This window comes from Typopeltis vanoorti, chromosome 3, assembly GCF_054136105.1.
Source record: "Typopeltis vanoorti isolate ZY-2024b chromosome 3, IOZ_Tvanoo_1.0, whole genome shotgun sequence".
NCBI lineage: Eukaryota > Metazoa > Arthropoda > Arachnida > Uropygi > Thelyphonidae > Typopeltis > Typopeltis vanoorti.
The window spans coordinates 15,952,085-16,528,800 of NC_143551.1; the positions used below are offsets into that span (position 1 = coordinate 15,952,085).

A 576,716-nucleotide genomic window follows, 5' to 3' on the forward strand; every position below is an offset into this window, starting at 1 on the left:
ACGAGACGCAAATCTCATCTTTGAACTAAAGTTAAAAAAAAAATTGAAGCTGAATAATTTACGTAATCATTCCTTGGCTTTATTAATTCAAGAATTGTAGCAGGCATCAATAAGACTGCAAATTGCATACGATATTTGAACATAATCTCGCTGCACAAACTCATCTACTATTCACACTATTAACAAAAGTAATAAAGACAAATAAGAGAATATCTTTACATTTTTAATATAACACTAACACTGTCAGGAGCATTAGTTTACCCAAAACGAATACGCTTCGATTGTCATCTTCAAAAATGTCATTCAAATTGTCATCTTCAAAAATGTCATTCAAATTTAAAAACACTTCGAAAACTTTCTTCACACTTCAACTTAACTGCACAGCAGAAATATGCGAAGAGATAACTAAATGGAATTCCGCTTGTAATTACTATCCCTTTATGTTATCCAAATGGAATAGAAATAATCTTACTCATCTCGATATTAAAATAAACCCTCCCTAAAATTAACAGCGATAGTGATTGCGAACTGGAGTGCTCCCCTCAGGTCAGGGCCGGCCTTCTCCATAAAGGAACCTTGGTGCAAGAAACCTTTTGGGGCCCTAAAATATTTTTCAAAGGTAAAAATTAAAGGATTCGAAATAAACGTATTGTAAAACCTCTTACCTGCAAATGATTTTGGCACAAGAAAACAAACAAACAAAAAACCACATTCGAAATATAACAGGTTAACAACGTTTACTGAACACAAAACACTAATATAATAGAGAAACACAGAGATGTTATTATTACCGGGGCTCCTAAAATCCTGTCGATGCAAAATTAGAAGAGAAAAAAAAAAAAAACGTTTCTGCAAATGTGTACCGACTGTGCCCACTCGATCGTGGGGCCCAGGTGCATTGCATCCCCGAGATGGCTGACCCTTCCCCAGGTGGGGGATACGAGACCCTTTTTCTAGGGGGGAGGCAAAGGACAGTATTACTGCTTATTTTCGAGCACAATTCCTGCATATGCTCGATATTCGAAGCACTTAATTCAATATGACAACATTAAAACACTTGTGAGCGCCATGTTTAATTCGTTATCATAATTACATTATAAGTTACCGTTGGGGTTACTGTAGTTAATGTAGCAACTAACTTATATAAAGTTTGCATCACATGCAGATTCCAGTGCGTAATTATTTGCACATCGGAGTTGCATAATCGTATTTCTGTTGTTGCTGAGCCAGTACTCGACGGATACATTCTCTGATTACATTTGAAATGCTGTGAACTGTTTTGTTGGGAAACTGTTACTAGAAACTTAGACTGTTAAGAAATTTTCTTAAATAACTCTCATTATAGTTTATTTCAAAGTATGAAATAAGTTATGTCTCTCATCAATGCATTATGGAATGGATGTGTTGAAGGACAAGGATGTGTGAAATGTCACGAAACAGTATTGAAGTGCTTGACACTGAAGAATGATTAATGCTTCTTTGATTGAGAGGAGAGAATTATACATCAAAAATTCACCCCATCACCGAATAATGTCAATCAGATTACAGGATCATTCTCCGATGCGTTTGAAGAATAATTTCTAGCACGTCACAAATGGTTGTTTGTCACTTGGTTTCTGCTTCAGGACTATAATGCTACATAGCTCAATGTTAAGGGATTTTTTAGCCTAAATGCAGTATGCCTTATTATCATATTTGACCACCTGCAACTTTCTCCTCTTCACACACACACACACACACACGCCTTCTAAAAGCGAAGCGATTCCGAAATAATAGAATTTCCTAATAGAAAGAATCGCTGCATACAGTCAGGAAGTTTAAACTTGGAAGGAGATAACTCAGAAATAACATGCTTATGTCAGTTGATTTATAACTTGAGAGTAACTGTGCAAGTTCATGAGTTTAATAACTACAGTGAATAGATGATAACTTTCCAGATACAGGAGTTCGGGTGTCCATCATTTCATCCAAAAAATAAATTTTTGAAAATGTTATTCATAATATTTCTGAATCTATTCCCTTCAAAGAAACGATTTCAATAAAATTTAGAACGAAAATAGTTGACGTCTAGTCGCCGACTGGAGGAACTTTTTCTAAGTCTTTCTTCAACTGGTTCCGAGTCGATCTCTGGCACGGGCAAGCTGGTTTTTCTTCTCCCGGAAACTCGGGTGTTTCGTTCCATAAACTCTATACTTTCTTAACTATACACAAACCTAAATTCCTCTGATGTCCCTAGTCTCCTTGTCATCGTCCATGTAACAAAATATGCCATTATTCTATAAACTATAACACTTTTTACAGAAATTTAAAGACCTCTATCATATCACTCCTCTATGTTATTTATCAGTGGCCACAGTTCGCATGCTCTCAATCTGTCCTCATAACATCCCTTAATCCCAATATCATCTTTGTTACACTTCTTTGCATCCTTACCTCTTGCTAACTCACTACACCAACTCTGTGCACGTTAGCACAGGTTGTATCAAAGCCTTGCAAAGAGTCCAAATAAATTCTTTATCCTTAATGTCAGTGTTCGTTTCAGCATCGCAATTATCCTGTGAGTTAATTTGCAACGTGGCCTTTGAAGTTCAGTTTCCTATCGAACATAACTCTATCAGATTCCTGTAACATTATCCTCCGATATAGTATATTGTTAAAAATCCCATTTCAAAGTGCTTAACTTTACTTACCTTTACTTACACTGAAATGACAGCCATTATCATTTACCCACTGTTTCAGTTTATTCAAATCAATATGTAAGTTTCGTTCTGTATATCAGTAGCGTCCTTGATTGTTCTGCCTATCTTTGCATCATCAGCAGACATTCGAACATTCTCTGATAGATTAATCCAGAAATCATTAATGTATAGATTGAACAACAATGGTCAACGATACCTGGGTAGATTCACACCAACCATACACCACTTGCTGATACCTATCTGTCAACCACCGCTCATCAAATCGATAGTTCACATTCCAGTCTCATACTTTTAACTTTATGAAACAGCCTTTTATTTGGTATACTATCAAGTGCATTAGCAAAGTATAACAGTATCAGAGTGCAACGGGTGTGTCATTGCGCCATACGATATCCTCAGTATGACGCCAATGCACTTTAGAACAATGGTAGCGATCGAATCAAATGCCTTTTCAAAATTAATAAATGTTAGACCTAAACTTTGACTTTTGGAATTCATTTGTCTTTTCAATTATTTGTCTTATTACATAGATAAAGCGGCCCTTCAGAACACACGCAATTTACAGACAAAAAATTCTAGTTGTGGTGGTGGAGGTGGGCGGTAGATGGTGTTGATGGAGATGATTCGTAGTAGAGGTTCGGTGTAGTGGTTGAGACAGTTATAGGTGTCCTCCCGCGATGAGTCTTTGGACTCCTTGGAGCTATCAGGAATAATAATATATATTCGATCAATGCTGCAATTTTTTATGAATCCTGCGTGTTCTGGAGGTTTGTAAAAATGTAATGTTTTTCGAATCACGAATCCTTTCTACACCCATATACTGTTTCCACATCTACGGTACGGTAGTACTCCTAAGAGTCTTTTAAAATACTTCCTTCAGTACAGAAAAGAACAGTTCGATTAATTAGTGACTCACCTCTTATCCCTCTCTCTCACTCACTCACACACATACACACAATGTTCAGTTTCGCAGTTTGCAACTTCCTCAAATATTTACCAGTCTCCTTTCAAAGGAACCACCATGAATAATTTTCCTCTCCCTTCTAAATGCATCGAAACACTTACAGCAACTACTGAATACTCTTTCACATTTCAACTCCAAATTCTCAAAACAAATTTTTCTCCAGTTTATTTATCTCTTGTGATTCTGCCTCTTGGCCTCCGTAGCTCAGTCAGTATAGACAAAGCCCTTTGGTCGGAAAGACCTGGGTTCGATTCTTTCCATGTTTTTCTCCAGTTTATTTATCTCTTGTGATTCTGCCTCTTGGCCTCCGTAGCTCAGTCAGTATAGACAAAGCCCTTTGGTCGGAAAGACCTGGGTTCGATTCTTTCCATGACGTCAGGAACCTTTATTCTGGTCTATTTCGACTAAAGGTGAGTTAGCCGGTCTCGTGCGGATGTAGAGGGTTTTTTCACCAGGAAACTCAGGTTTATCGTCCCTCAGAACAGGCAAACTGCCCCGTAAACACACATGGATTACAGTCATGAATACGTCCGACCCGTATGCCGGTCCAGAGCCCGGATAAAATTGGGGGGTTGGTGAAAGCAATGGTGAACTATCCTGTAAAAATCTCACCAGGAATACTTTGTGGGCAATGCCTACAAAGTCACCTACGGTCGGAAACTACTGAAAGGGAAAACAGTTGATCTGCCTCTAGAACAGTCTCTCAATTCTTCTGTTTACATGCGGACAGTTTCCTTCTTTCCTATCCATGCTGATATCGTATTATTAACTTACAATCTTGACTTCATAAAAGAAGCACTATTGCGCTAACTACTAAATTATTTTCATATCCACAGCTGGTAATGCGCTAAATAAACGAGATTGCATAGGCAGGTGAGTCTGAGCTTGGATCACGAAGCAGGTGAGCTGCGTCAATTGCTAATTTACAGCAAAAAGCTTCTACTTCGTGTCACCCTCAGATCATGGAGAAACGGTAAATACAGATACAAGTAGCCACAAGAGATCCTACATGATTTTCGACAATTATATCATCATCATCATCATACGTATCAAGGATTTAGGCCTAGTATGGCCTGTTCCGGCCTTAGAAGTCATCGTTGAATCGTTTAAGAGGACGTCCTGGTTTTCTTTTTCCTAATGGCTTGTACTTTAAGGCTTGTTTTGGTAATCTTTCTGTTTTCATTCTTTGAACGTGTTCCACCCATTTATGTTTATATTTTTTAATTTTTTCTATTACTGGTTCTTGGTTTAATTTTTTCATAATATCTTCGTTTCTTTTGTGATCAAATAGGGTATACTTTGCAGTTTTTCTCATAAACTTCATTTCTGCTGTTGTTAATCTTTGTTTGTCTTTTTGTTTTATTGTCCAGATTTCGCTTCCATACATTAAGACCGGTAAGGCTAATGTATTGTATACCTTCAGCCTGGTTTTTTTTTTTGAACTAGGTTTGGTTTAAATATAGAATTAATTACACCTGTTATTTTTAAATATTTCGCAATTTTTACGTTTATATATTTTTCATTTTCATATGTGATCATATATTCTAGGTAGTTAAATGAATTCACCTGTTCTAAGATCTTGTTATCTATTACTATTTTAGTTCTTGCTAGATCTTGTCCTTTAAAAGCCATAGTTTTTTATTTTTCCGTTGATATTATCATCCCATAATCTTTGGATATCTCATTTAGATTTAAAATAGCTTTCTGTAAGTTATCTTCAGAATTTGTAATTATTATTTGGTCGTCTGCAAAAAGGAGAGTGTTTAAGTTAACTGTAGGTGAAAGTTTAATTCCTTGATGTAAAGTTTTACTCCATTTTATTATTATTTCATTTAAGTAGATATTAAAAAGAGTTGCTGAGAGGGGACATCTCTGTCGGACCCCTTGGTTTATCTCTCTTGTATATGATAGCTCGTGATTTAATCTTATTTGTATTTGATTATTTTCATATATACTTGTGATAGCTTTTAGGATATTATTTGGTATTTGTCTTTCTTTTAATATGTTAAATAATATGTTTCTTTTAACTTTGTCAAATGCTTTTTCAAAGTCAATAAATGCAATATGTGTTTCTAAATTATATTCTCTTCTTTTCTCTATTATTAATTTTAGGCAGAAGGCTGGGTCTATACATGATCGTCCTTTTCTAAATCCATTTTGTACCTCTAGAATAAAGTTTTCGGAATATTTCATTAGTTTGTTATTTAAGATTCTGCTGTATATTTTGTAACATGAATTTAGTATACTGATACCTCTATAGTTTTTAGGGTCATCTCTATTACCTTTCTTAAAGATAGGAATCACAATTGCTTTTTTTCATTCTATTGGGGGGATACCAGTTGAGTAAATTTTATTTAAAAATAATAAGAGTCTTTCTTTGAATCTTGTTCCTGCGTATTTATATAGTTCTGAACCTAGCTTATCTTCTCCAGGTGATTTTCCGTTTCTTGTTTCTTTCAGGCTGATTTCTAATTCTTCTTCAGTTATTTCCTTTTCATTTTCGTTAATTGTTTGCCAGTTGTCTTTTTTTAAAACATTTGTCTGTCCACAGTTCTGTGTAGTAATTTAGAAATTCTTCTAATTTCAATTCAGTGTTTAATTTTATGTTTTCTTTGGTATCTGCATTTAGGTGTTTCAAAATCTTATATACATTGGGTCTTATTTTATATAAATCATGTTCTAAATTATACATTGGGTCTTATTTTATATAAATCATGTTCTAAATTAGAAACAAAAATCGACAATTATATATAAACATATATTCATGGGACTTTAATAAAAAAAAAAGTTATAGTCCACAAACATTTATTTACAAATTGTGTACTGCCATGATGCAAATTTTACAGAATTGGTAGCATGCAAAAACAGAATTCAGTCCTGCGCACTGAGGCGCTTTGCTGCAAGTTGTTCCCGTCTGTTGGCTGTGTGAGGTACAGAGGAAACCGGCAGAACATATTCATCCTGAGTCTGTTATTCCCAAGGCGAATTTTCATGGTGCCATTGAAATAATGTGGGGAAGCTTCTCATGATAGGTTTAGGATACTCAGGTCGAAGATCATGGAGTAAGAAAGCCGGATCCTGCTTTGATGATCTCTACAAGTGTGCCTGTGTGTTCTATATTTTGGTAATATTAAGTGATTTCCTAACGTAATCTTGGTAATATTGCGTAACGCTTTCCAACATGATAACTTTGATCTCATGAAGAAATGATTGCACAAACGGTGTTTGAAGAGTAACACTGGAAAACATTTTGTTGTACATCAGAGGACCATGGCCAAAAAATCATGACAGAATTGTGAACCCATCAAATCACGTTCCACAGTAGTCGAATTAATGAAAACGGCTGCGCTTATTAATTCTATTGGATAAAAGAAACCACTTTTTCGTTGCAAATTATTAGAATTTTCAGTAAAATTTTTCAATGATAATAATAATACTGCCAAAGGAGGACAGACGTGATTAACCTCTATGAATTATGACAGCGCCGCCTTTGTACCCACGAGAGTGACGTCACATTATCCGAATTTTTCTAAGACGAGGCGAACAATTACAAGAGTGCGTTTTAACTGAATTACCGTGTCTCGCCACGGAGATATCAAGGGTACCTCACCTCAGAAAACCCGTTTTCTCCTTACAAACATCCACTGTTACCACAGAACACACGCCTATAACCGAAATTGAATAATCAGCTTAATAAAATAAAACGCATGGAAGAATATCAATAAAAATGAGAGGGGTTCTTTATCCCTGAGAGGAATAAAGAGATTGTTCTCACTTACAGGAATGAAAGTGAGGTGTTTTTAGCAGAGGGTGTCATCATTCTTGACAGTGTTCAGGGCTCCCAATCTTACAAATAAAAAGAAATAAATATTCAAATTATTAAAAATTGACAATATAAAGGTATTTATGTTTGCTCTCTGTTAATTAAAATATAATAAAATTTGTTTTAAATATTGATTTTCTTATATATTCCTACTTCTTAGGAATTTCAACAATTTCAAGTGAGGCTGAATCTTATTTGAGATTGTTGCCTTTGTAGAACTATCTCCGGCGAAAAATAAATATATCACTCCAAGGATTTGTAAGAGAATACAAATTCAATTTGCAGGTTGTTTAATGTATTTCGTGTAGCAAAAACCAGAATGGAAGGGTTGTTATTTGGATATTTCGCTGTTCCCAAGCGACTTTAGTCGATGGCACTAAGTTATTTATGTGGGAATGAATATTTAGAGAAATCCTTTTTACCAGGCTATTCTGAATACGTTAATAGAGTATAGCATAGCATGCTATTTCTGTCAATATCAGCGAAGAAACAGAAATATATAAACTTCCTGAAATACAGAGCCAAAAGGCTTCACTACAGTGATGCAAAATCATTCAAATTAAGTGGAAATTGAATCCAACATTATTTCAAAGCTGAAACTTTGTTAATCATTTACCCTAGCCTGACCTCTGGTGGAAAACAAAACAGAACTACATTAAACCATTTCTAAAGTCCTCTCGTATTAAGATTTTCTTCTGTTTAGGGTTGTTTTGGATGCAATACGGGTTGAAGAAGGGTCCTCCGAATTCTTGGAATAATTAGTCCATCATTCTTGTTGAGATTTGGATGATGTTTCATCATTTCACAGGCTTCTTTCAACTTTCTTTCAAACCAGGTTTTGGAGCGGTGTAGGGACTTGGTGCCTTTCCATTCAATTCTGCGACATGTTTGGAGTGCGTGGTCTGACAGGCCTGTTTTATCATAGTGGTGGTATTTAATGTGATGTTTGTGTTGATCTTTTTTCTTTCGAAGAACTAAGTAACTTTCTTAATTTTGCAGGGGATTTGAAGGTTGTCTTAATGTTGTATTTAAGTAGTGTTCTATCTATTTTTTTCGAAATATGCCCCTAATGTATGTATGGCTATGGTATTCTTGTAACATTTTTTGCTTTAAATGGCATTTTTTGGAGGATTTTGTGAACTGTTTTTTATTGTAGGAAAAAAAAAATCCTTACCGTAACGATGAGGACTAACTAAGAACATGCTAAGTTTAGGGATCGATGTTTGTGAAAATTCTTTTTAAACTTGTGTAACTCCTTCAGTGTTTTAGGCTGGTCATTGCGAAAAAACGAGAGAGCAAGAGATATATATATATATATATATATATTTTTTTTTTTACTGTAAAACAGATATTTTTTTATTGTGAACATAACAATCTTATATACATGATTAACCGGTTTTTGGTTCTCTGCAGTCAGGCAGAGAGATTATATGCTCTTACTCTTGTTGAGGTAGGTTACATCGAAGTCACTTATAAGGCGAATTACATTTTTTTTTTTTTTTTTTAGATTAAAGCCATTAAGAGTTATTCTAACATGATACTGTATAGGAACATAAATGTGGAAGAACATAGGAGTTACTATTGCACAATATTATCTATTTACATGAGAGTGCCAGCTGATTAATTTTCGCACTGTTAAGCACAACAAACCTTCTTTCTTCCCCCTTTTCTTTGGGGGGTGTCACTCCCCCCTCCCCCCAAAAGAGAGCAAGATAGATAGATAGATAGATAGAGAGAGAGAGAGGTCTAACTTCTGAGGTTCAAAGCTTTTGTAAAAGAGAATACTAGGTTGAATCCCAGCGGCTTCTGCAAAGTTAGTTTTATTAAATTGAATCTTTTTTTTTTATATTCTGTTGTCAGTTATCGATTTGGTACTTGGGCCAGTTTGGCCAGCTTCGTTTATTCCAAAGGATCACTCTCAAACACTGTTCTTACCTGCTATTAATCTACTCTTCGGAATTTGTCTCCACCTCTTATTGTCTAAAATAGTTTCCTCTAATTCCAATTTTAATTTTCTTCGTTTTTCTATACTTATTTATTTATTTATTTATTCGTATGGCAGGAATATCAAAACATGCAGTACAATACACTGTCACTTTAAAAACATATAAAATTAAAAGCCAAAAGTCATTTTAAAAACCAATAAAATTAAAAGGTTACATCCATATTGGTCAAATAGTTCATAGCTTCGTGTGTAGCACTTAAAATGTCCAATTTGTCTCCTGAATATTCTCTGGGATAACACTGAGTCACAATATGGTCCACAGTTTGTCTCTGAGTTCCACAATCACAATGCGGGGATGGTCGTTTACCACATTTAAAAAGCATGTCTGCACATACACCATGACCAGTTCGTATTCTATTAAGTTGAGTCCAGGATTTTCGTGGGAGGTGTGAGCAAGCATCAAAACTTTCTTGTAATTCATTGAGAGAAAATTTTGTGATGTCATCTGTATGGCTCTCCCACAAAACTAGACCAAAAGTGGCAAAGCTCTCCCGCTTTGCCACTTTTGCTTCAAGTCAAAGTTAGAATGTAGTAGTAGTTGGGCCAATTGTAGTGGTGGATGTCTTGATCTCAATCGTCGTACACTTAAGTCTGGGAGACCTAAATATATTGGTAGGCTTTGTTCTCCAAGATTTTCTTATACTCCTGTAAGAGAGCCTTAGTCCTACGCAGATTCGGTGGAACAATGTTACTAAGAGCTGGAAGCCAGTGCGTGGCCGTTGATTTAATTGTGCCAGAAATCAGTCTCATTGTATTATTTAGTTGTCTATCAACAAGTTTAACATGTGTGCTATTTAGCCACACTGGTGAGCAATATTCGGCAACAGAGAAAACTAGACCAAGAGCAGTAATCCCCAGATTATCGGCTGTTGCCCCCCCCCCCCCCATGTCGTGCCTATTAGTTTTTGTATTGTGTTGTTACGGGTTCTTAACTTAGCAGAAACATTTGTTAGGTGTTGCTTGTAAGAGAGCGTGCGGTCCAGGGTCACGCCCAAGTACTTTGAAAACTTATTGTGTCGTAGTAAACATCCTTCAAAGAAGATATGTAAAGTGACTTCTGCCATGTGATTATTAAGGTGAAAGCTTGATACTTCTGTTTTGTCTGTAGCCTCCATTTTTTGTAATATTCACCTATAGTTTTCAGATCTTTTGTAAGTACGTCTTCAGCCTGACTCATGTTTTGTGTCGAATGGCAATTACAGTGTTATCAGCATAACAGAACTTGCGTGAGATGGTAGCAGGCAAGTCATATGTGTATAGATTATAAAGTAAGGGTGCCAATATTGACTCTTGTGGAAGATTTTTAGAGGATTTATTCGTGTGTTCAGAGAGTAATTAATTTCTTTCGATAATTTTTTTGTGCTCATTGATGGACATTAGTTTCGGGTGGGGAAAATTTGTGTGTGTGTGTGTGTGTGTGTGTGTGTGTGTGTGGGAAATTCATTGTTGTCGACTGTTCCTAATCATTGGATTTTGAGCATCAATTCTTCTTTCAGCAGAAAGTCCCTGAACCGAAAGGTCTTTCAGGTTATCAGCCATTCTTCAGATGACTTTCTGGGAAAAAAAAAAAGGAAGAGGCTGCAGCGATATGTTTTTGGTATTTGATTGTGGTGATGTGCCCAGCTCAAGAGTTGGATGAGGAGAAAGCCATACGAACGCATTGTAATCATGGAGGAAAGAAAACCAAGAATTAATAAGTGCCGTTGTTAAAGAATTCGGAATATTTATAAAGAAAACATATACACAACAAATATATCATCACCACTGAAAATGATCTGAAAGCCGAAAATTATTTTCCTAGTTATGAGTATTTTTAATAGGATATGCTTATCAAAGATTGTTATTATGACTCAGAAGATCAAATATAGTATATTGTATTATACTTGACTCATTCGAAGATTTTGAAAAAAAATCCTGTAAAACATTTAAACAGGCCAGGAAATACACACCCAATTAATACACCTAATACCTAAAGCCCTAACTTGCTACAGTTAATTCCACTCCAGCCAAACAATTTGTACTGCACAACGTAACTTCATTGATGCATAGCGGAAAAATAAAAGTTGGGAGAATTTTAACTATTCAAAAAAAAAAAAAAAGAATAAAATGAGGTGAACTAGAAACGAATTTGAGCTCTGCGAAGCACATCTGCTTAGAGTTAAAATGTAAAATCTCTTATGGTGAAATTTTAAAAAAATATATTTTTCACTTCATAGGTCATAAAATATATAAAATTAAAAGTGTATATAACCTGCTTTAATGTATTAAACGCTGTATTATATTGTGAAAATAATTGAAAGTAGAACTACGAGTATATGTAACTAAAAGGATTAGACAGGACTAGGCTACTAAGGTAACCAATAATCTCTAAGGTCACTGAAATATAGGAGTTCGCCGCCAAATCCAAAAGTAAGCGTGGGTGACATCATTGACTTCCGAAATATGCGGGAAGTTTGGATGGTAAGACAAAGAACGTCGAATGTATATAAAAGGCCCTGATTGACGGGCGAAAGCTTTTTTTTTTTCTTCTAATTTTTCTGGAGTCCTCGGAGGAGAAGAGTAGGGAGTCTCTCGAGGAGTCCTCCGGGAGATCTTGGGAAGTTCGCTTGTGCTAACTAACGCACAGAAAGTGTTACGTATTTGTCTTAATTTTTATAAAATTGAATGCAAGGCTTTGCGGACTAAGGACCTTTCGCGTGATAAATAAGTTGAACGTGAGATGTCTTTGTTTAATGTCTTTAGTAATTAACTTTATTTCATAAATTGTGATTCAAGCACGTGATATGCCCATTGCTGTCTGTAAAATATTTGTCTTAGTTAAAATTTTATAAAATTTTATGAACAAAGGGTTCTTATATATGCTTAGCAGATAAATTCTCATGTTTGTAAGGAATATAAAATTTACATAGTCCTTGATGGTGCAGTCGTTAACAATATAAACGTTTCAAGGACAATTAAACACGAGCAATAGCATTCTAAATTGAGGATTTGCCCTTAACTTGAGGTTTTTCCTTATTTGACGACCCTAGCACGTATACGGGGGTGCCTAACGATATTTAGAGGTTGGTGGGAGTAAGTTAAGCGTTAAATTATATAAACGACGTATGAGATTAATATTACAGTTTGCTTTTATACTACACTTACGAAATCGTTGTCCCATTGCACTACATTACTACAATGGGTGGGCTAAGGAGCATTTAATATCAAATGAATAAACTAATAAATAAATCAAACACCTTTTATCTCTTGCGATAGGCCAAGCCAGTTAAGTGCTGTGGAACTGGTTTTGAGGCTAAATGGGCAGTTCAACCTACTCCGGTAGAAAATAAGAGATAGGTGCCGCAAGACTATCGCTTTTTATAAAAGACATTCGGAGAATAGGAGGCTGAAAGGTTCTCCCGAACACTAACACCATATACTCAGCCCTGGATAGAATTCAACGGACGCCCCCATGAGCAAGGTCCTTCTAAATATTGCTGGTAAAGGGGTATTTTTCATTGCAAAATGATTACTCCATGGGGGTAAGAGTTTCTTTGTTTGCGCATTCGCACGAGCATTAGCTTTCCCGATAATAGAAATACGTGTGAGGTTGTTTGCTACAACATTGCCGTAAAAGAGAGAAAGAGCTTTGCTGTTGGCAGAACTGCGTTTAGTGCGACGTTTGGAACTGCATGAGACGTTTTGACCCACTCCTGCTGAGCTAGGGCGGCGACTGTTGCTGGTGGTGTAAAATGAGTACTGATTTGAACTTTGCCAGTAATTGCTTTTGGCGAATTCATGGAAACGATGTGCTGTGGCTATTTCCGGGAACTCGAACACGAACTGCATAGATTAGTAGTATCACGATCCAATATCCATTATTCAGTTAGAAAGACATACGTTCGAATCTTATTACTGGACACTAATTAAGTGGTTAAGCAGTGCTTATCCAAACCAGTTCTTTCCCAGTTAATCACTCAAGAAGATAGCGAAGAAGTAACATCTTCTCCGTAGGCAACACAGAAGTCTTAAAATTGCTGAAAGTATTGCAGTCCCTCCCTCTTAACGTTTTCTTCTAATAAGTTAGATTCTAATTGTATTCGGACAGTTCTTCAGGGTGAAGTCACCAATGCAGTCTCTTGCTGGAGTGTTGGCCTCGGACATCCAATAGAGAAGTTCTTTTCAAGCTGATTAGTTTTCTCTCGAGCTAATTAGGAGGAGGAGATTCCGGACTTCGTTCTATCGAAACTAAATAAATATTAAATTAAAGATTCGATGTCATCTCAGTTGACCCCACCAGGAAAATAAAATAGAAAAATTTACAAATAAAAGAGCCTCGAAGAGAGAAACGTAGATTTACATTTCCTTGGCTGTCAATTATTTGCTGCCTACAATAACGTAGGAAGAAGGATTCCGTCTTTAGAAGGATTAACCGAAAACTTATATAGCATTCTGCACCTTTTATTAAGATTTTTTTGAAATTACGAACAGGAATAGGTTAAAACAGGAGAAGGTGTTTCTGCGAAAATAGGATGAGAATGTGCGCCTTCCATCCAATTCTCTTTTGCTTGGTTAGGGTTAGCTTACGATTTTTAAACGCAAAGAGAACGCTATGGTGCACGTTTTGCGAGGGTCATCATACACATTATAAAGGTGTCCCGATCCTTGTATCTCTGTAAGGAATGGCTAGGGGCGCCTCACTGTCGAAGTTCGAGTGCTTATATTTTATAGGCGTTGGTTTTATAAAAATTTTACAATACTTTTCGATCAATCCTGAAATTTCTGTTTCGGAATGGACAGAAGCACCCTCTAAAGTTATTTGCCAACATGAAGGACAATCCTCCTGAAATGGTCAATCTTACTAAGAGAGAGAGAGAGAGAGAGAGCGAGAGAGAGAGAAAGAGACGCTTCTACATGCTTTGTTTTCCTGTCTTGTTACTTAGTCATTTTGATATGCCAGTTCGTGCATTTATTAATTGAGTTAATCTACGCGTTCTCTGCTTAAAGTTCTTCGCCGATTACCAAGAAGTTCATTTGTCTTCCTGTTAAGCGATGCACTCTCCGAATCCCGAAGGTAAAACACAGAAACACTGCAGGCACATTCACATAAATATTCCTTAATCAACTACCCCAGCATTAAAAAATTTAAATTAAATTAAATTTTATTTTAATTTAATGTATATTATAATTAAAATTTATATTAAAATTAAACTAAATAAAATAGTGTTATTTAACTAGCCCCTTTCATATAATATTGACTTTAATAATATATACACCATGATTAGTGTTCATGTGTTTTGTATATATTTACATTAAAATAAAAACATATAGAACTTTTAATTATGTTAATAATTCTTTGATTAGAGAATTTTTTTATAAAATTTCTTTGAAATTTTATCCAATTAGAGGCACCATTTACTTTTATTAATAATAACATTATTCATAATTCGTCTGAGATTTCATTATTTTAAACCAGCTGAAATGTTTCGCAAAATCAAGAATATAATTAAAATTTATGCTACTTCACTTGCTGTTTCATTCTTCTTCTTGAGTATTCTGCAATTGAGCAGGTTCTTCTCTTAGTAGCAAAAACTTTCCTTCCACTCTCTTCTGTTCTGAGCCTTCTTTTTCAAGGTTGTGTCTCCATTCAGCATGTCATCTAGCATTGTTTTCCTTAATCTTCCTTTTTTCGTCTATTTTTCCTTCGATGGCATCTCTGATGACTCCATTCCCTCTCAGAATATGTCCGATCCAGTTTCTTTCTTCTTTTTATCCCCCTTAACAGACTTCTTGATTCTTCTACTCTTTTTAAGACCTCTTCATTAGTTATTTTATCTGTCCATTTGAGTTTTTCAATCCTTCTCTAAATCCGCATCTCAAAGCGTTCCAAAATCTTAATTTCTTCTTTCTTCAATGTCCAAGTTTCAGCTACATAGAGGACAACACTCCACACATAACATTTTATTAGTCTTTTCTTTAGGTTTCTATCCATTTTACTTCTGAATAAATTCCATTTTCTATTAATAATGGATCCCAGGTACTCAAACTTGCTGACTTCCTCAATTCTTTCTCCATTAAGGTACACTTGTTTCTCAAGAGCTTCTCTGTTTGTTTTTCCTTTGAGAATCATGATCTTTGTCTTGCTAGGATTGAGTTGAAGTCCTCTGTTATTACTGATCTTGTTAACTTTGTCAAGAATTAGTCCTAGTTCTTCCATCATGCTTCATGCATGATGTCCTCTGCATATATACTAAACAAGTGAGGAGAAAGTAAACATCCTTGCCTAACTCCTTTTCCAACTTGAAGCCAGTCAGTCAATCCAACACCTGTTCTTACCGTGGCTTCTTGCTCTTTATACAAGTTGGCTATCAACCTGATAGTGTGTTGAGGAAAGCCCATTCTTTTCATTAACTATTGCTACTGAAAATATCCAAATGTGGCATTAGAGGAATTACTGATGACTGGTTCAGATCCTATCTGAATAATAGAAAACAATATACCAGCAACGGCGCATTTAAAAGCGCAACAAAAATAATAAAATACGGAGTCCTTCAAGGGTCGGTACTAGGACCCAGCCTATTTTTAATATATGTTAATGATTTATGTAAATACAAACTTTTTTGGGCAAAATGATATCCTTCTCCGACGACACGACATTAATATACGCTGAAACGACCTTTGAAGATCTAAGAAGTCGGATTAATCGTAATATGTTAAAACTAAGTACTGTAAATGGTTTAGCAATAATGGACTTAAAATTAATACCGATAAAACGAGATATATGTCACGTTAACAGATGAGCTAGACCACAATATAACCAGAAAATGGCATGAAAGGAAATGTAGTGACATCCTGAATTGTAACTCTAGCTTAATCAAAAAAAAAAAAAAAAAAATCAGACAAGTGTTTGGGCCTCCATATCGACAGCAATCTGAAGTGGAATTCCCAACCACTTTCTGAACAAACAAGTTTAGGTTCATAATTAACAGAATATATTATGTTAAAAAATTTGTAAATGAGGCATTCTTAAGATGCTTATATTATTCCTGGGTAAATTCCTCACTGCAAAATATGGCATCACCTGTTGGGGTGAAGATTATTACAATCTGCTTCCATTAATACGAATACAAAACAGAATAATTAGAGCCATAACCACTACTGCCAAGAAGAGTCAATTCATGTTGAAAGGGGGGGAAAGAAATATGGCGATGAACGAATTGGGCAACAACACGCTAAATCACGTGCTTTATAGGTAAAAATTTCCAACTGTTATACAAGCAAAATAGTTACCGCTTTAAAAGCTGCAATGATCATAAAAGAAAAGTTAATTTTTCAACGTGTAATAATAAACAACTCATCCTACAACACGGATTGATTACCCTATTATCGGAATGGATTCTCCTTCTGTTGACATGCGCAGAAGTGTCGAAGGGTCTCGTATCTGTGGGCGTATTATACTAATGTCGAAAGTGCGGCCGTGAAAAAAAGAGAAGGAAATGGACATTAATAAAGAAATATCGCGCTGAAATGTTATCCTTCACAGGACAAAGTGCCAAATTGAAAAATTGCAGAAGCTACGAGAGAGATTAGCAGGGCCGAGAAGAGAAAGAAGCAGGCAGTCCGAAGAGTAAAAAGGCGAAACGAACAAAAAAGAAAAACTAGTTAAAGAGAAGATTATTTACGGAGACTCAGTGATATCAAGGGGGGGGGGGTACTTAATGAAAGTGTAACGAAATCGTGTTTCACAATTGCAAAAATTCACGATATTGGTCAGGCCATCGTATTGCAAGAAGGTAAGTCGAAAGAAATGATTGTCTTAGTGGATACACATGATTTGACAGGCGAGAAGTATTCAATGAGGGAGGATGAAAAGGAGTTGTTAGAAGAGCCAGAAGGTGATGATTGTAAATCTCGTACCACGCTATGACAGAGTCCAACTTGGAGGAAGGCGTTACTAGAATGAGTCCATCCGTAGGATGTGCAGAAAGAATGATGTATGACTTATGGTCTTGAGGGAAAGAAGTATTTGTGCAATGGTGATGGCCTGTATCTAACCAGCTTTGTGTTAGATGTCTAGAGAGAGAGAGAGAGAGAAAGAGACTTGTTCACCGAGCATGCTGAAGAGCAAATTCAGGAAAACTTAAGCAATTAGGGTGGAAGCAAGCGAGTTTGTGTGAAGACACCCATGAGGCGAGTGAGTGTGAGAACAACCAAGTGCAGAATCTAGTCTCTCAAGTAAAAATACTGAACAGGGTAATCGATTCAGAACGAAAAGGTGGGGGGCTAAAGGATGCTGCAGTTTCTATATACTAATGCTAGAAATATCGGAAACAAGAGGGAGGAGATTTTGGCAGTGGTTAGAGGAACCTCGCCAAACGTTATAGGCATTAGTGAAACTTGGCTAAGACCCGATGGTGTAGTTACAGGGATAGAATGTGAAGGGTTTAGTATTTTCAGAGAGGATATGGTAGAGATACTGCAGATGATAGCATATAAATTAAAGGCAATAAGCATAGGAGATAGGTAGGACGGTGGCTGTTCGTTTGAAGCAGTCTGCTGAAAGATTAAGGCTAGCAGTAAGACAAAATATACAGTTGCTTGTTGCTGTAGGCTAAGATGTTCCATGGATAATATGGAAGATATCCATCATCAAATTAGTACAACGAGTACAGGTAGATTTAATGTATGAGTAGGCTGACCATACATCCCGTTTTGAAGGAGACAGTGACATTTTTTTCATATTTCACGACCGTCCCGTCGTTTTAATAAAAAATGTCAATTTTGTATCGTATCAAAGAAAAAAAAATCAGCTAACGTGTTTTTGTTTCCGTAATAGGCGAGTAGGCGAGGCCTTTTGAGCCCTATCTAACTTTCGGAGACGGAGTGGGCAGTTCAATCTCCACTGGTAGCCAATCAGAGATAGCTGGCCCAAGGCTATCAGTAATTAATCGGTACTTAGGAGAAAGGCAGCGGCTAGCAAGTGCCGCCATCTCTTGGTCCCTAACCCTAACACAATTTTGTACAGTTCATAATATATATATATATATATATATATATATATATATACTAGTAATTTAAGTCAATCACAAATTATTATTCATAACCCATAATCGTATATCAATATCATGGATACCAGTAATTTGTATAACCATGGAGTCGCATTATTCGATACTAAATATCGATATTATTATTATTATTATTAAGAATATATCAGTAATTGTACTTTCGAATCGTTTGATGCATGGAAACAACACACAGTACAAGCGAGAGGTCTCTCAATCTTGCATATTAACATCAGAAGCATCCGAAAACATTGGTTATTGTTACAAGCTTATTTGAGGAATTACACTGATATTATTGATATATTGATTCTTACAGAAGTATCCATAACTAATGACGAAGCGACTGTTTTCCAAATTCCAGGCTTCCAACAACATAGATCATGCTGCTAAACAAAAAGAGGGGGTGGAATATTAATATTTATCAAACAAAAATTAATAGCAAAAGACACAGCCTATCAGTTTGAGCATGCTGAAACCCTTTGCCTCGAAATCACTAATACCACCAATACACAGCATCCCATAATACTAAATGCTATTTACAGGCCACCAAACCTAAACATGATAAAATTCTTGGATGAACTCAATTGCTGTCTTTCAAGCCAAGAAATATGCTCAACCGAACACCTAATGATAATTGGCGACGTAAACATAAATATTGCAAACGAAAACCACAACAACACTGTACAATACCTAGACACGCTATCCATGTATAATCTAATACCAACAATAACATCATGTACTAGAGAAGAAATCTCTCAGGGGACCCTGTAACCCCTAGAGAACACGTTCCCTGGGTGGCGGATATGGGAGCTCACCATGTGTGTGTATACATGCACGTGCGTGTGTGTGTGTATATATATATATATATATATATATATATGGTGGGGTGGTCCGAATATACTGAATAAGGACTCGTGGACCAATAGGGCCATAAGGGGCAATCATCTTGATTGTAAGGGAAGCTGCACTCCCATGGACCCCTAGCTGGATCTATCCTCTCCTTCTTCTACTTTGAGGAAGATCCACTTACTTTAATCTTTCCTATAAGGCCTTATCAGCCAACTCTTCTTACTTTATGACCCTTATGCTATTAGAGTACTCGAGGGCCATGGGGTCTTTTCATTTCTGGCCTTACAACTATGCCCCCTCTAAAAACCTTACTATATTTCTTCTATAATCTACTCTTTCCCCTTCAATATACCCTATTCCTCCTATGGGTTTCAATTCGGAAGAAGGCTAGTTCAGAAGCCTTAAGGTAGTAGCCCTACCACTGAACTATTCCATCGTCAGGCTAGTCCCCTGACATGGAGAACATAATCCTACTTGTAAGCTGACAGAAAAAGATAATCGGATTGAATCTATGGGAAACGACCATGGAATGGAAAAGGGAAAACGAAAATGGAAACGACAAAATATAATACACATAGCAAACTGGAATGTAAGAGGAATAGCATATAAAGAAATAGAATTAGACCAGTTATTAAATGAAAGAAATTTTAAAATAGCAGTAATCACTGAAACAAAAAAGAAATTAAAAGGAACTATCAGAACAGAAAATTTTAATGTGATATACAGTGGAGTCGACAGAGACCAAAGAGCACAAACAGGAGTCAAGATTTGGATTCATAACAGTTCAAAACAGTTTAAACATTATAAATTATGGAATGAAAGAATAATAGAAGCTTATTAGAATAATAAAAATAGACAGAGGCTATTTAACAATAATTGGTTTATATGCCCCAGAAGAAGTAAGAGAACAGGATAATATTGATTTTAATAATCAGCTACAAAACATATATAATACAATAAATAAAAATGATTACATAATTTTAGCAGGAGACTTAAATGCAAGAATTGGAAACACGAAAATTAATAATAATATAGGAATACATGGAGAACACACTCTAAACAGAAATGGTAAAAAATTGATTGACTTTGTAGTTTATAATAACCTAAAAATAATGAATTCCTTCTATAAACATAAAGACATAACATACATAAATATACTTGGGCAGCAAGAGGATGGAAATCAATATTAGATTACTTCATATTAAATGAAAAGACATCAAAATTTTCACTAGATGTTAGAGTTCACAGAAGATATGAAATAAGCAGTGACCATTTCCTTGTTAAAATAAAATTAAGATTACCACCTAAATGGCTACAAGTAACAAGAACAGAAAGAAAAATTGAAACATTTGTTTATAAAACTAGACTATTGAATGACACAAATGTACAATGGCTATATGAACAAAGAATTAACCAATATCTAGATAAAATAAAACAAAAGGAAGAAAAAGAAATAGAAATAGAATGGCTTAATATAAAAACGATACTAAATGCAGCAGCAAATGGAAATACCAAAAAATTCAATAAAAGAAAAAAACTGAAGTTCTGGGATGATACAATCAAAGAAATAATCAAAAAGAAAAAAGAAGCCTATCACAAATGGTTAAGCAGCAGTAAAAGATTAGAAGATGAAATAGAATATAGAAGAATAAGAGCCATAGCTAAAAGAGAAGTCAGAAAAAGACAGAGAATCATGGAATAAATTTGTTTCTAATTTAGAACATGATTTATATAAAATAAGATCTAATGTATATAAGATTTTGAAACACCTAAATGCAGATACCAAAGAAAACATAAAATTAAACACTGAATTGAAATTAGAAGAATTTCTAAATTACTACACAGAACTGTGTACAGACAAATATTTTAAAAAAGACAACTGGCAAACAATTAACGAAAATGAAAAGGAAATAACTGAAGAAGAATTAGAAAGCACCCGCCTGAAAGAAACAAGAAACGGAAAATCACCTGGAGAAGATAAGCTAGGTTCAGAACTATATAAATACCCAGGAACAAGATTCAGAGAAAGACTCTTATTATTTTTAAATAAAATTTACTCAACTGGTATCCCCTCAATAGAATGAAAAAAAAAGCAATTGTGATTCCTCTCTTTAAGAAAGGTAATAGAGATGACCCTAAAAATTATAGAGGTATCAGTATACTAAATTGCTGTTACAAAATACAGGGTGTTCGGGATAAATTTGACAGTTTCGTAAGGAAAAAGAAAATCTTCTTTGTATCTATTAAATTTAATGAATTGACAAAAAAAACATTACAGGCAGAGTTAATTACAATACTATCAACAAGATTTACTCAAAATAACCACCATTAGCATCGATCACAGCTTCAATTCTGCTTCGGAACCTCGAACAAGCTGATGCTACAGTCTCCCTGGGAAGGGCCGCAAAAACTGTTTTAATTTTATCCATTAACTGGGCTTTTGTATTACTGGAAGTGCGATTGGTGTCTTTTTCAACTGCGCCCCATACAAAATAATCCATGGGGTTAAGGTCTGGGGAGTTTGGAGGCCAAACATTTGGACTGGTGAAGTCGTAGAAATTTTCAGACAACCATTTTTGACTTTTCCCAGAGGTGTGGCAAGGGGCCGAATCCTGCTGCCATACATACGGCCTACCATTGGCTACCCTTGTTATCCAGGGCTTGACTACAGTTAGCAACTCCACGAACAAAGCCCGAATTCCAATGCCAGGGTTCTTCAACACCTGTTCCTGCAGATTTGCGAGGAATTCTGCTGTACGAACGCAATCAGATCGTCTGCTAGGGATCTTTCTTCTTGCTACATCCTCGTAGTCACCATTGCAAGTCTCTAGTTCATGCCTGATTGTTTTTACTGTATTCAGGGAGCATTGGGCAGCAGTCGTAATATCCTTATTTTGATGGCGGGCACGAATCATCATGATACAAGTTATTCTCTTCCATGATTCAGGTGGGTTCCAGCTATCCATCCTTTCTGACATCTTGTATATGAATGAAGAAGGGTCCAAACTTTTAAATGAAGAGAAGTGTGTGTTAATACATGTAACTTACGGAAAAATATAATTAATTATAAATATGTCAAATTTATCCCGAACACCCTGTATATAGCAGAATCTTAAATAACAAACTAATGAAATATTCCGAAAACTTTATTCTAGAGGTACAGAATGGATTTAGAAAAGGACGATCATGTATAGACCTTTTGCCTAAAATTAATAATAGAGAAAAGAAGAGAATATAATTTAGAAACACATATTGCATTAATTGACTTTGAAAAAGCATTTGACAAAGTTAAAAGAAATATATTATTTAACAGATTAAAAGAAAGACAAATACCAAATAATATCCTAAAAGCTATCACAAGGATATATGAAAATAATCAAATACAAATAAGATTAAATCATGAGCTATCATATACAAGAGAGATAAACCAAGGGGTCCGACAAGGATGTCCCCTCTCAGCAACTCTTTTTAATATCTACTTAAATGAAATAATAATAAAATGGAGTAAAAATTTACATCAAGGAATTAAACTTTCACCTACAGTTAACTTAAACACTCTCCTCTTTGCAGACGACCAAATAATAATTACAAATTCTGAAGATAACTTACAGAAAGCTATTTTAAATCTAAATGAGATATCCAAAGATTATGGTATGATAATATCGACGGAAAAATCAAAAACTATGGCCTTTAAAGGACAAGATCCAGCAAGAACTAAAATAGTAATAGATAACAAGATCTTAGAACAGGTGAATTCATTTAACTACCTAGGATGTATGATCACATATGAAAATGAAAAAGATATAAAGTAAAAATTGCAAAATATTTAAAAATAACAGGTGTAATTAACTCTATATTTAAACCAAACCTAGTTCAAAAACAAACCAGGCTGAAAGTATACAATACATTAGCCTTACCGGTCTTAATATATGGAAGCGAAATCTGGCAATAAAACAAAAAGACAAACAAAGATTAATAACAGCAGAAATGAAGTTTATGAGAAAAACTGCAAAGTATACCCTATTTCATCACAAAAGAAACGAAGATATTATGAAAGAATTAAACCAAGAACCAGTAATTGAAAAAATTAAAAAATATAAACATAAATGGATGGAACACGTTCAAAGAATGAAAACAGAAAGATTACCAAAACAAGCCTTAAAGTGCAAGCCATTAGGAAAAAGAAAACCAGGGCGTCCTCTTAAACGATTCAACGATGACTTCTAAGGCCGGAACAGGCCATGCTAGGCCTAAATCCTTGATACGTATGATGATGATGATGATGACTAGAGAAGAAATATTCTGAAATACTATCACTGCCTCCTGTATAGATCATATAAACGTCCGAGCACCACCAAATACTTACACTGCATCAGTCATAAAGTGCAAAGTAGGAGACCATTACTTCACTGCTCTAAACCTGCACACCAAGACAATATCCATGCAATGTCCCACAGAAGAAAAGCGACAGAAAACAATAACAGACGAAGAAATAGTCAACCACGAAATAAGAAAAACAGACTGGGAACACCTGGCATCAGATTCAGCACATATCTTATACAACAACATTAAACTCACACTGGAGGAAATATATAAGAAAGCTACAAAGAAAGTCCGAATTCGTTCAAAAACAACACAAAATCCTTGGATAATACGAAACTTAATACTAGATATACACAGAAGGGACGCTTTATCGAAAGAATTAAACAGATATCCAAATAACACAGCTTTAAAAACTGAATATAAGATAACGAGGAACAAACCTGGCATCTGATCAATGAGATGCTAGATTGTGTTTCCAACACCACCGCCTCCGAAACCATAAAATACAGCTTCATGAAAAACGCAAACCCTATCAACAACTAGCAAATGACTTTAACCAATACTTTGCAGACTTCATCCAAGGACTGCACAGAAATATTCCCCCAATCACAAAACGTGACCCTTCACTTGGACCACAATCAAAACAGACGTTATGGTTCCCAACCATAAAAGAAGCAGAACTTCTCACTGCAATACATCACTTCAAACCAAACAAAGGCCCAGGCATTGATGGTATAAGACCTAAGGATATCAAGCAACATGGAACTAGCTTGAGTCCTATCCTACTAAAATTAATAAATGAAATATTTAAAACAGGACAGATACCAAGTATGCCAAACACCACCATAATGACACCCATATACAAACATGGAAAAAAATTAATCAGCAATTACAGACCCATAGCAACATTACCAATTATCAATCCAGTTATGGAGCAGTCGTACTGAAGAAACTCACAACATACACAGAGACCTTTCATATTATCCCCAAAACACAATATGGTTTTCAGAAAAATAAGGGAACAACATCTCTCTTGGAAGACTTTACAGACGTAATTAATACCGCCTTAGACAAAAACAAAATAGCCATGGTAGTCTTTATAGATCTAACCAAAGCATTCGATACACTTACACATCAAACCGTGTCAGAAAAGCTGAGGCATCTTGGAATAGTCGGGCCTCTGCACAGGTGGTTTACAAACCAACTTCAAAATAGAAAGTATATCACACGTATCCAGTCAAACTGGAGCAGAGCTACCAGTAACGTGTGGAATACCACAGGGAGCTGTACTCTCCACAACTCTATTCAACATTTACACGCACGATATTAATCATCTACCTCTCAAAGGTAAGATATTCCAATACGCAGACGATACAGCTATAATATCCATCCATAATAACGCAAGCATAACCCAAACAAATATGCAACATTACATAATTCTGATCACAAACTGGCTCACGAAATTTTCCATACACTTAAACTCAGATAAGACAAAATTAATGATATTCAGAAATCCACTGACTCGACCAGTTGATATCAAATATATAACCATCCAACATCTACTTTGCAACCACTACAACCACTCATGTTGAAACAATACGATACCTTGGAATTTACTTCGATGCAGAGGTGAACCGGAATAGCGACATAAACCAACTACACAACAAACTCCGAACAATAAGTGGCAAACTCTACAGGTTAAAAGACAATAACGACTTTATACACACTGCAATGTCAGAACACAAAATACTGACAGCAAAACATTTATGTCACTTTGCAGCTTTGCTAAAACATTATATCGATGCCAACTACAGGACAGTCAGAAATACATACTGTATACCAAGACCTCAGACAACTAATTATATCACATATAAATACAATAATCACTACGGAGAGGCCACGCGAAACTTCTGTATTCCAGACATGATAAACAAATTACCTTTTGAATACAGAAACGTTACAAACTACAACAGCCTGAAAAGAGCTCTAAGGACATACTACGAACAAGAAACACGCACCCAAAATACCATACAAACGCAATGAAACACAATATATTCGTTCAGGCTTCCAGTTCAGTGACGCATCAATATTCCAAATGTGTGTGTGTGTGTGTGTGTGTGTGTGTGTGTGTGTGTGTGTGTGTGTGTGTGTGTGTGTGTGTGTGTGTGTGTGTGCGTGCGTGCGTGCGCGTGCGTGTGTGTGTGTGTGTGCGTGCGTGCGAATTTCTCAATCAACGGCTGCAGTGGAAGTGGAAATCAAGCCAATTAAACATAGATTTGATTTCATAGCTTCCCAACACAGCAAATAAACCAATAAATAATATACTGGTGTCATCCTCAGATAAGTTCACAAATAAGCTTCGAGGATTAAAGCTGATAAAAATACATGTCATCTCATCCAAAAAAAATTAAATAAAAAAATAAAAAAATAAATGTATCATACGTAATCAAATGCATGTAATGTACGTAGCACATGTAAAAAAATGTATGTAAAGTTGTATCATATGTAATGATAAGTATGTAATGTATGTGTCATATGTTATAAATTATTATAATTATTATTGCGAAAAAAAATTATTATTATTATTATTATTATTATTATTATTATTATTATTATTATTATTATTATTATTATTATTATTATCTGAGACCTCCTGGGAGTCAAAGACTCATCGAAGGTGGCTATAAATCATTCAAACCAGCGATCATACCTTCCCTTAAATTGATTCACACTACATGCACTCACTTCCCCTAACGGCAAATTATCCACTCCCTCACTGCTCTCTGGGGGAAAAACCTAGCTCTTACCCCTTTCTTGAATGTAAACAAACTTCACTTCCATGAATGCCCCCATGTTCATTCCCCGCCTTCCATATATAACGAACAATTTCATCAGTCGAAATAAATCCTGTAACACCCATTCAAAAGTTTATAGACCTCTATCATAACACCCCTCTTTCTCCTGTTAACCTGAGTCTGCAATCCACATACTCGCAAACTGTCCTCATAATCTAAATCGCATAATCCAGATATAACCTTCTTCTTTGCACCCTTTCACAGCTTTTTTTATACCCTTGGAACACGGGAGACCTTATAAAGAGGCAAATAACTTCCTTATCCTTACATGTCAAGGTTCGTATCAACATCGCAATTATCCTCTGAGTTGTATTTGCAACTTTTGGAATGTGACCTTTGAACTTTAAATTCTTATCCACCAATACACGAAGATTCCCTGCCTCTTGTAGCATGACCCCGTTAATATAATATGACTCTGGAACTCTAAACTGATAGCCATTTTCGTTTGCCCAAATTCCTAGTCTATTCAAATCATTTTGTAATTGCTGAATATCAGTAGCATCCCAGACTGCCCTGCCTATCTTCGCATCATCGGCAACAATTGCACATCTGATGTCAGACCCTGCCTGATGTCGTTAATGTATAGATTGAACAATAATGACCCAAGTACTGAACCCTGAGGTACACCACTGGTTACCTTAAATCTGGCAGATTCACATTTACTGTATACCACTTTTTGATATCTGTCTGTCAATCATCCCCTGATCCAAGTCAAGAGTTTATATTCCAATCCTATATTCTCCAGTTTGTGCAACAGCCTTTCGTGTGGTATCCTATCAAATGCCTTAAAAAAATCATACATAATCACAGTATATCCATTCCCTTTATCCAACTCGGCCGTAACATTGTTATAAAATATGAGCAAAATATCTTAAGTGATTTATTCAGAGAAAATAATAATAATAATAATAATAATATTTTTTAATTTTTTTTTTATTTTTATTGATCTCTCAAATATTTACATATTTAAAATAATCATCTTGAGTAACATTCAATATATTATTTAACAAGGTTCAGCACTAAGCGCTGCATATATACTTCATTTTCTACAATGATGAGATTTCAATAATACTGATGATGATAACATAATTTTTTCTTTTTTTATAAATTTTTTTTTAAACATTTTATTATGTTTCAGTATAAATTACATACAATAATAATATTTACAATATTTACAATATTTACAATAAGGTTTATACAGAATTTTTGAATTTAGAATATAATAATAATAATAATAATAATAATAATTTTTTATTTTTTATTTTTTTTTTTTTTATAAACGACTTATTTGTTTTTACAATGAAAATGATAAGGTTTACTATCATGTAGAGTATCTGCACACACACAATGAAAAACATATTATCTTTTCTGTACAGTACTAAAATTCGATATACAAAATGCAGAGTACATTTTATAAACATGAATATACATTTTTTTAAACTAGCTAAATATGGATTGGCACCAATGTGCACACAATTCACGATACAATGCAGTAATGCAGCATACACACACAATTAAATAATAATAATAATAATTTTTTTTTCTTTTACATTTTATTATGTCTCAGTATAAGTTACATACAATAATAATATTTACAGTATTTACAATAAGGACTATACAGAATTTTTTTTATTTTTTATTTTTATTTTTTATTTTTTTTTTATTTTTATGTCTCAGATGAATTGCATACATAGTTGCTGTAGTAATTATATGTATATAATATTTATAACGCATTACAAGTGTGTATAACAGATACTTGCAAGTTAGTAATTTTCTTCCTCGAAGCTTAGCAGAGCTTATCTGAGAAAGATAATAGATGACAGAGGGTGGTGGTTTCATGGTTGTGTTCCTATACTGGTCACAAGCCAGGTGTTGATTTTACTGTTTGTTGGTACGTGCTTGAAAGACTTCGTCTGCTATTACAGTTTCTTTTTTTTTTTTTTTTGTGCAAATAGGGTTGGATTTAGACATGGTGTGTTTGTTTCTTTGTGTTCTTGTAGTGGTAGTTTTTTGAGAGGGGGGGTTGTCGTAGGTTTGTGTGTGTGTATGTGTGGTGGGGGAGAGAGAAACAGGAATTGCTCTAATTTTCATTCTCGCTATAATATTTATATAGTGCCTGTTTCAGCTCTCTGTATGTTCCTAGGTTTCTGTTGTCGAACGGCAGTTTGTTTATCATGTCAGGTACGTAGATGTTTCGGGTGGCTTTGCCGTGTTGATTGTTGTACTTATATGTTATGTAGTTTGTTGACTGTGGTCTTGTTATTTGATATGTTGTTCTGGTTACTCTATATGTTGGGCTGTAGTAGTGTTTTAACATGACTGTGTAGTGGCGTAAGTGTTTCACCTTAAATATTTTATGTTTTGTCCATGCTTCCTGCATAAGAGTGGGTTGTTCCCAGAATACCAGTTTTATCATTTTATCTTGCAACCATTGTAGCCTGTTAAGTCTGTAGTCTGCGCAGAATGCGTATGATGTGATTGCATATCTTAAAATGTTTTCACATAATGCTTTATAGATTAGAATTTTTATGTGGGTTGGGGCAATGTCTTTTAATCTGTATAGTTTGCTTGCTATTATCCTAAGCTTGGTATGTAGGTAGTTTGTATGGCTATTCCAACTTTGATCAGCATCGAATTGAAGTCCAAGGTAGCGTGTTGTTTTCACCTGTGTGATGGTTGTGATTTTAGGTTCTGCACTTTGTGTATAGGAGGATGAATGTTTGATAGTGAGATATTTAGTTTCTATGGGCAGGGTTTGGGGGTTTTTGAATATCATTAGCTTTGTTTTTCCAGGGTTTATACAGGGTGTTCGGGATAAATTTGACATATTTATAATTAATTATATTTTTCCGTAAGTTACATGTATTAACACACACTTCTCTTCATTTAAAAGTTTGGACCCTTCTTCATTCATATACAAGATGTCAGAAAGGATGGATAGCTGGAACCCACCTGAATCATGGAAGAGAATAACTTGTATCATGATGATTCGTGCCCGCCATCAAAATAAGGATATTACGACTACTGCCCAATGCTCCCTGAATACAGTAAAAACAATCAGGCATGAACTAGAGACTTGCAATGGTGACTACGAGGATGTAGCAAGAAGAAAGATCCCTAGCAGACGATCTGATTGCGTTCGTACAGCAGAATTCCTCGCAAATCTGCAGGAACAGGTGTTGAAGAACCCTGGCATTGGAATTCGGGCTTTGTTCGTGGAGTTGCTAACTGTAGTCAAGCCCTGGATAACAAGGGTAGCCAATGGTAGGCCGTATGTATGGCAGCAGGATTCGGCCCCTTGCCACACCTCTGGGAAAAGTCAAAAATGGTTGTCTGAAAATTTCTACGACTTCACCAGTCCAAATGTTTGGCCTCCAAACTCCCCAGACCTTAACCCCATGGATTATTTTGTATGGGGCGCAGTTGAAAAAGACACCAATCGCACTTCCAGTAACACAAAAGCCCAGTTAATGGATAAAATTAAAACAGTTTTTGCGGCCCTTCCCAGGGAGACTGTAGCATCAGCTTGTTCGAGGTTCCGAAGCAGAATTGAAGCTGTGATCGATGCTAATGGTGGTTATTTTGAGTAAATCTTGTTGATAGTATTGTAATTAACTCTGCCTGTAATGTTTTTTTGTCAATTCATTAAATTTAATAGATATAAAGAAGATTTTCTTTTTCCTTACGAAACTGTCAAATTTATCCCGAACACCCTGTATATATGCCGTTTTCGGTTAACCAGTTAGTGATTTGATTGATGTCGTGTTGCATATTTTTAAAAGCGATATTTGCATTGTTGTGAATGGATACTATGGCCGTGTCGTCTGCATACTGGAAGATTTTACTTTTTAGGGGGAGTTGGCTTATGTCGTGTGTGTATATGTTAAATAGAATGGGAGATAGGACAGCTCCTTGCGGTACTCCACAGGTTACATGTACCTCTTTGCTGTGTGCTGATCCTATACGTGTGATGTGCTTTCTGTTTTTCGTGTATGCTTTAAACCACTGGAGTAGACGACCTCCAATTCCGATATGGGTAAGTTTCGTTAACAAGGTTTTATGTGTTAGTGTGTCAAATGCTTTTGTTAGGTCAATGAAGACCACTAATGTTATTCTGTTTTTATCCAATGCAGCGTTTATTAGATCTGTGAAATCTTCCAGGAGTGTTGCTGTTCCTTTATTTTTTTGAAAGCCATATTGTGTTTTGGGTATGATTTGAAATTTTTCAACGTATGTGGAGAGTTTCTGATGTACAATGCGCTCCATGATTTGGTTGATTACAGGCAGCGTGGCGATAGGTCTGTAATTACTTATTATGTTTCTTTTTCCCTGTTTGTGTATGAGTGTGATTAGTGCAGTCTTCAGTGTTTCAGGTATGTGTCCCGTTTCGAAGATTTTATTTAACAGTTTTTGTATAACTGGAAGTAGGTCGGTTGAGTGTTTCTTGAAGTCTTTTGGTCTGATTCCGTCTATCCCCGGTCCTTTGTTAGGATTAATTTGTTGAATTGCCAATGATAGTTCTTCTTTTGTTACTGTGGGGAACCACATCGACTGGATTGCTCGTGGACCTAGTGGAGAATGTTCGTTTGTGTGAGGAAAGGTTGTTTCTTGTAGCTTTTGGACAGAGTTCACGAAGTGCTGATTAAAGTTGTTTGCCAACTGTCTGAGGGATTTGGGGTCGCAGGCAAAGCTGTGTTTTATTGTTTCTGAGGCAGTTGGTCTGTGTATATTGTCCAGCATTTCATTAATCAGGTGCCAGGTTTCCTTTATGTCATTCTGCGCTGTTGTTAATTTGTTGCTGTAATAGTTTCTTTTTGCCGTTCTAATCTGGGTTGTTAGGAGATTCCGTTTTCTTTTGTATTCAGCTTTTAAAGCGATATTGTTTGGCAACTTCTTAAGTTGTTTCCATAGGGCATCTTTTCTTTGTATGTCTGTTAGTATGTTGTCTGTTATCCATGGATTTTGTTTCGTTTGGGGGCGTATTTTTATTTTTGTTAATGCTTTGCTGTTTATTTTGTTAAATGCAAGTTTAAGATTATTATATACAGCTTCAGCAGAGTCTAGAGATGCTATCTGCATCCAGTCTGTTTTTCTGATTTCATCGTTCACTATTGCTTCGTTTACAATGCTATGATACTGTTTTGTAGTCTCAGTGATTTTTATGGGTTCTGGTTCAGTGTGTAACTGTAATGCTGTGAAATAATGGTCTGCTAGTTTGCATGTTATGACGGCTGCTGTGTGGCTGTTTGGAGGGGCCCTTATATTTATATGATCAATGCAGGTTGAGGTTGTTGTGTTTCCGACTATCTCTTCTCGTGTATACGACTGTATGGATGGGGTTATGTTGTATGCCGATAATAGGTCTAGGTATTGTTCTGTGTTGTTATTTATGTTCCTAATGTTTATATTAATGTCTCCTATTATTATCAAGTATTTTGTGGTGCCTACTTTCGTGGCTGAAAGCCATCTGTTTAGTTCTTCTAGGAATTTTGTGGTGCTTAAGTTGGGTGGTCTGTATATTGCGTTTAATATCAGGGAATTTTCTTGTTTGATGTTTTTAATTTCGATACATATGTTTTCTGCGTATTCTAATTTATAGTTTATTTCTGTTACTTCTAGTTTATGTTTAGTAAATATTATTACACCACCGCCTCGTTTTGTTTGTGTGCAGTGTTTGTGTTGTTGGAAGTGTGGCATTTGGTAGGAGGTTGCCTCTTCGTTTGTCGTAGATACTTCAGTCAGTATTAAAATGTCTATTTCGTCTATATCTTCCTTCAGATAAGCTTGCAGGGTCAGCCAGTATTTTTGAATGCTTCTGATGTTGATGTGGAGAATAGATAGTCCTTTTTTTGGGGATGTCCGTTGTTTCCATTCTGATATTGATTTCAGAATGTGGCAATTATCATGTTCTGGGGTGATTACGTCTGCTTGATGGTGTGCATTCATGTTGGTTGGGGTGCTGGTCCTTCTTTACGAGTTGTCAATATTCCTTTCAATGTGACAGCCTGTTGAGGTCATCTACGGATTTTATTTCGATTGGTTTTGCGTCTTGTGTCTTTCTAAGGAATATTTTGCTGTCTCTTATCCATATAAACTGGTAATTGTTTTCTGTTTTTACTTTCCTTGCTTGGTAGAATATTTTCTGATAGTGTGGAGTAAGGTATTCAGACAAGTATATTTGGGTGTTGTCGTGGTCTCCTTTCAGATCCTTTACTACTGGATTTTTAATCCTGCTAGCTTTTATAAGTGTAGTTTTTGTTAGGCTGTTGGTGAGTCGCACTACGACGGGAGAAGGACGGGTATAATTTTCTCTTTTCCTTTTTTTGTGGTAACCGATGCACTGACTGGATGTCTCTTGATTCAATGGGAGAGCCGATTTTTTGGCTTAGTTGTATTACAGTGTCTCTTAGATGTTCCGTCGCTATTTCTGGGAGACCATTTATGAGGAGGTCATTTTTGTGCTGCTGTTGGTTTGAGAGCTCGTACTGTTGCCTTAGAGAGTTTAGTTCTTGCCGTTGGTCCGTTGTCTCTTTAATTCAATTATGCTGTCTTTCAGTTAGCTCTTTGACGCAGTTTTTAATTTCTCTAACGGTCTGTAACATACCTTCTATCGAGTTATTATTAAATTTAATAAATTCCTCGTATTGGTTGAATTTTTCTGAAATTTGTGCGGTATGTTTTTGAAATAGTTCTCCAACAAAATCGATTAAACAGTCTTTTAGGTTTTGTAATCTATTTTCGAGTAATGCATTTAAAGATTGCTCACCTGGGTTTCCGTTGTTGTTTTCTTTGTTTTTAATTCCCTCTGTTGTTGATAGCTGTTTACTGCCTGCGGTTGTTTTCTGCATTGGCTGTTTTCCGCCTGCGGTCGAAGGCGACGTTCCTTTGTTGTCTCTGCAATGGGGACACTTCCACTCGTCACGATTCTTGTTTGATTTTCGCTGCCAAGTAGTCTCGGACAATCCTGAACATAAAAAATGCATGTTTCTTTGCCAGTTCCTACATGTTACGTGGTTTTCTATTAATAATAATAATAATAATAATAATAATAATAATAATAATAATAATAATAATAATAATAATAATAATAATAATAATAATAATAATAATAATAATAATAATAATAATAATTATTATTATTATTATTATTATTATTATTATTATTATTATTATGGGAGAGCCTGTGTAGCTCAGTGGATGTGGCGTTTGCACACCATCGCGCTAGGCCGCACGAAGGAAGTCTTGGTTTCAAGTCTAGTCGGCGACTAGAGGAAATTTTTCTAAGCCTTTTTTCGACCGGTTCCCGAGTTAGTCGATCTCTGGCACGGGCAAGCAGGTTTTTCCTCCCGGAAACTCGGGTTTTTCATCCTGTAAACTCAAGAAAATCGATCGTAGAACCCACATTATTTCAGACATTAAATATATTGTGTTACGGTTAGGGACCACGAGATGGCGGCACATTTGAGCTGTCTCTCTTCACTGAGTACCGCTTAATTAGTGATAGCCTTGGGCCATCTATCTCTGATTGGTACCAGTGGAGATTGAACTGCCCACTCAGTCTCCAAAATTTAGATAGGGCTAAATGGCCTCGCCTACTCCCGTATACGGGAATAAAAAGGCGTTAGCTGATTTTTTTTTTTATTACGGGCAACTCCAGGTAGTCATTAGACTCATCGAGGGAGGCCAACAATCATATTCATCACAACTATTCGACATTCATACAGTATCTATCATACCTCGCCTTAAACTCATTCACTGTCACAGCATCCACCACAGACTCAGGGAGCGTATTCCACTCATTCACTACTCTAAAAGTAAAGATCCCAGATCTAACACCTTTACTAACCACACTTTTGCCCAGTTTCATTGGATGTCCCCTAGTCCTCCCACAACCAGCCCTGTTCTCTAAAATATCTTCTGAATTAATTTTATAGAAACCCTTCAGTAATTTGAATGTCTCAATCATATCTCCCCTCCTCCGCCTATCAACCAATTTTTGCAACCCACAAATCCTCAACCTGTTCTCATAAGGTTCATTCCACAGACCTGCTATCATCTTGGTCACTCGCCTCTGGGTCCTCTCCACCTCCTCCACATCAAGAAGAAACCTAGCTGACCAAATCTGGGCACAGTAGTCGAGATGGGGTCTGATCAAGGCTCGATACAGAGGAACAATAACCTGCTTGTCTCTGCATTTCAACGTATTCTTCAGCAACCAAGTGATTTGATGAGCTGATTTGGCCACTTTTGAATTGTGTCCCCTAAAGTTCAATTCCTTATCCACCAACACTCCTAAATCTCGTGCCTCATCAATTTCCTGGAGCACAGTTCCACCAATGCAGTAAACTGCCGCCAATCTTTTCACCCCAAAATGCATAACCTTACATTTTGCCACATTAAATTGACATCCATTCTCCTTAGCCCAGACCTCCAATCTATCCAAATCATCCTGCAAAATTTTGACGTCATCTGCATTCACTATTGCCCTACCCAACTTCGCATCATCCGCAAACAAATGAACTGTTCCTCTCAGATCCTTTCCTATATCATTAATGAACAAATTAAACAGCAGTGGTCCAAGAACAGATCCTTGTGGCACACCACTAGTCACAGGCTGTCTTGTGGACTCTACTCCTGAGTAAACCACTCTCTGATATCTCTCTGTCAACCACCCTCCTATCCATCTCACTAACCCTATGTCCATCCCCATATGCTGCAATTTACTGATTAGAATTCCATTTGGTATCCTGTCAAAGGCCTTAGCAAGGTCCAGCAGAATCACTGTAAACCCATTACCCTTATCCAGTTCGGCTGTCACTGTGTTATAATACGTGAGCAAGTTACTGAGGCATGACCTACCCATCACAAAACCATGCTGTCCCCGATACAGTATCCCATTTTCTTCTATCCAATCTTGTATTTTCCTGTTGACTATTTTCTCCAAGACCTTGATAATGATTCAATTATGCTGATTGGCCGGTAATTTTCAACAGCAGCCTTGGAACCACCTTTGTGCAGCGGAACTATTTTCCCCTCTTTCCACCCCGTTGGGGGTGACCCAGACCCGAGGCTCAAATTAAACAAAATGGTCAAGGGCACTGACAATTCTTTAGCCGCTTCACGTACGATACGAGCTGGTATACCATCCAATCCCACAGATGTATTGACATTGAGGTTCTATAATAGACTAGTTACCTCTACTTCATTCATCACAATTCCAGTAAAAGCTGTTGGTTCTTCCATTCCTGCAAAGTCACCACCTGGATGATATACTCTTGCAAAGTGCTAGCACAGTAATTCCACAATATCGACTGATTCGGTTACCTCCCTACTCTCAGCATTTTTTAAGATCATTCTACCATGAGCATTTTTCCTTTTACTTGCAACATATTGAAAAAACTGTTTGGGATTCTCTTTAGCCTGCATGGCCAATTTTCTTTCGTAATCAGCTTTTGCTTTTCTTACCACCCTTGTTACCTTCCTGGCCTGAGCTTTATACTGTTGTTGCGCCTGCTGGTCACCTTTCTCTTTAAATTCCCTCCACAATTGTTTCTTTTTGCAGCTCAAGCTTAATAGTGTTATTCATCCATTTAACCCCTACTTGATTTATTATTCGGACTCTTGGTATACAGTCAACCATTGCCTCCTGCAAACACTTCTTAACCACCTCCCATGCACTATCAACATCCAGCTCTTGCAGTTTTACATGCCATGTCACTGAGCCAAGCACACACCTAAGCTTGTCATACTTACCAGCCCGGTAATTCCACATGTACCCTGTCTTAATTGTAAATTCCACTCCTTTAGCCACCTCCCAAGTCATGACCTTATGGTCAATCTCACCAATTGGTGGCAACATGGTCATGTTCGTTACAGCCACATTCTCAGTTGCACTAGGTTAAGCACTCTCTGCCCCCTGGTTTTTTCCACTACATGCTGCCGCAGATAGTTATCCCTTAATAACCGCATAAAATTCAATTCCTTCCTCCCATGTGCCCTCTCCTCTTTCCAGTCAATGTTACCATAATTGAAATCACCCACAATAATTACCCTCCTTCCTCTCATTTCTTCTATTTGCCAATGCATACTATCCCCACCATCTATTCCATCACCTGGTCTATAGCAGCACCCAATTGTATATTTTGTTCTGCTAGATTCTATCTCACACCAAACAGCCTCAAATGTTTTCTTTTCTCTATCCTGCAGTTCAACTTCTATAATCCTTGGCTGCAGCTCATCAGCTATCATCAATAACACTCCTCCCCCTTTTTATTCACCCTGTCACTCCTGAACACGCTATACCCATCGCATTCAATCCCACTAGATTTATCATCTTCTGTCAGCCATGTTTCACTAATACCAACAACCTGTGGCCTGAAAGTGCCAACCAAGGCCAAAAACTCTGCCTTCTTGTTCCTAATACTCCTGGCATTAGTGTACATGAATTGCAGAAGCCCATTTGTCCCATCCCTACTTTGATGCCTTATACTAACTATCCCATTCTGATTTGTTGTCCTTCGTACTCGCTCGGGCATAATATACTCATTCATACACTCAACTGCCTCCCTAAAGTCTGCATATCTACACCCCCCTCCACTTAATAAATCTAGTTTCCCTGAGTCTGTACATCCACATCATTAATCAAAACTTTTTCAAGCCTTCGTACACCAACTCCATTCAAATGTAACCCATTCATCTTATATAAGTCCTTTCGCCCATCGAACTCATTCCACACATCCACAAATTCCACACCACTCTCCATGCATAACCCACGCATAAAGTCATTGGCAATTATGGCCCTCCTTCAAAACACTTCGCTGTCATACCGCAGTAAGATAATCACCATCCCAACTCTCTCACTCTTCTCTTTTGCTACCTCAAATAATTTCCTCACATCCTCTATCATTTCCATATTGTCCTCTTTCAAATCATTTGTTCCTGTCACGATTATCATCTCTTTCACCCTCTGTTTTTGCAGTCGAATAGATTCGCTGACGTCCTTTATGTTCGCTCCCGGCTGGTACGACTTCGTTAAACTCTCAACAATTACACCTCTTAATAGCGAATCTCCATACAGCACCCGCTCCTTCATTTTATTGACGTTTACGAACATTCTATTATTTGCCGTCACAGACTTTCGCCGGTTATTTTCGGTACGTTCAGCACACATTTTTCCATACGCTCCAATTGCCTTTTAGCTCTGTGTATCGCACCGTTCAAACGGGCAATTTCACTACTCGCATTTATCTCACCATTTTCATTATCAATCAAATCATCCATTCGTTCTGTATTTCTACCTTCATTTACACTTTCAACGACGCTCTCACACCTATCTGGCACTACCACGCAATTCTCTAGTACACCGCCATTTTCTACATTCTGACTATCGTTAACGATATCACTCACGCCACACGAGACACGCTTGAATTCCTCATTCTCTTTACACTTTTTGCACATATTAACTCCACTATCACTTTCTAACCAGACTCCAACCGCTTTTCGCAAGGCATACATCTCACAGACAGCACATTGCATAAATTTGTTTACATCAAACTCTTAAACAAACATTGCGACCTCGCCGCCATTTTTTTTTTATCGGTGCCTTATGTACGCTATCTTATCTTAAAATTAATAATTAAAATAACAGAAAATACGCAAAAATTGCACAGACACACCAAGAAACAAAAAGCAAACAATACTACTTAAAATTCTAGTAAAATTTCAATGTTAACACAAAATACTACTAATCTTTTCAGGAGCTCTCGACAAGCCGACGATCTAATCAGTGCGACACCTATATTTGCCAATACATGTGCCAATAATAAAATACATGTTGGCAAAACTTGCGTGTCTCATACGCGGCGTCTGTTCTGCTGTAGCGTTAGTTTTGGTTTTGCCTGTATGGCTTTGTTATTCAATGCTGGTGGTTTAAATTTCACATTTTTTAAAGTTTTAAGTCCTTTTTTTAAGCTTGAAGCAATGGTTAAATTCTAAACGAATAAACACTGGGGCCCTTAAAGTAAGGATAATGAAAGGGAGGCTACTGTTAGATTGTTGCAACATTTTTTTAAAAATTTTTATTTAATTATTCTGGTGGAGTTTGTTTCGATCCTTCCCCTTTAATAGATATTAATCCATTTATCCACTCTGATGCTAATTGAATACCCTGATATGAAGAACCTGTGCCTAAAGTCTATACCTCTGCATCTGTTATACACACCGTCCATACAAAATAACCAGTTGTATTTATCTTTGAATGTGATCCACTGATCGAGTGCCCAACAGGTCGGCAAATCTTTTCTTTCGTTCAACGTATTAATATTATCGCATTGCAACTGTTGGGAATTCTGTGTTTCTGTGGATTCGTTACAGACTTCTTTCTCTTCAGAAACTACGCACAAACTGTCATTACAAACTCGTTTTGTATTATCACTGTCATCCTAGCTATTTTTCAGTTTAAAGAAGTTACAAATGTACTTATCCATGCTATGGATAAGTATGGCAGTTTCGCATGTTATGGAATTCCATTAAAGAGTGTTAGCATTTCAACTCAACTGTCGGCTTACTTTTATCTTTCGGTCGTGCGATCTTTTGATAATACTGCACCAATCATATATGTCTGAATACCAATGTCTTAATAACCTACCATTGTTTTCTGTTTTGCTCCCTGCTTTCACTTCTCACTAGTCATTCGTGAAGGATTGTTCATTACGTATCTCAAGTCTTGTAAATTACTGGCAGTACCATCGACAGGGTGTAGCATAGAGGTAGTCTGCCTCACGGTGCCACTTAATTAAGGGCGCTCGTTCAGCCATATTGCGGTAGGCGCTATATTATGGCAACAAAATATTTTATATCTGATGTAGATGCAATAGATTTATTTGAAGAATTAAAATTCTCTCAAAAATAATACAAGAGAAAAGTGTCCCTCACTAAATTTTATCATATATATAAAACCAAAATCTTGTAGAAATTTATCCCAACGTAACCACCACTTTAAGGACATTGTTAACAATTCCTGTTAGTATAACAAGTGTGGAAAGAGGTTTTTCCAAGCTTGAACTGGTTAAAAATGTTTTGCTAACAGAAAGATTGGTTGGTCTAGCAACTATATCGATAGAGGCGGACATAGCTTATAATTTAAATTTAGAAGAGCTTAAAAACAGTTTTATTGTGCAATATCCCCGTTGAACGAACATTTAATTAATATTATTATCTAACCGTTTTACATCAATGTTTCTCTTGTTAAAACAAAATAGCAATTGGGAGTTTCTTATATTTTTGTCTTATAATCCATCAGGGGCGATATTTAATTGTTTACCAGAGGGCGCGTTCTAATCTGGTGATAGCCCTGATTACTGTTAACTTTTGCTTGAAATAATGGGAAAGATGATGCTATTTGGGTAGGATGCACACAGTAAACCGCTCTCTAGGTCGGAAATAGCAATAGCGAATAGGAGATGTTTGGTAAGTCATACCCATTTTCAGTTTCTTCCTGAAAACTTTATTTTCCGAAAATCCCTGCATATATCTCGCACCCATATTTTTTAGCCTTAATTTTTTTGGAAAAAAGTGTGAGTTATATTCGAGTAACTACAGTAGTAGACCTACATAAACACACCAAAATATTATATGATTTTTATTATTATTATTATTATTATTATTCGCGACACCTCCAAGGAGTCCAAAGACTCATCGCGGGAGGACACTCACTGTACAACTCTCTATCTCCACCACTACACCGAACCTCTACTACCCATCGACTACATCAGCGCCGTCTACTGCCCACCACCAGCACCACAAGTATTTTTTGTATGTAAATTGCGTGTGTTCTGAAGGGCCGATTTGTCTGTATGCGGGAATGAAAAACCCGAGTTTTCGGGAGAAAAAACCCTGCTGCCTCCATTTGAGATCGGCTAACTCACCTTTAATTGAAAACGTCCATGTAAAGATTCCTCCCGTCACGACGAGAATCGAACTTAGGCCTATTCTAATTGAAGGGCTCAACTTACCGTCGTTCTTCCACTTGCGCTACGGAGGCGTTTAATTTTCTTTGTGCTTATCACGAGCTCTGATAAACAACTGCTAATCTCTGATGTTCTATTGTTGGTTACTGACTGTTGCTGACAGTGTTGCCAACTAGTAAAGAGAAAATATCGGTACGAGTCTGTCAAATTCCGCTGCACTTCGCTGCAAGATAACGCATTAGAGGAAGCTCCAAACTTCCCCGTCCGTTTCATCACTCGTTCGTAATCAGGCGACCTGTTGATATTGACTTTTTTATACATATTCAAACTGTAAACAATTGTTTAATAATAACACAATAATGTACACATAATTACCGGTAAAAGGAGAAAAGTCACAAACAAAAAAATGTTCTGGGTCTGGGCCCAGTGCATAAAAAAGTTCCGGGGACGGCCCCCTGAGGGCCGAGCTGAATTTAACCACTGGCTTTAAGTCTATTCTTGCAATGACAAAGAGGCGAAACTGCAATTTTAATGACGATCTCTAGAAAGAATTCAAATTATTAATCTGGACAACCTGTGTACTGATGGAACAAAAGTGGTATGCCAATATTGTAATGGCTATTTTTCCGTTGCTCGTGGAGGCAAAAGTGACATCTACGTAGCCAAAAACATAAGGATGCTGAAAAGACTCTGTCTTCAGTTAAAAACATCAGCTCGTTTATGGTGGGACGTGAGTGATAGTGAAAACGATCAAATTGCAGCAAGTGAAGCTCTTGTTGCTTATCATACTGTGCGTCACGGCCAAAGTTTTTGCGCAAATGACTGCTTGTCGACACTGATAAATAAAATTTATGAACCAAAATGTTCTTCATCATTTTTCGACACCAAATCAGAAGCAATAATTACCAACGTTTTATCTCCATACATAATGGGCGAAGTAATAGAAGATTTGAATAAAACAAAAAGCATTAAAATCAGTTGAGATGCATCAAACAAAAAACATTACAGTCAGTTTAGATGCATCAAACAAAACAGACATCAAATTTTTTCCAATTGTTGTGAGGTACGTTTTGCAAAATTGTGTTCAAGACAAAATTATAGACTTTATTTCCTTACCTAGTGAAACATCCGATCTACAGTGTGCTATGTTGAAGGAAGTAAGTGATAAATTTGAGTAAAACAAAAATTGTTGCTTTGTGTGCAGATAACACGAATACCAATTTTGGTGGTTGACTTCGCAAAAATAATGTGTGGAAAACTTGAAACTGAACTGAAGAGGGAGATTATCGGTATTGGTTGTGGGGCACACATTATACACAATTGTCTCCAGTGTGCTGTCGACTGTTTATCAATTGATATTGAATATTTTGCAGTGAAAGTGTGCATATACTTCAATACATACACAAAGTTGAAGTACTGAAAACCTTTTGTGACTTTGCAGGAAACAATTACGATAAATTGTTAGAGCATTGAAATACAAGATTTTTGTCCTTGGGTCCATCAGTTGACAGAATTTTAAGCATGTTTGATGGGTTTCTTTCTTATTTTCTTCCTCAAGAAAAATGCCCTGTTATGTTGCGAAAATTGTTTGAAGATCCCTGTTTGAAATTATGGTTGTCATTTGAAAGAAATCAATTGTCTAGTTCCAAACATACTTTAGCTTAAAGATACCAAGCTATTTTATATATACAAACTTGGTTTTAATCCTATTTCCCAAGTAAGCAAACAGACAGGTAAGTCAAGTTTGCGCCTGCACGTAGCGCAAGTCTGAGGCAATTCGTGGTAAAGGTGGATTAAGCTCTATTAGGGGTAAATTAGAGTAAATAAGTATTTACCCCTAATGCAAATCATATCTCCTTGCGGAGATGTATGATGCTATGCATTAAAGGCAAGGGCCACTACCCAGACTGGTTTCGACCTTTATTGAGGTCTCATCAGTGGGAGCCAGGCTTAGAAATACCAAGGTTTAAGTAATACAAAGCTTATAAATTTTACCTGAACAAGTTGCCATAAGGTGCTTTGACCTTATTAAATAAAAATCTTAGGATGAGAGATAGATTTTTTTACCAAAGTTAAAAAAACTTTCTATACATTAGCTTAATTGAAAGAGGTAATATTTCAGCTACAGAAATAGCAATGAACATTGAAAATCTTGTAAATAATTTAAAGTTAGAAAAAGTGAAGTGTTTATGACTACTGATGTCAAAAAACAACTGAAAATGTTAGTAGATTCAGGAAAATTAATGAGGCTAAGTTTTTTGAGGTAGTTGAGAATTTGTATGAAGCCAGCTTACAATATGTCAACAAGTGGAAGTGCAGTTTAGGTAACAGTGAGAAATTCAAGTAGAAGACACCTGAATCGATAGAAATACATGAGAGCCTGAATGAGGAAATCATCACAAACACAGAAATAGAAGAAACTCGTGTATTCGATCAGTGGACCCTCATAAAATTTATAATTGTGAGGCAGTGGGATACATGGAATAAAGAAAACATTCCTGTATCTGATAGATGGGTACAGATTTTTTCTGAAATGAGTGAAAAACGCCTAGAATTTAAAGAATTTGTAATATTGTAGAATTTATTCTTTGTTTGCCAGGAAGTACAGCACCTGCTGAGAGAATATTTTCTGTTATGAACAATATGTGGGCAAAGGAGAAATCTAGATTAAGTGTTGAGACAATGAGGGCTATGTTAGTTGAAAGACAAAATTATGTCACGGAGGGTGAGAAGTTTCACAATAAGGTGTTGAAAGATCGAAATTTGCTGCGTAAGATCACATCATTGGAGAAATATTCATTGTACGAGCATAGTGAAATACAGTCCCCCTCTACGTCTACCTAAATATTTGTATGGGTTCTGTCACTGAAGAATAATGGCAAGCTCAATATGTTTATGTAATAAAATTTTTTAACGTCTTACGTTTTCATTAATACAGAATATTACATAATCCCCGTCCTTTTTTACCATCCCAATGTCTCACTTTTGTCGCAAGGAAATATGGTCAGCCTAGGTATGGGGGGGGGGGGACTTCAACTATGGAGATATAGACTGGAAAGAAGAAAGATCACATGGCAGGAAGGAAATGGAATTTATACACTTACTTAGATAATTAATTGACGCAGCATGTGATGAAGAAGGAATAAGAGAGTGAGAATATTGGACCTGGTCATAGGATAAGAAGAACAATCCATAACCAAGGTGATCACATTGCCTCCGATTGGTGAAATTGACCATGCAGTCTTGATTTCGGTGATTGCAAAACATGTGGAATATTCTGTCAAGAAGGGGTATTTGTGGAACTACAAGGCAGGTGAGTATGACAAGCTTAGGAAGTAGCTTGAGTCTGTGCAATAGCATAAAACAATGCAGGGTAAGGATGTTATATTGGATGGGAGATAGTTAATGGTTATCTAGAGGAAGCAATATTAAATTGTGTACATAATGCAGGGAGTTAATCAGATAGGAGCTACATGGATGAATAATATCATTAAGCACGAGTGGCAGAAGGAGAAAATGCCGTGGACGGTATATAAAGAGAAAGGTGACTCATGAACAGTACAGGGCTCAGGCAAGAAAGGTAACCAGTATGGCAACGAAAGCATAATTAGATTATGAAAAGAATCTAGCCGAGCAGGCTAAAGGTAATCCCAAAGAGTTCTTTCATTATGTGGTGAATGAGATGAAGAATGACTGTGGAAGATTAATCTTAATGAGTGATGATGGTCACGAGGTGACAGAAACAGATAAATAGTTGAGTTACTGGGAGAACACTATGCAAGGGTTTATCATACTGGTGAGTGTTCTGCTTTAATCTATGTTACAGACACTAATGTGGGAACAGAGGTGGATGAATTAGATGTTCTTAAGATTTTAAATACATCTGTGAGATTAGATGGGATACCAACTCGGGTTTTGCGAGAATGTGCAAGGGAACAGGCAATGCCTCTGACTAGGCTCTTTAATTTAAATCTGTCCTCTCATAGAGTTCCAAGGGAGTGGAAAGAGGGAAAAATAATTTCATTGCATAAGGGACGTTCTAAAACCACAGAAGCATATTACAGACCATTCAGTATCTCAGGCAATATGGTAAAAGTAGTGAAAAAATTGGTCACAAAGAAAATTCAAATATGGGTACATAAAATTATGATACTGTATGATGGTCAACATGGCTTTGTGAAGGATCAGTCATGTCTTAGTAATTTATTAACTTTTTTATAATAGAGTAACGGCCAAGTTGGATAAAGGAAATGGTTACACGATGATTCTTCTCTATTTAGCAAAGACTTTTGACAGAATACCACTTGAAACTCTGGCAAATTAGAACAAATTGGGATGGATATGCGACTCATAATCTGGATAAGAGAGTGGAAAGATATCAAAAAGTGGTTATGGTAGGAGCAGAATGGAAACGAAAACACGTGACTAGTGGTGTGCCACAAGGTTCAGTGCTGAGGCCATCGCTGTTTAATTTGTACATAAATGATGTAGGAAATAACCTGAAAGGAAATCTTTATTTGTTTGCTGATGATGCCAAATTTGGTTAGAGTAATAGTTAATCAAGGAGGAGAATTTGCAGGACTATTTAAATAGGCTTTAAATAAAAAATAAGTCTAATTGCCTATTGAAGAACATATTAACAAGTAGAGATAAGGAAGTTGTTATTTCTTTTTATAAGGCCATGATACGTCCGTATCTAGGTTACTGTGCTGATGTCTGGTCTCCCGAGTTTCTTGAGGATGAGGAAGTGCTTTAGAAGAATCAGAGTCAAGTGACAAAGATGGTGATTGATAGTCTGTGAATGTTCCCTGTGAAGATAGATTGAGGATATATGAATTGCAGATGTTGGCTGATAGGAGAAAAAGAGTGGATGATATGATCGAAACATTTAAGTCGTTCAAAGGGTTTTATAAGGTGAATGAAGGGGAAATGTTTCAGAACTAGTCTAGAGGGAACAGAACAAGGAGTCATCACTGGAAAATGAATAAGGTATGACTAGTAGAGGTGTGAAGACTAGATATTTTCCTTCGAGAGTTGTGAATGAGTGGAATGGGCTGTCAGAGTCAGTTGTGAGTGCTTTGTCTGTAACTGTGTTCAAGGAGAAGTGTGATAGATTGTGTGGACAGTTTGGGTCTCTTCCGATGAGTTTTGGGTCTTTTCCGAACGGGTGACTCCATGGAGGCACCCGTTCAACAACAACAACAACAACATCAATAATAATAAGCAGTTACTGGCTTGCTTTTTTTCCTATACTTATTTACAGTCTGCGCGGTCTGGTTGCGCAAGTTCGTCTTTTGCATCGTACTCAAAATGTTTGAATCCAACCCGTAAATTCATATCATTCTCACGATGGAATTCCACATCTGAACTTACACATTTTCACCGTTCCTCCCGTGATGATCTTAGTTTCCTTAGTTCTCTGTTAGGTCTCAACAGATATTTTTTATTCGCCCAAGCATTGGAAATGGGATTCTTACTGCATTAAAATTTTTGTATGGTTTATTATTATTATTACCCAAGATCCAATGGAGTCAAAGACTCATCTGGGAATCTTTTCCTTTTTTTTAAATTAATTTTTTTTTAACTTTATGATAGGGATCATTTCAAAAATAGATGTCACGCCCGGTGAAACTTTAACCAAAAACTAATATGAGGAGAACATACTGTCATCATCATCACGAACCATGGGCTCACTGCCCGTTGGTGCCTGATGCCTCTTTCACTATATTCCATTTTTATTGTCCAGTGCACAGTGTGAAAATAGTTTCTGTAAACTATTTCCACACCAGTCCTTTATGTCGTCTATCCATTTTCTGTATGGTCTATCTCTCTCGTTTGCACCATCCATAATACCAAACACGAATGGCTTTATTTTCCGGTCTTCACTCATTCTGCAGGTGTGTCCAAATAATTGCACTTCGGTTGTATAATCTTCTGCATTAGATTCTTCTTTGGTTGTACCTTCCGATAGAGCTCTTCATTTGTGATATTCTGGTCCCATCCTATTCATCCTATTACAAATTCTTTCAAATGCCAAAATTCTTTTTCTTGATTCCTTATTTATTACCCACGTTTCAGATCCATACACTACATTGCTAAAGATGCATGTTTCTAGTACTCTTAGTTTTGTTTGCAGGCTGATCACTTTACATTTCCAGATGTTATCCATGGCCTTCAGATTTGTTCTTCCTTTTGCAATCCTAATTTTTATTTATTTTTTGCAGTCGAAATCATATGCCATTTTAATTCCCAAATATGTCAAGTGTTCTACATTTTCTGTATCAATTCCTTCCACTTCTATCTTTTGTTTCATGTTCTTCTCACCAAATGCCATTCATTGTCTTTGTTTTTTCCAAGATCATACCAAGTCCAAATCTCTTCCCTTCCTCATTTAACAGTTTCAATGTTTTTTGTAGTTCTCTTTCGTCATCTTCAATAATAACAATGTCATCTGCAAATCTCAGATTGTTAATTCTCATCCCATGCACTGATATTCCTTTTTCATCTTACTTCATTTTACCCATTGCTCTTTCTAAATATAAATGCTTGGTGATATTGGGTCCCCCTGTCTAGTACCTCTGCTTGTTCTAAACCATTTCGCGAAATCATAACCTATTCTAACTGCTGCAACTGCAATCTTATAAACATCTTTTAATATAGCTATTAGTTTTCAATCAATTCCATAGGATTCTAGCACTGCTAATGTTACTTTCTGGTCGATACTGTCAAAGGCCTTCTGAAAAGCAACAAAGCAATTATATATGTTTTTTTTCTCCTTGCTTTCTCTGCTATTAATCACATTATCAAACTCTATTGAATTGTGCTTCTATCTTTCCTAAATCCTGCTTGCTCGTCTGCAAGGTATGCTTCCAATTGTGTTCTCTATCTTTCTGTAAATATCATCATCACCTTACCAAGGTGACCTGTCAAAGCAATTGTTCTAGACTTTTTACATCTAGCTTATTTTCTTTCTTATATAATGTCGCTAATATTGATTTCACCCATTCCTCTGGCATTTCCCCTTCCTTCCATACCATATTATACAGTTCGTGCATTTCTATAACCATACTTTCGTCATCATGTTTAATCGCTTCTCCAGCGATGTTATCATTTCCAAGACTCTTGTTGTGTTTTACCACTCCTATTGCTTTTTCTTCCTCTACTTATAAAATGCCCATTTCATACTCATTACATGGTGGTGATATCTGCTTCAATTCTTCAATCAGTTTCCTAACTCAATCTATATCTAATTTTTATCCATATTACTCACTACATTATCTTATTACCATTATTACGGGAGACTCCAGGGAATCCTTAGACTCATAGAGGGAGGCCCTAAACATCATGTCCACACAACTATACGATATTCTCACAATATCTATCATACCTTGCCTTGAACTCACTCACCGTCATAGCACCCACAACAGACTCTGGCAGCTTATTCCACTAATTTACCACTCTAAAAGTAAAGAACCCAGCTCTAAACACCCCTGCTAACCACACTCTTGCCCAGTTTCCATAGGTGTCTCCTAGTTCTCCCACCACCAGTCCTGATCTCAAAAATATCCTCTGAATTAATCCTATAGAAACCCTTTAGCAATTTGAATGTCTCAATCATATCTCCCCTCTTCCACCTATCAACCAATTTCTGCAACCCACAAATCTTCAACCTGTTCTCATATGGTTCATTCCATAGTCCCGCTATCATCTTAGTCACTTGCCTCTGGATCCTCTCCACCTCCTCCCCATCAAGAAGGAACCGAGGTAACCAAATCTGCGCATAGTAGTCGAGATGAGGTCTTATCAAGGTTCGGTAAAGAGGTGCAATAACTTGCTTGTCTCTGCTCGTCAAGGTATTTTTCAACAACCAACTGAGTTGATGAGCTGATTTAGATACTTTTGCAATGTGCCCCCTAAACTTCATCTCCCTATCCACCAACACTCCAAGTCCCTGGTCTCATCAATCTCCTGGAGTACAGTTCAACCAATGTGGTATACTGCTGATAATCTTTTCACCCCAAAATGCAAAACCTTACATTTTGTCACATTAAATTGACATCCATTCTCTTTTGTCCAGAACTCCAATCTATCCAAATCATCCTGCAAGATTTTGACATCTTCTGCATTCACTATCGTCCTACCCAACTTTGCATCATCAGCGAACAAATGAACTGTTGCTCTTAGATCCTTCCATATATCATTAATGAACAGATTAAACAGCAGTGATCCAAGAACAGAACCCTGCAGCACACCACAAGTCACAGACGGTCTTTTGCACTCTACTCCTGAATAAACTACTCTCTGATATCTCTCCATCAACCACCCACCTATCCATCTCACCAACCCAATATCCATTCCCATATGTTGTAGTGTACGCATTAGAATTCCATGTGGTATCCTGTCAAACGCCTATACCAGGTCCTGCAGTATGACTGTAAACCCATTACCCTTATCCAGTTCAGCCGTCACCTTATTATAAAACTTGAGTAAGTTACTAAGGTATGATCTACCCTTCCCAAAGCCATGCTGTCCCCCATACAGTATCTCATTTTCATCAATCCATTCTTGTATTTTTCCCTTGACTACTTTCTCCAAGACCTTGACAACGACTCCTGATATGCTGATCGGTCGGTAATTTGCAACCGCAGTCTTGGATCCTCCTTTATGCAGTGAAACTATTTTTCCCTCTTTCCACACCTTCGGGACTAAACCAGACCCGAGACTCAGATTAAATAACATGGTCAAGGGCACTGATAATTCCTTAGCTGCTTCACGCAAGACCCGTGCCAGCATACCATCCAATCCCACAGATGTATTCACATTAAGGTTCTATAATAGACTCTTCACCTCCACTTCATTCATGACAATTCCCGTATAAAGTAATGGTTCCTTCATCATGAAGGTTATTTTCTTGATCATAAATTAGTAAATAATAATATTTGGTTTACCGATCAAGTGTTGATCAATTTTATTAACTGAACCAAATAGTATCGCCACACTTATCTGTTGGCATCTTCAGGGCACTTACATATAGGTTTAAGCAATCTCACAATTATGCGTAACTGCAAAACTGACAAGAATAAAAAAAACTAACTGGAATAATTACAAATAAAATAGTATCGAACGTGAGTGAAACACGTATCGCGTGTACAAGATCAGCTAGCTGTTGCTGAGGAACTTTCTGTAGTTTGTATTAAAGTTCATTTCTTCCGTTTTTAAGGTTCTGATTAGGGTTTTCCATATCTCTGGGAGTATTAGGCCTTGATTTCTGTTAAGGTTTACAGTAGAACGTTCGACTGTGGCTGCTTCTCTGAAAATTCTTGAATGGTAATCTTCCTCTATGTAAGGGGAACAGCTTTTGTCCCACTCGATGACATTGTTAGTTGTAGAGAAATGAGACGATAGGCCAGAAATGTCCTGTCTGTTGTTTTTGACATAGCCAATGTGCTCCTTTTGCCTGATTTCGAGGCTTCTCGAAGTCTGTCTGATGTAACTAGAGCAACATGAGCATGGAATATTATAAACTCCAGCATATTTATAGAAAGGATGGTTGTCTTTTGGAGATCTTAGTGGTTTACGAATAGATTCTATTGGTTTAAATGTTACTCTTATTTTGTGTTGTTTGAGGAGATTGGCGAGCTTGTTGGAGATGCCACTTACAAACGGAATTGCAATCGTTTTTATATATTGAATATCTTCTTGTTCTCTTTGTGGTGGTTCAGAGAAAAGGACTTTATTGACTAGTCTTCTTGGATAGCCGTTCAAGTACAGATTGTTGGAAATAAATTTTAACTCATCTTGAAGGGTCTTGTTGTCCGTTGTGATGCGAATCGCTCTTTTCTTTAACATGTGTACAATGCTGAGTTTATGTGAGATGTGGTTGAGAGGAGTTGAAATGTAGGTAGCGGCCTATATTGGTCGGTTTTCTGTACACCGATAGATTTATACTGCCATCAATTTGTTTTTTGATTAAGATGTCTAAAAACGGAAGTTGTTTTTCTCTTTCAAGTTCCAGAGTGAATTTAATAGAATGATGGAAGGCGTTGATCTTTTTGAGAAAATCATGCATGTCATTTTTGTTATTGTTCCATACGATGAAGATATCGTCCACATATCTAAACCAAATTTTAGGTTTAGGAAAAATTTGCGATAAGATTTTGTTTTCTAAGTCTTCCATAAAGAGGTCAGCGCATGAAGGTGAGAGTGGGCTCCCCATTGCCAAGCCTGTTAATTGTTGATAGATCTTATTTTTCCAAGAAAAATAGTTGGAGTTTAGAATTGATGGCAGTATAAATCTCTCGGTGTACAGAAAACCGACCAATACAGGTCGCTACCTACATTTCAACTCCTCTCACAACATCTCACATAAACTCGGCATTGTACACATTTTAAAGAAAAGAGCGATTCGCATCACAACGGACAACAAAAACCTTCAAGATGAGTTAAAATGTATTTCCAACAATCTGTACTTGAACGGCTATCCAAGAAGACTAGTCAATAAAGTCCTTTTCTCTGAACCACCACAAAGAGAACAAGAAGATATTCAATATATAAAAACGATTGCAATTCCGTTTGTAAGTGGCATCTCCAACAAGCTCGCCAATCTCCTCAAACAACACAAAATAAGAGTAACATTTAAATCAATAGAATCTATTCGTAAACCACTAAGATCTCCAAAAGACAACCACAATTCTATAAATATGCTGGAGTTTATAATATTCCATGCTCATGTGGCTCTAGTTACATCGGACAGACTTCGAGAAGCCTCGAAATCAGGCAAAAGGAGCACATTGGCTATGTCAAAAACAACAGACAGGACATTTCTGGCCTATCGTCTCATTTCTCTACAACTAACCATGTCATCGAGTGGGACAAAAGCTGTTCCCCTTACATAGAGGAAGATTACCATTCAAGAATTTTTAAAGAAGCAGCCACAGTCGCACGTTCTACTGTAAACCTTAACAGAAATCAAGGCCTAATACTCCCAGAGATATGGAAAACCCTAATCAGAACCTTAAAAACGGAAGAAATGAATTTTAATACAAACTACAGAAAGTTCCTCAGCAACAGGTAGCTGATCTTGTACACGCGATACGTGTTTCACTCACGTTCGATACTATTTTATTTGTAATTATTCCAGTCAGTTTTTTTATTCTTGTCAGTTTTGCAGTTACGCATAATTGTGAGATTGTTTAAACCTATATGTAAGTGCCCTGAAGATGCCAACAGATAAGTGTGGCGAAACTAGTTGGTTCAGTTAATAAAATTGATCAACACTTGATCGTAAACCAAATATTATTATTTACTAATGGTTCCTTCATTTTTTCAATGTCACCACCTGGATGATATACTTTTGCAAAGTGCTCGCTCAGTAACTCCACTATATCGACTGATTCAATGACCTCCTTACCATCGTCATTCCTTGAAATCATTTTCCGGTGTACAGTTTATTTCTTGCTTGAAGCATATTGAAAGAACTGTTTGGGATTCTCTTTAGCTTGCATAGCTAGTTTCCTTTCATAATCCGCTTTTGCTTTTTTTACCACACTGGATACCCTTCTGGCCTGCGCTTTATACCGTTCGTGTGCCTGCAGGTCACCCCTTTCTTTAAATTCCCTCCACAATTGTTTCTTTTTTTGCAGCTCAAGCTTAATGGTGTTATTCATCCATTTAACTCCTACTTGTTTTACTATTCGGACCCTAGGTATACAATCAGCCATAACATCCTGCAAATGCTCCTTGACCAGTTCCCATGCTCTATCGACATCCAGCCCTTGCAGTTGTATATGCCATGGCTCTGATCCAAGCAATCTCCTAAGCTTGTCATACTTGCCAGCATGGTCGTTCCACATATACCCTGTCTTAATCGAAAATGCCACACCTTTAGCCACCTCCCAAGTCAAGACCTTATGATCACTCTCACCACTAGGTGGTAACATGGTCATATTCATTAGAGTGAAATTCTGAGATGCTATTACCAGGTCAAGCACTCTCACACCTCTAGCATTTTCAATTACATGCTGTCTCAGATAGTTATCCCTTAATAATTGAATAAAATCTATTTCCTTCCTCACATGTGTCCTCTCCTCCTTCCAATCAAAGTTGAAATCCACTATAATAATTACCTTCCTTCCACTCATTTCATTAATTTGATTATGCATACTATCTCCACCATCTATTCCATTACCTGGTCTATAGCAGCACCCAAATGTATATTTTATTCTGCCAGTCTCAATCTCACACCAAATAGCCTCAAATGACAATTTGAGGTACCCTTCCCCCATTTTTATTCTCTCTATCCCTCCTAAACGATGAGTCTTCGGACTCCTTGGAGGTATCAGGAATAATAATAATAATAATAATAATAAACACACTATAACATACAAATTCTATCCCACTAACTATATCATCTTCCGTCAGCCATGTTTCACTAATGCCAATAACCTGTGGCCAGGAAGAGCCAATCAAGGTCAAAAATTCTTCCTTTTTGTTCCTAATACTCCTGGCATTAGTATACATGAAATGCAGTGAAACTCATTCCACACATCCACGAATTCCACACCACACCGTCTACATAACCTGCGCATAATGTCATTTGCGATTATGGCCCTCCTAAACTCCTCTCTGTCATACTGTGGCAACAGACTCACCATTCTAACTCTGTCACTCTTTTCTTTCGCTACCTTTAACAATACTTTCAAGTCCTTTCTCATCTTGTCCATCGATGTACAATTTTATCTTTATTCATCAATACTTTGACTTTTTCATCTTTAATTGTGATCTATTTTGGTTGCCACCTTTCATTAATGGTTCTGATCATTTTGTATACCTCCCTAGTTTTATGCTCTCCATAGCTTCTATATTATTGCATTGGGCTTCTAACCATTTCATCTTATCCATTTTGACTGCTGTTTTCACCTCATTACACTTTCTTCTATATTGTTCCTCTATTTCTTCTGATATATCCCTTCTTATCTTCTTCATTCTCTTCTCCTGTTCTAACTTCAGTGTTTCATGTCTAATCCACTTCTTCTTGATCTTCGTTTCTTCAACTGTATCTTCTATCGCCTTCATTATTCCTTTCACTCTTAGATTCGAATTTTTTTTGTCCACACTTTTAAGTTTCTCTTCTGACACTGTTCTGTACCTTCTTCCTATTTCTGCTTCACTTATTCTTGCTATATCTCTTCTTTTCTGATGATGAGGTTTATATTTTCTTTTTAATTTCAACTTGATGTTTGCAATCACTAAACTATGATCAGAATCTATATCTGCTCCTTGAAAAGTTCGACACTGATGTATTGATGTTATCCATCTTCCACGGCGCTTGGCCGCACGAAGGAAGACTTGGTTTCGAGTCTAGTCGGCGACTAGAGGAAATTTTTCTAAGCCTTTTTTCGACCGGTTCCCGAGTTAGTCGATCTCTGGCACGGGCAAGCAGGTTTTTCCTCCCGGAAACTCGGGTTTTTCGTCCTGTAAACTCAAGAAAATCGACCGTAGAACCCACATTATTTCAGACATTAAATATATTGTGTTAGGGTTAGGGACCACGAGATGGCGGCACATTTGAGCCGTCTCTCTTCACTGAGTACCGCTTAATTAGTGATAGCCTTGGGCCATCTATCTCTGATTGGTACCAGTGGAGATTGAACTGCCCACTCAGTCTCCAAAAGTTAGATAGGGCTAAATGGCCTCGCCTACTCCCCGTATACGGGAATAAAAAGGCGTTAGCTGATTTTTTTTAAATTATTCTTCATTAAATTTAAATTTAATTTAATTTAATAAATTTAATTTAATCTCATTCTCATCTCATTTCCCTTTTTACCCTCTTTTACCTTGCGGTGTCGAGGGTTTATTAATCATCGAACCTCAAACCGTTCACCCTACGTCCCTTGAATTTAATTTAATACATTTCATTTAATTTAATACATTTCATTTAATTTAATAAATTTCATTTAATTTAATACATTTCATTTAATTTAATAAATTTCATTTAATTTAACTGATTTAAATTAATTTTAATTCTTTTTCTTCTTCTTCTTATTATTATTATTACGTAACACCACCAGAGAGTCCAAAGACTCATCGAAAGAGGGCATCTACTCTACAACTCTCCTTCTTCACCACTTCACTAACTGCAGCTACTTTCATCATCTACACCAACACCATCTACTGCCGACCACCATCCTATTTTCCCATCATTTTAACGCCACGTCCATTTTCTACACTGCTTTTGCTGGAATCTTGTGTTACAGATCATCATCTCGTGGTCCACAACAAATTCCAACATATTTTCACCTTGTTCATTTCTTTCTCCAAAACCATATTTTCCTATGACGCTTTCCCAACCATCATTTTCTATTCCTTTGGTATTTCAATCTCCTTCAATAATTAGTACATCTTGCTTTTGGTACTGTTTCTATTGTCTCTGTCAGATCTTTGTAAAATAAGTCAATGTCCTCATCTGTGCTGTCAGATGTGGGTGCATATATCTAGACTATTGATATATTAAATATGTTAAATACATACTGTATGCTCCTAATAAGCATTCTTGTCATTTTAGAAACATTTTAAGTTTCTAAATATTTGGTCCTAAAAGAATAAGGGATTATTAATATTATTCCCCTTGCTAATTGTATTGTTTACTGCACAAATTCAGACATGGAATAAATTACAGGAAAGAATGGTATAAAGTACGAGGAGTCGGTTAATGCATTTAAATTGCGTGGCGCTGTTCGTTTCCTAGCGTTTTTAAAGTCTTCAGTATGTGCTACACCTGTCGTTGTTCGTTGCTTGTATAGGTATGATTGTCAGGTGATATCCACTGACGAGTTACATATTGACACTTACGTTTCATCTGTAAGTGTTGTATTCATAAAATTCATGAAGTCGTTACGTTCATTATCCTACCATAGAACACCAGATTATTAATTTTATTCCGACAGTCATGATACAGGGATATTCGCCAATAGTTCAAACGTTTCTAGGGACGCTTTTTACTTGGGGTTTGACAGCTGCTGGGGCAGGACTAGTTTTTGTGTTTGCTTCAAATCAGGTAATTTATATATAGTAAAACAAATGAAGTCTTTATTCATAGTATTTAGAAGTAAGTGGTTATTTTTTTAGAATTGTAAAACATTTCGAATAGGAAATGTAACGTTTACGCAGTGTTGTAAACAAACCGATATTTTTATAACGTGGGAAAGTTTTTACCGCTGATTGTAAGTTATAATTTTTCTCTTTTTTTTTTTTTTTTTGGTATCTGTGTTTTTCATTCTTATTTTACACAGAAAACAACAGTTTGCAATTTAAACATCTTTAGGACTAGGCTACTTATATATACATATATAGAACGTACATAGCGACTTGATATGAAGTCATCTGCACTCTGTATGCAAGAAACCTAATCCTAAAGATGTTTCACATACAAAGTATTTTATTTTTTATTTAATTTATGTATCTCGAACACACGAAAGGTTGACAAACTTATAGTACGTTGGTACTATGGACGAGCTAAAGATTTTTGTTATCTTTAAAAATTTCTGTTTATTTTTTACATAGTCTGGAAGCTTTTCTGTAGAGACTTTTAAAAGATATTTTATTCCTCCAATGATTGGGAAGTGATTTCATGCTGAAAGATGAAATTCATCTCTCACTTAATGACAGTCAGAAACATCCATGTCCATTGAAAAATAAGGACAAAAGCAAGGATAATTTTTTGATAAGTGTAGTAAATATTCTTTTTAATCCAGTGAAGAACTTGTTTCAGCTCTTTCTGAGTATTGCAGTGAATATGTGATTACCATTTTGTTGTTACTTGTGTATGCATTTAAAAGTGACCCTTGTTACAGAATAGCTCTTAATTCTCCACAGGTATGTTCCCCATTGATGAGACTGTAATAAAGGTCATCAAGAAGGTGATTGTGTAGTGAATCAAGTTTCTACCTATCACTTAGGAGGACTAAGGTTTGACACCATATTGTTAGAACTAAAGAGACTTGGTATCCTAAAGTAATCCAGGTAGAGCAAAGAGATATTTTTCCAGATTGCTCATAAGATTCATAGAATATTGAGTGAGCTCTCTTGAACTAATATTGTGAAATCCCAGTGATGAGTTTTTGAACAAATTGTTTATTGCTGTTGCACCCCAAGATGACAAGAAACAAGTTGTCATGTTGCAGTGCTTGCTATGGAGGAGAGCTGGTTCTTGGCTAAGACTGTTGAAGGGAACTAATTTTGATGTAGTGCTGTCTGGCTGTAAACCTTTAGAGACCAAGCATTGTGGAGTAATCCATGTAGAGCAATGTGCGAATGTTTTAGGTCTCTAAGGTTCTTGGAACTGTGATAGTTTATGAACAAATTTCACCTAAAAAAAAAAAATAAATAAATAAAATAAAAATAAAGAAACTGGTTTGGATAGTAACCCCCACTATAACATGTACTGATATGAACACTGATAAAGAACTGTCATGGGATGAACTTCACGTGCATTCATCTGCTCTATATACAAGTAGTATAGTTATAAAGATATTTTATGTGCACTCTTTTATTGTCTTAGTTGAATAAATAAGAATGAAAACAAGAATATTATTTCTTTTTAAGTATAAATTATTCATTATTATATTATATGTCATAAATAAATACTAGTTATCAATTTTTTTTTAAAGAATTTTATTTATTCATTTTTTTTTTTTTTTTTTGAAAAAGGAACTAGGTATGATAAAAAAAAAAAAATATTTTCTAGCTTTCTCTTTTTCTGGTTTCTCCTTTGAATATTGCTCACTGTCTTTTTTTTTTATGTTCAATTTCATCTTCTTGCTTTTTTTGCTACTTAACCATCTTTTAAAGGTCAGCTTTTTATTTTCAATTATTGATTTTATTTCATTGTCCTGTATATGTAATTTTTTATTTTTATATGTTCCTGGACTTTCATATGCTGCTGATGTAATAATTTCTTTTATATTATTCCATTCTTTTTTGATGCCTCATTTTCTTGTATTTTTTTTTTTTTCAAAATAAAGAACTGTCTCCCCCCTTACTTGATTTGCCATTTCATTCATTGCATATAACTATTATGAGAAGAAGAAAACCTCACTTTTTAAATGATTAATAATCATAACGTATAGTTCTTCAGCATAAGGCTTTCATATTTGTGGGTTTATTCAGAAAGTGTGTGTGTGCATGCGTGTGTTGGAAGGGGGGGGTGAGATCAATTAAGCTCTAACTTGTTCTGTTATTTATGGTTTGATAATGCAGTCTAACAAAACAATTTGTCTTGTTATTAAAAAACATGTAGTTTTTTTAAGTTTCCAAAATTTTTCATTATAAATGCTCAAAAAAAAAAAAAAAAAAAACAGTAACCTTAAGGCTAGTGTTTTTTTTTTTTTTTGGTTGAATGTTATTTTCATATGTATATTACATGCAATGTTGTGTATTACTGATACCTTATGATACCAGCAATGTGTGGCTGTTTATACACTACACAGTTTCTAAAAAGCACTGTGTGAAGGATCCCTTAATTTTTTCCTTCTTTATCTGTTAAAAATTGTTTTCTATATATAAATTGATTACATAATTTCATTAAAGTTGTTCACTAAATTTTTTTTAATCCATTCTCTCTCTTTTTCTAATGCATTTCAGAGAAGAATTTTAGATGGAAGTCTAGGATTTGCTGCAGGGGTAAGTTGTTTAATGCAGTACATTATAATTTGTTCCTTTAAAATTATTCTTTTGTAATTTTAAGATGTCTGGCTATTGTTTCTTTCTTTCCCTTGTTATGCCTTAGGTTGTCTACTAATTAACGAGTAATTTTATATTATGAATAATGCCATATTACTGACATTGTGACTGAATATTTATGAATTGGATATTAAAACCTAATAAATGGCCATTAAGATCAGTTTGACCTAATTGTAATAATAAAATCAAAAGTCCAGAAAACACACCAAGCAGTGGTGCACCCAAAAGGGGGGGGGGTGCAAGGGCACCCCCCTTTTGGGTGCCCTTGCACCCCCTTGCGCCCTATTTATGTTGTGTTGTGTGTTCTATTTTTATACTACTTATGAATTAGCGATCATTGCAGATGCTCAGTCATAGGTCGTATGTGAAGCGTTGTGTGTATTCTCAAATCGTCTACTCAACTCGCCCCTCTCCCCCAGGATTAAATCCCGAATGTGTCACTGACACCAAGTAAAACACTGTAATGGAGGATTTAAAAATTTTATTAATATCATTATTATTATTATATGAGGTACCTCCATGGAGTCCAAAGACTCATTTTGGCAGACCCAATCTATTCACACAATCTATCATACCTCTCCTCAAACCCATTAACAGATAAAGCACTCACAACAAACAACCCATTCCACTCAATCACAACTCTCCAAGCAAAAAATCTAGTCCTCACACTATTACTAACCCCAGCTTTATTCAACTTTCAGGGATGACCCCCTTTTTCTGGTCTCTCTAGCGAAGTGCTGAAACGTTTCCTCTGCATCTGTCCTTTAAAACCCTTTAAGCAATTTAAATGTTTCTATAAAATCCCTTCTTTTTCTCCTATCAACCAAGTTCTGCAATCCATACACCTTCAATCTATCCTCATAGAGAACATTCCACAGGCCACTCACTATCTTGTCACTCACCTCTGAATGCTCTCCACCACTTCCTCATCCCCAAGAAACCCAGGGGACCAGACATGAGCCAGTAATCCAGATCTGGGCTTTATATGTCCACATCTGAATTACACAAGGCTTTATAAAGAGGAATAACTTCCTTATCTCTACTTGTTAATGTGTTCTTCATTAGCTAAGTAATCTTATGGGCTACCTTAGTAACTTTAGCAGTATGTCCTCTAAACTTTAACTCTGTCTACCACCACCCCTAAATCTCTAGCTTCCTCTATTTGTTGGAGTACAGTGCCATCGATATGATACTCAACCTTGTAATCTATTTTTCCCAAAATGCATAACTTTACATTTCTTGACATTAAACTGACACCCATTAACTTTTGCCCATACTGACAGCCTATTTAAATCATCTTGCAAGCTCTTCACATCACCTCGATTAACTATTACTCTACCTAATTTTCATCATCAGCAAATAACTGATTATTTCCTTACAGATTATTTCTTATATCATTTATGTAGAAATTAAACAGCAATGGTCCCATTACTGAACCTTGCAGCACACCAATATTTGTTTGTTTACACCTAGATTCTGTCCCTCCATATACCACTTTTTGATATCTGTCCATCAGCCACTCTCTAATCCACTTAACCAGTGTCATGTCCAACAACATTTGTTCTAATTTGCATATCAGAGTTCCATGCGATATTCTGTCAAATGCCTTTGCAAAATCATTGTGTAGTAATTTCCTTTATTTAACCCAGCTGTTATTCTATTATAAAACGTTAATAAATTACTAAGACATGAGTGATCCTTCACAAAGCCATGTTGACCCTCATACAGTATCATAATTTTATGTACTCATTCTTGAATTCTCTTTTTGACCAATTTTTCTAGTACTTTTACCACCACAACTGAGATACTGAATGGTCTGTAATTTGCTGCTGCAGTCTTAGAAGATACCTTATGCCAGGGAATTATTTTGCCCCCTTTCCACTCCCTTGGAACTCTACTAGAGCTGAGAGATTTAAATTAAAAAGCATATTAGAGGCATTGTCAGTTCCTTGCACATTCTCAGAAAACCCTAGCAAATATCCCATCTAATCCCACAGCTGTATTTATGTTAAGATTCTGCAATATTCTCAGAACCTTCAATACATTCACCTCTGTTCCTATATTAGTGTCTGTCACATATGTTAAAGCAGTAACCTCACTAGTATGATATATACTCTTGCAAAGTGGTCACTCAGTAACTCAACTATTTTATCTGCTTCTGTCTCTTCGTGACCATCATTAGTGAAAGTGACACTCATTAAGATTAATCTTCCATAGTCATCTTCCTTTTACTTGCCACATAATGAAAGAACTATGGGGTTTCCTTTGGACTGCTCAGCTAGATTCTTCTCATAATCTGATTTTGCCTTTGTTTGCATGCTGGTCACCTTTCTTGACTGAGCCTTTTTCTGTTCATGAGTTTGGGGGTCACCTTTCTCTTCCTCCATGACATTTACTTCTTCTGCAGCTCATGCTTAATGATATTACTCATCCCTCTTACTCCTATTTGATTAACCCTCCGTACATTAGGTATACAATTTAATATTCCTTTCTCAAGATGACCCTTAACTATCTCCCATGCACTACTAACATCCTTACCCTGCAGTATTTTATGCCATTGCACAGATCCTAAGCTTGTCACAATCACCTGCTTAAGTTCCAAATATACCCTTTCTTGACAGAACATTTCTTATGTTTTACAATCTCCCAATTCAAGACTGCATGGTCACTTTCACCAATTGGAGGCAATGTGGTCACCTTGGTTATGGATAGCTCTTCTTATTCTACAACTAGGTCCAATACTCTCACTCTGCATGTCCCCTCTATCACATGCTGCATCAAGTAATGATCTCTCAGTAGGTGTATAAATTCAATTTCCTTCCAGCCATATGATTTTTTTTCCTTCCAGTCTATATCTCCATAGTTGAAGTCCCTTATAACAATCATAACAATCATTCCACCTGTACTCATTATACTAATTTGGCAATGGATTTCTTCCATATCATCTGTGGAACACCTTGGCCTATAGCAACAACCAACTGTGTATTTTGTCTTACTGGCCTTAATATTACAGCAGACTACTTCAAATAAACTGCCACTCTCTCACCTATCTCCTATTCTTTTTGGCTGCAATTCATCTGCTATAATCAACAGTACTCCTCCCCCCCATCCTGTCATCCTTGAAAATTATTATTATTATTAACATCTGACCTCCATGTGGTCGGAGGCTCATTGTGGGAGGGACACACTATTGCACACAATGTTTATCCAACTGTGCTTTAAACTGATTCAATGCATCTACACCCACAACACACTCAGGCAATGCATTCCACTCGCCAACCACTCTCGATGCAATGAACCAATTCCTCACTACTCTGCTTACATTCTCCTTATACAGTTTCACAATTCACATTCTAACACTGTAATTACATCTGCTGTTAGCTTAGTCTCAGTAATGTCTATAATGTTTGGCGAGGTTGCACTAAACAATGCCAAAAACTCCTCCCTCTTGTTCCTGATACTTCTGGATTAGTATAAAACTGTAGCATCCCTTTAGGCCCCCACCCACCTTTACTTTCTGAATTGACTACCCTTTTCAATATTTTTACTTGAGAGACTAGATTCTTCACTTGGTCATACTCACTCACTCATTTCATGGGTGTGCTCACACAAATTCACTTGCTTCTGCCCTAATTACTTAAGTTTTCCTGAATTTGCACTTCAGCATACTCAGTGAACAAAGCTCTCTCTCTAGACACCTAACAGGTCTCTAGATGTAGGCTATCGACATTGTATAAATGCTTCTTTCCGTCAAACACAGACCACGGGTCCATACATCATTCCTTCTGCACAATCTACGTATGGACTCAATGACTGTCAACACTCTCCTCAGTACATATGTGTCATTGCGTGGTAGGAGACTTACAATCTTCACTATAAATTAAAGATGCCAAGAAATTATATTCTTGGTTTAATCCTTTCACCAAGTATAAGCAAACAAAGTTTACACCTGAAATATTTTCAGGACAGGGCAACTTCGTATATTGAAACTAATGACTTCACATCACTTGCCTTATTATCCTATAATGCAAAGCACATATCCTTACAGACATGTATGATACTATGCATTGTGGGAAGGGTCACTACCCAGACCAGTTTGGATCTTTATTGAGGTCCATTGGTGGAAGCCAGACGTAAAGGTGATACCAAGGTTGAAGTCATGCAGAAGTTATATTTTCATATACAACTAGCCGAAAGGTTTCACACCTTATTATTAAAATTCTCTGGATTAGAGATAGTGATTGGAAGTTTTTCCATTTGGTTATACTATAAATTAATGATGCCAAGAAATTATATTCTTGGTTTAATCCTTTATCCAAGTGTAAGCAAAGTTTGCACCTGAAGTATTTTTAGGACAGGGCAACTCGTATATGAGTTGCCCTGTCCTGAAAATACTTCAGGTGCAAACGTTGTTTGTTTACACTTGGATAAAGGATTAAACCAAGAATATAATTTCTTGGGCATTTTTAATTTATAGGTACAGCAATCCCTCAATTAATGCACCTAATGCATTCAAAACAGGCGCATTAATCGAAAACATGCCAATTAAATATAATAATCTATGGAAAAGTATAATTCGTTCTTCAAATTTCTTTTTAACCTTTAATTTTTTTTATAAAAGAATTAGGGTATATGTCAGGGCCTAGTTAAAGGAAAACCATGAAGCTGAAAGACAATAAAACATATTCAGAATATAAACTTATTATTCTACTTCTTAACAAAGAATTGAGCTAATGTAGTTTGGCAAACATTTTCTGTTTCTTTTTTTCATACAACTGATGGTATGGCCCTATTGCCGCTTCTACTACTTCTGCAAATTTTACTGCTTTTCTCTTCGTGAGGGTCAGCCTTCTAGCATTGCTTCTTAAAAACTTTGATTGTAAGAAAAATATTTTCAGATTGTTTCTGTGAAATCTCTTTGGGTTTATCAGTGACTAAATTTTCTTCATATTCTTCAGAATCTTCCATCTCATCTCATCTTCCTTTTCCCTCTTTTACCTTGCGGTGTCGAGGGTTTTATTATTAATCATCAGACCTCAAACCGTTCACAGAATAAGGTGGTCAGCCCTATGCCCTGGTGTATTCTATGTCTATAGTGTTGAGGTCTCAAGGCTGGTTTGCCTCCTTTGCAGGATGAAAAACCCCAGGATAAACTGGGAGAAAAAACCCTACTGTCCATGCCCAAGACCGGCTAACTTGGCTATGGCTGAGGAAGATCCTTCAGCTCCTCACGTCACCGACGTGAATCGAACCTAGAACACTCCTTCCCCAGCCATATGGTTGTGAAGCTCACAGCCACTAAGCTAACTGCACAGATGACATTATATATACCAAGTATAATGTATTTTTACAGAGCTCGTGAAACTGGCTGGTATAAATGAATTATGTAGAGATAACTACTTTACTATGTGTATGCAGTGTGATCTCACATTAAAATGGAAAACAACTCCCAGTAGTTTGTAAATGTTAATAGTTGTTTAAATATAAAGAGCCAATAGTCATTTTGGCGATATAAACATTATTTAAATTAAGGGGATGTTAAATCCCACATTGTTTTAAAACCAAATAAGAAACTCAACGATTGGAATCGGAGAGTTTCATGCCGAATATAGTAAACTATAAAAGTATCGGCGATTACTAGCATGAGCTAATGCAAGTGATCCTAGTACATAGTACAATACCGGGCAACTCGCAGCAAAGGTGGTAAAGTTCTGATTGCTATTCTTAGGTATTTTCCATAATGTAAAAACACATTTCCTAGGAAATGTATGCTGTTATTACATTATGGTGGGAGGTCATTACCCAGACTGGTTTCAGCCTTTTTTGATCTTTTCGTCTAGCTTTGGTCTAGCTACTCATTGATGAAGCCTCAAAAAAGGCTGAAACCGGTCTGGGTAGTGACCTCCCACCATAATGTAATAACAGCATACATTTCCTAGGAAATATGTTTTTACATTATGGAAAATACCTAAGAATAGCAATCAGAACTTTACCACCTTTGCTGCGAGTTGCCCGTTATTGTACTACGTACTAGGATCACTTGCATTAGCTCATGCTAGTAATCGCCGATACTTTTATAGTTTACTATATTCGGCATGAAACTCTCTGATTCCAATCTTTGAGTTTCATATTCTGTTTTAAAACAATGTGGGATTTAATATCCCCTTAATTTAAATAATGTTAATAGTTGTAATAATAATAGATATCTAATAATAATGGCATCTTCCATCTATGTGCACCTAAATTTAGCAGGTCGGAATCACTCAATTTCTCAGAATGAGATTTAATTAACTCAGATTCATTTGAAAAGCCTCTAAACTCATTTGCATAATGTGGAAGATGTGCTTCCAGATGGCTTGCATATTGCTAGCAGTAATTTCATTTGACTTTGCAACTTTATAACCAGGCCAAGATTTCTCTGATTTGGACAGAAAAGTTTTGGACGGCATTCGCTTCCAAAAAAGGCCGGTTTCATCGACATTAAATATTTGTTAGTCACAGTAGCCACCGCCTTCCACAATTTTCTTCAAAATCTCTGAATAATTTGTGACCACCTCCTTATCTGCACCTTGCAGCTTAGCCTGTAATTAGAACATGATGTAGGCTATTTCTCTTTTTGAAACTCAAGCCACCCAGCACTAGTGTGGAATTCTTCTTTTCCATGATTGATAGTCCTTTCTTTTAAAGTTGCAAAGAGACTTAATGCTTTTGATTTAATAAGGTAGTGCTTAGCGGGATTCGTTTTTGGTTACAATCTTCGATCCATGTAGAAGTCTCTCTAATTCAATTATTATAATACTTTGATTTTGAGTGCATGCATGATGAACTTCAAGCAGCCTTACCTTTCTCTTTATATCCAGCAGCTTTGCTTAAAATTGCTCTTATAGTTGATTCACCTATTTTTGTGCTCTTGTCCTATCTTTGCTCTGGACTTGCCTTGTTCATTTTTCTTTATTATTTCAAGTTTTCCTTTCATTGAGATTACTTTTCAAATCTTTTTCACATTTCCACTTTCTTGCTCACTAATTATTTTACTCATGATTAAAGTTGGGAAAATACTTTAAAATAAGAAAGTAAGGAAAACAATTGCAGAGGAAGCACGAGATATGATCATCAAAATGCTATGTAATTAGTAGCAACATAAATTTTGGCAGTAAATTTGGAACATAGTGTACATGGAAATAGTGTAGTATGCCATTAAAAAATAACTTTGTAAAATGTTTTAAATTGGTAACTAAATTATTTCATCCTGATGAGTGTTTTTTAAAATAGTTAGCCATAAAAATATAAGAGAAAAATTTTTAAAATCTGTAACATTTATTTTTAAGATGCATATAGGTGCACTAATCGAATTTGGGTATAGAAAAAAAATGACGCACCAATCGAAAACGCATTAATCGAGGGATTGCTATATAACCAAGTTCCAACAATTACAATCTTCACCTTCTCACTCTTTAGTTTTGACTATTCTAACAACTCCTTTACACCCACCCCCTCATAGAATACTTTTCGCGTCTCAGATCATTTGTACCAATCATGACAATTTTCTTCGATTTACCTTTTTTGCATCCAGATAGCCTGGCTATTATCCTGAATTTCTGCACCCAGAAAACCCGATTTTGTAACATTTTACTTAAGTACCCCTCTGATTGAGTCCCTGTACATAATTTTATCCTTAGCTTGTTTTTGTTGTTTGTTCGGTTGGTCTTTATTATTCCTTCAGACCGCCTGCTTATTTTTCTTCTCAGCCCCGATAATCTCTTGCTTAAGTTTCCCTGAATTTGCAGATCCACAGATCCTTGCTGCTTCTGCAGTTTTTCAATTTCATGCTTTTTTCCTTTGAAAGCTAACACTCAAGTGTGCAGTTTCTTTATTAATGTACATTTTGTCCTCATCTATTTTCATGGCTGCACGTTCAACATTATTAACATCTGGATAGGCTAATGTGTTTGTCAGACATGTTGTAATAGGTTTCACGGTATGATAAGAACACAGATGGGTAAGAAAATAACTATTTATTACTTAAAAGCTAATATTTCGCTGGTATTATATCCAGCATCTTCAGAGCACACAACACAAAGTTTGTTACAAATGCAATTTGTTACAATTTTTTTTTTTTTTTTTTTTTACCTAGATGGCGCCATATTAGGACTTTAGTCTTGTGTTGCACGCTGCAATTACTTATACTAGTCCCACTGTTACACCGGATTGTGGTTGTCTTGCATTCGTAACAAACTTTGTGTTGTGTGCTCTGAAGATGCTGGATATAATACCAGCGAAATATTAGCTTTTAAGTTAGTAAATAGTTATTTTCTTAACCATCTGTGTTTTTATCATACCGTGAAACCTATTACAATATTAATAACGTCATTTTCCATCCTAACATCGGTACTGTCTACTCTGCATTCTAGTCACCTAACAAACACTATCTTTTGAAACACTTAATACACACTTTCTCTATCTTCAGTTTCACTTTCCTTTCATATATCTTTTAATTTTCTCAACAAATATATTTCGTGTGCACTGCACTGAATAAAATTCCACAAATTCAAATCGCCCAACAACATGGTCTTTGCTGCTATTCTTCGTCCACGTATTCATGCCATGCCAACAATATCATATTTAAATGAAACAAATACAATATTTACTTACAAATAGTTCTTAAAAATTTTAGAAATCACAAAAATGCAAAACACCAAATGTAAAAATTAATTATTAATTTTGTGTTATCCATTTTCAGAGTACATCTGTTGGGTCATCAGAACTATTTGTATAATTTATTATAATATATTATTAATTACACTTGTTGAAAATATCTCTATTTAATAGGATTTTGCTTTCAGCTATCAGACATCATTAAGATAAAGTTGGAATTTTTTTCCCACTTGGTTAGACTATAATAAATTTAGTTTAATCCTTTATCGAAGTGTAAACAAACAAAGTTTGCACCTGAAATATCTTCAGGACTGAGACAACTTGTGGTAAAGGTGGACCAAGCTCTCATCACTCCTTGTCTCAGTATCTCCCATAATGCAAAGCACATCTCCTTGCAGATATGTATAATGCTATGCATTAAGGGAAGGGCCACTACCCAGACCGGTTTCGACCTTTATTGAGGTCTCGTCAGTGGGAGCCAGACCCAGAGGTGGTGATACTAAGGCAGAAGCAATGGAGAAGTGATATTTACCTATATATTTACCTATACATATAGATAAATGGAGAAGTAATATTTACCTATATGTATAAGTAAATATGACTTCTCCATTGCTTCTGCCTTAGTATCACCACTTCTGGGTCTAGCTCCCACTGATGAGACCTCAGTCAGTAAATATATGTATATATATATATATATATATATATATATATATATATATATATATATATATATATATATATAAATATACCTATATGTATATATATAAATATACCTATATGTATAGGTAAGTATAGGTAAATATGACTTCTCCATTGCTTCTGCCTTAGTATCACCACTTCTGGGTCTGGCTCCTACTGACGAGACCTCAATGAAGGTCGAAACCGGTCTGGGTAGTGGTCCTTCTCTTAATGCATAGCATTATACATGTCCACAAGGAGATGTGCTTTGCATTATGGGAGATACTGAGACAAGGAGTGATGAGAGCTTGGTCCACCTTTACCACGAGTTGCCTCAGTCCTGAAGATACTTAAGGTGCAAACTTTGTTTGCTTACACTTGGATAAAGGATTAAACTAAATTTATTAAAATAAAGTATTAGAAAGCAAGTGAAAAAATAATTAACACTGAAAATTATGGAAACAATTATTTATTTTTTTTAAATCTGAGATAAAAAGAAAATCATATATACAATATGTCTAGTATATTTTCTATATGTAGTCCACTGTTTCATATGGCTTATGGATGATTATACACATTAATTGTTTTCTACACCAGTGGTTGAGTGACTTCCGGTTGCAAAATTAGACATTGGAAGTCTTATTGAGCTTATAATTTTACTAGACACTTTGAAAAAATGAGACAGGAGATGATTTTCAAGATAAAGCATTGAAGCCAGTGACCAGTCCATTTCATGTTGTTTGAAGACATGGACACTAAGACCTGACTTCTGCTTGTAGTGTGTTCTGCTACAATGCTTGCCTTTCCAGATCTCATAATCCTTCTCAGTCTGATCTATTACAGAGAGGGTTAAAGCAATTTACTGTATTGACAAGGAGAGACATTGATATTCTAACAGCAGTCAATAATACACCATCAATTAATCATCACAGCTGTGTAGTATCTCTGGGTTATTGCTTGCTTTTTGACACCTGCATTAATACAATATATTTGTTATATATCAGAGCAAATGATATACAGTTGAAGATTATAAATTTTATATAGATTTTCAATATTCTTAACATAGTTATTTTTATCAATGTTTACATCACATATTACATCACACGTTACTAAAAAAAAAAAAAATGATGGTACGACATGACAAAATTTCATGCTGGCTGGGGCGTCGCAGGGTTAAACAAGGCCTCCGTTGTTTTCGCCAGGGAACCAGGGCGAACAGCGAAAAGTCAGCTACTGGAACAAATCTGAAAACAAACCCGAACTCAACATCACCAGAGTTAAAGATGGGTACTATCAACATAAGAAGCCTGAATGACAAAGAAATGGAGCTAACTGAGGAATTAGATAAGTACCAGATCGACATAATAGGGGTGACTAAAAAAAAAAAGACAAAAACTGGTGGGATCTTTCTGAGCAATAAATACAAAATGTTATATTCAGGCAATGACAATCAAGGAAAAGAAGGAATAGCCATAGTATTCAACACAAAATACGAGGCTAATCTTCTTGAATGGCAGTCAGTCTCAAGTAGAGTAATGTGGGCAAATATGAGAATGGGGAACTGGACAATGAGACTTATTTGTGCCTATAGTCCCACAGAAGGTTCTACTAAGGTATAAGTGGAGGAATTTTTGAGCCTTTAGAAAAAGCAACTGACACAATGAAAAAGGAAAAGTTGGTCATTGTTGGGGATCTAAATAGCAGAGTAGGAAATGATTGTGAGACATACAAAAATATTTTGGGAAAATTTGGAGAAAAGAGCAAAGTTAATAATAATGGCAAATACCTGTTGGATTTCTGCTCAGGACATGGACTGGTTATTACTAACACCATGTTCCAGAGTGTACAGAGGATTTGAAATTGGAAGTGATCACTATTTAGTCTTGAGCAGGATAAAATTGAATTTCATATTGAAAAGAATAACATGTAAGAAAGTTTTAAAGCGAATAAAAGTTGAGCAGCTCTCAGATGTGAACTGTAGACTAAAATACACAAAGATTATTGAAGAAAAAATGAAAGAGTTTGAGAATAGGAATCAAACCTTGGAGATTCAGTGGCAAACTCTGAAGAAAACTGATTGATTCTGTCAGAGAGGCATGTGGTGAGGTTGTCTGCAAGGATAAAAAAAATCAGAACTCCATGGTGGACACAGACGTTAAAGAGGCAATGAAGGAAAAGAAGAAAGCATATCAAAAGTTCCTGTCAAATAAGTCAGCTTGTGCTCTTAGAGAATATAGAGACAAATGCAAGAATGCTAAACACTGTGTAAAACTAGCTAAACAAAAGTCATGGGAGGACTTTGGCAAGAATATAGAAAATAAATATCAAGAAGGTGGCAAAATATTCTGGAGGTTGTTGAAGAAGCTTAGGAATAGAGGAAAGAGTACTGTAAAAGGAGTTAGAGATGATAAAGGTGACATGAAAACGGGAGAAAAAGATATCATTGAAGTATGGAGTAATTACTTTGAAAAACTGCTAAATGAAACAAGCAGTGATGACAGCACAGTGGTAAAAAACACTGACCAGGCATGCAGTCAGGAATAAATATCCATACTTGAAGTAGAAAAAGCCATCAAAGGCTTGAAATGTGGCAGCAGGGGTAGATGATATTTGACCAGAAATGCTGAAGTATGGTGGTATAAGAGTCTTACAGTGGCTGCACTGCATAGTTCAGAAAGCCTGGACAGAGGGACGAATTCCTGATGATTGGAGTAGAGCTCTCATAGTACCCATATATAAAAAGGGAAATAAAACTGAATGTGAGAATTACAGAGGTATTTCCCTACTGAGTGTTCCTGGCAAGATCTATGCAAGTATACTTGAGAAACGGTTGATAAGAATTGTGGAAGAAAAGCTTGGTGACGAACAAGCTGGATTCAGGCCAAATAGAGACTGTCAGGATCAGATCTTCACTTTACGACAAATAGTCGAGAAAGCATGGGAATATAACAGAGATCTGTATTTAAGTTTTGTTGATTTGGAAAAGGCATATGACAAGGTTCCAGGAGAGAAGCTATTCAATTTGCTACAGTTATATGGTGTCAATGGGGCATTATATCAAGCAATATTTAGTCTTTATTTTAGTTGTAAGTCAGCAGTTAGAATTGAAGGAAGTACAGGAAGATGGTTTAATATTAAATCTGGTGTGAGACAAGGATGTACATTATCCCCTCTGTTATTCATTATTTATATGGATCACATTATGAAGGAAAGTGGTATTAAACATGATATCAAAATTGGAGATGTTAATGTCAGCTCTTTGCTTTATGCGGATGATGTTATACTTCTAAATAAATCCGCTACAAGTCTGCAAGATTCTCTGACTAAATTGAATAGCTGTTGTAATAGATATGGTATGAAGGTCAGCAATAAAAAGACAAAGACAATGAAAATAGGCAGAATCATTGAAAATGTCAACTGTGTTGTGAATGGAGAACCTGTGGAACAAGTGAAACATTTCAGCTATTTAGGCATGATTTTTACTGAAGATGGTAAATTAAATATAGAAATAGACAACAGAATCAGTAAAGCTGGTATGGTAGGAAGTCAATTGAATAAATTCATATGGAATAAGAGACAAATTAGTCGGAACACTAAATTAGCTGTATAAAAGACAGTGTTCAAACCAGTTTTAACTTATGGATCTGAGAACTGGGTCAGAAGTAAAACACTTGACCAAAGACTAGATACCGCAGATATGAGAGCCCTGAGAAAGATTATAGGTGTGAACAGATGGCATCAATGGCAATATCATATTAAAAACGAGGTTATTAGGAAAGAACTTGACATTGTCAACATCCAGGAATGCGTTAGCAGAGCTAATCTCAGGTGGTATGGTCACTTAAACAGAATGGGCGAAGAAAGATTAGCAAAACAAGTGTTCTCTGCCAGGTTTGCAGCAAACTGACTCAGAGAAAGACCAAGATATAGGTGTATTTATACGGTACAAAGTGCCTTAGACAATAGAAATATAAGATCTGATAATGTTGGAGTCTTGACAAGTAACAAACTGATTTGGAGGAAAATTGTAGATAGGAAGTTAGTAATGATGTAATTTTTTCATGTAGTACTATCATATCCTGTACACCCCTTGAGGGTACATGGCAGGAATTTGATGATGGTTACTAATAGGACTAGAAGTATTTGCATAGTAAACATTTCCATACTAAGCTGGTAATTAATTATTTGTTTATTTTTTATTATTATATCAGTCTCATACATTTGGGGGTACAGAATCTATAACACAACATTGTTATGTGTAGGAAAGTGGTTAGGAGAAAGAAGGAATCTGTTAATGTGTTTCTTGAAATTTTTTTTTATATTGCTCCCATACATAACAGATCAAGAGACCTATGTACAAACAAGGGTATAAATAAGGAATGAGTTAGAAGGTTATTCATGTTTTTTTAAGATCTGCAAGTTGTAATTGTTTGGGAATATTTCATGAGGAAGACTGCTCCAGAGGACAGAGGTGGACAGAATTGAAGAGGAAGTGGAGAAGCATGCTCAATGTGTTTGTCATTTCACAGTAAAGGGATGCTGGGCAGCTGCAGCTCCTGTATCAATAGTGATTATTGGTGATTGTGAATAGGTTGTTTATGAACAAGAGAAAGAGAGTAGGTGATAGGATAGAGTCTTGAGGCACTCCTGCTTTGATGGTGAAGCTCAAAGAGAGGGAGCTGTCTACCGTGACTCGCAGCAACAGAAAGTGGAGGAATGATGGTTGCCAATTTACTGAAGCAGTGCCCATGGAAGTATCTGTAGAATAGACAAAGTGTATATCATAACCTCTATCTCACATATGAAGTGAAACACTTCATGTGTGATAGAGGTTTAAGTGAATCTATAAGAGAGGGAGCTATCTACCATGACTCGTAACAAACAACCAGAGAGAGAAAGCTGGCTACTCAGTTATAGAGGATGGCAATTTGTTGAGCAGGCTATAATGCCACACACTTTTGAAGACTGGAAATGTCAAGTGTCACAGTACAAGTTTCTACAAACTTTTCCATGGCACATATCCAGTGGTGGGTGATGTAAGCTAAAAGGTCAGCTATCTGTTATCAATGGATCTTGAATGGTGAAATCTATACTGGTTGCTGATTAATGGGTGAGCCTCTAAGTAGTGGAAGAGTTGGCTATTGATGACATTCTCCATTATTCTGGAGAGGACTGAGGTGATGGCAATTGTTTGGTAGTTTGATGGTTGACTTCTATTACACATTTTTGGAATAGGATGGATACAAGATGGCTTCCATGCATTGGGATAAGTACCAGATATGTACAGTAGATTGTAAGAGACAATGCAGCACAATGTTTGAGAACAATAGAAGAGATACCATCACGACCAGAAGACTTTTTAGTATCCAAGGTTTTGAGTAATTTCATGATTTCTTTGTGTCAAAAAACTAAAGGAGGTATATGGTGCTTGAATTCCTGTATGATAGAAGGTAATTTCTCTTGGTCATCTATGCAGGAGTTTGAGGAAAAGAGTGATGCCAGGAGTAGGGGGTAAACAAGGGTTCACACTTGGAAGCTGTCTAAGAGTGTGGTTAGTAAGGGTGTGTGAACTAAGTTCTTTTCTTGAAGAGTGGTGAATGAGTGGAATGGGTTGCCAGAGGTGAATGTGAACACCCCAACAGTGAATAGGTTTAAGGAGATGTATGACAGGTATTATGTTAATTAATAGAGTGGGTCTCCCACGATGAGTCTTTTGACTCCATGAAGTGTCTATGTAAATAATAATAAATAATATTATTGCAAAATTTCATAAAACTCAAAGGATTACTTAGATGTTGAAAAATGCACTACGATAGAAAGGTTATTCCTCTTTCTAAGGTGATTTGGCCGCATCTTGACTCTGCACAGATGTTCACCTTGGGAATTGGTGGTATTGGAGCATCTGCTTGCTCATGCCAGAGATTGACTAATTCAAGAACTGATTGAAGAAAGACTTACAAAAAAAGTTCTTCTAATCATAAACTAGAATCAAACTTAGAATGCTCTTTATTCAGGCAGCCTAGTGCTATAGATGCAAACACTATTTTCACAAAGCTATCCCATATTTGTAGGAAATAGTGTTTTAAGTTTCAGTCTTTCTCTTTTTTTTTTTTTTTTAATTATAATAATATTTTTAAATGTTTTTTTTTTTTTTTAATTATATATAGGTGATGATAGCTGCTTCTTATTGGTCTCTTTTGAAACCAGCCATTGAAATTGCACAAACCTCTGGAATTTATGGAAAAGAGGGAGAGCTAGCAGTTATACCTGTGGTGGTGGGGTTCTTTCTGGGAGCATTGTTTGTATATATCACAGATGTGTTTTTGCCTTATTTGGTAAGTTTTTTTTTTTGCATTTTGTAAAAACTTTAATATGTATTCAGTAAAAAAAAAAAAAAAAAAAAGTTTGAATATTTTTAGTCATCATTTTCTGATATATATACCTTTAAGCAGTGTTCCCAACCTGCAAAAATTTCATAAAAACATTTTTTTGATTGTAACTGACTATAAACAGATCCATTTTGGATTAAAATCTCAGAATAATTGTCTGAACTTGAATTTGTATTTCTGCTTCTTAATCTTGTTTGAATATCACTAAACTTCAATGATATATCAGCCAACTAAACCATATAAACTTCATTCAAATGTTGCAAACAATTTCCTTTTGACAGCCCCAGTACCTCCATGTGTAAAAGAAGCAGGTTGTAGATTTTAACATTTTGACACATAATTGAACAAACAGAAAATTATTCAAGGCTTGGCCATTATTTTGTTTGCTGATTGAATGTGCACTTGTAGAATGTCATGGAATTCTTATTTTCTTTCTTTCTTTTTTTTTTTTTTTTTTACAAAAAAATGCTGCCTATGCAAAATACAAAGTATACAGTTATAAGATTAGGAATTTTTTCTTTCAAAAATGTTAAAAACCCTCCATATTTGTTGGACATTTGCTATATTTATTATTATATTGTAATGTAACTTGTTTGTCGGCTCCCATTCAATCCTTAGCATGTATTGACATGTTTTACAAGTTCATTGATCCCAAGGGAATCCAATAACAGTGCCAAGGAATCCCTGTCTATAGTCCTGTTTATAGTTAACTATAAACAGGACTGTAGATAATCCAGAATCCTAAATCAAAAATAACAATTGTAATGATAAAAATAGGACATCATTGTTAATGAAAGAAGACTATCTATATAAAAAAAGAATGTTTTTCTCATGGTATGTTAAATAGAATTTAGCTTTGACGTAGTTTCTAAATTAAGTTGTAAAAAAAAAATTTTTTTTTTCACTAGAGGTCATGCCAGTAGAATAACCCTAACCCGTGATCAAATCATTGTTTCTTTAGCTTATTGTGTGTAATGTAACTCAGCTTGTACTTGTATATTTGTATATACTCCAGATGATGATCTTCATATGAAGATCGAAACATCGGGAAATTAAAATAGTTATTATTTATAGCACGGTTGTAAAGTCCATAATTTCTAAAATGAATGCTGATCACTGTGCAACAGCTCTAATACCTCGGCCTCATACATCTGAGTTTTTGTTGTACTCAATGTTGCGTACACCAGGTTGATAGCTTTTAACAAAATGGGCACTCATTAGTTGAACAACCTCTTCTGCATTTGTAACCCCTCATGCCATCTGCATTTAGAAGAGTTATTCTTTCATATTCATTCTTTCTTTTACTTGCAGCATATCAATAGAATTCTTGTGAGTTGTCTTTAGCATGCAGAGCCAGTTTCTTTTCATACTCAGACTTTGCTTTCCTTCCAACAGATGTGACTATTCTACACTTCTGCTTATAATTTACATAACAGGCACATCCTTATGCACACAGTATTTCTTCAACATCATCCTTTTCTTACGAATCTTTTGCTTAATAAGATTAAACATCCATTTGATTCCTACCCTATTTATTCTTTGAACTCTCGAATGCTAGTGTGAGAATTATGTCTGCACAGGATTGAGATACGAGGGGAAGATAGTGGCATTAGTTTTGAATCAGTATGGTGTGAAGCAGAAGTTGATAGGGTGAGATATTTAGTTTGGTATTTGCTATAGACTGCAGAATGTGGAGTGCAGAAATAAAGAAATGTATAGGCAACTTGTCTAGTGAGCATGAGAAGGGTTATCATTATGGGTCATTTTGTTGAAGGAATATGGCACTAGACAGTTGACTTTGAGGTTTCATAAAATTGTCTTAATGCAGAAGAGGCAGGACAACTCATGTTCCTTCAGTATGATATGTAACGTTCTTTTTCCAAGTGAAATATCTGTTGCAATATTAAATTTATGATCAGTACACTATTGATTGTAGCCTCAACCAGACAACAGTCCGATGTTACAAGTAACTCGGATGTCTATAATATTATGCATTATGGGAAGTACGAGAAGAGCCACTACCCAGACCGGTTTCGGCCTTTATTGAGATCTCATCAGTGTGAGCCAGACCCAGAAAGAATACCAAGGTTGAAGTAATGCAGAAGCCATGTATTTCCCATATACAAGTAGTCAAAATGTGTCACATCTTATGAGAAATATATGACTTCTGCATTACTTCAACCTTGGTATTCCTTCTGGATCTGTCTCACACTGATGAGATCTCAATAAAGGTCGAAACCAGTCTAGGTAGTGGCCCTTCCCGTACTTCCCATAATGCATAATATTATAGACGTCTGAGTTCATCTGAAAATCACGACATAAGTGGAAGAATTCACTATAAATGTAATGAACATTAATATTTTATAATGTATAGACATCTGAAAGGGTGTGTGTTGCTTTACGTTATGGGATTTTTTTTTTAATGTTGGGCCCATACACAGGAGGTTGATTGGTCAATCTATAATACATTAGTACTGTGTATGAGTGGTGAGTTGGAAAAGGAGGAATTTGTTTACATTTGATTTGAATGACTAAATTGTATTCATTGGGAAACACAGCAGGTGGGAGACTGTTCCACAGTGCAGCAGTTGCAGAGATGAAGGAAGAGGAAAAGAAATTTGTTCTGTTTGTTTCTAGGTGTACTGTGAAGGGATGTTGTGCAGCAGCTGCACGTGTTCCAATGAGCTTAGTACTGAGCGGGGGAAATATTGATGTTATTTCGGATGAGCATTTCCCATGGAAATATTTGTAGAATATACTTACTGCAGAGGACCAAATGTCTGTGTGAAAGTGGGGGGAGAGAGTTGGTAAGGGATGGATCATTGATAAGTCTAATTGCCCTCCTCTGTATTGAATCGAGCATTTTGAGAGAGCTTTTAGGGGCCCCACCCCATATGTGGGAGCAGTATTCAATAGTTGGGTGGATTTGTGACTTGTATAATGTTAGTAGCTGTTCAGGAGTGAAGTAACGTCTTGAGCGGAAGAGAAATCCTAGTTTTTTTGAGGCTGAGGATGCAATGTTTTAGATATGTTTGTGCCAGGTGAGGGTTGATGTGAGGGTGATTCCAAGGAGCGAGATCTCAGGCTGTCTAGAAATTTGGGTATCGTCGAAAAGGATACTGGGAAAAAGTTGTTCTTTTTTATGGGAAATAGTACAGAACTGGGTTTTGTTGGAATTGAAATTTATGAGACTATCCGAACCCCATTATAGGATGGCTTGGAGATCGGAGTTGAGGGTGGTGGTGCTGGTTGATGTTCTGTAGGATGAGGTGAGTTGTGTAGGGTAAGGCTTATCAAATGCAAGTGAGGAGTGTAGTGTGCTGTCATCTGCAAAACTGTGTATTGAGTTGGAGATCAATTGCAGTAGGTCGTTGATGTATAGCAGGAACAGGATTGGTGAGAGGAGAGAACCTTGTGGGACCCCAGCATTAATTGAGTGGTGCGAGTGGAATACTAAGGCAATTGATGTGGAGTCTTTAGCCTTTATATACAAGTACCCCAGTCATGAAGATACTTCACATGCAAAGGTTGTATGCCAAGAAAACATTGTTTTTTTAGCATTTAATTTATAGTATAACCAAGTAAAAAAACTTTCAACACCTTAAAAGTACATCAAAGCAAATAGCACAATTCTTCCCAAATTTAATCTATACTCTGCTCTTTCAGATAATTTTGTAAACTTCTTTCCTACCCTCCAGCAAGGACAAGTTATTGCTTCTATCCTTTTACCTGATATACATCAGGTAAAAGGATAGAAGAAATATCAAGTACTTCGTTCTTGTTGACTATCTTATTTCAGACAGACTGACTGTTCTACTGAGATTAGAGTTTACCGAGATTACATCAAATAATTGGAATCTGATAAATTTGACCTCACTTTCCTGGGCACTACTCGTAGTTTACTAAAGCCAAACTAGAAATTCTGCTCAAGTTGATTTAAATATATCTATTCCTGAAAACAAGTGAAGCTTTATATCACTGTCTGAATCTCAGTTGCTCAAACTGCATGCCTGTATCCAAGTTCTGAGAAATGATCACCATTATTTGTCAATAATTAAAAAAAAATTTTTTAACTGTTGGATATAGTTCTTGTATTATATTAGCATAACTGCTTTTATTTCCTTTGAACTATAATACTGTGTTCTCTTTCTGATATGCATATGACTGAGACTTTAGTAGTAAATGTGTAGTATGCGAAATATGCCAGTTTTGAATGTTGTGTTTGTTCATTTTCTCTTTCTCTCTCTACTTCAAATCTTATCCATAGTTTTACTGATGACAGTATTCTCTGGTCCTTTTCTTCATTGATGAAACCTTGTAGTACTCAAATGTTTCAAGTTTCAAGATCTTCCATAACTGTTGTCTTAAAGACTGATTTCGTAGCCTTTCTCACATTGGAGTGAAGATAATCTAGTGAATTCCAGTGCAGTCCTTCTTAACTGCAAGAAGTGTTACTTCACTCCCTCCTACTTTTGATAATGTTTTCATATTTACAAATTTAGGGACACAAAACACACGTGTTGAAATGATTATTTTACTTATTATTAATAAAATAACAATTGACATTTCAACCCCTGTATTGAAGTCATCATCAGAAAAATACATGTGTATATGAAAAGCTACATGTTGTTGCACTCTACAAAGGTAAATTGAATTTACACTGTTAATTGATCTTTTACTTAGCCTAACCTCTAGTGGTAAAAAAAAAAAAAAGGGAAAAAAACCCCTACAATAAACCCTGCTAAAGTCCTCCTGTACTAAGATTTTCTTCTGGACTTGTACAGTTCAGGTTGCTATACTAAGATTTTCTTCTGGACTTCTATAGTTCAAGTTGCTATTGATTGTTTAAAAAAAAAAAAAAATTCACCAAGTCTTCTTGTATTGAGATTTTTCTTTGGCTTGTTCTGGTTGCTATAATGGTTGCAAATGGGTCCTCCACATTCTTGGAATGGTTAGACCGTAATTTTTGTTCAGGTTAGGATTGTGTTTGAGCATTTCACATGCTTCTTTAAATTTTCTCTCGAACCAGGTTTTGGTGCAGTGTAGGGATTGGTACCTTTCCAATCAATTCTGTGGTATGTCTGGAGTGCATGGGCTGAAAGGCCGGTTTTTCCAAAATGGAGGTATTTAATGTGTCGTTTGTGTTCGTCCTTCCTATTTGGGATGGTTCGCCCTGTTTCCCCTATGTATGGTAGGTGTATTTTGTAAACCCCTGGGTGGGCTAGGTGTGGAAGAGGATCTTTGGAAGAACTGAGTAGGTGTCTCAATTTTTTGGGGATTTGAAGGTGGTTTTGATGTTGTATTTGTGTAATGTTCTGTCTATTTTTTCCGAAATGCCTCTAACATAAGGTATGGCAATGGCATTCTTGAAATCTTTTTTGTTTTTAGTGGTGTCTCTGTGGAGGATCTTGTGAATAGTTTTTTTACTGCCATTTTTTTTGTGCAATTAATATTGTTAAATTATTGTTTATTTTATTTTATTTTTTTATATAATCAGGAAGCCCTACTCTAAAGATCAAACATGAAACTTTTTCACTAGCAAAATGTCTAATAGACATTATAAAAGTAAAATAGACAATAAATGTATGGTTGATGATCTCGTATTCATGGTTTAGTTGCTCATTTGAACAAATAGTTTGAGCTGTGTGTTTAAGGGTGCTTATGACACCTAGTCAGTGGCGAATTCTCCATCTTGCTGCACAAGCTCATTAATTGAGAAAGAAGTAATATTTATTTGTTAATAAATGCATGCATTTATAAGCATTTCATTTAGGCTTTTATTTTTATAGACAGAAGACGTTTTAAGCTTGCACGGCAATAATTGAGCTTTGTGTTGTGTATCGAAGGCCGACGCTAGTCAAGCTACTTTGGCTTTGTCAGTTGTGGGAGCATCCAGGTCCTCGCTTCAGCATTGTGATTTCATGCACGTGCATAGCCATTTCCGCTCCCTCCACATCATTTCGCCCTGTTGCTTAAACACGGGCCATACGCAGTCAAAGTAGCTCTAGCCAGTAAGCTTCAGCCAGCCTTTACAAGTGTGCATGTTGTTTGGGAAAATTAAGTTACAACCAACTTTTTATGACGATGTTATTGGCCAGTTCATAAAGAAGAACTGTAGGGTAGAATTTGTATTCAAGTAGCTAAATCGAAAAAGATAGACTATCATTTGTAAATTAAATGTTGTATTCGTATGATTAAATGTACATAAATTTCTAAATACAGGTAACCCTCGTATAACGCGGTACTTATACAACACGGTTTCGATATAACGCGGTCTAAAATTGTAGTAACCCTTTATCTTTTCATATGTTTTTCACCACAGGACTTAAAAATCAAATTTTATCTTCGTTAAATTTGTGTCTGCCTGTAATTATAAGTAGTCCGCATGTAATTATAAGTAGTGAATTTATATTATGGGAAATACCCTTTAGCATGCATGTACCTCAATTGTTTAGCGTATAAAATGTTTATAAATTGAAAATTGTCCTTGTTTCTGCCAGGAAAGTGCATTAAAAATCATAAGTGTGTGTTCATCTCAAGCTGAGCACTTTATTTTCTGGTTAGTTACATACAATATGTAATGCTTGCTTTTTTGTAAAAAATTATTTTTATAGTAATGGCCACAAACTGCAACGAAAGAGAAAAACCAACATTGAAAACAAAATTAATTTCTCTCGAAGAAAAATATTCAAAATCTTGGATCGGTTGAAAAATGGGAAAAAACCAGGAGTTTTTGCAGGGACTTTGAATTTAAATCAATCAACAATTCAAACAATCAAACAAAATGAACATAAAATCTGAGAAAGTGTTTATTCTTTTGAGGTGCAATCTTCTATCAAAATCATTAGAGATTCTCCATTTTTCCATTAGAATATCGCGTCAACAATAAGTGCAAAGTGCATTGCTCGTGTACGCGATATTCTAATGGAAAAATGGAGAATCTCTAATGATTTTGATAGAAGATTGCACCTCAAAAGAAAATTCCTATGGATGGAAATCTTGTTAAACAAAAAACTCTCAAAGTTTATAAACATTTATAGTGCAGACCAGGTGTTCAATGCAGATAATCCGAGTTATGTTGGAAAAAAGCGCAAAAACGCACCTATATTTCGAAAAATGAAAGATCAGCTCCTGGATTCAAAGTTTCCAAAGATAGAATTACTCTGTTTTGTAGTAATGCATCAGGTGATTACATGACAAAACCAGTGTTTATTAACCAATCCTCAACTCCTCGTGCTATGAAAGATTAAAATATGCACTATTTTATTTTGCCTAAAACATTTATGCATTATGTGCAATGAAGTTTAAGTACAATTTGTAATTTTTATACTTTTAAACTATGTATTTGTTTCATAGTTTATATGTTTTCTTAACTTACATGAATTACAATTAAATAAAAATATTTTTTTGTTGGATATGTCATTGTTGTTTATATTAAAAAAAAAAACGATTCTGGAACATAACCCTACTTTTTCTATGTGATCTGAGACTCGCATAACGCGATTTATATAATGCTGCATTTCTGTGCAACCTGTACATAGTTTTAAATGGTCAGTAATTCATTATTCTGTTAATCAGATATCAATCATCCCTCTCATTCCCTGAATGATAACAAGAGCAATCGTGAATTTCAAGACCAGCATTCGCCCCTACACCTAGTTTTTGTGTTTTGTGGTGGTAAGAATTTTTGTGTATGTACTGGCCTGTGCGTGTAGGTTTGTGGTAGACTGAGAAGGAGAGACAGCCTGAGGGAAGACGTGTGACGAGTGTGTCTAGGAAAGGAAGAGAGTTGTTTTTTAAATTTCAATGGTGAATTGGATACATTTGTGTTCTTTGTCCAGGTGGCTAAGGAATGTACCGGGTGATCCAAAAGTAACAGAAAAAGTAAAAATTCAATAATTCGAAAAGTATAGACAGTAGAATGATGTGGTTTTCACAGAAAGGCATGGAATTTTTTTTTAATAACGAAAAATTTTATTATCAGAATAGTTACATTTGCCACCAACAGGTGACGCTTCAGTTGTGTCAGTAGTTTGTGCAGTGGCGCAGCACAGTTCGCAACGTAGCTAAGATTACAAATGTTCAATGTGACGGCCGTCATTCATGAGAATAGATGTCAGATGTGGTATGACACCCTGCACAGCATCGAAGAGGATTTCAGCTGTAATTCCTGTCACATGATGGTGAATAGCTTCTTTCAACATGGCCAATGATGTCGGCCGACCTCTGTACACCTGTGACTTCAAGTAGCGCCATAACCAAAATTCACAAGGTGTAAGGTCTGGAGATCTTGGTGGCCATTAATGCAGGAAAGAGTGACTGAGGACATGGTCATCGCCAAATATCGATCGCAGCAGGTGCTGGACAGAATCTATGATGTGCGGAGGTGCTCCATCCTGCATGAATGTTACACTATGGAGCGCTTGCCTCTCTTTCAAGGAGGGAATGATGCTGTCTCTTAAAAGTGCTGCATAACACTTGCTTGCAGGTTTAACTTCAGTAATGAACGTTAAATGCTGAAAGTTTAACTTCAGTATTCACTACATCTGAAATTTACGTACCTCGTGGTTTAAATAGTGACAGGTAGCAGCTCTGGGACCACTACAGCGCCACCTGTCGGTGACAAATGTAAATATTCTGGCAATAAAATTTTTCGTTATTAAAAAAAATCCCATGTCCTTCTGTGAAAACTGCATCGTGCTACTGTCTATACTTTTCGAATTATTGAATTTTTACTTTTTCTGTGACTTTTGGATCACCCGGTATTTAGTGCTTTGAAGCCATGGGGCCAAATGGTGAAAATATCATCAATGTATCTGAGCCAAATTTTGGGCTTTAGGCACGCTAACTCTAGAGCTTGTTGCTCAAAGTCTTCCATATAAAAATTAGCTATTGGATGGTGGGTGGAGGGGGGGAGATTGGTGAGCCCATGACTCTACCTTCTTTTTGAAGGTAAAAATTGTTTTGCCACACGAAATATCTGAAGCAGAGTACTTGGGCAAAGAGGACTGTGGTGTCGTGTGGAAATACATTCTGTGGGAGCATTTGATAATGTTTTGCTTTACAGTCGAGATCGGTTCTCTTCTTGGGATGATTTTCACTTGTTTATTCTGGCATAAAGTTCAATTTGATTTAAATATATCTATATATATTTATCCATTTATGTTTATATTTTTTAATATAAAATAATATTTAATATAAAACATAAATGGATGGAACACGTTCAAAGAATGAAAACAGAAAGATTACCAAAACAAGCCTTAAAGTACAAGCCATTAGGAAAAAGAAAACCAGGACGTCTTCTTAAATGATTCAACGATGACTTCTAAGGCCGGAACAGGCCATGCTAGGCCTAAATCCTTGATACGTATGATGACGACGATGATGATATATATATATATATATATAAATATTTAAATGCATCCATGAATTCTGTGGCACCTCCAAAAAACTTCATGTTATTTTTATTCAAAAAGGTACTTCTCTCCTGCTCAACTCCTAACACTTTATAAAGCCCAAATATGACTGACCTTAGAATATTGTCCAAGCATGCTCATTCTTTCATTTGTTGTCTATTTTACTTTTATAATGTCTATTAGACATTTGCTGGTGAAAAAGTTTCACATTGGATCTTTAGAGCAGGGCTTCCTGATTATATAATAAAATAAACAATAATTTAAAAATATTAATGGTATTAGAGAGGCATAGGGGTAACTGCCTTATCCTTGTATTACGGTTAGAAAATTCAACGATACTTGGAAGGCTGTGGATGCTTAAGTGCCTGTTAAAGCCACTGATGAATGAATGCATGAATGGTATTGGAATTGGAAAAGATATACAACTGTTTGTAGATGATGCAAAACTGGGGAATTTAATAAGGAATCAAGGAAGTTGTGGCCTTACAGGAGGACTTAAATAAATTGTATGAGAGTGGAAGAACTGTCAGTTCAGTATTATTATTATTATTATTTCAGGCAACTCCAAGGAGTCCTTAGACTCATCGAGAGAGGCCCTAAACATCATGTCAAGAACTATTATCATTATTATTATGTATTGCAAAGTGTAATATGCATGTTCAAAGAATGAAAATAAAAAGATTACCAAAACAAGCTTAAGGTACAAGCCATTAGGAAAAAGAAAACCAGGTCGTCCTCTTAAAAGATTCAACGATGACTTCTAAGGCCAGAATCAGCCACACTAGTCCTAAATCCTTGATATGCATGATGATGACGTGTTGCAAAGTGTAAAGTTCTGAAATTTGGTAGGTAGCAATGAGATGCAAAATATAGCTTGGTAGGGAAATTTTGGAGGAGATTGAAGAGACCTAGGAGTGGTGGTGGACAAGGACTTGAAGTCCAGAGGTCATATTGCACAAGTTGTGAAATCCTCCACATCAGATTATGGTAATGATGCAGAGGACTTTAGAGTCCAGAAATAGAGGTTCTGGTTTCATTTTGTAAGGTCTTGATCAGGCCTTGCATGGATTATAGTGCATATGGTTTTCATGGTGATGAGGATATATATATATATTGGAAAGGGTTCAGAGAAGACTGACTAAGGTGGTAACTGGTGTTTGGGATATGAAGACAAATTGAGGGAATGCAGTTTGCAAAGCCTTATGAGTAGGAGGAAGAGAGGGATATGATTGAGACATTTAAGATGGGTTAATGTGGAAGAAAGTTTTCATAGAATAGGAGAAGGGGATAGAACAAGGGGACAGCCCTGGAAGCTGTATAAGGATGTGAGCAGGAGCATAAGGACCAGGATGCATGGAGAATACACCTGTTCTTTGCATGGTGAAAGGTTGGCGGGTGAAATGCATTGCCTGACATTGTGGTGAATGAGTTTAAAGCACAGTTCAATGGGTTTTGTGGGTAGCAGTGTGGACCTGCTGCAGTGAGTCTTTTGACACCATGTAGTTCTGGGGTTAATAAATATATTAAAAAAATCCTTAGTCCATCTGTGATACTGATGTATCCTAGTTTTACAACTGGCCTGGTTGGCTGAGTGATCAGCTCATGGAGATATATTGGAAGAGGTGGAGGAAATAGGAGATCTAGGGGTGATTGTAGATAGGAACCTAAAATTCAGACGACACATTCTTAAAATTATAAGAACTGTACAATGAATTCTGGTAATGATTCAGAGAAGCAGACAATGGCTTGTAGAAATAAGGAGATTATAGTTCCATTGTATAAGCCCTTGATTAGGCCACACATATGGCTACTATGCACAGATTTGGTCACCTGGTTTTCAAAAGGATGAAGAGATATTGGAAAGGCTTCAGAGGCAGTTGAGGGTGGTGTCTAGTCTGTGGATTGTTGAATATGAAAGTTGAGAAAATGCAGTTTGTAGAGTCTCGTGGGTAGGAAGAGGAAGTTGGGGATGTGATAGACATATAACTTGATAAAGGGTTTTTCTCAGATGAACATTAAAGAGATATTTTATAAAATGGTGGGAGATGGGCAGGGGAGGAGAACAAGAAGTCATCCCTTGAAGCTGTATTAGGAGAGAGAGCAAGGGAGTGAGGAGAAGAAGAGTTTTTTTTTTTTTTGCATGGAGAGTGGCAAATGATTGGTATACATTGCCTGAGTGTTTGGAGTGCATAGAATATGTATGTATTTAAGGTACAGTGTGATGGGCCATGTGTGTGTGATGCAGGGACCTCCCATCTATGACTCCATGAAGGTCTGAAGAGAATAATACTTAATATAATCTATGCATTTTTATTAATTGTTAAACAAGCAGATATTGTCAACATTTGTAATAATCAGTGATATTGATTAGGCATTTTTGTTAAAAAAGAAAACAAAAACTAAAGACAATGTTTGTTGCTTGTAACAGATGAAATTAAAAATAATTTTATTAATACCAAAAATTATTGATTCAGGTTATTTAAAATATTCATTTTTGTGATTTCATTATTTTAAAATCTGAAACAATATTGGAGTAAACTAGGTATACGAGCTTCTAATGAAATTCTTATTCTTTCTCTTTTCATACCTGCTTACAAAACTTTTCATATTTAATTCTATGCAAAATTTATTTCAGGTAAGTAAAAAATGTAAAAATAATTCAGAAATTTTAGTAATTAATACGATCATCACCATTAGTATTTTTACAGACAATCGCAAACATCCATGCCTACGGTGGGACTCGAACTTGTAGCCTTTTGGCTAGAGAACAGATACGCTAACCACTTGGCCAACCAGGCCAGCAGAAATGTTGAACACAAGAAGAAGATCAGAAATAAACTGCAGGCAATTTCAATTTTGATAACAAACTACTGTTATGGAAATCAGGGTCAAATTGAGTAGTCTTCTTTCATCTTTGATTGAGGCTGAAATTTAGTAGCTAAATGAAACTTGCATTAAAGAAAAGATCAGCTATTTCGTTTTATCCCATTTTCTCTTGTAAGCAAGTAAACAATCTCTAATTTGATGCTCACCATTGGCACATTTGTAATTTATTAATTCTAAGAATAGACACTTATAAAAACAACCCAAAAGTATATTGCAATAGTTTTTTTTTAAAGTAAATGCAGAAGTAACCAAAATAGCCTGTATACTGGTTTATTATTATTATTAACATCCGACCTCCATGGAGTCAGAGACTCATCATGGGAGGTACACACTATTGCACACAATGCTTATCCAACTGTGCCTTAAAATGATTCAATGTGTCTACATTCAAAACACACTCAAGCAATGCATTCCACACTCACAAACCACTTTCCATGCATAGAACCTGCTCCTCACTCCTCTGCTCACACCCTCTTTATACAGTTTTCAGTGATGACCTCTTGTTCTACCCCACCCTCTCATTTTATGAAAAATCTGTTTCATAGAATGAGAGGGTGGGAAAAATTCTATGAAAAATGTCTCAATCATATCACCCCCCCCCTCTTCCTTCTATTCATGGGGCTTTGCAATTTACATTCTCTCAATCTGTCCTCATACTCTGCATTCCAAAGACCACTGACCACCTTTGTGAATCTTCTCTGGACCCTTTCCAATATATCCTTGTCACCATGAAAGCCCAGCAACCAGATCTGTGCACAATAATCTCTATGAGGCTGATCAAGGCCTTATATAATGGCATCATAATCTCTTTATTTCTGCATGTCAGGGTCCTCTGTATCATTGCCATTATCTGATGTGATGTCTTCACAACTTGTTCAATGTTTCCTGTGAATTTCAGGTCCTTGTCCAGGTCATCACCACTCCCATATCGCTCATTTCCTCTACCTCTTTTAAAGCCCCCCAAAGTGTATAGTTTGCATCCCATATTTGCATGTCAATTTTCAAAATCTTACACTTTGCAACATTGAACTGATAGTTCCACTTATCTGCCCATTCATGCAATCTATTCAAGTCCTGCAAGGCCATAACATCTGCTTGACTCTGCACTGCTCTCCCCAAATTTGCATAATATTCAAACATCTGCATATCACACTAGTTAAACTCATCCCAGTATCATTAATATACAAATTGACCAACAATGGTCCCAAAACTGACCCCTTTGGTACATCACTAGTGACCTTCCTCTTACATACTGCATCCCCATATACAACTATCTGATAGCCAGTCACCGATCCAACTCAGAAGGTCTGTTATCCAATCCCATCTGTTTCAGTTTATTTAATAGTTTATCACATGGGAGCCTATCAAAAGCTTTTGCAATATCCAAGTACACCACTGTATATGCATCTCCCCTGTCCAAGGTATTTGTCACCTTGTTGTACATAAGTAAGTTAGTAAAATATGATCTCCCCTTAACAAACTCATGCTGATAACGACAAAGAATACAACTGTTTTCAACCTAATTCTGTATCCTACTTCTCACCAATCTCTGTAGTAACTTCACCACAACTCCAGATATACAGATTGGCCTATAATTTGAAGCCACAACCTTATCACCATCTTTATGCAGTGTAAGAATTTTACCTTCTTTCCACTCTCTTGGAACCTGTGCTGCCATAAGACTCTTATTAAACAAGCATCCAATGCTACTGCCAATTCCCTGGAACATTCCCTTAGGACACATGATGATATGTCATCAGATCCTATCACCTTATTGACATCAAGATTATTTATTTCTTCAAATACCTCTTGCTCGCTCACAATTAAGCCATCCTCTCCTATGTCCTCTATACTTAAGTTCCTCATGATTCCACCCTGATCAGGATGAAACACCCTTATAAACTGAATACCTCAACAATGTCTTCTGCAGCAGTTACCATTCTACCATTTTCATCCATTAATATCATATTATCATGGTCATTCTTCTTCTACTTCTTTCTACTATCTAAAAAACTCTAGGGGTTTTATTTGCCTGATTTACCAATTTCTGCATACTGCACTTTAGTTTTCCTTACTAACTGAATCACTCTCCTGGCTTGTTCTTTATAATCTTCATAAAACTGATTATTACCATTATTCATCTTGCACTGCCTCCAAAGTACCTTCTTTTTCCAGATTTCATACTTTAGTTCCATATTCATCCATTTTACACCTACCTTATTCAGCCTTTTGACCTATGGAATACATTCACACATTGATGCTGTTATGTATTTCTATGTCAGTTCCCAAGCATCATTTATTTCCTTACCACTCAACTCCTCATTCCATTCTATAGCTCCAAGCTGTCTCCTAAGCTTGTCATAATCACTAGCCTTATAATTCCACATGTATCCTATCCTCACAGAAATTTGCATATGGCTAGCCACAACCCAGGTGATCACTTCATGATCACTCTCACCAGCTGAAGGAAAGTGTGAAACCCCACTCACAATTACATTCTCTGACAATATGATCAGATCTAACACTCTCGATCCTCGCATGCCCTCCTTTATAAGCTGCCTGTAGTTATCTCTCAAGAACTCAAATTCATTTTCCTTATTCCCAAATGCTATTTCTGCATTCCAATCTATACCGCCATAATTAAAATTGCACATAATAATTACCCTTCCTTTGTTCACTAATTCAAGTTATTTATACATTTCTTCATCCTATGCTGTTGTAAGACTCTTATTAAAGAAGCATGCCAATGCTACTGCTAATTCCCTGGAACATTTCCTTAAGATGTGGTGATATGTCATCAAATTCATCAAATAAATATTCATTATTTATAAATTATTTTTTTTTTTATATTGAAGAAGAGACCCTTAGAATGTGAAGCCCTAACTGTATTAACTTTTAACTATATATTATCTAGTTAATTTAATAATTTGAAAATTATTAAACAAGGTAAGCAGTGATAAAAATTATTATTATTATTATTTGACTCCTCCAGCGAGTTCAAGGACTCATCGAGGGAGGGCACCTGCTCTACAATTCCGTCTCCACCATTCAATCACCAACTGACCGCAACTACACCAATGCCATCTACCGCCGACCACTACTGGTATTTCCACAGACAATCACAAATATCCGTACCCACGGTGGGATTCAAACCCGCAGCCTTTTGCTGGAGAGCTGATATGCTATCCACTCGGCCAACCAGGCCAGCAAAAATAAACCATTAGAAATCTGAATTGTAGAAAGTAAGGTGGAATAAATGATATACAAACAGAAATGCTTAAATATGGTAGCAATTAAATTTTATGGAGACTGTAATACATGATTTAGAAGACATGACCAGAGAGATTGAGTTCTGAAATGAATGCAATAAAGATTTAATTTCCTACTAAGAATTCCACCAGCATTTATGCAGTATAAATCTCAATTAAATGGGAGTTTTGAAATGTTTCCACACAATACATATATCATTATATAGAAAGAATTATTACTTAAACAGAATTAACAAAAAAAAAGTTAATCATTCATAATGTCCATATGAGTGCCATTAACAATAATATTTACAATTTTCTTATTAGGGTATTAAATCACCAGAAATTCCTAAACCTAGATATGAAGAGATAAGAGCAGAGATGAATAATCATTTGGCTTATGAAATGAATGGTGATATTACAGAACTAAGTTATACATCATTATCTTCGCATACAGGTGAGGCAATATAGATTTATCAGTTTTATCTTAGAATATTAAGAGTGTCATATGAAGATTACTACCATGTTTTTCAAGTGTTTTTTTTTAATAATCAATTTATCTTTATATAACACTGACACAAACAATTTTTTATTAGTCATATCTTTTTTTTTTTAACAGAAAGCAACTAAATATGCATTAAGAATTTATAAAAAAGTTGCAAAATAAGACTGAAGATTTTACAATGAAATATGATTTTAAACTAAACACATGAAACATTTTTTTCAAATGAACTCACTAAAAGTGCATTGAAAAAAGAATATAGAGAATAGATTTCTTGGAAAGTTGATATGATAAAATATCATCATCATCAAATTCCTGCCATGTACCCTCAAGGAGTGTACAGGATATGATAGTACTACATGAAAAATTTACATCATTACTAACTTCCTATCTACAATTTTCCTCCCGATCAGTCTGTTACTTGTCAAGACTCCAATATTATCATATCTTATATTTCTGTCATCTAAGGCACTTTGTACCGTATCAATCCACCTATATCTTGGTCTTCCTCTGGGTCGTTTTCCTGCCAACCTGGTAGAGAACACTTGTTTTGCCAATCTTTCCTTGCCCATTCTGTTTAAATAACCATACCACCTGAGATTAGCTCTGCTAATGCATTCCTGGATGCTGACAATGTCAAGTTCTTTCCTAATATCTTCGTTTTTAATATGATATTGCCATTGATGCCATCTGTTCAAGTCTTTAATCTTTCTCAGGATTCTCATATCTGTGGTCTCTAGTCTTTGGTCAAGTGTTTTACTTCTGACCCAGCTCTCAGATCCATAAGTTAAAACTGGTTTGAACACTGTCTTGTATACAGCTAATTTAGTGTTCCGACTGAGTCTCTCTTATTCCATATGAATTCATTCAATTGACTTCCTATTATACCAGCTTTATTGATTCTGTTGTCTATTTCCATACTTAATTTACCATCTTCACTAAAAATCGTGCCTAAGTAGGTGAAATGTTTTACTTGTTCCACAGGTTCACCGTTCACAATGCAGTTGACATTTTCAATGATTCTGCCTATTTTCATTGTTTTTGTCTTTTTATTGCTGACCTTCATACCATAGCTATTACAACAGTTATTCAATTTAGTCAAGGAATCTTGCAGACTCGTAGTGGATTTATTGAAAAGTATAACATCGTCCGCATAAAGCAAAGAGCTGACATTAACATCTCCAATTTTGATATCATGTTTAATACCACTTTCCTTCATAATGTAATCCATATAGATAATGAATAACAGAGGGGATAATGTACATCCTTGTCTCACACCAGATTTAACATTAAACCATCTTCCTGTACTTCCTTCAATTCTAATTGCTGACTTACAACTCAAATAAAGACTAAGCATTGCTTGATATAATGCCCCAATGACACCATATAACTGTAGCGTATCAAATAGCTTCTCTCTTGGCACCTTATCATATGCCTTTTCCACTACAAAACTCAAATATAGATCTTTGTTATATTTCCATGCTTTCTTGACTATTTGTCGTAAAGTGAAGATCTGATCCTGACAGCCTCCATTTGGCCTGAGTCCAGCTGGTTCTTCGCCAAGCTTTTCTTCTACAATTCTTCTCAACCATTTCTCTTCTCAAGTATACTTGCATATATCTTACCAGGAACACTCAGTAGGGAAATACCTCTGTTATCTTCAATTTTATTTCCCTTTTTATATATGGATACTATGAGAGCTCTACTCCTATCATCGGGAATTTGTCCCTCTGTCCAGGCTTTCTGAGCTATGCAGTGCAGCCACTGTAAGACTCTTATACCACCATACTTCAGCATTTCTGGTCGAATATCATCTACTGCTGCCTTTCCACATTTCAAGCCTTTGATGGCTTTTTCTACTTCAAGTATGGATATGTATTCCTGACTGCATGCCTAGTCAGTGTTTTTTACCACTGGGCTGTCATCACTGCTTGTTTCATTTAGCAATTTCTCAAAATAATTACTCCATACTTCAAGGATATCTTTTTCTCCCATTTTCATGTCACCTTTATCATCTCTAACTCCTTTTACAGTACTCTTTGCTCCATTTCTAAGCTTCTTCAACAACCTCCAGAATATTTTGCCACCTTTTTGATATTTATTTTCTATGTTCTTGCCAAAGTCCTCCCATGACTTTTGTTTAGCTAGTTTTGCATAGTGTTTAGCTTTCTTACATTTGTCTCTGTATTCTTTAAGAGCACAAGCTGACTTATTTGCCAGGAACTTTTGATTTGCTTTCTTCTTTTCCTTCACTTTAACTTCCTGTGTCCACCATAGAGTCCTGATTTTTCTATCCTTGCAGACAACCTCACCACATGCCTCTCTGGCTGAATCAATCAAGGTTTTCTTCAAAGCTTGCCACTGAATCTCTAAAGTTTTTTCCTCTTCTCAAACTCTTTCATTTTTTCTTCATAAATCTTTGTGTATTTTAGTCTACAGTTCACATCTGAGAGCTGCTCAACTTTTATTCGCTTTAAAAGTTTCTTACATGTTATTCTTTTCAATATGAAATTCAATTTTATCCTGCTCAAGACTAAATAGTGATCACTTCCAATTTCAAATCCTCTGTACACTCTGGTGTCCTGCACAAGGGAGAAAACATCACTATTAACAATAACATAGTCAATGAGACTTTTCTTATTTCTTGCCTCTTCTCTCCATGTGAATTTGTGCACATTTTTATGTTGGAACATGGTGTTAGTAATAACCAGTCCATGTCCTGAGCAGAAATCGAACAGGTATTTGCCATTATTATTAGCTTTACTCTTTTCTCCAAATTTTCCCAAAATATTTTTGTATGTCTGACAATCATTTCCTACTCTGCCATTTAGACCCCCAACAAGGACCAAGTTTTCCTTTTTCATTGAGTCAGATGCCTTCTCTAAATCCTCAAAAAAATTCCTCGACTTTTACCTTAGTAGAACCTTCTATGGGAATATAGGTACAAATAAGTCTCATTGTCCAGTTCCCTATTCTGATATTTGCCCACATCACTCTACATGAGACTGCCTGCCATTCAAGAAGATTAGCCTCATATTTAGTTTTGAATACAATGGCTACTCCTTCTTTTCCTTGATTGTCATTGCATGAATATAACATTTTGTATTTATTGTATTTATACATATTTATGATAAAATATGTATAAATTAATTTTGAATAGGATGTCTGATCATTGGTTTACGTGATGTTTAAAATCGAATGATATGGTCTGATTTATAGTTCACATGGCTTACCATATAGTCAATAGTAGTAGAATTGTGTATGATACTTGATATGAAATTATATTCTTCATTTAATCTTATACCTAAGCATAAGCATGAAGGAACTTCATAACTAGTCTACTTGTATGTAGAGGTCGTTGACTTCACATCACTTCAGTTAGTATCCCATAATGCTTTAGCATTATGGAAAGGGGTTACTATAAAGACTGGTTTCAATTTGATTGAGATCTCTTTAGTGGAAGTCAGCCCCAAGAAGATTCCAAGGTTAAATTAATACAGAAGTCATTATCCATCTACAAGTAGGAAAAAAATGTATCACCTTATTACTGTATGAGAGATAGTTGTGGAAGGGTTTCTTGCTTTTTATGGAGAGCCCATCCACGAGAGGTCAGCCAGCCTATAGTACATTAGTACCATGGATGGGCGATAAGGAACTTATTCACATTCGATTTGAAAAGCTGTGGGTTGTGTATTCCCTGGGAAACGTGGTGGAAGACTGTTTCAGAGGGAAGCAGTGTAAGAGATAAATGAAGAAGAGGAGAAATTTGTTCTGTGGGTTTGGAGTTAAACTGCAAGAGTTGGTTAGCTGCTGCATGAGTTTGGATGGATTTGCAAGATGGTGGGGGAATTATTGATGCCAATTCTGATGAACAGCAGCCATAGAAGTAGTTATAGAAGATATACTGGCTGCGGAGACTTGAACACCTGTGTGAAAGTGAGTGGAGTGTATTAATGAGAGAGGTCAATTAGTGAGAGTCAATCAATCTAACTGCTCTTTTCTGTATAGGACTCAGTATTTTCATTGAGCTCTTAGGGGCACCACACTGGATATGAGAGGAGTATTCAATTGTCGGGCAGATTTGTGATTTGTATAGATTAAAAACTGTTCAGAGTTAAAATAATACCTTGAGCAAAAGAGAGCCTAATTTTTTGGATGTAGAGGGGACAATAGTTGTGATATGTTTGTGCCAAGAGAGATTTGAGGTTAGTTATTCTGAGAAGGTGAATCTCATCTTGATTAGAGATTTGGGTATTGTCAAGGGTAAGACTGGAAGAACAGAGTTCTTTCTTTGAAGGAAATAATGCAGAACTGTGTTTTGCTGGCATAAGTTAATAATGTTATCCAAACCCCATTGGTGAATGCTTAAGATTGGAATTTAAGGTAGTAGAAGTTAGATTTCTGGATATTGTGATGATTTATTCTTTGCAGGATTTGTCAAAAGAAAAGGGAGAGTGTAATGTGCTGTCATCAGCAAAACTGTGTACTGGATTGGCAGTCAGCTGGAGTAGATTGTTTATGTATAGAAGGAAGAGAGTGGTGAGAGAATAGGACCTTGTGGGACCTCAGCATTAGTTGTATAAAGAAGAAAAGGAGCCATCACTCGAAGTGAGCATCCAGCCAGAAAATTGGCTAGCCAATTGCAGAAGTTGGGGGGGGGGGGGGTCAGACTGAATGATGGGAGTTTCCGTAATAGGCCTTTCTGCCAAACTTGAGAAGGTGATATCTTGCCAAACTTGATATCTCCAAAAGCTTTGGAGATATCAAGAGCAACGACTCAAGATTCACCAAACCTTTCTAAGGTGTATGTCTAGAGATGAGTGACATAGGTTAGTAGATTCCATTTTGATCGATAATGATGAGACTTTTCAAGATAGTGTAGGAGTTGGCCATTGATGGTTCTTTCTATTACTTTAGAAAGAACAATATGTAATGTATAGTTATACTTGATAAAAAATTATATTCTTGTCAAATATAAATTCTTTTAATAGGAACCAATAACCAACAACAAAAAACAAACCTTGCCCAAATCCCCATTACTAACGTACTATAAATTGATTATACCTATAGTATGTTAATAAAGTGTATATGGACCCACCTCTTATGTATGGGACCAACATAAAAAAATAATAAGGATTAAAACCTTAGTAATTAAAAAATATGAAGGACCTGCTACAAGGTTGGCCATTGCCCTTTCATCTCTTGTACTTTATCATCATCATCAAATTCGTATCCTCAGAGGGTGTACAGGATCTTATGATAGCACTAGATGAAAAGTTACATTATTACAAACTTCCTATCAACAATTTTCCTCCAGATTAGCCTGTTATCTGTCAACAATCCAATGTTATCAGATCTTCTATTTCTGTCTTCTGACACTTTTTTACTGTATCATTCCACCTACATCTTGGTCTTCCTTTGAGTCTTTTGCCTGTCATCCTGGCAAAGAATACTTGTTTAGCTAATCTTGCATCTCTCATTCTGTTTAAGTGGCCATACCATCTGAGATTAGCTCTGCTAACACATTCCTGAATGTTCACAAGTTAAGTTCTTTCCTAATATCCTTGTTTTTAATATGATACTGCCATTGATGTCATCTGTTCAGTCCCCTAATCTTTCTCAGGACTCTCATATCTGTGGTCTCCAGTCTTTGATCAAGAGTTTTATTTCTAACCTAGCTCTCAGATCCATAAGTTAAAATTGGTTTGAACACTGTCTTGTATATAGCTAGTTTAGTGTTTTAACTAATCTCTCTGCTATTCCATATCAATTTATCCAGTTGACTATCTACCATACCAGCTTTGCTAATTCTACTGTCCATTTCCAAATTTAATTTGCTATCTTCACTAAAACGTGTGTCTAAATAACTGAAATTTTTACTTGTCCTAAAAAAAATGTACTTTATCATTTGATCTTAAATATCAAACTTCTTTTAGCATAACAGTAACTATGGGAGCTGTGATCAGGACTTTCAGTAGTTGGTTGTGAGTGTCATAATGGTGTTTACTATAGTGAGAGTCAACTGTAGTTCAAGAAATAACCTTCAAGCAACAAAAAATTATAAACTTATAATAGACTTGAATTCATTTGAAATGAATGAAATTAATCAAAATTAATTCTTTAGTATTTTTATTAAAGACTGTGCAAATTATCAAGCTCATTTTTATTGCATCATTTCTAAATGTGTTAGGATTTACTGATCTATTGTAGTATTAATTGGGCCTATCTGAAAGTCAATGTTTGTGGGATGAAAAACCCATGATTCTTATTTAAAAAAAAACTTTGTCCTCTCTGTATGAGGTCTTTCTTACATCATCATTACTGATTGAGATATGGTGGTTCTAAGCATATTTTTATGTGGTTACCATCCACGAAAGGTTATTACTAAACCTAAAGTACATTTGTACTGTGGATGGGCAAGGAACGTTTTTTTTTTTTTTCATTTTTGTCATTTTTATATATTTTTTTTGTAATTTATTTATTTATTTTTACATTGTCTGTAAACTGTGCTCTAAAGACTAATTTCCTGCAATCTAGTATTTCCTTCAGTCCAGTATATACCACATAATCTTTTCATAACCTTACATTTTGCAGTATTAAATTAATAACCATTATTCTTTATGTACTCTGCCAATTTGTTTAAATCCTCCTACATGATGTCTCCATCAAGTTTATCAACTATTGGCCTCCCCAGTTTTGCATCATCAGCAAACAGCTGAATATCTCCATTTAGTCCCAGTACAGAACCTTGAGACATCCTGATTCTCCTAGATTCCCTACACCCCTTGAGGGTACATGGCAGGAATTTGATGATGATGATGATAAGTTCATTTACATTTTTTTTATCTTTTGACTTATCAATAAGAGAGATCTTACAAATTCGAGTATTTTGTTGGAGATCAATGGACACAGTTCACTTCTTATAACTTCTTGCTGGATTGGTTGGCTGAGTGGTTAGCATATCCACTCTCCTGCCCAAAGGCTGGGTGTTCAAATCCTGCTGTAGGCACTTATGTTTGTGATTATCTGTGAAACTACTAGTGGTGGTGGCAGTTGCAGACACTATACTGCAGAAGCAAGAAAAACAAGTAGTTTTATAGTATCACTAAATGCAGTACAGAGACATTTACAGTATGTATTATATTTAGCAACAATTTGTGTAATTAGAGACAACTGGAAGGACCCTCTGATAATGAAAATCATGTCCTTCCCACCAATGCAATGCTACATGCATGTTGGAAACAGTTTTATTGTAGTGCCAAACACTATCTAGCTAAAGATATTTGTTCTAGCATCCTCTGCCAAATTTTCAGTTGAAGAAAATATATGTAACAACTTTACAATGCAGTCACTGAGTAAAGAAAGCACAAAATTTATGTAAAGCAAATTTTCTGAAGCAAACATAGATGCTTATGCATATTTTATATATATATATATATATATATAACTGGAAATCAGTTTGAATTGCATTTGAGATTTTTGATATAATTAAGACATTTCAGAAATTCTAATTTTACAAATACAATTTTACCAAAAAAGTTGCAACTAACATGCCATATGAACTTGAAAATAAGCATGAAAATGCAATCACCCAACACAGAAGTAGTATACATATGCTAATACTTGTTCTCCTGGTGGATTACACATGTGCGTACGTTGCCTAGCACAAATGTGTTAATGGATATTATGGATTCATTGATTTCATATTGTTAAATAAAATATGATTTGAGAACTCTTTGTTAAGATTACTTGCATTTAAAGCAACTTGCTGATGTCCATCTGATAGCCAACCTTCAATCCATTGTACTAGTCTAATATTATTATTATTATTATTAATATTATACAGGCACCTCCATGGAATCAAAGACTCATCGCGGGAGACCCAATGTATCCACACAATCTATTGTACCTCTCCTTGAACCCATTAACAGATAAAGCACTTGCATCCTCTGGCAACCCATTCCACTCATTTACAACTCTCCAAGCAAAAAATCTAGTCCTCACACTATTACTAACCAGAGCTTTATTCAACTTCTAGGGATGACCCCTTATTCTGGTCCCTTGCATCTATCCTATAAAACTCTTTAAGCAACTTAAATGTTTCTATCATATCTCCTCTTTTTCTCCTATCAACCAGCTTCTGCAATCCACACACCTTCAATCTGTCCTCATTGAAAACATTCCACAGGCCACTCACCATCTTGGTCACTCGCCTCCGAATCCTCTCCATTGTTTCCTCATCCCCAGGGTACCAGACTTGAGCACAGTAATCCAGATGTGGGCTTGATATGCCCGCATCTGGATTACACAGGGCCTTATAAAGAGGAATAACTTTCTTATCTCTACTTGTTAATGTGGTCTTCAATAGCTAAGTAATCTTATGGGCAACCTTAGTAATTTTAGCAATATGTCCTCTAAACTTTAACAATATGTCATCTAAATTTTAACTCTCTGTCTACCACTACCCCTAAATCTCTAGCTTCCTCTATTTGCTGGAGTACAGTGCTATCAACATGATACACAACTTGTAATCTATTTTTCCCAAAATGCATAACTTTACATTTCTCGAGATTAAACTGACACCCATTAACTTTTGCCCATACTGACAGCCTATTTAAATCATCTTGCAAGCTCTCCACATCACCTTGATTAACTGTACCTAATTTTCATCATCAGCAAACAACTGAATATTTCCTTTCAGGTTATATCCTATATCATTTATGTAGAAATTAAATAGCAATGGTCCTGTACTGAATCTTGCAGCACACCACTAGTCACCTGTTTTTGTCTCGATTCTGTCCCTTCATATACCACTTTTTCATATCTGTCCAGCAGCCACCCTCTTATCTACTTAACCAATGTCATATTCATCCCCTTTTGTTCTGATTTGCATAAGTCTCATATGTTATTCTGTCAAATGCCTTTGCAAAATCTTCGTGTAGCCATTTCCTTTATCCAACTTAGCCGTTACTCTATTATAAAAAGTTAATAAATTACTAAGGCATGACCGACTCTTCCCAAAGTCTTGTTAACCCTCAAACAGTATGATATTTCGTGTGTAGAGGCTTAAGTGCTGTGAGGACATCATGTTGGAGGCTTAATAGATTTTTTACAACACTCAAAAAGAATTAAAATAGAATTTAATACTTCCTATATTTCGTCCTAGTCACTAGGGCATCTACGGGGATTACAAAAACAATTAATGTAACATATGCACAAATAACAAACAATACTAAGCCCAACCACGTGGGTGACACTAAAGTCCTATCTAGGTAGAGCGCCCTCTAAGGGCAGTAGTAGGTGGCCTGGAATGTAAGGTGGGAACTCTGGTGATGAGTGTTTCCCAAATCTTCGGAAGCTCAATGCAACCATATTTATTGAGATTTGGTTGGTTTTTGAGAGCTGCTGCTGCTTCTAAGAAAAGTCTCTCTTTCTTGAATTTGCTGTGGTGGAGCATGGTGGTTTTCTTCCATGATACTCTGTGGGTGGTGTCCAAAACATGGTCAGCCAAGCCTGAATGGCCATAGCCACCATGCTCCACCACAGCAAATTCAAGAAAGAGAGACTTTTCTTAGAAGCAGCAGCAGCTCTCAAAAACCAACCAAATCTCAATAAATATGGTTGCATTGAGCTTCCGAAGATTTGGGAAACACTCATCACCAGAGTTCCCACCTTACATTCCAGGCCACCTACTACTGCCCTTAGAGGGCGCTCTACCTAGATAGGACTTTAGTGTCACCCACGTGGTTGGGCTTAGTATTGTTTGTTATTTGTGCATATGTTACATTAATTGTTTTTGTAATCCCCGTAGATGTCCTAGTGACTAGGACGAAATATAGGAAGTATTAAATTCTATTTTAATTCTTTTTGAGTATTGTAAAAAATCCATTAAGCCTCCAACATGAAGTATGATATTTTTATCTATCCATTCTTGAATTCTCTTTTTTACCAATTTTTCTAGTACTTTTTACCACCATGCCTGAGATACTGAATGGTCTGTAATTTGCTACTGCAGTTTTTTGAACCTCTCTTATGCAAGGGAATTGTTTTATCCTCTTTCCACTCTCTTAGAACTCTGCAAAAGCCGAGGTTTATATTACCTAGTTTAGAGGCATTATTAGTTCCATTGCTCATTCTCACAGAACCCTAGCTATTATCCCATCTAATCCCACAGCTGTATTTACATTGAGATTATGCAATATCCTAGGAACCTCTAATTCTTTCATCTCTGTTCCCATGCTAGTGTCTGTCACATATGTCAAAGCAGCAACCTCACTAGGATGACATACCCTTGCAAATAGTCACTCAGTAACTCAACTATTTTATCTGCTTCTGTCTCCTTGTGACCATCATCACTCATTAAGGTTAATCTTCCATAGTCATTCTTCCTGTATTCTTTTTTTGGCTGCAATTCATCTGCAGTATATCATCGACAGTAATTCTCTCCCATCCTATTTTTTCCTGAAAATACTAAACCCTTCACATTCAATCCCTGTAACTAGCATCTGCTGTTAGCCAACTCTCATGCAAGGTTGCCCTAACCAGTGCCAAAAACTTCTCCCTCTTGTTCCTAATACTTCTGGCATTAGTATAGCAAAACTACAGCATCTGTCCCCCACCCCATTTACTTTCTGAATTGATTAACCTATTCAATATTTTTGCTTGAGAGACTAAATTCTTCACTTGGTCATTCTCACACTCACTCGCCTCATGGGCACCTTCACACAAACTCACTTGCTTCCATCCTAATTGTTTAAGTTTCCCGGAATTTGTACTTCAGCATGCTCGGTGAACAAAGCTCTCTCCAGACACCTAACACCAAAACCATTTAGATGCAGTCCATCAGCATTGTACAAATCCTTCTTTCTGTCAAACAGAGACTACAGATCCACAAATTCTACATATAGACTCATTGGCTATTAATGCCCTCCTCCTCAGTTTGTCTCTATCGTGGTGTGGTGTGGTATTAGACGTACAATCTTCATCTTGTTGCTTTTCAGTTTTGCCTCTTCTAACAACTCCTTTACATTTTCTCTCATAAAATACTTCTCACTTCTCAAATCATTCGTACCAACCAAGACAATCATTTCCTTTGATTTATCTTCTCGCATCCAGATGGCATGGCTAATATAGTGAATTTCTGCACCCGGGAAACACGATTTTTTCACACTTTAAGTATTCCCCTGATCATCAAGTCCCTATACGTAATTTTCTCCTCAACTTGTTTTTCTTGCTTGTTCGGATGGTCTTTATTATTCCTTTGGATCACCTGCTGCTTTCCTTTTTTAATTGCAATTTTTTGAATTTTTATCACTTTGTCCTGTGAAGGACAACATTTAAGTACTTGATTTCTTTATTAATTTCCATTTCATTCTTCTTTATTTCCATGGCTGCATGTTTAACATTAATAACATTATTTTCCATCTTACTGTTGGTATTTGTTGTGTTTGCTTCACCTAACAGACACTTACTTTTGAAACACTAAATACATTCTCTCTCTCTCTCTCTCTCTCTCTCTGGTTTCAATTTCTTTCCACATACCCTTTAATTTTTTTCAACGAATACATTTCAAACACACACACACTTCACTGAATAAAATCCTGTAAATTCAAATTACCGGACAATATGGTCTTTGCCACCATTGTTTGTTGTGTTGGTGCCATGCCGACAATATCACAATGAACATCACAATAAAAATGTTATAAAGATACTAAATATTTTATAAACACAAAAAATCTACACTAATACACTGATTTTCCAAGGAAAACGCACAATAAAAAGGACAAAAAATCACTAATTCTACATGAGTGCTAAATTACATGACAACTCCCAATATAACCCATATCCTACCTCATCTGCTCTAGTTTGACTATCAACTTATGTTGTAACCTATGAAAAACCTTTGCAAGGTCAATCTGTGGTCAATCCGGTTCTGGTTCTCACTAGCCTTTCCAACACCTACACAGGTGGGCCTGTAATTTGATGCTCAAGTTCTGTCACCTCCCTTATGAAGTGATACAATCTTCTTTGACCTTAACCAAACTTGAACCAAATGTAAAACTCATATTAAACAAATATGCCAAGGCAGATGTTAACTTACTGGCACATTCCTTCAAGCTATGCAGTGATATATCAATTGCTATAGACTTTTTAACATCCAGTTTGCTCAGTTCCACATGTACCTCTTGCTCACTCATAGTCAGTCTCTCTTCCTCCTCATCCATTGCTCTCAAAACTGTGCATGATTTCACATTCACAAGGTGAAAGAGCTTTATGAACTGCTCATTAAATATCTCAACTATATCCTCTGCAGCAGTTGTCCTTATATCATTCTCTCCAGTCAGTGTCATCTTAGCATAATTATTCTTTTATTTGCTGGCTATATTGAAAGAACTCCTCAGGTTTTTTTTTTTTTTTTTTTTTTGGCTTCATTAGCTAACTGCTGCTTGTTCTGCTCTTTTGCTATTCTTACCAACCGAGTCACCCTCCTTGCCTGTCCTTATGAAATTGATTATTACCACTCATCTTACGTTGCATCCATAATGCCTTTCTCTGTATTTCATGCTTGATCTCTTCATTCATCCATTTCACACCTATCTTATTTAACTTTCTGACTCTTCAAATACATTTACACATTGCTTCTACCTAGATAGTTCTTAAATAGCACCCAGCATTAATCTCCTTTCCACCCAATTCCTCATTCCATGCTACCATTGCAAGCTGTCTCCTGAGCCTCTCCTAATCATGAATAAAACATGATTAAAACTATAAGATTTAATTAAATTTAACCCACACCACCACTCAAAACAAAAAAACACACACACACAACAAAAATTTTTCGATGATAAGTACATATGCTGTATTTCTTTTATATATTTTTTATATTGATCTCATACATGAGAGGTTGAAGGACCTATAGGCACATGAGGTAGCTGCAGCTCTTGTATTAACAGGAGCAATAGAAAGTGGAGTAATGATGGTCGCCCATTCACTGGAACAGAATAGACTTTAGAACAGTGCTGAAACATTGCATATGTGAAATAGAGGTTGAAGTGAATCTATAAGAGAGAGATCATCAATGAGCCTAATTGCTTTTATTGCTTGATGCTGGACAACATCAAGGATTTTAAGGGAAGTTTTAGGTGCACCACCCTAAACATGTGAGCAGCATTTTAATCATGGATGGATTTGGGATTTTTATGTAGTGAAGAGTTGCCTAAGTGTAAAATAGGCTCTTGAATGAAGTAGAATGTCAAGTTTCTTGGATGCTGAGGAGACTATTGATGTGCTTATGCCAAGAAAGATTGGAGATAAACGTTAGTCCAAGCAAAGAGCTGGTTTGAGATAAATGTTATTCCAAGCTGGGGGTAAGAGTAGGTGAGCTGGGATTTCTTTTGCATGAGAAAAGGCAAGACTGTGTTTTGGTGGCATTGAACATAACAAGGTTGTCCTTGCCTCATTTGGAAGATATTATGTAGATCAATATTTAAGGCACTAGTTGTTGATAATCTTGTAGCCTGGGATGTCAGAATACTGCATGGTTTGTAAAATGAGCAGGATGAGTGGAGAATACTATGTCTGCAAAGCTGTGGATGGGATAGTGGTTATTTTCAGTAGGTGATAGGACAGAGCCTTAAGGAAATCCAGCATTGGTGGTGAAGCTCGAAGAGAGGTAGCCATATACAGTGACTCAGGGTGAATGACCAGAGAGAAAGCAAGTTATCCATTTGAATGGCAGAATCTGTACTGGTTTGTTGCTTATTAATTGGTGGGCCTCTAAGTAGTGGAATAGTTAGTACAGGTTCCAGAAGATGGCAGGGAGACCAAAGAATGGCAATTTGTTCAGTAGGCCTTGATGTCACACATGGTCAAAAGTTTTAGAAATGTCAAAGATGACAGCACAAGTTTCTCCAAACATTTCCATGGTACGTGTCCAGTGGTGAGTAATGTAAGCTGCAAAGTCAGCTGTGGATCTTGAATGGCAGAATCTGTACTGGTGGTCTCTTATTAATTGGTGGGCCTCTAAGTAGGGGAGTAGTTGGCTATTGATGACTTTTCCATTATGTTGGAGAGGAGACAGAATTGATGGCAGTTGGTCGGTAGTTTGATGGTAGACATCTATCATCCTGTTTTGAATAGGAAGACATGAGATTGCTTCTGTGCATTGGGATGTATATATATATATATATATATATACACACACACATATATACAGTCATACCCTGACTTGTGTGAATCCGGAGTTATGCGGTTTCTTATATGTACGTATTCCCGTCCCGCTTCACGCCTCACCGCTAGTCGTATCTTTCAGGCGCCGGCCGCATTCGTCAGTGTCGCACATGCTGTGAACAAGCACTGATGTCTTTCACGCGGTCTCCATTCATACATGATTTTTATAGTCTACAAACTTTGCGATTGTTTAATATTATGTTCTTGATAAAAATTTTATCACATTAAAAATAATAATATCATCCAAAAGTGGCATTTGAGATCTGATTTGAATCTACCGATGACTGTTTTGCATATGTTATGTGCTTTGGTGTAGGCAGAGTATGAAGCTGGAGTTCTTGAAATAAGCCATTTGTGGTAAGATATATTTTTTTCTTTGACTGCTTTAGTACACTTTTGGTTGACTCAGGGCTTGGAAAATGGATGTGGATTATGGGTTGCATGGGAGATGAGGGACTTCATACCAGTGAGAATAAGTTCTGTGACTCATTCACAGCATGATTTTTAGGCAAGTGGAAGCAACAGTAAAACCAAGGAAAGGAGGAATAGAAATTCTGGAGGTCATCCCACTTGGTTCCTTTGTAGTGGCAGAGGATGTGAGGTCAGGAGTGGTTGGAGGAGAGGAGAGGATGTTCTGTGTGAGAGAACCGATGTAAGAGATTGTGGTCTGAGTTGCCAAGAGGAGAGGTGACCTCTGTGGTGTATCTGGAAGGAGAACTGGTCAAAAAGAAATCTCCAGAGTATTTGGAGAGTGAAGAGGGTTATCAGGGATTCAAGTGGGTAGATGTACAATTTGTGTTAGGTCATTACTTATAGCAGAGACTTCCGCTTCATTTTCTGCTTGGTCAATGGTGTTGAAGTAGGGAAGCCAATTGGAATTGCAGACATCAGGGTCACCCAGGAGGATGACCTCACTATTTGGATAGCATGATTGCAAGTGGTCAAGTTTCATGGAAAGGAATGTGAAGAAATCTGATTGGTTATTAGTGTTTGGAGACTTGTAAATGCAACAAATGAAATTTACTAATGGGGCAAGGAAACCTTGAGCTAGAGAAGGTCAAAAGCAGGGTACTCTAAAATTAGCCATTCTCTGGCAGGCTTTATAAAATCTATGTCAGATTTTATAAAGGCACATGTGCCACCCTTGTGGTGAAAAGAATCGTGAAGTGCATGTAGTTTGGTTACTGGAGGTGGACAGTAGTAGCAGAGATCTGGGTTTTTGTCAAAAAAGATGTCTGGTCTGGAAGAGACTGCAAGTGGTGGATATCATTTATGTTAATACCATGGATGTAAGTAAAGTGGACACGGAAGTGAATTTTTATTGAAGAGATTCTGGTATGGTCTGTATGTTGTGACTGGTTGGTGTGACTTTTTTAATGGGATTAGTTTACAAGAGAGATTCACTTTTATCACAGTGTAACTGTTATTGTTTGTGAGAGTCTTCATGGGTTTGATGAAAAGTTTGATTAGATGGAAGGATATAGTGGGGATGTGCAGTGAGAGAAGATACTCTTGGACATGACTTCCATACAGAGAGAAACCAGTGTCAGTGGTCTTGACAGTGCCTCTCCACATACCATTACTCGGACTCCCTCTTCAGGCACAACTTGGCAGAATATGTGACAATAGGATTATGCATCAGTTGACCATGAAGCCTCCTGACTCATTACTGACAGGTTCGGGCCTGTGCACTAACTGATAGCCATCCTGTAGTAAAATAAATATGTTTTTCATGACCTTGAAGGGTATCAATCACACATGGCATTTGCTATTTCTTATCTGCAATAAGCCGGGTGGGGATATTTTACCTGGCAATGAAGAACATCTGCTACCTAGTGTCTAGTTGGCATTTCCTCTAACTGAAAAGGTATCCCGTTTGTAGTAGGGATATTTGCTGGTTTCCCCAGAGTGCCTTTTATGAAAACATAACCACACTGGGAAGGCGAGGTTGATTGACAGGGAGAGGGTGTATATTGTGTGTCCTTGCCCATTAGTATGCTAAAAGAGTTGCCTGTGCTTATAATTAAAAGCTGAAAAATAGTTTGTTGTTAGTAAAAACTGATGATGTTATGTATTTTCTGTAGAAAAACTATGCAACAATAAATAACATGAATTCTTAGGAAATCACTTGAAATTCAGAATTGCCTGTGTGTGTGTGTAAATGTCATATTTATGTTAATAATGTTAATTCAAATAACATAACTTAGGTCACCTCTATACATTATATAATTAAATATAATAACTTTTTAAATATTACATTAGAAATGAGTTATAAAAAAAAAAGACTTTTAACACTATCTAAACTTCTTATTTGTTTCATTATGTCTTTGGTACTGATTGAAGTGATAATAGATCCTTACTTGGCACCACAGTTACCCAAAGAGTCCTGGAAAACTGGGAAAAATGGCATTTGGAAGCCCCTTCCCATTTCTGTTGTGTGGCCCTCATCATGCAGAAGAGGGTGCTCTCATAATTACCTTCTCCAGGCAACCCAGCCTGATACAGGTAAATCATCAAGTTTGTGTCAGAAACTAAAAAAAAAAAAATCTTATGGAGTTGCTCTTTTGCATATCCTGTTCTTACAGAAAATTCCCCATAGTTTTAATGTGTTAGTGAGCATGCTGCGAAAGTGCAGGACTATGGCTCTTAATTGCAGAAAAAAAAATGACTGAGAGACTCCTTGAAGAAATTACTGCATTCTTTTATGAATATATAGTTTTGAAGAAACAAAACTTGTCTTTCCATCTTTCAAACCATACATAAAGGTGAAAGTTGAATCCTTTTCATTTGTCGTATGTAAGCAAACAGTATTCACAGAAACAGTTTAAAATAATTTTTTTGCTCAGTTTTTTATAATTACAGAAATTCTTTATATATAAATTGTGAATGTATTAAAAATTTCAGAAACAAAACATTCATTTCATGTTATGATTCTTGTTTTTTAGGAATTCTAGTTTCAAACTCACTGATCAAATATATTTACTGTAAGTACATGGTATAACAGATTATAGTGTTAAATAGTACTAAATAAGAAGTATTTGATGTCTGAAGTAATTTAGGTACTTATAAGTTCATATGTGCACCAGTTTAAATGACAGAGAGAGAGAGAGAAGATCCATCCCTGAACTAGTGCTATTTTTGTTATAGCATATATATTGCATTACATCTGAATTAGTGCTGAAGAATGCATAATTTCTATAAATTATATTTGTTGGTATTTCTGTACTTGAATGGATTCTTAATCAACTTAAAAATAACGTTTGTAATGTTATTTTAACATTATATGCTGGAAGCTGATTTAGCTTATCATAGGTTTATTGAGTTTAGAGTGGTGATAGACAAAGATTTTAGAAAAAAAACCCTGACATATCTCAAACTAAGTGACATAATTAAGAAACTTATAAATAAAATAACATTACAATAATAATATATAGATAGCCTCTTGTACTGTTATTTTAAAAGAAATTTAACATTCCTTCATTATCTAAAAGTAATTAATCAGTTGAAGATTTTAATGCTAAAGAAAAATTAGGTATTTCTATACTAAACTCTCTTTCAAGAAGGCAGAGTATAGAAATAGCTGCACCAAAACTTGATTCTGATAAGCTGCTTAGTCATCTAGATATATGTCAAGAACACATAATCATCATATCAGAAATTATCCAGTCATCCAAAGTTCAGAAAATCATTTGTTTGATTTATCACTCTTTTCAGATAAGATATCAGTTTTCTCCATCTCTTTTTTATATTTGAAATAGGACATAAAAAACTTTCTCATGGTGGCTACATTATGATTCATGATGCTATGTTATTTCACTTTGCACATTTTATTTACACATCAATATGTGTGCTTTTTATATCTCAGGGAGGAAAAAAAAATACAATAACACGATATCTATGCACTTTTTTTTTTTTGTTTGTTTGTTAAATTTTTAGTCATGCAAGTGAAATTTGACAAACGCATGTTTAATATTATCATCAAATAATAATCTTTATTTACATATTTCCATTTGGTTTGCATTCACTTTTGGTGAAACACCATATATTTGCTAATGTTCAGGTAATAAGTATCTATTTCAATAAACTAAAATATAATTTAATAATTTTCATTCATAAATTTTAGGAAATGGATAAGATGTTGCATAGTGGAAAAGTTGTTCAGTTCAGTAGTTGTAAACATTTGGATGACAACTTTAAACAACAGAATGCACAGTGGTAAACCTTGAAACAAATTTGTTCAACCTAATGCAGTGAGATTTTTTTTCCTCTTAGTTCTTGTGCCAGTGGAAATAAGATTATAATAGCGATTTTGCAGTTCCAGAAAATTTCCCACTAATCAGCCAAAAATAAAAATAAAAATAAAACACACATACACACACACCATGACACTACACAAAAGCAAGATGAATCTAAATGCATTAACCTTAGCCTGACCACTGGAAAAAAAAAAAATTTTAAAAGGTCTGATTCTATCCTTGAACACATTTAGGAGTGTCATATATATAAAGTGTCTTGTGCCTGCAACTTGGTGTACTAAGAGCAGACAGAAAGAACTATTAACATTCACGTTGATGAATATAAAAAGATGTGTGCTACCATTGTAGATAGCCAAGGTTAGTTGCAGTAGATGCAGTCTAGGTTTCATCATCATCAAATTCCTGCCATGTACCCTCAAGGGGTGTACAGGATATGATAGTACTACATGAAAAATATTACATCATTATTAATTTCCTATCTACAATTTTCCTCCAAATCAGTCTGTTACTTGTCAAGACTCCAACATTATCAGATCTTATATTTCTATCGTCTAAAGCACTTTGTACCGTATCAATCCACCTATATCTTGGTGTTCCTCTGGGTCGTTTTGCTACCAACCTGGCAGAGAGCACTTGTTTTGCTAATCTTTCCTCGCTCATTCTGTTTAAGTGACCATACCACCTGAGATTAGCTCTGCTAACGCATTCCTGGATGTTGACAATGTCAAGTTCTTTCCTAATAACCTCGTTTTTAATATGATATTGCCATTGATGCCATCTGTTCACACCTATAATCTTTCTCAGGGCTCTCATATCTGCGGTATCTAGTCTTTGGTCAAGTGTTTTACTTCTGACCCAGCTCTCAGATCCATAAGTTAAAACTGGTTTCAACACTGTCTTGTATACAGCTAATTTAGTGTTCCGACTAATTTCTCTCTTATTCCATATGAATTTATTCAGTTGACTTCCCACCATACCAGCTTTGCTAATTCTGTTGTCTATTTCTATATTTAATTTACCATCTTCATTAAAAATCGTGCCTAAATAGCTGAAATGTTTTACTTGTTCCACAGGTTCTCCATTCACAACACAGTTGACATTTTCAATGATTCTGCCTATTTTCATTGTCTTTGTCTTTTTATTGCTGACCTTCATACCATATCTATTACAACAGTTGTTCAATTTAGTCAGAGAATCTTGCAGACTTGTAGTGGATTTATTTAGAAGTATAACATCATCCGCATAAAGCAAAGAGCTGACATTAACATCTCCAATTTTGATATCATGTTTAATACCACTTTCCTTCATAATGTGATTCATATAGATAATGAATAACAGAGGGGATAATGTACATCCTTGTCTCACACCAGATTTAACATTAAACCATCTTCCTATACTTCCTTCAATTCTAACTGCTGACTTACAACTCAAATAAAGACGAAGTATTGCTTGATATAATGCCCCATTGACACCATATAACTGTAGCGTATTGAATAGCTTCTCTCTTGGCACCTTGTCATATGCCTTTTCCAAATCGACAAAACTTAAATACAGATCTTTGTTATATTCCCATGCTTTCTCGACTATTTGTCGTAAAGTGAAGATCTGATCCTGACAGTCTCTATTTGGCCTGAATCCAGCTTGTTCTTCACCAAGCTTTTCTTCCACAATTCTTCTCAACCGTTTCTCAAGTATACTTGCATAGATCTTGCCAGGAACACTCAGTAGGGAAATACCTCTGTAATTCTCACATGCAGTTTTATTTCCCTTTTTATATATGGGTACTATGAGAGCTCTACTCCAATCATCGGGTCCAGGCTTTCTTAACTATGCAGTGCAGCCACTGTAAGACTCTTATACCACCATACTTCAGCATTTCTGGTCGAATATCATCTACTGCTGCCTTTCCACATTTCAAGCCTTTGATGGCTTTTTCTACTTCAAGTATGGATATGTATTCCTGACTGCATGCCTGGTCAGTGTTTTTTACCACTGTGCTGTCATCACTGCTTGTTTCATTTAGCAGTTTTTCAAAGTAATCACTCCATACTTCTAGGATATCTTTTTCTCCCGTTTTCATGTCACCTTTATCATCTCTAACTCCTTTTACAGCTCTCTTTCCTCCATTCCTAAGCTTCTTCAACAACCTCCAGAATATTTTGCCACCTTCTTGATATTTATTTTCTATATTCTTGCCATAGTCCTCCCATGAGTTTTGTTTAGCTAGTTTTACATAGTGTTTAGCTTTCTTACATTTGTCTATATTCTCTAAGAGCACAAGCTGACTTATTTGACAGGAACTGTTGATATGCTTTCTTCTTTTCCTTCACTGCCTCTTTAACTTCCTGTGTCCACCAGGGAGTTCTGGTTTTTTTATCCTTGTAGACAACGTCACCAAATGCCTCTCTGGCAGAATCAATCAATGTTTTCTTCAGAGTTTGCCACTGAATCTCCATGGTTTGATTCCTGTTCTCAAACTCTTTCATTTTTTCTTCAATAATCTTTGTGTATTTTAGTCTACAGTTCACATCTGAGAGCTGCTCAACTTTTATTCGCTTTAAAACTTTCTTACATGTTATTCTTGTCAAAATGAAATTCAATTTTATCCTGCTCAAGACTAAATAGTGATCACTTCCAATTTCAAATCCTCTGTACACTCTGGTGTCCTGCACCAGGGAGAAAACATCACTATCAACAATAACATAGTCAATGAGACTTTTCTTATTTCTTGCCTCTTCTCTCCATGTGAATTTGTGAACATTTTTATGTTGGAACATGGTGTTAGTAATAACCAGTCCATGTCCTGAGCAGAAATCCAACAGATATTTGCCATTATTATTAGCTTTGCTCTTTTCTCCAAATTTTCCCAAAATATTTTTGTGTCTCGCAATCATTTCCTACTCTGCTATTTAGATCCCCAACAAGGACCAACTTTTCATTGTGTCAGTTGCTTTTTCTAAAGACTCAAAAAAATTCCTCCACTTCTACCTTAGTAGAACCTTCTGTGGGACCATAGGCACAAATAAGTCTCATTGTCCAGTTCCCCATTCTTATATTTGCCCACATTACTCTACTTGAGACTGACTGCCATTCAAGAAGTTTAGCCTCGTATTTTGTGTTGAATACTATGGCTACTCCTTCTTTTCCTTGATTGTCATTGCCTGAATATAACATTTTGTATTTATTGCTCAGAAAGATCTCACCAGTTTAGGTCTTTTTTGTTTCCGTTACCCCTATTATGTTGATCTGGTACTTATCTAATTCCTCAGTTAGCTCCATTTCTTTGCCATTCAGGCTTCTTACGTTGATAGTACCGATCTTTAACTCTGGTGATGTTGAGTTGGGGTTTGTTTTCAGATTTGTTCCGGTAGCTGACCTTTCGCTGTTCGCCCTGGTTCCCTGGCGAAAACAATAGGGGCCTTGTTTAACTGGGCGATGCCCCAGCCAGCATGAAATTTTGTCATGTTGTACCATCATTTTTTATTTTGGTTTAACCAATAAGAATACAATTTGGTTGGCTAAATCCTAAATTGCCAGCCCATCCTCGTTCGTTCAGTATCCAAGTAGATACCCAACAGGGTGCACCACGAGAAGGTGAGGATTGGACATTAGGTCAGAAGCCCTGGTCGGTTCTCCGCATTCCTTTAAAGGCTATGTGGCGGTCTCCTCTCAGTTATACAGCTTTGACCCTTAAGCACCCCGCAGTCTAGGTTTAATCCTTGGAAGTCTAAAATGCTGATATTAATTTATATTCAGGCAAGATCAAGTGGCATCTGCTGAAATCTATAGTTTATCTGCAGCATTCAGATATGCTGCCTACATCTTCATGTTCATGGAACAATTGGTAACCTTGGGTATATCTTTCAGCCAAGAGACATACGACCATCAGACTGCAGAAACTATATAGGAGCAAACCAATAAAAGTATGAGTTAAGATGTGTCTTCCACATCCCTCATTGGAAAGGCCAAGCCTCTGTGCTATATCAGACACTAGGTGGTAGATGAGTTTATTTCTCAGGATGATATCAACACTTTGCTTGTTAGAAACTTCATCACCAGAAATCATGTTTGCACTCCCAGTGCATAGACCCAGTTCATTTTTTCCCTTTCTTTCAGTATGCGATATGAGTGTAGTTTTCAGAATTATGTCAGACATCACAGACATTCCATCTTTTTCAGGGGATGTTCAAAGCAGTAATTCTGCAAACTGGCAAGATAATATCCTGAATTGAACCTAACAATAACACGTTTTATGAGGCATCCACTTGATCTAGCAACTGATCTTACTACTAGTACTCTGCACCTGTGTCTGAAGGGAGTCTGAGTAGTAGGAAATGAAACACTGTCAGGATTGATTTGCTGGGAGCTGGGTGAATTCCATGTACATGGCTTCATAAGAAATCCATTACTGTATATTCCATGTTCTTTCCAATTTAACCTAATCCTCAGACCATTAACTACTGGATCCAAGAATTAAGTTATAAAAAGAAATAATAAATAAATAAAAATAAAAAATAAAAAAAAATGATCAGAGAAACAACAGATATGACAGTTGTGAGAAAAATTAGTGAGGTGAACTATAGAAGTATCATTCAAAATGAAGATATTAAAAAGGAACTGTGAGCATAGGTAATCTAAGGGGAATCAGGTTTTCAATCAGCATGGTAGGACAAAGAACCACAAGAACCTAGATCCAAGTATATTTCATGCACTTAATAATGATTTAGGGGAGATGCAAGATTTGACAAATAACAGATTAATTTAGAAGAAACTTGTTGATTGGAAGCTAATAACGATGTGGTAATAGCATACTGTTCCATATGCTATCTGGAATTGATGATTATGAATGATGTCATTTTGAAATCCAGAAAAATATTAGCCACTTAATAAATTATCATATTTAGTTTGTTCCTGTGGTGTTCGAAGTCAGTACTATTTAATTAATTAAATGTGAGTTAAATATTAATAATTAATTGGCATTTCTTATAAAATAATGTTAACATTTAGATGTCATTTAATAATTCAGTTATGTTGAGAATGAATATTACTTTATAGTTATTTTTAAATTAACCATTTTTTCCTTTTCATAAAAGATCATACTCTTTACATATTTAAACAAAACAGTTAATATTTTATTTTAACTGTGGAGTGAATTTCAAGGAAAGCTGGAATGGTTTAAGGTTGAGAGATTGCATTTGAATGGATTTGGTGTTGTGCATATAGAAAGGCTATTGTTTTATTAGAGGGCACAGTCAAGAAGTTCATGTATTAAATGATCACATGCTATACTTTCTTTTAGCGTTGCACAGTGATCATCATTCATTTTAGAAATTATGGACTTTACAACCGTGTTATAAATAACTCTTTCAATTTCCCGACGTTTCGATCTTCATTTTAAGATCATCATCTGGAGCATATACAAATATACAGGACAAGCTGAGTTACATTACATACAGTATGCTAGAGAAACAGTGATTTGATCACAGGTTATTCTACTGGCATGACCTCTAGTGAAAAAAAAATTACAAATTAATTATTTAAAAACTACATCAAGCTAAATTTTATTTATGATAACATGAGCAAACATCCTTTCTTATAGATAGTTTTCTTTCAGTAACAATGATGTCCTATTTTTAGCATTACAATTGTTATTTTTGATTTAGGATCCTGGATTATCTACAGTCCTGTTTATAGTTACTCTTAGAGAGGAAGGTTCCGTGGGTCGAATATGTGCCTTCGATATGTTTGGGATTTTTAGACCATCATTATTGTTCAGATTCGGGTGGTTGATAATAATCTCACAGGCCTCCTTAAATTAGCGTTCATACCATGTTTTGGTCTGATGTAAACAACTAGTGCTTTTCCAGTCAGTTCTGTGTAAAGTGTTCAGGGCATGATCAGAAAGGCCAGCTTCACCACAGTTATTATATTTAATGTGTCGTTTATGTTCTTTTTGCCTGATAGGAATTGTGCGTCCTGTTTCCCCTATATATGGTATGTTACAGATGCAATAAATGTGGTATACTCCAGAGTGGGCCAGCAGACGAAGTGGGTCTTTGGATGAGTTGAGTAAGCTTTTTAATTTTGCAGGAGGTTTAAAGGCAGCTTTGAGGTTGTATTTTTGTAGTATTCTGTTTATTTTATCTGATGTCCCTTTAATATAAGGAATGGTTATAGTTTTATTGTAGCCTGGTTTATCTTTGTTTTTTATTGAGGTCTTGTAGAGAATTTTGTTAATAGTGTTTTGGCTGTAACCATTTTTTAAATAAGTATTGCTGATAACTTTAAATTCGTCTTTCAATGCATGTTCACTGGAGCAGATCTTCAAAGCCCTGTTTTTTAGAGTATTAATGACACCTAGCTTTTGTGTTAGATGGTGGTTGGAGGAAGACATGCGACAAGTATATCTAGAAACGGAAGTGTGTTCTGTTTTTCAATCTCAATTGTGAACTGTATGCATTTGTTGTTTATTTAGGTGGCTAAGGAAGGTGTCTAGTGTCTGGCGCCATGGGACCAGATCATGAAAACATCGTAAGCCAGACTTTGGGTTTTAAAGGAGAGGAATCTAAAGCATGTTGCTCAAAATGTTCCAGAAAAAAAGTCAGCAATAGGGGTGGGATAATGGCGAGCCCATGGCTATGCCTTTTTTTTTTGTAGGTAGAAAGCATTTTGCAATACAAATTAAGCAGAGCGTAATACATGCGCAAAGAGCGTCATGATATCTGGAGGGAATTTTTTCTGTAAAAGGATTATGTCGTTGATTGGGATTCATAAAGAGGGTAGAGACATCAAAACTGACTAATAAATCATCTTTTTCTAATGTGTAGGGACAGCAATATCATTCTGAACTGCATCAAACTTGAGAAAATTCACCTCAACAAAGGCGCAATGAATATACCACCACATAGAGAAAGCGCTACTCAGAGAACAGATCCAGGCTACTATAAATAACTTAACCGTTATTACTCAAAACCAGGTTGAAAATGTAAAATCAGAACTTTCAAGTTACTTGAATGCAGATATTTGGATGATCCTCGAAAAGATTATGGACAACACGGAGAACCACATCCTTCAGACGAAGAAAGAAAATCTCATTTCCAAATTTCATAGACTAAAAGATCGACAAAACCGACAGACAGATTCATATTTCTCCACAGTGAAGGATAACAACCAACCAGAAGCAAGAAACAACAGGAGCCACCAATCGCCTTCAAGTAACAGTAACGTAGTTAACCTATCAACCACGCTTTAAACAAAGATGAACTCTCGGTACTTGACAAAGGTCTAAATTTTGCTGTAGCACCCAGATCGATAAAAACTGGATTTTATTTGTAATATTGAAAGAGGTCTCAAGATTCATCCCAAATAACATAGCAGACAAAATACGTTTAGAAACTGTCAACATTTTAAATATAAATCATAATATAAATCACACGAATTAACAGCGGTGAAATCATTAAAAGCAAATCCGAACATTGTAATAACTAGAGCTGATAAAGGAAGTGCCACCGTTATTCTAAATTGAACCGATCATTTAGAAAAAATGAATCTGCTAGTCTTAGACAATAATACATACCAACTCATTAACTACAACCCAACCAATAGAATAAAAAAGGAAACAGGTAAACTACTTAAATCAATTACCACATAGCCCGAAGATACGGCAAAAAAAAAAAAAACTATTTCCGCACTACGCTCGTTCCCCAAGAATTTACAGGCTACCAAAAATACACAAACAAAACACACCACTCCAGCAGATAGTCGAAGGGATAGATAGCCTGAATTATCACCTAGCCAAGAAATTAGCGGCAACACTCAAGGAGTTGATAGGTCATTCCCCCTCCTATATCAGAAACACACAACACTTCATAAAACTATCAAAGACATTACATTAGAAAAAAATGATTTATTAGTCAGTTTTGATGTCTCTGCCCTCTTCACGAATGTCCCAATCAATGACACAATCCTTCTTTTACAGGACAAATTCCCTCCAGATATCATGCCCCTCTTTGTGCATGTATTACATTCTGGTTATTTTGTATGGCAAAACGCTTTCTACCTACAAAAAGAAGGCACAGGCATGGGCTTGCCATTATCCCCCTATTGCTAACTTTTATATGGAACATTTTGAGCAACATGCTTTAGATTCATCTCCTTTAAAACCCAAAGTCTGGCTTAGATACGTTGACGATGTTTTCGCGATCTAGTCCCATGGCCACTAGACACCTTCCTTAGCCACCTAAACAAACAACACAAATGCATACAGTTCACAATTGAGATTGAAAAACAGAACACACTTCTGTTTCTAGATACACTTGTCACGCATCTTCCTTCTGACAATCTTTCCTTCACTGTTTACTGGAAACCGACACATACTGGCCAATATATACACATAGACTCCTACCACCACCCAGCACAAAAACTAGGTGTCGTTAATACTCTAAAAAACAGGGCTTTGAAGATCTGCTCCAGTGAACATGCACTGAAAGACGAATTTAAACTTATCGGCAATACTCATCTAAAAAATAGTTACAGCCAAAACACTATTAACAAAATTCTCTACAAGACCTCAATAAAAAACAAAGATAAACCAGACTACAATTAAAATATAACCATTCCTTATATTAAAAGGACATCAGATAAAATAAACAGAATACTACAAAAATACAACCTCAAAGCTGCCTTTAAACCTCCTGCAAAATTAAAAAGCTTACTCAACTCATTCAAAGCCCCACTTCCTCTGCTGGCCTACCCTGGAGTATACTGCATTTATTGCATATGTAACATACCATATATAGGGGAAACAGGACGTTCAATTCCTATCAGGCAAAAAGAACATAAACGACACATTAAATATAATAACTGTGGTGAAGCTGGCCTTTCTGATCATGCCCTGAACACTTTACACAGAACTGACTGGAAAAGCACTAGTTGTTTACATCAGACCAAAACATGGTATGATTGCTAATTTAAGGAAGCCTGTGAGATTATTATCAACCACCCGAATCTGAACAATAATGATGGTCTAAAAATCCCAAACATATGGAAGGCACATATTCGACCCACGGAACCTTCCTCTCTAAGAGTAACTATAAACAGGACTGTAGATAATCCAGGATCCTAAATCAAAAATAACAATTGTAATGCTAAAATAGGACATCATTGTTACTGAAAGAAAACTATCTATAAAAAAGGATGTTTGCTCATGTTATCATAAATAAAATTTAGCTTGATGTAGTTTTTAAATAATTAATTTGTAATTTTTTTTTTCACTAGAGGTCATGCCAGTAGAATAACCTGTGATCAAATCATTGTTTCTCTAGCTTACTGTATGTAATAGCTCAGCTTGTCCTGTATATTTGTATATGCTCCAGATGATGATCTTAATATGAAGATCGAAATGTCTGGAAATTGAAAGAGTTATTTATAACATGGTTGTAAAGTCCATAATTTCTAAAATGAAAGATCAGAGTCTACTTGTGCAGCGGGACATCACAATTAAACAGATTGTACGACAGGATGAAGATGGATATAAGGATGAAGGTGTGGTTGTAGCAGCAGCACAAGGCGATGGAATGCATAAAGATCAGGATGAGACGGGTAGGAATGGAAATCAGGATCATGGAAATGGGAGTGGTCAGACTGAAGAGAGGAGTCTGGTATAGCAACTAGAATAGAGGATGTTTGTGCTGGTAGAATGGCCTTAAGGACACAGAGGTTGCTATGTTTGTGGACAAATGTAAGGAGTATTTGAAACAAGAGTGCTGAGTTTGTTGCATTGATTAAGTCAGTATGCCCAAAGACAATTGGAATAAGTTAAACTTAGTTGTCTGAGGAGAATGTGATGTCGGGAATAGAAATAAAGGATATATAATTTTCCGGAAGGATAGAAATGTGAAAAGAGGAGGGAGGGGAAGTGCTGTTAGCGATTGCAGAGGATTGTGTCCACAAAGTGTGGAAGTTGATAGTGCATGCACAAATTTTGAATCTGTGTGGTGTGAAATTGAAATAAACAGGTTAGTATATATATATATATGTATGTGATAGGATGCTGTTATAGGCCAAGGAATGCAGAGAATACCGATTGTGAAATGTTTAGATAAATTAGTTGGGTATGTAAAAAGAAAGTGATCCTGATGGTAGACTTTAATTACAGGAATATAGAATAGAAAGAGGAGATAGTGTATGGGAACAAGGATAGTGAGTTTGTTGAATTTCTGAGAGATAAATATCTTATGCAGTATGTGATTGAAGCATCTAGTGGCTTTAATGTTTTAGATTTGGTGATAGCTTCACAAGATGTAGTTGTTAATGAAGTATTGACACTACTGTCAGTTGGTGAGAGTAATCAAGAGGTGCTTGTTTGGAAAGCGATGAAACAAGAAAAGATTACTGCCAAAATTGGATATACGTGGAAGTATATAGCGGATGATTATAGGAAGCTCTGTAGTCAGTTAGCATCGGTACGTTGGATAGATGAATTGAGCGGAAAAGATGTTGACAATGCATGGAAACTCATAAGGCAGTATCTGACAAAAGCAATGTATGACTGCATACCGAGGGTTAAGTGAGTAAATAGAGTAGGAGTGAAATCAAGCAATTTGTGCTGGAAAAGAAAATGCTATGGAGGAGGTACAAGACAAGTGATGATTGGATCCATGAAGAGTATAAAGTGCAGGTTAGAAGATGAGCATGGTAAAGAAAGAAAAGGTGCAGTATGAGGGGAGTTTGGCTTATCAGGCCAAGGTTAATTCTAGGGAATTTTTCTGTTATATGGCAAGCAAGAGAGAGAATAATTATGGCAGGTTGACACTGGTGGGATAGTCATGGCAACAGAATAACAGTTGCAAAGGATGTAGTGAAATTATTGAACGAGTACTTTATAAGCATATATATATATATACACATATATATATCTGATAGGATGCTGTTATAGGCCAGGGAATGCAGAGAATACTGAATTTGAAATGTTTAGATAAATTAGTTAGGTATGTAAAAAGAAGGTGATCCTGATGGGAGACTTTAATTACAGGAATATAGAATAGACGGAGGAGATAGTGTATGAGAACAAGGATAGTGAGTTTGTTGAATTTCTGAGAGATAAATATCTTAAGCAGCATGTGACTTAAGCAACTAGAGACTTTAATGTTTTGGATTAAACATGCAGTGCATTATATAGAAGGGAGGTAAGTATTAGGAGAATTGGAAGTGAAACAATCAGGTGTTAGTTGGATTAGATGTTAATAAGGCTCTGGGAATGGATGACATATTACCATGTATTCTTAAGGAATGTGTTCAACAGTTGGCTATGCCCTTAACCTATTTATTTAATGAAATTCTTGCAGTAGGAGTGGAAAAAAGACAAAATAGTACCACTCCACAAGCACGGTTCTAGAACAGGTGTTTTCAATTATAGACCAGTCTTTTTAACTGTGGTTGTGGTTAAGGTGTTGGAGAGATTGGTTAGGAATAGAATTCAAGATTAGGTTGATGGACATAGCATTCTTTATGATGGTCAGCATGGATTTGTAAAGGGTAGGTCCTGTTTTAGCAATTGACTTGCATTTTATGAGAGAGTAACGGGTGTCTTGTGGAGGGGATGCAGAGGCTGATGACAAGGATGGTTTCAGGACTATGTAATGTTAGTTATGAGGATCGGCTGAGGGAATGTGGACTGTAGCGTTTGGTAGATAGAAGGAGAGGTGATATGATTGAGACTTTTAAACTGTTGAGAGGTGGTTACAGGGTTGACACTGGGGAGTTCTTTCGCTTGGTAGAACAGCGGGAAGGAGTGATGATAAGGGCCATCCCTGGAAGTTATGAAAGGAAGGTGTGGGTGAGGGGTGGTTTCTTTGCATGGAGAGTGATTAGGCCGTCAGGTGCATTACCTGATAGAGTGGTGAGAGTGAGAGCAGTCAATGAGTTCAGGGAGTGGTATGATAGACTTTGTGTTTCCTAGGAGGTACCTCTGGCGATGAGTCTTGATAGACTTTGTGTTTCCTAGGAAGGACCTCCCGCGATGAGTCTTTTGACTCCATGGAGACCTGAATAATAATAATAATAAGGAAGAATCATATACAGTGATATTCTTGAACATGCAAAAATGTTTGATAGATTGTAATGATAAGTTGGTGTACAAGCTGCAGAGGTTGGAAATAGATAATATATTGGTTAGATGGATCAGAGATTGGCTCTCTGAATGGTACCAGCAGGTTGTGTATGATGGAGCATGGTTTCAAAAAAGGAGGATAATCGTGCCCCAGGGTTTTGTTCTTGTAAACAATATATCATGTGGATTGAGTGGGATCTTCAGTTGTTTGCTGATGATGCAAAGTTGGGAGGAATTATAAGTAGCACTGCTGATGTTAATTCCTTTCAGGAAGATTTGAACAGACTTTTGAGTTGGACAAAGCAGTGGGGTTGTAGTTTTAACAAATGCAAGGTGTTGCATTTTGGAGAGCAAAAATATAAAGCTGTGTACTATATCGATGGTGCCGTTATACTGCATGAAGTGGATGAGATTACAGATTTAGGAGTTATGGTTGACAGTGGACTGAAGTTTAGAGGTCATATTGCTAGTGTTGCAAAGGCTGTACATTGTAGTGCCACTATGATAAGATGTACACTGACATGTAGAGATAAGGAGGTAGTTGTGTCACTGTATAAAGCACTGGTTACACCACACTTGGACTACTGTACTCATATCTGGTCACCTGGATTTCATTGTGATGTAGAAACACTGGAGAAGATCCAGAGGTAGGGACTAAGACAATATCAGGACTTGGGACTGCTGACTATGGAGACAGGTTGAAAAAATGTGGATTGCAGAGTTTGGTTGTTAGAAGGAAAATAGGTGATATGATAGCGACGTTTAAGTTAGTGAGAGAATTTTATTGGATTAATCCAGATGAGATTATAAAAAGAGTAGAAGGTGAGAGGGGAAAAACCAGAGGTCATCTCAGAAGTTGTGTAAGAGCCTGGTAAAGAGGAGTGTGAGGAGTAGATTTTTTTTACATGGAGACAATTTTATAATTGTCTGTGAAGCAAGTGATGTTAGTTAATGCAAGGAGTGTTAAGGATTTTAAGATTCAGTATGATAAATATGTTGTCAGTTGAATGAACCTCCCACGATGAATCTGCTGACTCCATGGAGGGTGCAATAATAATAATATATTTATTTGTTTGTGATGGTAAAGCTGAGAACTATGTTATGTAAGAAATCTCATGTCTGCAGTGGAGGAACAGATTATGCAAGAACTGAAAATGACAGGTGATTGAAATAGCACTGGGGAATTTAAGTCTGAGTACTGTTTTTTGTTTGAGCATGTTCTCCATGTTTTATTATATTATTATCATTACTCTCTCCATGGAGTTGACAGACTCATGGAGGGTGGGAAGTTCATTCAAATGCAACATATTTATCATACTGAATCTTAAAATCCTTAACACTCCCTACATTAACAACATATTTCAGTAATGTGTTCCATTCACTCACAATTCTATATGTAAAAAATCTATTCCTCACACCCTCGTACATCACACTCTTACATAACTTCCAGGGATGGCCTCTGATCTTTCCTCTCTTGCCTTCTACTCTTTATATAATCTCATCTGGATTAATCCAATAAAATTCTCTCATTGATCCATCATATCACCTCTTTTCCTCCTAACCACCAAACTCTGCAATCCACATTTTTTCAACCTCTCTCCATAGCCAGCAGTCCAAAGTCCTGATATTGTCATTGTTTGTCACCTCTGTACCTTCTCCAGTGTTTCCACATCACAATGAAATCTAGGTGACCAAATTTGAGTACATTAGTCCAAGGTAGTGTGACCAGTACTTTACACAGTACTGGTCACACCACAGTGGCACAACTACCTCCTTATCTCTACATGTCAGTGTACATCTTATCATAGTGGCACTATGATGTGCAGCCTTTGTAACACTAGCAATATGATCTCTAAACTTCAGTCTACTGTCAATCATTACTCCCAAATCTGTAATCTCATCCTCTTCCTGCAGTACAGCACCATCAATATAGTACATAGCATTGTTTCTGCACTTCAAAATTCAACACCTTGCATTTATTAATGGTACAACTACAACCCCACTGCTTTGTCCAAGTCAAAAGTCTGTTCAAATCTTCCTGAAGGGAATTAACATCAGCAGTGCTACTTATATTCTTCCCAACTTTGCATCATCAGCAAACAACTGAAGATCCTCAATCTGTTCAAATGATATCATTTACATCATCATCAAATTCCTGCCATGTACCCTCAAGGGGTATATAGGATATGATAGTACTACATGAAAAATTTACATTGTTACTAACTTCCTATCTACAATTTTCCTCCAAATCAGTCTATTACTTGTCAAGACTCCAACATTATCAGATATTATATTTCTATCATCTAAGGCACTTTGTACCGTATCAGTCCACCTATATCTTGGTCTTCCTCTGGATCATTTTCCTGCCAACCTGGCAGAGAACACTTGTTTTGCTAATATTTCCTCGCCCATTCTGTTTAAGTGACCATATCCTGAGATTAGTTCTGCATTAGCAGAACTAATCTCAGGATTAGTTCTGCTAATGCATTCTTGGATGCTGTCAATGTCAAGTTTTTTCCTAATATCCTCGTTTTGAATATGATATGCCATTGATGCCATCTATTCACATCTTTCTCAGGACTCTCATATCTGCGGTCTCTAGTCTTTGGTCAAGTGTTTTACTTCTGACCCAGCTCTCAGATCCATAAGTTAAAACTGGTTTGAACACTTGTCTTATATACAGCTAATTTAGTGTTTTGACTAATTTCTCTCTTATTCCATATAGATTTATTCAATTGACTTCCTACCGTACCAGCTTTGTTGATTCTGTTGTCTATTTCCATATTTAATTTACCATCTTCACTAAAAATCGTGCCTAAGTAGCTGAAATGTTTTACTTGTTCCACAGGTTCTCTGTTCACAACAAAGTTGACATTTTCAATGATTCTGCCTATTTTCATAGTCTTTGTCTTTTTATTGCTGACCTTCATACCATATCTATTACAACAGTTATTCAATTTAGTCAGGGAATCTTGCAAACTTGTAGTGGATTTATTTAGAAGTATAACATCGTCCTCATAAAGCAAAGAGCTGACATTAACATCTCTAATTCTGATTACGTGTTTAATACCACTTTCCTTCATAATGTGATCCATATAGATAATGAATAACAGAGGGATAATGTACATCCTTGTCTCACACCAGATTTAACATTAAACCATCTTCCTGTACTTCCTTCAATTCTAACTGCTGACTTCCAACTCAAATAATGACTAAGTATTGCTTGATATAATGCCCCATTCACCCCATATAACTGTAGCGTATTGAATAATTTCTCTCTTGGTACCTTGTCATATGCCTTTTTCCAGATAGACAAAACTTAAATACAGATTATTATTATTATTTGACACCTCCAGGGAGTCCAGAGACTCATCGAGGGAGAGTGTGCCAACAGCATCGAATGATTGGTCCCCTTCCAACTACTCTTTGTTATATTCCCATGCTTTTTCAGCTATTTGCCATAAGGCCTGACAGCCTCTATTTGGCCTGAATCCAGCTTGTTCTTCACCAAGCTTTTCTTCCACAATTCTTCTCAACCGTTTCTCAAGTATACTTGCATAAATCTTGCCAGGAGCACTCAGTAAGGAAAAACCTCTGTAATTCTCACATTCAGTTTTATTTCCCTTTTTGTATATGGGTACTATTAGAGCTCTACTCCAATCATCAGGAATTCGTCCCTCTGTCCAGGCCTTCTGAACTATGCATTTCAGCCACTGTAAGACTTTTTATACCACCATACGCCAGCATTTCTGGTCATATATCATCTACTCCTGATGGCTTTCCACATTTCATGCCTTTCATGGCTTTTTCTACTTCAAGTATGTATATGTTTTCCTGACTGTATGCCTTGGAGTGTTTTTTACCACTCTGCTATCACTGCTTGTTTCATTTAGCAATATTTTGAAGTAATTACTCCATACTTCAAGGATATCTTTTTCTCCCATTTTCATGTTACTCTTATCATCTCTTACTCCTTTTACAGCACTCTTTCCTCCATTTCTAAGCTTCTTCAACAACCTCCAGAATAGCTTACCACCTTCTTGGTATTTATTTTCTATGTTCTTGCCAACGTACTCCCATGACTTTTGTTTAGCTAGTTTTACACATTCTTTAACTTTCTTACATTTGTCTGTGTATTCTCTAAGAGCACAAGCTGACTTATTGAATTGGAATGCCAGGATATCATTAGTGCGTGGGAAATTATGAAAGAATATTTGTTAGCAGCAATGGTAAGTTGTATACTACAAGTGATGAACAAGAGGAGACAATTTGGAGTAAAGTGGATGACAAACAATATTAAACAGGAATTGCATGCGAAAAAGAGGCTATGGAAGAGATATAAGGAGACAGGTTAAGGAAAGATGCATGAAGAGTATAAGACAAAAGCTAGAAGAGTGAGTAGTATGGTAAGGAAGACGAAACTGGAATATGAGAGGAGATTGGACCTAAGATCCAAAGAAAATCCTAGGGAATTTTTTAGATATGTGGCCAGTAGGAGGAGAAATGACTGTGGAAGAATGATATTGTGGGATAAAAATGGGAATAGACTGACTGATGCAGAGAACATAGTGGAATTGTTCAATGAACACTTTATTGGAGTATTTCATCCTTGAGGAGTCAGTTTTAATGCTAGAGGGATTGGGTAGGTTTGAGGTTTAGAGGTACAGCAGGGGAGTGTGTTTCAAATACTGAGTACTCTAGATGTCATTAAAGCTGTGGGACTGATGGTATTTCACCACGAGTTTTGAGAGAATGTCTAGGGAACTGACAGTGCCTTTGACCTGGTTTTTCAATGAAAGTCTAGCTGTGGGAAAGGTGCCCATGGAATGGAAGGAAGGTAAGATAGTGCTATTGAATAAGGCAGTGGCAGACTGGAAGTGTCATCAGTAGTTAGTAAGATCTTGGAGAAAGTAGTGAAGGACTGTATACAGAATTTTGCAGATGAGGGTAATGTTATCTGTGAGAGTCAGCATGGATTTGTGAAGAGGCATGCTCTTGTTTTAGCAATGTGCTAGCCTTTTATGATAAAGTTACAAGAGCATTAGATGAGGGAAAGGCATATACTACCATTTTCTTAGACTTAGCGAAGGCATTTGACAGGGTGCCACATGATAAGCTGATATTTAAGTTACAGCACATGGGTCTGGATGTCAGATTGGTCAACTGGATTCAGGATTGGCTGTCCGATAGGTATCGGAGAGTTGTGTATGGTGGAGCAGTTTCAAGAAAGCAGAGGGTTACAAGTGGGGTCCCACAGGGCTCAGTACTGGGACCTATATTGTTTAACCTTTATATCAATGACATTGTCAGTGGATTGCAAGGGGTTATTCAGTTGTTTGCAGATGATGTGAAGCTGGGAAGGATTATTAGTAATAGTGCAGATGCTGCAGCCCTGCAAGAGGATTTGAATAAGCAAGATAGATGAGCAAATGAATGGGAGTGTTCGGTTTAATACAGCAAAATGTAAAGTCTTGAGGTTTGGGAAACATCGATGGGTGGTGAAGGTAACACAGAGGATTGTTGCAATAATGAGAAGGACGCTGACCTGCAGAGATAAAACAGTTATCATTCCGTTGTATAAGACTGATCAGACCACACTTGGATTATTGTTCTGAGATTTGGTCCCCAGGATAAATTAACTGTGGAAAGGGTACAAAGGCAGATTACAAAGATGGTTTCAGGACTGTACAATGATAGTTATGAGGATCGGCTGAGGGAATGTTGACTGCAGAGTTTGGTGGATAGAAGGAGAGGTGGTTACAGGGTGGGGACTTGATTGAACAGCAGGAAGGAGTGATGATAATAAGGCATATCTGGAAGTTACAAAAGGAAACTGTGAGCAAGAGGGTGAGGAGTGGTTTCTTTGCATGGAGGGTGGTTGAACCATGGAATGCATTGCCTGATGGAGTGGTGAGAGCGAGAATGGTCAATGAGTTTAAGGAGTGGTATGATAGACATTGTGTTTCTTGGGGGAGGGGGTGCTGCCCTCTATTAGTCAATAGACTTTATTTCTTAGGAAGTACCTCCCACGATGAGTCTTTTGACTCCATGGAAGCCTGAATAATAATAATAATCAAACTTTCTTACATGTTATTCTTTTCAATATGTAATTCAATTTTATCCTGCTCAAGACTAAATAGTGATCACTTCCAATTTCAAATCCTCTGTACACTCTGGTGTCCTGCACCAGGGAGAAAACATCACTATCAACAATAACATAGTCAATGAGACTTTTCTTATTTCTTGCCTCTTCTCTCCATGTGAATTTGTGAACATTTTTATGTTGGAACATGGTGTTAGTAATAACCAGTCCATGTCCTGAGCAGAAATCCAACAGATATTTACCATTATTATTAGCTTTGCTTTTTTCTCCAAATTTTCTCAAAATATTTTTGTATGTCTCGCAATCATTTCCTACTCTGCTATTTAGATCCCCAACAAGGACCAACTTTTCCTTTTTTCATTGTGTCAGTTGCTTTCTGTAAAGCATCAAAAAATTCCTCCACTTCTACCTTAGTAGAACCTTCTGTGTGACCACAAATAAGTCTCATTGTCCAGTTCTCCATTTTGATATTTGCCCACATCACTCTACTTGAGACTGCCTGCCATTCTAGAAGATTAGGCTCGTATTTTGTGTTGAATACTATGGCTACTCCTTCTTTTCCTTGATTGTCATTGCCTGAATATAAAATTTTGTATTTATTGCTCAGAAAGATCTCACCAGTTTTTGTCTTTTTTGTTTCAGTCACCCTATTATGTTGATCTGGTACTTATCTAATTCCTCAGCTAGCTCCATTTCTTTGCCATTCAGGCTTCTTATGTTGATAGTACCGATCTTTAACTCTGGTGATGTTGAGTTGGGGTGTGCTTTCAGAATTGTTCCAGTAGCTGAGTTTTCACTGTTCGCTCTGGTTCCCTGGCGAAAATAACGGGTGGGGGAGGCCTTGTTTAAATGGGTGACGCCCGAGCCAGCAAGAAATTTTGTCATGTTGTACCATCATTTTGTATATTGATTTAAGCCAATAAGAATACAGTTTGGTCAGCTAAAGAACCCTGGGTCATGCCACTGATTATTCTCATTTTCGAGATTTTATTTGTTTAATTTTCAGTTATGTATTATATCATTATGACGTGAAATTAGTACACATTGTGTTATTAGCTGTGGTAAATTTGGAATAAAAAAACATAACTGAAGTGTGTGTGTGTGTGTGTGTGTGTGTGTGTGTGTGTGTGTATATATATATATAATAGTCTAATTTCAGTGACACAATGTTTCTTTATAGTGTTTTTATTTGCTTTCTTTGTTTCTTCACGCCTGCAGAAGTTGGCCTTTCAACGAAACATGTTGCGTTGTGAATAAATTTAATTGTTTGTTCTAACTCTCAGATCTAAGTCAGTATATAAAATATGAAAAAAAAATATATATATATATATATAAACTTATGCCTCATTTTGGATGAAACTTGGAAATCAAGAGAATCTGTTGGCAGCACATATAGTTTGCCATATATGTTGAACAAGTTGTGAAAATCGGCTCAAAGTAACGAAAAGTCTTTCAAAATATTTTTCACTATATTTTTCTGATAGTTTCTTGTTATAGTTGCTGAGATTACTTGCTTGCTTCTCTTTTTTTTTTTAACATGAAAAGTCTTTCATTTTGCTGTTCTGATAGTATGATATGAACAAAAAAAAAAAAAAAACTAGGACACTAGAATAGAAAGGATATTTCTTTTCTTGATTTCAATCTTGTGTGTCCTTGTAACAGTATTACAAAAATGCTGTATCACACTAGAACACAGCTCATATTATCTCTTTTAAAATTTGTTGTTATTGTTCTATCTCATTGAATTATTTTATTCACCGATGATAATCTGTTATATTCAGATCAAAATATTTACTTAATAAAGTGTTGTTAAGTCCACATCTTCAACACTTGCTCTGTTCGTACATCATTCAGTATAGAGACCTATACACAAAATCTCACACCTAATTTTTCCATTGTTTTCTTGCTGTCATTTATCTTTAGCTCGCTCATCTTTCACTTGCATCTTTTTTTCATCCATTTCACCATCTGATCTCTTTTCAATATCTTTCTCTCTCTCTCTCTCTACATCTGCTTTAATTCATCCCTCAATTTCATCAGTTCATTTGTATTCTCCTAACTCATTTTTGCATCTTTCACAATACCAGTTTCATTATGACTTCTCTCTTCCTCCCTCTGGTGTTCTACTCTCTTTTGTTTCCTCCTCTTTTCAGTTGTACTCTATCGTTCATTACTGTCATACCACATTTGTTCTGTTTCACTTTCTTCCTGCCTGTGTTACTTTTGATCATTTACACTATATTTTTCTGATAGTTTCTTGTTATAGTTGCTGAGATTACTTGCTTGCTTCTCTCCTTCCCTTAACTTTCTTGCCAGTCACAGACATAGCTCTTCAACTTTCTTGCAGAAAGTTTTACCACTAGATTAAAAATTATATTATACTTGACAAGAAATTATATTTGTTGTTTTAATCCTTTACACTAGCATAAGCAAGCTCGTTCTCCTCATTACAGTCTCATTCCACACAGTTGCAGTCTTGCTACTTACATATCAGTTATTAATATATTACCATTTCATCAGTTTTGCAGAATGCAAAGTTAAATATTATGTTAGCTAGGACACTTTTTTTTCCTATTTAAAAACAAGGCCCCACTGTTTTCATTAGGATACTAAGACAAACAGTGATAAGTCATCTGATGGAACCATCTCAGGAGCCAGGATTTTTCCTTGATGTTTCATCAAGGGAAAATAAGAACCATCAATAGAAGAGGGAACTAGCACAAGAATATCAACATAATTGATGTTAACTAGACAAAAATGGATGAAACAGATCTGAGATCCTTCTGAATAATATATTGGCATAAGATGATTTACTCAGGCAGTAGTTGGTAGAGAAAGGAGGAGTAGTTATGGTATTCAACACTAAAAACTTCTTGAATGAGAGATGATTAGATAGTGATATATATATATATAAATTTCAAATTGGAAAATTGAATAGGTTTACTATGTCTTGCTTCTTCCACTGAAGATGTTAGCCATGGTAAACAAGTAAAGAAATCTTTGTCATAGGCTAAGACAACTGGCTTTGTCTTATCTATTACAAAAATTGCTTCTTTTTGGAGATCTAAATAGAACCAAGAAAAATGTTTTGGAGATAGGGATGATAGTTAAATGGCAGTACTAATGATGATGATAAAGACCTACTGGGTTTCTGCATGTCTAGGAACAGGATAAGACTTTATCTTGTTCCTAGGATATGGAACAAGATAACTTTATATTACATAATAATTTTACATTATTATTGACTGTGATTTCTTCAGACTAGTTCAGAATTGATGTTTTCTGATCCTGTGGGTTAGAATAAAAATACTTGTTATGCAGCTGTTTTTTTATATATATATACACACACACTGAAAGGGACTATTTTATTGTTATTATTATTATTAAACAGGCACCTCTATGGAGTCCAAAGACTCATCGTAGGAGACCCAATCTATCCACACAATGTATCATACCTCTCCTTGAACCCATTAATAGACAAGCACTCACAACTGACTTTGGCGACCCATTCTACTCATTCAATTGTTATTATTATTATTAAACAGGCACCTCTATGGAGTCCAAAGACTCATCGTAGGAGACCCAATCTATCCACACAATGTATCATACCTCTCCTTGAACCCATTAATAGACAAGCACTCACAACTGACTTTGGCGACCCATTCTACTCATTCACAACTCTCTAAGCAAAAAATCTAGTCCTCACACCTGTACTAACCACACCTTTATTCAACTTCCAATGATGACCTCTTATTCTGGTCCCTATAACCAAGTGCTGAAACATTTCCTGTGCATCTATTCTATAAAATCCTTTAAGCAATTTAAATGTTTCTATCATATCCCCTCTTTTTCTCCTATCAACCAACTTTTGCAATCCACACCTTCAATCTATCCTCATATGGAACATTACGTAGGTCACTCACCTCTGCATCCTCTCCACCACTTCTTCATCCCCAAGAAACCCAGGGGACAAGACTTGAGTATAGTAATCCAGATGTAGGCGTATCAAGGCCTTATAAAGAGGAATAACAAGTTCCTTATCTCTACTTGTTAATATGTTCTTCAATAGCCTAGTAATTTTATGGGCTACCTTAGCAACCCTAGCAATATGTCCTCTAAACTTTAACCCTCTGTCTACTACCACCTTTAAATCTCTAGCTTCCTGGAGTACACTGTTATCAATGTGATACACTGCTTGTAATCTCTTTATTCCAAAATGCATAACTTTACATTTCTCTACATTAAACTGACACCCATTAACTTTTGCCCATACTGACAGCCGATTTAAATTGTCCTGCAAGCTCTTCACATTGTTTTGCTTAACTATTAATCTACCTAATTTTACATTATCAGCAAACAACTGAATATTTCCTGTCAGGTTATTTGAAAAAGTTACATTTGCAGCCACCCTTGTTGTCTAAGTGAATAGTGTACTTATTTTCAACCAACACATGTTGGGTTTAGTCTCTTATGTTCATGGAGGTTTGTAAATATTTTTATATTATAGATGAATTTTCTAGTGATTCCAGGTTTAATTTCTAGAATGGGTGCATGTGCACACACACAGACACTTTTGTATGATGTACAGAATATATAATTTATTATGCATGAATTGCAGAAAGTCTTTGTTTATTCACAATCCATTGCTGTCTTATAATGACAGGGACCACAGTAATTACAACTGAAAAAGAAGAATGTTAATTCATTTTTAACAGTATTGATGAGAACATGGACTGATAAGAAAATAATTGCTATTTATTTACTTATTTGCTGATATTTCGTTGGTATTACATCCAGCATCTTCAGAGCACAAAAACTGTTTGTCACAGTACGTGAAACAACAACAATCTGGTATAACAAGATTGTTGTTGTTTAGATTAAACAAGATTAAACAATTGCAATGGAAAACACAAATTACAATTGCAACACAAAGACTAAAGTCCCAATTAGGTGCCATCTATATTGAGAAAAAAAAAAAAAGAAAGAAAAAAAGAAAGCAGGTATTAGATCTTAAGATGATGACTGTTTCCCAAATTTTTGGTAAATTTATACAGCTATACTTGTTGAGATTACTTCTGCATAGCACTTTTGTTTTTTTTTCCAATTGATCCTGTTTGCAGGAGTATCTAAGGCATGGTCTGCTAGACCCGACTTGCATTAACGATGCCGGATGTATTTTTGATGTTCACTGAAGCAGATGTCCACAGTTCTTCCTGTCTGTCCATAGTAAGCTCGGTCACATGAACAGGGCACTTCATAGACTCCTGGATATGATAAAGAAGAGATTCTCCTAGGTTGAACAGATGAGAGTTGCCAGTTTGACATAAGGTTTAAATATGGTGCATAGCTCTGATGTTTAGTAAGCACTCTAAATATCTTTTCAGATGTCCCTTGAATGTATTGGATGGTGACAGTCTTCTGTGGTAGCCAGTGGGAGAGGGATTTCTGGGAGCATTTAGTATTTTTTCTATTCTAGAGAGAAATTTGTCAAAGTTTTAGGATAGAAATCTAATTGGGAGTGCTATGTGTCTACCACATTTGTAATTTTGTGCTCTGAGGATATTGGTTTGAAATCCAATGAAATATTAGTAATTCAATAAATTACTGATTTTTCTCTTCTGTTGTTATACTATCAAGCATTATTATGAAACTTATTCATGTACACAAACATCCATGTACATAGCAGGATTCGAACTGGCAGCCTATTGGTTGGAGAGGGGATACCCTAACCACATTACCATCCAGACTGTCAAATGTAACGGTAACATTCATGTTTTGATTAACATTTTAAGCATTAAAATGTTAATCAAATTATTTTATTAGTTTAAATTAGTTTAAATTATTACATTTTAAAATGTAATATTTAAAATAAAAATGAAGGCATAATACTTTACACTGATGTATAATTACATGTATTTTCTGTATAGTGTGCATTGTATGATTTTCAAAAAAAAGTGAATACAAAATTTATAACAAAATGGTGGTATAATTGAACTGTGATTATTGAAAGATCATTTCATTTCACACAGCCACACTTAAACCAATAGTTTGCTATGCTATGTTGATGATGTGTTTGATATTTAGCCTCATAGTTCAGACATTATGTGCACCTCCATGGAGTCTGAAGACTCATCGCAGGAGACCCAACCTATCCACACAATCTATCATACCTCTCCTTGAACCCATTAATAGAAAAAGCACTCACAACTGACTCTGGCAACCCATTCCGTTCATTCATCACTCTCCAAGCAAAAAATCTAGTCCTCGCACCCCTGCTGACCACACCTTTATTCAACTTCCAGGGATGACCCCTTGTTCTGGTCCCTCTAGCCAAATGCTGAAGCATTTCCTCTGCATCAATCCTATAAAATTCTTTAAGCAACTTAAATGTTTCTATTATATCCCCTCTTTTTCTCATATCGAGAAAATTCTGCGATCCACACATCTTCAGTGTGAATCCTCTCCACTGCTTCCACATCCCCAAGAAACCCAGGGAACCAGACTTGAGCCCAGTAATCCAGATGTGGGTGTATCAAGGCCTTATAAAAAGGAATTCCAACTTCCTTTTCTGTACTTGTTAATGTGTTCTTCACTAGCCAAGTAATCTTATGTGCTACCTTAGTAGCATGTTCTCTAAACTTTAACTCTCTGTCAACCACCACCCATAAATCTCTAGCGTCATCTGTTTCCTGGGAGTATAGTGCCATCAATATGATAAATGGCTTGTAATCTGTTTATCCCAAAGTGCATTACTTTACATTTCTCGACATTAAACTGATACCCATTAACTTTTGCCCATACTGTGACAGCCTATTTAAATTGTCCTGCAAGCTCTCCACATCATCTTGATCAACTACTATTACTCTACCTAATTTTGCATCATCAGCAAACAACTGAATATTTTTTTTTGAGGTTATTTCCTATATCATTTATGTATAAATTAGCAATGGTCCCAGCACGGAACCTTGTGCCACGCTAGTCACCTGCTTTTGCCTTGATTCTGCCCTTCCATATACCACTTTTTGATATCTGTCTAGCAGCCATCCTCTTATCCATATTGGATACATTTTAGTACATCTTAACAGCCAGAATCCTAAGGTAAATTTTACATAGAAGAAAGGAACAGTTGTCTCCCCTTTCTAGATATACTAGTGGCAATGACTTTCTAATCGCTTATCCTATTTCATTTACAGAAATAATACACTCATACAGGAAGGTATTTGCATCAGCAATCACATCACCACCCTTCCAAATGTATGACATCCTCAAAATACTTATTCACTGAGTCAGGGCTATTTGTTCAAATGACACAGCCTTGAAACTGAGCTCAGGGACCTTCAAAACACCTTTTTAACCAATAGCTACAGTCATTATTATTATCCTAAGACCCCATGGAGTCAAAGACTCACTTAGGAGGTCCTTTTGTCATACACAGCTCATCACACCGTGCCTTAAACACACTCAAATTCTTTGCAGACATCACCCTTTCAGGCAAGGCATTTACAACTCTGTATGCAAAAAAACCTGCTTCTCACTCCCCTGCTTACACCCTCCTTATTTCCTGGGATGACCTCTGATTTTCCCTTGATCTACCACCATTTTCTGTAAAACCTCTTCAACATTGATCCTGTAACAACCCTTTAGTAACTTGTATGTCTCTATCATATCACCACCTCTTCCTCCTGTCCATTAGACTCTGTAAATTGCATCTTCTCAACCTTTCCTCATATTTGACATTCCAGAGATCAGAAACTACCTTAGTCATTTGCCTCTGGACCCTTTCCAAAATCTCTTTTGTCCTTTTGAAAATCAAATCTGTGCACAGTAGTCCATGTGTGGCCTAATCAGAGCTTTATACAATAAAACAAGAATCTCCTTCCTTCTACAAGTCAGTGTCCTCTTCATCATTCCCTCTGCAACAATTTATTGTGTTGTCCTCACAATTTTGGCAATGCATCCTCTGTATTTTAGATCCTTATTCAGTATCACCCGAAGATTTTTTATTTCCTCCACCTCCAACAATATATCCTCACCAAACCTAAATTCTACATCCCATCTTTGTTTCCTAAATTTTATAAAACAGATAAAATACTGCATGTGTCCCCATTCCTCCTGCAACCAACACAGAATCACAGGAAAACCATTCCCATCTCATATATTAAGGTTACATCAGAAAAAATAGCTAAAGTTCTCTGCAAATATGATCTCCACACCACTTTTAAATTTTTCATTCAGCTAGATACCTTCATTCATTCTCCTGAAGATCACCTGCATCCTCTTACACATCTGATAGCAACTGATAAAAAAGTAAATATATGAAACATTAGTAGATGTAATTAAGACAGTTAAGCAGATATTAATCAGTGAGCTTCATTATTTGGTCATATTACGAATTTGTTATTATTTATTAGGTTTGTACTACTTTTACAGTGATATAATTGGTTTAATAATGTATGGAAGTTATAATATCTACACTAAATATTATAATGTTTTTAGCTTTCAAATTCTTAAGTATAGATCATTGGTTAAAAACTGGATTTATAAAATACACAAAAGAGAGCAATATAGCAGATACAAGTAGCTGTAAGCAACAAGAAAACGTTGATATTGTATCTTGGATCAAATGAAATTGATAAGGGTGTGTTGTCTGACATCTCTAAAGAACCAATTAGGAAGAAGATGAAAAAACTTCATAAGTATGATATGAATTACTTGAAATCTGGATTTTCATGGACAGGAAACGAAGAGGAACCTATTCCATTGTATCATTTGTAGTGAAACTTTAAAAAATGAAAGCTTGAAACCATCTAATTTAAATTGCCATTTTGAATCGAAACATAATGAATACAGGGACAAACCTGTAGAATTTTTTCAAAATAAATTAAAAATTTAAAAGTATCTCAAAAAATGATGTCGATCATGTTAGGAGGTGAAGATATGAATGCTTTAGAAGCTTCATATCATGTGTTGCTATTAATAGCAAAAAGTGGTACAGTGGTGAAACTTTGGTACCTAACAAACACTAGAAAATTTTGCAAATCTTCTAGTGTTTGTTAGGTACGAAAAAAATCCAAAACTTCATGACGACCTTTTATTTTGCCAACCCTTGCCAGAATATACAAGGAGAAGAAATATTCAACAATATAAATACATTTATGCATCAAAACAAGCTGGATTGGAAAAGTTGTGTTTGGAATAAGAACAGATTGAATGAAATCCATGGTCGGATCTAAATCACAAATTATATTAAAGGCCATCCTCTAAATGGCAGACTTTTCTCTCAACTTTGTGAAGAAATGGGAAGTAATCATACACAACTTATTTTCCATTCTGATGTTCATTAAGCTTTCTCATGGAAAAGTCCTTACTCATTTATTTGAACTTCGGAATGAACTGTAAGTTTTTCTTGATGAAAATTTTGAATTGAAAAAAAATTTACATAATTGGAAATGGCTTAGTCAATTAGCATACCTGGCATATATATTTACTCTATTAAATAATCTTAATTCGTCTTTACAAGGTAAGAAAATTTTTATATTTCATGTCCAAGACAGCGAACTCCACATTGGCAAAGATGAAGTTATGGCAAAAGTGGGTTGGTAATGGTGAATTGCTTGCAGGTTCAAATGAACAAATTGATGATGATGTGAAAATTACTATCATGCAGCATTTACAAAGCTTACAAATGAATCTAGAAAAGTATTTCCCTGAATTGGACATTAATATTAAGTGGATAACATACCTTTTCAATATCAACAAATCTATTGGCGACAGACCCCAAAGGTTCTGTCGCCAATAGAAGAACAACTTTTAGAACTAGCTTCTGATGGTTTCCTACAAAATAAATACAACAAGAATATGTTATCATCATTTTGGTTACAAATACAGAATGAATTTCCTGAATTAACAGATAAAGCTCTAAGGTTCATTTTTCCATTTCCAAGTTCATATCTGTGCGAAATTGGATTTTTGGCCCTTGTAGATATTAAGACAAAGAGGAACCGCATTATAGATGTCAAACCACACCTGAGATTGAAATGAACAACTATAGAGCCAAATTTTGCTGAAATTTTATCCCACCAAAAGCAATTTCATTCCTCTCATTGATGATAAATTTAAATTAAGTAAAAATTTATAGTATCTTTATAAATTTTGTTCTATTAAAAATAAATAATATTTTTTTGTTTACATGTATATCTAAATTTAAACAAAATAAACATTTACAATGAAATATGCTTTTTTATTTTATTTATATAGGACTAAAACGGCCTCGCCTACTCCCTATATGGGAATAAAAAGGCGTTAGGTGATTTTTTTTATTATTATTATTATTTTGATAAGGTGATTTCATTATTACCAAGTTGGATACTTGGTAATAATGAAAATTTAAGAAGGGGTACATGGATATATGAAGTCTGAGAAATACCGATCTAGATTAAGGAGAAAGAAAAGCCACGTGCTAAATGTAAAAATCCACGCTTATTTTTATTTATTTTTTTAATGTGGTTCCCACTCGTGAAAGGTTATTAGTAAATCTATAGTAGAGTACATTTGTACCATGGATGTGATAAGGATTTTTTAACCCCCTTTATTATCAATTATATATATATATATATATATATATATATATATATATATAATTTTGCTTTTTTTAATTATTTTTACATAGTCTGGAAACCCTGTTCTAGGGTTCAAACATGGAACTTTTTCAAGGCACTTCAGGCCTCCAATAAGTGAAGAAGTGGTCTCACACCGAGCAATGAAATTCATCTCCCATCTAAAGACAATCGCAAACATCCATTTCAACATCCAAATAAGCATGAAAACAATTTCTTGCCTGCATTGGGAAATACTACATAGTCCTGCCTAAGGGAAAGCTTAAATTTTCTCTTGTGATGGATGGGTATTTCAACCAGGAAGATGGGCAGAAAAATCCACCTGGTCATGAAAATAATTACCAATAATATGATCAGCCATATTTAAAAAATTTTATTATAAAAATAACTTTTTTCTATAATTTCAAAGATTTTTAATTGCTCTCTTTCTTGCAACAGTCTTGTATTTGAAGCTTTGAATGAATTATTTATTATTATCTTTTCAGGTAATACACTGCGTCGAAGACGGGTTTCTTCTGCAAGTAAAGATATTTTGTATAATCTAGAAAAAGTACCTGATATACAATTTCAGAAATGCTGGAAAAGAGTTTTACTACTTATATTTGCTATTACTGTACATAATATACCTGGTAAGCTTTTGTGACCTTGCATTTGTGTATTATCACTTCCTTGAATTTTACATAATTTTTTTGAATTTTTACTTTTGCTTGCATCTTTTTGGTCATTTAATTGTATAGCTGTAGAAAATTTTGTGTAAATACCAACTTAGAGAAATCAAGAAAATTGTATCCAAGATGCAGTATGAAAATATTTTTTTTTCCAACATATTTTCTTGAAAATGCAGATATTTTGTCACATTCAGCAGCACATTAATAAATATAATAATAAAATTATTATTATTATTAAGAGAGACCTCCAGGGAGTCAAAGACTCATCAAGAATATATTCGAGAATAAGTATATAATACTTATTTTCGAATATATTCATGCTACTTACACACATCATATCCAATGGAAATCCATTCCAATCATGCACCACCTTATGAGAGAAAAATCTAGTTTCCATCCCCTTCTTAGCAGAATCCATTCTCAGCATCCAAGGATGTCCTTTTTCCATCTTCCATAAATTGCAAAATTCCATCAACTGAAATCCTGTGTGACCCTTTCAGAAATTTGTATGTCTCAATCTTATCACCCCCCTCTTTCTCCTGTTTGCTAGTGTCTGCAATCTACAAATTCTCAATCTGTCTTCATAATGACTATTCCACAATCCTGATATCATTTTTAACACTCTATTTTGCACTCTCTTCACTTATCAGAATCATAATAGAAACCAGGAGAACCAGACCTATGCACAGTAGTCCAAGTGAGATCTTATCGATTCCTCACTTAATCTTGATGACATCCTTATCTTTACATGTTAAAGTTCATTTCAGCATTGCAATCTTTTGAGTTGTACTTGCAATCTTTGCTACATGGTCCCTGAATTTCAACTTGCTATCTACTAACACTCCAAGATACCTAGCCTGATCAGTTTCTTTTAGCATAATCCCACCAATATAATATGACATTGGATATCTAACTACACCAAAGTGCATGACTTTGCATTTGCTGACATTGAACTGACATCCATTTTTCCATGCTAACAATTCCAGCCTATTCAAATCATTCTGCAAGCACTGCAAATCAGCAATATTCTTGATTACCCTACCTATCTTTGCATCATCAGCAAATAGCTGTGTGTCACCTGTCTGTCAAATCCTTCCCAATATCATTAATGTACAAACTGAATAACAGCAGACCAAGGACTGATCCTTGTGGTACACCACTAGTTATCTTAAATCTTGCAGACTCACTTTTTGATATCTGTCAGTCAATCATCCTCTTAACCATGCTAATATTTTATAATCCAACCCCATATTCTCCAATTTATGCAGCAATCTTCCATGCTGTATTCTGTCAAAAGCCTTAGCAAAATCCAAAAGTATTATGGTATATCCATTCCCCTTGTCTAATTCAGTGGTAACATTATTATAGAATGTAAGCAAGTTTCTAAAACACGACCTTCCCTTAATAAACCCATGCTGTTCATTGCAAAGTAGTGATTCACTGTGAACTCATTTCTGAATGCGAGCCCTAACCAATTTTTCCGAAATCTTCATCACCACTGCTGAGATACTGATTGGTCGATAGTTAGGTACACCAGTCTTTGCACCACCCTTGTGCAATGGTATTACCATACATTCCTTCCATTCCTGCAGTCTTCCCTGTTCTGAGACACATATTAAACATAGCCAGTTCAGCTGAACACTCGTTTAGAATTTTTGCTGATATCCCATCAGTCCCTGTTGCTGAATTCTTATTCAGTTTGTGCAACAGCTCTAATACCTCTTCATACACCTGAGTTTCTTCAGAAGAGGTAGCAGTGAACTCAGTGTTGCATACACCAAGCTGATGGCTTTTAGCAAAATGGGCACTCATTAGTTAAACAACCTCTTCTTCATCTGTCACCTTCACACCATCTGTATTCAGAAGAGTTATTCTTTCAGATTCTTTCTTTCTTTTACTTGCAGCATATCGATAGAATTCTTGTGGGTTGTCTTTAGCTTTCTGAACAAGTATCCTTTCATACTCAGAGTTAGCTTTCCTTACAACAGTTGTGACTTCTGGTCCTCTCCTTATAAATTTATAACAGACATCATCCCTATGCAGACATTATTCTTTCCACATCATATGTTTCTTGCAAATCTCTTGCTTAATAAGATTACACATCCATTTGACTCCTACCCTATTTATTCTTCGAACTCTCATTGGTCATAACACTTTCTGATATTGCATCATTTAAGTATTTTTTTTAAATTATTATTATTACATGGAGTCCAAGGACTCATCATGCGAGGGCATTCTACTTCGCTAAATATAACTTGCCCTCTTCTTGCCTTTCCTTGGCAGTAGATGACTACCATCAATGTCATCTACTGCCCATCATCACCAAAAACAGTATTTTTTGTCTGTAAATTGCATGCATTCTGCAGGCCGATTTGTCTTGTATGTGGTATGAAAAACCAAGTTCCTGGGAGAGAAAACCTTGCTACCTTCATATGAGATCGGCTAACTCGCTTTCAATTGAAAAATCCCATATAAGTATTTCCCTCATCATGATAAGAATCAAACTGAGGTCTTATCCAGTTGAAGGGCACAATGTTCCGCTGTTCTTACAATTGTGCTACGGTGGCACAACTTCCTATGCACTCGATATTCTTCCCATCCAGCAATTGATACTATTCTTCTGAATTCAGTGTACACCTCAGTTGTTCATAATTTTCTGCTTTGTAGTTCACCATGTAACCTTTTCTGAATGGAGCATTCATAAACTTAGTCACTTCTCAAATGAATACTACATGATCACTGTTACCAACCAAAGGCAGAATAGTTACGTCTTTAACTGAAACACCCTCTGACACTATAATCAGATCAACAAACACTCTTTCACCCCAAGTTCCTTCTGTCACATGTTGCTTGAGGAAGTTGTCCTCAGCAGCTCAATAAATTCATTTCCATTCTTATGAGATTCTACTGCTATTCAATCAATATCTGAATAATTAAAGTCTCCCATTATGATTACTCTTTTCACACCCATTGTTGTATCCACCAGGTCTGTAACAACATCCCACTATGTAATTGATCTTGTTAGATTCCACCTCACACCAGATGGCTTCAAATTCACTGCCACATGAAATACTGTTACTAGTACTACAATCATAGTTCTCAACACTAACTGGATTCAAGTTGTCCAATATCATTAGCAGCATGCTCCCTCCTCTCCTATCTTGTCTGTTCTTCCTAAAAAAATACTGTACCCTTTACACTTGATACCAGTTAGTATGTCTGATAGCCAAGTCTCACTAATGCCTGCAATCTGAGGTCCCAACATATTGGCCAGGGCAACAAACTCTATCCCTTTGTTTCTGATATTCCTAGCATTCATATATATATAAACATAATAAGCTACTTGCATGTTCTTTTGTATACTCTTGTCTGCAGTCTTCATGACACAGTTGGATAACTTGCAGATCTCTATTCTTTTCAAGTATCTGATACATGTATATATCTTTGCACATGTTTGATTGGTCCTGACCGGACGAACACAAAGTCGAAATCATTTTCTCCTTGTGATTATTTCCATGATAATGCCCATTCCTGTCATTAGAACAATTATATAACATTGTCGCTCATTCACTCATATTCTCATCATTCCTCCCATTATAATGTAGTTTCTCTGACTCTCTGTGTTTGGTCTCATACCAGTTATTAGTTTTCAAGACACTTGATACCAAATGCATTCAGGTATAGGTTGTCCCTCTTATACAAATCTAATCTTCCCTCATGCTCTCTCCACACATCCAAAAACTCACATCCATTCCTTTTACATAGTCTATGCATTGAATCGTTTACCATCATAATTCGTCTTAATTCCTTTTTATCATATTGAGGTAATATACTTACTGTATTCACTTTCTCATTCTTCATAATTATAATTATTATAATATAATAATATTCTTCTTCTTCTTCTCTCTTCCATCATCTATGTAGATGAAGATGAGGCCGAATGAACTCTTTTCACTTCTGTCTGTCCTGGGAGAGTTCAAACAATTCTGTCCAGTTTGGTGTTGCTTGTTGTGATTTAGTTTTCAGGTCCTCTTTTATTTTGTCTATCCATCTAATTCTGGGCCATCCTTTGAATCTTTTACTTTCCATCGTTATATTCAGGGCTTTAGATTGTAGTCTTTCTGTTCCCATTCTGGTCATATGACCAACCATCGCAGTCTTCTTTCTTGGATTTTGTCTATTATTGTTATTTCTTGTTTTAGTCATTTCCTTATGTCTTCGTTTCTTAGTTGATCCAGCAGAGATACTCCAAGTAATCTTCTTAGCCAACCCATTTCAGTAACTACTAATTTTTTTTCTTCAGCCTTTTTGAGATTCCAGCATTCACTTCCATAGAGGAGTATTGGGAGGACCAGTGTTTCATAGATTCTTACTTTTGTTACTTGTTTGATGTCTCTTGACTTCCATATTTTATTAAGTCGTCCAAAAGTTTGGGATGCTTGACTGATTCATCTGTTTATATCTTTTGTAATTTCACCATTGTACTCAATTACTCCTCCAAGGTAGGTGAAGTTTTCTACCTGCTCTAGATTCTTACAATCAATTTCAATTTTCAGATTGGTGCTTTTTTCTATTTTCATAATTTTTGTTTTGTCTATATTTATGTTTAATTCAGATTTTATACATTGCTCCCTTATTTTATCAGAAATTCACTGTAGATTTTCTTCTGTGCTTGCAAGTAATGCAATGTTGTCTGCAAATTTTAAATTTGTTACATTTTTCCCATATATTTTGATTCCGGAGTCTTCATTGTTTAAGGCCTTATTGGTTGCTTCTTCTAGTGTAAGATTGAACAGGTCTGGTGACAGATTGCATCCCTGTCGTACTCCGCTTTCTGTGTGGAACCAGTTGGTTAAGGTGTCCTCTATTCATACTGCACTTTCAGATTTCTCATACATATTCTTTATTATTCTTATTGTTTTGTTGGGAATTCCGAATTCTTCCATAGTTCTCTTCTACGGATTGAATTGTAGAAGAGAACTATGGAATGCCTGACTAAAGTCTATGAAATTTATGTAACAACTTTGGTTGTACTCTGGTGTCTTTTCTATTAGCTGTCTTAAGGTGAATAGTTGATCAATTGTGCTTCGTCCTCTGAAACCTGCTTGTTCTTCTCCTAGTTCTATATATGGCTTAATTTGTTTTTGTAGTACTTTTGTAAAAACCTTACTTGGAATACTGAAGAAGCTATATAATAATATAATTATAATTAAATATAATAATAATAATTATTATTATTGTTGTTATTATTGTTTGCTGTTATTATAATCTTATATAATATTATAATATAAATATCATTATCATCATCAAATTCCTGATATGTACCTTCAAGGGGTGTATAGGGTATGATAGTACTATATGAAAAACTTACATCATTACTAAGTTCCTATCTACAGTTTTCATCAAAATCAATCTGTTACCTGTCAAGACTCCAACATTATCAGATCTTATATTTCTGTCTTCTAAGGCACTTTTTACTGTATCAATCCACCTATATAACAATATCCCGCCATGGGAATGGATGTTGTGATTATATGTGAAAATACTAGTAGTGATGATGGGAGATAGATGCTGTTGGTGTAGATGATGATGATAGTTGCGATTCATTGTAGTTGGTGGATTGAGTGGTGGAGACAGAGAGTTGTAAAGTAGGTACCCTCCCTCGATGAGTCTTCAGACTCCCTGGAGGCATCATGTAATAATAATAATAATAATTAATTACAGGAACATAGATTGGAAGGAGGAGATAGTGTATGGGAAAAAGATGTTGACAATACATGGAAACTCATAAGGCAGTATCTGACAAAAGCAATGTATGACTGCATACTGAGGGTTAAGCGAGTAAATAGAGTAGGAGTGAAATGGATGAACAGTGAAATCAAACAGTTTGTGCTGGAAAAGAAAATGCTATGAAGGAGGTACAAGACAGTTGGTGGTGATAGGATCCATGAAGAGTATAAAGTGCAGGTTAGAAGATGAGCATGGTAAAGAAAGAAAAGGTGCAGTATGAGGGGAGTTTGGCTTATCAGGCCAAGGTTAACTCTAGGGAATTTTTCTGTTATATGGCAAGCAAGAGAGAGAGAATAATTATGGCAGGTTGACACTGGTGGATAGTCATGGCAACAGAATAACAGTTGCAAAGGATATAGTGGAATTATTGAACGAGCACTTTCTCAATGTATATCATACTGGTATAAATTATCCAGTACAATATATAGAAGAGAGGCAAGTATTAGGAGAATTGGAAGTGAAAGAGACAGAGGTGTATCAGATGTTGGCTGGGTTAGATGTGAATAATGAATAAGGCTGTGGGAATGGATGACATATCACCATATATGCTTAAGGAATGTGCAACACAGTTGGTTATTCCCTTGATCTGGTTGTTTAATGAAAGCTTTGCAGTGGGTAGTAAGTGAAAGAGACAGAGGTGTGTTAGATGTAAATAAGGCTGTGGGAATGGATGACATATCACCACATATACTTAAGGAATGTGCACCACAGTTGGTTATTCCCTTGATCTGGTTGTTTAATGAAAGCTTTGCAGTGGGTAGGGTTCCTAATGAGTGAAAAGAGGGCAAAATAGTACCACTCCACAAGCATGGTTCTAAGACATTCTCTCCAACCCCTTGACAACAACTGTTTAACTGCAGTTGTTGTCAAGGGGTTGGAGAGAATGGAGGAATAGAATACAGAATTGGGTTGATGGGCATAGCATTCTTTATGAAGGTCAGCATGGATTTGTAAATGGTAGGTCCTGTTTCAGTAATTTACTTGCATTTTATGATAAGGTGACAAGTGATAAGGGATAATCATATACAGTAATATTCTTAAACTGTGCAAAAGCGTTTGATAGATTACCACATAATAAATTAGTGTACAAGCTGCTGAGGATGGGAATAGATCTCTGATCCATCTAACAGTATATTGGTTAGATGGATCAGAGATTGACTCTCTGAACGATACCAGCACATTGTGTATGATGGAGGAGTCTCAAAAAAGAAGGGTAACCAGTGGTGTGCCCCAGGGTTCTGTTCTCGGGCCCTGCTGTTTAACTTGTTTGTAAACGATATGACGTGAACTGACTGGGAATCTTCAGTTATTTGCTGATGATGCAAAGTTGGGAAGAATTATAAGTAGCACTGCTGATGCTAAATCTCTTCAGGAAGATTTGAATAGACTTTTTATTTGGACAAAAGAGTGGGGTTGTAGTTTTAATATCAATAGGTGCAAGGTGTTGCATTTTGGAGTGCAGAAATATAAGGCTGTTCATGAATTAAGTTTTTAACAGTATTAACAACACCAATCAATTTAATCAAAAGATGTTTTATTAACTGCTTATATTCAAATCAGCATCATCAGAGCACAACACACTTGTACACGTGACAGTGAGTAAGTAAAACAATAAAATTGCAGTGTACAAAAGATCTAAAGTCCTATTCATGGCACCATCTAATGTTGGAAAAAAAAATCATTACAGCTATGTGGGAGTTGCTCTTAGGATGACAGTCTCCAAATTTTTGGCAAATTAATGCAACTATACTTGTTTAGGTTAGGAGAATTCTTCAAAGCCATTGCTGACTCAAAAAATAATCTCTCAGATCTGTAACAACTCCTAAATAGCACATTCGTTTTCTTCTATCTAATACTGTGTGAAGGAGTGTGCAAAGCATGGTCTGCCAGTCCTGAACTGCCATAGTATTAGTAGCGAATGTATTTTTCATGTTTTTTCAGGCGGATGTTAACTGATCTTCCTGTTTGTCCATTGTAGGCCAAGTCACAGTCACATGAACTTCATACACTCCTGGGTGTGCTAAAGGGTGAAGTTTATCATTAGGCGAGTAAATCAGAGTTGCTAGTTTTACATGCAGTTTGAAAGTGGTGCAAAGGCCATGTTTCATCAGTACTTTGGCTATCTTTTCTGATGTACCTCTGACATAGGGAATAGAGATGGTCATGTTGTGTTCGTGTGTATTAGGGGATGGAGGAGTAATGGGACTATGTAGTATTTTATCTATTTTGTAGGGATTGTAGCGTTGCCTAAGAACGTATGACACAGATAATTGAGTTCTGTGGTCAGAGCTGTATCGTTAGAATAAATGGCTCTGGCTCTGTGTGTGAGAGTTTTTAAAATGCAATACTGTTGGACTGGATGATGATGTGATTGTCATCATGATGAAATTCCTGACATGCACCCTCAAGGGGGGTGTACAGGATATGATAGTACTACATGAAAAATTTACATCATTACTAACTTCCTATCTACAATTTTCCTCCAAATCAGTCTATTACTTGTCAAGACTCCAATATTATCATTATCAGATCTTATATTTCTATCGTCTAAGGCACATTGTATTGTATCAATCCACCTATATCTTGGTCTTCCTCTGGGTCGTTTTCCTGCCAACCTGGCAGAGAACACTTGTTTTACTAATCTTTCCTCGCCCATTCTGTTTAAGTGACCGTACCACCTGAAATTAGCTCTGCTAATGCATTCCTGGATGCCGACAATGTCAAGTTCTTTCCTAATATCCTCGTTTTTAATATGATATTGCCATTGATGCCATCTGTTCATGCCTCTAATCTTTCTCAGGACTCTCATATCTGCGGTCTCTAGTCTTTGGTCAAGTGCTTTACTTCTGACCCAGCTCTCAGATCCATAAGTTAAAACTGGTTTGAACACTGTCTTGTATACAGCTAATTTAGTGTTACGACTAATTTCTCTCTTATTCCATATGAATTTATTCAATTGACTTTCTACCATACCAGCTTTGTTGATTCTGTTGTCTATTTCCATATTTAATTTACCATCTTCACTAAATATCGTGCCTAAGTAGCTGAAATGTTTTCAGCTACTTAGGCACGATATTTTACTTGTTCCACAGGTTCCACGTTCACAACACAGTTGACATTTTCAACAATTCTACCTATTTTCATTGTCTTTGTCTTTTAAGGCTGACCTTCATACCATATCTATTACAACAGTGTTATTCAATTTTTTGAATTGATGGTTTTTTCTACTTCAAGTATGAATATGTATTCCTGACTGTATGTTGAGTGCTTTTTACCACTGTGCTATCACTGCTTGTTTCATGTAGCAATTTTTCAAAGTAATTACTCCATACTTCAAGGATATCTTTTTCTCCTGTTTTCATGTCAACTTTATCATCTCTAACTCCTTTTACAGCACTCTTTCCTCCATTTCTAAGCTTCTTCAACAACCTCTAGAATATCTTGCCACCTTGATATTTATTTTCTATGTTCGTGCGAAAGTCCTCCCTTGACTTTTGTTTAGCTAGTTTTACAAAGTGTTTCACTTTCTTACATTTGTCTCTATATTCTCAAGCAAAAGCTGACTTATTTGCTAGGAACGTTTGATATGATTTCTTCTTTTCCTTCATTGCCTCTTTAACTTCCTGTGTCCACTACTAATTTAGACTTGATCAAATCCAAAGTTTATAAGTGGTACATTGGTAAATAAAGAGGCAACATCAAAACTAACCATTATGTCTGAAGTTTTTAGGATACAATTTTTAACTAGTGTTTTGAAATATACTGAATTTTTTTACAAAGTAGAGGAGTTGCCAGTAAGAGGAGCAAGCGACTTGGCTAACTGTTGAGCCAGTTTATACTTGGGACTATCTATGCTATCGACTATGGCGCGTAGGGGGTTATTAGGTTTTTATATTATATTTATAATATAAAATATTATATTATAAATAATATTATTGTATTATTATATTATATAATAATAATAATATTATTATTATTAAAACTACCTCCATCAACTCAACTCATCAAACTCTGCTTTAAATTCAGCAGATACATTGCAATGTATCTGCATTCATTGCAATGTCAGGCAACACATTCAACTTACCAATCACTCTTCATGCAAAGAACCTGCTCCATTATGCTAATTGAAATGATATAGAAAATTTTAGATATTAACACCAGTCATGAATAAATCGTACCAACCTGGTGCGACCATTAAGGATGTAAGTGAGTCTGTTAGGGAGCAAAAGCAAAGGGTGAAAAAAATGATAGTGGTGGCAGGTACAAATGATTTGAAAGGAGATAAAATGGATATGATAGCAGACTTGAAGGAATTGTTTGAGGTAGCAAAAGAGAAGAGTGAGAGAGCTAGGATGGTTATTCTGTTGCCGTGGTATGACAGGGAAGACTTTAGAAGGAAGACCATAATTGCTAATGACTTTATGCGCAGGTTATGCAGGATGAGTGGTGTGGAATTTGTGGACGTGTGGAGCGAATTCGATGGGCGAAAGGATCTATATAAGATGGATGGTTTGCATTTGAATGGATTTGGTGTAAGGAGACTTGAAAAAGTGTTGTTGAAAAGTGGATGTGTGCAGAATCAGGGAAACTAGATTTATTAAGTGGGGGGGGGTAGATATGCAGACCTTAGGGAGGCAGTTGAGTGTATGAATGAGTGTAATATGCCCGAGCGAATAAGAAGGACAACAAATCAGAATAGGATAGTTAGTATAAGGCATCAAGGTAGGGATGGGACTAATGGGCATCTGCAATTTATGTATACTAATGCTAGGAGTATTAGGAACAAAAAGGAAGAGTTTTTGGCCTTGGTTGGCACTTCCAGACCACAGGTTATTGGCATTAGTGAAACATGGCTGACTGAAGATGATGTAGTTAGTGGGACTGAATGTGAGGGGTATAGTGTGTTCAGGAGTGACCGGGAGAATAAAATGGGGGGAGGAGTATTATTGATGATAGCCGATGAGTTGCAGCCAAAGAGAATAGAAATTGAATTGCATGATGGAGAAAAGAGCACATTTGAGGCCATTTGGTGTGAGATTGAGGCTAGCAGAACAAAATATACAATTGGGTGCTGCTATAGACCAGGTGATGGAATAGATGGTGGAGATAGTATGCATAAGCAAATAGAAGAAATGAGTAGAAGGAGGGTAATTATTATGGGAGATTTCAACTATGGTAACATTGATTGTAAGGATGAGAGGAAATACGGGAGGAAGGAATTGGATTTTATGCGGTTATTAAGGGATAACTATCTGCGACAGCATGTAATGGAAAATACTAGGGGTTCAGAGAGTGCTTGACCTAGTAATTGCATCTGAGGATTTGACTGTAACGAATATAACCACATTGTCACCAATTGGTGAGAGTGGTCATAGGGTCTTGACTTGGGAGGTGTCGAATTTACAAGACAGGGAACATGTGGAATTATTGGGCTGGTAAGTATGACAAGCTTAGGAGTTTGATTGGTTCAGTGCCATGGCATGTAAAACTGCAAGGGCTGGATGGTGATAGTGCATGGAAGGCAGTTAAAAAGTGTTTGCAGGAGGCAATGGCTTATTGTATACCTAGAGTCCGAATATTAAATCATGTAGGGATTAAATGGATGAATGACACCATTAAGCTTGAGCTGCAAAAAAAGAAACAACTGTGGAGAGAATTTAAGGAGAAAGGTTACCTGCAAGCACATGAACAGTATAAAGCCCAGGCCAGAAGGGTAACAAGTGTGGTAAGAAAAGCAAAAGCAGATTATGAAAGAACATTAGCCATGCAGGCTAAAGAGAATCCCAAACAGTTTTTTCGATACGTTGCAAGTAAAAGAAAAAATCTATATGTCAGATTGATTTTAAAGAATACCGATGGTAGGGAGGTAACCGAATCAGTTGATATAGTAGAATTACTGAGTGAGCACTTTGCAAGAGTATATGATCCAGGTGGTGACATTGCAGAAATGGAAGAACAAACAGGTTATATGGGAATTGTGGTGAATGAAGTGGAGGTGAATAGTCTATTACAAAACCTCAATGTCAATTCATCTGCCTAATTGGATGGTATACCAGCTCGTGTTGTATGAGAAGCGGCTAAAGAATTGTCAGTGCCCTTGACCATTTTGTTTAATTTGAGTCTCGGGTCTGGGTTAGTCCCAAGGGGGTGGAAAGAGGGGAAAATAGTTCCACTGCATAAAGGAGGTTCCAAGACTGCTTTTGAAAATTACCGGCCGATCAGCATATCAGGAATTGCTGTCAAGGTCTTGGAGAAAATAGTCAAAAGGAAAATACAAGATTGGATAGATGAAAATGGGATATTGTATTGGGGACAGCATGATTTTGTGAAGGGTAGATCATGCCTCAGTAACTTGCTCACGTTCTATAACACAGTGACGGCTGAACTGGATATGGGTAACAGGTTTACAGTGATTCTACTGGACCTTGCTAAAGCCTATGATAGGATACCACATGGAATTCTAATCAGTAAACTGCAGCATATGGGAATGGATATAGGGTTGGTGAGATGGTAGAGAGATATCAGAGAGTGGTTTATTCAGGAGTAGTAGAGTCCAAAAGACGGCCTGTGACAAGTGGTGTGCCACAGGGTTCTGTTCTTGGACCGCTACTGTTTAATTTGTTCATTAACGATATACGAAAGGATCTGAGAGGAACTGTGCATCTATTTGCGGATGATGCAAAATTGGGTAGAGCAATAGTGAATGCTCAGGATGTCAAAATTTTGCAGGATGATTTGGATAGATTGGAGGACTGGGCTAAGGAGAATGGATGTCAATTTAATGTGGAAAAATGTAAGGTTTTGCATTTTGGGGTGAAAAGATTAGCAGCAATATATCACATTGGTGGAACTATACTCCAGGAGATTGATGATGCTAGGAATTTGGGAGTGTTGGTGGATAGGGAGTTGAAGTTTAGGGGACACATCGCAAAAGTGGCAAAATCAGCTCATCAAATCACTTGGTTGCTGAAAAACACTTTAACGAGCAGAGACAAACAGGTTATTGTTTCTCTGTATCGAGCCTTGGTAAGACCCCATTTAGACTACTGTGCCCAGATATGGGTGCCAGGGTTTCTTCTTGATGGGGAGGAGGTGGAGAGGATCCAGAGATGAGTTACCAAGATAATAGCAGGACTATGGAATGAACCTTATGAGAACAGATTGAAGATTTGTGGGCTGCAGAAATTGGTTGATAGGCAGAAAAGGGGTGATATGATTGAGACATTCAAATTACTGAAGGTTTCTATAAGATTAATTCAGAAGATATTTTTGAGAATAGAACATGGAGGACTAGGGGCCATCCATGAAGCTTGGTAAAAGTGTGGTTAGCAAGGGTGTTAGAGCTAGGTTTTTTACTTGGAGAGTGGTAAATGAGTGGAATAAGCTGCCAGAGTCTGTTGTGGGTGGGTGACTGTAAATGAGTTCAAGGTGAAGTATGATAGATACTATGTGAATGTTGAATAGTTGTTCTCGACATGATGTTGGTCCTCCCTCGATGAGTCTAAGGACTCCTTAGAGTTGCCCGTAATAATAATAATATTTTAAATGAAAGTTAGAAACTGCTATAAAAACCCTATGGCAAAAATATGAAGTAGGTGAATCTGATAACAAATAGAAAGTGATACTGGATGATCCTAAGAAATTGTGTGGAGAGAATAATAGAAACAGAGCTTCGGGAAAAGCATAAGGCAAAGCTGAATTAAGAGATTTAAGTTATCTGTGAATGTTTCTAAATGTTTTATGTGAAAATTTTGCATTTATGGATACTTCATTCGTCTATTTTTTGGGTTTATTTAGCATTATCAGAGTTTCACAGTATGCAAGACTGATTTCAGATTAACAGTGTAATATCAAATGATCTTCATCAATTCCCGTATTGTAGCTAATAAGAAAAATATATGACAAGAAACTAAGCGACTGAAGATGAACAGTGAAAACTCTGCTACTAGAACAACCTTTAATTGAAATAGCTCCAGTTGATTAGAAGAAATCCATTATATTGCCCATTTTCAAAAGAAAAAAAGGGGGTGGGGAGGATAAATCAACATGTTAAAATTGTAGAGGAATAAGTCTATTAGTTTTAGGATAAAAATTTATACAACAATATTGACAATAGAAAATAAACAACTATATAGAAAACCATCTAATGGAAGAACAAAATGGATTTAGGAAGGGTTGTTCATGCATTGATTTGGCCTTCACTTTAAAACAGCTCATTGAAAAATAGAGAATTCAACCTAAATAATCTATGAATGGGATATGAAAAAAAATCTTTGATCTAGTAAAAAGAAACAAACTGTTTGCAAACATTTGATGATATATATAAAAATAATGCTATAACATTAAAAACCAATGACACCTATAAAATGGATAAATCAGTTCTCAACTGCTTTCGTGCTTTTTTTTTTTTTTTTTTTTTTTTTTTTTTTTTGTGGTCTCATCATTGGCAGATTATTCATAGATATACCGTGAATTGACAGTGATGAAAAATTCATATAAATGAATTTTTCATCACTGTATTTATGTATATATGTATGTATTCACATACATGATGGACACTTAAGAGTCAAAGGTAGATAACTGGGAAAGGATCTTCACATAAACTTTGTGTAGTTGGTTTTCTACATTCCTTAAGGAATGCAGAGAATGAACTAAGGATTCTGATCTAATGTCCAGTCTTCATCTTTATGTTGTGCACTCTGTTAGCAGATATCCACTCAGTACTGAACAAATGAAAATGGGCTAGCAATTTGCAACTAGCCAGCCAAATTATATTCTATATTAGCATAAACCAAAAACAAACATGGCACAACATGATGAAATTTCATGCAAGATTAAACAGTGTTCTGCTGTTTTCATCAGGGAACCAGAGAGAGAACAGTGAAAAGTTAGCTGCCTGAATAACTCAATTCAGCAAACTCAACAGAATTGAGGAGATGTATCATCAACATAAGAAATATCACCAGAAAAGAAATTGAACTGACAGAAGAACTAGATTAGTACCATGTGGACATAATCGGTGTTAGACGATGAAGACTAAAACAAATGAGATCCTGCTAAATAATAATATGATATTATATCAGATGATAGTGATCAAGAAATAAAAGAAGTAGCATTCAATACCAAATATGAAACTAAACTCCTTGACTGGCAGGCAATTTAGAGTAGAATTATGTGGGCAAATTGTAAAATGGGTAATTGGACAAGGAAACTTATTTGTGCCTATGATTTTGTCAGAAGGTTCTCCTAAGGAAGAAGTGGAGAAAGCAACTGCCATAAAGAAAATAGAAAAACTGTCCTTGGAGATCTAAACAGGCAGGAAATGAAGCCCAGGCATATAGAAATGTTTTGAGAAAATTTGGAGAAAAGAGAGAGCTAGTAATAATGGTAAATACCTTCTGAATGTCTGATTGAGACATGGATTGGTCATCATTAATGCCATGTTTCAACATAAAAATGTGTATAATTTTACATGGAGAGAAAACATGAGAAAAAATAAGTCTTATTGACTTTATCATTGACAATGATATCCACACAGATTCAGGCTACAAGAGTATATAGGGGATTTAAAATTAGCAGGAATATCATATTAAAAAAGATATATATAACAGTGTTAAAAATAAGTTCAAGAAACTTTCTGAGGCAAACTGTAAACTCAAAATATAGAAATATTGTTGGAGAAAAAAAAATTTTAAGTTTGAAAACAAGAACCAAACCCTGGAGTCTGTGGCAAACTCTGAAGAAAATATTGATTTATCAGCTAGGGAGTCATGAGATGAAGTTGTCTGTAAGGATATAAAAATTTGAACTCCCTGGTGGATGTTTTCAAGAGAGTCCTTGAAAAGAAGAAGGCACATTGAAAGTTGCTAGTAAGTAATTTAGCAGATTCCCTAAGACAGTGTCCCAAACTTTCAGTACCTGACTGGTAATTAATTTACGGAATTAACAACGCATATGAAGTATTTAATTAAAGATAACTTTAATGAATCACTTCTATATTTCGGCAATGTCACATTGCCATCTTCAGGAACATAAAGATATGGTATGTGCACTAAGGAACTAACAAAGCAAATGAGAAAGAAAGTAAGAAACTAATTTTGTTCCTAAAGTTCTAATGGTGCCCTCTTGCGGGCTAATTTGGTAGTCTTGGCAGTTGGGCTGAAGTTCTCATAATGAAAGTCTCCCAATTTCTGAGGCAAACTGTAAACTCAAATATAGAAATATTGTTGGAGAAAAAAAAATTTTAAGTTTGAAAACAAGAACCAAACCCTGGAGTCTGTGGCAAACTCTTTCTTCCTCATTTGCTTTGTTAGTTCCTTAGTGCACATACCATATCTTTATGTTCCTGAAGATGGCAATGTGACATTGCCGAAATATAGAAGTGATTCATTAAAGTTATCTTTAATTAAATACTTCATATGCGTTGTTAATTCCGTAAATTAATTACCAGTTATGTCTAACCAACGTATAAGTCTTACTACTAGTTTCAGTACCTGAGTACCCCTTTTAAAATTTTAGTAACAGTGATGTACCTCCCCCCCCAGGCAAAGTAAATTTGGGAGAAGTTATAATAATATTTCATTCAAACACAAATAATTATGAAGTTATCTATTTTTTAACATTTGCATTATAATAAATTACAAACATATGAAACACATTTTAATTACTAATTCATTTTAGTTATATGAGTAATATACATACTGAAGAAACAAAAATTATGAAACTTTTGACTTATGAAGCTAATAAAAAAAGTTTAATGAGATGTTTTTCAGTCCATTAAGAAGCTTATGGATGTCTCTCTCTCTGTCTTATTACTTTCATTACAGATATTTGATTCTGATGCATGAACATGCTAACAGTTCCCACAGTCATATTAATTTCCTTCATTATGTCTGTTTATGCATTTCAAACATCCTGTTTTTAACCAGCGATCCATATTAAATGGTTTGAGAAATATGAGAGAGAGAGAGAGAGAGAGGGAGAGATTAATATTAATTAGTTTTCCATTATTTATAATTACACTGTCCCTCAAGATTTGCTAATAACCTGCTAAAAAAGTAAGTATTATCCACATGCATATAACTTATATGTCTGCCACAACTTGTGACAAAAACACAGTCAAACATTTATAGATGCAAGCATGGGCAGTGAAACAATCGTTAAGGACCATTATGATTTAAGATGAATGATTCCTAAATTTAGCTGAACCTAATGCTTCATACTATTTTGAGTTTAATATTTAAATGCAAACAGTTTGAAACTACTTACTTAGAAAGTGACTGTGCCATCAGCCAGATGCGGTCATAATGGAAGTCACTTGAATGCCAAGAGACTCATCTTATTCAAAACTTTCTTTAGATTTTTTAGTTATTGAGCATTTAATTAAACAATTGACCTGCACTTATCTACAACAAAAATATTATTATTATTAACATTTGACCTCCATGGAGTCAGAGACTCATCGTGGGAGGTACTCGCTATTGCATACAATGCTCATCCAACTGAGTCTTAAACTGATTCACTGTGTCCACATCCACAACACGCTCAGGCAATGCATTCCACTCACCAACCACCTACATGCAAAGAACCTGCTTCTCACTCCTTTGCTCACACTCTCCTTATACAGTTTCCAGCAATGGCCTCTTGTTTTACTCCCCTCTCCCATTCTATGAAAAATCTCTTCCATGTCTACCTGATAACAACCCCTGACCAGTTTATGTCTCAATCATATCCTCCCCTCTTCCTCCTATTCACGAGGCTCTGCATCTTGCATTCTCTCAATCTGTTTTCATACTCCACATTCCAAAGACCACTGACCACCTTTGTGAGTCTTCTCTGTACCTTTTCCAACATATCCTCGTCACCATGAAGACCAAATCTGTGCACAATTATTCATATGAGGCCTGATTAAGGACTTATACAATGGAATCATAACCTCTCTTTTCTGCATGTCAGGGTTATCCCCATCATTGCCATTATTTGATGTTGATGTCTTCACAACTTATGCACTGTGGCCTCTGAATTTTAGGTCCTTGTCCACCATCACTCCTAGATCTCTCATCTCCTCTACTTCTGTTAAAGTTTCCCCACCAAATATATTTTGCATCCCATCGTTGCTTACCAAATCTGAAAGCATTACCCTTGGCAACATTGAATTGACAGTTTTGCTTACCTGCCCATTCATGCAATCTATTCGAGTCCTCTTGTAAGGCATTAACATCAGCCTGAATGTACATTGCTCTCCCCAGTTTTGCATCATCTGCAAACAGCTGGATATCACTAATTAAATCCAATCCAATATCATTAACATACAAATTGAACAACAATGGCCCCAAAACTGACCCCTGCGGCACACCACTGGTGACCTTTCTCTTTTGAGATAGTGCACCCCCCCCCCCCATATACGACTTTCTGATACCTATTCCACAGCCAGTCACTGATCCAACACAGAAGTCTTTTATCTAGTCCCATCTGTTTCAATTTATTTAAGTGCTTGTCATGTGGCAGTCTATCAAAAGCCTTTGCAAAATCCAAGTACACCACTGTATATGCATCTCTCTTGTCCAAGGTATTTGTCACCTTGTTATAGTACATAAGTAAGTAAGTTAGTGAAACATGATCTCCTAACCAACCCATGCTGATAACCACAGAGAATACTGCTGTTATCAACCCACTTCTGTATCCTACTTCTCACTAATCTCTCCAGGACCTTCACCACAACTCCAGATATACAGACCGGCCTATAATTTGAAGCTACAGCCTTATCACTGCCTTTATTCAATTTTACCCTCCTTCCACTCCCTTGGAACCTGTGCTGTTGCAAAACTCTTATTAAACAGGCATGCCAATGCTACTGCCAGTTCCCTTAAGATGTATGGTGATATGCATCAAATCCTATTGGCTTATTAACATCAAGGTTGTTTATTTCCTCAAATAACTCTTGCTTACTCGCAATTAAGCTATCCTCTCCTATGTCCTCTACACTTAAGTTCCTCATGATTCCACCCTGATCAGGATGAAACACCGTTATAAATTGATTACTGAATACCTCAACAATGTCTTCTGCAGCAGTTACCATTCTACCACTTTCATCCCTTAACTTCATCTTTCCATGATCATTCTTCCTTCTACTTGCCACTTATCTAAAAAAAAACTCTAGGATTTTTCTTAGCCTGATTTGCCAATTTCTGCTCATACTCTATTTTTGTTTTCCTTACTGAGTCACTCTCCTGGCTTTTTTCTTTATATTCTTCATGTGGCTGATTACCATTATTCATCTTGTACTTCCTCCAAAGTACTTTCTTTTTCCAGATTTCAAGCTTAAGCCGCACATTCATCCATTTTACACTACCTTATTCAGCCTTTTGGCCTTTGGGATACATTCGTACATTGATGCTGTTATGTATTTCTTTGTAAGTTCCCATGCAGCATTTATTTCCTTACTGCTCAACTACTCGTTCCATGTTATAGCTCGAAGTTGTCTCCTAAGCTTGTCATAATCACCAGCCTTATAATTCCACATATATCCTTTCCCTCGCCAAAAGTCTGCATATGACTAGCCACAACACAGGTGATTACTTCATGATCACTTTGACCAACTGGAGGAAAATGTGAAACTCTTCTAACAATTACATCCTCTGATGAAATGATGATATCTAGAAATCTTGATCCTCGTGTGCCTTTCTTTACGTGCTGCCTGAGATAGTTATCTCTCAAGAACTCAAGAAATTCATTTTCCTTATTCCCAGATGCTATCTCTTCATTCCAATCTATACCACCATAATTAAAATCGCCCATAATAATTACCCTTTCTTTGTTCACTAATCCAAGTTGTTTATACATTTCTTTGTCACCACCTTCCACATTCCCAGGCCTGTAGCAACATCCAACTAAATATGTCTTCCTCTCAGCCTGCATGTTACACCACACTGTCTCATAACCATTGCCACTATTTCCCCCTTTCATGTCTACTTTATGTGGACTTAATTCCCCTGCTGTCATCTGCAGCACTCCCCCTCCCTCCCTCCCTTTCTATCCTCACGAAAAATAATGTACCCTTCCATTTCTATTCCCGTTACGATGTCATCTTCATCCAACCATGTTTCACTTATTCCAATGATTTGGGGGCGAATAAACTCAATCACTGAAACGATTTCATACCCTTTATTTCTGATACTTCTGGCATTTGTAAACAAACACAACAGTTCATTTTTAGGTCTATAGTTATAATTCCACATATCCAAGCCATATGTTGGTTGTGATTTCCCCACTACACCTGCCAAATCACCTTTATCACTACATATACCTGCTCACTCTCCACTTCTCCACCCACATTGCAATATACTCCATCTTCATACACATTCACTGACACTTTCAACATCCACTCTCCAAAAAAAAAAAGTAATCAAAATTTAAAAAAAAAAAGTGTCTTGTACCCCACAGACCTTTTCCATACCCTGCGGTATGTGTACTACATGGGAAACACTTCTCTAAGAGGATACAGAGAAAATGTAAGCGAACAAAGCTATACGTAAAAGCAGCTAAACAAAATTCAATGGAAGACTTTGGTAAGAATATAGAAGATAAATATCACAACGGTAACAGTCTTCTGGAGGTTATGGAAAAAGCTTAGAAATAGGAGAAGAGTGCAGTAAAAGGACTCAGATGACAAAGCTGACATGAAAACTGAATTAGAGATATTCTAAATATCTTGAGTAATTACTTTGACAGTCTGTTAAAAAAAAAAACAAGCAGTGACTCAATAATGGCAGAAAATATTCAGGAATGCAATCAGAAGTGCATAGCACTACTGGGGGTAGACAAAGCTTAAAATGTGAATAGGTAACTGGAGTAAATGATATTATCATCACGGACTCGATAAGGGAAGCTGTACATTACCCCTAACAGCCTAATCTCTCACTGCTCTGTGAGAGAAAATTCTCATTTGCCCACAGTCGCAGCCTAGTCAGATCATTCTGTCTGTGTGTGTGTGTGTGTATATATATGGCTTCTCTGATTGCCTTACCTATCTTTGCATCATCATCAGCAAACAATTGAACATCTCTTTTCAAGTGCTTCTCAATATCATTAATGTATAGATTTAACAACAATGATCCAAGGGCTTAATTGTAATCCCTGGATTACACCACTGATCACCATAAATCTGGCAGATTCAAACTCTCATATACTACTTTCTGATTCCTATCCATCAACCACTGGCTTGCCCAAGTGAATAGTTTATATTCCAGTCCCATGTCCTGTTTATGCAACTGCCTTTTGTGTGGTATCTTGTCAAATGTCTTAGTGAAGCCAACAGTATCATAGTGAATCTATTCCCTTTCTCCAACTCATTTGTAACATTATTATAAAATATGAGTAAATTTTTGATATAACCTTCTTTTAGTAAAATCCATGCTGTTCTTTGCATGGATTAGTATTTAGACACATCAATTTTTGCACCCATCTTTGTGCAAAAACTGAGTCAAATGATGTGGAAAGAACATGTGATAATTTTTGCACTATCACTTGTACTGTGGTGGTATAAAAGCTATCATACATTTTTACTATTCCTGTGGGATCTTTCCTGAGCTGAAATTTAAATTATACAACCATGTTAAGGACCTAACCATTTCACATATGCTTGCTCATAACCCATCTGTTCCTATTTCTGAATTCTTATCAAGGTTATGCAACTGTTCTTGAACCTCCTCGTGTGCTGCTATCTCTTCATCCAGTGCATGGTAACACCATGTGCCATGTTTCATAAATCAGGTTGATAGATCTTAACAAAGTGAGCATTCACTATTTGAATAGTCACATCTGCTTCTGACAGAAACATACTGACTGCATTTAGTAAAGTGATGGCATTCAGTCAAGTTGTTCTTCCACATTCATTCATTCTTTTACTTGCAGCATAATGATAAAATTGTTTTGGCTTGCTATTAGTCTACACAGCTAATTTCTTTTCATATTCCAACTTTGTTTTACATAATACAATACATGTAATAACTTTTCTGACCTGCACATATATAATCACTAACTAACATGAGAGGCGGCAAAGCCTGTAACACATAAATGCCATTTGTGGGCTGGGATAAATGAATGAAGCAAAGGAATCTGTTGATATTGTTCTTAAAGAACTACAGGTTGAAGTACTTGGAGAATACTTTATAGGGAAGGCTGTTTGACAGAATTGAGGTAGATGGAATAAAAGATGACTTGGAGTAACAGGTTGAGTGAGTGAGTGAGCAGTTCCATGGTACAAGGATGTTAGACTGCTCTCTTGTGTTCCTGTAGATTTAGATGAAATGGGACATAACGATACTAATTTTGCTGAACAGCACTCATGAAGATATCTATAGAGACACATGTGGAAACTGACCATCGGTGACAGAAGATCATCAGTCAACCAAACCACTCTCATCTGAACATTAAAAATTTTTAGAGAAGTCTCAGTTACCAAGAATTTTTAGAGAGGTTTCAGATACACTACCTCATATGTGAGAACAGTATTCCAAGGTTGGGTGGATTGAGATTTGTACAGAGTTAGCAGACAGAAGAGAAGTAGCATCTAGAGCAAAAACGTTTCTGCCATGTTGTTTGTGAGCAGAATCAGCTATAGTGGTGATATGATTATTCCAGGAGACAGGAGAAAAGTCAGTCCAAGAAGACAGATCTAGTCTTGACTGCTAAGTTGAGCATTATCAAGTTAGTGGAGAAAAACTATTTTTTTCCCCCTGCAAGTATGGACAAAACTGTGTTTTGGAAGCATTTAAGGTGACTAAGTTGTTGTTGTTGTTGTCAGTTACTGGAACAAGCTCCAACTCAACATCTAGAAGAATAAACCCAACATCAGCAGAACTGAAGATCAGAACCATTAATATAAGCAGTTTTAATGGAATAGAAATTGAAGTTGTAGGAGTGTAGGAAAAGTACCACATATACATAGCTGGCATTACTGAGACAAAGAAACAAAAGCAGATGAGATCTTACTAAATAGTAAATATAGGATGTTCTTTTCAGGCAATAATGATCAAGGAAAGGAAGGAGTGGTGATAGCATTCAACACCAAACTCGAAGATACTTTTTTATTGGAAGGCAGTTTCAAGTAGAGTTATATGGGTAAACTTCGAAATGGACAATGACACTTATTTGTGCTTATGGTCCCACAGAAGATTCTTCTAAGGAAGAAGTGAAGGAGTTTTTTGAGTCATTAGAACAGGTAGCTGACATAAAGAAAATGGAAAAAGTGGTCCTTATTGGAGATCTGAACAGCAGAGTAAGAAATGAATATCTCACCAGGCATATTTTGGGAAAATTTAGAGAAAAGGGCAAAGCTAATATTAATGGTAAGTATTGTATTTACTGGACTTCTACTCAGGACATGGGTTAGTCATTACCAACACCATGTTTCAACATGAAGATGGGTACAAGTTCACATGGGGAGAAGACACAAGAAATAAGAAAAACCTCATTGACACATCATTGTTGAAAGTGATATCATCATGCTGGTTCAGGATTCAAGAGTGTACAGAGGATTTGAAATTGGAAGTTATCATTACTTAGTACTAGGCAGAATAAAAATAGATATTACATTGAAAAGAACTATGTTAGAAAGTTTGAAAGAGAATTAAAGTTGAGGAGCTTTTACAGGTAAATTGCAGATTCAACTATACAAACATTATTGAAGAAAAGCCTCATTGACTCTATCAATGAAACTTTTCTTATTGCCTTTTCTTAAAACCTCCCTAGAATCTCAGTGTAAAACCTTGGGGTCTCGATGTCAAATTCGAAAGAAGACATTGAGTGATTCAGCCAGGGAGGTATGTGGTGAAGTCGTCTGCATCATTATCATCATCATCAAATTCCTGCCATGTCCCCTCAAGGGGTATGCAGGATATGATAGTACTACATGAAAAATTTACATCATTACTAACTTCCTATCTACAAGTTTTTCCTCCAAATCAGTCTATTACTTGTCAAGATTCCAACATTATCAGATCTTATATTTTTATCTTCTAAGGTTTACCATATCAATCCACCTATATCTTGGTCTTCCTCTAGGCCTTTGTCTTGCCAACCTGGCAGAAAACACTTGTTTTGCTAATCTTTCCTCACCAATTCTGTTTAAGTGACCATACCACCTGAGATTAGCTCTGCTAATGCATTCCTGAATGCTGACAATATCTAGTTCTTTCCTAATACCCTCATTTTTAATATGATATTGCCACTGATTCCATCTGTTCATGCCTCTAATCTTTCTCAGTACTCTCATATCTGTGGTCTCTAGTCTTTGGTCAAGTGTTTTATTTTTAACCTAGCTCTCAGATCCATAAGTTAAAATTGGTTTGAACACTGTCTTGTATATAGCTAATTTAGTGTTTTGACTAATTTCTCTCTTATTCCATATAAATGTATTCAATTGACTTCCTACCGTACCAGCTTTATTGATTCTGTTGTCTATTTCCATATTTAATTTACGATTTTCACGAAAAATCGTGCCTAAGTAGCTGAAATGCTTTACTTGTTCTATAGGTTTTCCATTCACAATGCAGTTGATATTTTCAATGCTTCTGCTTATTTTCATTGTCTTTATCTTGTTATTGCTGACCTCCCTATCAAATCTATTACAACAGTTATTCAATTTAATCAGGGAATCTTGCAGACTTGTAGCAGATTTATTTAGAAGTATAACATCGTCCACATGAAGCAAAGAGCTGAGATTAACACAGTGTTTCTCAACGTGGAGCTATTTGAATATTTGGGGGGGGGGGGCAATTAGAAAAATGTTGCATTCATCACCTCATCAATGATATACTCAAAAAAACTCGCGTTGTTGGCCATAAATTGTCGGTGTTGCAACCCTGACTTCCCGAGAAAAAAGGCTGACATCACTGGTACAGCAGTCAACATAAATTCGGTATCAAGATCTCTCAGCAAAGCAAAATGATGAGTCTATTAGAAATTTATTTAACATAAAAGGAACAATAGCATGGCTTTCTGACGAGACAGAAAACAAAATACCGAAATTCAACTATTTTTGCAAAAAAATACTGTTGCCCTTTCCATCTATCAAATTTAGATGAATATGGCTTTAGTGCTGTAAATGACTTGCTACTGAAAAAAATAAATCATCTGCATATCACAAACCATGGGGATTTGAGATTGAAAATGACTAAATTACTACCTCAAATAAAAACTCTTTGCAGCAGACATCAAGCTCAAGGATTGCATTAACTTGGATTTTATTTTCCCGAGTTCAGTTCGATTTATGTTTTATAATATACAAAGTGTAATATAAAATTTATATTCATTGAAGAAAGTCAAATTAAAAACAGTTCTACCTATATTCCTTTTTTTATTTAAAGTACATATTTATGTTATACTTTTTCAGAACTTGACTGACTATTAAGCTAGAGGGGGGGGCATCGGGCTGTTGAGGTGGGGCATGATCCAAAAAACATTGAGAAACACTGGATTAACATCTCCAATTTTGATATCAGGTTTACCACTTTCCTTCATAATGCGATGCATATAAATAATGAATAACAAAGGGGATAATGTACATCCTTGTCTGACGCCAAATTTTACATTTAACCATCTTCTTGTACTTCCTTCAATTCTAGCTGCTGTCTTGTTCTTTACCGTGCTTTTCTTCCACAATCCTCAACCGTTTCTCAAGTATACTTACATAAATCTTACTAGGAACACTCAGTAGAGAAATACCTCTGTAATTCTCACATTCGGTTTTATTTCCCTTTTTATATATGGGTACTATGAGAGCTGTACTCCAATCATCTGGAATTCACCCCTCTGTCCTGCCTTCTGAACTATGCAGTGCAGCCACTGTATGACTTTTATACCTACATACTTGAGCATTTCTGGTCAAATATCATCTACTCCTGCTGCCTTTCCACATTTCAGGCCTTTGGATTTTTCTACTTCAAGTATGGATATGTATTCCTGACTGCATAACTGTTGAGTATTTTTTTTTTTACCACTGTGCAATCACGTTTCATTTAGCAATTTTTCGAAGTAATTACTCCATACTTCAAGGATATCTTTTTCTCCAGTTTTCATGTCACTTTATCATCTCTAATACTTTTACAGCACTCTTTCCTACATTTCTGATCTTCTTCAGCATCCTCCAGAATATTTTGCCAGCTTCTTGATATTTATCTTCTATGTTCTTACCAAAGTCTTCCCATTATTTTTTTTTAGCTAGTTTTACACAGTGTTTAGCTTTCTTACATTTGTCTCTGTATTCTCTAAGAGCACAATCGGACTTATTTGCCAGGAATGTTTAATATGCTTTCTTTTCTTTCACTGCCTCTTTAACTTGTGTCTTGTGGACACAAGTAGTTAAGGAAGCAGTCCTGGAAATAAGACAGTATACCAAAAGTTCCTGGCAAATAAGTTAGCAGATGCCCTAAAAGAATACAAAAACAACAAAAAAAAAAAAAAAAAAAAAGTAAGAGAAGTAAGCTATGTGTAAAAGTAGCTAAACAAAAGTCATGAGAAGAGTATGGAAAATATATATCAGGTGGCAAAATGTTCTGGAGACTATTGAACTTAGAAATGGAGAAAGTAATGTAAAAGGAATCAAAGATAATAAAGATGACATGAAAACTGAACATAAGGATATCCTTATGTTCTTATATATCCATATCCTGGAGTAATTATTTTGAAAGAAGACTGTTAAACGAATCAAGCAGTGACAGAACTGTATTAGAAAATTTTCAAGAGGAATGTAAAGAGGAGTACATATCAATACATGAGGTAGAAAAAGCCATCAAAAACTTGAAATGTGGAATGGCAGCTGGAGTAGATGATATTCGACCGGAAATTCTTAAGTATGGAAGTATAAACTTTTTGCCGTTGCTACACTTCATTATTCAGAGGGCCTGGTCAGAAGGTCAAATTCCAGTGATTGGAGTAGAGCTCATAGTACTAATCTATAAAAAAAGGGAATAAAGCTGAATGGGAGAATTACAGAGGAATTTCTCTAGTAAGTGTTCCAAATAAGATTTATGCAAGCATACTTGAAAAGAGGTTAAGAAACATTGTGGAAGAGAAACTTGGAGAAGAATAAGCTGGGTTCAGGCCAAATAGAGGTTGTCAAGATGAGATTTTCACTTTAAGACAAATAGTTGAGAAATCATGGGAATATGATAAAGATCTGTACTTGAGTTTTGTAGATCTGGAAAAGGCATACAAGAAGGTGCCCAGAGAAAAGCTTTTCAAAACACTACAATAATATGGGGTGAATGGAACATTATACAGAGAAATACTTAGTGTATATTTAAGTTGTCAGTCAGCAGTTAGAATTGAAGCAAATACAGGAAGATGATTTGATGTAAAACTGGGGATAACACAAGGATGCACATTATCTCCACTCTTATTCATCATGTATATGGATCACATTATTTATCATCATCATCAAATTCCTGATATATACCCTCAAGGGGTGTACAACATATGATAGTAAGACATGAAAAATTTACATCATTACTAACTTCCTGTCTACAATTTTCCTTCAAATTAGTCTGTTAAATGTCAAGACTCCAATATTATGAGGTCTTATATTTCTATCTTCTAAGGCACTTTTTACTGTATCAATCCACCTATATTTTGGTCTTTCTCTGGGTCTGTTTCTTGCCAATCTGGCAGAGAGTACTTCTTTTGCTAATATTTCCTCTCTCATTCTGCTTATGTGAACATACCACCTGAAATTATCTGGATGCTGACAATATCAAGTTCTTTCCTAATATCCTAATTTTTTAATATGATATTACCATTGATGCCATCTGTTCATGTCTCTAATCTTTCTCAGGACTCTGAAATCTGCAGTCTCTAGTCTTTGGTCAAGTGTTTTACTTCTAACCCAGCTCTCAGATCCATAAGTTAAAATAGGTTTAAACACTGTCTTGTATACAGCTAATTTAGTGTTTTGGCTAATTTCTCTATTATTCCATATAAATTTATTCAGTTGACTTTCTACAATACCGGCTTTGTTGATTCTGTTTTCTATTTCCATATTTAACTTACCATCTTCACTAAAAATTGTGCCTAAGTAGCTGAAATGTTTCACTTATTCAACAGATTCTCCATTCATAATGCAGTTGATATTTTCAATGCTTCTGCCTATTTTCATTGTCTTTATCTTTTTAATGCTGACCTTCATACCATATCTATTACAACAGTTATTCAATTTAGTCAGGGAATCTTGCAGACTTGTAGCAGATTTATTTAATAGTATAACATCATCTGCATAAAGCAAAGAACCGAGATTAACACCTCCCAATTTTGATATCAGGTTTAATACCACTTTCCTTCACAATGTGATTCATATAGATAATGAATAACAGAGGGGATAATATACAACCTTGTCTGTCACCAGATTTAATATTAAACCATCTTTCTGTACTTCCTTCAATTCTGACTGCTGATTTACAACTCAAATAAAGACTAAGTATTGCTTGATAAAATGCTCCATTGACACCATATAACAGTAGTGTTTTGAATATCTTCTCTCTTGACACCTTGTCATATGCTTTTTTCAGATCTACAAAAATTAAATACAGATCTTTGTTATATTCCCATGATTTCTCAACTATCTGTTATAAATGCGCTACGGAGGCACTTAAGTGTCCTCCTGCGATGAGTCTTTGGACTCCTTGGAGATGTCACGAATAATGATAATAAAGTGAAAATCTGATCCTGACAGCCTCTATTTGGCATGAATACAACTTGTTCTTCACCAAGCTTCTCTTCCACAATCCTTCTCAACTACTTCTCAGGTATACTTGCATATATCTTACCAGGAACACTTAGTAATGAAATGCCTCTGTAATTCTCACATTCAGTTTTTTTCCCTTTTTATATATGGGTTCTATGAGAGCTCTACTCCAATCATCTGGAATTTGTCCCTCTGTCCAGGTCTTCTGAACTATGCAGTGCAGCCACTGTAAGACTTTTATACCTCCATAGTTGAGCATTTCTGGTCGAATATCATCTACTCCTGCTGCCTTTCCACATTTCAGGCTTTTGATCGCTTTTTCTACTTCAAGTATGGATATGTATTCTGACTGCATGCCTGGTCGTGTTTTCTACCACTGTGCTGTCATCGCTGCTTGTTTCATTTAGAAATTTTTCAAAGTAATTACTCCATATTTAGTCAGCTAATCTTACAGACTTGTGGCAGATTTATTTAAAAGTATAACATCATCCCCATAAAGCAAAGAGCTGAGATTACCCCCTCCAATTTTGATATCAGGTTTAATACCACTTTCCTTCATAGTGTTATCCATATGCTGGCCTGGCTGGCCGAGTGGTTAGCATGTCCGCTCTCCAGCCAAAAGGCTGCGGGTTCGAATCCCGAATGGGCATGGATGTTTGTGATTGTCTGTGACAGTACTAGTGGCGGTAGATGGCGTTTGTGTTAGGTGATGAAGGTTGGTGGAGTAGTGAGACGAGGAGTTGTAGAGTAGATGCCCTTCCTCGATCAGTCTTTGGACTCCCTGGAGGTGTGATGTAATAATAATAATAATATAGAGAACGAATAATAGAAGGGATAATGTACATCCTTGTCTGATACCAGATTTAACATTAAACCACCTTTATCATCCCTAATTCCTTTTACAGAACTCTTTCCTCCATTTCTGAGCTTCTTCAACAATCTTCAGAATATCTTGTCACCTTCTTGATATTTATTTTCTATGTTTTAGCTAAAGTCCTCCCATGACTTTTGTTTAGCTAGTTTTACAGAGTGTTTAGCTTTCTTACATTTGTCACTGTATTCTCTAAGAGCACAAGCTGACTTATTTGCCAGAAACTTTTGATATGCTTTCTTCTTTTCCTTCATTGCCTCTTTAACTTCTTGTGTCCACCATGGAGTTCTGATTTTTCCATCCTTGCACACAACCTCACCACATGCCTTTCTGGCTGAATCAATCAGGGTTTTCTTCAAGGCTTGCCACTGAATCTCCAAAGTTTGTTTCCTGTTCTCAAATTCTTTCATTTTTTCTTGAATAATATTTGTGTATTTTAGTCTACGGTTCACATCTGAAAGCTGCTCAACTTTTATTCGCTTTAAAACTTTCTTACATGTTATTCTTTTCAATATGAAATTCAATTTTATCCTGCTCAAGACTAAATGATGATCAATTCCAATTTCAAATCCTCTGTACAATCTGGTGTCCTGCACCAGGAAGAAAACATCACTATCAACAATAACATAGTCAATGAGACTTTTCTTATTCCTAGCCTCTTCTCTCCATGTGAATTTGTGCATGTTTTTATGTTGGAACATGGTGTTAGTAATAACCAGTCCATGTCCTGAGCAGAAATCCAACAGGTATATGCCATTATTATTAGCTTTGCTCTTTTCTCCAAATTTTCTCAAAATATTTTTGTATGTCTGACAATCATTTCCTACTCTGCTATTTAGATCCCCAACAAGGACCAACTTTTCCTTTTTCATTGTGTCAGTTGCTTTCTCTAAAGCATTGAAAAATTCCTCCACTTCTACCTTAGTAGAACCTTCTGTGTGATCATAATCACAAATAAGTCTCATTGCCCATTCTCATATTTGCCCACATCACTCTACTTGAGACTGCCTGCCATTGAAGTTTAACCTCTTATTTAGTGTTGAATACTATGGCTACTCCTTCTTTTCCTTGATTGTCATTGCCTGAATATAACATTTGGTATTTATTGCTCAGAAAGATTTCACCAGTTTTTGTCTTTTTTGTTTCAGTCACCCATATTATGTTGATCTGATACTTATCCAATTCCTCAGCTAGCTCCGTTTCTTTGCCATTCAGGCTTCTTAATAGTACTGATCTTGAACTCTGGTGATGTTGAGTTGGGGTAAGTTTAGGATTTGTTCCAGTAGCTGATTTTTTTTGCTTTTTGCCTTGGTTCCCTGGTTAAAACAACGGGCACCTTGTTTAACTTGGCGACGCTCCAACCGGCATGAAATTCTGTCATGTTGTACCATCATTTGATCATTTGAAATTGTTGTTTAAGCTAATAAGAATAGAATTTTGTCGGCTAAATCCCAAATTGCCAGCTCATCCTCATCCATTCAGTATCCAGGAATATACCTAACAGGGTGCACCACGAGGTGAGGATTGGACATTAGGTCAGAAGCCCTGGTCGGTTCTCTGCATTCCTTTGAAGACCATGTGGAGGACTCCCTCTTAGTTATATAGCTTTGACCCTTAAGCACCCCCACATTATTTATTTATTCTGATATTAGAATTGGAAATGTCAAACTTAGCTCTTTGTTTTATGCAGATGATGTTGTACTCCTAAACAAACTTAGCATTAAAAATTATTATTATTGTTTTTATTATTATTATTATTCAGGCCTCCATGGAGTCAAAAGACTCATTGTGGGAGGCCCTTCCTAAGAAACACAGTCTATCAAGACTCATTGAGGGGAGGTCCCCCCCCCCCCAAGAAACACAGTCTATCATACCCCTCCTTGAACTTATTCACTGTTCTCGCTTTCACCACTCCATCAGGCAATGCATTCCATGGTTCAACCACACTCCATGCAAAGAAACCACTCCGCACCCTCTTGCTCACAGTTTCCTTTCGTAACTTCCAGGGATGGCCTCTTGTCATCACTCCTTCCCAATGTTCAGCCAAACGAAAGAACTCCCCAGTGTCAACCCTGTAACCACCTCTCAACAGTTTAAAAGTCCCAATCATATCACCTCTCCTTCTTCTATCCACCAAACTCTGCAGTCCACATTCCCTCAGCCGATCCTCATAACTATCATTGTACAGTCCTGAAACCATCTTTGTTATCCGCCTTTGTACCCTTTCCACAGTTAATTTATCACCTTCAAATCCTGGTGACCAAATCTGAGAACAATAGTCCAAGTGTGGTCTGATCAGGGTCTTATACAACGGAATGATAACTGTTTTATCTGTGCACGTCAGCATCCTTCTCATTATTGCAACAATCGTCTGTGTTACCTTCACCACCTTTGCAATATGTCCCATAAATTTCAGGTTTCTATCAATCATCAACTCCAGATCTCTTGTCTCCCTTACTTCCTCCAGTATAACTCCTCCCATAGAGTATGCAGTGTCCCATCGATGTTTCCCAAACCTCTGGACCTTACATTTTGCTGTATTAAACCGAACATTCCCATTCATTTGCCCATCTATCTTGCTTATTCAAATCCTCTTGCAGGGCTGCAGCACCTGCACTATTACTAATAATCCTTCCCAGCTTCGCATCATCTGCAAACAACTGAATATCTCCTTGCAATCCACTGACAATGCCATTGATATAAAGGTTAAACAATATAGGTCCTAGTACTGAGCCCTGTGGGATCCTACTTCTAACCCTCTGCTTAATTGAAACTGCCCCACCATACACAACTCTCTGATACCTATCGGACAGCCAATCCTGAATCCAGTTGACCAATCTGACATCCAGACCCATGTGCTGTAACTTAAATATCAGCTTATCATGTGGCACCCTGTCAAATGCCTTTGCTAAGTCTAAGAAAATGGTAGTATATGCCTTTCCTTCATCTAATGCTCTTGTAACTTTATCATAAAAGGCTAGCACATTGCTAAAACAAGAGCGTGCCTCTTCACAAATCCATGCTGACTCTCACAGATAACATTACCCTCATCTGCAAAATTCTGTATATGGTCCTTCACTACTTTATAGATCTTACTAACTACTGATGACACACAAACTGGCCTATAATTAGACGCTTCCAGTCTTCCACCGCCTTATTTAATAGCACTATCTTACCTTCCCTCCATTCCATGGGCACCTTTCCGGCAGCCAGACTTTCATTGAAAAGCCAGGTCAAAGGCACTGTCAGTTCCCTAGCGCATTCTCTCAAAACTTATCAATAAAAAGGCCAAAACTATGAAAATAGGCAAAACATAGAAAATTCCATCTGCATTCTGAATGGAGATCCTATATAACTAGTAAAATATATCTGCTATTTAGGCACAGTTTTTAGTGCAGATGGAAGATCTGGAAATAAATAACAAAATAAGCAAATTTGGTATAATGGGTATCCAGCTGAATAAATTAATGTGGAATAAGAGAAAAATTAGCCAAAACACCAAACTTGCAGTATACAAGACAGTGTTCAAAACAGTTTTAAGTTATGGATTTGATCTGAGAGTTGGTCTAGAAATAAAGCACTCGATCAAAGACTGGATCACAGATATGAGATTTCTGAGAAAAATTGAGAGTGAACCGATGACATCAATTCAGAATAATAATAAAAATGAAGATATTAGAAAGGAACTTGACACTGTATGCATTCAAGAATGTGTAAGCAGAGGATAATATAAGATGATCTCTTCTTAAGTATTCTGAAATTGAGCAGGTTCTTCTCTTAGTAGCAAAAACTTTCCTTCCACTCTCTTCTGTTCTGAGTCGTCTCTTTCAAGTTTGTGTACCTGTCTCCATTAAGCATGTCATCTAGCATTGTTTTCCTTACTCTTCCTCTGGGTCTTTTTCCATTTTTTCTTTTGATGGCATCTCTGATTATTCCATTTCCTCTCAGAATATGTCCAATCTAGTTTCCCTTTCTTTTTTTTATCCTCTTTAACCGACTCCTTTCTTCTTCTATGATTTTTAAGACCTCTTCATTAGTTATTTTATCTGTCCATTTGATTTTTTCCATCCTTCTCCAAATCTCAAAGCTTTCCAAAATCTTAATTTCTTCTTTCTTCAATGTCCAGGTTTCAGCTGTATAGAGGGCAACACTTTACATATAACATTTTATTAGTCTTTTCTTTAGGTTTCTATCCATTTTACTTCTGAATAAATTCCTTTTTCTATTAAAGGCATCTCTTCCCATTGCTATTCTTGCTTTTATGTCACTTTTACATCATCCATCACTGCTAATCACACTTCCTAGATATTTAAATGTCTTTACTTGATTCAATTTTTCCCCATTTATTCTAATATCTATATTTGCCTCTTTCCTTGCTATTTTCATTACCTTTGTTTTTTCTTATGTTAATTTTCATTCCATAATTGATACAGGATTCCAGTAATCTGTTCAACAGATGTTGTAGTCCTGTTTCAGTATTTGATAATAATGCTAATAATAAAACGATACACAGTTTGTCAACTGTGTATTGTGTTGCAAATATCTGTCTACCTCCAATCTTTATTCCTTCTTTTGAATTCTCCAGTGCTTCTTTTAACATTGCTTCAGAATACATGTTAAACAAAATTGGTGCCAGAGAACAGTCTTGTCTTACTCCTTGTCCATTGATACCTGGTTTTGTTGTACCATATACGTCTCTCAAACCATGGCAGTTTGTCCCATATATAGTGAAATAATTAGCCTTCTGTCTTTCCTATCTATACCAATCTTTTCCATTACTTCCACCATCTTCCACCATTTTACAAAGTCAAATCTTTTTCAAAATCTGCATAACAGATATTAACTTCTTTATTCACTTCCAGACATCTTTCGCTTATTATTCTTAACAGTCCAATCGCATCTCTTGTTTCCCTACCCTTCCTGAAACCAAACTGACCTTCTCCAAGAAATCCTTCCACCTTAGATGCAATTCTCTATGTTAAGATTCTGCTAAGTGTTTTTGATGTATGGGAAATGAGGCTTATTGTTCTAAAATCCTTGCAGTTAACTGCATTACTTTTCTTTGGTATAGGTATAAATATTCAGGTCATAAAATCTTTTGGTAATTCTCCTTTGTTATAAATTAAATTTATTATTTTGGTTATTTCTTCAGTTCCTTTCTTCTGAAGTTGTTTCAGGAATTCTGCAGGTATTTTATCTATTCCTTCTGCCTTTCCACATTTTAGTTCTTTAATGGCCATTTCTACTTCTGTCTTGAAAATCTCTGGGCCTATATCATCTTCATTTACCTTCTTTATATCTTCTAATGGCAACTCATTTGATCTGTTTTCCTTGTCATATAGATCTTCAATGTATTCTTTCCATCTCATTAGGATTTTATTTTCTTCAGTTATGATTTTCCCATTCTTATTTTCTATGGCTCTAGCTTGAATTCCATTTCTCTTGTGATTCATGCTTCTTGCTTTTTCATACAAAAGATCATACCTTCCCACTCTCTTGTAATTTTCCATGTCTTCACATTGTTTTTATGCCAATCTTCTCTACTTCTTTCTGCTTCTGTTCTAAATTTGTCATTCAGGGTTCTATATTGTATTTCACTTCTGGGGTGTCTTTATTTTTCCATTTTCTTCTTTCTTTCATTAGAGAAATCATCTCATTAGTTATTATTATTATTATTATTCAGGCCTCCATGGAGTCAAAAGACTCATCGTGGGAGGTCCTTCCTAAGAAACACAAAGTCTATCGACTCATCGAGGGGAGGTCCCACCCCTAAGAAACACAAAGTCTATCATACCACTCCTTAAACTCATTGACCGTTCTCGCTCTCACCACTCCATCAGGCAATGCATTCCATGGTTCAACCACCCTCTATGCAAAGAAACCACTCCTCACCCTCTTGCTCACAGTTTCCTTTCATAACTTCCAGGAATGGCCCCTTGTCATTACTCCTTCCTGCTGTTCAACCAAGCAAAAGAACTCCCAAGTGTCAACCCTGGAACCACCTCTCAACAGTTTAAAAGTCTCAATCATATCACCTCTCCTTCTTCTATCCACCAAACTCTGCAGTCCACATTCCCTCAGCCGATCCTCATAACTATCATTGTACAGTCCTGAAACCATCTATGTTATCTGCCTTTGTACCCTTTCCACAGTTAATTTATCACCTTCAAATCCTGGGGACCAAATCTGAGAACAATAGTCCAAGTGTGGTCTGATCAGGGTCTTATACAACGGAATGATAACTGTTTTATCTCTGCAGGTCAACGTCCTTCTCATTATTGCAATCTGTGTTAACTTCACTTTTGCAATATATCCCCTAAATTTCAGGTTTCTATCAATCATCAACCCCAGATCTCTTGCCTCCCATACTTCCTCCAGTATAACTCCTCCCATAGAGTATGCAGTGTCACATCGATGTTTCCCAAACCTCAAGACCTTACGTTTTGCTGCATTAAACCGACACCCCCATTCATTTGCCCATATATCTGGCTTATTGCAGGGCTGCCGCATCTGCACAACTTTCTGATACCTATCGGACAGCCAATCCTAAATCCAGTTGACCAATCTGACATCCAGACCCATGTGCTGCAACTTAAATATCAGCTTATCATGTGGCACCCTGTCATATGCCTTTCCCTCATCTAATGCTCTTGTAACTTTATCATAAAAGGCAAGCATATTGCTAAAACAAGAGTGCCCCTTCATAAATCCATGTTGACTCGCACAGATAATATTACCCTCATCTGCCCAATGCTGTATATGGTCCTTGACTATACTTTCTCCAAGATCTTATTAATTACTGATGACACACAAATTGACCTATAATTAGACACATCCAGTCTGCTACCGCCCTTATGCAATGGCACTAATCTTACCTTCCTTCCATTCCATGGGCACCTTTCCCCGCAGCCAGACTTTCATTGAAAAGCCAAGTTAAAGGCACTGTCAGTTTCCTAGCACATTCTCTCAAAACTCGTGGTGAAATACCATCCAGTCCCACAGCTTTACAGACATCCAGAGTATTCAGTATTTGAAGCACACTCTCCTCCTGTACCTCTAATCCTCGAACATGCCCAATCCCTCTAGCATTAAAACTGACTCCTCCAGGATGAAATACTCCAATAAAGTGTTCGTTGAACAATTCCACTATGTCCTCTGCATCAGTCACTGTATTCCCATTTTTATCCCACAATATCATTCTTCCACAGTCATTTCTCCTCCTACTGGCCACATATCTAAAAAATTCCCTAGGATTTTCTTTGGATCTTAAGGACAATCTCCTCTCATATTCTAGTTTAGTCTTCCTTAACATACTAGTCACTCTTCTGGCCTGTGTCTTATACTCTTCATGCATCTTCTCTTCACCTGTCTCCTTATATCTCTTCCATAGTCTCTTTTTCGCATGCAATTCCTGTTTAATATTGTTTGTCATCCACTTTGTGTCCTTGTTCACTCGTGGTATACAACTTACTATTGCTGCTAACAAATATTCTTTCATAATTTCCCACGCACTAATGATATCTCGGCCTTCCAATTCCTCCCTTCATGAAACTTCCCCAAGTCGACGTCTTAGACTATTATAATTACCTGCCTTATAATTTCACATAGTTTCCCATCTCTTTGATACTCCTACATGTCTATTCATTTTCCAAGTCAAAACCATATGGTCACTCTCTCCAACTGGTGAGAGAGATGTCATCTCAGTTATTATCAACTCTTCTGATGCTATAACCAAATCCAAAACTCTTGAGCCTCTTGTTCCCTCTATTGCATGTTGCCTAAGACATTTGTCCCTCAAGAATTCTAGAAATTCCATTCCCTTATTGCTACATGCATCTTCCTCTCCCCAATTTATACTACTGTAGTTAAAATCTCCCTTAACAATCATTCTTCTTGCACTTGCCAAACTCAACTGTCTAAATATTTCCTGGTCCCCGCCCTCTGTGCTCCTGGGTCTGTAGCAACGCCCCACTAAATATCCTGTCTTGCCCACCTCTACCTCACACCATATGCTTTCAAAATCATTAGTGCCACTGCCTTCCAAAGTCTCCACTCTTAGAGGACATAGGTCATCACTTATCATAATCCCCAGTTATCCATGGTTTTTTTTTTATACTTTTAGCTCTTACGTATCTAAGGTGATATGGCCACTTAAATAGAAATGGGTGAGGAAAGGTTAATAAAACAGGTGTTTGATGTGAAGACCAGGTCTAGGTGGATTGATTCAGTTAGAAGTGCCTTATAAACACAAAATGTTAGATATGACAGTATTGGAGTGCTAACAAGTAATAGGGTGATTTGGTGGAAAATTGTTGATAGGAGATTAATAATAATGTAAACTTAATGATGTAATAGTAACCTGAAAACCCCTTGTGGTACATATCAGGAAATTGATGATGATGAGGTTATTGTTGCCTTAATCTCCAAGTTTGGTGTGGTGATCATTGTTTTGGACACTTATTGTAGATGATCTTGGAGTATGATCATATGATCAGGATGAGGATTGCTGGCATGAGCAAAAACTTAATAGGGTTTAAAATCAGTGAGAGCAGGTCATTATATGCAAGGCTTCAGAAATCCACTCATCGTGGGTGAGTTATCAGATTTATTTATTTATTTAGCATATAGCATAGTAAAGACACATCACATCAGAATATATAAATACATATTTGTGCAGACAATAAAAATGAAACAAGTAATGCACATATACAAATATCAGGTAAAAAAAAGTCTAAAATTTTAAGTCTGGTTCAGATAGCCAATCAAGAGCTGAAGTATCTGCCTCAAAAAAGTCTGTCAGGTCACCAGGGTAGGCTCTTATGTTGCAGTTCTCCACAATGTGCTGGATGGTTTGATTTATGGCCCCACAGTCACATTAGGGTGTAGGTGATCTTCCCCACTTGTATAAGCTGTCTGCACAGATACCATGTCCTGTGCATATCCTATTTAGGCTTTTCCAGAGGTGATGTGGAAGCTCAATCCCTTCTGGATTTTGGAGTTAAGAATATACTTGTTTAAGTCTGGTGGCGATTTTTCTTTCCAAGTTTCTAGCCATTTTGAATTAACATTGAAATTGAAATTGCTATTGACTAGTTTTTCAGCCAGTATTAGTGGAGACCGTCGGGATTTAAGGTGATTCATGTTTATATATGGGAGGTCTTCATGTATCACATCAGGGGATTGCTGTTTATTTTTTTGTATTCTTTTACTAGAGCATTTTGTCTGCGTAAGTTCGGTGGTGTAATATTGCTCAAAGTTTGAAGCCAGTAGGGGGTGGGGGTTGATTTGACACAGTAGAGTAGACTAAGGCCAATGTGGAGTATCGCAGTGTAATAGCAGAAGAACCCCATGTAGAACCACACAGTTTTTGTATGATGTTATTATGGGTTCTGGTCTTTAACATGTTTGCTGCCAACTACGAGTATACTCGTAGTTGGTAAACCAGCTACACAAGCCAGCTATGAATCGTAGGACGCTTACCGCCGGCAAAGAGATTACCGTACTGACCTTGAAGAAGTGAAATTGCTTGGCGTACGGGAACAGACTATGCCGAAGTAGCTTGGCAGTGAACGTGTTAAAGAGAGATTCTCCAGATGTCTTTTGAAAGATAGTGTTCTGTCCAGGGGTAACATCCTGATATTTAGGGAAATCTTGGTGCTGCAGCATTGTTTTGTTAAGGCTGACCTGAAGTTTCTAATTTGGTGTTTAGGTGAAAAGAGCTAACCTCGGTCTTATTGAGGTTTGGTGTTAGTCTCCATTTATGAAAGTATTCCCTAATGGTTCTAAGGTCATTTGTGAGAATATCTTCTGTTACTTACTTGAGTTATCAGAAACAGCATTGTTTAAGAGATACGTTGTTTAGGAGAAATTTCAGTGAGGGACAGTGTACGTTGGGCAGATGAGGGTAATGTTATCTGTGAGAGTCAACATGGATTTGTTAAGGGGTGCTCTTGCTTTAGTAATGTGATTGCCTTTTATAATAAAGTGACAAGAGCGGTTGATGAGGGAAAGGCATATACTGCCATTTTTTTGAATTTTGCAAAGGCATTTGACAGGGTGCCACATGATAAGCTGATATTTAAGTTGCAGCACATGGGTTTAGATGTCGGGTTAGTCAACTGGATTGAGGATTGGCTGTCTGATAGGTATCAGAAAGTTGTGTATGGCAGGGCAATATCAAGGAGGCAGAAGGTTACAAGTGGAATCCCACAGGCCTCAGTAGTGGGACCTGTATTGTTTAACCTTTATATCACTGACATTCTCAGTGAAGGTTTGGGATATATTGATGGGAGGCAGCATACTCTGTTGGAGGAGCTGTACTGGAGGAAGTAGGGAAGATGAGATCTGAGGGTGATGACTGATAGAAACCTGATATTCAGGGAACATATGCAAAGGTTATGAAGGTAACCCAAAGGATTGCTGCAATACGGAGAAGGACGCTGACCTGCAGAGATAAGAGTTATCGTTTTATTGTATAAGACCCTAATCAGACCACACTTAGACTATTGTTCTCAAGTTTGATCCCCAGGATTTGAAGCGGATATTAACTGTGGAAAGGGTACAGAGGCAGATAACAAAGATGGTTTCAAAACTGTGCAATGTTAGTTATGAAGATCGGCTGAGGAAATGTGGACTGCAGAGTTTGGTAGATAGAAGGAGAGGCGATATGATTGAGACTTTTAAACTGTTGAGAGGTAGTTACAGGGTTGACACTGGGGTCTTTTGCTTGGTGGAACAGAGGGAAGGAGTGATGACAAGGGACCATCCCTGAAGTTACGAAAGGAAGCTGTGAGCAAGAGAGTGAGGAGTGGTTGCTTTGCATGGACGGTGGTTGAACCATGGAATGCATTGTCCGATAGAGTGGTGAGAGCAAGAATGGCCAAGGAGTGGTAGTATGATAGACTTTTTTTTCTAGGAAGGACCTCCCACAATGAGTCTTTTGATTCCTAGGAAGGACCTCCCACGATGAATCTTTTGATTCCATGGAGGCCTGAATAATAATAATAATGATGATGATACTTGTGCCATGAGAGGTTTCTTCAATTAACACAAAACAACACAAGGGATAAGTAATGCTATTTATTGAAGGCGATATATTTCATCCTGAATATTACAGGCCATCACTAGTAGTGACAATAGCTAATTACAGAGTAGGAAGCAAACAATGGATTGATTTGAAAAAGTAGGAGCCATGTGATTTTATACATAAAACAATGCAGTGGTATATAAATGAGGATGATTAATTAGCTATTAAAAATTTTTTTTGATGTGTGATTAAAATATGACTTTCCCATATCTTAGAGAGAGGTAGTTATTCCGATTTAAGTTTGGATGGTGAAGTAAGGCCTTAGCACTTTCTTTAAACAGGTGTTCAAATTTATACTGATATCGATGAAGTAAGCATGTTTCAGACTATGGGTTGTTATGGTCTGTATCTATTCCATGCTGTGCCAGACCAGATTTTTCAGATTTTACTGTTGTTAATGTAAAAATTGGTGTTTTATTATTATTATTATTACCCCAAGACCTCATGGAGTCAAAGACTCATCTGGGAGGTCCTCCTTTTATCTCACACACATCTCATCATACCGTGTCTTAAACACACTCAAACTCCTTGCAGACACCACACTCTCAGGCAAGGCATTCCAATCATTCACAACTCTGCACAAAAAAAAACCTGCCTCTCACTCCCCTACTTACACCCTCTTAGTTGTACTGTAAAGGGATGTTGGACAGCAACTGCTCTTGTTTTAACAGGCCTAACAGCAAGTGGAAGTAGTCTCTTTTCTACAGAGTGTCCAGTTTGTCCAAAGTAAGAATGATGACAGTCACAAGGAATTTGGCAGACACCAGGGAGAGCTAGAGGAGACCATTTATCTTTTGAGGATGGAAACCATGCCAATAATTTTTCAAAAGATAAATGGTCTCCTCTAGGTTTCCCTGGTGTTCACCAAGTTCCTTTGTTGACTGTCATCGTTCTTACTTTGGATGAACTACAAACTGGAGTTTGCAGTTGTACTGTAAAGGGATGTTGGACAGCAGCTGCTCTTGTTTTAACAGGCCTAACAGCAAGTGGAAGTACCTGTAGAAGAGACACAGAGCTGAAACACTGCATTTGTGAAAGAGATTTTAAAGTGAGCCTGAGAGCCTCTGTACCTCACTCAGTATAGATGAAGCCCTTTAGTCGGAAAGACCTGGGTTCAATTCCGTCATTAATGTGAGGAACCTTTATCTGGTTTCTTTTGACTAAAGGTGAGTAGCTGGTCTCATATGGAGGTAGAGGGTGTTTTCTCCCAGAAACTTGGATTTTTTGTTCCTCAGAAGAGGCAAACTAGCCCTATGAACACATGTTGCTACACTCAAAAATACATCTCCACCCCCCCAGTGGTGGGCTTGGCAACAGGCCAGTTGGGGTTAATTGTACTAACAAAAGTTGCATCTGCATTGGAAGCGGGATAAACACGCAGAGGAAGATGATGATGAAATGAGCCTATGAGAGAAGGGTCATCTATGAGCTGAATTGCTGTCCTCCCAACAGCATCAAGAATTTTTAAGAAGGTTTTAGGTGCACCACTCTAAATGTGTGTATAGTATTCTAAAGGTGGGGACATTTGGGGATTTATAGAGGGTTGGTTGCTGGGTGGGTGTAAAATAGCTTCTTAGGCAGAAAAGAATGCCTAGTTTTTTAGAAGCTGAATAAGCTATTGATGTAATGTGTTTGTGCCAAAAGAGTTCATCTTATCTGGTGGTGGTGGTGTGTGTGTTACTGAGGATGAGGGAAGGTAAACCTAGATCCCTTTTATGAGAGAAAAGACAGGGTTACGTTTTGGTGACATTGAAGGTGACTAGGTTATCCTTGCCTCACTGAAGAATGGTATTGAGATCGTTGTTTAAGGCACTGGTTGCAGATGATTTTTATGTAAGGGATGTCTGGGAACTACATGGTTTGTCAAAGGAGTAGGATGAGTGGAGAGTGCTATCATCGGCAAAACTGTGAATAAGATTTGTTGTGATTGAGAATAAATTTATGTATAAGAGAAAGAGGGTAGGTGAGAGAACGGAGCCCTGAGATACTCCCATTGGTGGCAAACTTTGAAGAGAGGGTGCTGTTCACCATGACACTCAGTGAACGACCAGTGACAGGTAGACTGAAGGAAGGCAGTTTGCAAAGTAGACCTTGATGCCAAACATGATTAAAAAGTTTGGAAATGTCAAGGGCAATGTTTCTCCGAATTTTTCCATTGCACCTTTCCATTGGCGAGTGATGAAGGCTATGATATCAGCCAGGAATCTGGATTGCCAGGATCCATGCTGGGGGTTGCTTATTAACTGGTGAGCTTCTAGGTAATGAAGAAGTTTACCACTGATAACTTTCTTCCTTATTTTGGAGAGGATCGAGGTGATGGCAATTGGTCGGTAGTTGAACGATAGACTTTTGTCTCCTTTTTTTGGGAGATAATACCATTTCTTGGCATCTTTAATTATAACCTAACCAACTGAAAAACAACTTTCAACATGGTAATAGCCACTTCAGACCTACAATACGCAAGGTGGTAGTGTTTCACTGGGCAGTGAAGGTCGCTGCTATTTGTGTGTCTAGTTGGCATTTTCCCCAACTAGTAAGATTTCATAATTTCTCTAATCTTTTTATCATGATATTCTTTTCACATCATCAACTTTTGGATCTCTTATTTCATAAGACTGCACATCTATTTCACTCCCATCCTATTTGTTCTTCAAATTCTCGGGATGCATTTTCAGATACTGCTCATTCAGGCAGCCTTTTCAAAACTCTCTCATGCACTACTGATATCCTTCCCATTCAGTAATTGAATGTTTAGTGGGACTAAACATAGCATTCTCTTGAGTTTGTGATAATTTCCAGCATCATTTGACACGTCACTCTTTCTAATTGGAATCTGTATACTTATCTAATTCCCAAGTCAGTGTAGCATGTGCTCTGTTACCAATTGGTTGCAAAATAGTCAAATCCTTAACTGAAACTTCTCATGATGCTATGATCAAATCTAATACTCTCTTATCTTGAGTTCCTTCCTTCACATGTTGCTTGAGAACAATATCTTGTGACAGTTCAATAAATTTTCCTTCACTCTTATCATGTATTTTCTCTGTTACCCAGTTAGTATCCAGATAATTTAAGTCACTCATAATAATACTCCTTTATTGCTGCAATTAATAATGTTAGAAATCAACTAGATTTGGTTATCAATATTTAGAAAACAAAGGTAATGATAACAATTGATAAAGATGAGTCCTCTGTCTTTCTTAAAGAATATGCTATAGAATAAGTCTCTCACTTCAGTTATCTTGGTAGCTGTGTAGCTGATATTGGGGAAGTTTTTTCTGCTTCTCCTCGTCCTCATTTATTCCATCTGCCTCTGTCCTCTGGAATAGCCTACCCTATCATGTGTTTCCCAACAACTTCAACCTACAGCTCTTTAAGAAGAATTTCAATAGCTTTATTCTTACTCAACCCTTATCTGCACTTCACACATGGCACTGATGTGCTATAGGTTCTTGTACATCTCATGTGTGGGATAAATAAATAAAGAGGAATGAAGTGGGTAAAAGATTAGGGATGGCTTCAGAGGCAGGAGTGTTCAAAAATTATAGAAAAATTGGAAAGAGCAGAATAGCAAGTAAAAACAAAGCTTAAAATCTACAGTAGGCTGGTTCTCTCAGTTTTGAATTATGGAGCTGAGACATGGATATATAAGAGTGATAATTGGAGACTTGCAGTTTTTGAACTGCACTGTAAACGCTATTGATCTAATGAAGAAATAGTTTGACTTCGTGAATAAATAATGAGATAGGCCAGTGGAGTGGTCAAATACTTCTTAACATTGTCTTATGTAGGGAAAGGCTTGGATGCTTGCAAGCATACTTGAGAAAGGGTTAAAAAAAATGGAAGTGAAACCTGGAGAAGAAAACAGCTGGGTTAGGCCAAATGGAGGTTGTCAAGATTCGATTTTCATTTTTTGACAAATATTAAGAATTTATAGGAATGTGATCATCATCAACCATTGTCGATCCACTGCTGGATGAAGGCCTTTCCAAGATTACTCCTAAACTCTCTGTCCATGGCTCTCCTTTCCATGTCACTCCTGCAAATCTGATGATATATTCAATCCATCGTGATTTAGGTCGGCATCATGGTTGTTTTTCCTCTCGTGGAATTCAATCTGAACATGATAAGGATCTATATATAAGTTTTGTAGATCTGCATATGAAAAGGTGCTAAGAGAAATGCTATTCAGAATGCTACAGTTATATGGAATATTATACTGAGAAATACATAGTCTATATTTGTTATAAGTCAGCAAGAACAAAAAGAAGTACAGGAAAGTGGTGTAAATTAAGGTCTAAGACAAGAGTATACTCTCTCTCTCTCTCTCTCTCTCATCCATCATATGTATGGATCATTATTAAGAAAAGTAACATTAAGCCTAATATCAGATTCAGAGTAGATCAAAATTAGCATTTTGCTTTATACAGATGTTTTACTCAAATCTGTAAGTCTCCAGGATTCCTTAACTAAATAAAATAAGAGCTGTAAAAAAATTGGCATGAAAATTACCAATAAAAAGAAGAAAACTATGAAAATAGACAAAATTTTTAGGCATTTTTTTTTAGTGAAGATGGCAGATTAAATACGAAATAACCAGTAAAATATGCAAAGCTGGTATACCAAGGTGCCAGTTGAATAAATTTATATGGAATAAGAGAGAAATTAGCCAGAATTCAAAATTAGCAGTATATAAGATAGTCATCAAACCAATTTTAACTTATAGATCTGAGAGTTGGATTAGAAACAGGAGACTGCATATGTGGCAGTTCTGAGAACAATTAGTGGAGCAAACAGATGGCATCAATGGCAAAATTATTAAGAAAATGAAAACATTAGGCAGGAATCTGATATTGTTAACATCGAAGAATGTGTGAGCAGATCTAATCTAAGGTGGTCACTTCAAAACAAGTGTTTGATGCCAGGATGGTGGGAAAAAAGATCAGAGGAAGACCAAGATCTAGTTAGATTGCAGTCAGAAATGTTCTATGAAATAGAAATATAAGATCTGATAATATTGGAATGTTTACAAGTGATAGAATAATTTGGAGAAAAATTGTTGACAGCACATTAGTAATAACATAAGCTTAATTGTGTTGCTGTCATAGTATCCTGTACTCCAGAGTGTAGAGCATAGCATATAGGAACCAATAATGCCCATTTATTTTTTTCACTTTGCAAAGAGTATAGTAAATTATTTTAACAGCAATAATCACCTATAGTATTTATTGTTCCTGACTCCTGAAAAGTATGATGCCTATTTAGATAAGAACTCGCCTCAGTAACTGCACTATTTTGATCCCCTCCCTCTTTATTTCATACTCAAAAGTTATATTCTAACTAATCTTTTACTTAGAGCTTCTTAGAGATTGGCTATTATGAAAAGAAATGTGACTTTGAGATAATAGCCAAATACATCACTTTAAAGTTAATCACCAACTTAAAATTTTCAATTTAAATATTTTCTTTCCAGTAAGTATTGCTAGCTAATTTTTTGACATTATTTTTGGTTTAAGTACCTTCTCATGTTTAAAATTTCACTGATGCATTTCAACATAAGTTAACTGATGTTTCCCTTGTTAGAGCATTTGATAGTTATCAGCTGTCATTATACAATAAGCTTATTGAGTTACACTTGCAAACTTTTCATGTTTGCTTATGCTATGATAAAATATGGATTAAAACAAGAATATATAATTTTTTTTTCTAGTGTAATATATGAATTGCTGTACTTGGTGTTTAGGTTCTGGTATTATAACTAATATACCGATTTCCATCTGAAAGCATTCATTCATGAATTTTGTTCAGGAGTTTATGGAATGAGATGGAATATTCTTTTTGACTATTGGCCTGGTGGTAAATTATGTATGTGTTTTTTTCAAAATATCCAACTTCAGAATACTATGTACCTCTTGACTTGATTTGATTGATCTGTTTAGTGAACAGGTTTTGTGTGTGTGTATAGGTTCACAAAATGTGCTCTTAATCTCATGATGGAACAGATTATTGTTGAATAAAAGTATATGAAGAGTATAGTTAACTTTTTGTTTCAAAAATTTACCACACCTCTCAAAAAGTATTCACATTTATTTGTTTCTTTTGGTGAGATGTGTAGTATATGGAAAATTTAAGATGTTTATGGAATTGATTTTATAATAGTTTATATAAACTGGATAAAAGTCGTTTTCATTTTTCATCCTTCCATGATAAGCTATTTCCAGCTGAAGACTATACTGGGGTTTGATATTTTGCTTTCAGGTTGAAAACTGATTTATCATGGAGTTAGAAGTGCCAAAGGAGATATTGCGTGTAATGTGTGTTTTGCAAAATGCGTAAGTACTTATTAGATTCATTATCCTAAAAATTGCCAAGCCATTCCAATTTTTACATCAGTCAGATTGTTTGCAAGAGCACAAAGGGACAAGAACATGTCTAAATTATTTATTGCAACACTCTGCTCTGATTAGATGGAATTTAGTAATTTTGGAATATATACACAAAGATATCTGTGCTGTTCAATTTTAGTTTCAGTCAGATCTTTTATATTGGCAAAATGGTTCTAAGTAATATTAAGAATTCTGTAGTAGCTGGATGGAATTTAATGTAAATTTAGTATTTAGGAAGTTTGAAGCTGTGGCATGGCATAAAAACTTACAAGGGAAGGATGTTGATAGTGCATAGGAGATAGTTGAGGGGCATCTCGAGGAAGCAATATCCAATTGTATACCTTAGGTCAGAAGTGTTAATCAGGTAGGAGTTAGATGGATAAGTAGCATCTTTAAGCATGAGCTGCAGAAGAATAAAATGTTGTGGAGGGTATATAAGGAGAAAGGTGAGCAGCAAGTTCATGAACAGTACAAGAGTAATGCAAGGAAGGTGACCAGCTTGGTAAGGAAGGAAAATTCAGATTATAGGGGTGCAGTATACTGAAAAAGGTCACTGGTGGTTTGCTGCAAGGGTCAGTTTTGGGACCATTGTTGTTCAATTTGTATATTAATGATATTGTGATGGGTTTAACAAGTGATATGCAGCTGTTTGCAGATGATGCAAAATTGGATAGAGCAATGCAGAGTCAAGGAGATGTTATAGCTTTATAGGAGGATGTGAATAGTATGAATGGGCAGGTAAGTGGAACTGCCAGTTCAGTGCTGCAAAGTGCAAGTTTGAAATTTGATAAGCAACGATAGGATGCAAAGTATACATTTGGTGGGAAAACTTTAAAGGAGGTAGAGGAGATGAGAGATATGGGAGTGGTGATGGATAATGATCTGAAATTCAGGGACCACATTGCACAAGTTATGAAGATGTCACATCAAATAATGGCAATGATGTGGAGGATCCTGACATGCAGAAATAAAGAAGTCATGATACCATTGTATAAGGCTTTGATCAGACCTCATGTGGATTATTGTGCACAGATTTGGTCACCAGGTTTTCATGGTGAAGGATATGCTAGAAAGGGGCCAAAGAAGATTCACAAAGATGGTCAGTGGTCTTTGGAATGTGGAGTACAAGGACAGATTGAGAGAATGTAAATTGCAAAACATCATGAGGAGGAGGGGGAGAGATATGATTGAGACATATAAGCTAGTCAAAGGTTATCAGGTTGACATGAAGAGATTTTTCATAAGGCCATCAAGAGGCCACCCCTGGAAACTGTATAAGGAGGGTGTGAGCAGAGGATTGAGAAGGTTTTTTACATGGACAGCGATTGGTGAGGATGAGTGGAATGCATTGCTTGAGTGATTTGTGAATATAGACACATTGAATCAGTTTTAGGCACGGTTGGATGAGCTTTGTGTGTGATAACGTGTCCTTCCTCTTGCATTGAGTCTCTGACTCCATGGAGGTCAGATGTTAATAATAACAATAATAATGGTGTCCTGGTTATGTCTATAAAGGGTACTAGGTGTGCTGGAGAGTACCAGTGACACATGATCATCCCTCTAATATCTGTAAAAGGGACACATGATGGAAGTAGTGTAATGGTTTGGGAAGGCATCCCGTTGCAGTGAGGGGGGGGGAGATGCAACGACCTGTCTGTGCTGCTTCCTAGGCAAACCATGAGTGCTCCAACTTATAGAAATGAGATCCTGGACCCCTATATTCATCCATATGTAGGTGCAATTAGGGGAGACATTTATGCTACAAGGCGATAATGCCTGTCCTCATTGAGCAAAGTTCATATACCAGTATCTTTAAGAAGAGACTATAGTATGTATGGACTGGCCAGCCAGGTCTCCTGACCTAAATTCTATCGAGCATGTCTGGGATGTTCTAGGTAGATGTGATTCTGTTTTTAAACCCCCTTCCCTCTCTCCTCTAAACCTTGAAGGACTTAGGAGAGCTTTGCAAGAGCAATTATTTTAATTACCAACTGAAAGTGTTGTATTGCTCTGAGGGGTGACTACATTCCTTATTGAGGCACTTTTGACAATGTCATTATGACCTCTTGTTTTTGACCATTGTCTTCATGTACTCATTTGTTACTAAACTATTTATTTAGTTTTGTGGGTGTTTCTTTCACATCTTATATCATACTGCTATTTACTGAATTGCATAAAAATTCATCATGCAGTTTTTGATTTGTGATTTTTTTTTCTTTGTTCCTGAATTTATGGAAGCCAGTGTGTGTGTATATGCTCTAAATTATTGTGGATTTGCCTTTTCTGAAACATCTTGGTAGACAGTAATTACCTTCTACATAAATGGATTTAATCTGTTCTTCCAAATTGAAGTGAATACATGTTGTACATAACAGAGAATACTTCTATAATTTCCACAAACTGTTTTGAGTAGATGAGACTCTTCTTTTTTTTGGCATTTGCTCTTTCTTCTGTATGGTTATCTTCATATATTTTGTTCTCTAGTTGCTGTCCTCCTGCTTTGAATAACTCTGCAGGGATATCTGTTCTGGGGATTTGTTGTTCTTAAATGAATGTATTATGTTAAGCTCTTGCCTTGATGGTGGCTCTACAAAATCATCTTCTTCTCTAGTAGTTAATATATAATTTTGAGTTGCAGAGGTAATGTTCTTATTCAACATTTCATGGAAACATTCTCTTCATCTGCTTTTTACTTTTTTTTTTTGTTAACATGTTTCCTCGTTAATCTTTGCATATATATCTAGCCTAGGATTATATCTTCTTTTAATTTGCTTAATCATATTATAAGCTTTTCATAGAAATTTTTTATAGACATTTTAGAAAAGAAAACAAGAAAGACATTTAAAAATCAGAAATTTTTCATAGAATGAGAGGGGGGGGGGGGTTGAACAAACAGGCATCTTTGTAAGCTACATAAGTACAGTGTGAGCAAAGGCATAGGGAGCAGGTTCTTTGCATGGAAAGTAGTTGGTGAGTGGAATGCATTGCCTGACATTGTGGTGAATGCAGATACATTGGAATGAGGTCAACACGTTCATTGCCTATCGCGTGATGCGAGTTCTCACCGGGCGGCTGATCATGCGTTATCGCATGGACGGCGCTATCAAGTAAAAAAAATTTGGCCACCACACGAAATTCCAATTTTCAGCTTGGCAATGAACGTGTTAAGGCATGGTTTAATGGGCTTTGTGTGTAACAGTATACCTCACACGATGAGTCTTTTGAATCCATGGAGATCTGGTGTAATAATAATATTGCCCTTACTCTTCATTTCTAGTGTGCATATAATTTCATCACTGGCTTGTCATTTCTTTCTTCTGCAGATTTTATCTGCCTCTTGTCTCAGTTCTTTATATCTTCCTTCTTTAATCCTAGTTTGGTCTTGCAGTAAATTCTCTGTATGCTTTATTTCTTTTTATTACTCAAGCACATTCTTCATCAAACAAATACCTTTTCCCTTGGCTTATTTTGGATCCCAGAGTTTCTGCTGGAGTATTTAGAATCCATTATTTAATGTATGTTCAACCTCTTTCTATATCTTTATCTATGTTTTCAGCCTTTATTTTTTCTTTAATTTTTTTCTGGAAATTGGTTTAGTGAAGATAACAGTGTGGTATGCCAGGTAGTAAGTGTGTTGCCCAGATATGACAGCAATGATCATGAATAGTACTGTAAACGAATGCTTTATTTGTATTATCTCTTGGTTTATTGTCTTATATGTGATATCTTTATTAATTTATTACTTGTAATGTCTTTTGCTCTATACTTTCTATATTATCTATCTTTATATGCCATTATTCTAATTTAGCTGTGCACGCTTTCTCTCTCTCTCTCAGAATCTTCCTTGTTTATGTTATTACATACTATGTTTATCTACCATTCGCACTACGAGTCTTATGCCTAAGATACTAGAAAATTTATTTAATGTAGACTGCACCACTAATATAATTTAATTAGCATAAAATTCAATAATACGGCCGGCAGATTTCTCTCTCTAACACAAATTTTCCTTCAGTAAAACTTTATACAAACAGTCATGGTCTATACTTTTACTTAACTTTTTGCTTCAGCTATCTCACTTAGTTTCCCGCTCACAACTCCGATTTATTTAGAAACAGTGCAGTTGTAAATAACAAACAGGCAGCACTCTTTTAACAAAAAAAAAATCAAAACACATTTTTATTTACATTACTATGAAATATACACAAATTTAAACATTAGGGAGATTGCTTTCTCTATCCATCTGTAAAAATTCTTTAGCATAAATTAGAATCTTTTTACTTCAACAATAATTAATCTCTTTAACTCAAAAACTTATTTACTCTCTGCTTACAATTTTCACTTATTAAACTCCTAGTTTTCTTGCAAAGAGGTTAGCTACCTTTCTGTTAAGTTACTTTTACAAACTTTATATTAACTTCAAATATGCCAATAGATTCTCTTAATGACACTTCTTGTTACTGTTATTCTAAATCTTAATTGTCCAACTAAAACACATTATAAGAGGAATTGTACAAAGGTATATAACTTACAAAAGCTCTGTATCGCACATTCAGTCAAAGGTCTTGCACAAAAAGTTCTAAGGCAATTCTCTCATCTCAGATCGTGAGCTTCCTTCAGGAAATCTGGCTTCAGAAATATCTCATCGGGAACATAGTGGGCTGTGGACTCATACAGCTCCGGTAATGGTTATTCTCCCACGGTGAAAAGAATAAAACTTCTGAGCGAAGGTGCTTCGGGTAATTTGCCTCGCCTTTTCTCCTCTGCTTGGGCTCGCCAAAAATGCCTGGACGACTGCGTCTTTTGTCTGCCGTCTCGAAATAGCTCGAACTGCTGCCAATTGTCAACCAAGATCCCTCTCTCCGGCGATTGGAACTTCTGCTTTCAGCAATTTGAAGCCCTGTCTGCAGCCTAGAAGCTGTTTCTGCAACTGCTGGAAGCGGGAAGCTCTCTGTCTCTCTGGCAATGTCTGGAATCGGGCAGCCTCCCTATGCTTGGCTCTGTCCCTTTTTATTATGCCTTCTCTGAGACCTCACACGAAGTTTGTAACCCCCGAAGAATTCGGCATGATTCTTTCATCTTAAGTTTCAAGTTCGGCCTGCTCTTTGTTCTCTTCTGTGCCTTCTTTTGATTGTAAGTTGCCGGCATCAGAAAGTTGTCTGAACCTTTCAGACAGTCTTTGGAGATGTTTACATGCAGAGCCTGTAAGCCTTTCTCATACACAAAATTTCATAAACAACCTTTCTTATGCCACCATGTAGGTCTATTATATACAGCTCTGCCGGCAAAACATTACCTTTGTTTTTAGCACTCTAAAATATTCTTATTAAAGGAGTATATACAGTTAACTTCCAAAGGGTTATTTACAAAAATATCTAGTACAAAATATACAGAGACAAACAAGTTATTTTTACAACATTCTCATGGGACTTGACCTCTGTAAAAAATTGATGTAAAGCACTTTGATATTTTTAAGCTACATTGAGATTTTGCGGTACATTAGCAGAGCTTTGTGAGAAGAAAAGATTGCAATTTATGCATGTGTGGGATGAATTTGAAGAATGGATGGAATTGTATGAGTGATGGACTGCATATAAATGTGTTGGTGTGAATCATTTGGAGAGGCTTTTTCTGCAGAAAGAGGAGAGTAAATGACTGGCAAAAAGAAGATTTGGGAAATTAAGAGGTGATCCAGAAAAGCAGCAGAGGTTTATGAGAGATTGAAGGAGCATTTGTGAATGGAGAGATGAGGAGAATGAGAGAAGAAATGTAAGCTAGAGAATTTGGGAGGAGGGCAAGGTCATGGTGGACAAAGAGACACTGCATGAGGATTGGTGCTGGAGGCAGAACTGAATGTACAAGCAGCAATGAATGAATGAGATGGTCTACATGCAAGAGCAATATCTTAATCTGGAAAAAATTGTGGGATAGGTAGTGATAAAGAGGAATGTTGAAGAGGGGAGTGCAAAAGAGTCACATTTGAGAAGTAGTGTCAGTAGGACTTGTTATAGACCCAGACGAACTACTGTGTTGTTTATGAATGCCAGGAGTATCAGAAATAAATGGAACAAAATGGTTACATTGGTTTAGTTCATGTGCCCAAAACTTATCAGAATAAGTATGGTGTATTTTGTGAAGAGCGAAAGGGCAGAAATCCTGGGAGGGAAAGTGCTGTTCATGATAGCAGAGGAGTTGTCCATCTAAGGTGGAGATGAAGGAGGAAAACAGTGGCAGTAGTTTTGAGGCACTATGATGTGAGGTAGAAATGGACAGGATGAAATATTTAGTTGGATGTTTCTATAGATCTGGCAATGTGTAGTGAAGTGAAAAGGAAATGTATAGACAAGTTAGTCTAGGAAATAAGAAGATGGTGGTCATTTTGGGTGATTTTAATTATGATAAATATAGACTGGAATGAAGAGATGACATCCGGGGGAAAGAGAACGAATTTCTTTCATTTTTAAGGGACAACTGCCATAGGCAAAATGTAACAGAAGGGAATTCAAGGATCTTGGATTTGATCATCTCATCAAAGTATGTTATTATAAATGGGATGTAGGATCTCTTTCTATTCAGAGAGTGACCATCAGGTTGTTCACCTGAGTGGTGGCCAGCTACATGAGGATTTTTGTGAAAGGCAATGTCCAAAGGTCAGGAGATAGGCATGAAATGGACAAATAAAGAAGTGAGACATGCTGTCTGGAAGAAGGCATTATGGAAGCAGCACAAGATAAGCAGTAATAATCAGTTGCATGAAGAGTACAGTGATCAGGCAAGAAAGATTACCTGTGTGATAAGGATAGCAAAAGTGTAGTATGAGCAGCATTTAGCTAATGAATCAAAAAAAAAATAAATAAATAAATCCCAGGTCATTCTTTTGATATGTGGTTAGTAGAAGAACGAATGATTATGGTGGAAAGATGATACTGATTGGTAAAATGATATAAATATTCTGAAGGATATAATTTGACTTTTACCCTATTTATTCTTCAAACCCTCAGGACACATTCTGATCGCATCATTTAAGTATTGTTTAAATGCTTCCATGCATTGTCGATATTCTTTCCATCCAGCAACCAATCCCATTCCACTAAACTCAGTATATACTCCTCATTTGGTCATAATTTCCTGCTTTGTAGTTCAGCATATAACCTTTACTGAATGGAACATTCATTCGTTTTGGTAACTTCCCAGACACCAGAGAGTAGTATGTGGTGGAATGGAGTGATGATGCAAAACTGGGGAGAGCAATAGCTGATAAAGGTGATGTAGATATCCTGCAGGATGATTTAAATAAATTGGCATTGTGGACAAAGGATAATGATTGTCAGTTTAATGTTGCAAAATGTAAGATTATGCACTTCAGATTGTTGTTGACTTCGATGTTGAAAAACATGCTAACAAGTAAAGTTAGGGAAGTTATTATCAATCTTTATATGGCTATGATTTCGCCACATCTTGAATACTGTGTGCACAGAATTGGTCACTTGGGTTTCTTAGGGAACAGGAAGTGGTAGAGAAGATTCAGAGACAGTGACCAAGATGGTGGCAGGTCTGTGGAATACTCCCTACGAGGATGGGTCGAAGTCTTGCAGGTTACAAAGTTTAGTTGATAGGTGGAAAAAAGGGGACATGATAGAAACTTTTAAGATATTAAAGGAGTTTTATAAAATTGATGCAAGTGAAAATTTTTAATATATAACAAATAGTCAGAGAACTAAATGGAGAGTGGTGAGTGATTGGAATGGATTGCCAGAATTGGTTGTGAGTTTGCTGATGGTGAATAAATTCATGGAAAAGTATTATTATTATGGGCTACTCCAAGGAGTCCTTAGGCTCATCGAGGGAGGCCCTAAACATGTCAATAACTATCTAACATTTGCGCAGTATCTATCATACTTTGCTTAGAACTCATTGACAGTCAGTGGCATCCACAATAGACTCTGGCAGCCTATTCCACTCATTCACTACTCTCCAAGTAAAAAACTTAGTTCTAGCACCCTTGCTAACTACACTCTTCCTCAGTTTCCATGGATGACCTCTAGTTCTCCCACCACTATCGGACTTGTTCTGAAAAATTTCCTCTGAATTAATCTTGTAAAAACCCCTCAGTAATATGTATGTCTCAATCATATTACCCCTTTTCTGCCTATCAACCAGTTTCTGTAAACCACAAATCTTCAACCTGTTCTTGTAAAGTTAATTCCATAGACCTACTACCATTTTGGTCAAGTGGATCCTCTCCACCTCCTCCTCATCACAAAGAAACCCTGCACCCAGATCTGTGTGCAGTAGTCAAGATGGGGTCTTATCAAGGCTCAATAAAGAGGAACAACAACTTGCTTATCTCTGCTCGTCATTTATTTATTTAGCATATGCCTCACACATGAAAAGTTACATCACATTAATCCTTAATATATGTGAACATAATAATAGACATATATACAATAATAAGACATAATATAGTCATAAAAGAGACACTCAAGAATAGGTTTCAGTAACCAGATAATCTGATGAGCTGCTTTAGCCACTTTTGGTATGTGCCCCCTAAAGTTGAACTCCCTATCTACTAACACTCCCAAGTCTCTGGCTTCATCAGTTTCCTGGAGTACAGTTCCACCAATGTGTTATACAGCTGGTAATCTTTTCACCCCAAAATGTATAACCTTACACTTTGCCACATTAAACTGACATCCATTCTCCTTATCCCAGTCTGCCAATCTATCCAAATCATCCAGAAAAATTTTGACATCATGAATGACGGAGGCGGCAGACCGAGAAAAATGGAGAAGAGCTGCTCATCTGCTGCAACCCTCTTGCTAGAGGATGCTACCTGGACGACGACGTATATTCACTATTGCTCTACCCAACTTTGCATCATCGGCAAATAACTGAAGAGTTCCTCTCAGATCCTTTCCTATATTGTTAACATCCAAATTAAACAGTAGCAGTCCAAGATCAAAACCCTGATCTTGGACTGCCACAGTCATAGGCCTTCTTTTGGACTTTACTCCAATGCATATGATAGGATTTGTGTGTATAATGGTTAATTTGGATCTTCTATGATAAGTCTCCAGACTCCATGGAGATTCCATAAAATAATAATTATAATAATTATATAGCATCTCTAATAGAGTAAGCAGACTCATTGCTGGAGATTCACACTAACCATTATTCACACAATACCAATCATCCTTCACCTTAAACTCATTCAGTATTAGGGGACTCAGCTACTTTTAGTAATCCATTCCAGCCATTCAGCACTCTCCAAGTGAAAACCTAGTCTTCATACCTTTACTAACCACACGCTTCCACAACTTCGAAACATAATCACTGGTTATCTCTCTACTTGTCATATTATTATTATTATTACGGGCAACTCCAGGGAGTCATTAGACTCATAGAGGGAGACCCCAAATCATATTCATCACAACTATTCGACATTCATACAGTATCTATCATACCTCGCCTTAAACTCATTCACTGTCACAGCATCCACCACAGATTCAGGGAGCGCATTCCACTCATTCGCTACTCTAAAAGTAAAGAACCCAGCTCTAACACCTTTACTAACCACACTTTTGCCCAGTTTCCATGGATGTCCCCTAGTCCTCCCACAACCAGCCCGGTTCTCAAAAATATCTTCTGAATTAATTTTATAGAAACCCTTCAGTAATTTGAATGTCTCAATCATATCTCCCCTCCTCCGCCTATCAACCAATTTTTGCAACCCACAAATCCTCAACCTGTTCTCATACGGTTCATTCCACAGACCTGCTATCATCTTGGTCGCTCACCTCAGGATCCTCTCCACCTCCTCCCCATCAAGAAGAAACCTAGGTGACCAAATCTGAGCACAGTAGTCGAGATGGGGTCTTATCAAGGCTCGATACAGAGGAACAATAACCTGCTTGTCAACGTATTCTTCAGCAACCAAGTGAATTGATGAGCTGATTTGGCCACTTTTGCAATGTGTCCCCTAAATTTCAATTCCTTATCCACCAACATTCCTAAATCTCGTGCCTCATCAATTTCCTGGAGCACGGTTCCACCAATGCAGTAAACTGCCTCCAATCTTTTCACCCCAAAATGCATAACCTTACATTTTGCCACATTAAATTGACATCCATTCTCCCTAGCCCAGACCTCCAATCTATCCAAATCATCCTGCAAAATTTTGACGTCATCTGCATTCACTATTGCCCTACCCAACTTCGCATCATCCGCAAACAAATGAACTGTTCCTCTCAGATCCTTTCCTATATCATTTATGAACAAATTAAACAGCAGTGGTCCAAGAAGAGATCCTTGTGGCACACCACTAGTCACAGGCCGTCTTGTGGACTCTACTCCTGAGTAAACCACTCTCTGATATCTCTCCGTCAACCACCCTACTATCCATCTCACCAACCCTATGTCCATTCCCATATGCTACAATTTACTGATTAGAATTCCATGTGGTATCCTGTCAAAGGCCTTAGCAAGGTCCAGTAGAATCACTGTAAACCCATTACCCTTATCCAGTTCAGCCGTCACTGTGTTATAATACGTGAGCAAGTTACTGAGGCATGACCTACCCTTCACAAAACCATGCTGTCCCCGATACAGTATCCCATTTTCTTCTATCCAATCTTGTATTTTCCTCTTGACTATTTTCTCTAAGACCTTGATAATGATTCCTGTTATGCTGATTGGCCGGTAATTTTCAACAGCAGCCTTGGAACCACCTTTGTGCAGTGGAACTACTTTCCCCTCTTTCCACCCCCTTGGGACTGACCCAGTCCTGAGGCTCAAATTAAACAAAATGGTCAAGGGCACTGACAATTCTTTGACCGCTTCACGTACAACACGAGCTGGTATACCATCTAATCCCACAGATGTATTGACATTGAGGTTCTGTAATAGACTAGTTACCTCTACTTCATTCATCACAATTCCAGTATAAGCTGTTGGTTCTTCCATTTCCGCAAAGTCACCACCTGGATGATATACTCTTGCAAAGTGCTCGTTCAGTAATTCCACAACATCGATTGATTCGGTTACCTCCCTACCCTCAGCATTTTTTAAGATCATTTTACCATTAGCATTTTTCCTTTTACTTGCAACATATTGAAAAAACTGTTTGGGATTCTCTATAGCCTGCATTGCCAATTTCCTTTCGTAATCTGCTTTTGCTTTTCTTACCACCCTTGTTACCATCCTGGCCTGAGCTTTATACTGTTCCTGCACCTGATGGTCACCTTTCTCCTTAAATTCCCTCCACAATTGTTTCTTTTTTTGCACCTCAAGCTTAATAGTGTTATTCATCCATTTAACCCCTACCTGATTTATTATTCGGACTCTTGGTATACAGTCAACCATTGCCTCCTGCAAACAGTTCTTAACCACCTCCCATGCAGTATCAACATCCAGCTCTTGCAGTTTTACATGCCATGGCATTGAACCAAGCACACAATGAAGCTTGTCATACTTACCAGCCCGGTAATTCCACATGTACCCTGACTTAATTGTAAATTCGACTCCTTTAGCCACCTCCCAAGTCATGACCTTATGGTCACTCTCACCAATTGGTGGCAACATGGTCATGTTCGTTACAGCTACATTCTCAGTTGCATTTACTAGGTCCAGCACTCTCTGCCCCCTGGTATTTTCCAATACATGTTGCCGTAGATAGTTGTCCCTTAATAACTGCATAAAATCCAATTCCTTCCTCCCATGTGCCCTCTCCTCTTTCCAGTCAATGTTACCATAATTGAAATCACCCATAATAATTACCCTCCTTCCACTCATTTCTTCTATTTGCTTATGCATACTATCCCCACCATCCACTCCATCACCCGGTCTATAACAGCACCCAATTGTATATTTTGTTCTGCTAGATTCAATCTCACACCAAACAGCCTCAGATGTGCTTTTTTCCCCATCCTGCAGTTCAACTTCTATACTCCTTGGCTGAAGCTCATCAGCTATCATCAATAACACTCCTCCCCCCTTTTTATTCACCCTGTCACTCCTGAACACGCTATACCCATCGCATTCAATCCCACTAGCTTTATCATCTTCTGTCAGCCATGTTTCACTAATACCGACAACCTGTGGCCTGGAAGTGCCAACCAAGGCCAAAAACTCTTCCTTCTTGTTCCTAATACTCCTGGCATTAGAGCATGAATCGCAGAAGCCCATTTGTCCCATCCCTACTTTGATGCCTTATACTAACTATCCCATTCTGATTTGTTGTCCGTCGTACTCGCCCGGGCATAATATACTCATTCATACACTCAGCTGCCTCCCTAAAGTCTGCATATCTACTCCCCCCCCCCCTTTTAATAAATCTAGTTTCCCTGAATCTGTACATCCACTTCTACATCATTCATCAACACTCTTTCAAGTCTCCGTACACCAACTCCATTCAAATGTAACCCATCCATCTTATATAAGTCCTTTCGCCCATCGAACTCATTCCACACATCCATAAATTCCACACCACTCTCCATGCATAACCCACGCATAAAGTCATTGGCAATTATGGCCCTCCTTCTAAACACTTCGCTGTCATACCGTGGTAAGATACTCACCATCCTAACTCTCTCACTCTTCTCTTTTGCTACCTCAAGTAATTCCCTCACATCCTCTATCATTTCCATTTTGTCCTCTTTCAAATCATTCGTTCCTGCCACGATTATCATCTCTTTCACCCTCTGTTTTTGCAGTCGAATAGATTCGCTGACGTCCTTTATGTTCGCACCCGACTGGTACGACTTCGTTAAACTCTCAACAATTACACCTCTTAATAGCGAATCCCCATACAGCACTCGCTCCTTCATTTTATTGACGTTTACGAACATTCTATTATTTGCCGTCACAGACTTCTGACGGTTATTTGTCGGTACGTTCAACACACATTTTTCCATACGCTCCAGTTGTCTTTTGGCTCTGTGTATCGCGCCATTCAAACGGGCAATTTCGCTACTCGCATTTATCTCACCATTTTCATTATCGATCAAATCATCCATTCTTTCTGTATTTCTACCTTCATTTACACTTTCAGTGACGCTCTCACACCTATCTGGCACTACCACGCAATTCTCTAGTACACCGCCATTTTCTACATTCTGACTACCGTTAACGATATCAGTCTCGATTCACGAAACACGCTTGAAGTCCTCATTCACTTTACACTTTCTACACATATTAACTCCACTATCACTTTGTAACCAGACTCCTACCGCTCTTCGCAAGGCATACATCTCACAGACAGCACATTGCATAAATTCGTTTACATCTAAACTCGTAAACTAACATGGCGACCTGGCCACCATTTTTTTCTTTATCGGTGCCATGTGTACGCTATCTTTTCTTAAAAATAATAATTAAAATAACAGAAAACACGCAAAAATTGCACAGGCACACCAAGAAACAAAAAGCAAACAATACTACTTAAAATTCTAGTAAAATATCTAATGTTAACACAAAATAATACTAATCTTTTCAGGAGCTCTCGACAAGCCGACGATCTAATCCGTGCGACACCAAGCGACAACATCAAATATATATATATATATATATATATATATATATATACAGGGGCAGCTCATGTATAGGGGCTGGGCCCTACCTATATTTGTATAACTAGCCCAATAATTGTAGTTTTAAAAAATATGTTTCTTGTAATTATTATTTTTTGATCTATTTCCAACAGGTTTTATTGTTTAATAAAAAAAATTACTGTAGTATTTTGTGGCAATATTGTATAATGTGACTTAGTACGGTCTTTGGGACCGTACTAAGTCTGGCCCTATTTTATACGTGTAGAACACAGAGCATGTATGAGGCACGTGCACTAGCGATTGTGTTTGTTTACCGGCTGCAATGCTTATCTTGGTGCCAGTTTAGTCTGGCCCAGTTACTGTGTTGGCATGTACATACATAGTGCGCGATTCTTTGATTGTGAAGGACGTGCACTAGCAATCGTGTTTGTTTACCAAGCACAACACTTATTTTGGGGCCCTGTTTAGTCTGGCCCAATCACTGCGTTTGTACATAAATAGCACGCGATTCTTTCATTGTCTTATTATTTATTCTCGTTGTTGATCTGTTTTATTGTTTTTAGTATGTTTAATTATTGTTGTTATTTTTTGTTATAATTTATTTTAAAGTTTAAATTTTTATTACATCCATAAACAATACATTTTAACTATGAACAAAATCGATAGTTTATTGGAAAAATGTTTCTCGTTATTAAGTCTAGAAGAAAAATTGGCCCCTGTAGACGAGCTGCCCCTGACTATAAATCAATAATAGAACCCACTATATTAAATATAAAAAAATTAAGTTGTTTTTGGCCCCACCTGTTTCTGTTTCCATTCTACATATATATAAACATATATATATATATATATATATATATATATATATATATATGTAGAAGGTATTTTACCTTGGGTATAATAAATGTTAAAAATACCAAGCATATATATATATATTGAAAAATTTCTTTTGTGTCAGTTGTATGGAACTCCTATAGTAACTTATGACTTTCTGTCTTGTCCTCTCTTTTCTGCATGTCAACTAAACTTTGCGACCCACAACCCCAGTTTCTCCTCATAAGAAGCATTGCACAGATATTTCACCAGCTTTGTCCCTCATCTCTGGATCATCCTTGAGAAACCCATATGACCAAATCTGTGTGCAGTAGTCAAGATGTGCCAAATCACAGCCTTATAAAGAGGGATAATAACTTTATCTTTTCTTGGTGTGATTTTCTTTCTTGACTACTTGTATAAGAAACTATAACACATTTTAGTATGTTAGTCAAGTGAGTTTTATGGCCTAGTTAAAACCTAGTCTGTTACCTTCATATCGCTTACCAATTGTATCCCTGAAGATGCCGATAGCAAAAATCGGTGAAACTAGTAGGATGATAAATAAAACTCACTTGACTAACATTCCTAAAATGTGTTATAGTTTTTTATCTTTTCTTGTTAGTGTGTTTTTCAACATTCCATTAATCCTTTGTGCTAGTTTGCCAACTTTTGCAGTATGCTCTCTGAACTTTAACTATTTTTCTACCATCGCCTTTAGCCTCATCATTTTCATGTAATCCAGTACTATGAGTATAATACTCAGTATATAATATCTTTTCATCTCGAATACATAACCTAATATTGTCCTGAAGGATGTCTACATTACCTCTATCAACTATTGTTTCCCCTCCAAATAAATATCTCCAATTAAATCATTCACTGTATCAGTAATATATAAAGTAAAATACAGTGGCCCTAGTACAAAGCCATGAGGCACTCCCCTAGTTATCCTTATTCTCCTAGAATCCACTCTACCTTTCACCACTCTGTTGTCTGTCTGTCATCCCTCCCATCTATGCAACGAGCTTCATATCCGTTACTACTTGCTAAGTCCATCAGTATCATAATCTAACCAATTCCCATATCTAAGTTCATTGTAACTATATAAATTTCATTTCCATCTTTTTTTTTTGCCTTTTCCTCCTTCCAGGATATGTTCCCATAAGCCGCCCCCATAATAATTGCTCATTCTGCTAATGTGGCAATGCATCGCATCCACATCCCCCCCCCCCCTCTCCATCTATAGCATCAGTGCAATATATTTTGTCCTCTTGGCTCTTATCTTGCACCAGATAGTCCTCAAATGAACCATCTTCCTCAGACCTAAAATCATGAGCTTTGCTTTGTCTGGGTTTGAGTTCTTTATTATCAATATTCCCCTCCTCCTGAAAATACAATATCCCCTTTATTCTATCCCTGTATTTATATCATCTTCTCTCAACCAGGTCTCACTTATGCTTATAATTTTTGGTCAAATGAAGCTGGCCATTGCCAAAAACTCCTCCCCATTATTTATGATTCTTCTTAGAGTGTGGTCAATATTCAGTCCTGACCTGCCATAATTAATAGTAGTGAATGTATTATGTTATCCGAGGCAGTTGTAAATGGATCTTCGTGTCTACCTGTCTGTCTATAGTAGTCCAAGGCACTTCACATTCTATGTAATGATCTAAAGGATGAAGTTTGTCTTTGGGATAGCAGATCAGAGCTGTTAATTTGACATATGGTTTCAAAGTGGTGTGACGGTTATATTTTATTAGTGGTTTGGATGTAATCAGGATATGTGGAATAGGAATAGTGCTGTTTTGCTCTTGTGTGTTTGGAGAGAGGGAAGTGTAGGGAGGAATGTAGTATTTTTTCTATTTTGTAAATAGATAAATTGTGAATTGGTCAAAAAGGTGTTACAAAGATAGCTGAGTTTTGCAGAAATGGCTGTATCATTATAATAATGATACAACCTTTTATATATCCAATCATTATAACATAATCATTATAGAGGGTGGTGCATGATTGGAATGGATTGCTATTGGATGTTGTGAATGCAAGCAGTGTGAATGAATTCAAGAATAAGTATGATAGCTGGTGTGTGTGTGTGTGTGTGTGTGTGTGTGTGTGTGTGTGTGTGTGTGTGTGTGTGTGTGTGTGTGTGTGTGTGTGTGTAGTATGTGGCCTCCCTCGATGCGTCTCTGACTCCCTGGAGGTTTTTTTTAATAATAATTATAACAAATAGCCCTGGCTCTATGAGTTAGTTTTTTTGAGAATTCCATATTATTAGGCTGGATGATGTGATTGTTGATGTAGATATCTTGCAGTGCGCATTGGCTTTCTATAAAATGGAAATAGATAGTGAACCATTGGGAAAGCAGGTAACTGATGTAACAAGAAAAGGCAAACAATTGTTTGATTCTTTATATAACGAGAAGTGAATTTTGTGGTGTTGGCTGTTAAGGTGAGCTAGAAAGGAATCCAAAGTTTTGGATTCATTTGTAATCCCCCTTAACAAATGTGGGTTACAAATGAATTGAATTTTTATTGAATACAAAGTGTCTTGTCAATGGGATGTGATGGTAAACATATCATTATTGTAGCATAATCAAACTAATGGTTTGAAACTAGCTGTTGTATGTGCTTTGTTCTCAAAATGTTCAGTGTAAAAGATAGCCAAAGGAAGGAGAGAGAGAGAGAAAGAGAGACCCAATGCAGTATCATTAATTTGTATGTAGATTTTTCTTTGTCAAGTAAAGTAACCTACTTACATAAGTAAATTTGAATAATTCAAAGACATCGAAGAGAGGTAGGCTTAATTAAATGAAGAGTGTCTGTTAATGGCACATTAGAAAATAAGTGATGTCCAAACTAACTATTAACTGAATTTTTAACAATGTGATTTTTTACTTGTGATTTGAAATGGACAGAATTTTTTATAAAAATTGAGTAGTTACCAGTGAGGGGACAAGTGGCTTAGCTAACTGTTGGGTAAGTTAGCTAAGGGTGATATGATTGAGACATTCAAATTACTGAAGGGTTTCTATAAGATTAATTCAGAAGATATTTTTTGAGAATAGGACTGATGGTGGGAGGACTAGGGGCCATACATGGTAATATTTATATATTTAGTTTTCTCCTGAAAGATGCTGCACTTTGATTCTTTTTATAACCTTCGCATTGATATTAATTTTTATCCTGAAAACTAAATGGGATAGTAATCACTTGTTACATCAAATCATTAGTATATTCTCTTCTTCTGAACCCATGTGAAAATATTGCTATAAGCCTAACAATGACATATTCAATGAGAATTTTTTTCTTTCTTTTGCATTCTCTTTCTGCATGTCATCCCTTATTCTTTCTTTTCCTGCCGCATGTTGAAAAAAAACTTCCATGTCAATCCTATAAAACTCCTTTAATAACTTATATTCTCTGTCATATCCCCTCTTTTCTCACATATTAGCTAGCTTTTGAAGTCCTCAGACTTTTATAGTCAGCATTTCATACATCTGTCAATATTTGTCACTTGCCTCCAGATCCTTTTCACCACTTCTTCATTGCCATAGAATCCAGGTGATCAGATCTGTGCACAGTAATCCAGATGTGGCCTAATTAAAATCTTATAAAGGGGAATAATAATCACTGATGTTATTATTATATTAACTGATGTACTGGATCTGGTCATCATAGCATCAGAGAACTTAACAGTAACCAATCTAGCCACATTGCCTCCACTTCGGAAAGCCAATGCATGCATCTACATTCTCTGTTATGTTCCCTAGCCTATAACTGCAACAACTATATATTTCAACCTGTTGGCCTCTTTCTCACACCAGATAGCCTCAGATGAACTATTTCTGCCTCCTGTCCTTCTTCTGATGTACTTCTACTCTTTGGTTTTAATTCTTCTACTATCATTTGCAAAAACTCCTCCTCTTCTTCCCCCCCCCCCTTTCTGTTCCCTGTATCCTGTCTGAAAATAGCACCGATTACATTCTATCCCTGTGACTTATATCATTCTCAGTCAACCAAGTCACACTAATTCCTATAACTTTTTGGCCTAATTGAGATAAATGATTGCCAAAAACTTCTCTCCTTTATTCTTTATAATTCTGGCATTATCATCATCATCATCATCATCATCAAATTCCTGCCATGTACCTCAAGGGGTGTACAGGATATGATAGTACTACATGAAAAAAATTACATCATTATTAATTTCCTATCTACAATTTTCCTCCAAATCAGTCTGTTACTTGTCAAGACTCCAACATTATCAGATCTTATATTTCTATCGTCTAAAGCACTTTGTACCGTATCAATCCACCTATATCTTGGTGTTCCTCTGGGTCGTTTTGCTACCAACCTGGCAGAGAGCACTTGTTTTGCTAATCTTTCCTAGCCCATTCTGTTTAAGTGACCATACCACCTGAGATTATCTCTGCTAACGCATTCCTGGATGCTGACAATGTCAAGTTCTTTCCTAATATCCTCGTTTTTAATATGATATTGCCATTGATGCCATCTGTTTATGCCTATAATCTTTCTCAGGACTCTCATATCTGTGGTCTCTAGTCTTTGGTCAAGTGTTTTACTTCTGACCCAGCTCTCAGATCCATAAGTTAAAACTGGTTTGAACACTGTCTTGTATACAGCTAATTTAGTGTTCCGACTAATTTCTCTCTTATTCCATATGAATTTATTCAATTGACTTCCCACCATACCAGCTTTGCTGATTCTGTTGTCTATTTCTATATTTAATTTACCATCTTCAGTAAAAATTGTGCCTAAATAGCTGAAATGTTTTACTTGTTCCACAGGTTCTCCATTCACAACACAGTTGACATTTTCAATGCTTCTTCCTATTTTCATTGTCTTTGTCTTTTTATTGCTGACCTTTATACCATATCTATTACAACAGCTATTCAATTTAGTCAGAGAATCTTGCATACTTGTAGCAGATTTATTTAGAAGTACAACATCGTCCGCATAAAGCAAAGAGCTGCATTAACATCTCCAATTTTGATATCATGTTTAATACCACTTTCCTTCATAATGTGATCCATATAGATAATGAATAGCAGAGGGGCTAATGTACATCCTTGTCTCACACCAGATTTAACATTAAACCATCTTCCTGTACTTCCTTCAATTCTAACTGCTGACTTACAACTCAAATAAAGACTAAGTATTGCTTGATATAATGCCCCATTGACACCATATAACTGCAGCGTATTGAATAGCTTCTCTCTTGGCACCTTGTCATATGCCTTTTCCAGATCGACAAAACTTAAATACAGATCTTTGTTATATTCCCATGCTCTCTCTCGACTATTTGTCGTAAAGTGAAGATCTGATCCTGACAGCCTCTATTTGGCCTGAATCCAGCTTGTTCTTCACCAAGCTTTTCTTCAACAATTCTTCTCAACCATACTTGCATAGATCTTGCCAGGAACACTCAGTAGGGAAATACCTCTGTAATTCTCACATGCAGTTTTATTTCCCTTTTTATATATGGGTACTATGAGAGCTCTACTCCAATCATTGGGAATTCGTCCCTCTGTCCAGGCTTTCTGAACTATGCAGTGCAGCCACTGTAAGACTCTTATACCACCATACTTCAGCATTTCTGGTCGAATATCATCTACTCCTGCTGCCTTTCCACATTTCAAACCTTTGATGGCTTTTTCTACTTCTAGTATGGATATGTATTCCTGACTGCATGCCTGGTCAGTGTTTTTTACCACTGTGCTGTCATCACTGCTTGTTTCATTTAGCAGTTTTTCAAAGTAATTACTCCATACTTCAAGGATATCTTTTTCTCCCGTTTTCATGTCACCTTCATCATCTCTAATTCCTTTTACAGCACTCTTTCCTCCATTCTTAAGCTTCTTCAACAACCTCCAGAATATTTTGCCACCTTCTTGATATTTATTTTCTATATTCCTGCCAAAGTCCTCCCATGACTTTTGTTTAGCTAGTTTTACACAGTGTTTAGCATTCTTGCATTTGTCTCTATATTCTCTAAGAGCACAAGCTGACTTATTTGACAGGAACTTTTGGTATGCTTTCTTCTTTTCCTTCACTGCCTCTTTAACTTCCTGTGTCCACCAGGGAGTTCTGATTTTTTTATCCTTACAGATAACCTCACCACATGCCTCTCTGGCAAAATCAGTCAATGTTTTCTTCAGAGTTTGCCACTGAATCTCCAAGGTTTGATTCCTGTTCTCTAACTCTTTCATTTTTTCTTCAATAATCTTTGTGTATTTTAGCCTATAGTTCACATCTGAGAGCTGCTCAACTTTTATTCGCTTTAAAAGTTTCTTACATGTTATTCTTGTCAATATGAAATTCAATTTTATCCTGCTCAAGACTAAATAGTGATCACTTCCAATTTCAAATCCTCTGTGCACTCTGGTGTCCTGCACCAGGGAGAAAACATCACTATCAACAATAACATAGTCAATGAGACTTTTCTTATTCCTAGCCTCTTCTCTCAATGTGAATTTGTGCAATTTTTATATTGGAACATGGTGTTAGTAATAACCAGACCATGTCCTGAGCAGAAATCCAACAGATATTTGCCATTATTATTAGCTTTGGTCTTTTCTCCAAATTTTCCCAAAATATTTTTGTATGTCTCACAATCATTTCCTACTCTGCTATTTAGATCCCCAACAATGACCAACTTTTCATTTTTCATTGTGTCAGTTGCTTTTTCTAAAGCCTCAAAAAATTCCTCCACTTCTACCTTAGTAGAACCTTTTGTGGGACCATAGGCACAAATAAATCTCATTGTCAGTTCCCCATTCTCATATTTGCCCACATTACTCTACTTGAGACTGACTGCCATTCAAGAAGATTAGCCTCGTATTTTGTGTTGAATACTATGGCTACTCCTTCTTTTCCTTGATTGTCATTGCCTGAATATAACATTTTGTATTTATTGCTCAGAAAGATCTCACCAGTTTTGGTCTTTTTTGTTTCAGTCACCCCTATTGTGTCGATCTGGTACTTATCTAATTCCTCAGCTAGCTCCATTTCTTTGTCATTCCGGCTTCTTACGATGATAGTACCGATCTTTAACTCTGGTGATGTTGAGTTGGGGTTTATTTTCAGATTTGTTCCAGTAGCAAACTTTTCGCTGTTCGCCCTGGTTCCCTGGCGAAAACAACGGGGGCCTTGTTTAACTGGGCGACACCCCAGCCGGCATGAAATTTTGTCATGTTGTACCATCATTCTATATTTTGGTTTAACCAATAAGAATACAATTTGGTCGGCTAAATCCCAAATTGCCAGCCCATCCTTGTCCGTTCAGTATCCAAGTAGATACCCAACAGGGTGCACCACGAGAAGGTGAGGATTGGACATTAGGTCAGAAGCCGTGGTCGGTTCTCCGCATTCCTTTAAAGGCTATGTGGAGGTCTCCTCTCAGTTATACAGCTTTGACCCACCCTTCATTCCACAATCTCCCTTAAACCTTGTGGCAATTTTCCCACTGAAGTTAAGACTCTATGGAGCTAGATTCAGTATCGTGATCACTCTCCCACTCTCCAGGGATAGAAATCAAAGGATATAGCATATTTTGGCAGTATTATTACTATTACTATTATTACGAGCAACTCCAGGGAGTCATTAGACTCATCGAGGGAGGCCTCAAATCATATTCATCACAACTATTCGACATTCGTACAGTATCTATCATATCTCGCCTTAAACTCATTCACTGTCACAGCATCCACCACAGACTCAGGGAGCACATTCCACTCATTCACTACTCTAAAAGTAAAGAACGCAGCTCTAACACCTTTACTAACCACACTTTTGCCCAGTTTCCATGGATGTCCCCTAGTCCTCCCACAACCAGCCCAGTTCTCAAAAATATCTTCTGAATTAATTTTATAGAAACCCTTCAGTAATTTGAATGTCTCAATCATATCTCCCCTCCTCCGCCTATCAATCCATTTTTGCAACCCACAAATCTTCAACCTGTTCTCATAAGGTTCATTCCACAGACCTGCTATCATCTTGGTCACTCGCCTCTGGATCCTCTACACCTCCTCCCCATCAAGAAGAAACCTAGGTGACCAAATCTGGGCACAGTAGTTGAGATGGGGTCTTATCAAGGCTCGATACAGAGGAACAATAACCTGCTTGTCAATGTATTCTTCAGCAACCAAGTGATTTGATGAGCTGATTTGGCCACTTTTGCAATGTGTCATCTAAATTTCAATTCCTTATCCACCAACACTCCTAAATCTCGTGCCTCATCAATTTCCTAGAGCACAGTTCCACCAATGCAGTCGACTGCCGCCAATCTTTTCACCCCAAAATGCATAACCTTACATTTTGCCGCATTAAATTGACATCCATTCTCCTTAGCCCAGACCTCCAATCTATCCAAATCATCCTGAAAAATTTTGACGTCATCTGCATTCACTATTGCCCTACCCAACTTCGCATCATCCGCAAACAAATTAACTGTTCCTCTCTGATCCTTTCCTATATCATTAATGAACAAATTAAACAGCAGTGGTCCAAGAACAGATCCTTGTGGCACACCACTAGTCACAGGCCGTCTTGTGGACTCTACTCCTGAGTAAACCACTCTCTGATATCTCTCCGTCAACCACCCTCCTATCCATCTCACCAACCCTATGTCCATCCCCATATGCTGCAATTTACTGATTAGAATTCCATGTGGTATCCTGTCAAAGGCCTTATCAAGGTCCAGTAGAATCACTGTAAACCCATTACCCTTATCCAGTTCAGCCATCACTGTGTTATAATACGTGAGCAATTTACTGAGGCATGACCTACCGTTCACAAAACCATGCTGTCCCCAATACAGTATCCCATTTTCTTCTATCCAATCTTGTATTTTCCTCTTGACTATTTTCTCTAAGACCTTGATAATGATCCCTGTTATGCTGATTGGCCAGTAATTTTCCAGCAGCCTTGGAACCACCTTTGTGCAGTGGAACTATTTTCCCCTCTTTCCACCCCCCCTTGGGACTGACCCAGACCTGAGGCTCAAATTAAACAAAATGGTCAAGGGCACTGACAATTCTTTAGCCGCTTCACGTACGACACGAGCTGGTATACCATCCAATCCCACAGATGTCTTGACATTGAGGTTTTGTAATAGACTACTCACCTCCACTTCATTCACCACCATTCCAGTATAAGCTGTTGGTTCTTCCATTCCTGCAAAGTCACCACCTGGATGATATACTCTTGCAAAGTGCTCGTCTCAGTAATTCCACAATATCGACTGATTCGGTTACCTCCCTACCCTCAGCATTTTTTAAGATCATTCTACCATGAGCATTTTTCCTTTTACTTGCAACATATTGAAAAAACTGTTTGGGAATCTCTTTAGCCTGCATGGCCAATTTTCTTTCGTAATCCACTTTTGCTTTTCTTACCACCCTTGTTACCATCCTGGCCTGAGCTTTATACTGTTTCTGCACCTGATGGTAACCTTTCTCCTTAAATTCCCTCCACAATTGTTTCTTTTTTTGCACCTCAAGCTTAATAGTGTTATTCATCCATTTAAACCCTACTTGATTTATTATTCGGACCCTTGGTATACAGTCAACCATTGCCTCCTGCAAATGGTTCTTAACCACCTCCCATGCACTATCAATGTCCAGCCCTTGCAGTTTTACATGCCATGGCACTGAGCCAAGCACAAACCTAAGCTCGTCATACTTACCAGCCCGGTAATTCCACATGTAAATTGTCTTAATTGTAAATTCCACTCCTTTAGCCACCTCCCAAGTCATGACCTTATGGTCACTCTCACCAGTTGGTGGCAACATGGTCATGTTCGTTACAGCCACATTCTCAGTTGCAATTACTAGGTCCAGCACTCTCTGCCCCCTGGTATTTTCCACTACATGTTGTCGCAGATAGTTGTCCCTTAATAACCGCATAAAATCCAATTCCTTCCTCACATGTGCCCTCTCCTCTTTCCAGTCAATGTTACCATAATTGAAATCACCCGTAATAATTACCCTCCTTCCACTCATTTCTTCTATTTGCCTATTCATACTATCCCCACCATCTATTCCATCACCTGGTCTATAGCAGCACCCAATTGTATATTTTGTTCTGCTAGATTCTATCTCACACCAAACAGCCTCAGATGTGCTTTTTTCCCCATCCTGCAGTTCAACTTCTATACTCCTTGGCTGCAGCTCATCAGCTATCATCAATAACACTCCTCCCCTCTTTTTATTCACCCTGTCACTCCTGCACATGCTATACCCGTCGCATTCAATCCCACTAGCTTTATCATCTGCTGTCAGCCATGTTTCACTAATACCAACAACCTGTGGCCTGGAAGTGCCAACCAAGGCCAAAAACTCTTCCTTCTTGTTCCTAATACTCCTGGCATTAGTGTACATGAATTGCAGAAGCCCATTTGTCCCATCCCTACTTTGATGCCTTATACTAACTATCCCATTCTGATTTGTTGTCCTTCGTACTCGCTTGGGCATAATATACTCATTCATACACTCAGCTGCTTCCCTAAAGTCTGCATATCTACTCGCCCTCCCTCTTAATAAATCTAGTTTCCCTGAGTCTGTACATCCACTTCCACATCATTCATCAACACTTTTTCAAGCCTCCTTACACCAACTCCATTCAAATGTAACCCATCCATCTTATATAGGTCCTTTCGCCCATCGAACTCATTCCACACATCCACAAATTCCACACCACTCTCCATGCATAACCCACGCATAAAGTCATTGCCAATTATGGCCCTCCTTCTAAACACTGTCATACCATGGTAAGATACTCACCATCCTAACTCTCTCACTCTTCTCTTTTGCTACCTCAAGTAATTCCCTCACATTCTCTATTATTTCCATTTTGTCCTCTTTCAAATCATTTGTTCCTGCCACGATTATCATCTCTTTCACCCTCTGTTTTTGCACTCGAATAGATCCGCTGATTTCCTTTATGTTCGCACCCGGCTGGTACGACTTCGTTAAACTCTCGACTATCACACGTCTTAATAGCGAATCCCCATACAGCACTCGCTCCTTCATTTGATTGACGTTTACGAACATTCTATTATTTGCCGTCACAGACTTTCGCCGGTTATTTGTCTGTACGTTCAACACACATTTTTCCATACGCTCCAGTTGTCTTTTAGCTCTGTGTATCACACCGTTCAAATGGGCAATTTCACTACTCGCATTTATCTCACCATTTTCATTATCAATCAAATCTTCCATTCGTTCTGTATTTCTATCTTCATTTACACTTTCAACGACGCTCTTACACCTATCTGGCACTACCACGCAATTCTCTAGCCCACTGCCATTTTCTTCATTCTGACTATCGTTAACGATATCACTCTCGCCACACGAAACACGCTTGAGATCCTCATTCTCTTTACACTTTCTGCACTTATTAACTCCACTATCACACTCTAACCAGACTCCCACCACTCTTTGCAAAGCATACATCTCACAGACAGCACATTGCATAAATTCGTTTACATCAAAACTCTTAAACAAACATGGCGACCTGACCGCCATTTTTTTCTTTATCGGTGCCATATGTACGCTATCTTATCTTAAAAATAATAATTAAAATAACAGAAAATACGCAAAAATTGCACAGACGCACCAAGAAACAAAGCAAACAATACTACTTAAAATTCTAGTAAAGTTTCCAATGTTAACACAAAATACTACTAATCTTTTCAGGAGCTCTCGACAAGCCGACGATCTGATCAGTGCGACACCAAGCGGGGGATAGAGAGGATAAATGTGGTGATGGAGTGTTACTCATGATAAGAGATAAATTGTTCCCTCTCAGGATAGAGAATCACAGTGTAGATAACAATAATGGCTTTGAGAGTATATGGTATAAGATATCTGTTTATTAAACAAGATATTTAGTAGGATCTAAATAGAGCATGGAATATGACTAGTAATGAGCAGAAACAGGAAATGTTTAGGCAAATTAGTTTAGCAAGTGATATAAAGTGGGCAAAGGAGGCAATATGCAACAATAAGTGAACTGAATTTTAGGATTTTTTGAGGGCAGTGGCGTAGCTAGGAGGGAGCGGTCCGCCCCTGGTGGCGCTTTGCATTTAAGAAATCTTGCCATACTCTATAGAACAGCAACTGAGTGATGAAATAGACTTTGACAATGTCATCGACGATTTTGCTAACGGAAAAGCAAGAAAAATAACATTTTAGAATGTTGGAATTAAAGTTGTACTTCAAAAAACATAGTTTTTTAAATTTATTTCCCTATACGTTGTTTTGACTTTTTGTAGTATTTTTGGTGTGTATATTGAGAGAGGTGGCAAACTCAGGGACCGCCCCGTGCAGCAAAAGCTCTAGCTGAGGATCAAGAGTTTTGGATTTGGTCATAGCATCAGAGGACATGTCATATGCATTTCCTATTGATGAGAGACGATGTGACGATGAATAGGTATTTGGAGGTATCAAAAGAGAGAGAATTTGTGGAATTATAAGGTGGGCAATTATCATAGACTTAGAAGACAGCTGGCAGCAATACAATGGATGAAAGAATTTGAAGGAAGAGGGGGGGGGCAGTCATTAGTGCATGGAAGATAATTAAGAAAAAAATTGTTGACAGCAATTAGATTACATAGTTGAGCTATTTAATGAGCTATTTATTAGTGTTCCATCCTGGTATTATAGGCTTTAATCCTAGAAGGATAATGAGTGGTGAAGTGTTAGAAGTGAATGAAGGCGATGTATGCCGAATATTGAGTATGCTAAATGTTATTAAGACAGGGGAATAGATGGAATTTTACCAAGTGTTTTAAGGGAATGTGCTATGTAAATGACTGTGTCATTAATTTGACTGTTTGATGAAAGCCTTGCAATGGGACAGGTTCCAGGAGAGTGGAATGAGGGTAAGATAGTACCAATGCATAAGGGTGACAATTGAATGGAAGTATGAAACTATAGGCCTGCTTGTATTTCTTCTGTAGTTTGTTAAGATTTTGAAGAAATTAGTAAGAGCCCATATTAAATGTTAAAGGGCACTCTTGGTTTAGTAATCTGGAAATATTTTACAACAGAGAACAAGAGTGGGCACCACATAGACAGACAGATAGACAGGGCACCACATGACAAGTTAATTTTTAAGTTTCAATATATGGTTTGGATTTCAGGTTAGTGGATTGGATTGGTGATTGGCTCTGTAACCAAGTAAAAAAATAACTGTAATAATAAGATGATGCATTTTTTTGCTATTTATGTATGACAAATATGACTTTTGCATAGGGTCAGATCCACTTGGGGTACTGAACCTTCCCATAATGCATAGCAATATATTTATGAAAGGAACTGTGCTTTGCAGAATGGGATGCTCAGGCAATTTGATGCAAAGTCTACAGTATCTATATACATGAATATATTACATGAATCAAAGATGCAATAAAGGACAGGCATCAAAGGGTAGTGTCCAGGAGAATGTATGTCACTAGTGTTGTTATACAGGCCTCTGGCTACTGCTATTTTGACTTGACACTAATGATATAGGAAATGATTTGAGGGGAAATATTAAGTAGTTTGCTAACTGGGTAGAGAAATAGTTAATAAAAATAATGTAGAGATCTTGCAGGATGATTTATATACACCAATAGTATGGGCAAAGAGGAATGACTGTCAGTTTACTGTAGCAAAGTGTATGGTTATGCAATTTGGAATGAAAAAATTATCAGTCATGTAATATGTGTGAATAGCTGTAAGAAATTAATAAGCTAGGGATTTAAGGACGCTAGTGGACTCTAAATTAAAGTTCAGAAGTCATATTGCAAAAGTAGTTAAAATGCCTCTTAGAACTTAGATCTAATCCCAAGTTATTGAAGAACACACTGACATACAGAAATAAAGAGGTTTTGTGGGGAAAGGGGGCTTTGTAAAAGATAGGTCCTGCTTTAGTAATTTATAATAAAGTTACAGTGAAATTTGATAAAGGAAATGGTTATATTGTGATACTGCTAGACTTTTCAAAGGCATTTGACAAAATACTACATGGGGAAACTATTACATAAGTTGGAGCAAATGGGAATGGATATGAAGCTGGTGGCTTACAGTCAGAAATCAGAGGGTAGTGTATGGTGGAGGGGAATCAAGGTCAATGAGGGTTAGTAGTGGAATGCTTTAGGGTTCTGTACTAGGACCACTACTCATTAATTTGTATATTAATGTTGTAGAGAAAGATTTAGGAAGGGGAGATATTCAGTTGTTTGCTGATGATGCATAACTGGAGAGGGCAATAGTTGCTAAAGGTGATGTAAATATCCTGAAGGATGATTTAAATAAATTGGCAATGTGTGCAAAGGACAAGGGCTGTCACTTTAATATTAAAAATGTAAGGTAATGAATGCGCTTTGAGGTTGAAAATATTACATACTTTATAGGAATTTGGGGTGATGGTGGACAGATATGAAATTTAGTGGACATATTGTAAAAGTTGGCAAAGTAGCTCAAAGGATTACTTGGATGTTGAACACACTGAGAAGTAAAGATAGGGAGGTTATTATCCCATATCTGTTATGATTTAGCTGCAAATTGTTTACTGTGCACAGATTTGATCACCGAGGTTTCATTGAGATCAAGAGGTGATAGAGAGGATTCAGAGAAGAGTGACCAAGCCAGTGTGAAGTCTGTGGAATGTTCCTTATGAGGACAGCTTGAAAGTTTGTGGATTGCAGAGTTTAATTTACAGGCACAGGAGAAGGGAAATGACTGGAATAATGCATATATTAAGTAGTTTTCTTTTTAAGCATACAGGCAAATCTCCTAACAAATAATTTCTTTATATAACCAAAATGCTTTGTTTCCTTGTGTGATTCTTCTATTTATTTCTTTGTCTTGTGTTTCTTTAAAAACTAATTGACCAAGGTAAATATAGTCCTCCACAATTTCAGTAGGATTGATTATCTGCCAATTTTAGTTCAGTTTTATCTGAATTTGTCGTCATTTTTGCTTTAGTTATGTTAATCTTCACACTTTTTTTCCTGCTTTCTCTCTCAAGTTATTTAAGCTATTTTACAAAATTGACACAAAAGAAATTTTTCAATACATGGCAAGTTGGAAGAGGACAAGGAGTCAACTATGGATATTGTATAAGAGTGTGGTTAGTAAGGTTTTGTAGACATGATACTCTTTGCTTGGAGAGTTTGAATGAGTGGAATGAATTGCCAGAGGTAGTTGTTGGGAGTGCTTCAATGGTGAATGAGTTTAAGGAGAGAAATGATAGGTGACTAAACACACACATAATCACAGTAATAAGATTTTTTAATAAGTAAATATTTCGTCCTAAGTATCATAGGACATGTTCAGTACAGTTAATTCAAACAATACTAGGAATCACATACAGTTAGGGCACATGCTTACAATGTAGTCCCTCTATGCATGCAGTAGCGTGCTATAGAATTAAATTAAAATATATCTAAAAAAAAAATTATTATTTGAGTTATTAATATCTGGTTACTAATGATTTAATGATAATTAAATCATTAGTAACCAGAGCACACGGACTCTGCTTCTCCAAAGAATCTTTAAACCAGGAATTGGAAACAATCAAAAATACAAAATGGATACAATCCAAAAACAACTCAAAAAATCATCAGTCACTTACCCACACATCGATCTAGACAAGAACAAGCCCATAGGATTCCCATACCTTATGTCAAAGGCATTTCCGAACGTCTTTCAAAAATTATGAGGAAATATAAATTGGCTACTGCCTACAAACTATTCAACCAGATCCACAATTGGTTACCTTCTCCTAAAGACAAACTCTCACCTCTGATGCTACCTGGCATGTACGAGGTCCCATGTTCGTGTAAATTGCCCTACTATAGACAGATAGGTAGATCCATTAGCAAACGCATTTTGAAACATCAGGACCATATCTGTCTTATCAAACCACTGAAATCTGGCCTCGCACAGCACTGAATTGAAAACCCAAACCATAGTATTCATTGAAAAAAGACCAAACTTCTACATAGATCTTTATATAAACACGAACGCTTATATAAAGAAAGTGCTGAAGCCCTACATCACAGACCCAATTTAGAACCGTAATGATGTTCTTACTATCCCTAAAGTCTAGGAAATTGTCGTCCTAAATTGTGTAAAATAATTTTATATATGTTATCTCATTTTAATGTAATCTTTTTTTTTTTTTTTAAGATATATTTTAATTTAATTCTATAACACGCTACTGCACGCATAGAGGGACTCCATTGTAAGCATGTGCCCTAACTGTATGTGTTTCTTAGTATTTAGCTGTACTGAAGATGTCCTATGATACTTAGGATGAAATATTTACTTAATAAAAAATCTTATTACTGTGGTGTTTAGTCATGACTACTCCACAGGTTTCATTATACAACAAAGAAATGATAGGTATCATTCAAATAATGGTTAGTTTGGTTTTCCTACGTTAGATATGCACAGATCTGGTGGTGGCACATCTATGGAACACTATGTAAGGATAGATTGAAGATTTATCAGTTACAGAAATTGGTTGATAAGTAGGAAGAAGGGGGAGGGTTATATGATAGAGATATGTAAGTTACTTAAATGGTTTATAGGATTGATATTGAAAAAACTTTCAGTACTGACTGATGTGGGGAAAACTTGATCATCTCTGGAAATTTAATTATGAGTACAGGTAGCAAGTGGATTTAAGGACCAAGTTTTCTTTGCTTGGAGAGGAATGAAAGTAGAATGGGTTGCCAGAGTTAGTAGTGCGAGTGCTTTGTCAGTGAATGAGGGCCCTTTAATTATACAGAAATTGATCCTGATTTATGCATCTGGAAGTGCATTCAATTATTCTTTGTGTACATAATTTTCATGGAGAATTTAATGCTCTTTCTTTTTTTTTTTTTTTACAATACAATAAATATTTCAGACTAGAAAAGAGTTATTTGTAAAAAAAAACCCATTTTGGATATAATTTTTCCAAGCTGGTAAAGAGCTCAAGTCGAGATCTCCTTCAGTAAAACTTTCAGTTTTCTAAACCTTGTGAAATATTTCTGCTATTTTTCCTAATTTGATTATATCATTGTTTCCAAAACAGTTTCTTTTTTGTTTCTTTGTAAAAAATAAATAAAGAAAGAAAGAAAGAAATTGTTTCAAAAACAATGATGATAAGTTTACCCAATAACTGAACTCCAGCAGAACATGAACAGCCAACAAGTATGATTTGGGTAACAGAAAGAAAAAAAGGATGCCTCTGACAATATCACAGACTATTTGTTACCCCCAAAGATATTTGATAATGAAACATTTTGTTCCATAATATCCCTGATCATCAGTTTAATGATACAAAAATACTAATTGTAAGAGATTCATGTATCTATCTAGAGTTTGTCTGTATATGTTAAAAATGAATAGATTCATTGATAAGATATATTTAAGTCAATAAATGCATATGACTTTATTTTACTCTCTTGTCCTTTGCTTATTTAATTTTCCTGTCATTATTTGAAGGAGCAAATGAAAAATTAACATGATTGTCTTTTGTTGTACAGAAGGCAGTGATAATAATTTTTGTTCTAAATCTGTAACAATTCATTTCACATTTCAGAAATATCTACAAAACATTGATTAGGTTGATTAGATTGAAATTTATTTTTCTAGAAACATAAATCAGTAACACAAAACAAAGCTCTGATTTCCTGTGCTAGCAAAATGAAAACTTAAAAAAAATAAAATAAATAAAAAAATTAGAAATTAGTACCATCATGTAAAGGAAATCATTCAGCCAACAGGAAATAAGTAGTAGCAATTGGCTGGTACAGATTTTTACTCTTTGGCTTTTAGCCAGAAACATTCAAGTAATTAGAAAGAATGCTACTACACCTCAAACAGAATAGTTAAAATGCCTGCAGTCTGTGTTATAGTTGCTCTTGGTGACTTATGTATTCTGTGGATCATGTATGAAAAATCACAAAAAGGTTATCTCTGGGAAAAGTTGTTTTCAGTATAATATTTTCACTATGATTATATTTATGTATAATGAAATATAGGGCTATCATTTAATGTTTCAGAGGGACTGGCTGTAGGAGTTGGGTTTGGTGCTATTAATAAAACAGAATCAGCAACTTTTGAAAATGCAAGGTAAGAGTTGTTTTTTACATTAAGATATTTAACATGCAACTTATTGTAACTGTTACATTTTTCTTAATTCATTTCTTTTACATATGTATCTGAAGGTCTGGTTGGCTTTAGTTGATAGCATTGTTGCTGCCAATAGATCATGGATTTGGATTGAATTAAACTTGCAAAAAAAAAAAAAATCTTTTTTTATCCTTATCCAAGTGTAAGCAAACAAAGTTTGCACATGAAGTACATCCACGACTAAGCTTCTTGTATATAGAGGTCATTGTCTTCACATCAGTTGCCTTTACATCCCATTGCAAAGCACATCCCCTTTCAGATGTGTATAATGCTATGGATTATGAAGGGCCACTACCCTTCCCATAAGTTTGGAAATTTGTAATGTTATGGAGACTTGTTTGAACATGTAAGCATGGGACAAAGAAAAAAATATTTCTGCCCAAAGGGTTGATCTTAAACTTGAGGCAATATGAGAAGTATTAGTGAATAATGCTGAGATAAGTCTTCTAAGATGCAACAAAAGTGTGCATAAGTAGGATAACTTGCTTGTCTTCAACCAAGATGAAGAATCAGTAGATAAAATTCTCATCCCTGAAGAAATTAAGTCAATACTTCATTCTTTCTATGGTTCTAGTTTTTGAACTTCTAAGAGTTGATCAACTTATAATGAAAGTTTATGAAAAATACTTTTAGAATGTGATGTGGAAGGATGCCCTCATTTATCTCAGAAGTGTCAGAATAAATCCATCTTTGAATTAAAATTAAAGAATATTATAAATCATTTTTTGCAATTAAAAAGGCAGAAACATTGAAAATATCAACTGCATTGTGAATGGAGAACCTATAGAACAAGTAAAACATTTCAGCTACTTAGGCATGATTTTTAGTGTAGATGGAAATTAAATATGGAAATTGACAACAGAATCAACAAAGTTGGTATAGTAGGAAGTCAACTGAATAAATTTATATGGAATGAGAAAGAAATTAGCCAAAACACTAAATTAGCTGTATACAAGACAGTATTCAAGCCAGTTTTAACTTATGGATCTGAGAGCTGGATCAGAAGTAAAACACTTGACCAAAGACTAGAGACTGCAGATATGAGAGGCCTAAAAAAGATTAGGGGCGCATGAATTTGCTTTGTCAGCATCCAGGAATGCGTTAGTTAGCAGAGCTAATCTCAGGTGTATGGTCACTTAAACAGAATGGGTGAGGAAAGATTAGCAAAACAAGTGTTCTCTGCCAGGTTTTCAGGAAAAAGACCCAGAGGAAGACCAAGATATAGGTGGATTGATACAGTAAAAAGTGCCTTAGAAGATAGAAATATAAGATCTGATAATGTTGGAATCTTGACAGGTTTGTTCATGCATGACTTATTTTTCACGGTATTAACAACACCACAAACACTTTTATCAACAAAGATGTTTTATTAACGCTAATATTTCGCCGATTTTCAAATCAGCATCATCAGAGCACAACACACATGTAAACGCAACAGTGAGTGAGTGAAACAATATAATTGCAAAAGACAAAAGATCTAAAGTCCTATCTATTTTTGGCGCCCTCTAACGAAAAAAAAAAAAAAAAAAAAAATAGCACATTTGTTTTCCTCCATCTAATCCTGTGTGAAGGAGTGTCCAAAGCGTGGTCTGCCAGTCCTGACTTGCCATAGTAATAGTAGCGAATGTATCTTTCATGTTCTTCCAGGCAGATGTTCACTGATCTTCCTGTTTGCCCATAATAGGCCAAGTCACAGTCACATGGAACTTCATACACTCCTGGATGTGCTAAAGGGTGAAGTTTATCCTTTGGCGAGCGGATCAGAGTTGCCAGCTTGACATGAGGTTTGAAGGTGGTGCGAAGGCCATGTTTCAACAATACTTTGGCTATCTTTTCCGATGTACCTCTGATATAGGGAATAGAAATGGTCATGTTGTATTCTTGTGTATTAGGGGAGGGCAGAGTAATGGGCCTATGTAGTATTTTATCTATTTTGTAGGGATTGTAGCCGTTGGCTAAGAACGTATGGCGCAGGTACTGGAGTTCAGTGGTCAGAGCTGTATCGTTAGAACCCCGTATTTATGGATTACCCAAAATCCACAAAACTAATATTCCCCTACGCCCCATAGTGGATAGCATAGATAGTCACACATATAAACTGGCCGGGCATTTAGCTAAGTCGTTTGCCCCTCTTACTGGCAACTCCTCTACTTTTGTAAAAAATTCAATCCATTTCAAAACATTGGTTAAAAATCTAATCCTAAAAAATTCAGACATAATGGTTAGTTTCGATGTCACCTCCCTATTTACCAATGTACCACTTATAGACACTCTTGATTTAATCAAGTCTAAATTTCCCCCAGATATTTTTGAATTATTTCAATTGACCATGAATGCAGGTTACTTTACATGGGAGGGGAAATTCTACAAACAGATTAATGGTACTGCTATGGGTTCCCCCCTCTCTCCCCCGTTAGCAAATTTTTACATGGAACACTTTGAAAACAAAGTACTTAACACAGCTACATACAAGCCACAAGTGTGGTTGCGCTATGTAGATGATGTATTTGCCATCTGGCCCCATGGACAAGACACTTTGGATGCTTTTGTCACCTACCTAAACAGCCAACACCCCAAAATTCACTTCACAGTAGAAAAAGAATTAAATAACTGTTTACCATTTCTTGACACATTAGTCACCCACCTTTCAGATGGATCACTATCTTTTTCTATTTACAGAAAGCCTACACACACAGGAAGATATCTACATAAACAATCACATCATCATCCAGTCCAACAGTACGGCATTTTTAAAACACTTACACACAGAGCCAGAGCCATTTGTTCTAACGATACAGCTCTGACCACTGAACTCCAGTACCTGCGCCATACGTTCTTAGCCAACGGCTACAATCCCTACAAAATAGATAAAATACTACATAGGCCCATTACTCTGCCCTCCCCTAATACACAAGAATACAACATGACCATTTCTATTCCCTATATCAGAGGTACATCGGAAAAGATAGCCAAAGTATTGTTGAAACATGGCCTTCGCACCACCTTCAAACCTCATGTCAAGCTGGCAACTCTGATCCGCTCGCCAAAGGATAAACTTCACCCTTTAGCACATCCAGGAGTGTATGAAGTTCCATGTGACTGTGACTTGGCTTATTATGGGCAAACAGGAAGATCAGTGAACATCCGCCTGGAAGAACATGAAAGATACATTCGCTACTATTACTATGGCAAGTCGGGACTGGCAGACCACGCTTTGGACACTCCTTCACACAGGATTAGATGGAGGAAAACAAATGTGCTATTTAGGAGTCGTTATAGATCTGAAAGATTATTTTTTGAGTCAGCAATGGCTTTGAAGAATTCTCCCAACCTTAACAAATATGGTTGCATTAATTTGCCAAAAATTTGGGAGACGGTTATCCTAAGAAAAACTCCTGGATAACTGCTGTTTTTTTTTTTTTTGTTTTTTTTTTTCTCATTAGAGGGCGCCAAAAATAGATAGGACTTTAGATCTTTTGTCTTTTGCAATTATATTGTTTCACTCACTCACTGTCGCGTTTACATGTGTGTTGTGCTCTGATGATGCTGATTTGAAAATCAGCGAAATATTAGCGTTAATAAAACATCTTTGTTGATAAAAGTGTTTGTGGTGTTGTTAATACCGTGAAAAATAAGTCATGAATAACCATCAACGCCTAAGCTTATCTGTTAGATTGACAGGTTTGATTTGGAGGAAAATTGTAGATAGGAAGTAGTAATGATGTAATTTTTCATGTAGTAGTATCATATCCTCTACACCCCTTGAGGGTATATATCAGGAATTTGATGATGAACTTTTTTTTTTTCTTTAAAGAAAAAAAAATTAAAGGAGGATAGGATTGTTGTTAGAACCCAGCCATAAGAGCCAAACAGTCCTGTGACTGAGTTCTGTCAAAAGTTGTATGATATTTATTATTATTATGTGACACCTCCAGGGAGTCCAAACACTAATCGAGGGAGAGTGTGCCAACAGCATCAAACGATTGAACCCCTTCCAACTACTAACCATGCTCAAACTTGCTTAACTTTTTGCATGAGCCATTAGCAGCAGAGACCCCTTTATGTGTCAGAAAAAGAGAATAGAGCAAAAAAAAAGAGGTAGGGAGTGTTATTTGAAAAAAGAATGGGAAGAAGACTTTTGACAGCCATTTTAGAGGTGACAGATTTTGCCACTGTTACTGTCTTATGACTAACAAGCAATGATCTGTTCAAATGTACAGTGACTTGCTCTTCCCATGTGCTGATATTTTTTAAGTCTAAAGTGACAAGTGTGTTTAAAATGCATGTAATGGCAGCATTACCATGTGCTAGTTCCAAGCTCAGATAAAATTGGGGGAGGGAGGAGAGCTATGGTGAACTACCCTATAAAAATCTCACCAGGAATACTTTGTGGCAAACCCTACAAAGTCACTTACGGTCGGAAACTACTGAAAAGGAAAACCAGGCAGGCAATGACATCATTATTAAGGAAGATGGCATGTGCAGATGACACACACAAGACTGTAACATTGGAACAGGAATGAAAGAAGAATGGAGTGCTTCTGGGTACAACTCTTATTTTCTGAAGTTAACTTAAGGAAGACTTTAAACCCAGCTTATTGTATGTCTGCTTACTGAATCAGGTTATTAATGTATATTAAAACATATTCTTCAACAAAATGTTAAACTTGTAATGCATATAGTGTTATTGCAGAGGATTTGTATATATGTAAATAAGCTATTCTTTTTAATATTTGTCTTAGTCAAATTATATGCATAGTTATCTAACCTAGTCATTTAAACTCTTTGATGTTAAAAAGTTTGTTCTCACTGAATCTGCCTCACACTGAATCTCACCAAAGGAGTTAAAACCTCTTTATATAACCAGGATGTAAACCCTTATTCCTTCCATTCTCACCCAAGTTTGTAACAAGATATCATTACAGAAGCAATGCTCACTGGGTACACTAAAGCCTGTTTTGTGGAAATAAGGCTCACTACAAGAAGTGCTGGTTGACAGAGAGAATCTGCATATTGGGTGTTGTATGTTACACACATGTTAGTAGTCTATAAGCCAATTTCATGTTTGCATTGACTTCAATGAAAACATGAAAACTACTTCATTTCTCAGGAAGCCCTTTGTGACCATATTTAGCTTGGAGAAGACTAAGCATACTTGACTAATGGGGAAAAGTTGTTGAAAGTTTATTTTTCACTTGGTTAGAGTATAATAAATTCAGTTTAATCCTTTATCCAAGTGTGAGCGAACAAAGTTTGTGCCTGAAAGTATCTTCAGGACTGGGGTAAGGTGGTACAACACCAGGCCACTCCTTGCAAAGGTGGAGCAAGCTACCAACACCATTTGGGCCTGGTTCCCACTGAAGAGACCTCAATAAAGGTCGAAACTGGTCTGGGTTGTGGCCCTTCCCTTAATGCATAACATTAGACATATCTGCAAGGAGATGTGTTTTGCATTATGGGAGATACTGAGCAAGGATTGTTGGTAGCTTGCTCCACCTTTGCAAGGAGTTCCCTCGTGTTGTACCACCTTACCCCAGTCCTGAAGATACTTTCAGGCGCAAACTTTGTTTGCTCACACTTGGATAAAGGATTAAACTAAATTTATTATACTCTAACCAAGTGAAAAATAAACTTTCAACAACTTTCTCTAAATCCAGAGTAATTTATTAAAAAAGGGTGGCACACCATTTGGCAACTCCTATAGGTAGAGATGACCTGCTAATGCTTCTGCCTGGTATCTCCACTTGGGCCTGGCTCCCACTGAAGAGACCTCAATAAAGGTCGAAACTGGTCTGGGTTGTGTCCCTTCCCTTAATGCATAACATTAGACATATCCGCAAGGAGATGTGTTTTGCATTATGGGAGATACTGAGTAAGGATTGTTGGTTGCTTGCTCCACCTTTGCAAGGAGTGCCTTGGTGTTGTACTACCTTACCCCAGTCTTGAAGATACTTTCAGGTGCAAACTTTGTTTGCTCACACTTGGATAAAGGATTAAACTAAATTTATTATAATGGGGAAAAGGTTATCAGCACCAAATTCCTGACAAGCGCAAGCAAACAAAGTTTGCACGTGAAGTAACTTCATGACAGAGGCTAATGACTTTGCATCAGTTGCCTTGGTATCCCATAATGCAATGCACATATCTTTACAGACATGTATAATGCTGTGCATTATGGGAATAACCACTACCCAGATCAGCTTCGACCTTTATCGAGGTCTCATGTTGAAAAACTTTCAACATCAATTTCTAATTCAGAGATTGATGTTGACTATAGCTGGAAGGGACCGTCTTAAATATTCCTGACTGTAATCCATGTGTGTACATGGGGCCGGTTTTCCTGTTCTAGAGCAGTGGTCTCCAAACTTTTTTGATCGTGTACCCCCAAGACAGAAAAAATAAATAGCATGTACCCCCAATTGATTGAGCAAAAATCTATTGTAATAAGTATTATAAAGAGGAAATATGCCTTGTATCATCATATAATAATTAAAAAAGCTAGATATTTTTATACATTATTTTTATATATTTATTACAATATTTAATGTGAACAATGGCCTTGCATTTCTTTCATAATTTCTTGAAATTCTGGTTTGATGGCTTCTGATACTGCAATACGAAGGTCTGGTTCCAAGTTTAATTTATTTTGATATTAATTTTTAATACCTGTCATTGCAGAAAATGATACCTCACATAAATAAGTAGAACCAAATGGTAGGAGTGCATCATTTACTGTGTTGACTAAATTGCTATACTCGGACTTCAGTCCCATCCACCAATTGTGAAGAGATTTCTGTTGAAATTCGTTTTTCAAAGTTGTGTTGTATCTAATGTAAAGATTTACTCCTTAGTTTTAAAAAACATGACAGTTTTGCCACGGACGATTATGTGTGCAAAGTCGCCCAATGTGCGCTACTCGCAAATTTAAGTTTATAGGATCTTTATAACATCTTTGTCTATATTAGATATATGTTTAATTGATGAAAGAAAGTAATATTCTTTATCTTTAATTAATTACTTAATTTTTTTCCTATCAATATAAAACTTTTTTGACATACCCCACGTATCGACTCGCATACCTACCCCCCAGGGGGTACGTGTACCACACTTTGGAGACCACTATTCTAGGGGACAAAAAACCTAAGTTTCTGGGCGAAAAAACCCCCTACCACCGTATGAGACCGTGTAACTCACCTTTTGCCGAAAGAGACCAGATAAAGGTTCCTCACGTCACGGACGAAAATCGAACCCAGGTTCTTTCTGACCAAAAGGCTTCTATACTGACTGAGCTATGGAGGCTCAGTATTTTAATAATAAGGTGTAACACCTTTTGGCTACTCGTATATGAAAATATGATTTCTGCATTACTTCAACCTTGGTATCACTTCTGGGTCTGATTCCCACTGATGAGACCTCAATAAGGGTCAAAACTGGTCCTGGTAGTGATCTTTCCCATAATGCACAGCATCACACATGTCTGTAAGGAGATGTGCTTTGCATTATGGGATACTTAAGGCAATTGTTGTGAAGTCATTAGCCTATATACAAGTTGTCCTGTCATGAAGTTACTTTATGTGCAAACTTTGTTTGCTTACACTTGGATAAAGGATGAAATCAAGAATATAATTTGGCATCTTTAATTTATAATATAGCCAAGTGGGAAAACTTTCAACAAAAATTATTTTATTTTGGTAATTTATATTTTTGTATATGTTTTATCTATTATCAGTATTATTATTATTTTTAATTATAATTTTTTTCCACCAGAGATCAGGCTAGGGTAAATGATTAACAAAGCCTTTAGCTTTATCTTACTTTTGTGTAGTTTAATGCAGCTTGTGTTCTGTACATATGTATGTTTTCCTGATGATGACCTTGATGTAAAAGCCAAAATGTTGAGGGTTATTTTCTTAATTATAAGTTAAGTAATTACTCCAACACGTGTGTTTGTGTCTCCATAAATTTTTTGCTATGAATGCTGACCACTGTTAACTTTAAAAGAAAGATACTTGTTGTATTTCCAAGATTTCTCAACCATTTGTCTTAAAGTGAAAATCTGATCTTTACTACATGTATTTGTCCTTAATCCAACTTGTTCTTCTCCAAGCTTCCGTTCCACAATTTTTCTTAGGCATTTCTCTTGTATACTTGCATAATTTTGCTAGAAACACTCAGTAGAGAAATTTCTCTGTAATTCTCACATTGTTTTGTTTTATTTCCTTTTTTATCACTGGATACTGCGAGAACTCGACTCCAGTCATCTGGAATTTGACTCTCTGAATTATGCAGGTAGCCACTGAAAAACTTTTATTCTTCTGTATTTGAGCATTTCTAGCTTATCTACTCCAGCTGCCTTACCACATTTCACGTTTTTGATGGCTTTATTTACTTGTATTGATATTGCATTCTTGTGGAGTGTTTTCTATCATGCTGCTATCTTAACTTTTTAAATGAATTACTTCATACATCTAGAATATCTTTGCCTTGAGTTTCATGTCACCTTTATCATATCTGATTCCTTTTTACAGTAGTCTTTCCTCCCATTTCTAAGCTTTTTTTTTTTTTTTAATAGTCTTCAGAATGTTTTGCCACCTTCCCGATATTTATTTTCTGTGTTCTTACCAAAGTCTATCCATGGTTTTTGTTTAGCTCATTTTAAACAGTGCTTCTCTGTATTCTCTTAGAAAATACAAGCTGAATTTTCCAAGTTTTGTTTTCAAACTCTTCCATCCCCCCCCCCCTCCCCCAACTTGAATTATGTTTGTATATTTAAGTTCTACAGTTCCACTCTGAAAACTGCTTAACTCTGAACTGTTTTAAAACTTTCTTGTATACGCTTCTTTTCAATAAGAAATTCAGTTTTATCCTGTTCAAAACTAAATAGTGATCACTTCCAATTTCAGATCCTCTGTATTTTCTAGCATCCTGAACCAGTGGGAAAGCATCACTATTGACAATAACATAGTCAGTGAGACTTTCTTATTTCTTGTATCTTATCTTCATATAAATTGGTGCACATTTTTATGTTGAAATGTTTAGTCTATATCTTGAACAAAAATACAGCAGATACCATTATTATTAACGTTGCTCTCATCTCCAAATTTTCCCTAAACGTTTCTATATGTTTTTTTTTAATAATTTCCTACTGTGCTGTTTAAAACTTCAACAAGAACCAACATTTTTCTTTTTCATTGTGTCAACTGCTATCTTTAATGCCTCGAAATAGTCCTTCACTTCTTCCTTAGTAGAACCTTCTGTGGGACCATATGCATAAATAAATCTTATTTCAGTTCGCCAATCTGATATTTGCCTACGTCATTTTATTTTAGAAGATAGGAAGAATATCCTTAAGATTCCACTGATGCTTGAATACTCTATCAACTCCATCTTTTCCTTGATCATTATTGCCTGAGTATAACATCTAGTATCTATCTAGTTCTAGTTCTATCTATCTGTCTAGTTCTTCTATCTAGTTCTATCCATCTAGTATAACATCTAGTTCCATTTCTTTTCCACTGATGCTTCTTATGTTGATGATGCCAACTCTGTGATGTTGAGTTGGGATTTATTCCAGTAGCTAACTTTTCAGTATTTACCCTGGTTCCCTGATGAAAACAACTGGGGCCTTGTTTAAATGGGTGACATCCCATCCCTGAAATTCGGTTGTGTTGTACCTTCATTTTGCTTTATGGTTTAAGCAAATAAGAATATGGTTTGTTTTTGCCAAATCCCAAATTGTCATCCCATCCTCATTTCTTCAGTATCCAGGTGGATGCCTGACAAAGTGCTTCATGAGAAGGTGAGGATTAGACATTAGGTCAGAAGCCCTGGTTGATTCACCACATTCCTTAAAAGACTACATGGAGGTTTCCTCCCTGTTATCTTGCTTTGACACTTAAGATTGAAAGTTCCATCCAATATCTGTTATTGCATATGCGTACAAATCAAAACTTGAAAATACAATTTATATTCGAATAGGTTACTATGGCTAAGTTTGCTATCCCGATTTCAAAAGTACTGTTCCATTTTATTTCAATATAGAAAATATATAACAGATGGTTCTTTATTTTCTTAAATTTATTTTTATCATGACCAAATAAAAATTGTTTTATAAAATTATGAATAAGATGAATTCAAAACAGAAAAAAAAAAAATATTTATTTGAATGTTGAAAGTTTTTTCACTTGATTAAACTATAAATTAAAGATACCAAGAAATTATATGCTTGATTTTATCCAAGTGTAAGCAAACAAAGTTTACATGTAAAGTAACTTCGTGACTGGGCTACTTGTATATAGAGGCTAATAGCTTCACATCAATTGCCTTAGTATGTCTGCAAGGACATGTGCCTTGCATTAGGGATATTAAGGCAACTGATGTGAAGTCGTTAGCTTCTATATACAAGTAGCCCAGTCACGAAGTTACTTTACATGTAAACTTTGTTTGCTTACACCTGGATAAAGGATAAAACCACGCATATAATTTCTTGGCAACTTTAATTTATTCATTTGGAATCGTTTTATTTTGAGATAAAAAATCTTTTGGTGACTATTTTGTGGATTTTCTTTTATGATATATAGTAATTTCCATTTTCGAAAACTAACACCGATCTGCTATTACATTAATGTTCCAGTACTCCTGGTGTCTCGTTCCTGTCTGTTGTATAAGTTTTTTTTTTCAGGTTTCTCTTTGATCACTGCATCAACTTTATCAGAGAAATTCTTTCAAAACGATATAACGTACTTTTTCAGATGTCTTCATTATTTTCAACTATGATTTTGAAATCAAGTTCTCAGTTATTCCTATGAAATTATGCTGTTATATAACTATTCAGTCATTGGTTCTTCAAACCATTTATATGTTATCCTATATCTTTTCTCAAAGAAATACTCTTTTAGTTTGATCTAGTAGATTTTGAAATTTATAGTAATTAGCTTTAACAGATTGCTTCATTAACCTAATTTTCTACTCTAAGAAAACCCCTTCCACGTGCCTACGAGGCTGAGTTGTCATCTGAAACCTGACCTGACTACCTTTCACTGAAGCTGCTCACCTTCAATTGGAAAGAACTCGTAAAAGTACCTCATGTGCTGTTTTCAATTTTAAAGATGGCAACAGCAAGGAATTTAAAAGAAATTATATATATATATATATATATATATATATATATATATATATATATATTATCGATGGACTCAAAAGTTGCTGATGAGATTTTAATTAATGGAATGGCATTACTGAAGCAACTCTTTAAGTGTTCGGTATGTTTTCCATTTTGGATTTATTTATTCATGACGTTTCTTTAAAAACTTATTTACGAAGGTCGTCTGAAAAGTCCTCGACCTTGACCATAGACAACACTATCGGCAAGATTTTTTTTTTCTCAGTTGGTACATCTGTCAAAAGCATCCATGTGAAATTACAAGTCATTCTATCAAATTGTTTGTTTTATACAGCTATCTGAATCAAAAGTGTTGTCTGTATCCCTTGAAATGGATAAAATTGAGCATCGTGCGGTTATAAAATTCTTTGTAAAAGAAGGTTTACGCCAAAAGAAATTCATTAGAAGTTCATAAAAGTTTATGGCACTCTTTTCCTTCTTTTCGACAATTAAGAAATGAGTTGCCGAGTTTAAAAACGTGGCTACCAGCCTTGAAGATGATCCATGTGAAGGACGTCCAAAAAGTGTAACAACACCAGAAATCATTGATCAAGGTCATGATATGGTATTGGATGACCGGAGAGTCAAAGTGCGTGAAATTGCTGAGACTATAGGCATTTCAAAAGAACGTGTAGGATATATTTTGTATGAAGAATTGCAAATGAAAAAACTTTGCGCAAGATGGGTGCCGCGCTTGCTAACAGCAGATCAAAAACATACTCGCATTAAAATCTCTGAACAGTGCTTGGAGCGTTATAACAACAATAAAACTGATTTTGTGCTTCGATTTATTACTATGGATGAGACTTGGATTCACCAGAATCCAAACAGCAGTCAAAACAGTGGACAGAAGCCGGTTGTTCATCGCCAAAGAAGACAGAGTCAGTTCCATCAGCAGGAAAGGTCATGGCATCGGTGTTTTGGGATGCTCAAGGTTTATTAATCATTATATTAAATGTTTATTAATTATCTTGAAAAGGGTAAAACAATAACCGGGGATATTTTATTCCGATCTTTTAACCAACTTGACGAAAAAATTCGTGAGAAAAGACCCGGTTTGTAGAAGAAAAAAAATTATCTTTCACCAGGACAATGCACCTACCCACAAAGGTGTTTTGGCAATGGGAAAATTAAGAGCTCTGCACTATGAATCGTTGGAACATCCACCCTATTCCCCAGATTTGGCTCCCTCTGACTTTTATCTCTTCTCAAAACTAAAACTCTCCCTCGCCGGTCAGTGTTTTTCTTCGAATCAAGAAGTGATTGCAGCTGTAGAGGGGTATTTTGTAGATCTTACTGATCACCATTACAGGGACGGGATAATAGCGCTGGAGCATCGCTGGAATAAATGTATTAGTCTTAAGGGAGATTAGTTGAAAAATAAAAAATTATGAATTCGATTTTTCATTGTGAGGCCGAGAACTTTCCACACCACCCTCGTACTTCGTTGCAGTTAGTCGTTTCCCCACACTATTTCATTTTATCATATTTAAGCTGTTTACTACACTCTTGTGTATTTTGATTGGATCAATAGATACGTGGAATCATTTATCCAGGAAAAGATGACTCATGTGCTTTACTTTGCCCATTAGGGCAAAGTCGCAGCTGGTATATTGGTAACTTTGGTGAAATGCATGTGGAATTTTTTTGTTACTATCTTTTATTTTTTGTTGTTGTTAGATTTTGCTGTTTTTTATGATTTTTTAAATTTTTGTTATAGTTTACTCATATATATATATATATATATATATATGTGTGTGTGTGTGTGTGTGTGAGGGACGTCCAGAAAGTAAGTTCAGTTTTTAAATATTTTCACTGCAGCGTTGCGATCGCAATGGTGCGCATGCGTGCTGAGTTTGTTAATTCGTTAGCAAGGCGTTGGTGCAATTTTCAGACATTCTCGCAGTGCGTACGCTTCTTGGTGTGTGCTTATAATGTCTAAGAAAATCGAATCGCCCGCCGCATGTAAAATCCAATATTTTAATGGAATCGAAACTTTTTAATGAAAGAAGAACAGGTGTGCACGATGATGAACAGAGCGGGCGACCATCTTTAGTGACTGACGATTTGGCCTAACGCCCGCCCACACACGGCAGGCGTAACACAACATCCTCTCGTTACCTTTGGCTAGGAACAAATATAGTCCCCCATATAGTCCTGACCTCGCGCCATGCGACTTTCACCTGTTCAAACATCTGAAACCTTTCCTGGTGGCCGGCGGTTTCAAGACGACGAGTTCAAAGAAGCACTCAGTATGTGGTTTGCGTCACAGGCGGCAACCGTCTACGACGAAGTGTACAACTCTTGGTGCCCTGTTATGATAAGTGCCTGAACAATGGCGGAAATTATGTAGAAAAGTAGTGAAAGATGTCTACTTTATTTCCAATAATGTTTTTTTTTTTTTTTTGTAAGTATATTTTTGTTTCTCTGACATCCAGTCGGAACTTACTTTCTGGACCTCCCTCGTATATATATCAGTGGCATCGCGTGCCCATTTCGGTTGGTGTGCTGTCGTGGATTATGCAACCCGCGCTACAAAATTCAATTTGATTGTATGGTTGCATTTTTATCGATGTATGAAAGGTTGAAGAGTGCATAGCTCATCAGCGCTCGTCTTAATTGGTCCAGTGCAAGTAATTGTAGGATAACTGCGAATACTTTAATTTATCACATAATTGTAACCAAATCTGTGTAAGGTGAGGGACAATATGTGGAATACGTACGTTGAAATACAGAAGTGTGTCATGTACTCAGTTTTAGCATCTTCGTGCTCAGTAAACTTGGAAGAGGAGAGCGAGGCTTACTTCCTTCGACTACAATCATACAATTCGTAAAAGCTCTGGCAGAAAACGGGACATTTAGATCGTCAACACTGTTTTCCATTGTAAATACGGGCAAGAAAGATATAAATTATTTATAGAAGTTCCCATTTCACGCGCACGACGAAACTCAGAAGGGAAAAAAAAAAAAAAAAAACTCATGGCAAATGAAAATTTGTCATGAGTTCAACACAAATGAAAATTCAATTGGATTGGATTGGTTGACACAAACCAATCACAGCCACTGATTTTTGGGTGCTATTGTCTCAATACACATCTTGCCTCCCCTTGTGGGTATTTTAAAATTACTGGAACACTACGAATTTAACACGTTAGCTATCTGTACGTCTATTTAAAGGGCTCAAACGTATTTGTGACCGCACACTCGGGCTATTAACGCGAATGTGATAGAATGTTTACGCGACGAAAAGTGTCCTCTTCATGAAGCATGATATATTATGTTTAATTTTAGGAATCACGCGAAGCCATGGAACAATTTGGGAAGCCTTTAACAGGTAAATGCAAAAATAAAATATAGGAGATATTGCTATTCCGTGGGTGTGCACTGCACACCTAGCACATCCTGAATTTACGCCACTGATCAGAAAACTACCAAAAATCAGAATTCTTAAATTAACATATGAGAATTTCACTTTATCCATGAAAGATATTTCTGATACACACGAGGCATTTCACAATTCCCTGCTAATGGAAGATTAACAGGGAATGCTGCAACTTACTTGATTTTTTTTTTTTTTTTTTTTTTGCATGATGATGATAGTTGCCTACATTAGCATGCACCGGATTGTCTATGTATGTGGTGGCGTTCCTCACATGTATGCTTCTGGACTTTCGGAGATACTTATAACTTTTCACTTCTGCACCAGTGATTTATGTTGCCTCTCAGCTTGATTGACGATCCCCGGTGCAACAGCTGTTTAAATTCGCAAGTTGCTGACACCTCTAAACTCTTGTAATTTCCATTGACTGTGCATAAAGAGGTTTGTGGATACATATTGAGATATTTAAAGTTACAGCTTTAGCACGCATTTTTTTTTTTTTTTCTTGGATATCTCAATATGAATCCGCAATCCTCTTTATGCTCAGTAATTGGAGAATTACAAGACCATTCTTGCAAGTTCTTTATTTGCAAGAAAACAAAATGCACGCGTTGTGGCACTGAGCTGGGCAAAGTTGTAAGTTTAAAATACCTTCAAACCACTACGGTTTTCGTAAATGCTCAATGTAAGTAGGATACAGCCATCACTTTCTTTGTCTACATCTTCACGTTCGTGTGCTTTATGTTAGCACTGGGCTTTTGGGTCTTCTTCGATTCTTAACACTCCTCTTAAGCGCCCATAGCCTTTCCAAGATATTCTTGAATTTCGTAACAATGATTCCAAGATAAGGTGGTTAGCCCAGTGCCTATAAGTGTACTTTGTACGTTAATTGCGTGTGTTCTTTTGGCCAGTTTGCCTGAATATAGGATGAGAAACCCGAGTTTCCGGGAGTGGGAAAAACCGTGCTACCTGTGAATGAGACCGGCTAACTCGTCTTCGCTTGTAAAAATCCCTCATAAAAATTCTTCGTGTTCTAGACAGGATTCGAACCCTGGTATTTCCATCTGAAGGACTTCGATGAAACTGACTGAGGCATGCATGACTAGTTGGTAGATGAATTTTATTGCTACTTTTGTCGTGACTAAAAATCATGTTTTAACTCCAATGTAAGGAGTTTCTTTAACCCTGCAGTATAAGTGATATTTTTAGATTTACATCATGAGGTGTCCGCATTTCTTTTCGAGCATATAGCTTTATAAGTCTTGACCACTCTCCAACGACCAGTTTCATTCCTACCGGTGGATGTTGTTGGTGAGGCAATTCAGTTTCTTCTCTCAGGGATTAGAGCAGTTTAACATCTTTTTATCACGCTAATGAATGAAAATTTGCTCACAGAAAAAAAAAATGATCAAAATTAATTGCTACTTGCGATGGAAAGTCGGTCTACTTCATCATTTCGATCCCCCATCATAAATGAACTCAGGTGAAGTAGTACTTCCAGTCCCAATAATAGGTCGATCGAGAACAAGGCCACGTTGTACGTTTAGTATTTCGAAAGCGTGGTTCACTCGGAGTTGATTCCAGAAAGGTGCGTTTAGCACTTCCTGGCTCTTGTCAGTCAAAGCTTATGTTCTTCCAACAAGGTAATTTCAGATCGAGCACAGCAGGCTGGACGCAGGGAAAAAAAAAAAAAAAAAATCAATCAGCTGGAGATGAGTCTTCGCTTTCACCAGACGTACACCCTAGACATGGAATCATCTGATTATCACTCGTTCGATCAATTGTTCTCGAGGAATTCGAGAATGGATATGGAGGTTCTCAACCTCCTGAAAGCAATAGCAGAAAAGCTATGAAACGAATTCAGTGTGGTTCATGATCCTATATGGTCTAAAGAAAGCAACTTCTCAGGACTTAGCACCTTTAGAAAATGTTAATATTCCAAAATTTATGGATTACTCTTGCAGTAATTGTGAATTTGTTTATATGAACTTGAGGAATGCGATCCAGAGTACACCAGCATCAAATAACGTTTGCAGATATTTGCGAGGTCGCCTCTGCTCCACGTGCATGATCTCTGTACGTATATAATAAGTGGCCTATTATTACATATACTTTCTAGGCTCATAGTGGGAGGTAGTTAAGGGGATGAAGTAAATATAACAGGTACAATATCTATCTTGGCCTTCTTTAAAGGGATTGACCATCTGCACACTCACTGCTACATCTGCCTTTTAACCGCAGGTGACTTATCCAACCTCATGCGAATGGAGTGGAGTTTCCTCCCGGAGACTTCGGTTTTTCATTATACAAAACAGACACCGATTGGAGAATACTGGTAATTAAGCCATGAAGAGACCAGCTTCGTATTCTTTATTGCTTTAGCCGCAATCACAAGCAAACAAAATAAGTCTCATTTGGCATTGCATCCATTTACTTACCTCTTTCTAGCAAAAAAAAAAAAAAAAAAAAAAACATAAACAAAAAAACACTATAACATATACATTTCTATTGTTGTATTTTTATTCTGACCCCCTCCCGTCTTCAGCCTATTGAAATTTATTCCTTGTGATAAGTTCTTGATTAGTTTTCTTCACGGTTTGGATATCTTAGTTGCCGAAAAATAAATTTCAGATCATTATTATACTTCAGCACATCATTTCCTTTTGTTACTGAATAATTGGAATAATTATTTAAATCCTGTTGTAAATGTAAGTAATTAATGAGAAAAATTGCAGTTCTTTTTGTAGCGATTTTTCCCATGAGGTCATTGTACTCGATAATTGTAAGTCCTTTCGAAGATGTTTATTCGTTAGCCAATAATGAAACTTGTTTCTTGTGGAAGTTCATTTAGCAGATGTTGATTCTCACATTGTGAAAAACTGTACTTCATTAGTTCGTAATAGAAACCGCCGAAGTTTGTACGTACGCCTCAAATTTCATCAGTGTCATTGGAGAACGGCCCTTTCACTGATTATTGATTTATTTAATCCTGCAGAATTTTTCAAATGTCGTAAGTCAAAGTAAAAAAAAGACTTGCAAAAACGTAAAACTAAAATAATCACCTTTTATATTCAGATTGAGTTAAGTTGAAATGACTCTCGCCCTCCTTTGGAAGATACCACCTACTGTATGCTAGTTTATTATGTCGGTTTTTGATTACAGTACTGTACATATCTCGATAAATACCAAATTACGTGTCAGGTAAAAACAACTTGTTAATTTATTATATTCGAACCCGCAGCCTTTTGGCTGCGGGTTCGAATCCCGCCGTGGGCATGGATGTTTGTTATTGTCTATGAAAATTCTAGTGGTGAACGTCGGCGGTAGATGCCGTTGGTGTAGATGACGAAGATAGTCGCAGTTGGTGGAGAGGGAGAGTTGTAGAGTGGGTGCCCTCCCTCGATGAGCCCTTGGACTTCCTGGAGGTGTTATGTAATAATAATAATAATAATAATAATTCTGCTTTGTACGTTGATTCATTTTGGGAAATTTTAAGTATGATCGCTGCACACTATGAAAATTTGTATAAACTTTCTTAGTGTATAGAATGTAAATAACTGGTGCTCCCTCCCCACAGACTTAGGATGTGATTATACTCACTTGGCATCACACGATTACTCAGCTTTCTTATTTAAAAAGCAGTCGTTCGCTGCATATCTGAAAGTAGAAATCTGATCAGGACAACAAAGGATATTAGATAACGTTTAGTGTGGAAGTAGAGATAGTGCAGGAATTTTTGTTTTCGATATGCATTTGCAAGAGTTAATTGTCGCACACTCAAAAATGAATTACATAATACCAAGCGTTTTGCCGTTACTCAGTTTTCTCTTACTTAGCAATAAAGATTCGATCGTAAAAAAAAAAAAAAAAACTTACCGAAGTGAAAATCTCCGAAGTACTTTCTGTATTGCTAATTTATCTCTTCAGAAACATCTTTTCTTTTAAGTGTTTTATATGTAAAAATATAAAATCATAACTGTAATATTTTAGTATTGTTTCATTGTGTTAATAGTTTATTTTGTAAAGAAGGATAAAATATCAGCGATATATATTCACATAATAGACAAGCTTGTCCCATTCTCATCTCACAAAAAAGTGCTAATAAACGGTTTAAATAACTAGTTGCGATGGTGTCTTATGTAATATTGTGGAAAAAAGATAAAACTAGATCCTCAGTTATTCCTACACTAATTGGAACATCTTTTAGTGATCAAAAAAAAAAAAAACTCAAGGTCCTCCTAGATAGCCTGCGAGGAGAATAAAACGATAGTGCCTCTCTACATTTTAATCCAATAGAAATCAACTTGCACGAACATTACCAACTTTATCCGTATTACTAATTATTATATTGATTTCAGAAGAGGGAGAAATTTGATATATTTAGCACAAGCATTTAATTTTTTAATTTGCAAGAACGTAAACATATTTGGCATCTCTGTCCCTGCGTCCCGCTATTCATTTTATTAAATAAGTCATTTATATTACATTTTTAAGAGCTGCATTTTCTCTTCATTCTTTTACCTGAGAATTTCTAATTTAAATTTTCATGCACCCACTTGAGTGCAAGTTCTGAGACTCTGCATATAGAAACAAATGAACCATCTGGAAGGTCAGTAATAGGCTACTGATTTTTAATTTTTGTTTCTTCCTTTCCGATTTCTCGAGTGTTGCAGTTTAATCAAAGTAACTACGAAATGAGAAAAAAAACCATAAAAGCCTTATTCGGCGCTGAATTTGTTGGAAGCCAGTTTTTCACTGATATAAAGATTTTCAGCTCATGGTCTTTATTCTCTTTTCCATGTTTTTTCACAAATGAATCTGTTCCTGTCTCTTTTGTTCCCTATGCGGTCTCATGTAACATTTCTTTTCATTTGCGTTTGGTTTTCAAAATCGAAACCGTGCTATTTCCAGAAGCTTGTTAGTATCTGTTGATTGCAATTGTGCGAAGGTAGCTGAGACAGAAGGAAATATAGACACCTGTTAATGTTTCTGAGAAACCTTTCTGCAGTGACCGGTAGGTGGCGGGACAAGAAGTGTTTAAGACAGATATAGTGCGCTGACCGCGTCCGTGAACTTGGCCGAATCACCAGGCCAAGAATGCGCAGTTCCTGGACGACTGGCACGTGAAGAATGCGGGCTTACGGCGGAGAAATGTGAGTCTTCACGTGGGGTCCGTGGACCGAGCATCGACCTGGCCCGGCTGCCACCATTTGCCGTATGTAACCTGCCGGCGCGGCTTTGTCTTTGATGTCGGAGGAGGTTGATGTTGACTGTTAGATAGGTTGCCATCTGATCAGGATGCTGACCCTCCCCTCATTCCCAGGGAGCCTGCTACCAAGTGCCCCAAGAGCTGTGGGACGCCGTAACTGTCACTGTCACGTGGTTCATAGCCGGGATTTAATTAAAGAGATGAAGGGTTTTGTTCCCAGCTGTTTCTTCTCACTTTTTTTTCTCTCGCCTTCTAAGGAATGTGCTTGTTTTTAACACCTTCAGAAGTCTCATTCTGTTCTGCATTTTCAGTTCCTCCTCCGAGAACATTTAAAATATCCGTAGCTCGACCTGAGTGGGAAGTGCTTAGTAATGCAATCTGCTTCCCCTCCCTTTACTTTACCTCCTTTGAAAAAAAAGTGAATGAAACCGACTCAACAAAATAACTTGTGCTTTAGAAATACAAAACCAGCGGCTTCGCAGTGGCTATTTTACTGTACTGCGTGTTATTCTTAAAACGCATAGGATAATTATTCATTTACACTGGAGACCAAATAGTACAAACATATTTTGAATTGATTAAATACTGTTAACGAGCTAGACTCCTACAGCCTTATTGGTTTCATACTGTCACTTTGCTCTTTTGGAGCATTTTGACAAAAAAATGTTTGCATTGAGATAAAATCTGTCTACAAAATTCTTGGTCAAGTTATAAATCGCAGCTTACAACTTCTTGGAAAGGAATATAGCAATATTTATTTTGATTGTTATGTCTCTGATGTTCAATTCAGGATCATTATAAAATATATTTATTCTGCACTGTTCGTTTAAACCAAAACATCGCGCGGTAAGAACAACAATGCAAAAAAGTAACTCACTGGTTTAAAAGGCGACTTGATTTATAATAGCATTGGAATTTGCATCAATTCAAAATATGTTTGATACTATTTGGTCTCCGGTGTAAATGAATAATTATCCTATGCGTTTTAAGAATAACACGCAGTACAGTAAAATAGCCACTGCGAAGCCGCTGGTTTTGTATTTCTAAAGCACAAGTTATTTTGTTGAGTCATTGGAACCAGAACAAGCGGGTAGAAGAAAATGGCTACATGCTGCCCGGAATACTTTCAATCCCACAGCAACTGTGGGATTGAAAGTATTCAATCGCGTTTATCCTAGGGACCGCGTCGGTATGTTTAACATACCGACGCGGTCCCTAGGATAAACTTGTTTTCTTTTGGTTTCAGTAAGAGTTTTGTTTTTCTTAATGGAAGGAGGCTGGGGGGGGGCTGCATAATAACTTCCAGAAACTGTATGACAAGGAGGCACCACGCTAGAAACCTAATTCTACTGTAGCAATAACAGAGGTCTTGGCCAGATGGACAGAAAAATATTCCCGATGGTCCAATACGCCGTTTGATACTCTTAGCAGATCTTTCCTCATAAACGAACTTTTGGTTGCACGGATATGACAAACGTCTTTATTGGCAAACGAATCTTATCTGTGAAGTGAAAATAAAGATATACCGTAGTCCCCTTCCTTAGCCGCGGTCAACCCCGGTCCGAAGATATTAAATAAAAATTCCAGAAATAAACAATCTATAATTACATCGGCAAAATGGATATTAGATTCAACATTATTTCAAAATTTCGTAAGTTGACCTGAGAGCTTACGAGAATACAATCCTCGACATCCCCGAGTTGCCTTAGCTACTTAAGTCAAGTAGGCAGTGCAACTCGGGGATGTCGATAATTGCATTGTCGTAAGCTCTCAGGTCAATTTACGAAACTTTCATAATTTCTACAAACATTCGGCTTTGAAATAATGTTGAATCTAATATCAACTTTGCCTATGCAATTTTACATCGCCGAAATGAAGCCTTATGGCTCTTTCTTTTAGTAATAGGCAATTCGGCTGATCCCAGAGGTAGTTCAGCACCAGGGCAACACTCGTTGCAAAGGTGGAAAAAGCTACATGAACCTTGCAGCTTTGCGGAAATCAAGAATATCTGGAATTGCACGCCTTTATGGTTAGTTCTCGGTTGTCAGATCGACTGTCGCGGTATCGCAGTGTTTGTGTTCAAGTAACCCTTATTTTACTTAATAATGGCCCCAAAGTGCAAAGGTAGTGATGCTGGCAATTCGGATATGCCAAAGAGAAGCCTTTAAAAAAAAGTGTGCTGAGTTTGCTAAGATTCCATTCACATTCAGATAACTTTTATTACAGTATGTTTTATAATTGTTCTGTTTTATTATTAGTTATTGTTGTTAATCTTTTACTGTGCCTAATTTATAAATTAAACTTTATCATTGGTATGTATGTATAGGAAAAAAACATAGCGTATATAGGGTTCGGTACTATCCGCGGGGTGTCTTGGAACGTATCCCCCGCGGATAAGGGGAGGAACTACTATACGTGGAATCCTGGTTGAGCATCTAGTTTGTAGTAAATTCCACTGCATCGATTATTGGATTCTAGTTTAGTGTCTCTTATTCTTTCTATCATAAAATCATGACTTTTAGTCACTATTATTTGATAATAGTGACTAGCTACGATACGTGTCCATAAAATAAGCACGTATCGTAGCCGTTTGCAGATCGCTTCATTGCGTCGCGGTAATGAATTTGCTGAGTACTGGAGGTGTGCCACAAAGGTGACGCGGGTGAGGTCATCTTTCGCCTTATTTTCTGTGAATTTAAACAGTCATGTTTAGCAATATTACAGTGAGTTCTATAAAATGACTGATTCGAACATTAAAAGCTCCTGATACTGGGAATGAGTTGACTTTTGTTACATCTTCATTATCGAAATTATGCGGTTTTATGATTCCAAGAAGGATAAATGAAAGCAAATTGTATTCCACTATTTACAGATAAAAATAACAACTGTAAATACGGTATTGCAAAATTTTTCGATATGTCAATCCTGATGTTCCAGTCTTCGCTCATTGCATTTACTAATGACGGGCTATTTCGAATCTCACAGAAACGCTTTCAAAATTTGCTGTGGTTGTTTCTAAAACTGAATCGCATTCACCGTCCTGTCTGTACGCCGTGCCGAATAAATCTATAGCTTGCAATGAAACTATCTCAGACGTTTTGTCAACATAGATTTTTATACCTGATACACTCATTAGCCAGCCTGGTTGCCTGACTGGATAGCATGTTTTCTGTCCAGCCAACAGTCTATGGGCATGGATGCTTGTGAATATTTAGGTAGTAAATGGTTATCAATGTCCAACGAGAGATCACTCTTTTGCTTATTGGAGGCCAGTGGTAGCTTGAAAAAAGTTGGGAGGGAAAAAAATCAAAAACAGTTAACATAGAATTGTTTGGCTCTCACTCTCTCTTAATGAACACAATTTTTAAATGACAGTTCGAGAAGGATTAATTATTTTCTCAATTCATGTTTCAAATTACCAACAATATATTTCAAGTAAACTTGAAATATATTCTTGTTTTTTCAAATGAATTCTTTGAATTCTTGGTTTTTCAAAACGAAAAAAAAAATGTTAAGTATGATTTTTGATTATAATATTTTGAAAACGACAAAACAGACTGTCATACAAGAAAGCGATTTTTTTATTTATTATCCTTAGTAAATTGAAGGGGGGAAATCTCGACAAGAAAGAAACAGCTCTTGTGAAATCGCATAAAAGTAGGCCGAATATCGGCTGTTAAATTTTGGACACAAAATTCTGATAAAAAGCCATTTCCTCTGTGGTTTCCTGTGTGGTTCGGAAAAATGTTCATTGATTTGTTATTCTCATTGTAAGGAAAAAATTAGATTTCTTTTCCAATTCCATGATTTTTTTTTTTTTTTAATAAATTAATTTTTCTTGTGTTTTTTGAGTTGTGATTCAAGGAGCATAGGAAAACTGGAAAGTGAAAATTAATTTTGAGAGTATAGGGAATCTTTTTATTTTTTGCTACAATCTTGCTCTGCAGCCATTGATTAATGTTACAGTAAGTTAGTATTTGTGTGGTTCTCATATGTATCGCAGGTTTCAGTGACGTTGTAAGCTTAGAAAGAAGAATGGATAATGTAAAGCATGTTCTTTATGTTAGACAGAACAAACTATTATCAGCACTTTCACTGCTCGATATAAATACTGTGGCCGAATATTTTTTTATAAACAATCATGAGTTAATTATACGTTTTATATTTCTTAAAAAAGAGTCCGTTCATTTCGATAGAGACCTTTGGTTAGGTTCAAAACTCAGATCTGTGAAAACTGCAGACAAAGATTTACTGTTGGGCTGGGAAAACACCTTGTTCTATAATGATTGCAGAGCAGCATTGCTATCCTAACCAATCTTCCAACTGACACACCCAAGAAGAAGAATCTCTTTAAAAAAAAGTGCGCACACTGGAATTGGTTCACTGAGTGTAAATGAATGCCGATCACGCCTGCGCATTTCAATATTTTTGTTATCTGTTGAAATAAATACTTACTGCTTACCAGGCCTCTAGGCATGAAAACAATTATTTAGCTGTGCTGCCGCTTTCCAAAGGGATTCGTAGACGTCATGCCTGAAACAATCGGTACACTGACAAAATATTTGACAGTCTACCGATTGTACGGATGTCTCGTCATTTCCTCTTCAGTTTATGAAAGACCTGAGTTAGAATCCTGCGTAGGGCGTGAATAAAATTTTTTTAGGTAAGAGAGTATGTGTTGTGATCTTTCGTATGTGGGTCTGATATAAAATAATTTCACCGGAAACTGATTTTTATCCCGCAAAACGGCAACTAAGGCCATGGGACCCGTTTTATATAGATTAGTTGCTATATAAGACGCCTTAGTTGCTTCCGAGGTAATTCCAGTCAACCTCGTGTTTTTAAAAAACGTATTTATGTTTGGAGATGGGTACAAAAAATTGTGAAATACTTCTTTTTTTTTTTTGGAATTTATGCAACGAATATGTTTTGGATCTGTTATTTGTTTTTCACTTTGTTTAGGAATTTGGCGATTGGCATTGCAATCCAAAACTTTCCTGAAGGCCTTGCTGTTAGTCTTCCATTAAGGGGTGCAGGAGTGTCGAGATGGAAAAGCTTCTGGTAAGAATTTCTTATTATTATAATTTAAAACGAGTATTAATTTAGTGATAAATATATCATCATCATGCATGTCAAGGATTTAGGCCTAGCATGGCCTGTTCCGGCCTTAGAAGTCATCGTCGAATCGTTTAAGAGGACGTCCTGGTTTTCTTTTTCCTAATGGCTTGTCTTTAAGGCTTGTTTTGGTAATCTTTCTGTTTTCATTCTTTGAACGTGTTCCATCCATTTATGTTTATATTTTTTTATTTTTTCAATTACTGGTTCTTGGTTTAATTCTTTCATAATATCTTCGTTTCTTTTGTGATCAAATAGGGTATACTTTGCAGTTTTTCTCACAAACTTCATTTCTGCTGTTGTTAATCTTTGTTTATCTTTTTGTTTTATTGTCCAGGTTTCGCTTCCATACATTAAGACTGGTAGGGCTAATGTATTGTATAATACTTTTAGTCTGGTTTGGTTTTGAACTAGGTTTGGTTTAAATATAGAATTAATTACACCTGTTATTTTTAAATATTTTGCAATTTTTACGTTTATATCCTTTTCATTTTCATATGTGATCGTACATCCTTTTAATTTCTTTTTTGTTTCAGTGATTACTGCTATTTTAAAATTTCTTTCATTTAATAACTGGTCTAATTCTATTTCTTTATATGCTATTCCTCTTACATTCCAGTTTGCTATGTGTATTATATTTTGTCGTTTCCATTTTTGTTTTACCTTTTCCATTCCAGGGTCGTTTCCCATAGATTCAATCCGATTATCTTTTTCTGTCAGCTTACAAGTAGGATTATGTTCTCCATGCCAGGGGACTAGCCTGTCGATGGAATAGTTCAGTGGTAGGGCTGCTACCTTAAGGCTTCTGAACTAGCCTTCTTCCGAATTTAAACCCATAGGAGGAATAGGGTATATTGAAGGGGAAAGAGTAGATTATAGAAGAATTATAGTAAGGTTTATAGAGAGGGCATAATTGTAAGGCCAGAAATGAAAAGACCCCATGGCCCTCGAGTACTCTAATAGCATAAGAGTCATAAAATAAGAAGAGTTGGCTCATAAGGCCTTATAGGAAAGATTAAAGTAAGTGGATCTTCTTCAAAGTAGAAGGAGAGGATAGATCCAGCTAGGGGTCCATGGGAGTGCCGCTTCCCTTACAATCAAGATGATTGTCCCTTATGGCCCACGAGACCTTATTCAGTATATTCGGACCACCCCACCATATATATATGTTACCGCTAAAGTGCAGAAATCAGTTATTCTATAGATTATCTAGGTATTGTGCAGACACTAGGGTAATCCGTTAACTTGCGGAAAATTGTTTCATTTCTCAAATTACCTAGGCAATTTGCAAATTACCTAGATAATCTGCACATTACTTACTAGGCACTCGTTAAAGTTAAAGTGAAAATAAGATCTTTGCTGGAACAACAGCAACGTTTCTGTACGCTTAAATTAACATAATGTTATTTATTTATTTTTCGATATCTAAAGAATCAATTTAATACAATCAACAAATTAGTTGATAGAATCAATCAATTAAAAAACTATAATACAAAGAATCAAACTGTTTAAAATATTATTATAATTAAGGAAATGAATTTGCAAAACATATGACACTGGCGAAACCAAACTAAAAGTGGAGGGAGAGGGGGTAAGGAGTAGGGAAAGGAAATGAGAGAAACTTTTGAACTTCAACGATACGGAAGCCGTTAATGTGCACATTACCTAGGTAAAATGCGGAAAACTCTTGATTCCGCACGTTAACGGAGCAAATCAGTCAATCTGCAGATTAGCTAGGTAATGTGCACATTAACGGCTTTTGAGCTTTAGCGGTAACATATACACACACACATGGTGGACTCCCCTATCCGTCACCCAGGGGACGCGCTCTCTAGGGGTTACAGGGTCCCCCAAGAGTGTGATAGATATATAAACATTACAATATGTCTCTTACATTAATAACATCAGAAAGATACTAGACATTTTTCCTGTCAAAAGTCGCTATCCAAATAAAGAATGCATAATTGAAAGTTAATTGAAATGTACACGAATGCTCAATACATTGCGGTATGGGGTTAGTAGAAACGAAACAGTCAGATAAAGTAGTACCAAAATGTAGTCGAAGGTATAAGTATAATAATAATATGTTTTGCATTTATGTTGCGTTGCAAAGTACCTTGCTCCACCTGGAAGGTGATATTGTTATTTTTAGGTATGGACAGCTGAGTGGTATGGTGGAACCGGTAGCAGGATTAGTAGGATGTGTAGCTGTGACTGTGGCCGAATCTATGCTTCCATATGCCTTGGCCTTTGCTGCTGGGGCGATGATTTACGTAGTAGTAGATGATATCATTCCAGAGGCACAAACTCAGTAAGTGTTGAAGAATTTTTTTAACTATATACTGTTTCATTTTTATAGTAGCTTTATTACGTATAGTTAATATATTGTAATTTGCCTTTGATAAGCAGTATGTAATTGTATCCGGATGAAATTGTTCTTCTGTCTTTAATTTTTAGCAAAATAAAAGTGATAACGTTAATAAGCTTGTTTTGTCTTGACGATGCAGAATTTGTTACTCCAAGATTGGGGTGAACCGGAAATAATTTTTCCTCCTTAGCTTAGTCGTTTGTCTATTGGAATACACAAGATGCGTTTGTGCTAATAGACAAAACTTATTCACTGTCGCTTTTATAAACAACCGAGACAACACATCACATTACAAAAATAATACGCGCATTTTAGCATACGTGTAATCTAAATAACATTCCCACCCCCCTTTTGGCATTACAGTTCATCACATCCTCTCGCTACAAATTAATTCTGGCCCACTTCACCATGTTATAGTAAATCTATCCTACGGCCTTACCATAACATTTCCTTACTAATTTGCATGTCTGTGGTTCTGCCCACTTCATTTTTTTATTCGACCTTCTAAAATTCATAACCGCATTCCCAGTCAACTTCCATAATGTTGATATTATTTTAGTTATGAGCTGCCTATGTACGTAATAGGCACATAGACAACACTTTCTCATTCGTTGGAAACCAGGTGGATTAAATTTGAGCGCATTAGTGGTCATGATCTTGGGCTGTTTGGAGTTATGGCTGAAGAAACTAAGGCTGTGAAGCCAGTTTATTATGTTTATTACTTGCGTGTGTGTGTTTTTTGGCCAGTTTTTCTGTTTTTGCTAGTTTCCTGAAGGCAAAACCCAGTTAACTTCGTATGAGATCGGTTAACTCATCTTCGATTGAAAAGTACTAATAAAAGTTCTTCGCTTCCTAGATAAGATTCAAACTTGGAATTTTCCAGCTGAAAGGCATCGACGATAATATCCGAGTTGGGGAGGCTCTACCAAGATCTTGTAAAATTGTAAAGAACAACAGTAGCTTCCTTCTTTCTATTTCAGCGTTCTCAACAACTTTGTAATTTTTTCCCTTTTACCATTTTGATCAATGTATCGTAAGCTTTATATACGTTTCTGTAAATATCTCTTTGTGACTAACTTTGAAACCAGGACGTTGCTGTCGTAAGTAACGAAACTGCCAATAAATAAATCAAGATTTTTCATTTGATTTTTTTTTTTTTTATTATACACGTGAGAATCCACTACCTGTACTTCGATAACGACTTATTCATCATTGATTGATTTTCGTCTCATTAAATCTATATATTTGCTCGCCTCGTTTGTTCATCCGAGGCACTCGTAATCGGCATTGTTCCATTAAACACCCATTCTGAGTTATATTAATAATCACGCTTATTACATGCAATTCTAGAAGTAGTAAGACTTAATGCCAAGTGGAAGTGTAAAGTTTCTTCGATCGTGATAAACGTGTAGACTAAGAAGTAACCATTGCAGAAGGAGAATCCCAAGACCTCCATGTTTTACCATTGCATGGAAAAATGCTAATTGGCCTTCATAAGGAAGACGTAACCAAGGGTGGACGTTGTTTGAACGGCAGTGTCTGTCCTTGACAATACTGAGAAGTAATCTCACCTGTGATCAACTGTAAAGTCCAGGTAAAAGGAACTAATTAAAAATGAATAACTGTTGTTGAGGTTTAAGTAGAATTTTTCGAAGGTGAGAGAGATAAGATCGAAGAGATGATAAAGAAAATATCAAGGTATTTTTACTCCCGCAGAACTCTGATGGAGATGAAATTAAAACTCAGTTTCAACCTTCAGTTTCTTACCTCTACTCTCGTTCTCGATTCCTTCAAGTTGATATTTAGGTCTCGACGCTGAAAAAGTCGATTGTGCTAGGCCGTGCGTATGAAATCATCAGCAGATGTTAAATGATTAACCTGCATAACTTCAAAGAGAGCGAAGAAACTCATTTGTGACACAGTTGAAGAAAAGAGACAATCACATTGGCGCATACTCGTAAAACTCTGCAATGGACGTCGATCTGGAGTCTAGGGCGGTAGTAAGGAATTTGCGGAATTAATCTCCGAAACATAGGAAAAGAAATATTATGGACATTCTGTAACATATAGTTTGAAGGACGATTTTCAAAGAAAGTCTTCTAGAGATCTAGACGTCATAAACTTACTCTGATGTTGAAATTCAGAAAGAAGAGGAAAGAATGAACGGGAGAAACGGTAATCGGAGTGTGCAGATGCATCCTTCTACTTCGGAATGAGCACTTCCTTAGACTGGAGAAGATACAATGGTAAACAGAAGGAAATCAGTCAATTCGTGCCACGTTGAAGAAAGACCCACTCAACAGCTTTAAAATTATCTGACTCAGCTGATTGAAGCGCTTGGAAGAGAATACTTAATTTCAGCAGCCCTCCAGAAAAGACAAACTCTTCTTCCATCTCGCTTTAAACAATATTAGATGAATATTTTTTCACTTGGAAGGGGATATTCATCTAATATTGGTTCATCACAAGCACTTCTATTCTTCTTCTATAATGCCAGAATTTGTGGGCAAAAGGATGCTTTCTCTCATTCCACTGTTCTAGAAAGAGGATGCTGCATATTCCTTTCCAATAATGATTCGGTTTAGATATAATGGAGACTTCATTGAGCGACATTCTTCTAATTTTCTTAAGATCTTGTGGCTGTACTGAGCGAGAGGAGACTGATCTCGAGAAGTTGCAATTGCAAAGCAAATTCCGAGATTTAAGACATTGTGAGAGTTAATTAATTCTGAAACCTTAATTTTTAAACCAAACATGAAATATTTTTCAAGTCATTTCATTTCAGACTTCCAGTATGCAGGGTAGTTGGTCTCACACTGGGCAGTGAAAGTTAAATATAGTCTGTTATCTGCAACCTAAATACACCGTTAGTCATGGAATAGCCTGCGTACGGACATACAAATTAATCTCATCGTTCCAAAGTGCTTATGCATTTTGAGAAACTCGCATAAAAATAAATCCGTTTCCAAATACACATGCAAAATTCCAGAAATGAATTCGCAAGCAATTATAGGGATAATTAAAATGCGATGTTCCAGCTATTAATACTAACAAGAAAAAAAAAAAAGAACTAAGTAAACTGGCCAGCATATTTCATCTACTACCAAGAGTATCCTAGAATTAGATAAAATATTCGATATGAAGAAAAAGACGCGAACGGATAGTGAATACAAGCAGGACACCGACCTTCGTGTGAAATAGAACACAACAACAACGTGGATGTTTTTAACTGTTAAGTGTATCCAGTTACTGCATTACCAAGAACTCCACTACAAAACAAATTCATATATTACCTTGTATGTCTTTTTTCTAATAAGCTGTGAGGCTTTATGGAATGAACTGTCCTTAAGTTCCAAAATTAAACTAGTATATTCTTAAATTAAGTTATATAATGGTTCATTGTTAAATACAGCAATACATACACTGCTTGTAAAGAGGTCAACGGACACCCCATGGGCAAGGTGCATCGTGCCATGTAACGAGTCACGTGTTGGTAGCTAGTATAAGTTGAAGAAATATGGTTCTCCCAAGTCTCTGCAACTGTGTCGGATGAAGTGAACTAGAAGGGAATTGACGGAGTTTGAAAGAGGCGATGTGATAGTATGCCATGTTGCAAGCCTATCTGTTCGGCAAATTATTGACAAACTTGGCCATCTCAGGTCAATAATCAGTGATACCATACTGAGATGGAAGTATGATATCACCACTAGATGGAACTATGATATCACAGTATGATATCACCACATTCATCAAACATGACCGTCGGATGCTACGAAAGATAATATGAAAAAACCGCCATTCTCGGCCGACATGTTGAATGTGGAGTTCCGGGCATCGACTGGAACATGCATATGCACAAAAACATTCAGAACTGAGGGTCACAACATGGCTTTCCACGGTAGGACTGCAATATGCAAGCTCCATATTACCGAACCAACATGCAGTGTGGTTTGTTTTCAGTAGTGTAAAGAGCGTGTACAGTGGAGGTGGAAGCTTGGAAATCTGTGTCATGGATCGACGAATCACGCTACGCTCTACTGAGCAGATGGACGGGTGTGGCGGATGCCAGGTGAACGTCTCTTACCACAGTATACGTAACCCTAACTATGAAATTCGGAGGTGGCAGTATAATGTATGATCCTGTTTTTGCCTCAAATCTCTGTTGCCACGAACATTGAACTCAGAGAGGTATCTGACAATTCTGGACAATGCAACGCTTCCTACTTTGTAGCGTTTCTATGGAACTGATCATTGTCTCTTTCAGCAAGACAGCCTACCGTTGTCTTTGCTGAAACTGCATGGTTTGTGGACATGAACGTCACCATATTGACTGACTTCCACAGAGCCCTGATCTCAACCCTACTGAACATCTGTTGGATGAACTGGACCGTCGGATGAGGTCAAGAGACGTTCTCCCCATAAGAGTCCAGGACCTCATTACATGGCTACAGAAAGAATGGACTAAAATCCCTATTCATCGCTATCATACGCTTGTGGAAAATGTGCCCCGTAGGATTGCTGCAGTCATCGCAGCGAAAGGTGTCCTACATCTTATTAAGGTATGCGCCATGGCTGTGTTTTCCTGGAACCATGGTGTCCGTTGACTTCTTTCCGATTAGTGTATATCACTGAACTTTCGTCGAACAACTTATCACCCGTTTAATTTATTTAAAGTGGATGATAAAGTGGCTATCTATTTGATCAGTAAACAACATTGCCACATATTGTTTTGATATATTTTAAGGTAAGGAGCAAATTCTACAACACGAGCATGCCAGCCAAAATTTCTTCCGTCATGAGTAGCATCACAGAAATTTCAGTTAAAATTAGTTACTATTTAGTGTATATCACTTTATTAAAGGTGATATACACTATCTGATCAGAGTATTCCGGATACCTACCTACTAAATGTAATCAGACTTTCCCTATAACACACTTTCTAGTAGCGGACATTAATACGGGGTGGGTCCACCCCTTGCTTCTATTACAGCTCCTCTAACTCTGCTTGGAAGACTTTCTACCAGGTGTCAGAACATCTCTGGAGGAATGGCAGCCCATTCTTCCTGAAGATCTGTAGCCAGAGCATTTCGTGATGTGGGTCGTTGGGGTCTGGAGCGAAGTCGGCATTCTAATTCATCCCAAAGGTGTTCTATGGGATTCAAGGCTCTGGGCCGGCCAGTCTGTGGATGTTCCAGAAATGGAACATCCACAGACTGGCTTTTCCCTCACAGACCTTGCTTTATGGCAGGTAGCACTGTCATGCTGATACAGACAATAGTCATCGTCGAATTGATCTTCTGCCGTAGATAGTACACAGCTGGCCAAAATATCCTTGTACCCTTCCTCATTTCCATGTAGTGTTAAGAGGGGCAAGTGCATTCCATGAAAAACGCCCCCAACACTGTAACGTCACCTCCTCCAAATTTCACTGTTGGCGCTACACACGCTTGCAGGAATCGTTCTCCAGGCATTCGTCACACCCAGATCCTCCCATCTGGCTGCCACATGGTAAAGCTTGATTCATCACTCCAAATCACACGTTTCCAGTTGTCCAGTGACGTCGCTCTATACACCACTGCAGGCGGCGCTTAGCGTTCACAGGAGAAATATTTGGTTTATGGACAACTGCTCGACCATGGAACCCCATTCCTCTTAACTCTAGACGCACAGTCATGGTGCTGGCCGGACAGTAAGTAGCACTGCGGAACTCTCGGGTGATTATTTCACTTGATGTCTGGCGATTTCCACGAACCACCTTCAACGCTCGACCGTCCCTGTCTGTCATTAAACGCGGCCAATCCGACTGTGGTTTTGTTGTGCCTTCACGTTTCCACTTCACAGTCACGTTACCAACTGTAGACTTGGGCATCTTGAGGAGGGTTGAAATGTCTTTGACAGATTTTTTATTGATGGGGTAACCAAAAACTAGTTCACATTCGAAGTCACTGAGCTCCCTTGACCTAGCCATTCTGCTCATACTTCTTACCACTGAACAACACACAGCTCCGTGTCCCCTTTTGCACCGGTAAATGAGGTAAGAGAGTGTCGTAATGACATCTGGACGTCAGTTTACGAATTACAGAGGGGGGGGGGGTTCGGATACTTTTGATCAGATAGTGTATAATATCCTTGACAAAGAGTGGGATGGAGATTCCGTATCGAAAAGATTTAGCCCATCTCAGAGTGGATCAGAAGAGGCGTGTCTGAATACAGAGAAACGCTTACGAGATGACTCAGATCTACATAGGAGTGCTAATATACGAAATATAACAGTACGAAACATATCCAATATAAAAGTGCGAAATATAAACAATTTGCATTATGTAGCCCGATTTGTTAAGAAGGAATACATGAGTACTTTGAATCTGCCGACCCGATACAAAATTATCTGTGATCAAGTAAACAGCTGCACATGCTAAGCTGATATGGTACAGTAGCGAACAAATTAATCCGAACACTCACATTTTAAAGAAAAATTTTAATTTCGCAAGAAAATAAGTACAAAAATTAAACTCCAACTTTACTTGATAATTTATATGTACTACTCTGTTCTTAACAAGTTTATTAATTTGCTTAGGCTAGGACTCTACCAACGTAGAACACATTTTTGAAGTATGTGCATGGAGCGAGATCCTGTTAGAAGATGAATTCTTTGTCTTTCTAGATCTGTGGGACCACTCCTTTCTCCAGTATTTTTATGTATTGGTCACTTTTCATCATTCCATCAACTCCAGATCCTGGACTGTCATGTGTAAAACAACTCCAGAACATATTTTTAGCTGGGTGTTTAGGAGCATTTTGAAAGTGGGCAGGAGAAGTCTTTTCAGCCGCTGATTCGCGAACATATGACACTCGCTCCCCTTGGACAAAGAAGTGGCTCTCATCTGAGAATATGACCCTCTTCCACTTCTCAACAGTCCAATCTTTGTACACTTTTGCCCACTGGAGCACCTTTTTCTGCATATCCTTCGTCAACAGTTTTTTTTTGGTCTGTGGGCAGTCCCCTCTGCTTTCAACACTATTCGACGGATTGTCATGTCAGAAACAATCCCACTAGCTGTCGAATCTGTATTTAAGTCTATAGTAAAAAATCTTGGATTCATTTTGCTTTTCGTAACTAGTAAATGATCTTGAGTATGTGTAGTTTTCCTTTTTCACACACATTTTTCTTTTCTATCTGGAGAAAAGGACTCGTCTTCCTAAACCTCTTTAAAATCACATGAACAGCACCTAAACCTACACGCACTCATTGGCAATTTGTCTTTGATCCATGGATGTGTGCTGAGAAACAGTTTTTGTCATGCTGTGTAGTACATATCAAAAAGGTCTTTATAGAAATAAATCCATAAAGAATGACTCACTGACATATTTTTGAACGCTTTCTTGGAGATGTATCCATTTTATAGCTACATAAAATTAATACGACGGGAGGGAACTGAAAAGTTCTGATAAACACCTAAAACAAAAATGATATTAAAGCAACTGATATAACCACAAGAAAGAACATATCTTGAAGTCCTTTAACCCCGATGCTTCATCAAATTGTAATAATTTGTTCTTTTAGAATATATAAGAAGACATGTCAGATGTTTTGAAGAAATTCGAAGACACAGGAGTGCAGGGCGTCATCAAGTTTTTTATGCTGCAAGAAAAGTCCGCAACTGAGATTCACCAAACTTTGTGAGAGACTTTAGGGGACTGTTCCCAAGCATATCCAATAGTTGCCAGATGGATGGCCAAGTTTAAAACTGGGCACCCTGAGATAACAGATGCTCCCGGGTCAGGAAGACCTTCCACGGTGATCACATCTGAAAACATCGATGCAGTACATGCTATGATCCTTGATGAAAGATGAGTACAAGTCAAAAACATTGCAGAGATTCTGAAGATATCCAGGTAATGAGTTGGAGGTCATTATCCACCAACATCTAGATATGCAAAAGCTCTCAGCGAAGTGGGTCCCCAAATGTTGGAATGTCGACTAAAAGAGATGTGTTGTCATCTCAAAGGATTTTGGGTCATTTTGAGAAAAAATTAGATGCAAATATTTGGCTCACATTGTGACTGTTGATGAAACATAACTTAATCACTATGACCCAGAGACCAAACTACAGTCAATGGAGTGAAGACACAAAGGTTCTCTACGGCCAAAGAAGTTCCGAACCTAAAAGTTAGCAGAAAGAAGGTTCTTGCTATTGTGTTTAGGGATATGGATGGTGTAATCCTTACCAAGTACTTCAAAAAAGATGAAACTGTTACAGCAGCAGTTTATTCAAATGCTCTGAATGAATTGAAGGAGGCATACTGAAGGAAAAACTCCACGGGAAACTGAGCAGAGGCATGTTGCTTTTGCATAACAACGCACCTGCTCACTGCTCATGAAACCCAACAGACAATACACAACTTGGGCTTTTATTATCTGCCTCATCAGTTAGCTCCATCTTACTCTTTCCTATTCTCAAATTTAAAGAAACACTTGAAAGGAACAAAATTTACCATAGATGATGAAGTCATATCTGCAGCTAAGGGCTGGTTTATTCAACAAGGGAAAGAGAGGACTGCAAATGATGCAGCAGGGTTACGAAGTATATAACACTTCGTATGGAATATGTAGAATAATGTGTAAATTACGGGGTTCTTCAATTCCTTCATGGAATTGATAGTCGTTCGCTGTCAAAGTAGAGAGAGAGAGATTGTGCCCCTGACAGATGTGGGTGTGTGAGAACCCTGTTTTAATATATCCAGAGTGTTTATAAAAATCTCCTCATTGTGACCTAATTAATTGTTTATATCTACAGCGTCGTATTTGATTATTCGCGCCAGAATAGTATAGTTTAAATTTACGGTACCTGGCGCAAATGTTCCAGAGTAACATCACAGTTATACTCGTTCTACTAAGTAAAACACACTGAGGAGACATGATATATTACAGTATTTGTGAAATACAGAACACTCTTTTGTTCCTTTTGATTTTTAATTGATATTTTCGTATTACAATTTAAGAGTAGCCCTTCTATTAAAATTGTTCCATCATTATTAAGTCTGTTTTTTTTTTTTTTAATTAATGTAAAAGTCTACGATTGATGAGGTCGTATAGCTTCTTGGAGTTTATAAGGCTTGTCTTAAATATATATATTATTTTATTTATTTATTCATTTTGTATATAGAAGCATTTATAACAGAAGTTCCCAAAGTGTGAATTCCCCGAATGGGTCGAGCTTGAAAAAAAAAAAACACTAAATAATTTGAAATCCCGTACTACTTCAAGTGAATATTTTTGTTAAAATCGAGGAGCAATAGCGGCTTGTAATTTATTAATTCCCTTTAATAGATTTTTTCCCTTCTCGCGTATTCAGGTGTGAGTTGTAAATGAGCTTTAATAGGAACAAGTTAAGAATGAGGAAAGAAATTTGATAGCAATTTAGATAATCAATGATTTTCATCGCCCGGTGTTGAGACCACAGCTTCCCTTAAGTGGAAGTGTAAAGTGACTTGAAAAAGTCCCTTTACAGCTGGGTTTCTGGGTTATCCACCCCACAATACCTAATCCTAATGTGCTGTAAATTTACAATGCCTCGTAATGGGTGGGATGGCCATTACCATTGCACTTCTCTCTCTCTCTCTCTCGTTTATTTCAAATGTCTCATATAAGCGTTTTGAAATTCAAACGGATAACTTTCTTGAGGGAAAATTAAACTCTTGCCGAATATGGGAGTTTTAAATAAAAACTAGGTGGCATAATTCCATCAGAACTCTTCTTGCGTATAATTTATAAATTATTTTTATAATTAAATAAATTAATTTTATATGAATTGTAAAAGGGAAATACATTGGGTTTATTTTATAATAATAATGTAATAAAATGAAATAAAAATCTGCTAGTTTCGTCACAGATACTTGTAACTTAGGATGCACAACAAATACAATAAAATGCTAACATGAACTATAACATTACTAAAATACAAAACGTGTTTCCATTACAATATAAGTTGAAACGGAAACCACAGCTCTTAATCTCCACTTTTTACTTTTTCAGGATACATTGCAATATCTCCTCTTGGTGCTCTTTGAGTTTACATGAATTGAAGTCGGGAATACCACCAGACTTTTATAAAGACATGTATGTATGTATGTATGTGTTTATAAAAGTTTGGTATTCCTACCGTGTTTATGCTGCTTGTAATATATATAATATTACAAGAAATACTAACTCTTAATTTCCTCCACGGAAGTCATAGGTTTCGCGGTCTCTTGTGTGTGATATTATTATTATTTAAAAATAAAAACGTAAAATAACCGAGAAAGCATTTTTGATTATTATATATAAAAGAGTTTATAATATCATAATTGTTCCAACAGATGGCGCAAATTTAGAATAAATAAATAAATGTACCTCATCACCAGATTATTCGTAGCTCACTTGAAAGTTATCATTTGGTCAGAAAGATCTGGGTTAATTCCGCCAAGAATTTGAAACCCGAAGTCCTTTCAGCCGAAGCTGAGCTAGCCATTTTCGGGGTTTTTCTTCCTGCGAAACCAACGTGTTTGCTAATGAACATGTGCAACTTACAGCAATGCGCAAGCCTCGTAGCCTTATCTGCTTTATTGGGACGTTCACTAAGTAGATCAGTTCTTGGGTTAAACTGACCCACTTGAAGGACAGCGCGGCATATCTCAATCTATTGTTTTGCGGATATTTCGACCTAATGTTTCCGTGTCCGTCGGAACATAGTCACGCCTTTTCGTTGAAATAGCATAGAATTTCATCAAGAGATATAAGAAAAGCTGCCACTTTATGATTATCACAGCAGGGTGAGGTTGACGTTTAGAACACTAGCATTTCCACATTCAAAATATTGAAAACCAACGGAAAGTCAGTACCGTAGATGGACGTGCCTCCGTAGCTCGGTTGGTACCGACGATGTCTCTTAATTGTGAAAAGATCTGATTCGAATTCCGTTTCGAACGCGAAGCGTCTTTATAAGAGCTTTTCAGTTGACGGTGAGTTAGAGAGTCCCATACGGAAGCAGAAAGGTTTTCCTTTCCGAAAACTCGGTTTTTTTCATTACGCGAAACAGACAAACCGGCCGAAAGAGCGCACCCGTGCGCTTTTCGGCTGGTTTGTCTACACTGCCCTTAGCCTTAGTTGTTTCGGCCGTAATTCGAAACATGGATGAGCTAAACTTTGAGTAGGAAGGATGAATTATTTTTCTAATTGTGAATTAACGAAAAAAAAAATTAATTCTGATTAATAATAAGATGCTCGCTTATGCATTAATCAGTCTTATTTAGCAGAGTCTAGAATTTTTAAGATTTGGGAACACTTTCCCAAATATAGGGATACTCCATAGCTGAGATCCGGAATTTGTAGCAGAAAAAAGTAACTCGAAACAGTCTTTTGGGATTTTGTCGCAAATACTAAAGGTGATTTACCTTGTTGTGAACTAGGATCAGGGACGAATGAGAGATGAGGCAGAAAGCAATAACTTGTGAATTTTGATTGAAAATTTTCTCTTCATTAGTACAGTGGTAGAGAGAGAAAGAAAAAAGAAAATCTGTCCCATTTGAATGTAGTGGTTGGTCGCCGGATCTGGAAGAAAATTGAGAACTTAACTATAACAGGGATGAACATTTATAATGAATCTATAGAAAATAGTTGCGTAGGAAAAAAGGAACAGTGTGTGTGAAAGAAAGGAGAATGAATCCTAGTCATTAAACAGATTAATTGATCTTCACCTAGAGTTTTCTGGAGCTCCTATCTAAGCATGAGATCACCTCGTATGTGAACATCACACTATGCTCCATAGCTGAATGGATTTGCGGTTTACACACGATTTAATTATTTGCTGGTTGCTGAGAAGGGGACTCTTGTAATATTTTTAGGAGGAGAAAGGCCCGAGAGATTAAATTTATCCCCAGAAGATAAATTTCTTCTTGTTGAGAGATTTAGGTGTTGTGTAAGATAAGAGGAGTATGGAAGATAATAAGACTCAGCAGAGAAGGGTTTAGATCAGATCAATATTTAAGGTCAGAGAAAGATATTCTATAGTCTATTCACTCCCTCGTGAACTTCTTCGGTGGAATGCGAAGAAAGGCAGCCAAGTTAATCCCATTGTGCTTGCAGAATTATTCTTTTTAGGTGTTAGACGATTGAACAAGTTTGTTTTGTCTCTAGAACAGGGTATTAGATTTCCTAACCTTATAATAAATCTGGAGAGGACTCCAGATTTATTATAAGGTTAGGAAATTTTCGTGTTTTATTTATTATAAGGTTAACAACTTTTTGTGGTTGGGATCATCATGAAAAACTAACACAAAGGGAAAAAAAAAACTACCTGCGTAAAAGGAAAGAAGTTGACATTTCACAGAACAGTACTAATTCCATCAGTTCTCTTGGGTTTTTGTCCATTTCCTGTGCCCCACTGCCTTGAAATACTGTAGACGTTCATATTATTTATTTTTGTCATTCTCACCCACGAAAGGTTGCAAATACGTAGCGTAGCACATGAGTATCGTGAGTGGGGATATTAAGTAATCGAGAAACCCTCTTCTGGAGAACACACGGAACTTGCTCACGCCACTACAGACATCTAGAGAGCAGCAGATGATCTCACACCGAGGAATAAAAATTATTTCTACCTGAAGACATTTACAAACATTGATACCATAATGGAATTTGGATCCATGGTGTGTGTGTGTGTGTTGGAGAGCAGAAAACTGTCCATAAAGTCAGCCAGACCGTGCAAATGAAACAAAGGAACATAATGTAAGATTATCAGCGGCGTAGGAGGGAAAGCTGCACTCGTAGAAAACGCTAGTTTAACTGCCATAAGTCCTTGCAAAAGTCCTAATCAACATAATGTATAGAAGAATGGAACAGATGATAGAGAGGGAATTAAATGAAGCACAGTTTGGTTTCCGGAGAAACAGAGGAACCAGGGAAGCTATCACAGCACTATTGATATTGGGGGAAAGAATGATCGAGTGCAATAAAGATATATATCTATGATTTGTGGACTATGAAAAAGCTTTCAATAACGTTAATCACTGTTTTAGTTGATATTTTGCATAAAATAGGAATAGATAAAAATATTATGAGAATTTTGTTCAGAATATACAAAATTCAAGAAGCCAGGGTCAGATTTGAAGGAGAGGATACTGAATGGATCCCCATAAGAAAGGGTGTGGGTTGTCCCCACTCCTTTTTAATGTCTGTAGTGAATGGATAATAAGGGAAGCCTTGGAAGATCTGAAGGATGGAATAAGGATAAACGGACATCTGATAAATAATATAAGATATGCAGGTGAGATTGTACTTATGAGCGAAACAAAGGAAGGCTTGCAAAGAATTTTGAACAGACTGAACAGGGTTGGAAATGAGAGATATAAAATGAAAATAAACATTCAGAAGACAAAAGTGATGAAGATTTCAAGGAAAGGAAATGATGGGATGGAAATCACTTTGAACGGACAAAGAATAGAAAATGTAAAAAGTTTTGAATACCTTGGGAGTTGGATAACAGAAGACAGTAGATCTAATTATGAAATTAAGAACAGAATTAAAAAAGCAAAAGCAGCATTTTTCCAAATATACCACATATTAGGAAACAGAAATCTGAACAAACAGTAAAAGTAAGAATCCTCAAGACAGTGATCTGGGACGTATGGATGCGAGTTCTGGACGATCAATAAGGAGATGAGTGACCGACTAAATGCGTTTGAAATGTGGTGCTTGAGAAAAATGGATCGTATCAGCTGGACTGAAAGAGTGAGTAATGAAGAGGTTCTTAAAAGATTCGAAATGAAAAGAGACTATATGGCTAGTATAGTCTCTTTATCCAAAGAAGATAAATAGCGTTTGCAGGAAATTTGACCAGGGTTCTTCTGGAAAGTTTCCCAGAATAGTATTGCAGGGGATGGTGGAGGGAACGAGAGGAAGACCCTGACTTCAATGGAAAGACAACATCAAAGATTGGATAGGCAAGAATCTTTCAGAAGCAAGAGATAGAGAGGCATGGAAGCGGACTGTTCGTCAGCTGCAACCCTCTTAAAGAGGAGGCCACAGGATTGGATTGGAACTACCATAAATTATGCTGCTGTTTTTTTATGTGACTCCCGTTTATGAAAGGTTGAAAACCTATAGCATTGTGAATGGGCTAAGGATTTTTTCTGCTTTTATTAATTTTTTACATTTTGTGTTTATTTTTAACAGAATTCAGAAACCCTGCTCTAAAGACCAAACACAGAACCTTTTGAATCGCCAGTTCAGGCCTCCAGTAAGCGAGTTCAGCGGTTTCACAGAAGGTGATGACATTCATCTACCACCTGGAAACAATCACAAACATCCATGCCTACAGCAGGATTCGAACTAGCTTGTTCGAATCCTGTTGGTTGAAGAACGGATACGCTAACCAGGCCGACAAACTGTTAACCTGCTTAATGATTATTCCTATTTAAAATGAAGCTTATTTAAGTCTTCATGGTTATCATATACAATCACTTCCAATTTTTTTTAATGTTCGTGTCTTATCACTGCCAGTGTTAACTGCGTGTATAACTTTTCAGCCCAACTTTTTTCTATTCTGTAAGGACATCGTTGCAGTTGAGTAGTAGTTTATAACAGAGCCACCTTTACCGACTTTTGTCTGAATCAAGCTGAGCCATCGTTAAATTGAAAAGTCGAAATCAATAGAATAAAGAGGTTGACAACAAAAATAATTTTGTTAACATTTTTTACCCCCCCCCCCCCCCACACACACACAAGAGAACCGCAATGCGTATAGTAGGTTAATGCCATGTGTGGGCAGGAGGCAAGAGGAAACTAATCTGTTGAAGTTCTTTTTGAAGAATAGTCTTTAGGGAATACTTCACGGAAAGGCACAGAATCGAGGTAGATGGAATGAAAGATGAATAAGAATACTAGGTTCAGTGACAGTTTTTCTTGTATATATATCAATGGGGAGAATGATGGAGGCTACTTCTAATGAATAGCACCCGTAGAAATATCATTCTAGAACAGACCGGGAAAAGCGATCGTCCATGAAACAGTGGTTGACGAGTCTCCCAGAAAGGGGCTCATCACTTAGCCGAAATGCCCTCTTCGGAACAACATAAATAATTTTTAGAAGTTTTAGGTGCACTATAAATGGGAGAGAAGTATTTCAAGGTCGAACGGATTTGTACGGACAAATGAAAAGTAACGTCTTGAGCGAAACTAAGAAAAATTAAGGATTTTTTTTTTTTGCTAGCAAAATTAAAAAAGACAATTGTATTTTCGAAGCACACGTTTGAGTTGAAGCCGTTTACGTATATCAAGAAGAGAATGGGTGAAATAAGAGAGCCATAAGGAACACCTGCTTTAGTAGGACAATCTGAAGAGAAACACCCTCCACCATTAACTCAATGAACGATGTGAAAGGAACCTGGCAATCCAGTTACAAAGACCATAAGATAATTTGCTGTGAAGTCCTCGGTGTAACTTTTAATGCATTGAAAATGTCGAGTGCAACAGCGCAGGTTTCTGCAATCCTTTCCATGTCATATATTTGCTGGGAATCTGACTGGCGGAATCCATGTTCGTGGTCACTGATTACTTGACAGTCCTCTAGTGTTGAAGAAGTTGACTGTTGATAATCTCCTCCATTACGTTAGTGAGGTGAATGCAATAGGTCGATAATCTGATGGTAGGCACGCACTAATCTCCTTTTTCGGAATTGGCTGTATATGGACTTGCTTCTGTGATGTGAAGTGGGTGCTAGTTGAGTATAATGTAGGTAATAAGTTATAGATATTACTTCAGTGCTCATATTTCTTGAGCACTGTTGGTGGGATATCAACAGGAACAGATGCCTTTTGTTTTCCAAATCGTTGAGGATTCTTCTGATGTCTTTCTCGCGGAAGTTGACAGGAGATATGTAGTGCAACGGGCTAGGTAAAGATGGACAAAATCAGGCTTATCTCTGATAATGATCGCAATGTCTCAATCCACTTACGAATTTAAAAAAAAAAAAAAAAAAAAAATTAACCTTCGACTGCCCTAATACACTTCTGTAAACCATAGCTTGGATATTGGGCAGGAATTTTGAAGAGTGGAGAATGACGGCCATTATTCCAATGTGGATAATTTTTGTAACATGATCACAACAGATATCTGAAAACAGTTATCTAGGTGTGAAAATATCAGATCTTACTATTTAGTAGTGTTGTAGTTCGAGTGGATACGAGGTTGTGAAAGGCGTCCGGAAAAAACTTGTATATGATCTGAATTAACGTAATGAAAGGTCATCTCAGCAGTGTATGGAAGGAGAACTAGCTAAGAAAAGATGCAAAAAGTTGAGTGAGTAGAGAGAATTGCCGAGTATTTTAGTTGATAGATGAATCATGTTCTTATTTTGGGTCACCAAAAATGAATAATATACATATAGCAAATGATTGGAGGATTGTTAATTTGGTTTAGTCTCCCTAGCGCATACCATCCCTGCAATGTCACTAGTTGTCATTAGCTGAACAGGATTTTCAGTCGGAGAAAGCCATTGGTAAAAAAAAGACGATAGTGAGTTCAGTAATGTAACACTCAGCATAAATTGCAAAGTTCGAGAATAAAATATATATCTATCATCACACACAGCATCCAATAAAATAAATAAATAAAAAATCTAAAGCCAATTAGAAAACACGGGTCTTAAGGCGAGAACTTACATAAAATGCTTTAGCCATATCAGGAACAGTTGCTACTTATTTCTCTATGATATGAAAAGTATGAGGTAGATCTTAAGTAAGTAGGACAATCCACAGTGAAATAATTCATACTGGGATCTTTATTATACTAAAGGTTTGAGGAAGCGCAGATATTGGACTACTAATGTATTATTATTATTATTATTATCAGACCTCAAGGGAGGTCGTAGATTCCACACCAGATGCCATACCTTCTCTTAAACTCATTCACACTGGATGCACCCACTACTCTACTTCAACAGGCTAATTGTGCTACTCATTCACTGCTCTGAGAGGGGAAAAAAAAAAAATCTAGCTCTCATCCCGTTCTTAACAGTACAAGCTTAACTTTCACAAATATTCCCTTGTCCTCTCCCCACTTTCCATATGACGAAAAATTTCAGCAGCTAATATATATAACATCCATTCAGAAGTTTATAGATCTCTATCATATCGCCCCTCTTTCTTCTAAACTCTCTCTCTCCTGATAATTTACATTCCATAATCTCGATATCGTCTTTGATACTCTTCTTTGCACCTTTTTCACAGTTTCTTTATGCCCTCCGAAGCCTGTAGATCAAATCCACAGTAGTCCAGGTGCGATTGTATGAGGACCTTTTAAAGAGGCAAAATTACTTCCTTTCTCTACTTGCTAAAGTTCGTTTCAACGTTGCAATTATCCTCTCAGTTGTATTTAAAATTTTTGCACTCTGGCATTTGAATTTCAGTTTCCTATCCACCAAATACTCCAAGATCTCTAGCCTCATGAATTTCTTGTAACATAATCCCACCAATATAATATGCCATTGGAAATCTCATCATGCTAAAATGCATAACTTGACTAACATTGAATTGATAGCTATTGTCATTTGCCGACTGTTCCAGGTTATTCAGATCATTTTGTTAAGTGCCGTATGTCAGTGGCATCATCCCTGATTGTTTTGCTTATCTTTGCACAGTTGAACATCTCCTATCAGGTCCTTCCGAATATTTATTTATTTATTTAAAAATTAGAAATGCCTGTGTAGCTCACTCAGAAGTGGTGTTTGCACTCTACAGCGCTTGACCGCACGACGAAAGGCATTAGAATCTAGTCGCCGACTTGAGCTTTTTCGCATTTTCTCGACCGGTTCCAGAGTTAGTCGATCTCTGGCACGGGCTAGCATGTTTTTTTCTCCCGGAAACTCGGGTTTTTCGTCCCGTAAACTCAAGAAAAGCGGTCGTCGAACTCGCACTATTTTCAGACATTACATATATTGTGTTAGGGACCACCAGATGGCGCACTTACTAGCCGCCTTCTTCACTGCGTGCCGATTAATTAGTGATAGCCTTGGGTCAGCTATCTCTGATTGGCTACCAGTGGAGATTGAACTGCCCACGCAGTCTCCGAAAGTTAGATAGGGCTAAAAAACGGCCTCGTTTACTCCCTATACGAACAAAAAGGCGTTAGCTGATATCTAAAAATCAACGAAGTGCGAGCAGCAATAGTAGCAGTAATTATGTCAAGAGAGGTGTTTTGGCAAGGAGACGTAGTTGTTACAAGAAGATATATCACTTGTTCCTCTCTATTTTAGTAACAGTTCGATTTTCCACGAGATAAAACGGCCGTCTCTCTGGCTGGTTAATTCGCCTGGATTCAAATATTGAACCTTCCAATCAAAAGGGCACGTGTTTTCCTGACTGCACTGTGAAGGGACTTGTATGATTACTGGACGAATTCAGTTAAGGAATATAAACAGGAGAAGCTTAAAACAAAAAGTAGTAGTATCGAAAAAAAGAAGAAAGACACTGCAGATGGTTTGAGATAGCCAGGGATGTTAATTATCTGAGAAATAAATTAGGCAAAAAATGATGACGAGGTATACATTATAGGCAAAGACAGAAAAGAATGTTGATCCAAAATCCAGTTCCAGTGCCGCGGAATCTGTTGATATGCGATTACGTGAAGTCCATGGTGTTATGTAGGTAGGCGTGTCGTATAAATTTTCCATAGGTGTGTTTGCTTCCTGGATATCTCTAAGTCGACAAATTTATGAAAACTAGAAAGAAAGAAAGTAAAGAATGGGGCAATAAAGTTTGTTTCCTTAGCCACAAGATCTGACGCTAGTACTGCACAATCTTATAATATGCTTTAATAATCGTTAGATGAGTTGGCGGTTTGTGGTTATTTCGCATGAAATAATATGAGATTGCAGGGCATTTTCCACTTTTACACATTCTCTTTGAAGAATGGGTGACAAAATTCATTGTATTTTCTCACATATCTTGCATATGTGTTAAAAGAGTGCGGCAAATGAAACAATCCAGCGGCGAAAAAGTCACATGGCTGTCACAGAATTGCTTGTCTCTTGTCTTTTATTGCCTGGGTGCATGATGTTGTGAATATCTCCTGTCAGTCCTGAGCACAAAGATATTCCGAATTTTTTTTCTTTTTTTTTTCAAGCGCCCACAATTTATGAGAGAGCTGAGAGGATGTTGACCGAGGGAGATGTCCAGTAGAGGGTGTGAAGTGGACATAGTTTCACACATTTGGCGTTATTACCGTTGACATCGAAAATTTCTTAGCTCTTCACATCTCATTCATTTCAACGCACTTACTGCGTCTCACCCTATCGTGCCGTAACTTACTTATCTTACGTTTGAAAATGTTCACAAGTGTGCTGTGTGTTCTTAGCGACGATGAGGTCAGGTCACATGCAGAGGTCAAGAAGACGAGGATGGTGTACAAGGTCGTTGTCATTTCGAAGGGGATTGGGGGGGGTTGGCAAGGATGAATGAAATGACGGCGGCGTCGGTGGCGGAATGTTTGAATGGAGCGGCCCGCGGGAACATTCCACCACGCATTCTCCCCTCTCATGTCTTCCCCGTCCATCCTTTGCGATCTGTGGGAAGTTTGTAAACACGAGACCCCTTGCGGCCTAGAGGGGAGTTCTTGTCCTCACGCGGGGGGATAGGTGCGAGAACGTGCGTTGGGTTGGCAGATTTATAGAATGTTGGCAAGGAGGGAGCCATTTTTAACAGATTAACGAGACTGCCCCAGGGCCGGGGTGTGGCGGCTCACTCCACACCTCCTGCGTCGAGATTCTTGGAACGCGCCCTGTGGACCCGTGAGTACCACCGGTTTGTCGGAATTACGGCTGTGTTCTTCCCTCTCCCCCTCCCCGATGGTATGGTAGTGATGAAGCTGCTGGAAATGGTTAGCGGATCGTACAAAGGAATACAGGCAGAGGGAGATGACCTGGGACTGTACGCAGATGAAAGGTTAGATAAAGAAGGTGCGTATTTTGGTGGGTGTTCAGGAATTGTGTATCTAGGTCCCCTCTGTTAGCCTGCGCTTTCGGAAGGGGCGAGCCGTTCAGGGAAAGTGAACAAGTTACACACATAACTTCATTGATCAACACCTATTATCAATTGGTAAGTGGGCCTCCGTGTCTTAGTGGATAAGTTCCCTCCATGCCAAGTAGCAAGGTTTGGATTCGATTTTTTTTTAATTTTTTTTTTTTTTTTTTTTGAGGTGAAGAAATGTGTTTCTCTTTCCTTGAAGTAGACAAGCTGACCCTCAGAACACAGGTTCCTGATAGCCAAGACTCATCATAACATTAGGTTACTTAAATCATGCGTCACAAAGCAGACATTATATTCATGTTTTCGTTTTTCCTCTCCTTGAAGCTCTGTACTAATTATACGTATTCTTCCACCTCTGGGTGTCTGTTAATTAGCAAATATTTAAGAATAAAAAATATCTGCTTTATTGGATAACCCAATAAAGGAAAACCCAATTGGCCAGAAAAAGTTAACCTTAGATTTCAAATTATGTTTCACAAACTTGCTATTTTTAGTATTTTTAAATGATTGAAAACTCAAACTGTCATGTCCAGGTCATTCAAGAATAGGCGGAGTCATTAATAGTGAAACAAAACGCATGATTTTTTTTTTGTTAACTCCATTCTGCAGCTTGGATGCGTGAGTTTGATTGCGTTTGCACCAGTTTGCCAATGCCAAGCTACTCTCCATTTCCATTTGTGTAAGTAAACAGATAAAGGGAGAGCAACAATTAAAAAACAAACAAAAAAACATTTCTTTGATATTGCATGTCAGTACGCACGATGTTAGGGCACACTGCTATAAAATGTTCGGTGGTATTGTTCATTCTAATTAAAATAGTCTCATCGGTTAAAAACATCTTCAGAATAGCTCGAAGTTATTTATCTTGCCAAATTGTCTTTATTACAACAAATTAGTGACTTCAATAAAATAAACGGTATCGCAAATAATTCACTTAAGTAGTGAAGGCATTGGTTTTAGGATAATTTCTTCCTCCAGCAAATTCCTGTGCATGTTTGATACTGGCAGATTGGTGTTGGATTAAACACGCACATCCAAGCAAAAATTATACTGCATTTGCAGTATAATTGTTGGTCTGTATGGGATGCCTTTTGAAACATTACTTGTCATATTACTATGACTGCATCATCCTGTAGAAAAAAAGGGCTCGTTGAAGTTAGTGATTGCTCCCCGTGATCCTACAGTAGGATGGATGTTTTCTTTTGATTATTTAATATTACCCATTACCTTGTCGTGCTCATAGATTAGCATAGACAAAGTGAGAGCTAACGTTTCCTCTCCCATTCTGTTTATGTGACCATATTACCTTAGATTAGTTTTGTTCACACATTCTTGGATGCTAATAATGCCGAGTTCCTGTCCTATATCTTCATATTTTTAATGTGATTTTGCCACAAACGAAAAGTCACAAGAAATATACGAGTAGCATATCAGCACAGAGTATGGGTAAAAGAGTAAGTAGAAATTTGTTGACATGTTATTTGAATAGCTGAAGTAGATGTAATGAAATATGAGGAAGAGAAGTTGGTTCGATAAGTTTGGAGATGGCTAGCAAATGGATATTGACCAGCAGCTACTCTTCTTACGGTTTTGGAAGAAATGTGAGGAACAGGAGTAGTCATTTCAGCAAAGCACTGACCATGAAATACCTGTAGAAGAGGCATAAGGCAAAAACTGAATGTGTATGAGAAGGACTTGAATGATTCTGTAAGAGGAGTCGTAAATTTGATTGCTTGTTCTGAATAGCATCAAGTCATCGAGAGTAAGTCATATACAGGAGGAAGAGTATGTGAGCGAAAGTACAGAGTCATGGGATACTCTTGCATTGGTGAGGAATTTGAGGAGTGAAGACCATCTACCATGACATGTACTGAACGACCAGAGAGGAAGCTAGTGACCCATTTGTTAAACGTTGAAAATACACTATTGGTACTCTGCTGAGCAGACCTCTGCCATACCCTGTCAGATGCCTTAGAAATGTCGGGAGTGACCACATGAATTTCTCTAAACCTTTCCTTGGCTTGATTCCTGAGGTGGGCGATGAATGGAAGTTCATCTGTGCATAGAGGGTGGCAGAATCCATTTACTGGTTGGTCATCACTTAACTGTGAGCCTCCAGAGGATGTAGAAGTTGGATGTTGATGACCTTCTCTACAGTTTTTGAGAGAACGGAAGTGAGAGCAATTAACCAGTAGTTGTGGGGTGAGTTTCACCTTTCTTTGGAATTTCTGAATGCAGGCTTATTGTTCAGGGATTATTCGGGAATCTTCTGATTTCTTTTTAGCAGTAAGCTAGAATCAGTAGCTGTCGGTAGAGTAAGAGTATTTTGCCATTGTCATGCAGGAATTTGAAGAGAAGAAGAAGATCTGCATTGTTTTTTGGTACCATCTGAATGAGAGTGGTGGAAACGTGAGTGGGCAAAAGTTGCGCCCAATGAACATTGCTAGGAAATAAAAGATTCGGCTGCCATTACAACAGGAAGCAAGTTTTTGGCATCATTTGGCTTTAAAAATCGGATTTAAATTTATTGGTGCTGTTTCTGCAAGCTGTAGTGTAGGCCGAGTGTGATGCTGAAGTTTTAGTCTCAAGCCATTCATGATATGCGGAACTGTTTTTCAGGGACTGCCTTGGAACACTTGTTGAAGAACCAGGGCTTGGACAGCGGTGGGACGTTTTAGGTGAAAGGGGGGATATAGGCCTTCATTTCAGTTAGAATTACTTTTGTTATTCGGTCTGAGCAAGTGACTGGAGCAGGAGAACTGAAGCAGTAAGACTCATTGAAAGGAAAAGTAGAAATCATCACAGAGGTCGTCCCATTTGCACCCATGTTATGTCATAGGATATGATACTGAGAATGGCTTGGTGTGAATTGTTCTAAAAGGACACTTGCTCAGGTTGTGGTTCTGATGAATTGTAAGGGGAGTTTGCTAAGAAGAGGTCAAGGGTATTGGCAAGGTGGTGATAGTATGGTATTCTCATAGGAAGATACATTATCTGTGTTAGGTATTGCTAATGGCGAATACCTCGGCATCAGTGCCTGCATCAGTTGTAATGTTTTATCATTACAACTTTTGGACTGTGGACATTGAAGTCCAAAGTAAGATTATTCACTGTTTGGGTATTTCGATTGCAGAAAATAAACATTTAGAGACAGGTACTCGAAGAAGCCAAACTGAATACCAGAATGTGGGGATTGATTGAGACAGCAAATTAATGTACCACATAGGTTGATAGGGAAATTTTGATCTAAAGCAAATCAAATAAGGACTGACCGGGAGTTCAAGATTTTGCATTCTCTGATATGATATATGATATAATATAGTTCCTTCCGTCACAAGGGTGATGGAAAAAACTATACAAGAAATAGTTTAATCAGTTGAAGTGGATGGTAATAGTTGAGCACCAGCTCAGGTTCCGTTAGGAATGATGTCTAGTTTTGATGATTGTAAGGTGATTGGTGTACATCGTTGTTGCAAGTGTGTTCATAAAGTGGATGTAGCAACCTTAAGTTTTTTTTTGTGTGTGTGTTTTTGTTGATTTCTTGGTTGGGTTTTCATTTTTGGAATTGTTTTTTTGTGAGATTTTTTTATGATCTCAGTAAAACCATATTTCAGTAAGTTATCCTTCATTGTATCCGAGGAGGAGGAGTTAGACTATGGACGTGAAATTTGAGGTGAAAGATTCGCAGACATATCCCTCCCTCCCCCCTTCACACAGAGGGAACCCAGTCTTCTTTCCATGGGAGAGTTTGCTTTCCTTGCATACCACCATACTTGAGCTCCTGCAGACACCAACTGGCAGAGTAAGTGGCAGCAAGATTTATCACTAGCTGATCAGGAAGTCTCTGGATTCGTTAATATCAGATTCGGTCCCTTGTAATATCTAGTGAATACATTGTATTTGGCATGTCCTTGAGATATCACCCATACTGCATGTGAGAAGAGGGGGGAGGAGTGCGGAACCTTTACTCCTAAGACCAAGCATAGTAGTAGGCCACTTCAAGCCTCCAATAAGCAGCAGTGGTGGTGAACCACTACTGCTTCGTTTCTGTCAGCATTTTCATCTGTGGTCTCTAGTTCTTTGATCAGTTGCTTTATTTATAACCCAGCTGTCACATCCATAAGTTAAAATTCGTTTGAACACTCTTGTATGCAGCCAGTTGCTTTGATTTCTCTCTTACTCCATATAAATTTTTACTTGACTGCCCACCATATCAGCTTTGCTTATGCTGTATCTTATTTCTGTATTTGCTGTCTTCAAATTGTGCCTAAATAGTTGAAATGCTTTATTTTTTTCAATAGGTTCTCCTTTTAGAAATATCATCATCATCATTAGCCATTTTCTGTCCACTGCTGGAGACGAAGGCTTCCCTTAAAGTTCTCCATTAATTTCTATCATGAGCTTTTGTATGCCATTGAATTCCAGCCATATCTTTAATCTCATCCTCCAGCTGTCTCTTTGGTCTTTCTTTCCATCTTTGGGGTACCATTTAAATATCAACTTTGTCCATTTTTGAATGTCACATCTTGCAGTAGACCTGCCCATTGCCATTTGTATCTATTAATGGATGTTATAATATCTCTTATCCCAGTCTGTGCTCTGATCCAAGTATTGCGCTTTCTATGTAGAATGGTAATACCGAGTAATGATCTTCTCATTTTCCTCTAGATAATCCTCAAGTTGTCAATTTTTTTTTTTTTTTTTGTCAAAGTTCACGTTTCAAATCAATAAATGCCATTGAGAATGCAGTTGATATATTCTAAGAACGCATCATGGGGAGAGCACAACTACTTAATACACTACTTAATCTTCGTTGTACACACCATGTTACTGCCCATCATCTACCTCTCAGTATTAGTATTGTTATTTGTTAATTGCGTGTCTTCTTTGGACGATTTGCCTGCATGGAAACGCTTGAGAGAAAATGCCCTGCTGTCTGCTTATGAGATCTGCTAACTCACCTTCAGTTGAAAGAGTCTCTATGACGTTTCTTCTCGTCATATTGAGAATCGAACTGAGATCTCTTCCTTGACGAAAGGAACATTGTGCCGACCTTCTTCCATTGTACTACTCAGGTGCTCAAATTTCGCAAATAATCCAACTGCATTTTTCAGAAATGCTGTCTCTCTGTTTATATTTGTAGTGAGCTGATGTAGCTCCCCCACACAATAGTCGGAGACTGCACGCAGTAATGAAACTGTAGACTATTCACCTCATAGTTGCTCTCTCTTGATCGTGATCAGCAACTCTGATTCAGTTGATTACATCGGATGTGATATTGCCTTTCCCGCTAATGATAATGCTAATTTTAAATTCTTTTGGGCATCTAATTGATCCATTGTTTCTAATTTCCTAACTCCTTATGTATCATCTGTTTCAATTTCGGATGGATATCAGATGGATGTTCACTTTGGACATTCCAGCTATTTTCTTTTACGTTATCCTATTGAGCATAATTTATCCGTTTGTGTATGTGGGGGTGAACTTCAAACAGAATGCTTGCTACTGGTCTAAATTAATGATATATATATTTCTTTCGTTTCTAAAAAATCTCACTCTGCATGCTTTAATTGATTCATGTCCATCAGTGCAGTAATGTTATAAAAATTATTTTCTCGCATTATTGCAGGACTCCTCTGAGATGGTCTGAGAAACAACTAGGTTAATTATAATTTCTTGAATCTCGTTTTTGTTTCTTTCTACTGTTAGCAAATTTATCCTTGAGTCCATTTTAAATTTCATTCGAAAGATCGTTTTCATTATCATTAATATATAATTGTATACTGTTTGTATGGTTCTTCAGTTCTTTGATTCTAATGGCTAATTCGACCGTGTTTATCTCTTAAAGCTCTGCATTGGTTTCGTAGCTGCCCCCCCCCCCCCCTTCTCAGATCTTAGTCTTCCATCTGTTTTTTTTTAAATAAAGATATATTCTCCGGCATGCGAATGATTTTTTTGTTATTTGTTTTACGACTTATAAATGCAATCAATCCTGTTGTTCACGAGGACCTTTATCTTCACTGTGATCCATTTGATCAAGGCGACGGATAGTCAGCTATTAGTTTCAGAGCTGTGTGATCCTGTTTTGGATTGATGACTTTGAAATCAGAGGTAGTGTGGACAGCAGTTATTGACAATTGTTCGCCCGTGTTCTTTCTTTCATTGCGTTCCCCAATTAGTCATACACTAGAAAATGCATTTCCTTTTAAAACCCCATTATTTTTATAATATAGCGATATGCATCTATATACTTACTAAATATTTACAGAAGTTGTCTGAAATGCCATATTACCTGTTATGCGAGGTTTAAAAAAAAAAAATCTGTCCCTGAGAAATCTTTGAAAGTTGCCGAAGTTTTTAAAGTTTCACTTGGGGCAAAATTTTGAAGTTACTTCAGAGAAACAGGTAAATGGCGTTGTCCATGTTTCATCTTCCGAGTGTTCACCTTTCTTGAGTTATTATTATAGGGTCATTAATGTGCGTTCCTGGAATGGCTTCTTCGTGCCTGTATTTTCGGGGGTATGTTTGGAGGAGACAGTGGGATGTGTGGAATTCCACGAAGTCTGTTTAATGGGCGTGGAATACGAGACTGATGATTTTTTCCCTACTTTTCTGCTCACTTCCCTCCAGAGTTTTAGAAATTACCATTTAGTTTTATTCCAGATCAAGACCCATCTTTATTGGGAGTTGGAAGAGACTTGTTCACTAATGACTAATATTACTTCTCTAAGAAAAACAGATGAGAAATGTGCCTTTTCTCCCCGTTTGATAATATTCGTAGCAGTAGTTTGTCTTGTCATCTAATTACAGGTTTCAAATGAACAATTAAAATCTGTGGATTTCGTTTTTAATTTGCACGCCTCCATTCTTTCATTTTCCCTCTTCCTTAAAAATAATCTACTTCATTAAGTATACCCCCCCCCCAACATCGTATTAGCGTAAAATACAGGGTAAGCTGTCATGTGACCTAAAGGAATTCTGCTTGCTGGAGGGTTTGTTTGAATAGTCGCGTCTTGCCAGACAACATAAATGTGTGCATGTATTGTGTGTGTGTGTGTGTGTATATATATATATATATATATATATATATATATATATATATATATATATATATATATATATATATATATATGCAATAGATGTATGCATTCCGGTAGCAGTTAATATTTTTTTGTATATAGCAACATTGAATTGTTCGGAAAGATATCGCTTCTTCAGTTTGACCAATTTTTCGTTATTCGCGTATTGAATTCTTATACTGTGGGAAGGGAGACCCTGAAAACAACAGTTAAGAATGCTCAAATCCCCAATTTCTGATATTTAATTTGCTAAAGTGTTTCTGGACTCGATACTGCGGTATACGATTTAAAATCTTTATTTTTGTGGTCATGTTTAATTATAGAACATGACTGTGTTTGTTTCTCATGCAAATACATCGCCATTCATTTTCAGTTCATTGTCCGGGAATTATTACTTCAACTCCAAAAGTTTGGCCAATTTCCACCTCGATGTTCAAATTATATCTAGCGCATTCCGATATGCTTTGAGTAATTAATTGTAAAGGTGGTTCAGTTTCATTGTGCATCGTCGGAGACTATGATATCAGATGTGATGATCTTAGCTCTGTAACTTGCCGAATCATTAAATGGGAATTACTTATAGTAGCTGAGTTTCGAGATAGACTCGAAGTCAATATCACAAACATAATACCAGCTCAATTTGAGGTGGGGGGAAAGGAACGAAATAATTTAAGATGAATCAGTGTGTGATCCCGTCTTAAATTATTTTGTACGCGTCTCGGCTGTGTAGTGCGGTGAGTTATTTCATCAAAGCATGCTCCAAATTCAGATATTTAACTGAGAACTTACTGGAAGTTAATATTAAAACTTTGCAATGATAATCATCTGAGCATCTCCCGAAATGGAGTATTCACTTAAGTTTTTAATGGAACTGACCTCATACAAAACTACTTTCTGAATAAGTGGGAAAGTTTAACCAGTGTTGTATTTGGGACACTGAAAAACCTTGCGGAAGTGGGGCAACACGAACGAGATTCATCCAAGGTCAGTTTGGTGCGTTCTTACAAAATCATGTGTTATTGATCCGTCATTTTTGGATGACGTCGTGTCTAACAGTTTTACCTGGAAATGGCAAGTTTTTTTTTTTTTTTATCAGATTCGAGAAACTGAGGGTTTTAAACTTCTAAAGAAAAATGTTCAACTATATTTACCTCATATCTTAGAATTTGTGACTTAGAATTGCTATTTGATTTTTACGGATTAAAATTCGAACGAACTCGAATCACATCATTAAGACGACACACAGTTTTCTTCTTTTTTCGCCAACTCTTTTATAAGCAGTCATCTTTATGTGATAATTTCAGAGTATGAGGGGAGCGCCCGGTGAATGCGACATTCATTTGGGGATGATATTTATCATGAACAGTATCTTGTAATATAGAAATAGCGCTTCAACATTTTAAGTTTCTAGAGTTAGTTTAAAAATTCGATACATTGTTGAATCCAAACACTGATTGATTTATCGTATAATTTAAAAGTATGGTGGTGGTGTTGAATACACACCGCACATGCTTGCTAGGGATTACGATAGTTTCTATAAGATCATATACTTCACGTAAAACACGAGGCATTACATTCTCATAGATATTCTACCTGAGTCAGATTCTTTCTCCATTATAAAGTCTTATTTCGCTGAATTGAAACACCAAAAACGAGCATGCGACATTTTAAAGAGCTTGCCGTCACTTGTAAGCCAGGGTCTTAAAACAAGGAAGAATCTGAGTCGAGTAGGATATTCATGCGATGTCTATGAGAATGTGATGGCGCATGTTTCACGTGAAGCATCTGATCTTATAAAAAAAATGTCAAATGCTTCACTTCCTCTGCGCAGTTCTGACATAGCCCTGCAGATATTGATCTCTTTCCTAAGTTGAAAGACTCACTTTGAGAAAACTATTATTCAAGTTTCCGTTTCTGCCCGGGTGACTAGATTTATCAAACACATAAAAATAAAATAAAATGGTGACAGAAATATGACTTACCCAAGAAATGATGTTATATTGAACGCCTATAAATTTATTTCGTTAAATAAATGTTTGGTTTATCAACAGGAGTATGGTGTGCAGAACATTATAAGAGTGACCTTCATAATTATTAAAATTACAAAATAGAAATAAATTTATATGGAATTTTAAAGGTTGTGGGTTGGAATACCAGGATGCTTATGAAACTCTTGTGGTGTATGATTTTTGTCGCCTGGTGTGAGATCATCACCCTGCTTATTAGAGGCCTCGTGTACTTTAGATCTCCGAAGCAGGATTCCAGATTATCTAGGATATATTTTTAATAGTTATATTGTTTAAAAAAAAAAAAAATAGAATTGACTACCCTGAATTGTTTTGTTCTCCATTTGCAGAATTGTGACAGTACGATTGTCAGAAAAGGTGTGGACAGATACATTTTAATCTAATACTCAGTTTCATATAGAATGAGGTTGTTTGTTTACAAGTATTAAGTTCTGCTAATAGCAGTTGCATCATGCCAATGTCATCGGAAACAGTTTTAATCTTTAATTGTTCTCATTCATCAGAGAATAAATTTCCTGTGGGAAAAATTTCCTTTTTGACTTGTCGATGTGCCCAAAATTTAAACTCGCAGTTGAAAAAGCATAGTTTTCATTGATCAAGAACGGTAATCTTGTTTTGTTCCGTGAAAACGAACGTCATTTGACGTGCTTAAAGCATTGCGCATAACTGCCTTCTGGTGGCCAAAATTTATAAAATCTCTCCTTCATTTCTCTGTAGTGTAGCATAGTCCGAAGGCCTTCAGAAGGAACTGATTGATTTATAAGGAACGGCAAGGTCGCGAAGGAATAGTTGTTATACGTAATAACTTATTTTTGTTTTTTCCCCAAGGGGTTTGATAATATGAAGTGTATCTCGGTATTTGTTTAACGAACGTGAATAAAAGTTAGCATTATATTTTTGTATGCTGTCCTTTTTTTTTTATTATTAATTCGTATAATTTGTGATCACAAAATAAATGGCGTCGCTTGGATGCATTTTAAGAAATGGAAAACTGCTTTAGCGATAACAACGATTTTAAGTAGAAGTGGACTTTTTTTGCCATTATTACATAAAAAAGAGGGGAAAAAACAATCCCACTTTGTTTTATATTCCTCTCTTTGAGCCAACTCACTTTCAGTTCTATATCTGGGCATGTGGCGTGAGAATCGAAGTTGAGAATTTCTCTTCGCTGACATTCTTCGCCATTGAAACATGTCTAACTATCCCATCATTACCTGCAGCTGACCTCAGCGCCGTGGGTCAGCTGAGTGTCACAGAACTGGTTCTTGCAGTCACCAAGCTGTCTGCCACATCCCGCTTAGCCAGGTGGGGTGGACCAATAGTCGGGAACCTGATTTCTTGAAGTGTAGTTTCTTTGGTTGCGCCACCTCACTCAGTGGGGGAAGGAGCGCGAGGAAAAGAGTTCCACTAGCGACTGCTACATGTTAGCTATTGACGGCTTGTTAGTACAGGTGGCTGGGGCTGTTGCGGCCTTGTTTCGGGTGCCCGTGACGGAGGTGGATTGATTTGTTCTTTTTAATTGCTGATTGAGGTGTGTTTTTGATTCAAGGCTGCTATTCGAGGTATTTAATTCCGCAAACCTTGCGTTCACTAGCTGGAATGTGTGAGTGTGTATGCACGTGAGAGGACTTGTCTTCCTGGTTTTCTTTTCTTTAGAAAAATGCTGAATGAGTTTGAAGTTTAAAAATCTCCCTTTCCAATACACTCAGTATCGTTGTTTCAAATATTATTATTCACATTAACCGCATTGATAACTCATTTTTTCCTCCATCGCTACTTATCCCTATTATCTCCCATCATGTGTTCAATGCGGCTACTATTAGGCTCTTTCACCATAGATGTTTTGAGCAGTTGGATCAATGTAGAATCTTTCGGTCACTCTTATTTCTGTATTCCACAACAACAGAGGTATATTTTACGAACCTTCGTTCCCCATTCAAAAATATAAACATATTCTCGTGTGTCTGGATCGCAATGTCCTATTTCACTCTCGAAGTGTCGTTTTAGCTGTCTCGGCTTGGTCGACAGAGAACATAACTTATTGTTTCCATTAAAATGGCAATAGCACGTTACGGATGGATTTGAGGAGTTCGATTCAAAATAAAATACTTGATTGAAGAGAATGCGAGTCTTGAAGAAAATTGACTGAACAGATAATATCTATGGTAGAACTATATTAAAAGCTAAGGTATTAAAAAATAACTTGACGTTTGGGCATTTTTCAACATTTAGCAGAAAATTACGAGAATCTTGAAATCAAGTCCAAGTATGGTTCAACGACGTACTGAAGTTTGTGAAACATTCAGGAGGCTGTGTATTTACTCGTGTATACTACCTCCTGATTTTTTTTTTTTTAAATATTGCAACATTGTGTGTGAATACTATCCTCACAGAAGTTTTGGACACATGAATATAAACAGACAGTATACCTTTAGTAGCGGATATTATTATGCAGTCCCCACCATTGGTTTAATAATTGCAGCGTGCAGGTTAAGGCTTTCTGCTAATTTCTGGTAGAAAGTTTGTGGTCACATTGTACTCACTCCTCCTTTAGAGCATTAGTAAGGTCTAATAATCGAGAGAGCTCTCTTGACCATTGTAATTCTGCATTCCATTTCATCCTAAAGATTTCTAGCAGTTAGGATTCTATTCACAAAAAGTAGCGGCCATAATCCATACCACAAGTAACAACCCGGTGTAATTTACAGTGTCAGTTGGTTGGAATTACGGCCGAAGCAACTGAACTGTAATGACCAGTATACTGTCTGTTCAGTGCATTGTATTCTTTGGCGTGTTTTGCAAGGTGAAAAACCCGAGTTTACCAGGTGGGAAAACTTCTTCTGACTCTACATGAGCCAATTACTTCACTTGAAAAGCCTTACAAGGTTTCTCGAGTCTTAGACGAGACTCGAACCTAGGTCTTTCCAACCGAAGCGAAAATGGCGCACCATCCTTATGACTGCTCTTCTGAGACGCCCAAAGTTGAGTCAACGCACTCAGATAAAAGACATTTGCCTGGGTATCATTCATACCCAAACATGTCCGTTATACTGGATGAAAGGTGTGACTGTTCGTCTCACAGGATCGAATCACATTGCTCTGAGTCCTGGTTCTGCTTGCCTGGGTCCATACCAATGACATTGCTAGTTTCTTCTCGCATCTGCGGATTTTCTAGGATTCGACAGTGAAATATAACTAGCCTTTCGAAAGAGCATTAGCTCCTAACTGATAGGAGTCAATGCTCCTTCGAAAGGCTCTTCCTTGTTGTATCTTAGGCTCATTGTCGCCTCGGATTTTCATTTCTTAAACTTGTCTTGGGAATGTTTAATTTTTGAGCAGTAGCACTTAGGAACATTTCTCCAAATGACATCAACCATCATTCTTCTTTGAAGCCCTGTAAATTTTTTCTTTATATTACTAGTTTAGCATACAACATCGAAAGGACTTTAGAGAAAACCATCGATTTCCTTCATAGGCTACAAAAGTTGCATAATGTATAGTCATTCCATTTTCTTGTAATCGGACGGATGTCCCATAACTTTTGGTAAGGTAATGATAAAGATAAATCAAACATCTAACCTCTGGAGTACGCTAAGGATGGTTTTTAAGGTTACTTATTCAAGGATCCAAAGGGCGTGTCCCAAATATCGTTTGGGGTATCGCATTGATTTATCTATTATTTCTGCTTTATTATTAGTTATTCTTTAAAGGCCATTGGTTGCTCCTCTTTAAAAATCAGAGTCCGTGGCATTTTGAGTCATTAATAGATATAGCAATCCTACCATTAAGACTAAACTTTTTTTTTGAGGGACGGGGAAAACAAAAAGAAAGCTTTTAACAAATGATCAAAAGATGGTTAGCTAATCCTGGATAATGTAGATAAGCTTGAACAGATAAAATTAGATAATCCTGTAAACACCTAATACTAGTACTAATATTCGTATACTAACTACCTCATAACAGCCCAAAATTCTTTTGCAAGCTAAAATGCTAGAATGTGTAACTCGCTTAATACGACACAAATCACTTTAAAGCCAACCATCACCTTCCCCTCTCCATAACAAGATCCCTAACGTATTAAAAACTCCTGCACATTGATACTGAACCAGAAATCTCCAGCTGTTGACCGCAATCTCTCTTTCTCCAAGCAGTAACACTTCTCCCCCCCCCCCCCCCCTCCGCCTTTCTAATTCTCAACCACAGGATTAGAAAGCTGCTCTGTCTCCCCCTTCCTCCCTCCCTGCTGTCTATCTCTTTCTGTGATTAGGGGACACCATGTTCATTTATAAGAGAGCATTAACTAGAGTAATTAAAGATATATGTACTTCTCATAATTTTACCTTACTTATTATTACACTGACTTATGAGGAATAATTTTCGCTCTTGTGGAAATTATTCGTTATTATTCGTACTGTTTTATGTAGTTTTCTTATCTCACCTAAAGAGATATGTAAAAAAAGTGAGCCATGCACCAAACGAAGCAAGATATTGCCAGCAGTTTAGAAGACTTTAATGGTATCGTTGTTGCTGTTGTTATAGAATGTTACATTCTCAACATTTAAAATAATTATAGCCTACCATCTCTTTTCTTCGAAATAGGTTGGATGACTTTTTTCCCTAACTTAAATTTTTATGAGATGTCGCGTTTTGGTAGTAGGTTAAACAGTGGGAGATTAACTGGTCGAAATCGATTAAAGATGCAAATATTGTGTGCATGTGCGCTCGCCTCATTTACTTTGGTTCATTTGCCGAAATCGTGAGATGCCTGAAACAAAATAAGAAGCAGTTGTATTCCATATTTGGTTACAAAATGTTTTTAATAATATGGTGTGTCAAGGAGTCTGAGGAAAAACGACTCGAATCCAAAGCTTATTTCAATCCGAATTATGTTACCAGAGAACTGTGAACAAAAGAAACGTTATATTTAAACTTCTGTCGAAACGGTTGAACGATGCAACAGTAGATGTGACTATCGACCAATTCGTATCTCCCCGCTTCTGTAGTCCCTCATTTTAGCCTGTGGAGTAAACTTTTCAAGGGGCATAAATAACTTACGAAGTAACTATGTTCAGAATTTGGTCGAAATTAGTTGGCGTTTTGCGACCTGCGAAGATGTCTGCCGATGAAGCATCCCCCCTTCCCTCGTCACACACATGCATGTGATCATTCCATTTTAATCTGATTGGATTGATTTTTAAGATGACTGAATTTATGCAATGTCAGATGGTTGAATTCCAGATTCGGAAGTCGGTTGAACAATGTCGACCACTAGAGGTATCTACGAAGGAAGAGGAAGAAAACAGATTCTTAGATTATGTCAAATAAATAATATTAATATTATTTATTTGACGTAATATTAATGTCAAATAAAAATAACCTGTTATTTTTATTTGACAGATATATGCTTGTGCAGAGACCATAGATTTAGTAGAACATCCAACAGGACATTGTCTGCCAAATTTGAAGCATTACATTTAATTAATGAAAAAAGCGAAAACACCTTGAAGATAACGAATCTTTCTTTGGATCATTTTTCGCTTTTTCTTTTCTTCCACCTCCTCAGACAACCCTACAGGTCATCTACTCCAATTTCGAAAATTCCAACCTAAGCTGACAAAAAAGGATTTTATGGGGTTTCGTGACCATCGTAAACACAACTGCATGGTATTGTTTCAACTAATTTTGACCAAATTTGGAATATAGTTCTTTCTTACGTTGTTTAAGGTCCCCCTGATAATTTCGTAACAACTAAATCAAGCGGAGGACTGAAGAAAAATATGATAAATAAATAAAAATAAAAATATATAGAATTAATAAAAATAGAAAAAATCCTCAGTTCATCCAAGGTATTAATGTACTCGAGGTTTACTGCCTTTCGTGTATGAGAATTACGTAAAAAAAAAAAAAAAAAAAAAAAAAAAATGTGTAAAAAAATATGAATGAAGTTCTTAGGAAGTAATGGTCAGTTTCGGTTTAGAAGCGATGGACATTATCATTACAGTAACTCTCCCGAAGTCCAGACTTATCACAGATAATCTCTTCTGCTTGTAATAATTATCTATCATAAAGCTTAAACTCTCAACATAATTAGGCAATGCATTCCACTCACCCACCACTCTCCACGTGAAAAAATTACCCCTCATCCTCTTGTTCACCACTCCCATGCGCAATTTCCAAGGATTGCCTCTAGTTCTTACCTTTCCTTTTGTTCCAGTATCAGAAAAATCCCTGTCGTATTTATTTTGTAAATACCTCTCAGGAGCTTAAACATCTCAATAATATCACCCCTTGACCTTCTATCTACCAGACTCTACAAATTACATGACTGCAGTCTATCGTCATAGCTAAAATGAGATCTGAAAATCATTTTTGTCAATCATCTCTGCACCTTCTCCAGAGTGTCTTCATCTCCTCCCAAACGCTGGTGTCGATTTGTATACAGTAGTCCAGATGTGGCTTGATGAGGGCTTGTATAGTGGAATCACTAACATTTTATGTCTGCTGATTAATGTTCTTCTTAATATTGCAGCAGTCCTTTGAATTGTCTTTACTACATTTGTAACATGATCCTAAAATTCAAATTTAGATCGACCTTAAGCCAAGATCGCTTATTTCCTCCAGTAAATTTCCACATTGTATGCAGCATCCCTTCCATCTGCAGATCCCAGAATTCAAAATGTTACACCTAGCAACGTTAAAATGACATCCCTATTCATGTACCCACATTTCCAGTTTATTCAGGTCCTGAGGAGCTATCACATCACCACTATACGGTATAACATTTCCCAGTTTCATATCATCCACAAACAACTGAATATCTCCCTGAATTTCGGTAACAGTATCATTGATATAAAGGTTGAAAAATAATGGTCTTAGTACAAAGTCCTGTGGAATCTCACTAGTAATTTTGCGTTTTCCTGATATTGCTCCGAACACAACCTTTTGATATCTATCAGACAGCCGATTGCCAGTCCACTCCACAAATTTATTTTTTAGACAAAATCTAAAAAAAAAAAAAAAATGCACTCTATACATTTCCCTCATCAACCATTCTTGTTACTTTATCATAAAAGTTAACCAGATTATTGAAACAAGAGCGCCTCTTAACAAATCCAAGCTGACCTTCACAGATGATATTATTCTAATTTGCCCACGTTTGTATATATGCTAGCTCTTACCAATTTCTCTTAATACCTTAACAACCACAGAAGTAATGCAAAATGGTGTAATTGCTGAGAATGTTAATTCTTTCTCTGAAATTTCAGCACTACCTTAACAGCAATTTTACCGTGACTGTCGATTACTGTGTTAAGTGCATATTCGTAGAGAAGTTATCTATAAATACAGTGATATAGATAAATTATACCGGTTAATCGCAGTCTTCACTACTGAAATCAAGATGTACTAAATGTTGAAAAGCTGTATTATTCTGGTTCCTTGGTGAAGGAGGGTTAAACAAGCTAGCTACGGAGTTGGCCGGATAGATCTCGTTTCTGTGTTCTAGCAAACAAGATGGTGTCGCACCAGCATTTTCTTTTTATGGACAACCATAATAAAAATTTCAGATATTCTTAAAACAATCAGCTTTTGAAAGAAGGTTTATGGTGGTTGTGAGAATGATGCACAAAAAAACTACGATAAATTTATGAATTAAGAATGAAAAAATTAGGCATCTTTTTCGCGGATTGGCGTAACGATTTAGGTGAAATGAAACTTTGTCTCTTTGATTACCTTCGATGACAGCTGAGAATAAATTTTGAAAAGAAAGAATTTTCTGCAATTTTCGAATAACGAAATTGCATACTGGAATGAAATGGTACTGGTTTGTTCTTTAAGATTAATATGCAGCTGAACGCTGTTTTGATACCACGATGGTAATTTTGAAGCATTTTTATGAATTATTGTTAAGATTAAATATTAAAATAAATAGCAGTTTAGTGATCCATATTTTGAGGAAACAATAATTTGAGTCGAGACTGCATAAGAAGTATGGTTTTTGTTCTATCGGCATAACTTCTTTCAAGATAAAATTTCATGATGAATCATTGAATATTTATTTTAAAATTAATAATTATATGCGAAAAATGTATTTAAAATACTTCAGTTTTTTACACAAAATCATTTTCACAACTTGGTATGCTTTTATAAAACGTAGCTTCAGTGGATATCTTAGGAATCATCCTTAAGTAATGTTAATACTTTTTTTTTACTTTGTCTCTTCTCACAAAATGCTATAGCTTCAACGTTTTCTTCCAAAATAAATTAAAAAATAAATTCCTTCAAATTCCTAGTTTCTGAATTTAAAATTTCAAAGTAAATATACCGTTTTTGCAATAGTAATTATATATAATAAAACAGAATTACGATAATTCATTTCAGTAAAATTATGGAGACTTTAACCGTATTGTAAACAGAATACTATGGAAATACTCGTACAACCTTAACGCCACCTTTAAATCTCCTGCAAAATTAAAGAACTCATCCAAGGATCCACTTTCTCCCTGGAGTATACCGTATTTGCACCTGTAATGTGCCCTCTATAGGTGAAACAGGACGCACATTTCCTATCCGAAAAAAGGAACACAAATGGCGCATTAAATTTAATAACTATGGTAAATCTGGCCTTTCTGATCATGCCCTGAATACTCTACACAGATTTGACTGGAAAGGCACCTGTTGTTTACATCAGGTGCCTTTTGATATGAATGTAAATTTAAGGAGGCCTGTGAAATTCCTATCACCCACCCTAATCTTAACAATAATGGTGGTCTAAAAATCCCAAGAATATGGATGGCACATATTCTACCCACTTAACCTTTTGGCCTAAGAGTGAATTATAATTAGGACTGTAAGTAATCCAAGATCTTAACTCTAATATAACAACACTCTTGTTAAATTATGGATTAGGCCTCCACTTTTACTGTAGTAAAACTATATATGAATTTGTTCTCTGATTATTATGAATAGAATATAGCTTTGATTTAGTTATATATATATATATATACACACACACACACACACACATACACACGAGTTCCGGATTGGTAGGCCGGTTCTCGTTGAATTCTGATGACTCGAATTTTGAAAACTCGACACTCAGGGTAGCCCCTGAGTTTCAAAAAACGTGACATACAAACCTGACGTACTGACGTGACCGTAACATACAAACGTGACATAAAAAGGCTTATCATTTTATATATATATAGGGTAGATATATGTGTGTGTGTGTGTACTCCAGATGATGACCTTCATATGAAGATCGAAACGTCGGGAAATTAAAGTAATTATTCCTAACACGGTTGTAGTCTCCATAATTTTACTGAAATGAATGCTGATCACCCTGTAACACCAAAGGAAAGGAATTACGATAACTAAATCAGCAGATTTCTGAAGAGCACACAAGAATTCAAAAAAGGTCTTTTGGTTTATTTATTGTTTCTTAAAATAAGTGCCTTTGCTATTCTGATAAATACCTTTTTTTTTTTTTTTTAAGAAAATGCATAAAATTCTATCATGTTACTGTTTCACAGAATCACCCCCTCCCCCCGGTCGTACAGTAAAAACAAAAGTGTAACACCTTGGTTATTAAAATCGATCTTCTTTATGCTGTTTTCAAATATCAGATTAATGGTAGCAGTATCTTTCACATTAGTAATTAAAATAATAATGTAAACACTTTAAAATTAGTGAGAACCTATTATAATCAGTTCTCTTGATCGTTATTAGCATTAAGATTATTCTCTATTTAAATAAGTTTGTACTTGTTTATTTCATTATAATGCATCTTTTGTTTGTTTTTAATTATTTTACATGTTTATACAATTTTCTCTGTTTCCAAACCAGATATATTTTCATAAAACATGTTCGTATTATTCAACACAAAATAAAAAAATTATGAAAAAATATAACTTTTGTCACTTAAAAAAATCCCCGAAAGAAAATGGGATTTTGAAAATCAGGAGTAGTGAAATAGATTTTCAGGTTTTAGTCGCAGCACAAAATGTGTAATGCCACTTTATGAGCATTTGGAGGAGATGCCAACTAGACCTGTAAGTGGTAAATGACTTGGATTGCCCAGTAAAGCATAGGCCTTGCTTATTGGAGGTATGAATGATAAAATACTGTCCTATTTTATCACTTCGGAGTAGACTCCTCCCCGTTTTCTGTTCTCTCTCTTTCTCCCTACTTAATGAACTAAAGTGCCATTATCTCCTTCATTTGAAGGAGGTGATGGCTATTTAGTTCATTAAGTAGGGAGAAACTTAATGAATACAGGTTACTGCTGTACCCTCGAATGGAGAAGGTGATGGCCGTTTGATAGTACACTGGACCGAACCTGGTGGTAAAGTGTCTGGAAGCTTCCCGATCTCCTGGCGAATAATCCTGCTGCTTACACTTCCAAGCGTGCTTGGAAGGAGAATGGCAACGCGCGGGGCTATTTTCGAAGCCACGCTTGAAGTCTGGACACTTCTGTGGGAAGTATGCGCACAAGTCCTTTGCTCTGTAACTTTCCGGTACTTTCAGTCATGAAAAAATAGCCAAATAGATACTAGTTGCATTATAGTTATTACAAAAAATATCAGAAATAACAATAAAAAAAATCTACCAAAATTCATACAACTAAGAGCTCTTTCACATTGATTTTCCAGCATCTGAGCATCAGTACAAATATTAATGATATACAACGCCCATTACAAGACAAGATTCGATCTGCTGTTCCAAATTTAACCTCAACTGGCAACCTCTGCAGTTCATCCCCACTATTCTAATTACATCGTGTATGATGCCATCCGTAAGATATGACAAAATACCAACTAATCCTCTTAATTCTTCCAAGATCTAAACTTTTTCTTAACCAGCTCTTCTTGCAAATACACCATTAATATTTGCTCTCGTCTTAGCAATTCTTATTTATAACCTTATTCACATTTCCTTATTTCTATAGATCGGTCTGCGATCTTCTCGTAGGCTTTGGCCCCCCCCCCCCTCCATAGGAGGCACTTGTTCGTGGTGGAGAGAGAACGCTCAGCGATGGCTTGCACTTTTCATTCTTCCTCTTTTTCTGGAACTTTCGTATTCTTCGCTGTATTTTCCTGGGTCTTTTTTTTTTACTGTCCTGTTTAATCAGTACTCTCAACAAGCCCAAGCATCAACAGATAACCAGAGCAAGAAACAGAAAATATCAAAATAATCTACTATTATACTATGTTTTCTCATTATGCATTCAGCAGGTGAACGTCCTGTTGGGTAAATGTCACTATTTATCCAGAAAAGTTTGGATAGGTTGCAGGGTCCCGGCAATCTGAAACATCCTCCCAGAAACAATCGGAGCAACTCTTTTATAGAACATCAGTAGGGGGAACACCAATCTCCTACAAAACTGTGAACTTCTCTAAGAGACGAGTGACAGCATTAAAAAGAATTCTCACAATAGCCTAGTACCGACCAGAATATCGTTCTTGAATTTAACACCCTGAAATCCCCCACGTCAACAAATTGGGAATTTCATGGTGTTTAATTGCTCTGGATATCTTACTAACTCAAGGGTATCTTAATTGCTCTATATGCCGAATCCTTTGTGTTGTTTGAAATGTCAGAAATATGATCAGTCTGAGTCTCCCTGTTCTAGATCTGCCATCTGCGTATGATGTAGCAGTAAAACGCATAGGAATGGACAGTAAGTTCAAGCATGCCAAAAGTGGATAGATGAAATGCAGACTCAAAAGATCAAGGCCGAATAGACTGCACCATGCCATACCAGGGGGCGGAAGAAGTTTATCATAATAGCAACAACGTATAGCGGTAAGCATTCTTAAGATGAGAAGGCAACAGTAACGAAAGTGTCGCGGGGATAGTTCCCTTTAATACTTTCTTTACTTTTGCCTTCTGATCCCTTCAGAGGGGACTTGAACACGATGTTTGTCCTACCATATCTCTGAACGTTATGATTTACTCTCAGTCTCAATAGGGCAAATTAGAGGGCGGAAATGAATATGGCCTCCACACCATAAATGATTCCTCTACGTCACAACCCGCCAGCTAGAAAAATGGAGTGTGTACCTCAAAAAAATAAATGACATGTCTCTAGATCCATTAATAGATTGAGATAGATACATCCCTTCCCAGCAAAAAATAAAAATAAAATCATGAAAATACAGGATATCCTGAACGGAGTAGAATTTCATGGTCTTAGAAATATTTTTCTTCCTGGTTTCTGCCAAGTTCCTTGTGAGGAACCGTCCTTATTTCAGAAACTGGACGCTCCGTAGAAAAGAGAATACAAGAAAACAATCTTACATCAGCAACAGGAAATATGAAAAATCGGGTTTGGCACAGCACTGAGGCCTTTCTTCACCGTCCGAACTTAAATCGGAACGACTACTTCTCACTATCTAAGATAGCGAAGAGTCATATTCTAATCACACATCATTAAGGTGTTTTTTAATACAGTTAACGGATACCTAATAATGCAGTGTTTCCTCAGGTGTGCCTTTGTTTTATGTATAACATCACGCAGCTCTCGCTGTTTCAAATCAATCCTTTGTTCGCATTCGACCTTGTAATCAACTAATGGTGTTACGGATGATGGCTTGTAGTATTCAGGCTGAAATAAAATGACTTTAAATAAACATTATTTACTTATTTCCTTGTGTTTTAATGTGAAGCTATTGACTATCGTACCAACTACTCGCTTGGTACGATATCATCGAGATGAACGCCACATCAGATGTGGCGTTCATCTCGATCAAGAACTAAGACTAGGACAAACGATAATCCCAGTGGCAACAGAAGCAAAATTCTTGGGACTCGGATTCGACCATAAAATAATATATATCTTTCCCACCCCCTCATATATATATATCAGTTACGAGATAAGTGCTGAAGAAGGATCCTTCACACCCTAGCTTCCACCAAGAGGTGGAAGTGCTTGATACAAACGGAGATTATCAGTTTCCAGTCCGTGCTCTTGCCTCATACAGTATATATTTGATCCAGTCCACTACCACGCTATCAGAACTGCAACTCTAGCATTTCGATCCTCACCTATTCGCAGTCTTTACGTCGAAGCAAATGAACAATGTTTGTCATTTTGACGTCAGCAGTTGTAATGCGACTAAAATTTGTAAAATTTGGTTGAAAATTTGTATATATTCAATACTTGTCATGCTTACATACTTCCTTTTAGAATAAAGACATTAATTACCCCATGCTCAACATCGGGGTAGACAATACTACACAGAGACTACTAAATACGCTACCACCTTGGGAATAGTTGTGTTCCGTCATGCAATTTGTTCTTGTGCAGATTAAGTAAGCATTCCTCACTTTCTCTACCAGCAACTGTTTTAAACGCACTATTGTGATTTTGTGCGTGTCTGTACATACGCCCAAAATCAGAATCTCTAGCGTGAACTGGACGTTTATCTATTGGATCCCCAGTCATATCAGAATCAGTCGAAATATATTGCAGATGCTGATGGTAGATTAGCTCTTTCCTTTTCATATCTTTCTTTCTCATCTCACACATTTCTTCCTACTGAGGGCAGAGTATTGTGCATCCGCTGTAATCCTATATTTTAATCTTCTGCATTCGTTATATTAATGAGCGCAGTCATCATTTACTGCTTTTAGTAATTTACCTGAGTTTACACACTCATCCAAATTTTATGATATATGTACGATATTTTTAAAATTTTACAATAAATCAATGGTTATTATATAACATTTTACGTTGCTCCCACTCATGAAAGGTTATTTGCAAACTTCTAATACATTTTGTACCGCGGGTAGCTAAGGATTTTTATTAATTTATATTTTTTTTCTACTTTTTATATTTAGAACTATATACCCTGATATATTAGTTTAGTGAACTGTATTAGTTTAGAACTATATACTCTGATATACTAATTTTAATCTTATTTTTTATACCCCAGATATACCAATTTTACCTCCTTTTACTTACATAGGCGTTTATTAGTTTTCTTTTACCTTTTGACATGGCGCATTATAGCCTCAGATGCTGATAGTCCATTAAAAAAAGAAAACTGGCGCTGCATTGGTGTGCCAATTGGAATGATCTCTGAGATTTCTATGATTTTTTCCATGATTGATTGCTGTTTCTGTTGCTCGACCGAAATGCCTGCTCCTACCAAATAATCCTCACTAAGACCTTCAGTTCCTCATTCCAATGCATACTCTGACTTTTATCCAAATCCTGTTTCTCTAAAAAAAAAAAAAAAAAGTGCCATTGCAATCCAAGATAAAAACTCAGCATATATTTGCTGGCTCATGCCATAACTCCAGCTTCTCACTCAGCCAATTACTGCAGACCGAAATAAATAACAAAATCCCAACAGGCTAAGTTTGCTTCCTGCTAAAATGGCAGTCTATCCTTCTGGTCCCTCGCTGTTGGCATCACTTCCGCCTTTCTTTGTTTCCACCTTTGCTTCATCTCAATTATACCATGGTGACATTATTAAAGATAAAATAGACTTGACATCGATCTTTTCTTCCAACTTGTATAGATAACCAACGGTTATCTATTCACCTCCTACTTTACCACGAACTGTTCACATAGTGTTTCTGGTATCTGGTGATATCAGAAAATACTGATAACCAGCAGAAAAATCCTCTTAACAACAGACTTATGCAAATAACCCCGCTGGTTCAGCTTTATCCCTCCAATTTGCTTTAATAAAAAAAAAAACGTGTGCTTCGGTATTAACACCTAGTATCGCTTATATAAATCTGTCATATTCATCTGGTCTATATCCAACAGCATGGAAGCAAGCCTTTATTCAGCCTGTCCCTAAAATTGGGAGAACTCATTTGTCCAATCGTCGTCATCCCAATATGCTCGAAAGTGACAGAGAGAAGGTCATCGACAGGTATGTTCACTACCTAAAGATCCATCAGTCAATGATCACCAGTCTGAATTCCGCCAGTGTCATTGCATAGTAGGCGTCCTCGCAAACCTGCGCTATCTTTGGACACAGACCATAGAAAGATTAGGCTGAATTCATGTAGTCGCCTTTGATATTTTCAGGACATGTGATTGTGTTTGACAGGCAGTCTTCTTATTCTCAAGCTACCATGTTATTGAATTGTCAGCTGCCCCTCATCAGATTTCTTTATCAGTGCGGATGAATCCATAAGGTCTGTATTCTCGTCCTGCTCTTCCTCTATACATCTATGATCTTCTCTAACTTCAAATGCTATCCATAGAGTTGCTGTGTAACTATGCTCAACATGATTCTTTTCAAGATAACCTTTTCCCATAACCAATGTCTTAAACACTGATCACCTCACAGTTCTCAAGTGGAGTGAAGATAATCTAATGAATTTCAGTGCTATCAAAATACAGCCCTGTCTCAATACCGGCAGAAAGATCTTATTTTTGGTCATTTTCGATCTCCGGTCAAGATAGTTTCTCTTCTTGAACTGACTTTCACATCTTGCTTATCCTGAAATAGGAATATCACATCCATAGTATCTGCATCCCGAAAATGCTTGGGATTCTTTTAAGTTCGAAACGTTACTTCTCTACTGCTCAACTCGTAACGCTTTGTAAATTCCAAATGTACCCGATATTGTGCTTATTTGGGTAGTGTACCCAAAACCTCAGTAGCCTCAGCATCCCATAATGCAAAGCACGCTTCCTTTCGGACGTGTATATTTCCATACGTTATTGGGAAGGATCACTACCCAAATCGGTTCCCACTCAATGGGAGTGGAAACCGAACTAAGAAAGATACAAAGTTAATGGTCTTATCAATCTCCACGGAGACCTTGATAAAGTTTCAAAACCCCTTCCTATAACTGAATAGCAATATATATATATATATATATATATATATATATATATATATACACACACACACACACACATCTGAAAGGAAGTGTGTCTTGCATTATGGAATACTGAGGCAATTGATGTTGTCATATACAGTATATTTGGGCTATATATTTTTAAAACCTGTAATGTAGATCCTATTTCTGTATCCAGGCCAACTTGTGAGAATGTGAATGCTGTCGAGAAGGGGGGGGGGGGGGGGCTAGATTTTTCTCTAATAGAGTAGTGCGTGATTGGAATGGTTTGCGTTGGATGCTGTGATGTTTAGATAATAGGACAGGTGAATTTTAAAACAAAGAAGATTGCAGTTTCATAGAACTATAACCCATCCAATAACTAGGTTATTGGATGGGAAGTTAAAAAGGGAGCATAGATAATAAGATATCTCCGAAACGTAGATACACGGTCGTCTAAATGCTACCTCAAATTTGAACATATTACTGTGAAAGTAAAACATTATAGTGTTTTGGATCTTGGAGTTTGTAGGTATCTGAAGTCCTTAGTGTAGGCGTTCAAAATGGTCAGCATTAGCGCGTGATCTGCAGTGTGCCGAGTGGCACAACTCTTAGGGAAATAGCTGCATGTTAAATGTCCGTAATTCGTTAATTGTTGCAGATTTTTCTTTTTTCTTTTTTTTAAAAAAAAAAAAAACCTCCGTGCACATTTCCTTCGCTAAGAAAATGAGTTATATGCCTAAAAAATTAATAGGAATTCCATTATCGGCATCGGAAAATGTTGCCTTTTTTTTTTTACTCTAGTTACATCCCTTGGTAGTACGTGTTCCATGATCGAATGACAAAAATCCTAGACGAGGGTTATGGTGCTGCCCTCTCACAGTGGCTGGCAGACTCCACAAGTCATTTGCTGTTTCAATTGTTATATCGTCTCGCAGTCGTGTAATTATCATTCAAATCACAGCTTCAGACACACGCCCCGCCTCCATCCGTTCTCGATTTTCCAGTATCAATTTAACTTAATCGAAAGATCTCTATTTGCTTCTCGTTCTTCTTCCCGCCCCCAGTCTTTATCTGTAAAGTCGAGACGTTTACATTCTTAATAATGAAAAAAATAATGTTAGCCAAGTAGCCGTTTTCAAATTTCGGCCGGCTTCCAAAAAACTCCCCACCTACAAAACCCCATTGCTTATATTTAAGTGCTTGATTCACATATTTGCATATAAGTTTCTTTTAGAGATGTTTACATGAAACGTAGGAATAAATCGGTTGAATAATGCAATTTGTAGCGGTATAAATTTCTGCGGCAGTTTTGCTTTCTTCACCTCATTTCTTCGACCCATTTTGGTCCGGTTGCGACAAAATTTTCGGTGACCTTAAAATACAACAAACAACTACACAGTATTTGGTCGAAAAGTTGGATGATTCGACCTGAAGAGAGAGACAACAAACCACTCCTACCATTCCTCATTAATCTCAGTGCGATCCTGTAGGACGAAAACCATTTTCTGGGATTTAAAATAAGTAAATAAATAAACTTTGCAACCTTCAGTTGAAAACCCCCCTTTTAAAGGTACTTCGGATTTTTTTCGGAGTTTCCAGATTGGATTCAAACTACGTCTTTCCATTAAAAGGACAGATGGTGCGGAGGAGAAGAAAGAAACGAGGAAGAACAACGATTTGGGGGCGCTTGATATTTCCAAATTGTTTTATTCTTTCGCTAATTGGATAAAGGAATACGGTGAGTGAGAGAACAGAGCCTTATGGAACCTCTACATTGGTTGTAACTGTCCACCGTCACTCGAAGTGAGCGTCCAGTTAGAAATTTCAGTCCAAGTGCAGAAGTCAGTGGGGGTGACCAAATGATGGGAGTTTGCTTAACAGGCGTTTGTGCCAGATCCGGTCAAAGACCTAGGAGGTGTCAAGTGCGACCACTTGGGACTCGCCAAACTTTTCCGTGGCATTTGCATAGATGTGGGTGGCATAAGTGAGTGGATCACCTGTTGACCGACCGTGACGGAACCCATATTGGTGGTCATTTATTAGCTGAGAATCTTCGAGATTGCATAATAGTTGGATGGTGATAGCTCTTTCCATTACTTTTGAGAGAAAGAACCAGAGTAAGAGAAATTGGATGGTAATAGTTGGAGGGTATTCATTTATCTCCGTTTTTTAGTGATAGGTTGAATACGAACTGATTTCCATATTGCAGGGTAGATACCAGTGTAAAGAAGATGACACAGACGTTAACACTTGTAAATAAACAAATTATAGGCATAAAAAAACTCACTTATTTTACCTCTTGGAGCTTTGAAATATTACAATAATGATAAATTAAAGAAACGAAAGATTCTAAAACGTCTGAGCCCAAGTGAGAACTCTAACAAATTGAGTTTCTTTTACAGTAAGTGTAAGACAGGCTTTAGACATGTTTAAACGTGCAAATCATGCATCCATTCATTATCAAACCTCGGCTACATGCTTTTGAAGTATGTAGCCGAGATTTATTACCAACAAATTGATGTTAAAATATTTCAAAAACTTAATGAAAGAATATATATCCGTTTCAAAAAAATCCATTTTTATTATTTTGGATTCAGTATCTGGAAATATTATTACAAGTCTTCCTTTTGGATGTGTATATTGCTAATACATAGCGATCTATATATGTCCGCAACTAGGTGTACTTTGCATTATGGGATACTAAGACAAGATGTGAAGCGTACAGTCTCTACGTACAAGTAGCGTAGTCGTGAAGATATTCCTCATGAGCAAATTTTGTTTGCTTACGCTATTATAAAAAATAGTATAATTTCTTGTCTATTATAATTTTGCTATAATTAACTTTTTTTCGAGTAACGTTTGTATTGAATACCTCAGTATGCAATCTCGTTTGATGATCTCGAATTTTTGTTGATTAGCCTGTTTTTATTTTTGTTCAGGTTTCTAGTAAAAAAAAAAGTTAACTGTCTATATTTTGACTAGAAACAAAAAGTCAGCAGACTTCCCAGATATGTCAAAAAAAATCTCTTAGATGACTAATACAGTATAAGCTTACAGTCTTTGGTAAGTAGGAGTCAAATAAAGAATGAATAAATACGCCATAGCGACAGCCACTTCATCGCTATATTGAAATGAAAAAGATTTGAGATAAACCGGATCTTGACACGATTTATTGATATTTGACTGCATTTTATTGCTTTAACTCCCCCCCCCTCCCCCTGTTTTTTAAGCAGAACGAAATCAAGTATTTCGGAATATAATTAAACGTGGTCAAAATATTTTGTTGTTAACCATGAAACTTGATGATAATGTGTACTGCAGTCTAGATTGGAACGGAAATCCATTTTTAGCTGTGAGAGCAACTCATTACACTATTTATGAGAATCTAATGATGAGAAATATCCCTCTTACAGTTGATGTCATTGGTGCCGTGAGATCATTACTAAAAATGTATAACTTGATCAGCCAAAAAAAAAAAAAAAAAAAATCGCCACATGACTTCTTTCTTAATTTAATCGAGGGATGGTGTTTTATTTTGTTTTTGGGGGTTGGTTACCATATACTCGGAAACTACAATCAGAATTGATGAGAGATGTCAGGGTTGGAAATGGCCAAGAGTTCGAAATAATGGTTTTCACATTCCTGCAATGACCGTTCTTACTTGGGAACAATTGAGTAAATAAATCTCCCTTTGAAATGTACCCTCGGAAGATGTTCTGATAAAGAAGGCCTTGTTTAAAAGGTTTTTTTTCCAGGGCATTTACCTCCATTAGTTGGCTTTGATGCATTGTTTAACGGAGTGCAAAAGTTTCCAAGCTGACGTCATCCTTCGCAGCCCTCGGCTGACGTGTGATCATTGATTCATCTTTATTCAGGTCAACCGGAAGCTTGTGAAACCCCTGCTTCTTATGTTGCTTCAGTCAGCGAGCGGTTGGTTTTCACGTGGGAAGATCTGCCCTTGTCACATACCAGCAGCATAAAAAGATCCCGGAAACCGAGAGAAAAAAAGAAATACCAGTTCAATTACGTTTTTGAACTCAAATTTACACCTTTAACCTTCTATTGTCCGCTGTTCTTAAGTTGTTGTAACCGTATTTCTCTCCCTCCCCGATTCTCCCCCTTCACCAACGGGACGTGTTCAGCTGCGCTACGACTCTTGAGTTTTAGCAAGGCACAAGAGTAAAAGTGAAACGCATACCTAGAGCATCCCCCCCCCCCCTCTAGCCACACCTTCCGAGATTGGAATTCTGGAAATATTCTGAACCGAATGTCACGTTTGCCTTACTCACCACCAGGATGTAGTGAGTAAACTTTACTCACCATTGAGGAACCCCACTCCGCACATGAAAATTATTTTTGCGTGGGTGGTGGTTAGTACTGTGTCAGTAGTGACTGGACAGTTCATCATTACTTATGTCGGTAGTCGTAAATCACTTCCCCACCACAAACTTTTCTTAGGATGCAATGTATTGTTAAAATCAGTCTACTCTTTACTGAAATACGCGTCAGCGATGAGTATATATTGTCTGATCAATTACTTTGCTATGCGAATGGTATATGTGGATAGACCTTTTAACGTTAGTATATTACTGGTTAATCAGATAATTAATCTCTCCTCTTGCTAACGAAATGGCGACCGATGAAAGGACTATATCTTTCATTACTGTTCTCAGCATAGGCTAGCTGAACATGGTATTTCTTTCTTTCTCTCTCTCTCTCTCTGTGTGTGTGTGTGTGTTGGAGACACAGATCGGGAATTAGTGCATTTTTTAAAATTTTATCGCTACTTTTGAATTTAGATCACGTATAAATTCTTATCTCTTGATAATTATTTAACCCAACAAATAACGTGTGTTGCTTTTCGTCCAAACATACAGGGTGCTATGGTTTTGGTAAGAACTATTGGCGAGAGAACGAAGAGAATTGCAATGCGTCTAGCATAGAATTCATTATAGATTCAAATGATGAACATTAGCGATAGAAAATATTTTTCTTCTAACAGAATTTTCTTTTCTATAAGTACGAGTAGCATACCCAAAGGACTGTCAGTTCGCTGAAAATCATCGTGGAAATAGAAGTGAGCCATCCTTTCTATTGGCAGTCAGCTCTGAAGTGTCGCATACGAATTTAGCTTGCTATAAGTGTCTGGACACTTGAACGATATATTTAGTCATTGCCTGCTAGTATGTGGAAGAATGCCGCTGTGTTTAATGTGGCCTAAGTGGCAATTTTTCTGTTTCAGTATCTCTTAATCAAGTTATTCTTCATACACTTATATCGCAAATCCAGTTAATGTAAGAGTCAAATGTATTAATATTTACTCATGACTTTTGAATAAATAATTTCGGTAGATTTATGGTATAGTTAAAAACAGAATATCAGATGTATAGTCATGCAATCCTGTCCCCCCCCCCCCTCACACCGAAGATGACTCCAAAAATTGTTTGTTATATTGATAAGCAAACGCAAGTGATTTTTGTCTTAATTGTACCCAATGCCGTTCTTTAACCTGTGCGTTTGCTGTCCTTTCCAAATTCGATTAGTTTAAAGCAGACAAATAGGATCGCAAAGATAGTGCGTGACTCAACTAGGCTTGTGCTCTCTCTGTTCCTTTCGGTAACATTTCTTGTTGAGAGTATGAAGATTAAATGGGCTATTTCTGGTAAATACAGAGCACGTCGCATATGGTTGGCACATTGTTCAGCGCGTGTGGGCGAGCAAAAAAGTAACCCGTGCACTTTTTACTATCGTATTCTTGACTGGGGGCTATATTTTGGGATTTCTATCTTGATCGTTTTTGAAGTGAGGCAGATGTTTAGCACAAAATGTCCGACAGCGTTCACAGATACAAGAAAGCGTGGACTGGATTTATATGATAGCTTCCAGAAGAGGGGATGGGGGACGACTTCTAGAAACTAATGCGGAGGAACATCTTAGGTAGCACACTTCCAAACTTCATAGAATGGGATGAAACGGAATGTTTACAAAAAAGATTTCTCTGATTTATTAAAATCACGTGCAGGTTATTTAAATCATTTCTATAAAAAAATAAAAAAACTTGCGGGACCACTTTTTGTGTGTCAATGCAAATTCTGAAAAGAGATTAGTATATACATATTTCCTGCAGCAGATTAAAGAGAACTAGAACGTGATGCAAGAGGGATGTACAGGTTGTTTTGCGTATCTTACTTCTAGGCGTGTGAGGGGGCGTATGCATAAATATTAAAGGGATAAAATACAACTCCACTGAACTTATACTTTTAGGATTATTTTGGAAAGAAAGCCTGGGGAGGAGAACATTGCACGTTCTTAAATAAAGAACTTTAATACTTCTGAATAATAGCTTGTTAATTAATAAGAATCTTACTAGTGATGTGTGTGTGTTGCTTAGTTACCTACTTAATATGATAACATTTATTAATTATTAACAAGGTTTGTTATCCCTTGAAATTGAACATTTTATTACTGGCTAGCAGAATTACTCTTTATTTATTGCACTAAAGATCACAAGAGTGATCTTTAGTGCAATTATTTAAAATAATAATAATAATAATAATAATAATAAATGCGTTTTAAAATGATTTCCGAAATGTTTGGACTCCTGTGTTTGGTGTCAGACATTGAGGGAGGAGTGGATATGGTGATGGAATAATTGGAGGGAGCTTAACATTCTCATTACAAATGAATTCCGTTCTCCCGTATTGTCTTCCGATGCGAGTTCAGTCCAGGATTGTAAGAGAAACGGCACTTTTTAAAATCTTTCATCTTATTTTCCTAGAGGACTACAGTAAGTTCTTCGTTAATCTATAAGCCTCGCCTATCACTGCTCGAGTCTTTCATTTGCTTTGAGAAAATTTTTCTTTGGACTTATACAAGCCTTACTTGTCAGTAGGGTGGCCAGACGCACCCCATTTACTGAATTAAATTTATAAAATACCCCTTTTGTAAAATCTTAAATGGGGTACGAAAAATACCCCTTTTCGGTGTTTCGGACAAATATCCATTTTTCAGTTTTCTGTATTAAATAAATGAATATTGACTATTGCCTTTACTGTGAATGCCACCAAGTAAGCAAAATGTAAATGCTACAAATCATATAATATCACCAAGTTTAGGTGATTATATAAGAAGAAAATTAGCTGCAGGTAAATATTTTGTTGAAATGCATTCTCAAAGACTCGAAAAACAACTTTGTATCCTACTTATATAGATCGGTATAGGATATTTATATTATGCTTACTTTTTAATGCTCGGCACCTGTCACATGCCCGATACGAGGGGAGAGTACGGGCTCCCGCGGTCACTACTTGAGAACTTTTTTTATTTCATTGTAGTAAAGTAAGGCAATAAATTCTATAAATACTACTTTAACCATTTTCACAGAATGTCCTCTTCATCGTCATCAAATACGGAAGAAGAAAAAATACAGAGCTTAAATCAAGAGAAAAAAAAGAAGATAAAACATCAGAATTATTTCAACGAGGAGTGGCAGAAAACTTATGCCTGGGTGATTAAAGGAAGAACTGTTGGTAAAGCCAAATGTTTATGGTGCAATTGTGAATTTTCCATAATAAATGGAGGTTTTCATGACCTTAAAAAGCATATGCTAAGTAATAAGCATAAAAAAGGGAAAGTATTAGCTAGTAATCCAACTTTAAATTCATTTTTTATTTTCTCGACGTCATCGTTAGTTTCGACTGAAGAACGAAAGACTGTTGCTGCCGAAGCTACGTTTGCCTATCACACAGTGAAACATGCGCATAGCTATCGTCATCGGACTGCATGAGTTCATTATTCAAAACATTATTTAGTGATTAAAAAATCGCTTCTCAGTTGACATGCGCGCGAACAAAAATATCTAAAATAATAACAAATGTTTTAGCAAAAGACTGTGTATCTACAGTTCTTGAGAATTTAGGAGAAAATCAGCCATTTCCAATTGCAACAGATTCATCAAATGAAGGAAACATTAAAATGTTTCCTTTTATGTGTAGATATTTTTCTAAATCCAGTGGAGGAGTTCAAACAAAACTTTTGAGTTTCTTTAACAGCCAGTCAGAAACTTCAAAGGATATTTCACTTTGCTTACTTCAAAAGTTGAAGGAGCTGAATTTAAATCCCGAGAACATTGTTAGTTTTTGCGGTGATAATGCTATAAATTTTGGTATTAATCAGAGTGTATTTACAGAATTGAAGGAATTTAATAAGGATTTAATTGATATGGGGTGTCTTTGCCATGTCTTACAATGCAACAAGAAAAGCTACAGGCTGTTTAGAAATTGATATAGAATGTGTAATTTTAAAAACATATAATGAATTTAGTTCACAGAGTAAAAGGTTAGAAAATTTACAAGAACATTATGAATTTTGCGACCGACAATATTCAGATCTAATGCGTCATGTTCCTACAAGATGGTTGTCACTCACTCCAGCAGTAGATAGGCTAAACAAAAATTTTGAGCCAGTGAAAAACTATTTTCTATCTTTGGAAAGATGTCCACCTATTTTACGAGATTTTGTTAGCTGAACGAATTAGCTGAAGTCTACCTTTCTTTCTTTTCAAATGCAGCTATCTGTGTCCAAAACGTAATTTGTAATCTAGAGCAGGATGGTCCAATTATAATAGAACTATTTAACCTAATGGCCAATCTAAGAAACTCTCTACATTCTAAATTAAATGATCATTTTTATGGATTCGTTGCTATACAAAAATTGAAATCTTGTCGCAAACCAGTTGAGATAAATTTGTTTAGGAAAAGGGCAGACGATTTTCTGAAAACTTTAATTCAGTATATTGAAAAAAGATTTGGTTTTGAAAATAATAAGCACGAGTATCGCGCGAACAAAAATTCTTTACTGCTTAAGTACAAGCCATTAGGAAAAAGAAAACCAGGACGTCCTCTTAAACGATTCAACGATGACGGCTAAGGCCGGAACAGGCCATGCTAGGCCTAAATCCTTGATACGCATGATGATGAAGTATGAGCATCTTCAAATTACATGAAGTGGCACATTTTGATCTTTTCTTAAAAGTTATAGATTTATTTAAAATTTCCAATATTAATATTGATTTGCTATATGAAGAGTACTTCCTGTTAAAATCGTTCCATAAAAATATTGACACAAAAGAACTCAAAAATATCACCCCAAATCCTTACCATGAATACCCCAAAATCTATGTATGATACCTCAAAACAAATTTTAATCTAGTCACCCTACTTGCCAGACTCAGTAGATCTGGATGTAACGTTTGCGTTTTGCATCTGAACAATCTTTTCCAGTAAGTTCTCGTTTTGGATGGTATGCTTTGAACTTACGATGCCAGGAGTGGTTCATTCTCAGACTTTAAATAAGCGAACTTAGATTGTTTACAGTACCTATTGATTTTATATGCTTACGATAGTTTTAGATAAATTTCGTAAGTTTTGTGTCAGTCAGAAGGAAAAAGCCATCACAAGATATTCACTTTTGTATTATATATAGATTAAGCGGAAGTTATTATTGAATTAATTGGAATAGATCGTACCGGCATTATTCAGTAACATGTGTGAGTGAAAGTTGAATGATTTATTATTAAATATGTAAAAATTGTAAAGGAATCGCTTACTGAATATTTTTATTTGTTTTCAATTTCATTTTAGTGGCTATGGGAAACTTACCACTTGGACAGCAATATTTGGATTTATGTTAATGATGGCCTTAGATGTTGGACTCGGCTAGTCACCATTGAGTACTCGCTTCGCTTATAAACCCGCAGAGAGCGAAGGGACAATGGAAAAGTGCAGGAAAGCGTACTAAATCTTGAATTATTGTTATTTGTCTATGAATAATACAGGAAGAAACTGTCGTCCTAAGTCCACAGACTTCTTTATATATATGGAAAAAAAAATGTTCCTTTTATAATTTTCATTCCTGTTTTGTAAGTGAACGGTGTCTTTTCTGTCCTAGCGGACGAATTTTAAATACCTGTCTTTTGCAATTTTCATTTGAGAAGCTTGTTTCGTGCGTGTAACGGATGCGCCATTGTTATGTTTGATTAGAAAAGCCATAAAATGAAGAGTTATAGCAGAAGTGAAAGAGTTCCTGTGTGTCAAATCGAGAGATTCCAGGTTTGTTTACTAAATGCTGCCTAAATATTAAGGATTTAAAATCTTATTTGTTCGTGTATAGTAAAATCACTGTATAATCACCAATAATATATTGAATTTGAAAGGTAAGTGTAATATGAATGTTCACAAACTGAAATTGGATTATATAAATTAAATTAAAAGGGGTATTGTTTATTATCATCTATAAGCTGCACTTTCGCTTAATGAAGCATGCATGTATATATATATATATATATATATATATATATATATATATATATATATATATATAATGTGCTGGGATTATGTTTCAAGTCGTTATAATGGCAAGCATTTGCGAACATTTTCCCTGACTGCTATATTATTTAGCGACATAGGTAAGCAGTATTATAATTGCAGTTCTATATTCATTTCAAAATTACAATAAAAATAACAGTAGTTTTCTCTTACATTTGGTAAGAGGAAGAAGCACTGTGAATGGTCACTGAATACAGTCTTAGAATTAAAGTAAAATTTTATGAGACAATCAGATGAAGTTATTGCAGTTGTTTTCTCTCATATCCATCAGACTAACCTTTTTTATAGTGTCGATAATTGACCTATTATTTGCAAATAAAAGAAAATAAAAATACACCAAGTATTTCCAAGTTACTTACGTTGATCTGTGAATGGTTTTCTATAATTCATTTCTTTTACCCTTGCTTTGTGTATGATAATAAAAGTTTTTAAATTAGGAATTGGAAATTGTTTTAGTTAATCATTTGCACCGCAGGATTAAATTATTTGGACTCTTTACATCCCAAATTATTCTTTCCAGTATTTTACGCTGCCTGGTCAACCTGTTTATATTTTATTAATCGAAACCTTAAGAAAAGGTGGCATTTATAGATGTTAATTACATCAAATGTTCCTTTAAGATTTAAGATTAAGTGTATTTGTTAAACGTTAATATCTGTCTTAAACGAAGGGAAGAATGCATCTTTAGGTCACATTCAGTTGTTCATTGGTAAGTATTAATTATTTGTAATCATCAATCCACTCTTTCGTTGTAATTGCAAAGTAATTATTTATGAGCATGATAAAGAAATTCGGGTTACGTATCTTGACTTTGTACCGGTCTCGTTTGAAACGTAATACATGCTTACTCTGTGAAGTTATTTTTACGTGTTATGTACCGAGGATGTCTCTGAAAATAAAGAACCTTTGCAAAAATGATGTTTGTGTAAATTGAGTTTTGCGACAAAACACGGATTTATCCAGCATGCTTTAGTGGACATGTTATCATCGGAATTCTTCCCCATTCTATCCCTCTCAAACAGTGATTGAATTCGGAAAGGGAAGAGAAAAAGTCATTCTCGTCTCTTAACTTATGTAGTTCGCTGATTCTTAGCTAATTAAAAAGAGGTACTTAATATTTCCATAACGGGAGGAGAGTATGCCCCCACCACCGCTCTTCAGTTCAACTTGCTCTCAAAGAATACGCCTCAGTTTTCTCCATCCTCGTTTTTTGGTTTCGGCTTATCTCGTATGTCGCTCATATTTTTTCCTGTAACTCATTTAATTATGTCTTTGTATGGTTTCTTTTCAGGGTATAAGAAAGAAATGTCAAATTAAATCTAAATTTAACCCAGGAGTCTGCTTGAAGACATTGCTCAATCAGTAGAAAGTACACTCGCCTGACGTCATAACCTTGCTCTGCTTTGGCGTTAGTTCTAAACCCAATATTGAAGTTGGGGAGTTTTATATACAATAATTTTCTTATCACCTCTGTTTGCAAAGGAACTGTGGGCTTGTGTAGACAATTTTAGCATCTAGCATTTTAAATATTTTAAGAATAGTTCTCCATCCCCACCCTCCTCATCTTGTAAAACACTGCTCCCCCCTGAATAAGGCAAAAAAAATATCTACAGATTTTGCATACTACAGCCCAAAACATATAATATTGTGCTCTAAATTATCGAAGTAATAGAATGAATTTTTATTTTTCTGTATACGGTGGTTTTAATTTCGTGAAATAAATTGTTTCATGCTACTTGATTACTTGCAATTCAGTTTGATAGTTTAAATTACTTTTTATTTGTAAAGCATGCTGTTGCACTTGATATTTCCAAGGCATTTGATATCGTCTGGAATGGAGCACCGCTCAGAATGTTGACATTCCTTCGGTCAGTCTTTCGCATTGTGTAATTAGGTTGCCAGTTTGCTCCTTCGCTGCGTGTTCCTCACGGCTCAGTTACAGACCTCAAAGACCATTCATAGTTTTGTATATGATAGCTTTGAATCTCTCTCTCCTGATACAGCAAACCTCGTAGTTCCCAAGCATAAAGATCTTCTACAACCAATGCCTTAAACTCTGATTCTCTGATACTTCTCTCAAAAATGACCTAGTTTTCCCCATTGTCTTCGTTAAAGCAAAGACTTGGCCTGTCTTCTTGGATTGATACAACTATTCTTTCCTGGCACAAACACATTACTCCTACATCCTTGCTTCCAAAGAGTTTTGCGCTCTTTTTCGCTCAAGATGATTGCCTAATCAAAGATCTTCCCTCTCTCTATATATAGATTTTCCATGGACGCTGTTCTTCTGAACTGGCATAATTCATTCCCTTCATTTCTGATAAGCCTACAATAACGCGAGCAGCAGCACCCGACATCCACCGAACCTGCTACTTCCAGTCATCTGTCATTTCTCGATTCTGTGGGACAGCCTTCCCAATTTTTGAGTAAAACCTGTCCAGACAGAGATTAAGTACTGGAATAACTTGCGTAGTATATGAAACCAGAATCGAAACGACTCCTTAGTTTACAGAAAGAGATCCTAAATAATTTCATTAACTCCAAGCCAAAGAAGGATAATTATCATCATTTCGAACTTTTTTGCTAATAAATAAAAGTCCGGTATTATCACAGTTGAATCTAGAGTAGTATTTGGCTTATTCGCTGTCAAAATTATTTCGTTTTAATAAATTTTGCCAATCGAACAAATTACGATCCTGAATACCAAATTTTATTACGTTCCATCGTGTCAGGAAGGAATTATTGTTGCAAATCGATTAACTTTTATTAAGCCTTGCTAAGTTTAACAATGAAGGTTACTCGGCCTCTAGCATTTTTCTGGACGAACGCTTCATTGGGATGGCTGTTTAGAAAACTAGTCAGCTGCTACTCATGTTAAATTTGCATGCTTGCAAAGCAGAGAAATTATGAATACGAATTCAGTAAAGAAGTGCACGTGGTAGTAATCTACAGATGAAACAGACCCTCTGGGAAAGCGGTTGACGCTCGATGAGACTTTGGACTCCATGGAGGTGTCACGTAATAATAATAATAATTGAGGGAGGAATGATCTGTGAACGGAATCGCCGTCCTCGGAACAGCATCAAGAACTTTTAGGGGGAAGGCTTTGATGCATTATCCCAAATCTGTGATCAGTATTCTAAGGTTGGGTGGATTTGAGATTCCTAGGAGATAGTAGATTGTGATTGAAAAGTAATAGCTCATCTAAACCAAATACGAAGCTTTTTTTACAGACTTAAGGAACAAATGATTTGAAAATGTTTCAGGTTGAGGACATGTACCTCAACCTGAAATGATGAGGTAAATGTCCATCTGTGAAGAGATCTGATCCTGTTTGGAGATTTGTATATGTATATATATATATATATATATATATATTATTAAAGATAAGGAAAGGTAATTTGAAATTCTTTTTTGTGAGGAAGGAAGGTAAAATGAATGGCATGGAGGTTTGTGTTTAAGTCACTGGCTGAAGAAGCTTGGAATGTTTGGATCTAGTGCGATGAATAGCAGATACTATTGTCAAAGAAATAAGGTCAAACACGTATACGAGAAAGAGGATAGGTATAGAATAGAACGCTAAGGCACTTCTACGTTAGTGGAAGAGTCCAGACAGAGGAAGCCATCCACTATAACATGCAGGGATCGACCAGGAAGAAAATGGAGAATACAGTGATAAAGGCACAAATAACAGAAGTAATGTCAGATGCGTTTGCAAGAGAATATAAGGCATGGCTGCCATTTGTATGGAAGGCGAGTTTTTGAATTCGGCCACTTCAAAGTCAGATTTAAGTTTGTGATGGTTTTTTATTTGTTGCATACTTCAGTGTAGTCTGGAAAAAAATGATTGGAGTTCTTGTGGTATGCTGAATTTCTCTTGGACTGCCTTTCCATACTTCTTGTACAAATATGGCATAGACTATGGATTGGAGTTTCGAATCGAGTGGGAAATGAAGGACTTCGTTCCAGAAAAGATAATTCCATAATACGTTTGGAGCAAGTGTTCAGAGGATTGAAGCAATAGTCGGATTATGGAAAGAAAGAAGTTCATCGTACTTGGTGCAGTTGTAGTTCCAAAAAACGCAACGTTGGGAAGTGCCGAGTGAAGGACATTCTGTGGAAGAAGGAACTTACAAGAATTATGATCTGAATAAGGAGCAGAGGTGACTTCTGTGGTATATTTGGAAGCAGAACTAATTAAGATAAGATTAAAGGTATTGGGAGATTAGAGAGAGCTATCTGGTACTCTGGTTGGGAAATGAACGATTTGTGATTCAATTCATTGCTTCTCTTCCTGGTTGGTAAAACTGGAAAACCTTTATACAGATATCGTCACTTAAGCACCGTATATAAAAAATACTTGGTTTCATGCCTCGCAACCTGTTCTGGGCAACTATTTAAGAATGCTGCTGGTTGGTAATCATCAATAGTGTTGATCACTGGGAAAAAACGATCTTTCGGAAGTCAATCAAGGGCTTATTGTGGGTGTCCTGGCTGTAACCACTATATTTTGTAAACTTCAGAGCAGACTGGTTTCTCAAAAGATGAGATATCCTGGGTGTTCAATCAGTGGAAAAATAACCCACATTGCTTGTCACAGAGGTGTAAGCGTAATCCTAAGACGGTCGGTCAGGAACGAGATCCCCGTCGTTTCAGGCGGCTTGTACAAACAGAACTTATTGTGTGCATCAATTGACCGAAGTATTTAATGAAGGCTATTCCCAACCCATATCTCACCGAACTGTGCGCCCAGAGTTAAAGCGGATATCAGTATGGACAGTCGCATGCCTGTACGGAAAGTAGTGGTGTCAGGAACATCGTGACTGAATACTGGAAGACAGAAAAAAGGCAGGTGGTCCGACTAGTCATGGTATACCTTGTTCTGTACAGAGGGTAGCCAGAAAGTTTGGTGGGAGTCCCATGAAGCAATGAATCCAGCTTGCCTTGTAAACACAACTCAATGTTCTGGAGGTGGTGTCATGGTGTTGGGCATGTTCTGTTGCTACGGAACAGGTTGGGTGCACTCCAAGAAATATCTGAACATTGTTGCTGATCAAGTCCATCCTACAATATTGACTTTTTATCCAGCGGGCGACGGTTGTTCGACGGGAGCAAAGTCGTCTTCTCAGTTAAAGGATTGTCTGGTATGTTGCAGACGTGGATGCAATCTAACACCTTGTGGAATCTATGCCAAATCGCATATGTGCTGTAATTTGGACCAAAGGAGATCCAACATTGTATTAAATAAAAGTTTTTAATTTAGTGGCCGGTATGTGAAGAAAGTCAAAGAGCACAAGTGTTGGTATTTGGAATTACCAAATACCAACACTACAAGCCGAAGCAACTAAGGTTATGAGGCAAGTGTATTTTGTTTGTTAATTTGTGTTCTTCTGGAAGGTTTGTGCGATTAAAAAATCCGAGTTTTCTGGAAGAGACTATGAACCGGTAAGTCAAAGAGGCCAGAGTGATTTTCAGAAGTCGGAAAGCTTGCAAATTTGGAAGGATTGAAAGAATTTGGAAAGATGGCAGATTAATGGAACTAAATGCCACAAGGAAACCTTATGTTAAAGAAAGAATAAACGCAGGATTCTAGCTTCGGCATTGTTTGCCATGGGACATCGTATCAAAGGCACAAGTGCACTTGTGTATTAAAGGAGTCATACAGCATTTATTTTGGACATTTTGAATGTATAATTGCTGTGGGTGATATATGTAATTAATTCAGTTTAAATATATATATTTATTAAACACAAACACACATGCAAGATTGAAGAGCCTGTAACAAATTAACGATGCTCCGTGTTCCTGGCTTATGAGAAAAAAGAATCTGTTGTACTTAATAGGAAAGACTCTTCCAAAAAAACAGATAGATAGTGGAAGAAGCTGGTTCAGTGGTTTAGCAGTTGAACTTAACTGTTATTATAGGTTTAACACAAATGAGAGGAATGATGGATGCGAGTTCTGCTGAACAGCGCCCATTATGTATCTGTAGAAAAGAACACGTAGAAGCCGACAGTTCCTGTGACAGTGTATGGAGAGTCTGTAACGCGGGTCATAAATTAGCCGAGCTGCTCTCTTTTGGTCAAGAATTCTTACAGAGGATTTTGGAGCACCGTCCCAAGTGCAAGAGCAATATTTTCAGGTAGCGGAGATCAGGGATTTTCACAGGTGAGTAGTTTGAGAGAAAAAAGATGCCAAATGTTTAGGAGATTGAGGAGAGGATGTTCGTATATCCTCATGCATTTGTCAGGAAAGGCTGGCCATAAGAATCAGTCCAAGAACATGGATGAAGGCTTAAATGTTGAGCTGAGTGTTATCAAAGCTAAAGGAAGAGCTAAAGTCTTAATTTTTTTAAAAGACGTCTCTGTTTCGAAGCACTGAAGGGAACTAGGTCGCATCACCCCTTTGAAGGACAGTATGGAGATCAATATTTAAGGCGCTGGTTGCAGATAATCTTGAAGCGTGGGATATTCGAACACTACAAAATTTGTCCTGATGAGTAGGAGGAATACAGACCTCGACTCTTATCCGCATGCTAAAACTGTGGAAAGGGTGTGAGGTTAGTGAGAGGTCGTTTATGTATATGAGGAAGAGAATAACTGATATGACTCCTGTGCAATTACAATAGCGGCCCAATGACAAAGAGCGGAACGCAGACCATAAGATAGCAGTTTGCTGAGAAGCCAGCCTTAATGCCAGACACTATCAAATGATGTCTCGGAAATGTCAAATTGAAAAATGGCACATATTTTCTCCGCATCTTTTCAGGTTACATGTCCAAGCAGGATCTGCTATAGATATCAAGTGGTGGATTGATTCCATGATGGTGGTCACCGATAAGATGGAAGTTTTCCTGGTAATGACAGATTTCGCTGTTACTTTCTCCATAACTTCAGAGCACCGAGTTGAGAGAGCAATAGGGCTATAGTTGATGGCAATCGTTACTTTTTGTTTGTTTGCTTGCTTGAACATGTGCTTGTTTCCATGCTGTGAAATGAATGTCAACTATGTATAATTTAATGAAGAAATGAAATAGGTATTAGTTTAAAAGCACATCGCTTAAGAACATTTTCGGGATATCGCCAGGACCATAGCTTTTTTTTTTTTTTTTAATTTAGTATCTAGGTTGTTCAAAATTACTTTTGACTTCTTTCTGTGAAAGGCAAATGTTTTCATGGATTAGTTTTCATCATATTAAATGATGAAATTTAATATGATGAAAATTAAATTTTCACCATATTTAATGTTGAAATAAATATGGTGAAATAAATATTTCACCACTTATTTCTAAGCACCATTAACTCCCAAACTATCACCGGTAGTTTTTTCCCCACTCCTCAGGCTTGTAATATACAGGTTGATGATGAAAATTTTTCTGACTTTTACGCATTTGCGGAGTTTTAGATAGGGTAGGAAACTGCATTAGTTAAGCTCAAGCTAATCAAAGTTTATGGAAACTGCCTTTCAGGTTTATATCCACATGCTAACTTTTAATTTCTGTTATAGAGTAAGTTCGGTTCCTTTTTATTCCAATATTGTGAATGCAATATAAGCAGAAAATAAAAAAAATGGGGAGGAAAGTTCTGTACACAAGTTTTACGTTCTTAATCTCATCCATTTTCAAACTACGCTCTGCGAACAGTACCAGACCTGAAAGCGAGGAAAATAATCAGTTATAATTATTAGAAATTCTATTTTCTATATCTTACATTGTCCACGTTTCTCTATTCTATTTTAATTTAAAGTAAAATAAGATTCTGTAGCAGTTCTACAAATGGAACGTGATGAGCATTCTTCAGCTTTATCAAATAAGTCCCTTCACTCCATTACTTAGAGAAGTGTAGAAATGATTCACCAAGTCGCCAATATTCGGTTTGGTTAGTTTGAATTACAGCCGAAGCCATACTAATTGGACTAACCAAGCCTATGAGGCTAGTGTGTTGTGCTTGTGAGCTACATTTTCTTCTGGTTCGCTTGCCTCTTTTGTAGGACGAATAAGTAGTTTCCTGAAGAAAAAAACCATGCAACTTCCGTATAAGATCGGTTATTGCTTTCCAAGAAGAAGAATAATAAAGTTATTGAAAACTCGAAGTGGCCAAAAATCATGTTTGGATTCCAGATCAAAGTTCCAGTTTGCTTTGAAATTCAAACTCTGCTCGAGGATGCAGCTTATAAACGGTTATTCCGCAGACTGTCTGCTAGATAGTTAAATGGACATACTTTTGGAGGGTTGCTGGTCAACTAGCGAATAACCTTGCTGCCACTATTCTGTCAGGCATGCCTGGACTGTTGTAGTATGCGGGTGTCGTAACAAGACCAAAAACTTTCTCCACATTCATGAAAAGTCAAGAAAAAGAGAAATAAATTACATGCGGGAAAAGGCAAACTTCTAAAGCCCCCCCCCCCTACACACACACACACACACACACACACACACCAGCCAGTTATCTCTTTGACTTCACTCTAACTTTCCTAATAGTGAGATCATTTTCTTTGGGAATTTTAAGGTTTGAAAACTTCAGCTGGGTTTTCTTTTCCAGCTAACAGATCAACTAGGCAAAGATGCTGAGATATTCTCTATCACCAATAATCTTGCAGAGATAGCTCACATGCTTAGTACGATACTAGATTACTTTAACCACTCTCCAAACACCAGATCTGTTCCTTAGCAGTGATTCCAAGCAATTTAGATCGCGATCGAATATTAATTTCTTCTCCGAGTGAACAACACTCACACAATGATTCTCATCCACGTGTTGTCTGGCATTATACGAAAGCGAAGTGCGATGATCTCCAAGACTTATATGTCTCATTTCCAGGCTCGAATTATTATTTTTTTTTTTGGTCTTCTGATCCAAATATTTGCACTGAACATAATGCTGTGCAATTCTGCTTCGTATAAAGACAGATGTTTTCAAACTCTTAACTCTAGTCTTTATCTACGTCGTAGTTCTCAAAGAAGTATGCCAGTGCTGTATTTTGAAAAGAATCGCGCATATCACAACTTGCTTTTATCGAAATCTTCATCTTCCTTTCTTGATTATACGAAAGCCCGAAATTGCTGCAAGTGAACTGTCAACACATCCAAAGTAATTTTGAGAAAACTTAAAGCAGGTGTTGCATCGTGTCCAAATGGCAGTCATGGTTTCTGGTCTCTTGCCGAAGCTATTGCTAAAACTTTTTGCCGACTATGCTTGCTCCTGTTTTGCACTTGGATAGTTTCCATTGCATCCTTACAGACAAAAAATCTCTAATTCTTTCATAGACGATCTTGGAAAATATCCTCTACCATTCCGAACATTCAACGTTCAATCTCACCTTTGATTTTTCGCTATAAAGAAATCTGAGGAATCTTGTCCAAAGTGGACACCAAAATATCTTCTTGTTCTGATTGCATTTCTGTGATTATTCTGAAGGTTTGTGTTCCAATGTCGACTTCTGTTCTACTTCGAATTTTAATTTTCTCTCATTCCTCTGGTATCTGTCCTGCGGCCCTGGAAATTATTTTCATATTCAATCTATCTCTTAGAAGGGTAACAAGTCTTTGCCATCTAATTAGAGGCCGCTTCTCTCACGTGATTCTTTCTAAAGTAATCGAGAAGACAATTACATTCATCTTCTACGCTACCTTAAACCACTCAATAAATGGTCATCAGTATGAATTTCGCTATTGTCGCTCAACTGGGAATCTTTTGTTATGTTCAATGCCATGAACAAGTATGGGGAATCTCAAGTAGTTGCCCTTGATATATCGAAGACATATGTTTGGGTTTGGCACAAAAGCCTGCTAAATGTGCTTTCGTCATTTGATTTATCTGAAACTTCTGCAAATGTTCTTCAGTTTTATCTCTGGAAGCACATTACGTGACACTTCATAGACTGATCAAAAGTATTCACTCTGGATGAATCTTTATTCTTGAAATTTTAAACTAATGCTGGCATTCACAAGCTCTTTTCTTTCACCTCCTCTTTTCCTTGTATATTATCAACGTCCTTCTCCAGTTTCAATGACTTTATCTGCTTGAATGCAGATCCAGTGCACTGTTTTGCTATGACAATACACTGCACTGCTCTTTGTCATTTGACAAGCTTAGCCGAATAAAAATCACGATAACTTTCAGATTATTAATTTTTATAACCCTAAATCATTATCTCAAAATCATTCTTTAATTGGGTTCTGATGGTTAACCTTGTTAATTTCAATGCTAACAAAAACTGAATCATTCTTTATTTCCAGCAAAAAATAACTTTTTTTCTTCTGGCCTCACTTTAACAATACCAAAATCTCCAGCTTTTCTTCTTGGGATTATCCTAATCTTGAATCTATCTTAACATAAATATATTACAAATATGTCTCTTCAGCATCCAAAAATTAGCAGTCATATTTTTCTTAAGGCATTACTTGACCTCGGTTACTTGATCGATACAAATTATCTAGCCAACCATTGAATACAGATCTGAAATTTCGGTTGGTGCTCCTCTTAGAAGCACTACCCTAGATGTAAGAACTGTATTTAAACAACTCTCTAAAATACTTGAATCATACAGAAGAGAATAATTAAAGTGATTGATGATCCATCTCTCACTAATTCAATCTACTGTACTCTCTTTCACAGAGACTTGAATTTCTTCTGTTACTACCAATGTTTTCACAGTCACTTAATCAGGATCGGCATCTATAATTGCTCATTTCTTTTCTGCACCTGTTAAAGAAGAGCAGAAACTGACTGATACTTCTTCAGAGGTCAACTTCAAACTCACAAGACAAAATTTTATTCATCTTCCTTCATTCTTTTAAATGATGTCTTTTGAAACGGTATTCCCTCTTATGTGTTTCCTAAAGAGTACCTTATGTGTTTCCTCCTCGCCTATCGGCGCACGAGAGGCCCCATAACACGAAACACATTGATACTGTTTGTGGGCGGTGGTCAAGAACTATGTTGATTCTTTTTGAAAAGGTGCGGGTTGTTTTTTTTTGGGGGGGGGGAAATACATTATTGGGAAGAATTTTCTAGAGAGTGGAGATGGATGGAATGAAAGTGGAGTGAGAGAAGTATTATTAAGAATAGCCGCAATACTTAACACTAAACATGAAAACAAACTTCTTAAATGGGAGGCAGTTTTTCCGCAGTAAAATGATATGAGAAACTGCACAGTGCGAATTATCTAGTAAATGTCTGTTTTTATTGTCCCCCCCCCCCTCTATCACGAAGAAAAATTTGATGTCTTAGTTTTACGACAACAACGCGTTCCCTCTAATACACTGTCCAGCCAATATTCCCGATCGATGACTGAGAAATCGTAACTGGAGACCAGCAGCATTGACTAAAAGTATTAGAACAGTCCTGTTAGACCTAGCCGAATTAAGCAAATAAATAAAAATTACATATATACATATTTGTCATTGTCATAGCTCCATGTCATGTTGCTGCTGTGTGCAAAACGTGGTTTCAAGATAATCAAATTCCACTGCTGGAATGACCTGAGAATAGCCCAGATCTTAACCCAATCGAAAATATGTACAGCCAACTAAAGAAACTTATTAGTCAGAAGTAACCCAGCAATAAAACCCAATTAATAGAAGCAATAATTCAATCTTGGTTTCGTGTTATAATAGCTGCAGAACTAAAAAAACTTGGTTCACTCCATGGGAAGGCGTTGTAAGGCCGTAATTAACGCTAAAGGTTACCAACTAAGTATTAACTCACATCGTGAGAATTTTTTTATATCTCATTTTTCTATGTGTTTCACTTTTCTTCTTTATAACTTCTGTTCTAATACAAAATCCTTCATAAAAGTTATTGCATTACATTCTTGATTAAATTATATTTCCATTGATATATAATGATATGGTATTACTCAAAACAAAAGTGGTGTAATGAGCCATCAAACCTCAGAAATACACTTTTTCCAAAAGGTTTCCATAATTTTGGCCACTAGTGTATATACATCTTTCAGGATTGTTCTGTTATTAATACTTTCAACATTGGAAGTGATCATCGTATGGTACGCAGTATGATTCAGATAAATATTGCCAAACAGAAAGAAGAAAAATGTTTAGATCAAAGCAGAATATAGATATATACACTCAACATTAAAAAAGATATATTCCAACACGAACTAAACAATAGATTTAAACATCTTATTATAGATGACAATGCTGATGTAGCAGAAAGTAATGACATTATTATCCAAAACCTTTTACAATGCTCACTTGAAGTAGCTGGTACCACAGCTACTTCAAGACAACATTTCTGAAGAAACGAAGCGAAATAAAATAATCAAATGACCTACAGAATAAAATTCAATACACCGAATTGTGTAAAACAATCAGTAAACGTATTAAGGAAGAAATAAGAAAGTTCAATTGGAAAATCGTACAACAAACAATCGAAGACAACCGTAGTCTCAAAAAAGCCAAACAGCAATTGATGAACAGCAAACAGATGGTTGCAGTCAAACTACAAGATGGAACCATCGCCAAGGTACCTGAGGTAAATAAGGCCCAGGGTCTAATAAAGCTCGTTTAAAAAAAAAAAATCACATTTACGGTAAGTTGCGCCGGTTTGATTTCTTACACACACGCAGAGGACGCAATAAGCAATGGCAAATCAGTGGCGCCATGTTGTCTAGCGACTGTATTGTGTCAGTTTGACCTAGACCTTTGTGGGAGGTGGTTGTGTCTTCCCGTTTAATAATATTACGCCGCAATAATTCGTAAGTGTTAATTAAAAATATTGTTCTTTTCGCATTTTTTATATTTAAATTGTTCTTTCGACATTCAGTTTTATGATAAAAAATGTTTTAATTCATTTGAATTCATATTTTACGTGAAAATAGATGTGATCTAATCTAGTTCGCGGCGGTTAATAACGCCCAGTAAATTTATTGATGGGCCTTATTAAACTGCTATAATTTATGATTTTATTTTTTGGTGATTGCTCGTAATAGTTACTCATTTTATTGACAAAGGCCTCTGAAAATGTCAGAAGTTAAGAAGAAACGGGGTCTTTGGACTGATGAAAGACTAGAAGCAGCTATGAAAGCTGTGCAAAGAGGACAACTATCACAACGTGCGGAATCAGAACGCTATGTAATACCTAGAAGAACAGTGAGGAACCATTTAAAGGAAGAAATACTGTGCTCACAAAAGAACAAGAGAAGAACTTGGTAGAAAGAATAGTAAAGTTTGTTTCAATTGGCGTCCCTTTAACTCCAAAAGCTATACGCAGGCAAACTTTTATATTTTGCCAACAAAATGAAATTAGGAATAACTTCAATAAAGAAAGTGGCCTCTCAGGAAAAGACTGGTCGAAGTTATTTTTAAAGAGAAACCCGACAATTTCTAAACGTAAAGCTCAATTTTTGAATCCTGCTCGAGCTGTAAGAACATGTCCTAATCCTCCATCTTGTGATTCAGATAACTCCGATGATGAGATTCCATTGGCAAATCTGAAAACAAAGAACTCTTTGAAGTCATCATATTTTTAATAATTGTATCATCGTTTCAGGAGTTAATGCCAACGCCAAATTATGCAGTTGTAAAGGCAACACACCACGAAGAAAAGCTTTTAAATTATAAGGGCCAGAGAGTGAACAAAGATCTTTTCAAAGAAAAGGATAGTAAGAAAGAGAAGGCTGTCGCCAAAAAACAGGAAGAACCAAAAAAAAATAAAGGAACAGAGTGTCAAAAGAGGAGTGGTATTGCCAAATACCACTCCTCTTTTGACATGCAGAGAAGAAAAGGTTGCAGATATTAGGCAATGCACACGGTGTCTTAAATGGTACCATGAAGAGTGTGTTGGTCTCACCAAGAAGAATGTGGCGTATTTGTACGCCCTTGTGACTCTTCGTAAGCTAATAATTATGATTAAAATTAATAATAATTAAAAATAATTGTTATATTCTTAATTATAATGAAGAGCCAAAGGCTTCAATTCGGCGATATGAATATATTTAAGTTAAGGGATATTACATCCCATATTGTTTCTTAGCCGAATAAGAAACTCAAAGAGTTTCATGCCGAATATAGAAACTATACAAAGTTCGGCGAGTCCAAGCGTAAGCAAATACCTGGATAGTGCAGCAACTGACCCTTGAAGGTAGTGCAAGCTGAAGCAACTCATAGAAAGGGTTTTTTTTTTTTTAATATTTAATTTTGTTCAAGGGTTTTATTAAACTACTATGGTTTAATAAGGCCCACTCAAGGTGTTTTTTAAAGACTTGGTTAAAATATAAATTACTGCAAGAACTGTTCTTATTTGTGTGTGTTTTTTTAATTAGTGATAATACCAACTTTAATAAGAACACTGTTGTTTCAATTAATCTAAACAATTGTCTAACTTATTCAAATTTTAAATAAGGTGGGCCTTATTTGCTTCAGGTACCTCAGAGATAGATATGCTATAGAAAAAAGAATTAAAGAATTTTACTCAGTATTATATCAGGATGACGAATTAAATTAAGAAGAAGAAAACTACGAAATAGCTGAAGTACCACAGATTCTACCAGAAGAAGTAATTATGTGGAGCATCCAAAGCTTGCAAAATGGAAAAGCTGCGATGAGGATGGAGTTATAGTCTTGGCTCATTGGATTTGTGCATCTCTAGACCTGGCACAACCAAAAGAACAGGCAGGCTTTCGAAGTGGCTTTAATGCAATGAACCATATGCAAGTCGTACAACAGATTATAGGATGGTGTAATGAATTTCAGTTACCATTATGTGTTTGTTTTATTGACTACGTGAAAGCATTTGATTCAGTAAAAACTTGTGCAATACTTAAAGCATTACGAAACCAACAAGTGGAGAACGATATGTCAGGACCATCAAATCAGCTTACAACAGTGAACAGCAGCAATTCATTTCAATGGAAACATTTCTACTGTGGAAATACAGAGAGGTGTAAGACATACCTATAGAAGACCCAAGTTATGTTCAATAGCTATGTCCAATCAGAAATAATAAGAATCAATAATGATGAAATTAAACAAGTAGATTATTGTATATACTTAGGACAACCGATATCAATGGAACAAAATAGACGAAATTAAAAGACGCGCGATGCTGTCAAGAGCGAAAAGTTAGCAGAGATAATAATACACAGTCATGATATGACACCAAAAAGTAAACTGTAAGCCAAGAAACTTCCCTTGTTAGGTATTCGCTCTTGTAAACCGTGTGGTATTTTTTCATAAGTTACCATTTCTGTGTTTATTACTCTTGTTTAAACGCGACGAGGGATGATTTTCTGTTTAGTTGCTTTTCCAAAGAAACTGTGTTTTTTTTTTAAGTATTTTTTGTGCATTTAATTGATCTTCCCAAACTAAGCACCTACTGGATTTGCATTGTTCATCGTGCCATCTGTACGCAGGGAGAAACAAGTACGCATATATCCGGAAGTAATAACTTTGCTCTTCATGAACGTAATTTAATAAAAGGATGACGTTTAGAATATACGAAAATATATGTTATGAATATCAAAAATAAATTGTGTGTACGCTACATAAAATAAAAAAAAAAGGCTTCCGACTCAACTTGCTGTGTGAATGAATGATATTGCTATACGAAAAACGCCATTAGGTTGCGGCTAACTCCCCCAATCGTTTTCCATACTAGCCCATCCCCGAGAAAGAAAGTTGAGATATGGCAGTTAAGGCATTATGATTGCTCGAGGCAAAGGATGCCCACGATTCTCAACTTTCCCGTCATCGTCTGTCATCTCTATTTGCACTCACAAACAAAATTGCTTCTCGCAAACTGCCTTACTAATGAAGGTGGCTTCCTGTCTGTTGACGTGCATTGTAATGGGACTAACTTTATAATAGAAGGAAGTAAAATTAATGTAAATCGTCCTCTCTCGCATCATTTCCTTGTAACGCCCAATATTTTCAGAACTGAAGATATTACTGTTGTTCTTTACTGAATTTTTGGTATATATGACAAATGTCGGTAATACTTGTCGCCCCATCTGGCGGCGAGTAGATACAAATAGACCTTTTCGGATTTAATAAAAAAAGGAGTCATTTATGACTTGTTTACGTGTTCCCTTCCCCCCGTATATAAGTTTACATGCTTCACAGAACTACGGTAGACGAGACAGAGTTATGCAGTGCACGTGAAAAATCAGCATCCTTATTGATTTAACGAGGACGTCAATACTTCGAAGCATTCGCTTATATGGAGTATGTGGAGGGGGGAGGGTAAAGTTGTGGGAAGGAAAGAAGTGGCACGAACTTTATCGTATAAAATTGTCGTCCAGAATTACTTATACGTCGTTTTGGGCCAAGAAAGAAAGTGGTGTAGAAGCTAGCGAGACTAAACGCATGAGATAATTGTATCAACTATACAAACAGGCATTCGACTGCGTCAGATGCGGCTAGACAGATGGGGTGTTCTGCTCTGCTTCGATGCTCAACAATGTGGTAAGTGCGTGATGGTATGTGTCATGGTCAAGAAGTATGCAAAGACTCAAATATCTCGGGCCAATATGGTTCCGGTCTTTCGTTACGAGAATAATTGCGGACTCTCGTTCGTGTTGTGTGTGTGTGTGTGTGTGTGTGTGTGTGTGTGTGTGTGTGTGTGTGTGTGTGTGTGCGCACGTATTAATGTTAAACGTTTGTGAAAATATGAGAATGGTTGGTACGTGATTTGTAGTGTTGGTGTTGTCAAATGATTAACTAAACATAAAAATACAAAAATGAATTTCTAGTATGTCGTTTTTTACATCCTCTATCCCCATTGTCTGTTATGTTTGCCAGTTGCGTCTATTCATGAATCCTGGGCTGTCTCTTTGAAGGAATATTTTCGGGTGTGTGGAGAACTCACTGTGTTCATTTCAATGATATTAGTGCAATATATTACAATATCAGACGTTTAAAGGTATGTTGCGCAGTTAAAATCATAATTTATAAGTGGCATTGTTATTCCCAATGACAGTGGCAAATCACTTAAAACAGTGTGTATGATCAAGTCTTTGAAAATATCAAACGTTTGACTGATATAAAGTTTTTCTGTTAGTGTCCTGCTATGTCTAATAGGCTTCCATTCTTCTTCGATAGGCGTTTCTGTAGAAGATTCATTAGTCGTTCCTTTTTCTTAGAGTGGCTCCAAGCAACATTTTCCATCAAGTTAGTCGTCCATCCTCTTTGTCTGCTTCTTGAAGATCGACCTTTTTTTTTTTTTTTGTTAGTGTTTTTACTGCGATAATCTTTTTTTCTTCTTCCAGAAAAGGAATTTTATGAGTTCTGCATCGGGAAGAAACAAACTTCCAAAGACAAATACCGGATAATTGTTTAGACTTTTGAAACTCGATGTACTTCTCTGTGATCAGAAAAAATGAACAGCATCTCTTTAGTTGCTGAAAAAAACCATCTGAAAAGACTTGCACTATTTTTCAATCATGATAGTGCACGGTATCATATAACGGCAGCAGGATCACCTTTTCAACGTTCCTTACCATCGATGGTTGAAGCAGTTCCATTAAAAACATGGCCATATCCACAGAAGCAGTAAGTTCACCAGACACGCCACTGGTGGCGCAGTGGCGTGTCTGATCAACTGCATCTCAGAGGCAAGATCTTCGAATACGCAGATGATACAGCTATGGAATCCGTCTATAATAATGCAAGCATAGCTCAAACAAACATTGCTGACTGTCTCACTTAAAACTCCATCCACCTAAAGTATGATAAGACAATTTAATGATATTCAGAAATACACTGACGTAGCCAATTGAAATTAAGTATAAAATAATCCAACAACTGCCCTACAACATACAGAACGAATACAACAGTAAAATCACCAAAATCACTCGGATTCAAACAAAACGATACCATGGAATTTGCCTTGATGTAGATATGAACTGGAATAGCCATATACTGGTAATGGACAAAAAAAAAAAAAAAAAGGAAACAGTGACACGCTTCGATTAATATGGCGTTGGTCCCCTGGGCTTCTAGTAGAGCCTGTATTCTTCGAGGGAGAGACTCTGTCAGTGCTTGGAACTCAACGGGAGGAATTTTACACCATTCGTCTGACAGAAACTGGATCAATTCGCGTTTGTTTTTTGGAGGTAAAAGACCATGAGGGCTCACTCCAAAATGTCCCATGAAAGTTCTATAGGATTAAAGTCTTGCGATTGGGATAGCCATGGCAGACAGGACATCCCACCGTCATGTTCTGCAAACCACTGGATGAGCAAATTTGCTCAACGAATGGGAGCATTATTCTGTTGAAACTTAGCTGGCTGCGTAGGAGAAACGTGTGTCAACATGGAGTGAAGATGATCACTTATGATTGAAAGATAACGTGCAGCATCCATTTTTCCTTCCAATACAACAACAAGTAGACCCAAACCATCCCGCGAGAATGCGCCTCAGTTCATCACAGAACCACCAAATCTTTCACAGTTGGAAACAAGCACTCAGGCTGGTAAGCTTCCTTCGGCTGACGCCACACACACACACGTGTTCGTCCGTTTGCAGCCAAAAGTGTGAATGTGGATTCATCGGACCATATCACATCTCTCCACTATTGTGTAGTCCACAGGCTGTGATCTTTGCACCACTGGACGCGACGACCTGCGTTTGCGGGAGTGATCAGAGGCTTCTGTAAGGCAACTCGACCGTGATGTCGAACTCTGTGTAGTTGGCGGCGCAGAGTTTTTCTTAAAATGGGTTTCTCAAGACCGGTGTTTAATTTTTCACACAATTGCTCAGCAGTATTCCGCCTATTTTTCGTGGCACACCGCACTAATGCTCGAAAGTCCCTCTTTAGCAGTAGGCTATTGCATTTCGCTAATGACGTTTGATCGTTTGCCATGCTGTCATAACCTTAAAGACTATTCCTCGACTAACATGTGCAATTTCAGCTGTTCTGGTCACAGATTTTCCCGCCAGCCTGACTCCAACAATCACGCCCCTTTCAAAGTCACTGAGGTCCTCTCTAGATTCCATTCTAACATGCAATAAACCGCAGCAAGTCCCCATTTGCCTTTATACACAGATCCCTAGGAATGTCAGGAATATATTTGCATATCATCTGCGTCTGTGTTTGGTGCATCACAGATGTTCCACTGCAACTACCAATAACGCGACCCCCGATAGCTCAGTGTTTCCATTTTTCTGTCCATTACTTGGAAATCATCTACACAGCAAACTCTGGATAACAAGCAAGCTCTACATATTAACACGTTCATTGCCAATCAATATCGCGCGATGCGAGTTCTCACCAAACGGCCGATCACGCGTTATCGCGTTGACGTCGCTAACTAAATAAAAAAATAAAAAAAAAATTGGCCACCACACGAAATTCCACTTTTCAGCTTGGATGAAAGTGTTAAAAGACTTCGTTCCTACATACATAAAAACAATAATATACGAAGCACTAAGCGAAAACATATTAAGGTATAATAACTTACGCATTTTTCGCAAGCTGCAATCTAAATAGATTAATATCACTGCAGTATGAAATGATAAAGCTAATCTTTAGGAAACAAACTGACAATACCATCTTTATCTGTGCTACAATCAGAGAACAAAAAATACTAACAGCAAAACCCTTATGTCACTACGCCGCTACGCTAAAATATTACTTTAATACTAACTAGCTACAGGATAGCTAAAACCACATATCGTATAATAAGACAGGCATCTAACATCGCATAATAAATTGGATTGGGACCATGTTTTGGTAAATGAAAAATTACATCGTGCGTCCCAGAAGAATATAAAATAAAATAAAATTCCATGTAAATTTTTATTTAATTTTCCATTTTAATATTTATTTTAAACACGAATTCCATTTTGATCGATTATAAATATTAAATGCATAGAAGTTAGACAAGCTAAAAACTTTCCTCCAGAGACCAAATATGAAACTTTATCCAGCCACATCATACCTTCAGTAAGCGGGATGGTGACCTCTCACCTGAAGATGAAATTCGTGTACCATCAAAAAACACATTCACGAGTATTTATACTTGCACAGGGTTCATACCTGTGGCCTGCTGATTGTAGAGCGGAAAGGTAATCTACTCGGGCAATGAAGCAGGCATACATACGTTATGATACAAAATAAAAGTTGTGTGAATAATGTGAACTAACTTCAGGGTATTCCACTCTCTTGGGTATGCGTTTCAGTCGTAAACAACAAAGTTTACAAAGAATATTTTGGCCTGTTGCTCCACCAAAATGGTGGTCCGTTCCTATAGTTACCTGAATGTGTTGATCTTGTTCTCTACAGATGTTCTAACTTTTCAAAGTTAAAACGTTGGATGCTGTTTACGATTGAGATTGTGTTTCCGCGCTGACCATTCTGACCTTTGCACTCCTCAATTCCTCCAATCATGTCGCTTGGATTGTGCATGGTGCGTTATCAAACTGATACTCAGCTGGATCGTTTCCACAAAGCCGTCACACGTAGACAACAGAATTATTCAGAGTAAACAGCCTCCGCAGACAGCAGGTATCGAATGACCTTGGATTAGGATGGAATGAACTTTTAAAAGACTTTTCAGCTGAAGGTGAGTTAGCTGGTCTCATACGGATGTAGTATGGTTTTCTCCAGGAAACTCGTTTTTTTTTTTCATATGGCAAAACAGACACACTTCAGCCAGATGGACACAGATAATTTACACGCATAATGCACTAGTTTCACCGCCTTCGTTGCTTCTGTTGTAATTCTAAACAACAACGCCTGAAATAAAAATATATATCATTTGATGTATTTTCTAGGGTGCTAAGACAAGGAGAACCACCTTGTGGGAACCCTCCTAGGCAAAACCCGGAGAAACATCTTACATCTAGAACACCATAGTTACCAAACAACAGTTATGATGGTACATTAGATGGAAGGGACATAATCATCATCCATTTTCTGCCCACTGTTGGATGAAAGCAAATATCAGATATTTTCAGAATTACGTCAGACATCATGGAGAGACACGCACCATTTCTCCTTTGTTTTTAAGGATAGTTTTTAACAGGGAGCTTGGCAGTATACTAGTCCAAACCTGATGGTAATGTTCTAGGAGGCTTCTATGTCTCTCTATCGATCGATCTCTTAATGCGACCAACCATACTGAATCTTTTTTTTTTTTTTGTTGTTGTTGTTATTTTCGTTCTTTAAATGTTAATTTTCTCCCGTCCCGCTTTCCTAATACTGTGGTCATATCCTTGGAGGTTTTATTGTTCGCGACTAAAACCTACTTTTCCAAATGCAGTGATCCATCAGGTAGAGATGACGAAGCATTTGATATCATCAATGAGTTTACACAAATTGTTCACATGCTTTCCGAAATAACCACTCTTTAAACGCTCTTCACTAATAGCCTTTTATAAATATATTTATGAATGTTGTTTATCCGCTATGCAGTTCATATCACAGTCTAGTACAGTTATTTTTTCTCATGGAGAACCCCTTCAAACAGTCACTTTCATCTACAAAATTGCCAATTGGGATGTCTGCGATTTCTTTGTCTAATAAAAATCGAGAATTATTGTTCATTATTGCACAATCTTCCACATTGGTCGGATTATTGTTTTCAGTCTTCTGATCTAAACGTTTGAACCGAAAGTATCATTGAAGTAATTCTTATTGGTATGGAAATATTTATTCCATATTCCACTTTAAATTAAAAGGCATTATCTAGGCGTTGATTCATTAAGAATATGCTGTGGGTGTTCAAAAAGAAGAACCGGATATACAATTGCTTTCATCGAAATTTTCATCTTCCTTATCTTTTATACCACAATTCCAAATAGTTACAAACAAATTTTCAAGATGCTGAAAAGTGATTTTAAAACTACAGTACGCTTTTGGGTCTCTTGATAAAGCTATTGGCATATATTACTTTCGCTCCAGCTTCCATCTCATTTTGTATTCGTTGGTTCTATGGCATATGGTGATCCATGGGCAAAGACCAGTCATCTGACTTCTTACATTTTCCCCTATGTCTTGCAATAACATAGTAATAAATATCATCTGCCATTCTAAGCAAGAACCTTTCCGTGGCTCTTTGATTTTGACAGAAAGAGGCACAGAGTATCTCGTCTAGAATGGACACTAAATAGTTTCATGGTCTTGAAGTTATTCGATAGTTCTGAAGATTTGTGTTCCAGAGTTGACTCGTCTTCATTGTTTATGTCATCCTAATTTTGCAAAATCCAATGTATAAAATTTTTTAAAATCTTAATTGATTGCTCTTGATATCTTCAGGGTTGTTGTTTGACACAAATGTCCACTAAGCAAGGAGGCCTTTGTGAGCCTACTGTGTAGTCTGTCTTCTGCATATGGGTTGCCATCTTTCGCTTCTATCACTTGTTACACTGATATTGGTCGGATATATAACTTTAACTTTGGAATTCCATAAGTAAATACTGTTGGAATTCCATATACCGCTGATCTTTTGCCTATTCTCTTTTTGCTGTATATCAACCTCCTTCTTCATTAGACTGAAACTGCAATCCATGGTTTTGCTAATGCTGTACGTTGAATTCCTCTTGCTAGAAAAAAAAATCAAGAATATCAACTTCTGTTTTCAACCCTAAATTCTGATCTTCAAATTGTTCTTCATCTGAATTCTGATCTTCAAATTGTTCTTCATCTGAATTCTGATCTTCAAATTGTTCTTCATCTGAATTCTGATCTTCAAATTGTTCTTCATCTGAATTCCGATCTTCAAATTGTTCTTCATCTGAATTCTGATAACTTTACCAATTACAATTAAAACTCCTGTAAAACTCCATCATGTTATATTTCCTACAAAAAGAGAATCCTTTATTCCAGTCATTCTTTTCACAACAGCCAAATTTCTACAAAATATTATAATTCTTCTGTCAAGATAAATATAATGTTTTTTTTTAATTTTTTGGCATAAACATATTACAAATATCTTCCTCGCATCATCCGAAGTTTTCCCCCATTTCATTGAGGTTTTCTTTCTTTTCTTTTTCTTTCTATACCTTTGAATACTTATTAATTCTATAAAAATCACAGATCCGTCCAAGCACTGACTACTGTTTTTACGTTTGCTGCTGTGTGTCCCTAAGAACTGTTTAAAAATACTGGAATTGATAGAGAAGTTCGCAGTTAGGTCGACTAATGATTCATCTCACGTTATTTCACTCTCTTTCGCAAGCACGTTCAGTTTCTGTTTTGGATTTAATACGAATATTTTCATGGTAACCATTCATCCGAATTAGAACTCGTAATTTCTCCAATATAAACCTGTTAAAAACACGTGCATTAACTATTCAACAACTCGTCAATTCAAACCCAAAGTTATAAATCAAAATTTTTCCCTCATCGTTCATTCCGGGTCTACTACTGCACTTTTGAAACATTCTTCCATCTTATGCATATCCTAGAGTGTACACTCCATATCTTTCTGTTGACAATACTAACGGATTATATGATGAACAACCTCTCGTCGACGGGGTTATCATAAAAAATACTACTCCAGCGAAAGAGTATTTTTTTTTCTTTAGAAGAAAAACTCCGTTCTCAGCTTTCCAAGCGTTTACTCCTGGACACTTGAATCGAACTCGAGGATTTTTTTATGCGAATCCACCTATAAAGCATTGCAAACTTATTGGGAAATTATTACTGTAGGTGAGGTAAGGGTTATAATATTAATTTAGTTACCAAATTCTCGAGTCAAACACGGTACTTTTTCAATCCACTTCAGGGCTTCAATAAGCAGCAAGGTAGTGGTCTCATACCAGGCGATGAAATTCATCTTCTATCTAAAAACATTGACAAGCATCCATGCGTGCACTGAGATTCAAACCTATGACTTTTTGGCCGGAGAGGATGTTTTTCGCTAGACCAATCAGGCTGGCAGACAGTTAGAAGACACAACTGGATTATGCGCATTGTTAAGAACTCTTTCGTATTATTAGGTTACTAATATGAATTCTTTGGCTTTTAATCCACCCAGAATTTTTTTTGAGGATTCTCCCTTCTTGTAGCCTTTCATTTTTCTTTTTTCTTTTTTTTTTTGTATTACTCACTGAATGCCATGGATTAATGGATTTAATTTTCAGGCTTTCTTACTGATGTAATCATGCGGAATGTTGCGTTCTTTTTAGCTGCTCATTTTCTTCATTGATATTTCACTGAATTCAAAAATGAGTAGGCGTCATTCATATGTGGAAGAGTTTTTCCTTCCAGGTACTCAGGCTTTTCGTGTCGCAAAACAGGAAGGCCAACCAGAACACACATAACCAACATAATAAACAGAATACACTGGCCACACCATAGCCTTCATTCCAACCAATAACAGCAAACAAATTAATGTAAAACGTATGCAGTTTTGCTGTTTTTATTGCACAGAAATCACTCGATTAGTGCGTTTTCGATTAGTGCGTCATTTTTTTTTTTTCGATACCCAAATTCGATTAGTGCGCCTATAAACATCTTAAAAATAAATGTTACAGATTTTAAAAATGTTCTATCTATACATTTTTATGGCTAACTATTTTAAAAAATCACTCACCAGAATGAAATAATTTAGTTACCGATTTAAAACATTTTACAAAGTTATTTTTTAATGGCATACTACACTACTTCCATGTATACTATGTTCCAATTTTTACCGCCAAATACAACCTATGGACCAGGGGATTATCGCAACCTTGAAGGCATACTACCTGAGAAGAACATTTAAACAGGCAATAGAAGCAACATCTGGTGATAATTATATGACATTAGTAGAATTCTGGAAGAAATTTAATGTCAAATCTGCTATTGAAAATATTCATCAATATTGGAATGAAATTACTGCTAGCAATATGCGAGCCGTTTTGGAAGCACATTCTTCCACATTGCAAAAGATTTTGGAAGCTTTTCAAATGAAATGGATAATGTTGTTGAGGAAATTGCCAACATCGGGCATGAACTGGGTTTTGATGAGATTGACAATGATAACGTCCAAGAGTTAATTAAATCTCATTCTGAAGAACTGAGTGATTCCGACCTGCTAAATTTAGATGCACAGCGGGAAGATCCCGAAGAATATGAAGAAAATTTAACCACTGATAGTCAGCCAAAAGGGATTTCACAGAAACAATTCGAAAATATTTTTCGTACAATCAAAGTTTTTAAGCAGCAATGCTTAGAGGTGAACAGGGAAGCAGTAAAATTTGCAGAAGAGTAGAAGAGGCAATAGGGCCATACCATCGGTTGTATGAAAAAAAAAAAGAAACAAAATGTCCGCCAAACTACGTTAGCTCAATTCTTTGTTAAGAAGTAGAAATAAAATTTATATTCTGAATATGTTTTATTCAGAGGAAAACCATTATGCTTTCCTTTAACTAGGCCCTGAGACACTAATACCCTAATTCTTTTATAAAAAAAATTAAGGTTCTAAAAAGAAATTTGAGGAACGAATTATACTTTTCCCCATAGGTTATTATATTCGATTAGTGCGTTTTCGATTAATGCGCCTGTTTTAAGGAACGCATTAGGCGCACTAATCGAGGGATTATTGTGTTTCCATTCCTCTGTTATTTAGCAAGCATTGAGGTACAAAAATAAACTTCCGGAACCCATTGATATTCTCCGTGTCATCTTTTTGTTCGATAGGGATGCAGTGAGAATTATCTAGCTTAAATATATTTACATATCGATCCTGTCTTTCTTTTAAGCAAATATTTTATCAATCTCTTTCTATCTTTACTATAATACTCAGATTTTTAAAAATAAATAACTCTTCTTGAGTTAAGATTTTCTGGTGTAAATATATCGTGTCTGTTCAGCCTCGTGAAACTTAACTTTCGTGTTAGCTTCAGTTGTTAACCTCTATTGAATTCAAATGCAAATTCAGTTTAATTTATATTAAACTGAAAAACTACACCGCTATAAATACCATTCAAATTAAATATTAACAATTATAGCGAAAAAATTTTGAATGGTTTCAATTTGCATTAAAATTTAAAATTATTATTTTTTACATTTGCATTAAAAAATTAAGGTTCATTCTCTAAATATTAAAACCGTACCTCTCCATTATGTTAATCAACACAACAATAACAGCTTTCAATAGCTGTTCCTATAAATTTGCATTCCTAATATGCATTCTGTTGCATAAAATCAGCTTTTATGAGTGAAGTAGGTTTCTTTGCGAGCGAAGGTGTTCCGTATAATTACTAGTAAATAGTTGAATGCATACGTAATCGGAGAGTGCGGATGTGTCTAAGAAAGAGGCAAAGGATAAGAAAAATATAAAGTAGAAGGAAGAATCAGAAGGAGAAATAGTTTGAGAATGTTGAACCACCCTTAGCGAGTTGGCATTCCTGGGAAAGCTACGCAGAAAGTACACAACAAAACGAACGACCTTCGAGTCTTTCAACTACGATAGGGGGGGGGGGAACTTCAAGGTACTGCGGGGAGATGCATGCACAAATTACACCTAACCCTGTGGCAGGGGTAGCCGGCTGAGAGGAATGTTCCCACGGTCAACTTGCTCGTCTGCCTTATTACACATCTCCTTGTGTGCCAAGTATCCTCTAGCACATTTCCTTGGCACTCCTTACGGAACAGTGTCGGCTCCGTAAGTGGCTGGTGGCCACTGGAAGACGGCAATCAGCAGTACCAGACGATAGGGCGCCCCCTGGTGCCTCGGGACATAAGGGGCAGAGTTGTTATCGGCATTCGTGTCTCCGTTAGTTTTTCTCTTCGTTTGACGGCTGAACATCCCGCCACTCATTCACAGTGACGGAACTCTGACGAAGACCCACGTACAGAGAACGCGTTGGGATGTGGTCATGTGATCCTCGAAGTTTGCAAGTCAGGGGTCAAGGTGAATGGGATAAAGCAGATAGATAGGTAGATAGATTGATAAAATAGTAGATGGATGGAATGAAAGAATGGCAGAGCTAAAGAATTAATAGATAAATGATGTATTGTATGTGGAATCTTATAGACCGTTAAAGGAATATAAGCCAAATTAATAGTCTACTATTAAATTAAGGGGATAAAAATCCCTTATTATTTTACAGCCAGTATGCGAAACTCTTGAGATCGAAAACTACGATCTAAGAGTTTCATGCCGAAGAACTATCGGCGAATCCAAGCATAAGTGAACACCTGGTAGTACAACACCAAGGCAACTCGAAGTAAAGGTGGAGCAAGCTTCCTCACTATCCTTGATATTTTCTCATATGTAAAACACAGCTCTTAGATCGTAGTTTTCGATCTCAGAGTTTCGCATACTGGCTGTAAAATAATAAGGGATTTTTATCCCCTTAATTTAATTAAGTTCGCCAGAAAAAAATAGCCGTTTGGCTTTTTATCAGAGTCTACTATATTGAAAGATTAACAGGTAGTTAATTGTTTGTTAATTTTTGTCTTGATACACAGACATTTGGCAGCAAGCTCCAAACACACTTGAAATCTTTTGATTCTTCTTCAAGAGAACACTTAAATCAATCACTATCTACGCATAACGATTAAAGAGATTACAGTGAATTACTGGTGACGAGATTCATTGCAATCTCTGGAAACATTTGAATTTTCGAAATTATATGCTCCTTTCTTGATTGCAAAATTTGTTTCAACATTCTGATCAAGCGACAAAATCAACAAAAAATTGACATCCAACAAAAAGAAGAACGAAATGTCCAGTTTTCAACATATATAACATGTGTTGATGTTGTCAGCTTATAATGAGTTAGCACCGATTTTACTTATCTGCTGTAAAGATGAAAGGCCAATGTCTATACAGGTCTACAGTTTTCTACACTATTAGAGAAATGAAGTTACATTTTAAGTAGAAAACGTCTCTTATAAGCAACCAGTCTCCTTGGCGAAATCAAAATCATGGAAAATATAAAACGATCTAACTATTATGGCACTTATTAAATGCAATGGTAGGCTTGTATTGCTTCGATTCAAAAATTGGTATTTACAATATTCGGTTAACAATCAACAGTAATTCAAACAAGCAGAATCCTGTTTCTGTATTTTCCTATTGAAAGCATCCTAGGGACAGCTTTGAAAGATTCATTATTAGCCATAAGAAATATCAAGCACTTGAGATGTGGCCTTCTGAAATGTTTATCGAAGTTGATCATATTTTGTGGATGGTGTTGATTTGATAACTGTACTCTTGAGGAATTTTCCTTATACAACAAATACATCCTGGGGACCCATTTTTATCTTCATGTGTGAATTTTCTTGCAGAATTATAAGTAGTCAGACTGACACTCTTTGGAAAAACTTTGACTGAGATATATTTCTTTCCTTAAAGACAAACCAGTATCCAAAAGGATGCTCATTTGGGTCGATAATCACCAGCCATTATTATCTGCAAAGGACTGGTTAGGCAACACTCTGCTAAAAATATTAGAAATCCATAAAGGGACTGTTTTAATGAATATTGTGTTTCAACAGTCATCGAAAGAGACTGAATGACTAGGAACTCTTCCATCAGCTGGACGTTCGCGAGCTTAATTATGTAACAACTGGCCCTGAGAATATCGTTTGGTAATAAAGGAGTAGCCATACTCCTATGAAGGAATAGCCACTGCTCCTTCTATATTCTATAAAGGTTAAGATCTGAACAAAGATCCTTTGTAAAATTACTGAAAGAATCATACACTCCAGGCTTATGCACTGGCTGACAAAAAATAAGAAAATCAACTACTACCAAACTGCTTATAGAACTCGTCATTCGACAACAGATCAATTATTCCATTTCTGCCAAACAATAATAGACTCATTTCAGGAAAAACCAACAAAAAAGACAACTGCCATATTCCTTGATATGACTGCTGCTTTTGATCGTGTTTGGATCAAAAAATTAATACAAACAATACATGATATTGGAATTAGAGGAAACGCTTTAATCTGGATTGCTGATTTCATCAGAGGAAGAAAGATCAAAGTCAGAATCAATACAGCAATATCAAAAGAGCGGAGAACCTGGGCTGGTGTTCCCCAGGGCTCAGTACTCAGTCCCTTACTATTCCTTCTATATGTCAATAATATTCATCCCTACCTTACAGAAGACACAAAAGTAACTTGCTATGCAGATGATATAGCCATCTGGCACACTAGTGCTAAAATCAAAGAATCAGAGGAAATTCTAAACAAATCCATGAGAGGATTAGAAAAATGGTCAAACGAACTCAAACTTAAAATCAACCCAGACAAAACAAAACTAAGTACATTTAGTACAGACAGGAAAAATAGACATTCCTACAATCCCAAAGTCATGATCAATAACAAGCTAATTGAAAAAGTCACAAATCCAAAATACCTTGGTATTACGCTTGATCAGGAATTACGTTTTGCACAACACATCTCTAACACTTCCAACAGAGCTCTAAAAAAATTAAATATACTGAAAAGGCTTTGTGGAACAAATTGGGGTGCAAAGCCAAAAATCCTCAAAACTACTTACACTACACTAATAAGGCCAATAATGGAATATGCAGCACCTATCTGGTCACCTTCGGCTTCATCGGTAAAGAAAAACCTAGACAAAATACAAGCAAAAGCATCCAAGATTATCATTGGTGCAGTCTCATCCACTAACAACATCAGAGCCCAACAGGAATGTGGGCTTGACCTGCTGGAGGACAGACGAAAATTTGCCACCATAAAATTCATAAATAATATCAGAAGCTACCAAAGTGATCATGTCTCCCTAAAAACCTATGAACATTGGAACCAAATTTGCAGACTTCACAGATCATCGACTTTACAATATGATGACACTATCAGGAAAGAAATAGGTCTTGATCAGCTAAATGTCCACATAAACAAAGAACCTCTATTTTCCAGTCCTTTACCTTCAAATACCTTCATAAATCTAAACCTTACCAAACTCTGTACAAAAAAAGAACCAAAAGAAATGCTTAAAGAAAAAGGCCTAAATACCATCAACCTTCTTTCATCCTCCAAACAGGTTATTTGTTATACCGATGGATCATCAGACACCAATATGATTAATGGAGGCGCTGGTGTTCTCCTTCTACTACCGAAAGGTGAAAAACTTTCAATAAAAGTTGGATCTGGGAGAATCGCTTCCAATTTTACCAGCGAACTCTACGCAATAATTAAAGCACTAGAAGCCTACTTAAATCTATCATCATCTCAACAATCTGAAGGAATTATAATTTACAGTGACTCAAGATCAGCTATGGAGGCAATCAAAAATGGCAATACCAAGCTCACACAAGACATCCATAAACTCTTAAATCATCTAAAGTGTTTAGGTAAAAGTTGCATTCTACAATGGATTCCTGCTCATGTAGGCATTGATCACAACGAAGCAGCTGATAAATTAGCAAAAGAGGCCAGAGAACTCAACCAAGAAACTCATATGATAACTCTTGCTGATGCCAATGCACTAGCAAAAGCTAAACTAATTCCATTGAAATCAGTGATACAACATCAAATTCCCGAGATCAATGCTGACAGAAGGACCTCCACTACGATAGCAAGACTACGAACAGGACATTATAGAGGAATGAAGATCAATACAGATGATACGAGAACATATAGAAACTGCAACAACTGCCCCAATACGGAACTGACACCCACTCACATCTTTACCTGTCCAGCAATTACAGCAGCCTTGCAAGAAATAGATCCTAATCCTGAACAACAGCTCTATACAAACAAAATCACAGACATAGCCAAAGCAGTACAAAGAGCGCACGGAAACATCTAAGACTCTTCAAAGGACAAGACAACAACAACATCTGAACAAAGTTGAATTATGAGCGTATTTCTGTATTTTCCTAAGAATTCCGTACTTGGGATACATAAATTTAAATTACCATAAACTGCTCTGGGTTAGATTTAAGAAAATATTATTATTATTATTATTATTACGAGAGACCTCCAGGGAGTCAGTGACTCATCGAGGGAGGTCACATACTACACAAACCAGCTATCATACTTATTCTTGAATTCATTCACACTGCTTGCACTCACAACATCCAATGGCAATCCATTCCAATCACGCACCACCTTCTGAGAGAAAAATCTAGCCCTCACCCCTTTCTTAGCGGCCTTCATTCTCAGCTTCCAAGGATGCCATCTCGTCCTTTCCCCACCCTCCATAAATTGAAAAATCCCATCAATTGAACTCTTGTATGACCCTTTCAGCAGTTTGTAAGTCTCAATCATATCACCTCTCTTTCTCCTGTTTGCTAGTGTCTGCAGTCTACAAATTCTCAATCTGTCTTCATAATCAGTGTTCCACAATTCTGATATCATTTTAAACACTCGCCTTTATACTCTCTCCAATATATCAGAATCACAACGGAATCCAGGAGTCCAGACCTGCGTACAATAGTCCGAGTGAGGTCTTATCAAGGCCTTGTAAAGAGTCGCAAAATAACATCGTTTTCTTTACAAGAACGTTCTTTTCAGCATTGCAATTATCTTTTGAGTTGTATTTGCAATCTTTGCCAGATGGCCCCTAAACTTCAACTTCTTATCTATTAACACTCCAAGATCTCTAGCCTCATCAGTTTCTTCTAGCCTAATCCCACCAATATCATACGAAATTGGCCACAACGCCCACAATTTTGTGGCTCTATACTTACTGTAACATCTCTGGTTTAAAGTTATGACAATATTAAATATTAGAAAATCTTATGTTAGCGAAAAAAACGGTCAACCACTGGATTAAACTTAAGAAAATATTGCTAATAGTAGTTAATTTTAAATATATTTAAAGAATATCCTGGACAAATAATCGGAAAGAATTAACTTACTGTTATTGACATTCCTATAATTCGTTGTGTTATTGGAAAGAAATTGTTTTATTACTAAGACACAATAGCTTTTCTGGGAAAAGTTATTTCTTTACTTATTATATGTTGTTAGTAATTGTATATGAGGCCACATTTTGCTTTTAAGGGTTATGTGTGTTCTGATCTCGATGCTGTATATCTAGATGGTTCCTTGCGTCGTATTTTATATTAATACTACCACTAATATCCTTCGCACTAACTACAAGATAGCATCAAACGCAACTATGACAACATTACGCAAGATTAGTTATGGATCCCTTGCTGACAAACCCTGGAAGCAAGTTGCGACTTTCGTTATAGTATTTGTAGGAATCAATCTGAGTGAGCTCGTTTTCGACCAGATTTGATGAGTAAACCTTTTGTGTGGCATTTGAGTGGATTCTCAGAACTTTCATTGCCATTCATATCCCACGTTTTGATGATTTTGTGGCTCTATACTTATTGTAAAATCTAATTTAAAGTTATGACAATATTAAAATTGAATAAAACAATAATTTTCGTGAAGTTATTGATGACTGAATTTGGTTTTGAATTTACCAATCCAAAAGGCTTTATTTCAGATTGGTAAATTCGATATGGCCACAGTTTTGAGTTCGATACTAGTTATTTGGTATGGGAATACTTCATCTACGCTTGAAACATGTCTTAATGGCAATGCTAACTGACTGCCAAGTATATGGACTTTAGTATCAGCATACATAATTAGTTCATGGTCATTAACTAGCAAGTATTCGTTGTAATAACTCATATCTTTGTGAATATTGATATCGCTATCCATTTCTTTAAACAACGTTAAAATCGTTTCTTTCATAAACCTGGTAACTGAACAGAATGGATTATATACTTAGTGGATATTATTATTATTATTATTGTTGCTGAGAATTTGTGGTATTGCAAGACTCGTGGCAGATGTCTAATAATCACGATATTTATTATAATCTTGTTTTAAACTCATCAAATGGCATATTCGCACTCATTCTCCCCTGGCAACATTCTTCTTTCTTTACAAGCAAACAATCAAAAAAAAAAAAAAAAACGACTCCTTGCTCCTGTATGCACGCCATTCTTATAACACTTTCAGATATGCTTCGTCCTTTCTCCTTCCATTTCTCTGAAAATTCTCACTTTATCTATTCCGCGATGCTCCTATTGTTACTTTATAGATTTCCATCATATCGCCTCTTTTTCTGCTATTTGCCAAGCTCCGTAATTTGCATTCCATCAGTCCATCCAATTTTTTCTCATACATATCATAATGCAGTTTCGATATTGGTTTAATTATTAGCCTCTCAACAATCTTCTGTGTTTTCTTATCAACTCAAAAATCCCGGACAGAAGGCACAGGCAATGTTATTGCCTGGGCCTTCTGTCCGGAAATAACATTGCCTGCGATTTTATCTGCCCTAAAGTTCTGGCCCTTTTTTCATGTAGTGACAAGTATATTAGTGGATACAAAAGCCAAATTTTATTATTGTTAGTTTAGTCTCGCCACCAAGTACACATACCGACCACTGAATTAGAAACCTTTATGCAGATGTACACCTCCCAATGCCCGGCGTCGTCTGTAATGGTGCAAACAATACTTCATTGGACTGTGGATCAACGGAAGAGGATCCCATGGTGCGATGAATCGCGATACACGATCTGGCAATCCGATGGTCGTGTCTACACCTGGCGGTGCCTGGTGAACGACACTTACAGGAATGTCTGGTATTGGCTGTGAAATTTGGAGGCCGTAGCATAATGGTTTGGGATTGTTTTTCCTGGTTTAGAACTGGGCCCATTGGTTTCTTGTCCGGATTTTTAGACCACGATGCCTACCATGACATTTCGGACAATTCCGTTCTTTCCACATTGTGACAACAGTTTGGAACAGGCCTTCTTGTATCAGCACGATAACGCACCTGCTCACAAAGCAAGGACCCTAGCTCCGTGGTTTGAAGACATGGACGTGCAAGAACTAAACTGACCAGCCCAAATCCCCGACCTCAACCCTATCGAATATCTTCGGGACGAGCTGGAGCGAAGATTGCGTGCCAGACTTACTTGCTCAACTGACACTCTTCAGCTGTTCGCCATACTACAGGAGGAATGGAAAGGAATTCCAACAGCAGTTTACGAGAACTTAGTAGAAAGGAGGCCCGACCTTATATCGACAGAAACGCTATAGCGACGGGAAATAAACAGTTGCTGTCAGGACACTTTTGGCATATAGTGTAAGTAACCGTCACTTGTGCAGCATATATACAAAATTCTTGGTCATGTGTAACTATTTAAGAATGCTGCTGTTCAGTAATCGTCAGTAGTGTTGATAACGATGGGCAAAACAAAGGATCTTTCGGAGTTCGATAAACGGGATTCTCGTAATATCCTGTCTGACTGGAGCAACGATTTTGAAAACAGCTGAGTTAAATTTTTTCTCGAAAGGTGCGATATTCCGTGCGTTTAATCAGTGGAAAAATCACCCGCATTGCTTGTCTAAGAGGCGTAACTGTGGTCCTAAGACAGCCTGTCTGGAACGAGATCGCCATCGTCGAGAAGGCTTGTTACGAATAATTTGTTGTACGAAATTGGAAAGAGGAATCGCTATTGGCAGTCGCATGCCTATACGGAGACCACTGATTTCTACGAAGTTTTTAATTCAGTGAGCAGTATGTGTAGGTCCATGCGGGCAAACACATACTCACGTGTCGTAGTAGAAAAGCGGCCTCCCACATTTAATGATGCGATGAAAGAAATCAGATTGGTCTTAATTCTGATGTACTTGGTAATGACCAGTTTAGCTAAAATCATGAACCTACTGGTGATTTGCATATCTTGTTTAAAAATAATTTTGTTCTCCGCATCTCTTTTTTCATGGTAGTAGCTGAGAGGCGAAATGTTTCTTCCAAATTCAGATGATTACGGTCAGCTTTCAGATGATATTAGCGAAAGGGAGAGAGATCCCGTACTTAAAGCACCTGCTGAAATGGATTAAAAGACTAAACTCAAGTGATACTTTCATTCTAGCGGATCTCAAACTTTATTCACACGCAGAACTATTTCTTCCTCGAAATCGTTTGGAAAACCTAATAATACAATCACGTGTTTGTTATGGTAAAACTATCATCTTCGAATTCATGATATGTTTCCTCAAAAGGTTATTATTATGATTAAGTTTTTTGGAAAGTGTACATTATTATTAGCTTCCTATAGACACGTTGCCTCCAAATTAGTCTGATATTTGTCAGGACTTCAATGCGGTCAGCTGTTACATTTCGATTTTCTAAGGCACTTCTAACTGCATCAGTCCACCTAGATTCTGGTTTTTCCTTTGATCTTTTACCTGCCATCTTTGATCTTTTATTTGATCTTTTATTTACCATCAAAAAATCCAGTTTTGCTAACCTTTCTTGTGTCACTCTTTAAGTGACCATACCATCTGATATAAGCTCCGCTCACAATCCTGAATACTAACAATGTTCAAGTCCTTCTTAATATCTTCTAATTTCAGGGCCGACCTTCTCGGGGGTGCGATGGGTGCAATGCACCCGGGCCCTACGATCGAGTGGGCACAGTCGGTACACATTTGCGGAAACGTACTTTATATTTTATTTTTTATTTTTTCTTCTTCTAATTTTGCTTATAACTAAAGGGATTTCATCGACAGGATTTTAGGGCCCCCGGTAATAATAATATCTGTGTTTCTCTTTTATATTAGGGTTTTTGCTTAACCCTTTTGATGCGTTTATGCAGTGTATAAAAATTAACAAACATTATTTCGTTTTACCCTAAAATGCTAAAATGTCTGATTCATCATTAGTTTTTTCCTAATCTGTTACACAGTTATATCATTTGGCTCGTTATCGAAACCGTTGAAAATTTATTATATTCTTTATATATGGTTAGTCTAGAGCAGGGGTGGACAACCCTTAACATGCCTGCCAAACGTGGCATGCCAATGGCTTTTTTCCGGCTCGCAACTGAGGGCTCATCTTAAAAAATAATTAAATAAAAAAATACATTTCAAACATCTTCGCTGACACATATTTTAACTTAAAATAATACAATTTTATTAAGTACAGCTATACCAAATAAAAATGCAATAATTAATTAAACTCTACCAACTGTTTCACAATAATAAGTAATAAGAACATTAAAAACAAACATCCTCTTTCCAAGCCATCGATATATCTCCGCGATATACTGATGTACAAGTTTTGTCCAGTTCAGTTGTTGTATTATTCGTCAGGCATACAGACGTGGCGTGACTCCTTTACCATCATTTGATATATCTTTTCATGTTTCGTAAAAAACGTATCCGTTTTATAAATGTATTTGTATTTGGATTTTATTAAATCGTAAGTCATTAAAATATGGATTGGAAGTATTTATTGTCAATTAATATGTTTAACTTATTAGATATAAAAGCAAATTTCCTTTACATTGATTTTCGGAAACTAAAGTTTTCAGTTTTTTTCGTAAAATCCTCGCATATATTGCAATTGCTGTTTCCTGCCTAGAGAGCAGATTCCTTGTGTGCCTCCTACCCAGATAGCACCATCTGCTTTCCTGTTATTTCAAGCAAAAATTAGCAGTAATTTACAAGACTTGAGATACTTAACGAACAATCCTTCATAAATGACTAATGAACATACAGCCATGGTGCTAGGACAGTAAAGATATGTGCATATGATTGGTGCGGTATTAACAAAAGATCGCGCGAGTCAAAGATAAAAGTCAGCAGACAATATTTGAATTGAAATGCTAATTCTCTTCAACCAAATTCAATATCTGAAAGTGCCATAACAATATTCACTATATATTTCCTAGCTTTAACACGTTTACGAATTTTAACACTTTCTGTTGATTTTTATTGTTGCTCTGCATTTGTGCTGGGGGGACAGACTCCCACACATCTAGTTTTTAGTGTTTGCCAGTGCAGCATATGGTTTTGCTTGCAGCTAAATAGCATACTTTTTGGGGGAAAGGACATGCAATTCATTAGTTAGTGCCATTTTTATCCCAGCTGTCTGTAATTGCACTATTTGTTGAGAAATATATTACACAGACTGCAAATGTTTGTACCTTATTCAGTGATACAATAAAACGACCTGCTTTTACTTGCGTCTGCAGAGGTATTGGCTAGTATGGAGGGAGCGTGGTTTGCCACGAGAAGCGAGTCACTACTGCCATGAGGAGAACGTGATTAAATTTTTTTTTTTTCTGTGCGAGGTTACACGAAACTTTTCAATTTCTTTTTTTAGCAAAGTAAAATCAGGGATGCGAGTTATACGCGAGGACCAGTTATATTCCAGTAAATACGGTAAGTTATTTTTAAAGCTTTGTGAAATGTATTATCAATGTTCAAGATTATGAAGTGTTATCTGCACGTGATTAGATCTCAACTACGTTAATTTCAACTCAGTTAATAGTGATAGATAAGGGTGAAACTGATATACTGAAGTGAACAAACGAAAAAAATAAACACACTCTTTGAGTGTTTCTAAAATTTGGTAATATTGTAAAAAATATGTACATATTTAACTTTTTGTTAATTCATGGGATAAAAATATTTAATATTATTTACTTATTCGACAGGCAAAGCCTAATCCATAATGTCCATGCCAAGAAAGTATCCCTTTGCGTGTCAAAAAAGGAAATCAGCAGAAAAGAAAAAAGAAGAAAAGCAAAATCTCAAAAAGTCACACGTAGATTTGTTTTCATGGCTACAAAATAAATCTGACAACGAAACTGCTACGACTTCAGCAGTTGCGATTCCAACTTCTTCAACTGAAGAAGAAAACTCCAAACAAGCTACACAAGTTTTCAACGAAAATGTAGAAACTGTGGGATTCGTAAAAAAAGACGCGTCTGATTATACAAACGTTTTGGATACAGCAAATAACGACGAGAACAATAATAACGATGGTGATCAAGTGAATATAAATGATCCAGGTTTGTGGCCAAATATTATAACTGATAAATTTAGATTATTTTCTGTTAAAACCGGACCTAAACAACATCAGCAAGACGCATTCGTTAAGAATGTTGAAGGTAGATCATTTTCTACATCGTACTATTTTAAAAAAATGCCAAATGGTGAAACTCAGATTCGCAGCTGGTTAGTTTACTCAAAAGCTCAAGACTCAGTATTTTGCTTTTGTTGTGTATTATTTTCCGAAAGAAGAGGAAAAGATCAATCAACACGATTTATATATGGTTTTAATAAATGGAGAAAACCGTCATCTGTAATTCGAGATCATGAGCTTCCTGTTGGTCACTTTAATTCTTTTATTGCTTGGCAAGAATTATTAAAAAGGCTTAATTTATGTTCGACTGTTGACAGAACAAATCAACTTAATATAAATAAAGAAACGGAACGTTTAAAATTACCATTCCAAAGAATTGTAGATGTAATTCTATTTTTAGCAAGTAATAATCTGTCATTTCGAGGATCCCATGGAACAATAGGAACGCCGAATAATGGAAATTTTTGAAGTTTAATAGAATTATTAAGTAAATATGATCCTGTGCTAATGGATCATGTAAACAGAATTAAAAATACGAAAAAAAGAATTGTGCATCATTTGGCGCATAGATTTCAACAGGAAATTATTGCTGCATTAGGTAATGAAGTCCTTAATAAAATTAAAGACGATATAAAAGCAACCATATAGTATAGTATCCAAATGAATTGTACTCTTGATATTTCTCACAAGGAACAAACTTCAATAATTATTAGATATGTAAATTTTGTAGACAAAAAATTAATTATAAACGAGTTATTTATAGGATTTATTGAAGTAACTGATGTGACTGGCGAAGGACTAGCAAATTCGCTTTTAAAAAGAATAGCTGAGCTTGATTTAGATATTATGAATTGTAAAAGGCAAGCATACGATAACGGGAGCAATATGAAGGGAACATATAAAGGCGTACAATCTTGAATAATTAGTTTAAACCCTCATGCAATTTATGTACCTTGCTTATCACATTCTTTTAATTTGATAATTTGTGATGCTGCTGCCAGTAGTATATATTGTAAAATTTTTTCGGAATATTGCAACGTTTATACTGCGTATTTTCTGCATCTACAAAACGGTGGGAAATTATACAAAAGCATTTAAATATTACGCTTAAACCATTATGTGATACTCGATGGGAAGCCAAAATACACGCAGTCGAAGCAGTGTATTTAGTACAGGATATGACAGTACTACATGAAAAAATTACATCATTACTAACTTCCTATCTACAATTTTCCTCCAAATCAGTCTCTTACTTGTCAAGACTCCAACATTATCAGATCTTATATTTCTATCGTCTAAGGAGGCACTCTGTATAGTATCAATCTACCTATATTTTGGTCTTCCATTGGGTCGTTTTCCTGCCAACCTGGCAGAGAACACTTGTTTTGCTAATCTTTCCTCTCCCATTCTATTTAAGTGACCATACCATCTGAGATTAGCTCTGCTAACGCATTCCTGGATGCTGACAATGTCAAGTTCTTTCCTAATATCCTCATTTTTAATATGATATTGCCATTGATGCCATCTGTTCACGCCTCTAATCTCATATCTGCGGTCTCTCGTCTTTGGTCAAGTGTTTTACTTCTGACCGAGCTCTCAGATCCATAAGTTAAAAGTGGTTTGAACACTGTCTTGTATACAGCTAATTTAGTGTTCCGACTAATTTCTTTCTTATTCCATATGAATTTATTCAATTGACTTCCCACGATACCAGCTTTGCTGATTCTGTTATCTATTTCTATATTTAGTTTACCATCTTCAGTAAAAATTGTGCCTAAGTAGCTGAAATGTTTTACTTGTTCCACAGGTTCTCCATTCACAACACAGTTGACATTTTCAATGATTCTGCCTATTTTCATTGTCTTTGTCTTTTTATTGCTGACCTTCATACCATATCTATTACAACAGCTATTCAATTTAGTCAGAGAATCTTGCAGACTTGTAGCGGATTTATTTAGAAGTATAACATCATCCGCATAAAGCAAAGAGCTGACATTAACATCTCCAATTTTGATATCAGGTTTAATACCACTTTCCTTCATAATATGATCCATATAGATAATGAATAACGGAGGGGATAATGTACATCCTTGTCTCACACCAGATTTAACATTAAACCATCTTCCTGTACTTCCTTCAATTCTAACTGCTGACTCACAACTCAAATAAAGACTAAGTATTGCTTGATATAATGCCCATTGACACCATATAACTGCAGCGTATTGAATAGCTTCTCTCTCTTGGCACCTTGTCATATGCCTTTTCCAAATCGACAAAACTTAAATACAAATCTTTGTTATATTCCCATGCTTTCTCGACTATTTGTCGTAAAGTGAAGATCTGATCCTGACAGCCTCTATTTGGCCTGAATCCAGCTTGTTCTTCACCAAGCTTTTCTTCCACAATTCTTCTCAACCGTTTCTCAAGTATACTTGCATAGATCTTGCCAGGAACACTCAGTAGGGAAATACCTCTGTAATTCTCACATTCACTTTTATTTCCCTTTTTATATATGGGTACTATGAGAGCTCTACTCCAATCATCGGGAATTCGTCCCTCTGTCCAGGCTTTCTGAACTATGCAGTGCAGCCACTGTAAGACTCTTATACCACCATACTTCAGCATTTCTGGTCGAATATCATCTACTCCTGCTGCCTTTCCACATTTCAAGCCTTTGATGGCTTTTTCTACTTCAAGTATGGATATGTATTCCTGACTGCATGCCTGGTCAGTGTTTTTTTATCACTGTGCTGTCATCACTGCTTGTTTCATTTAGCAGTTTTTCAAAGTAATTACTCCATACTTCAAGGATATCTTTTTCTCATGTTTTCATTTCACCTTTATCATCTCTAATTCCTTTTACAGCACTCTTTCCTCCATTCCTAAGCTTCTTCAACAACCTCCAGAATATTTTGCCACCTTCTTGATATTTATTTTCTATATTCTTGCCAAAGTCCTCCCATGACTTTTGTTTAGCTAGTTTTACACACTGTTTAGCTTTCTTAGATTTGTCTCTGTATTCTGTAAGAGTAAAAGCTGACTTATTTGCCAGGAACTTTTGATATGCTTCCTTCTTTTCCTTCACTGCCTCTTTAACTTCCTGTGTCCACCAGGGAGTTCTGATTTTTTTTATCGTTGCACACAACCTCACCACATGCCTCTCTGGCAGAATCAATCAATGTTTCCTTCAGAGTTTGCCACTGAATCTCCAAGGTTTGATTCCTGTTCTCAAACTCTTTCATTTTCTTTTCAATAATATTTCTGTATTTTAGTCCACAGTTCACATCTGAGAGCTGCTCAACTTTTATTCGCTTTAAAACTTTCTTACATGTTATTCTTTTCAATATGAAATTCAATTTTATCCTGATCAAGACTAGATAGTGATCACTTCCAAATTCAAATCTTCTGTATGCTCTGGTGTCCTGCTCCAGGGAAAAGACATCACTATCAACAATAACATAGTCAATGAGACTTTTCTTATTCCTTGCCTCTTCTCTCCATGTGAATTTGTGCACATTTTTATGTTGGAACATGGTGTTAGTAATAACCAGTCCATGTCCTGAGCAGAAATCCAACAGATATTTGCCATTATTATTAGCTTTGCTCTTTTCTCCAAATTTTCCCAAAATATTTTTGTATGTCTCACAATCATTTCCTACTCTGCCATTTAGACCCCCAACAAGGACCAACTTTTCCTTTTTCATTGTGTCAGTTGCTTTTTCTAAAGCCTCAAAAAATTCCTCCATTTCTACCTTAGTAGAACCTTCTGTGGGACCATAGGCACAAATACACAAATAAGTCTCATTGTCCAGTTCCCCATTCTCATATTTACCCAATTTTAAAATTTAAAAATACATCCAATGTTATTCCTTATTTTAAATTAATCACTGATATAAAATCATTAGAAAAAAATGAACTGGAAAACCGCTCAAGGGATTTTGTAAAATATTATAGTAAAGATGTAAATGAAGACTTCATCCAGGAAATTGATTTCTTACGAGAATTGATCTTGGGCCAAAAAAAAAAAAAAAAAAAGTAAATAACGCGCAACACATATTGCAATATATATTAATTAATAGTTATAATGAACTATTTCCAAATGTGCTAACTGTATTGAAAATTTTCTTTACGTTACCAGTTACCGTAGCAAGTGCAGAGCGTTCTTTTAGCAAATTAAAATTGATAAAGAATTATCTTCGGTCAAGTATGTGCGAAGAACGCTTAAATGCACTTGCTATATTAAGTATCGAAAAGGAAATTGCCAAAAATCGTAATTTTTCGGAAATGATTAATGACATACCAAAAAAAAAAAAAAATCGCATATTTAAATAAATACATATTAAGCAATATACGCGTTAGTAAAACTAGGCCCCTAAATAGTAAACCTATTTTTTTTTTTATGTGTGCTTAAATTAATTTTTTTATTACTTTAAACAGTAATTAATTGTAAATAGTTTTTGTGCGCTAGTTGGTGAGCCAGGTTACTTTTGTTCGTGTTAAATATTTATTTATTTTAATTATTTAGTACTTTGTTTTGTGTTCAGTAAACGGTATGTTAACCTGTTATATTTCGAATTTTTTTTTGTTTTTCTGTGCCAAAAGCATTTGCAGGTAAGAGGTTTTATAATACGTTTATTTCGAATCCTTTAATTTTTACCAGTGAAAAATATTTTAGGGCCCCAAAAGGTTCCTTGCACCCGAGTCCCTTTATAGAGAAGGCCGGCCCTGTCTAATTTTCCACAGAACTCTCATCTTTGATCTCCTGTCTTTGATCAACTGTAGTCTTTCTAATTCAACTCTCAGATCCATACGTTAAAATTAGTTTAACACTCATGTATACAACTCATTTAGTGTTTTATTTTCCCTTATTCCATACAAATTTATTCAATTGACTCACTGTCACACTGATTTTCCAAATCTGTAGTCTATTTCGACATTTCATTTTCCATCTTCACGAAAAATGGTACTTGAATAGTTTAACTTGATGTATTCACTTTCCACTTTAGGGAAATTATGATTTCCCTAAAGTGGAAATTATGATCCTGGCAACCTCTATTTCGCCTGAATCTATGTTGAATTCAACTCCTTGTTCTACTCCAAGGTTCCCTTCTACAGTTTTTCTTAGCTTTTTCTCAAGTATATTTGCATAAATCTTGCCAGGAACACTCAGTAGATAAATTCCTCTGTAATTCTCACATCCAGCTTTATCTTCTTTTTTACAGATGAGAAATATAAGAGCTGTACTCCAACCATCCGGAATTCGATCCTCTGACCGGGTTTTCTGAATTATGCGGTGTAGCCGCTGTAAAACCTTTATACTTCCATATTTGAGCATTTCTGGTTAAATATCATCTACTCCAGATGCCTTTCCAAATTTAAGATTTTTGATGACATTTTTTACTTTAAATGTTGATATATTCTCCTGGTTGCACTTCTCTTGAATATTTTCAAGGGTAACCCAGTCGGAATGCATTTGTTTCCTTCAGTAAGTAATCTTTCAATGTAAGTAGTACTTCAAACATCTAGAATCTTTATCTTCAGTTACTATGTCATCATTATCAGCTGTTGTTCCTTTTACTGTAGTCCACCTTCCATCACTAAGCTTTTTAAATACTCTTCAGGAACATTTTGCCACCTTTCTGATATTTCTTCTTTATGCAGAAAACTCATGCACAGTTCTGTCCATGTGGATTTTTACTCCTTTTTTAATCATATGGTACAAGTACAGCAATATCAACAACGCTAAATGACTATCTGACCACTGACATCTTATGCCTTTCAACTACTACTACAGAAGTGTCTTGAATATTTTGATTCCTGGACTAATACATGTTCTTTGTCATCTTTATACCTTATTATACACCAGCTAGCATGTACCCTATTGCGTTAAAGTAAGCCCATATTCAGCCAATTAAAAAAAAAGTAAATAAATGTTTACTATCAAACTATCGACCTCTTTCTCTCATCTCAGTGCTCTCAAAAGAAGTTATGGAGAAGGTAACCAACAGTGAACTTCAGGAGCTCTCTAGGTGATGAATCTACCAGTGAACCACCAGTGTGGACACTCTTTTGGATAGGATCTAGCACAGGATTTCTCTGAAAATTGCCATCTTATGGCTTGCATTCCACCCTTTGCAATTGGAATGTCAGTTTTCTCTCTGGTCGTGCGCTGCATGTAATGTTGGGTGATATTCTTTCTTCAGATTTTTCTACTAATTCATCAGTGGTTTGTTTATACCGTCTTCTCTCACTGACCTCAAACCATACACATTAGTTTTGCCAATTATAGCATTCTCTATCCCATATTCTCATACACCAAAGCTTGCCGTGCTCAAACATCCCAAACTTCAAGATCGACAACCAATGCTCAACCACGTCCATACATCCCTCAGTGTCACGATGAAGTCGTTACTTTATCATCTCACTAGCTACTTACTCTGAACAAATCCCAAACCAACCTTAAAATACTGCACTCAGCTACTGCATCTCAATAATACCTCTCAAAAATTCTTGATGCTGTCCTAAAGACGGCAGTTCGACTAATTTACCGACTCCTCTTACAGTCTCTGTCTCACAGAGTGTGTTTGTGTCTTTTCTGCCGATACTTGCATGGGTGTTGTTCGTCAAAGCAAGCATCGATCATTCCTGCAGTGTCTGGTAAACCCACAGTGATATGAAAAATAGCAGTATATTAATCATGTTGCTGTATGCTTGCCATAGGTTCACTGTAGGTTTACCAAATCTTCTACTTCTATTCATCTTTCATTTCATCTCTCTCTCTGTTCTCTGGAAAACAGCCTTCGCCGTTCATCATTTTTCCAAAGACCACTACAGCCTTCAGCTTTACAACAGATTCCTTCTCTCTTAACACATGCTATCGGTTTGCTCTATAGATTATACTGTCCGTCGTGTTTGTATATGTGCTATAAAAATGCTCGCCAATCTTTTTTTTTTTTAATGATCATTGTAAACTAATATCCTCCTCATTTTCCCTTTAGTGTTAGGCTCAGTGGTCTGTCGCGGTCTAGTCACTTGGTTTTTTAGAAAACGGATTACTGCTAACGATAAGTGGTTAATCCTATCTTTATTTTGTGATAAGAAGTTACATATATTCTTCTAGATGGTTTTCCTGCTTTTAAGGGATGAAAAAACCCCAAGTTTACGGGACGGGGGAACCCTACCACCCCCGTATGAGACCGACTAATTCACTTTCTACTGAAAACCCTGATGAAGGTTCTTCACGTTCCAGAGGGGATCCAAACCCTGCGCTAAACTCTTATTTCTGTCTATCTTTTATTTAATTTTCTGTACAGGCAGCAATATATATGATAAGTAGAAGCCATTTAAGGCGCTGAATAAATAAGGAGAACTATACAGTGAACGAATGTCTCTCTTGTGGCATATTCACTAAAATATTAAGAAGATAAAAGTCTTTATTCCATCCTTATAAACCAGGGTAGCTGAAACATATATGTACATCGAAATTCAACTACGGAGACTACATGGATTTGGGAAAGATCTAATTCAAGCTTGTTGCAGAACTGTAGGGTAGTAGAGAGCAAAATCACACCACTGCTACTACCAGATGTTATAAATCACTTTGCAAAAAGTTAGGCGAGATTCTAATAACAAATATAAGATGTTATAATAAATTCACATATCTTCAACCTGTTCTCGTAAGGTTCATTCCATAGACCAGCTATCACCTTGGTCTCTCGCTTCTGGATCCTCTCTACCTCCTCCCCATCAAGAAGAAACACAGGAGCCCAGATCTGGGCACAGAAGTCAAGATGGGGTCTTATCAAGGCTCGATAAAGAGGAACAATAACTTGCTTATCTCTGCTCGTCGAAGTGTTCTTCAGTAACCAAGTGATCTGATGAGCTGATTAAGCCGCTTTTGCTATGTGTTCCCTAAACGTCAACTCCCTATCCACCAACACACTCAAATCTCTGGCTTCGTCAACCTCCTGAAGTACAGTTCCATCAATGTGATGTACTGCTGCTATTTTTTTCCCCAAAATTCATAACCTTATACTTTGCTACATTAAAACTGATATCCATTCTCATTAGCCCAGACTGCCAATCTATCCAAATCATCCTGCAAAATTTTGACAACGTCTGCATTCACTATTGCCCTACCCAACTTTCCATCATCAGCAAATAAATGAACAGTTCCTCTCAGATCCTTTCCCACATCATTAATGAACAAATTAAATAGCAGTGGTCCAAGAACAGAACCCTGCGGCACACCACTAGTAATAACAGGCCTTCTTTTGAACTCCACTCCTGAATAAACTACTCTCTGATCTCTCCATCAACCACCCTCCTATCCATCTCACCAACCCTATATTCATCCCCATGTACTGCTGTTTACTGATTAGAATTCCACGTAACATCCTGTCAAAGGCTTTAGCAAAGTTCAGCAGTATCACTGTAAATCCATTACCCTTATCCATTCAGCCATCACTGTGTTATAAAAGGTGAGCAAGTTACTGAGGCATGATCTGCCCTTCACAAAACCATGCTGTCCTCCACAGAGTATCCCGTTTTCATCTATCTATTCCTGTATTTTGCTCTCGATTAATATCTGCAAAACCTTGACAACGATACCTGATATACTGATCGGTCGGTAATTTGCAACAACAGTCTTGGAACCACCTTTATGCAATGGAATTATTTTTCCTCTTCCCCCCCCCCCCTCGGCCGTAATCCAGAGCTGAGGCTTAAATTAAACAATATTGTCAAGAGAAGTGACAATTCCTTTGCCGCTTCACGTAAGACTCGAGCTGGTATATCATCCAATCCCACACCTGTATTTACATTAAGGTTCTGTAATATACTATTCACCTCCATTTCATTCACTTCAATTTCCGTATAAGCTATTGGTTCTTTCATTTCTGCAATATCACCACCTGGATGATATACTCTTGCAAAGTGCTCGCTCAATAATTCCACTATATCAACTGATTCAGTTACCTCCCTACCATCGGCATTCCTTAAAATCATTCTGCCGTATACATTTTTTTCTTTTACTTGTAGCATATCGAAAAAACTGTTTGGGATTCTCTTTAGCTTGCGTGGCTAATTTCCTTTCATAATCCGCTTTTGCATTTCTCTCCACACTCGTTGCCTTTCTGGCCTGTGCTTTGTACTGTTCGTGTGCCTGCAGGTTACCTTTCTTCTTAAATTCCCTCCACAGTTGTTTCTTTTTTTGCACCTCAAGTTTGATGGTGTTATTCATCCATTTAACCCCTACTTGATTTACTATCCAGAATCTAGGGTATACTGCCAGCTATTACCTCCTTCAAACGCTCCTTTACCGCTTCCCATTACCAGCCCTTGCAGTTTTACGTGCCATGGTACTGAACCAAGCAATCTCCTAAGCTTGCCATACTTACCAGCCCGGTAATTCCACATGTACCTGTCTTAATTGAAAGTTCCACACCTTTAGCCACCTCCCAGGTCAAGACTCTTTGATCACTCTCACCAATTCGTGGCAATATCATATTCATAATAGTCAATTTCTCAGATATCCAATTACTAGGTCAAGCACTCTCGAACCCCTAGTATATTCTATTACATGCTGTCTCAGGTAGTTATTCCTTAGTAACTGCATATAATTAATTTCCTTCCTCCCATTTGTCCTCTCCTCCCTCCAATCAATGTTACTATAGTTTGAATCCCCCATAATAATTACCTGTCCTCCACTTATTGAGTCTATTTGCCTATGCATACTCTCTCCATCATCTATTCCATTGCCTAGTCTATAGCAGCACCCAACTGTAAATTTTGTTCTGCTAGTTTCAATCTCACACCAGATAGCCTCAAATATGCTATTAGTTCTTAACTAATAGTAAACGTTAGTTTACTATTAGTTAAGTTCTTACTAACCACAGGTTATTGGCATTAGTGAGACCTTACCACGGCCAAAAATTCCTCCTTCTTATTCCGAATACTCTTGGCATTAGTGTACATAAAGTGCAGAAGTCCCCTGGCCCCACCCCTATTTTGACGCCTTATACTAACTATCCCATTTTGGTTTGTTATCCTTCGTCCTAACTCAGGCATATTATACACATTCTTACACTCAACTGCCTCACTGATGTCTGCATGTCCACTTAACAGCATACCCTCCTTCCCTAAAAGCTCTAGTTTCCCTGATTCTACACATCCACTTTCACTTCATTCAGCAACAATTTTTCCAGTCTTCGAACACCAAATCCATTCAGATGCAAACCATCCTTCTTGTAGAAGTCCTTTCGCCAGTCAAACTCACTCCACACATCCACAAACTCCACACCATCCCTCCTGCATATCCTACGCATAGAGTCATTCGCAATTATGGCCCTCCTTCTCAACTCTACTCTGTCATACCGCGGCAACAGACTAACAATCTTAACTCTCTCACTATTTTCTTTAGCTACCACTAGCAATTCCTTCAAGTCCTCTCTCATAGCAAATTTTTCATCTTTTAAATCATTCGTTCCGGCCACTACTATCATTGTTTTCACCTTATGCTTCTGTGCTCTAATAGCCTCACTTACATTATTGATTTTCGTTCCCGGAAAGCACGATTTTGTCAAACTCTCATCTATTACATCTTTCACTACTGAATCACCATATAACACTAGCTCCTTAATTTTTCTTTCACTCCCGATCATGTTCTCATTTATCTTATCACGCACTTGTTTCTTTTTGTTAGCTGATCCACTCGGTAGACATTTTTGTAATCGCTCCAGCTGCCGCTTCGCCCTATGTATCACTCGGCGCAACCAATCTATCTCCCTCATTGCAACTAACTCCTCATTTTTTTTATCAGTCAAACCATTCTCTCGCTCTGTACTTTCATCATCAGCCTGTGTAGCTCAGTGGATGTGGCGTTTGCCAACCACTACGCTTGGCCGCACGAAGGAAGACTTGGTTTCGAGTCTAGTCGGCGACTAGAGGAAATTTTTCTAAGCCTTTTTTCGACCGGTTCCCGAGTTAGTCGATCTCTGGCACGGGCAAGCAGGTTTTTCCTCCCGGAAACTCGGGTTTTTCGTCCTATAAACTCAAGAAAATCGACCGTAGAACCCACATTATTTCAGACATTAAATATATTGTGTTAGGGTTAGGGACCACGAGATGGCGGCACATTTGAGCCGTCTCTCTTCACTGAGTACCGCTTAATTAGTGATAGCCTTGGGCCATCTATCTCTGATTGGTACCAGTGGAGATTGAACTGCCCACTCAGTCTCCAAAAGTTAGATAGGGCTAAATGGCCTCGCTTACTCCCCGTATACGGGAATAAAAAGGCGTTAGCTGATTTTTTTTTTTTTTCATCAACTGTATCACTTTTAAACTCATTCTCTATGCGATCTGGCGTTACATCACAATTTTCTATCACACATTCACAATTTTCTATCGCATTCTGACTTTCATCTACTACGTCAATCTCGCGATCTGAGACACACTTCAGATCCTCGCTTTCATGACACTTTCGGCACACTTTCCCACTACTATCGCTCTCAAACCAAACTCCAGCCGCTCTCGGCAAAGCATACATTCCACAGACCTCACACTGGACGAATTCCCTTTGGTTAAATTCTTCAAACAAATACGGGGACATCATTGCTTTCTTCGCTTTGGTGCCATGTGCTACGCTACGTATCTAACGTGTCTTATCAAAATCCGAATTCTGTTAATTCTAGCACAATTTTTAAACTAATTATTTTAAAAAAAAATAACTTATTTTTCAGAGCTCTTCAAACGCAGTACTACCATCAACGCGCCCTTTTAGTTCAAAACTGTTCAACCATAAAGATGTGCAAAAATTCACATGGAGAGAAGACATAGGAGCTAAAAAAAAAATCTAACTGGCCATTTTATTATTGATAGCGATGTCTTCACGCTGGTTCGGGAAAAAAAGAGTATATAGACGATTTCAAATAAGAAGTTATCACCAGTTAGTTTTAAATGGGATAAAACTGTACTCTCCAATACACAAATATTATTCAAGAAAAAAAATTAAAGATTTTGAAAACAAGGTTCAGTGGATGTGCCACTGAAATTCAGTGGCACATCCTGAAGAAAACATTAACTGATTCGCCAGAGAAGCATGGAAAAGTCAGCCAAGGAAAACAAATATCATACTGTAAGTACCTGCAAGTAAGTCAGTATGTACGCTGACAGAATGCAGAGAAAAGTGTAATAAAGTGGAGCAACGTGTAAAAGTAGCTAAATCAAAGTCATATGAAAATTGGTAAGAAATTTGATCTTCCAGACAGATTTGTTAATGTTTGTTTTGCAATTTTTTGACATTTGCGATATGCTTTTTTCCCTTTCTTGGACTGCCTTGGCACAGACTTCACGAAAACGATAATTTGGATGCTTGGAGTTTGAATTTTAATGGAGTGGAGAATGAAGGCCTGAATTCCGATATGGATAATGACTATAAAGATCACGGCAAGTAACCGGATGGGGAGAGCGGAAAAGTTAAGCTGCTCATGGACGAATGAAGAAGTCCCCGATTTCCTAATTGACATTGTTCTATGCCAGAGGACACGATGTTGGGAATGACTGAGGGAAGAGCATTTCATTAGAGATGAAACTTGCATGAGATTATTGTCTGAGTTACTGAGAGGAGAAGTGGCAACTGTTCACTTGGAAGGAGAACTGTTTAAATAAGTCTAAAATGTTCAATGAGTGCAGAGTATTGTCTTCTGCTGTTCTGGTTTGTTGATGAACAACTTCGTTGATTACAGCAAATAAAATGACCGAAACTAATTCAGCTTCTGTTCAGATTAGTTAGCAGAATTGGAAAAAGGGAGTCCATCCATCCAAATGGATTGTACTATTCTCGTTTTACAGCAGGTCTCCTCGCTAACCTTACCCAGTTTTGGAAACAGGCCATGCAAATTTCATGTGGTCCCCTTTTTCGAAGTCTTCTGATCGAGTCTGGTATCGCGGCTTTCTTTTCGAGCTTTTCCTTTTGTGGTCCATTCCACACTTTTTGAGTTATTCATTGGAGATCCGCCTTCCTCTGGACGTCCATTGCGTGTCATGGTAGGTGGTTCCCTCTCATCTGATTTTTCCATCAGTGTCGGTGAATCCAAGGCTCTTTGTTCTCATGTGATCTTCTCTCACTAATGCCCAGTCCTATTCAGTACATTCAGTTTTGGTTTTCTTGTAAATTATAAAGTTATAAAAATAATTTACAAATGTAGCACATTTATAACATAGAGAGAGGAGAAAAGCTGATTGATTTCTATAACAAGCACAGTCTCATCATAACTAACACTTATTTTGAGCAAAAACCAACAGCACGATACACATGTGAAAGTCCGGATGGAAGATACAAAAATCAATTAGACTATATTGAAGTAGCGTTTATTTCAATGGAATACGGAACTCAAAGGTGATGCCAAGTGTCTGACTGTGGATCTGATCATAGACTGGTCTTAATGAAGATGAATATTCGCCTGAAAACAATAAAATTTAAAAGAAATCAACCTCTGAAATGGGATCTGCAAATGGTACAAAATCCGATATTTAATGAAATCCAAAATTAAATAATTTTGGATTTCATTAAATCCAAATTTAATGAAAATATTTCAGAACTGCTATCTGCACAGTTGCAAAAAGAAAATGAACCCTCTCAGTAGAATAAACTACAAGCAGTTATCATAACATCTGCTAAAAACCACGCCAATAAAAAAGAAGAAAGAAAGAAAAAACCATGGATAACTTAACAGATAATCAACCTTATTGATGAAAGAAGACCATGAAAAGAGGAGCAAATGAAAAAGAAAGGTTAAGATATAAAACTTTGGATAAAAGAATCAAACAGTTATGTAAAAGTTTGAAAGAAAACTGGATAAATAGGCAGTGCACTGAGATAGAAGAATTACAAAATTGCGAGGATTGCAGAACTGTGAGCCTAAAATCCCATGCATCTAAAATTATTTTAACCTTCGTTAACAAACAAATTGAAAGAGCCTTAAGCGGTGAATTGAGTGAACAACAGAAAGGTTTCAGAAGAGGAATCTATCTATCTATCCCAATGGCTTTAACAGGCCTTTAAAGCCCACAACCTTCCAAGCATGCTTGGATTTCCTAACCGAAATACGAGGATAGAATGGTCACTCCTTGGCTGTATCCCTGTGTGTTCAAGGGGCCGGTTTGCCTGTTTGCGGGATGAAAAACACCAGATAAACTGGCGGAAAAAACCCTGCTATCCACGCCCAAGACCGACTAACTTGGCTATGACTGAGGAAGATCCTTCAGCTCCTCACGTCTCCGACGGGAATCGAACCAAGGACACTCCTTCCCCAGGCATATGGTTGCGAAGCGCAAAGCCACTAGGCTAACCGCGCGGACTTCAGAAGATGAATGGGAACCATTAATGCTCTCCTGGAACTAAAAATACTAATAGAAAGATCACTTGAAAGAAATAGGAACATTTACATATGCTTCATAGACTTTCAAAAGGCTTTTGACCAGGTAAAACATAATAAAATGTTCAATATATTAGATAAATTATACATAGAAGATCATGTACTTAAGATTATAAAAATGATTTACACCAAACAGAAAATGCAGCTGTTTAACAATGAGACGTCTGTAGTGAAAATAAAAAGAGAAGTTAGACAAGGTTGTATCCTTTCACCAAATTTATTTAATATCTATAGTGAGACAGTGATGAAAAAGATTGAAAAATAGAAAATAGGAATTAGTATCAATGGTATGAAATACAACACTCTTAGATATGCTGATAATACCATTCTAATAGCAGAAAACAGAAACAAATCAATCAAATTACTGCAGCTACTAATTGAAGAAGGTAAAGAATTTGGATTACATATTAACGCAAAAAAAAACCCAAATTTATGAAAATCTAAAAAGAAAGCAGATCTGAGCCAGAAATATTCATAAACGATATGAAAAATTTAACATACAACAGAATACAAATATTTAGGCATCTACTTTACTGCAGATGGAAAGCAAGATAAAGAATTAAAAATAAGAACAGCCATAGCTAAAGGTGCATTCTGGAAAAATAAAGATCTGCTCAGAAGTTCTGTAAGTATCGAGACAAAGAAAAGAATGATAAGAACATTAGTGTGGCCAATTTTCACACATGGAAGTGAGACCTGGATATTCAAGAAGAGAGTAAGGCAACAGATAATGGCCTTTGAAATCCGGTGCTATAGGAGAGCTCTGAAAATCTCATGGATAGAACATGTGACAAATACAGATGTTCTACAGAGAATGAGAACACAGAGATCTTTATTACAGGAAATGATCGAGAGAAAGATGAGATTGGCAGAACATGTACTGAGAGGTTCAGCAGGACAGAGGATACTGACAGTTTTAAAAGGAAAAATTATGGGAAAAGGATCAAGAGGAAAAAACGAAGGACATGGCTTGAAGATATAAGATCATGGACAGGATCAGATGGCTATGCAGAAACAAAAAGAAAAGCCACCAACAGAGAGAACCGGAAGGACATGGTGCGGCACCCTCTCACTGAGGAAGCTATATGAAGTAGAAGAACACATTTATTTTAAAATATTCTTAATATACAACAATGTAGAACATGCAACTGCGTACAAAATCATGTTAAGACGTCGAAATGTGTCTTAGCCGTATTAGCATGTGTAGGGTATAGGAGCGTGGCTTGTTGTGCTCGCTTCCACGGTGCATAATTATCACTTCAATTGTAAACTTGTGTTACTTACCACCCATTATTTTGTTAAAAATGGTAGAGCAACATGATATCCCGGAATCCATGGCTTGAAGCCACTGATCGATCGGAAGCTGGACAAACGCAGCAAGTTGTCGCTCAAGCGTGTCGTGTATCTCAAAGCGTAATTTCGTGACATTGGAATCGCTTTCTGGAGATGGAAAATGTTCGAAATCGTCTTCATGCCATAGGTTTATATGCCCGAAGACCAATGGTTTGCATTCCACTTACTGCAAATCACAAAAGAGCTCGAAGAATTTGGGCATAGGAACACCGCAATTAGACAAATGAGGATTGGGCTCGTGTACTTTTTAGTGACGAGTCCAGGTTCAGTCCCCAACCAGATAACCGACGTATCTTGATATGTCGTGAAAGTGGAACAAGAAATAACCCACAGTTTGTTCGTGAAAGACCCCAACATAAAGGTGGGAGTTTGATGGTATGGGCTGGAATAAATATGGGTGGTCATACTGATCTCTATTTTATCAGAAACGGTTCCTTAGCAGCCCAAATGTATCGCGATGAGATTTTGGAACCTATAGTTCGTCCATATGCTGATGCAATTGTCCAAGAATTCATTTTTATGGTTTTGCGTCCTAAACATTACTCCTCGTCCGAACCTTCTTTTAGTGATTCTCTCCAATTTCTTTTCAATAAATGTTCTGTCTCTTCATTATGTCTCTTTTGCAGGTATTTCTACAAAACATTGACCATCACCATTCCTCCACCTCCTTCTCTTCATGCACGAACACTAGCTGCTGCTTAATACCCATATACCATTCACTTTCAAATCCACCCAATTTCTCATCCTCTCCTTTCATCGTGAATACCTCTCTCCTTTGGAACAGTCATCTCCACACCAATTTCCCCAATTTCCAAATCTTCAAGAAACGCATTAACAGATTTCTTTCCTCTCTCCGATCACTTGCCCACAAACACACTCTAGACTATCGTATGGGTCTTGAGACCTCTTGTTTATAGGGTTGATATATTAAGTCCTTAAGGAAGATGACTTCGCTGTTGGGTAGTTCGACTGCATAAAATCAAGTTTCAAGGATAAGAAGTCAGAGAGGTCAAAGGCGATTTTCAGAATTAATAGGAGCGGTAGAGATAGTAGATGAATGACACATTATCGGGAAAGCCAGAGAAGGCGAAAAGATGACATTCGATATTTTCTATCCTCTGATTTGTTATATTGGACAACAGGAAAGCATGTGTCATCCTCGTAGCGGAAGGAGTCACATAAAGTGTAAATTAGAGACAATCCAGGTGGACTGTTGTTGTTGTTGTAGTTTCAATTTCTGGTTCGGTCAGGAAAAGAAGTGTCTACTATGCAAAATGTTTGTCAATCGCCAAGTAGATGTAGAAGTAAATTTTATAAGCTTATTTTGAGAGAGATGCTTTATTTTAACATCATTGACACTATATCTCTTTGAGTTCATTGTCAATTGTCATGGTGGTGGTGTTCTCAAGGTGAGAAAGAAAAACAATGGGGGAATGCAGTGAAAGAAGGTGGGCTCCTAGAAATATCGTCCACGAAGAGCATCCTTCATTATCCCCCCCAGTGAGGGGGGGAATAATCCTGCTGCCATAAATGGCAGCAGGATTATGCGCCACTAGTCATGAAGCCTTCAAGTTCGGATCAAAGGACCTAATACATCCAGAATTTTTTTGATGGTCGACATTTTCATTTTATTATTTTATAATTTAAAATTTTACTGACAGTAATTTTAAAGATCAAAGGCGAGTAATGTTTTAGCATAAAATTGACAATTTCATATATCACTTTTTTTTCTCAAAAAATAACTTTATGTAAATACATTTCTCTCGTATGAAAGCGGCAAGATCTTCTCCGGCAACTTCACCCCGAAACAGATAGATCGGCAGAAGAACACACTTTAAAAGTAGCAAATAAAAATAATTTTGCTCCCATAACTTCAATTAGCGTACATAATAATTTCCGCATTAAAACGTAACGAACATTAAAGCAATAATTACATTCTGATCCTATATGTGAATTTTTCATATTTTTATGTGACTCCGACGTTTGAAAAGGTACAGGAAGGATGTAGATAGAGTAGCCAGCTATTAGGTACGTCTACATTATCTATCTGTGATCAACAGAAGATATCTGAAATCATTATGTGGTCTGAGAACGAACACATGCACCATCTCTAGGAGAAGCATCTGTGAGTGCGCGCGCACGAGTCGGTGATAGATACGTCGTTGCTAAACCTGCTGACTTGATGGGAATTAACACACAACAGTGTCTGGAGTATACAGAGAATGTTCCAAACCAAGAAACATCCCTCAGCCAACCACTTCTGTCGCTTAAAATGGCTTGTTGTATGAGAAGCTAATAAACAGTTACAAGAATTCGTACAATCAGTCAAATGGCAGCTCATTGCAAAGGTGATCTGCACATGAGCATATCCAGAAACATAGCAGCAAATGAACTCACCGAGTTTTACTCCAACCAGCTAAAACCGAGCAATTACCTGCACAGGGGGGGGGGGGGGTCTCAGAACACGCTTCAGGAGTGGAAAAAGTTGTCTAGTCAATGGAATCTCGGTTTCAGTTGCTCCATGCTGACATCAGGGACAGAACAAGCGACGACGACACAAAATTTTTATCTTACTACTTGGAGGATAAAAATTATACAAATCACATTATGAATATCAGTGTTAGGCAACACTTTTCTGTTTACCATTGTACGCATTGTATAAAACTGCCTTGTGGCTTGCCACCGTGTACGCTAGCATTGTTGATAACAGTACTGAAATGTGATCTCTTCGTGATCACAGTTTATCCTTGTGGTACCGGTTACTGTCACTAGGAAACTGCTGTGTGATGTCAAAAGCATTATCTTTTAGGATGGCTACAGAACTACGAGGATGACAGAGGGCTTTAGCTTGTATCATATGATGAAGCTGTGGCGTGTGCGTGAGCTGCAGCCAAATCTGATCCGAGATTATGACAATGTAACGTCAGGATGTGATCGAGTCTACATGAGCCAGCAGAACATTTTTGGCATCTTGTTCGCAAGAGTCGTCGAGGAGGTTCTATAGATTAAAAACAGAGTGCTACTCGACAAGTAATCCCCGAGTATAATTTTTTAAATGTAACTCCCACCCAAGAAAGGTTGCAAACCTATAGCAAATTAGTACCGTGGGTGAGCCACAGTTTTTTTTTTATTTATTTTTTAAAATATTTTTTTGCATAATCCGGAAACTACTCTACACACCAGACATGGGACTTTTTTCCAAGCTTCTTCAGGCCTTCAGTAAGAAAGAACCTGGATAAAACGATAGTGTCAAGCTATTATTCTTCGGTTATTACAGCTAAAGGGCATCCTCGATACCAACTGAGCCACGGGGGCTCTATTTTTCTCAAAAAAAAAAAAAAAATCAAATTGTATTTGAATCCAAAAACATTTCCTTTCGTTCGCTAAGTTTAAAAAAAAAAATTCTTAAGAATGAAACTTTGTTCGATCTTGTAGAATTTTGGTCTTGGAAAAAATTCGGAGTCTATAAGATTAATATTGTTTTAAAAAATAAATGAAGATAAAGACAGCGTAGTTTTTTTTTTATGGCGAACACACAAACAAAATTGTTATTCTTTGTAATTTTTGATATTCCTCGTAAATGGTATGTATTGATTTTAATGCTCACAAATGGTTCTCAGTCGCTACTTGAAAGATTTGAATTTCAAGTTCCATCCACGGATAAAGCTTAACTTTGGCTTCTGCAAAAGTCGGAATTGGAAAAAAACTCGAATGAATAGAAAATTTTTGAAGCCAAAAATACGTATGACTGACTACCACATGTCGGGCGTGGTCTGTATAGTGCAAATTTGATTAATAGTAATTACGTGGCAAATGAGAATTTTGGTTAAATAGAAAAGCTTTCAGAACTGGTATCTGAAATATTTTCTTAAGTGAATGTTTTATTTCTATTTCAGCTTACAGGAAGTTAGAATAAACACAAGTGCACTTTATGATATCAGACTTATGACATCATACTAACTGACTTACACATGATGTAACAAAAACGAATATGCCACTTAATACACTCATTTCTGACGATTTTATAATAAACTCTGGAAAAGTACTGGTGGGTATTAAGTAATACTGAATTACTTCATCAGATGAATATAGAGATAGAATAATTACCAAGCGCATTTAAATTTTAAGAATACAGCTACAGACAGCGTACTCATTTTCTCAAAATTTTGTACGACATTTTTTTTTAAAGATTTTTTTTTGTCCCATTCAGCATTTTGGCTTAAGTGCAATATAGTTAACATTAGCAGTTAAAAATACTTAAAAATTAAGAAATGACAATAAAAATTAACTTAAAAGCATATGTCATTTTCGGCGCAGGATTTGGCAGATGAGAAAGTAAAACACCATTGTCATCAAAAGATGAACAGGAAATGTCCTGAATCGCTGAATGATAACATGCAGAAACAAACGGAGTCCTAACTCTCTTGCATTAGTAGAAAGCTTTGAAGATTAAGGATGCCATTACAGATATTAATGGAACCTGAGCGGCCAAAGAGACTGATCATAAAAGAATGACGCTTTGCTTTTTTGGGAGAAAATGCTCAGTCATCAGAGAAATCGAAAGATATGTTGATATGATGATGAATATTCACACACACACACACACACACACACACACACACACACACACACACACACACACACACACACACACACACACACACACACACACACACACACACACACACACACACACGTGCACGTGTGTCCTAGTGTACTAACGACCAGAAGCGATTAGCATTTCCACATTCATTATATCTTAATCCGGCCTTGGTCCAGTTGCAACGAATGCTGTCCTAGTTCTTAAACTGTTCGATGGTTGTTTGCAGTTGGAGCACCTTATAAACTATTTCTAAACCCTTTTAAAAAATTGTGCCTACGTTTGTTTGCAGGACTCGGTGAAACTAAAAAAAAAATAATAAATAAAAAATCTGGCCAACTCTTCCTCTGTTTTTTTTTTTTTTTTGGTGATTCTGCAATCTCCCCCACCCACCCTCGGACAGAGTGGAATAATTTTGTCTTGAAGTGCAGCGGAAATATCAAATCGATCTTGTTTCACAGTGCTAACTTCGATTGCATTACTGTCACTACTTGAGTTTGACTCCTTTCAATAATTGTGATGTCGGAACTACTGTGGTCCAAAGGTCGATCAGTTTGTATTCGAAAGTCGCAGAAAAGTTTTGCTGTTTCGTTTTCCAATACTGTCTCTGTTTTATGCTGCCACCAGTTATCAGAAGTAGGAAAACCATATTTTTTGCACAAATGGCAATGAATGATCTTGGTCACTTGAACATGACGGTATTTGTAATCAGTTTAGGCTGTCTTGCTGTAGGCACTTTTATTATCGACCTTACATCAGGAGACTCATGTCTCTCTTGGAGACAGCGGCATAAACTCCATGAATTACCCGAATTCATATTTATACCAGGGTATACACGCAACTAAAGCCAAAATGTGTTCAAAGTTGATTTTGAGGGGGAGCACCTGGTAGAAAACCAAACCTACAGTCGCAGTCTGAGACAGACTAACTCAATGTCAGGAAAATAAATGACTAAATAAAATACTAGTTATTGATTCCTGTGGCGAAATTTGACATCATGACCTACTGTATGACCACTTCCGTATCTCCTAAGGTTTTGGGCTGGAAGTGTCTGATGGATGAAGACGTGGTAGGGTTGCAGATTCTCTTTCCATCAGAATTATAAGAGAATCACAAACATCCATGCCCATGGTGGAATTTGGACCCACAGCCCATTGTTAAAGAGAGAGGGTCCGTATTCCACTCGACCAACAGGGTGGTGAGTACAGGATGGCTAGTTCTCTATCTTTCTATTTTTTATTATGTTCTCATTTTGTTGCATAAATTCATCCCACTATAAGCAACAGCTGTTTTTCATAATTATCGTGATACAATCCCTCTACAGACTTAGTCAATCTTTTCTGATCCCCTCGATTTTCTTGACATCCATTAAAAGTCTTCGTGGTTAAGCTGGGAGCTATATTCCAATACTGGCCTGACTGAACACCTGTATAACGGTATCATTAGTTCATTAAGAGCCTACGTAGCTCAGTCGGTACAGTCGAAGCCCTTTGGTCGGAAAAACCTGGGTTCGATTGCCATCCATGACGTGAGGAACCTTTATTTGGTCTCTTTCAACTAAAGGGGAGTTAACCGATCTCATACGAAGATCGGTTCCACTTTCCACCCTCTACCTCCGTTGTTTTGTTGCTGATTACAGGAACTTTTTCTGGCCTTAATTGGCAGATCCTTGACATAATTAAGTGAGTGTTTTTCTCTAACAGGGAAATCGGATTTTGAACACCCTGTAATGAATGTATGTAGAACACATAATAATAGTTATGATTAGAAACCACGAGATGGTAGTTGTTGGTATTGTTTTGAATTAAGGTTTCTGAGTATTCGGAGTATTATGACGATTACTGTTTTATGGAATGAATGATCCGAGTTTTCAAGTGGAAATTCCCAGCTTTGTATGAGATTGACCTTCATAAAGGTTCTCCGTAGATGAAATTCGAGCCAAGGTTTTTTCCAATCAAAGAGCATCGTGATACCAACTAAGAAGTTTTCTGCTATCTTCTCATCGTCTTTTAAGTGTTCGCAGCAGACAGTGCACTCACTGCCACGACTGTGAAAAGTGAAGACCGAGCACTTATCCGTTTGGAGAATGAAAGGGCATGAGGATATAATTTATTGTTTTTTTTTTACTATCTTATTTTTAATTCGTGTTTTTAATTAAAACATTGACTTTGTTATGACGCAGTGATGTGAATTTAACACTTAATATTCGTAAGAAGTACCTTTATAAATGTAATTGGTTGAGAATAACTGTTAAGCCAATACAAGGAGTTCATTGTTCGTAACTGCATCTGTTGCGGACCTCCTGTTTCGTTCTGCAGATTGAACTAATGTCTATGCATCATAATAATTAAGTATGCGCTTCAGCCTGCTGTTATCTTCCTTAATGATATCTTCATTTCCTTCCTTCGTGAGTTTTTTTATTTATTTTTTTTTTATTCTGTACCTGCATTTATCTGCATTTTTAAACTGATTTTCATGGGAAACATAAAGAGGGACAGCCCACTTTGACTGTTGTTGAAGAACATTTCCTGTTTGTAGCAATGACATTGTAATTGACAAAAGTTTCATAAGAGGTTCCAAATTCCTGGTTAAAGTGTACTTCTGGGTATAGATCAATGCTTCAATACATCCGTAATGAAATCCGAAACTTCATTTTATACTGTGCCTAAACATACCTCGAGTATTTTGTGTTTTGTTTTCGCTATGGTTTGAACTCATAAAAGTGATTATTTTCAAACGATATATGTCAGCGATTACAATATTTGCAACCAAATGAAAGGCCGATTAATTATCCAGCATTTGACAATTATTTTTTTCAGCGATAATCCAACATATAAAAGGTAATCATCCCTACGACATTAAAATACAGTGGCTTAGTTAAAACCTGGTAATACATTAAACGAACAAGAATTGGAGATAAAATAAATGAAATATATTAACACTTGATTCGAATAACTGTAGGTGCATAGGTTTACATTTGCAAGAAATACGGAGATCAATCACCAAAGTCGTGGCAATGCCCGTATCTCCACTGTGGACAATATGTGTGAAACGTGTAGACGATAAGAGCGGGATGGGGTGGTATTTAGCATGATCTTGTACGGCGACATTTGCACGTGTAACAATGAAACTTTACATAAATATAGAGGATGGTTATCCAGACTGTAATAAAGAAGTCCACTGATTTTATGTTAACTGAATTTCTCTGTTATTGCGCTTGTAGGAAAAAAAATCATCCCCTACTAAGTAATAGAAACAAAAAGTTATATTTAGGATCAATACCATGGAACGTAAACTGGAAAACCAAAACATCTTAATGAAAAGGATTTAGATAACTGAAACAGTTCTAAAACTATTCCTCTGATACAATATTTACGGAAGTGGATATCCACACATCGCCCCTCCCCCACCACCTCAATGCTAAACGGCATTTGAACTAATGTCTTTTGAATCACGCTGTTTCACTCTATTGTCGTGTTTAGATCTGGAGATCATCCAGGGAACGGTTACGACAGAACTGCATCATTCCAACTATCGAGTTTGGTGGAGGCTCGGTAATGATACGAGGGGGGGTTCAGAGCATGTGCCCTAAACCATGATGTCTCATGGCTATCTGGACAATTTCATGCTTCCGACGCTGTGGAAGTACTTCGGCAGTGATCCTTGCATGAAGCACGACAATGCTCCATGCCATATTACACTGCGTGTCCAAAACTGGTTTCCGCAACACAACGGTGAAATGCTAGACTGGTTGGTTAGGATTCCAGACCTCATCCCCATCGAACATCTTTGGGATGAATTTGCTTCACACACAACGATCGTCAACAGCAACAAGGTAGCTTTGCGCGAGGAATGGAAGAATATTCCTGCTGCGACGTATCAGAAATTGGTTGAAAGCATGCCATGAAGGGTAGTAACATCCAGGTCAAAGGTGGTCCCACTCGGACTCCATACTAGAAATGTAATTAAATTCATTTTTTTGACCACAACTAGGTTTCCAAATACTTTTGTCCACATAGTGTTTATGCTTACTGCCATACATTATACTAACTTTATAATAATGTCTGTCTCTGTCTGCCTACAATGGTTATAATAGCATTCTTTTTAATGCGCCAATTGGATGATAAGAGAAAGGTAAGGAAAACCATTAAAGAGAACGATAGAGAGAGAGAGAGAGAGAGAGAGAGACTGTTTCTGCGTATTGATTTAATTTTATATTCTAATAATATATTCTTTTAATTTTTAAAACGAGAATTAATAATAATCACATTTTAGGGGAAAAATGAGTGACTCAAGACAAACTGAAAAAAAAAAAAAAAACATTTATGTCTTTAATCCTTTTAATGGTTAATGCAGTTTAAAATCTTTGAGATTCTGCAGCGAATTGTTTCCTAAATCTAAAGCCAGATGAAGATGAACCGACGGAATTATTTCTCATTCTTTTTAAGTTAATATTGAGATGCCTTTAAATTATCAAATAGTTTGATGAAGTAGTTTTACTTGATACGCCTCCTGTGCGATCAACTAGATGAGATGTCCCAACTTAGCTTTTCTCTTTCTCTTAGGAACACTGGATATTGGCTTGTATATCTTTTCCGTTTTGCTATATCACAGAAAAAGATCACAAGATGGCACTCTCTTTCTTCTTTCAAATCGTACAGTTTATTAATTTTAGAGACCCAAGTTAAATTCTTTACTTCTTTCGGTGTTGGTTGTTTTGGAAATATGACTAAATCAACGGAGGTAGTGAAACTAATATGTTATGCCTATAAATTGTGTGTTTTTGGAGATGTGCCTGTTTTTCATCCCGAAAAACACGCACACCTTCATTTCAAAAATCCATAATAAGAGTTTTTCACTTCCTCTACTGGATTCGAAATGTAGATCTTTCCAACCAAAGGTCTTCGTCAATACCGACTAGACATTTTATAAAGTGCCAACCAGTACTGTCTGTTGCGTCGCTTATGTCACATAAATGGTACCAGAATCCATAATTTACATCATTATCCCAGACAATGATGTAAATCTTTCTCTCGCTTAGAGTAGAAGATATATAAAACAAGAATTAATTTAATAACAGTATCCAGTGAGTGCAACTGTTGGCATTCGTCAGTGTGTGTGATCATTTTCCTTATCGTTCAGGACTAAATTGTGCAAACTTTTATACTGCATATCACTGAGCACAGTCCCCTTCGTACTTATAAAATAATATTAAACATAAACCAAATATATTTGTCTTAAAACGAACGACCAAGTTTGCATATAATAGATAACACTTGAGATGAATATGTCTGGTTTTCATGGCATAAGCCATAAAGGGAACTAGCTTAATTAAAATGTCGTCGGCTTACGGTAGAAAGCAGTACTCGAAATACTTAATTTACCATTTTCGCTAAATTACTTAAACTTATTCAGTACTTAATTTACCATTGCACTAGAGCTTGCACAGTCAAAAATAAGATAAGAAGCACTCTTTTGAACTATATGCTGTCATAGACGCATGTGTGATACACAAATCGACTTTGGCATACGTCACTTTTCCACACACTCGCCAAAGATGTTCTTGTATTTGACTCACGGACAATAGCATCAAACAATTTAACTCAGCTTAGAAGAAATCGGATCCCCCTTTTTTTTTTTGTAGTCAGTGCTGTACATACTACCAGGTGAGATGTTAAGTTCTTGGGGAATGTCAGTGAGGTTAATGTGTTTGTCTTCCTTCATGAATGCATCTGCGTGACAAACATTGTCATGTGTGGTGGACGTGTTTGATCGCCCAGGTAGCTGTTCGCTTAGGACATCTGTCCTGCCGTTAGTAAAGGAATTACACCAAACCTGTTTCTATGACATAACATGGTGTTTGTTCCGTATACTTTTAAGTAGCAAGTGGCTACGAATTTCTGTCGGTGCGGTGCCCTTAACGTATAGAAATCGGATCAGATCACGCTGCATACCCTGTACGGATGATATCGTGTTTTCAGTTGTCTTGCCATTTTGTAACTGATCGTGTTTTGTCCATATAATGCCATCTAGCGGTTGATTTAAGAAAGAAGCGGTGCAAACGCTCTTTTCCCCTATCTTGAGGATGTTTTTACAGGCAATGTGTTGTTACATTTTATATCCGATTGAGTTGTTGTTGTTATTGTTGTTATTATTATTATTACTAACCAGGACCATCTGTAATACGACGTCTGGTTTAACACTCTGTACGAAGATAATCAATTTGATGCATAAACAATGAAATAAACCCACTCATAATTAACGATGCTTTCATTAAAGAATTCTCCCAATCGCTTCTAAAGCCCATATTTTAACATGATTTTCAAATGGTGAAATATACGCCTTTCTGAAGTATCGGAGAAGCACCTCAGCTTACGAGAATTAGAAATTAGTCTGTCCTCTCGATGTAGTTTGTTTACTTGTTATTTTGCGTGCTTTGTAACAGAAATACGGAACCAGCTGATTCCCCCTCAGTTGAAAAGGCCTAATTTTTTCCCCTCTCGTTCTTGACAGGTTTCGATCCCGTTCTTTCCAACTAAATAACACGTGTCGTTCATCCTTCTGACTATGACTCATGGAGTTATGAAAATTGTAGGATCAGGAGAGGTAAATGTAATTTATCCATATTTTATTCTTTTGTAAGGAGTAAGTGTTTTTTTTTTTTTAATCCCAAAAATGTGAGGACTTTTAGCACATCCATCCCTTTGATCGGACACAAATGAATGTTCAACGTTTATTGGTTGGACGGAAAACAGGGAAAGGAAACAGGAAAACACACACTATCCACTTACATACCTTTTTTAATTATTTTTGTTTTATTAATAAAATTTAATTCGTAATTTATACATTGTTTTTTGCCATTTGCGCCATTCAAAAAGTATCTATAATAATAGTTATTTTTAAAATTAAAACTGGCAATATTTATTTTTCTAAAAATATTTGCTGCGACTTCTGTTTTCCATGTGTGTGTGTGGGTGGTGGGGGGGAGTTATGGACTCTATCCTTGGATCCATCAGCGATGGACCAAGAATTAGAATCTGATGTTTTGCAACATTCTAAGCCTTTGGTAAGCAAGATGACAGTGGAGATAAAAATGGAGACATTGAGCTACCACACCGGAAAACGAAAGTTATCTACTCTACTTTTAGAACTTTCAAGATAATCTAGCATTCTCTTGAATATAATATAATGGGTAACAATTTATATATTAATAGTAGAAAATTATTGTAAATGGAAATATCTATTATTTGAGAAAAAAAATTAATATTTCAAAAAAGTTCCTTATTACAGACATGGAACTTGTCTTTTTATAAAACTAAGTTAGGCAATCACAGGAGGATTAATCCAATCCCAAGCTGCTCTTATGTTTCTCGATTCATCTTTTGTCTGGTTGTCTATTTTGCGTCCAAAACCTTCTTACCGAATATGAGACCAGCTCACCTTCAGCTGAAAAGATTTAGAAATGCTTCTTTGTTCTTCCCTGGATGGAATTCCATCTCGAATGTTCCCAACCAAAGGGGAACTCGTGGTTCCATGAACACAATCTGCAGAAGAAGAAGAAGACTACTGCTGGTTCTATTTCGATCACCGATGAACTCTTTCTATCCTTTCAACCTGGAGTTTTTAATACGGAACCCAACAAAATCGGATACAGAATACACGCACATAAGTGCATACAAATAAATACCAGTTAGGAACACGCTGTCGTGTACCAAGCCATGGAAATGCACCCAACTTCGTCTGCAATGATAAGAGATAGGCACTTGCTACTTAGTGAGCTCCAGAAAAGTTAGGATTAAAAGAATGCTATCCACTTCATTTGGGAAATGAAGGAGGCACTCGAGATATTGAACCTCAGTCTACAAAAGTTAGATAGAGCTAAAACGGCCTCGCCTACTCTCTGTAGGGGAATAAAAAGCATTAACTAGAGATACTAAAATGGAGGATATTATGGATCCACTATTATTTTATAGGAAAACGTACAAAGAAACTCACAGAGCTTATGAGAATATCACCTTCGGTTATAGGAGTTACCTTGGTTTGTACTACTTAAAAGACACGGACTCTGCCTGCATCTCTGCTTCCTGTTCAAGAACCCTAACAATGCTACTGCAAAAAGTTATTCATCATAAGTGAACTTTTGGTAGGTGTATAATCAAATACCAAAATATTGACCCGAAAGGCTTTAATTTAGTATAAATAAGAGGAAAAAAATGCAGTATAATTTAGATTCATCCATATTTTATAGCCAAAGTTTGAAAAACTTATGCGAGCTTATGAGAATATAACCTTCGGTATCGAAGCTCTAGGTTTGCATCAGGAACTAGAGAATGTTTTTTATAATTTCATAATCATATCGAATGGCAAAAATCAATAATAAAAAAAAACAGAAGTACAATTGCTCGCTCTGGTTTAAATAATCTAAAATTAAATGATCAACATTTCTACAGAATTTACATTTGGTAATAACTTATAAGATTTTAAATATTTATTTCCTGAAATACTTACAAACTACGCAAACTACGTGCGATACTTTTATTTAAAATTAAAAATAACTAGCCACTTTATCGTAGTTATTAAATTTTTATTGCAAGTGTTATTAGAAAGAAATCAATTCACACTAGCGAATACCCTCATTGTTATTTCTCCCCAAGTAAAGAACACTTTTTAACACTTGCATGCACCATGAATTAGGATGAAAATGACATTGCCATTTGACCTTTGGTTACCTGTTTAGCCTTCGGAAAGAGACCGAATATTACTCGAAAGGCTCTAAGTCCCTTATTCGTAGCTCACCATCAGTTTACAGAGCAATTAATCACTGGGCTACGGTTTAACCACACTCGCCACTGCTAACAGAGCTATCATCGAGATGACGTCACACAACTATTAGCAGATGACACAGAGCCACGAAGCAGTGACTTTTGTGGGATTTTAGCATTCCGAAATTTAATGTTTTCTGTATGAAGGCATGTTTATTGAAGAGAAAGACAAGAGAAGAGACAAAATGGGGTGTAAGGAATGCGGAAGAAATAATGACTCCCCTGTTTGTTTTTCTCCTTAAATGCCTGATTTCTAGACGATTAGCAACGACCTGTTCTTTCTTTTTACATCCCAACTAGTTTTCTAAATATCCTTTAGGACCATCTCTCTCTTTCTTTCTCTCTGTATACCTCTCCCTCCCTCCCTTACTAAGCTTATCTGGAGACAGGGGTACACAGCGCGGAATGTGGCTCGGGAAGTGTGATAAGAGGCAAAGCATAGCCAACCTTTCATTCATAAGATCACGGGGCCTGTTGAGGAACACGAGACGGAGCTGGTACCAGTTCTGTGGTATGTATGGAATGTAGAGTCTCAGTACCACTGGCGTGCTGGCCAATCGCTGCTTAGGTCGAAGCGCGGAAGATTGCCTGGGAGGCGGTGCAGCTTTATCGGCTCTCACAGTAGTTGGACACTGCTAAAGGTTTCGCAGTTGACGGTGGGCCCTTCGAGAGGCCTCGTGTCAAAAAAGTGCGCGACAAAATCATCTCCTTGAACCCTCACGTGAGTTTGGACGTTGCTTAAAGGGACAGTTTTCGAGAAGAGCCCAACCGAAAAGGGGTATGAGTTCGTTTAGACCTTGTGGCGCATGCGTAGACAAGTTTTATAGTCATGACGCCTACGGGAAAAAACGCCACCTTTCCCCCCTAACGCTACTAAGAGTCCACGTAAATGCCTGCAGAAAGAGAATTTGTCTAGAGTGCTGGTATGTCAGGTTTACTAAAGTTGCGTTGCTTTGTCCAGAACGTTCTTCAGTGTTTTGTGTTCAAGGAATTGTTTGAGTGCGAGGTAAGTGTTTGTTGTTGCTATAATAACCGTTGGTCGGATTATCAGAAATAGAAAGTGTTACTACAACCCCTTTTATTTCTAATATCCTGCTATGATATCCTAATAAAAGTTATTGTTTTACATATCCATATTTTTAGTAGCAAATTAAATTATTATTATTGTGATACGCTGCGCTTTGTAAACAGTGCCACTCTTGTTTTGGACTGTTCACGAGTAATTTTTATGCATTTTTCTGTTTAAGTCAATAACGTAAAAATGTGCTTAGAGTTGACTGTCAAAATTACGCTGTTATATTCTGGGTTTATTATTAAAATGCCCACACTAATATCAGGTCAACAGAACTGCCCTAATATCCTGTGAAAGCTGTTTCACCGCACACATATATCGAAGTTTATGATTGTAAAAGTTCGTATGGAGAAGCAGTTTTTACAGGGGAATATTGTTTTATTGGCCCCGATAGATTGCTAATGACATCCAGGTTAGTAGGATGAGTTCACTCATTTATTCTCAGTTGCAGTCATTGCTCTTATCTTACATACAACCCGAGCGGAGGCTAAACGATGTATCGTTTCTTCTCACAGAAATACAGAGCAGGGGAAGGGGGGGTGGCTTTCAATGGCCTGCAGTTTAGTGCCGCCCCATTCTTCTGTATGCTTTACAGAAGAATGAGGGCAAATCGTGCTCTCGCATTTCACTTTTTACTTCTGCTATTATCGAACTTTGACCGTTCTAGTTGATCAACATTCAAGAATCTTTTTCATGAGTTCTGGAACAGGATGGGATCTTAAAAGGATGAAGCTCCCAAGCTTCTCAGACTTGCGTTAGGTTTTATTTATTTTTTATTTGTATATTTTATGCCTATTTAGAATCTCTCGAAGTGTTCTTTCATAAGACATCACTCCCCTTTTCAATTTAGCATCCGTTTCCATGAAAACATAAATTAAATCTTTTTATCTACTTAATTCTTTTAAAGTTGAGTCAGTAAACCCAAAGAGGATTGAAAATAGGAAAAGAATTATCGAATACATATTCCTTCAGCACTATATTCTCTCTAAAAGATTATGGATGATAGTGGAAATGCATTCGTGTAGGAACGTATTTTGAGATGATAGTGTAGCTGTTCTGTTATTAGAATACTTCATAAATAAAAAAAAAATTCTCATATAATACAAGACTATTATCTAAATATGAAATTGATGTAGGCCACAAATGAAATAATTAAATTCCAATTAGTTTTCGATTGACAATGTGATCATCTCTGGTCTGTTTTGTTGTCCAAGATTGCTAAGATTCATATGTCTTAAAGAATCACTGATAAAGTATAGAGAATACCAGCATATATGATTCCCTGAATATAAGAAAATTCTTCGGAAATTTTCAGTCCATCCGTTGATTCTTGTGATAGCATTTCCATTATCTGTTTCAGTTTCTGTTCTATCCCTTACCTGAACAGTTGTTTGCCTATTTTGGTCAAATTTTAACTTCCTTGAACATAACTGACAGATCTCAATTCAAACTGCATTCTACGTCACATTAAGTCAACAAGTGAGAAAGTATTTTATATTAAAAAATAGTTTATTCCTTCAAAAGCATAGCATTCAATACCATTTGTGCAAACGAAAGCGAACATTATGAATAATTCAGCACTACCATATATTTCTGTATTGGTTGGAATGTTGTTTAAAATTGAGATACTCGAAGAGGAGATTTTTAAGAAGATTTTTTTTTAATTCAAATTCCATTTTCCAGATATATAGGAGTCGAAAAATAGTATATTTTCGACTCCCATTATATCTAAAAAAGGAAACGAAACCTTACTGAAAATAGAATCGTGTCAAGCTTTATTTTTAAAATAAAAACATCGCATTTTTTAGATTTTTACCCAGGCCTACTTACGAAATCCATGAACGAATCCAAGTGCAATTCTAGTAAGCCCAACTTATCCATTTCTTTATAATGACTAATGACAAAAAGGCCATAATGCTTTAGTCTCAATTAGTATGTCGTTTATGTCCTACATTTTTAAGAAATTGATTTCTAATGAAACATAGAGGGGAAGGTGATTAAGACCATGCTTATGAAAGTTCCATTTCTATCATCTTAAACTTTTATGCCTTTAAATTAGGGGCTTTTTCAGTTTCATTCGGTTATTTTTAAAATGAACTTTCGTGTCAATGTTTATGTTAACATGTGGGAACAACCCACGAGGCGGGTTGTTCCGAGATATGATGAAGTCAAAACATTACTGGATGTTCCATGTCTCAGAGCTGTAACTAAGCTGTTCGTTCTCTCACCACCAACACATACTCGGTGATTTACTGACTCATTCATTCACTTCTTCGTCCATTCATTCTTCCTTTCTCTCTCTCCAGCTGTGGGCTGGGCGAGCATAGATATTTCATTCGGCTTAAAGCTACGTTTCCCATACTTTGTTTCCATATACTGCTGTTCTATTTATTTTCTCTCCTCCCCAAATGTGTATGAAATTGGGAACTGAAATTCCACAATTGTGTGTTTCCGTGGGTGGGGTGGAATGCGGTTTGTTGGCACAGCACACTGAATTACCCTTTATTGGCCAGAGCAGACATCCGGCCGGCCTTGAGACCACGAGGCCATTGACTCCTGTACGCTGCAAGCCCACTTCCTGCCGACAGACGAATGACACAGGGGGGTGAATGGGGGGAGAAAAAATAGTAAACCGTTCTATCGGTTGGTGGGGGAATGGGTTCATCCGCTCTGGCAATTGTCTGCAGAAGTGGATTGTGAGACTATGGTAGTCTGACCTGACCTGCCCGTAAAGGATGTCGGTAAGTGAGGGGGAAGGAAAGAGGGAGGCGCGATCTGGGGTCGAAAGTTAGATAAAGTCGTCGGAGATTTTTTCCTATGACTTCTCCCTTTTTTTTATTTATGATTGACTATGAACTCTGACATTGAAAAAAAAAAACTTTTTTTCTCGCTTTCTTCTTTATTGTAGTAATATCACCATGTGGGCCTTTATTACTCGTATTTTTGTGGATGACCCATTTATTTCTATCTCCCCCCCCCCTTGATTCTTAAAAACGAATGTCACGAGCTCTAACTTAAAGAGCAATCGCAGTTTTGTTTCGAAAAAAAAATGTTTTTTCCAAGATGTCATTCAGGACAAAAGAGCATCCAAAAACCTTAATTACGCCCTTCCGGACGCCCATGCAATTGCTGTGAGTATGGGTATACCTAGTAAACACCCTCACGACACTTAATGGGGGAGTTGACTGTACCAAATACGTGGGTGGGTTTGCTTTTCATTCATTAGCTTCGGATGCAGTTTGTATCTATGATAAAAGAAAGTAAAATTTATTTCCGTCAGTGATGCTTGAGATTACTTTAATATTACGCGACAAATATATATATTCCTGTTTTAAATTAAAAGCAAAATTTAAAAATATTGATTTCTTTTTTTAATATCACTATTATAGGAGATGCTATAGTAGTACCTGGGTAGTGTGCATGTGGGCAGTACTTTTTGATGTGTAAAAATGCAGTTCTAGCTGTACGCATGGGAGGGAGGGAGAATAAATGGAAGCTTTGGATTGGATGAGCCTTATATTTATATTTTAGTGTATTTGCAGTAAATTAAAAATAATTTAAAAATAATAAACGGGGTCAATTTAATAGAGTGAAATAAAATTAAAGTGAAAATGAGTAAAAATGAAAATCGGATGGATTAAAACAATCTCGAAAGAACAAGACAAAGGTTGACCTAAAAGACTGCTGGAGAAACTTGAGTCTCGCAAACACGAGGATGGATCAACAATCTGAAGTAAGAAAGAGCTTCCATAATAACAATGGCTGCTTTTAGGATAGCAGTAGTAGCAGTTTTAAATTTCACTGCGTTTCATTTGTCCTCCCACATTTGTATTTTCCCCCTCCCATTATTTTTTTTCTCTCCTTAATAAGTACTATTTAATGTTTCTGAAATGTCTGAATATTTTCACGCCTTCTTTTATTCTAAAAGGGTTCAAATATTTTTTTTTTTTATGCTTGGCTGAGAAACAACATAAAGTACTATCTCGAATAGTTTCTTTTTAGGTCATGGGTGTTGCACAGAAGTGCTGTAGTATAGTAATGAATGTTTCGCATTCCTTTGCCATATAGTCATTTATGATCCACCTTATAGTAAGAATTATCCCAGGAATATTCTAGTTAAAGATGAATGCAGACATGTTTGTGGGCAGCATAAGGGTGTCAGACTTAACTGTTACCGAATGCTGCCTTGTACTACACTTCAAGATGACGATAACTTTACGTTAATTATTCCTTAAACGGATGTTAGGATATTGATCGGTTTATTTCGTTTTGATTCATGAAAATCAAACCGCAGATTCTAAGGAACATCGGGTTACATCGAAAATACCATCACATATAAACAGCAACAATGATTACTCCCACTTAGCTCAAAGAGGGAGGGTCTTCTAGCTAAGAAAGAGAGAGAGAGAGAGAGGCTCGGTTTTCAGGCGAGATGCCAGCACTACCAGGATACACCAGGGAGGTCCAGCGGTGGTAGGGGCAGACATTGACCTCCGAACAACACGGCTAACGAAAGGTAGGGAGTGGGACTCAGACCACGCTGCTACAGTATTATGTGACCTTCGCGAGACGAAGTATTATTCAGCAAAGGCGAGGCAACTACACTATAAAAAACAGTGAGGAAAAAAAAAGTCCTCTGGCTGTTGGTCGAGGGTGGGAATGTTTCAGGGGGCGTTATCGTTCCGGAAACTCTTCTTTTTATTGGTATTAGAGAAGGCTTCAATAATGGGAAGTTGGCCGACTTGGTGTAAGGATAGAGGGAAATGCGATTTCAGAACGGGATTAAAAACTTGTCTGTTCACAGAGATATTCAGGGTTTCATCATGCTGATGAGTCAATCGTGGCAATCGAAACTAACTCCACACCTCTTTAATCAAATGAGCTTCTCATCGAACGGAAATGATTTATGCGGTGAATGAACAAATCGAAACCAAAACTAACGACTATTTCCTGTTTGTTAAGTAAACCGAGCTTTTTTCGTTCGTTTTTTTGCGTGCAACTAATAGTCAACAATACGAGGAATTCCAACCGGCATATTCCTTAAGACCCCCCCTCCCCCTCCCCCCACGCGAAATATTGTGGAAATCAGCTTTGCTCACTCTTTCGCCCAATGTACTTAAGTGACAGGTCATACGACAGGTGCCTTCTATCTCGGATGACCAATTCAATATGTTTCTAGAATTCTGTTCGTGTGAGCTATCAGTTTAAATTTGAATAAAAAAATCCATTCATATCCGGTCTCTTATTTAATTATTAAGGGGTTACATTAACTCAACCAAGAGAAATAAATCATTTGGACAGACAATGCTGGGTTATGTTAATTAGCAAAGTTGTCGTGGAGAACATTTCGTATTGCATGTTATTGTCTTTGTACCTTGTTGCCTGGGGCTTTCAATTCTTCTTATAAAGATCTCCGTTAACTAAAAATAAATGGATACTTTTATGGACTAATTACCTATTATTAACCGAAAATAATCATTTTATATACATACATATTGCAAACTTAGAAAAAGAATTACGCAAACGCGGATTTCCTTATTTCGTCTATTGCCATTCACCAGACTTGTCTCTTTTATCGTTGCTTGCAGGTCACAATGTTTTTTTGTGTGTCTGTCTGTCTAGCGCTACTCAGTCGAGAGAGAGGTGTTCTTCTCTTCCTCATTTACCCATTCCGACAGTCATTCCTATAGCACCGACTTCCGACACACAAAATATACACAGGCGGGAAAAAGGGGGGGTTGCTATTTATAAGGATTTCAACCTGCCTTCTGTGGCAGGTTTTCTGTCTGGCGACCTCAAATACTTAGACCCAAAAGTGTGTACCGCTGGCTCGCCTCCAAGCTGTAGAGTGTAAACATCTCCGTGTCTGAAATACAGCGAGACTGCTGCAAGATGTTTATAAAGAACGGTGTTTACTGTGTCCTGCGCCATGCAGTGGTTCTTGCAAAATAGTAAAAATACTGTAGGTAGGTCATGTTTGGAATTTTCAACCAATCCGCTTTTTGTTTGTAGTGTTACTTTCAGTAACAGATTACGCTACCCTGACTGAGTTCGATGAAATTAAAAGGCTCGGATTTAGCACAACCCTTCTGTTCAGTAGAATTTTCTAAGCCTAAAGTCCGACTTTCGGCCTAAGTCACCGAGGAACTCTTACTCCTTTCTCGGTTTTAAGTACTCGAAGCACATAAAATGATCATTAATTAGCGAAGATAGGATAAACGCTAATTGCGAGCTTTCTAAAATCCAGAAAACGGAGAATGAAGTTTTTATTTTTATAGTCTTCATGATCATGTAAGTTCGTGTCTATAGCATAAATCCACTACTTTATCAGATGACCACATTTTTCTTGACAGGCGAAGAACTAGTCAAACTATATTTTAATCTGCAGTAAACTTAATTGTCATTTCATATTAGTCATTTATTTAAGATAATGTTCAGTTAATAAAAAGAAATGGGGAAATATAAGCGAGTTGTCACCGACCGTTACAGTATTTTTTTTTTAATTTGCAACTGCTTTACACGTTTTTGATAATTATACCGCACCACGAATGACTAATAGCTTATGATATCGTTTAGAATTAGCATGGTGGGCGATTAAGTGTTGGATAATCTAGTAATCCTAATCAAGAAACTACACTACTTTACAAGTCACTTCCATCGTTCAGTACGAATGGTGGGAATTTCACATTTGGCGATGAAATTGCTGAAAATGTATATTTTCCACTAGTAGTAAATGTTTTTTGTTAAAAAATAAATAACTCATCATCAGTCCTATTTGACGCGATTTGAAAGTTTTCATGGAGATTCCCACTAATTATTAATCTCTATAAAAGAGCGTATTTGAAAGAACAGTTACATCCTTTAGTTGGAAAGGATTCCGCTTCGAATCCATCTAGAATTCGAGGAACCATTACAGAGACTTTACTGCAAGTGAGTTAACCGGTCTCGTAAATAGAGAGAAAAGATTTTTTTTCTCCCAGAAAAATATTCCCATGTAAACTAAGGCTATACGGGGGGTGCTCTCCAGTGGAAGCACATTCGCTTCAGTGACGTAATTGCTTTGGTAGTAGAAGAGTAGCTTGGTGTAAACTGCGACCAAAACAACTAGTCATTAATCCAATGTGATATCTATTACTTCGTAAATTCTCCAGGCTGGTTTGTCTGTTTGCGTGTGTTTGTGGAGAGGTATATAACAGTGTCCCCCCCCCCACACACACACTTCAGTTCTCTAAACAGCAAATTAAAAGCGAGTTTCTTTGCGTATACATCATCTATCAGGTGACGATATTCTCTCCTTGCATCCCATTAGCTGCAAATACTTCCGATCTGCTGCAAAACCTGCTACAAGCTAATTTCAATAGCCCCATGTAACAGATTACTAACATAAGCTGCAATCTTTTTTTGAAAGGACATATCTAACACGATCATTAATTTTTTTAAGCTAAAGGAACTATATATGCTATAAAAAACTTTAAGTTAATCAACGAATTTGATGGTGACTATAGTACGAGATACAATATTCTCCGTTTGTTCACACTCCAATTTTGCAGCTTTATATATTTCTTATTTTATCGTATTAGTTCATCATTATTTCTTGGAATGTATGTACCTTGGAAGGCTGTCAGAATATTATTCCGAGAGCAGCTAAGAAAAATATTCGAAAATATACTAGCTGGTTTTCAATAGTAATAAATGTAACCTGCTTCCCATCAATTAAGTTGGGCTGAACACTAAAAATTTTGATTTTTCAAAAGTACTTCAAATCCTTTTTGTCCAGCTTTCATTTAGCTATTCCGTAGGTTACTTTAACAAAAACAGCATATCAGGTTATTTTATTTCATTTCTATTATATTCTTCCATTATTTTTAGATCGCTAATTTCACCATGCCTAGTCTCTTAAAGTTGTAAATACGGTCCTAAATGCATCAAATAATCTACATTTATCATCATTTAGGCATCTTTCCTGTTCTTTTAGAAAGAAACTTTATTTTCAAAACAATCTGTTATTTGTCCTACTAAACTTTTTTTTTTGTGCATTTAATAATTCTATATAATAAGAGATGCTTTACCATATCAACACATGAATTCTGTTTGTAAGCAGAACTATTTTTATGCTTTTTAAAAATGCGTTAAAGGCGGTAAATAAAAATTCAGGGTTCCCCTAAGTGAATAAATGTATATTTATAAAGAAATGCAAAGAAGCAAACCGATTTTCTAGATTAGCCACCCCTTAACATTACATTTTTAGATCCTCATCAAGTGTATCATTACAGCTTGCGAATTTTCATGGTTTATTGATATACTTATTATATCCAAGCCGTGCTCTTTCAGCACATTTCTTTATACGAAGACTTCTTTTTTAAGAAGTTAATAGGTTGAAAGTATTTCATTTAGTGATCTAAAGCAATATTAATTCTGTTATGAAGTATTTATCTTAAGTAATTATCTGTCATTCATATATTAACCTTCGCGACTGTTTCATAATTTTAAATCCGATAATTTTTAATGCTCCTAACATTTAATATACTAGCTAGGTTTAATATTATCAAGGAATGATGCATAAAAATATATTTAATATTATTTGCTATGTAAAAAATCTTCGCGGAGTTTCTTAGCTAAGCCTAATGTCGCATCTGAAATCGTACAATGATTGCTCACTTTTTTTTTTTTTTAAAGTGCGTAAGAAGTGTCATAAATTCATTATCATATTCATTTATCAAACTAATGATCATGTTTATTTCTACTTTTTATAAAGTAGGCTGGTTAATTAGATGGGAAGCAGCAGCGAGAAAGATCTTTAATTTCTTTTTACCATTGCAAATGTAACGCTCCGACTTTAGGCTTAGCACCTACTTGAGTCGACTTATTTTTTAACTTTTGGTAAGTTAAAAATCTAAAAATAAACATGATTGCTTAGGAATCGCTGGCAAGTAGTAATTAGTTTTCGTTTCAAGAAAGACTGGAGGAGTTATTTTATTATTATTTATTTAGCGTATGGCTACTAGAGGAGTGATATGTACGAAAAGCTTTACTTGAAATAGGGAAAAACAAACCGGACGACGTCGGGTTCATCATTAAATTATGTCCCACTTTTCGTTCGAGACTTTTTGACTCTACTTCACTCCCCCCCCCCCATTTCAGCGTCACAGTGCTTCAGTTTCCTCTTCCCCTTTCCGTACAACTTTCACTTGTTTAAAAGAAAAAAAAAACTATGCAAATATATGAAGATTTTTGCCGTTTTTTTTATTGGGGGAAGAAATTTTTCAATTTTCGAAATATCAGTAATACCAGACATCAACCCGCGTCAATTAAATCACTAATTATATTCTGTTTGTACTCAGAAGTTTTCGAATTTTTATTTCAAAGATCTCAAGATGCTTTGTTCCTAATCTGAACAGTTAATTTTTTAAGGCTATGACTTTTTTTTTATCGGCATCAATGGTGAATCCCTTTTTCTCACATCACGAAATGTCGCATTTTCTCCCAGTTTCCTATCCCCTCCCTCTTTTCAAAACCAAGTGTCTCTCGAGGGGCGATTTCGTCTCCATACTGCGAATACGACTTTTGAATTATATGAAAAAAGCATAATCACATTGATTGAACGGGATAAATAATCAGTATTAGATTCTATCATAATTATTAACAGTCTAAAACAATAAAAACAAGTCGCATTGACTAGGCAAGATTATAATATTAAACAATATATTCTATTGATAATTTAAAATAAATACAATGCAAATTTTGCAAACCTGACCAATAACGACTGACTGGTATTCAAATGAACTGTTGATTGAGAAGAGTAAGGAGTAATTGTTGCTGAGAAACTTCGAGATCGTCCATTATTGCACGTACTCTATCAGACACCCACTTAAAACTCGTGTCAAAGGTGACACTAGGAACGACTAGTCATTTTTCTCCATCTTAAGAAGCAATAAGAGACCAGCTGGGTGTTTTCATGAGGGATGACCCTGACAACACAAAAACATCTTAGATCCATAGGGATGGGGTTTATAGTAGAAAGACTTGCCGCCAGACTAGGGGGAAGAGTGTTCCGACACACGAGAATCTTCGGGGTGGGTCCCCGTTTCTAGGAAGAGTGTGGTGGGTCCAGTCTGAAAAGTAGGACCTCTCTGTGTGTCTGGTGAAATATTTTTCCTGATTATTCGAAGGGCCTACGAACACTACTCGCTCTTCCCTGTCGAAAGCAGGAAGAGGAGGGTGGGCGCGGCAATGGGGGAATGGTAGAGGGAGGGGCAGTGGGTGGTTGTCAGATACGCTATGGTTCTTTGTACTCGGGATAGGAGGCACCGCACGAGGTGAAACCACTGAATCTGTAGTGCAGGAATATTTCTCCTGACCTGACAGGGTTTGTCTAAGAATCCGTTAGATTTACGGTCGGTCGCGGTAATCGATCTTGAGGGATTTTTGCGGTCTTTGTAATGTTACGGAGGAGGTGCTGGGGTTCGAGGCGGAAGTCGTTAGATGGAGGAGAAAGTCTGTAGTGGCACATATCAACAAGTTTTGAGGCCAATTTTCCGTCTGTCCCTTTTCAATAGGGAGTTCGTGTCATCGCCGCCATCGGAGGGGTTTATGTTCGAGGCATGCGCTCGTATATTATCGCAATTAAAAGGTCTCTTTGTGTACCTATCAACTCTGATAGAATTAGTACAAAATGCGTAGTAAGTTGTAAATACTGGAGAGTATAAATGCTCTCCAGCGTAACTAAAAGACTTTAAGTAAGTCTTAAGCTATTCCTTGACATTTTTCGGAAACGGATTCACCTATGCGTGTCGCGTTTGCATTCCGAACACGTGTCGGTATTCAATATTCCAAGTCATTTTTATTTCCTCCAGGTAGCTGTGCACCTTGGTTTGCCTGTCGCCTTGCATCATGGGAATTGCACAGAAATTCAGGGTCATAGATTGAAAATGTCGCATTTTGTAGATGAAAATTTCGATAGCAAGTTCTTTTTTTTTCCCTCCGAGTAATTATTAACTGAAAATGATAATTTGGTGATGAACACAGAATTCGATTTGAAATTTAATGGGAAAAATATTTTTCCATCATTGTTTTTAGGGAACTTGTCGGGTTTTCAAAAGAGTCGCGTGATTCAATTACAAGTAAATGAGAAGGATTCGCGTCATTAGTGTGTGATTCATGGAAATTTTAGCGAAATGAGTTTAATGCAGAATAAATATGCGTGTGTGGTAACTGCGATAATTAAAAGACAATCTTCAGAACACGTGATCCGATTAACGATGAAATCAGCGCTTTGTGAACTTTTTATTTTTGAATCTCACATGCGAGCTGTAAATGAAGATATTTTTAATTTCAAGTCTCTTTTTAATTAATAAAAAATCTAAAGCTCTCTACTTACGAGAACTATAATAGTTTACTTTTATACAACTAGAAAAGAGTTTTTTTTTTTTTTTTCATTAGAATTATAGTAATTTTTTGAAACAGTATTTTTCTGAGAATGAATTTTGAATCCTTTCTTTGTCCGTAAAGGAAGAGCCTGGAATTGATGACTCAATGTCACAGACAAGGCGAATGTTCGGGATTTAATTATTCAAGTATATAAAGTTAATAAGAAAAAGAATGTCGATTAGTAGTCGTATTACATATTTTCCCTTTTTCGGCAGATTTAAACCAACAAAGGGACGTTATATACGATTTTGCATGGGATTTAATAGAAATAATAAAATGCAAGAAGTTGATTTAATTTCAAAATATTTGATATGAAGTTGGTCTTTTAGCTTGTTAGATCTCCTACCAATTTATGGGAATACTCGAAATTGTCCATCACTAAAAAGTGAACACTAAATACGCATCATCATATTTCGTTTCGTTGAGGTTATTCGATCCGCTATTTAATCGAGCCTATTCAGACTTTTATTATAAAACTTATCCTTACTTTAATCCTCAATAAAAACAAAGTATAAAAATTTTCAATTTAACTCTCCATGATCGAGAATCGAACTGAGACATACGTTCAATAATGTTTGGTGAAATTTGTCATCAAAAGAAAAGAGAAACAACACCAGCATGCTTTACCTCAGCGTTCATGAGGTATCTTTTGAAATAAAAACAGAATTCACAGCCACTAACCCATCATAATTACCAATGTAAAACAGCAAGAAAGTAAGACACACACGAAAGGAGTTGTTTCTTGATTTTATTGGAAATATTAATTGAACCCAATCCAATAATTGATCACAATCCATCTCAATTTCGCACTGAACGCGTAATATTTAGCCGCAAATTAATTTTTCTAGGAAAAGAAAATTTCAACTCGGATAAATGTTTATTTTAACAATTCGGAAAGTTTGCCATTTTTTCTGGGCTGCATCGTTTAAGATATTAATTTAAACTGATTATATAACCATTAAAACTAAGTTTTAATGGTCATATAATCATATTTCAGTAAGTTGTTTATTGCTTAGTAGAGTACAAGATGTTTTAACGAAGTAGTTCCTGTAATAATAAATTGAAAAATCCTTTGTAGGATAGAAATTAAGATCGGAAAAGTCCTGAGGAATGTATCCTCAAGATGCAAACATTTTGAGGTTTAAAGTCCTGAGTCTTGCATCGGATTTCTTTTTAATGAATGAAGGTGATACTTAAAACGAATATTTTTTTCCGAAAGAAAACCTTGACCAATTTTTTTCAAGGTCCTGAGACCTTACTAAAAAAAATTGCCTGCTGTCACTTTGAGATGATTTCGAAAGTTGTACCTTCCTATGACTTAAATCAAAGATCACAAACGATTACTCTGATCTCACGAACACAGATTCTAAAGCAAACACAAAACACATAAATATACAAGATATATAAATAAGTAAATAACTTACTAATGCCTGCCAGTTAGAACATTTAGCGGTGTGATCCGACGCATTTGCCAATCAACTTTTAAAGGCCAAAACTGAAAGAAATTTTAATTTTATTTAATATTTCTCAGTACATATGTTCAGGAACTAATACTTAACACGCTACAAAAGCAACGTAAAATCTTCCTAATAACGATATTTGGATAATTATAATAATTTGCATTAAGCGTCTTGTTAGTTACGTTACTAATATTTCGCATGACGAAAGCCTTTAATGAAAAATACAAACTGCCTTTGAGATAAAGCCCAAATCTTGGATAAGGTTAACCATAATAAAAACAATTAAAATTATAAAGCAGAGTAACTGAAAATAAAGTTAAAAATAAAAGAAATGAGATTCATTCGGATGTGTGAAGAATGGCTTGGTAATGATTGAAGGCACGAGAGTACTATTAAAAGTTTCATAATTATTACACAGAGCGTAGATAAAAGGAGTAAAAAAGTGAAAGGGTAGAGAAAGGAGAACCAAAACATAGCTAAAAGGGGAAACACAGAAGGCGACACCAAAAAGAGGGAGTTGTCAAAAGAAAAGTAAAACTTGACGAAGGTGGAGCTTAGTCTTTTCCTGGTTTACTTTGGAAACTTGGCCCGAACACAAGGAAAAGGATAAAACAACCTTGAAGAAAACAACCAAAAAGAATTCGAAAAAGTTTTCATTTTTTTTTTATATCACCTGTTTTTTGTTTCTTCCTTTTTGTTTCGTTTTTCACTTCTCTTTTCTTTGGTCTACATCCCTTTACTTTTTTCGCCTCTTCTTTAAGTATCAGTAATTCGTTCCTTGGTATCTTTGTTTATGGGACTTATTTAAATAATTCATCTTTATCCAGCCTCAAACTTATCAAGTTATATTACTCCACCAGGTATCAAACGCTTCCCATATATCCATACGAACCTCATTGTTACCCCCCCCCCTTTTTTTTTAATTTTTTCTATTTTAATTTTTCGGTTCATTTACTCTTGTATGTAATTTTAAAATTTATTACTACGAGCTTTATTTTAGACCCGTACTTATCCCAAAGCTAGTCGGGTTTTATCCTAAAGGCTTTTGTCACACAAGATTACCCAGTAATGGTTGTAATTAGAACAAGGTTGGATGATTGTTACTATTAACACCATTCTTCTACTTAAATAACAGAAAGGTAAAACTGCAACTCTTGGAGGGTAATGGATGGTAATGCTTTACCCAATGAAGTTCTAACTGAGGCTCGGCTATTGCTGTTACCCTCCTGCCATGATCAGAGTTTTAATAGCTCAATAACACCTTATCCCTACACTGCCACTACAGATAACGGGGAAGATAAAAAGCATTCTTGCTTCGCCCCTTTAAGCCAGTCCTTATAAGGACAAATGCTTTTATTTATTTATTTTTTGATATAAATTAGTCATTATATCAAAATGGCATTCCTTCTGAAACATGAATCCTGTGTTAAAGAAAATGAATAGTAATTGAAGTGAAGAAAAACTGCAATTTATCCCTGCTGGGCGGAAAAATAAAAAAACAAATGCAACCCATAAGTTTTATAATTTACCAAAACCAAAAATTTCCATGCTAAACGAACAAAGGCATTACATTCTGCTTTTCTTTCAAAATGATTTGCATAAAAAAAATTAAATTTTAATGGAAATTGATGCAGAGATAATGTTATTCCTCTAATTGCAGTTTTCTTGTGGTACCAAGACTTTTGACTTCTTTCTACAGAAGTTATAGGAAGTTTTTCATTTTCTCCTCACTTTGTCTAAAAGCAGACAAAATGGATGATCTTTTAGTAAGTGATCGTTACTGTAATAGAAGTCGGCAGTTCTTACTAAAACAACCAGCAACAGTACTTGGAATAAACGGAGACTGTTTTGGACCATATCCAGGTTTTAAAAAAAGCAACTTTTTGAAATCGAGCGCCTTTCAAACAGCCCCTCTCATTTAGAATCGTTATAATTGAAAGGTATATTTTGATTCAAAGTTAAGTGGATATCGAATACCACATTATTTCTTAGCCGAATAAGAAACTCAAAGATAGGAAATCTAATCTAAGAGTTTCATGCCGAATATAGAAAACTATAAAGTTCGGCGAGTCCAAGTGTAAGCCAACACCTGGTAGTGCAATGCTAGGGCGACTCGTAGTAAAGGTGGAGTAAGATCCGATCACTGTTCCTATCTTTGAGTTTCTTATTCGGCTAAGAAATAATGGGGTATTCAATATCCACTTCATTTTGATAATTTTACTTCACCGAAGTGAAGCCTGTTGGCTCTTATTTCAGTAAAGGTATATTTTGAGTTTTTTGTTTGCATTTAAAAAAATGGTGATCAGTACTCATTATGATTAACTAAGCGAAGTTAGATTAAACTAGGACTTGTCATTTTACTAAATCTTTTACTTTTTATGAAGAAAATTGAATTTCTGTGCGAAGAAACTTTAACACTTGCAATTACTTATTATTATTATTATTATTATTATTATTATTATTATTATACAAACACCTCCTGGAGTCAAGACTCATCAAGAAAGGTTTATATGATCTTGAGAGTGTAAGAAGAGAACCTCGCTATTTATGAACCATAGTAACATTCTATATTAAATATCTTTCCGATATACAATACTCTTCTCAATCTTTCTGTTTTTATTCTTTTGAAAGCATCCAACTTATCTCATCTTTTTCATTCAGTTTTCATAATTTTTGCTCATAGTACCTCACGTCTGTTATTTGTATCAAACTCAATGTATGAGTTAATCTGCACAAAAATGGCAGGTCTTCCCCCTCTCTAAACACACAAACATGCCGTAGCACACTCGTAAGTGACAAACATAATACGTAGATTTCATGACGTTAGTTGCTTCTTCTGTGTTAATTCTAAATAATCGCTACCTCCCTTTCTCTACTGCTTACTTCAATTCTATTCAACTGCATCATACTCGAAATTCTAAATATCATTTCGTTTGTTCTAATTCACGTTCTTCAAAGTTAGTTAAACGCTTTGAATAAGATAAGGACAAAGTATTTGAATTGTCTTACATATAAATATTTAGTTTGTTCATTACTTTAATTTCCTTCATTTTGAATAGACAACAAGGACTACAATATTTTCAGCAAATGATTCCAGTAATTCTTGAAATTAAGGCGATGGGAATACAAATATCAATTTTTTTTTCACTTTCTTACACATATTTTATCCAAATTTTTGCTCAAAATTTCCGATAAAGGAGTTACTAATCGACTATAGCCTCTGATGATTTTTTAAGTTAGCGATGAAAAATTGTCATTGTTAATAAGTTATATATCACCAGCATTCCTTTTAAAGTTCTTATTTCTTTATGGTTGGCTCACTAAGTTTAACTAATGGTTACAAACAAAAAAAAGAAAAAAAAAAAAACATTACTTTAGAATCTTTTCTGCATTCATTTGGAAAAAGCATGCATAATTGCCCGAAAACTCTACCAAAGATTTGTGAAAACAGGATCATTGATATTTTCATAACTTGTGCAATAAAAAGATCAATCAAAGAATTAATGTGGGTTTAATTTCGATAATAGACGAAGCTACGCACCATGCTTGATATGGAAAGAGAAAATGAAGTGGACTATTTCTAATATTATAAAAGTAGTGGAATTGTTTAAGATTTTCACATACAAACACACATGTAGCTTGCATCTTCAAGAGCTAACATTACGCTGTGATCATTAATTGCATACAGCGGGAGTTTGACGAGTAAAACCCACATCAAGTCCGCCTATAAAAAACGAACATTCCTAGTCTAGAGTTCCTGACATTGAAGGGGTCAAAGTTAGTCGTTTTCAAATAGCAGACGCACTTCACACCGATAGTCACGTAGGCCACCACCCTTCTCTCCTCTCCTGCAAAAGTGATCACTGTAAATTTCCCTAAATCATGATCAGACGAGGCTTGGTCACCGAATGAGGTTACCTCCATTGTAAGAGGTCGCTTGAAGTAATTGGAATTGTGCGACCGACCACACACAAGCGTAAAATGTGTACAGATTTACATAATAATTGTAAATATTCATGTAATTAATTGAATATTAGAAGCAGCACTACAGAAAGAATTTACAGACAATGCCTTCTTATATACAAACCGTTGTCTGTGGATCTTCGCTTTCCAGTGTACAAACAACGATCAGTCCTATAATTCAGTTTTAGAGTTTTTGATGATTTTAAAACATTTTTAAATTTCAGTGCTTTATCTTGAAAACGAAAACAGTATTACCTTTAACTTGAAGAAGCTAATTTTTTTTTAATGTGAAAATAAAAGGGAATCCTTTTAAATAGTTGTCACTAAAAGATTATATTCTTGCTATTTATTTCAGTAATACTGAAAAGGTAATTTCTAATCTACTTTTACCGCTTTTTGAGCATATCTTAAACCTACGAAATATGTTATCTATGAATCTAGTGTATAAACTGAGTAAAAATCAAATAACATCTGTATTGTTTTATGGTTAAAGTTGTTTTCTAAAAGTCGCACCTGTTACAATACAATCTAAATTACTCGAAGAATTTTTATCACCTCCACTCATGTGGAAATGGAATGGAATGAAAACAAAACGAAATTCTTGGCGCATTCCATTCTTTCCATCATGTATACATTCTAAAAATTTCTGGTTCGAGTGTCCCTGACCCCATCATTATCCGGGTTCTCAAGAATCTTTTTTTTTTTTTCAAGCTCAAGGTCTTCCTTAACAGAAATTCATTTTTTTTACAACCTACCCCCCAAATGACATCACTTTCCCCCCCTAAAATTCAGAAGCTTTCATTGCACTACATCCTTAAAAGGGATGTGAATAAATTTAAAAAATGCGACAATAATGATAAGGAGTTGCGATTTACTTATTTCAAAGAAATTCATTATTAAAAGAAAACTATTTAATCCCCAAAGCAGTAATGAGTGAAAACACAGAGGAAGTCATAATCACCTACATATACACTTATATTCCTGAATTTATAATTCTTAAAATTCACAAATTAGTTAGCCTATAAATCTCCTATTGTAGTGTAAAACATCAGACCATCTTGGAGCTTAATGTTTTAAATTTCTAGCATTTTAAACATAATTGAAACATTTTTTAGCTTATTGATTTCAATTTAAACTAAAAAAAAATACTTATAATGATGCTACAATATTTCGAATTTCCTAATCTTACAGAGATCTCTTTCATGAACTGTATGAATCACTAGTTATATTATTCATAAATACCGACTTTAGGCCTAAGTTATACATCACTGTGTTGTGTTTACAAGAATATGCAGAAACCAAAGTAAAAGATTTTTTTAAAAAGGTAGTTCAGTAAGAGTATATTCATATTATATATATATTTTAACCTATTAAAATAGAAAAAAAAAATGAACTTATGATACCCATTTAAGTGAAAAACCAAAAGCAGCATTGTAAATTTTGTTACCAAAACGTTTACTTTCTTTCAAATTATTCTAAATCATTATATCTTGATTTAGAATCATTTCAAACAATAATAAAAACAGTCTAAAGGTGAAATAGATATTATATTCGGGATAGAATAGCTATTGTGAAAATAAATAAGACGTTATATAGACTTCAAATTTGCGACTTTAGGGTTAGCATCATCTATTTATATAATATACTGTATATAAATAGACAGACTTGAAAATTGCGACTTTAGGGTTAGCATATTCATGTATTTAAACAGATATGTATCTCTATATTTGTTGGTCAGTCTTTAAACAATATTAATGCTATCTTCATGAAGTTTTAATGGTTTATATTAATAAACTGACATCATAAAACTAAACAGTACACTCAGTACGCTGAAAATATATTAAGATTTGCACAACATATTTGTTTTTCCTCCAAAATTATATTTATTCTTACTCCAGAATTGCGACTTTAGGGTTAACATTATCTACAATGTTTACGTAATCTGTTTTTACCTTTCGTTTCCTTTAATCAAAGCGATTTGAAAAAATACTAATGCAGTACTAATTCTTCATTATATAAAAACAATTCTAAGCATTTATTCTTCTCTGTTAATGTATTTTACGAACCTCAATAACATTCAAATATTAGCATATGATATCTATATTTTTAACAACGATTATGCGCCACCTGTGATTTTTAACTAATTTAAGTTTATTCCATTTATATACTGAAATAAATAATATCAGATATTATTAATTATATTAATGGATTCAGATATTAACACCAAAGTAATGTAATTTGTTTGCATTTAGTCATAAATAATGAGATAAATATATGGAATTTTAAACAAGAAAGTGGCGAATGAAAACATTTATTAAATCGAAAAATTCAAATTAATATTGTAGACAATTTTAAGCAATCATGGTCTAAACTAATTACTGAATCTTCTACTTTTCTTTGATCAAAATGTGAATTAATTTTAAGTGTTACCTTAATTCCCATGTGTGTGGTGTTAACTGAACATATGTTTGTTAGTTACTTGGAAATTTATCGAATAAACTGTCCGTGTTACCACACTGTAGTTTTATTTTAGCAATTTTCATGGCGATTCTTCCGCTATACTGTTTGATTAAATGCACCAAAATAATTAGATTTTTTCGCTCTTGGTTATATAATCTGTTATGTAATCTCTTTCTCCAAAATCTGGAAACTATTTCTATGAAATGATCTTTCTCCCATTAGTATTTACATATAAAATACGCAAAATAATCCTTGTTCTTTAGCTCTAAATACGAAACATATGCATTAAATAGAGCGATGCGAAGTCCTGGAGAGAATTTGCTGCATCTTCTACAGCGACATCACTTTTTAAAATGCGAATAAAAAACGGCGCATGTAAATAAAAAATAAGCAATACAAGCTTTTAAACGATGACAGATTCGCACTTCTAAGTATACATTTTCAGAAGAAAATTCTTCCTTCTGTTCCTATCCTTTCTTTTTTTTTTTTTTTTAAATTCCCGTACACGCGCGACATCCCCAAATGTCGTAAACACTATGTAGCCCATTTTAAAAAAGGGTGGGTATTGTAACGATAGAATTATGGGTCATATCATCCCCAGATATAGATATTTGTAGTCCCCTAACTTGCGCTTGTAACGCCCCCTCCCCCCCATCTCGGTATCACATGGTCAGTAATGTCCCTTTACAAAGCTAACCTTTCAAAATGGCGACACCAACTTCTCAAGGTCGTAGAGGCTCAGCATTGGTGTGTATCTGTGGCGCACTAAGTCGTTCGAAATTACTAGAATTAAAGGGACGAGATAAGGGTAAGAGTCGCACAGAAGGGATGTCGCTAAAGGCATACGGAAGGAAAATATTTAAAGAAGCTTAAAACGGATGCCGTTAGGAGCAATCGAATAGTTTGGGTTCAGTAGCAGAGAAATTTGCGAAGTGCGCTTGTGTTGTAATAATTAATAATTTGTGCGATCGAATTCTGAGTAGCAGTTTGAAGTGATATTGAAGGTTGTGCTGCATAAAGAAAATGTCTACTGTTTTCAATATGTAGTGCTTGTACTTCGATTTCCGAAATATTTCATCCCGTGCGAATAAATGCAGATGAGGTTGATGGGGGATGGAAATTTGATTTATTAAAAAATAAAAACTTTTTCCCCGCAAGGGATGCACCTGTTGTCTTGCCTAATCCCCTGGGGGTGTCCTATATGGACCTATCATAGTGTATGCTCTCCGACCGATCTCACACGGGCCTCTGTGTCCCGCCCCATAGTCCGCCATGTTTGTTTCGCTGACCATCTCTCGAGCTCTGCCCATTTAAAACTGCGCAGTATTGTAAGCTGCTTTAATTGCTAGATCTTTTCCCTCGCGTCAAACAGCGATGGCGACCTTGGTCTGCTGAACACCTGCAGGTAAGATTTGTCAAATATTTGTGCTTTTTTCTGGAGTTTTCGTTTCGATTGCTTTCTTGGGTGTTAAAGGGTTAAAGGGATGTTGAAAGCGCATGTGCAACAAGTGAAGTAGACAGCCTGCCCACTAGTCTCACTCCGAGTGTGTCTTCTTTCGTCGTAATGTGTGTGGGCATGCATTCTTTCATTGACTTTCAATCAATATCGAACTATTCGATGTTCTGTCTGACCCCCCGTCACTTCCGATGGACCGTCAAGTCAAAGGTATGCAGCTTGGCGACAAGGGTTGACGGTAAGTCGAAGAATGTGTAACTGTGTAGAGGTATTGGAGTACACGTTGCTCTGTCTAGCTGAGAAAGCCCTTTCCTCGCCCGCCATTCGTTGTAGCGGGAAAACGCGCGCGTCTCAGGCACCTCACCCGGACCCAGTTTAGAGACTGAAATGTTAAACCGTTCGCAGGTCGTAGACAAATCGCGGAAACATATTGGCATTAGTTTTCGATATGGGCATGTTCTACATACTTGCGCCTCGCGATCTGAGTCATTTTGAAACGTGTGACCTCACTGGGGAAATCGCTGAAAGGATAATTTGCACCCTAAGTCATCTATCCCGGGGAAGCTGAAGTGATAGTGACCAGTGTTACTGATGACGCATAGTTTGTAAAATACTTTTAAAATATAAGAGGTTCACGGTGTACAAGTTAAAAATTAGTGTCTCCCTAGTTTTTAAAAATCGCCAGTATTAATAAGAATTTTGGGACCTTCCACTTTAGTTCTTTGTGTTGCATAGTTGCTATGCAAATGGCACAGTAGAGGATCAGATTTGCCACGTGATTAGACTAAAGGATAGCTTTGTTCGTTTACCAAACCAATACGCATTAATAAGTATCGATCTTCTTAACCTTCATGATACAGTGCCATCGCACAGCAGTCATGATGATAGGTTACGAATTCCGTTTCAAGCCCTTTAAAAAAATTATTCATGGTTAGGGTTACAAGAGTCCTAAATAATGAAAAAAATGAAATACTTTGAACTGAAAAGCAGTAAATTGGATTTAAATTTTAATAAGCTTCATCTATCGAATTTTAATATTAACAATCAATAGTTTTTAACTTCGGTTAAAAGGATTTTAAGTCTATTAATCTTTCTGGAAATGCAAGTTGGGCACGATCACGTGAAGCGTGACGTCATACTATTGAGATTTGGTTGAATCATCTTTCAACTGGAGGAATTATCTGGTTTTGGGATGAAAAAAAAATCTTCACAATGGAAGTACGATGGACTGGTTGATCTTGAACGTTTCTTTTGTGTAGTGGGTTCGCGTGTCGTTGTTTTTAAGAGGGGAATTAAATCTTGAGCGTGGGTGAAAGTTAGTCGCAACATTGTGGTTTATTGCATTTCGGCTTTGATTGAATTCATGACGGCACTCTAAGTAAAGATTTTTTTAAGTTAGAATAAGAATTTCCTGAAGTGGAAATTTAATTACTATCCTCCACCCTAAAAATATATCAGAATTTAATTTTTTTTCTCCTTGAAATAGCCGTTTCTAAGAATGCGATTTTCCTCCATAAACACGGTTTATGGAGGAAAGGGAAATTATGTTTTAAATAGCTAATCGAAAGTGGGGATAAATAATGAGAAGAGATACTTCAGCATTTCTCTGCTTGAATTATGACCGTCACTAATAAATTTTTAATACTCATATCGATAATTGCAACCTTAAAACCTCATCCTTAAACTACTTAAATAGTCAACCTGAATTGGAAAATAGTCATAAAATCCGAGGCTAAACCATGACTTGGATTCTATTAAGCACGTTGCTTAACAACAAAATTAGCCATTGTGATCTGAAGCTGGAAAATGGTCAGATGAACAGTGATTGAAATGAATAGGTGGAGTTGACTATATTTTCGATTCCCATCTAGCTAATAATGAAGTTTACTAGGAAAAAAAAAATTCAATCACTTCAAGGTTAGCTGCTATAATTGGAAAAAGAAAAGAGGTGGAACATATCAGAAATTAACAGCATCAATAACTTCATAAGAAAATAAATAATTAAGATAGTCTATTTTAGGCAAGGAGTGGCCACTCAGAAGACGTCAAGGGAATTTCATGCTTACGGACTGGGTTGAGACCACTGTATTACAGTTTAAAGATAACCCGAAAGTGCTGAACATGCCACTTCAAGTATTAGTAACATTGGCCGACGTCTCGGGAATTTCAACAAGGTATTAAGAGTTTTGCAACTGTCTTCCAGTCACTACAGCAAGAAGTTAAATTGGGAGCAGCCTTAAGAGGTGCTTCATCGTATTCTGGGAGTAACTTAGAAAGACAGCAGTAATTGTATTGTGTTATCAATGGTCTATTTAGGGGACACTTTGAAAGGTTCCGAGTAGAAACTCCTTTTATAATCAATGGGATTAGAAATATGCAAGTTGAGTCACATACCTTTTTTTAAAGTAATTTAGAATGGAGATTGGAGTTGACAGCGCCATTTTCGTTCTAAGTTTATATTTTAATTTCCTTTTGGATAACTAACTAGTTTAAATCGAGAGGGAAAAGATAATCCTTCAAGCATTTCATTTTTGTTTTGGTTATATTTGAAAAAAAAAAGAAGTAATACTGTGTTCTTATTGGTCACAAAATAGACTCAACTGCAGTTAAGCCTAACTACGCAGTTACTGTAAGCGGATCAATTCCCTATTTTGAAATTTCCCTAATAATTCCTAGGAATTGAAGGATATGACCAGCAAATAATACGTCTATATGGGTTTATAGAAACGATGAAAGAGTGAAATAGAAAAAGACTGCTAGAAAATGTTTTGAAATTTCATTTAAATTATAGTGGTAAGTGTTGTAAAAGTTTAGGAAGTTGTCTGGAGGTTCATACAAGGATCATTTGACCGATGTCTTTAACATCATTATTTACGGAATTCTAAAGAAATTTAATATTATACAAAGCAAATTTAGTTTTAAGATTTGTAAAAGTTTGAAGTTATGAATATCTCAGAAAAAAAAAAAAAAACTACATTAATTGTTCGGTTTTGGTATTTTGTTTCAAATGAAATGTAGTTTAGAGTGGCATTACTATCGTTATTTTTAGTTAATAATTGCTGAAATAAGTGCCAACCTTTTAACCTACCTTGAAATAATCCATCGAATCTCATATGAAAGAATAATATCGATACACAAAATTCTTGAAACTTTGCTTCAAGCGTATTGGGGAAAAGTTTTACGTAACGCAGCATGAACGACATTATTGATTCAGGATCGTAACAACCAAACCTTAATAGAATAAGGAATTAATTAATTATAAAACAATCCTTAATATCATTAATGTTTGTCAATTATAATTGCAAAATTCTCTTCTGTTTGGACATTATTTTTCTTATTGGTCACAAGAAACTTACAACTGCAGTTAAGCCTAACTACGGAGTTACTGAAGTAAGCCTAAATACGGACTTGATGAAGTTTTGCGCTTTTTTTTTTTTTTTTTTTAAATCTTTAAATGATAAACAGTGGTATTTCTCTTCTTTCTTTATTATCCAAAATTTTAAAACAAAGTTTCTTGTGGAAATATAAATGATGGAAATTTTTTAAAATTCTCCAAGCGAAAGCTTCTGATCGTATGTGTATACTGTCTACCTAGAGTGAAAGAAAGAGTCAGATTTAAGAAAATGAACTGCTTTTTATAAAGCGGAAATGTATTAAACTAATATTTCCCCTTTATTTCTGTTATTAGGCTTTTCTTCCCAATCTTCGTTCAAAAGTATTGGACTTTTGTTAACCCCTTAACGTACCAATCAGAAAGCGGTCGTTTTTCTGCCAATTTTTTGGGCGAGGGTGATTTGCTGGATCAAATTCATCATTATTTTTCAAATAATGATGAATTTGTGCAAACGCAAACGAAATAGCCGATACACGCCGTTGGTAGCTTTTCTCGGCTGAAAGGAAATAGGCACAAGATTGTCTAGCGTCTATATTCGGTTGTATTTATATGTGAAACCAAAATTCAAAATCAATTTTGGTGCAATAAACAAAACACGTGTCACAGACGTCTTTGTATGTTAAGGGGTTAAACTTCGGTATCAAATACCTTAAGTTCATAATTTGTATTCTTTGTATAATGTTTAAGGAAATATATATTTCATGCTGCGCGCGCGCGTGTGTGTGTGTGTGTGTGTATAATCCTAAGTTTTTTAGTTTATATATAGATATTTATTTAATTTTCAAATAAAGTCATAGGCTTGGATATTCCTTATGTTTTCCTACAGTGTACAATTTGACTTGGAGAGAGAGAGAGTCCAATTTTAGACGGTAGATAAAATATTTACCGATGCTTTTGTTATCTTTAGTTTCTTTTTTACCTAATATGTTTGGCAGGGAAAAATACTCAATTAAACTAACAAGTTTTTAAAAGCAACGCTCAAAACTAGCTTTCTTGAGCACGAGTTAACCCTCTTCTGTAGTATTAATATTTTATTTATTCCATTATATATAATTAATGGCTAAAGAAGAATGTAATTACAGTTGAACTGAAATGAAAGTGTAAATACTCATAATACCATCAATACGCTTGTAATAAAATTTTAATTCGTATCAGACAAGGACTTGAATGACTTTCAACTAGAATCAGAAGAGTGAAATTAATGTCATAAATGAGCTTTTTTTTTTTCCTTTTTTAAATCTCACCCCTGAAAGATGTGTCGTATTGCAAGTGGGCTGAATGAACAGTGAAAGTGATCCCAAATGGCATACTAATTGCAACAAAAATTCAATATGCTTAACACTTTCATTGCCAAGCTGAAAATTGGAATTTCGTGTGGTGGCCAATTTTTTTATTATTTTTTTTTATTTAGTTAGCGACGTCAACGCGATAACGCGTGATCGGCCGCTCGGTGAGAACTCGCATCGCGCGATATCGCGTGATTGGCAATGAACGTGTTAAGGCTAGGAACAGCCCTTACTCGCACATAGCAGGGATACACTCGCTTTCAGCGATGGGGAAAGTGGAAGACCAGCTGCCTACCTATTTCGTTAGGGGAAATGTGTTTATTTATAATAAGGATGCACAATTTCATACGGCAGCGGATTCTGTAATATCCAAAATGTCTTCTCGCAAAACTTCCTTGTATACAGAAAATCTTTCATAGTTTTCAAATTGATCGGTCAGCTGTTGATTACAGTTCAATTTCGAAATCTCAGTAACTCATTATTAGCTTATGGCTAAGTTAAGCAAAGCAGTGAATCAGAAAGAATGGAAATGTCTCAGAAGACTTTGCTTTATGAAAATCAATTGTTATTCTTTCTAACATTTTTACAGAAATATGGCGCTGCAGGTCTATTTGCATATTTTCATATACAAATTACTTTTCTTTTTAAGATGGACAAAATAATCCCTTTAAAATAATTGGCTGAACACCCTTGTGGATGATTTCGTAACGTCACAATTTCCATAACTGGAAAACGGCTTTCAAAAATTCTATATATAGATTCCATGGAAATATATTCAGTCAGAGGGCGCTGTTGCTTATACATATTCGTATTGTAGTTACTGTGATAGAAAAACTAGAATTATGCTAAGCCTAAGTTCGGAAATTATGCTAAGTAAGTCTGCACACTGTTCTTTTAATAGTGGCAATTGACGCAGTGTTATAATTAAATGAATATGAACTAATAATGTTTTTTTTATTTATATTCGAGTAGTATCATTTTATATTATTTAAATAAATAAATCTGGATGGAGGAGTCAATCGATGGCCATCTTGATGAATTAGCAAAAAAAAAAAAAAAAGTTCAATAGAAAAATCTTAAACTTAAAATAATTAATATATTTTATTATTTAAAAATAAAATAAAAACTTAAAAGATTGTGATAAAGGAAACCAAACATTAACATATTACAAGTGTCATAATAACTTTAAATAACTCTCTGAAACAAGTACCGATCTTTCAGTGAGTTGGGATAGTAAAAAAACACTAATAAAAGACAAATACACAGATTTTTTGGGGGGAGTTCGCGTCTTTTAATCAATTCATGCGGATTCTATGGAACTTACAGACTGCAGCGGCATTCTTTTCTTTAATTGGCAAATTTTCAGCTAATTAGAAAATAAACCTATTATTTCAACGTTTTTGAACATTAAAAAAAAAATGAAGGAAGAGCTTTCTATTGGACCTAGTAAATCTGACTTGTCAGATCATCAACGCATTCAGAAAGCTTGGTGATATGATACAGGCTATTAATAAACGATTGGGATGAACGCTTTCTTTTTAGACAAGGAAGTCATCATAACCTGGTATGTCAGATCTGCTCTATCACATTGCCGATACCAACGAAATATAATTTAGAAAGACAGTTCTCACTGACGCATGACAACTTCAACAAGTAATGTCTTGTTGGATTTTCTTTGAGAGCAGATTAAATTTCGAATCAAAAAAGAACGCAAAGTTTTCATTTCGGCTACCAGTTAAAATGAAATGTAATGAAAAAGAAAAAAAGAAGCTGTATTTCTTTTCTGGAAAAACATTGGGCATGTGAACATGGCGCTTTCATTTGCTTTCTTTCATTAACCATTTGAAGAATTTTAGTGAAATTTGGTACTCTGGATCAACCCTAATGCACTTATAGTCCGTTCTCGATGATGGTCTATAACTGCATTAGCCGTGTTATACGAGCGACCTCTACTTAATGCCCATTTTCTATTCTTATGCATGTACTTTGTTCCACCCATAAGACGCAGGCGATGAGCTGTTACTCTGAGATCACAAAACACGTGTTACATATTGGTAAAGGTTTTAATTAGCAACTGTTGAGTAAGATTTGGTAGTATAGTTAGTCCAGTAGTTAAAATATCCGCTTTCCAATCAACAGGCTTGTTTATTTTGGATTTATTGCAGAAACTAAGGCAGTGTGTTATGTCTGTAAATTACGTGTGTTCTTCTGGCATTTGCCTATTTTATGGGACGAAAATATCCGAGTTTCTGCAAGGCAAAATCCTATCACTCTCCCTGTACAAGACCCCATAACTCGCCTTCAAATGAAAACCCCTGAATAAAGTTCTTCGTGTCCAAGACCTGGGTTCGAACACGAACCCGTGTTGGACACGAAGAACTTTATTCAAGGGTTTTCAAAAGGCATCGTCGATACCGACTCATCTACGGATTGTTGACTCATCCGGTCAACAATCAAATAAATAAAAATATTAAAAATCTTATCCCTCCCACAGTAGTAATGTGCTCTAGCTTTATATTTCGAGTCAATGTATAAAATGTACGCTTCGGATTTATTTACTTTTCAAAATTACTAAAGAAAAATTACTTTCTTGTCTGTTTTTATGATCGGATAACATACTTTTGTGGGGGGTAAAAAAATTAAAAAAAATCACTCATCACAACTTAGATTTGAATTCGGGTTTGACGTGTGGCAAAACAGCAAGACTTAGTGTTTCTCGATTTTTAATGATGCATTTTGGAAATGAGACATTAAGATATGAATATTGTCAGAAAAATGATCAAAGTTCTCCTTGAGTTATTTTGCAAACGTTCTGGACTTCAGATTCTTTTAAAAATTACTCAGGAATGTGAGAATATGTTTTATCTACCTCTGGTTGTGAAGAGATGGTTGCAATAATAAACTGTTTTATTGTTATTATTATTTTTTTAAATAAAGCGGTTATGCATCTGTATTAATATATGATTAATGTACATCAGTTGTCATTCTCAAAAATCATTACTGATTTTGCAAAATGTGAAATGAAATTTAGTAACATATGAAGCTTTAAAGCCTTTATTTTATTATAATTTGGTTGATTCGCTGGGCTTTAACTAGTGAATTTTACATAAGAAAAGTTGGGATTTTTTTTGTAGTTCTTTAAGTAATTGGTAATATTTGAAAAACTATCGAACTACAATTTTCTTTTTTCCGATACGTAAACATCTCTTTCGTATGCATTGTCTTGATCAAAATGACAGATGTAGTAAAGACTTAGCGAATCGGGAGGCAGATTTGATATGTCTCGAAACAAAGCGTTGCAATTCACAAACTGAAAACCTATTCCATTCAGGAATAATAAAAAAAATGTGTTGATTGGGTAAAATTCTTTGTCATACCTCTCCTATGCATCAGATATTTTTCTCTGAGACTTTCTTCTTCCGAAATACTGCTCAATAGGTAACGTGATTACTGCTTAGGAACAGCTCTCGATCCATCTAATTTTCATCCTTTCCAGACAGGTTGAGTCCCCTTAGGCAATTCAGTCAGCTTCCCACTCCTCTGCGGCAACCCCTAAGAGCGAGTATTTTTATGCCTGTAAATTGTTTCGAGATCCGATGTTTTGAGGGTGGAAAACTCTCCACCGCCGTTAAGATCGGCTCACTCATCTTTAATTGATATCAGCTCTCTGATAAACGTTCCTCGCATGATAAAGAGCTGATAGCATTTAATACATCATCTGATACTACCAATTTAAATTTCCTCAACAGTGACTTGCGACACATCTTTTGTGAATAGCGCAGTCATACTAGCTGAGCTCGGATTGAGAGACAAGAGATTTGAATCCCGTCAAAAGCGAAAGAAAATGTTTTCCGATCTTGTCTCCAACCGAAGAAGCATTAGCCGTTTCAGAGAGGTGACAATGTCTTCCTCTCTCTCTCTTTGTCTCCAGAGAGGAGAATTGAAACTTCCATCTATTCATAAGTCTATGCCTGTTGGCTGAGTACATTGCATATCTGCTTTTCAACCAACACTCTCTGTCTGTAGGTTCGAATCCCACAGTGGCATGGACGTTTTGTGAATGTCTTTATGTGGTGATATTACTCTGCTTATTGGAGACCTGGAGTATATCGCAAAACTTCCGTTTTTTGGTCTCTCTAGAGCAGCGCTTCCCAAACTGTGGGCCGCGGCGTTATTTTTATTGAGGGGGGGGGGCCGTGAAACAATGAAAACAAATTAAAAATGTAATATTTGTATTTGATTTTTGCAATATTCGCTGTGTATGTTTTGCATTGAATATAAATACAATAAATATTATAATAATATGTCTGTATTACGAATTTTTTTTTCAATGGGGGCGTGAAATATTTTAATTTTTCCAAAGGAGCCTTGACATCCATAATGATTATAGCACTTGGTCTAAGGAAGAGATGATCCGGGAGATGCTCTAGAGCAAGCGCTATAATCATTTTATTTTTTTCTTTTCCCGATGGAAATATTCTTTGAAAAAAAAAAAAAATCCAGTGTAGAGAAGCGTAAATTATTCTTTCTGAGATCAGCTATAAGACTAGCTGAAAAACATCGCACACAAACCTTGTAAGTAAAAGTATTCTGGAAGCCAATAATGTTTGAATCCGATATTCTATGATATGGGATTCTGATCGAGGCTTCATCCCTTATGATTTCTCTAAGGCGTAGCATTCTGTAATATCTAAAAAATTAACAATATTTCATGACAACAACAAAGGGCTTCTAAAAACATATTTGAAACTGTCCTAATAAAACCTGCGAATAAAATCTGCAGCGATTACCTTTCCGATAAGGTGCGATTTGAGCACCACTTACGTACGAATTCCGCAGTTTTCAAAATAAATAAAATAATAATGATAATAATTTTTATAATGTTTAAATGGGTTATATATTGGGGACTTTAAATCTAATTCAGTTTCACTAAAATTTTGATTCTCTGCTCCATATATTTTTTGCTTATTTCCTTTTTTTCCTCTCAAAAATAAATACGTTTCTCCTATATATGAACGCTATCGAAGCAACTGTATAGTTTAGTCAGGCATGCGGAAATATATTCTGAGCTCTGTTACTGAAATATGTAGACCAATTGCTAATGCTCCGTAACAAAATCAGTCTGGTTCCTTCATTATCCGATTTCGCGTATTGGATTTTTTTAATAGATTGATAAATATCATTAACGTTAAAATAGAAATTGAATATAAAAATGACTCATGTGTACACGTATTTTCCATTTACAGCAATAATAAAGAATTAAAATGGACCAAAATCATATCCAACACTTTTGTTTACATTTGAAATCGAAAGTAGTATCAATAATTTATGAGGATTAAAGAAAAGTCAAAATTAGCAATGGAATTAAGAATGGAAACTCAAAGGCAATGTTTTTAACTTACTGGCATCAGTAAAGGGATATTCCAAATTATCCTACGAAGCGTAAAATTTGTCGAGAAATGAAAATCAGCAGAGAGTACCAAATCGGCGATTTGGTACACTTTTACTCTGAGTGAAAAGCATTTGAGTGTGTTGGGACATAAAGAGCAGTAGTTTAAAAAAAAAAAATGTATGAGAAAGGAGGGAGGATCTAAAATCACAAGACATTCGACGATTTAAGTCATTTGAAGAAAGCCAAGTCTTACGTCATCAAAGTGGAGCAGGGAGAGCAAGTACGGCTGATGACGTAGTGGACAAAATTCAGTCGCTAATCAAAAAAGAAGTCGGAAAAAAATAAAGTTGGCGAAGGTTATCGGTTGAAGAAAGCGACTGTAAACAAAGTGAACATGTTCTCACTTCGTGGGCGGTAGTTACAAAACCTGTGCCACCCCATTTCCTAGAAACGTTCGAATTTTGTGTGACGTTGGTAGAGCTTGATTATACTTTTTTAACTTTTCTTTCTTTCAATGTGCGACTTTGCCTTCTAAAATAAAACCTCCAAATTTGGGTACGAATTTTGACCGCAAAGGATGAGTCACGTGACTCAACGCTGGACGACAGTTTGATGATGCGAAACTAGGAGCGCTTCTTCACTGACCGTGTCCACTATGCATGACCAAAACCCTTTTTTTTTTCCTTCTCTTATTCATCCAAACGCATGAGTGAGATGCTACACATGCTTGCCATAGATAACACACAGCCTTCGATTTATTTATTTTTTTTCTTTAGGATTTTATTTATTTTACATCTTCACGTATCACTATAAATAAGGAATTAATGAGGTTACCGTTTCGAAAAATTTTTTGAAGCAATTATACACCGTGATACAAAAATTATATTGCATGGATTCATTGTTCCACTACTTCAAATGATTTCTGCTCTGTTAGAGCAAAGGACTGCATTTGAATCTTAAAAACTTATATCTAAAAAAATGCTCGATCATTTTTGTGACAATGTTGTAGATATAACCTTTTGTATCATAAAAAGCTACATTTTCTAGATCCCTTTCCTTGAAAGTAGAGATTTATAATGGTCCTTTCTTCTCTCTTTAATCTGATGGTTGGCGGGGTAAAGGTCTCTAGAGAATGATAGAACAAGATGTTATTTACTAAAATAAAGAGCCAAAAGGCTTCTTTCCGCGAAGCAAAATTATAAAAATCAAGTGGATATTAAATCCAGCATATTTCAAAGCCGAATATAGGAACTATGAACGTTTCGTAAAGAAGTTGAATGAGAAAGCTTACAGGAATACGCTTCCCGGTATTTACGAGTTGCCCTAGCGAGGACCATATAGAAGACATGAGCACTTACCCAAGCGTCCATATATTCGCCTTTTATTGGTCCCTTTTGATAAGGTTTCACTGGCCTGACAAAGCTTAGGCCAATAATGCTGGAATTAATATACACTTGATTTATATAATAGAACAAGATGTTTTCTCATTTATTTTTCTTGTCCAATAAGTTTTTTGTCTGATATGAGTTTGCACAAACTGCTGGTTTGCCTGTTGTCAGAGGAAAATAAACGCGAGTTTAATGGGGAAAAACAAAACACCTTTAACCCTCCCCCCTGTATGAGGGAGCCTAACTCGTCTTTAATTGACAATCTCTGATAAAGGTTCACGTCATAGACTGGATTCGAATCCAGGTCTTTCCATCCAAAGTCTCCGTTGTAACCAAATGAGCCAGAGGCTCTAGGATGAGGGGCCCCTAATATATAAATGAAAACTTAACGAAATACTATAAACATATAGCATTTAGTTCAATCGTCAGGCCACAGATGCTCTGGATTCCAAACGCATTTTGGATCCATCCCTAAAAGTTTAAAAACCACCTTACTTAGCAGAATTTAACCAAGCTACATTGAGATTCTGATCTATAGCTTGTGGGAGAAAACAGAGACACAATGTAACGTCTTTGTTTAGATCAATCACGTTGGCGTATATTAATCTTAACCGTCATCATAGGATTTGAATGTAATATTAATAGCTGCTAATTAGAATAGCACAATACACACAAGAACAATCAATAGACGAGTAATATTTATAATAACAGGTTTATATTTTACTAAGAAATTCTTATATAAAAAATTCCCGAACTCATCAGGCCATTTTATTGAGGAAGTCCGCTACAAGCCGATTGAACCACGAATATATTCCGTTCTAACAGCTGTGCGTATTGAGTGCCTAAAACCTTGTTTTACGATTAGTTTTAATGTAAATAATTTAGAATGCTTACTCATTGAAAGTTCTATGAAACACAATATTTATTTTTTCTTGATTTAAGTGTCTTGAGCTAATATTTTGTGACATCATATTTAGAATTAAACTGAGAGGTCTCTCTAAGTCTTATTATCATAATCTTTGTAATCCATATTGCATTTTGAAATTGCAACATGGATTACAAATATGTTGCAGTTTAAAACAACAAATATTCTGTTAAATTGCTTAATTAATTAATTTAAAAACTTGATCTGTTACTGCATATTGTTAACATCAACGTATTTAAGCCAAAAACGCGACAGAACAATATCCTAGGCTGGATCACTTGGCTTTTTTCATATGTAGTGTTATCGACGCATTTAACTAGGCTACCATCTTAAAGTGTCTCTGGTATTTAACTTTGCGAGCCTATATCATCAAGCTATGATATTGCAGGAATGAAAGAACGAATGGCTGATACAGGAATTGAAGTGAATGAAATAGAGGTGAATAGTATATTACAGAACCTTAATGTCAATACATCTGTGGAATTGGATGGTATACCACCTCGATTCTTACGTGAAGCGGCAAAGGAATTGTCAGTGCTCTTGACCATTTTGTTTAATTTAAGTCTCAGCTCTGGGTTAGTCCCGAGGGGATGGAAAGAGGGGGAACATAGTTCCATTGCATAAAGGAAGTTCCAAGACTGCTGTTGCAAATTACCGACCGATCAGCATATCAGGTATCGTTGTCAAGGTTTTGAAGAAAGTAATCAAGTTAAAAATACAGGAATGGATAGATGAAAATGGGATACTGTATGGTTTTGTGAAGGGTGGATCATGCCTCAGTAACTTGCTCACGTTTTATAATACAGTGACGGCTGAACTGGATAAGGGTAATGGATTTATAGTGATACTGTAAGGTATCACTGTGTTTACAGTGATGACTTTGCTAAGGCCTTTGACAGGATACCACATGGAATTCTAATCAGTAAACTGCAGCACATGGGGATGGATATAGGGTTGGTGAGATGGACAGGAGAGTGGTCGAAGGAGAGATATCAGAGAGTAATTTATTCAGGAGTGGAGTCTAAAAGAAGGTCTGCCACAGGGTTCTTCTTGGACCACTGCTATTTAATTTGTTCATTAATGATATGAGAAAGGATCTGAGAGGAACTGTTCATTTGTTTGCTGATGATGCAAAGTTAGGTAGAGCAATAGTGAATGCACATGATGTCCAAATTTTGCAGGAAGATTTGGATAGATTGGCAGTCTGGGCTGATGAGAATGAATGTCAGTTTAATGTAGCAAAGTATAAGGTTATGCATTTTGGGATGAAAAAATTAGCAGCAATATGTCATATTGGTGGAACTGTACTCCAGGAGAATGACGAAGCCAGATATTTGAATGTGTTGGTGGATAGGGAGTTGAAGTTTAGGGGGCACATAGCAAAAGTCGCTAAATCAGCTCATCAGATCACTTGATTCCTGAAGAATGCTTTGACGAGCAGAGATAAGCAAGTTATTGTTCTTCTTTATCGAGCCTTGATAAGACCCCATCTTGACTACTGTGCCCAGATTGGGGCCCCTGGGTTTTTTCTTGATGGGGAAGAGGTAGAGGATCCAGAGGCGAGTGACCAAGATGATAGCTGGTCTATGGAGTGAACCTTACGAGAACAGGTTGAAGATCTGTTGGTTACAGAAATTGGTTGATATGCAGAAAAGGGGTGATATCATTGAGACATTCAAATTACTGAAGGGTTTTTACAAGATTAATTCAGAAGAAATTTTTCAAAACAGGTCTGGTGATTGGAGAACTAGTGGCCATCCATGGAAATTGAGCAAGAGTGTAATTAGCAAGGGTGTTAGAACTAGGTTTTTTTACTTGGAGAGTGGTGAATGAGTGGAATAAGCTGCCAGAGTTTGTTGAGGGCCATGACTGTGAATGAGTTCAAAGCAAAATATGATAAATACTGTGCGAATGCCGAATAGTTGTTCTTGATGTTTAGGGCCTCCCTCTATGAGTCTAAGGACTTCTTGCAGTTGTCCGTAATAAATAAATAATAATTTATTCCTGGTGATTTTTTTAAATATCAGCAGTAATCTCTGGTATTATCTCACAATTTACCTCTCACACGGCACTGATGTGTTAGAGCTTCTTGAACCTCTTGTGTATGAGATAAATACAAAAAATTAAAACTATTGAGAAAAAGAATAATTTAGTATTTCAATTTTTTTCATTCTTAGAAACTCCGGTTTTTAATCCGGTAGCTCCAGAAAATTGACCGTAGAGTACTATTTCAGACAATAATACGTAGTGTACAATACACGAGATGGCAACAGTTGTCTGCCATATTCGCTTCCTTGAATGTCATTTAAAATCATTGATAGTTTTGGGCCAGCTGGCTAGGAATGGAGATTGGCTACCTCTCAGTGTCGGGAAAAAAAAATATTTAGGACTAAAGCCTCGCCTATTCCCCTTAGGAAACAAAATTCGTAGATTTATTTAGTTGGTTTACATACCTTTAATATTACAGAACTGTGATTATATCGAATGTGAGAAATGCATCTGCGGTTATGGTTTTTTGAATATTTGTGCCAGTCTGTAAGATGTTTTATTTGCGCTGAAAATAATGGCAGAATTACTAAACAGTAACATTCTTCCCATATCTCTCTGACGACCATGCAGAAGAAAAAGAACAATACGCATGCAGTCGTCAGTATCACATTTGCAGTGTTTGGCTTTTGGCTTGTTTTCATTTGGTCATTGATACCTCTAATGATTGGTTACTTTGATGTTTGAATGTCAGCATATAAAAGATAACTTGCGTTTCACCCTATTCAACATTGGAAAGCTTCACTTAGTCCGTGATGCTGTTAAAAAACACTCTTCCTTTTAAACTTCCCACTGTGCGATGCAAAAGATGCCATTGTTGCCATTTACATGCCACACACGCAGTCTCAGATTGTTGCCACTGGTAATTTAGTGCTTCCACAATGTTGCTATCAATTATCAGTGCTTATATATAAATGCAAGCGTGTAAATTTATTAAGAGATTTTAACTACTGATTTGATATTCTTAAAAAGAAAACATTGAACTGTGTTAGTTATTGGCCATTTTTGGGAGTATGTTTCATGAGATATAATTATCGGAAATTATCCAAGGAAGTATAAATAGCTCTGTTACGAACTGTTTTTGGTATTCCAAGACAAATGACGGGATTTGAAATGAGTTTCCTGATCAAGTTTCTAGCTATCTTATTTTTCTATCAGAAGACTAAAACGAAAACATGTTGTTGCCATGGAAACACTGAATGTTTCCATGGCAACAACATATTCTGCTGGCATATTCTAACTGGCAATTAATTATATATTCTAATTCAGTTAATTATGTTCGAAAACTACTTCGACTTTATCGTGATGAGATTTTTTTTCTGAAGTGCCTCTTTCCCCGTCACATTTTCCCGAACACCCTTAAAGATTATCCCTTAAAATTAATGAAAAAATTGTGTCCTGTATTATGTAAAAAAAAAAAAAAAATCTTATTACCATTTTTCCAATTGACAAATACCTTTCGAACATTGGAAACTCAGATTATTATCACAAAATCAACAAGATAGTCAGTGAACGCACATAATTGTTAAGCTTAATACGCGTGCAAATTTATTTTGAAAATGCGGCGCTATATGATTTACTCTACGCTTTAGTATAGTAAAAGAATGTGTTGTTCCACCAATTCTTTTTGAACTTTTAGCGAATTTACAACCCATATTTCTATCATCTATCAACTCAACTACACATATTGTACGCAACCGTAAAAGAACATAAGTTGCTGTAAAATTGACAATTGACAATTGACATTTATGTCTTTAAGGGTGAAGCAAGATGCTTTTCATATTCCCCGCTATCTGTCGTGGTTACAGTGAGGGTAAAATTTACGAGCAGTTTGCTCGCCCTGAATGGGCATGGAGATTATGCATCGTTATAGGAGGCTAATATAGTTTTTGGTCTTCTATATTTGAATATGTCCGTTGGCTCATATGCTGCAGCTTGTTGAATCAAATCATTGGGGTGTGTGGACGTCTTTAGAAAAAACTTGGAAGCTAAGGATTGTAGATAAGAGAGAATATATGGAATATTTGTGTCTCTATGGAGCTGGCTGTTTCTAACATACCACGGGGCGTTCAGAATCATTCTCAAGCACTTGTTCTGCACACGCTGAATCTTGATAATGTTAGCGTTAGAGGTGTGGCTCCAGGCTGGAGAGGCATAGGTGATTATGGGACGAATCGTCATCTGGTAAAGTTGCAATTTGATTCTGTTGCTGAGCTTGCTATTTCTATTAATTAGCGGGTAAATCTGAGCTATGGCTTTAGATGCTTTTGCACATGCAGACTTGATATGTTGGTTGAAAGATAGCTTTTTGTCGAGAATTACACCCAGGTAATTTGTTTCTGTCTGCCAGGGAATTTTAGTATTGAATAGTAACACATCTCCTGCAGGAGACATTGGCCTTTTTGAGAAAAGAACCGCTGAGCTTTTCAGGGGGTTGACTTCCAATCTCCACCTAGAGAACCAACCCTCCAGCTTTAGAATGTTTTCTTGAAGCTTTCTAGTAACGAAGTGGGGTCTGAGGGATCTGGTTAGTATTGCCGTATCGTCCGCATACAGCGCTAAAATGGAAGTCATCGGATTGTGAGGGATGTCTGACATGTATACAGAAAACAGCAATGGAGCCAGTAGAGATCCCTGTGGCACTCCAGCAAAGATATGGCGCTGGGACGATATAGAACCGTTAATTTTAACTTGCATTGATCTATTCTGAAGATATGAACGGATTAGATGAACCATTTTTAGTGAGATGCCGGCTGAGATAAGTTTGTGCAGGAGTCCAAAATGCCAGATTTTATCAAATGCTTTAGATAGGTCTAGGAAAACAGCTCCTGTGTACTGGCGCCAGTTGTAGCTGGTGATGATATATTCCACAATTCTATGGATTTGCTGGGTAGTACTATGGTGTTGCCGAAAACCAAACTGTTCTTTAGGGAGGATGTTTAGGTCATTTATTGAGGTTTGGAGTCGTGAGAGGATGACCTTCTCTGCAATCTTACCCAGGTTGGAGATGAGACTGATTGGACGATAATTCTGCGGTAAGTGTGGGTCTTTGCCTGGCTTATGTATAGGAATCACATCAGCCAGTTTCCAGGTGGAAGGAAAATAGTGAAGTCTTAAGATTGCATTTATTATACTGGTCAGATGCACTATAGCTTTTCGAGGCAGCAGCTTGATCACCCTGTTTGAGATGCTGTCTGGTCCAGGAGCTTTATTGTTCTTAAGTTTTTTAATAATATCATATAATTCAACAGGTGATGCGGGTGCAATATGATCAGCACTGGTATCCGGGAGGTTTAGTGCATGTCTAACCTGTCTGTGGATTTTATACAGATGATTGAAATCAATGTTGTTATAAGATGGTTTGCACTGATCCTCAAGATTTTTAAGTATGGCTTCTGCCTTATCTGCATCTGTGTGGATTAGGCCCTGGTTTGAGATTATAGGGGGGAGGGATCTGTTTTTGTTTTTGATGTTTCTCAGTAGGCCCCAGATAGAGTGATCAATAGGTGAGATAGAGGCTAACTTTTTATCCCAAACTTCGTTTCTATGCGTTTTAAGTGCATCTCTTACTGCTCCATTCAATCTATTAAGCACTGTCTTATCCTGAGGAGCGCGAGTGTTACGAAATCTCTTCCTAGCTCTGTTCTTCTCTCTGATCAGGTCCATAATGTCCTCAGGCAAACGATCAGGCTTGGGAACAGGTTTCTGGAAGGTTGCAACCATTATAGCGGACTTAATCTGTTGGGTGAGGCTAGTCACTGCAGAATCCACATCTTCTGGTGTGCATATGTGTGGGACGGGTCCTATTTGATGCTGTAAAATTTTCTTATCGTAAATTAATTATAATATTATGATACAAAAACATTAAAGGTGTATTCTATATTTTAGAATTGTAAGTAAATACTTTAAACGATTAAAATATAAATTTAAAAATACATGTAGAATATAAATATCACTTTTATTTCCTAAAGAAATAAAATAAATTGCTCTGTGAAAAGTGTAAGAGCCAAACTGGCTGTAGGATGGCTTCTCCACTTTCCAAATAGGTTATGGGTTCGTACTTCGAGCAGATATTTATGAATATATTTTAATAGTAGACGAACTTCATTGGCCGGTTTGAAACCATCACACTGCTTAAGGAGGACTTGAATTAGCTTGAAAAAGTTCTCTATTTGGTCACCAAAGCAGGGTTCATAGATCATGTACGTCAGATTTAAGATCTTCGGTGTGTGAGATTCGCAATAAAAAATGGTTATGCATAAAGTCGCATTCTTGTCAAAGGATATCAAACAAAATCTTTTTATATGCAATTGAGTGGGAATTCGTAACATTTTGGAAGTTTCTTTATATTATAAGATATAACAGTTATATTCGATGTACGGTTACCTCCCCCCCCCACGCCTCCAGGGACTGTTAAACAGATCTGAGTTTTTCTTTTCTTTTCTTTGCGACATCTTTAAAACATGCGGATTTCTTCGGAACGCTCCGTTTGACCAACATAACAAATGCTCCACGAACAGTGAATTTATTTTGTAGACACGTGGCTTCCAGAGGGAAGGGTGAGGATATTTCGAACGTTGTGGAGATCTTGTATAGTGGAGTGAAAGCTCTTCTATGCCACGACTTCGGAGAATTCAAGAAACTTTGCCTAATATTGAGGATGTAAAAAAGTGTAACCTCGCCTAAGTCCAGCTTATTTATGACTGCCTTAGGTTCCCTCAAGATATTTGCAAAGCGTTTGCAAAATCGTCGGGATCATCTTGCCTCCATATTCATCAAAGAAAAAGTGAATGAGTAAGGTAACACATTTCTTCACCTAAGATGAAGAAATGTGTTGCTGGAGATGTTCTACATTCTCTCATTGGAAATATATCCTTTCTGTTCAAGGATAGAAACCGTGAGCACAAACAAGATCTCTTGCTCCAAATTCTTACATCCTCGGAAATCTCATCTTCCTCCTCAAAAAGCCCGGTGTCTACAAGAATATTCATATGAGTTCCAAGAACAACAAAAGCAGGTTGTCTTATAATTGTAATTTATTACGCTTGTGGGAATATTTCTCTATTTTTTCCCCAGTTATCCATTCATATTTTTTGTATCCATCTTAGAGAGTCTACAAATGAATAAACGTTTCCACTTTGAAATAGTATTCAAAACAAAATCAGAAGATATGCAGATGTGAAACATCAACGTAGCAAGAACAACTGTCGAAATATGTAACGCATTTGTGAGATTGTACATAACTCCAATCTTGATTAACAGATGTTCATCTTATGTCGATGATAGCGAACATCTTGCATTTTGTGCTTTAACGAATTCAGATTTGTGACTACTCGTTCAAAGACTCTTCGTAGTATATACAGAGCCGTTATCCGAGTATCCGAGTATTCTTTATTCTGGAATAGGCTGTTAAAAGTAAAAGGTTGCTTATGAGGACCGTTCAGTAAAAGGAGTGGGTCCTCATTAATGCCAAGGAGTTAGAGTATTTTATAAAGTTATGTTAGATTGTTCGCTCTCAACCCCTGCCATTTGGATTCTTATAATGCACAGTTTCATTTTTCTGTTTATTATTAACCAAAACGGATGCAACATTATACTTCCATAAAATATACCGTACATTACGTCATAATGTACGGTATATTTTAAATAAGCGACAGGTGGCGCTTTGGTAAGAATACTTTTTTTTTTTTTTAGTGCGATGAATGGAAGAGCTAATATTATTTAAATTTCAAATGACTAACATTTATTTAGCAAAATAATTTATAATTATTATAGAAAGGTATTAACCAAACAGTACAAATGTATAGTAGGGATGACCGAAGTGAGAAAAAAATTAATTTGAATTTAAATTTATACTCGGGATGGATTATGCAGTCAGTTGCGGCTAATGTTGTAAACCGACTTGAAGTAGGGCGATAGTGTGAATGATTCAGAAACCCCTTAGTCATTTTGGCATCAGACCAAAAATATTAGCACCTTCCCAACTCAGGCATTTCAGCAACGTCTAAAACCTTATGAAGCTAAATGACTACCACTGGAAATATGTCGATCTTTGTTTAGTATATGGAATACATACAGGAATCAAAGGCGTAACTACATACCACAGAATTCCACAATGTAGGAGGCAAAGATTAAGTAGTCCCAACAAAAATTATCATGGTTTCAAAAGGTCCATTAAGGTTCCGAGAAGAAATTAGTCGATTATAAGAAGTTAAATTAGATGACATTTAACGCAAAAAAAACTGCCAGCCTTCGAAAAAGAAATTTATCTGATTCAGTGACGCAGTCTGTTGAAATGTCTAACAAACGTTTCAACAAATTGAATCACTGATAAAAAAAAAAAAAAAGGCTGTTTTTCCATGATAATACTTTCGTCCGAAATAAGGACAGTATTGAAGCACAAATGTAAACTTATCTGGTTTCTATGATCTTCAAAATCTCAGCTTTCTGTTTTTATATGGAATTAAGGATAAGAAGAGTTGGGCTTATTCGAGATGCAAATAAAGTTTATACAAAATTGGATAGAACATGTAAACTGAATGATCAACACTTGACATACTAAACAATTCATAAAATAGAAACCACCTGGAAAAGAAGAATGTTGGGGTGAATTGAAACAAGCTGTTGTTGGAGGAGGGACAAAAACCGTAGTTACACCACAGCCAAAGTGGGGGGGGGGCTCATCAAGAGACATTTTTTACTAAATAATAGTATAAATTAATTGAAAAAAAGTCCCAACAACCGTGTTATTATTGTAAATATATTTTAATCACACGTTAGTTAAAGATATGAAGTAAGTTTACGTAAAACTGGAAGATAATTAAAAGAAAAAATTAATTGAATTAGTTTTGGTTTGCTTCTCGAACTCAAAACTAATTCTAGATCCTTCCTTGTAACTCGGTGAATCGTTGAACGATAATAGTTATTTAGGAAATCTATTTATTTAGTTTTTGTGCCACTTCGTCTGTTTTGCTTTCAAAGAACCCTTACTACCTCCGTTTGAGATTATTCTGTCAGTTAAAAAGCTCGTTTAAAGGTTCCTTCTCATCCTAGACGGAATTCTAGACAAAAGGGCAAATCTCGTTCTTTCGAGCATGCTACTGAGATAAAAGCAAATCAAGAATTTTAGTTTGGGGAAAATTTTGTTTTGAAATTGGTCCCATCGATGGCGATAAACACCTATATTATACTTATTAATATGATGCCCACAGATTATTAATCATCTGTGGGCACCAGGTTTTTTTTTTTTTTTTTTTTTTTCAGACACCATTAAGCATAGTGGCGTATCACTGTGCGATGAAAACATCTACTATTTAATTTGGTTTAAAGAAATTTAGTAAGTTTACAAAGCTGTAAAAAGGTTTAAACACATTCATACAGTAAAAGTATGACTGGGACTGCAGCCAGTAGGTAATAAAAAAAAAGTCACACATGCTTCTAAACACAAAGCCTAATTTCATGGATGATGACAAAATTTATAAAAAGTATATATCCATTAGGATATTTTTGTATCAAGAAATTTGGGATGTCAGAGCGAAACTGAAAGCCAATAGCATAGTTTTTGAGGTTCTAAAAAAGAACCTCAAAATGGCGATGGACTGAGTCCTTGACTCTTTATCCCGTCATCTGAATGAAGAAAATCTGTGTGGATGGGATGTTATTGAGCTAAAAGCTCTAGTCATGGCTGGGTAACGGCAATAGCCGAGTCTCAGTTAAAACATCATTGGCTACAGCATTGCCATCCGCTACCCTGGAAGTCCTATAAGGGACTGGGATGTTAATGGGCGACAAAGCCCATTCTTAAACATCTTAGTCTCGTTTTTGAGTCATTATAAGGACTGGCTTAAAGGGGCGAAGCAAGAATGCTTTTCATCTTCCCCGTTATCTGTAGAAGACAGTGTAGGGATAAGGTGTTATTGAGCAATTAAAGCTCTGATCATGGCAGAAGGGTTACAGCAATAGCCGAGCCTCAGTTAGAACTTCATTGGCATTGCCATCCATTACCTTCCAAGGGAATTGGATTGAATGAATCAATCATCGCATTATAAGGACTGGCTTAAAGGGGCGAAGCAAGAATGCTTTTCATCTTCCCCGTTATCTGTAGAGGACAGTGTAGGGATAAGATGTTATTGAGCAATTAAAGCTCTGATCATGGCAAGAGGGTAACAACAATAGCGGAGTCTCAGTTAGAACTTCATTGGCTACAGCATTGCCATCCATTACCTTCTAAGGGAATTGGATTGAATGAATCAATCACCGCATCTCATGGTCGATTGATCCCAATTCACTCCTGCATCTCATTCCTCGTTTTTGAGTCCTTATAAGGACTGGCTTAAAGGGGCAAAGCAAGAATGCTTTTCATCTTCCCCGTTATCTGTAGAGGACAGTGTGTGGATAAGGTGTTATTGAGCTATTAAAGCTCTGATCATGGCAGGAGGGTAACAGCAATAGTCCAGCCTCCAGTTAGAACTTCATCGACTACAGCATCGCAATCCGTTACCCTCCAAGGGTATTTGGATTGAATGAATCAATCACCGACTATGTAAGTAAAGGTGAAATCTCAAAAATACGGACGATCTCTAGGCCACTCCATAGTGGGCGAAAGACCGTCCTAATCTCAGCGTTGGTTCCACTCAGTGACGGGCTCCCCGACCACTGAGCAGAACCGCTCAAATTCCGAGGAAAATAATTCACCGACAAAGCCCCTCAGCGGGCCGTGCCGGAGAACACCTTCCCCGGAGACTCAAAGTGCTCCCTTAAGGCAAAAACCTTAAGAGAGCGAACTCAAAAACTCATCGCCCAAGGGGGTAACAGCAACAGCCGAACCTCAGTTAAACTTCATTGGTACAGCATTGCATTGTTGCCATCCGTTACCCCCAAGGGCATTAATGAACCAATCACCGTATGTGTAAGTAAAGGTGATATCTCAAAAATATCGGACGATCTCTAGGCCACTCATTCGTGGGCGAAAGACCGTCCAAATCTCAGCGTTGGTTCTACTCAGTGAAACTCGAGTACCGAGCAGAACCGCTCATATTCCGAGGAAAATAATTCACCGGCAAGTACCCCTCAGCGGGCCGTGCCGGAGAACACTTTCCCCGGAGACTCAAAGTGCTCCCTTAGGGCAAAACCTAAGAGAGCGAACTCATTTACCCAGGATAACAGCAACAGCCGAACCTCAGTTAAACTTCATTGGTTCAGCATTGCCATGCGTTACCCTATATGGGCATCTCATATAAAATCAATCACCGTATGTTTAAGTAAAGGTGATATCTCAAAAATATCGGACGATCTCTAGGCCACTCATTCGTGGGCGAAAGACCGTCCAAATCTCAGCGTTGGTTCTACTCAGTGAAACTCGAGTACCGAGCAGAACCGCTCATTCGGAAGAAAATAATTCACCGGCACGTACCCCTCAGCGGGCCGCGACGGAGAACACTTTCCCCGGTAACTCAAAGTGCTCCCTTAGGTCAAAACCTAAGAGAGCGAACTCATTTACCCAGGATAACAGCAACAGCCGAACCTCAGTTAAACTTCATTGGTTCAGCATTGCCATCCGTTACCCTATACGGGCATCTCATATAAAATCAATCGACTATGCAAGTAAAGGTTCAATCTCAAAAATATCGGACGATCTCTAGGCCACTCATTCGTGGGCGAAAGACCGTCCAAATCTCAGCGTTGGTTATACTCAGTGAAACTCGATTACCGAGCAGAACCGCTCAAATTCCGAGAAAAATAATTCACCGACAAAGCCCCTCAGCGGGCCGTGCCGGAGAACACCTTCCTCGGAGACTCAAATTGCTCCCTTAAGGCAAAAACCTTAAGAGAGCGAACTCAAAAACTCATCGCCCAAGGGGGTAACAGCAACAGCCGAACCTCAGTTAAACTTCATTGGTACAGCTTTGCGTTGCTATCCATCACCCCCAAGGGCATTAATGAACCAATCGACTATGTAAGTAAAGGTTCAATCTCAAAAATATGGACGATCTCTAGGCCACTCATTCGTGGGCGAAAGACCGTCCAAATCTCAGCGTTGGTTCTACTCAGTGAAACTCGATTACCGAGCAGAACCGCTCAAATTCCGAGGAAAATAATTCACCGACAAAGCCCCTCAGCGGGCCGTGCCGGAGAACACCCTCCCCGGAGACTCGAATTGCTCCCTTAAGGCAAACACCCTAAGAGAGCGAACTCAAAAACTCATCGCCCAAGTGGGTAACAGCAACAGCCGAACCTCAGTTAAACTTCATTGGTACAGCTTTGCGTTGCTATCCATCACCCCCAAGGGCATTAATGAACCAATCGACTATGTAAGTAAAGGTTCAATCTCAAAAATATGGACGATCTCTAGGCCACTCATTCGTGGGCGAAAGACCGTCCAAATCTCAGCGTTGGTTCTACTCAGTGAAACTCGATTACCGAGCAGAACCGCTCAAATTCCGAGGAACATAATTCACCGACAAAGCCCCTCAGCGGGCCGTGCCGGAGAACACCCTCCCCGGAGACTCAAATTGCTCCCTTAAGGCAAACACCCTAAGAAAGCGAACTCAAAAACTCATCGCCCAAGTGGGTAACAGCAACAGCCGAACCTCAGTTAAACTTCATTGGTACAGCTTTGCGTTGCTATCCATCACCCCCAAGGGCATTAATGAACCAATCGACCGCATATCACGGTCGATTGATCTCTTTTCTCGTTTTTGAGACCATTTTTTTTGAGATTTTCAATAACAAATATGTCTAGATAAATCATTCAAATTAAAAATTGGTGTATTAATAAAAATCTAATTTTCTCTTAAATATTAAAGTAACTACTTTAGTTTCTTTAAAAATTTTAATTATAATAATCTTAGAAATAATTTTATTGATATCTAAAGGTTTTATTTTCAAATATAATTTACACATTGCATTAACATTAACAAATGCCTAAATGAATATCTTTGAGGAAAGCTCAGACGAGGGCCTGGCAATGTTGGCAAAGTTTTCCACTAACTGATAGTGACTATAATCCCTGATTGTTTCTTGAACTGATAGGGATTATAATCTTTAGAAAGTTCTGAGTCATTTCAGTTAGCAGAAAGCTGATACATATAATGAAGAAGCGCGTCTTCCCTTCCATAACAATACATTTTTTCTTGTTGGCGCATTAAGAATATGATTCCTATTAAACCTAGACATTTGTACTTTTGTTGGAATTACAGCCGAAGCGAGCAAATCTACGGGGTCAGAATATTATGACTTCTGACTGCGTGTGTTTTCCAGCCAATGTGTCTGTTCTGCTGATTGAAAATCAAGGAAAGCTCAGATGCCAGTACAGAGATCGGCAAACTCGTCTCGAGTTTTTAAAAAAAAAAAAAAAAAAAAAAAAAAGCCTTTATGAAGATTTCTTTGCGTCTTAAACCGGCTTCGAAATTCGAAGGCCAAATGAGCTACAGAGATGCTGGATTTTACGGATATGCAATCCTCATAAGTGTTAGCAATTTTAAAACGATAAAATGCACTAATTTGAGATTTCAGAAAAGAGACCAACTGAATAACACCTCAAAAATGGAGTGATGATAGTGGATGAAGCGTTTATTAAAACTGATAATGGATATAATAAAGTATTTATTAAATAATACGAAATAATGCGTTAGATTCAGAACAACCAGGGCACAAAACAGTGTAATCCTTTTCCTCCCCTTTGCACACCTCTTTTCGGTAAAGAATAAATATTAATATGTATATCGGGCTTTGAAGATCCCCGTGTTGTAGCTGGGATAAGAATAGCGTCATTGTAACCCATGCATGTCGTAAGAGGCGACTAAAATCGGACGCAGAGTTTCGCACTCTTAGGTTTCTTCCAAAATATTGCTCCAGGTGAGGGGGCTAGATTTCGGTGGTGCCCCGGGAGAGCATTTTGAGTCTCTGGGGAGGTTGTTCTCCGGTGTGGCCCGTGAGGGGCCTTGTCGGTGGATGCTTTTCCCTGGAATATGAGCGGTTCTGCTCAGTGGTGGGGGGGCCCCGTCACCGAGTGGAACCAACGTTGAGTTGGACGGTCTTTCGGCTACTCGTAGGGAGTGGTCCGGAGGACTGTCAAACCGACAGGCGCATAAAATTAGAGGTGGCTTTACTTAAAAATCCCATGCCTGTCGTACGAGGCAACTAAAATGGATACCCAGGGAGGGTAATGGTTGGCAGTGCTGTAGCCAATGAAGTTCTAACTGAGGCTCGGTTGTTGTTGTTACCCTCCTGTCATGATCAGAGCTCATAGCTCAGTAACACCCTATCCTCTACAGACAACGGGGAATATGAAAAGCATTCTTGCTTCGCCCATCTAGCAAAAAAAAAAAAAAAAAAAAGATAGGCGCATTTTTATTTGTCAGTAAACTGTGCTTTCGTATCTGCCTTTTGTTTCATTCAAAATGGATATTTCACGCCGAGGAGTCCAGTGTATACTTAATAAGCTCTAAACTATTTCTGAAAATCATAAGGAACAAATTGTTTTGTTTATGACTTTCTGTACTGTTCCTTTTAATATTGATTTGGTTCACAATGTTTTGGAATTCATATTAAAAAAAAAAAAATTAAAACCATAGTATAAAGCGGGGAATATTTCAATATTTAAATGCCTCCCTGAGATATGCCCTTTTTGCCATTAGTTTAATGAGCTAGTCGATACCTTTGTTGTACTGGAATTGATTCTTTTCTAGTTATATCGGTACACTTTGTGTCAGAAGATAGGTTCAATGAAATGAAGTTGTCTGTTGATGGGTGAACGTCCACATATTCTCGACGCTGAATTTTTCTCAAAAAAATTGTTGTATTGGTCGCTTCATTATTACCGTTTTTTAAATTTTATTTGAAGGTGGAAACTTCAGTTTTTCATCGATGAAAAACTTTCATTACACCGTACGAAACTGGCTTACTCTCACTTAGTGATGAAGCTCTCGTAAATTTCCTTTGCTCTCTTAACGGGATTCGAATCCAGAGCGGTACGCAACTTTCGGATGTGTGTCACTCTGGTTTTTTTTTTTTTTTTTTTTTTTTTTGTGAAATTGGAAGATTATTTTTACAGAAAAAATGAAAAGCCTTCATGTATTGAACTGTCAGCAGACAGGGTCATAAGTTAAATTCGTGACCTTTCTTACCTCATTTATCTAATTTTCTTTAATTATTAGACTTCAAACAACAGTGGTCGAGATTCATATTGGTTTTCCTTTGTCTATTATTATTATTGTTATTATTATTATTATTATTATTATTATTATTATTATTATTATTAAATAATAATAGTAATATTATTATTATTATTTAATAATAATATTATTATTGTTAAATAATATTTTAATAATAATAATATTTTGTTCAGAGGCGAGTTTCAGAGAATTAAAATTCACTATAAACAAACAACCACAGCAAGTGACAGTTAGCTACTTCTTCTGCTGTCTGGAATTCTATTTATTAAAAGGCAGAATTCTTTTGGTTGTGCGTTTGTAATTGCATGATCAAAGCAAACCGAATGTATTTAAATGTTGATTTATTATCATGGATAATCTCTAATTGTTTCCGATGTTAATGTCCAACACGGGATTTGAATCTGAAGCCTGTTGTTCGTGGGAGAGCGGGTTAGCTCCTCACCTACCCAACCAAGCAGACAAAAATTATGAAAGACTCTGAGCCTTAATCTAATAATGAAAGTATTAATATACTCAAACAATATTTGAGACGAATTAATTATTATTTTCATTATTGGTTTTTAGCACCTTTTTTTCTTTTATAGTAGGTTAAGACTGGTTGTATATTTAGACTGGTGATTTTTTTCTCATCAGGAAAACGGCAGAGAGAGAGAGAGAGAGAGAGAGAGAGAGAGAGAGATTCTGATCATCCAAAATTTAAGCTGGAAAAAATATTTATTTATTCTGTCTGTTTAAAACTTTCATTTCTTTAGTATGCCAATGGAATATCTTGAATTAAATTAGCAGATGAGAGGACTATTAAGAAAATGGAAAGAAAGAATAAAAGACATAGTGAACGTTTGTGAGATCAGGCCAGACAAAGGAATTATTGTTCACTTACAGCAGTGTTTCCCAACGTTTTTTGGATCATGCCCCACCCCAACGTCTCAAAGATTTTGTTTGATGTCCCCCCCCCCCTAGCATAATAGTCAGCCAAGTTCTGAAAAAGTATAACATAACTATATGTACTTTAAATAAAAAAAAGGAACATAGGTAAACCTGTTTTTAATTTGACTTTCTTCAATGAATATAAATTTTATATTACACTTTGTATATTATAAAACGTAAATCGAAACTGAACTCGGGAAAATAAAATCCAAGTTAATGCGATCCTTGAGCTTGATGTCTGCAATAAAGAGTTTTTATTTATCTCAAATCCCCATGGTTGGTGATATTTTTTCAGTAGCAAGTCATTTACAGCACTAAAGAAGCCACATTCAATTAAATATGACGACGGGAAGGGCAACAGTATTTTTTTTTTGCAAAACTAGTTGCATTTTGGTATTTCGTTTCTGTCTCGTCAGAAAGCCATGCCATTTGTTCCTTTTATGTTGAATAAAGTTCTAATCGACTCATCATTTTGCTTTTCTGAGAGGTCTTGATACTGTATTTATGTTGACTGCTGTACTAGTGATATCAGCTTTTTTTCTCGGAAAGTTAGGGTTGCAACATCGACAATTTATCGCCCACAATGGTGAGTTTCTTCAGTATATCGGTGATGAAATGACAAATCAACGTCATTTTCTAATTGCTCCCCAAAATATTCAAATTGTCCACGTTGAGAAACACTGACTTACAGCAACAAAATAAGAAATAAACAAATCTTAGAATAAAAAAGTAGATAAGAGATTAGGAGAAAATGGGAATAAATGACAAAAATAAAATCATCTTCTAAATCCTTTGGTTCCAAAAGGGAGTAGATCGGACTGTTTTAGCCGTAATCACCTTTGAAATGTCCGAGCAGCACATTTCCATCCTTAGCTATTCAGCGCATGACTACCGATGATTTTAAAGACAATAAGATTAGAATGCAGCGGAACCAGTGTGCCATCTTATGATCCTAAACCCTAATTGGTATCACTTTTTGAAAAGTGCGAATTTTCCGCTCGATTTCTTTCATTTTAGTTAAAAATCAGAATTTCCGAAAACACCCACAATTAATGTAATGGATTAATTTTCTGGAATCCCATTTTCCAGAAACTCCATTTCCGTCATCCATTAATTCAACTCAATATCTGTTGTGATTTTTGGATTACAATGTAGTCCAAATGAGCATATTTTGTATATGTAGTGCATAAAGATTCATTGACATTTTTCTTAATCTTTATAATTTATGGCTTACAATAAAGATCTCAAGTTCTTTAGGTTCATCAGAGATATCTGCAGCACTGAACACGGTTGAATGTCTGCCACTTACGATAAAATGCAATTAGCAACTAGCTAAGATTATGATTACCATGGAGGGTTGGTTGACATTTTCATAATTAAGTCGTTCAAAACATTCATGCAGGATTTTTTTTTATTATTATTTCTTTCATTTACATGCATCAGAAGAAAAAAAAAAGAAGAAGAAATGCCCGAAATCTTCGTATTTCCTTCATTGAATATACAATAAAGACATAGAATAAAGAGATCCCCCCCCCCCATACTATTAAATCTGTTTAAAAAAAGTAAAAATTCTGATTTACTTGTTAAGACCAAGGATCAAGCTTTATCCAGTTGCTATAGTGAGGGGGGGCTCTTAACCGCTGACCCCTGCATTGGTCGAATCGCCATTGGTCTATATGAGTGACATCCTGCTGTCACTCTTACTTGTGCCACAGGTCACGCATGTCTTTTCGCAGTGTTCTATGCTTTGAAAAATGCAGATAAAATTTAATTTTGCATACGTTTGCACCTAGTGTTGTAAAGAATAATTTAGATTTTTTTTTTCCATTATTAATTCACTAAAAATAGCATCGGTGATTTTACATGATAACTTAATTATTATCGAAAGAGCCAACAATATTCTGTATCGGAATATGTAGTATGCCGAAGCAGAAACTACAATAAACTCTCCTGCAGCCTTAGCAACGATCTATTGTTAAAATATATCGACGTTTATTTAATAAGCTGAAAAAATAAACCTGGAAAAGTGAGGGTTGATAAAAGTCAAAAATGTCTACCTATGTAGGATGTATTTGAAATTAACTAACCAGAAACAAACTGTTGGGTACAGAAATGAGAACGGGTGATTAGAATAAATTAAAAATGCAAAAGTTGTTGTTGTGCTGTTCGTTTTTCATGTAAAAAAAAAAAAAAAAAAACATTCCACAAGCCATCTGTTGCAGTTTGAAAACTAGGTCATAGCTTGTTGTGTTGGACTTGCTTCTTGGTGCCTGTTTACAGGTCGAAGTACAACGTTTGAGGGCCCCATTCACATCTACACATGAAGGTTACTTGAATGGAGCAAGCGCATGCGTGCTGATGCTCTGCGTGTAACATCACGTGACCGTGGTGTGACGCAGGCGAATATTTGCCCGAGCGTATTGTCATTTGGGAAAAGGAAACGGTAGACTCGCTTGCTTCCTTTGTCTTCTGCAAGGTTCGAGGTAATACATCTGATACCGAGCACAGAAATACGACCTTTTTAATTCACCGAACGGGGACTCTCTAATAACAGTCATTCCCCGAAACACTCAGCATGATCTGGAACTGTCACGTGCATGCAACTGACAGCTTCATAAACGGAGAACATTAATTACAAAGATGGAATCATTAACATATGATTTATCTGTCACAGACTTGAACTTTCTCACGAACACACTTAATTATGCATAAAATATCTTACAGAGAATAAATATTGCTACACTAGATTCCGTCATACATATATATATATAAGGTGTTGTTTTTTTTTACTTCCTTATAATACTAAATTTATATATATAATATAATATATAAGTTGTTTTTTTTACTAATAATACTATATTTATAGTCTTATTATATTTATAGATATAGAAGTGACGTATTAATTAGTATATATTAATGGTATATTAATATTATATTTATAGAAGTGACGTATTAATTAGTACATCGTAATGGTATATTAATATGTTAATATTATATTTATAGAATACATCATAAATATATTTATATTTATGACGTATTATATTAATATTATATTATTTATATATTAATATATTAATATTATATATTAATATTATATAGAATATAGAAGTGACGAATTAATTAGTACATTTTAATACTAATGCTACCGATAACACTTCTTATGATAAATATATAATTTTGCATCAATAAAAATAAATGGTGTACCTGGTGATGAGATTCGTTAGCCAAATATTCGTCTACTTCAGTTTTAGATATACTTTCTATTTTTTCTAAAGATATCACATTTTTTAAATTCTACCGCTGAGTATAGCAGAGATACTCCTGTAATATTTCTTTAGTCAGATAGCCTTCCTACTTCATTAATTGAGTTTTTGATAACTATGGCTAATTTCACTGAGCCAACAGATCATTTTAATCGTAAAGCGAAAGTAATGAAATTCAATTTGTTTTTTTCTGCTGTTTGCTGCACTCCACATGACACTTAAAAATAACTTTTTTTTTTAACTCGATTTCATTGGTATGGTACTCCCTTCCTAGATAGTATAATATATTAAAGAGTTTTGAAATCTGTTGTTAGATTAAGACGACATAGCGATAAAAACAAAAATCGAATCACTCCTTCTGAGAGCTACTGAAACAATGGATTGTGATACCATGAAGGACAATATACTCGTATAAGCATTTTATGGTCACATGTCTACGGTAGTGTTCGAACTATTGTGTTAATCTGATTTATTATTTATGAATAAAAAAATATAGAAAATATTATTTTATGTGAATATTTCAAAGAAACAGATAAAACTCTTGGTATTAAAGAGAAAAAAGAGCATACAGTTGACACACCAATTATTTCATATTATGTGTTATCTTGAATAAGTGATTATTTAGATACAATAGAGAGAGAGAGAAAAAAAAATCAAACTCTTCACAATATTCAGTATATAAATAATTATTTATATAAAAAATAATTTATATTTATATAAAAAATAATTTATAATTTATATATATATATATATATATATATATATATATATATATATATATATATATATATATATATATATATAGAGAGAGAGAGAGAGAGAGAGAGAGAGAGAGAGGGAAATCAAACTCTCCACAAGTACGTATATAAATACTATATATATATATAAATGCTATATATATATATAGAAAATATTATTTTATGTGAATATTTCAAAGAAACAGATAAAACTCTTGGTATTAAAGAGAAAAAAGAGCATACAGTTGACACACCAATTATTTCATATTATGTGTTATCTTGAATAAGTGATTATTTAGATACAATAGAGAGAGAGAGAAAAAAAAATCAAACTCTTCACAATATTCAGTATATAAATAATTATTTATATAAAAAATAATTTATATTTATATAAAAAATAATTTATATATATATATATATATATATATATATATATAGAGAGAGAGAGAGAGAGAGAGAGAGAGAGAGAGAGAGAGGGAAATCAAACTCTCCACAAGTTCGTATATTAATACTATATATATATATAAATGCTATATATATATATATATATAAATACTATATATATATAGAGAGAGAAAAATCAAACTTTCCACAAGTACGTATATAAATACTATATAGATAGAGAAATCAAACTCTCCACAAGTATTTAGTATTTTTTATATACGTACTTGTGGAGAGTTTGATTTCTCTCTCTCTATATATATAAATTATTTATATACGTACTTGTGGAAAGTTTGATTTTTCTCTCTCTCTCTATATATATATAGTATTTATATACGTACTTGTGGAGAGTTTGATTTCCTCTACTGAGCGCATGACGTTGACATAAAACTAAATTTTGTATTAAAAAGTTGAAATGTTTTGTATCAGATAAAAAAAGGTGTTTAATTAAATAGGTGAACTGGTATGCTTTGGTTGTACTGGTTTTTTTTAGACCATTTTATCTATTTTTTTTTAAATTTAATATTAAATATAATTTAATAAATAATAATTGAGTGAATATTTAAATATATTAATGCGTCTTTCATTAATAGCCAACAAGCCAAGCTTTCTGGTTATTTTAATTAGATTTAATTTTCATAAAACTTGTTTAGATAACAGCGATTATTAATTTTGACCAGCTTCTTGTATTCGCTTTTAACATGTCTTCTGTTATCCCAACCTTTATATGGCTTACTAGAAAATTGCGCTACATAATTATGGCTTTCCATGGTTTCACTTTGCAATTTTGGACTTCCTTCCCGTCAGTTCTTCTTACCCGGATATAACCTATTTTGTCCTTACGATTTCCGCTTTCATAGGCTATCAGATGTTGAGTTCTTTTTCTCTGTTGTGCTCATAATACGCAATCCCTGTGCAAATTCTAATATTCTTTGTTTCTCCTCATTCTGCGTTCATATCTTTCATGCACTTTTAAATTTATAAACTACACCCTACATCAATCTTCTGCTTCATTTGTGCTTGTCTCGTTGCTTCTCCTATCCTCTGTTTCAGAACTGGATCTTTTCTAACGTTTCATATGTCACAGTTCTGTCTGATTTCTAATTTTATTGCAGCACGATGAGACCATTGGATCATAATTGTTCAAAGCACTTGTTGAATTCTCTTTTGTAATTGTCTTCAAAGTAGTTTGCATAATTTTCTTTTCAGTATGTCCTTAATGTTATCAAATCTAAATGCGAGATCCTTTTTAGTTCTAGAAAGAGCTGCAAGTTCGCAAAGGTCAGAAAACTTTTACATTTTTAGTCAAAGTGTGAGGCTTCTGCAGTGACTCTCGTAAGTGGACATCAAATATCGGCAGCAGGATTGGTGTCTATCAATTAACAGTGTCAAACATTGCATGTGACGTCGAGCATGGACAAAAACAGGTGCAGTTAACATCACCAGCGCATACCCTGCTATTAATTATGCCCAAGGTACTCATACATTTTCTCACAGTTAATTCTGCCAACATCAACACTTTTAGCAGAGAATAATCCAAACACTAATGGTTTTAACGATGAGATATCTGTAGGTGTGACTCCTTATTACTTATCCACAAATGAACCCGACAGTGTTTTGAGAGCCGCATGAATTCAAGTCAAAAATGAATTGACAAACAACTCATAGAAATTGAAGTAAATGAAAATACCGAAATAGAAGAGAAAAAACATAAGTAATATAGTAAATTTGGCGTGCCTGATATATATATATATATATATATATATATATATATATATGCAGAGTCTAAATTAGGTTTATTCCTTTGTAATGTGTTGAGCTGTTTCCAAATGCTATTCAATAGTCTATATTTTATTCCGTAGATTATGTCCGTTCCAGTTTCTGACAATTCTTGGGCTGCTTTCTTTACTATATCACTTATATTTTTCTATTCTATTTCAGTACTTTCATTTACTTTTTTTCATTAACTAGGATTGCGTATTTTTATGATATAATGTTACAGATAGACGTATTTCATCATACGCGGTTAGCAACATCACTACATTAAACTTTTATATTATCAAAATACGCAGCTCTATAGACATGTCAATATCTTCAGACTACCTCGCAGTACTGATTTTTGTAGTTATTCTCCATTACAGTAACGCTAAAACTGTAAAACAAAAAACACAAAAGAATACATTATATTTATAAGGTAATCCTCTCTTATAATTATAATTTCCTTGGTTTAAATTTGATTTCTAGTACGGCGTTTTGTAACCCAGATTCTTATTTGGGTGTGGAAGCAAGGACGCCCCCTTAAGATCGCATTTAATTTCTTTGGGTGGTTTTGCCATTCAACTATCTGCTTATTACATGCTACTTAACCTGCGCGCGCTTTGAACCATGACAAATATCCACTTCCTGGTCAGCAGGCAGGTGTGTGTGTGTGTGTGTGTCTGTGTATTTCCTGACATGTTAGCCATTTACAGTTGGCTGATGCCCGAACAATGGGATACTAACCGTCATCGTGCAAGGGAGGGTTTTCAAGACTGCTTGTGCGATCTTCTGTTGTACTTTAATGAAGCATTTCATAGAAGGGATTTTAAGGGGGGGGGTGGAGTTGCTTTCATACGCAATAATTGAGATGGTGTTCACTCTCTAAAGGCAAATCAGTACTTCCTCATTGTAAATGGAGTCGCTTTTGCGGGTAAATACGCACAACATGTATGGGATTGCCCACAACCCCCCTGCCCCCCCAAAAAAATGCGACATCAATTTCTAATCCCATCGCGAATAATCTTTATAAAGGTTTTTAAGCTGAAAGTGAGTTAGCAGATCTTATACGGAAGCGGTAGAGTGTTTGGTTTGTTGAAATAGTGCTACAAAAAGCCATATTTTATCATGTCTTAAGCCTGTGAAATCAAAAACAATAATTAATAGGCATTTGAGACAATTCGGCTGATTTACTGACCAGTTAATTTGTGATTGCTCCGTCCATGCACTCAGCACACTTTGGTTACATATGCCAGTTGAAGTGATCACGTGTTTTGTCACACCATCAGAAGAGCATCGTAGTAATGATAATAAGACAATACAGCAGTTCACAATCTTTTACTAGGTTTTATTCAATTAAAATGCAACCCGTCTACAATGAGCAGCCTTTTTTTTTTTTTTTTTTTAAGATAACCCCACCTAGGTGCCTGTTTTCCCAAATTAAAACCTTGTTTTCGAAAGAACAAACCATACTATAGAAGACTTCACAGGTATTCTATTCCAGTTGACCCAATGGATTCTTTCCGTTCCATCAGACCTTTTGAAAGTGAATTCCGTCATTACCAACATCTTGCTCCACAACATTCTATGGATGCACAGTAGTATATTTAGATTAACTGATGCTGGGAGGCCACCTCATAAAGGTCAAGTGTGACTATTTCGCGCTCTTGTAACTATTTCTAGATATTTTAGAAGCTCCCGTCACTTGGGTGCACTTGCTTGCTTGGTTAGCAATACTGATCTCTCATTTGGCCCTTGCGCCATTGGACATAAGGGTCTACGGGGTACCAGGAAAACGTACTCCAGATTATCACACCACTGCCTTGCATTGTTTTAACTAGGCATGATGGATTCATGATTTTCCTGGATTCATCACTTCTGGTGATGTTTCTGGTGTCAAGGTTTCTTCTCACACGTGAGCCATAGCTGCTTGATTTTTGTTTGACAGGCACATACCGTATATCTACGGTATTACCACTGCGTAAATCTGTATATGAGCCTCCGTAGCTCGGTCAGTATAGATAAAAACCCTTTGGTCGGAAAAACCTGGGTTCGATTTCCGTCCATGACGTGAGAAACCTTTATCTGGTCTCTTTCAACTAAAGGTGAGTTAGCTGGTCTGATACGGAGGTAGGAATTTTTTTTTTTTACCAAAAAACTCAGATTTTTCGTCCCCAAGAACAGGCAAACCGGCCCTGTGAACACACACGGATTATACGTCCCAGCCATATGCCGGTCCCGAGCCCGAATAAAATTGGGGGTTGGGGGAAAGCAAGAGTGAACTACCTTGTAAAAATCTCACCAGGAATACTTTGTGGACAATACCTACAAAATCACGTACGGTCGGAAACGACCGAAAGGGAAAAAACCTAAGGGTGTATTACAATGTTTGTTATTAAAACAACAACTCTATTTTCCTTCTCTCACAAACATATGTTTTGCACGAAGAATTCAGGTCTCATAGTTCCCGAGTTGTTTCATTCGACCAGCCTTATAACGTGCCTGTTCACTAAAATAATATTTTACTAATTCTAACCTAGAGACCTTCAATCTCTTAACAGTTGGATAGACTTCAATCAAATCCCCTGTTACCCACTTTCATCTAGAAGGGAGTTAGTCGGTCTTTTATGGCTGCATTTTTTATTTTTTTTTCGGACACTTCAATTTTTCAATCCGTAAACCAGTCAGAACACGAACACACACACACACACACACACACACAATATATATATATATATATATATATATATATATAATAGTTTTATTATTTTCACTTATTTATTATTTATTCCTTTATTCCTTAGATAGGAAAGCAGGCAACCCATGAAGCAACCATATCGATTCTAGAGGATTTATATTTAGACAGAGAGTGTAAGTGCTAATTTACATGAATTTTTAACTTTTCCTGTCGCTTTATAGGTCAAGTTTCTCATTTATTCTTTTCTTTTTTTTTTTTTTTTTCAAAAGTTTTTAAATGCATTAACGCAGTTATTTTATTTTTAACTGGAGCATATAATTAATCGTACATCGAATATGGCACCACATATTTTTTCTTAAAATACAAACAAACATCTATTTTTTCATAATTTAGTAATAATCTTTCTCTCTAACTTTATATTCATTCCCGTTTTATTCATTTTTTAAAATTTATTTTATTCTGCGTATTCTCGAATTAAAATATTCATAATCATTAAAAACAAAACGAATATTATTGCCCGTAAGCTTATTTTTATATTTATTTAATTTTATTTTATAAATATTTTATTTTATCATTATATATATATAATGATACACCTTTGGTGTATTTAAGTCGGTGTAAAAAAAGAAATTGAATATTCAAATAGATAACTAAATTAAAATAAATACTTTAGTATTTAAAATTTTCGACATAAATATTTTACGAAATATTTATGTAGAATAAAGAATAAATTTATGTAGACTTTAGGGAGCAAGCCGATTATATTTTAGATAAAAAAAAAGTCCGTAATTTAGGAAATAAAAGTTCCATTATTTAATTGTAAATTATAAAACTATATAAATATTTTACGAAATTCCATTTTAAATGCTAAACTATTTATTTTAATTTAGTTATCTATTTAGATATTCAATTTCTTTCTTTCTTTTATTTTTACACTGACTTAAATACACCAAAGGTTTGTCATTTTTTTTTATATCCTAGGAAAATACTATTTAGCAAATAAAGTTTTGTAATTTGATATATAAAATATATATTAAATTAATTATAAACGTTATATAATGCGAGTTTAAATAACATTAAATTCCATAAATCTAAAATCCATTTATTTCTTTAATATTTTATTTAACTATTCAAAAAAATTATCACGATAGAATTCATCAAAAATATTGGTAAAATGAGTAGTTTTTTTTTTTTTTTCTATCGTTGATTTTATGTTAAACTTTATGCTTCATAAATATAAATTAAAATTATATCACAGTACATATACATATTTCAATTTTTTTTATTTATATCTTAAAATGTTATGCAAAATGAAAATTTAACATATTTATAAAAGTGCATTGTATAGACTTTGAAAGTCTATTTAATTTGAAATTTGTTTATTAATAAACTTTTTATTTGGTATCTGTTCATTTAATAGCATCTTTTGACTTTCTGTATCACAAGTACGCATGCTCATTCCTGTTGTTTTCTGATAAGAAAATGCATTTAAAATAATCGCTTATTTATTTCTTTTTTCTCTTCCCACTTACTTTAACACTTGTTATAACACTTTAATGTGTCCATCAGATAGAGATACCTGGAAATTTTGTTTGAAGAAGTCATTACCATTCAGGTATGCCAAAATAAATAAATTTCTGGTCATTAAACGTATATGCATGGTTAGTAACCGGGATTTAATTGACGAATAGTTATGCGTCATAAGGCGGCATTCCTTCTTTCTTTTTTTGGTGGCAGGAATGTCACGTCACGTACGGAACGCCGCGCGAGAAATGCCAGGAGCGCTTGTCGTTTGGAAATCAGTCAGCCATTAAAAGAGGTAATTTTCAGAGTTGAATTTATTAATAAAAATTAGTGCAATTGAAGGTGTCATATAATAATAATAATAATAATAATAATAATAAATACGTTCATGGTTAGATTTTTAAATTATATTTTCTACGAAGAGTAAATATTTAATTTCAGTCTGCTGCTTTTTAAAACAAAAAAATTAAAAAAAATGGTTGAAGTTTTTTATTTATTCTCACGGAATCGGTTGTTTACTAAACATAACCGATTTTTGAATGAGGTTGACGTTCTTAAAGATAAAGATAGGTGATTTTGATATGCGAAATTACTGAGGGTGCTGCAACTTAATCATGCTGTCAAGACAAACTGCCGTAAAATATTGTTTTATCAGGTTGTCAGCTGTGCAGTAAGTGAACGAATTAATGTTGACGTCATCAAAGTAGTGCTCGAGGCCATCCCTGGAGGCGCCTTCCTGACTTTTTTTTTTTCCATAATTTCTTCGCACACACTTCAAAGAGTGTGCGTCATCGGCAAAGTGACGTCACTGCGAGGCATTTTAAATACGTCGAAGGCAAGGGGGCGAAGAATTCTCTCTCTTGAAGCGCAGAACAAGGTGGTTGTGTGAAAGCGTGCCTGCCATCCCATCCCATCCCACTGTTTCCGGTTCAATTAAGTCCTCCCTTAGGTCAGTACTTGGTCAAGGCCGGGGTTACCAGTAAGGACTGTGGACGAACCTTGATGGACAGCAAGGGTTGTGTTGCTATGGGGCCTGCTTGTTTACTTGAATTTCGGCGATGCTTTCCTTTCGAGATCTCCAAGAGACCGACAGTGACGTAAAGGTCAATATACGGTCAAGGACGTTAGAATGAATAGTTTGCATTCCACTAGGATGATGATGAGAGCGCAGTAATCAGCTGCGGGGTGATTCATGCCTCGTCATGTGTCCAGCCCTGTGAATAATTTCGAAAGCTTTGGGTATAAATGGTTACTTGTTCCCATAGTGGCAACTAGTTCGGTTTAACAAAGACGACATGTGTCGCCATCTTGCGAGTAAAGGTAGAATTTCTTATGTTAATTTCATTTCTTTTTTACAGGTATTATTAAATTTTCTGAGTAATTTAAACTATTTTAAAATTATCCGTTATTAGTTATTTTTTTTTCATGACAGATTTATATGTATTTAGATTTAATGAGATATTTTCCGTAACTATTATTATTATTAAAATATTTCTAAAAAGCGACTCCATCCCTTTTCCATTTTTTTTTAAATTATCATTTTGCTACTTAGAATTAGTCTTTAAGTTATCGAAATTCTTTGGATATTTTATTTTTATTAATTCTAAAAGAGAGAGAAATTTTAAAAATTAAGAAAAAAAGAAAAAAATATATGCTAACTTATCCTTAAGAAATATAAATAAGAAATTTATACTTTGATAAATATAAAATTTAAAAAATGCTATTTATATCTATAATATATATCAAAAATATCTATATTAGATGACACAGCTCCACCTGGTTTAAAACCAGTATATTCCACACATCCCAGACGGTGTGATATCTGCCCTTTGGTGTTGGAAAGACCTAGGTTCGAATCCATTTAGGATACAAAGATCCTTTATAAGTGTCTTTCAGTTGAAGGTGGATTAGCCAGTGTCATATGGAGGCGGCGTGACTTTTGCTTCTGAAAACTAGGGGGAAAGAGGGTCCATCCACAACAGGAAAACAAGGCTGAAGAACATACGCATTTAACAGAAATACCACATAATGCACTGGCCTGATAACTTTAAGTTGGTTTGGTCATAATTTAACTAACGCAACTTATGCGTTCTGGAAAGGTTCGAACCCAGGCATCTTCAACAAAAAGATATCACGGCCTCCGTAGAGCAGTTGGAAATAAATCGACATTCACCTTATTCAGAAAGGATCTGTATTTAATTTTCTGATTTTTTTTATGTGCTTCGAACTAACAAAAGGTTAGTAGTAAATTTATAGTACAGTACATCTGTACCGTGAGTGAGCTAAGAATTTTTCCCCCATTTTTTATGAATTTTGTATATTTTTTAATTATTTTTTTTTAACTTTAGTGGGATTTTAAATAGCGGGATTCGAACCCGGTACCTGTTTGTTGAGAGCGGGCAAGTTAACCACTCGGCCAACCAGGCCGGAAACGATAGCTACTTTTTCAGTGAAAAACCAGCATATTTTGTGTTTTACCAGTTTCTGTTTTCTTGATAGTACAGTGGAACCTCGGTTGTCGAACATAATTCGTTCCTAAAGGCCGTTCAGAAACCGATTTGTTTGAAAACTGAAACCATTTTCCCATAAGAATTAACTTAAATTGGATTAATCCGTTCCCGAACCGCAGATGATTGCTTATTTAAACCTTTATAACAGTACTTTATGCATAAAATCGTATACAAAAACAATGAAAATGCATAAAATCTTACACATTACTCTATGGAGGCACCTTATAATAATAATAATAACATACATTAGGTGTCTTAAATTAATTCTCCAGAAATTCCAGCAGCTGTCTGCACTGAGCTGAGGCTATGGCGTAACTGACGCTCTCCCGTCGTAATCTCAGCCCGCTGATCACGTGATTGCCGGTTTGCCTGTTCCGGAACCGAGATTGTGTTCGCAAACCGGTGCGTTTTTTGTTCTGAAAATATGTTCGGGAACCGATTTGTTCGAGATGAGAGTCGTTCGACAACCGACGTTCCACTGTATTGAGAATTTTTTAACATTTAAAATTTTTTGGTAGCCACCCGAAATATCAGAACAGTTTCTGAAGATAGACGCATTTGCAATTCGTAGACTGAACTAGAAACTAGAACAGCAGAGAAGTTTAATCTTGTGCGGAAAAAGATAGTAAATTTTTTCGAGTTTGAGGATTGATGCGTTTCTGGTAGAAAAAGCTAGCTGTATAAGTCAATTCTAGGAGACCTGATGTTGTTGCTGTATTGATTTTTGTTTGCCGGAAAAGAACAGAGCTGAAAGAAGGATTGTCTTAAAACACAAGTATTCAGTTTATGATTTGGTAGCATTGAAATCTGCTAAGTCGTCCTCGTCCCATTGAAGAATGACATTGATCAGCAAGTCATTTATTGTAGATGGATGCTCTATCGTCAAAAAAAAAAAAAAAAACATTTACAAATAACTGAACGGCTGATTATTCCGAGAACCCCTTGATGAGCGGTGGGAGAGTACACTTCTACCAGTTGCGAAATATAGAAAGATTGTCATTTGCTGCTACAAAGATGACTTGCAATAACTATTTTAAGTCTTAGAAGCATCAAGGCTAAGAACAGTTACTGGCTTCACCATTTTTGATCCAATACTCGCGGCAATTCGGGTTGAATATCTGTTTACAGGTGTTGCAAATGAGGGTTCAGAATATTTTCCGTTTCTTTTTGAGCCCATGAAAGTCGGAACAAAGTGGGGGTGGTGGAATAGTCCAGTTGTAAAGAGTCGCTGTGTACATAAGGGCTAACTGCTAGTAGTACACAGTGTGTATTGGCGACGCAAAGCAGAGGCTAATTTTGACCAGGACTGTAAGAAAACATCTCTATGCTTTATTTGCCTGTTTTTCTTCTTGATTGGTCTTCCTGCTGAATACAGACGAAGGTGAGTTAGGCCTCACACGGAGGTGGAACGGCTTCTCGCAAAACCGACACACTCAGTTAAAAACACACAATACAGCCTCATGGTCTGAGTCGTTTCGGTCATTAATCCAAAACAACAGCTGCCGATTACACGCACTAAAATTTCATCATTATTTTAATGTGGTATTTCGCTTGGACTTATTAGCGCTGATTTATTGGCACGAACACACCACAGCAGAAGTTAGCGTACACTGTAGATTACTATTACAAAGTGTTGCCATTGCAACGCCGATCACCATAACGCGGGCAAAAGTGTAGAATTGAAGTGCTATTGAATGTTGAAAAATTGGATCTGGATGGTCTGCATTTTTGTGCTAACTTTAATTGTATACATCGGAATATATTTTACAGAAACATGAGGCAAAAAAAAAAAAAAGAAAAAAAAAAGCCATTCGCATCTTAATTGTGACGTCATCGAAATCGGCGAAATTGTTATATTTTAGCACGAACTTTAAAACTCTTCGGATTGGATAGTTTTAAATACTTGAACAGGATTCTGCAGCCATCCACAGATCGCAACAAAAGTCAATATTCTGAGAAAGGGATGATTATTGAATTATGGTGACCATAACAATCCCGAATAGCTCCAGAAATAGAAATTTTCAAAGCAATTTAAATCTGGAAATTCCCGGACACATTACATGAAAACTTCACGAGCGAGCTTGGAGGTTGGATTCGGGACGACTAAAGATGGTTTGGAAGGTTGAAAATTTACTTTGTTGTGGATATAAATGAGATCGTCTCTTTGAAACTAATCAGTTGCACCGGATGAGAAATGGAGAAGGTTCTTCCTTCTGATTATTGATGGGTTTGAACGCGAGACCTTCCACCCCTACGAGTACTTCTCTAATTACTTAACCATCTGTTTATTAAAAGCTTCCCACGTTTCGATTTCTTGAGGAGGAAGGAGATATTAAATCACCAGAAATCTGCTATTGAGAATATCAATATTACTCGCATGTCACTGGAACCCTTCTTCCTTATAGGAAGAAATCTACGTAGGCGTGTTGAAAAGCAACGCATCTTAACTCCCCCCCCCCCCCACCTACTTGGGTAATAGGAGTATACGCATTACATGGAAACCCAAACTGGGGCTTTCCTTGAACTTTATCCTGCGACTTGAACCCAATTATTTCTCAACATAATCATTTCTGGATCCACATCTTTGTCGGGTAGATTTACGATGGCCCTGAGCATTTTTCTAGTGACTAACACATCTTCGCTATCTTCCCGACTTAATCATCTAATGCCAAACAATGTCCTTTCAAGATGAACTCCTTTGGTGCTGAAAAATCGTTGTCATTATTCTTCGGAATGTCTGTTGATTTAAAACTAGAAGTGACACTCATGGTTTCATCCACTCTGCCATTATCCTCTCAAGTGCACCATTTTCATTATTGTAATTGGCGACATCTAGCGGAATAATTGTGAAACTTACATATAAGAAATTAACTCCTGATGACGTTGGCGTAGAAAGTGCACCGATTGAATGCGATAAATTCTGTTGCTTCTAGAAGAAACAGTTTTATTAAAAAAAAAAAAAAAAGTGGGGATGTAAAACAAAAATCACTTGTTGCTCCTTTTTAAAAGTCAGCGCCTTGGAGATTTTTTCGATTGGCAAATTATCTTCATTGTTAACCACATACATCTGATAACTTTGTAAATATGTACATTTTTCCCTCTCAGAGGAAATAATTTTTTTTTTAATATCAATTTCTTACAATTTTTTTTCTCCTATTAAATAATTATCTAAATCATATTGTTTAGTGCTCATCGTATAATTTTTTTCGACAATTTTAAGTTAAAAATATCATTAATGACGGATTTTTTGCGATTGTTCGAGATGGATATAAGGAAAGGTTTTCTTTGTAGAGAAACATTTATTACAATAATTAACGAGATCAGTTCCTCATCTTGCATCAGTCTTTTGAAGTTTTTTTTTTTTTTTTTTTTAATCTGTGTCCATTTTGGTACATGCAATTCAAAAATAATGTTAGTTTTGTTTCCATATTGATGGAAACAGCAATCTCAAATATTTTATTTACTAAAAAAAAAAAGAAGCCGACATTTCATGAATAATTAACAGCACTATAATTTTCAAATCACCGGTTGTACATAAAATTTATCGAACTCAAATCTGAATTTTACAAATTTTGTAAAACGGATCAAACCTATATTTATTCAATTTTAGAAATTTATCCACTGTGGGTAAAAAAAAAAAAAAAAAAAAATATCCAATTAGTACAACTCATGCTTTTTTACTTGTTTTTACATTTTTCCCCTTAAATAAAAATATATGTGGAACTTGCCACTAGATGGCTCTACGAATCCACTAAACATTCCAAAGAAATGTCTACCATAGACGGTAAGTGTAATCACCTGCTCTTGTTAGTTTCTGCCAGTTTGCTCCTGTATGATCTTAACCCCACCCAGAGGGCGTAGATATGAACTGTGGATGACGTTGACCTCCCCCCTCCGTACTGCTGGATAAGGAGAAATAGTTGGCATGCTTTACTAGAGATGGCAGCACTGTTCAATTCCCTGTGACGACCTTGAGCGTCCGCTGACTTGTAGAGAAATTAAAAGGGAACGAGATGGGGAAGGAAACGAATGCATAGGTAGACATGCCAGTAATTTTACAGGGGGGGGGATAGGATAGACAAACTTGAAAGAATGTGGAGAGACATGTAGGCATGAAAATTAACATTTCTTTTATTTTTATTTTATTTATTTATTATTATTTTTTCATACAAGTTTGGATCGTTTATTAATATAATATCTTCAGAAATTGGCAAGTCCAATCCACTTACATATTGCCCTATACACATGCTTAACTGCACAGGAAGATAATTTAGAAAAATTCTAGTGCATTATTGAGAAAATAAGAATGTCAGGAGCGATACAATTAAAAGAAACTGTATAAAAGAAATAGTTGACATTCCGTACTACAGATGGCAGCACGTTATTCTTCCTCAGGGGAAAATATTTTACGTATTTAAGTCTTTTCTGTTTCTTTCTTTTATTGAAACATAATCTATAACAATCTTCATTGTTATTGTAAAGATTACATTCATTTGAAATGTACGATATTCATTTATTTGTCAAATTACTCACACACTACAATCTTGTTCAATTTCTGAAAATTCATATTGCTTACAAAGAAAATCCGTATACAGTACTCTATTTCCAGTCATTGAAAATATCTGGTAAGTGTATGGTTAGTCGTATACCTGGTAGATGACAGCACTAGCATTCTCTAATGATGTTTAAAATTATGATTGTTATTATTGTTATAATATAATGTAATATATTATTGTTATAATTAATATTAAATATATATTAACATTATCGATTATTTTTATGAAACTATAAATGAAGAAAATTTGACAATTGATATTTATGGCTTAAGAGGTGAAGGGAAAAGCTTTTCATATTCTCTGTTGTCTGTTACGGTCACAGTGAGGGAAAATATTATGAGCAGTTTGCTTGCTCAGAATGGACATGGAGATTATACATCACTGAAGGGAGTTAAAAAATGGCTTTTGGTCTTTTGTGTTTGAATGTATCTGTAGGCTCATAGGCTACAGCTTGCTGAACTAGATCATTGGCATGAGTGGACGTCTTTAGGAAGAACTTTGCAGCTAAATTTTGTAGGCAGGAGAAGATATAAGGGATATTTGTATCTCGGTGAAGTTGATGAGTTCTGACGAACCATGGAGCGTTTAGGATCATTCTCAAGCATTCGTTCTGAACCCGTTGCAATTTGATAATATTTGTAGTGGAGGTATGGCTCCAGGCTGGAGAAGCATAAGTAACTACAGGACGAGTCGTCAGCTGGTATAAAAGCAGTTTGATTCTGATGTTTAGCTTGCTGCTTCTCTTTATTAGGGGATAGATCTGAGCGATGGCTTTAGACGCCTTTGTACATGTAGCCTTGATGTGTTGGTTAAAAGTTAGTTTTTTTGTCGAGGACGACACCTAAGTATTTTGTTTCCGTCTGCCAGGAAATTTTGGTGTTGAATAATAAGATGTCTCCTACAGGGAGATATCGACCTTTTTGTGAAGAGAATAACTGAACTTTTTAGGGGATTTACTTGCAGTCTCCATTTGGAGAACCATCTTTCTAATTTTATGTTTTCTTGTTTTTTAGTAAGGAAATGTGGTCAGAGAGATCTGACTAATAATGCTGTGTCATCTGCATAGGGCCATGATGGATGACATTGGGTTAAGTGGGTTGTGTATACAGAGAGCAGCAATGGAGCCAGTAGTGATCACTGTGGCACACCGGCCAAGATGGGTCGCTGAGATGAGGTAGTGCCGTTAATCTTGACTTGAATGGTCCTGTTTTGCAGATATGAACTAACTAAATGTGTCAATTTCATTGAGATACCAGCTGAGATAAATTTATGTAGCAATCCAAAATGCCATATTTTGTCAAATGCTTTGGATAGGTGAAGGAAAACAGCTCCCGTGTATTCACGCCAGTTGTATCTGGTAGTAATGTATTCCACTATTCTGTGGATTTGGTGAGTAGTACTGTGGTATTGAAAACCGAACTGCTTTTTAGGAAGGGTGTCTAGTTCATTTATTGAGGCTTGAAGACGTGCGAGGATGACCTTCTCCGCAATCTTGCCTAGGTTGGAGATGAGGCTGATTGGACGATAATTTTGAGGCAGCTGAAGATCCTTGCCTGGCTTATGTATAGAAATTACATCGACCAGTTTCCACGTGGAAGGAAAATAGTGAAGACTTAGGATTGCATTTATAATTATGGTCAAGTGCACTACTGCTTTTCGGGGCAGAAGTTTGATCACCCGATTAGTAATGCCGTCTGGCCCAGGAGCTTTTTTGTTCTTTAATTTTTTAATATCCTATATCTCAGCAGATGATGTTGGTTGCAATATGGTCAGTGCTGGTGTCAAGAAGTTTGAGTGAGTGTCTGACCTTGCTGTGAATCTTATATAAGTCAAGATTTTCATACGAAGGCCTGCATTGCTCCTCCAAATTGTTTGCTATAACTTCTGCTTTGCCTACATCTATGTGGGGAAGGGATCTGTCTTTGTTTCTGATATTTTTCAGTAGTCCCCAGATGGAGTGATCAGTAGGCGAAATGGAGGCTAACTTTTCTTCCCATACTTGGTCTCTATGAGCTTTGAGTGCATCTCTTACTGCCCCATTGAATCTGTTTAGAACTGTTTTATCTTGTTGTGCACACGTCTTACTGAATCTTTTCCTAGCTCTGTTTTTGTCTCTGATGTCTTCTGGTTTGCGAACAGATTTGTAAGAGGTAGCTACCGTTATAGCAGAATTAATTTGTTGTGTGAGATTTGTAACTGCAGTTTCTACTTCTTTTGTGCATATGTGAGGAACAGGTCCAATATAATCCTTGAGTGCTGTTGACAGTCTTTCCCATGCTATGTAGGAGTGAAAAGGAGGAGACAGGTATTCTTGTTTTCCCAGCTGTGGTAGAATTGGGTTGTAATCGAATGATAGTTCATCCATAGATATGATGATGTATTGAAGTTTGATATCCTGCAGGATGGCTATATCCAGGATGTCAGCAGTGCCAAACGTACTAAGATGAGTTGGCTCAGTGGGGCCTGCCACAACCACGTTGCTTGATCCTAAGTAATTGGAAAGGATGCAACCATTCTTGTTGGTGGTTGTGCAATTACACGCAGGGTGCTTGGAGTTCAGATCCCCGGCTATAATGGTCGGCTCTCTGACGTATAAGATGGCATTTAGTTCAGAGTGAAGTAGAGATTTCTGGGGAGGGTTTTAAGCTGAGTAGATTTTCAGTCTGCCAGAGGAGATGGTGACCACTTCCACGCCTGTGATCTCAAGGTTAGTGGTTGAAGGGTTGCTCACAGAGTGGTGCTTAATGTAATTTTTAATGAAGATGGCAGTGCCGCCACTTCTGTAGAGTAATCTGTGGTTTCTGTATAGGCGATAACCCCTTATTTTAGGATTGTCAGAGGGTCTTAAATGCGTTTCACTGATTAATATAACATCTGGTTGATACCTATATGTGAAATCTCGGAATTCCAGAATTTTGTTTTTGAGGCCATTTGCATTCCATGCAATGATCTGAAGAAATGTTGGAATCAGTTTTTGTTACTATTCATTTATGAGAGCTGTGAGGATGACCTGTGTTTCACGAAGAAATCTTTTAGTGGAGGTTGCAGTAGGGTTTGACAGGCTGAAATCTTGTAGCATGTTTGCTAGTGAGGCCATAATAACAGCTGTTAGATTTTTAGGTGCTATTGGTTGATTTTGTTCTGGTATTGGTCTATTTGTACGGGTTACATCGGCATAACTTCTTGTTTGCTTTTGAGTGTTCCTATTTTTGGAGGTCTCCGACTGTGGCCGCTGAGTCTCCGGTTTTGATGCCTGGGTCTCTGGTGTTCTTATACTGTAGGAGAAGGGCTGATTGACTGCCTCCATCCGTCTGTTCTTTGGGTGCTGAGTACATCCTTTGTAGTTCGCAAGATGAGGGCCACCGCAGTTGGCACATTTGGCCGAAGTGGTCCTCGGCTTTGTGCAGGTATTGGTTGGGTGGCTGTCCCCAAATTTCAAACATCTATAATCCGCTCTACATAGATTCTGGGCATGGCCAAACTTCTGGCACCTGTGGCACTGCCCAGAAGATGATCTTTTGTGAATCTCTACTAGGACTAATGGCATGGGAGTCTTGTCTGCTTTGTACATTCTGCTGACCTTGACTGGAGGCAGCCCCTGAGAATTAAGGCCAGCAGCTATTTCTGCAGTGTCAATGTCTTCACAGACACCACGAAGGACCACTTTTAAATTTTTTTCAGGGCTGAGCGCAAAGGTATGATACTGGATGCCTCTATCGTCGAGTTCTTTGGTCAACCTTGTATAGTCTGTCACTGTTGCTGGCTGGATCTTTATGCCTTCATCCATGTTTTTAGCCTTAATGAAGCCAATGTGCAGATTGGACATTGTGGATCTTAAAGCTGCCCACTTCTGCTTTTCTCTAAGGATGATCGGAGGCACCTTTTCTTTGGGAGAAATAGCGGCGTCCGAACCCTGAGCATCCTGTTCCATTTCGTTGTCTTTGTGCGGTTCTTCTGTTGTTCTTCGCTTTTTTGCGTGCGCGCACTTCTACAAAGTCTGAAGGAGTAGAAGGCACCGATTCTAACTGATCTTCTGCGACAACGTCTGTGACACTTTCCGGGGGAAACGTGTCGTAAAGTTTCACTTTTCCAGGCCAATTGTTAAGTAGTTCTTCTTAAATTTTCTGCTTTTTAAATTTTTTTCCGAGTTGAGCGCAAAGGTATGATACTGGATGCCTCTGTCGTCCAGTTCTTTGGTCAACCTTCTATAGTCTGTCACTGTTGCTGGCTGGATCTTTATGCCTTCATCCATGTTTTTGGCCTTAATGAAGCCAATGTGCAGATTGGACATGTGGATATTAAAACTGAATACCTCCTTGAATATCTTGATTTACGATTAGTTGTAATAATTTGTATATAAAAAATTAAAGGTGTATTACATATTTTAAAATTAAAAAAAAAATATAAGCTAAATATTTAAATATTACTCATAAATCACAAGTGTAATATAAATTGCATTATTATTTCTAAGAAAAGCGGTATAAATTACGTTAATATACTGGCAAAACTGTAATTTTCAATAATAATTATTTGAAAGTAAATATAAAGAGTTTGCTATTCTTAAATGATATTTTTGGAATTAAGTGTGAAACTTGGCGACATGGTGAAGTATTCTTAACCCGTTGAAAGTTGTTAAATTCACATCTTGTAATTTTACAATGCAGTAAAGTGAGTATTATTTTGTTCATATGTAATATTAGAAACAAAAGGCTTTTATTATTATTTAAAATTTAGTATGAAAATTCTTTCCTATTTCTTTATGAAACTCCGGCATGTTTTTTTTTTTTTAAATAGTTAGCCTTCATACGTCTAGCACCAGATGGCAGCACAATTTTGCAAAGACGTGGTTTCTGTTAGAATAGCAGAAGTCAGTGTTGCAGATAATTCGCAACACAAAAAGTTGATTCAGAATAAAGCATCGAATTTCGTAACTGAGGTGATTTCATGTCACCCCTCAGTAATTATAATTACACTATACAATTTCGACTCATTTAGAGATACGCAGATTCAAAATAAAAATAAAAAAAAAAATCAGCTAATGACTTTTATTCCAGTAGGAAGGGCCATTTTAGCCCTATCTAACTTTTTTTTTTTTTTTTGAGACTGAGTAGGCAGTTTATCAGAGATAGATGACGCAAGGCTAATTAAATATGAAATAAAAAAGAGAGGAGGGGAAAATAATTGACCCTGTTTTTTTAAGGATCCCAAATACCAACAGGATCTTTCGGCAGCTTACGTATTTTGAGAAACAGAAATAGAAAAAAAAAAAAAAAGAAAGTGATCCAGCGGATATCCTGTTGACCTTCAAAGGATGTGAGCACTTAAATTTGCATAAGAATCAACTACTCAACGTTCCTTAAATGGATACAATAGAATTAAGTTGCTCGTTACATTTAAATATGCTAGATTATTTGACTGCACTCATCGTGGTCAGCAACGTTTGCCTCTTGTATTCATGTAAGAGACAATCAATTGTTGATACTTATCCAAATTTAAGTTTTCACTTGTTTTACGAGACTCAACAAGATATTCTATAAAACACTCAAGCATAAAATTCTGCAATTGGCATCTATAAGCTAGCCAGCTATACTACAATTTTACGACGAACTGTTAGAAATCACTTGCTCTGAGTGGTGAAAATGTTTTCGGAAACACCAAGATAAACACACACACACACACACACACACACACACACACACACACACACACACACACACACACACACACACACACACACACACACACACACACAAAGAGTTAAAATACAAAGGAATAGGTTTATTTATTTAATTTTCAACCAAAAGTGTGGCATTGATTTCTAATATATGCGAAGTTTCTTTGATAACGAAAAATCAAGATAAATCAACCTGCTTCTGTGTTTTATATTTTTGAGATTGTAAATGGGAAAATTCTGATCTGACATGTAGGTGTGTTGTGGCTGCATTTCGAGTTTTCGTTTTTATAAGGAAAAAACATCAAATGTTGTCAGGTCATAATTTTGTTTGCATTTGACAATTTTTCGAATTTAAAAAAAAAATGATTTTGAAGATTTTAAAAATATATTTAACTAGTTTAAATCTGAAATATTGTTTGTTTTTTTTAGGGGGGGGGGGATACTTTTCTTCTTAACAACGTAACATCTTTCCGGACGGGGTATACATTTAGAACAGTGCTTCCCAAACTTATGGAATTAAAGGCCCCTTTGGAAAAATTAAAATATTTCACGCCCCCCCCATCGGGAAAAATTTTTTTTTAATATTTACTAATATTCATTAAGCACCGAAATACGCAGGAAGCAAAATTTTTGTTTTCATTATTTCACGGTCCCCCTCAACAAAACTAACTGCCCCCAAGGGGTCCGCGGCCCACAGTTTGGGAAGCGCTGCTTTAGGAGGAAGAAAGTGTAATAGGCATATTTTCTTTTCATGTATTACGTAATAATAAAATCTATTCCATTTCATAAACTACTAAAATGCTTTTCATTTGTTAGTAAGGAATTCGCCAATAATTTACTATTATTATTATGTCAAACTTATATGTTTCATCTATTCTATACGATGCAAAGCATTCCACTATATGAAAAATATAACATATATACAGATATTATAATTAATAAAAATATACGTTTTTAATTTAATATAATATACTTCAAAAATAGAAACTTTTTTCTAATTTACTTTTTGTTTTTAAAGAGTTTTATTCTTACACCTTTTTATTTTTATTAAAATAAAATATCACTTTCTCCTGATGTGAAAATTATAATTCCGAGTAGGTAGGTCGACCGTGAGATGTGGTGATCAATACCCTCGGAGGGTAATGGATGGTAATGCTGTAGCCAATGAAGTTCTAACTGAGGCTCGGCTATCCACCTTACCGGCCGTTATGGATCAAATACGCATACGCTTCGTATCCATCATATCCATCATATATCCATCATTCATTGTTATAACAATGGTATTACAATTTTAATAAGCACTTCGCATCCATGATAAAGTGAACGTCTATAGGCGTCTTGGCCGGTAGCGTGGCTATTGCTGTTACCCTCCTGCCATGATCAGTTTTAATAGCTGAATAACACCTTATATTATAATTCCTGTGACATGATATCGACAGTTCTTCATTGAGGGCGAATGCAGAAGCAGTTATTTTTGAACAAATCGTTTAGCAAATGTTTCTGCCTACACAAATGTTATTACGATTGATTTGAATTTCGGATGGTATTCAATATTCAATAGAATACAGCACCACCAAATGATAATGATACAATTAGAGCTCCGAAAATTAGCAATAAACGCCTTAAACCTTTGTCTCTATCTCTCTCCTTCGCGAATATCACTTGCACTGTTCTTTTATTTCATTTATTTATCTGTATAAGAAATTTGAACATGCACCGTAGCGAACAAATTAATCCGAACACTCACATTTTAAAGAAAAACGTTAACTTCTCAAGAAAATAACTACAAAAACTAAATTCCAACTTTACCTAATAATTTCAATGTGCTCCTCTGTTCCTAATAAGGTCGTTAATTCGCTTCGGCATGGATTTATCAACGTAGAACACATTTTTATTATTTCTGCTTCTCAAAATCATACTTTTATAATGGAGTGTATTGTTATCCTTTGAATCACAATTTAATTTTCCAAATTTCTTTTTCACTATGGCCTGCAAATTTTCTATTGGGTTAAGAAGAATTACCTGCTACTGAAGCAATCGCATGTAATTTTTGAGGAACTTTTTCGCTTTTTCTGAAATGTGTCATGGAGCAACATCCTGGTGGAAGATGCGTCCATTGTCTTTCTGGATCTGTGGGACCACTCCTTTCTTATTGTTATGTATTGGTCACTTTTCATCATACTGCCAGCAGGAACAAGTGATCCTGGTCTCTGTTTAAGTCTATAGACAATCTTGGATTCCTTTTGCTTTTCCTAACTAGTAAACGATCTTGAGTAAGTGGAGTTTTCCTTCTTCGAACATTTTTCTTTTCTATCAGAAGAAAAGGCAGCTGTCTTCCTAAACCGCTTTAAAATCGTATTAACAATACCGAAACGAAAGAAAAGAGTACATGTTTTTGGACGCTTTCTTGGAGATGTAGCCATTTTATAGCTACACCAAATGAATTAAACAATGCGAATGTCAACTTTTTACACTATTAAAATCGCGCAATACTATTGATAAACATCGGAGAGACAGTGTTAAAACACTCAGCATTCAATCAACATAATGAATTAAAACCAAAACTGAAAATAGTAAAAGAAAACCAAAATTATTGTGAACTGAAACGGAAACCAAACCAAAAACTTGATGAAAATTCGTTTTTTTTCGGATGAATTTGTTCGCTACTGTTTATAAATAACTGCGATATCCGGAACAGCTTTTCTCTTGATACTTTTTATTTAGACCTGCATAAAGCTTAAATATAGATCTTTGTCATATTTTCCTTATTTCTGGACTACTTGGTAGAGAAATTGTAGAAATGTTGCTCCTGGCAACATTTGTTTGGATTCAGCCTATCTTGTTCTTCTCCAATTTCTACTGAATATTTTTTCTCGCCCTCTACTCGCGTATGGTTGCATAAATTTTGTCTGGATTACTCAATAAGAAAATTACACCCATAATTCTTATATTTAGTTTTATTTCAGTCTTCATAAATGTGTACGACGATAACTCTACTACATCATCTGGACAAGCTTTCTTTTTTACACACTGTACGCGCTACAAAACTTTTATACCCCATTTCCCATCGAATTCAGCTTGCATTACCTTTTCAGTTTACGTTTCTAATACCCTGTATGGCATTTAATCATTAAACACGATTAAACATCTCTTCACACATGAAATTTTAATTACCGTTTAAAGTATCAATTGTCATTCAATAGGAACAATATTCTCCCACAGAAAAAAATGGCCTTTTTTTAAATCTTTTTTTTTTTTTTTGGTTAGATGGGTGAAGCAAAAATGCTTTTCATATTCCCCGTTATCTGTAGAAGAAAATGGATGGATGGGGTAATATAAGCTCTGTAAGCTCTGATCATGGCAGGAGGGCAACAACAATAGCCGAGTCTCAGTTAAAACTTCATTGGCTACAGCATTGCCATTCGTTACCCTCCCTGGGTACCCATTTTAGTCGCGTCGTACAACATGCATGGGCTGGTAGGTAAGTAAAGCCCTTTCAAAAAAATTAAGACGATCCCCGGACCACTCATTTCGAGTGGGCCGAAAGACCGTCCAACTCAGCGTTGGTTCCACTCAGTGACGGCCCGACTGAGCAGAACAGCTCATATTCCAGAGGAAAAGCACCGAGTCCTTGACTCTTCATCATGTGGGTAATTTACATCTTCATTATTGTGGGTAATTTACCCGCTCAATGTGAGCATTGTAAGCTGTATTAGCTTCTCTGGCGATGGCGGATTTCGGTTTTTTATATTTAAAACGATCTGAGGGTTTTTTGTCCGCTGCCTGTCGAATTAGTTGATTTGGGTGATTATATCCGTGATTGTGAAGAATTTTTCTGCTATGCCTGTGTGACGTAGGTCTTGATATATGGAAGGTTGGCTTCCTGGTGTAACTGGAGGTTTCTCATGAACCAAAGGGCATCAAACGCCATTCTTAAGCATTTGTTCTGGATAGTTTGCAATCTGTGGATGTTCTGTTTAGACGTCTATCCCCAAATTGGTGAGGCGTAAGTTATCTGAGGTGTTATCACTGATTTGTAGAGGAGAATTTTGTTGTTTTTGTTCAGGAAGCTATTCCTATTCAAAAGTGAATAGAGCTGTGCAATAGTCTGACTTGCTTTGGTAGAGATACTATTTATGTGTGTCTTGAAATTTAGGCGCTTATTCAATTCAGATGAACTCCTAGATACTTGGTAGAGTTGTGCCAAGGGATGACTTTTCCAAACATTTGTATGCTTGTGTTCGGTTCTGCTGAAAAGTACTGCAGAGCTTTTCCTGGGTTGATTGCGATGTGCCATTTTTTGTACCAATTCTCTAATTCGTGGACTGCTCTCTGTAACTTGTTTGAAGCTAGATGTGGACGGAGGGATCTGGCTATAATAATTGTCATCGGCATAGAGAGCGGTGATGGATGGAGACAACTTGGGAAGATCTGCTATGTATATGGAGAAGAATAGGAGAGACAGCAGAGAGACTTGAGGGCTTCCAGCCGTGACTCTCCTCTCTGTGGATCTGATTCCATTCAGTTTTATTTTAAATTTTCTGTTATTCAGATATGATTTGATAAGTAGAACTAGTGGTAATGGGATTGCAACTTGGTGTAATTTAAAAATTAGACCATTATGGCATATTCTATCAAATGCTACTGTTAGGTCTCCAGGAAGACTGCCCAATAATGTTGGTGCCATTTGAATCCTTGTGTGATGTATTCAACGACTCTGTAAATTTGACGAGCAATTCGGCTTTAGGAAATATCATTCCACAAATGATATTTCCTAAAGCCGAATTGCTCGTCTTGTATGACGTGGTTGTAATATGTTGCCTATTGAATCTGCGTGAGTATAGCGCGTTCGGCTATCTTACTTACACATGATTAGAAGGCTGATCGGTCTATAATTTTGAGGAAATTGTGTATTTTTCCCAGCTTTTGGAATTAGGAAGACATCTGCAAGCTTCCATCTTCTTCTTCTTCATCATCTGCAGCTTTTCCCACTTAAGTAGGGTCGCTGTTTGTAGCGAGTCTCCTCCACAACCTCCTGTCTCGGGCTGTAACCACATCCAAGTTCTTCATCCTCAAGTCCTCCTCCATCTCTTCTTTGACCACCGTACTTCCTCCTGCCCTGCACATCCATCTGCATGACCTTTCTTCCCACATACTCTTCCTCCCTCCTAATCACATGACCAAATGTGACCATCTCAACCTTGCCTCGTGTATCTTTGCTCCCAAGTTCGTAACTTTCACCGTTCTTCTTACGTAATCATTTCTCAGACGATCCGTTCTGGTCACACCGCACATCCACCTAAACATTCTCATCTCCGCTATCTCCATCCTGCTGAGGTTATTTTTCCTCAGGACCACAGTTTCCATAGTATACGTCACAGCTGGTCTCACTACTGTCCTGTAGATTTTGTCTTTTAAATTGGCACCCTCTTATCGCATAACACTCCAGCCATCTCCCTCCAGTTTCTCCTTCCTGCTTGTATCCTGCATCCCACCTCCTTCTCAGCTCCTCCATCTTCTTCCACTGTTGAACCTAAGTATCTAAAGTCTCTCACCTTCCTGATGACATTTCCTTCCAGCTCCAGATCTGTCTCCTGGCCACCGCCCACTGCGCAACACATATACTCTGTCTTACTTCTGCTCCGTCTCGTACCTCTCTCTTCCAGTACTTTACTCCATCTTTCCAGTTTAGTTTCCGCTTCCTCTCTTGATTCTGCACACAGCACGATGTCATCTGCGTACAACATAGTCCAAGGCGCGTCTTCTCTCAGGTCCTCCGTCACCACCTCCATCACAATATTTAACAGAAACGGACTTAATGCCGATCCTTGATGCAAGCCAACTGTCACTGTAAAACTTTCTGTTTCTCCCAGACAGATCCGAACTCTTGTCTTGCGGTTATGTGCTTGGTTTTTGGCATTCAATTGTTGCATGTTTGCCACCACATTTACCACATGGGTAATCTGCTTTGCAGCAGCGTTATGAGTGGCCAAACTTTTGACAGCGATGATATTGCGTCGTTGTTTGTTTATGTTTTAGCGATTCAGTCTTTATGACTAAATCACAAATAGTCTGAAGATCGTATATGAGTTTCTGGTCTTTACTGATCTCTACCAATATTAGAAGATATGGGGATTTTATCAGCTCTACGCATTCTGCTGACTTTTGTAGGTCTGAAGCCTTTGTTTTGGAGACCTGCTTGTACTTCATCTGTTGTAATGGATTCTGTTACCCTTCTGAGCACAACTTTGAGGTTCTTTACACTATTGAGTGCAAATGTGTGGTAGGGAAGGTTGCTATTATCCAGAAATTTTGTTAGTTGTCTGTAATCGGTGGAAGTTTTTGGCTGGATACGAATTTCTTCTTCTGTATTAGTGGCTTTCTTAAATGATATTTCTAGAGTTCGGAGTGAAGCAACAACTGATGTCCAATGATTTTTATCCCTTAGGATGACTGGGGATATTTTTTCTTTTCAGATTGTATTAATATCAGTCTCCATTTCTACTGTTTTTGGTGATTTTCCATTTTTTAGTTTTAACAGTTTGGAATTCTTCCTCTGTGTCAGCTGTATCCGATATATGGATGGCATTGTTTTGAGATATTTGCGTATCCTTAGGATCTAGTGACTGCCTATCGGTGATGGGAGAGTTTTTTTTTTTTAATGTCCTTATAAGGACTGGGAGATGGACTGAGTCCTTGACTCTTTATCCCGTCATCTAAATGAAGAAAATCTGTGTGGATTGGGTGTTATTGAGCTAAAAGCTCTAGTCATGGCTGAGTAATGGCAATAGCCGAGCCTCAGTTAAAACTTCATTGGCTGCAGCATTGCCAAATGTACTCTGATTTCGTGTATTTTTTTATTTTTTATTTTTAATGTAAATTTTATAGAAACTATAAATAAATTTTATATAGGAAAAGTGTATTAAGATTATATATATATATATATATAATCATCCAAGTGATGTAATACGAAACGAACTTAATTCTTGAATAAATAGCTTTAATTAGTAAATATATGAACAGTTTAGCTTTAATTAGTGTTAATATTAGATATAATTATTGTTTCTTCATTGTAATTTCAAGCGTATGTTTTTATTATGCGAAGCCAACGTTCGCCGAGTTTAAAACTACATTATCAAAAAAAAAAAAAACTCGTTGGGGTCATTGATCCAATTCCTTTGATGAAATCTGGTGGCCATTTCTCTAATGGTCCTTTAAATGATCACGAAAACACATGGCGATTAAAATTCCAATAAAATATCAATTAATCTATAATGCAATTTGTATTTAAGTCATGCTTTAGGTTACGCCTACTTGACGTCATGTATGACGTCATAAATCTGAACTGACTGTTTTCGAAATCGTTCTGCTTCTCTCCACTAGATGGCGCTACTATTCAAGTATTAGTGGTTGATTCTGTTTTGAATGCAGAGCGACGCATGATGTCACTAAGTGACCTTCAAAGTTGTTCGTTTCTGTAGGAACCATCTCGGGGCGTCATGTCGACCCGAAAGATGAGAGGAAAGAAAGTCGATTCCTTTCGCCTTCCGTCATGTTTGTCTGGGGTCGTCGTAAAACGAGAAACGGCTCGTTTTATGCTTAGTTATAAAAGTCTTTTAAAGTACACTTGAAAACAGCAATTCTCGGATGCCTGCGCCGTGCGTGTGTACATAAAATGTCCGTCATTTCGGCTGTAATGTGTTCGCAAAGCAGCTGACGCAGCTGTCGTCAGTGTAACGCTATACACCGACGATGTTTATCGCTTTTTCTCTGATTACTGCGCTTTCGTGGCGTGGCCCTCTTTATAATTCCTCGCGCCGATAATTGTCCACATGTACAGGCCCTAACCCGTACACGGAAATAACCACTTCAAAAGCCTGCCTGACAGTCTGGAGCCACCCACGCAGGAGCGCCCTCTAGCGGAGGAAACAAGAACCACCGTTTTTCGTTGGAAAAAGAAAAATGTGCGGTCTAGGTGTAAAGTGGGAGGCCTTAGCTGACCATTTGAACTTCGTTTTTTTCTTTCTTTCTTTTATTGGGACATGGTTGCTCGCGATGACCATTTCGGATGGGCTATCATCCCTAAGAGGCTTCGTATCAAGTTACGTAAACAGCGAGACCATATCGGGCGTACTTGACCCGGTCGCTGCACGTGGATCCACCCGAGGCCGGTCACAGAACTGTTTTTCGGTGCGGTCAGTCGAAGTTGGCGCCACATTTGCCGAGCAACGACGGACAAAGGGTATGACTAAAAGTGTTGACGGCTGCAAAGGCTTTTGTTTATGCAATAGAGAAAGCGTTGCTTGACAACTGCGGTAAACAGGGCGTGCCTGCTCGGACTACCACACATGTAGACTGTTCGCGACCTCTTTCAGTGACGCAACAATCACTCTTTGCTGCTGTCAAAACACCCTACGATCAGTTCTTACCGGTAGGCGTACAGCACTTGCGATACGAAACTAATCAACAGCACTTTACGAGCCATTTAGTGTTATCAGAGAGGTTTAGATTCATTTGGCAGGGTCCGCATCACTTGTTCGCTATTACCTTGTTTAAATACGTCTAAACATCTTTGTTATTAAGCACTACTTTAATCTCTTTTGGTAATGACGAAAAACGAGTTAAACCAAATTTAGCATTTATTACATGTTTGGTGGTTATTGCCCCATTGCGTGTTGTTGCTATGGCAATAATGACGCCATCATGGATTTATGTCCAGCTTTTGTATTATAGCCTTTTAACATCATTCACCAGCTCTGCACATACAAATACAGCGGAAAATTCCATTAGATAATGATTAGCTAATTCCTTTCTTTATATCATGCGACTTTGTATTGCTGTACTGATTCCTGCAGGTTTTCAAATAATCTTTCTTGAGAGGGAACAGCATAAAAAAATAAATTAGAACATTCTATAAAATTTGTGTATTCCATGTATGGAGTATACATTTTTTAAAAACTTGTAATGTGTTTTTTTATGTTAAGTTCCCATTCGTGACGTCATTTCACGAGATTTGCTAAATTCACGCGCTTAGCCAATCAACAATTAATTTTGCTTATGAACAAACTGGCGTAAAACTGCAACACAATTTATAGCATAAAAATGACAATTATTTTACTTGTTTTTAACAAAATAACATTTGGTAACACGAGTTCATTATTATGAACTTCTACTATTTCGTTTTACAACTAATAAGCATTTGTTATTTTTAGTGATTACTTATTGTTGCTTCAAATGCATTAAAAAAAAAAAAAATAGTGAACCTGCGGATAGACCTAAAGAAAGCGCATTTATAGTGAGAACCTGTAATTCGAGTCTTTGATTCCTACCTTAAATCGAGTCGTACCTAAACTACTAATCCTTGTCGCTAAATCGTGACGATTCTCGGTCTGATCCAGTCACAGACTAAAAAGAAATGGACGTATTTGCATCTATGACTATCAAGTGTGTCTCTTATGAAAGGCAGGGATGTCTTAGACACATGAATTATTTCCTTGAAGACGTTGAGCCTCTAAATATAGACTGATAAAAAATAGATCCCTCCTTGGCAAGACTTCTGAGGCCTAATCCTGGCGATAATTTATTATACTAATGGTGTGGAGAAATGATGCCAGTTTATTTCTAATTTGGTCATTCTAATTGCTGCATGTTCAGTGCGAGAGAGATGCGAATGACAGAATTATCTCCTCTTCTTTCTTCAAATTTGCTGTTTCTTCAAAGAGCAAATGTGAAGAAAGGTAAGAAGATAACTGTTATTATATATGCTTGGATGTGTTTTTTTTTTTTTTTTTCTTCTCACCGGATTTTCTTCATCTTAACACGGAAGGAGCTAATTCTTTTAAAATGGACACATCTAAGTATAGTCTTTTTTTGTTATTGTTTTTGTATAACAGGAAAATATAAACACGTGAAAAAAAAGATAGAAGAAATCCAGACAGAAAAACAGTCTACAAAAAACGAGCCAAGGTGTTACGTATTTCAAATACAGTTTTGTACTCGACCATCTGAAAGAGTGCTAACGATGTGGCCTTTCTAGAAGCGTATGGAAGGGGGGATAGCAATGAAGGGGAGGGAGAAGATTAATGAAGGTCTAATGTGGTTTGCTTTCCACGCCTCTCAAACACCCGAAGCATGTGGCGTCCAAAACCGCATTCTTAAAACTAAGAGCAACCGTAGTATCGAGAAAAAACAGACAATTTTAGAGAAGGGAAGTGGCAACGATGAGGGATCTAATTAGGTCGGGTGCAGTTTGCCGCCCCAGGAATTTATTTTGTGTGAACTTGCTGGAATGTCAATAAGCGACGCTAGAAGGCAGCACCAGTCTCCATAGAACAGTATGCAGCTGAAAGAATTTTTTCGGCTTAATATATTTTTTATTTTATTTTTTTTGGCGTTCAGTGGAGGGGGGGGGGGGGGAGTTGGTGTTTATGTGTGGAGTGGATTTTTTTTAATGATCAGCAAGCGTTTTATTCATGAATCATCTCTCAGGAGTTTAACAGTTTTTCGTCAGTTAAGATTCCTTTCTCAATTTAACGCTCTTTGAATAGAAAAAAATAAAAATTTATTTTTCTACTTAGATCCATCGAATTACATAAATAAAACCGTTGAATTTTCCGCTGACTCTTTATACGACACAAATAAAAATATACAGATTTTCTAGAATACCATTCGCATTTTATAAGGTATTTTAATTTGAGATGAGTTAATTGGTCTTATGCGGGGGTGGTGTGTTTTTTCTTGGATTATTATTATTTTTTTTTACTAGCCAATACATAGCTTTTTGGTGGGACATTTTTTAATGTAGAACAAAAGGTTTTCCGTAAAAATTATATGGGTATCACATTTTTTGGGGGGAGGGGGGAGGGGGAGGGTATTGCATGCCAGTGACAAAACCACCTGTGCACAAAGGGTATAACTAAAAAAATTCACGTTAATGACTGCAGTTGTGTATAATACTGAAAAAAGACATTAGTAAAGTTGATTTAGAATAAATCAACTTTACTAATGGTTTTCACTGGCTGCCATATTGATCATCAATTAGTTTGTAAGATTACAATGAACGCATCTACATATCAATTCCGATTGCTTTTAAATAGCATCGTAAAAATGAGGATAGGATAAAATAGGTGGAAATGAAAATAATACTTGTCGTTTTCAAGTTCAAGTACCGTTAATGTCTATAGCACTTGAAATATCGAGTACCAAAAGTACTTGAAGTATGCAAACTACTCGACTTCTCATACTTCAATAAATAGAATAAATGTTACAGTAATAAATTTAAACTGCAGTTTTTTTTAGTATTATCTTATCCCATATCTGTATATGAACAAACAAAAATTAGGATGTATATACTTTGGTACTTTAAATACTTTATAGTACTTTTGCTAAGTCTTTTTATAATACTAGCATTCCTAAGCTAGCACAAAATGATACTTTAGAACAGTGCTTCCAAAACTTCTGGATGTCAGGGCCCCCTTTGCAAAAATTAAACTATTTCACGGCCCCCCTCGAAACAAAATTGTAATAGAGAGATATATTATTATAATATTTATTGTATTTATATTCAATACAAAATATACACAGCGAATATTGCAAAAATCAAATACATATATTACATTTTTTCCCTCTTACCGTTTGGTTCTGAAGACGATGCGGGCTGTTCTGGTAAAATATGAAATACTGTCTTTTTTTTTTTTTTTTTTTTTTGAGTCTGTTTCTGCTTCTGATTGTGCGCGGGATTTTTTTTTTTATTTTTTATCAGCCACTTATCCATCTCAGGGTTAAATTTTTTAACGTAGAATAGATTAAATAATATCACCACAGACTGATAACATGAAATTAGTGAATATTACCTGAATAAAGGAATCCCCGGACCAGGAACATTTTTCTCTTTTGTGACTTTTCTCCCTTTACGGTAATCAAGCCTAACGCGAAACAGACAGCAAAGGCAGGTTATTAAAACGTGCATATGATTGGTGCAGTAATAACAAAAGATCGCGCAACCGAAAGATAAAGGCATAGCTGACAATTGAGTTGAAATACTAACTCTCTTCAACCGAATTCCATATGTGAAACTGCCATAACATTCATTATATATATATATATTACTTAGTTTTAACACTTTTACGAATTTTAACACGTTCGGTTGAATTTTATTGCTGCCTTGGGAAATCGAACTCACACACATCTAATTAATAACAGTAGTTTTTAGTTAGATGCTGTGTTTGCCCATGCAACATATGGTTTTGTTTCAGTCTATACAGCATAGTTTCTGTATGAGGGGACATGTGATTCATTAATTAGTGTGTTTTTATCCCAGTTGTCTCTAATTGCACTATTTGTTGAGAAATATATTACACAGACTCCTCATACCTTATTCACTGGCATAATAAAAGTACTTGTTTTTATTGCCTCTGCAGTATAGTGGCTCTTAGGGAGGGCGTGTTGTTTACCACTGCAAGCGAGTTACTATCCCCCCACATGAACTTGTTTAAGCTTTTTTTCATGTGTGAAGTATATGCGAAACTTTTATTGGTAACAGAAAACTAGTTCGGATGACAGTGATAATATAAAACGAGTTTTGATATGTATATAAAGTCAATATCAACAGTTCTTGATATTAAAATATAAAAAAATAACAAAAAATAAATAATAAATAATAAAAGTTAAATACGTTTCTTTTAAAATAAAAAAAATTACTTAGTCTTAAAACATTTTAAATTTGTTTTCATTATTTCACGGCCCCCCTCAACAAAACCTACGGCCCCCAAGGGGGCCGCGGCCCACAGTTTGCGAAGCGCTGCTTTAGAAGATATCAAGTTTAAGTAATAATTTTCAAATTTAGGTACTTCACGTAACTGGAATAAAGTTAAAGTTCGAATTAGAATATGATAATACACCATTTACTAGTTCATATAAAATTGATAGAAATCAATTTCGTTATATAGGGTATAGTTATGAGAAGAATCAATCGACCGTGAGATGCGGTGATTGATTCATTCAATCCAATACTCTTGAAGGGTAATGGATGGCAATGTTGTAGCCAATGAAGTTCTAACTGAGGCTCGGCTATTGTTGTTACCCTCCTGCCATGATCAGAGCTTTAATAGCTCAATAACACCTTATCCCTACACTGTCCTCTACAGATAACGGGGAATATGAAAAGCATTCTTGCTTCGCCCCTTTAAGCCAGTCCTTATAAGGACTATAAGGTATAGTTATGAGAATCGAATCAATCGACCGTGAGATGCGGTCGATTGGTTCATTAATGCCCTTGGGGGTGATGGATAGCAACGCAAGGCTGTACCAATGAAGTTTAACTGAGGTTCGGCTGTTGCTCTTGCCCACTTGGGCGATGAGTTTTTGAGTTCGCTCTCTTAGGGTTTTTGCCTTAAGGGAGCACTTTGAGTCTCCGGGGAAGGTGTTCTCCGGCACGGCCCGCTGAGGGGCTTTGTCGGTGAATTATTTTCCTCGGAATTTGAGCGGTTCTGCTCGGTAATCGAGTTTCACTGAGTAGAACCAACGCTGAGATTTGGACGGTCTTTCGCCCACGAATGAGTGGCCTAGAGATCGTCCGATCCGATATTTTTGAGATTGAACCTTTACTTACATAGTCGATTGGTTCATTAATGCCCTTGGGGGTAACGGATGGCAACAATGCAATGCTGTACCAATGAAGTTTAACTGAGGTTCAGCTGTTGCTGTTACCCCCTTGGGCGATGAGTTTTTGAGTTCGCTCTCTTAAGGTTTTTGCCTTAAGGGAGCACTTTGAGTCTCCGGGGAGGGTGTTCTCCGGCACGGCCCGCTGAGGGGCTGTGTCGGTGAATTATTTTCCTCGGAATTTGAGCGGTTCTGCTCAGTGATCGGGGAGCCCGTCACTGAGTGGAACCAACGCTGAGATTAGGACGGTCTTTCGCCCACTATGGAGTGGCCTAGAGATCGTCCGTATTTTTGAGATTTCACCTTTACTTACATAGTCGGTGATTGATTCATTCAATCCAATACCCTCGGAGGGCAATGGATGGCAGTGCTGTAGCCAATGAAGTTCTAACTGAGGCTCGGCTATTGTTGTTACCCTCCTGCCATGATCAGAGCTTTAATTTAATTGCTCAATAACACTTTATCCCTACACTGTCCTCTACAGATAACGGGGAATATGAAAAGCATTATTGCTTCGCCCCTTTAAGCCAGTCCTTATAAGGACTATAAGGTATAGTTATGAGAATCGAATCAATCGACCGTGAGATGCGGTGATTGATTCATTCAATACAATACCCTTGGAGGGTAATGGATGGCAATGCTGTAGCCAATGAAGTTCTAACTGAGGCTCAGCTATTGCTGTTACCCTCCTGCCATGATCAGAGCTTTAATTGCTCAATAACACCTTATCCCTACACTGTCCTCTACAGATAACGGGGAAGATGAAAAGCATTCTTGCTTCGCCCCTTTAGCCAGTCCTTATAAGGACTATAGTTATGCGTATAATTTGAATTTAACTTTATTGACTTAAATTAATGAACACTGCCAACTTAACGTTTTGATATGAATATTAATTTTATTAATGAAAATTTTAACGAATACTGTATTCATTTCGATTTAATTTTATTTTTAAACTGAATAATATTTAATCTGAAAATTGGTTTTACGAAAAGCTACTTTTCATTTCTGGTGACATTATCAATCGAGATTGAAAAAAAAAAAAAAAAAAAAATGCTTTATGAATCCCAGAAATACTAACGTAACTATACTCCCGATATCTTCCCGAAAATCTTTTCCTACTTTATTAACATGCTTGAACCAAGTACAAACAGGTTCATGTAGGAAAAGTTAAACACCTCAGTGACTCTTTCATCACTTTGTAGTTTCTTTTTTTCTTTCTTTTCAGAAGTGATTTGCGAAGATTAATACAGAATTTTGCATTCTTATCACCAATCGAAACCAGGGGATATTGAAGCGCAGTTCTGACATGCGTGACTCGTCCAGGAAATCCCACAAGGGACGCATAAAAATAACAAAAGGAAGGGACGATGGAAGAAGAATTATGTCCTGCGGAGTGTCATTTGAGATTCAGATGCAGAAATCTTTCAGGGCGGCCATACATAAGCCCAGAGGCCGCTCTCCAGGGATCTGCGTGTCAAATAGAGATGCGTTTCATTACGCATGCGTGACACTGTAAACGCCAGGGAAGAGGCGGGTGGGGATTTAAGGAAGGATTGATAATAAGCAAGATTTACGGCTGTCGCCAATGAGAAGTAATAAGCAGAACATATTGCACTGACCATACCGCTCGCTGCTACATGTCAAGGCGTCTCTTTGAAGACACATCATTTTCGTGTCGCTGACCCGCTGTTGTCGACCGCCGTCAAAACGAGAAAAGGGTGATGAGAACTTTGATTTGGTTTGTAGCGAGCTCGATGGACTATTCGCTCATTAGGCCTAACTGCCATGTAAAAACTACACTGTGCTTACTAAGATTGTCTGAAATCGTTATACAAGTAACAATATTATAATATTCACACACACACAGTAATGCATTAGTTTGTGGATAAAGGAGATCACTGAAGTTATAAAAGAAGTCTCATGCATCACGTGCAATATATAATAATAATAAAACCAATTTTCAGATTAAATATAAACTTAAATCGAAATGAATATTGGTTAAAATTTTCAATGAATAAAGTTATTATTCATCCATTACCCTCCCAGGGGAGGGTCTAATTGAATTCACATTATAATTGAATTCAAATTATATACATAACATATAACAAAATTTATTTCTATAAATTTTATATCGACTAGTAAATGGTGTATTATCACATTCTAATTAACCTCTAGAATTTTAAATATTTTATTTTTATTTTATTTTTACCGAGTGAAACATTACAATTTACAAAAAATTACATTCATAATTTTATAAAATGTTTTGAAAAACAAAGAGTTCAGACATGTTTAAGTAATTCTCTTAAATTGCAAATTCTGATATTTCAGATCATAAGGGGATATTTCCCATTTCTGACAACACCTGATTTGTATAGTTTTTATAGTGGCAAGTGTGCCCAGATTCATAAACTTACAATTTCGTTAGGAATAATGGACTTTCTAATTACAAGAGTTTCGTGATGATTTTCTGCATCATAATTCAGGGCGTCTCATGTGATGGAAGGAATTATCGGGTTTAGTTAAAAAAGGTTAATCAGATAACAACAACATATGTAAATATAAAAATATCTGTGTAGGGAAGAGAGAAAAAATTGTAGTGAGACTGGGAAGTTGTCATCAACAATTTTCGCAAGGAAAAAAAAGCAAAAATTCCAATGAAATTCCAAAAATTCCAATGACAATGATATTACAATCATTGTCATAGGCATTCCAAGTATCCTTGGGTTTCATAACTATAATTATAAGGTAAGGTGCTTAGCTCTATGCACACAAAAAGTTTCAAAATTGTGTAATTTAGATAAAAAAATATTTTAAAAACTATACTAATTCGTCATAATTATTTATTAATAAAATTTTATTTAAATTTTTTTTCTAAAAAATTAAAATAGATTTCACACACCATAAAATATTAATAATCAATTTATTATTACATGTCCTTCAAGGGAACAGCCATCAATAGTCTGGTATGGTAAGATTTATTATTATTTTTTATTTCTTGACTGGTACTAATAATTTTTTTTAACTGGTTCTGATTTGCTTTGTTCCCGTTTGTCAGTCTTCCGTCTCTCTTAGATTTCTGCAGAAGGGGAAGGCCTGGCGGATTCCAGGTCGGTTCTGGTCTTGTCTGAAATTCGCTTCTGTTTGCTGGCGCTATCTTTAGGTTGTGCGGGATTTTTGTTTTGGTAAGACATTTTGTGTACTGGGTTTCCTTGTTTTTCCCAGATCACGATGACCACGGGAATATATCTAGTTGGACTTTATTCATTTTTTACTTTATCTTTTGGTTTTCAAGTTTATGGCTTTGCTTCTCCGGAGAGTTACAACTCTAGGATTCGAAATTATAAGATATTTATGAAAATTATTATTATTTGTGCCCGCTTGCAGGTTTATTGAGTTCGGGTAGATCGATGTAACGAAATCTTCTTATCTGAAATCTCATCCATCTCGCTAAGAATAACGAATACCCACTTGCACTTCGCTTCATACATCTTGAGAAATCATTTGATACTATAAGACGCATCGACTTACATCACGTTCTTAAAAAATTGGGGTAATTAAAATTATTTATGCACTTAACAATAAATGACTTTCTTTCCGAATCGATTCCCATGCAAAAAGGAGTCAGGCAGAGGTGCCCGCTAAGCCTTCTCCTTTTCTGAAGTAGCTCTGGAGCCTTTTATTAAAAATAGACGATTCTCTCGCGGTCAGAGGACTATCTTTACTCCTAGTCTCCAGACAGAGGAAGACTGTTGCATATGCTGACGATGTAGTTGCAACACTCGGCGACCAGGATTCAATCTACATCTGCTTTGGCACATTGCAGCAGTTCAACATGGTCAGTGGTCTTCGTGTAAACCCAGATAAAAAAAAAAAAAAATTTTTGGAAATTTCAATACAACACTTTCAAAACCATACGGAAAGCCTTCAACCGCACAGTGGAAATTTTCTTCCCTACTTTGGGACCCTGATCATGCTGGTCCTCATGCAGAGGTTGTGCCTGAGTGCTATTATCATTTATGTAAACACATGACAGATGGCATTAAGTCGTACAGTTAACATCGCAAACATTATACTGGCATTTCTTTGAATTTTTTGGATATAACACTCCGGATTTTGGAACGAACGCAGAGGTATTATTTACCAATATATAGAAAATAGCTGGAGACAACCATTTCATCGCGACTTGGCATGGATAATTGCCTATGGGCATCTTCCGGTGAATTGAGTAAAGTCGCATTAGAGACCCAGACCTTGCGACCCATTCTGTGATGTTTGCCAGAACGTTGAAACGGTGGGGCATTTCTTCTATTATTTCCCCCCCCCCCCCCTTCCCCAGCTCAGCGTATCTGCACAGGCTAAGTAACGTGTTAGGAATTCCAATGCTGACCTTTGGCGAGGTCGTGTTTTTCCTAATCAATGCGCTTGAATATCATATTTGGAAAGTAAGGAAAAAATCTCAGGTACGCAACCAAACCAGAATATACGCTAGAGTCTTTAGTGGGTTCTACTTGCCTTGATTCTTGGCACAGGAGAGATATCCGGAGATGGGAGATTCTGCACCAAATGGTACAAACCACGTACTGTCAGTTTTATGAGACAAGGGCAAATCAAACCCTGTTTGTTCCTATAAAATAATCCATTTTATAACTCTACTGTTTGTCGTGTATTAATAGGAGGGGATTGATCTGAATAAACCCGAGCTGCGAAGACCAACATCGAGGCAGTTCATAAGCTCCCTGAGAGCTATATAACTCCGGCTAAGTCTTCAACCATTTTTCTGTACATTTAGTTCTCTTTTCAATGTTTATCATTACTTCATCATTCTATTTCTTAAACATTTGGTCCCTTTGTTTATGTTTATGTTTATTACTTTTCATTATTATTATTATCATTTGCTAATTTATTCATTTTTTTAGGACAGTTATGTGTAAGAGTGAATCTAACGACAGTTTTAGCCACTACCTTCACGGTGGATAGCTAAATTTGTCGACTGAGGCCTCTTTATAGTCTTCTACTATAAAATCATATTCTACCTTTAAATCTCTTCCCCCTCGGACTTCTTGCTGACCCTCAGCACTCTTTTTTACTATAAAGGCCGACGGAGAGACATGAACTCCCAAAATATTATATTATATATACGACACAGGTGAACTTCAAACGACTGCCGAATAAATTTGTTCCACAGAGGAAGATAAACGAAGACAGCAGTGATGAAAGTTCGTTTACTGAGGAGTTGAAGGGAGTGAGTAGCTGAGCAAATGTTTAGCTCGTGCTGCCTTGTTTACTGCGAACTGCCAAAATCGGATGGAAGAATTAGAAGCTGGGTATTTCAGACACGTAAGGCAAGAATCAAATACGGCAAGTAAGTGAGCCGTGTGGCACCATTCCTCATGCCACCCAACTATGCGTAGAAATCATTCAAAATCTCAAAGTTAGAAACATTCTGAAGCGCCACCTGGTAGAAATTCGAGGTGCAATAAAAGTAAATATACGGAACTGACAGTACGTATAAAGACAACGTAAACAAAAAGAAAAGCAACAACTTAAAAATGAGGAAAAGTCATTTTAAGTTCATTCATTATCACCAGATATTAATTCATCTCGTTTTTTTTTCCTGTCTCAAATAGTTTGGTGGTGTGATAACAATGCAGATGGCGCTACAGTGCAATAATACGACTTCTTGATATCAGAAACGTCCTCTGAACTCCAGCTGGTCTGCATTCTTTACTTTTTACGCATCTGTGTCGCTGCAGTGTGGCAACAGAGTTGAAATAATAATAATTACAAAAAAAAAAAAAAAAGTTGGAACACCATGCAGTACACGTGATCTGCAGGAGCCTTCGTCATCAAATGTGCCTCCTAGTTTCCGAAGAAGTCTGTAACTGCTTTCCTGGAAGTGTGACTGCGACAGGCCCCGCCCTAGACAACAATCCACCTACGAAGACATTCCAAGCGCCGATTTGTGTGAGTTACGTCAGATGCAACAAGTGGGTTGTCCACCATAAAAAAAAAGAAGTTTGTCGACTTGTTTCTATCTGAATGTCGAATGAAACTTTGCAGAGTAGACAGGTATAAAGTATTTCTGATGATTTTTATTTTAATACTTTTTTTTTTTTTACTTTTTGATTGAATAAATTTGTTCGTTTATTTGAATCGACGAATAATCATGGATAGAATGTCATGGATTTATGATAAAAGCACATGCGGGATTGTAGTTTCAATCCAGGAAACTATTTATAATACTTTAAGAATTATAACAAGGATATGGGAAGCTTTGCAGATGATACTTTGAGTCAATATTGAGAGGTAATACGATAAAACTCGCACAGCAAGCATGCAGACTCATCACTCTTGAATATTTTAAATAGCATTTAGCTAGCCATGTCCACTAACAAATGTAATGAGCAAAGGTTATCACTTATGTCATCATATCTGGCAAACTTCTATCACTTTCATCTCTCTTTATACATACCCTGCATAATTAAAGCATTGTCCCGGTAACCATCCATCTGCTTTAATGATTGAAGTGCGCATGCACCATTCAAGATGCATGTCAAATGAAGGTAAATTAGTGTCATAAGAAGATGGTAGTTTCTTTTCGTTGGTTTACAGGAGGAAACCAGGGTTTTCTCCTGGTTTTCCATCTCACAAAATAGACAGATCTTCCGAAGAACATATTCATTGAGTAGAGATGATTACATTAGTCTCTGAGCTAGTTGCTTCTGCTGTACTTCTTACTTAGCTGAAATCGATCTACGAACTTATTGATACATCTTTATAAAACAGAAAAAAAAGGAGTCTAAGTATGTTACCCAAGCAGATTTCGCTTTAAGATAATCGGTTGATTTTATTTTTTATTTATTTTATTTCAGAACATAAACAGATGCGCTGTAGGAAGACCCTTCTCACTTTCGAGAGTCATTAGAATCATTACCTCATTCTCTCTCTCCGTCACTCGTTCCTCCTCTAACCAAAGCCACTTTTTATTCTGTCCGGCTAGCGATCCTCCTGTTTATTAAATCGCCGACTGTTAAAAAGTACGTCCCCTGCTGGTGAGTTCTACCCATCAAAGTTGCCGACTACGCCATCAATTTTGTTCAAATGACTTTTCATGCCGCCAGAGGACTCGACTTGCAAGGGGGGGCGGTCTTCACTGGACATACTCTCCGAGTCCAGTAAGAGGTTTCGTACTCTGATTTACTCGTATGGGTTGAGGGGGCAATCAAGGGGATGTGTGATGAACCGGGCAATCTGAGACACATGAGATATTTAATTGGATCTTAAATTTAATGCGGTCGTACCATCCGAGGCCACGTGATGTGCAATACGTTTATGCAATTGAGCATCTTCTGGTGCCGCATCGAGCCATTTTCCAGTGTTTTTAAGTTGCATTTTCATTTACTGTAAGCAAAATTGCCGACATCTGGGCGTTGAACAATTAAAACTGAATTATACAGCATAACGACAAAGGGTAGCTTTTAGATCCTACGTCACACACAGAATAAATTCAGGAATAACAAAGGACGTTAAGTACAGCATATCTTATACCCGAAATTGTATATATATATATAATTAACTAGGGGATACTGTATGTTAGGGTTACCAAGTAATTTTATAAGCTTGGTTATTTAACTCCTAATCCCAAGTATGCAAACAATTAAGTTTGCGCCTGAAACGTATATATATATATATTTCTGAAAACAGAAAGAATAAGCGTTATATATTTTAATAATAACAATATTTAAAAAATAATATCTTATTTTCCTTACCACTATAATACACAACTGAGAATTATGTTAATTTTTCATTCTGAGAGGTTCATTTTCTTCCAGTACATTGCAAGATTAGAAACAAAATATTATTTTGAAGAATGACGTCGGAAATAACGATGTGCATTACATTTTATATACGAATTATGTGTTATACGTTAGTTCAGCGTCTGCTCACTAGATGGCTCTAGATTGCAGTGTGATGTAATAGTTTACAGTAAGCGATTGATGCTGAAAGTTAACAATAATGCTAATTATTTTATTCTCGCACAGTACTCAAGAAGTGTTGATTTTGTTATCCATCTAATCACAAAATCAGTTTGTGGTTGATTGGACAAAGTTGTTCACTTCAAAGTGTAAAAAAGCCACGGAATCGAAATATGAAACATCTACTGTTTTTAAAAATAAGAATGCATTTACAAATGTATCTGAACACGCGACACAAAGCACTATTGTGTTTAAAGCTAAATAATATTAACGGATTGTTTTTCTTTGTGACAGGTGGCTCCTTCTGCTGTCAAATCTGGGTACTAACATCCATCCATTCTGATGCGGTGTATTAATATTTTGCCATAGGTGTCCCCCATTGTCTTTCCTCTCCTCCCACGATAACTGCGTTTGTTAGAACGCCGCAGTTCTGAGAACTCGTTAAGATCGTCCGACTATCCATCTTGCAGCGACCCACACTACGCACATATAGCCATGCGTTCGGTGTGGTCCGGGGCAGTGTTGACAACCCGAGAGGTTGGTTAACTGAAGATGATGCACTTTACGATCGTAGTACGGGAAGCAGGTGTAGGGGTTGAGGGGGGGGGGGGAGGAGAATTGGGAAAAGACGAAACCTGCACACATCTTCGCCTGGGCTCTGGCGCAAAGTAAACTGAAAGGCGATTAAATGCTGTCAAGGAATAACAGGACACTTCTTGTAGCTGGTGGCAGTGACGGATGAGGCCCTTCATGCAAAAATATATAAATAACTTTGGAGACATTTATTGCCTCTTCTACCACGCGCGTGCGACTGCTCGTTTGATTTGGTATCTGGTCGATGGTGTGCTCTTGATATTCTGCAAGTAGAATTCCTTAGACGTTATAGAATCCCACGCTCTCGAAACTGGCTTCGCTGTATACTACATTAGTCATCACTAGCGCCATCTAGCGATGAAACTGCTTAGGTGTGAAGTTACACCGTTTCGAGTTCTTTCGAGACGGACAAGAGGGTTACCATGACAACCGTCCTTTAAAGTACAATTGTGGCGTTGATGGATTTTTTCCTCCCCCTTCCCCATTTGTGGAGGGGAGGAGGAGGATTCAGGAGGTCACTCGAAGCACTGCAAGTTGCCATCATCTTCGTGGGCAGTTAGTCCGTAAGATCGCGGGCTTCGGGGCCAGCTCCTCCCACCGCCAACCTCTCGCCCTCAGTGATCGTAACATGTGGACGCTGTACGTGAATAATAGGAACATTAGCGCAACTTAAGCACTCTAATCAATTTGTGTTAGCTGCTGGAGATTCATCTAATTACGCTGAGTATCCGCCTTCTCTCCGTAGGGCGCACATCCTTAAGGTGGGGAGGAAAGGGCACCGGGGGAAGAGGGGGAAAAGGCTCGCCGCCGCCGCCACTACCCCGAACTACATCAATTCCTTGCAATACTAATTGCAAGTGTAATGTTAGCTGTAGGGCGGAACATTCTTTAGGAAATGTTGATTGTAAGGTGGTAAAAGGAATATTGGAAAGAATGAAAGAGAAAATCTTTTCTTATAATAAAATATTGTAATTATAATATATTATCAGAAAAGCTTAAATTTTATTCCAAAATCAAAAAAATTTAGGAGATTTTTTTATTTATCTTAAACACCAAATATTAATTAGAAGAAATTTAATATAAATTATAATAATATTTTAACAGCAAATATATATGGTGGGAGTTTTTCGCTGTGCACCCTGGTAGGGAAACGGATGGCAATGCTGTAGCTAATGAAGTTCTAACTGAGGCTCGGCTATTGCTGTTACCCTCCTGCCATGATCAGAGCTTTAGTAGCTCAATAACACCTTAATCCCTACACTGTCTTCTACAGATAACGGGGAAGATGAAAAGCATTCTTGCTTCGCCCCTTTAAGCCAGTCCTTATTATATTATTATTATATTATAAGGACAGCAAATAAAATATATCAGGACGGAACTGAATGGTTCCTGACTGAAAAAGTCCTTTTTAGGACTTCCAAGGTAAGAAATGGCAATGCTGTAGCCAATGAAGTTTTAACTGAGGCTAGGCTATTGCCGTTACCCAGCCATGACTAGAGCTTCTTAGCTCGATAACACTCCATCCACACAGATTTTCTTCATTCAGATGATGGGATAAAGAGTCAAGGACTCAGTCCATCGCCCAATTCTTTTAAGAACAGCAAATAAATATATAATAATATACTATTATGATGTCTAACTTTTAAGTCGGTTATTTCAGTTTCTTCTTTGAAAAAAATCAATGAAACCCAGTTGTGATTCTCTGATATAAATATAAGCATTATTGTATGGACTCAAAAAGCCATGTCAAACTTGGTTGGGAAATACTCATTGCCTTAATGGTCAAATTCTTGCTTTTTTTAAAAAAAAAAAAAATAGAATATATTTAGAGTTGTTACATTTGTTGATTATGTGGAGGCAACTGCAATTACAGTCAGTTCTGATTAGACAGCTGTTTAAGCACTCCACGGTAAAAACAAAGGAAGCTTTTCTCATTGTACTCTCACTGAAAGTTTATTTGAAATGATTATTGACAAAGATCCAGAATTCGCATGACTACAAACTCATATTATTAATCATATGACACTGATTTTTGTTTGTTCACAGAACTGAAAGAATATTTTTCAACTACAGAAAATTTTTTAAGTGTGTGTGTGGGGGGAAGAAGTTATTTTTCAATCGAAATTCTAATTTAGGAGTAGTACTGGTACTGGACTAAATATTTCAGTTCAAGAAGGAAAAAAAAAGTTTTTTTTTTCATCCTCCGACATTTGGAATTTATTTGAATGTAGATTTCAATGATCTTCTAGTAAGCAAGATGGCGGAGTCACATCTGGTGATGAACCTCATCTACCACCCGAAGATTTGGCTTTGGCTATCGCGGAGCGCCAGTGCATAAACTATTAGTTTCAAATCAGAGTTGACAATATATCAACGATTACTACATGGCCAGAAGTCATGTTGTGAACTTGTTATCTGAGTTCTTGTTTGTGGGTAAGGGGTTTAGTGTGGATATTTCACCCGCTCTTTGTGAGCATTTTATGTTGTTTCAGCTTCTTTTTGCGATGAAGGATTTCGGTCTTCTATGTTTGAAGCAATCTGAGGGTTTGTAGTCAACTGCCTGTCGAATCAGCTGATTGTGACTGTGAAGAAATTTTCTGCAATGCCTATCATGAAAGTCTTGATATCTGACAAATTAACTTCTCGGTGTAACTGGAGGTTTCTGATGAGCATTTAGCGCCATTCTTAGGCATTTGTTCTGGATTGTCTGTGGATGTTTCTTTTAGTTGTGTGTCCCCAGGCTAATGAGGCGTAGGTTGGTTGAAGTCTTATCACTGATTTGTAGAGGAGAATTTTGTTGTTTATATTAAGCAGGCTGTTCTAAATTGAGGAGTGGATTCAGGACTTCTGCCAAACACGACTTCTGTCAAGAACAAGAACACGACTTCTGTCAACCACATCATAGCACAGCTATGATGTGGTTGACAGAAGTCGTGTTCTTAAAGGAACTGGGAGATGGACTGAGTCCTTGACTCTTTATCCCGTCATCTGAATGAAGAAAATCTGTGTGGATGGGATGTTATTGAGCTAAAATCTCTAGTCATGTCTGGGTAACAGCAATAACTTAGCCTCAGTTAAAACTTCACTGGCTACAGCATTGCTATCCGTTACCCTGGAAGTCCTAAAAAGGACACATCAGAAGTCGTGCTCCTTATAAGGACTGGCTTAAAGGAGCGAAGCAAGAATGCTTTTCATCTTCCCCGTTATCTGTAGAGGACAGTGTAGGGATGTGCTATTGAGCTATTAAAGCTCTGATCATGATATCTGTAGAGGACAGTGTAGGGATGTGTTATTAAGCTATTAAAGCTCTGATCATGACAGGAGGGTAACAGCAATAGCCGAGCCTCAGGTAGAATTTCATTGGCTACAGCATTGCCATCCATTACCCTCCAAGGGTATTGGATTGAATAATGCAATCACCGTATCTCACGGTCGATTGGTTCATGTTCGTGATCCTACAACCCCTCCAAGAGTCCTTATTATAGTCCTTATAAGGACTGGCTTAAAGGGGCGAAGCAAGAATGCTTTTCATATTCCCCGTTATCTGTAGCGGACAGTGTAGGGATAAGGTTATTGAGCTATTATTAAAGCTCTGATCATGGTAGGAGGGTAACAGCAACAGCCGAGCCTCAGTTAGAGCTTCATTAGCTACAGCATTGTATCCATTACCCTCCAAGGGTATTGGATTGAATGAATCAATCACCGCATCTCACGGTCGATTGATTACACTTCATATATATATATATATACATATATATATATATATATATATATATATATATATATATATATATATATATATATATATATATATATTGGATTGAATGAATCAATCACCGCATCTCACGGTCGATTGATTACACTTCATATATATATATATATATATATATATATCAAATTGTGGACTGCAGAAATTTATTTTGATTTTATGGAGACAAGTTTGTTGTGTTAGAATTTATGAGTCGTTTGTTTTGTGAATTGTGCTATATACAGTCTCGAATAATTAATTTGTTTAGCTAAATTATGGTTTTCAACAGAGTTTTTTTTTTACTATGAGGCCTACATGCATCTGGTAATAAGCAGCGGATTGTGTATGATTGTAATCTCCCATTACAACCATCGCCTTGCTTTACTTAAAACTTAAATACCTGAAGTGGGTTTGTTATCTAGAGTACAATTTATGCATTAATTAAAACCTTTATATAATCTCCGGTGTTTATGTGCTGTGGATGTTCAACATTTCAAGTGAGATAATCAAAAAAAAAAAAAAAAAAGGCGCAAAAGCCATCATCCTTCTGAATTATCAGGAAAACCTCGATTAACTAAGATAAGTATATTCTAAGTTTTGTTGAAATCGGTTGAGTGAAGCGACCTATAAAGGGTATATGTAAAGAAAGAGGGAAAAAAAGATTGTTCATGGGCATTTTTCGCTATTAAATCTCTGATCTTCCAAGGGAGGCAGATTTTATGCGCTAAATCCAGTGTTAAATCAAAGGGACGCATCCATGTTATACATAACAGAGAACCGCTCTTTCAGCAGATGACACGTTAAATCTACAGTACTTAGATTTAAGTGATAGCTTCGAATAAGAGCTTGTAATACACGGTTTGGTTGCAATATAGCAAAATGCACGTTCGTTATATTTCATTTATAGTAAATATACTATTAGCATATTCTTACTAGGAATCTGAGAAACTAGACTTGAAATAAAATGTAACATATATGAGGAGATCCAACTTTTCTCCCAGCATGAAAAGCAACCAAGAAAACTATACGTCAACAGGCTGGTTTTATCGGCGTATACCTGGGGAAATAAAATCTTTTGCGCTGCAGGAAGTACAGAGTCTTCTACAAATATTCAAACATTTGAAAATTCCAGTTATCTAATAGTTGAGAATTCGTTCCGAAGGATTCCTAATTGATGAATGAATGCTCTGTGTTTATATCGGTTAACATGCCAAATGGTTATTCGTAATGTATTGCGCTAATCATTAATTTATTACAGTCTAAGTTTTAATTTTATTAGCCTTTGGACTGATGCCTATCTTCACTAAGGAACTATTTAAAGTGTGACCTCTGTATTTGGTTTCATAATTTTCATCTTCAGTAGCAATAAAAGTTCCTTGTGAGATGGTTAAATATGCGAACACAGTCAGAAACTTAATCTCCTCCCTCCCATTCATTTCCACTATCATAATAACGTCCTCTGTGTATGCTGATTTCAAATGTCTGTTCCTTTGAATAAAACGGAGAGAGAGAGAGCATTATGAACAGTGGATGTTATTGTTTATCTAACCGAGAAAGGATATCACTTTTATAATTAAAACTCAACGCAAAAGAGTCAACAACGCATGCGTAAATATTTTATTTGTCCCAGAAAAGTACGGTGGCATGGCATCTTCCATATGACATGTTCAACAATGCTCTGTTTATTCAGGAATATTTCCACATGGCAAATATTCAGCATCCATCCCTCCTCCTAGTTTTCAATGCGTTGGCCCTCAAAACGAAATCCTTTTGAAAGTTTCTAGATGCCATTTAAAAACATGAATTCTTGAAAATAGTTCCTAATCTACAGTGCCTGAATGCTCCGTTGCTCAATTCGTATCGACTCGTCGGTGATTTCTCAAGTTTAGAACAATTTTTTTTTTCAACGTGCCACTGATACAGCGCTTCATGGCATTGCATTCAGAAAAGATTCGTTACGAATTTAAAATGGAGTCTGTTTGATTGTGTGATATTTTTGCAGTATTTTTAGCTTTTTGTCTATTTTTAGTCAATCCTAATTAACTGAGTGCATAACGTTGCCGGTGGGTCGTGGGATTTGAATCCACCTGTGGCATGAAAACAGCTGCAAAAGTATTTAGGTTTTGGTCTCCCGGATTGGAGCCTCCGTAGCTCAGTCAATATCCCTTTGGTCGGAAAGACCTGGGTTCGATTCCCATCAGTGACGTGAGGAACCTTTATCTGGTCTCTTTCGACTAAACGTGAGTGAGTTAGCAGGTCATACCGAGGTAGGACTTTTTTTCACCCAGAAACTCGGATTTTTCGTCTCCTAGAGCAGGCAAACTGGCCCCTTGAAAACACACATAGATTACAGTCATGGATACCTCCCAGTCATATGCCGGTCGCGAGCCCGGATAAAATGGGGGAGGGGTAAGCACTGGTGAACCACCCTTTAAAAAATCTCACCAAGAACATTTAGTGGACCATTCCTACAAAGTCACCTAGGGCAGGAAATGACTGAAAGGGAAAACCAACCAACCTCCAGGATTGAGATCATTGTTTTACTTATTGGAGGCTTGAAACGGATTGAAAAAAAATTCCATATTTGATCCCTAGAATAGGATTCCCATTTTGTAACTAGTTTACTATTGCATGAATTACCAGGATAAACTAGGAGCTGTGTTACTAGAGACCAAATATGGTTTTTATTCCATTCGATCCTTCTGATTACTTATTGAGATAACTTCAAGGAAGAATTCGAAGCAAATGTTTATAAGTAGCCTTCTCTCAGGTCACTTTTCATGTTTTGTAAGTTGAAATTTTACACGAAAACCCTCCTATCCCCACTAACTGACCCTTATTAGAAAAGCCCTTATAAATCTTCCCATCATATCGCTACGGGACTCCAATCCGGTATTTTTAACTAAAGAACCCTTTGTCGTTAGTAAATTTTCTGCCAAAGGGGGAAAAAATCATCCTTTCAACTTTTCTGACAGGCTTTCGTTTGCAGTTTTAGTAATTACAAGAAATGTAAATGAGGAGTGAGATAGTTACCAATTTCCCCAAGTCATGTTACTGCTTCATATGGATATGATGAATTTATCGCGTGCTATTTCGGGATTCTAGCTCTGCGGGCAGCAACCTGCCTTCCATCTTTTCTAAACTTGATTTAATTTCACTAATAAAAAGCGTAAGAGGAAGGCATATCTTATGCCACACACACACACACACACACACACACACATAGTGTGGACTTAATTACAAGAACGGAGCACACTAAGAGTGTCGGCTATCTACATCCGTCTGCGTTGATAAAGCCACGATCTTAGGATAATTAGAGTCAGTAGCTAGAACCGTGACTGGAAGAAATTATAATCATGTCCGGACCACCAAAGCGCCTCTGGCGGTTTCTTCAATGTCTTAGAAATCTCAGAGGCCGTACAAGGTGAAAAAAAAAAGGGTTAAATGGAAAATTCAAAGAACCCAATTAATATTTTACTTCAGAAACAAATAATGAACCAAACGTCTCAAATTAATTTAATAGTATTTTTCTTGAATTGCATTTATTTTTGAAAATAAAAACCTTTTCATGATTTCTTTTCATGATCTGAGAATAAATCGTTAAAAATCTAAAACTTTTATAAAAAAAGAAAGTGAAATATAAAACATTTATGTAAAGGAATTAAGTTTTTTCAATTATTAATAATAAATTCAATTTCATACACCTAGTTATTTTTTTCATTAATTACAAATATTAATCTTTGCACGGAACTGGTCCCAGTGTGGGGACTTGAGATGAAAACCCTTGGAGGGTAATGGATAGCAATGCTGTACCAATGAAGTTAAACTGAGGCTCGGCTGTTGCTGTTACCCCCTAGGGCGCTGAGATTCGAGAGTGAGTTCGCTCTCTTAAGGTTTTTGCCTTAAGGGAGCAATTTGAGTCTCCGGAGAAAGTGTTCTCCGGCACGGCCGTTGAGGGGCTTTGTCGGTGAATGCTTTTCTTCGGAATATGAGCGGTTCTGCTCGGTGGTGGCGTGTGGGTGGATCCAACGCTGAGATGGACGGTCTTTCGTCCACGATTGAGTGGCCTAGGGATCGTCCGAATTTTTAGAGACGGCTTTACCTTTACATATGGTAATGCTGTAGCCAATGAAGTTCTAACTGAAGCTCGACTATTGCTGTTACCCTCCTGCCATGATTAGAGCTTTAATAGCTCAATAATACCTTATCGCTACACTGTTCTCTACAGATAACGGGGAAGATGAAAAGCATTCTTGCTTCGCCCCTTTAAGCCAGTCCTTATAAGGAATAAGGTCCCAGTGTGGTGGCCGGGATGTGGTAAGAGGCGACTAAAATGGGATGCGTTTCGCTCTCTGAGGTTTTTTTCGGAATTTTGCTCCCTGTGATGGAGGCTTAGATTTCTGGGGCTTGCCGTGAGAGAGTATTTTGAGTTTCTGGGGACAGTATTCTCCGGCTTGGCCCAGGGAAAGGCATCCACCGACAAGGTCTTGTCGGTGGATGCCTTTCCCTGGAATATGAGCGGCTTTTCTGAGTGGTGTGTGTGTGTGTGGGGGGGAGTCACTGAGTGGAACCAACGCTGAGTTGGACGGTCTTTCGGCCACTCGTAGGGAGTGGTCCCGGGAATCGTTTTAATTTTTAGAAAGAGCTTTACTTACATACCAGCCCATGCATGTCGTACGAGGCGACTAAAATGGGTACCCAGGGAGGGTAATGGATGGCAATGCTGTAGCCAATGAAGTTCTAACTGAGGCTCGGCTATTGTTGTTACCCTCCTTCCATGATCATAGCTCAATAATACCCTGTCCTTACATTGCCCTCTACAGATAACGGGGAATATGAAAAGCATTCTTGCTTAGCCCATCTAGCCAAAAAATGAAATATTTTATGGTGTATTGTTTTTGCTACATTTTCGTCTATAGTTGTTTATGACTTTCCTGGGTACCATGGATATTGGAGGCTCGATGCAGGCTCAAAAATTTGTATGCTTATTCTCTGAACCAGAAGTTTGAATTGTTTGACATTCAGCTGACCGGTACTATTGCATTATATAACTTTTTCGTTGGGTTTAATATATACGTTATTATAAAAACTATTATTTATATTTCTGAAGCAGTGCATGATTAATATGTTACATTATGGGAAACGATTGATTATTATGTTGCACAAAGACAAACAGAACGTGGCCATTTTTCTTTGTCATTCCACCATTGTTACTGACGGATGAAATTTCTAATTCTCTTTGATTCTAATGCATTTTCGAGCTAGCCTTCGCCCTAACACCAAGGTTTAGCTACCATACTGTATATGGATGACACGACCTGATACAAGTGGCCTTGCTGTATACATTGTTATCTTGTAGAACAAGACAAGATTATGTGTAACATAATCCTAGCGAGAGATATCAAATTTTGCGGACATGTGGCAGTAGGGATAAACATTTTACTGCTAAAAATAAATAAGCTTCGAGATGGCGCCGGGAGAGAGAGAGCGATGGTAAAAAGGAACCACCAATAATTAGTGAAAAAGGTGCCATTCAGAGCTCGAAGAACAGTGAGGACATTGTAGGCGTAATGCAGTAGTTCGGGATTAAGTTCCGAATAATAGTGGCGATGACGTCAAATTGGCGACCTTGCCCTGTTTCATGTTAAATGTGAACCCGACGGGTTTAACTTCTCCAGATTGTATAAATAATTACGGGGGGGGGGGAGTTATCCTTTATCTTCTTTTTCTCTCCTTGCTTCTAAATTTCTTCTTTGCCTTCGTTTAATGTGGTTTTCAGATGCAGAACTGCTCCTTCATTTGCTGCCGATTTTCCGTCACTTGTTTTGTACCTCCCTAACTCCCCAACCTTTTTTGGCAAGGTGCCTTACTTCCGCGGACAAGTAGAATTCCCAATCAGCGCTCACTACAATCAGGTAGGCGGGTTGTGATAAATAGGAGTGTGGGCAGCCGGAACAAAGGCTGCACTAATGTCGTTAATGTGGTGCTAATCGGCAGCAGGCTTTCATGTCACGATAAGCAGAGATGGTAAATAACAAGAGCAGGGAGGTATAATCTCTTGCGTAGGGGGTTAGATAGAACACGCGAACAAACCGATTCTAGCCATGAATTATGCTCTTTATAGTATTCTCCATTGAATGGATGTGTAAAATTTCTGTTTGTATCTGTGGCTAACCGATCCTAGGTCATCCACTGAAAGGAGGTAGTAGAGGGAATATCAGCATCGGTGTGTATGAACCATGGAAGGTTTATAGCCCTGTATCAAGCTGTGGAAAGGTTGGAAAATAGTTCGCAGAGGAAGCAATTAATTATTGACCTGGCTCTCTGCCATGCCCGACGATACGGATAGGTTTTTATGCATTTCCGTGTCCTGACTCATCAGATTCTGATTCTGCCTACTCCATTTAGCCCTTCAACTCGCCTTGACAGCCAAATGATGGAGAATGACTTGAATCAAGGCATCCGCCCAGTTCGTGTTGGTATTTTTGTTAGTTTTAGACAGGGTGTTGCTAGGTACTGTATGTGTACGTGCGTGTGAGCGGACACTTATAAAATCTTAATGGTGATGTGTTTACTTTATACGAATTAGTATACCTCATCTAAAATGATTGCAAAATTATTTACTTTCCCCTGTAAAACTCGCTTCACTGCACGACAAACGATTTTGATTGTTGTTCGTGGCTTACAAATTACAGATAAAATGAATGCATTGATTTTAACTTGTTTCCCATGATTTTTAGTCATTTCATGTGATTCTAATTTAAACTCAAAAAACAAGACGTGTCAGCCAACTTTCTGAAACTAAAAATAGTTCGCTTTCTATAATTATTTCTAGAGTTAGATATATATATACATCGCAATCACTTACCTTGATGATATTTCCAGAGTACTTCGTCTTCCTGCGCCTAAATTAGCTGCATGCTACAGGTATGGTGCATCGTTGTTTTTCATATGAGGCAATTATTTGATTAATGCATTAATTAGAGTTCCGTGCCGTGTGAGACTGGCAAAGTCCTGTCGGTAGGTCATAATTTAAAACTGTTTCTGTAATTTGTCACTGTATCGTGCATATTATTAGCTCATAACCGATCTTGGATCGCTCATACATCATATGTTAACCGGAAGCTGTTTTGGGGGTACATCCGGTTTTAAGCGATTGTCCATTTTCCTTGAGTGACGAAACAGCTGTTGCACCAGGTGCCGTGCTCACGACAGCCGTGGTTACCTTTGACCTCCCCCACCCGATTGCCCCTGCAAATTCGCCTTCACCGCATCACCTCTGCTAACACTGGTAGGGATGGGGTGAAGCGTGATCCAAACTGCTCGAGGAGGTCTCACGATCTTACTGTAATTGTTCCGAAGGGGGGGGGGGGCCCTCGTAGGTAACGATGGCCTGCGGATAGGTACGTAGGGGCGTGGTTAAGGTTATGAGTCATGGCAAAACGACTCGTGCTGAATGCCAGGTGATGGGTAAACAGTAGCGAACGGGGTGTCCAGAGAGTGATGAACGTGAAAACGAACGAACGACGTGATCCCAGTGGGGAGAAAGTCCCTTTTCGTGTTCCTAACACCGCAAATTCCTACTGACAACGAACAGGCTGAAAAACCAGATATTCGCCCACACTCGTAATGTGACTTTCTATTGTTCTTTCTTGTTTCTTGCCGATTTTAAATTCAGCGTTTTTAGTTAGATTCCAGATGCCATCTATCGGCAGTTTAAAAAATGACAATTATTATTATTTTTTGGTGATGCATAATTTCTCTTTTAAATTGTATTTCTCTTTTAATATTGGAACACCAAACAAAAATAAAGATTTAAAAGTAATGACACACTCAGCATTGTTAATGAAAGGTTAGGGATGTGCGGAATTATCTGAATGAGAGCTTAGCATTTAATAAAAATTGAACTGCGATTCAAAACTTATTTTTAATGTAATGATATTTCTGTGGTGCTACTTTTATCTCAGAAGACGCGAAAGATAAACCCTGGATTTTATTTTATTTTATTTATTTATTTTTATGAATTGGAATCGTTCTGAAACCCAAAAGAAAGCTTCGCGAGTATTACCCTGCCAGAGTATAAGATCCCAGGTTAAGTTAGTATCAAGCTAGCCTTTAGATTCAGTTACTAAAACAGGGGATGTTTTGAACACGATGTCTTAAGACAATGATACAAATGTCATCCTCAAACTAAAAGATGAAATCTAGTGATTTTCAATTCCTTAAAACATAATCCTCCACAAATGCGAGAATTTGGGGAAAAACACAGGCTATGAGTTTTTTATTTTTTATTTTTACATACTTACAGCTCACTTCCTTTTAATATAATCTAAATAACTTCTATCTGAAATACTTTCGCTCTTCTAATTAGTTACACCGCTGCATTTACACACCGCACGTACACTGAAATTATCAATATTGCCAGTTTATGTAGTGCTGCTAATTTTCTCAGCTCTCGTGCATCCATTCAATTTCCACGTCAGCCAGTACCCTCTCGTGCATCTCTCTTTACAATGTTTCCTATCCTCGATGCCAGGATAACATTTTCAGAATAACTGCCTTAAATTCCAAATCCTTCTTTATAATATATGATCCACCCAATCGTGCGCTTCTGTCGAAGCCATCCTGTTGCTCCATTCCCCATGCCGCGATTCTTAAAGGGGGGGTTAAGGGTTCATTGCAATACAAGAATGATATCTTTCCAATGGCTCAAGAGCTGAGATTGTTTCCATGGGGATCTCTGGACATCTTCATCCTTGCTAACGGATGATCTTTCAGGTTCTTCGCAGAGTCTGCTTGGCATTCCTGTGTTTTTCTTATTGCTTGTTTCTCCGTCGATCTCTCGTGCCTGCCACAGACCCTCCTGGTGACGATCAAGAGAAGGGTGGCGTGCGTCTCACTTCCGGCAGGATTATCACTTTGCATGCGTTTTTATGGTTTTCGCTATCAGTTCCTCCGACTGCCCGTCACGATCAATGACGGTAACGAAGCGCAGACCCCTGGCGAAACGAGACGGGGAAAGAACTTTTCCCCGCCATGAATATTTATGTGGAACCACTGCGAAGTGCTGCGTCGCTGATCTGTTCGCGACTTCTGCCGACATCGGTGCTGTCATCGGTCGCGTGACAGGAATGCGTGCTGATCCTTCGTCAAGTGTCGCTCATTATTTAGAGCTGTCTGGAGACGAAAGAGAAACGCCGTCCATGTTCATTTTCTCCTCGTGCGTTTTACCTCCCACTTCCAGCAAACGCATCGCGCAGTTTGCCACTGAGGTTATCCGCGAGAGAAGGTCGTTTTTCGGCACTCAAAAACTCGCTTCCTTTCTTTCTTACATCCACCTACATGTACCTATAAAGGTCGCATCTTCTTTAACGAACCTTTCTTCTCACGGATGAATTCATTTAATGGTAGATTAGTGGTCAATTGAATACTACAGCTCTGTAATTAGTTCAGTGTGCTAGAAAGCTGATTTTTATTTTCCTTTTTTACATTTATCTATATAATATTTTTTTAAGATTAATTATTAAATGAATAATTTCATATCAAGGCTATTCTTTTTGATATATTTTGATAATTTTGATTTTACTTAATACACCTTATATAAATTATCATCATCTTACATTAATAAAATGAGATGATTAAGGACATGTTTGAAACTGTGATTTTAATCAATCAAAAATGTTAATGTTAGAGAAATGACTTGGTTGTATTTCAAAATGAAAATTTAATTACAAACTAGTTTCTTACATCAGAGTAAAGATACGCACTCACAGTATTATTTTAAACATGAGGTGTACACGAGCACTGAAAATTAAGAACTTTGTTTATTTCGGGTTACGATTTCCATACGCTATGGACCAGCGAAGGTTCCCAGAAGAAATCGGACACCGCTGCGACGTTCTTGGAGCAGATCGATTTCTTGCTTTTCTTGAATCAGTAATAAGCTCTTGAGAGTTATTAATAGCCTTCAACTACATGCAGCAATTTGTTCTCATCCCATGTTTGGTGGCCAAGAGTGAGTTGTCACTGGATGGACAGGGTGTGGCTCAAGTGGTGATGGGACAGCGAAAGAAACGCGAGCGTCAAAGACCGGAGACGCGGGCCTGTTAGAGTCTTACTGATGACGTCATTACATGGCAGGGGTTTTGCTCTGGTCAAGGGTCATTAGCCAGTCGGGGATGCAACTCGATCTGCTTGTGTACATGTGAGGTGTGCGTGTGCAAACCGTCGCTCCCTGTACAAGACGAATGGGTGGAGTTGGGCGCGGTCGGAAGAGATGTTCGTTTTACAGCAGCTCCCTCTAGGTTTTCAGTGCTGATAGGAATTCATCTATCTGCCGCCGATAAAGAAAAGGTGCCTGGGGAGGTCGTGTGTTGGAGGCTGCCGCCGTCTAGAGCCAATTTGACGGGAGCCAGGCGATAGCGTAAGAACCGATCTTATCAGTAAAGAACATCACTAGCGAGGATATCAGTTAAGAAAGCTGCAATATTTATTCATCCCCCCCCTCCCCCGCACACACACACACACACACATGCACCCTGCCTTGCCCAATCAAAGAGAAAGAGCAAATCGTCCCCAAAAATCTCTTACCCTTTAGTCTCGCAGCGGTCAAGGTTAAAAGAAACAGTAGCAGCCCCGCCCTCTCGAAACAGTACCGCACTGTTTCCAGCAACACTGAATGGAGGAGATTATTGACAAGAAAGGAAAATTAATTAAGTACAAAATAAAGAGTAAATGAGACCGAGCACAATAAACACTATTGTAGGAGACCCTCGTGTGATGGTTAGTTTTGTTTGTAAATAACTCCAGTTCGCCTTGTAGTCTCCATAAGGGCGTCCAGACTCATTTAGCGGTCACCCTCCCCCCCCCCATTAGGAGACACGCGATGACTTATTTGAGAGGTTAGCAGAAAAAAATGATTATCCGCTTCCTTAAGTGAGCAATGACGTCACAACAAGTTTCTTCAAGGCTCGTGTCACCGAAGGTGTCAAATGATATCATGATTTTAATATAGATACTTTCCTGGCTTATTCAAATTTGTTGTACTCAGCTTTAGTTCTTCCGCATTTTTTGAACCTGGATTCCTCCCTTCGCTCTATATCAGGGGTCCCTTTATAAGGTTTCCATTCACCACCTTGTGTAAGCTGTCCAGCATTTAAACACGATATCGGCAGTTTAGTATGTAATTTCTCTTTTAATATTCGCAAAGCTCTCTGGTATTCATGTTACTGACGTCATGAACTGCTTCTCAGGGAAGTCTGTGTATGTGAGGGAGGGGAGGGGATGCTGCCTGCTTGTCGCGACGCTAAATGAGTCAATCTATAACTCTGGGCCAAATGATTCTTCAAGTGTTGGACATAAAAGTCGTAGAGCGGTAGTATTTCACCAGTCCTGACCCGGATCTCGTAAACAAAGGTCGAGAAAACAACAAAAATCGTCCTCCCCACCCACATCAACTTGACCTTTTGATGGTGGTGGGCGATATAACCCCCCACCCTACGCGAGCCATGCGTTTGTGTGACCTAAATCATTTGGGGTGCTCAAACAGTAACGCCACCGAAGCGTCGATTTAATGGAGTTGTAACTGGCGTACATTTCCGCCGTCACCCTGTTTAGTGGCTGTCGCTACGGCAGTTATGATCTCCCCCCACGTGCTCACAGAAACACGCAGATATAAACACAGACTTGGACATTGGCATTTCTCGCTCTTTGCCAGTTCTTAAATCACAGATGTTTCGTCAGAGTGCCCCGAGAATGTTAGACACGTGTTCTATTCTCATGCAGGTGCACTCTCATGACCCCGAGTTCGAAGCATTCCTCTCTCGCAGAGCGTCGATCGCAGTTCAAAAATCTTTGTCTCCCGAGTAAATTCCACTTCAGAACACAGTAGTTATTATTTGTTTTCTTCTGTTTAAGGAGACAAAGACTTTTTGGACGAAGTTCCTAAAATTAGGTCTGAAGAGGCACAAAATTCCTCATGAGAAGTTCTGAAGATTGTAGAAGCTTTCTTACGTTACACACTTTGAAGATTTTATTGGCGATAGTTTGTCTCTCTTCTACTGATGAGTATTACGTATTAAGCTTTTTTCCAAACTCATGTGAACTTTCGCAAGTTATTTCAATATCTCATCAAGAAATTGAAATTTTTAAGACATTGCTTTGCTAGCATTTAACTCCTGCTGAAAGTTAGAACTCTGCTAAGAAATATAAGATGATAAAAAACGATAAAAAATAATGTTTTTATCATTTTTATAGTACTTTAAAAAAGATGTAGAATCATCAGTGCTCTGCTACCAAAGATCGCCTAAAGTATTTAATTATTTGTAAAGCACTGAGGTGGAAAGACCATTACAGAAAATAAAGTTTAGAGACAATTGGACACGAAGGAGTAATTTGGTGCGCATACAACCGGGATTTTCTTTCGCCTTTTTTATCAATAGTATCCTCCACTAAAGACTGAAATCTAATAAGCATATTACCTGCTCTCGATGGGCTAAGGATTACACGAGTTTTGCCGCTTCATTAGCAAGATGGTATGAGGTTAACAGATGAATATTATTTACCACCTTATGCGATGTTGATTAGGTGTTTGTGTCTTATGGTGGCATGCCTATTTGATAGGAAAGTCAACTTTTTTTTTTATAGAGGAAATGCGGAGTCTCAGGTGCAAAACCATACCAAGTCAGTTATGCTGTAATGCCACTCTAGTCAACTGCAGCATTCGAACCTTTGTACAGAGTGCACAAATGAAATCTTTTGAACTCAGAAAGGAAAGGACATCGGCGCAGATGAGTGCGAACCACAGTGTAATTGTGAAAAGATGCATCGGTGACCTAATCCATTCAGACAACGCATCTATCACACCAACCTCCATCCACAACCAACGTTTTTTTTTAATTTTTTTATTTTTCTTCGCTGACTTCGAGATTGTTTTCCATTAATCTATGTCGCCCATAATGATGATGTAACTGGAGTGAGGATTACTTCCACGATGGGTCATCTGGGAATTTTAGGACATGAGTAATGACAACGCGACTTCTGCATCGCTGAGTAATTCCACCCTCCTGTTGACACAAATATATGGAATTCTCCTTTCCCAGACTGTCGTCTTGTCGACCACCGTCTGTCTCTACCCTCTCTTGGACGTAAATTACTAATTACTGGAAACTACAGCATATCTGGCGTACTGCTCAACGCGGGAGGCCTTTGACCTCGGGTCGGACCTCTGGAGACGGCCCATCCATCTCGTCTTCCAATCTAGACAGAGTTGCAGGTGTTAGCGAACATGTGCTGTGGTACCGAATCCGTCTGTCTCGCTGCCGACAACTGCCCATCACCCGTAACTTCTAATCTGAACTCTCCCTTCCGAATCCCCCTCATCTCTGTCCCTTCCGGACTGTCTTTTGAAGTCGTTTTAGGTCATTAGATGCTGTCGCGTTGAATAAAATCTTACTCCAAACCAACTACATTTTTTGCTCCTAACTAAATGTCCATAGAAAATAACGTATTTTTTTTTCCCTCTGATTGGAATCAAGTTGAAACAAATCGATATATCACATTACCAATGTTCATTAGGAAGTTAATATAGTAATTTTTCATATATATTCAATATTTTGTTTTATTTCTCTTATAAGTTATATTTTTAATGAATTTTATTTTTGAATTTTAACTTTTATAAGAAAAACAGGTTTATTTTTATTTAATAAATTACTATTTACTTAATACACCTTTTATTAATTTTCATCAGATGAAGTTACATAATGAAGTTAGAGCAAGCAAAACGGCTTTGTCCTTATAAGGATAAGGCCGTTTTAGTTGATTGTAATAAGACACCGTCCACTAATTTTCAGATGAAGTCACATAATGAAGGTAGAGCATGTAATATGCATTTTTGGTTGATTCTTAATATTAACGTTTGAAATAACATTACATGTAAGTTACCAAATTTTCTGTCTATGTTTAATTAATGACAAAAATTTGAATTATTATTAAACATGATCAATTTTCATTGTTAAAAACTGTGCATATTTGATTACATCTTTCTAGAAAGGCGCTTAACCAAGAAAATAATTTCTCCATCTTTATAACCAGTAGTATAGGACAGGTCACATATTTTTACGAAGTGGCTCTGCTTCCACTTCAGATGAATGTACTACAGAGGATGACTAATTATTCCATTTACTTTTTTTTTTCTTTTAAAATATTCTTATTACCTTACGGAAGTCTTTTTTTAAAGATTTCTTTTTTAACAAAAGCCACTGGACAGTAGCTTTTGTTAAAACTAAATGAATAATATAAGCACGTAAACACAAGAAAGATATTTAATTAACCAAATATTTCGGTCTGGAAATAGCAGACCATCTTCAGTGGCACTACAAGATCAGTTTTAAAAAATACAAGGTGGAATACTAACAATAGATTATTTAAAAATAGAACAAGCCGCGTGATGTTATATCACTAAGTATTAAAGGGAATATATATTAAGCAGAGACATGATTGAAATAAAGATATTAATTAATAATATCAAATAACATAAAATTAACATGAATTAATGAGTTATCCTGATTAGACTTTCCCAGATTTTTGATACAGATATACAGTCATTCCGATTCAGGTTAGGACGATGGAGTAAGGCCTCTACGCTTTCTTTGAATAAACGTTCAACTTTATAACGGGATCTATGTAAGAGGCGAGTTTTTGACGAAAGGATGTTGTGGTTAATTTCAATACCGTGCTGAGCCAATCCAGATTTTTCAAGTTTGTTGTGATGAATGGAGGATTGATGTTCTTGGATGCGTTTTTCAAGAGAGCGTCCAGTATGTCCAAAAAAGGAGAGATCACAGTTGTAGGGAATTTGATAAACTCCAGGAAGAGACATAGTTGAGCAATTGTCTTTAAGAGAAGGAAAATGGGAAGATAATTTGTTAATAGGTGAATACGTAGTTGTTAACTCATATTTCTTCAGAATTCTTGCGATAGGTTCTGAAATCCTGGAGATGTATGGAATTGGAACTCGACGTATTGAGACTTTGTTGTTTTGTGGAGGATTATAAGAATTGAGAAGACGTTGAGTACTCTTTTCGGAAAAGCCATTGAGTTTCATGTGTTGTTGGATAGTAGAAAGTTCTTTCTGTAGAAAATTAGAAGTAGAACAATTAGTTTTGGCTCTTCTGATTAGACATTTTATGATTCCTATTTTTTGACAAGGATAATGGGCTGATTCTTTAAGAATATAACGACCTGTGAACGTTGGTTTCCTGTAAACTGTAGTTGTAAGAGTATTTGAAGGTGACCGGATGAGGAGAACGTCTTAAAAAGATAACTGGTTGTTTTCTTCCATTTCCATAGTAAACTTCATACGATGATGTAAGGAATTGATACTGTTTAAAAAAGAAGGTAAGGAGTCTTTGTTGTGCGGCCATACAATAAAGATGTCATCTATATATCTTACCCAAAAGGATGGTTGAGGGAAAATAGATGAGAAGAGGACTTTTTCTAGATGTTCTAAATAAAAGTTGGCAAAAGCAAGAGAGAGAGGACTTCCCATGGCCGTTCCTTCTACTTGGCTGTAAAATTTGTTTTGACATAAGAAATATCCAGAGTGTATTACGAAATCGAATAGTTTTATAATGTCTTCTGGGAAGATGTCAGCAAGTAATTTTAAAGTCTCCTTGAGAGGTACATTTGTGTATAAAGATTCTATATCAAAGCTCACCATAAGATCTGTAGGCTGCAATGAGACATTTTTTTAATTTTTAATGCTAAATGCAACGCACTTGATTACATAACCTTTGAAGGAAAATGCTTAATAATTATCTTCATATCATGCAACAATTATTAAATACTTTTCAAAAGATCTAGTTAACTCTTCTCTTTCAGAAATCACTAAAAGGTTCGCCGAAACTCTAATGGCAGAGCAAAACAATGTATATTAAAATTATACATTTATAGTGACATGATCCAGTTATACTTTCATCTTACTTGCATATTTCACTGAAGAAATAATCGAAATCAGTAGCACTCTCATTCAAGTTGGTCATTTTAATTAATCACACAATTCTGTCATTTATGATGTAGGCGCGCAAAAAGCAATAGGATGTGAACCGATACCACCTCCAGCACTTTGGTCAAATTCTTCACGAGTCAGTTCATTAAATCCCTTAACAATTAACTCTAAACAAGCACGTCATACACACGTACATGATACGAAAAACCTATGGGGCAACTACAATACCGCGATGTGTATATTGGGGGAGGGGGGGGGGTTAAGAGCTGGTGGGCTGTGCGAAAGCGGTCGAGGGATTCCTACGAAAAATGTGAGGGAAAATATATCAAGGAAAAGACTACTATATGTTGTGAAAAAAAAAAACCACACTAAAACATCGATATTAGCCATTGTAAATATATGTACACACTAATAGATATATATTTAAATATCCTCATGAAATATATTTTTATTTCAGATTCATTAAAGAAGATCTAAAAGCCCGTTCTCCATAGGACTCATTGGAAAAGGAACTCAAAATATATGGTCTCTCCCTCTCTCTCTCTCTCTCACTCTGTGTGCGCGCGCGGCTCTCCTAACGTTTGCATGATTTTTAAATCCAATAATAAAAGACAAAATAACTTTATCACTTTCATCAAGAAAGTGATCGGAGGTTTTTTGCATGCATTTAAAAGCTTTAGTGGCTAATATTTTCTTTCATTTACTTTTCTCGACGTTCTTTGGCGGAAGGCGAGCTAAACGCTCTCTAAGATCCCTATTATCGTACTTCACTTCTCTCCAGGGATGTGTCGGTCACAGTCGGCTACACCCAAGATGAAAAGGGACATCCGACACTGCCACGTGTTCGCATCCCCCCCCTCCACCCTCCTTGCCTATTCCGCCTTAGTGTCATCGCTACGGTGGGTGGAGCCAGCGCCCTCTTGTGATGTAATGCGATCCTCGCTCTGGCTGTAGTCTTGGTTTAATTAGCTTAAAAAACGGCTTTGACCTCTCGATGTCAAGGGCGGAGGTGCGGGGAAACACTCCATCGTTCTTGGTGAAAGTGAGAGAAAGCAAGGAAGAAGAGGAAAAAAAAAAATGCGCACAAAGCCGACGCCAACCGATCTGGAGGTTTCGACGGATGTCGCCAAAGGTTCCAGTCGACACCCTGAGACGAAACTGGTTTTCACAATGATTATCCAGATGTATCTGAAATCTGAGATCATTGTGAAAGCTGATTTCGTTGTCCTAGCAACGTTATTTGATGAGGGAGGTTACGGAGCAGTCCCTTCGTCAAGGATGTAGCAATACACGGACGCTGTTCGAAGACAAGTCAACGCGGCACCACGTCGTGTGTCAAGGTTCAACCATTATGACGTCATCATCATCAACAACGACAATGGTCATTTTGTCTAAGAAGATCGAAGTCACCATCGCGATGAATAAACTTGGATTTGATGACGAGATTGAGTCTCTTGCACAGCATCCTTCTAGTTCGAATTTTATCCCTGCGAAGCAAGCACTCCGTCTCCAACCTTGTGGACTGCCAATAATAATTTCACAGTTAAATATTTCGTTGTCTATTGTTCTTTTATTAGGCATTCTTTACTAGTGATAATAATCTATTTTCTGTAGGAATGTTTACTTATATTATAAACCCGTCACTGGATTTTGATCCTACATTAAAATTTTGGTCTATCATTATTATTTCGCAACAGAAAAAACACCTGTCCATTGTTTATGTTGAATATTTTCGGTTAACCATCACGAGTATAGTATATTAATGGTATCATGGGTCTCGTGCTGTCTTAATTAGAAGTTATGACTATTACGTAATTTTGAGGAAAATTTACAGTGTGATAGCTTGTGACAGAAGGATGAATGGAAGTTAAAACAGGAATAGTGGTACTTACGAGTTCTCTCCTAAGCAGTGTCTTTTCACAAACATGTCTGTCGTACGATATATTGATATTAAATTAATTAATAAACGGTAAAGTTTATGTTAACCTTGAAATGATCAGTAAAGAATGCCTCTTGAAAGCTATTCCATTTATTTAGTGTACTCTTCCATCTCGTTTTAGAAAATGTCAATAAAGTCAATGAGCATTTTTATTCATTAGTTCACAAATGATGCTTTGAATGCTATCGCTGCATATCACTTCTTCAAATCCTGTCTTTAATTTAGCGGTTGCATTTCTTTATTTTTATTCTATATTGTAATAATTCTTTAACTATTTATAACTTATTTTATGTCGTATTTATTTGAGATTGTGGCTTTATTATACTGTATTATTCATACTTAATTTGATTCTATAATTGATGGATTGATCCCACATGTAATCCCCCCCCCATACAAAGTTCATGCCGGAGTTTCTCATCAACTGTCAGAAATTGATGAGATTTTAAAATAATAGAAAATCTTTTTTAAGGAAATTCGACTTACCAAAATTGTCTTAAACTGACACGACCATTGTAGAACTTATAACTTAAAAAAAAAAAAAATCCACAAAGAAAGCATCTACAAGGCCATTTTTACTCTCATTATGAAAGTCAAAGCTCTGCAAAAGCTAATAGCATTACAACTAAAAATTATTTAATTTTAAGGTGACAGTTTTATTTTTGATTTGTCTTTTTATAGAAAAACCTTCAAATATAGAGACAAATCACTACCAAAAGTATGCTCGAAAAGCTAGCAATTATGTTTTCATACAGGAATAAAAATAACTTGTTGCACCTCTGTGAGACAAAGTCTGCACGATATACAGTCACTGTTATGTTAGACTTTTGTCTACGTTATGTATATATATCATTTGTTCTTACTAGTTGCCATGCATTTCTTTCTTTTGAGAATAGACTGCACGTTGTTAACATAAACAGTTAATTTGGAATAAAGTTCATCACAATGTTCTGTTTTTACCTTCTCAGATCTTTCGTAGATTGTTGGGTTTAATCCAAGCAAGGAGAGTTCCTTTCTGATCTTGTCTGAGTTCCGCTGAAAATCGGTAGACAGTAGTACAGGGTTGCCGATTCCATGTTGACAAATCTGGGTGGAGTTCCCTGTCAGTATTTGTAAGGGAAAAATTTCCCCTTCCTCCTGTCGCTTTTTTTTTTTTTTTTCTAATTTAGAAACTTCTGTTGTCAGCGACTTGTTTTATGAGTTACTTATTTGAAACAAAGCAGACATCAGACATTTGTAAGAAATCCAAAAAGGACCGGAATGAAACGGCGAGTACGTCTGTGCGTGTGTTAGCGCGCTACAGGGAAGTAATGAAAGGGACTTTGTTAAACGTGTATTTTTCTCTTGCCACTAATGGCCGGAAATACGTCACTAACTCAGATACCACTTGAAAAGTATTGTTACAACAGCGCCACATGAGTAATGATTGCCCCTCTTTTTTTTTTTTTTTTTTGTTCCAAAACGTAACGAATATCATGTGGTCAGATGAATATAGATTTCAGGATTTTGACGCGCCACACTGTCTTCATATTTGAAATCAATATTGTGTAGACAGGAGAGAATTTAATATAATGACTTTTTTATGTAATATTTTTTACACATATCATTGTAAGTTTTAAACTAGCCACTTGCTAATTAGGAAGTAAAGAGCTCGGGCTACTAGCTATAACTGCTTTACAACGTGATGTTTGAAAAAAAAAACAAAAAAAACGCACTATTTTGCAACCATTTAAGAATTAACAATCAACAGCCATTTTCAATTTAAAAAAACATCATAATTTTATTTAATTTGTACATAAATTATAACACCAGATTAAATCGAATTTTTTTAATCGCAATGGGTATCCATATACTGAGTTATTACCTACACTTTATCTATAAACTTTAAAATATTAACATAGTTTAAATTAAACACCAGTTAAATTTTTATATATAACAATTATAAAAAAAAAGATTACGATAGAAAATTGTTATATATGTTATATATATAGTGTTAAATTTCAATTTCAACACTGATTCAAATGTTTTCTTTCTATTCATATGTTGAGGTCGTGTTTTATTTGAATTTACCTTTTTTCTTTCTATGTTAAGGTCTTGTTTTCTTTCTATTCATATATTCATATATGAACATATGAATAACAAATTTTATTTGAATTTACCTTTTTTATATAAGGAAATTAAAAACTTTATTTCTTTCTATTCATATATGAATAATAAATTTTATTTTATTTGAATTTACCTTTTTTATATATAAGGAAATTAAAAACTTTATTCATTTATAATATAATAAATAAATATTTATTAATTTTGGTTATCTAGATAAAAAAAAGTTATTTATACTTATTTAAAGTTAATATTATTTAAATGAGAAACTTTATTTACATTATTCTGAAATTTTATTTATATTTATATAAGAAAATTACGAATTATGTTATTCATTAAATTAAAACATTACTTTTATTTAGATAAGAAACTTTATTTATATTTATTTCATTATAACTAAAAATAGAAACGTGAATTATTTGTATAAAAAGTTTTATATATTTACTAATTTTAATTATCTGATGAATTATTTTATATTTATTTAGTATTAATTTTATTTTGATGAGAAACTTCATAATTAAATTTAATTAATGAGGAATAAATAAATATATATGCATAAAATAAATAATCTCAATTTCTTAATTACTCAAAAGGAATAAAAAGCAAAATTTAGTTTTAACTTTTGAAAATTAAATTATATAGTCGAATTTTAAGAGTTGTGTTGACTTAAAAAAATTCTCTCCAATTGACGGGTAAGAATCAAGCCTACAGCTATGCACAATAAGTTATGTCTTGTTATTCAGCAGTGTTATGCTCTGCCAGGAGCCCTTTTATTTGTGCTTCCATTAGGTTCATTGGCCTGATAGCTGTTTCCAGCTGTTGTTTCTCATCGCAGACAAGGCAGAAACCTAAACAGATCAAAAACTCCTTTTTCTGTAATAACTTAATTATCCTATATCAGAAAAAATCTTGTATAATAATATCTTGGCAGGTACATAATCAATTACTAAAATATAGAACTGAAAGGCTTCTATTTTATAATAAATAGAGGATATTATAGATGCAATCGCATTTTATATACAAGTAGAGAAAGTAACAACTTTCGCAGCTTATGAGCTAGTCATAAGCTGCGAAAAAACTACACATAGTCATACCAAGACAGTGCATATGAAGGTTATATTCTCATAAGCTCTTTGGTAAATTTCGAAATATTTTGGTAAATTTTTCTATTTGCAATAAAATATGGTTTGATCCATAATATCCTATATCTTAATATTTTACTTATTCCAAATTGAAGCCTTTCAGCTCTATAGTTTAGTAATATGTATACCGCCCTAACCGCCAGTCGAATTAATTGTCAAGGTCATGTAGATATTTAATAGTTTATTTGAAATCTATGAAAATTTTCTGTTCGAAATCCTTCTAAAGAAATATCAACATTTTTTACTGGTGAAGATAAGCTTAAATATTAATTGCATATATATATATATATATTATTATTATTATTATTATTCTTGTTTGCCTGCGTGACAGTATATTGCTCCAACAGTCATAACAAATCAGTGAACTTAGGAAATAACTTGGCAGTCTCCGACCAAGTCTATACAAAGTGTTTTAATTCAATTTAGACTAGAAAGGTTTCTTGAATATAAAAAATATCGAAACCAGATGGCGCAACTATCGACTTATAATAATGTTTCAATAAGAAAACTTGTTATTTTAAGTGGAAGCTATAGTTCAAATTAATTATAACTTAGATATATCTAATAGAATATAATATACATTATTATTATTATGATTTATATATTAGTTCTTTAGTAGAGGAAATATTCTTAAAAATAATTAATTTAGAATTAAAGACACCATAATTTATTCTGTATGTTTGAAATATTTAAATTTTGCTGAAGCGAATAAACGATTATGGATAGATTGGATCAATCGACCGTGAGATGCGGTGATTGATTCATTCAATCCAATACCCTTGGAGGGTAATGGATGGCAATGCTGGAGCCAATGAAGTTCTAACTGAGGCTCGGCTATTGCTGTTACCCTCCTGCCATGATCAGAGCTTTAATAGCTCATTAACACCTTATCCATACACTGTCCTCTACAGATAACGGGGAATATGAAAAGCATTCTTACTTCGCCCCTTTAAGCCAGTCCTTATAAGGACTATAAGGATAAACGATTATGAAAAGACTCGGATTGGAATGCAAATGGCGGCTAGTATTAGTTTAGTGCGATAGTTTTGAATGATAAATGATATATATATATATATGTATATGTAGAGGTAAGTGTTCTTCATTTTCTGAGGATTTTTAAGGTGAAATATTTGCTACCGATGCTGGTAGATCGATTTGATCTACGGGGTATATTTATATTTATATATTTATATTTATATTTATATATTATATTTATATATATATTATATTTATATATATTTATATATATATTTATATTTATATATATATATAGAGTAACATTTTATTGCTGGTAGACACCTAAGAGTGTCTACGGGATTTGCTAGTGGACCCTCAAAAGTCCACAGGATTATCTTTGCCTGCTTGGAGCACCTGAGGGATCTCTACTCTTTCTCCATCTGTGTCTCAACACATTTTAAATTCTTGAGATGGCTAAGCTTCTGAATGAGACCAAATTCGAAGAAGTTTACATGGAATTCCTCAGACTGGGAAAACTACTGAGTGATAATTGGCCGGGAAAAGTTAAACTGTATGACACGTTTCCCCCCGAATGTGTCACAGACGTTGTCGCAGAAGATCAGTTAGAATCGGTGCCTTCTACTCCTTCAGACTTTGTAGAAGTGCGCGCACGCAAAAAAGCGAAGAACAACAGAAGAACCGCACAAAGACAACGAAATGGAACAGGATGCTCAGGGTTCGGACGCCGCTATTTCTCCCAAAGAAAAGGTGCCTCCGATCATCCTTAGAGAAAAGCAGAAGTGGGCAGCTTTAAGATCCACAATGTCCAATCTGCACATTGGCTTCATTAAGGCCAAAAACATGGATGAAGGCATAAAAATTCAGCCAGCAACAGTGTCAGACTATAGAAGGTTGACCAAGGAACTGGACGACAGAGGCATCCAGTATCATACCTTTGCGCTCAGTTCCGAAAAAAATTTAAAAGTAGTCCTTCGTGGTGTCTGTGAAGACATTGACACAGCAGAAATCGCTGCTGACCTAAATTCTCAGGATCTGCCACCTGTCAAGGTGAGCAGAATGTACAAAACAGACAAAACTCCCATGCCATTAGTCCTTGTTGAGATTCACAAAATATATAAGGATATCTACAACTTAAAAACAGTCTGTGGTCTCATCGTCACACCGGAACCACTCCGTAAAAGATCATCTTCTGGGCAGTGCCACAGGTGCCAAAAGTTTGGCCATGCCCTTAGTGCAGAATATAGATGTTTAAAATGTGGAGACAGCCACCCAACCAATACCTGCACTAAGCCAAGGACATCCTCGGCCAAATGTGCCAACTGCAGTGGCCCTCATCCGGCGAACTACAAAGGATGTACTCAACACCCAAAGAACAGAAGGATGGAGGCAATCAGTCAGCCCTCCTCGTACAGTACAACACCAGCGGCCCAGACATCAAAACCGGAGACTCTGCGGCCACAGTCGGAGACCTCCAACCAAAAGCAAACAAGAAGTTATGCCGATGTGACCCGTACAATTAGGCCAATTACAGAACAAAATCAACCAAGAGCACCTAAAAACCTAACAGCTATTATCACGACCTCACTAGCAAACATGCTACAAAATTTTAGCCTATCAAACCCTACTGAAACCTCCACTAAAAGATTTCTTCGTGAAACACAGGTCATCCTCACAGCTCTCATAAATGAATAGAAACAAACTCATTCCAGCATCTCTTCAAATAGTTGCTTGGAACGCAAATGGTCTCAAAAACAAAATCCTGGAACTCCGTGCCTTCACATCTAGGTATCAGCCAGATGTTATTCTAATTAGCGAAACTCATCTAAGACCCCCAGACAATCCTACAATAAGGGGCTATCGCCTATACAGAAATGACAGACTACTCTACAGAGGCGATGGCACTGCCATCTTCATTAAAAACTACATTAAGCACCACTCTGTGAGCATTCCTTCAACCACTAACCTTGAGATCACAGGAGTGGAAGTAATCACCAGCTCCACTGGCAAACTGAAAATCTACTCAACTTACAACCCTCCCCAAAAATCTCTACTTCACTCTGATCTAAATGCCATCTTAGGCATCAGAGGGCCCACCATTATTGCCGGGGATCTGAATTCCAAGCATCCTGCGTGGAATTGTTCAACCACAAACAAGAATGGTTGCATCCTTTTCAATTACTTAGGATCAAGCAACGCTGTTGTGGCAGGCCCCACCGAACCAACTCATCTCAGTACGTTCGGCACTGCTGACATCCTGGATATAGCTATCCTGCAGGATATTAAACTTCAGTACAGTATCATATCTATGGATGAACTATCATCCGATCACAATCCAATTCTACTACAGCTGGGAAATCATGAATTCCTGTGTCCTCCTTCTCACTCCTACATTGGAAAGACTGTCAGCCGCACTCAAGGATTATATTGGACCTGTTCCTCACATATGCACAAAAGAAGAAGTAGAAACTGCAGTTACAAATCTCACACAACAAATTAATTCTGCTATAAAGGTAGCTTCCTCCTACAAATCTGCCCGCAAGCCAGATCGTTTGCCTGAAGTTATCATGAACTTAATTAGAGATAAAAACAGAGCTCGAAAAAGATTCCGTAACACTTGTGCACCACAAGACAAAACAAATCTAAACAGACTAAATGGGGCAGTAAGAGATGCACTGAAAGCTCATAGAGACTATGTATGGAATGAAAAGTTATCCTCCATTTCACCTAGTGATCACTCCATCTGGGGACTACTGAAAAATATCAAAAAACAAAGGCAGATCCCTTCCCCCAATATTAACTGATCAGAGCCTTGCTCACACAGATGTGGACAAAGCAGAGGTTATAGCGCACAGCTTGAAAGAGCAATGCAGGCCTTCGTATGGAAACCTTGACTTTGACACATACATAAGATTCACAGCAAGGTCAGACACTCACTTAAACTTCCTATCACCAGCACTGACCATATTGCATCAACATCACCTGCTAAGATATATGACATTATTAAAAATTTAAAGAACAAAAAAGCTCCTGGACCAGACGGCATTACTAATCGTGTGATTAAACTTCTGCCCCGAAGGGCAGTAGTGTACCTGACCAGTATAATAAATGCAATTTTAAGATTTCACTATTTTCCTTCCACCTGGAAACTGGCTGACGTAATTCCCATACATAAGCCAGGCAAAGACTCACACCTACCCCAAAATTATCGTCCAATCAGTCTCATCTCAAATCTCATCTCAAATCAAAATCTGGGTAAGGTTGCAGAGAAGGTCATCCTCTCACGACTTCAGACCTCAATAAATGACCTAAACATCCTTCCAAAAGAACAGTTTGGTTTTAGGCAACACCATAGTACTACCCAGCAAATCCACAGAATTGTTGAATACATCACAACCAGCTACAACTGGCGCCAGTGCACAGGCGCTGTTTTCCTAGACTTATCCAAAGCATTTGACAAAATCTGGCATTTTGGACTCCTGCACAAATGGTTCATTTAATCCACTCATATCTTCAAAATAGATCAATGCAAGTAAAAATCAACGGTTCTACATCCTCCCAGCGCCACATCTTTGCTGGAGTGCCGCAGGGATCTCTACTGGCTCCATTACTGTTCTCTATATACATGTCAGACATCCCGCACAATCCGATGACTTCCATTTTGGCCCTATATGCGGACGATACGGCAATTCTAACCAGATCTCTCAGACCCCTTTTCATTACCAGAAAGCTTCAAGAAAACATTCTAAAGCTGGAGGGTTGGTTCTCTAAGTGGAGATTGGAAGTCAACCCCCAGAAAAGCTCAGCCGTTCTTTTCTCAAAAAGGCCAATGTCTCCTGTAGGAGATTTGTTACTATTCAATACTAAAATTCCCTGGCAGTCAGAAACAAATTACCTGGGTGTAATTCTCGACAAAAAGCTATCTTTCAATCAGCACACCAAGTCTGCATGCACAAAGGCATCTAAAGACATAGCACAGATCTATCCGCTAATTAATAGAAATAGCAAGCTCAGCAACAGAATCAAATTACAACTATACCAGATGACAATTCGTCCTATAATCACCTATGCCTCTCCGGCCTGGAGCCACACCTCTAATGCTAACATCATCAAAATACAGCGAGTGCAGAACAAGTGCCTGAGAATGATTTTGAACGCCCCGTGGTATGTTAGAAACATTCATCTCCACAGAGACACAAATATTCCCTATATTTTCTCTTTTCTACGATCCTTAGCCACCAAGTTTTTCCTAAAGACGTCCACACATCCCAACGATTTGGTTCAACAAGCTACAGCATACGATCCAAAGGACATATTCAAATATAGAAGACCAAAAGCTATATTGGCCTCCTTTAGTGATGCATAATCTCCATGCCCAATCAGTGCGAGCATTCTGCTCATAAATTTTACCTTCACTGCAACCACAACAGATAGCGGGGAATATGAAAAGCATCTTGCTTCACCCCTAAAGGCATAAATGTCAATTGTCAATTAAACGATTATGACACCATACCCTTGGAGGGTAATGGATGGCAATGCTGTAGCCAATGAAGTTCTAACTGAGGCTCGGCTATTGCTGTTACCCTCCTGCCATGATCAGAGCTTTAATAGCTCAATAACACCTTATCCCTGCATTGTCCTCTACAGATAACGGGGAAAATGAAAAGCATTCTTGCTTCGCCCCTTTATGCCGGTCCTTATATAAGGATAAGAACAAATATAAATATAAATATGGCAGCAACAGTCCTTTTTAGGACTTCCAGGGTAAAGAATGGCAATGCTGTAGCCAATGAAGTTTTAACTAAGGCTCGGCTATATTGCCGTTATCCAGCCATGACTAGAGCTTTTAGCTCAATAACACTCCATCCACACAGATTTTCTTCATTCAGATGACGCGATAAAGAGTCAAGGACTCAGTCCATCTCCCAGTTCTTTTAAGAACTAAGAACAAATAAAAATATGAATAGATGTAACTTATCAACTAATAACTAACAAATAATAATTTCAATATTGTGATTGAGAATTCCGGTTTTGAATTAACTGGTTCTTGTAATGAAAATTAATTTAAATTTTATATTAAAATTTAAATTAATTTTCATTCTACGCATACATGGTTACTTTATTTTGTTAAAATAAACACATTTTTTTAAAAAAATAATTTTATGACACTAGTACAATGCGACTCCACAAATTATATTTATCCCGACTCACATCAATCCATTATAAAAGTGAGGGGGGGACGAAACTCTAATAATGAACATTCGCATGCATTTAATCAGTGCCTACACATAGCGCTTCTGCATTAGTTTCGAATTATTTTATTGCATGACGCAAAATGTATTTAAATATTTTAACCTTTGTGTTAAAAAGAAAAAGAGCAGTTCTCACAATTCGACTAAAACTTGAGCGCGTCAACAAACACGAAAAGGGCGCTGCAATGTCAATTTTAACGAATTTATAATGTTGGCGAATAAAGAATTCGTGACTGAATAAAAAAAAAAAAAAAAAAAAAGGTTAAATAATTGAATTTGCAATGTTTCTGCTTGTGCTTCTGGTATGTCGAAACGAAAAACAATGAATACTGCAACCTACAGTGACCTTGATAAAGCGATGGTTACGCGGTGATCAGCAAAAGGCAGACGCAGGGGATTCCCGTTTGTAAAACAATTTGTGCTACGCAAGCTGAATATTTTTTCGATGAGTTGAAATGAGATGAAAATTAAATTTTGAAATTGACAATTAGCCTGGATTAATTCGAGAAATTTTTACTAACTTGTTTACAGTAAATTCATCCCATAAGTCCAATAGTATTTACGATCGATCAACTTGCTTAGAAAAGGTGCTTTCTTTTGGACAGAACCACCAAGATGGACCAAGGCGGTTACATTTTTCTTTTTGAAATAAATGTATATATTTTATTATAATTTCTTAATATATTGTACATGTCTTTTTTTTTTTTTTTTTTTGTTATTTCACGGATTTATCGGCGATTGTATTATACAGAGAAGTTGGTTACCGATGTTCCGGATAATGGGGAGTCTACTGTGCCACTAATGAAATAGTAATTAATTTGAATTGTATATATTAGAAAGAGTATGAAGTAAGAACGTACGTGGATTTTTGGTAAGAATAATGCTAAATTTGGTACTGAATTTTGTAATGATCCAAAAAAAAGCATTAGATTGGAAATAATGTGAAGATATGGAACGAATAAATAAGAAAATAAAATGACTGAAACATAAACGAAAAGTATAAATGAAAAATAAATAAAAATTAGGGATTACCAAAGATAAGAATTAAATAGCGATTAAGATCCTGTAGTAATATTCACTTTTGGACATATATAAGGCACATACACTGCTTGGAAAGAAATTCAGTCATCCAATCAACAATATGTGACACCATACTGGGATGGAAGCGCAAGGAATCAACTGCAAGTAGTACCCTCAGTGGACGACCTACCACACTCAACGAACGTGACTGTAGGGTGCTACGAAGGATAATATGCAAAACCCCCATTCGTCAGCCGACACGTTGATTGCGGATTTCCGGGCATCGACTGGAACACTGATATGCACAAAAACATTCAGAACCGAGGCTCACAACAGGGGTTTCCATGGTCCGGCCGAAATATGCAAACCGCACATTATCCGAACCAGCATACACGTCTTCAGTGGCACAAAGAACGTGTAAAGTGGGACTTGGAAAACTGCGCTATGGAGCAACGAATCACTCTACACCCCTCTAACGAACAGATGGACTGATGTGGGTGTGGCACTCTTACCAGAGTGCGTAACCCCAACTGTGAAATTCAGAGGTACTGGTGTGATGTTTTTTCCTGGTTTGGGGACGGACCTGTGTTTGGGTTGCCACGATCATTGAACTCCGAGAGGTGTCTGAACATTCTGAACAATGCAAATGCTCCCTACTTTATGGCGTTTCTACGGAACTGACCATTGCACCGTGTCATAAGGCTACTGCTATAACTGCATGGTTTGTGGACATGAGCGTTAGCACACTTGACTGACCTCCACATGGCCGTTGATCTCAACCCTACTGACCATATTAGATGAAGTCGAACGTCGGGTGAGGCAAAGGGACGTCCACTCCACAACAGGCCGGGATCTCATTACATGCCTACAGGAAGAATGGTCCAAAAATTCCCATTGATCGCTATCGTACGCTTATGGAAAGGATGCCCCCCATTGGATTGCTAGGACATTTTTTCACTGCAGAGAAAGCAGGTCCCATGAGTCGGACTAACTGAGTTAGCAGACTCATCCTGCAGTGCAAAGCTTTCCTTTCGAAATTTAGGATTTTTACAAAAATACTCTTCAACTAATAATAATAAGTTGGTTAATAAGATTCCATATGATAAAATACACAATCGTTTTGCCGTTGTATTTTATTTCTGTAATTAAAGAAATAGCGCAGTCAGAAGAATAACAAGATCTTTGGTTCAAACTTGGGTTACCGAAGGATGTTAACTAGGCCTTTTTCAAGTGAAGGTAGTTAACCGTTTTTTTCTAAAGTTACTACTGTTAGTTTCTTTGCTTAGTGGATAACACTTCTCCTTCCACAAAACAGACAGGAACCAACGCAGATGATACTCAAACCATGAAACTCAAAGGAATACATCTACACTTGTGTCGCTTTTATTTAAATGATGTTTATATTTTGGTAAAAGGCCAGTAACAAAAAAGCAAACGCTATTACACAATACAGGAAAAAAAGTCCGATAACCCACAGCTTATAACAGGATGCCATCTATGAGTAATTTCCAATCGACATTTTATTAATAATCGTAATAATTTCAATAATAATCACACCTATTTCTAGAAGATGGCACAATACCTTAACTGATAATAATAATAATTATAATCATTATTATTATTGTTATTATTATTATAACATTCTGTACTAAACCGAAAATATAATATGTGAATAGTCTAAATGCAAATAGTCGTATGAAAGATAACACTTTGTCAAATAAAAAAAAGGGAAATAAATAAATATATAATATTTATTTATTATATATTTATTCCACATTATACAATTACAAAGATATTAAGAGCGAAAAGTGTGACTCCGGGCTATGCATTTTTAAATATTTTTGTATGTTTTATTTATTTATTTCTGCTGAAATACTTGCATGGTTTTTCTTACACTAATATAATATTAAAATAGAAGTTTAACGACATTCAAATCATCGTGTAAATGTTTTGCATAAAGACTTTCGCTTATTATTTATAAAATACATTTGCAAAAATAAAATGGAAGAACTGCGCGCAAGAGCGACATCAAAATGATTGTGGTCTGTATAAGTAGTATAATTTGTTGGATGATGAGTTGATCTTTATATTCTTATAATTGAACAAAGTTGTCATATTTTACTTTTTTTTTTCATAATAAGCATTAAAAGTATTGCTGCTCCTGACAGACATCACTCGCAGAACTGGATTCGAACTGGTTGTAATTATGGTCACACAGTTGATAAACATATATCGCGTCCAAGATAGCATTCGAATTCGAATGTTTTGTGTAGTCTCCTTGCGACTATCTTTGACAATCGCTTATTGTATCACAATAGTAAATTGCAGCGCATTTAAGTTTCAGTTCAACCTAACTTACGAGAAATTTTTTTCTTATTATGTTTGTGTATTTTTAAAAGTATAATAATAAATAATATCACTCCTGATATTAACAGAAGTTGTGATAGAACAAATCATGCGAATGATAACAGAAACAATAGAATTATCTTTTGGCAAAAGGCCAAGACTGTGTAGATTCCTGTGACACTACCTTTTATGGCACGTGTCGATGTAAACGCAAGTAAAAAATCACAATAAAAGAATCAGTTGATATTTTATAGATTTACATTTATAAAAGGATCGTATGATCCTTTTACCATAGGCGCCACCTATATCCACTTATCCATTATATTAATAAACTTAGGTGAAGGCTATATTAAACTTATAAGTAGTGTATATATTTCCACTGATTTGGTAACTTTAACTGATGAAAGATATTTTTTGGTGTGTTTCGCAATTAATTTAAAAATATTTAAATTTTAAAATATTATTTTATCTGAATTATAACAAAATTTAACAAAATTCCCTTAAATAATTGATTATTTCATATTTAAATTACAGCACTTGATAAAAAGTCATATTTTAAGCAGATAAAGAAACAATTAATCGTTAGACACATAGTTATGAAACACTGGGTGGCATTTGGAAGCTCTTGCAGAAGCTATTCTGGGATACTTCCCCGAAACTAAAAGAAAACACGGAATGAATGTTTGGTTAAGAAATCCTTTCGTGATCTAAGCAATATCTGACATAATCCTCGTTAAGCTAAAGGAGGAACCAGCTGAAATATCTGCTGATAACTCGCTGCAAGTTAAATTTAGAGAAAATATAATTTGCTTCCTTTGGGATGTGACCCGCAAAGAGTTTAAAGAATGGATGCACTGCAGTTACGTAATGTTTTTTTTTTTTTTTTAAACTTCTGCTTTTCTGCCTGTATATCTGATTATAATAAAACAGACTCGAGAATTTTTACTGAGACATAATTGTTTTTAAAGTATGACATAGTTAATCAATGCCCCAGTTCATCAATAGGCGCTGAAAAACATTCGGTGGAGTATAATCATGATAATGTCCCATAGCTTACAAGGACTGCGTTGACATGCTTTAATGTGAAATAGAATGTGAAGGTCAAATTGGCCTGCACAGTGTTTTCATCGTAAATAACCTCTGAGGATGAGTTCACGTGCAGGACTTCACTAGAGGAACTAAATAATGACATTTTACTGAAGAACTAATCCAAAATGTGTGTTTATTTATCAACATTTATCGAAGTCTTTCACAGAGAATGTCATCTGAAAAATTACCTGAAATTCCACAGAGGTCTAAGAAAAGAATACTGTAGTTTGTGAAACGCTCCATTGTCTATTGCTGCTGCTGTGATCATTGCGTTCTTAATTCGTGGTGTGTTTAATCCATCATGTGAGGAATATCAGAAGCTTATAGTTAGATATTTATTACTATTTATCCAATAACTTCTTTTAATTATTTATTTATTTGCTAATATTTTTATTTGATCTTTAATATAATAAAAATCAAGTAACTAATATACACCGTGTTGGTCTTTTAATAATCTTTAAATATTTAGTAACCTCTACAGGTGCTTACCAATTATGGAATCGACCCTGAGAATGCGGTGATTAATATCCTTCGAGGGTGATGGATGGCAATGCTGGGGGTTGATGCGGTGATTAACACCCTTGGAGGGTAACGGATGGCAATGCTGTACTAGTGAAGTTTAACTGAGGCTCGGTTGATGCTGTTACCCCCTGGGGCGCAGACATTCGAGAGTTTGAGTTCGCTCTCTTAAGGTTTTTGCCTTAAGGGAGCAATTTGAGTCTCCGGGGAAAGTGTTCTCCAGCACGGCCCGCTGAGGGGCTTTCGGTGAATGCTTTTCTTCGGAATATGAGTGGTTCTGCTCGGTGGTGGTGTGTGGGTGGAAGGCCATCACTGAGTGGAGCCAACGTTGAGATGGACGATCTTTCGCCCACGAATGAGTGGCCTAGGGATCGTCCGAATTTTTAGAGACGGCTTTATCTTTAAATATGGCAATGCTGTAGCCAATGAAGTTTTAACTGAGGCTAGGCTATTGCTGTTACCCTCTTGCCACGATCAGAGCTTTAATAGCTCAATAACACCTTATCTCTACACTGTCCTCTACAGATAACGGGGAAGATGAAAAGCATTCTTGCTTCGCCCCTTTAAGCCAGTCCTTATAAGGACTACAAGGATTACGGATTATTCTCAAAGTATTGGAACCTTATTACAAAAAAGACTACAAGAGCGTTTCTGAGTGCCAGAACTCAGAAAAACTTACTAAGGTAAGTAGCAGCCAATTCTCTATTTAACTTAGCAAGACGATGAAAAAGCCCCTAACGTTCGAAGAAGTTTACAGAGAGTTCCTAAGATTAGGAAAACTCTTAAACGATAACTGGCCAGGGAAGGCAAAACTGTACGTCACCCCCCCCCCACACACACAGCAGTCACAGACGACATCATGGATGACCAAAACAACGAAGACGACACACCCTCAACAAGACTTAGCACTCTTGCCACAATCAGAAGAACAAGCAACACATAGCCAAACAGCAGAATTGCACACAGACTTCCAGAAAGTACAAAAGAAAAGAAAAATATCTAACATGACAGAAATACCCAAAACAAGAGAAACAGAAACAGACAAAGAAACAAAGGAAAGAATACCCCAGTCATCCTAAGGGCCAAGGAACACTGGACATCGATTGCACCGCTCTGAAAACAACAGGAATCACCTTCACAAAAGCAACAAATACGGAAGAAGGAATACACATTGACCCTAAGACATCGACAGGCTACAGAAACATAACAAAATTCTTGGATAACCTACCGTATCACACATTCCAACTCAACAGCGACAAACATCTGAAAGTAGTACTAAGAGGATTCACAGAAACAATATCAACAGAAGAAGTCACCACAGACCTACATAACAAAGGATTTAACCCCCAAATCCTTTAATCAAAGGATTAAAGTAAGCCGAATGCACAGAGCTGACAAGACCGATGCGTGAAATGCGGAGGAAAACACGCCACGCTAGAATGCAAGAAACCACGCACCCAGCCAGCGAAATGTGCTAACTGCGGAGGTCCACACCCTGCCAACTACAGAGGGTGTACAGCACGTCCCCAAAACCAGAAGATACAACCCCAAAGCAGCAAGCCCATACAAGAAAACAGTCCCACCCAACAAATCACAGCCTCCACAACAAACGGAAGAACATATGCACAAGTTGCAAGACCAATCCAACAACAAGACTCCAAACCCAAAACAAACCATCAACAGCAAAACCAGCAAGACCAATCTCCTCAACATAACAAGCTGCATAGGAGAGATGCTTGCAGAACTCCGACAAACTGACTTAACACAAGAGGCCAAGGACATCATTCTAAAACACAGATTTTATTCTCTGCAATCCTTAATGGATAACAGCAAAATAAAACCCAACTCTCTACAGATCATCAGCTGGAATGCTAACGGACTACCCAACAAAGCAATAGAACTACAGGAATTTGCTACAGAAACCCAAGCAGACATCATCTTAGTAAATGAAACACACTTGCCTCCATCTGACAAGACAAAACTCAACAACTACACCATGTACCGCACAGATAGAACCTATGCAAGAGGAGGAGGAACTGCCATCTTCATTAAAAGAAGTATAAAACACAATACAATCGCCACACATCAAACAGAATACATGGAGTCAACAGGAATTGAAATACACATGGAGAACACAAGCAGTATCATGGTATTTGCAGCCTACAAAGATAAAAAAACTCCTGGAATGAGATCTGGACGAAATATTAAATGCAGGTAAAGCAGTAATTATAGCTGGAGATTTTGATGCCAAACATTCAGTCTGGAACAGCAGAAACTCAAATATCAACGGAAGAATACTCAACTGTTATACTACTTTACGAAAAATAGCAATAATAGGACCCACAGAACCAACACACTACGGAGTAACCGGACGTCCTGATGTACTTGATATATCTATATTAAAAAACATAACGTACAGTGATCAAATACATGCAGTCAACGAATTAAGTTCTGATCACAGCCCCATATTGCAACTAGGCACCATGCAAGACTTAACCGAAAATACCTCCACCTTTATAAACTGGAAACAACTTCCCCCTGCCTTCCAGGAAATTCTTGGCCGAGTACCACATATAATATCCACTGAAGACATAGAAAAAGCAGTAAAAACCTTTGAAAAGTAACTACTGACAGCTATAACACAGGTAACACATATAACCAAATATGCACCATCAAATAAACTCCCAGAGGATATAAACGTCTTAACCAAGAGAAAAACAGGTTAAGAAGAAAATATCACAGAACACTGGATCCCGCAGATAAGCAGGCAGTTAACAGAGCTACAAACCAGGTTCGGCATGCCCTAAAGGATCACCGTAACGAACTCTGGAATAACAAAATACACCAATTAAACACAAAGGATCAATCATTGTGGAGAATGATGAGATCACTTCGTTCAAAACGTAGCACGCTTCCCCGAATCCAAGGAGAATATAGAGTCGCCTACAGTGACGAGGAAAAGATAGAAGCATTTGCAGACAGCTTAGAAAGACAATGCAGTCCCAATTATGCCAATGTAGATTTAAGCTTCATAAGAAAAATCCACACCCAAGTGCGTAAAATAACTCAAAACGCTTCACTCCAATCCAACAACAAATCCGTGTCACCAATAGAAATATCATAAGAAAAATAAATAACAAAAAGGCTCCGGGTCCAAATGGTGTAAGGAACAAGGTGCTCAAGCTACTCCCACGTAAAGGGGTTATACATCTGGTAGCCATCACCAATGCCATCCCTCGGCTAAATTATTTCCCAGAGCGATGGAAGCTTGCAGATGTCTTCCTAATTCCAAAATCTGGGGAAAATGCACAATTCCCACAGAACTATCTGCCTATCAGCCTTCTATCATGTGTAGGCAAGATAGCTGCACGCGCTATACTAACATGGATTCAAGAAGCAACATATAACAACCGAGTCATACAAGACGAGCAATTCGGATTCAGAAAACAGCATTCTACGACCCTCCAAATTTACAGAATCATTGAATACATCACCCAAGGGTATGAATGGCACCAAATTCTGGCGCAGTCTTCTTGGACATAACACAAGCATTTGATAAATTTGGCATCATGGTCTAATTTTCAAGCTACACCAAGTAGGAATCCCAATACCACTAGTTCTACTTATCAAATCATATCTCAGTAACAGAAAATTTAAAATAAAACTGAATGGAATCAGATCCACAGAAAGGAGAGTCATGGCACGAGTCCCACAAAGGCTTTCTGCTATCTCCTCTACTCTTCTCCATATACATGGCAGATCTCCCCAAGTTGTCTCCATCCATCACCGCTCTCTATGCCGACGACGCAATTATCATAGCTAGATCCCTCCGTCCACATCTGGCCACAAACAAGCTACAGAGAGCAGTCAACGAATGAGAGGACTGGTACACCAAATGGCGCATTGCCATTAATCCAGGAAATAGGTCTGCAGTACTTTTCACCAGACGTAAAGCAGAACCGAACACAAGCATACAAATGTTTGAAAAAATCATCCCTTGGCAAAACTCTGCCAAATATCTAGGAGTTCATCTTGATAAACGCCTGAATTTCAAGACACACATAAATAGTATCACCACCAAAACAAGTCAGACAATAGCACAGCTGTATCCACTTTTGAATAGGAAGAGCTTCCTAAACATAAATAACAAAATCCTCCTCTATAAATCAATAATAAGACCACAACTCAATTACGCATCACCAACCTGGGGACACACAGCTAAAAGCAACGTCAACAGATTACAGACGATCCAGAACAAATGCCTAAGAATGGTTTTTAATGCCCCTTGGTTCATGAGAAACCTCCAGTTACACCAGTAAGCTAACCTTCCAGATATCAAGACCTACATGAACGGCATTGCAGAAAAATTCTTCACAGACACAAATAATCACCCAAATCAACTAATTCAACAGGCAGCAGACTACAAACCCTCAGATCATTTCAAACATAAAAAACCAAAATCCTCCCTCGCAAGATAAAGCTAATACAGCTTACAATGCTCACAATGAGCGGGTAATTTACCCACAATAATCTCATCACCCACAATCTAAAATCCAGATGAAGGGATAAAGAGTCAAGGACTGGGCCCATCTCCCAAAGAAGTTCCAAGTTCCACCCTTATGGTGGTCTTTTGTGTTCGAATTGATCCGTTTCTTCGTCAAGTTTATCCGAAGGCCGCATCACAATGCGTATCTAGTAATTTGGTGAACATCAGCTATACAGCCTCGATAGCTGAACAAACGAACAACACTAATCGCGCGCTCACGTTTGCCGTGAGCGCCTGGAGCATGAGCGTTGGAACAAAACACTATAAGAACGCTTCTTTGTCACATCTAATATTTGAAAAACACGTGGATATATAGTGATGTAAAAACACCGAATAAAATTGCCAACATCGAGATTATCGATTATTGATAGAATTAAAATATCTAATACGCTTTCGATTCAAATTGTTATTTTATTTTTTCACGGGTGAAAATCAAAATCCACAGGCGCCCCGCTGGCAGTGCTTTGGAAAGCCCTGGTTTACAGCTTGCTGAACCAGTTCATTGGGGCGTGTAGACGTTTTTAGGAAGAACTTTGTAGCTTTCGAGTTCCACGCGATAATCTGCAGAGAGTTCTGGAGTGAATTTAATTCTGTTTATCGATGAATGCAGTGAGGATGGATTGAGTTTCGTGTAGGAATCTTTTTGTTGAGGTCAAAGAGGGGTTGGATTTGCTGAAATCGTGTAACATATTTGCCAGAGAAGAAGTGATGATAGATGTTAGATTTGAATGTGCTGCTGGCTGATTACGCTCCTGTGTTGTCTTCTTTGAGAGGGTCACGTCAGCATATGTCCTTGACTGTTGATGAGAATTTAATCTCTTGGAAGTCTCAGACTGTAGTAGATGAGCATCTGTAGCTCTATACTGAATAATGGCGGGCTGTGGAGACGGAACTTCTGGAGATCTCATTCTAGATAAAGGGGTAGATTGTTTGTTTAGCTCAATTCGTCTATTCTTTGGGTGATGAGTGCATCCTCTATAGTTGGCAAGGTGAGGGCCACCTCACCTTGCCAACACACCTAGCTGGGGTGGTTTTTGGCTTGGTGCAGGTGCTAGTGGGGTAGCTCTCATTGCATTTCAAGCATTCCGCTATACGCAACTTCTGAGCATGACTAAACCTCTGACACCTGTGGCATTGGCCAGTTGAGGCCCTTTTTCTCAGAGGTTCTGGGGTAATCCGGAGACCACAGATTGATTTTAACTCTTAAATGCGTTTATAAGCATTATGGATCTCCACTAGGACTAGTGACATCGGGCTCTTAAAAGCTCTAATCATTCTGCTGACCTTAATAGGTGGCAGGTCCTGGTAGCAGAGATCAGCAGTTATTAATTTCCAGTACCCTTGGAATCAATAATGTTATGTTTATGATGAAATAAGTCGAATTGCATGCGAACATAAAATTATATCTTTGATACAGTGCATTAACAACAGCGTACTCAGAATTGAGAAATGTATGAGATATCATTCTGTTCCTTCAATGCAAGTATTTCAAATCGGCGTTTAATTTATTGTGATGAGGTCTAGGAGTGTCATCAAGAGACTATCAGCAGATAATGGTCTTCTATATCTCTTAGCAAATTCATTGTTCTGAAACTCGAGGAGTTGTCAGAAACTGACACATCATCTACGAATATTATCATCATTGTAGAATATTTCATGTGAACCTTTCTAGGTTAATGATCATTGTCGATGTACACATATTTCATTTCCGTGCAGTTTCGATAATACTGATCGATCGATTACTACGGAAGCAGATCCAAAATCGATCAAGTCGTGCCTGTGACTCTTAAGTCAATTGCTGTAGCCCGTGACTGACGACTCTTTATTACAAGAATCATTACGTCGAAAACATGTCTTATATGTAGAAAAGTAAGCCAAGTACTCCTGAAGAAAGGAGGTTTGCCGAAAGTATTCTTTTAATTGTGAATATGAATATTAATTCTTTTTGAAATTCGAGCAATCCCGTAATAGCATCAAAATCATTATCATTGATTTTTTTTAAAAAACGATGTCAGTGAGTAGCCATTTCTTAAATCTTAAACTCAATCACTGTTCCCTCTGTACTTGCACACATTTCACATATATAGGTGCGTTTTATTAAATATTAAATTTTAAATTAAATTAAACATTCATTTAACGTGTTTAACATGTGAATGAACATTAAACATTCATTTAACGTGTTTAACATGTGAATGAACATTAAACATTCATTTAACGTGTTTAACATGTGAATGAACAACGAAAATCTCAATTAGGACTCGGTATCCGAATTTCTATAGTCATTGTTGCAAGTATTTAGGATGGCTTTTGGCCTCTTGTATTTGAAGAGGTCAGTCTCTTCATAGTCTGCTGCTTGTTTAACTAGATCGTTGGGGTGAGTAGAGATCTTTGAGAAAAATTTTTCTGCTGTAGTTAATAGGAAGGAGTAGATGTAAGGGATGTTCGTATCTCTATGCAGTTGCACGTTCCTTACGAACCACGGTGCGTCCAATATCATGCGTAAACACCTATTTTGCACTCTCTGCAGTCTGAGGATGTTGGAGTTGGATGTGTGGCTCCAGGCTGGAGAGGCATATGTCAACATTGGGCGGATCGTCAACAGGTAGAGGAGCACTTTGATTCTGGTATTCAGTCTACTTTTTCTATTTATTAGAGGGTAAAGTTGTGCAATAGTTTTAGATGCTTTCGTACATAAGGCTTTGGTGTGCGGGTTGAACGTTAATCTTTTGTCCAGAATTACTCCAAGATATTTTGTTTCTGTTTGCCAGGGGATTTTGGTGTTGAAAAGATAAAGGTCTCCCATGGGAGTTGCCATTCTTCTGGTGAAAAGTATTGCTACACTCTTCTGGGGATTCACTTGTAATCTCCATTTGGAGAACCAATGTTCTAGTTGTAGTAGGTTTTCTTGCAACTTTTTAGTGACAAGATGAGGTCGTAGAGATCTGGCAAGAACTGCTGTGTCGTCCGCATAAAGTGCTAAGATGGATGACATTGGGTTGTGCGGGATGTCTGCCATATATATTGAGAATAAGATCGGAGCCAATAGGGAACCTTGAGGAACACCCGCAGAGATCCGTCGCTGACTTGAAACTGTACCATTTATTTTGACTTGTATGTGTCTGTCCTGGAGGTAAGATTTAATTAGGTGGACGATACTTGATGGTATACCTGCTGAAATGAGTTTGTGTAGCAGTCCCAAGTGCCATATCTTGTCAAAAGCTTTCGCTATGTCAAGGAAGACTGCTCCGGTGTGCTGGTGCCAATTGTATCCGGTGGTGATATACTCAATTATCCTATAAATTTGTTGAGTAGTACTGTGATGTTGTCTGAATCCAAATTGTTCCTTAGGAATGATATTTAACTCATTTACTGAGGCGTGGAGTTTAGAGAGAATGATTTTTTCAGCAATTTTGCCTAAGTTTGAGATTAGGCTGATGGGTCGATAGCTTTCAGGCAGGTGTGGATCTTTACCTGGTTTATGCACTGGGACTACATCTGCGACTTTCCAATAGCTGGGGAAATAGTTAAATCGGAACATGGCGTTGATTATGGTGGTGAGATGTACAACAGCTCTTCGGGGCAGCAGTTTTATTACTCTATTTGTTATGCCATCTGGGCCAGGGGCTTTTTTATTCTTTAGCTTCTTTAGAATTTCATAGATTTCCGCTGGTGAGGTGTTTGGAGGTATGTTGTTGCTGGTATCGGTGACTTTCAGTGCATGTCTGACATGGAGGTGGATTTTATAGACATGTTTGAAATCCAAGTTGTCATATGTAGGGCTACATTGTTTTTCTAGGTTCTTTGCTATCTCTTCAGCTTTTTCTGCGTCCGTGTGTACTAGTCCCATGTCTGACTTGAGTGGGGGAAGAGATTTGCTTTTGTTTCCGAGACTTCTTAATATGTTCCAGATGGAGTGATCGCCAGGTGATACAGAGGCTAGTTTGGCTTCCCAAGTTTTGTTCCTATAAGCTTTAAGTGCTTCTCTAACCTCATTGTTCAGTTTGTTGAGAATCCCCTTATCCTGAGGTGCACAGGTGTTGTGGTACCTTTTCCTTGCTTTGTTTTTGTTCCTAATTAGATCCATGATGTCTTCTGGGAGTCTGTTTGGCTTAAAAGTGGTTTTGGTAGAGGTGACAACCTTTATGGCTGAGGTGATTTGCTGAGTCAGACGTTTGACAGCATTTTCAATTTCTTTTATGGAGCTGATGTGAGGGACAGGTCCAATATGTTCTGATAGTACTTCTGGAAGTTTTTTCCATAAGATAAAGGAGTGGGGAGGAGGCAGCAGTTGTTCTTGCTTACCCAGCTGGAGCAGGATTGGGTTATGATCAGATGTCAGCTCGTTTAAAGAGACTAGGCTATACTGTAGTTTAATATTTTGTAATATAGCAATATCAAGTATGTCAGCTGTACCATACGTACTGTGATGGGTTGGTTCTGCAGGGCCTGCCACCACTGCATAATTTGAACTGGAGTAGCTAAAGAGTGTGTAGCCATTTCTGTTTGTAGTTTTACTGTTCCATGATGGGTGTTTTGCGTTTAGATCACCGGCAATGATGATTTGATCATTATTGCCTAGGACGGCATCTAGATCTGAATATAATAGATTCTTTGATGGAGGGTTGTAAGCTGCATAAAGTGTTAGTTTCCCAGTTGAAGTAGTGGGTACTACTATTCCTGTGAGCTCTAGATTTTTAGTTGAGGGGCTAGTTACAGAGTGGTGATCGATGTGGTTTTTTATGAAAATGGCGGTGCCTCCTCCTCTGTAGTTTATTCTATCATTTCTGTGGAGAAGGTAACCTCTAACTTTGGGGTTGTCTGCTGGTCTTAAGTGGGATTCGTTTATTAAGATGATGTCTGGGTTATATCTTTGTGCAAACTCTTGGAGTTCCAGAATCTTGTTTTTAAGTCCATTAGCATTCCAAGCAATGATCTGTAGGGAAACTGGAGTGCTTTTATTTTTATACATTTATGAGAGCTACTAGGATGGATTGGGTTTCTTGCAGAAATCTTTTTCTGGAGTCCGATGTGGGGTTAGATTTGCTGAAATCTTGCAGCATATTTGCAAGGGAGTTTGTGATGACTGCTGCTAAATTTGGGTTGTATTGCTCCTGAGTGGTTTTTGTTGAGCGGACTACTTCTGCATAGGACTTTGTCTGCCGATTGAGGTTTGCTTCGATCCGGGCTTCTGGTTGCGGCATTTGGTTTTGTATCGTGTTTTGTCGACCTCTGGAGGGTTGAGGAGTTGGAGCTACTGCTGCTGGTTTTTGTAGATAAGTAGAGGAAGCAGATCGTCTGTTTTTTGGGTGTTGTATACATCCTTTGTAGTTGGCTGGATGCGGGCCCCCACAGTTTGCACATTTAGCCGGGGTGGATTTTGGCTTAGTGCAGGTATATGTGGGGTGGCTCTCTCCGCATTTTAAACATTTGTATTCCGCTTTACACAATCTCTGAGCATGACCATATTTTTGGCACCTGTGGCACTGTCCTGATGAGGTTCTTTTCCTTAGCGGTTCTGGGCTGATTTTTAGCCCACAAATTGAAGTTAGGTCATATATGTTTTTATATGCCTGGTGAATCTCTACTAAGACGAGTGGCATCGGACTTTTGTCTGCTCTGGTCATTCTACTGACCTTGATGGGGGGTAGGTCTTGGTAGCGAAGATCAGCGGCTATGTCTTCTGTTTGTATGTGCTCTGATACTCCACGGAGAACCACCTTCAGGTTCCTCTCGGAGTCAAGGGTGAAGGTATGATATTGTACACCTTTATTATCTAACTCTTTTGTGAGTCTACGGAAGTCCATTATAGTGGCGGGTTGGATTTTAATACCATCGTCTAAATTCTTTGCAGTAGAGTATGCTATCTGTTGACTAGTCATAGTGGCCCGTAGTTCTGTCCACCTATTCTTTTCTCTTAAGATAATTGGAGGCAATTTCTCTTTAGTGGAGGTAGGAGGGTCAGAGTTGTGTCCATCTTCCTCCATACCTTCATCTGTATGTGGTTCTGTTGACTGAGTTTTGCGTTTTTTCCGCCGGTGGGACTCTCCTTGATCCAGGGGGGGGGGGGATTGGAGACCACCAAATTCAATTTTTCCTCTGCATTAGCAGAATCCTCACTTTCCTCATCATCTCTCGTTGTGGAGTACAGGTTCAAATAACCTGGCCATTCCACTTCAAATTTTTTTAGTAATTTTTTGAGTAGGCTTAGAGCCAGACCTTTGTCTAGTGTTTCTATCAGGGCGTCGGTATCTATGTCAGTCATAGTTACGACTAGTAGGTTTTGATTTGGGGTTGGTCAATTACTAAAACTGAAAATTTAGTAGCAAAACCTCACTTATCGCTGCGTGAATCTCAATCAAAATGCACTCCTTTGTATCGAATGCAGGTGGAAAAGTTTTCCACAAGTTAGCTTTTCTGCGATAGCTACCGTTAAAGTTCAATAACGTATTTTCTTTCAAGAAATCAGGACAATTTCTAAATTGCAACTAAATCAAAGTCTTACCTCTATATATCAATCAAATCACATCACCGAATTCCGACTCGAATTTCTATAGTTTGAAATATTCAAGCTATTTCAATAAAATTATGAAAAAGAAATAAAGGCGTATTTAAAATATTTCAAAAATATCATTTAGTTTTTAAAAAAATCTTAAATTTAATTAAAATATTTAATCAACAAATAAATTCCATCAAAAATTATAATAAATTTTATTTTAATAAAAATGCATGGAATCAATTTTTTTGGTTAGTGTGGATTATTACAATATTTGTGGACGGAGCAAAATATGTGCTCATTTTATGCTGATATCAAACAGCAGTTTTTTTAATCTGTGATATTACAAACGACATTGGAAATTCAGAATATTCGCAGATTTTTCCCCTTTAAAATTAAATGCATAACTTTGTTTTTAAACGAAAAAAAATATATATATAATGATATTTTATGAGCGTGAACTTTTTTCTCCCCTTGAATGCCTCCAAATGGCTATTACATCAGTAGTTTAGGAATCGACAAAAATTTAGCATTAAAATGGGGATCCTCAGCTTAATAAAGTTAAAGAACTATTGGCCTAACATAACGGAATTTTTAAACAATCATAAATCCTCCGTATTTGATAAATAAGTCAACTATAAGTTATCGAAACTATTTTGATAAAAGAAGGATCTTTCAGCAAACTAATATCTTATCACATCCTTTCAAGATAGCGAGCATCTATACTTTGTCGTTGCTATTTCATGCAGTCTTATTTCACAATGTTAAAAGCAGCAAACAGAGGGAGAAAAGACATGATAATTTCAGTTAGTCTTTGCATTTTAATCAGGGTTTTTTTTTTTGCATATTCTAAAGGATTTGAGTAGATTAATCAAAGTCTATATAAAAGTCAAAGTTTACGTGTAGTTGGTGGAATTTTCTGAAGGAAAAAAATCGAAAGAATATATGATTAAACGAAGTACTAATTTGTAGTGCGATCCCATTCTTTAATCGACTTCTTCAGCGTCCTTTTCAATATAGCAGAAATTCTCTGGGTCACTTTCATAACTGTGGCAATGTAGCCTCGAAAAAAATCCACTTCATCCACTAATAAGATTCCTCTGGCCAGATTCATCTCCTGGAATCCATTTCCACTTATAAAGTGCATTGCATTCGCTTTCCCGTGGCTTAAATATAAAACTTTACACTGCAAACATTAAATTCACATTTTTTTAAAAATCAACTCCTTTGTTCGACGAAACACCGTGACCAAATTATTCTCAAGAAATGCAACATCAGAATTATCCGCTCTTAACTTTTCCAATTTTGCAACTTCTGCAAATAACAATCTTCCTTTCAAAGTTGGACTATATTGTCAACACATAACATCAATAATAATGATCCCAGAACAAAATCATGTATTACATGACTAGTCGCTTCCCTCATTCTAATATCAGTTCCCCATAAATAGCTCACTGATATCTATCAGCCAACCATTCTTCAGACACTAATCTATTATCCGATTTCATTGCCCCTCGATTTCCATACCTGGTTATCTATCAAACACGTGTGCAAAAGTCTAGAAAAAAAAATTACACACCCATGAGAACAATCTCCTGGCATGGAGATTGTTCTCATGGACATTAGGTCCTCTCGTTACCTGGAAATTGTTTCAGACTATGGATTCCTAACATGGTGACCATATAACTCGATGGATTTGGACTCTTCCAGAAAGACAACGTCCTTTGTTTCAAGGCTCGCATTGTTCAATCATAATGTGAACATTCGATGTTGCACTCTGGCATAATTCGCATTCTATTTGCTGCCCTTGCCGTCTATTTCTCCTGATTTGAATCCTATCGAGCATTTGTGGGATCGGGTGGAACGCAGCGTCCTCCACTCGACGTCAATGACTCCCTCTGGTGCTTATTTCCAAGCCATTATTCTGTGTAGTTGGTCCAGAATATTTGAGGACATCTTCTGGTGTATTGGAATCAATGCCTAGAGGTATGCAGGTGGTTATCTCAGTCGTAGGTGGTCCAGCACGCTACTAGGTAGATGGCCATAATGTTTTGGCTCATGTGTGTACGCGCGCGTTTGCATCTGCACTGTCCAATGCAATGGTCATCCTGTTTTAAACATCACACAATCACTCTTTAACAATCGGTATTTGTTAAAAAAATGTTTGTAAGATATAATAAGGTAATATTTAATTTTCCATCCTGTTATTTTAATAAAAAGAACACTGCTGAATAATAAAAATTCAACCAACTTCAAAGAATTTTCCGAAAGGAAAACAAACAAACTCGGATGTACACTTCTTACTGTATTATGTTGCCTCGTGTGCCTTCTTTCTAGTCCCAAGATAAATGAATAAATAAATAATTCAAAAAACTTGGCCTTTAAGTTGTTCTGAATGAGTCATATATGTGTCATTTGATTTGTCGTTTGGCTCCAGCACTTAAAACGGGTGTCTGTAATTGGAAGAAGCAGAAACAAAGCAGTAAATTAGTGAACAGAATAAGGCGACTTTATTTACAAATTGCCATGATGGATGGTTACAGTTTGGCACACATGCATGGACTTAATATACACAGATCTGTCACAGAACATTGAGTATTATTTTAAGGAGCAGCTGCTCCAAACATATTTTTTTACCGCTTCATTTCCCTCTTAAATAGTTTACTGATAAGAAAATAACCTTTATTATATATAGGTATATATATTATTGCCTTTATAAGCTTATTAATATATGATACAGCAGAAGTGTTGCTAAGCAATAATGTAAAACAGTTATAACAAAAAAGAGGATATTTAAAAATAATTTTCTAATAATCATTCATCTTATTATCATATATCGTTCTTTTACCACACTCTTATTTATACTTTAGTTGGAATAGCAACTATAACGTTGCCTGCATTTGACAAAAAATCTTTTATTGCTTTTCTCTTTCAAGGTTTTACTTGTTTTTAATAATTGCCACTGTGGAATAAACTTCACAAATTTCAACTTGATTTTTTTTTTTATCTGGACGGATGTGCCTGATAGAGCCAAATGTGACTCTCTTAGGAAAAAAAAGTATGAAAAATATTATTTAACACATGAGAGATTTCAAAACATTTGGGCAATATAGAAATATATATATATATGTGATAAAACATTCATACAGAAATAATTTCTTTGAGTTCATAGACTGTTACATGAATACGTATTTACACTCTTAACTCAATATGAGGGATACAATATCAATTCGCCGTTACTATGGCGACAAAATGCAGATTTCGGTAGTGTGGTGTTTTCTGAGAAATATGCTGCTATGTCCTTGGAGATTAAAACAAAATCAGAGATAACCAGTTTCTAATATGTAACAATGTGAGTTTCTGCCTGCAGCGCCACCATTGTTTCAGATTATAATTCAACAGTCACTTGTTCAAAAACTTTATAAGCATTGAATATGCAGATAGAGCAAATCTGATACTGACTCCCCAACGAGGTATGTACAAAAGCCTGTACAGAGATGCATGTAAATGATCGTCAATAATTCATGTAGAAGATTATTGACCACCATCGTTTTCATGAAGCAAACAGCTCGAGAGTGATTAGCAAGGATGGAAGATGTGGAGCGGTGGAATGAAGTCCAACGATTAAAGGTACTAAAGCCGCTCAAGAATATGTGGACCACTGTTCTTCCGAAAGTCCCCGATAAGGCATCTTTCCATTTTGCAAAGGATATTGATAGGACTGTCCTCCATAGTAATTATACGACGCAGAGTTGGCTGGTATATAACCTCCTGGGAAAACCGGTTCATAGCTAAATCCATACGATCCACGCTGTGGACTGTTCAGCAAAGATGACCTTTGCTCGGATTTGACGGCCGGCGTCAATTCTTGGTACTTGCAGGGTTCTTGTCCCCCGATCTCTTGGAAGCTGTGATTGCTGTTGCTGTTTTGGCGGTCCAGAGTGTCATCTGGATCGGGTTGGACGGCAGTTGCTGTATTAGGTAGACGGTATGAAGCGGCAATTCCGTTTCCAGAATTGGCAAGGGAAGTTAAATACCTTGAAGACCAATCTGAGCAGTAGGGGTTCGATCCACAAGCTGAAGTCGGTTGCGGAGGAACTCCGGAGTAAGTGGTCTTAAAATGCCCTCCAATACAACTCTGATTTGGCAAATACTGATCCAGTTCCGATTCATCAAAGTTCTCAATGGCTTCTGTGGTGAGTTGGCCGACATCCACGTGGCTGAAATCAATCGGTTGACCTTGTTCGCCTACACCTGGAAAATAAAGAACACAATGAATGCCTTCAACTCACATGTGACTTGTTTGTATGGGTCTATCAAAAAAGTTATGAAAACTAAAATATACTTACAGATCTTATAAGATTAAGTATAAAGGAAATAAAAAAAATTACAGAAGGCATTGTTTCGCTGTGATTCTGTCAAAAATGTCGATACAAATTGGTTTGAGTGTGCAAGTAGCGATTTTATTTGCTAAGTAATATTTGTCCTAAAATATTTCTTTTGTCCTTTCAGCTCTTTCAAGAAGGCTAATTTTCAGTGTTTATCCCTAAATAAATACTTATTTAGGGATAAACACTGAAAATTAGTTAATTCATTTCAACAGTGTTAATTCATTTCAACAGTGTTAATTCATTTCAACAGCGACTGGTGTTAAGGGGGCATCCGGGACTTGCCTGACTTCTGAATATTGATTTCGTCCATCTTTAAAATTGAAGATATATATTTTTTTTATGTGAAGCGGACCCATGGAAGGTTTTGTAAACCTATATTACATTAGTACCGTGGGAGTGCTAAGAATTTGTTTTCTAGTATTATTGCTTTTTTATTTTGTATTTTTAATTTATTTTGTACATGGTCCGTGCCCTAGAGACCATGGAACTTTTTCAAGCCACTTCAGACCTCCAATAAACGATGTGATCGTCTCGTATTGGCAATGAAATTCAGTTCCCACCTACAGACAATCACAAACATTCATACATACGGTGGGATTCGAACCCGCAGCCTGTTGAAATACGCTAACTACCCGCCAACCAGCCAAGCAAATACTCGAAACCTCCTTCACAGATTATTTCGAAATATTTATAATCAAATCTGATTCCCAGACTATGAAATTAGAGGTGAGGTAACAGTATATTGCTTTTCGGCACTTGACAATAAAGGACACTGAAGCAAAACAATGCAGAGTGTTATTATATGGCTAAGATCATTAGCGATGCCGTGCCATCGGCAATGAATAATAATAATAATAATAATAATAATAATAATAATAATAATAAGCACAGCCACGCTATTCTTTTTAATCAGACCTTACAAACACTTCTCATTTTAATGTACATAAATCAATGTAGTAACCGTCTATCAAAATAATGAAAATATTAACGATATTGAAATTAAGAAATAAAGATAAGCCACATGAACTCATTTTAACAGAACACGAATTATTAAAGAGAGAATTTTATTACATAAATATAAAGAGCCAATAGGCTTCATTTCGGCGATAAAGACATTATTTAAATTAAGAGGATATTAATCCCACATTGTTTTAAAACCGAATAAGAAACTCAAAGATTGGAATCAGAGAGTTTCATGCCGATAGTATAATAAACTATAAAAGTATCGGCGATTACCAGCGTGAGCTAATGCAAGTAGTCCTAGTACGTAGTACAACTCGCAGCAAAGGTGGTAAAGTTCTGATCGCTATTCTTGGTATTTTCCATAATGTAAAAACACATTTCCCAGGAAATGTATGCTGTTATTACATTATAGTGGGAGGTCACTACCCAGACCGGTTTCAGCCTTTATTGAGGCTTCATCAGTGAGTAACTAGACCAAATTAATACCAAAGTGATAGCGAAAAGAGTGACCTACCACCATAATGTAATAACAGCATACATTTCCTAGGAAATGTGTTTTTACATTATGGAAAATACCAAGAATAGCGATCAGAACTTTACCACCTTTGCTGCGAGTTGTACTACGTACTAGGACTACTTGCATTAGCTCACGCTGGTAATCGCCGATACTTTTATAGTTTATTATACTATCGGCATGAAACTCTCTGATTCCAATCTTTGAGTTTCTTATTCGGTTTTAAAACAATGTGGGATTTAATATCCCCTTAATTAAACAGAGAATTCTATAATAAAAATTAATAACCAACAATCTTACACAAAAATCCATTATAATGAAAACACTATGTGATGTGATAAATAAATTAAAAATATTAATACGATAATATCCTCATAAAAATAAATGAATTACATAACGACATTTTATTTCATAATGACAATAGGCGGAACTTCTTTGTTTTAATTAAAATTATTATTATTAAATCAACGAGTGCCTGCTAAGCCAAGTGATGGAGTAAGATCAGAAGATTTTTATGTTTAGTTTTAGTGAGAACTTTTTCGAGGCCACTTTTCAACCGGTTTCTGGTTGATCGATCTTCGGCGCAGGTGAATAGGCGTTTCTCCGATGCACTTAATATACACACAGTAATATTCTTTAGAAATATGAACACGAGATGGCAGCAGCAAATATCTACCGCATTCTCGTTCGTGTTATATTTCATATAATCGCTCTGAGAAGAAAAACCTTGTACTTTTCGTTGTGACAAAGGTCAGAAGCGGATTACCAATTGACAGCCCAATGCTTTTTTTTTTTTTTTTTTTTTTGAGGGCGAAATTAAATATGTTAGAGAATTCGATTTTTATTAAAGAAATCAGTTTTATTAATACATTTTATAAATTAATTATTAATTAAATTTATAAAAAATTATTAATTAAATATACAGCTAAACCAGTGTTTTTTAAAGTTTTGTCACGTTATGTTGAACACAAACTTTGAAGTTTAAAATGTAACAAACAAGGAACATAGCATTGCCTGTTAAAACACAAACCTTGTCTGGTCCCTTTCGGAAACGGATGTCCTGCCTTCGATGGAAGTTCAGCACGATTTGGAGTTGAGGGCGGTGTTGGAGGCCCATGAGCCCCATGGGGAGAACCTTGTTGGTGTGGACTAGGAACTGACTGGAGAGGTTGTTCGTCTTGGGTTAATGGCTTGAGAGACCTGAAGAAGGAAAACGAAATCATATACAGTACTGTTTGGAGCACACACACAATACTGAATCAAATGAACATGCCAAGTAACAGTTGATTTGAGGATGAGTTCCCCTGCTTAAGGGTTTAATATATTAATTTAGTCATATAGTAGCGAATAACCTTTCAGAGTTGCCACTTTTACTTTGGTTATTTATGAGAGCAATGATGTCCTGTGGAGTGCAAAACCAACTTGCCTAAAATAAGGCAGGGAGGGAAGGTAAATGGAGTAGACGTGTTTTGTGGTTTCTTTGATCAAGAAAGGCGATACATTTCGTGTTTGCTTTTGACTACCTTCAGGTTTTTAATAACTACAAATTAACTAATAAAGACCCTATGATCGACAACGCAGAACTATGTTTATCCCACGGTCACTTGACCAAACTCCATCTAGTAGCAGAGATCACGAAAATAGCCACGAATTTCAAGTAATTGGTCTAATTAAGTAATTAGTTGCATGACCAAGAAGCAGTCCTACTTATATCAAGTAAATGAGTGATGCTGGTAAAAAAAAATCTCTTCAAACGTGCAGCCACACACACACACACACACACACACACACACACACACACACACACACACACACACACACACACACACACACACACACACACACACACACACGATTTATTTAAAACTTCAATCTCCACAAGAAAGTAAACCAAAGCAATTAAACAATTTACTATTCTTTTTAAACAAGACATTTACGTAGATAACAAGTTTCGTATTCTGTTCACAAAATGCAAATTTGGATTCGAAGATTTTCTGTTTGATTCTTTGTGGGACTAGAGTTATGTGAATGTTTCAAAAAAAAATCGATCTTTGATGGTCCTGAAATGGAATCAAAGGAGATTTCTTCTTTTAGTGTTCTTCAACACCGTCCATTGTTATATTGGTAGCAATCTTTATTTTTTAAGAATCCCCAAAAAGGAAATTGACATGATAAATTCTCAATGTCCTTTCATTCAGAGTAGCAAGGATTCTTTATGCTCTATAAGTTTCTTCTATGTAGATAATATTAGTTAAAAATCCCTTACATAAATTGGTGTGTACTAGGTATCCGAAAATGTGAGGCGTACCATAGTCCTAAAGTATCACGGAAATGACGTTGTAGGTTCCTCACATGTATCCGGTAGCAAGTTTGCGCTCATTCGCACTGTCGCGTGACAGCTCACTCTAACTGCGCAAATTTAGCGTCGTAAAAGCTTCCTCTGACAGCCTGTTCATTTTCATCATGAAGCCGAGTCCTTGATGATGGCCAGGATATGTTGTCTGTCCCACTGCGGATGGAAACCCACGAACTTCCTCCCACCCAGGGCCACCATCGGATGGAAGATCAATCCTACCGACTGAGGAAAGACAGATGGCTTCGTCTGTTGTATCGGCGTGTCCAGTGGTTGCTGCATTTTATCAGCCACAAGTTATGACGTCTTCCTTGCTTGCAGGGTAGCTATGGAGTCTGATGTTCGTTATGGGGATTTACGAGTGTTTGCAGTCATCAATACGGTCACTGGGACATCCGAATGTCAACATGGGGTCTGAACACGCTCGTGTTACGACGATCCAAAGAGATGCGTGACTGGCACCTGAAGCATCTCCAGGCGGGATGATGTCAGACACTCCCGGGGTCTTGTGCAAAAGAAATGTTCGTCCCCTATTTTTTTATATAAAAAACTTAAATATTTCAGCTTCTTTCTTGGTGTATTTTTTTCAGTTGTTATTCAAGGTTTATACTCACTTGAAAAATTATTAGGATATATATTCTTCTCGTGGCAATGTATTGTTTTATTCCAAGTTATATTACAATACACTCTAAGCACTCAATATTAACTTAATATTATGTTGATAAAAATACGAAAGGTACTCGAAAACTATTTGGTCTTTTAGTAGTTGAGGTCTTTTGTGCCATAAGCTAGGACGGAACCGTATTTAAATATTGTGAATCGCAATTTGACTTTACTATTCCAAATGTAGTACCGATGGTATTGGAATTTGCGTGTATTGCTTCAAGTAGTATTATATAAAACAACCTCAATGGATACATTTAAAATATAATAACGATTTCGTAAGAACAAACAAAAGAAATATAACCACAACGTTTGTAAGGGACCTTTATAAGCATAAGTTTTGTCAAGAAGAGTTTACAAAGGAAAAAAAAATCTTAAATATTTCGCTTAGAGCGCTGAGTCACTTACCAACAATAACAGAAGGGGAATACCGAGCTATAAAATGAAGGTTATTCACGACCTGTGACCGAGTTTTCTGCCTGCACTCGGATATCGAGGCGAAAAAATCTTGCACTTCTATGAAATGTTTAGATTATTGAGAAGAAAGTAGGTTCGTTAGGTGGTATTTCTCCACTCTTTGAGTTTTTATTTTTATTTTTGACTGCACGTGGTCTATTTGCCTTGTACAGAAATTTATAATCGCATCGTCTGCTTCGTGACCTTTTATCTTACCGCGCAACTTTAACGAACATTATCTATGTGACTTCCCGTGCTTCAGGGCCGTCCGTCACACGATAGCATGGCGCCTAGTGGCTAAGGAGGGAGGAATGATGGAGGATATTTACCCTTTCCTCGGTTGTAATTATAATTACAAAATTATCGGTATGATTTAAAGTCGTCTGCAAACCCTCTATGAGGAAGCGAAATAAAACCAATGGCACAGGTCATTTCATAAAGTAGATGGAAAACGGGGTGGGAATTGATGATTCATTTTACTTTAATTCCCCCTTTTTTAACAAACGGGTTAAAATCTGGGTCTTGGATTGCCATTCTAACCCAAGAAAAATAATGAAAGTAATTAACATTTGTAAATGCGACATCTATAAAATTACCCATATCTAAAAATGGGTTTCTCAGATATCTCTCATCCCTCCCCTTCCGTGCAGTCTATTGGAGTAATTAATGAGTCCCACATAACCCTAACTCGCCAGCCCCTCTCTCTTTTGTCACACTCACTGCGGTATGCAGCTAAGAATACCTGAAGTCAGGGAGAAATATCTGTTTAGGCGCCAGCTAAGGTAGGTCAAAGCTGGAACTTATGCGTTGTGTCAGCCACAGGTAAAGATACTTTATGGAAGGCACGGAATTACACTGATTATCGCATGAGCAGCACAATTCACTACTCTATACAAATACTGGAATTATGTCAGATGCTGAACACAGACAATACGGAGACAGTCTCCGTCAATTATTCGCCACCAGATGACACTAGCGAATTTTCTCCTTAACTAGTTTAAATGCTAAGCACTATCGCGTAAAGTTTGCGGATGTTAACCCTAAACTACATGCTTTACAACGTTTCGTAGTCTGTAATAGCCCGGATGCCACAATTTCCAGAGGTTACTTTGAGGTTAAACGTCTAAAGATGTGTGTACACATGCCACACGTAATCCTGATTAATATTAGCCATCCCCCTTAATATATTACCGTCCCCAGGAGTCCTACTCATTAATCCTTGCTAGAATTACTGACAATTAAGAGGGCACGCATCAAAATTTCATGACCCAGAGGAGAAGAAGCCGATAGTATCCAGTGGGCTGAATCATTACTTTTAGAATCGTGATTTTTGGGTTCTCTTTAACGGTAATTACATTTGAATTATACTCACGCTTTTTTTTTTTTTTTTTTTTGTCAACTACCTTCCTGAAAGTAGTTTCAAACTATTTAATGTCCAGTTAATAAACTGATTAAGAAAAGTCTAATTCTGTAGTCACACTCGCACGATTCCATTAGCCATCTACCCAATTGTCCTTGGTAAAAGAACAACAACAAAAGTAATGCCAATAATTTTGCCTGTTACACAACATGTTCCTAGAAATGGTTAATGATTATTCAGAAAACCATATGAAAATGATTGCTATAAAAATGACAAATGCGCTAATCGACATTATTTTATTTATCCACCTACTAAATTGGATGTATAAAACAAACGAGGAATCTTAAAAAATATTGTCACGATAGAATTGCTAGTAAAAATGAAATTTATAGTGTCTCAATTTTAGGCCCTCACAGATTTATCGAAGTGATCTGCATTAACTGAGTTTTGTCCGGAATGTATGAATTAAAGTGCAGTTTTCAAGTCGCCTATTTTTCGAAAATATATCTATAAAAATTTTTGCATACTAATTAATCGATCTTGTTAATTAATTACTCATTTAAAGAACAAGCACATTTCACAAATATATATTAAATAACAAAGATTCCGAAATGCCGATTACAGCGCCATCTGCTAGTCAGAACATTATCAAGGATTGAAAACTTAATTTTTATTGTAGGTGTTTACTGCTAAATTGTGCTGATTTGATTTACGAGTGCTAACAGACTTTAAAAAAAATAGGAAAGTGATATCCTATTCTTTTGCCCTCTATTAAAAATAAAAATTAGGATAGGAAGCAGCTACAAAGCATGAAGTTTAACCTTTAACCCCGACCGGTGGTTTTGAGTTTCGGTGAACTGGCGATATGTCGTTTTATCGGTTTGTGGGGGATCCAAGAACGTCAACAAAGAGGTCACCCTTTCTAGCCCGTAATATCATAGGCTCTTGTGAATGCGTTCACCCTTCGCCCTGTGTTCTCAAGACATCCCCAGTGTCGAGGTATGGAGAACTGCGAGAGCAATTATCGGCATGAGAAAAAAGTTGCGACTATCCAGCTGTTATGAAGGGCTCAGGTTCGGGGCTTTGACCGGACGCTGCGTTTCGGCTGCACATGTGTACCTTTGCGGTTTCGGGTGCGGCACCCATGTACAAGATTTTCGGTCGGCAGCAGAAGTCATGCTGACGTTAGTAAGCAGTGGGTAATTATCACTTCCGTGGAAAAATAAAACCACTGCTTGCATTTTTCGGAATAAACTCTGAGTGAGGAGGGGGGGGGGTAAGAATCTTGTGTGGAGAGGAAATTCCACTGAACTGCTTCTTAAGGTCACTAAAAACAAAGATGAAAAAGATTAAACTTAAAGCCAAACGAATCAGAAGATAGTTTTGCATGGTAGTAAATGCAATTAATTGTTTCTTTTTGTTTATGTATGATTTAGAACAACTCATCCCAGTAATTTGTGCCTTAATTATTAAATTCTTCTCTATATGAAATGTGATTTAATTTTTTTTCTTTTACATAGCCACAATTTAGCGACCAAGAGACGGCGTTTTGATATTCAACTTGGCAACATGCATCGATTTTAAATAAACGAAATATTTTAATAAGAACTATTACTTCAGGTGGCGCTGTTATGCCGTGCTACTAATTGCTTCTATTTCGTCTGCTAGAGATACGGTGCAAATATAAGGACAGTAAATTCAAATTTATCGAAAGTCGCTTTAAAAATAATAATAAATTCGTGCAGTATACAAAAAGAAGAAACAGTAGCATTAATAAAGGGATAATAAGCAAAGTAAGATATTATTATTATTTTTTTCTTATTTTGTAAATAACAAAAACTTTTCTAAGCCTAATGATTTGCTCAGCTTACGTAATGTTTGAACAAACATTAAAGTGACTAAAGAAACATAAAAAAAGGTTTCATGTAAAGTGATTTGAATTGGTGAATTTAAGCCACGAATGAAATTTGTAAAAGTTAAATGAGGTATTTCAGCAAAATAATTTCACAAGAGTTTATTACTGAGATGGTTCTAAAACTACTAGCATAAGCTGGATAATTTCTATTTGCTAAAGTATTTACAAATTTCTTACCAGTAGTCGGTTACGAAATTTGTAATTTTTTTTACTAACTCAGAGTGAAATGACAATATACATATCGTATATACCCAAACTGCTGTCTTTTTGCTTTGAGTGAAAGGTTGTCAGTTAGTAAATGTGAGATGATATTACCATCATTTATTGCTTTCATCTTGTTAGTATGAAATCATGTGACCAATATTGACGCCAGCGCTATTAAAATAGTTCGATTAGTCAATACCAGCAGTACGATTTCAAAGAAAACGACATCGTGTTTTTGCATTATGCAAAATATGTAAAAATATATATTATTTTTTTCTTTTGAATTGCGAAAAAATATAGTTCTTTATAGTTCTTTCTCGAAAAAACTATAAAGCTATCACACATTAGTACCGTGGGTATAATTCTGAGATGATTAAGATAAACCGCTCTAGAGACCAAGTAAAGAAATTTTATAAGCCTCTTCATACATGTAATAGGGAAGGTTGAAACATCTAAAAATGAAATAAAATAATGATAAATATAAATTTAGATGAATCGTGGAAAATCGTATCATTCCAAAAATGTGCACATCGTTTTGGGTATTAATTAAGGACTAACTTTTTTTCTTCAATATTTATGCAAGCGCATGTTTTATATTTACTAAGGTTATGTAGTTCACGAATATCAACCATTTTAACACTCAAAAATAAAAATCGATTACAATATTCCTTTTGTTGAATTCGCTCCATAAATATTTCTGTCATATATGAAAATATATAATACGCAGTTTTCTAGTTATAATAGGTGAGAAAGAAACAAACGTATGAGTAGAATACATTTAGTTATGCATCGCCAGATGTCAAACAAAATTAGAATAATAGGCACCGGTGGAATTCGAACCCACGATCTCCTGTTTACTAGACAGGCGCTTTAACCAGCTAATCCACGGCGCCATTTATAAGTATCAAAGAATATTTTCAAGTATTCTTTGATACTTTTACCCTGTAAAATATTAATGGCTTTCAAGTAAGTCTACTATAGTTTTTCGTCCTTTATATTTCTAAAAGCTCAAATAATATAATATATTATCATTTCTCGCAAAATATGAGTTGAGATTGCATTCCTTTTGTCCATCTGTTTGTCTTTCCGATCATATATGACAACTTCGATTTGACCATACGGAATTTCATGAAAACTTGTATTTTAAATCATTACCAGGGGAGGCTCGTGCATAGGCGCTACGGAACTGAAGCACCCCCAATTTTTTTCGATACATAAATATATTTATTAATTTATTTATATTTGCTTGTAATATTTAATTTTATCATCAACAATTCTATACAATTCCCTTATTTTGTATAAAAAATAATAAAAATCCATCTCCTAGCACTTAGGAGGGCGAAGGACGCAAACAGTACTGTGTTTACCACAGTGTCATATTGCTAGTATTTGCTACGCGTGCAAACATATGCACGTCATATGCTTGCGAGCTATTAGCGTAATACGGCTCTGTCCGTCGCACAGTTCCACTGTTTATATGCAGTTTGCGCCAGTAGTAGAGTGTTCGTAGTGCTTATCGTGTTTACTCCGTCTCCTTAAATATTTGGAGATTACAATTAAAGACATAACATTTGTTATAGTTTTTATTTTAGAACATTATTGGGGTTATGATAATGGATTTTATTTTTAAGTAATTTTGAATTATACTAAACTGTATCGTTTTATTGATAATAAATAATATTTTTCATGAAACAAAACAAGAAGAATATATTTTATTTTTAAGTAATTTTGAATTATACCAAACTGTGTAATTTTATCGATAATAAACAATATTTTTTCATGTTTAATTTTTTAAAACTTTTACCATCATTTTGATATTTTATCCAAACACATATTACACTGTACTTTCAGCATGTATGTATATTTTGAAAGTTGCAGCACCCCCACGATTTCAAGCCACGAGCCGCCACTGATCATTATTAAAATTTGTCAGCTCAACTTTATTTCACCTTGGAACATTCTTATTCTAATAGAATTTTATTTTATTTTTTCAGCATGCTTCTTTATGAATTTGTATAGGAAATGAAAATTTGCTTATGATAACTTGGCTGCTATTTTAGTGTTATGAGCTCATGATTTCGTATTACTTCATTCCCTTTCCTCCATTTGTTTCAGCTGATTATGTTTGCTGCCTGTTCAAACTGAACGTACTTGAGCTAAATAACGTGGTAAGCTATTTGAATAAACGGGTTCTTTCTCAAAAATCTAATTAAGTTATAAGGAATATTTTTCATTAATGTGTTGTTGCAAACATCTTTAATTAAACCTTGGTTGTGAATTAATTCCTTCCTTATTTAGTTTCTTTGGAAATTATCTCATTTTTCCACTTCTATACTGAGTCCTGCACCAAATATCATCCTATATTTTTTGCCAGTTTTCAAATAATGGAATTAGTGGATATACTGCGCGAGATTAATATTATTTCTAAAAAAACTCTTTAAAAAATATCATTATTTCTATATTACTTTTAAAAAAATTTCATTATTTCTATAATGAGATTTTTAAAAAAAAAGTATTATTGACTACCGATCTTATTTTTAGTAAGCACGAACGCATTTTTCTTTCTATCTCGCATATGTTTTGACCAAACTGTGAAATAAATTGTGTAGATTGATTTCTTGATTTTTGGAATGCCTTTTCTTCTTATGGGTTAATTCTGCATTTAGGGATTGAATTTCAGAAAAAACGTATTGTTAAGCTTAGAACAGAAAGCTCAAAATGTTTGAAACGCGAGACATCCTTGAAAGGTATATCCTTTATCGAAATCAAACGTTCCTGGTTTCAGCACAACATGTTAGCCGCTTGCGGTATACCAAGATACCGTCGCACTCCTGAGAATCTCAAGTCTGAGTGACCATGAATCTTCAGCATGTCGAACAGATACCAGCAAACCTTTATCACAAGTTTGTAACTTATCTTCGTGTATTGTTTTCATGTTGCCTAGGCGACAGATAACGTGTCTCTATGTTAACAACGTTCTGTCGTGCCATTTATTAACCTTCCATTAAAATTGTAGTTTTTTGTTCTGGGCGAGATCAGAAGGTGGGCATCATTGATTGCCTGATGATATGAGACAGATAAAACATGTCGGTTGTTATAACAACCTACTGAACTAAGCAAAGTGTTGGAATTCATGTCTCATAGACAGCTGAAATCCTTTTTTTTTTCTGTAATGAATTTACTTTATTGCGATCTTTCTTGAATAAACTTCGCTTTACATTCATCCACTTTTTCCCGGGGGTTTCAAACCACTCCCTACCCATTCGGACCACGACTTTTGGTATTAGGTCACGATTTTAACACTTAAGTGAAATACTGGTACATAAAATACATAAAGTTTTGCGTTAAAATTTTTTCCAATAAAATGATTTTTTAAACTTCATTTTTAATGCGAATCTCAACCACTAAACGTAGCTTGTTGTATTTAGTACTTTGGGCGGACTACGGCGGTTAGATAATCCGGAAACTCTGCTCTGTAGATCAAACACGACATTTTTTCAAGCCACTAAATTTAGGCCTCTAATAAACATGTTGGGGTTTCACACCATGCAGTGAAAATCATCTACCACCTAATCATCTCCACAAACACCCATGACTGCAATGGGATTCAAATCCGCGACTTGCGAATTGTCGATCAGAAGACGATTTTCAGGCTGCTAACAGGACATAAGTACTGTAATTATTGCAGTTAATTTAACTTAATTTTGTTTTGGAATTCAGAAGTTCTTGTTATCTTTTTAATGATTTATAAGATTTTTTAAAATACGTTCAGTTGATATGTTTCTGATCCGCAAAATTGAAAATTTTCTAAGAAAATGTTTTGGCTCTTGGAGGCGACATCATTCCAGATAATTCCCCTTCATCCCTCATCCCATCATGGAGAATCGCACTTTCCTGACATCCCGTCCTCAGATTGTAGCATCCTTTGAAAATGGCTCTTATTCAATCACACAAGTTATGAATCTCGATTTTACTTGCAAATAAATGAATTTCTATGCATTAAGGATTTTTTTTTTCTTGTAATTTATATCACATTTTACCGTCTGGGAACTCAAGTTAGCTTTAACATTCATCAGTTTTAGGATACAGCCGGTTATGATGTCTTGAAAATTGCAGTTATTAATATCGGCTAGAGTTACCCATAAGAGTTGGGAAGGACTGATAAATTATAAGAAAAAGTAATAGTTTAAAGTCAAGCGAATGTTTAGCATTTGCTGGAGTTGATTGTTCTAGTGTTCGCTTCAAAGGAGTTCGGTTTTCTTACCTGAATATGACTGTTGCGCCATGGGGATGTGATGCTGGTTCTGGAGATTGACCGCTGCTTACACCTTTCGGCGGTTTCCTCCTTCTAGGCTGATATTTGTAATCGGGGTGTTCCTTTTTGTGAATCACTCTTAGCCTCTCGGCTTCCTCCACAAATGGCTTCTTCTCGTCGTCACTCAGTAGCCTGGAAGAAAAAAATTTCAATTTCACTAATTTTCATTATATCACACACGCACATGCAATATACGTAAGGCAAAATAAAGAAACACACAGATTTAAATAATAATAATAATAATAATAATAATAATAATAATAATAATAATAATAATAATAATAATAAGTGGCTGAGCTGATTTTGTTTCTTTTCCTTGAATCGTGAATTTTCTTGGCTATATTTTTGTGTAATTGTATGATAATGCGATTAAGCAGTTGTAGCCGAAGATACGAGAGATCACCAAATTGAAAACCGCATGTGTATACTCTATTTGTTGTGTCCAACGGACTTGAGATATTCGGAAGATTTCAGAATACCGTGGATAGCCTGACAGTAATGTAGTCACGTGTCTGCTTTTCGGTTACTTTGTGTCACTGAATTGACTTTCAGGGCAAACAAAAACAGTTGTGGGTGGCAAAAGTCAACAAACAACAGTCGCCTCCCGATAATGTCGTCTGCTAACAGAATACGCGGTCCCGATTACAGTTTAATCACAGCTGTGAGCAGAAATTTGACGCTAGAAACAGAGACGAGTAGCGGAAAAAAAAAAAAAAAACGCGAAAGGCATCCTGAATCTTCTTCATCCCACGTCTAGGCTGTTGATGACCTAATTGACGCACGTTTGGCAAATTCTCAAAGTTCTCTCTCTCCCTTTTTTTTTTTTTTTTACTTATTATTATATTTTCTTTTTCTGTTATGCGAAGTTCATTTATAATAAATTCGAAGTTTTAATACGAAACTGACTAGTAACTAGTGGTTTCAAATCCTAGATAAAAACAGGTAGAACAAAGTAGAAACAAATAAATTCGATAGTTCTAACAGCCTGAATAACCCAGGATCGAATTGGGTTTTCACGTTAAGTACTTGATAGAGGATGTCAAGGAGAGAAAGTTCACAAACAGATATCAATAAGAACTATTGAACGGAAATACTAAACATGCGAGATTCGATTGGCTATGGAATAGCGAACACGCTGAAGATTTCTACATTGTGAAGTTAGCAGTGAGTGTTATTCTGTTAGATGGAGTAGCCGCGATAGCGTTTCTAGTGCTATACTCTTTTTTTTTTTTTTTTGCCAATAAAGAGAACCACAATTCTGTTCCCAGTATTTCTTCGACGGAAAACTTTCCTTAGCTGTTTCCTGCCTGGAGGAGTGAACCGCTTCACGTTTTAGGCTATGCTGTTTCCTCTGGTGTGATTTGCTCTTCAAAGAAAGAGTAATTATTCTTAGAACACATCCAATATGCTTTCCTGAATGACCAATATAACAGCGTCAATTGTTTTGTCTGTTCAGAACAGACGCTCTTGATCTTTGTTTTTTTTTAGTTCATTCGGAATTTAAGGCATTGGAATCTGAACTGAAGGCTGGTTGTTGAACCTATGGATTAATTTTGTAAATTTCGAACTGTTGAATGTACATTGATAATGTGGGCTTGATAAAATCATTCCTTCCATAACTTTGTTCTTTTCTGTATATTTGAGAGTTCACTGTGTTCTTAAACATTTTGCCTGTTGAGGGAGAAGAAAATATTCATATTCAATCTTAATTTAACAAAATTATGTTCCCAGAGTGGTCGGTCCGGACGCTACAATACTTCAGTTTAATAAAGCGAAACTACCTAGAATTATGAGATTGTCTTTTCTATGATATATCGGTGATGGTAAGCAGCAAAGAAAAAAAAAACCCTTTATCGTTACCACCATTATCGTCACCGCGAAGTTCTTGATATTTATCCTTAGGAGGCAGAGAAGTGCTGCACGATTATGTTTAAATGAATTGTAGCTTCTTATCTACAGTTTCCTCCAATTCAATCTGTTTTTTTTTATTAATTTTAATTTACATTTATGTCCTATTTACACCATATGTGGAGTTCTGAACTCCTCTTGATGCGTTATTCATATGCCTTCTCTAGATCTAGGAAACTTAAATATAGATCTTTGTTATATTCCCATATCGACTATTTGAATCAACTTGGACCTCATGCTAACAAGCGCTATATGGCCTGATCCCATCAAGTTTTTTTTAACAATTTTGTAGTTTCTTTTCAAGTATATTTGTATAATCTTACCAGAAACTCTCCTCAATGGTGATATTCCTGCATAATTATAACACTTTCATTCCCTTTTTACTGATTGGCAAGGTGATGCTTTTCCTCTATCATTTGTAATCATTTGAAATTAACTATCTGCCTAGGTATTTTGAATTATGTAGTGTGTCCATTGTCCAATTTTTATGCTTCCATATTTAAGCATTTTACTATCACCTATCCAGTTGCCTTTCCGAATTTCATATTTATGATACTTTTTCTACCTCCAAGAGTGAAATATACTCATGACCACATTTCATCCGGATATTTTCTACCACTGTTCTGTCGTTCTTCATCTCATTTAAGGATTGATTCAAGTTTACGTCTATTTTTTTATACATTCTCCAAGGATATTTTCTAACTTACTCGCAACAAACTGTGGATACGAGTCCTTCTGTCTATTCTGGCAGACAATTCAATTACATGCTTTACTGTCCGAGTCAATCAACGTATTCTCAGAATTTTCTCAGAGATCTCTAAGTCTTTGCTTCTCGGACAATTTTTATACTTAATTGCATATTTCTTACTTGAAAGATGCTAATAATTTATTCTTACAATGATACATACTGTAACATAGTATTAATTTTGCTCCTTTGTTTTTAGGATTCATTTGCAATTCTGATTTCTAGGTAGTACACACCAAGAACCATCTTTATTTCTCTTGGTGTCATTACCCTCTCCAGTGACTCAAAAGTACCTCCATATCTTTAGCAGAATTTCTGTGGACTCATAGACACAAATGTTAAGTTTTCCAATTTGTCATTTAAAAATTTGTCTACGCTTTACTTGAAAGTGTATGTCATTCAATAAGTTTATCTTCGCTTTTAGTATTCAGTACTATAGCTGCCCCTACTTTTCCTTGATCATTATTGCCTGGAAAAATTTACAATTATTATTTAGAAGTGTCGCACGTTCCAGTCTTCTTCATTTCAGTAATACTAATCATACCGACATGATATGTTTGAAATTACAGAAATATTATGCGAATTCCTCCCCGGCTGCAACTCGTTTCTACTGATACCACTCATGCTGATTGTATATGTCTTCAGTTCTGTTGGAGTAGTTCCAGATGGATTTTTAAAATTCCTTTTCTCTGTTTTTTTTTTTTCCTTCAGAAAATAATAGATTAAACTTTTGTTTAACCACGTCGCAGCCTGTATGATATTTGAATATGTTGCACCATTATGTTTACATGTATGGTTTAAGCCAATATAAGAATATAGTTTGGTTGGGTATGTCCCAACTTGCTATTCCATCCTCATTGGTGCCATATAATGATAGATGTTTTGTAACAAGCTGTATCAAAAACGATTGAAATTGGGAAAAAACACTATAAAATCTCTAAACTCTTTTTGAAGTAATGAAACCAAAAAGCAGTAACTATAATACTTTCCAAGTTGTTTGCGTATTATAAACTTTTCTCAGACAGAATGAACAACCACTAAACGGAGAGCTAAAATTTTGCATTTTATTATTTTTTTTTTATTACATTTGTTTCGGCTTATTGATTGTTCTTATGGCTTGGATTATCGAACTTTAGTGCCAAGGCAACTAAATCCTAAGGCGACTGTACCTGTCAGTTGTGTGTAATCACTAGGCCATCTCTTTCTTGAGGGGAAGAAACATCTTATACCTCTATTGGAGACATGATAACTCGGTTTAGTTTTGCGGTATGGGATAATCACATGAATGCGTATTTGATATCGTAACATTCTACCTTGAACAGACATGCATTCTAATATTCATTTGCTGATTAGGTAAACCAGGTTGAATTTTTCACAAGTTGTTATCTGCTGATTTCTGTTATACATGGATATCGAAAAATTATCTTAGGTTAACTGAACATTACTGAATGATATATATTTTTTTAAACATCGAAAAAAACAGCAAAAGCTGTCGTTTTTGGATCAATAAAAGGATAAGTGAACGCTTAATTCATTAATTACTTATTCTACTATTAAAAAAAAAAAAAATAAAAAATAGCTGCTCGCTTGGCAAACGACTATGGATAGATGGCGCCTTAGTGTAGGGAGGAAAATATGAAACTGTCATTTTTTCCCCCCAGAATAAAACGTTGCTTTGAACTTTGAATGCGTCATTTTCATCTTTACCAACATTAAAACCATTTCACGTTTAAAAAATCTCGGTCACAATGTTTTTTTTTCCTTTTCCCAAGATAGAAATGGAGCATGACAGATGCACATGCTGACACTACTCTTTATACATGTTATATAAATGTTAAATCGTTATGTAAGCCTTATCGCCTAAATCGCTAAATGACACTAATTAGTCTAGTTTAAATACTGGTAAGTAATCTATAAGTTACATCGCCTTCGTCGAGGAAGTAAGTTTCTGATGCCATTAAACTTCTAATATGTCTTGATATCCATGTATATTCTACGTCACATCTGAGCAATTATTCAATATCTTTATATCAAATTTTTGGCCAATTTTTGCTATCAATTCTGTTGTTCTTTCCAAAAATTCGGCAGGTGCAACAATAAGACCTTTTCGTCAGGTGATAAGTTTACTGAAATGTTTACATTAAAATCTCATCCAGAATGAATCTATGGTCGTAAATTATGCTTCCACAATAGTATGCTGAGAACATTCCATTTAAGGAAGTTTCCAGGAAGGAAACTACTTTGGCTGTGACTGTTTGGAATAATGTCAGAAGCTATGAAAGCGATGAGAACAATATACAATGTCTCTTCTGTGTGTGTGTGTGTGTGTGTGTGTGTGTGTGTGTGTGTGCTCTTTCAGCCGATTTGACTTTTGTTGGAGGAAAAACCGACTTTACGGGACAGGAGCGAAAAGCCTGCTACCTTTGCATGTGACCAGCAAACTCACTTTCGCCTTGAGCAGCTCTTCTAAAGGTTCCTCGCAATCCAGATATAATCCGAACTCATCGCTTACCAGCACACGGAAAATGCCACATTGTCCTTGCAACTTGTATGCTAAAATTCGCCAGAATGAAAGTAATATTTTTTACCAAAGACGATTCAGAGTACTTCTCAGTTACGGTCCAATAGCAAAATTAACTACGCGACATCCTTCTAATTCTTGCCTCAACTAATAATTTTAAAGAAAATACACTTTTTGTCTAACGGTCGCTGAAGGATTGTTTTATTATTTCTGAATTTCTGGACAACGTATTACATCGAACATTATGTATTAAAATTATTTTTATTGGCATTACTTTTGAATTTCATTTTTTTTAGTATTTTTTCCATACACATTTTCAAATTTTGAAAAATGCTAACAACGTATGTTCAGAATGTTTTTTTTTTTTTAATATTGTTTTACATTTTTCCAAATATAAATATTATTTGGAGGCCTAAAGTAGATTCCATCGCTATTCTAGCCCATAATAGCTCACCGTTGGTACTAAAATGCGCTCTACATTTTGAACCCTTCTTGAATGAGATTAATATTTGCAAGAATTTTTAGAAATAGAAGAATTTTTAGCTTGCCTCATACGGAGATGACAGAGACCACACACACACACACACACACACACACACACACACACACACACACACACACACACACACACACACACAAAGCATTAGTTACTTTAGCGTAAACTGAAAATCCAGTGATATTTAGAACAGAAAGATAGAAAAACGATGAGATCATTGAAGATGAATTTGTTCTCGTTGTACAACTGGAATTTACAACAACTTAAATATTCGAATACGACTTAAATTATTCGTGTTTTTAATCATCCTTAAGCATAAAAAAGTTTTAGCGGAGTGTCTAGCATGATTATTTATGGATATTTGTTCACTGTGCTGTTGTAAGAGTCAATAAGGTAAAGTAAAGGTTAGCCGTCTTACCAAGAGAGGATTTGTCACTATTATTTTGACTGATTGTTAGTAAAATATGCGGAAATGTTTTGGGGATTATATAAGATATTGCTGCTTAAAATAATAAGTGTGTCTCTTATTGATTGTTGCAGGCCTTTCTTATATATTGGCTTAGACAAATCGCAAATAAATTTTATGTACTGCGGATGACACCTAACTAGTCAATTTTTGTTTATACATTTATAAAACAAAGCAGGAGAAGTATTTTTTATATGCACTAAAAGCTCTCAAAGTTTAACGAAATTTAATAGTAACTTTTTCAGATTCAACTGTTAACATTAACATTAAGAATTTAGTTATCTACTTATTATTATTATGACTTACTGCATCTACGGAGACAGAAGAGACTCGTAGTAGAAGAAAAGTCAATTTACAACATAATTCATCCATCTCCATTACACACATTAAATGTATTTTTTTTTTTTTTGCCTGTTAATTGTGTGTTCACTGGAAATTTGCTTGTTTAGAAGGAACATTATCTTGCCACTCTGTGTGAGACATGTTAACCCATCTTCATTTTTTTTAAAGGCCCTTAAAAGGTTCTTTAATTCGGAGGGATTCGAATCCAAGTTCCTTCTTTCTTTATTGTTATAAATAAGTAGTCCATTTCCCATTATCGAATAAAATGCTATGTTCTCCACTGGTCGTGAGTTATATTCAGAAGTTCAAATGTTTAGTTCGATGAAATAGCAAGCAGCAAGTGACGAACGGAATTTACTGACCAACCCTCTGTCATGCATAAAAAGTCTACATTGTGAAATTAAAGGTTCTGCTAGCGAACAATAACAAGAACACATAATTCACTTTTCGAGTGCCTTTTCATTGAGTTACTCGTAATAATGCAGGCATTCTGGATAAGAATCAAGTAAAGATTCAAAGTATTCATTTTATTGGCTTAAGGCTAATAAAACTATTTCAACCCCCCCCCCTTCTCCTCCCCCAGCAAGAACGTATACTGTAGTTGAATACCGATACAACTCACTGGAAATACGTAAGAAAAATATCACCGCCGATAAACTTTCGTTTATCTTTGGTTAGTGAAAATACATTGCTGTTAATCATTTCGAGTGATTTTGAAAATTGGATTCTAGTCTAATATGACAATATGTCTCCAGCGATTCAGGCACTAGATCACTGACAATTTATTCTGCAATGCTCCTTTTTATTTGTTGCTGAGTATTTACGAGTTATAAATTACATTTCAAATATGCATTTGAAGGATAACAAATTACATTTGAGATCTTTATTAATCGTAAGATGCTATGCGTCTTTCGTGTATTATACAAGGGTGAGATATATTATGCAAATTCCAGAATGAGGCTTTGCCCTAATTAGATTAATAGAATTACAAATATTTATCTGAAATTATTAATCGTGTTAGAAGAGGACATCCATTTCTTAATTACTGGCAGCCGTCTTATATGAACTCTGACTCGCTAAAACCTGCTTTTTATTAATTATATTTAATTAGTAAGGATAATTAGTAAATTGCAGGATAACCGAAGGCCGCACGAAAACCCGGTTTTCTTAACATATATCATTAGACGCCCCCTTTTTTTTTTGAAGGAAGAAAACAAGTGTTACCAAGGTGCAAGTCCCACCGAAGCAACTATGAGGTCAGCTTGAGAAGTATTTCCATCTCCTGTCGAGGACAGCAAGTTATTATTTTCTGCGCGCATTCAGCTAGAAGCAAATCAATAACTCGAGTCTTTCTGTCAGTTGGTCGTCTTTCCAGAGTAAAGCAATTTAAATACGAAGGTTTTTGAATCGATGTTCCGTTGTGGTTTTACGGTGTGGAATGGGTTTTTCTGATGATCGCGCTAATGTACCGCGTTACGAGTGTACACTACGTACTCTGTCGTTATGGCCATACACGATTTTGGAATCGCTTTCTGGTTAGCTGTTGAATGTCTCGCACATAGTGGTTGCCAAGGTAATCGGAACTGACTTTCCCATTTTATCTCTCTCCCCCAGTTTGGTGAAAATGCTCAGAATCTACCATCCCTTCCAGAATTTTATAAATTTCACACTTTTATTCCAAAACTGAGCACAATCACGAGACTGTGCGTGTTTTTTATTTATTTTTTTATATTTTTTACTGTCTTGCTTAATGTCTGCAATTATCAACCGCAGATATGGTAGAAACGTAAGATACTGACTTGTCCGGTGGCAGATAGCACTTTCATCTGCAGCGAATGGCTAGCTATATGATGTGCTCGTATTCATTGTTTTCACTAATCGACTCTGCGGATTATCTCAGTCAGTTGTGTTCTGATCGCATGCAATATGATCATTAAAGGAAGTTAAAAATTTATTTTCATAGAGAAATAAATGATAGTTCTATCATCACAAATTACTTTCGTTCTTCTTTGCATTTTACTTGTTTATTTTTAAAGAAAACGGTTTAAAAGCTCGATCTGTAAAAATATTTATTACAGATCGAGCTTTTAAAAATATCGATAAAATCGATATTTTTAAAACGTAATACAAAAACCATTAAATTCTTCCAGCATGTAAAAGAAATATATCATTTTACACTCCAAGTTCACTCGAAGTGCCAAATATTAGAAAGAATAGGATCGGTCACTAGCTCTTTCTGTTTCTCCTCTTCCTTCTTAAGAAGCAGCAGCTCTTTCATCAAATCTCGGTTCCATCAAAGCTGGATTTATTTCTCAGCTTCTCAACTTGTTTCCTCTCAAATTAGTTTCTCTCCTCAGGGACATTCATATGACGATATCCAGGAGTATCTTATGGCAATTTAAGTTCAGTATGCAAATTATTTCTTACAAAAATTACAAGTTTCATACTGAAGTGGCAAAAATTTTCTTTTATAATTTCGATTTCTTAGCAGTGTATATGCCCATAACATAGCTACTGTGGATTGACAGATTTTGATAAAATTGAGTATTTGGGATTTTTAGGTGGTAGATTTCAGGACCTTGTGTGAGACTATCGTCTTGCTTAATAGAGGCCTGAATTAGTTGCAAAAGTGCAACTAATTCAGTACAACTAATACCAAAGACAGTATCTAGAGCAGGATGCAGAATCAAACCCTTAGACTAAAATTACTAAAATTTCTTGAGTTTCAATTTTGCATTAAATCGAACAACTTTTTCACTGTTAAGAAACATAAGTGGAAAATATGAAAACTTCTATTAATCTTCTATTATAAACTTCTATTAAAAACTTCTATAAAGCCTGAAATATGATTTTATATACTGTAACGTATAATTTCGAACATTCTGAAGACTTGAGTACCGTATCAGATTTCTATGAAGTTCAGGGTGCTAGAAAGCGTGCAGCTACTGTAATACCAAATGATATCATCCTACAAGAATTTTCTCATTCATTTATGTGAGGAATCCATGTGGGTAGTAGTCGCTAACTAATACAGTTAATTCTTTTATACTCTGGGATATCAATAATGAGACCAGCGAGTATTCGTATTTATACTCTTAAAACCCTTAAAACTTATAACTCCTAAACCTTGTCACCAAATACTAAAAGACACATCTTGAAGAAGACCAGATATAGGCACAAAATGCAATGTTATCTAATGATTTCAATACTGTTTTTGTTAAATTGCAGGCGAATCATTTCTAACTTAAAGTACTTTCAATTCTGTGGCCGAACTTAGCTGCTCAGAATGTATACAAAATACTTATGTAATAGTTTATTCCATTATAATTCATTAAAAGTAATTCCGTAAATAAGATTGTCATGGTGTATTATTATTGTTATACTTTTATCAAGAAGAAATGTTCATGGACAATGTATGTGTTCTATAATTTCAATCGTAGATCAAACAGGTCACAATTCTTTGCTTCTAAATCATCATTGTAATGATCACTGCTACGATAAAATATGTGATAATTTATAATTATGATAGTTTGCTCTCAAAGGATTGAATCAGCTTTAAATGGCCGGATATAAAATAAGGAATATGGATATTGAAAGGATAAACCCAATCGTCATAGTTATTATTCGGATTTGATATCAGTCATGTTACCTTAGTGTAATTCCTAGTCAGTAGAACAACTGAGCTGCATATCTGATATGCTTGGTCTACATTTAGATAGGCGTGGTATATTTCTGAGCACGATCTAGATTGTAGCGATAGACTTTGATGTATAGAATTCTGTGAGTTCGAATATTAACAAACAGCATATATTTTAGAAACAGCATGCGGTATGTTCTAACAGTTGTGACGTGCCACACAGTAATACTCAGAATTCTGGATGTGTGTGTTAGTGCTAAGGAAATAAAATGGCACGCTATAGGATTGTTGTTTATTGAATGACATATTTAATTAGTACTATTTAGTTTTAGTCAATATGATGTTTTTATATTCGTCAAAGTATGTTCCTAGAGATGACCTTTATATTTGCGTCTTAAAAAAGGTCAGAAGCAAGGACAACAAATAAATAAAGCAAGACCTAGTTTTCGGCTGCGTTTATTTAATAGCATACTGCTGACATCTACGCATGCACTAGCGGTCGCCAGGTTGTAAAAATGAACAACAGCAAAATAAAAAGGTTTATGGTGTCTTTAGTGTCAGACCGTAAACATCGCCACCAAGTAATGGCCACATAAAAATCGCTTCAAAAGAAAGGCTGCTTTAACTCGAAATAGTTTTCTTCACAAACTGATGGTTTTATCATTGATGTTCGCCGCAACCAAAGGTTTAATCAGCCCATTTAATTTTTAATTTTACGGTATTCAATTTTAATTAAATTTTAGCGAGCTACTTATAGAACGGACCTTTGCTTAAATTTTGCAGTTACATATTATTCGGTCTGTAATCGTGAAGGTCACCATGAACAGTTGGGATTACTTTAAGCGAAAAGAGAAATCGTCTTATTCAAACCCTTCTTTATTCATAAATCATAAAGACAAAAACAACTCTATGCATTAAAGAAATGCATAGAGTTGTTTTTGTCTTTATGATTTTTGAGAAAGAAAAAAAAGAACGAGGCAACGGCACCAATTGCTTTGCTGTTGGATTAAATATAGAAGATAACCTATTGCAGAGTAGTATACTGAGTAGGATTAAAGAGGTTTTTTTTTTTTTTTAAACCTTCTTTATTTGTTAATGTGGGAACTAAAATAAACCGTAGTAAAGTTCAGAGTAAACAGAACTGCGTTTTTCCCTTCTGAAATCTATAATTCTTCTTTTTTTTTTTACTACTAATATACTTCTGCTTTAATTCTATTTATCTGTGAGAAATTCTGGTGGTCCTATATTCGCTGCAGTAACGGGCTGCTGGAGAAATTTTTGTGTCAATCACAACCAAGAAAAGTTGTAAACTTGTATCATATTAGTAGCATGAGCGGCTTAAGGGTAAAATAATCTGTTAACACATGCAAACCGTATAGTCAAAGCTTCCTTGTAATCAATTGTAAACAATGCATCAGCCATAAAGAGAACCTTAGAACATTAGAGAACATTAGAGACAACAGAGAACATATTAGAGAATATTAGAATATTAGAACATTAGAGAACCTTAGTATTAAACACATGTATATATATTTAATAGGTATACATATTAAAATATGTCTGCGCTACTGCAAGAATGTTTGGTCTCCTGTACAAAAAATCACGTATTCCATCAATTTCCCGTATGTTTCATAAAATATGGACCACCATTTCTTTATCCAAAGTATCTTTTAACATGAAAATTCATTCTGTTAAAATGCCTAATGCTGTTTGTCACACGAGCTAAATCTTCGCATGTAGTGATACGTTATCTAGGGTGATGTTATAATATGACATTCTGGCGATTATACTATGAAAACATCCCGCATACTATATTTTAATCATCATCATGCTTTACAGTTCACAAATACATGCATTTGTATGTATCTGTGGACTGTTTCAGATCCAGATTGATTCAGAATCATTTGCAGAACATTCTAGAAAAAACTTTAGCCATTGCACCTAGTTATCTAAGTTTATTAATTTCACAAATACCATCAATAAATAAATGATAATAAATTCATTCTTAAAGAAATCAAAAAGAGGGTTTTAAAGAGAGCATTAAAGGAATGATCGCCTATTAAGATTCTAAAAGACGAGAATGATTGTAAAAAGAATTAGTAACAGCTGTTCGAACCACACCCTCAGAATAAAATGGTTCATTTCGTTAACTTCCAGTTACAATAAGAGAAAGGCCAGTTCTTTCACCTAGACAGGAAGCTGTGTATCCAAACATAAACAACAGTTTGTTCGTGACCTTTGACCCAATACTATCTGTTGCAGATAAGCCATGGCGTGTATCACAGTCCTTCTGTCGCCTCAGCTTTCTTTGAAGCCATATTATCTCGTCTCTGCTAACAAAATTGAAAGGTGTTAGGAGCCGTATAATCCATTTCCCGACGATATCTTGTGCCTCTCCCAGTTCTACTCACCTTCCCTGTCATGTGACACCCGCATAGTTTGAGGAAAGAAAGCCTCCCGAGGATTCATCTTTCAGTGGTGAATGCAGCGCAGTCACTTGCTGATTGGACTTGAATTACCTATTTGTCTCGCAGAGCACGCGACTAGTCAAATGGTCCCTTTTTATCTAGATCCGTCTTAATATCAGAACTGCAAAAAATGCGCTTGTAAGTGAACACTTCTTAAGGGTTCACTTAAAGATTGCACTTCGGTCGTTATTTGAGATCCAGTTCAGGCAGTGCAGAGTGTCTGTCATGATGTAAAACATGATGTTGACGAAAGTGTTTTACTCTGTAGAAATGCAAAAATCGATGGGAAAAAAGAAAAAGAAGAAATCTGTCATATTCAGTTCGCGATTTCCGAAGAATAAAATGCGCCGCCAAAACCAAATTTAAATTAATTTTTTTCGAATAATTTAACTCCCATTGCTTCATCTTTGATCGTGACGTTTGTACTCGAGGCATACCGCAGAAATGTCTAACAAGCCTTCGAGATTCTTGGTCGCATAAGTCAAAGGAAATAAAATTCATTCGCTCGCCGAAATTCCAAGAAACTGTCACAACGAACGTAGTTAATAGGCCACGTATGAAAATAAAACTCTCTTAATAAATTCCCTCCCCCTCTTGATGGGGTATAATGCCCACGAGTTTTCTTTGCACCCCCCTCTCTTCTCCACATCCTTTTATCACTAACGAACGACGGATCCGCGTTAGGCTTCAATCTAGAACCGTCCGCCCGCCACACCTCAGCCACCTCTCCGTAAATCAGCGTGATTAGTAGTCCTGTCGCTAGAGGGTGCTCCCGGAGTACCTCCGTGTTTGACCCCACACAGGCAGGACCTGAGCCACATCGTAACCCGCCCTTTGTTGGCTTTGATTTACGCCTTCATCTGTAGCAGCACCCCCGTACTCCCGCTCTCCAGAGCGTATTGCGTCCGTTGTACGATTCCGTGCACTGTTTCGTTTAATAGGGCAGTCAGCAGTAGTGCAGGTTTGCTGTTATTTGATTCGGAAGGAAGGAAATGACGCTTCGACTACGGCAAACTGGTCAGACAGTGTCGCCAGACACGTCTCGGCGATATCAAAAAAAAAAAAAAAAATTCTAGTGCTTAACGACGCATTAAACCGAATTAACCTCCCGATTGTTCAAATGAAACTTTCTGCATCTACACACAATAAGGCATTTCTTATTCCTTTGCTGCGATGACGTCAGGGAGACACACCCTACCCTCAGATAGGCATCTCGCAGTGACACCGCTAACCCCCGCAAGTATGCGATTTCATCCACGAAGTGTGTGTGTGTGTGTGTGTGTGTGTGTGTGTGTGTTGTAATGCTGTAATATTAGCCTGGTTTAAAGATATGTACGTCATCCCTCGCGCCCCTCAAATTTGAGTGAGTGTTTCATATCTCTACTAATGCGTTCTTTGGTGTTTCTTAATTCTGAAAGATAGAAATTTCATCCCCTCGAAAAAAAAAAAAAAAAAGGATATTTCGTATTTATAAATGGTTATGAAGATTCCCAGTAAATATCTGCAATGAAATCAAAGCGATTCAAAGTAAATATTTTATTCCAAGTAGTACGGCAGAGATTGATCGTCTCGGCGGAAGAAAGCAGAGAGAGAGAGAGAGAGAGAGAGAGAGAGAGAGAGAGCAAACATTTCGGGGGTCACATCAGTATGACCGAACTCCTTATTTCAAAACTACCTCCTCGATTGCAAAAATAGACGCGAATCGTTGGTGAGATTATCTGGGATAAAGCAGAATGAGCGGATGGCTAAAAGTAAACATGGGACGTACGAGGAATTCCAAGATGAGGGATGAGGAAAATTGTGTAAATATAAGGTATATATAAATCACTCGCGGGACATGTGTTATACGAACACAAACAAACACAAAAATATCACTGAACAACTCCATGATTTGTTGAAATTTGTTGTATTTTCATATGCTATGCCGAGCTTAGCCAGAGAAGCATTTTCCGAAAATGGTATTTGATGGGAAGGAATATGAGGGGGGGGGGGGGCTTTTGGTTTGGTTTTTCCGAAACGGTCTGTAATGTGTACGTTATTCTTGAGCTAAGGACCCCACACGATGAGCATCGATGCAGTCCACATGGATCTAATACTCTGCCATAAATCAGTGCACCTTATGCATAATTCATAGTTCTTTAAATTTTACACAGCGGGTGTTCTGAAGGGCTTCTTATTCACCATCTCGAAATAAAACCGAGCAAGATAACTGTGTAGGATTATACTGAGGTTCCACATAGTTTTTTTAATTGCATTGCCAAATTCTGAAGAATTGTTGCAGTCCGTTTATGAAATACAGAAAAAAAAGTGAAATTTCTTGAGGCTTTCGCTTTTATTGAAATTTTTTAGAAGCCAAATGCACTTACATGAAAGTGCATTTGCAATCTTTCAATCCGATGATTGAGCGCATCATTGATCTAGAACATTTTCAGCTATTTCAAGTCTTGTAAACATAATCTTATCCACTAGAATGAAGTCGTTTGATTTCAGATTTGGATAAAAATCTCTTGAATTTAGATTCTTTGGAAATCCATGAATGATACACCTAAATAGAACCTTCTATGGTTCATCACTTCACTCGAAACGGTTGTTTATCCAAAGCTCAGTGTCGACTCACTTGTTAATCTTATCTTCAGTGGCAATAAATGGTAAAAGTTATTTGTAAGCCATTAAATGGTTTATATAACTCTTAACCACTTGCCCACACGCGGCACTAATGTGTCATGTTTTGCAATCTCGAATGGGTGGGATTATTGTCGCCATTTGTATATGGTATTTCAAAACACTTTACTAACATTTGAAGGAATATATTACTACAGATATTCACAGGGTTAATGATATTTTTAAGGAATACTAATGCGATCCTTAGGACGCATTTTTTTAACATTTTATCACTCCAAAAACAGGTAACTGAATACCAGTTTGGTGAACCACCTGTAATGCGAATTTACGTTCACTATTTCCCACGAATTTCATTTAACTTTTTATATGCAACCATTCTTTTTCTATCCAGAGAGAGAAAAAAATAGGAGTAGATATGACGCCAAGAAAGTCAAAACATCCAGGTGTGTTTACAACTGGGCTAATGAAGGAAATTCGTTTGTTTAGGAGAAATTTTCTAATTAAAACGACAAAAGTAGGAAGTCACTTAAATATAAGCACTACCTCTTTCTTTTATATGCTTTAAATATTAATAACGTAGCATCTTGACGAGAATAGGAGGATATTTTTGCAAAAAAATCCTTAATGAGATAATTCCTGAGAGTCGCAGGTGTGGACATACCAGAGAACTCTAATAAATACACCACGGGGTTACAAAAACAGGTTCAGTCCATTAAACAGTTTTGGCGAAGCAAACTAGACTCTAATATTTTTATGCCATTGACGTGTGTGGTTGCTACTGAATACTTGCGCGAAATTCAAGGGATTAGGAGATACTTTTAATAGAACAGCTTTCACTCCTACTATTTTTCTAGGCATACATGTAGGGCGATATATATATACGCTGTGTGTATCGATGTCTCAATACACATATTGATACTTCGTTCCTTATATGTACATCAAAGAATATTGTCCTACTCCTCTTAATCAGTGTCAATTGTGACTCATTCATCCATATTCACATCATGTTGTGGTCTAACTTTGATTTTGATGAGATGTTTGATATGTTCAAAGGACTGAGAATGCCCTAAGTAGACTAAAGCAAGCTTTATACTTATTATTCTAACACCACTCTGTTATGAATCAGGAAGATAACTTTTAATGGCTTACTTATGATGCTGGTAAAAGTAGAGCTCTTCTGTAAAAAATTACATATATGTAGATAAAGTATAATTGACTATGATATGTCGGTACGCCTGTGGTCGATCATAAAGATCCCACGTCGGCATCTTTATGATCGTCGATCGAACAGCTGTTCATGCGACATATTGTGTGATCTCCCTTCTAGTATTCCTCTGCAGTATTACATCTCAACCAACACTTTTCGAGTGGTTACAGACTGCTGTTGTTAATAATGGTTTACCTACTATGGACAATTTTTGCATTTAATCGCTTGTTGTAGCAGAAATGTGGGAGAAATGATTATGATTTTCGTTGGAAAGGTTTGATTTGAACCTCATCTAGGAAGCAGTGAAAGATCCAAAATGAAGTAAATTATATTACTACAGAAATATATGTTAAAAAAAACCAAGATATTTCTCACTCCCTCTTCATCTAAAATTTCATATATCTTTGCTCTAATATTCTTGAATCCCTCTGGAATTTCCTTTCTAGGGTGCAATGCGATCAATCTTTACGAGGACTTTTCAAATGAAGGTGAATTAACATATCTTATATGGAGGTGGATTTTTCCCCAAAATTAGATAAACTGCTGATGATCAAGGGTTAACAGACGTGATATACGCTCTCATTATGTGAGTTGCTTTGGAAATTGGTTACTGTTCCGGCATCATGGTGCAATGATTCCAATTATTGATTTCAGGAATTCCATATAAGCATCAGCAGAGAATCAGAGAAGTTACAATGGAAAAATTCCATTGCAACTTCCTGCTTATGGACCATCCTGCTTATGGTACTTCTTTTCTTATGAGAGAGAGAGAGAGAGAGAGAGAGAGAGAGAGATCTACTCAGCGATTCATCTTTCGAACATCCAGTTCTATGTTGGCAAGCCATTTATAGTAGTTTTTCTTATGTTATTATCAATATTCAATAATTCCTGGATTCGGCTGATTTGTTATTGGCAGATTAAAGTGTTCTAAAAAAAGCGCTAAAGAACATCGTTAGGAAGATAGTTTCTGAGAAATTTTCGCTATTTTGAATGTTCTGTGTTCGAGCAAAAAGCCACACAAACTATCTTATTCTATTAGGATTCACGAACTTCATTTCTTTAAATTTATCGTAATAATTTTTATTACTCTCGACTAACTGAAGAGAGAGAGAGAGAGAGAGAGAGAGAGAGAGAGAGAGAGAGAGAGAGAGAGAGAGAGAGAGAGAGAGAGAGAGAGAGAGAGACTTCGTGTATAGCGCATGAGGAGTATAAAAACAAAATTAAAAAAAGCAAAATCAAGGCGGTTTATTCGTTATACTGAGTGCCGGAAGTAATCGATCATTACGAGTTGCTTGGTGGCACTACTTAATTTGCTCTCTTATGTTTATTTTGATTTGATATATATTCAGATGAAAACACTTCAGAAGTTATTTTTCCTCAAAGTGTCCAGTTCAAAATGTAGAAAAGCAAACACTTACGTTAACCTTGATGTAAAATGCAAAAGTTCTTCCCTCTTAGACATCTACATCGTAATGCTGTACTCGTAAATCAGTTACACCAGAAAGGAGAAAAATTAAGGCCTGCTAACCCCCATCTAGACAGAAAGATTCCCTGACGTGTCAGATTACCAGATTAAAAGATAAAATTCTTCCAACAAGCTTTCTGTCTGCAACTGAGCATTCCATGGGGAATGTACCATGCATCGGAGCCGCTGCTGCACACAGTGATGCACGTGGCTTTATTTTTTTTTTGGAGAAATGACAGTGAAGCTCAGCGAAGTGAGGAAGAAGAGTTGAAACAGCATACTCGAAAGGCCTGCCAGAAAAGCGTTTGCCAAGGTATGCCACGACGACTAATCGCTCACCCTCTGTCTTGATCCTGACAATGGAACGATGCTGCTACGTAGGTTGTAGTCCCCGGACTCATTTGCTTTGAAATTTTAAGTGGAACCCCTTGATAAAGGTCGGAGTTAGATTTATGTACTGAGACTAATTGAGTTGGCACGTAACACGACCATCATTAAATAAATGCAGAACTGGCTGGAGATAAGAAAAGCAGGAGACAACGGCACATACGAGAATTTAAAAAACTACCTTCATATCAGTTAAATTTCGAACCTTATTTCATGTCAATTAACTTCCTATGTGAACATCCGTTAAGAATACATATTTACAATGATGTGTCTCTTAGTACTTCCTTACGATGTAAATCCTATAGATACCAAGTGGAGTGTGAATCGGATAATTCAGTGCATCGTTTATTGTTTTCGGAGTCACAACGTCATACCCGGGATTTTTGTATTTCAAGGGCTTTTGGCCCTTGAAATACAAAAAGTTACAATGCACGAAGCAAAAAGTGCCGCTTTTGTTAATAGACTGGCAGACTTATGAAGGTTTTTTTTTTTTTTACCTTGGTATGCGTGGCAGGCATCTTATCTCGTGATTCATAATACTTCCAGGTTATAAAAACTTTAGAAAATACATTTGGAAATTTCACTACATTTTAATGATTGATTTTCGAAAGAAAATCAATCATTAAAACTATTCAGTAATAATTTTATAGAGAAATGACTAACATTGCGCAGAATATTTGGCAACATCTCTGCTGTCACTTATCGTAAAAGATGACAACCTTGATCTAGTTGTCAAAGAGCTGATCTATCATACAAGCATACCCCCCCCCCGCTCCCTTCTATCATCGAATTGTGAAATGGATGCATTAAAGAAGCAACCTATCCACATTACGTTCTGCTAGTATGACATCACCAAAAACGTATGAAATGTTATAAGAAGTCTATTTGTTCATATATCAAAACGCATCTGATTGTTTTATTACGCTACAGTACTTCAGAAATTTCTTCCCTACGGCTACATCATCATCATGACGGTCTCACGAATGGTCTTCCGGCATTTAGTTTCTGCACCGTGATAATATATCACATCACATTACGCATCTGTTAAGTGTGAAAGAGTTCTTGGTTAAGTACAACATCCTATGGTTTTCCATCTATCTTTTTACCCATATTTTCTTCCTGCAACTTCGTCTTTTCCAGGCTCAAAAGTATTCTGAAGAGGAAACCATTCAAGACATCAGTACCACAAGAAGACACGACTACTGCATGAACAGGATTACTAAAGATGACGCGAACAATGGAAGAATAGCAATAATTGCTACACCCACAATTAGAATAGAAGGATTGTATTTTTAAGACAATTCATGACAACATGCATGTGCTTTAGTCTAGATTCCAAGATATTTCTCAGCAGTCCTTGGGTATCTAGATAACAGATGTTTTGCACACACACATAGAAGAGAGAGAGAGAGAGAGAGAGAGAGAGAGAGAGAGAGAGAGAGAGAGAACTACTCATAGTTATTAGGCTACACTTGCACACAACTTTTAATCATATATCTTAGAAGGAAGACCCCACAGATGCATGAGAACATATTCAATAAGTTAATATATTTTTTCCCTAGAAAAGAAGTGTTGCTAATAAAATGAAAACACGAAATGCTTGATAAATAGAACTCCAGATATAACTGAAATAGTAGAGAAAATAACTAGAATCAGTTGGATACGGGAATGAAGCAAAATGAAAATGAGATCAAACTGAGAAAAAACAACAACAACAATAGAATAATTACAATGAATGTATATACTGCTTAGTAAAACCAGAAAGCCTATCAAAACCTTTTTTTATTTATTTTTATTTTTTTATTATTTTTAAGGGCGATCTGAGAGCGGATTTCCTCCAGCAAAACTAGGCAGAGAAAATAATTAGGTTATATTATGTTCTCAGTATAGTGCTCTCTCTCTCTCTCTCTCTCTCTCTCTCTCTCTCTCTCTCTCTGTGTGTGTGTGTGTGTGTGTGTGTGTGTGTGTGTGTGTGTGTGTGTGTGTGTGTGTGTGTGTGTGTGTGTGTGTGTGTGTGTGTGTGTGTGTGTGTGTGTGTGTTCTCAGTACTTTTGGTTCGTTAGCCAGTCTAATACGCCCATATCGGAGGTTTCCGCAACCAAAACGTAACCAGCTATGTCCATGTTCTCTGGGCAGTTTTGATGGAGAAATCTCCTATCACATCATCCTGAAAAAGAAAAAAAAGCGGTGTTTTGGCTGGGTTTATTTAAAGAATATATCCATCACCGCCGTTGTTTTATTGTTACTTTTTCAATTATCGTGCATCCACAGTTAAATTTCAATCTCATTTTTATTTGGCTCCAGTCCTATCCAACTGATTCTACTTATTGGGTGAGTGGAAAAGGCTGGGCTATTTATAAATATGGTCGAAGCAACTTAAGCTATGTCTGTTAACTTTTTCTGATGTTTTGATTGTTTCTACGGAATGAAAAACTCAAGTTTCCGAGAAGGAAAACCCTGTAGTTTCCATATGAGATCGACTGAACCCTTCAGTTGAAAAGCCAATTTAAAGGTTCGATTCATAGACAGGATTCAAACCCATCCTTTCCAACCGAAGTGCCTTGTCATTAGCCACCAAGCTGCTTTGGAGGCTCATATTGGAAATTTTCCATCCATTTCCTTCTCAATCGAGAAAAGAAAGCTCGAGGTCATATATATATATATATAAGAATAAAGTTTATAAGAATAAAGCTTTCTATATTGCCTTTGTATTGCATTACTTAAAAGGTACAAATTGTGCACAGGAAACCATATGTCGTCTTTTATTTGCTTTGATTAATCAATCCAGTAATAAAAGGCAAATATGCTGTTCCTAGGTAGGGTTCCTCTGTTTTAAATAACACTATCAATATAAAAGCAACCAATACCGAAGATTGTATTTTCATGAGTTTTATAGTGAATTTTGTAACTTTTAAGTTTCAAATTGGGTTATTCGGCTATGGAATTAGGATGGATCCATATCCTTTATTTCTGTACTTTCGATTTTTTTCTTGTTTCATTTGGCAAGATCAACCTTCATATAAGTAATACACCCAAGGTTCCAGTGCTTCATCATTACCGGTACTTACAGCTCCATCTGGTGAATGTTTACATGAAAAAAAGATTATGTGAGTTATTTTCAGGTCTTCTGGGAACGTTTATCAATCCTTTGGCTGTTTGCATCATGTGTATGCGACCTCTTGCAGAAATGGGAGATCCTAAAGCTTTGAATTAGATGACTGCCTTCCTAAACTTGATGTGGAAAACTTCATGCCAACAGCACGGAGCATTAAAGCCGAGATACTCACAAATGATCCCCGTACATTATATTTGGACTGTGTGTGTACTTTGCCTCATGCTCTCAAATCCCTTCCCTCTGTGAAGCGCAATATTTCTTTTCTTTTCTTTCCTTTGAGTGACAGCAAACTGTACCCGATCTGTAGCTGGCCAGACACCAAATAGCCCACCCCACTAGGTCACATTCCCACTAACTGCTTCTGAGGATCAGACAAATTCTGGCAAACCTCCAGCCCGACTGCTAGAATGTGTGTTTTTTAGTGGTGCATTCGGGTGGCGGGATAGCAGGTGTTTTGACGGCTGCCAAGTTATTTTTTTTTTTTCTCTCTCTCTTTTTCCTTCCTGCCTTGATGTAGAGATCTGAGTTATAACTGTTAACTGCATGCAAACACATTTCTTGGTTCACGTTTTTCTCAACGAATTAAATAAAACATAATATCTTTCTCTCTTCATACATGAACGTTGAATCTTCTTACATGAACTTTTTTTTTTTACCAAATGGAAAATATATATATATAACGATATTTATTATCAACGTATTCACAAGAGGAACCGGTTCCGATATAGCATCTGTGAATTAGCAGTCACTTTATTTTCTTGTATTAATTGTGACATACCCAGTCTCCTCCATTAGAACACATCTTCTTCTTCGACCAACTCGTCCCTTAGGATGGATAGAGTCACCTCATTAGGGATCAAGGCCAATTAATTCAGCTGGCGTGCTATTCCCTGCTGCATCCCTAAAGTCTAGTATTTTACAAATGGATCTGTATATCAAGGTTTGCTCGTTTTGAGGAACGGAAAACCTGAATTTCCGGGAACAAAATCCCTCTAACTCCGCATTTCACCGGCTAACTCAATATTTGAATTGAGTTCCTCATAGAATAAATTTTGAACCCGGGTCTTTCAAACCAAAGGGCTCCTCTATACAAACAGTGTTACGGAACTGTTTTGAAAGAAAGAATCATCAAATATTGATATGTAGGTATGAGAGGTCGTTGTGATGATCACAACAAACAAGAAAATGTATTGCAGCAATAAGGAATGAGACACATATTCAGCGAAGTTTATCTTTTCGTATAGTTGATATCTGTTTTTTTTTAAGTATCTCTCTCTCTCTCTCTCTCACACACACACACACACACACACACACACACACACACACACACACACACACACACACACACACACACACACACACACACACACACACACACACACACACACACACACACACACACACACACACACACACACACACACACACACACACAATGTGATGAGCAGCAGATACCAAAAACAAATTATTTAATTAGTTATGAAAGAAGAAAAGAAAAACATGAGAGTTAATACTTATAAGTGAATAACAAAAGACGCACTGGTGTCTATAGTTGAAAGCAATTTTTTATAGTGAAAAGGAAGCTGAATTCAAAGTGTTGGTTGGCTTATTTTTGAAAAGAACATAAGCCTTTGATTCTGGAAGATTCTTTCGTATTTCATTATACATTTTTAAACTCTCATGTTTTTCATTTCTTCGTTCAAAACAATTAACTATATGATCCTTTCCAAGTGTTTTTCCAAATTTTTTCTTGAAAGAAGTTTTTTCCGATTATAATTCCAAGAGAAATGACTTAATGCGTTTTGAACCAGAGGAATAAAATTATATAAAAGATAATGCGCTTTGCATTTCAGTTGAAAAAAAGTAGGTTTTTTTTTTTTTAAGATTTAGAGAAAACTGCTTATGAAAATTGATCGAAAAAAATTAGATTAGTGTATTTTAATTCCTATAATTTTCCCCATTGTTCATGATAATTTTACCCAACTTGAAGCCTTTCTCAAGCAACTGTGGTATTCAAACCTACGGCCTGTTCGTCTGAGGGTGGTTACGCTATCCATTCTGTGAATTATTCGATCAAAAAATGTCCACAGTTGGGAATCGCAGCCGGTTTCCGGCATGCAGAGGAGATGAATACTAGTCGCTCCGAGGATCCATATGAGAAAAACAAATTTCGAAATTATATTAAGAATATTTTATTTTTATTTATATATATATTTTGTTTTCGTTTAGAAATTAAATAAAGGTAGTTTAATAGCAACTAGACCTCACATTAAGCTCTCGAACCTTAAAGTATGATATGACGAAGCAAGCGTAGCTGAAGAACCAAACATTCTTGAAAATGTTATTGTTTATTTTAATCTCAAATATTTGACGATTACTTAATTTATATTAAGTAAGATAAAATAAATACTTATTTCCTTGAACTGATTTTGTTGGGATTAACGATCTGAGTTTCATAACAGCACATATATTGTGAGCTTTTGGAAACATTATGGATCTCTTAACCGAACTTAAAGATTCAATTTTTTTAAGAAGTTCTTAATTATATTATTAATTCCCCGATAATTAAAATTTATTCTACGCAATATCCCTCTTGTCTGATTAACTGCGCTTTCCTAATATTTAACATCATTATCTGCTAGTGTCTAGAGGATTTTTTATCCTAACTATTTTATATAATTAATTTTTGTAAGTCGCATAAGTAACGAAAAGATCGACTGTGATAAAGTTTTGTATATCCGAGACTTGAAGTGTGAAAAGCGTATATAATTTGTTGACAGTAATTTAGTTCTGCATCTCTCTTGGAGAACAACGGGGTTGCATACAAGTGATTCCCCGATAACTCACCATCTTGGTAATATTGAAATTGATTCTAATCACTGTACTTCTGCCATGAAATCAGGTTCATTCTTGTAGTTCCTCTTAAACCTTTCTTCGAATTCAAACTGGAATAGCTTCAATAACAGAAATGTTTTCTATTTCCTGTTAATTGAAGTTAATGTTGAGAGAAAGTTATGAAGAAAAATGCTATTTTGTTTTTAATTTGCAAAGTTTAAGTTTCCCATTTGAAAACAACCAAAAATGTTTTTTCTCCTCAGTGGCCTTGTATGACCATTTCGTTCTGAAATATTCTGAATATAACAAAAACAGAAGTAAATAAAATGACAGTAGATCACAATAAATAATCATAGGAAAAATAATAAAAGTGAAAAGCATATGCACAAAACCGCTTACCTGGTAATTATTAATTAGATTGTTTGTAACAGGAAAAATATACCGGAGTTTATTATATAAGTAAAGTCAAAACATCTCATTGAGAGCAATAGTACAAAAAGTCACTGACATGTCTTAGAAAATAAGATTACAGATATTAACTTTTCTCAAGAAAATATCTTAAGTATGCAAAACCTAAAATAAATCTGAATTAAAATTCATATAGGATAAAGTAACATTAAATTGTGAATTAAATCTCAAAAGCTTGAATAAAAACATCGGGTGGGTTCCTGCTGGAATATGACGGAAAGTTTTAAGGAACAGACCTTACATCCAAATTCACGAATTTATTAATATGGTGGCAATTATAGATGTAAGCTGTTTATATCCACCTCTCTAGATCTATTTCTGTGATCAAATTTCTAATTTTGCAGAAAAATTCTTGTATTTACTGAAGGAAAGATGAGAACAGGAAAATTAGTTTTGAACGAAACCACTAGGAATTTCCAAATGAGAATGAATGTATGGGCAACTAGTATTTATTCGATGAAGTTTGGATTTTTTCGGTTACTCCCCCAGTCAAGAATGCCGAGATATTTTGATAGTGTGTCGATAAGCTAAACGAACAGAGCACTTACTATACTTGTTGTTTATTAAGAAAGTTGAACCACTTTGTCTGTTCTTTTTAAATTATCGTTTGATATTACGATATCAAAATGGTAGGACTCGATTAAAATGTCCTCGACGACAAATGGCACGATATCACATCAGATATCCTGCCTTTGTAGTCGAGGACATGTTCTTCAATACATGCGTAACACGTGAATGCTTAAAAAGGAAGAACAGAGCATTCTTGAGTCGCATTTCAATGATGAATTTGTGAAAATTTCTCATAATAAATTAAAATTCATTAGTATTTCAAGATAAGAAAGACGACCTATCTTCAAAAGAGGGTTTTACTGGTATATATATATATATTTTTTTTTTGTAGCAGAATTTTTTTTTTGTTGTTGTTTCACTCCAGCCAAATTAGCAGCGTTACATTTTCTTTTCGGGAAAATTTGATGTTTTTAGGAGCGTTGATTTGATATGACGTGTGTGAAGAAATTCCTCGCGCGCAGAATTAGCAATTTGAAGGAGTTAACTTTTTTTTTTTAATTTCTTTTTTTTTTTTTTTTCATATGTGTAGGTTGTGCTGGTGTATTTCTTGCCCTTCTCTTTTGGCTGTTTCTATTTGGATCACCTAGAAACGATACAGCAAGGACAGTCCCAGTGAACGCACCGCTGACGACAACACTAAGCTAAAAACAAAATTTAAGTCAACTGAGGAAGAGGTATTTGTTTTCTATGTTTATTCTCCGTTACCAGATACGTTGTGCTTATAATAGCTGCTTCACAGGGAGATAGACAAATATGCAGACATTCTACTTGTTCCAATGAAATATTTGTCATATATTTGGAAATTTAGGGGTTTAAATACAATTTACAGTTCTGAAACATTTTAAAATTATTGTAATGTTCACCAGGTAAAAATTCGTGAAATTTTATCAAATGTGTTCATATTTGTCGGTGAATGCTGTGGAATTCAAATCCACTTGAGCCCAGTTTACATATGGCTCAACCTCCGAGTTTTAAATGGACACATGCAAACAGATAATCCTATTGCAGTCAAAATCTCTTACACGCCTTGAAAGCACTGACGTTAATATTATGTTTTCTAATGTGTCAGCATTAGATCTGATCACTTGGCAACTTCATCCTCGCTTTGTTTATCAGTTTCAGTATATTTTTTCTCCATTCATGGAACGTCTAGCATTTTTCTACCAGAGTACTAGCTGAACTCTTGCTCAGGCTCTAGTATAGATTAAAACTCGATAATGGGAGTGAATCTATTTTTATGTCCTTCTAGAGAATTTCTCGAACTATTTCCTGACAGGAGCATAAGAACTAAAACCAGTGTCTTTCTTTGGCAGTTGTGAACCTCACTGTTTCTAGTTCCAACCCTATCGGTCGCCTACATCTACGCTAGAGTGCGTAACTCTTCAGTCTTAGATTGAGAATGCTTATTTTCAATAATAAAATAAACCTGATAGCAAATAATGATAGTAAAGGAAGAAACGGCATTCGCCTTCACGTTAATGTGTGCAATTCCCATGATACTTATCGTAAAAGAGAGAGAGAGAGAGAGAGAGAGAGAGAGAGAGAGAGAGAGCTTTTTCTTAAAAACTACTGTTACATTTTTAACATTTCCCTCTATAAAAGACACCTATAGCTATCAGTATCGTAGGTTGGCTACTCTAGAGATCAAACATGGTACTTTTACAGTCATCCTTCAAACACGTTGTCCAGTGTGGTCTCAAACTGGAAAGCGAAATTCATGTGATAGCTGAAAACTACAAAAACACAACCATTACTTTTTAGAATAGAGACGCTATCCACTGATTCAAATTAGGCTTGCAACAGTTGTTCCAACAGGACACACGGATTCAAATTAAGCCAACTGAACATTGAGAAGGCCATCGCTTGTTGCTTTCATAGATTATGTACTGAGCTTTCAGTGTGACGTTTTTCTGAAATGAATCTGTCATTGCTTTTTGAAGTTTCAGCAATTAGACTAAATCGCGCATAAAACCAGAATAATTTATAAGAACAACACATGCACTGTGAGCATTAATTAAAATTGTTGGTTGGAGTAGCTGATTACCAGGTATGGACAAAAGGAAACACAATTTATAGAGTTACTTTAATACAACAAGCGCTTTGAAACATTAGGAGAATTTGCACTCTGTTTTGAGAGGCACTCATGTTTTTTTTTCTTACTTTATTTATGTACCTATTAGCGCTAGAATATCTCAAGAAAAAGAAATAGTAACATAGAAAGGTAATCTCATTAGCCATACAAGAAAAAATGTTTTTCTTGGACTGCAACACATCGTAAATCCATCAGCGTGGCCGTCAACTTAAAATTTAGCTGCTTGCGTTTGAAGATTTCTTGGTAGCCTCGTAATCTTATCCCATCGAAGTCAGAACACTGACCCCCCCCCCCCCAAGCTTGTAGCCATTTATTTTTCTCCTCCTTTCGTGTGAATTGCATTTTTTTTTTATTCCTTTCTCCCGTTTCTTTTTTGGACTTCTTTAGTCCTTAGTAGTGAAGTGTTTGTTCTTGGGAAATAAGTAGTTGCTATCTTTAGAAACTCTCCCCCCCCCCCTGTATTTCTTTAGACTTCTGGGATTTGCCGACGAACACCTTTTCTTTATCGCTGGCTTTCGAGTTTTTACGTCTACTAGTAGGTTTTTTGCAAAATTGGTCTTCAGTAAAAAAATCATTCAGTGAATTTATTTATCTTTTACAAACGGTCATTTTTTTCTCTATTACTATTATTACAGCGAGTGTTTCTTATAATTCTATCCATTGCTCCATTTGCATTTCAAGCACATAACTTAGTTTTGTTGACCCCAATTGTCCATTCTCGTTATCTAATAAGGTTAAAGGTTAGTAACCCACTGACCAGAGAAAATTTTAGTTACCCTAATAACCACAGTTGTTTCTCAAGCACGTTTTTACTATTCACAGTTTTTAGGACGCTTCTATGTATGCTTTAGAAATTACACCATTTTTAAATCTTGCGGAGAAGTGTGTTTTACAGGAATTTAAGACCACTGGTAAGTTCTGCTCATATCTTTGTCCACTTGCCACCACGAGTACTCCGTCCACCCACGAGACAGGCTTTTCCTCTTTCTACACTGCATCCAGTAGATCATCTCTTGTCTCGTAGTCATCGTCCCCTTGACAGAAGTGTCGCTAGATAACCAATGGCCCACTAATCACCGGCAACCACCGTACCCCCTACCCTCCCCTACAATGCAACGTCCGCACAACACCCTTTCCTTAAGAAAAAAATGTTGGAGGGGGATGAGGATATCTCCGACACCGTCCTATGGTCACGTGTAACAAGGCCTGCAAGAAGGAGTGTGCCGACATTTCGATAACGTCTAGCCCGCCGCCGTCTTGCCTACCCCTACTCTGTTTACTGAGTCGATAACAGGCGACAGTTTTCCTCCCGCTGCTGGGCGACGATTTGTACAAAGTTGTACATCGACGGGGCAGACTGTGATGGCGCCTGGCGGAGGTGGGTGATGATGCTCTAACATCGTGGTAAAATCCCCTCTTCACTACAGAATGGGCGGCTAACAGAGGAGTTTACTGTGTGTGTTTACATTAGCTGCAAGGGTTACGAGAAAGATGATGATAATAGCACTGTATTCAGACTTTTTTTTTTTTTCAGGGCGTGGACCATCTCACTGACCTTGGGTCACCGATAGCAACACGCGCAGGCTAGTTCCGTAATATCGGGTTGCAATTTAGGTGGCCGAAGTCCAGAACACTGGAAGCCTTGTCTGCATGTATTTGAGTCAATGCTGCTGTTGGAGCTTTTCCTTTTGTCTTCAGTTTAATGAGACGGTGAGAAAAAAACAGGAAGGAAGATTTTTAACTGGTCTTGTAGAAGTGATGATTCGCGTCGTTGACGAAAAGAATCTACGGTAAATGTGGCGGGAAGTAGGCTGCTTGTGCCATCAATAGAGAAGGCGACCGCCGCCAAACTCTTGGGATGCGTTCCTCCTCATTTCTCTTTTCCGTCTAAGTAATTACTCCCTTTTTTTGGAAGCAGGGTAGGGTAGCAGAATAACAGTTGAAACTTGTATTTTTTCTCCGGGTGCATTTTTTTCTTAATTCTGCAGGAACGTTTACTGTTACTTGCAGAAGACTTTGATCAGAAGAAAAAGAGATCACGCAGATCACATGTATATGCGTGTGTTCAGTTAACAAACAGCCAAGAAGCACAACAACATAACTGTTCCACTACTTGCTTGATGCACAAAACACTGTAGTGTATCTTTATTTGTATTTGTATTTATTCTTATTTAATCTGCATTGAAGAGGATGCTGCAATTGACTGCCATTTCAGATGACGCACAGAGTACTTGGCTGAAACCCCATCACCTTCAGATTCTAGATTTAGATCTGAAAGTTTAGCCAAACTCAGAATAAAAAAAAAAAAACGCCGCGGATCACCAAAATCCACAGCCCAAACACGGATGGGGGGAATGTGTGATAGACTTCCTTCTTACTTTCAACGCGTATAGTTAGCGTTTCGCTACGAATCCACACAGCCATCATCGCAAAGTGTATCTTAGCCGTCTCTAGTTTTTGACCTCAGCGACAGTGACGGATCTCACAGTGCTGGAGTACGGTTTAGCACGCTTTCAATCTTTGAGGCTCTCCGTCACTGTCACATGGAGATGATTCAACGGAAAGCATCCCTTGATATGTCCTTCCCCTTTTCCCCCTTGTGTGTTACAACACGACGTATCCCTTTTAATGGCAAAATTGTTTGTGTTTCCTTTCGTGCTTGCCTTTGCTTAAGCGTAATCAGGACAGTGAGATAATTTTCGGTATACCGCACCCATTTAAATGATAACTATTAAAACGCGGAAGTACGCAGCTGTCGTGGTGACCTGATGAACTCTTATTCGGTGACAAATCCTACCTTCACGATCTGTGCATATGTGTCAATATCTTCTGGCAGTGCCTGTAAAACGATCTTTTTACATACATTTATGCATGATAACTAAACGGCATAATTAGTTTTCTCCTAACATCTACCCTTCATGATATGTGCAACCGTTATCTTGTCTCCCCAGTGAGAGTGCTGGAGGAGCAAATAAAAAAAAAGCTATAAAAGCTTAATAAGACAAGTAATGGTTGGGTACGGACGTTTTTTACACTGCCATGAAAGAGTAGGATAGTTGGTAAAATGCATATGCTGGTTGCCGATCTGGATGGCGGAGTGAATAACATCTTCGTAATCCAAACAACAAACTATGATTGGATTTCGAAGAGATTCGAATCCCATCTGTTTGTGGTTGTAGATGCTTATGAACGTCTTTAGGTAGTAGATGATTTCACTACTCGGTGTCAGTTGAGCAACTCGCTTATTAGAAGCCATTTCTAGAGCAGCATCCGTGGATTATCGAACCTTCAGTTCGTTATTGGGTTTAATGTTCTATGGTTTGCCAGCATTTATTCACATACAAAATAAAATTAAGAAAGATTAAACTTGGCGAATGTTTATAATTACCTTTTAACAAAGTTGGTGAAAAATGAATGCGTGAAAATAATAGTTAAATTTAGTACTAATTATATGAAGAGCCAAAGGCTTCAATTCGGCGACATGAACTTATTTAAGTTAAGGGATATTACATCCTATATTGTTTCTTAGCCGAATAAGAAACGTTTCTTATTCGGCTAAGAAACAATATGAGATGTAATATCCCATATTGTTTCTAAGGGATATTACATCCCATAATATGGGATGTAATATCCTTTAACTTAAATAAGTTAAATTTAGTTATCAAAGAACCCGAAATGTGATGTACCACGAACATATACTCACGAATACAATGTTTGTAATATATGTGCGATATTCTGTACGCTAAGATCTGGAAAACTGATGAAGAAATTTTGTTCTGCTGTCATTATCCTACTGAACAAGGCTCTTCATCAGTGTTTTCCCAATCTTAGCGAACAGAGTATAGGTATAATGCGCAGTAATTTTAAGCTATTAACGTGAGTGATTTTATTTTATTTTATTTCAAACTGACCGTTTTGAAGTATTATTATCAAAAATTAAATAGGAATAGAGTATAGAGGACAAAGCATGTTGTATATACAGCTAGAAAAATGATATATTCCTAGTACTTTTCATACTTACGCAGTGCTACTAAATATATTTTTTTAACTTAATTCCGTAGATATTCCTATTTAAAAATATAAAGATTCCTATTTAAAAGCAACAACATAAAAGCATTAGAAGTTCGTATCATTGAAACACATGTAAATATACAATACAGCATTATATAAAACAATCAAAAAGGTTATAAATGGACAGTAATGAAACATCAACATTCATTAGATAGAATGTTCTTTAAGTGATAAATATTCATTAACAGTAATATAAAATCTGATTTTTCATGATTTTCTCACTTCCGAACTCCTCAAACCAAAGGCATTCCATGACCCACAAAAGACAAAAGTACGGCAGTCTGAAAAAGTTTTCATTTCAGTTTTCCATTGAAGGAAGATACTTAATGATTGTATTAAATTATTTTAGACAGATTGTTTGAAGATTATTCCAAAACATAATTTAATGCCATACTGGGGGGCAAAGAACTGGCTAGTTTATCGACTTTGCTTAGGCAAGGACGAATGATTGGAAATAGCATTTACTACGAAGCTTTAGATGAAAATCACTCTAATTCCCTCTAAAGAGAAGTGACTGCACTGAAACTTTCTTTTTTAAATTAACGGAATTAGCTTATGAAGTAAAGAGAAATTTTGTTTCATTTGTAAAAAAATGAAAAAGAAAAAGCCCGTTAATTTGCCTTTAGCTTGAATCACTGATGTACGCAGCGACGAAGTACGAGGGGCCTGTATCCCTTACCTTTTTGCAGGAAAATCATCACAGCAAAACAGGTGGATTATCTCTCTTGTTTTAAGGGAGTTCAGCGCTGTATTGAATTTTTGTTGCCCATCAGCAGCATCCTGGTAGATCAGAGCATAAAAGCTAACATGAAGAAAATCACTAGCCTCACTCAGCATAAACCAATGGGTTATTATTTACCACTTTAGGATGAGTTGAGATGTTGAACAACGAAATTTACAAAAACATTTACGTTTGAATTCGAGACGCTGTTATCGTCTCATTGTTGGCATCTGGGATTCGCATTGAGCTCTGTTGTTTGAGATCATTAATGATCTCAAACAATAGATGAGGTCATTAATAGATCATTAATGAGGTCATTAATAGAAGATATATAGATGGACTACAGAAGAAATTTGAAATATTAATGAAAAGCTTAGATATAAGCAGATTGAAATTTAATATGCCAAAAGTAGAACCGTGATTGTAGGAGATGAAGCAAACAGAGATAAACGAACAGTTGGAGAAATAAGAATCGTGTGCAGGTGACGCAGAAGCTTAGCTGGAAATGTCTATCGGCAATTTCCCAAGAGACAATGAAGACATTTTTCCATCTTGTTTCCTGTTCCTAACTTCCATGCAATGTCTTCTGTCCAAACATTATTTTCCTGAAGTTCAAGTCCACTTTTCCCGGAAGAGGATGCTCCATTGTTCATGAATCATCATGGTTCAATAGTTTAAGGGACTTTTTTCCATAGAGCAATGCCTTGTGAACTATTCTTATGTATGAGATATCCTGATTTGTCGCTTTCCCGAACATTATTTTGCGACTTAGTTCTCATTAGTTAGGATTGTTGTTTATTTCTTCCGTACTGTTTTTTCAACTAGCAAAAAAGAGAGGTCCGCACTTATCCCCCTTTTGACATCAAAGAACGCGTGTTTATCTTCGGAATTATTACATTCTCTGAGGGATTACAAAAAAAAAAAAAAAGAAAGAAAGAAAAAAGGCGATCTCCTTCGCCTGATAACTTCCTCCTGCTGTTCTTCCAGACAACGATGTACTCATTAGGATCAGGAAATTTGGATGCACTGCTTACAGGAAAATATGCTACATCATCAAGGATTTGATGCTCGATGAAAGGTCAATGTTTTGAACTTCGAAATATTCCGTTGTTCATTCCATCTTGTACTTTATCGTGATCCCTTGGCGGAATTTTAATTTGCTTAAATTAAACATGGAAAAAATGGTTGTTGTGGTCATGTGGGATTTACCCAATTTTCCTCATCCGTCCTTTAGGACTGGTTGAGCCTTCCAATGAAGGATTTTAAGAATATATTTTTGACTGTAAATCTGTGTGTATGTTCACGGGCTGGTTTGTCTGTTCTGAGGGAGGAAAAAACCGAGTTTTCGGGTGAAAGAAAACCTCTACCTCCTTACGAGAACGGCTAACTCACCCTTAGTCGAAAGCGAGGATAAAGGTTCTTCACATCATGGATGGGAATCAAACTCAGGTCTTTCCAGCCAAAGGTCTTCGTCTATACCGACTGAGCCACTGAGGCTCTCGAAGGCATTGTTCACAAACGAAATAGAAAATAATTAGTAATTTATAATATGACAATAATAATCAAATATATAAAATACTGAAATGATTTTATTTTTTATATGTCTTAGAAGCTTTCTGTCTATAAATATATACTTCAGGGTTTTATTTTAAAAACTTCTTAAGGGGCATTTTGCTGTTTCATATTTTTGAAACGAGGTTCTCTGAATCATCATTTATTAGTCAATTATACTTCTGTCACCCCAAGAATCCAGAGTTTGATTCTCTGCATGAGAATTCGTTCATTTCCTGAAATTTCGACTCATTTTCGTCACTCTTTATTAAGACACCATTCCGTTTATTATGACTTCTCAAGTGTCTTAAAAAGTACTATGTAGGTGTCTGGAACAGCGTTTTTTGGATTATCTAATTCTTAGCTCATCCCAAATGCATACGTGTGTTTTTAAGATTTCCGCTCTTTCGTGGGTGAGATTATCACCATAACTTTAATATATATATATATATATATATATATATATATATATATATATATATATATATATATATATATATATATATATATATATATATATATATATATATATATATATATATATATATATCTTCTTTTTCCTATTAGTCGTGTTTAAGCTTACAAAGAAAGAATTTTAGCTTTTCATTCAGAAGCCAGGAATATTTGCTTTATATTTCCGATATCGGTTAGATCTGCTAAGCATTTTAAGAGTATTCAAATTTTCTCCAATTTGAAAATGTCGCGTAACCGAACATATTGCCAATGATAGCTTGAACCAATGTTTTTTTTTATTTTTTTAATCAGCTTGATTTTCTCACATTATCTGCATTATTTATAAACAGAATTTTCTTGACGATCTCGAGAGAGAGAGAATAGTTTCTGCTTTATGCATTTTCATAAGAAGGTTCTATCAAAATTTTGCCTGTCCCTATTTCTCTTCAGTGGGTGGGTCATTTCACTCGGTGATTGCAAACCAAGGCAGTGCATTTTCATCAGCCCGAACTATTAGTTTCACCAAACTCGAGCCCTTTTAGATTCTGACTGACACCTTTAATATATCGTTGTTCTTTAGTTAGCCAACGCCTAGTTCTTTTAACAACCCTTAGAATATAACTCACGTATATTCAACCACCCCTCAAAGATTAACTCCATCTTACGGTGCTACTCGCTTCAAGGTTTCAAGTAATAATTCTTTTATTAAGATTCTGCTATCATTGAAGCCATTTCATTATCGTTATGTCTTTCATTATTTCTTTTCGAAAGAAATACTATTTCTTTATGTTTTTAGAATATAAAACAGTATTATTTCGCCTAGCGATGTAAAATTAAATACGGAATAGGAAAATACGGAACATTGCAGATAGCACTTTCGCCTAGCCGAAAGTGCTATCTGCAATGGAAAATTATTTATAGCTCAGCTGTATATTATATTTATCTTTGACTAAATCAAAAATATGATGATAAAGATGGCAAAAGAAGAATAAAACGGGCCATTCGGTTACCTTGCGTGCTCTTATGTTATTTTATTCTATTTTTTATTCATATAAATTAGTATATACAATTATAGATGTTCACTTGGAGCACTCAAGATTCAGAAGAATATTGAAGACTCCAAGAAACTGCACATCACTATTATTAATAATTATTCAGCAGTGCATTATTAGTGAGAGTTAGGTTAGCATTTAAATGTATAAAGAAATGGGTAATACGATATATGAATATGCTTTCTTTATTAATGAATTTCCTGAGTGCAGTGGATAGTTTAGGTTTGAGATTTCAATATTACATCTATGAATTTGCAAAGATTATAGACCCTCATGATATGTTGTTTCGAATATGGCATTTATGTGCACTATTCAATTCTCTTTTTCGGAAATATTTTAATTATACATTTCTAGAACGACGTTATTTTCGAGATATTTTTTCATAGCTTCAGTGAATATGTATTTTATTTTTATGTATAAACTACCTTGGAATAAATGTTGGACCAAAACATACATAAGACATGTATGTATTTTCATTCATTATCCTTCCAAATGAAAAAAATGTCCAAGTCTAAATTATTCAATTCAATGGCACTTTGTCATTTATTATATGTTAAATAATGTAGGTCTCTCTCTCTCTTTCTTTCTCTGTTTCTTGTTTCTTCTCCTCTTAAATGAGAGAACAAAATCGTTTAATCATATAAAGGAAAAAGATTTGTTTTCTAACGACCAGTGTGGAAAGTCCTTATATGATTGACTATCATGTGATCAAAGACCTGGGTTCGAGACCGTTATGGTAAAAGAAGAACATTTATCAGGGCTTTTCAGTTGATGGTGAGTTATCCGATTTTAAAGGGAGTTTTTTTTTTCCATCCAGCAAAACGGATCACAGCCTTTGTTGTCTCCGTTGTGATTCCAGGCAGCTAACAAGTAACGATCAAATAAACCGTGTTTTTAAATGCACTGTTTTCTGAGAACATGTATTACTATAGCAAACACTATCGCAGAGGTCATCGCACCGAGGGGATTTTTGACGCAGCTCTTTAAATCATAAGTAACGAGTTAAAAGTCAAGAAACGAATGTGTCGTTATACAATTAAAACTAGGAGAAAATGATGTTAAAATTTAACAAGACCCACTGTAGGGCACATATTAAAGGTGTGCTTACCTCCATAACTTGCCTAGTGTTTTGCTCAGCTCGGCATTGTGCAGATGGGGGTACTGGTCAGCAAGCTTTCGACGGGCAGCCTGTGCCCACACCATAAATGCGTTCATGGGCCGCTTCACATGCGGCTTTCTTTTGTCCGAATTCGCAGGTCGGCTAGGGGTCGGAATGAGAGTCCAGTCGTAGCCCTTGAGCACTCGTGAGACGGCCTCCCTGATGGACGGCGGAAAGCGAGAGACTTCGGATCCCGACTCCTGTCCACTGTCGGTCGTGTCGTCGCTCTCCGTACATCCTCTGTCCCTGTCGCCGTCCGATTCGTGACCTTGGTCGCTCATCGGGCTTCGGATGATTTGCGAAAAAGGCTTCATGTCCCGATCTGCACTGCAGGTGTCGGACATCCCCAACAACAAACGCTCTGGTCAATGACTTGCTCCGCACACTCACGCGGGACACACAATGCGATCGTGGCGTTCGCACAACGGACGTCGTCCCATGTAGTCCCGCCTCCTCTGTCTCTTCATCTAACTGCTGTAAGCATACGCATCGTGCGTTTCTCCCGGACTGCAGGTCACGCCCTCGCGTGACGTCGAAGCCCCACCCCCTCTGTGGCAAACCATAACAAGTTAAGTGATTTGAGCGGAACGAACGAGTCGATAATTCAGTGAGTTAATCAACTGATTGCACTTTGCTTTTTTATTTTTATTATTATTTTTATTTTACCTGTGTGTGCATACGCGCTCGCGCGTGCGTTGCATGCACGGAGTGGTGTGAAAAACAATAAAGAGTAGAGAGAAAGATTTCAGAGTTCAACAGTAGTTATGTTTATATGCGGTCACCCGACAGTAGCCCAGAGTCCTAAATAATTACAGAATGCTCTTTTTCGGATTTTTAGATCCCCCCCCCCTCCTTCTATCACAAATTGGCATGTATAATATATAATAAAACGGGCTTCCATCCAGTTGTCATAAAAGATAGATTTCTCCCTATTCACAAATGTGTTATGTAATTAATGAGACTCTTCTTCAGTGAAGATCTGTAAAAATTGGTTGAATTGCTAAACTTTCGCACACAAATTTGATTATTTCTTTTAAGAAATCTCTATCGATATTAATGCTTCCAGGTTCTTATACATTGTTTATTTTTTATTTAATATTTTTTATGTTGCTCTCACCCACCAAAGGTTATTTGCAAATCTATAGTGCATTTTGTACTATATTTATATGTAGAGTTAAAGAGAGTGGACAAAAGATTTTTTTCTCTATTTTTATTAATTTTATGTATTTTTTAATTTATTTTTTCCATAGTCCGGAAACCCTCCTCTAGAGACTAAACCGAACTTTTTCAAGCCACTTCAGGCCTCCAATAAGCGGGGTGGTGGTGGTGGTCTCACACCGGGCAATGACACATTCATCTCCCACCTGAGGGATATTCTTTGTTTTCTGCACACGAAAATTGCGAGGTGAGGTGTACATGAAGTCTCATGTACACATCACCTCGCAATTTTGAATGAACAGTCATCGTTCATAAGAGGGTATCACTAAAAACAGTCGTAATTTCAGTGGGCAGACACTTTATTTGCATATAAATATGTGACCCATTATAATAAAGTAAAGCTGTTGGGTATTCGACATCAGGCCATAAAAAAATTCCTAAAGAATGACATCTGTTTTAATTTTATATTGTACGTGAACCAACCCCTAAAAAAGTCTGTTTTTTAGGGGTTGGTTCGCCTAAAAAAATAAGGTAAAAAAACCGTATAAAATCCTACAAAAATATCCTTCTAACTTGAATATTTCACCTCTTATTTAATCCGTTTTATATACGTCACTCAAGTCCTATGATTAATCTTACCAATGGAGTTTTTTAAGCTATAGAATGTAAGCCTTCTTTCTTTCATAAGATCATTTATAATCATTAATTTGCTTGCTGTCCGCACTTTTTCTGTCAGTATGTTTTTCCTAGATAGGGACTCCAGGCATTGTCGATACAACATGTTTTGCAAAGTAGTCTACTTATTTCATATTCTTAACGTTCCTAGAAATAGAGAAAGAAACCTATTCGCACATTTCATCTCAGTTATGTGTAAGTAGACTAATGTAATTTACTAGACTACATAAATGTGAATAAATTGACATTTTTATAAATCTTTATATTAATTGAAAAACCACCTCTGCATATCGCATTGTATTTTGCATTTTAATATGGAGACATGGGTCGCGTTGATCTACATGAAAAAAAAAAAAATAGAAGTAATTATCAAAGCTGATATTCATTACGGGTGTAATAAGGGCTTTTATGAGTGTGTAATCTGCTTTGACTGTAATCACGAAATCCAAAATGAAAATTTATGCAGTACATGATATCTGTTCACGCAGTGTTATGTTATTGTAATCTTGTGATGGGATTTTAACTGACTGCATTTTGTTTCATTATTTATTTATTTTTTTTTTGTTCTTTTCAAATTCTTGGGAGCTAATTTCAATATATGATGCACATTAAAGCGCATTTGGAAATTTACTCATGAAAATAAGACAGACAAGACTGCCGTTTTGAATAAAGAATCAAATATCTGGGAAGCGTCATTTACTTTTATAATGTTTTCAGTATTATCCTAAGTGATTGCAAAGCGATTTTTCTTGCAGTAAATCATTCTGTGTATTCTTAACAGGAAATTTTAATAGTGTTTTAATTTCAATGGAATTAAAAATTAAAAAGTAAAAATAAATTTTAAATTTCGATGTTAATGGAATTAACATCGAAACATTGTTCATGGAACTAAAGACTTGCTAGCTATTTTTTTATTTTTATTTTTTACTAGAAGAAAGCCACGAGCAGAAGCAGCCTTTATACCGGGAAAAAAATACAAGAGTAATTTAATATTCCATAAAAATATTTTCCCCAGGTAGGCGGTAATGAGACAACCACAAAAAATTTCTATGCGAGTATTGAGTAAATGACAGGACTTAACTGCGAGAACAGAGAAGTAAACATACACAGGAAATACGATCCCTGAAACACGGATTCGATGCAATGAATGGAGAATATACAACACTGAAGAAGAAATGAGAGAAGGCATATTCAAAAGTCAAGATTAAAAATAATAAAAAGAAAAGCCCTGTAATATCTAATTACTTATTTAGGTGGTGATAAAGAGTCTAATTATTATGCTAAGAAAAATAATAAGAAAAAGAAACAGAGAATCCACACTTATTTAACTAGAAACTCCTGTTAGTGTCATGTTAGTTTTTATTTTTGTTATTTTTATATATCTTTTTTTTTTTCTTCCGAAAAGAATGTACAGAATAATATTAATCTTCTTGCTGGTTAGTGTGTTAAATATAATTAGACTTTCGAAGATTAAATGAATTCAAAATACTTACAGGGCATTATACAAGAAAGGTTACTAATTCAACTAATATAAAAGGCATTAGTGGACAGAGGGGAAGAATTTTCGAAGTTGTTAAGCACTCTGCAGGGTTTGTAGGTTTCATTTGCTAGTTGAGGATAATGGAAGCACATGTATTGATAATGTATGATTACGAGAGGTGAGTCATATGCGCCCTGTTGCTCACAGTTGGTAACTATAGAAGCAACTTGGTGCTGCCACCTTGTGGTCATTGCTATCAACCAAAGCGTTATCAAATTCCGGGTTTCCATCTATTTGCACATCTCATCTTGTTATGCTCAAATGATTTACGATGCTTGAACTGTACTTTTGGTTTTACTGGGAAAATACACATCTATGTGAACAACACCTAAAATAAAAAGATAAAAAACGAAGCGATTAAAGCAAATCAGGGTATAGTTTGAAAGAGTGACTATTACTAGAAGATATATACTACATTACTTTCTTTCTTTAAAGTGTATTCTCTAACTATATACATTTATTTGTTTACAGAACACTTCTTCACCTGAAGAAGTGTTCTGTAAACATCCTTAATCCATTTCATATTTTGAAGCTAAATAGTTTGGTATCAGATGGCGATGTTGCTGTTTTCTTAATTTCTCTCTCTTAAAACAGACAAACCAGCCGGTGAACAGACTAACATATTTTCTTGTAGTCTTGAGCATCTCGGCTTTAAACATAGAATACCACGCAATTCTAACATTTGAATATTTACTCCAGTTTTAAAGTTCTTCAGCCAAGCATATTCAAGTTAATTTTAATAAAATGTTCGTTCAGTTTAAAGTTGCCATCATCTTCCTTGCACAGGATTAGGCAATGTGACATAATTAGGTCTAACACCAACTTCCTATGGAGCTTACTCCGCTTCTTATTTTTTTTTTTTTCAGTAGTGTATGCAGTGATATTCAGTTCACATGCAAAATATCTATCAAAAAATGCACATCTATCGTAAAATTTATGTTTCATGTCAAGTTTCGTGTATATCCTAATAGCTTTTTCCAGCAGTTTAATTTTTTTAAAATGTAATGCTAGTCTAATTTTTTTTATAATGCAATTTTGTAGTGTAGTTCTTTCTTCGGATTTTTTTTTCTCTCTTATTCGAATAAATTTATACGGAATAAGAGAGAAATTAGTCAAAACACTAATTAGCTGTATACAAAACGCTATTCAAACCAATTTTAACTTATGGATCTGAGAGCCGGGTTAGAAATGAAACACTTGACCATAGACAAGAGACCACAGATGTGAGAGTCATGAGAAGGATTAGGGGTGCGAACAGATGGCATCAATGGCAATATCATATTAAAAACGAGGATATTAGGAAAGAACTTAATATTGTCATTGAAAATTAGCTCTGCTGACACATTCTAGGAATGTGTCAGCAGAGCTAATTTTCTACCAGGTTGACAGGAAAAAAGCTCCAGAGGAAGACTAAGATATAGGTGGATTGAGAGAGTAAAACGTGCCTTAGAAGACAGAGATATAAGATTTGATTATGTTGGAGTCCTGACGGGTAACAGATTGATTTGGAGGAAAATTGTAGATAGGAAGTTAGTAATGATGAAAGTTTTAAATGCAGTACTATCATATCTGAGCCCTGCAAAAGAGGGAGTGTAGTCGCATTTAAAAACCAACTAGTCTAGTTGGAAAACTAGGTTTATGCGTTTTTTTTAAATCAAGCGACTTGGATGCAATAGAGTTTCTGCAGTAACTTGATGTGAGGCGCTTACAGATGCATGGATCTTCATATAGTTTATAAACTCTAAGAACTTGCACTTCTTTTCATTAGAATACTTGGGCCCATTAAATTAATATTTTAATTTAATTTTATGTCTTAATTCTCATATTCAGTTATTATTTTTCTAATAGATTAACTAATAAAGAGTGGGTCCTTATAATAGAAGAGAAATCCAAAATGAAATATTTCATATAAACTATGATGAAATAAGTATTGTAAAAGCCCTGCTCTCAAATAAGACGTACGAGGATTCCTGTTTTCACACTTGGCCGATACTGTAATGAGAGAACAGATCTATCCATTGAGTCAATGGTATACATCAGTATACTCTGAATTCCGCTTAGAAAAAGCACTTGCAAATTTCAAAAATGGTCTAATTTTTTACGATGCCGTATGAGTAGCCTTTTCAATTCACTACATTGGTAAAAGACTACATCATTAAAACCAGCTGAAGGCGATACTATCAGCCATCGGAAATGTAAGGATGAAGCTTCATATTTCTCAGGCAGATGGACCTTAAGCCAAGCCTCAACCATGGCAACCAGTAACACGGGCTTCACTATTAAAGAAAATCGCGGTTATTCCGTAGGTCGTAGGATTGTTTGCAGTATCTGTAGGGATGAACGCGCGCACGAATTTGCGACGGCTCTGGATAATTCAATTCTTCCTTCGTACATTTTACATTCTAACGAAATAGACACAACGTCTCTTTCATTTGGACAATATCCAATTACATACTTCAGGTACTATTGTGACGTAGGTTAAAGTTAATCACTTTTGCAACCAGAAAAGCTTCGAAAGCATACATTTGAAGACAAGTCTTTAATAGTATTTTTTAATTCATTTCAAATATGAAAGATTATCACTTAAATTACGATTATCTTGCTCTTTCTAACATGATATGCAATATCATGGTAGAAAGAACGAACACACTTAGTGTTTTGGATATATGAAACTGCAAAATTTATCGTTCTTTCACAAATGGAATGATGAATTCAGTCAATTGGCACGGGAATGGAACTGTTTGGAAAGAGCATCACATCTTGGCAACAAATTATTTAAAGTTTCTAAGTTGAAATTGAGTTGACATTTGGGAAAACATCTCCGAGTAAAGGCTCCTATCGCAGCAGTACGATTCATAGACGTTTTGGGAAAAGTCTCGTGAAGCTGCTTAACGAAAAGATCTACTGTTGTCATCTTGGATGTGCACATTCCAATCCTCAGATTTATGCGTCAGCAGTTAACAGGTATTACAGGAATCTGCTATTCCTTGCCAGAAAATGAAAAGGAGACCAACGCTTGAAATCGGCGTACTTTAACACGTTCATTGCCAATCACGCGATATCGCGCGACGCGAGCCCCACCAAACGGCCGATCACGCGTTATCGCGTGGACGTCGCTAACTAAATAAAAAAAGTAAAAAAAATTTGGCCACCGCACGAAATTCCAATTTTCAGCTTGGCAATGAAAGTGTTAACCGATAAAATGCTTTTTTTTTTTTTTAATCAGTGTTAAAATTTATGAGTGGATTGTACTTTATATTGGCGGCGTTGTTTGGAGAAATTATAGCTAGTAGAAATGAGTGCAAAGCGCTGTTTGCATTGCAGTTATACCACATTGCCAATCATTTTGCACCATACAGTTACTTAACCTTGTAATCGTTTCTCTGCTTTCTCAAAACAATTTTTTGTCGTGTACTGGTAAGGTAAGCGATGCTGATCAGTGAAGAGTGAATATCATCACTATCGCAAATGATTATAGTTATAAACTATATACAACACATATTCAGGACAGGAATCAACTAGTGTTTTATTTTTGTGTATCGTTTGGGTAACTTTGATAACGTGAGATCTCCAGAAGAAAACCTGACATATTCGATTCAAATTATCGAAGAGAAAAATATTTTATTGGCATTTTTATCCGATTCCAGAGTTAGTCGATTTTTGATGGTGATCAGTAGAGTTCTTTTTCTCCGGAATAAATTCGGGTTTATACCCGTAAACTGAGAAAAGCTTACAAAAAACACGAGTATGCAGAAAAAAATATGCGTTCAAGGTTAAGGAACGTCGTCTCTTATCTAGCACCATGTAGGAAATGTAGGAATGTATTAATCCCTTGAGATGCTAGATTACAGATATGCATACCGATTCCCAAAGAGTTTGGGCTAAAAGAATGACTCCACTTTATCTTAAGAAGGTGTTAGAGGATTTTATTTTATTTATTTATATAGAAAACCTTCAAATGGAATGTGCTTTTATTTGCTCAGTGCTTCTGCGTCAATTTGGCTTATTTAGTGGATCCTGTTTTGTTTATATATATATATATATATATATATATATATATATATATATATATATATATATATATATATACAGTATATATTGATAGTAAAAAGGAATATATTGTTCATATTTCAGGAAACGGTCTTTTCTTACTCCGTTTTAGATGATGACAGTTAATCAAAATTCCTGTGTGAAGAAGTATCAGCTATTTGAATTAAAACAACTCTTTCCAAATGTAGCTGCAGAGAGAGCGATCGAAACGCAAGACGACGCTGTTACAACCGTTTTTTGATAAGCAGAGATAAAAGTAACTTTTCATGGATGTTGAGAATGTCTTCGATATGCTCTGAAAAAATGGCAGATCGTCGTCTGTTTAAGCGATCTCATTTTCATTCGATTTGTATAGCTTTTAGCTTTAGCTTTGTGTTCTCTAAAGTTCCACACGTTGACACGTTGAAATTTGAACACGTTACAATGTGTGACTTCAGAGCAAGTATACCATGGAATGGTTACCGCATTATTATAACCTTGCATACTCGTTCAGGGTGACAGAATATTCTATAGAATGCATGTGATCGCTTACAATGATAACTTTTCATCACTTACTTTGTTCAAAAATACTAGTTAAGAGAAGGTAGAGTGAAAAAAAGAGAGAGAGAGAGAGAGAGAGAGATTTGGGATTGGTGATTATAATTGAATATTTTCTTCAGATTTTGTAACATAAATTGTGACATTTGAAAAGGATATCTTTGTATACACCACCTCAGGGCATATATATATATATATATATATATATATATATATATATATATATATATATATATATATATATATATATATATATATATATATATATATATATATATATATATTGGAAAGTATTTAAGTGAAAGTATGCTTCTTTACCTTTCGATTCAAAGAGAATAAATTAGTTTTTCCTTCATTACTTTTCATTTTCATTTTATTTTTAGGCAAACATTTTTGCTGTTTCAAGAACTCAGATTACATGTCACGCTTCAAGTTTGGCATATTGCTCGAGGAGAAATCTATAGCCGTAACCGATTAGGTTATTTTCAGATCCATTAAACATAAGTCGTTTATGTAGATCAAAAATAAAATTGGTCCCATAACTGAGTCTCGAGGAACTCCCAGGTTTTTGATGAGTTAGTATTCTCCCAAGGTGTTGTTTATTTGAACCGTTTGCTGTGTAAGTTTGAGTGAAATCGTATGCAGTTTCCTTAATGATATGATATGATATGATCGATCAACGTAGTAGAACGGCTTAAACTAGCTGTTGTGTTTATATTTTATATTTGACATTATTAATATTTTTGTAAATGATTTTTGAAAATTTCAAGCAAGCTTGTCCAGAGTTCTGTTGTTGTTTTTTTTGAGAAATCCACTGATTTGAACCGAAGATATTTATTGAGTAAAAAAAAATGTCGCTTTTCATTGCCAATTCAGAATTTTGAATAATTGTTAGGATGAGTGTTAATATGATAAGTTCGTATAGTCTTTTTTTGCAGGTGGATATGCAACTTTTGCTTAAGTCTGTTATGAATTCACCAGTTGAAAAGAATCTACAAATCCTATAGATTTTTTTCTGTTTGATTTGCCTTATTTGTTGAAATTCGTGTTCCGAGATTTCTGATAGAAACATGCAGTTTAATTCTTAGGTGAAGTTTTAAGAGCCATCCAGTGGAAAATCTATCTGCCATATATATACAGCTTTTACAGAAATATATTCATTTCATTTAATGGGGTTTTTAGATTACTATAAATGAGGAATATTTTCTGCTTATGAAGCTTACTCAGAAGCGAATCTGAGCAGCACCATTAATTTCTTGGATCGTTGCCGCATTACTGAATTCATTTCGAAAGAACACTTCATTTGCCATTTTAATTTCATTATTCCGAAACTTCTTAAACAATCTTTATTTGATTTTTATCTGTGCATTTCCGATATCCTGTATTATTTTTTATTGTATTTCACCATACAACTATATTATAGTATTATCACTTTGAGTAATCAAATGTTTCGCAGACGACTTTTTACTGTATGAATTTCATTATGTTTATTGATGTCGATCTTCTCTTTTATAATTGGTTTTATTTTAACCGTTACAAGGAAATAATTGAAGGAAAGGAAGGGAAATTGAACAGCACGGACATTTGAAAAGGGTCGTTCCCTTCGTCAGTGCTGAAAAGCCATCATTTGATTAATATCAAATAATATCAAATATTTGTAGTCTTTTCACATTCGAAGTCCCATAAAGGGAGTAATGCCAGTCTGGTTTATTGGATACGTACCTGTTCTCCAACGAGGTGTAAGGCAGTGTCTCATTTTGTGTAGATGTTTGTGAATGTCTTTAGATGGCAGATGATTTCCACCCTTCGGTGTGAGAACGCAGCTCTGCTTATCAGAGGCGCGACTTGACTTAAATAAGAATCACCTTTAGTTGATAGAGTAGAAAACCGTGGATTAGCTAATTTCTGTTTCCCCACATTACTTGTGTACTATAGTTGTAGAGCATTTAATGGATGGTATGACATCATATAAAATGATCAGCAAAGTAATCCAATGGACTTATCCTTACTTAGCATAAATAATTTGCATCTGTGTAATCAAAATGTTATTTTGCTTGATGAGAGCGTTTGACTGTGAGAACAACCTTGCGTTTAGGAATGGTTAAAAACACAACTCCTTGATGTATTTTTTGGAAATGTTTGTCCAATGTGTCATTTCTTTAAATATCAGGAAATATTCTTGATGTACTAACTATTCACAGGTTTGGAATGCATTCTTGCCCTCTTTTTTTTTAGGTCTCTTTAATTCACACGAAAAACATAAGGGATAAATTATACCATTTGTTTAAAGCCATATATTTCAGCCTGAATATGAAAGGCTATCATCAGTGGCAACGATAGTTAATTGCAATCTAGAACGCGAACAATGTATTGATTTGAAACAGTAAGAGCCCCTTGATGTTATACATAAAACAACGCAACGGTAAAACTGAGGAAATGTTGTATTATTAATTATTTATTAACTATATTAAAATCTTTAGTGATGTGTGATTAGAATAAGACTTTCCCATATCTTAGATAGCGAGAGGCAGTCATTCCGATTAAGTTCAGACGGTGAAGTAGAGACTCAGCGAGTTCCACCGTGTAATTGACTATCGTTGCCACTGATGATGGCCGTTAATATTCATGCTGAAATACATAGCATTAAATAAACATAATTATTTATTTACTCGTGTTCTTCATGTAAATTAAAGAAATAAAATTAAGAGGACGAATGGAGAGCACTGTCGTCAGCAAAATTATGAATAGGATTTGACATCACATGAAAGTGCATAATCCTGGGATACCCCATATTGATGAGGAAATCTGATGAAAATGAACCTTCTATCGTGATACGCAAATAACGACCCAAGAGGAAGCTTGCAATCTAATCGCAAAAGCAGGAGAGATATCATGAGATGGTGGCTTGTTGAGACCTTTATACCAGACACGATCAAATGGTTTTGAAATATCGAGCGACAGCATGAGTTTTTCCATATATTGTCATGGCTTGTATTCAAAGGTGGGTAAGGTTAGCGAGGAGGTCTGCTGTAGAATGAGAATGGCGTAATCCATATTGGGGATCAATCACTAATTAAATGATGAGTCTCCGGTATTGAATAAGCTGGTTGCTGATCTTCATCACTTTTGAAACTAGTGAAGTGAGAGAGCAATGGGATCATAGTTTAATGGCTTAATTTTATCTAAAGGTTTGCATCCATTCTGTTGGATAGATTCCAGATCAATTTAAAAGCTTATATAGGCGATACATGATGTGTATTTATTCTAGAGCACAAGTTTTGAGTAAAACTGGATTGATACCATCTGGATCAGGAAACTTATTATTATGAAGAGTAATGAGAATATTTCTGATATTTTTCTGTGGAAAGATCAGAGAAGGAATGCTGTGAGCAGTTTAGGGTATTGTAGGAAGTGATTTGCCTTAATCATCTAAACAAGATTTGGAGGAAAATATTGATGCCTAAAGGTCTGTCTTATCTTTGGTAATGTTATCATGGTACCATAAGGATATGAGAGTTGTAGAAACAAGAGAGAGAGAGAGAGAGAGAGAGAGAGAGAGAGCAGAAGTCACTCCCAGTCTTACCGAGGGCATATAGGATTCGATTCGACTGCCATTTGAGCGATAAGCAAACTTACTGTATATTGCATTTCTCCCTTTTGAGGTCTGCTTTGAACTTGATAATTTTTCTACTTTTTCCTATAGTGTAAAGTGAGTGAAAAGTACTGTATTATTTTTTATCATAAACTGCAGAGATCCAATATATGGAGTTCTATATATTGGATCCTTTATATATTGGAGACTTCAGACCTCTATCCAATGGATAGAGGTCTGAAGTCTGCAGGAGTGGAGAATGAAGACAGTCTCGGTCAGGAGAGTGAAAACAGTAATCTGAAAGGAAAAGAGGCGTAGAAATCCCTGGGGAATCCCAACTGACATCGTTCATGCCATAGAGAGTATCAGGCTGAGATTGGCTTGGAGAATATCAATTTGAGGAAAAGGAGTTATGGATAACTTTATGGCCAAACCTGTGAAGTTAAATAACTGGAGTCAGTTTGTGTTACGAATGTCAAAGCCTCCTAGGAAATGACTTACAGTTTGGGTAATTTTAGTGTATGAAATCAGCTCAGAGATGAGTGGCCCAAAAGGGAAGCGTAGTTGTCTGAATCAGAACAGATGAAATCTATAAAGTGCGGTAAGGACTCTTAAGCTGAAGGAAATCGAAAAGTGGGGATTCCAGATTTGATGCCTTTGGCAAGGAATGCCTAATTTGAAAAAGTGCATGTTCCTTCCTTTTTTCAGTATGTGTACGTCATGCAAGACTAAATTCGAAACCTTTATGCAGATATTCGTAAACGTCATTTACGCTGCGTATATGTAAAATACTTTGACACGTGGGTCCCCACGTGTTCTTTCGGAGTTCGATAAAGAACTAATTGTGGATGCCCGTCTGGTTGGAGGCAAGACGTTGAAAACAGCAGCACTGACTGGTTTCTCAAAAGGTGAGATATTCCTGGTGTATAATCAGTGAAAATATAACCCACATTGCTTGTCTAAGAGCCGTAACTGTTGGCCTGAATGGGACGAGATCACCGTTGTCTGAGAATGATTGTACGAACAAACAGAACTTCCTGCGTGCAGCAATTGACCAAAGCATTTAATGAAGACTCTTCCCGACCCATATCTCAACGAACTATGCGTGCGTAGGGTATTCAAGAGGATCGGTATGTCAGCCGCATGCCTATACGGAAACTACTGATTTCTGCGAAGTTTCTAATTCAGTGGGCAGCATGTGTAGATGGACAGCCGAGGTGGACTGCAGTTCATGGGGGATGCCAGTTGCGTTTCGGTTGGAAATAGCGGATTGGGTTTTGATGTCTGTAAATGTTGGTGTATATCATTAATGTACTGATGCCCAGGATGCTGGTAAAACAGATGCGGAAGTGTCAATCACTCGCACTACACGTGAAAAGAAAAACAGAACTGAAACAGGAGACCCTACTGTGGAGGCGAAACATCTCAGAAGCCACTTGACGTCTCCAGTTGGCAGGGAGGTGGTATTTCACCCCCCATTTGTATCGAGTTATGTATGGACCATGCCGATTAATAGATAGAAAACGTAATAAACAGAAAAAAATAAAACCATAACGTCGTTTATACTTTCAAAATATATCAATACTTTCAATATATTATATTTATACAGTAAAGCTATACTGAAAATAAATCGCAATCAGGATTCTTATTACCTCCGTCGGAATTGAATCCTTTTATTGTGGTTGGATGCGGAGAAGTAAACAATGAGC

At 36.4% G+C, this 576,716-nt stretch overlaps 2 protein-coding genes and 1 non-coding gene across 5 annotated transcripts; 1 reads left to right on the forward strand and 2 right to left on the reverse strand.

Moving 5' to 3' along the window:
- The first annotated feature begins 55,290 nt into the window (after nucleotides 1-55,290).
- On the forward strand, nucleotides 55,291-300,960 carry Zip48C (Zinc/iron regulated transporter-related protein 48C). Of its 3 annotated transcripts, none has more exons than XM_090415478.1 (10): nucleotides 55,291-55,581; nucleotides 58,167-58,205; nucleotides 73,766-73,933; nucleotides 89,865-89,994; nucleotides 106,612-106,773; nucleotides 137,838-137,981; nucleotides 217,319-217,388; nucleotides 242,160-242,258; nucleotides 244,465-244,623; nucleotides 299,299-300,960. In XM_090415478.1, exons 1-10 carry the CDS (start codon nucleotides 55,474-55,476, stop codon nucleotides 299,375-299,377), a joined length of 1,158 nt encoding a protein of 385 aa, XP_090271604.1. In that variant the 5' UTR covers nucleotides 55,291-55,473; the 3' UTR covers nucleotides 299,378-300,960. The 3 variants fall into 3 exon arrangements, with proteins under 3 accessions (XP_090271604.1, XP_090271605.1, XP_090271607.1); XM_090415479.1 differs by lacking the exon at nucleotides 106,612-106,773 and adding an exon at nucleotides 107,214-107,252; XM_090415481.1 differs by lacking the exon at nucleotides 106,612-106,773.
- A 211,497-nt stretch (nucleotides 300,961-512,457) lies between these two features.
- Nucleotides 512,458-563,898, reverse strand: LOC150107948 (transcription factor SOX-9-like). The gene is made up of 4 exons (XM_090415482.1): nucleotides 563,405-563,898; nucleotides 527,054-527,236; nucleotides 516,869-517,038; nucleotides 512,458-514,224 (listed from the first exon to the last, which is right to left on the reverse strand). Exons 1-4 carry the CDS (start codon nucleotides 563,797-563,799, stop codon nucleotides 513,614-513,616), a joined length of 1,359 nt encoding a protein of 452 aa, XP_090271608.1. The 5' UTR covers nucleotides 563,800-563,898; the 3' UTR covers nucleotides 512,458-513,613.
- Nucleotides 523,609-523,682, reverse strand: TRNAT-AGU (transfer RNA threonine (anticodon AGU)). The gene has a single exon. It is a non-coding gene; the product is annotated as a tRNA-Thr (tRNA).
- Nucleotides 563,899-576,716: the final 12,818 nt, after the last annotated feature.

What these genes read in the sequence shown, in the direction of transcription:
- LOC150107948 (XM_090415482.1), bottom strand. Translation starts at nt 563,799, where the DNA reads ATGTCCGACACCTGCAGTGCAGATCGGGACATGAAGCCTTTTTCGCAA. An exon ending in ACACTAGGCAAGTTATGGAG is followed by an intron (nt 527,237 to 563,404) that starts GTAAGCACACCT and finishes TTTTTCTTCCAG; the next exon opens with GCTACTGAGTGACGACGAGA. An exon ending in GGCGCAACAGTCATATTCAG is followed by an intron (nt 517,039 to 527,053) that starts GTAAGAAAACCG and finishes TTCCTTCTTCAG; the next exon opens with GTCTCTCAAGCCATTAACCC.
- Zip48C (XM_090415478.1), top strand. Translation starts at nt 55,474, where the DNA reads ATGATACAGGGATATTCGCCAATAGTTCAAACGTTTCTAGGGACGCTT. An exon ending in ATCATTATCTTCGCATACAG is followed by an intron (nt 89,995 to 106,611) that starts GTGAGGCAATAT and finishes TACTGATTGAAG; the next exon opens with TGATAATAGATCCTTACTTG. An exon ending in ATTCCAGAGGCACAAACTCA is followed by an intron (nt 244,624 to 299,298) that starts GTAAGTGTTGAA and finishes ATTTCATTTTAG; the next exon opens with TGGCTATGGGAAACTTACCA.